This window comes from Balaenoptera ricei, chromosome 3, assembly GCF_028023285.1.
Source record: "Balaenoptera ricei isolate mBalRic1 chromosome 3, mBalRic1.hap2, whole genome shotgun sequence".
Lineage (NCBI taxonomy): Eukaryota > Metazoa > Chordata > Mammalia > Artiodactyla > Balaenopteridae > Balaenoptera > Balaenoptera ricei.
The window spans coordinates 51,731,661-52,224,268 of NC_082641.1; the positions used below are offsets into that span (position 1 = coordinate 51,731,661).

General features: G+C 38.0%; 4 protein-coding genes across 7 annotated transcripts; 3 read left to right on the plus strand and 1 right to left on the minus strand.

Annotated features, from left to right (window-relative positions):
* Positions 1 to 21,430: 21,430 nt before the first annotated feature.
* Positions 21,431 to 22,296, plus strand: LOC132363636 (probable ATP-dependent RNA helicase DDX10). Its single transcript, XM_059919320.1, has 2 exons — positions 21,431 to 21,903; positions 22,005 to 22,296. The coding sequence occupies exons 1-2, from the start codon at positions 21,494 to 21,496 to the stop codon at positions 22,180 to 22,182; spliced, it is 588 nt and encodes a 195-aa protein (XP_059775303.1). The 5' UTR covers positions 21,431 to 21,493; the 3' UTR covers positions 22,183 to 22,296.
* A 42,653-nt stretch (positions 22,297 to 64,949) lies between these two features.
* SHISAL2B (shisa like 2B) lies at positions 64,950 to 83,425 on the plus strand. Of its 2 annotated transcripts, none has more exons than XM_059916466.1 (3): positions 64,950 to 65,243; positions 69,389 to 69,546; positions 83,266 to 83,425. In XM_059916466.1, the coding sequence occupies exons 1-3, from the start codon at positions 65,053 to 65,055 to the stop codon at positions 83,388 to 83,390; spliced, it is 474 nt and encodes a 157-aa protein (XP_059772449.1). In that variant the 5' UTR covers positions 64,950 to 65,052; the 3' UTR covers positions 83,391 to 83,425. The 2 variants fall into 2 exon arrangements, with proteins under 2 accessions (XP_059772449.1, XP_059772450.1); XM_059916467.1 differs by lacking the exon at positions 83,266 to 83,425 and adding an exon at positions 82,014 to 82,135.
* Positions 83,426 to 86,460: 3,035 nt separating this feature from the next.
* Positions 86,461 to 150,642, minus strand: SREK1IP1 (SREK1 interacting protein 1). Of its 2 annotated transcripts, XM_059916469.1 has the most exons (6): positions 150,447 to 150,642; positions 139,110 to 139,157; positions 113,343 to 113,486; positions 92,094 to 92,166; positions 89,636 to 89,724; positions 86,461 to 89,012 (listed from the first exon to the last, which is right to left on the minus strand). In XM_059916469.1, exons 1-6 carry the CDS (start codon positions 150,457 to 150,459, stop codon positions 88,972 to 88,974), a joined length of 408 nt encoding a protein of 135 aa, XP_059772452.1. In that variant the 5' UTR covers positions 150,460 to 150,642; the 3' UTR covers positions 86,461 to 88,971. The 2 variants fall into 2 exon arrangements, with proteins under 2 accessions (XP_059772452.1, XP_059772451.1); XM_059916468.1 differs by having other exon boundaries at positions 86,461 to 89,724.
* Positions 150,643 to 150,881: 239 nt separating this feature from the next.
* Positions 150,882 to 390,673, plus strand: CWC27 (CWC27 spliceosome associated cyclophilin). Of its 2 annotated transcripts, XM_059916470.1 has the most exons (15): positions 150,882 to 150,965; positions 151,059 to 151,126; positions 168,166 to 168,262; positions 177,314 to 177,426; positions 179,651 to 179,794; positions 181,827 to 181,925; positions 182,536 to 182,639; positions 184,336 to 184,405; positions 195,229 to 195,308; positions 196,286 to 196,319; positions 199,294 to 199,451; positions 270,709 to 270,812; positions 324,648 to 324,757; positions 329,057 to 329,160; positions 386,174 to 390,673. In XM_059916470.1, exons 2-15 carry the CDS (start codon positions 151,085 to 151,087, stop codon positions 386,334 to 386,336), a joined length of 1,422 nt encoding a protein of 473 aa, XP_059772453.1. In that variant the 5' UTR covers positions 150,882 to 150,965; positions 151,059 to 151,084; the 3' UTR covers positions 386,337 to 390,673. The 2 variants fall into 2 exon arrangements, with proteins under 2 accessions (XP_059772453.1, XP_059772454.1); XM_059916471.1 differs by lacking the exon at positions 386,174 to 390,673 and adding an exon at positions 363,179 to 363,469 and having other exon boundaries at positions 150,888 to 151,126.
* Positions 390,674 to 492,608: the final 101,935 nt, after the last annotated feature.

The following is a 492,608-nucleotide window of genomic DNA, read 5'->3' on the forward strand; positions in this document are numbered from 1 at the left end:
AACACTGAGCTGATCTCTAGGGATAAAGAGAGCCCATTGAACTCGTTTTGTTGCATGTATGCATATTCTTGAAACAAAAAAGAATGTAAAGTTTTTTTCTGGCACACAATCACCCATTTTACCACCATATTTTTCATATCCTGTGTTGATCTTTTTTTTTTTTTTTTCAGATTACAGAGACAATACATGTTCTTTGTGGAAAATCTGAAAAACACCACCAAGTATAAAGAAAATAAAAATCACCTGAATCCCGCCACAATCACATTGTTTAAAACCACATTTCCAGGCTTTAAATCAGTCATTGGCTGGGCCCAAAGGCACTTTTGGATGAGGTATATGAAGAAATGCCCACAAGGCCAAGGTGCCGCTTTAAAAAAATCCATCCACTAATGTTTTGCACACGTCTAGGAACAGATTCAGCACACACTTCTGATTGTGCCATTGTTCAAGGGTACAAAGATGACTTTAAAAGTAGCAGAGCCCTGATGCCTCCTCTAATGAAAGCTCTTGGGGGAATTCTAAAATCCTGCCAGATCATTTTGTTCCTCGGTGCTCCTGCAAGTTTGGATACTTACTGTTTGGCAGTGCTGCCACCTACTGGAAGCTAAAATTATACAGAGCATAAAAGCATCTAACTGATTTTAGACAGCCAACAAATGGGCCAGATTAACAATGTTCCCATGTGGAATTTCAGACTCTGGAAGTCTCAAAATCGAAAGAATTAAAGATATCCATCCATAATAACTTCCCACCTACCCACACACATACCTTAGCAATGTCTACCATTTCTCTGTATTCTAGAACATCACCAAATACAAAATGCTCAACTTTCAGGTTACTATAGAAAGGATGAAAAACGGTCCAGGATAAACCACTAATATTAAATATAAAGTCCAGAAATAAACCCAAGAACATAGAAGAATTGAGAACATTAAAAAGATGACATTTCAAATCTGTGAGAAAAAGTTGGATTATTAAGTTATATTGGGATAAATGGTTAGTCATCTGTTGAGGGATATATTAGATCTATACCTCATAACTGTCATCAAAATAAATTCTAAGTGAAGTATTTAAATTAAATATTAAAGCACATAAATAAACTGGCAGTGTTGATGAATATATATGTAATTTTAGTGTGTGGGGGTGAAAAAGCCTTTCTAAGCATGATAGCAAAGGAAGAAACCCCAAAGGAAAAGACGGGTGGATTTGACCAATTAAAAATGCAAAACTCCTATAGAGTAAAACAAACAAACAAACAAACAAACCAGATTAAGAGAAAGCCAAATTTTAAATATATGCAACAAAGAGTACAGATGTCTAATAATATGTATCAAGAGCTTAAATTCCACCACCTTTGGGAAGTTTCCATGATCTACAGCTCCTTCCCCAGCCAAGTGTTCCCATTTTATTCTTTCATTTCCCTTATTACACTTTTTTCATTATTTCTTGTTGAATTGTCTATCTCCACTAAACTGGAAGTTCCAGAAGGCAGCAACCATGTCTATTTTGCTTATTCATATATCCTCAGCACAATGCTAAACACAAAAGCAAATACTGAAAACATTATTTATGAAATGAGTGGATAATGAATACATGAATAAATGACATTTTATGACTCAAAAAGAATCAAACTTTCCAGTAGAAAATTGAGCCAAGCACACAAACTGGTGATGTACCATAAATTAGAATAATGCACTAATAATATGAAAATATTTGAACATACTAGTGATCAAAAATGCAAATTATTATGATATACTCTTTTCCATGTATCAGAAAGGCAAGAATATAAAGAATGAATGTTTCCAGGGACAGCAAGGAAGTCTGGAAGTGAACATCCTCTTACAGAGCCAACAAGTATGTAAATTGATTCCACTTTCTGGAAAATAATTTGGCAATATAGTTTTCACCTCTACCAAGTAATTCCAATGTAGGGAAATTCTCCTTAAAAAGAGCAGAAAAAATGAGCTAAGATATATTCATTCATTATTCAAAAAAAATATGCAAGAAAGAATGCTTATTTGGAAGAATGAGGAAAAAATGTAAATAAGCCCACAGTATACGGTTGGTTAAATATGGTATATCCTTTCAGTGGAATACTGTGCACCAATTAAGAATAAGCAACATATATATATTTATTGAAATGAACTATATTGTTAAATGAAAAAAGCTACAGAAGAATATCTACAGTATCATCCCATATTTAAAATATACATATATACGTGTGCATTAAAGAGTCTGAAAAGATATTTGCTAAAATGTTAACAGCATTTATCTCTGGGAGGTGAGATTTGGAGCAATTATATATATATATTTTTTGCATATCTGTAATTTCTGGTTTTTCCACAATGAGCATGTAGTACCTGTATAATTTTTTTCAGGGAATAAATAACAATGTTCACAATATATATTAAATGAAAAACATGTTATAAAACAGTATGTATAGTATGACACAATATTTGTAAAAAAGAAAAATATATATAAATATATCTATGTATGTATATATATGCATAAGAAAGCTAGAAGGACATACACTAAAATGTTAATAGTAGTTATTTATGGGTAGTGGGATTATGGGTGATTATTTTTTCTTTTTGCTTTTCTGTGTTTTCTAATTTTTCTACAATGAATATGTATTACTTGTGTAATAAAAACTAATAATAAAAGTTTAAAAAAAAAGAATGAAAAAGTGAAAGAGACATTGTGATTCACCATTTGCCCAGATCCTACCCACCCCCTCACCCCACCCCCTTGACATATTTGTTGTCATCAAAATGACGGCAGTGGAGATATGGAGAGGAAACACCAGAGCACCGTAACTTTTGAAGAGAGAAGATGCAAAACAGACAGACAAAGGAGAGGCTGGGGAGAGGAAAGAAAGAAGAAGAAAGGAAAGAAAGAAGGGAGGGATAGAGGGAGGGAAGAAAGAATTAAGTGAAAGTGAAGTCAGTGGAGGAAGGATTAAAACAGGCTTTGGAAACTTTCACTAACAATAGCAATATGTCTCTAAATTGCGCTCAGTTTTCCTGATAGTTACGACATAAAAAAAAAATACATTGAGTTAAATAATTTTATTTTCTAATAAAAGGAGATGGTACACACATCTGGAGAGACATCTAGGAATTAAATTCTGACAGGAATATATCCCAAGAAGTTTTTCAAAACTCAAACTATTGAGTCCAGCTAGTTGTCAGGGATTGCGCAGTATAGTCTGGAGTTACACAGACTTTTGTCTGAATCTCAGATGGGCTGCAACAAAGTACACAGCTATGGCTAGCGGTTCCAAAATCTGTTCTCTCCTTTTTTCCTTTAGTAACAGAGATCCCAAATTTCAGGGAGACACTGGCCACCTAAAGTAAATACTCCATTTCCCAGGCTCCCTTGGTTGTAGGTGTGGCAATATAACTGAATTTTGGCCAATAGCTTATGAGTGAAATTGCGCAGTTTCCAGGTAACATCCCTAAAATAAGGGGCATGCGTTTCCATGTTCTTCCTCCCTTCCCACTAGGCTGCGAGGAGAACATGAGGGTGGGAGCTGAAACAACTGTCTTGGACCCAGAGTCAGACACCACACAAAGATGACAGAAGAGCCTTAGCAGAGATTACCTATCTCATACTGCTATCTGCTTAACTAATTAATTAATAACTTCTATCTCATTTAAGGCATTAATAATGTGAATCTTTGTATAGAAGAACTTTTTCACTAAATTAGTCAACTTCTGTAAGCCTCAGTTTCCTGAGAGTAAAATGGAAACAATATATCAATATCACAAAAGGTTCAACCAAATGACTGTCCAATTACTTGCTTAGAATCAAAGCTCTTTTATGAGAAAAATCAAATGAATCAAACACTGCATGATACTGTGTTGCAGACTAGCAGACAAAGGGAAATCTTTGAAATAAATAGTGATTTTAAATCAAATGGTCAATTGATTTCCATTTGCAAAAAAGAATTAAACTTCACCCTTGCCTCATTCCAAGTTGATTGTTGATCTAAAAGTAAAAGGTAATACAATAAAGCTTCCAGAAGATAATATAGGAGAATATCTTCATACCCACAGAGTTGTGAAATAGCTCCTAACAGAACACAAAGCATGTACAGAAAACCGTTTAACATTACCTGCTATCATACAACATACATGTACCCTGTGATCCAATAGTTTCACTCCTAGGTGGAGACTTAGAAATATATGTGTGTGTATTCAAAGACAGTTAAAAGAATATCCATAGTGGCATTACCTGTAATAGGCAAAACCCATAAACAATTCAGCAAAAGAATTCATCAACAAAAGAATGAAAAAGTAAATTGTATAATACTATACAGCAATAAAAATAAATGAACTCCATTACAGCTACATACAACCAGATGAAAGAATAAAACTATTGTAGTACTGAATGAACAAATCTAGGTGTAAAAGTGCCTGCTGCCATTAGCAGCCAACATTCACAGTAGCTGAGCAATGGATGCCGTGGTTGAGTAAAACAAACATGGGCAGCACCACAGCACCTACTACAGGTCACCCCCAGCACTGCTCAGATCCACTTGCTTCTCACATTGATCTACTCCATCCAGGCATAGCTTCTTCTGGACTCTGTTATCGCAACTCACATACACAAAAAGAGAGACAAAGCACAGCCCCTGCTATGCAGTTGGTCCCAAGACTATATATAGCCGATACTCATCCTCTCTCTTCTCTACTACCCATTCTAGATTCCCTTCATCCTAGTCTGGCACTGCTGAGTTGCCTGGTATTACGACCCAGACCCTCGCTCCTAGGTGTCTGATACCCTGCTTATCATGCCTTTCAGTAGAGTATGGTTGCTGCATTTGCCCATTTACAGTGAAACCTGAAAAACCCATAAGCATACCATGAGGTACCCAGTCACCTAAGTGCCAAACATATTCCTCTGCGCCCTCATTATGTGGCAGCAGTCCTCCTTCCTCACGATGATCAGGGCCAATAACCTCTGTCAGTGTAGTAACTCTTTTATTTGTCTTATAGTTTTCTGGCATGAGGAACCTAAAGTGACCAGGTAGCAGTGGTAGCTTAAAGTTTAGTGGGACTCTGCTCTGTGACCCTCTAGACACACAGATTGTAGACCCCCCAGATAGGAAGCACAAATTCCTCAGTAGATCACTGGGGCCACTCCTACTTTCACCCCTTGATTTTTGGACCCATATATTCTATGTATTGGTGACTCAGAACCAAATAGTGACCCTTGAGCTAAGGAATATAGTGCATCCTGAGTATGGTGCACTCACTGCTGCAAGGGGTCCTCTCCTTGACAGGATCCCATAGGGGTGGATCAGACACTCTGTGAGTCCATGGGTACTGGTGCTGGCTGCAGCCCTGCAGATGGTGATGGCAAACCCACATCCAGAAACCAGGTTAGTCCCGGTCAGGCTGATATAGACAACTTGTCACCAAGTGGCAGGTTGTTCTCCCCAAGAAATGCTATTGTATCAAGGGCACAACGTCAGTCTCTGTTGCCAACAGGACATTCAACAATGGCCGTAAGTAAACTAGTCTTGGTGAGAAAAGCCTGTATGAGTTTCTTACTGCTGTAACACATTACCACAAACTTAGTGGTAACAACACAAATTTATCACTTGCAATTCTGGAGGTCCAAAATCAGTTTCACTGGTCTAAAGTCAAGGGGTCAGCAGGCCTGCATTCCTTCCGGAGGCTCTAAGGGAGAATCTATTTTCTTTCCTTTTCCAGCTTCTAGAGGCCTCGGGCATTCCTTGCTCGTGTCCCCTTTTTCCATGTTCAAGCTGACAGCGTAACGTCTTCAGTTCTCTCTGTCTCTGTCTCTGTCTCTGACAGAGTCATCATCATCACATATCCTCCCTCGACTCTTATTCTTCTGGCTCCCTCTTATAAGGAACCTTGTTGTTACATTAGGCTCATCCAGATAACCCAGGATAATTTTCCCATCTCAAGATCCTTTTAACATAATCAGATCTGCAAATTCCCTTTTGCCAAGAAAAGTAACATATTTATAGGTTGCAGGGATTAGGAAGTGAACATTTTTGGGGAGCTGTTATTCTGTCTACCACAAAACCAGTGCCGTTGGACCCATTCACAGCCTCTGTTTCTTCCAGGAGCTGCTTTTTTGAATAGTGTATCTTTCTCTGCTGCAGATAGCATGGCATTGCTCTAGAACCCTAAGCGTCCATGCCATTACTCTCTTATTGGAGTTTGCCAGAGTCTTCCTACCACCCTTTTATACCCAGATATTTGTAGCACCATTGCCTCTGCCAGATGATATGGCCTAAGTGACAGGGCTGCTTGTGCTGAACCTACTTAAAACCCGCTGCAGAGCCCCTCCCTGCTCTGGAACCCACTTAAAACTAGAACTCTTAACATACCTCAATAAATGGGTCAGAGGTCTACCACCAAGGGTGAAATATGCCGCCTCCAAAGTTTGACAAGGCCAACCAAGCCTCACATTTCTTTCTCAGTGATAGGAGATGCAAGAGACAATAACTTGTTGTCACTTGGGTTGGGATATGCCAGCATCCCCCAGACCACTGGACCCCTAAAAAGTCACTGATGTGAGGGCCTCTTAACCTTTGAAGGCTTATCTCCCATCCTCTGGAGTTTGTGTGTTTTACTCACCAAGGCATTCAGAGTACTCAGCACTTTGTGCTCACTAAGTCCATGTAACATGATGGCATCAACTTAGTGGACAAATATGATATTCTCTAGAAAGAATGCTCAGATCAGTGTGGTGAGGCCTTCTAGGGATAGAGAAGTTTCAAAAAACCATCTGAGGACATGGATTTATGCTAAACACCAAGTACCCAACCACTCAAGGATTAAAGTAAATATTATAAAATGAGAACATATAGTGCTATAGATGAGGGAGGTCTACTAGAGGTAGAGAAGGCTGATTCTAAAAGGTCATCTGAGGACATGGAATTGGACTCTACCCCAGGTTCACAGCTGCTAAGTAATAATATTATATAGTGAATAATAGAGCTCTGTTGTCTATGTTCTCATTGTTAGATAAAAACCCATAACAAGGGCTTCCCTGGTGGCGCAGTGGTTGAGAATCTGCGTGCCAATGCAGGGGACACGGGTTTGAGCCCTGGTCTGGGAAGATCCCACATGCCGCGGAGCAACTAGGCCCGTGAGCCACAATTACTGAGCCTGCGTGTCTGGAGCCTGTGCTCCGCAACAAGAGAGGCCGCGATAGTGAGAGGCCCGCGCACCGCGATGAAGAGTGGCCCCCACTTGCCGCAACTAGAGAAAACCCTCGCACAGAAACGAAGACCCAACGCAGCCAAAAATAAATAAATAAATAAAATTTAAAAAAAAAAAAAAAGAGTATTCTTAAAAAAAAAAAAAAACCATAACAATATGGCTTAATTTATAATAGTGCATATGCACTTAATGGTTGATTAAATTCAGCCTGGGCTTTTAGTGATTTCCTCTCCACCTGCCCCAAGAAAAATCTCTGCTGGGGACCCTGAAGGACAGTTAATTTGCTGTAGGGAAGGTAAAAGTAGTAACTCTCAGTGGGGACCCACAGCATCTCTAGAATCTTGGTCCTCTTCAGACTTCTTGTACCTTTTCCACAGTCCTCCTAGTTGCTATTTCTCCCATGCCAGGGATATCACATGAGCCAGTGCAACCCCTCCTACCTATATCCTGTCCAAATTTACAAGAGGTGAAGGTCTTAGCAATTGTACTTCTACAACATCCCAGGGCACAGCTGTTCCACCTACCATCAGGGCTAGGAACATCACAGCCCTCTGTCTGGTAGTAATCCCATCCTTAGAGTCAGCTTCCTAGGACCACTTCTAGTACCCAATGTCTTAGGGTAGGTTTCGTAGAAATAGATCCTAAAATAAGGATTTGTGCACATGTGATTATCGGTGGGGGGATGGGATATCCCAGCATCCCCCTCGACCACTGGACTCCTAAAGCATTTGAAGAAATGCTCTTTGGGAAAAACCTGGGAGGGAGAGAAGGAAGCAGGATAGGAAAGAGGAAAGAGTTGAGTAAGAATGTTGTCTCAGGTAAAATCTAGGCTGTCAGGGGTGGGAGAGAGGGTCTGGAGCTTGAACTGCATTGCCTAATGGCAAGGAGTTCAGCTTCTTATCCTAGTCGTCATCAGTCACTGGTGTGGGCCACCTGGCAAGGGGACTGTGCAGAGTAACCCCTGGAGAAAGGTGGCTCATCAGCTGACGGCAGCTCTCTATGAACCATCAGCAGCCACTGGAGGAAAGTGCATGGCCCAGGAAAGGAGATCTGGGCAAGGTACCCACAGCATCTTCTACGGTTGCCTTTCACTGGACTCTTACATGATCATCCTATTTAAAATAGGAGGCCCGGAACTGCCCAGCTTCCTTCCTTGATTTATTATCCTCCAGAGAGCTTATCAACTTCTAACACTTACTTATGTTTACTCATATCTCCCTCGACAAAAATGTAAGCTCCATGAGGGCAGGGTTTATTGTCTGGTTTTGATCACTATGTGACAGGAGAGTGTCTGGCACATAGCCATCCCTGAATAACTATTTTGAATGAATAGCTTGTTAATATTACTGTTTGGTCATCTGATGTCAAACAAATGCATATCTTTTCAATTAACAAAACAATCATTTCTCCACCCTGCGCTTTCCTAAGAGAATTTTACTCTCTAATTGGCAATTACCATTTTCCCATCAATAGTGAGGTTGAAATTGACCAAGAGATTTAACTATGTGTTTTTCCAAGTTCTTTAAGCTGTCTTCATCAGTATATGTTAGAAGAAAATAATGCAAAGCAATAAATTAATATAGATGTCAAAAATAGCATTATTAAGTTACGAGGTTTCATTGCCTGGGCCTCGGCTGTTACCTTCTGACTTCTGCAAGAGAAACTTTTATATGAAAAAAAATTCCACAAAACCCTGCAGGGTGAAAGTCTCCATTATATTACTCAGTGTAGGAAACTTGACTTGGTGGAGAGCGCTCTGAGTTTGGCTTCACAGCATATGGTTTTTATTCTAGCTCTTGCATGACTGCAGAAGTTTACTTACTTCTCATTCTATGTGATCCCAAGACACTATGTTTCAGTCACCTCGTCTGTAAGGTGGAATGATGTGCCTGAGCAAAAGCCATCACAAGCCCATCTACTGCACTAAGTATCTGACAGGGAAGAGAGAAAAAAGAATTAACTACATCATGCGGGGAAGCTTTCTCATAAAGGATTTGTTCCAATCTAAATCCATGTTTAAAAATCCCCTCTACTCTCTTATTAAAACTCTGTCTCCAGACACAGTGCACTGTTTATCTCTGAGGGTTCTATTTTATCTCTTATCTGTATCAGAATTTATTCTACATATGGATAAAGAGAGGCATCTTCACCCCAAGTTAGGAGTAGAGTGGGGTCAGCATTCACGTTGCCCCAAATGTTCAGAACCCCAACTGTGGCACCTGATCTGGGCTTGTCCCTTCCACCTCCACCAGCAGCCCTCTGTACTTACAGAGGGCTTCCCCACTTCCCCTCCCCTAGTTCAGAAATTACTTCTGTATTCTATTTTCTCACAGATTTAGAAGGGATTTCTGCACACTCATGAGTTTCTAGAACACTGGTGCAATTGCCTACTTCTCCAAATTTTGATCCATATGAAACTTCACTTTTGCTACATATTGCTATGGTGAGTCTGTCACTGACCTGAGAAGATTGTATGACTTGTTATAGAGCAGGAGCCACCTTCAGATAAAAGGTAAGAGTCTTAGAAAATAAACTGGAAGATCGTGTGCTTACTGAACGTTGAGTAGTTTTGCTTCATGAACATATAACAGAGCATTGTTACGGCAGTGAACAGTTCTACTAAAAATTGGCACAATGATAAAGGGCCATGAGGTGAATAGTTCAAAAACTATTATGCCACAAAATTCTAATGTTAGAAACTGTGCTGTGTTCCTGATACGTTTACCCTGGAATGAAGCCATTAGTCAACAACTACCACTCACAGCCAGCTTTAACTACTCATTGTTAGCCATGAATAGACAAACAAGGCTCATCGGACATTGAGAATAGTTTACAACTAAAAAGAGAAAGACTATCATCAAACAAACAAACAAATTAGAAACACTGACACTGGAAAAAACAGAAATAGTTCTAATTATACTCAAAGAAATTTGAAAAGATGTTACATCCCCATCAAACAACTACAGGATATTCTGGAAAAGGAATAAATAGAGACTAAAAAGGAGCTAGTGAAAATTCAAATCAATTGCTAAAACAAAAATTCAGAAAAGCTATTTAAGAAAGCACTACCAAATCAAATACAATATATAAAAAAGATAATACAGCTGGACCAAGGGGAGATTCACCCAGGAATATGTGACTGGTTCAATTTTTAAGAATCAATCAACGTTATTCCCCATACTAAAAAACCAAAGAAGAAAAATCATGTGATAATCTCAATAGATCGGGGGGGAAGCATGTGATAAAATTCACCATCCATTCATGATTTTTAAAAAAAACAACTCTTAGCAAACTATGAATTAAGAGAAATTTCCACAAAAGGATAAGGGGTATCTACAGAAAAAAAAAAACAAACAAACTACAGTTAACATTATACTTAATGATAAAAGCCTGAATGCTTTCTCCCTGAGAAGAGGAAAGAGACGAGAATATTTACTCTTACCAAAATTGAACTGAAGCTATAAGACAGAAAATAACAAATGTTGGCTAGGATGTGAGAAGTTGGAACACTAGTACATTGCTGGTGGGAATGTAAAATGGTACAGCTGTTTTAGAAAACAGTATGGCTGTTGCTCAAAAGGTTACACATAGTGTTACCATATGACCCAGAAATTTCACTCCTAGGTATACACCCAACAGAAAATAAATGTCCACACAAAAATCTGTAAACAAACATTCATAGCAGCATTATTCATAATAGCCAAAATGTATTTAAAAAATGTCGATCAACTGATGAATGGATAAATAAAATGTAGTATAGCCACATCATGAAATATTATTTGGCAGTAAAACAAAATGAAATACTGATACATACTACAATATACATAAAATTTGAAAACATTATGCTAAGTGAAGGAACCTAGTCACAAAAGACCACATATTGTATGATTTCATTTATGTGAAATGTCCAGAATAGGTAAATCTATAAAGACAGAGAAGAGATTGCTGTTTGCCTAAAGCTAGCAGGTCGGAGGGGAAATGGCAAGTGGCTGCTGATGGGTAGGGGGTTTCTTTCAAGAGTGACAAAAAAGTTCTAAAATTGACTGTGGTGATGATAACTGAACAACTTTGTGAATACACTAAAAGCCATTGAATTCTATACTTTAAATGGATAAATTGTATGGTATGTGAATTATATCTCAATAAAGGTCTTATTTTTTTCAAATGTACTGGTGGTCCCAGTCAGTGAAGCAAAGTAAGAAAGGAAACTGAAGGCATACAGATTGAAAAGGAAGAAATAAAACATCTCTATTTGCAAATGACATGGTTGTCTATGTAGAAAATTGCAGAGAATCTACAAAAAGGTACTAGATCTAATAAGTGAGTTTAGCTAGGTCACAGGATACAAGGTCAATATTTTTTTTTAAATCAAGCATATTTTTATACATTAGCAATGAACAATTGGAAATTGAAATTTTGAAAAGTATCATTTGAAATAACATCAAAACCATGAAACACTTAGGTGTAAATCTTACAAAATATGTATAGTATCTGTATATTGAAAAATACAAAAACTGATTAAAGAAATCAAAGATGATCTAAATAAATGGAGCACTATGCTATGTTTCTAGATTGGGAGATTTAATATTATTAAAAGGTCAATTCTCCCCAAACTGATTTATAGATTAAATGTAATTCAAATCAAAATCCCAGCAGAATTTTTTGTATAAATTAACTTGATTCTAATTTATTTGGAAAAGCATAGAAACTAGAATTGCCAAAATAATTTTGAAAAAGAAAAATAAAATTGGAGAACCACACTAACTGATTAAAGACTTAATATACAGGTAAAGTAATAAAGACAGGGTAGTATTGGCAAAAGGACAGACACATAGATCAATGGAAGAGTAGAGAATCCAGGATACACACACACACACACACACACACACACACAAGTCACCTGATTTTCAGCAAAGAAGCCAAGCCAAGTCAATGGAGAAGAAATAGTCCTTTCAACAATTGGTGCTGGAACAATTGGCCATCCATATGCAAAAAAATGACCCATATCTTGCATTATACTCAAAAATTAATTCAAACTTTAAAACCCAAATGTAAAATCTAAAACCATAAAAACTTCTAGAAAAAAATAATAGGAGAAAATATTTGTGACTTGGGTTAGGCAAAGATTTCTTAGATATGACACAAACCATAGAAGAAACATTGATATATTGGAATTCATCAAAATTTAAAACTTCTGTTCTTTGGAAGACTCTGTTAAACAAATAAAAAATCAAACCACAGACTGGGAGAAAGTGTTTGTAAGATACACATCTGATGAAAGGTTGATATCCAGAATGTATTAAAAAAACTCTTGAAATTCAATAAAAAAAAAAAAGAAAACCAAACAACCCATTTTAAAAAAATAAGCAAAAGACTGATGAAACATTTCATCCAAGTAGATATACAGATGGCTAATAAACATACAAAAAGTAATGCTCAGTCATTGAGAAAATGCAAAATAAAACCACAATGTGATCACACTATATACCTATAAGATGGGGGGCAGGGTAGTAGAGAAAAACAATCATGTCAATACAAAGTGCTTCCAAGGATGTGGAGCATCTGGAACTCTATGCATTGCTGATGGGAATGCAAAATGATACCTCCACTTTGGAGAATAGTATGACACTTTCTTATCAAGTTAAGTCATACACTTACCATCCCATTAACCCTATTCTGAAGTATTTACCCAAGTGAAAACATGTTCACTCAAAAACTTATGTATGTGAATGCTTATAATGGCTCTGATCTATAAAGCCAAAAACTGGAAACAACTAAATGTCCATTGTACACCTAATACTAATACAATGTTACATGTCCATTACATCTCAAAAAAAATGAAAAGTAAAAATGAATGGTACGTACCACAATATGGATAAATCTCAAATGCATTATGCTAAGTGAAAGAAGTCAGATTCAAATGGATACTCAATGCTTCTATTCCTATGACATTCTGGAGAAGGCAAAAGTATAGGGACAAAAAAGGGATCAGTAGTCTCTGGGTGCTGGCGGATAAAGGAGGCAATTGATTTATGCAAGAGCATTAGGAGACCTTGGGGGTAAGTGAAATGTTCTACATCTTGGTTGCGGTGGTTACCTGACTATGTATGTTTTGTCGAAATTCAGAAATACTCACCAAAAAAACCAGTGTATTTTACTGTATTATATTATACCTACTATACATAACTTTAGAAAATCTGCTAAAGTGTCACTCATTTCTTTGCTGAATTTACCTCAATCTGGGGTTCTAGCTCTCCATCTTGCAAATTTGAAAACTGATTGTCAGCAAAGTTTTAAGAGAATCATATTAACACATTAAGAATCACAGTAAGCTCACAAGAATTGATACATAAAGCAGAAAGCCAGTTGATTTATTTGTAATGAGAAATGCAATTGCTAACGCTAATAGATAATGTAGGTTTTCTGGTCAAGATGTTCTCTCCCTGTAATCATACTTCATGGGAAACCAAATTATAATCAGATAGTTGTGCTGTGAGCACAGAGTCAGAATAAGGAATGTTAGTTGTAACTTGAATACCTGATCTACCCATCTCCAGAAAAAGAACTGTTTTCTGCCACCAGGACTAGGTTCAGAATGAGACATCCTTCTCCCAGGACAGGCATGGCTGGGCTCTGCCAACACTTGGTTTTTCACTTCTGTGACTCTCATTTTCTTAATCATAGAAGGATGATCAACCTCAACTCTGACTTATAACTTCTCCTTCATAAGTGGTAATACCTTCAATTGAGTCATAATTGAGACTGGTAGACCTGGGAATAATTCTGCCTCTTTAAGGTGACGTTGCATCTTTGTGCTGTAATTTATAATGAGCTAATGTCAGTTTAATTCTTAGAGGGCAACTTCATTCCCAAGTTCTTGGGGGAATTTTCCTTGTCATTTCCTTGTACTATCTAAAAAGTGATAATGGTTTAATAGGCAACCATGCCCTAAATTACTTTACAGAATAGAATCTTGAAGACAACTTGTCAAAACACACAAAAATGACCCCCTAAGAGAAGCAGCATGTTATGGTAGAGAGCACTGAGCTACAGGTCAAAAATTTTAAAAAAAGAAATTAGAACATTCTCTAACACCATATGTAAAAATAAACTCAAAATGGATTAAAGACCTAAATGTAAGACCAGATACTATTAAACTCTTAGAGGAAAACATAGGCAGAACACTCTTTGACATAAATCACAGCAATATTTTTTTGGATCCACCTCCTAGAGTAATGGAAATAAAAGCAAAAATAAACAAATGGGACCTAATTAAACTCAAAAGCTTTTGCACAGCAAAGGAAGCCATACACACACACACACACAAAAAACAACCTACGGAATGGGAGAAAATATTTGCAAATGAGGCAACCAACAAGGGATTCATTTCCAAAATATACAAAACAGCTCATATAGCTCAATATCAAATAAACAATCAATCAAAAAATGGGCAGAAGACCTAAATAGACATTTCTCCAAAGAAGACATACAGCTGGCCAACAGGCACATGAAAAGTTGCTCAATATCGCTAATTATTACAGAAATGCAAATCAAAACTAGAGTGAGGTATCACCTCACACCAATCATAATGGCCATCATCAAAAGGTCTACAAATAATAAATGCTGGAGAGGGTGTGGAGGAAAGGGAACCCTCCTACACTGTTGGTGGGAATGTAAATTAGTGCAGCCACCATGGAGAACAATATGGAGGTTCCTTAAAAAACTAGAGTTACCATAAGATCCAGCAATCCCACTCTTGGGGATATATCTGGAGAAAACCATAATTAGAAAAGACACATGCACGCCAATGCTCATAGCAGCACTATTTACAATAGCCAACATATGGAACCAACCTAAGTGACCATTGACAGATAAATGGATAAACATGTGGTATATTTATGCAATAGAATGTTACTCAGCCATAAAAAAGAATGAAATAATGCCATTTGCAGCAACATGGATGGACCTGGTGATTATCATACTAAATAAGTCAGACAGAGAAAGACAAATATCATATGATATCGTTTATATGCAGAATCTTAAAAAAATGATACAAATGAACTTATTTACAAAACAGAAACAGACTCACAGATTTAGAGAACAAACTTATGGTTATGGGGTGGGAGGGGAGGGATAGATTGGGAGTTTGGGATTGACATGTACACACGGCTATATTTAAAAGAGATAGCCAACAAGGACCTACTGTATAGCACAGGGAACTCTGCTCAATATTCTGTAATAACCTAAATGGGAAAAGAATTTGAAAAAGAATAGATACATGTAAAAGTATAACTGAATCACTTTGTTGTACACCTGAAACTAATACAATATTGTTAATCAACTATATCCAATATAAAATTAAAATTAAAAAAAAAAGTTCTGGGTTTCAACCCCAGCTCCACCTGCTGTGTAGCACCAAGTCACCGAGCTCTGTCCATTATTTCTTTATCTGTCATGTCAAGACAATAATATCTGTCCTGCTGGTCTCCAAAACTATCTGTAAATTGTAAAATTCTATTCAAATGTACCAGGCCACTGATAGAACTTTGCCAAGCAGTTGGGAAAAGCACTGCCATTCTAAAGGGTATCTTGATAACTTCCCCACACCCTTTGTGCAGACCATCCCTGACTGAGCAGTGCAGGCTTTCAAGCAGCTCACCATTCAAAGGGCAGCCATGAGAAGAATAGTGTGTTGTTAACAATAAGCAAGCATTTAAATGATTAGAGTCAACATCCTTAATGAGGGAAAAGAGCTACTTTGTAACTCCATCGATCTCAATTCTTGTCCAGCCCGCCCTGTGCCCCCAGAGGATGACCCATGTGAATTCCATCAATGGGCTCCCTTGGTCTTTGGCTTCAAAATGTGTTCTGTCAAAGGGGAGCCCTGGCAGGAGTGAGGAAGGAGGGAAAAGAGAATGAAGTCAGGGTATATATCACCCTGACCCTGTCCGTGCAGAGGCACAGTGGGCTGGCTACAACCCTTGACTGAACGTCTCAACTCCTAACAGATGACGTTGACCACACAGCTCCATAGGGGTGGTAACGCTATCTCACTGCCAGTAGCCCTGGGGTACCACACCATCTCTTGTGTTTTCCCTATACCTTGTCCACACTTTATAAGTCCTTTTATTAAACTCTCTTCAAATCAACCATCTGTTCCCTACAGATATAGTTACCTTGTATCTTATATCCTATAGTTGATACAGACACACTGAGGCTTTCATGCTAAAGGCAGCACCAAACATACATTTCTTCAACAAATATTCTCGGAGAGCCTCCTTTGTGCCAGGCCTTAGAGAATACAGCAGTGAACAACATAAATAAATCCTCTCCCTCTATCCTCAGGTGGGTGACTAAGGAAGGCTTTATCCAGGAGACGACATTGAGGCAGATTTCAGGACAATGTGAAAAGAGCCAGACATACAAGGATCTTGAGGAAGAACTTGCCAGGCAAAGGGACAAACAAGAGTAATGACTCTGAGGCAGAAATAAGGTTGGCCTTTTGAGGGACAGATACAAATCCATGTGGCTGCAGCAGAGTGAATGAAAAGGAAAATGGTGGGAATGGTAGGGAATGGGAAGCTTTGTAGGTTGTGTTAAGGAGTGTGGATTTGATTCCAAGGGTTATGGGCAGCTCTTGGGGGTGGTGACAGGGGAATGGCTCAGTTTGGGAGCAACATGATCTGATTTACATTTTAAAGATCCATTGGCTGCTGTGTGAGAATAGACTGTAAAGTAAGAGTGGCAGCAGAGACAAGTTATGAGAGTATTAAAATAGCTGAGGGGGACTTCCCTGGTGGCACAGTGGTTAAGAATCCGCCTGCCAATGCAGGGGAGATGGGTTCGAGCCCTGGTCCTGGAAGATCCCACATGCCTCAGAGCAAGTAAGCCTGTGAGCCACAACTACTGAGCCTGCGTTCTAGAGCCCACGTACCACAACTACTGAAGCCCACACGCCCTAGAGCCCATGCTCTGCAACAAGAGAAGCCACCGCAATGAGAAGCCCACGCACCGCAATGAAGAGTAGGCCCTGCTCTCCACAACTAGAGACAGCTTGCTTGCAGCAACGAAGACCCAGTGCAGCCAAAAATAAAATAAACAAAATAAAATAGCTGAGGGAAGAAATCATGGTGGCATGGATCAGGTTGGTGATCAAGGGAGATGGAGAGAAGTGACAATACTCAGAAAGTATCTGAATTTACTAATTGGAAATGGAGTGAGGGGAAAAGGAAGAGGCTGCTGCTAAAAATTCTGATGTCAATAACTCAGATGCCATTTACTAGAAGACCAGGTTTTTACACATTGGGATTGCTGTGGAGAAATAAGAATTTGTGTGTTTATTTGATACCCAAATTGAGATGTTGAGGAGGCAACTGAGTATGAGCCTGGCTCTTAGAAAAGAGATGAGAGTTCAAGACACAAATGTGTGACCATGCACATATGGAACTGGATGAGGTTACCCTGGGAAACAGTGTGTCTGGAGAAGATTAACAACACGCACTGAGCCAGGAGGATCAGCTGGAGTTTAAAGCTTATGGAAAAGAGGAGGAACTAGCAAAGAAGTCTGAGAAAAAGCACCAGCAAGGAAGAAGGAAGAGGACTGTAATGGGTGTGCAGGACCCATCTGAGACTGACAACTCCACCCCTAGTGAAAGCGTGTTTGAGAAAAATCTATTGTGCTAAATGTGGCCGAAAAGTGAAATAAGACAAAGCTGAAAATTAAATCACTGAACTTGCCAACATGTAGGATGTTGATGCTTTCAACACTGAATGATAGAAACAAAAGTAGGTTAATGAGAAAATTGAAGGTTATAGAATGGAGAGCACTAATGCAAACGACTATGTGAAGGAGTTTTGCTGTAAAGGGAGCAGCTAGAGGGAAATGTGGAGTCGAGGAGGAGTTGTGTTTAAGACAGAAGATGTTAGGGTCTGTTAATATGCTGATAGGATTTTTCTAGCAGAGAGAAAAATAGATCATGTAGGAAAAAGGGGAGATCAGTGAAAGAACAAGATTTTGAGGAGAGGAGAGAGAGGGGGAGCCACTGTGTAAGCAGAGGAGTTGCCAACTTATAGGAGCTCAGACATTCTAAATTCTTGGTTCTAAATTCCACCTATATATTAGAATCCCTTGAGAATTAAAAAAAAAAAAAATAGATGTCCCATACCGGATTAATTAGTTCAGAATGTCCAGGAGTGAGATCTGGGCATCCGCATTTTTTAAATTCTACCTATAGCCCCCATTGATAACCACTGATGCCTTGAAACAGGAGCAAAGACAGATGGAATACAAATCCAGGTAGTTTGATCGACTTGGTGATGGGAAGACGAGGCATTTCTTCCCTGATTGTTTCTATTTTCTCAATGAAATATGAAACCAGGTCTGAGCTGAGAGACTGTGGTTTGTTTGAAGAGAAAGAGAGGGTTAAGGTATGAATAATTTTAGGAAGTAGGAAAACAAATTTACTCACGAAATATAATAGGATCGCAAGGATTCTCAGAGGGCTCACTTGAGATTTGTGGCGATAAATGTAATATGAGACTAAATTAGCACAGCTGTGTTTCTTCTCCAGCCTGTACCATCCGGGGCAGGCAAGGAGTAGGTGGAGATGTTCCTTTTGTGATATTTGAAGCAGTTGAGACCCCTTGACTCCTGAGTAAAGTTACAAAGTGGAGAAGAGCCGTCTTCAGAAATTTCCTACCCCCTCCTGATTCCTAAAATTAAGATACTCCAGGCTGACTGAACCCCTACCACCACCCCACCAGAATGTTATCAAAGAGGTGCTAACAAACCGGAATGGAATTCTAATTGGTGGAAAGGTTGAGGGAGGGGAAAGGAGATTATTAACAGTATCTTATTGAGCCACGATTTACATGAAATAAAAAATGTACAAACCTTATGTGTACTGCTTGATAACTCTGCATGTTTATATACACCAAAATGTGATCACCACTAGATGAAGATATAAAACCATTCTCATCACGCCCCAGAAAGTTCCCCTCAGGCCAGCACTCATATTCCCAAGATAAGAGTCTCTAAGGCTGATTTTCTGATTTTCACCCTCAATCTAGACAGAGCCAGGGTCAGAAAGGAATCAGCCCTGACACAAAAGTTTCATTCCTTCATTCATTCATTCACATATAGATACACAAATGGTACATGTAGAGCCTGGATGTCAATGTCCTCTTTTCTTTGTGCCAGAGATTGCCTATCCCCTCCTACGGGGCATCTCCCAGAGCTGAAATCTTCCTGTTGTTAAATTCCCAAGTTGAGTTTGGGGGCAGCAAACAGGCAGGCATCTGCAAAAGCTGACTTCTAATGTCCCTTCCAGCTTTACCAGCTAATCATTTCAGGAGACCAGCCTCATCCATAGTCATAGCTCTGTGACAGGTGTTAATCATTGTTGACTCAATTCCTTATAGTTGATCTAGTAGCTAAAAAGCCTTCAGGTTCTACACCAGTGACCATACTCACTGTTGCTGATATTTTAAAACATAACTACATTGCTTCTGAAAAACAATTTACTTGAATTACACAAAACTGTGGTTCAAAATATGTCCCAAAGATGGCAGTACAATAATACTTTGTGTGCCGTTGTATTTTCAAATATTTTTAACTCTGTTAAATTATAAACAGGTTAGGGGAAAACTTTATCATGAAAGACTAGGAAAAAACAGCATTTTTGTTTTCTGTTATTCTATTTTGCTACAGGAATCTGTCTCCAAATAAATAATATCCCACATCTGCATAGTACTTTAAAATATGCAAAACACTATCACATGCATTATTTCTCTTAATCCTCACCACAACCTGTATGATGGTTATTTTCATTTTATACCATGAGATTCAGAGATTAATTATGACTAATTTAAGATCACTCAGCTAGTAAAGCAGCAGAACCAGTTTTCCAAAGACCAGAATTCTTTCCTACACACCTCTGCTTAACAAAAAGCAAACATCTACAGGTTCATAATCTACTTTAAACATCACAGGTTATTATGATCCAGCAGAAGTTTGGTATTAAAATCATAGAAGTTAATCATTGGAGCTAAAGTTGTCTTGATAAATAGGGTGACCAACTCATCCTGGTTTGCCTGGGGCTTCATCAGTTTTAGCACTGAAAGTCCCACGTCCTGGGAATCCCCTCAGTCCCAAGAAACCAGGACCGTTGGGGACCAATGCCCTGAATCACCTTGTCCATTGGATACCTGGTGGTTGCCCAACAATTCTGTAAGTTCTGCTAAGTGATGCCCAGAACATTGCCTTGCACTTAGTACCATTCAATAAAAATTTGTGAAACTGTAATTCAGTGTTGTGCTTTGTTTGGGAAAAAAATTTTTTTTTGCTGTTTCCTAGATAAGACATAATCTTTGGAGTCACTCTTGTTGATTCTCGACTCGATGGCTTAGCCCATTTTGGCATCATTTTCCACTCTGGTCACTCCTAGTCTCAGCTTGGTTCAGACTTCCTTGAAGTTTTAATATTCTATTCAGTGGCTGCTTTTTGAGAGGGGGCAGCAAAGCACAGGAACTGAAAAATACTGTGAGTGGAAGAAAAGGACCTTCCTCTACTTGGCTCTACTCTCACACATTGTAAAAGGCATAACCAAGTTCTTTCCCCTTTCAGATACTTCAACAATCCAGCAGTGTTGAATGTGTGATACACAAATGGTCAGTCTTTCCTTACCCTTTATCTTGGATATGTGAAGATTAACACACCCCTGGGAAAATAAAAGCAAAGTCAAGTCTATCAGGAGTTGAAATAGAAAGGTTGTGTGTGTATGTGCGCGCATGCGTGCGTGTGTGTACACGCGTGTGCGTGTGTGCGCGAGCTCGTGTGTGTGCGTGTGTGTGAGGACGCGTGTGTGTGCGCACGCATGCGTGTGTGTGTGTGAACATGCTCATATAGGAGGCAGAGGGCACATATAAATGTGGGAAAACATCCCCAGACACAATTCCCTGTACACCACTACACGCTGCCTCATTCTGTCCTACTCCAGAAAGAAACTCAATTAAGTAGATTTGGAAAACCAGGAGACTGGTGGAAAATACTTTGAACCAAAGAAACCAACCCTGGGGCTCTTTGGTGGGGCTAACGGCGAGCCCTCTGGGAGGGCTCACACCAAGGAGTACTTCCCAGAACTTCTGCTGCCAGTGTCCTTGTCCCCACGGTGAGCCACAGCCACCCCCCGCCTCTGCAGGAGACCCTCCAATACCAGCAGAAGAAAGAACCTTCTAAATCCAGTGTGGAGAAAAAAGTGACCAAGGTTGCAGAAGCAAAAAAAGTAATGAAGAGAAATTTTAAAGTAAATAAGAAAATAACACTTACTGATGAAGGAGAGTTGGTTCAGCAGTGGCCACAAGTGCAGAAGTCTGTCTCCAAGGATACTGAGGAAGAGGAAGATGCTGGTGGTATCAACTTAGATAAAACAAAGGAAAGGCTTCAAGAAGAGGACAAATTTGACAAAGAAGAATATAGGAAGAAAATTAAGGCAAAGCATCGGGAGAAAAGACTGAAAGAAAGGGAAGCCAGAAGAGGAGCCAGTAAGAAACAAGCAAAGGCTAAAGATGAAGAAGAAGCCTTTCTGAATTGGAGTAATGATGATAATGATGGATTTGATCCAAGCATACTTCCAGATCCAGATAAGTACAGAAGCCCCGAAGAATCAGATAATGAAGATATGGAAAATAAAATTAGGTTTCTTGGCTGCGAGGCACGTGGGATCTTAGCTCCACGACCAGGGATCGAATCCACAACCCCTGCATTGGAAGGTGACGTCTTAACCACTGGACCACCAGTGATACCAAGAAGAAGCAGGCAATGAGGAAAAGGAACAACAGTGAAGTGGAAGATGTGGGACCCACAAGTCATGACAGAAAGAAGACGAAGTGGGAAACCTCAGAGCCTTTGGATACAGGCCTGTCTTTAGCCGAGGATGAAGAGCTGGTGTTACATCTGCTCAAAAGTCAAAGCTAAATAGTACTTGCTCTTGTCTTCTCCTTGAAACCTCTAGTCATGATTATGTGGGCAAGAAGTTGAAAAAACAGTTGGCTTTGGGGCGCTTAGGTAACATGAGTCCCATGCCCAAAGGACTCATTCTTCAGACAGGAGCTATCATACCTCTAAGCCCCTTTCACAGGCCATGCTTGCGCCATCCCAGAGCAAACTCACAGTGATGGTGGATTATAAAATTTCCTGATCCCATTTTCCAGCCTGTGCTCTGTTGGATTTTATCCATGGGTTCCTACATCTTATCACCGGAAATGCTTCCTTTGTTTTACTGGCAAGTTCTAGAGACCTTGTTTCATTGTTGGAAATTCCTGTCTTGCTTACCATACAGAAGTTTCTCTGTAATATTAAACAAAATTGCTCAGAAGAAAAAAAAAAAAGAAACCAACCCTATCATTTAAAAAAAAAACCCTTCATATTTGTGACCTGTGCAATACCTGATAGTAAAAATATCCAAGAAAATGTTATTCCAAAAAGGACACAACATTAGGTAGCTTCTGTGAAAAGTGAATTGCTATAAACTTTTCAAGTAGCTCCACACATTTACTCAAACTAAAATTCCAATATGAAAGGTAAATGTAGCTTTTTTTATTTTTCTAATTTTCACCCACCCTGAGATATCTTAATCTCTTCAACCTCAACAATTTCTTTTCGGTATCAATAGCCCTTTTAGGGAAATTCTGTTTCTCAGATGCCCCTCCCCAGGCTCGTCACCAAGATGGTATTTGGACTTAAGTCCTTGTGGGGACCTGGGACTTTCTCAGCAATGTGCTCCTTCCCATTGCGCTGGTGGCGTGGACCCATGAAGTCCATGGCCGATGAATTTGTGTGGGTTCCTCCTCAGCCTGGCTCGGGCCACATGTTCCTCTCTCCTGACCCCATGTTGGCCACCCACCCCCCATGCAACCTCCTGAAGTCTAACTGTAATTCCTGTTTGCTCCCCGCAGCAGGCAGGCAGCCCCAGCTCCAACTGTGGTGAAGAGGAAGAAGATTAGGGAAGAAATGTAATGAAAATGAAATTTTCAAAATATCAGCTGACAATCTATTTTTTTCCTCTCTTCTCTCCAGTAAATTAAGCTGTCAGGCAGGGAGCCATTCTGTCATTATAGCTGCTACAAAAGGAGGAGGAGAGGGAGAAAGCCCTCTCAGGAGGAAGGGTATGAGGGAAGGGAAGTACATGCCAGGAAGAAGTAGTAATCTGGCCTCTTTCAGCCTCCAGGAGATAATGGAGAAGGGAAGAGAACAGAAGTAGAAAAAGCAAGACTTGAGATGTTTGCTGACTGACTTCTAGGCTGATATCACAGAAGATAGGCCGGGAAGAAAGCTGCAGACTTCACAGAAGTATCTAAGGACCCCTGCACGGCAGAATGCAGGGGGCCTAACTCTGTGCACGGCCCTCTTAGCAACTCAAAGCAGCTGCTTTAGAGTAAAACTGGAAGGGTTATGGGATGACATGGTGTTGAGGGGCTGCCTAAACTTTCTCAGCTCCTGGTGGCATGAAAATGTGCTAGCTGCTCCCCTGTGGCTTGTGGTAGAGCACAAAGGAGTTGATGTTGCTGGCTGGTCAACTTCCCCGGGTCATCCGACTGAGAACCATGTCTCCAGCACCATGACCCAGGTCAAGAACCAAATGGGAGTTCACAGCCAGGTCTCAGGGAAACCATGCAGTGTCAATAACAGCAGACCAGCTAAACTACTCCAGGAGAAACCAGACCACAAGTCCTCCAGAAACTTCAGCAATGGGAGCCAGCAGAGAGAGCAGGGGCAAGATGGGCAACGAACATTCTTTCCACAGAAAGACAAGGATCCACTCACAGATCAGAGCCCTCTCCCCTCCCCCTGCTATTGCCACAAGAGCACAGAGAGGCCATGACCCCAGAAGCCATCTTTGTCAGGGAGAAGGAGGAGGGTGAAGAATTGTGAAAGAATAAACATTTACTGAAAAGGCATAAACTAAAAGGGAACGAAATCAGAATATAATGATAAATCCTTAATTTGTGATCCCCTGGCCTATACTGCTCAGTAGGGTAAAAAGGGGGGGGAGAGGGTGTTCACAAGGAAGATTGGATTTTTGTTGAAAAGTAAAGTAGCCACATTTTTTTTTGCACTTTTGTGGATGGAATGAGTAAATACGCCATTCTGCTGTCATAGTTAATAGAATTGAAGTTTTTAGTGTATTGCTCATTCAGCAAATAGGTCTTTTGATGAATTACTCAATCAGCTAATTACTAGTCCAGTAATCACAGTTTGGCAAACTGGTGCTCAGCAAATTGGTTTTTTACAAAACTGATCTTTTGATAAATTGCTGTTCAGTGAATTGATCTGTTTCAGCCTACTGATTTAAAAAAACAGAAAATCCCCATTCTCATGATGCTTATTTTGACTCTACATTGTCTTACCTCAAATTTTGCACTAGTTGGAAACACTTTAAGATACATTTATATTGCTTTCATATCAGCACCTGCAGCTTGACCATTTTGGCATAAACATGAGATCTAATGAAGCATGCATAACTAGTCACAAATCTGGTGCGAGTGGCTCTCCAAATACAGTGATAGCATTTCTAGAACTCTTCCAGGCATGATCAGAATGCAAAGGAGAAAAGGAAGAAAGTGGGGTGGGGAAGATGAAGGGGAGGTTGAATGATAAAAATAACCCTGCAACAACCTGCACTGACGCTGTGAAAATCCACAGATTTTCAGCTCTCAGCTGGGGCTTGCAAGCCTTGGGCTCACTTTGAGATAATCACTCCTACTTCAAACCAATGTGTAGTTCCACTCCACACAGGATTCTTTCTCATCACTAAACTTTGTTGGTGCATGGTATGCAACATTTTTTCCAAGGTCTACTTTGCATAAGTTGAGACTTTTTTTGTCCCTGGAGCATCTGTAGTAAGACATCCTTACAATTAAAATCATCCAATGTCATATTCCTCAACGTGGAAGGCAAGCTCTCCCTGCCTGGCCGTTTTGATTCTAGCTCTCCCTACTCCAACACGATGCAGGCAAGTAGGTGCTATCTATGTCTCCCAGATATCACATGTCACTTCTGCCACGAACTGTCCCTCCCTGCCTACCTCCTGCTCAACCCCGCTTTTTTCCAAGGCTCTCTGATCTCAACAACCACATGAAACTTTGTATCAACTATCTCAACCCACATTGATCTCTTCATTTTTTGGATGCTTGACTGCATCACTCATTTTGGCTCTCAAACTCCATTCATTTCATATTTTACTTATTTCATGTATGTGTCACTCCGAACACCATACATTTCTTGAACTGAGGTGTTGAGCTGAGGTGCTGTGTCTGATATTTCAGCACCTTGTTCTGTGATGAGGACATCAACATATACTCTAATATAGGCTTATGGTACTGAATGGAATTTTCTACTGTAACTTAAACACTGTGATCGGATTTAGAAATAATTGTGCTTGCTCATATGCTCAAAATAGACACCATACCAAATCACTTAGTAGAAAGAATGCTTTCAGAAAAATTTTTGTAATGATGGGGAAGGATGGTATTCAGAAATGGAACTGAATTGGTTCTTTGGAAAATCAACGTTGGAACATAAAATTCTTCTTACAAATTTGTTGAACAAAGAATACAGACCTAGTGTATATGGCTGTTTCTGGGGGGAAAATAAATTTAGGATCCAAATGAGATAATAGAAGCAGAGACAGAGTAATTCACTTAAGAGGGAAAAACCTTAACAAAATGCAAGACAAGAAAATAAATTATCTTCATGTCACAATAAGCCATAAATTAAATACGAAGGTATTTTTAGAGTGAATATGATATTGGGGTAGAATGAATAAGGCATATGTACTATTGAACAGAGATCTGAAAACAAAGTAATTTTTGACAAAGGGCTCATACACAGTCTGCCCCCTTGAATCTGCAGATGCAGACCCCACAGATATTGAGGGCCAACTGTGCTGTGCCATTTTATGTAAGGGATTTGAGCATCCACAGATTTTGGTATCCGTGGGGCACCTGGAAACTATCTCCCTCAGATACCGAGGGAAGACTGTAGTAAGTGTCTTAAAGTTTCCTTAAATGAACTTAAAATCAACTTGGTAATGTAGTTTATGCATGTCTCAAGAATACGTCTATTAAACACTTGTGGGCAGTAAGATACATTCTTTATGTCCTCTTACAACTGGTTAATCTTTAAGGTATTAAATTTTCATTTGGGAACCTCATCCAGAGGTCTGAAAATAATGGAGTTAAAAAACAAATGAAATAGAAACTATCACAACATTGTTAATCGGCTATACCCCAATATAAAATAAAAAGTTTAAAAAAAATAATTTAAAAGAATAATTTTTTTAAAAAGCAAATGAAATAAAGACTAAAAAAATTAAGCAAAGATTAAAGATTTTGTAAGCATGATTTTACCTACATAACTACTATGAATATTTTTGATGTATATATAAGTCAAAATGTTACCATTATATATTTAGAAATATAGAGATAAATACCAGAAGAAACAGCTAAAAGATTTGAAAATAATACCTCTGTGGAGAGAAAAATGGAGCTGTAATAGGTCAGGGAACAAGGACTTTTTTTTTCATTAGAAGCTTTGTAATACTTTAATTGATTTTTAAAGTTTGAAATTTATTACTTTGAAAACATTAAAATTAAATTTTAATGAAGGTGCTGAGGAGCTGATTGGAGGTTCTGCACACCTAGGTGGAACTTCTTAGCTGGTGACCTTCACTCTGGGTGACTGGGTAGCGATCCAGCCATAGAGATCAAGTTTGAGACCGTTATTAAATGGAACTCTTTTCTCCAGGACTATTTCCCTAAAGTAAATTAACAGTGTCTACAGTTGATTAATTTAAATTTCAGTATAAGCATATTTTTAGAGATGTGTAGATTATCATGGAATTAAACCAACTTTTTCTCTGAGAAGGAGTGATGTGAGGAAGATAAGTGAATTGTCACTTTCTATCACAAGCCCATTTTAACCATGTGCATATACTGTTGGGGGGAACACCTAAAACAGTAAAAGCTTTTTTGCTACAATCTATTATAAATCATTTTCAAAATGTAAATAATCACTTTCCATAGGAATTGTGCTATTTTCATATTTGTTTCTCTCACATTACTGAGTCCAGTGCTTTTCACATACCGAGTAATCAGTAGGTATTGAATGAATGAGTGAACCTAGATATATATCTACTGCATACTCTCCGTGTGCCTTTCTGGATTACAATCCAACTTTATCCACTCTGTCTGTTGGCTTCCGGTTGGATCAGCCAATGGGAGGCCCTTCCAGGAGATCTGATGCTGGAGAGAGAAAGAGGTCTAGGTATTTTCTCCATCAGCTCTTTCTCTTTTCCTTTCTCTCTCTGCTAGCTCAGTTTAGCAGTGGCTATGTTCCCCCACCCAAGATCACAGCTCTTGCGAGGCGGCCTTTTTTCTACAGCTTCAGCCCTTGCCAGATTCCAGCAGCTGCTCCCTTTCCTTGTTCCTTCAGACCCAGGGGAGGTGACAGCTTCCTGCTCTTCCCAGCCCCTGTATGCTTCACCACCTTCCTTTAACCCACACCTTTGTAAGTAGCCCTTCCTTTAAATTTTGATTTCTCTTTTGATTCTTCTTCTTTTTGATTCCTCATATTTCCTGCTCAAATTTTGATAGATACAACATGTACCTAACATACTTAGTCCAATTTCAATAAATCTTTAGGGTACAAGGCACTGGGCAAGGTAATGTGGGAGATACAGAGATCGAGACTTGCCCTTTAGTTGTTCAATCCAGTGAGGGAAAAGAGAAGACATACAATTATATATTCAACATACAACATACATTTTATTCATCACAGATGGATATAAAATACTAAAATAGAATAATTGGTAAACTCAGGGCAGACAGATTTAAAATTTGCTCTTTCCCCCATCTGTCGCTAAAGGAGCTCTTCAAGGGAGAGTGACCGAATGGGCATATATCTGCCTTGTCCTTCATCATAACTAGGTCAGAATAATTACTTTAATAAACATGTTTCTGGACCTGGGACTCATTCCAGCACCTATCTGATATACATTTAAGACCTTTGAAGGTTGATGCGGAGCAACAAGGTATATAGCAAAGGCCTAGATCCTTTAGTATTTATGAATGCATAATTTTTTTGTTAAAAATCAGAAAATATCAAGAGCTCCAGGATTTATAGAGTTCAAGATTTCCCAGGACAGAGGGAAAGAATATACATTTTCCTGATCTTGTTCCCTTTTGTGTACCCTCATCAGGTCTGTCATATGAGTGATTATGGTGTTGTGTGGGGAGAAGAATGGGATTTGTAAACCAGGATTTTAAAAATTAGACATCAGGCAGTATGGCTTACCAGTTAAGGACAGGCTGCTTGGGTTCAATCTTGGTTCTGCTACTTCCCTAGATAAGTTATTTAGCATCTCCATTCTTCAGATATCTGTAAAATGAGGATAAGAGCAGTACTTCTCATAGGATCACAACGAAAATTAAATGAATTAACATGAGCAAAGAACTTGCACATGGCACATGTTATACAAGTATTGGCTGATGTTCTTATATTTTTGGAGCTTATAAAGTCATTATGAAACAATTTCTCTGAAATAGGCTTGGCCTCGCACATGGATTGACTTACTTTATGTGAGGAATTCCACATGGCCAATAGAACTTCTGAAATGCTGCCAGTTAAATGTCTCTGTCTTAATTTATATTTCCCAAAATGAGTCCTGATTGGATATAACATAGTAAAATTTAATATTAACTTAGGAACTCTTCAAATTGTAAGTTCCAGAATGCTCAAAGGAGGAAGAAATCGTTGCTGATTGGGAATAGGTCAGGAAGATGGATATTTGAGATGGGACATGAAAAAGTCAGTAGGACTTCGAGGAAGGGGAAAGGAAAGGTACACGCCTTTCCTCTTAGGAAACCATTTTTAGTTACCAGATTGTGCTTGTCTTTGGTTTATTCCAGGGTACACTTTCTAAAAGCACTCAATCTTCCCAAGGACAGCACTAATAGGCTCTGATTTTGCCTATGCTGGGGAAAAGAAAAAAGAGAGAGAGAGAAAGAAAGAAAGCCAAATAAAGGTTATGTAACCATGTTACAAATTTAAATGCTTTGTGTTCTACTTTGCCAGAATTTCATTAAAGACACTGAGTTCACAATAATAGGTACCCATTGGGGGGTGTGTGTATGTAATCCAGATTCCAGACCTTTGCTCCCTGCTTCTAAGTCATTTTCTTCTAGTTTATTCGGGGGAAAGGAGGCTTTGTCTCCTACCTGCCCTGAGTCAATTTCATGCCACAGCTGCTTCTCTCTGCCTTGGCTGGTGTCCCGTGGGCCATCATTCACTTTACTGCTTGTTGCTGCCAGAACACCTGGCCTATTGCTCCTTGAAAGGATGTTGCTACCCACTGTAGATGTCAGCAAAGGGGTGACTCTGGGACTGGCATATTTACTGCCCTGACTTCTTTTTATTTCCCTCATTACCAGTCCACAATGTTGTTCTGGCAAATTAAATTTATACTGAATATTTAGAGTTATGGGGAGTTTACTTCATAACAACACAACTTATTATTGAATATTAGATGCCCTTGGCCTTAAATATCTTTTGGCTACTCTACTATTGGGAATTTTCTTCCTTCTCCGGTCTTACTGCCAAATTTCTCTTCTCTTCTACCCAAATCCTCTATCCTTCTAGATTCACCCCAGTATAAAATCTTTGTTCACTCTTTTTTTTTTTTGGCTGCGTCAGGTCTTAGTTGCGGCACGCAGGGTCTTCGTTGAGGCATACAGGATCTTTCATTGCAGCAGGCTCTTCATTGTGGCGCTCGGGCTTCTGTCTAGTTGTGGCTCAGGGGCTCCAGGGCGTGTGGGCTCTGTAGTTTGTGGCACGCAGGCCCTCTCATTGAGGCACACGAGCTCAGTAGTTGTGGCGCGTGGACTTAGTTGTCCCGCGGCATGTGGGATCTTAGTTCCCTGACCAGGGATCAAACCCGCATCCCCTGCATTGGAAGGCAGATTCTTTACCACTGGACCACCAGGGAAGTCCCTTTGTTCACTCTTATACAGATCAATTTGTCTGTCTTTTTGTTTCATCCTCCTCTTTAAATATATGCCCTCAGGGTCTCTCTTTCCACCCTCAAACAGCTCATTAAGGCATTTTCCTAAACAAAGACACGAAGATAATTCTGAAGACAAGTCTGGTGCTGAATGGTAAACATAGATGATGAGATGGAGAGGAAAATCCACACAGAGGAAAAATGTAATTGAATATGAAATGATCAGCCTAGCTAGTTACCCCTTCATTGATGTGCTAGCAAATCTATAGACAGTAGCAAAGTTGAAGAACATCTTTGCTTAGTCAGGTTAAATGTTAGATGATGTCTTAAATTTGATCTACTAGGAATAGAACTGAAATGGAGATTACTGTTCAAGTGTTTCATTGAGAGAATGCCCTCAGGGGAAACCTGTAGAGGAGTGAGGATAGCAGGCTGAGGGCCAGGGGAAAGGCCAGGCAAAGATGTGGATTCAGTCAAAATCTAGCTCTAGCCTGATCCCACAGGGAACTCTGGAGCAAGTTATCTTAATAGGAGGCAAGCGGTCCTAGGCTGTCGTACCTGCATACCAGTCAGACATTGACTGTGGGCCACACTTGAGGGGAGGGTATAACCTCCCAAGCATTTCTAGGTCAGGTGGCTCTTGTTGGCAGAAGGCAGTTCTCAGGAGAAGGGTGCACCTGTGAGCTGTTACTAACCAACAGGTAAAGCAGCTGTGGAATGGGTGCACCAGCATGGTGAAGAGGCTGGGGGCGAGGGCAACAGTAGCATCTGCTGCGATGTCCAGCATCTCACAGTGGAACTTACCATCCCAGCATCCAGGTCTGGAGCTGACAGAGGCAGCTCAGGAGCTGGCCAGACCCAGGAGAAGATCAAACACACACCAAACTGCATTCTGCTAGCCACTTTCTTTTCCATTTTTTTCCTTCCCTAACTTAATTCAAAATGTCTACCCTCTCCATATTTTTATCTTATTTCATATTTTTATTTTAATATGACTCACTAGCCATAAACATTTACTGTTCTTGACTTATGAGTATTGCTTGGTTCCACAATAGGTGCTACCAAAGTTGAACCACCAAATCCTGATAAACAGCATAACTAGACACATGTATGAGGCTTACACAGGATCAAGACATCACTGGGTTCTGATTGGTTGGCTTGCTTGTAGATTGATCCAAATCTTAGCTATAGAGGCACAGATTCACAAAAAATCGATAGCTCTTACAAAAGAAGTAGATGTTATGTTCATTTAATATTTTATACCACAGTGTTTTCCTATGCAAATATTTGGCAATGTCCTATTCATTTGATAACTGCAAATAAAATAACCCAAAACACAATGGTTCCCTATAACAAAAAAAGATGTACACCATTATATTGTATAGCAGCGGTCCCCAACCTTATTGGCACCAGGGACGAGTTTTGTGGAAGACAAGTTTTCCACCCGGGGGGGCTGAGAGATGGTTCAGGTGGTAATGAGAGCGATGGGGAGTGACGGGGGGCGGCAGACGAAGCTTCGCTCGCTTGCCAGCTGCTCACCTCCTGCTGTGTATCCGGTTCTTAACAGGCCTCGGACCGGTAGCGGTCCATGGCCCGGGGGTTGGGGTCCCCTGCTGTATAGTATCAGAGCCAAGATTGTCAATTGCAAAGAACAATCAAACTAATTCTACTAAAGAGAGAAGTTAATTTCAAGGATGCAGAAACTTCACAGACTCCAAGGACAAGGAATGACACAGAGAACTGGAATGTCACAAGCGCTCTATTTCTTAGCAGTGGTGTGGCCTCTTTCACCCCGGATTCTTTCTCCAGATTAGTCCATTTGTCATGGGCTCTCAGTCGTCTTTCTTTACTTCCTCACCTTATATGTGGCTATTGGCCCAACTCCACATTAGACCACTGATGACTGAAACCTCCCTCTAGGTCTCTTGGTTCAGATCCTTAAGAGAAGGAATCTGACTGGGTGAAGTGAATAGCTCTAGACCAGTCAACTGTGGAAAGGATCAGAGGAGTCCGGTCACCTACTGTTCACACAGCATGGCTGGAGCAAGAAAGCTTAAGGTGGAAAATTAAATTGGGTATGATAGATACATTGATATTTTTGGTACATAGAGTTTACACAAACCACACACGTTCACAGTCAATAGCTGGGTATTTCACATTCTCCTGTTAAGACCAGGGAAGAGTTTATTCTGGTATAGTCTGAGGCCTGGAGACTAATAAGGCCCTTAAACAAATAAGCCTGTTCTGTAATATGCCTTAGAATAGAGCCAGTCCTGTAGGTGGACTAAGTTAAGAAATAAAGAAGACATCTGGAAGAAGTTTTAGCTTTGGACTGTGTCTATTCAATGACCCAGATGAGGTAGAAAAGTTGGGGGTAATAAATCCCATAATTTTTTCCTAAAGTCATTTTTGTTTTAGAGTGCTGAGGTTGAAACTAAGATGGTAGATTCTGCTCTAATCACCCCTTCTCAGTTCCACCTATCTCCCTGAAGCTCCAGGAAGGTGTCTGGCTCACAGACCCCCTCTTGCCTTTGAGGAACAATGTTATATGCAGTGCTATACACCGTGTGATTGGAACTTCAGAAGGGCATGACTACTCCAAAAATCCCTTTGCAAAAAACTGATAGCAATGCCTGAAATTTCATGCCCAGATGAGTTTCTAAATACCATTCCCCACTAAAAGGAATAGCACATCTTGGAAAATTGCTGATTCCAGGTCAAGGGTAGGGAAAGTTCAAGGTGAACCTGGGACATCTTGTCTCACGAACTAAAGAAGTGCTCAAAAATTAATTGGATCATGTCAAAGGGACATAGGTGCTGACTTAAGAGACTTTCACTGGTTAAATTTGGAACAATTGGAGCATTAAAAAGAATAATGATGACAATGATTATAGCATCCAAAAGTCCATAGTTACACTTAAAAGAAAGAAGGAAAGCTCTTCTTTATAAAAGAATGCAGCTAATAAATGTAGATGAAATGATAGATGGAAGAAATCAACATTTTGCAACTCTCATTATAATTGGTTGAGATAAGGATCCTCAGTGGATTCTTCATTGATTATTATTGTTGGTGGTATTGGTTCCTGGAATCTATACCTCCCTCTAACTTCTACAGTTACTCCAGAGCTGCTTTGAGGGTAGGAGCCTGCAAACCAAACTAGTCTGCCATCTTGGCAGAAAGCAGAAACTTCGACATGTTATAGTTCTTGAGCTATAGTGGATCCAACATTTGGACCCAATATAGGCTCCAAAAATATTGAAGCAATTTGTACAACCACTAGAAGGTACCATAGTGCCCGCTTTTTTGTATCCAGCGATATGCATAATAATTATACAATAATCATAATTATACAATATGTATAATAATAATTATATATTTTCTAATTCAGTAGGGAAAAAGTACATTTTTTGATTGATTTGCATTTCTTTGTTCACTAATGAAGTTGACATTTTTTCCAGTATGTTTATTGAGTCCATGGATTTCTTTTCATGAGAATTTGGCTATTCATGGAATTTTTTCATTTACCTTTTTAAGGCTTCATGTTCTTTTCTCATTTATTTAGTCTTCTATGATTTATTTTGGTTTATGATTTATTATGATTTATCCTTTTACTTTGACTGACATTGAGGATTTTTAAAAGTATATTATAAAAGGTCTTTATAGTACAATAAGAGCAACAATAGAAAATCTGATGGTCCCACAGAGATGGGGTTTTCCTCCATGAGCTCTCTGTGAAATAGAGACTGTTTAACTCTTTTTCTGTTTTTTTATGTGAAAATGTTACTATTTGTACACATGTAAATCTGTCAATATTTTCTGTATTATTTTATCTATTGTTTCTAAGCTTATAATTTTAAAAATATCTCTTCACAATGTTCATAGCTATCATACTATATTTTATTCTGATTTCTAAACTTTAGTATTTTATCAGTCAATCTTTTCATTCATTTGAAATGGATTTTGGGTATGAGGAAAAATAGTTTAAAATGCAAAAATTACAAATTGACTTTCAAAATGGACTTTATGCCTTTTATCCAGCTAAATTATTACCACAGTGGATGGCATAAGACCATGAATCCAGGCATTGCAAAGAAGATAAATACTCTGTTGTCAAAAAAAGATTGCTCAGCCAAAAGAGAATAATGACAGAGGGGAAACTAATAAAATGTTCTTACTGAGATACTGTTTGGTTTTATTTTGCTTTTCTGATAGCTTGATTGTTGGGGGAAGGGCTGCAAAGGGAAATGCAAAAGGCTAGCTCATTTTAACTCCATATTTTATTGCAAAACTGCCTGAATAATACAAGAGCAAGCTTGAATTGCAACAGCTGGTGCAGCCCCCTGCCTGGATGACATGGAGTTTCAGGGATGAGCTGAACAGTGACTACTAAACTTTGCTGAGCTGATAATCCTTTTATTTACTGAATAAATTCAGTACCTATTATTTACTTCTTCATTTTCCCTGTTTTCCTTTGATTCAAATATTAATGAATTTATAATATGTACATTTATGTTCTTTGATGATTATATTGTTTTCAGATTACACTCTGCTCCTTTCACCTTACTGAGACATGTCGTTCACCCCAGGTGCTGATCTTGGCTGCCAGGCAGTCCTTGTAAACCAAGGAAAAATCATGTGGTGATTTTTTGCTAATTGTCTGGACAAATAAGATAGCCAGATGACAGAAATATTCTCAGGACGCTTCCTGTGTGCTTTTTCCCTGTGGAAATAATTTGCTTTATTGAATTTATACAGTTCTTACCTTCAACTTGGTAGAAGGTGTTTATCAAACTGCTTTCAGACTCCACGCTTGGATAATTCTGTTGCTTGAGCTCTTTTGCACGTTGGTTGTAAAATAACTTGAACTAAGTTTCCTTCTTTGTACTTCAATGTTTTCATTTGCAATAGCATATAGCGCCTATCTATTGAGGATTCAATTATCCAAAATATATTTGTATAAGTGTTTGAGGACATAGTTGAATGGTATTTCATAATTGCAAAGGAGAGCTTAGAAAAGGAACAAGAGGAAACTTCTGGTTAGTTTTAGCCTATCTACCTTAATGGGCAACAGCAGCTGCTAATTCTTAAATGGATGTTATCTGGCCTTTGCTTTAAATGTATTTTTTATTGTTATTGTTTCATTGTTGTTTTTGTTGCTAATACCACAGTGTCTAACATGTATGTTTCCCTTAAATAAATGAATGAATGAAATCCAGCAAAATAAATGAATGAATGAAATCCAGCAATCCAAATTCTATACTCCAAAATTAACTAAAGACTATATGACAGCCTAAAATCAACACATTCCAGGGAAAAATTTGAAGAAAGTGCATTAAACCATTAGACAGGTAGGTCCATGACTCATTTGAAAAAATGTAATACTATTTTACAACTAATAAAATAAAAGCTGATGCCATGAGAAGGCAATTAAGAACAAGTCTGTTGTGCTTTGATTTACTTTGGCTTGTTTTCTTATTCTTAGAAACAGCTGATTAATATTCCTGTTGGATGTGTGTAATTCAGATTAAATGAAGAAAAAACCCCCACACTTTCATATTTCAAGCTTTTCTTGTATTGAGATCTGGCTCCTACTCACCTTTACTACCCATCATTAGAATACCTTTCTTTGGTGGATTTTACCCATTAGAAGCCCCATGAAATGGTAGATTCCCAAGTTGGAGTAGTCTTATTAGGTTAGCCATCCCATTCCTACCCCCATGACCTTCCTGAGGGAATAGGTTTAATGTGGGTAAATTGTCAACCAAGTAAGGGGTGAAGGGAGGTTGGGAAAAGCTGGAGCAGTTAGAAGGTAACAGGGAAAGACACTGGGCATCTGCCCGGGTGTGTGGGGAGGGAAGGAAGAATTATAAAGGAAATGGAGGAACACCAAACGGTTAAGGAAAAACTTAATTTCACCCTTAATGTTCATTCAGTCAGTCAGTCAAGCAACATTTATCGGGTGTTGCTCTATGCTGGCACTGTGTCAGGTTCCACAGCAGCTATATAGTTGTCAGAGACACAGCTTCCTCCTGTCTTCAAGGAGTTTATTATCTACAAGAAACAAGATGAAGACATAATAATGATAACAAAAGGTAGAACATGATGGAAATTCCCTGGCGGTCCAGTGGTTAGGACTCAGCACTCTCACTGCCAGGGGCCTGGGTTTGATCCCTGGTTGGGGAACTAACATCCCACAAGACACACGGCATGGCCAAAAAAAAAAAAGGTAGAATGTGATAAAGGACATACATTCATTCAACCTCAAATTCCTCTCCTCCCATTTTTTCTTAAATCCACTCTAAAAAGGCTCTTTCCCATACCACTTTTCCAAAACTGCTTTCATAAATGTCACCAATGACCAATTACTAAATCTAATAGCAGTTCTAAGTCCTTATCTGACTTATCAGCATTTGTCACAATTCATCATTCTCCCTGAAATAGTCTTCCCTTGGTTTCTAGGACAACACACTCTCTTGGATTTTATCTTCTCTCTCTCTTTTCTCTTTGTATACTTTGTTGATTCAGCATGTTCTCTTAGATTTCTTTATGATTGGAGTGTCCCAGAACTTGGTTGTTTGTCCTCTTCTCTTCTCTATCTACCCTTACCCCCGTGATGATCTCATCTAGGCATATGACTAAATATCACCTTCTTGCTGATGACTCCCAAATTTGTGTCTCCAACCTAGAGCTCTTTTCTGGACTTGAGATTCATATATCCAACTGGATTCGTGACACCCTCACTTAAATGTCTAATAAACATCTAATATTCAGCATGTTTATATACTGAAACTGAAGTCCTGATCTACCCTCACCCTCAAAAAACAAAAAAAACAAAACAAAACCCTACTTAACCCACAACTTTTCCCTTCTTACCTTCTGGCTGCTCTATCCTTCCATTTGCCCAGGCTAAAAGCCTTGGAATCATCTGCAATTCTTCTCTCTCTCTCTCACATTCCATATGCAATCTGTCAGGAAATCCTGTTGGCTCTACCTTTTAAAAAAAAAATCTAAAATTTCATCATTTGTTCACCATCTCCACTGCTACCATGCTGTCCAAGCAAGCAACTTGGTCCTCTCAGGTTCTTTTACTTTTTTTTTTTTTTTTTTTTTGGCCTTGCCTCTAGACTTGTGGGATCTTAGTTTCCTGACCAGGGATTGAACCTGGGCCCTCAGCAGTGAAAGCACTGAGTTCTAACCACTGGACCACCAGGGAATTCCCAGGTTCTCTTACCTTTAAACTGGTCTCTCTACTTTTACTTTTGCCCTCCTCCTCTGTAATCTGTTATTAACCTAGCTGCCAGAGTAATTATTTTAAAACATAAGTCAGATCATGTCAGAACATGTTCAAAACCCTTCAATGGCTTCTCTTTTCACTCAGCATAAAAGCCAAAGTCCTTACAAATGGCCTAAAGGGCCCCATGATGTTAACTCCTCTCCTACTATTCTCACCCTTGCTCACTCTGCTCTAGACACACTGCCTCCTATGATTCCCCAACACACCAGGAATTCTCAGGACCTTTGCACTGGCCATCCCTTTCCCTGGAACACTCTTCTCCCTAGATGTCTGCATGACTAACTCCCTCAGTTCCTTCAAATCTGTGCTCAAATGTTACTATTGCAATGGGACCTACGCTGACCACCTTATTTAGTAGTGCAAATTGTGCACCCCCATTTTTTTTCATATTTTACTTTTTCATTTTTATTTTACTTTTCCAATTTCATTTTACTTTAATTTTTCATTTTTTTCATAGCACTTAGCACTTTTTAACCTACTACATAATTTACTTATTTACATGTCTATTGTCTATCTTTCCCTGATAGAATCTGAGCTCCATGAGGGACGGGATCTTTGTCTTCTTTATTCACTGACATACCTCCAGCACCTAGAACATTGTCTGGCATGTGGTAGGCACTTAATAAAATGTGTTAAATTAAAATTGAATTCATTCAACATCCATTTGGCACATACATATTTAACATCTACTATGTGCCTTGCACTGGGCTAGAGGCTTGATGTTCCGCAGTGAATAAGGTAGACTTGTCCTTATGTTCATGGAACTCGCTACTAGCAGGGATCATAGACTCTGAGCAAGTAATGGCAATGTGATGGTTGTTGCAACGGAGGAGTAGAAAGAATTATGGGAACATATACTGGGCATCTCACTGAGGCTTGGGAGTCAGAAAAAGCCTCCCTAAAGGAAAAGATTTAAGTTCAAACTTGAATAAGGTATGAGCAGGAACTAGCTAGCTAGTGGAAAGCGACAAAAGAGAGTTCTAGACTGAGAAAACAAGTTGAGATGGTATCAATAAAGGTATATCTGAATGGAATATTTCGTTTATGGCTAGGGTGGGGGGAGAAGGCAGCATGATTGAAAGCACATGGAAAGTAAGTTAACCATTAAAAATAAGTTAACCAGGTAAGATGGTAAGGAATGATAAGAGGGTGGAAGTGAGAATGTGCCAGATGAAGGGGCCAGTTTAAGCTTCAAATTAAGAGACAGGGAAGTATGGAGCTTATATGATTCAGTTTGCCTGGAGCATATGGTTGGAAAGCCCTGGGAGAAGAAAGGTAGATTGGAACCAGAAGACAGTAGGGAAGTCCCAGAAGATTTTTAAGCAGAATTATAACACGACCAAAACTGCACTTTAGAAAGATTTAATTTGGCTGCAGGATGTAGACACAAGGAGCAGGTAAAAGTAGTATAGCAGGGTCTGTAGGGAAAGCCTGCTAAATCTTACCTTCCACTTTGAAAGTCCCAGGCAAGGACTTTATTTGCACTAAGAGGTGAAAGACAAAACCATGATAAATTCACAGGAGACCAGAATGAACAAAGGAATTCCAATTCATGTATTTACTATGAGAAATATAACTGGAAATTCTCTTGTTAATAAACTTAAGTTATTCTTTCCATGAATGGAATGGAAAATCATGACAAGATCCTCTTTTAGAATGTGCAAGACCACCATCGAGGACTCGAAGTTTAGTTTGCTTGATGAGTGCCAAGTCTTCCTCTAGCCGAATTCTGGGCAATCAGAGGATTGCTCGGTAAACATGGAACCAGATGGATTGTTCGCTGGTTGGGGCTAACGGTAGGCAGGAATCTGTCTTATAGTTGGAATTTAGAGTTTACCAGAGGTTCTCAAGCCTAGATTAGAATTTCCTGGAGAGCATTTAAAAGATACCAAGGCTACCCCCCAACACACACACAACGGTAACTATGTAGAGATGGTGGATATGTTAATTAGCTTGATTGTGGTGATCTTTTCACAGTGGATGCATATATCAAAACATCAAGTTGTACACCTTAAGTGTACATACATATTGACAATATCTCAATAAAGCTATTTTAAAAATACCAAGGCTGGGCTTCCCTGGTGGTGCAGTGGTTAAGAATCCACCTGCCAATGCAGGGGACACGGGTTTGGGCCCTGGTCCGGGAAGATCCCACATGCCGCGCAGCGACTAAGCCCATGAGCCACAACTACTGAGCCTGCGCCCTAGAGCCCACGAGCCACTACTACCAAAGCCCGCATGCCACAACTACTGAAGGTTGCACACCTAGAGCCTGTGCTCCACAAAAAGAGAAGCCACTGCAATGAGAAGTCCGCGCACTGCAACAAAGAGTAGCCCCTGCTCGCCGCAACTAGGGAAAGCCCACGCACTGCAACGAAGACCCAACTCAGCCAAAAATAAAATAAAAATAAATTTTAAAATAAATAATTAAATAAATAAATACCAAGGCTGGGCACCACCCCAGTTGAACTGAATCAGAATTTCTGCAGCGGAACCCAGGCATCAGTGTGACAGGGATAGTTTCTAAGACCTCCCCAGAACTATCATTTTGGATTGGTCCAACCATAGGCCTTGGGAGGGCACTTCTTCGGTGGCCTCTTGGAACCTCCCTTTTGAAGCCTCCAGAGATAACCAGCCTTGGTCAGTTTGCACAATTTGGTATCAGCCACTCTGGATATGTTAATCCATTCTGAGTGGTTCAGAGGGGAGGTTTCCTGCAGGCCTTGGAGCAATCCTGTTTTTAACTCATGTTGTCAGTCTTTGCTCTTACACAGCATTCACATGACTTTTCTTAATGGGCAAAGCTTCCCTCATTTTTCACGTTCTAGGGGTGAGGGGGGCACCTTACTAGGTGATTGGATGAACTGAAGGGAAACAAGCCTGGAATAAGAAGGTTGGCTAGGAATCTGTGCTGTAGTCCAGACACTAGGTTGTAACTAGCGTGATAACAGTGGGACAGAAAGGAATGGAAAGGGGAGGGGCAGGAAAAGGAATGGTAGATTAAATTAATTGTATTTGATCCAAATTATTCTCTTTGTACTAAAATTTTTAAAAGTTTACAGAGGAGGGCTTCCCTGGTGGCGCAGTGGTTGAGAGTCTGCCTGCTAATGCAGGGGACACAGGTTCGAGCCCTGGTCTGGGAGGATCCCACATGCCGCAGAGCAACTAGGCCCGTGAGCCACAGCTACTGAGCCTGCGCGTCTGGAGCCTGTGCTCCGCAACGAGAGAGGCCGCGATAGTGAGAGGCCCGCGCACTGTGATGAAGAGTGGCCCCCGCTTGCCGCAACTAGAGGAAGCCCTCGCACAGAAACGAGGACCCAACACAGCCAAATAAATAAATAAATAAATAATAATTAAAGGTGTTAATAATTAAAAAAAAAAAAGTTTACAGAGGAAAAATTGGAGTCCTTGGGGGAGGGGTGATTCACAAAGCATCTCAACATAGAAAATTGTGTGAAAACTGATCTCTATTCCATTGACTCTCTGACAAGCTAACCACAGGGTTTAATTTATCATTTAAATAATGTTTTTTCCTATGTAACTTTGAATATCATATTTTTCTGTCCCTAAACTCCACATTCTATAGCAATTAGACTATTAGGTCACAGAACAGAAGGCTGAGCTATCAATAAATGAATTTTAGAAGCGCTAACAATCACTTGGGATATGCAGGTTTCGAACACACACACACACACACACACACACACACACGATATACCCAAATAACCCAAATGTTATATTCAAGATGATTTCTGATCCTGGTAGTCTTAAATAATTTTGCAAGACTTGAAAGAAAAGCTTCTTTGAATATGCAGGCAAGGTGTTAAAAAACAAATAAATGAAACAAAGAAAAAAGTTTTTTAATTAACCTCTATAATGAGTGTCTCCCATACTGTTCAAAATGTCTTTTTCAGATAAGGAGTATAATTGCTTTATATATATCAGTGTTCCCAGAGATATTTAGAGGCAACATGTTGTCTACCAAATCCCTTTCATGTTTTTTCCTCAATGTTCAGTGATATAGCATAATCATATTACTGTCTAAACAGCTATCCTACTGAGTTAATAATAGTCAGCATACTTATTATTTCATTTTAGAAGTTTCCTCTTTCACTATTTGGATTCAATAGCAATTATGTCAATTAGAAAGTAAACCAAATTAAAAAGTTTTTGACAGAGATGAAATATAATATCTGAAATTTTAGAAGACTGAACGTTTGCCAAGTTTTAAACACAACAGCTTGAAATCACTGAATATATATATATATATATATATATATATATATATATATATATACACTTTTGTACTCAAAACTTTACTGAGAGTCCTAAGAGTTTTTCCAAAGTCATACAGCCAGTCTTGGGGACTGAATGCTCTTGAAACATAGCATTCTCCAATGCGATTACCTATGGAGACTGGGCTTCAGTCAGTCTCAGTGGGATTTGGAAACAGAATACATACTGACAAAAGTAGACACTGTTTGGGATGTTTGCTCTTTCCCTCCCTGCCGTCCCCACTTGTATCAGTCAACTTTTGCTGCAGCAATAATGTATCCCTGAACTCTCGAGGTTTACCACGACAAATATGTATTTTTCATTTTCAGGTCTGCAGGTTAACTGGCTCAGCTGGCTTATGCCTAGCTCTAGATGAGGTCTGTGTCCAGTGTCTCCCATCCTGTGGTTTTCCTTCTGGCAGGCGGGAGTATAAGAGGGTGAGTGGGGACACACAATGACTCTTAAAGCTTCTGCTCTGAACTGGCACAGTGTTTCTTCCCCCCCATGTCCCATTGGCCAGAGCAAGTCTCATGACCAAGCCTAAAGTTAGGGAGGTGGCAACTTATATTTCTCCTACACTGAAGTGTGACAAGGGTATGGAAGGGAGGACAAATTGTGAAAAATAGTATGATTCACCATTCCATTTCTCTAAAAGGTAACATCCCATCTCCCCAGGGCAAAGACTCTGGCAGAAATGATTATCATGGAACATAAAACCCAAATTAAAAAATAATTATCACAATCATGATATGGTAGAGTCTTAACCTACCATTTGAAAACATGAATAGTAAAGCTGACCAACTTTATCATATGTGATAGGCAGCCTCTAAAAGGTCCCCCAGTGATCTCTACCTCTAGGTATTTATACCCTGTGTAACTCCCTCTCCTCGAGTGTGGACTGGACCTGATAACTCTGTCTAGGAAAAATACTCATGTGTTTTCCTCTGCTCACACACTCACAATACTTCTGACACCAGATGTGTGGGTTCTCCACACATCAAACAATTCTCTGCTGGGTGTCCTACAATTCAATTAAATTCTGACACTATCTATCTGGAGTTAGCACAGATCCACAAGTTAAGAGCTCAGATGCCCCCACTTCAGATGCCAATCACAAGTCCCAGGTTGTCACCTGCACTCTGAACAATCATCTATAAATTGGGGTTCCCCCAACCTCTCCTTGGGTTCAAAAATTTTCTAGAATGGCTCACAGAACCCCAGGAAACACTTAGATTTACTGGTTTATTATGAAGTATATAACAAAGGATATAGATGAACCACCAAATGAAAGGTGCACAGCAAGTGTGAGATCTAGAAGGGTCCCAAGTACAGGAGCTTCCGTCCCCATGGAGTTTACAGTCCACCACCTTCCCAGCACATGGATGCTTTCACCAAGCCAGAAACTCTCCAAACCCTGTAGTTTAGGGATTTTCACGGAGGCTTCATTACATAGGCATGACTGATTATTAACTCAATCTCCAGCCCCTCCTCCTTCCCCAGAAGATGGAGGTGGGGCTGAAAGTTCCAAGCTTCTAATCACAGTTCGACCTTTCTGGTGCCAGTCTCCATCCTGAAGCTATCCAGTTAACCCACCAAGAGTCACCCCATTAGAACAAAAGACATTCCTATCACCCAGGGAATTCCAAGGACAGAGACCCAATATTTTTTTTTCTCTTACTTTCTCTCTCAGTTCTCATTCTGGGGGAAGCAAGTTGCCACATTGCGAGAGGCTGATGTGGAAAAAACTGTGTTCATGCACCAGCCAGTGAAACCTGCCAACAGTCATGTGCCCAGGAGAACCTAGAGATGACTGTAGCCCTGACCATGACTTTGATTGAAGCCTTTCCAGAGACTCCGAAGCAGAGTCACCCAGCTAAGGTGCCCTCAGATGATGACCCACTGTCTGATAATAAATGTTTGTTGTCTTAAGCTGCTGAGCTTGGGGATAATTTGTTATGCAGTAACAAACACCGAATACATCATATGAAAATATGAATAATTAAATTGGCTAGGCTTGTTGGTAATTTTTGGACTTACTAAGATAAATGCTATTATTTAAAAGCGATACTTGAATCTAAGGAAAAAAGAAAACCAAACATCTAAGTCAATGTACCTAAGTTAAATTACTAAGAATGACATTATTTTACCCCATAGTTGGACATACCTGGAGTAAATCTTGTTTTGTATTAATGTAATGAGGTAAAAGTAGCTACTTCATAAGGGATAAGAGAACGATGATAACTACAGGTGATTATGATGCCACTTTAGCATTAAGAAAATTGCATACATCTCTAACAGTTTAGCTAGCAGGTATCACATATGAACTTTCATTTAAATTTTATTTCTATTTATGGAAAGCTCAGTAAATTCTCCTGAAATTCAGTACACAAGGGCTCCAAATCTTGAGGAGTAATTTTTCAGTTTGCCAACTTGTAGATATTACTATTTAGCTGAATTTGTTTTAGAATTGCAGATATCACTGGTCCAACAATCAAACTCTTCATCAGAAGTTGTTAGGGGCACTTCGCTTTTAGAAATCACAGGGCATTTCTGTCTTGGAAAACATTGTTTCAAGGCCAGATCTACACAATGCCAATTGCCCTGGGTACTAACCATGTTACTAGAACAATATTCCATGAAGTTTGTCTTTTTTGCCCCAGCAAAACATTGCAGTACAGTTGACTTGTTTTTTAAAAAAAGGGGGGCATACATAGTTTCAGATAAAAGTGTTTTCAAGGGTAGATGCTTCCAAATATATGGGAACAAGCTGCGCAAGAGATCCTGTGGATGTTGTTCCAATCAATACGAACTCATACTAGAAACTACAGCTTTAAACACCAGTTCAAGCATTGGCCCTAAAAACAGATCAGGCTCAAAGTAAAGGAGAACCATGCAAAAAAGGATGTGCCAATTGGGCCAAAGACCAGATTTTCTATGGATCTCTGTGTTTTTTCAGGCTCAGTCATTTGCATAACAAGGAGACTAATCCCTCTTCATGTTCCTTTTTCATTCCTTTATTTCTCCCCTTTCTATCTTGGGTTGCAGGCTGTGACTGTCACTTTGGTAGTGTTTGATAAAGGCTTGTTGAATGAATAAATGAAAGAATGAATGAAGGAGCTGAAGTTCAGAGGCCAGCAGTATAAATTGATGTGACATACCAGGTAGCAGTCATTTTTTCTTCTTAGAAACATACTCTTCAGATTCCCTGAATCATGTAGACGATACAAGTTGAGCTATTAATATGAGACTTTTTTTCTAAATAACACAACGTTTTACTATGTACCTGAGGTCTTAGTGTGTTCACTGCTGTTCTAAAGATCATGCGTACACTAAGAAGTTTATTTAATTCAACTCCTCTGATAACTCTCTCCCTGGTTCCTGCTACTCTCATTTCTTTACCAATTGACAATTTCTTGTTGGAATTGCCTTGGGTGAAAGTCATTCTTGTAAGAAAGCTAACTTTCTTTAAAAAAACAAAAAAAGTTAATGTCCTCAGCAATCAAAAGACCAGTAAAAGCAATGGAGGATGTGATTCCTAAATAAAGTCTATCAGTTAAATATGCAACAATAGACCCTTAAATTGTATATAGCATTGCTATCATCAACTAGCTTCCATGAAAGCAGAGAAAGAAAGAAAGAAAGAAAGAAAGAAAGAAAGAAAGAAAGAAAGAAAGAAAGAGAGAGAAAGAAAGAGAGGAAGAGAGAGAGAGGGGGAGGGAGGGAAGGAAGGAGGGAGGAAGGAAGGAAGAAAGCAAGAAAAAGAAAGAAAGTCTGCCATCTTAGGTGGTTTGTGTGGTACTTTATTACCTGGTCTCTTTTACAAAGTTATTCTCCACTTCCTGCACATACCAATATCTGCCAGGGAAAATAGAGTTCCCTTTGCCTGGAATTCTTTCCCCATTTACCTTTCAGACTCCTCCTACTTTTTCTAGGTCCAACTTATGGGCTATCTTCTCTTGGACACTCACTCATCCACGTGCCACCACCCAGGAAGAGCTAGAAAATGTGACCCCCACTCCTGACTGTGTACACTTCTCTCTTAGAGCTTTGCTTGTGTTTGCTGACATGGCTTTCTCCTCACAAGACTGAGGGCTTCTTAAGCACAAAAGCTTTATCTTATTTGATTTTGTATCTTCAGTCCCAGGTGCAGTGCTCAGCATAAGAATGTTAAACGAATGATCTAGTAACTTTCTCAGTATTGTTAGGAGTTCAAAATCTTCCACCAAGGGCTTCCCTGGTGACACAGTGGTTAAGAATCCACCTGCCAATGCAGGGGACACAGGTTCGAGCCCCGGTCCAGGAAGATCCCACATGCCGCAGAGCAACTAAGCCCGTGCACCACAACTACTGAGCCCGCATGCCTAGAGCCCGTGTGTCGCAACGAAGAGTAGCCCCCGCTCGCCACAACTAGAGAAAGCCCGTGCACAGCAATGAAGATCCAACGCAGCCAAAAATAAATTAATTAAATAAAGTAAAAAAAAGAATCTTCCACCAAATATTCTCATTGAGAGAGAATCCTTATTATATCAATAGCTAAATAGGGGGCAAAGTGGCTGAGTAAGTCCTTCTTAACTCACCATATCATTCTGAGAAAACCTGAAGCAAGGTACATGGCCTAAAAGAGGCTTCTCGCTCCCTCTCCCACAATTCTGTCATCTTTGCTGTTTTACCCTTCCTCTCCTCACAAAACCAAAGTCAAGATATTGCCACAACAGTGAGAAGAAAAGTCACTTCAAGGCACTCCCCGCCATGCCCCCCCCGGCTACCTCACCTGTGGCTGGGGCATGAGGCTACAGCTGGATGCAGGGGGGAGAAGAGAGTGCAGAAAGACCAGCCAGGCTTCATCCCAACGTCTCACTGGGGAAAAGGCCTTGGCCCTCTTCACTGCCAGTGGCATGGATCCAGAAAATAGAACACAAAGAAGATGTGTCACCCCTAACACCAACCATGGACATAAAGTGACTTTAACCACCAATACAAAATGGCCCCAGTAAATGTCAGAGCTGATCAATCAGGTTATCAACTTTCTCCCACAGGCAGGAGCCCTTAAGGGGAGCAAGGAGTTAAAAAAGAGGCCTGCAAATGTTTATTCCAAAATTCCCCGCTTGTGTAGGTTCTTGAGAAAGCACACTGAGGCAGAGGTAGAGTTAGTTAGTGGTACAGGTAAACTGTTGGAGGAGGTACAGTGTAACACCTTGGAAAGACACAGGAGAAGGAAGAAGGAATGACAGGAAAAGGTTTTGGACCACGACTCTGACCTGACACTGTGACAAGAGAGGGGGAAGGAATCAGAATTATTAGGGAGACTGCAAAGCAGATCTGACAGACTCAGCCAAATAGTGAGCTCGGAGGCAAAGATGACTGAGATGGTTTAAGTGTCATCTTAGCTAGACCATAGGACCAGGATGTTTGGCCAAACATTATTCTAGATGTTCTATGAAAGTATTTTTTAGATGAAATTAACATTCAAATCAGCAGACTTTGAGTACAACAGATTACCCTCTGTAATGTGGGTGGGCCTCATTCAATCAGTTGAAGGCCTTAATGGAAAAAGACTGACCACCCCAGAAGAAGAGGGGAGACTTCCTGCAGACCACTTTTGGACTTGAAACTTATTTTGGTATACATGAAATAACAGAAAATGTATATTTTGGTCTCTGCCCCCAGTTTCTGGCACAGAGCTCCTAAAATTCTAATAAATTCTTAAGTGAAAAGAACACCAGGAACATCTCTCGTTCTTGTATTTGGTCTGCTGACACCTTGAATTAGGACTTCTAGCATACCATGGGAGAATAAATTTTTATGTGTTAAGATGTCCAATTTGTGGCAATTTGTAACAGCAGCCACAAGAAACTGAAACTCTCCATCATTTCCCCAAAACTAAAAGAGCAGTGAGTACTTTGGTTGGAGAACCTGATCTGCCTGCATAGGCTTAAGGTATTGTGGAAGGAAGCAGAGACATTATCTCTTAAAGAGTGAAGATGAGAAAGTCAGAGGTTTCCATCTGCCTATTCTTAAAATCATAAGATTAGCCATTTCTATTATTTTATTATTTCTATTATTTCTATTATTCTATTATTATTCCATTCTAGTATTACCTACAATTAGTCTTCAATAGTAAATAAGTCCTTACTGTATAATATATTCATGGAGGTTATCGTTTCACATGTGAAATCCTGTGGTTTTGTCCTTTAAGATATATATTCCTCTCATTTTAGCATCCTTTTGCTATTTATCTTTTTTAATCCTTCTGTTCTCCTAATTTATGTTTTTGAGGATGAAAAAAAAAACCTTGTTATTGATTTTCTGGTTTTATTTGTAGGATGAGATAGAAGACTTTTCTAAACTTTAATCATGTATGTATGAGAGATGGACTTTTTTCAAACCATGTTTCTTAGCTTGCAATTTTCATTATGCTACATCCAAGATTGCATTTCATATTACATTTTTGTAAGCATGGTTTCTTATTACAATGTATTTTCTATAGTTATTTGAAGTCACAGTTTATTAAATCAGGAATTTAAATGTGGCAGTGTCTTTTATTTCCAGTGTGTTTATGTATGCCACCAACACCATTCATTATAGACATTTTCTCTATTTTGGGAGGTGATTTTGCTGTTGTTGTTTTGGCCCTTAATTTCTTTTGGAATTATTCCTATGAGAGTAATTTCCATAGAGAACAGAACTTTTACAGAAAATAATTTTCATTGCTATATATGTCCATATTATTTCTCAGATTTTCCTACATTTTATGTGTCAATTATAAAGTAAGTTCAAATTTGACAGTTTCTATGATTTACATTATTTATTGTTACCAAGTTGATTGTTCTCTGTAGCCTTTTTTTTTTTTTTTTTAAACTTAAGCCCTAATACAAACAGGGCACTCACAAGTTTGCCTTTTTTTTTTTTTTTTTTTTTTTTAATTTATTTATTTATGGCTGTGTTGGGTCTTCGTTTCTGTGCAAGGGCTTTCTCTAGTTGCAGCAAGCGGGGGCCACTCTTCATCGCGGTGCGCGGGCCTCTCACTATCGCAGCCTCTCTTGTTGCGGAGCACAGGCTCCAGACGCGCAGGCTCAGCAATTGTGGCTCACGGGACTAGTTGCTCCGCAGCATGTGGGATCCTCCCAGACCAGGGCTCGAACCCGTGTCCCCTGCATTGGCAGGCAGATTCTCAACCACTGCGCCACCAGGGAAGTCCCCTCTGTAGCCTTTTTACTGTTTTATTTTTCATCTCCCATATGAAAATTAAAATTATTTTATACACACATGTAGACCTTCCCAATTTATTTCATTAGAAAAGTAATGCTCACTTGTTTTCCACCATTTTTTGATGTAAGGATTATTAATTTTTTACAGTTTTATTGTGCTATAGAATGGTTCATATACTATACAATTCACCCATTTAAAGTGTATACTGTAATGGCTTTGGATTGTGTTTTTCATTCATGATGAATTATTTACGTAGGATTCCCCATGAAACATGGTCATTTCAATGGAAATTGCGTGGAGGACTGGAGAAGAAGCTGAGGAAGCTATGATCCAGGGTCTGCAGAGGGGCTGCCAACCACAAGTGTAGGAAACACTCTCCTCTAAGACCACACAGCACGCACTGAAGGAGGAGGTATGGGACAGGCTGACACAGGACTCAGGTACCCGCCCCCCCAGTGGAGGAGGGGCACGGGTCTTAAAAACAGGGCAAGTGACCATCTCCACACTAAATGGTGGAATATGTAGCCTCCTTCACCCAGTTCACAGCTCTGAATACCAGCAGCAAGGATAGTGCGTGGGCGCGCGCACAAACACACGCTCACACACACACACACATCCCACCTCACACACAAGAAATTCGTGGATTCTTTTCCGGAAAAACTGAATGCCCTACGAAAAGAAAAAGACTTCCACAAATGATGTTTAGTGCTTTCCCAGTACAAATCTGGCAAACCCACACAACCCCCAGAACTTCAATTCAGATTTTTAGTAACTTCACATTTCAGTATGAACAGAGTCAAAGATCACCAAACATTTTTTTTTAACATCTTTATAGGAGTATAATTGCTTTACAATGGTGTGTTAGTTTCTGCTGTATAACAAAGTGAATCAGCTGTACACATACATATATCCCCATATCTCCTCCCTCTTGCATCTCCCTCCCATCCTCCCTATCCCACCTAGACGGGTGGGATTGGGATCACCAAACATTTAATGAGTAATTCTAATATGAAAGACACACACACATACACACACAAACACCTGACTCTTGGAGAAAAACGGAAGAGACACGTACAATGAGGGACAAAAGAGCTTCAAGGAAAACAAAACATTGTACAAGAAGCATAATCATATTAGATGATTTGCCTTAGTAGTGAATAATTATAGTAATTATTATTAATTATAATTATACATAATATTATTATTACAATGTAAAGGCAGACTAAACAAGGTGATATAACTATATTGGAAGGGGAAGGAGGAGGGGAGGAATGTATTTTAAAAATGCTAAATCGGGTCTTCCCTGGTGGCGCAGTGGTTGAGAGTCTGCCTGCCAATGCAGGGGACACGGGTTCGAGCCCTGGTCTGGGAGGATCCCACATGCCGCAGAGCAACTAGGCCCGTGAGCCACGACTACTGAGCCTGCACGTCTGGAGCCTGTGCTCCGCAACAAGAGAGGCCGCGACAGTGAGAGGCCTGCGCACCGCGATGAAGAGTGGCCCCCACTTGCCGCAACTAGAGAAAGCCCTCGCACAGAAACGAAGACCCAACACAGCCAAAACTAAATAAATAAATAAATAACCAATGAGAAGCTTGAGGCTATTTAAAAAAAAAAAATTCCAAATCATCTACACCATAAAGTAAATCAATAGATAATGTCTAAAATGGATAAATTGATAAATAGCTAATATATTATTTTAAAATATGGAGAAAAGTATCAAACAGTATCAAAATTACCAGCTAAGCCAATTGTAAGTGACTGCCTCCAGGAAGTGGGATTGAGTGAGCATAGAAGGTAAGGGCTGGTAGAAGGAAAACCAGATAAAGAACTACTGTTGTCCATTATAAGCCTTTTAGTACTACTTGAGGTTTGAACTACCCATAGATATTACTTTGATAAAGAATAAAAAATAATTTAAAAGAGAAAACCCAGACACAGTATTTTAGTTGGCATTGCTTGGTTTGTTTTCTGAATTACAGTTTTTGAAGAAAGAGAGCAAGGACTTTTGAGCTGATAGCTACATAAATTGGTCAACTCTTCTAACATTTTAAAGTAAACTGGTTACTTCCTTACGTGATCCCTCAGGGAGGAAAAATCTTAGTAAGTCCTTGAGAAAATAAACTTTGAAGTTTAAAAAAGAAGCCAGGCAATAATTTCTACTGCAAGAAGGAAATAAAAACTTCAAGGGGTGGTAATAACAATAATTTTCTCAGACATATATCTGCGACCCTGCTTGCCTGGGGGACGTGAGAGTCAGGTTCCTGCTGAGTCTCTCACTCCTAGGTCCTCACCCGCTTCCACCCTTTTTGCGTTCCTTAACCCCCTTCTCCTCTCCTGTCCCCTCTTCGCTGCTCCAACTCTTATCAGCACTAACCATACCAGAAAGATTTCTCTTTTTAGATATACCTCATTGAATACATAAGTGACGAGTGAAATGGTAAAACTTCCTCTGTGCAAACAAAATAATGATATTTCAAACACTCACAAAGACCAAAAGAACTAGGTACGTTTTTTACTGGTATGAGAATGTTGATTCGGGTGGGAATGTTAGCCATACCTAATAATAAAAGAAGATTCAGCATCCCTGATTTAAAAGAAGAAAAATATACAAGTGTATTTTCCAACAGCCTTTGGTGGATGAATATGTACTGCACAGACACATGGACTCTTTCAACACTCTACCCTTCTCCTAAGCACGGTGCCTCCAGACCCCCACTTGAACACTGAAGGAAGAGGCTATCCATCTGATACACTTTCAGGTGGGAATAGAACCTGCAGATGTCTACCCTTGACTTTCTGAAACTGTCTGAGGCATTATGTCATATGATGGATGACTTGATGCATCTTCCTTCTACCTTACAGAGAACAGAATTTCCCAGCAGTTTTAAATGTTGGCCTTTAATGACCGCAGTGATTGAGAAACATCTATGACCATTTTTATCTGGGGAGTTTTAGGCTTTTTGAATGGCAAGCCACGTGCTTTTCTTTGTGTTTGACAGAATTAAATAATTTCTATACTAGAAAGACAATGATTGATACAGAAATTTTGTTTTAATATACATTTAAAACATATCCTCTAGGACTGCCCTAAGAAGTTAAGAATCCGCCTGCCAATGCAGGGGACATGGGCTCGATCCCTGGTCCAGGAAGATCCCACATGCCTCGAAGCAACTAAGCCCGTGCGCCACAACTACTGAGCCCATGTGCCACAACTACTGAAGCCCGCACGCCCTAGAGCCCGCGCTCCGCAAAAAGAGAAGTCCCCGCTCGCCGCAACTAGAGAGAGCCCATGTGCAGCAGCAAAGGCCCAATGCAGACAAGAGTAAATAAAATAAAATAAAAAATACATTTAAAAAACAAAAATAAATAAAACATATCCTCTAATATTTAAAATAACTTTATGTGACACTTTATTTTTTACTCTCTTTGTCTGTCTCTCTGTCTCTGGTAATTCTGGGATTTACAGAATCCCTAGAATGTCCTTCTTCCCATCTCCCTCTCTCTCCTGGTCCATTTTTGGGTTCAGCATGAAATCAGTCTTGTTGATCCCCCTACTCTGAGCTTGTACTGAGAGTGAGCTTTCTTATACTTGCAAGTGAACTTGTACTTGGTTGAACAACCAGGACTTTGCCTTCTTCCTTGTAGGCCCCATGTACCTACATACAGAGTAGATAGATACAGAAAAACTATGACAACTCTGGTAATCAAGGAGGTGGTGTTGCTAGGCAATGGAAAGGAAAGCAGGAAGCCTTGTACTTGGGTCTTAGCAGTGTATTAGGAATAAAGAAGACCTGCCAGTCATTCCTTTTCCTCAGGGGACCGGTTTAACGTGCAGGGGCAGGTGGGCCCAAAATATGGAGATGCAGCACTAGCATCTGGGCTTCTCTCTGGGGCCCACGTTTGCAGCTCATCACCATTCCCTGCCCTGATGCCACGTTCTGATAAGGGGGCTCTTGTGCCTCAGTAAGCATCTCTTCTCCCCAGTACATTCTCCTTTCCCCTCCTGATTTATTTTAGTTCTGAGGACCACGCTTCTCATTGTCCCCAGTTGGAGATCTTGTTTCATTCTCGAGATCCTGCTTAGAGTCCCCAATCTCAACCCCAACCTGGGACAGATGCCTTGATAATAACAACTGTGCCTTCCAGCTACCATCCCTGCCCTGGCTTCACCATCCTGAGTGCCCTTCCTAGATTCTCCCTGGTCTGTGACTGACAGTGACCATTTCTCAGCCCCGTCCTGAGTCCCACCCCAGTTTTTGCCATGCCTGACTAGAGGGGTCTAATACCCCAGCCTTCACTTCTCCTTCCAACTGCAATCCTTTCCATGTGCACTCCAAATTCCAGTGTCCATGCCTCTTTGATAAATCCTGAAGTATGATGTTACTATCCTTTTATGCCTTGCTTTGATGTCCTTTTTTTGAACCCGTGTTCTGAACATGGAGGCCCATGCACACTGGTGCTCTGGCATAGGCTGGAGCACATGGTCCAGACTATATATGAAGTATCAGAGGGTTTCTAATTTACGAATGGGTTTCGTTCCCCAGAAAAGTCTACTTCTAAGACAATAATCGAGTCTACAGGAACAATCATCTCAGAGTCGACGTTATAAATTGTCGTTGGGCTCTCATGTCAGCCTGTAAAAAGCCTATTCGATACAAAATGCACCAGAGGTATGGTACTTCAACTCTGACAAAAACTATCTCTGTGAAGAAATGGAATTTGGGTTTTAACTAGCAGTTCCAGGATCACGCCTCTGAGCTCCAGCTGTGGAAAAGGAAACTTCACTAGTTTCTTACAAGAGAAGGTGGAATCAGAAGGGCACTGGTGGAATACAAAGAGTTAATGGAGCTGCAGTAGGAGTGGAAGGGTTAGAAGAAAACTGACCTCAGTTATTGCTACAGAAGCTGTGGTGGGCGAGCCTAGCTGGTGGAGAAGAGGAGGTGGAAAAGTCACTGTTGGGAACCCTCCTGCCTGAGCAGCCAGTGTCATTGGTAGAGTAGAGAGATGGCCAACTAACAGGACCCAGGATGGTCACAGGGGGACTTGCTATATCAAATCTAAGACAGGGGAAACCTGGGACTGGACCAAGGTTATGAACAAGAGAGATGTAAGGAGTGGTAAAAACTGTCGTGATTTCTGCCCAGAACCTCCTTTGGAGAAACTGTTCCCTAGTCCTTACCCCTATCCACAACCATGTCATGGCAGCCTGGGGCCACCAGGGTAATTCAATGACTCTATCTGAACAACAGAGATTAGACAAAGGATAGAACTTTTACCTTCCCAGGAAGTTGATTTTAAGATCGGCAGAAGTGAGGTTCTCTCAGTATACCTGAACACAAAATACAAAAATTCAGGGACTCTGTGTAGGCATGTTCTGCCATGTGGCCATGGAACACAGAAAACTGGCTGGCAGCAGAGAAGAATTAATTCATTGTTCATCCATTCATTCAACGAGGGGGGAAAAGGAAAGGCAGAGGAAGGGAACTAACGTTTCATGAGAGCTTATTATGTGTTGAACAGGAGATCACACAGAGGCTGCAGAGAAAACCAGACAGTGGATCATGAATGGGTGCTATAGACAGTAGGGAGAGGAATTTGGTTGTGCTGATTAATTTGCTACAAGCTGGATTCAGAGACTAAGGATGTGCCTGGCCTGTTTGGGGCATCCACCCAGGGCTCCTAGTCCTACCGTTAAAGAAAGTTTTTCTTCTCTTGCTGAGTGCAGCAGACCTAAGAGAATCTCCATGGATACCTTCTGAGGATTAGTAACTTGTTTTTTACACGCACATGAGAAAAAGTAACCGTCTAGTTTGAATAGCCACTGTGTTCCGAAGGCAAACAGAGAGCAGTGTTGAGGAGAAGACAGCATCCTGAAACAGAACCTCCAACATTCTGTACGGTGAGTTAAGCACCTTGCATAACATTATGCACAATTGGATGTTCAGTTAATACTGCATGGATTAATCAATGAATTCTATCTTACAAAAATGTGCTTATTTTGTCTTCTTCAAAGAAATACCATCACCCAGATTATAACACGATAACATGCTATACTGACAAGACCACAGGACAATGATATAATCAGTGATGAACACTGCCATAGCCCACAGAACGAAGCCAAATTGTAATTACCAAACTCGACGACTCACGTGGAATGCAGTATTTCTAAGCTTGTGTGATATAAGAACTACAAATGCAATCTTTTTTCATTCTCTAAATTGATAGTACTCACAAGAATTGCTGCTTGAATAAAATTCCACAGTAATCTTGACCAATGTGGCAAGATAACCCAAGAGAAAAATTAACTGTGTTTCATGTTTCTACACTCTCAAGACAAAACAATGAGATATGTTACTCCAAATTCCCTATTTCCATCCTGACTCATCTTCTTCTAATGATACACAAAAAACAAAAGGAAAGTTGAGCTTTCTCTGCCCCAGGACTGTGCTATGAGCATTTTTTTTCCTCAAAAAACTTAAGCAAAAAGCAGAATTATCCAGGAAGGGTGTGGTACTAAGGTTTAAGAGGAAGGGGAATGGCCTGACCCGACAATGAAATAAGGAGGGGATGGCAGTTACCAATGATTCCCACGTTGCCCACAGCAAGGCAGAAAGTGGCTATTGTATTGATAAGCAGAGCATGAATGCCAAGGAGCCACAGAAAGTACCAGTGACTGTGTGGGGCAGACCCGTCACCTCTAAACAGACCCTACTGCCAAGGGCAGTGGCACCTATAATGGATGAAACACCAGAGCAGTAGCATAGCTATCGCACACTTGACACTAGGAGCTGATCATTCTTTTAACATCTTGACCTCCATAAGGCAAATTTTTTAAAGAATTAATCACATAATAATTATTCTCTTGACTCAATTCCTTAGTTTTAAAACAGTTAACAGTTTAAAATATAAAATTTCAATTTAAGAGTTATTATACAAAGGCAGTAGGATATTTCATGTAGGAACTAAAAGGCACTAACCAAGCAAAAGTACTACGCATCACAGTTTGTGCTTTGTTGGGCTGTCCCCCGAAAGCCTACAAGGCCTGTACTTGCCAAGCTTCACGACCAAAGAAAGAGTCCGGAGTCAGCAACAGAGACATCAATGGTTTAAGGATGAGGGAGCTTCCACGTCTGAAGCAAGGTCCTGGAGCGACACCCCACCGTGCGCGGACGGATGGCGGCAGATGACGAGCAAGACATGGCGGCTGTCTTCACTCCCAGCGGGGGAAGGAGAGATTGCCAGTAATACGGGGAATTGATGTCAGGTGGGCTCATCAGTTACCAGGGAAACCAGCAGAGGGGTACGCCCCTCACTGCCCCTTTGATAACGATAATCACCACCCGGGACGTTGCGCAAGTGTGTAGGAAGGTCAGTCTTGTGAGCAGGGTGTAGGTGAAGCAGGCACTGGTGGAGCAGGCAGTGTACAGAGAGCAAGAGAACAGCCACCTTGAGTGGCCTGACCATACACACTCTGATTCAGTTTTAAAATTTAAACACAAAAATTCCAAGTTGCCATCTAGTATTGGAGTGTCTGAAGTTTTGTATCTTCATCTGTATAATCAGTGTGCTATCTTTGCTTTTTTTGAATTGAATCCACTGTTTAAATGCAGGAATACGTAGCACCACAGGAATTCACTCAAGTGATTCCTAACATTTAGGAATTTATCACTAAGCAAACATGTATGACCGCTGGGTCCATGGCAGAAATGGGGGTAGGGGCCAGGGAAAAACTGAATTACTAAAACTTCTTCTAATTGAAGTCCATGTAGAATGAAATATTTTTTAAAGAATAAATAATAAAGGTGCTAATGTGTAGCTTAATGTATATTATTAGAACTCAACAGTGTTCACAGCAACTGTTTAGAATTCATGCACTCAAAGATTTTTTTCTCATGACGGAGTATCTGTCCCTGAGTGTTTGAAATTGCTGCTGCATGGTGATAATAAAAAGCAGAGCAACCTTTTAATCAGCATTATTATTCTTAATTGCCCATAAAAATGCACCCCCTTATGGCCCGCACCTGGACCAGACTGTTCCCACCAGCCCACTTTTGTGCCCACAAATTGTTTGGAATTGCATAATCTCTCCAGGACATCTGTATCACCAAGAGAAGAGGGAAAGGCCTCCCAAAATATAACTGAGATTAAATTTTCTACCTGTTAGACTGGTGTTTGCATCCGATTTCATTTGATTTAAAAAAATGATTCTTTACCTGAATGTTGTAAATTCTTATCAGTTATAATAATATAACATAATATTTCCATAACATAACTAACATGAGTGACATATTACATGCTTAAACATTTGGTTTTTTTCTACATTAAAAAACTAAGCATTCTGAGATTATTTTTTTCTGGTAAAATATGGGAGGAAGTGGTCAAATTTTCAAAATTTGATAAAGTAAATCAATCATAGAACTTATGATTCTGGATAAATTTTCTAGATAATTCTCCTACCAGAAAATCTTATATAACTATGGTAAAAATGTAATCTTTTCCCTCTCCAACTTGGTAGTCACTAAAAGTGTTCCAGGCTTGAAAATTACTCAGCCTGTAATTTCCCCAGATTGAACCATTCTGGGAGTAAAATGATGTCATATAAATAGTAATTAACAGTATTTTTTTGCTTCAGCTCCACCCACTGTTTCAGTACTTCAGGTCACTTTCCATCTTCCAAATTACCTGCATTTATTTATAGGTGAATTCAGAGGGGCAGCTAATTTTTGCAAACCAATAAACCCTCTTTAACCTTTATCAACTCAGAGATCTTTACTGCCCCTGAAAGCCATGGAGCCGTCTAAGGCCACCTATGCTGCAACAATCGCCCTCTGCTTCCAATAAGGACACCTATGGCACCTCCACAAAGCTGTTGCTGTCACTACTGTTGCCATAGCCAGTACTGGTGCAGTGCCACGGCTTAGGCTTGACCTGTGAGATTCCCACAGGCATTTGAATACGGGTAGCAGCACTCGAAATTACAACCAAAGTTAAGAACGTGAACGCTTAATTCTAGGAGGAAAACAAGGAAAGAATGTTCCCCAGGAGGCATGAAGGATCTGAGACGGCCGAGAGGCAGTCTCAGGCCCCAGTGTGTAGAAAAATGATCATCTCTCCTAGTAGGAGCATCTCTCCCCGAGGTACCAAATTTTCAGACCAGTAGAGCCTATCCCCAGTCCTTGATGCTCAAATTTACATAATCTGCCAGAGAGAGAGAGGCAGAATCTTTGAGTGAATACTGGTTGAGACTAGTTTCTCCAGCCATACAAATCAAACAGAGCCTTGGTAGATTGACTGTCAATTTTATCCTTGGGAACTACATACAGGTTCCATGAACCAAAACTAACGATGTAGATGCATGAGGCTACCCCACTTCTGCCACTCTCTGGAACCTACCTGCCCCTGAACCACTCATTCTCACCAGCCTTAACAGCCTTGACAGTGCCTCTCTCATCTTACCTTAGACCCCAAAAATACACATCACAAGTTCCACTTTAATGCTGGAGAAGGGGGAAGGAGGAATAACTCTTTACAATGGTTCCTCAGTCATAGTAAATGCTAAATGGATGAGAACCTCTTTCTTTTTCTTGGAGCGGGGGAGGGCAGTTTAAACAGTGACTATTAAGTAGGTTAATAATGATTAAGTTTAGGTTACTGCAGTAAGAGAAAATCCTTAAAAGTTAGAAAATAACATATTGACAAATGTAATTCTAATCAAACCACCTCCTCAAATGAGGCAGAGACTCTTTTCCTTCTCTCCACATCCTGAGGATTCCAGGGAAAGAGGAGGGTCATAAACAAGTCACTGGGCTCTGTTATGGTACAGTAAGCTTGTCTCATTTCAGCCCCATCCCAGGGACTAAAAGGAAGATGGAGGCCCCTAAACGCTGGGAAAGAATCTTCTCTCAGCTCAGGTCCTGCATGTTATGTGGTGTGACATGCTCTTGATGGAACATTTGTATCATTTGATGGTGACAGCAAACCTGACCTCCTGATGAAGTGCTATTTGTCTTCACAGTGATTAGCTGGGTCTCCCAACTCTGCACTAGTTCAGTCATATTCTTCATGTCAGGGGCACAAACTCTTGGAACATCTTGACGTGGTGATGCTCATCCCAAAGGAGAAGGATGTAAGTCAGCCATGTCCACTGGACCATCAGCCACGAGCCCTTTTAGCTTATTCATGGGTCAGAATGTTCACCAGGTATGTTCAGGTTTTGGATGAAATCTGACACCTTCTTCTACGTCAGATTGTGAATTCTAAGTTTGACTACTGCTTCTACCCTCCACAGCTTCTTCAGGAGGGGAGCCAGATACATACGGAGGGAAGACAATGTGAAGACACAGTCACAGGTGCCTCCCTCACAGCCCTCAGAAGAAAACAACCCTGCAGACACCTTGATCTCAGAGTTCTAGCCTCTACAACTGTGAGAAAATTATTCCTCTGTTGTTTAAACCTCCCAGTCTGTGGTACTTAATTATGGCAACCCTAGCAAACTAGCTTACTCATTATATGTAATGCCTTTATTATAATGTAAAGAAGAAATAAATGGAATGCCATTTACAATAAAATATATATTTGCACTTGTAAATGCTCAAGCACAGCTATACCAAAAGACGTAATGTTTATACCAATACTGGGCATGCAGTGGCTCTAAGTGTGACAGTACAAATGTGGGCTGACACAGACAGCACACGTTATTGGCAACTCAAATACAAAATTTCGAGCACCGTTACTGTTCGTACATGATTTTCTGAAAGAGTGAAAAACACTTGGTAAAGTTCCAAAGGAAACAAACAACAATCTTCCTTCAATTTACATGGTAGTTACATTCCTGGAAAATTCAAGAAATACGCGGTATTTATTTGACACGCGGGAACAGGTGCTAGGCACAGATAATTATAAATAGGTTTTTCATCTCCATGAATGTCTTGTGGAACGTTTGAAATTCACAGCCAGTTCTTCATTTCTCTGTACATTTGCAGGTTGTCAGGATGTCTAGCATCTCTGGCCCACATCCCTCATTGCCAGTAGGGTTCACAGTCATCATGACAACTAAAAATGTCTCCTTATTTCCAGAATATGTCCTAAAGACTCTCTAAAGGGGAGTACCACCTTGGTTGAGAAGCAGTGAGATATAAGAAAATAAAAGATGTAATGTATGGCTATCTTTTGGTGCTGGGCCAGCCCCACTCCCACTCCCTGACAGAGCTCCCCCTGCCTGGAGGCAGAGAGCTGGGGACCGGTTCACATGGGACCACACAGCAGGCAAGTCAAGCAAGGGATATGCATTTCTGAACTGGTCTTGTTGAAAGTCACAGTCTTAACACTGCCCTTGAGCCTCAGGCATTAAAATGCTCCTTTGTTTGCTTGAATTTCAGAGGCCTCAAGTGCTCTAAGCTTGGTAGAGACTAGCAGCTGTGGGCATGCCTTCCTCTGTGTGTTTCTGTATGTTTCAGGGGCTTGGAAAAGGCTAAGGCCCTGCTGTGATTGCAGAGGCATTAATGGGTTAGAGAACCATCCTGACAAATCCTGCTGCCCACTTCTCTGCTCCTGTTCCTGGGCTATTGAACATTCATTGTTGGAGAAAATCACATGAACCAACAGGTTAGTTCTACCAGCGAGCTATGATTTCTAACCATTAACTGGGCCCTCGACGATGCACCCAATCCTTTTGTCCCACTCTGCCTGTCCTCCAGGATGTTTCCCAGTGTTTATTCTCAATCTTTTTTGCCCCCTTCTCTCAAGCACTCAAATTCCACCTTGTTGTTTCACGCTCCAAGAAGATTTCTGTACGTTTTACTGAGACAAGATCATTGTTCAGAAAAACAATGAAATCCTCAAAATTCTTCCTCTCAAAATTTATTTTCCTCTTGCACAACAAGAAGAAAAGTCCACTTGTGCTGCCTATTGCTCCCCTTTCCAAGGGAACCTGTTCCATTATTTAAAGAGCTTCAGTTTTTCCTTTTCAACTGCCCTTCTCTTCCCTCAACTTTGCCTGAAGACATGCTGTTTGAGTTAGAACCCTTTGGTTGCAGGTAGTAGAATCCAACTTGAGTGAATTTTAGCCAGAAAATAAGACTTTAAATAATAAAAAAAAAACCCCAGTGGTAGGAATGCCATGGGTCTCAGGAAAGGACTTGAACAAGTATTGCAAAGCCATCAGCACTCCTTCCACCCTTCTTTGCTGCTCCTCTTTGCTTCATCTTTCTCTTTCCTGTGCACTAGCTTCTTGTGGCTTCCTGTTGTCGACTGAAGAAAATGTACAAGCTAAAAGTTGAGAGTTATGTTTTATTCAGCGGATTTTCTGAGGACGTCAAGCCTAGGAGACAGGACTCTCAAATGGCTCTGAGGCACTACTCTGAAGAGGGAAGGGAGGAGCCAGGATATAAAGGAGTTTTGTAACAAAAACCAGGTAATCGGAACATCAAAAGATTACTGTTAATTAAAGAAAACCAGACATCTCAAGTTAATGAATTTAGTGCTTTTGTATGTATGGGAAGATGCAAAGTTCTGGGCTCACTGAAATCATTCCTTTGATATGCACCTCAGCTAACTAGGGCCGGTATCCTGTTTTTTTCCATCTTGAGTCTCCTCAGGGTGCACCCTTGGGTGTGACTGCAGCGGCTGATGGCTTGATGGTGGGGCATCCTTTGTTTACTGATGTGGCAGGCAGCATTCTTAGTCCACAGTGTCCACATGGCAGAATCCCAGTTCCAGGAGTGAGAACCCAACTGGCTAGCTTGGATCAGGCCTAATCCCCTGGCCAAGTTCAGCTAAAATGGCTTAACAGGGATCAGATTTACCCTCCTGCCTGAAAAAGATAAACACACAAAATATAGAAGCAATGGGTTTTGAACATGGATATCAGGTGGCGCTGGACAATGAACCTTGAGAGAGGGCAAACGGATGAGGTGAGCCTTATGGTTGCCCCAGCTTGCTGCCTGGAGAGAGTTTCCAGAACGCAGCATGGGGAGGGGGAACCCAGGTGGAGCCCAGTGGTCTCTCTGAGTTGAGAACACAGAGCTGGAGTCCAGCGAAGCCATGGTGGATAGAGATAGCACGACAGAGTGCTAGAGAGAAGAGAGCTGGAGAGAGAGAGAGGGAGAGAAAGAGAGATGGGAGGGAGAGAGAAAGTGTGGAGGAGAGAGAGGGTTAGTTCAAGATCTGGCTCATAGGAGGATCTCCTTGAGCCTTCAGCTAAGTTGTGATCAGTACATGCCTGTAAAGAAACTACTGGAAGCCAGGGAAAGAGCAACCTAAAAGGATCAGAGGGAACACTTCTTGGAGCCTTCACAAGGCCTTGAATAGTTTATTTCCACCAGTCAGAATGGTAAGCCTTGTAATTCACAAGGTACCCAGTACAGTATTCAGAATGAGATAGGAGGGAAGGGGGCAGGGCACAACCTTTAAAAGAATGACATAGCCATTGAGGTTACAATAAAAACTGGTTAGACCCTACTAGGCCCAAGATGGCAGAAGATTTGGCCTCCAGTAGACCTTGAGCCTCATTATACACTCATTGTAATACATTAGCATCTAAATGACATACCCACAGGGACCATGATGGTTCCAAGGCTGACCATAAAAGGCCAAAAAGTGGGCCGTAGCCCAGTACCTGGAAATCCCTGCCCCTTTCCCAAAATAGTTGGAATAATCCTCCCACTCATTAGCCTATGAAATTACCCAGCCCATAAAAACTAACCACCCCATATTTCAGGGCCACTCTCACCTTTCGAGAGGGACCGCATTCTGTCTAAATAAACAGACATCTCTCCAAATAAACTGCTTTCACTTTGCTATGGCTCGCTCTTGAATTGTTTCCCGCGTGAAGCCAAGGACCTTCACCTGGCGGTCTGTCCCATGGACTCACCCAAGACCTGTGACGTGACCATCCTCTTGTGCCCCATCTTCCTACAACAAGAAAATAACCATCAGTTTAGCCCTCGAGTCTGCTCTGGTCCTGCCTAACAAAGTTTAAAATCAAACCTGAAGGGACTTCCCTGGTGGCACAGTGGTTAAGAACCCACCTGCCAATGCAGGGTACATGGGTTCAAGCCCTGGTCTGGGAAGATCCCACATGCTGTGGAACAACTAAGCCTGTGCACCACAACTACTGAGCCTGCGCTCTAGAGCCCGCGAGTCACAACTACTGAAGCCCACGTGCCTAGAGCCCGTGCTATGCAACAAGAGAAGCCACCGCAATGAGAAGCCTGCGCACCGCAACGAAGAGTAGCTCCCGCTCACCGCAACTAGAGAAAGCCCACGCACAGCAACAAAGACCCAATGCAGCCAAATAAATTAATTAATTAAATAAATTTAAAAAAATCAAACCTGAAAGAATCCAACAGTTTCTGTTAGGGAACCGTTGACTGAAACAGCCTGCCTTGGCCAGGCATGATAATAACCACTTGCATGAGTTGTCCCCAACAGGAGGTCCCGATAAGGAAAAGGGTGCTGCCACCAAAAACTAACCGGGAGAATTTGGGAGGGGCCGAGAGGAGGGAGGAGACACCAGACCATAATATGTCCTGCCAACCTCCCAGAAACCCTCACGCTGGGATCCATCTTGGCTAAGAGATGTGTGCACCATCAGGAAAGGCCTTGAATTGGACCAAATATGGGGACAAGAAAGATGATTGACCAGAGACACCCAGAAAGCTGACCCCACCACCATAAACCCTCAGACTGTGAGCCACGTGGCAGAGCAGTTCTCCTGAGTTCCCTTATCCCGCTGCTCTCTGCCCGGGTGCCCCTTCCCAATAAAGTCTTTTGCTTTGCCAGTACGTTTGTCTCCTCGGACAACTCATTTCCAAGCGTTAGACAAGAGCCCTCTCTCAGGCCCTGGAAGGGTTCCCCCTTCCAGTAACATCTCTAAGTAACTTAACTGCATCCCAGAACAAAGCTCAAGAATATTTATGCAAATACAAAAATATACAGCACCCAGTAGGGTAAAATTCATGATTCTGGCATCCAGTCAACCCTCAGCTGAAGGAAAGAAGCAGAAAAGGAAGAGGAAGGAATAAAGTTCTATCTCAGAAATTTTACGAATGTTATAGTCACCTCCTCTCCTGTCTTATGGCTATTAATATTTTCTTCCTTACACATCATAGTATTGTTTGACTTATTACAAAAGCATCCATTACTATTGTTATTTTTAAAAACTTGGTCAACAAAATGAATCACTAAAGTGAGAATACCAAACAAAAAGAGAACAAGAGAAATTTCTGCAGTGCTTTAAAAGGATGAAGTTCTCTCTCTCCCTACATCCTTTGCCTCCTCTTTCTGCCTACCTTTGCAGAAAGTCCTCAGTTTCTTTACCTCAATCTCTAACCTGTCCTTCCTTTCTCAGGTTAACTGAATACAGAATGCATGGCTAGTTTTTGGAGAAAATTTTGTTCTTGTCTTTGATATTTAAATTGGCAGATTTTAACGTCTTTCACATACTTCTCAAAGAAGAAGGGGTACTTCTCAACAGCCCCTCACTGGTAGTTCAGTGCCTTTTGTTCTGCCCTCTACCCTGCTTCCCCGGCCCTGCTCGTTTGCCTGAAACCCATCTGCCCTGTCCCTGGGCAAAGGGAATTTCAACTTTGGCTGCATCTGTTCTGATGGCAAACACGTCCCACACCACACCTCCCGTTCTCCTTCAGGTGGAATCTCTTTCTGGCATGGAGTGGGGACGCCTCCGTGAATTGAGGAAAAGTGGAGAGAAGTCAGGAGAACGTGGAGAAAGCAGACGAAGGGAGAGGGAGAAAAAGGTACAGGGCCGGAGATCGGCAGATAATAGGACCACTCAGTAGCGGGAGGGAGAAGCGCGTGCAAAGCGACCAGACACCATGGGGACGAGGGGAGGAGAGCGAGTAGAAGAGGCGCGCCCAGGCGGACCGCCCAGGCAGTCAGCCCGGGATCGCAAGAGGCGAGCCCGGCCGGAGGGGCCCGCGGGCGGGGCGGCACGTGTGTAGCCAGGGCAGATCGGGGGCTTAGCGTGCCCCTGCCCGCAGCCGCCAGAGATGAGCGAGGCCAGCCGGGTGTGCTCCGGCTACTACAGCCTCAACCACAGCTTCGTGGAGCCCTTCCAGTGTCCCCGGCGCGGCGAGGGGGCCACCCTCATCTACTGCTGCGGCTTCGCCGACCTCAAGTACTGCTGCAGTGAGCCGGGCAGCTACTTCCCCTACAAGCACAGCTACATGTGGAGCCTCAGGTGGGTAGGCAGGGGGCTGGCGGCCAGGGGGCTGGGGAGGCGACGAGTCGTGCCACGACGAGAGGAGGGAGGTCGCCCGCGTCCTCGCGACCTGCTCGGATCCCTCCGGGGGGACAAGAGCCTCCGAGGGCTGAAGAGGGCCCTGCAGAGAACCCACTCGGTGCCACGCCCATCCGGCGAGGGTCGGGCAGTGGCGCCTGAAGTGTGAATCCGCCGGGGACCCCGGGCGAGGCGCGCGCGGGAGGCGAGCGGGCTCTGCGCCCGGGGCGCAAGCAGGGCCGCCCGGCGGGAGCGGACTACTCTTCACTCTCTCTCGCCGGCGCCAGTCCGAGGCCCGCGGCTCTGCGGGAAGAGAAAGACAAGCACATAACTTAAGGAGGAGATTTTAATTCTCTTTTTGATTAGTTTGGGCATTTGGTGCATTTGAATGGAAAAGGAGCTCCTTTGAGACTCAACGCGTTAACCAAAGATCAGAGTATTTTAAGTCTCTTTGTGAGTGAGAAGGAATTGGCTGTATCCTTTAAAGTATCAAGAAAGGGTGTGTGTGTGTGTGTATGCTTCGACGCGCACAGGCAACAGGGCTTTGTAATTTGCCCTTTCAGTTGATCTCACACTGACCCCCAAACAGAACTGGAGACCCACAGAGAGGAAGAGTTTCAGTTGCTGTGAGTACACACTCCGTTGAACCTTTGCAGGACACCCCCTTTCTCAACACCTGAGCTCTTTGGCCATTGCTGGAAAGTGAAGAGACTTTCAAAGGTGGTGTCTTCCTTGCCTCTTTTTCCTATGATGGTAATTTAACGTATTCCAATTAGTATTTACACAGATATTTTCATTACGAAATGCTTTCCCCCCCCCCCCCCCACTCCAAAGGATTGCAGACTTAGAACCTGATTCTTTCATTTTGCCTGGAGAATGAATGGGGTGCCAGGGTTACAGGAAAGAACTGCCACCCCACCTCAAACTGTTACTTACAAATTAGCTTATGACTGGGAGAGAGAGAGAGGCCAACTCTGCTAAATAAGAAGAGTGTTATTTCTCCCAATCTCCTACCATGGTCCAGACTTTAGCACACATGCCAAGTCTACAGCAAATGACTTTAAATGTTATTTCTTAGAGCAGTAAAGTCATTTTTTTTTGCACACTGCAAGCTTCAAAAAAATCTCAAAAGGAGTGCCTACTTACCAACAAGTTCAACTAACAAAGTTGTGTCATGCCAGAACAGGAAATGATGACAATTTATCCTTATTACTTGGGGAAGCAATTTGTATTGCGCTGGCATATTATCTGGCCTTTTGGAAAATAACATAGTAACCTAGCTCTGAGTCTTTGGAGGTGTTAATAATGGTGGCAGCACCTCCATGAGAGACTGGCAACTCTTAAGTCAAACTCAATTGGAAAAGTGCCTGGGATTCTCAGGTCCCTGAATAGTTCCAAAGTGACAAGCAGCAGAGGATAGAAAACCTTCCTAAGGTTTATGAGGGCACAAAGGAATGAACAGCTTCCTGGGGTCTTCATTTAGCACTGACAATGCAGCTCAGTTCCTGGGAAATATAAAAATCATTTCAACTGATGGCATCAGTGGGCAATGTTAAACCTGGGGTTCTATATGTATATGTATAGCTGATTCACTTTGTTATAAAGCAGAAACTAGCACACCATTGTAAAGCAATCATACTCCAATAAAGATGTTAAAAAAAAAACCCCAAAAAAACCCACCTGGGGTTATTCCTTAGTTATTGAGCTCTGAGAACACAACGGGAAGGTAAAAATTTAGAACTTCATTTCCGTCATATTCTTTGCTCTCTCCCCTAATTTAAAATAGACCAACTGTGAAAAATATCCCAGAAGTCACTAGCATTTGTTCTGAGATTCTGCAGCCACTGCAGAAAGGCACAGGTATGGCACCTCCAGGTGAATGAAGTTGCTAAGTAGGAGAATTCATTAATGTGACAGCAGCTACAGACCCTTTCTCAGGGACTGCAAAGCAAACTGCCCTATGGTGCTGTGAGGAAAGCATAATTCTCCCTTTTCTGTGTCTGGCCCACTCCCATCTCTTCTCCTCTTATAAATCCCTAACCTCTAAGGGTTTCCTTCGGAAACCTTCTTCAGGACCTAGGAAAATAATGTGTGTTGCACAGGGCTACGCTTGAGTTCAATAAGTTATTTGTTGAAATGAATATTTTAGGAGATTCCCAGAGCTCCATCTTTATCTAGAGTTTTGCATGCATAAAGCAACATTTCTATAAAGTGGAACTATGACATTGAAACAGTTTGTCAGGATTATGAAGAACATCCTTTTGTAATAGAAAGAAGTGACATGCTTCGTTTTTGCTTTTCCTTCCAATCATGTGGCCTGGTTTTTAAACTGTGTACATGTAAAGTCTGGAATACATACATTGAATTTAATTAAGTTGACAATTTTACTTTTAATTGACTAAATTATTTTTTCACTTTGAAGATGTTTTTAGTAACCGGGTTCTCATTTCAGGAATCTTTCCAGATGTCTGGCCTCCTAGCTGCTTTGTGAAGCAGATAATATTAATTAAGTGGATTATGTTCCCATGTGTCTGTGCAGAGTCCTAACCCTCCCTGACACATATGATCTACAAAAGTCAGCTTTGGTGCAAACAAGCATGAAAGAGGAGTTGCCAGAGCCTGGGAGTCTACCCCTTGGAAAAGAGGGCATCAAGTGAGGGCAAACTCCAATTTAAATATGCAACTATATACTGACTCTAGCCAGAAAATTACCCAGTCTTCACTTCTGTGCAGGGCTAGGGGAACTGGGCTGATAGTAATTAACAAGCACAAGAATCTTTTGAAGTCTGCCCCCATGTCTGGCTCAGGAGGCAATCTCTAAATTGCAAGGGGGCTTTATCTCCTTAAATTAAGGATAAGTAGGATGAGCTTAGCCCCTCACTTTTAATTTTGTTCTTCCTCCCAAAGCAGTGACACACCTAGCACCCCTGGTCAAATTCTCCCTTCCGTCACTTTCAGCATGTCACATTTGTTCGCGCCCTAATCTCTGGGAAATAGCAGAAGCTGAAAGGCAAGCCAGGAAAATAATGAAGAAAAAGATCACTACTTTTCAGTGATCATTTCAATGATTGTTACTTTTCAAGGATGATTACTTTTCAATGACTACTAATGGATCAATCACCAGTCAATTATCATTTACTTCCATTTATGAAACATTAATTACAAGCTAAATACTCTATTAAACACTTTTAATGTGTGCATATGACTATGGGAAAGTCAATAGAAGTATCTGCTCTTGAGCAGCTTAAAATCTAATTATATGTATTTACATACCCATACATACATATTGCTCATGAAAGTAAAGTACTTATGTTTGCATATTAGTCTTGCAAGATAATTTTCTTTTTTCCAAACTTCTTTTCCCATTTAAAAATAAGTTCACAGGTTTGTGAAAATTGTATTATTTCTCAAGTGATTAGACTTATAGATAACTGTACCAGAAGGAATTGTTACAAATTTAGGGCAAATAATATCATATTTACACTGCATTTTTAGAGAAAAGTACAAGGGTTTCTTCCTAAATGCTAGAAGCCATTGGTGTTATGCTCTTTTAGAAAGGAAAAATTCAGATTGAACATGAACTTTATATAAATTTCATAAACATTGCTTTCCTTTAATTAAACTTTCTTCTCCTCTCTTGTAATAGTTGTGGTTTTGTATATTAATACATGAAAACTCCCATACATGTCTCCAAAATAAAAGTTCTACACTTCTGGTAAACATTTGTTTCACTGTTTTTGCAGAGGTGGATATCTTTCTATTCATCTTTTATTGGTGAATCTAATCTTTCCTCCTAAAATATATTAATAATAGAGGTTTATCTGATAGAAATGTTTTTGAACCATCCCTAGAGAATCATGTGACCTTTTACTGTAATATGAATTCACATGGTATTCTATACTAATATTAACATATAAATGTATAGAGAAATATCATAAGAATTTGATGGTAGAAAAAGGTGAGCCGTAGATTTCAATCATATACTGTTTATAATAAAACATAATTTGGTATGAATGACTGAAGCAAGTATTAACAATATTTAAAATTTTATTTTATGTGCAAACCAGTTTGTGTGACAGTCACAGTGTTTTTTCTGTTTTCCTCAGCATTGGAGCTCTGATTGGGCTGGGAATTGCTGCCCTTGTTTTACTTGCCTTTGTCATCAGCGTCTGTGTTCTTTGCTACTTATTTCTGTATACAAAGCCTCAAAGATTAGACACTGGCCTTAAACTTCAACACCTAGAGGCTACTTCCACTCAAGAAGGTAATCTGTATCCATTATTTGTAACCAATTACCTGTACTCTGTTCAAAATAATAACCTGTGCCTGGGTGACCGATCATTCTGTTAGCAATGAATGCTTTTTAAAAATTCAGTTTATTATATGTCTTTATAAAAATTCATGTTAAATTAGGTCTTAATGATGAAATACCTTAGGGGGATTGTGCCCAAGGAAAAATAGTGGCAGGATGTAAATATTCTCATGAAAAAATAATACATTGATCCAGTAAATCCACTTTAATTTATTTATGTATCTCTCAGTTATAAAGGTTGTATCCTCTTGGAATTTTTAAATTTTGTTTTTGATGGAGCCAAAGAAGTCAAATAGATAGAGGAACAAAATATCCAATAATTAATTGTCAGTGTTGCATTGCTCTAGATTGGTTAGTCAGTAGTCAGTTAGGCATTACCTGTGTGCCTATGGTGTGCAGAATTCAGAGGAGGTGTATTAAGTAATTCAGAGGCATATAAAAGAAGCTAAAAAATAAATAGAAGTCAGTCTTTGTTCTTGAATAGATCACAAACTAGTTATGCTATACAGGTATGTGTATGTGTGTGTTTGTGTGTGTAGTGCAACTATAAAGTAAAAATGTTTATGTAAGGTTTTCAGAACTGAGTCTCTTTGTTATCTTAATTATAATGTGCTACATATGCTAATCATTATCATTATGAAACAGAAAGAATTGTTAAAATTTTTTGTGAATATAAATTTCTATTAGTGTATTTTAAAAGTAGTGATCATGAATTTTATTTAGATATATGTATTTTGAACATATTGTTAATAAAAATTTAGAATATATATATTACAGATATATATGTTTAGAATAAGACACAGGTGCTCACTAACTTCTATTTTAAAAGGAAGTGAAAAACTTTCTTCCAAAAAATTTAGAAAATTTCCTTCCCATATGTTCCATTTTGGCTGAATCCAGAAACATGTTTATGGAGTACATGCTCTGCGATCTTCTCAAATACACCAGCACCGCATGATTACTTTAGCTCTATTTTTCTTCTCTGTAGAGATCTCAGAGGGTGCCCTGTATCACAAAGCAAGAAGTCAAGATCCCTTTGGAGTTCTTTTTCTGAAGGACTGTTTGGAGATTACATGGCCGAATTGACCAGTTGTTAGCTGAATTTAGTCCTGTGGCTTAGACTCTGTTTCTCCACAGGCAAAATGAAGCAGTGGACTAGTGATTATCAACTAATCAAAAAGTAAAATCAATTTTTGTCTCAATTGCTTAGATAATTTAAAGTATCATTTCTTAAATTTTATTGTGTGTAAGAATCACTTAGGGAGTTTGTTAAAACCACGAACTCCAGACTCTGCATTTTAAAACAAGTAGCTCCTCTTCCTACCCTGCCCTTGCTCCCCGGCTGTCCACTCTCCACAGAGAAGCCAGAGTGAGCCTGGTAAAACCTAAGTCAGGTCAGGGTCACTACTCTGGTCAAAACCCTAATCACTTCCCATCTTTCAATAGATATGGAGTCCTAAATGTGAACTATGGGGGCTTTTGTGGTCTGCCCTTTACACCTTTATTTCTAGCATCTTATGCCCAGCCACCTTGGCCTCTTTGCTGTTCCTTGAAATTCCTGCCTCAGGGCCTTTGCACATGCTGTGCCCATTGTCTGGAATGCTTTTCCCTCACTTTCACTTTCTTTAAATCTTTACTAAAAGTCACCTTCCCAGGGAGTTCTTCCCTGGTCACTCAATCTGCATCTTTAACTTCAACATTTCATGCCCTCTTCCTGCTGAATTTTTCTCCTAAGCACTTACCACTAATCTACTATATATTTTACTTACCTGTTGTCCAATTTTTCTCTACTCCAACTAGAAAGTAAGTTCCAGGAAAGTAGGAATTTTTGTCTTGTATGCTCACTACTGTTTCTCTAGTGCTTAGAACACAACAAATGTTTGTTGAATGAATTGAATGAAGTAGCACTGCACCTCTGTCGTAGGTGATCAAAGGAGCATGTTTATTGTCACCATTACAGTCATCAAACATTCACTGAGTGCCTCTTCTATACAATGCAGTGTGCTAAATAAAAATTGATTATTTTTCCTGATATTTTTCCTGATCTATCTCAGGGACTGCTCCAGAATTTTATTTCAAGCTGGATCTGAGAGCCCAGCAACAGAATTAGTTGGCTTGTTGACTCAAGTCTTTGTAGTCTTATGGTTCTTTAGCTAAGGAGATCCATTAGTGCACTTCCTATGTAGTTAGTTGAGGCTACTTTCTTACAGTGAAATATCCCCACTCTGGCCCTCTGAAAAACACTATGTTTATCAAGTCAGCAAATTAATTCAATACACCTTTCCTGAGTGCTTACTCTTGGTAAGGCATAATTTTATATGATCATTGCCTTCTGCTGCTTTCAAATTAGATAATTTTGGGCCCTTTGGTTGACATTCACCAAATAAGACATAGTGGACAGCAGAAAACAAAATAGGTAATCCAAATGTCACCAGGAATAGGAAGAGAAAATGGTTCATATTTGAAAGCGACCCTTCAAAGTGATAATTAAAAACCATTGCTGTGCCTATTGTTAAATATGCATGCTTCATTCCAGTGATTCTCCCACCTAGGGATAAATGTCAGTGTTCTAGCTAGTGAGAAAACAAGGCTTTATTCCACTTAAGGAATGCCTTAAAGGTTAGGAACATAATGTTTGTGTAATAATTAAGCAAGTAAAATTACATTGGAGGAAAATTGGTTTCACCAGTTACCACTCCTTTCTTTGAAAACTATCTGTTCTTAAGAGTCAGCCTCCCATTATTTTAGATTAATTTTTAGAATTGAGACTTTTTTCATTATAGGCAATTTGAATGGCCTAAAGGGAAATGTGTTTTTGTGCACATACTAAAACTGACTTAAGGCACTGGACTTTTTTGTTTCTATAAATGACAGTAGCATTAAAGAAGAAACAACAGGCCCAAAACGGAGCCCTTTGTGCTAAGCCCCACATCAGCAAACCAAAACCTTACCTAACTGCAGTTTCAGCCTCTCCCAGGAGTGAAATTTTAAACCTATCCGTCTGGAATTTCCTGATCAACACTAGTAAGCTAATCTTCAGGATAGACACCTGCCCCTCCCCTAAAGGAAAGTGACCTGCCTGAAAAAAATCCTTTCTTTTGTTTATGACTTCCTTGTCCTATCCCCTTCTGCCTATAAGACCCTTCATTTCCTACATCTTCTCAGAGCCCCTTTCTACTTGTTAGGTGGGATGCTGTCCAATTCACAAGTCGTTGGATAAAGCCAACTAGGTCTTCAAATTCACTCAGCTGAATTTTGTTTTTTTAACAATAGTCTAAATCTAAAATAGTCTAATCTTAGACTATTTTGCCAAGATTTTTCTTTCATGTATCTTTATTCTATTGGGGTTCATTATTTTTAATGTATACAATTTAAGTCTTTATACATTTTGAATTGATCCTGAAAATAGCAGGTCTCTGGTAGTGCCTGTAGAGTTTAATTGGGCTACCTCCAGGGCTCACTTTGTACAGAGGTTCTATTGCTAAGCAATTGATTGGTCTTTACATTGTGTTCCATAATCATTTTCTTTCTTTTTAACTTTTGTGTTTTGAGTTATGCCTGTATCAAATGCCAATGTTTAAAAGAATACCGTGGTTTGTAAATTGTACTGTATTGGACAAACAGTTCTGAGCAGAAGATGGCTGTGTGAAGGGCATCTTTCTGAGTAGACACTCCTGGGGTGAGGGCTTATTTCATAAGATGTGGAAGAACTAATGGTTAATGGGGGAGCAATTAAAGGGATGAATGTCTTAGATCCCTGCTTCCCAAACTTTTCCACTGGAGAATCCTTAAAGGTAGATAAGAAAGGAATGTGTACCTCCAGAATTCCCAGGGTTAGAATGGAAAGCCCTGGCTTGTGAGCTTTAAATTATTTGAAGTTGCCCATTATATTTTTTAAATTATGGGAATTTTTAATTTGATTACTAGTATAATGACTTGTTTTACTCTAATAATAACATTATATCCTTCCCATTTCTGAGTAAAATTGATGCTCCAAGAAGATAAAATATACTCATCCCGTGGTTATGAGTATCCATTGACACCCTAGGGTTGTGGAGAGGGGTGGAGAATCCAGAGGGTTCTTAGAAGCAGAGTTTTTGATGAAAATGAGAAGGGCAGAGAGTACAGCTGCTTGACACAAATAAAATAATATTGTTGTTTAGGAATAATAGACAACTCCAATTATCTATTATTTGGTAGTCTCATTTGCAAAGGCAGGCAATATAAATGGAAAAGGGGAAGCAAATCAGCAGTAAGGCACAGGTTGTCTAGGAGAAAAGCATAAATTATATATAGAATACTGAGAAAGCAAGCAAATTTGATGATTGTGTATACAATTGTTTGTTCTGCCTGTGAGCAAAATGGGACTTGGACCGTTCAGAATAGTCTACTATATTTCTTCTTAGAAGACACCCTTATACCCCCAGAAAGAAAACCTTTCTCTTAATTCACTCTCATTTTAGGAAAAGTAGAAAATACAGAAAAACAAATAAATAACTTCATCCATGATCCCACCACACAGAGATAACAGATATTAACACCATGGTGAATATCCTTCATGGATTTTTTTTCTATGTATCTATAGATACATGTATATATAACAAAATGGGGAAAAAAATGAATCCTATAACAGCTTTTCTTTTATCACTGAACAACATTGACATCATCGTTTGCCAATAAATAAACACCACTTTTAATGATTACATTTTATTACCTTGATGGAGTGCTATGAATTTTTATTCTTTTATTTTGACATAGTTCACACTTCCAGAAAAGTTGCAAGAAAAGTATTGAAAAGGTTGTATACCTTTTCCCAGATTTACTAATTGTTAATATTTTACCTCATTTTTTTCAAAATTGACTTTCTTTTGATGAATATTTTCTGAACCATTTGAAAATAATTTGCAGATATCATGCTTTTTAACCATAAATATTTCAGTATGTGTTTCTTAAGAACAAGGATTTTTTTCCCTACATAATTACAGTACATTTATCAGTCAGGAAATGTAACAGTGATATAGTAATATTATCTAATCTGCAGTTCATATTAAAATTTTCCAATATCCTTAAATAGCTATTTTTTTCTTATCTACGATCTAGTCCAGAGTTACATCTTGTAATTAGTTATCATATTTCTTTAGTCTTTTGTTTTTGTTTTTTGAAACTTATTTTTATTTTAAATCATCCTTTTACCTTTCTTTTTTTCAATTGAAGTATAGTTGATTTACAATGTTGTGTTAGTTTCTGGGTGTACAGCAAAGTGAGTCAGATATATATATAACTGAATATATAGTCACTATTTTTCCTTTTGCCATTACTAAGTAACTTGTTGGGAGGTATGAAAAAATCCTGTTCCTCCTCCAACTTTCACGCACCCATTGATGGTTCTTGACTGAATGTTTTCATTCAAAATTTCAAGATAATTTTAGAATTATTATTATGATAGCTATGAAATGGTGATTTTCTAACCTCATCATTCCTTCTGTGTTTATTAGTTGCTATTCTACTACAAGGAAGAGCTTTCCCTTTCCCCCTATTTACCTATTAATTAATTTATTAGTATCAGTATGGACTTGGATTCTTTATTCTAAAATAGTCTATTACTATCATCATTTATTCTGATTCTTAAATTATCTCAGATTTGGCCTGTGGGAGCCCCTTTAAATTGGGTCCTATATCCTTTTGAAATATGTCCATCATTTTTTGAGCATTTTTTTTGCTCTCTGTCACAAAATGTTCTCGAGCAGCCTGTGCTTTTCCTGTTCCAGCCCTGAAATCTGCCATTTGTCCAAGAAGTCGCCAAGAAGTTGCCCTTTTAGTTGGAATGGTGTTTAGAAACCAGTCTGGGTATATCATATTTTATTAAATTATTGACTTTGAACTAGCTTCCATTTTTTCTGTTACACACAAGCATTGAACACTGAAGTATTTTCCTAGCATAAATCCCTAGGAATGGAATTGCTGACCAAAGATTTGGTACATATAAAAGGCTTTGGATACAAATTGGTAACTGTCCTCCAGAAAAGTACTATTTCATGAGTATTTTTATTTCAAAAGATATATATCTTACTAATTTCACTGAGGGAAACAATATAGTGTTTTATTTTTAATTTATCTAATTAGGAGCAAGGGTGGACATTTTCATATTTATTTGTCATTGTCTTTGTGGTATATTGTTGCTCATATCTTATACACATTTTTCTATGGGGGTGTTCATTTTTCATTGCTTTATAGGAACTTTCCATACAGTAACTAAATTCTTTTTCACATATATTGCAAGTATTTTTCATAGTTGTTTCCTTTTTAATTTTATATGTGACAATTTTTCAACTGTAGAAGTTTCTCTTTTTGTGATTTCTTCCTTTAATTTCATACTTAGGAAGTTCTTACCTCACTCTAAGATATAAAGATATTCACCTATATTTTCTTCTAATACAATACATACATGCACTTGTTTTTTACATTTAAATCTTTAATAATCCTGGAATTAAAATTTTTGTGTAAAGTGTGAGGTAGGGGTCTGCCTTTATTTTTATTTTACAAATAATGAGCCAATTGTCTAAATATTTATTGGGAAATCTATCCTTTTTTTCTTGACAATTTAAAATGTCACCTTTGTCATAAACTAAATTCTTATACATACTGGGCTCTGTTTTTAGACTTTCTATTTTGTTAAATTTATCAGTCTGTTTATTCTTAAGTCAATAATATACTTTAAAAATTATTGTAGCTATATAATTTATTTTAGTATCTAATTAGGGAAGACTTTCTCTTCCTTCCCATTATGCTTCTTTTTCAAAGTTTCTTAGCTACTCTTGTTTCAGTATTCCAAATAAACTTCTGAATCACATTGTCAAATTTTAAAAAATCAAGTGGCATTTTGATGGGTTTTGTACTAAATCTATAGATAACTTTGGGAGCTATTTTTCTTAGTAGCCTTAACATTGCTTCAACCAAATTCTACTCAAAACATTTATTAATTACGCTGCCACATTATTTTTAAATGCCATTCTTTGTTTCAGAGAGGCTTTAAAAACTCACTGAGATCTTAGTAGAAGATGGGGTAATTTGAACTCAGTGGCAGAAAAGGTCACTTGTGTCTCCTAAAGGGGCTTTTCTACTGAAAATAATGAGTCTGGAATTTCCTACAACTCTTTTTGTTTCTAGAATGTAGAAAACCAAATTGCTCGGCAGAGCTCCTGCTACTTTTAGCATTTGTGAGTCTTCCTCAGGGAGCAGGGTTAGGCAATGCTGGCTGATGCTGGAACCAAAAAGCAAAATAGAAGCCAGTCTCTCATTGTGAAAATTCATTTAAAGGATTTAAAAATATCAGCTAAATTCCTCTGTGAGCTATGTTAGTCATCTATAGTTGAATTTAACAATGCAGAAAAGAAAAAAAAAATGTCCAATTGTGGAAAAAATAGTGTAGGAAAAACATTTCTGGAGAGAACTGCCTTCATTCCTTGATGGATGGGCAAAGCAAAAGGGCAAGTCTAAGATTCTAACTTTCAAAATGAATTTTTAACTGTATTTACATGAGATACCTGTGTATCCTCAAGGGGAAGGCAGGGCATTGAAGAAGGGAGAAGTCAATAGGTCAGGAGGTCAGTAGGCAAGTTTTGCTCACTTCACCATTTACCGCAGATCCAGTTCTTTGCATCGCATTAAATTTAAAGGGAAAATGTCCCCTAGTAAACAAAGAACACTTTTAGGGTGCAAATTTAAGATTGCTTGTTTCCAGTAGAAAGAAATGCAGGATGAGTGGGATGTGTAGATTTCTACTAAATACTAAAGTGAGCCAGCTGATTAGTCATTGAAGCTGCTGTAGGGCAGCAGGTTGGTAATGCAGAAGCTAGAAGGACACAGGCAGATAATGGCAGAAAAGCTTAATTACCGCTCTGCCACACAGCCAGGAGATGAGACCTGCAGAGGGCCCAATATTCTTTTGATATTTTGAAATGGCAGGTAAGAGCAGAGTTCATAGAAGATTTATAGGATAAATGGATCCCTGAGGAATGCTTCTGAAAATGAATGTAAAATTTAACTATTATAGAAAAAATATATTGGCCTAGTTTGTGATGAGGATAGGTGGATTTTGTTTGATGAATTTGATTTAAATGGCGAATTTGATTTGCTTGATGAATTGCATTTAAATTTTGGCAAAGGCCAAAGCTTTCATTTAAATGCCAGGCTGAGAGGTATAGGATTAAAGGAAGGTTGAGATTTACATATGATGACCAGACTGAAGAAAAGAATAAAAATGGGACACTAGCAGCAGAAAGAGCAACTAATGTCAACCCAGGAAAGCACAGTGATGTTGGATCTTTCCAGTCTGCACTCAGGTAAAGAAAAGGAGAAATTAAATTAAAAAAACCCTTTATATGTAACAAATCCCTTAAGAGCTCAATGGTATAACAGATTTCTTGTTTAAAATTTAATCCATGTTGTAACCTCGTGACAGAAGAGGCAGCTGGTTTTTATCTCTACTCTGTTGGTTAAGAAATTAGTTTCTATTTCTTAAAGGAAAACTAGGAAAAGGTGAGGTTGCTGAGACTTTTCCTCTTCTCTCTTTTAAAATCATTCCAAAGGGATGCAGTTAGCTGGACTCTGATATCACTACAGCACAGCCCACTTGCAGCAGTTGTTTTTTCCATAATATGCCCAATTATTCTAACTTACCAGAGGGATATACATTGAAAGCACGTTTGGACTTTTATAAGCTGCAGGAAGAGAGGGAACACCAGGGTGTTGACTTGCTAATCAAAGCTCCTGCTTCAAATGGTGTCAGTATGGTGTTCATATCAAATCTTTTCTTGTTCCTGTAGCAAATCTGTTTGGTTAGGGGAACTGCATTGCCTTAAGAAGCCAATCTAAGAAATGATCTTTGTACCTGCACTGGTTAGAAGGATCCAGTAGTCAAGGAAATAATGAATCAGGGCTGGGGAATGGGGGGTTTTACAAGTCCTAGATGAAGGAAAATCTATTGATAGAATACTGGAATGTATTTTGCAAGCCTTTAAATCTCAGAGGGCAGTAGACAGGTTAAACTCTTTCAGTTGTTTCCAGGAAAATGCATAATGGAAACCAGAGCTGTCAGAATGGAGATGGCTTAAGAGAGAACCCCAGACTAAGGGGTTCTTGGAGAGAACCCCAAACTAAGTGAGGAAATAAATTCCTGAGTTTAACTCCCATAAAAAGAAAAAAAACCCTGTATGTGACAAGGTAGAAAAACCACCTTGAAAGTCTCACTAGAATATTATGAATTTAAGTATGTAAAAAGCTTAGGAAACATGAAGACTTGAATTAATCAAACGTTACAGTCTTCAGACTTCCAGGACTTCGAATAAAAGGTTAAAATTTTAGATGTTTAAAAAAATGCTAGAGAGGCAAGATAGGGGAAGAGGATTAAGAGGCACAAACTATTATGTATAAAATAAATAAGCTACAAGGATATATTGTACAGCATAGGGAATATAGCTAATATTTATAATTTTAAATGGAGTATAATCTATAAAAATATTGAATCACTATGTTGTATGCCTAAAACTAATATGATATAAATCAACCATACTTCAATAAAAAAAAGAAAAAAATGCTTATATAAGATACAAATTCTGCCCAGATAATATGAAACTAATTTACATCTTAAATCCTTGGTCTTTTACCTTTACCTGCTGTGATACCGGAGAGTACAAACGATACTGAACCAATAAAAATAAGCCTACAAACATTTTGTTTTTCAAATATTACAAATGTTATATAAGGAAAATAGTTTCAAGGGTCTCTCTCTCTCTCTCTCTCTCTCTCTCTATATATATATATATATATACCCCATTACTTAAGTATTTAGTAGTTAAATTTGAATCCATATATCTTTTAAAGTCTACTTTGCAAATAACAGTGAAGAATTTATCAGGTCATCAAATTTTCATGCTAGCTTTCCCTACTACATTTATCTTAAACAATTTTGCTTGCTGACTGGGCAAAGAGCTACTTGCCAGGCTAGAAAATGTTGTGCCTACAACAAATTAACTTTTTGTTGTTTTTGTTTAAAAATCAAATTATAGTCAAAACATTATGATTGGATGTTTAGAAGTAGAACATTAGCACCAAAAGAGTTCAGAAGTAATGAAATAAAGCCATATATTGTACTGCTCTAGGCCCTACATTTTAAAATTATGATACTTTTAATATTAGCCCAGAGAATAATGCCATGCATGTTTCAGGCCTATGGGCAAGATCTGGGAGCTGTAGTGAGACATCATCCTTCAAAACTTATCAATAATATTGCTCCTTTGAGTGTTGATCTATGAAAACAACCCATAATGAGGGATGTCCTCATTGACTCTAGAAAGCAGTCTATACAATTACTTATAAATGGGCAAAGCCAGGCAGTATGAACACACTTCAAGGTGAGGCTTAGACTTATCTAAAGAAAAAAAGTGAAAAAGTCATATAAGAAGAGAGACTAGATGGCAAAAAAGTAGAGGAAAGCTACTTCTAATAGTGAACCTCTTGGCTAGTGAGTCCCCCTTCCCCTTAGGTAGGTTTGGAGCAGATTTTCCAAAACCTAAAGGACAAATAAGAGTTTTTCAAGCAACGATTAGAGAGTTAGGGATATCAGGCAGCTGGAAGTATGCAAAGGCTTGGGGCAGAGAGAGAGCAAGAGAGCAGGGCAAGTCTGGGGAGCCTGTCAGTCAGTATTTCTGTATGTCTGAAATGCCAAGTACCAGGAAGGGAATGGGGCGAGCTGAGCTGGGAGAGGGAGGTAGGGCTGATCCTCAGCCTAACCAAGAAATTAAGATTTGATCCTAAAGAATTTTAAGCAGAGAGAAGCTGATAGTAAATGCTCTGAGGAAACATTATCAAAGTATTAACTATTATTGTATTGCTGATAGTTTTGCATCTTTTCTCACTTAACATTGTATTCTAAGCATATTCAATGTGACTAAAAATTTCCTGGAAATCACTTTTTCGGATTAAATGGCTGCATCATACTTATGCATGATAATTTAGCAATTTCCCTATTATAAATTTAGGGTACTTACATTTTTTTGGTATTGAAAAGAATCAGTGAATATCTTTATATATAAGTTTTAGAGCTCATCTCTTATGGTTTCCTTGGGAACTTCATGCTAAAATCACAAGGTAGGAACACTCCAGACTTAAAAATAAATGTACCAATTTACACTCCCATCATGCCATCCCATTGGCCCTGCTTTCTAGGGCCAAGCAGGACATCCCCCACTATGGGTTGATTTCATAGACCAACACATTACCCAAAGGGGTAATATTATTGATAAGTTTTGAAGGATGATGTCTCACTACAGCTCCTAGATCTTGCCCATAGGCCTGAAACATGCATGGCATTATTCTCTGGGCTAATATTAAAAGTATCTTGTTTAAAATGTGGAGCCTTGAGTGGTACGATATATGGCTTTATTTCTTTTTTTCTGAATTTTTGTGATGGTAAAATAAATTACTTAAATTACTCTTGGCCAAGAAAGATTTTATCTGTTCCTAATTGAGACATGAAAAATGGTATATTACCTTTTGAATTTACATTTCTTTCTGACTAGTAAGATTGGAGAGTCAGTAGATCTTTTGCCCATCTCTTTACTGATTAAGAGGTGTTAATGTCTTACATATTGATATGTAAGTTCCGGTTATATGTTAGACATGAATCATGTGTTCTAAACATTTCTTCCCAGTTGGCTTTCAATCTTGTCTTTTGCAATCTACAACTTTAAAGTTTTTACTATGTCACACTTTCAATCTTATCATTTCACTCAACAAATTTACTGAACATTAGCTATGTACAATGCAATTTTTCTGCATCATCAATGAAAAATATAGTAAAAGATTTCTGGCATGTGGTGCTTACATTTTAGTGAGAGGAGATAGATAATAAACATAATAAAAAGGTAAATTATATTAGTAAATAAATGCTATGGGAAAAACTGGAGAGCAAAGGGATTGGGGATGGGGTGGGGGGAATTTAGTTTGCAATTTTAAATACAGTGTTTAGGTCCCATTGAAACGGTGACTTCTGAGCAAGGATTGGAAATTAGGGAGTTACCCTGCAGATAATCTGAGGAAAGAGCATGCCAGACAGAGTGAACAGCCAGTGCAAAGGCCCTATGGCTGGAACATGCCTGAAATGTTTGATCAAAGAGGTTGGAGTGAATGAGAGGATGAAGTAGAAAAAGATGAAGTCAGGGAGATTAATGGTGTGCGTGTGTGTGTGTGTGTGTGTGTGGACATGTAGGCCATTATAAAGACTTGGGTGAAATGGAGGGTTCTTTGCAGAGGACATGCTTTGACTTATGTTTCAAAGGATCACTATGAGTGTTGTGCTGAAAATAGAACAGTGGTAGCAGTGAAGGTGGTCTGATTTTGGATGTGTTTTAAAAATGTAGTCAACAGGATATCAGATAAATTGGTGGTGGGGTTGAGCGAAGAGGAACCAAGGCTGACGGAGGTTTTCGTCCTGAGCAACTGAACACATGGAAGTTGCCGGCAATTGAGAAGAGGAAGACTGTAAGTGGATTGGGCTCTTTTTTTTTTTTTTTTTTTCCTGGGAATGATCCAAATATCAGTTTTGGACTAACTTGGAGATGTCTACTAGATATCCAAGTGGAGATGGCAACTAGGAAGTTGAGTCTGGAGTTCAGGAGAGGTGTGGGTTAGAGATACATATCTGGGAGTCATCAGCAGAGATGGTATTAAAAACTGTGGGACTAATGAGAGTAATTAGGCAGTGACACAGTGATAGGAACCAATGGCTGAGCCCTCAGGCCCTCCTCAGCCTAAGATGCTTGGGAGGGGAAAAGGGACCAACAAGAAAGATGGAAAACGAGCAATGGTGACACAGGAGCGAGTCAAGGAAGCATGGCATCTGGGAAGCCAAGAAAGAAAATGCTGCTGATAGGTCAAATAAGATGTGGCTTGTGAGCTGGACTGTGGGTTTAGCAACAGGGGGTTATTAGTAACATCTGTGATTTCTTGCACTGCTTTTACATAATTATAAAATTATTTAAATATATTTAAATTTGTATATATTGGTGAAATATATGACATTTTCACACTTAATTTTTCTAACATCATTCATTGATTAATAATCCATTTCTTTGCTATGAGCTTGTTAGTCTAACTTCTGATGAACAAATATCCACATTCCTCTACCCTTGTGCATTTTGGACTCATTTATATAGAACGAGTGAATGGGATTATGGAATAAACATGCTCTTTTTAAATGTTACATCTCAATTGATTATAATGGCAAAGTCTTAAGATTGTTGTAAATTATTATGATCGATTTTAGTTTTGTTCCCTTTATGCATAAGGACAGTCACACTTTTATTAAGCAACCCAGAAATTGTTACCTTCTGATCAAATGTGTAGTTTCCTCCGTGGAAGTGTGGAGAAAGAAAGGTAAGCATGGAAACGAAATCCTTACTTCTGTTACTGAGTATTTCCCTTATTTGACTTTCAGGAGAAAATGCTCAAAAACAACTTTGAAATGATTCAATTCTCACTCATCCATAATGTCTTTAGGACATCATATTTCCAACATTCCTAAAAAGTTTATTTTTTTAAGGACAAATTTTAAAGTAAGATTTGATGTCATAATTTCAAATAATTATTTCATTTTGTTTTGTGTATTTGCAGGCAACTCAAATAGAAAAACCAAAGCCCCCAGTTCAAATTCAACAAATGAAACATTCTATGAAGCTGATGATATAATTCAAGAAAAAACAATGGATATGACAGAAATCAACACTGCTTACTGTTAAATATCCTGTGTTGTAAAGGCTCACTGGAGAGATGGAGCAACAAAAATAAAGAGTTCACTTCAAATGCAGTTCGTAATAATACTTTTCAAAAACTCACCACGCACAAAGCAAGACACAGCTGCAGTTTTGATCATTCAATTAATTTATTAAACACCCACTAAGGTTTCTGACAGATTTCCATGTGCATAAGTTTACTTTTATTTGCTAATTAAGATGTTTCTACATTACATGAAATTATGTTAATACTTCGGGAGAAATTATAGAATTTATCAATAACAAGATAAGCACACCTATGTCAGTGAAGAACAATGAGAAGTTTATGTCACATTACCAGCATTTCACAAGTTTCTCACACTTCGAGGCAGTTATTTTTATAAGAGATGGTACTAGATAGGTAAATCTCGGGGGGTGGCCTTATGAACGAGAAGTGGCGTGTTCTTAAGTCTCTTAGAAATCAACCCATGCCTTTTTTAGGGGATTTGCTGAGCACACAATGTATTATTGCCTTTATAAAAACTAACATTCAATAACAAAATGTATCACTATGTATAATCTGCATGATAAATATTTTCTGCAAGGGATAACCATAACAAAAATCCTTCACTGATAAAGTTCCTAAGGAATTTCTAGAATGAAAGTTATAAAACAAACAAATTAGCTCTCTGGTCCCACCTAAGGCTACTGCAGTGGTATCACTTAGACATCTAGAAATAAAACTACAGTTTCTGCAAATTAAAATCGTTTTAAAAGATTTTTATTCATAAATGTGATTTCTATTATAAGAACACAGACCTGGTCCTATAATGGAATTCAATACGAAAAAAGAATTAATTTTAAGCTGGCTCTGCTGAACACATCTACCGTGTTGTACAAAGTTTCTGGAGTTGGAAGACTAGCCTTTCAAAATGTGCCAAATACAGCTTCTCTGGTCTGCTGGGGGAAAAGAAAGGAATGCCTTATGGCTCTCAGGCATGCAAAGCTCAGGGTTAGAAACTTTTGATCATTAGCCTGTCAAAATTTCTACTAAGAACTGGGGATTCCAGCGCTGTCCAGTAGAGGTTTCTGTGATGATGGAAATGTTCTTTCTATATCTGCACTGACTGGCATGGTAGCCACTAGCCACATGTGGCTACTCAGCACTTGAAATGTGGCTAGTGCAACTGAAGAGACACATTTTCATTGACTTAATCTAAATTTCAATAGCCACATGTGGCTACACTGACAGCACAGTTCCAGATCATTACTGCAACATCCTACTGCCAGTGTTGGATTTCACATTCAAAAAGAGCACAGTTTTGCCAATGTTTAAATATTAAAATTGCTCAGAGTGTGTGTGAAGTCTGAAAGTTGAAACATTTCCATTACAAAAATGACATTTTATGTGGTCATAAAAGCAAAGAATTTTCATCTATTTTTGTGAAAGCACATAAAGTGTGGGTACTTCTTGATCTTTTATCCAGCTTTGATAAAAAAAAAATCCCAGAAAATTGGCTATCTTGATACACAGATATTAATAATTATATTACTAATTAGATGTTGCCTCAGGTGAAAATCTAGGTTGAGAAAGTTAGTTAAGGCACTGGTAAGTCTACTTTTGTTGCTCAAGGGGAAGAGCAGAGGCCAGACAAGAAGCAGGAAACTTAGAGACTCAGGGCCAGCAAAATGCTCCTGGTTCCCCAGACTCTTCCCAATCTGTGGGACAGGCAAACTGGGGCTGGGCATGGCCGCATGCATCACGGGCTGTGCTCTACAAGAGGCAACCCAATTCTCTGGCGCTTTGCAAAATTTTAGAGGAGCTGGGAGGAGACAAGTGAGGTCTGAAGATCCTGGGCTTCGCAAGTGAAATTATCGTTGAGCTGGCGTAACAAACCCTACTGTTCTTGGATGCCAACTGCCCAGGAAAACTGAGTCTCAGCACTTAGTATCAGTTGGAATCTGCGGAGCACTCCCTGCCAAGCCAGGAAACCTGGGGGAGAGCGACAGGGCTATCTAGTAGACCAGCTGGTGTGTGTCACTGTGACTTTGAAGCAGTTGCACTTCATAATATTCATAATATGGATTTAAATAGTCAAATCAATATTAAAAATATTAAAAGAAACCTTACCAAATTACGACAGTCTGCATTGAAAAATATATTTTAAATGATTTATATCAACTGAAAATACTAACAACACAATATATTCTGCCAGTCAAAAATAACCTAAAATAAAATTAAAAGCAAAACACATTTCAAATTATGTACATATGCATTTAATTCTGGGGATGGGTCTGATAAAGAATATAGCAGCTTTTTAGAAGACTGCAATTTTTAGAAATCAGAACTTAGAAAGAAAAGTGGGCCTAGAATAAGAGATCAGATAATAGAATATCAAAGATTCAAATTATTTTCTATGCAGGCTTTTAATTAGACTAATTTCATCCTTTAAAAACTGTGGGATTGGATTATGAAATGGATGAAACTAAACCTCAATAAAAGTCCTTTCTTTCCTTAAAACTCTCTAATGGCGTCTCTTGTTTACAGATAAAGTCCAAGCTCCCAAACATGGAACATAAAACCTCCTTCTCTTGTACCTAAGAACTTAGAATGGTGGTCTCAATTCTTACCACTCCTGCCCCACACAGGGCTTATAATTCTTGACACACACACCCCAGCTTTTTCTATTGTGAGCTTTGTTCACAGTACTCATTCTGTCAACTCCCACTCTCATCCTCAATCAAAATGCACTGCAGGCATTACTTTTTCTAAGTAGCCTCTTCTAACTTCTCCAGACTTTGTTAGGTACTCCTGTGTGTTTCTATAAACCCAATTACTGCACTTAATACCTAATGATGAGTTCTGCTGTTTCTCCTACCAACTAAACTGTGAATTCCTTTCAGGGAAGCAAATGTGTCTTATTTATCTCCGTATCCCTGGTATTTAACATAGTGTTTGCCATGCTAGGCACTCAGTAAATGTTTATTGAAGAAAGGACTCAATGGCATTTAACAAGACTATTATTGATAACTCTTCAATCTAGTTTAATTGAAGGTAACCTAGGCCTATGTAATTTTAGACAGAATGAGTCGTAAATACAGACACACACAGTTGTTTTATTCATTGATGTTTTAGCCTCAAAGAACCAAAGATGTAAACAGATATGTATTAAGTATGAAGAACTGGGGATCCCTCTGAGAGGTTTTAGCCAACAGAAGATATGGAGAAAAGAAATACGGAACTGCATGGGGCGTAGGTCCATCAGCCCAAAAGCAATAGTCTCAAAGTATTCAGATAATCAGGTTACAGATACAAATCTAAACATAAATTCTGTCTGCATCTAGTGAAAATAACATACACTGGGTGGTAAGGATATGAACCAAATACCAATTATCTGCTTAAAGAAGTAACATGTGTTTAACAGTTATATTAATAAATTCAACTTTTACCATTTACAGAATGCTACCTGCTTATCTGTACCAATTTATAAATGAATATAATAATTTATATTCTAAATGAAAATAATTTCTAAAATAATATTATTTGAAGTATTGATAATCATATATATTAAGGACTAGAAGGGATCTCAGAGATAATTTGGTACAATATTTTATAGATGAAAGACACCAAGGCCCAGAGAAGGTAAACGACTTTGTTGAAGGTCACACAGGTACCCAGAACGACTAGGACTTGTTTTTTTGGCCACCGTGCGGCATGCGGGATCTTAGTTCCCCGACCAGGGATTGAACCCCTGCCCCCTGCAATGGAAGCGCCGACAACTAGGACTTTTGGATTTTTACTACTAAGTTCAGTTTACCTTATGCTACATATTGCCTGAGAGGAAATGTCACTAATTTTCTCCTACAATATATTAGTGAGATTTGCATCTAATCCCAATAATAATAACAAGATCACTTCAGAAGAAAATTACTTTAGTAAAAATAAATGAATTTTATTCAGATGAGATCTTTCATAAACTATTCTCAGACTATGGGAAATTTACTCAAGAATAATTCCAAGAGTTTTTTCTGGGGAAAAAAATTACTGAACATTAAAATCTTTTAAGTTGCGAACTCTATTAGCTAATGAGGCCTGAATTTTATATAACTCTCCTGAGCCACTGATTGTCTTACCATTCAGATAACAAATCTGATGAGCCAACTTATTATCTCTTCAATTAACAGAAGTAAAACTTACAAATAACTGGATCAACTCTTGTGTCACTACAATTATCATTTTTAACCATGTTACACACTCAATAGGACGAGACCATATGTTTGCATGTAGCATTTTCTAATCACTTTTTAAAGTTTTTTTTTTTTACTTATTTTTTTTCATACTGATAACCAAAGGATTGTATTTTCATAAAATATAGTTTTCAAAAATACATAAACTACAGCAAAGGCAAAACAAACCCTTAAAAACCTAGTAGCTCTGTGTTTCTCTCCAAATAACTAAGCTATTTAAACAAGAGGATTTCTTTTTAAGGAGGCCATAGGACTAAGTTAGGTTATGGAAAAGCTACAAGTGTGAGCACTTCCATGGCTGTAATGTTAGAAAAGGGATGTGGATGTAGCTTCCCTAGGATCTGCACAAGGTAAGCATATGCTAAGAGGAGTTATGAGGCTCTCCCAGTCTTACTGAGGTCATGCCGGATAGGAGTGCTGGGTGAAGGAAGAATCAGTACACCTTTCCAGCCTGTGAGGTTATGTGTACTTACCTGATTTCATCATAATGAATTCACCTGCAGCCATGTCTGTAGGCTACCAATTTGAAAATTTATAACTGCACCACAGTGAGGTACTTACAATCTTTGGTGCTGTACCATGATTAACTAGTTGACTTTCGATGCTGCTACAATAATAAGTATTTAACTTATTGGACGTAAGGGATATCCAAGTATTCAGCAAAGTAAGTAACATTGATCATTGTGAAATTAAAAAAATGTAGAAACATTTATATCTACAACTATGTGTTTGAAAATGCTGACTCATATAAAATTTCCATTGTTATATAAAGGCTTTCATGATGTAACTCCCTGACTCTTAAATTGTAAAAAGTACAGAATAAAATTCTTAATCCTAAATTTTTGTCACTGCTCCTGAGGTTTATGATTGAAGTCAAAGAGAGAAACACCCCAAACTAGTCATTTATGAAACCATAAATTCAGTGGAAACCTGCTTCAAAACTACAAATTATTTCAGACAAATATATATATATGTTCACATTTATAAAAAATTTCCACATTACTCATAGAAACAAGCGTCATAAAATTTACATACCGAATACAATAAAAATCAGTTCTAATGAAGATTTAGCTGTTATCCTCCTAAATAAAAAGTTCTGTGTTTGAGGTATCTCTTTAAGACATGCCAATATGGCATATTTGTAAAACAACCCAGGAGTCTATCTTAAAAATCCTGCCCAACACAGCATCATCTCTACGAGACCTACAAGTAGGCTGAACTAGACTTGTCTTTTTAAGCAAGGAAGAAATATTTTGTTACAAAAACCAAGGAGGCAGGTACTAGGAACTCTGCATCTCAGAAAACAGTGAAATTTTGTTATAAATATTTTCATTATCATCTTCCTGCTGATGCCATTCATTTAAAAAGTTCTGGTCAAGACCAATAAAGCAGCTTCATCTCCTGTGACATCCAAAAAAAGCCAAGATTTAAAAACAACCGTGAAGAATTCACTCTCTTTATACATTATCATAGGATATAAAGCTATGAAATTTTTCAGTGTCAAGCGCAAAGCATTATCCCCTACCTCACTTTAACACTGGAAGGTGGACACTTAATTCAGCAGTACTCATTAACTGCTACGTAGATTGCCTGTGTTGACTGTAGTAAAGCCATTTACAATCAACTTATGAAGTAATAACACTAGCCAGACACACACACAGAGGAATACCAAAAACGATGAGTTTTGTTGCACAAATATCCATACTTGGGGCATGGCTATCAAGTAATAAGACTGATTCAATACTCTATAATCATAGTACATTAAAATATTGCCAGACAGTAATGGCCCCATATATGAAAAAATGTCTATATGGAAAAGGCTGTGATTTATTGCAAAGCATAATTATATAGCAAATTTCAAGGAAAGTCTAATAATTTTCAAAACCAAATTTTTTAATTTAATGGTTCAGGCCAAAGTCTCAGTTACTTTTTGGAGATTTCAGAACTATTAGGGGCAGAAGAATGCTTTTCCTTTTTTCTCTTCTTTTTGTCCTTTTTGTGATGCTTCCCCTTTTTTGACTTACTCTTTTTCTCTTTTTTCTTTTCTTTCTTCTGATATTTTTGTTTCTTTTGTTTTGAAGTGTCCTCTTCAGTGGAACTGGATGAATAAGACCTATGAGTAATAATGCATGCTGACTGATAATTGTATTTATGGTTGATGGGTACATTTAAATGGAATTTGAACTGACTTAAATCCTTCTTGGAACAAGGTGGGAGTATAAATATAAAGGAATTCAAACAAAATGTGCTTTATATATTTGTATTCTCTTAAAATACTGTATTCAGAGTTTTTGCCACTTAGCCAGAAAAACTAACAAAACAAATGTCTCTATTCTGCTCAGTTCTAGTTATGAGTTTTAAATTCAGTAAGGATGAAATAATTTTTCTGTGATTTTCAGTTTTTCATCCTGTGTACCCTTCAAAATCTTTCTTATAAGGCAAAGAAAATGGCATTTACCAACCCTCATTATATACACAATTCACTTGTGTATATAATAACTTGTTCACATATTCTCTTAAAAGAGCCACAAAGGATACAATTATATAAAAAGGGCTACAGTTGTACCTCCGTATAAATGAATGAAAGCTGAAAATTAGCAAAATAAAAGCACTTTTGTTTTATTTTATTTTTCAAGTTAAAGTACTTGATTCTTTTACAAGCAGAGTGATACAGATGAACACTTGCATTCTGAAATAATTTTCACTAGTTACAGAAAGAATGCTTTTAAATGCATACTCTATATAAATGAATGAGAATAACTTATCATTATACTTTATTTTTCTTATATTACTCGAATACTAAATTGGGAAAATAAACTGTAGAATTCTTTCCTCTAATGAAAAATAACAAAAAATGAACAAAAAAATCCATCTCTCTTGAGAGATGTATAAAAAGATGTGCAACAATATCCAAACCCCAAATATGTGTGACAAAACAGAAACTGAGTTAATTTAAAATCTAAAAGGCATCCCAGAGATAGCTGAGTGATCTAAACATTAGAAGTTAAAACCCAAACTAAGAAAACCTAAGAGACATACAGTAGAAGGCAAAGTAAACACATGAGACTACAAGGTTGTGTCTGTAGAGTGACTCACTGTGTGAATTCCTTGACTGCCTTCGTTGATCAGGGACTCTCAGCCTCCCCCGTTTCTGTAACATTGTGTTCCTTCCTCTTCCTTGCCCACCTTCTCAGACTCTGGCCATCTCCTGAGCTTATTTTCTCATGTATTCTCTTGCACTCTCTTCAACTCTTTTTCTCAACTCTTGCCTGCTTTCCTGTTTGAAGACCTGCTTGACCCCTACATTCTAACCAGCGCTGCTTCTCTGCCTGCACTTTTTTATTTGGCTTTCTGGACCTGGGTTCTCTTTAAGGCAGAATGTTACACTTTGGCAGAGCAACCACATCAGGGGGCGTTACCTTTGCTAAGTGTACTTAGAAAAGTTCTTTTAATTTCAGGCCCTGTCTGAGGTGGGTGAGGCCCAAGGTAGAGAGGCTTGAGTAAATAATACGTTACTCCAAAACGAGTACATGAAAATTTGGAAGAAAACAGAAAATCTCACTTCTCCTGTAAGCGATCCACATGCCGTGCTAATGCAAATGATTAAACAATACACTCATCAGACTATAAGATACACTGAGCTCTACCTTCTTGTGTTAGTTCTTAAACATTATTAACTCCCAACACCTGAAAGTGAGTTAACTTTTCCAATTTATAAAGTAGCTGAGGGTGTTAGAATGTATATATTACATGCTCTATAAAAACTACAAAGTGACAACACCTGATGTGCAGAACCTACTGTCAGAGAACTAAGGTCCAAGCTAGATATGACTACCTGCTAAATGCCCTAAAAAGTGTCTATATGTACATGTTTATTCTAGTGTAAATGAAAGTGCACTCATGAACCAAGGAAGAAGTTGCCTCTTAAGTCTTTTGATCAATTTCTTTAACCAGTTGTTGTTAAAAGAGTTGATAGTAAAAATTCATAGGTGGCTGATGAGAATTCTGAAAGATCTGAAGGTATTTTTAGCATGACAAATGAGTACATAAATCCTATTAATAAATTAATTTATTAGCCATGGCAATAATATTTTGAGAATACAAATATTTAAGCTCCAACTTCATATATATGAGGACAAAATATATATGTGAAGAATTTAGACATATGTCCAATTAAAAACTTAACTGATGTTCTAAAACTTAAAAATTCTAGAATACAAATAGAATACATAAAAGAAGTGGATGGGGCTGTTATTTATTTATACCTTGATTTGCTCCAAAAAAGAAAATTTAAGGTGGCTGAGTGCTGACTTTATTTTTGATTCCTGACATGAAGGATTTTGTTATTTTACTGAAACAACTGAACATCTAACTCTCATTAAGATAATATTAAATTAACTGGACTATAACATGAAAAATAAAATTTTATAATCCATCTAGATCCACAGTCTTGCCTTTTAAAAAAAAATGTTAAAAAAATACCTTTTCCTTTTTTTTTTCAACTTGATTTTCTCTTTGCTTTTTGCTTTTTTCTTCTCCTCTTCTTCATTTATTCCTGTGTGTTGAGGGGAAAGAATCAGGTCACCATCAGTTTATATACTAATATGGTATGTATACATTTTTCGAGTTTGGTTGTTGGTTGGTGAATTTCACTGGTTAGGATACTGCACTTTTTTTGTAACAATGTCCCCTTGATTATTTTTACTCATTAAAAACATTATAAAAGTACTATATGCTTTTAATACAGATTTCAAATCTACTAAGTACATTAAGTAAAAAATTCAAATATTTCATTTCTAATTCCTAAAGCAAATCAATGTCAACAGTTTGGTGGGTACTATTCCAGGCCTTAAGAAATGAAACAATACAATCATGTATAATTTAAAAAATCTTCTTTTTCAAGCAAAATTAGGATCATGAAATCCTAGGGTCATGGGACAATAACCACATCTAATATTTATGTCGTTGGTATCTTGGAAGGAGAGAATACATACTATTCTCTATCTTGTTTTTTAAATACACAATTTGGTATGTATTCTTCTAGGCTTTCTCTATACATAACCAAATACACACAAACATTCACTTATACAAACATAATTACATGTAAGTCCCAAGTTTTTATTTCATTTGAAAAATGGATTGTGGCATATAATATATAATATTTTCCAACTTATTTCTTTCACTTAACACTTTTTTTGATATTCTTTTATTCTAACACCATTTGCTGAAAAGACTATTCTTTCTATACAGAACTGCCTTTTCACCTCTGTCAAAAATCAATTGAACTTCTGCTTCTAGGAAGATGAAGTAGATGTACTTTTCCTATTCCTCCCATTAAATATAACTACAAACCCCAGACATTACAAAAACAAGCATAAGAAGACTGTAAAAGGTGGAAAGACAGACACTAGCTAGGGATCTTGAAATCCAGAAAACGACACACTGCTGAGTTCCCTGAAATTTCTTTTTGCTTTATATAGCCCAGACTTACAGCTGAAGAAGCCGGCAACCTGGCAATATCAACAGGTGCAGACAAAAATACCCCAACAATAGCCTGCTCTCTCTAGCCAAAGGACCAAGAAAGGGACAGCCTAGTAACAGGAAGCTTTTAGATAATAACTGTCATTTCCAGCCAAACACCACAGAAAAAAATGGGGCACCACCCCCACCCATGGTACCAAAGGCTGAGTGAAGAACATAGACTTCCCCCTGTGAGTCTGTGATGAGATATCTCAATCCCCCTTCCTGAGAAATCTAAGTGGTGAGCCAAACTTTCATCCCCACTGACCAGTAATAAGACCTCCATTAACAGTGTCAGTGGAGACCACGCAAAGAGCCTGGACTTCAACCCCACCCAGCAGTTATGAGGCACTCCTCCCCTCCACACTTAAGTATTGTCAGAAGAGACCTAATGAAAGTCAGTGCTTTCACTGTCACCCAGTGGTAACAAGACTACCCTCACCACGGTGTCAGGGGGCACCACACAGGGAGTTGAAATTCCGACCTTCACCCAGCAGTAACAAGAAGTTGTGTCCACCTTAGGTTTTGGTGGAGGCTGAGTGGTGAAACTGAACTTTCATTTTCATCTGGCAGTAACAAGTTGGCATCCTCAATTTTCCTTCTGGAGTGGTACCAGAGAAAATCAGATAAAACAAAAGGTTTAAAGAAAAGCCAGAGTTTTATATATGTCCAAATTTCAACTGAAAAGAAATCATCAAATCAAGAACCAGAAAGACCTCTAATTGAATACAAAATTAAACAATAGATGACAACACCACAATGACAGAAATATTAGAATTACCTGAAAAAGATTTCAATGCAGCCATCATAAAAATGCTTCAATGGGCAACTATGAACATGCTTGAAACAAATGAAAAAATAGAAATCCCCAAAGAAATAAAAAATCCAAAGAAGAGGGCTTCCCTGGTGGCTCAGTGGTTAAGAATCTGCCTGCCAATGCAGGGGACACGGGTTTGATCCCTGGTCCAGGAAGATCCCACATGCCACGGAGCAACTAAGCCCGTGTGCCACAACTACTAAGCCTGTGCTCTAGAGCCCGCGTGTCACAACTACTGAAGCCCACACACCTAGAGCCCATGCTCCACAACAAGAGAAGCCATGACAATGAGAAGCCCGTGCACTGCAACAAAGAGTAGCCCCTGCTCGTCACAACTAGAGAAAGCCCACACACAGCAACAAAGACCCAACACAGCCAAAAATAAAAACAAATAATTTAATTAATTTAAAAAAAATCCAAGAAGAAACAAATAGAAATTTTAGAACTAAAAATACAATAAACTGAAATAAGAAACTCAGTGGAAGGGCTCAAGAGCAGAATGGAAACACAGAGGAAATAATCACTGAACTGGAAGACAAAACAATATAAATCACCCTATCTGAATGACAGAGAGAAAAAAGACTTAAAAAGAACAGAGCTTCAGAAACCTGTGGTATAACAGCAAAAGAGCTAATATTTATGTCATTAGAGTCCTGCAAAGCAAAGATAAAGAAGGCTAAAAAAAAAGGTGCTTGAAGAAATAATTGCTGAAAACTTCCTAAATTTGGTAAGAGACACAGACATACAAATTCAAAATAAACTCAAAGAAATTCATATCAAGACACATCATAATTAAGCTTCTGAAAACTAATGACAAAGAAAAAATATTGAAAGCAGTCAGAGAAAAATGATATGTTACTTATACAAGCAAAACAATTAGAATGAAAGCAGATTTCTTATCAGAAAAGATGGAAGCCAGAAAGAAGTGGAATCCTGGAATCCTCTACCCAGTGAAAATATTCTTCAAAAATGAAAAGACAGATGGCTTCACAGGCGAATTCTATCAAACATTTAGAGAACAGCTAACACCTATCCTTCTCAAACTCTTCCAAAATATAGCTGAGGGAGGAATACTCCCAAACTCATGCTAGGAGGCCACCATCACCCTGATAACAAAACCAGACAAAGATGTCACAAAGAAAGAAGACTACAGGCCAATAACACTGATGAACAGAGATGCAAAAATCCTCAACAAAATACTAGCAAACAGAATCCAACAGCACATTAAAAGGATCATACACCATGATCAAGTGGGGTTTACCCCAGGAATGCAAGGATTCTTCAATATACGCAAATCAATCAATGTGATACACCATATTAACAAACTGAAGGAGAAAAACCATATGATCATCTCAATAGATGCAGAAAAAGCTTTTGACAAAATTCAACACCCATTTATGATAAAAACCCTCCAGAATGTAGGCATAGAGGGAACTTACCTCAACATAATAAAGGCCATATATGACAAACCCACAGCCAACATCGTACTCAATGGTGAAAAACTGAAACCATTTCCACTAAGATCAGGAACAAGACAAGGTTGCCCACTCTCACCACTATCATTCAACATAGTTTTGGAAGTTTTAGCCACAGCAATCAGGGAAGAAAAAGAAATAAAAGGAATCCAAATTGGAAAAGAAGAAGTAAAGCTGTCACTGTTTGCAGATGACATGATACTATACATAGAGAATCCTAAAGATGCTACCAGAAAACTACTAGAGCTAATCAATGAATTTGGTAAAGTAGCAGGATACAAAATTAATGCACAGAAATCTCTTGTACTCCTATATGCTAATGATGATCTATACACTAATGATGATCATCACTAAGTGATGATCTGAAAGTGAAATTAAGAAAACATTCCCCTTTACCATTGCAACAAAAAGAATAAAATATCTAGGAATAAACCTACCTAAGGAGACAAAAGACCTGTATGCAGAAAATTATAAGACACTGATGAAAGAAATTAAAGATGATACAAATAGATGGAGAGATATACCATGTTCTTGGATTGGAAGAATCAACATGGTAAAAATGACTATACTACCCAAAGCAATCTACAGATTCAATGCAATCCCTATCAAACTACCACAGGCATTTTTCACAGAACTAGAGCAAAAAATCTCACAACTTGTATGCAAACACAAAAGACCCTGAATAGCCAAAGCAATCTTGAGAAAGAAAAATGGAGCTGGAGGAATCGGGCTCCCTGACTTCAGACTATACTACAAAGCTACAGTAATCAAGACAGTATGGTACTGGCACAAAAACAGAAATATAGATCAATGGAACAGGATAGAAAGCCCAGAGATAAACCCATGCACATATGGTCACCTTATCTTTGATAAAGGAGGCAAGCATATACAGTGGAGAAAAGACAGCCTCTTCAATAAGTGGTGCTGGGAAAACTGGAGAGCTACATGTAAAAAGAATGAAATTAGAACACTCCCTAACACCATACACAAAAATAAACTCAAAATGGATTAAGGACTTAAATGTAAGGCCAGACACTATTAAACTCTTAGAGGAAAACATAAGCAGAACACTCCATGACATAAATCACAGCAAGATCCTTTTTGACACACCTCCTAGAGAAATGGAAATAAAAAGAAAAATAAACAAATGGGACCTAATGAAACTTAAAAGCTTTTGCACAGCAAAGGAAACCATAAACAAGACCAAAAGACAACCCTCAGAATGGGAGAAAATATTTGCAAATGAAGCAACTGACAAAGGATTAATCTCCAAAATTTACAAGTAGCTCATGCAGCTCAGTATCAAAAAAACAAACAACCCAATCCAAAAATGGGCAGAAGACCTAAATAGACATTTCTCCAAAGAAGACATACAGATTGCCAACAAACGTATGAAAGAATGCTCAACATCATTAATCATTAGAGAAATGCAAATCAAAACTACAAAGAGATATCATCTCACACGAGTCAGAATGGCCATCATCAAAAAATCTACAAACAATAAATGCTGGAGAGGGTGTGGAGAAAAGGGAACCCTCTTGCCCTGTTGGTGGGAATGTAAATTGATACAGCCACTATGGAGAACAGTATGGAGGTGCCTTAAAAAACTAAAAATAGAACCATCATAGTACCCAGCAGTATCCCACTACTGGGCATATACCCTGAGAAAACCATATTTCAAAAAGAGTCATGTACCACAATGTTCATTGCAGCTCTATTTACAATAGCCAGGACATGGAAGCAACCTAAGTGTCCATCAACAGATGAATGGCTAAACAAGATGTGGCACATATATTCAATGGAATATTACTCAGCCATATAAAGAAACGAAATGGAGTTATTTGTAGTGAGGTGGATGGACCTGGAGTCTGTCATACAGAGTGAAGTAAGTCAGAAAGAGAAAAACAAATACCATATGCTAACACATATATATGGAATCTAAAAAAAAAGAAAATGGTCATGAAGAACCTAGGGGCAAGACGGGAATAAAGACGCAGACCTACTAGAGAATGGACTTGAGGATATGGGGAGGGGGAAATGTAAGCTGGGACAAAGTGAGAGAGTGTCATGGACATATATACACTACCAAATGTAAAATAGATAGCTAGTGGGAAGCAGCCGCATAGCACAGGGAGATCAGCTTGGTGTTTTGTGACCACCTAGAGGGGTGGGATAGGGAGGGTGGGAGGGAGGGAGACGCAAGAGGGAAGAGATATGGGGATATACGTATATGTATAACTGATTCACTTTGTTATAAAGCAGAAACTAACACACCATTATAAAGCAATTATACTCCAATAAAGATGTTACAAAAAAATGAAAATAAATCAAGATCTTCTCAGATAAAGGAAAACTAAAAGAATCTGTCACCAGCAGACATTCCCCAAAAGAATGGCTACAGGAAGTTATCTAATGGAAAGGAAATGCTGTAACATCAAGAAGAAAAAACACAGTAAGCAAAAATATGGGTGCAACAGGCTTTCCTTCTTTTGAATTTCTAAATTATGTTTGAGGGTGGAAGCAAGAAGTGTAACAGTGTCTGATGTGGTTCTATGTGTATGTAGAGAACATACTGAGGATGACTATAAATGGGAGAGGGTAAAGGTACATAAAGAGAGGTTAGATTTCTACATTTCACTTGAACTAGTAAAATGACAACACCAGTAGATTATGATAAATTATGTATACATAATGTAATACCTAGAGTAACCATTGAAAATGTTATACAGAACACTACAGAAAAAATTTTAAACATTATGGATATATTCAAAGACACTATAGATAAATCAAAATGGAACTGCACAAGTGTTCAAGTGACACTATAGTGAAATCAAAGCACTATAGACAATCCTAAAAAAATACTTCATGGGAACCCACAGAAAGGTAGGGGGAAAAAAAGAACAGAGAAATAAAAAACAGAATAATCAGAAAACAAAAAATAAAATGGCAGACTTAAGCCCTAACATATAATTATATTAAACTTCAAAAGAATACCAATGAAATTGGCAGAGTGGATTGAGAAATATGACTCATCTACATCCTGTCTATAAGGCTCTCACCTCAAATATAATGATATAGGCACACTGAAAGCAAAAGGACAGAAATGAAGATGTAACACAAACATCAAAGGAAAGGTAGAATGGCTATATTAATATCAGATAAAACATACTTTAGAACAAAGAAAATAACCAGTGAGAGAGACAGACATTATATAACAATAAAGGTTTCAACCCACTAACAAGACATAGCAATCCTAAGTGTGTATGCACCAAACAACAGAGCTGAAAAATACATGAAGCAAAAACGATAGACCTGAAGGAAGAAACAGACAAATCCATGACAGTTGGAGACTTCAACATCCTTCTCTCAGCAACTGACAGAAACTACACATAAAGTTAGCAAGGATATAGAAGAACTCAACAACACCATAAATTAACAGAATCTAAATAACATTTAAAAAACACTCCACCTAACAAGAGTAGAATACACTTTTTTTTTTCAAGTGCCTAAAGAACATCATCCAAAATAGAATATATCATGGACCGTAAAGCAAACTTCAATAAACTTAAAGGAACTGAAATCATACAGAGTATGTTTCTGTCCACAATGGAATCAACTGAGAAATCAGTAACAGAAAGATAAAATGCCAAACAAAACAACACACTTTTAAATAATCCACTGGGCAAAGAGGAAGTCTTAAGGAAAATTTAAAAACATACAATAAGCTGAATAAAAATAAAATACAATATGTCAAATTTTGTGCAACACAGCTAAAGCAGTGCTGAAAGGGAAATTTATGGCACTAAATACTTACAATAAAAAAGAGGTAAAGTCTTAAATTAATAATATAAACTTCTATCTCAAGAACCTGGGCGGGGGGAGCTAAATAAACCCAAAAAGTAGAAGGAAAAAAATAAGAACAAGAATTAATGAAATTGAAAACAGAAGAAAAAATTAAACAAAGAACTGGATCAATAAAATACCAGAGATCTCTAGTAAGACTGTGAAAGAAAAAAGAGAAGACACAAGTTACTAATATCAGCAATAAAATGGGGATATCACTACAGACCCTGCAGAAATCAAAAGGGTAAGTGAATACTATGAGCAACTCTACAAACATAAATTTAACAACTTAGACAATATGGACCCCTTTCTCAAAAAACACAAATTGCCACACCTCATCTAATATGATGCAAATAATTTCAATAACCTTATAACTATTAAGACAATTGAATCTGTAATTTAAAAGCTCCTGAAAAGCAAATTTCCAGGCCCAGATGATTACAATGAAAATTTCTACTAAACATTTAAAGAAGAATTAAGACAAATTTTACATAATCTTATCCAACAAATAGAAGAGAAGGAAACTCTTCTCAATATTCTATGATGCTAATGTTACTCTGATACCAAAATCAGACTAAAATAGTACAAAATTAGAAAACCACAGACTAACATCTCTCATGAACATAGATGCAAATAATCATTAACAGAATATTAGCAAATAGAATTCAGCATTTAATATTTTTAAAAAGTTATACATTGTGACCAAGTGTGATTTATTCAAGGGATGCAAGGCTGGTTGAATATTCAAAAATCAATTAATGTAATCCACTGTATTAAGAAGCTAAAGAAGAAAAATTGTAGGATCATATCAACTGATGGAGAAAATGCATTTGGCAAAATCTGACACCCATTCATGATAAAAACTCTTTAAAAATAGGAACAGAGGGAAACTTCTTCAACTTGATAAAGAGCAGCTACCAAAAAACCTTACAGCTAACCATTAAGGTCTGTATGGTTTTGTCCCCTATGACTGGAATCCAGGTAAGAATTCATCTCTCACTGCTCTTTTTCAACATAGTGCTATAAGTTCTAGCCATAGCAATAAATCAAGAAAGGAAAACAAAAGGCTTACAGATCAAAATGGAAGGAATAAAACTGTTCCTATTTGCAGATGACATGATGGTTTACATAGAAAATTCCAAAGAATCTACCAAAAGCTCCTAGAACTAATCAGTGAGTTTAGCAAAGATAAAAGATAAACATAAAGTCATTTGTATTTCTATATACTTGTAATGAACATGCAGACAACGAAATAAAAAAAAAACATTTACAATTTTTCCAAAAAAAAAATTATAGGTATAATCCTAAAACTACACAATGCTGAGAAAAGAAATCAAAGATTTAAATAAACAGAGAGACATATTGCATTCATGGGTTGGAATACTCAACACAGTAAAGGTGTCAATTCTCCCCAAATTGATAAACATGTTTAAGGCAATGTCTATCAAAATCCCAGCAAGATTCTTTGTAGATATAAACATTATTCTAAAATTTATATGGAAGGGAAAAGAAACTAGAATAGTAGAAACAATTTTGAAAAAGAAGAATAAAGTAGAAAAAATCAGTCCCTCCAACTTTGAGACTTATTATATAGCTATATTAATCAAGACTGGGTGGCGGGATAGATACATAGATCAATAGAACATTATAGACAGCCCAGAAACAAACCCACACAAATAGGACCAACTTATTTTTGGCAAGAGCACAAAAGCAATTCAATGGAAGAAAGATAGCCTTTCAACAAACAGTGCTGGAACAATTGGTCGTTCTTAAGCAAAATACTAAGTGCTCTAAGTTTCACATTTTATACAATAATCAAATCAAATGGATGATGGACCTAATGTAAAGTATAAAACTATAAAAACTTTAGAAAAAAGTAAAGGAGACCAAGAGACAGGCAAAGAGTTACACTTGAAACCAAAGCACAATCTATAAGAGGAAAAATTAATAAATTGGGCTTTATCAAAATTAAAAATTATTGTTCTGTGAAACACCTATTAAGAGGATGAAAAGAAAAGCTACATATTGGGATAAATATTTGCAAACCAGGCATCTAAAAAAGGACTAGTATCTAGAATATGTAAAGAACTCAACATTCAACACTATGAAATAATGTTTAACATTATTAGCTGTTGGGGAAATATAAATTAAAACTACATTGAGATGTAATTGTACATCATCAAAAAGCTAAGATTTTTAAAAAGCGACAAAATCAAATGCTGGTGAGGATGCAGAGAAATGGGGTCACTCATACATTTTTTGGTAGGGATGTAAAATAGTATAGCCACTCTGGAAAACAGTTTGGCAGTTTGTTAAGAAACTAAACATGAAACTACCATAAAACCCAGCAATTGTACTCTTGGATAATTATCTCATAGAAATAAAGATTTATGTTTACCCAAATCCTGTTGATAGCAGCTTTATTTGTAATAGCCCCAAACTGGAAACAACTCAGATGTCCTTAAATGGGTGAATGCTTAAACTGTGGTATCCATGTCATAGACTACTATTCAACAATAAAAAGGAACAAACTATTTATAAATATACCAACCTGAGTGAATCTCCAGAGAATTATAGCTAGTGAAAAAAATCCAATCTGGAAAAGTATGGTTTCATTTATAAAACATTTTTGAAATTACAGTATTAGAGAAATAGCAATATTTTGGTTGCCAGAGATTAAGTAAGGACAAGAGGAAAGGTATGGCTATAGAAGGGCAATATGAGTGATCCTTGTAGTGTTAGAAATATTGTGTACATTGATTGTATCAAAGTCAATGTCCTGGCTGTGATACTGTAATACAATTTTGGAAGATTAGGGGAACTGGGTAAAGGGTACAAGGAATTCTCTGTATTATTTCTTACAGCTGCATATGAATCTACAATTATCTCAAAATAAAAAGTTAAAAAAAAATGAATTGGCAATATATGTATGGTGTTATTCACTTACACTAATCAACTTTTACATCAATACCACATTGTTAGGATTACTTGTAGCTTTACAGAAAGTTCTGAAAGTAGGCTGTGTTAATCTTACCAACTTTAGTTCTTTTTCAAAGTATTTTGGCTATTCTAGGTTCTTTACATTTCCACGAGAACTTTAGAATTGACTTGTCAGTGTCTAAAACAGCCTGCCTGAATTTGATTGTGATTAGTTTGAATCTATAAATCAAGTTGGAGAGAACTGACATTTTAATTAATTAATTTTTTAAATTTAATTTTTATTTTATATTGATTTACAATGTTGTGTTAGTTTCAGGTGTACAGTAAAGTGATTCAGTTATACATATACATATAGCCATTCTTTTTCAGATGCTTTTCCCATATAGGTTATTACAGAATACTGAGTAGAGTTCCCTGTGCTATACAGTAGGTCCTTGTTGATTATTTATTTTAATATATAGTAGTGTGCATTTGTTAGTCCCAAACTCCTTATTTATCTCCCACCCACCTTTTCCCTTTGGTAACCATAAGTATGTTTTCCAAGTCTGTGAGTCTGTTTCTGTTTTGTAAATAAGTTCACCTGTATCATCTTTTTAGATTCCACATATAACTGATATATTTGTCTTTGTCTAACTTATTTCACTTAGTATGATAATCTCTAGGTCCATCCATGTTGCTGCAAATGGCATTATTTCATTCTTTTTTATGGCAGAGTAACATTCCATTGTATATATGTACCACATCTTCTTTATCCATTCCGCTGTCAATGGACATTTAGGCTGTTTCCATGTCTCGGCTATTGTAAATAGTGCTGCAGTGAACACTGGGGTGCATGTATCTTTTCAAATTATATTTTTTTCTGGATATATGCCCAGGAGTGGGACTGCTGGATCATGTGGTAGCTCTAGTTTTAGTTTTTTAAGGAACCTCCATACTATTCTCCATAGTGGCTGTACCAATTTACATTCCCACCAACAGTGTAGGAGTGTTCCCTTTTCTCCACACCCTCTCCAGCATTTATTGTTTGTAGACTTTTTGATGATGGCCATTCTGACTAGTGTGAGGTGATACCTCATTGTAGTTTTGATTTGCATTTCTCTAAAAATTAGTGATGTTGAGCATCTTTTCATGTGCCTGTTGGCCACCTGTATGACTTCTTTGGAGAAATGTCTATTTAGATCTTCTGACCATTTTTTGACTGGGTTGTTTTTTTTTGATATTGAGCTGCATGAGCTGTTAGTATATTTTGGAGAGTAATCCTTTGTTAGTTGCTTTGTTTGCAAATATTTTCTCCCATTCTGTGGGTTGATTGTCATTTTGTTTATGGTTTCCTTTGCTGTGCAAAAGCATTTAAGTTTAGTTAGGTCCCACTTGTTTATGTTTGTTTTTATTTTCATTACTCTAGGAGGCAGATTCAGAAGGATACTGCTAAAATTTATGTCAAAGAGTGAGAACTAACTTTTAAAAAGATTGAATCTTCTAGTCCATGAATATGGTATATCTCTAGATTTATTCATTTCTTTAATATCCCTCATCAATGTTTTATATGTTTCAGTCTTGCACATCTTTTGTCAGATTTATCCCTAAGTATTTCATACTTTTAATGTTATTATAATAGGTATTTTTAAAATTTCAATTTCTGATTGTTCACTGCCAGCATACAGAAATACATTGATTTTTTGCCCATTGATTGATCTTGCATCCTACAACTTGGCTAAACGTAGTTATTAGTTCTAGAACTTTTCTTCTAGGCTTTCTATGTAGACGATCAAGTCATCCGCAAATAAAGACAGCTTTTACTCTTCCTTTTCTAATCTGGATGACTTTAATTTCTTTTTCTTGCCTTATTACATGACTAGAATCCCCACTACAATGTTGAAAATAAGTGGTAGGAATGGACATCTTTGATTTGTTCCTTATGTTATGGAAACATTCAGTCTTTTACCATTAAGTATAGTGTAATCTTTCTGTTTTTTATGAACATCCCTTATCAGGCTGATGAAGTTTCCTTCTTTTCCTAGTGTGCTGAAAATTTTTATAAGAAATGGAAGATGGACTTCCTCAAATAATTTTTCTTAGAATATTGGTTTTCTTAAAATACTACAGATTTTCTTCTTTGGTCTGTTAAAAATAGCAAATTACAATGACTTTTGAATGTAAAACAAATACTGTATTCCTGCAATAAACTCCACTTGGTCATAATATATTATCCTTTTTATATATTGTTGGATTTGACTTACTAACATTTTTTTAATTGCTTAGAATTGCTTAAAATTCTCTTTTGAGAGTCTCTGCTTTCCTTGTAATGTCTTTATCTGGTTTTTTTTTTTTAATTTAAAAATTAAAAAAAAATTTGACTGAGTTGGGTCTTCGTTGCTGTGCGTGGGCTTTCTCTGGTTGCGGCGAGTGGGGGCTACTCTTCGCTGCGGTGCACGGGCTTCTCATTGCAGTGGCTTCTCTTGTTGCAGAGCACAGGCTCTAGGCACGTGGGCTTCAGTAGTTGTGGCATGTGGGCTCAGTAGTTGTGGTGCACGGGCTTAGCTGCTCCGCAGCATGTGGGATCTTCCCCGGGCAGGGCTTGAACCCATGTCCCTGCATTGGCAGGCGGATTCTTAACCACTGTGTCACCAGGGAAGCCCCTCTTTATCTGGTTTTGTTATTAGGGTAATGCTGGTCTTATAAGTTGAGTTGGAAAGTATCCCCTCTTTAATTTTTTAAAGATTTTATGTAGAAGTGGTATTACTTCTCCTTTAAATGTTTGGCAGAATTCATGAGAAGCCATTCAGCCATGGCATTTTCTTTGCTGAAAGTTTTAAAACATTTAACTTCTGTAATAGATGCGGACCACTCAGTTTACCTATTTCTTCTTGAAAGAGTTTTGGTAGTTTGTATCCTTCAAGTAATTTGTCCAGTTTATCTAAGTTGTCCAATTTATTGGCATAAGATTATTCATAATATTCTATTTTAGCATCTGTGTAATCTGTAGTGTTGTTACTTCGTTCATTTTTGATACTGGTAATTTATGACTTTTTTTTTTAAACCCAATCAGTTTGGATAGTGAATTTTCAATTTTATAGATCTTCTCAAAGAACCAGCTCTTGATTTCACTGATTTTTCTCTATTGTTTCTCTATTTTCCATTTCACCTCTGATCTTTATTATGTCCTTTCTTCTGCTTACTTCAGGTTTCATTTGCTCTTCTTTTTCGAGTTTAAGGTAGAAGTTGAAGTCATAAATTTGAGATATTTCTTCTCTTCTAATACAGGCATGGAGTGCCGTAAATTTGCCTCTAAGTGCTGCTTTCGGGACATCTCATAAATGTTATGTTGTATTTTTATTTCATACAGTTGAAAAATACTTTCTAATTTCCTTTGGCTCTTTTTTTTTCCTTTGACCCAATGGGACATTTAGAAGTGTGTTAGGCTACAATTACTTGGAAATTTTCCAAGAAGCTACCTGTTATCGATTTCTAATTTAATTTCCTTGTGGCTAGAGAAGATACTTTGCATGACTTGAACACTCAAATTTATTGAGATTTGTTTTATAGCATAGAATAAGGTCTATCTTGGTAGATGTTCTGTGTGCACTGAGAAAAAAAAACCTGTGTATTCTGCTGTTGTTGAGTGAGGTGTTCTATAAAAGTTAAATAGGACAAGTTGGTTGACAGTGTCATTCAGGTATACTTTATCCTTTCTGATTTACTGCCTACTTGTTCCAACAATTACTGAATTGTAATGAAATCTCCGACTGTAAATGTAGATTTCTTTTATCCACAAGGATTTTCCCTGGTAGTTCTATCAGAGTTTGCTTCATATATTTCAAATTTTGTTACTAGGTATAGAATACTAGTGTTGGTATTCTATGTTCTCTTGACAGACCCTTTCATCATTATGAAAGAAAAAAAAAACCTTCTTTATCCCTTGTAATATTCTTAGTTTTGAAATCTACTTGATTTGATCTTAAAATACTCACTTTCGCTTTCTCTTGAAGAGCTGTCTTTTTTTGCTGTTGTTGTTTTATAGCTACCATACGTTTAGAAGAACTAATGTTAGTATGTTAAAAAAAAAAGTTATGAGAAATTAAACAAATAAAACGAGCTCTGGGAATAATTTCCTCTTCCATTTAGGAATGAGGGATAAAGAATCCACTGACTAGATTATATAGAGAAATTAGCTCTAGAGTTCAGGAATTTTTTTCCTGGTCATTTACCCTAGGAACTAGCAGTAGTGATAATAAGAGGATATGAGAATTCAAGCACTGAAGACAAAAGTTTACTTTTGATAGTTTACTGTTTCTATACTATCACTATTAAAACAATTTCACTTCTATTTACTGAGGTTCCTCTGAGACAGAATGTTGAAATATACACAAGCATAGTAGGGAAAAGAGTTTGAGTTTTTGCAAAATAATAACTTCTTGGAAAATGATACAACCAACCTTTGGAGTACAAAATAGAAGGCAAGAAGGTCCTTGTGTACTTTAGCCCTTAAATTTTGTAATGATAAGCAAGAGTGGTGGTCTCTTGTGTAACACACAGGAGTCAAGAGGTTATGATCCAGTCTTTAGAGACAGCTTTAGGATACTATGGCAGACTCATCCTAGCAGCATCAGCAGGTTCAGCTGCTAGATCTTTGTCTGCATATTTGTCACCAGGTTGTAGCTACTCTCACTGCTTTTAAATGCCTGACTAGGCAGTTCCAAACCTACACCCATTAATCTAAATTTCCCATTCCCTCTTGTGTTTTCCAATCAACCACTTAGCAAATATCTTCTGTAGTTATCTTATAATAAAAAGTACATTTGAGCCAAATATAGGCTTTACTCCAATTATTCTGTGGATTCATTTAAGTCCTATCTTTATGAAGCTTGAAACCACCCTTGTAAGTCATTCATTTGAATCTGATTCCAGCAGTTACTAAAGGGATGGAGAGAGATTTATGACAAGATGCAAATGCCTGATTTTGGCATTTTCCCCTAGGCAGTTTGCAGTGTAAACCATCTTTAAATAAAATCATGTATGTATTTAACATAAACTCTCCTAAACAAACAAAACAAAAAACCAAACTAAGCCACAAAAGCCCCCAAATTTGTCAAAATACATTTCTGTACTGAACTAAAGGAATACTGTTAAATATTAAGGGATGAGATATCAGGAAAGGACTACCTTCTAATTACAGACAAATTGCTGATTAATGTTAAATAACATTAGGTAAATTGAATGAGGGGAAAAAAACATCTATACTCTTGAATTTCTTTGGTCCTTTGTAAATACAGTAAGTCCCCTACATATGAATGAGTTCCATTCCGAGAGCACGTTTGTAAGTTCAATTTGTTTGTTAAGTCCAACAAAGTTAGCCTAGGTACCCGACTAACACAATCGGCTATATAGTACTGCACTGTAGTAGGTTTATAATACTTTTCACACAAATAATACATAAAAAACAAACAGAAAATAAAGAAAACATTTTTAATCTTACAGTACAGTACCTTGAAAAGTACAGTACAACAGCTGGCATACAGGGGCTGGCATCAAGTGAAGAGCCAGAAGAGTTACTGACTGGAAGAGGGAGAGGAGGTGGGAGATGGTAGAGCTGAAGGATCATCAGCAATAGGAGAAGGAGGGCAAGCTGCAATTTCACTCACACCTGACGTTGATGGCACAGGTTCTGGTTCCTTGCCAGATTCAATTCTATCTACTCTCTTGAAAAAATGATCCAGTGATGTCTGGGTAGTAGTTCTTTTTTTCCTCATCATAAATGACACAGTAGCACTGGATTGCATTCTGAACGGCTGCTGCAACCTTCATGTACCGTTCTACGTTTGGGTCCTGAGCCTCAAAAACTAACAGTGCCTCCTCAAATAAAGAAACTCCCTTTGCCATTTCCTGAGTCATGAATCTCTTCCGTTCTTCAGCAGTACCAGCTGCATCACCACTGCTTTTACACTTGCTCCCGGACATCCTAGGCTTGAAATAAAGATACTGCACTACTGTACTCTATACAGCACTGTAAAGTATGCAAAAGCACAACCACTTGTAGAGGATGCATGCATGTGACAATGTATGCCAGACAAGTGAACTAATTTATGTGATTGGACAGGCAAATGCACGTTCGCCTCTTTGAAAGTTCACAACTTGAAGGTTCGTCTCTAGGGGACTCACTGTACTGTAATATAAACTATTCCTGAGATATTTGCTACTACCACTTACAATTCCAAAAGCAAATTTCTTCAGGAAGTTCAAAGCACAGTCTAAAACCTTAATAATTTTGAAATTGTAGTACCACTAGACAGTAAGCATGTTCATACATACACACACATAACAGTGAGTCAGTAAGAGCTAATTATCCTTGCTTTCATCATTTGATCTTTTTCTTGGTGATATAATTTTCTAAGGCTGCACAGGTCTCAGTATAGTAAGACAATAATGTTTGTTCCCATCCATGTCAAGGTCCGGCCTCACATTTCCTAATTTGCATCAATAATTGATTATGATGTAATAATTTAATCAAAATCGATATATTTGTTATTTAGTCTTTTGTTTTCAATGAATGATATTCAATCAACATTTAAAAATATGAAATATAATAGAAGCAAATATATACAGAAACAAAATAGAAAGCAAAACTTCTACAAAAATAAGTTTTGAGACCCATTTTTTTGTGACATTTCTCTCTTTTCCCTTTTCATGTCTCTATTTCATAACAGCAGGACAACTAATTAGGTAAGTAACTAAAAATTAGTTGTTTTCTCATGGCTCACTATTTTTACTCTATCATTAAAAAAAAACAAAAACAAAAAACTTACCATATTCAAGAGTGTTGGTACAAGAGCTCTCTAGCTCTAAGGACCAAGGAAGGATTCAAGGAGCCCCCAGGACTACCTAAAGGATGTAGGTCAAGAACTCACACTCAGTCAGTCAGTAGTTCATCCTCACCCTTTCAGAGATTCTGAGCAATATCAGCAAGTTATCAGTGGAACTAACAACCACAACCTCTGGGCCCCTTCCTCTGTGTGCTTAGGAACCAATCTATGGTTTATTTGGGTAGGGGTCACTGGGATTCCAGCAGGTGGCCATGAAATAAATATGGACCCCTTCTATAATACTTTATTATTGGAATCTCTATGACATACTGGAATGAACACTGTCCTGGGTGGAAGTCATGAGACGGAACACAAATTCTGAGCCCTTAAGTGACTATGGTCAAGCATACCTTTTAAGGAAAAAAAAGGGAAAAAAGCTAGATTGAGGAAGCCATTCTCAATGTGAGGTTAGGGGAAAGCTGATGCTAATAAGGAAGCTTCACCAACTATTCCCTGTCCTGGAGGTTATTATATGTTAACTCCCTCCCCTTTCTCCCAGAGCGGATCTGTCCCAGGTCTTCTGATTGAAAATCACCTCTAGAATAAACCACTATTCATGGTGGGAGTGTACTTTATCCTTCAAGATTGATGTGATAAGGAAAAAAAGGTCAAGAACCAATAGACTGGATGATCTCTAAGGTAGGAGAGCAGCACGTTGTAATGAAAATGGTACAGGACTAGTAGGAAAGAAACCTGGATCATGGTGCTGGCTCTACTGTGACCAGCTAGTGACTTTGGAAAGTCACTTGTTCTCATTTTCTTTTTCTACAAAACTGGTTTTTAAACTATTTGTTCTAAAGATTCTTACTAATTCTAAAGTTTTATGCATCTATTTAAAAAAAAACAGAGCAGTATAGATGAATGGGGTAGAAAGTGTCCTTGTGGAATTAAGGGTCTTAGGCTTTCTGCCCTAGTATCTTTTGTTGTGTTCCTATGTGGCTGGGCTGCTCTCTATTCTGGCGCAGCTGTCTTTCTGGGTTCTCTCTTTACTAGCATGCTACAAATTTCCCTACTTATCTTTTCTATTTCCTACATTCCTTGTTTTCCTTTTTTCAGTCTATTCCCGTACTTTGGTAGAACACTTATTCCAGGGCTTTTCTAAGAAAGGGTAAGTGAGAGGCAAATTGTTTTCTGAGACTTTGAATGTCTGACCATGTCTTTATTCTACTTTCACACTTGGTTGATAATTTGGTTGGGTATATCATTCTAATTTGGATATAATTTTTCTTCAAAAATTTGAAAGCATTATCCATATTCTACTAGCTTCCAGTATTGCCTTAGAGAAGTACGAAACTATTCTGACTCCTGATCCTTCACCTGTGTCCTGTTTTATCCTCAACTCTGGAAGTCTGGATTATAACTTTTTGTTTCCTATGATATGACGTTTCATAATGGTGTGCCTTTGTGTGGGTCTGCTTTTACCACTGTGCCTGGTACGTGTTGAACCTTTTCATCTGGAAACTAATTCTTCAGTTCTTGAAAAAATTTTGTTTTCTTTTTCTGGGACTCATTTGAATGAAGTATTTCCTAGAATGACCCTTCAATTGTTCTCTCTTTTTTCTCTCTTTTTGCTCTTCTTATTTTTCTTCAACTTTATCTTCCAACTCTATCAAGTTTTCCATGTCTGCTTCTTTTTTAATTTTCAAAAGCTCTTCTGTTGTTTTTGTTCTTCTTTACAGTATCTTATTCATGTTTCATGTGTGGTGTATCTTAACTTTCTATGAAACTAAATATTAATGATTTCTGTTTTCTCCCTGTACAGACTCTGTATTTTTCAAGTTGATTTTTTCTGGTTTTTGTTTTGGTATCTATATTTCATGTGAGACTCTTTCCTCAGAAATTTAGTGCTCCTCATTGTCTAAAAAGCTGACTGGAAGCTTTTAGCAAGCAAAGCTTGGAAATCTGGACTTCACTGATAATCTGGTGAGGCCTTGTCTTTGAAGAATCCCTAATGTCAGTATCCTTATTTCATTCTTCTTAGACTGGTCAGATTTCCCAGAGATGTATCTTCAAATCTTCTGCCTGGGTGATATATGTCTGGGAACCAAATAGGTGAAGATGGCTAGAAGGCTCTCACCATTCTGTATCTAACCTTTAACTTAACTATTTTCATTTGTGTTTGGTGTGTCCCAGTTTAAAGACCGTTTGTCTTACCTGTCTAGAAAATAGACCTGTGGCAGTCTGCTGAGGCAACAGGGCTTCAGAGTAGGGAAAGGGAACAGAACATATAACTACTTCATGTACCCAAGGATACTCATTATCAAGACTTTAGGGGGTTTTACAGTGTATAATCAGGTTACTTCTCAGTTTTCCACACTGTTAAAGGGCTGAGCTCTCTTAAAGTGTTCAGTCCATTATCACTAACCCATCTGCTTTTCAGCAAAATTTTTTGACTCTTATTTTCTTTGTCCTTGTGAGTTTATGTCTTTAAAAATTTCTTCTACTACTATTTTAGTGTTGTTTCAGTAGGGAGCAAAAGTAAATATATATCTTTATTTATGTATAAAGATCCTGCGGCATGCGGGATCTTAGTTCCCCGACCAGGGATTGAACCCGTGCCCCTTGTAGTGGAAGCATAGATTCTTAACCACTGGACTGCCAGGGAAGTCCCAAAAGTAAATATTTATATTCAAGCAGCTATCTTTACCCTTAAGTTGTATATACTCATATTTACTGTTACTCTTGTTTGCTTTCTTTGGAACACTATCCCTCTTCTGCCTTCTCAGCTTGTCCTAGTACCCTGGTATTTGACTTTTTCACTTACCTTCACTGGATATAATATGGAAAGGTTAAAATTTTTTTAAGCATTTACTGTTCTCTGATGATCTAAAATAAGTTTAACCTTTCTTGTATCTCTCTCATGCCATGCCTAAACCCATATACAAATAAGTTCCATTTTGCTTCCGTGTGACAACTACCATATAACATTTTGTAGTTTACAAAATATTTTCACATACAGCATCACATTTTATCCCTAAAAACCCCATTGCAAGGATAGGTTATTTTATACACAAGATGGGAAACAAATGGTTAAACAGTGGTCTGAAATCTGTTTTCTTTTTGAGGGGAAAGGAGAACGCCCCAGGAAAGAAAGAAGGTAACTTGGTCAAATCTCTTCATCAACATGCTAATGACAGACCTCCTGGAAATAAATTATTTGCTAGCCAGAGAATCCTTTTTTGTGGGGGGAGGAGGGGTGTGGCTTAAATAACAGAAATTTATTTCCTCACTGTTCTGAAAGCTAGAAGTCCATGATCAAGCTGTTGGCAAGAGAATCCTTATTTATAAACTGCTTATAGCAGGATGTCTAAGATTGTTTATGGCAAATAATCCTGGAATCTAGGGATTTATGGGGCACAAATCCATAATTCCTGGAAAATGTAACTATGGGCATAAAATTGAGATGCTTCATGACCAAAATGACTTTCTTTCGTGTAAGTAATGTAGAAACCATTTATGTTAACCTTGGCCAGAGTGGGTACCTGGGAGATTGTACTATAGTCCTGGAACTCTTGCTGCTTTGCCTATGCCCCATGATCACTTGTATACTTGAAATTACAGTTAACCCTTGAACAACGCAGGGGTTAGGGATGTTGCCTCTCTGTGCTGTCCAAAGTCCAAGTGTAACTCATAGTTGCCCTCCATATATGCGGTTTTTCCATATCCATGGCTCCACATCTGCGGATTCCACCAACCGCAGCTTATAAAGTATAGCAGTATGTATTACCAAAAAAAATCTGCGTAAAAGTGGACCCATGCAGTTCAAACCCATGTTGTTCAAGGGTCAACGGTATTAGTAAAGCTTGATACTGCTAAGATCTCTGATATGAATGAGTGTGATTTGACAATCCAATCCTTTGTGTTATCCCACAAGTAAACTGAAGTTCAGAGCAGTTAAGTGATTTGCTAAAAGTCACATACTAAAAAGTAGCCAAATAGGAATAGAAACCAAATCTTAAATCAGACTCTTTGTACCATGTGATACATCCCAGTAAGATGGAAAAACAAAAAACAAAACAAAACACAATAAAACCTGTGTTGGGGAATCAGAAATAGACTTGCCTGTTGGTTCTATCACTGACCAACTGTTTGACTTTGGGCAAATTACTTACAATGTTCAGAGCCTATTTCCTTACCTATGCAGTACTTCTTACATAAGAGGCAAAAGATATCTTAATGACAAAAATAATAGAACAATAGATAAACATGACATAATATAGCAGAACATTTAGAAACATTTTTAAAGGATGGAGGGGGAAAAAAAAGTATTGCTTACTTTTTTCTTGTAATGCTTGCAGTTTATTCAGTTCTTCATTTTCTTCATCACTCTCTTCACTACTTGTGCTGCTGACATCCAAAACTATGTCCCTTTTGGGGTCTACTCGGAGAAAATTGCGGCATTCAAAAGTCAGGTGACCAGCTAAGTAAAACAAAAAAACATGAATGACAAAACTATAGATACATTATATTTTTTGCTGTGTTTGTTCACTAAGCAACAAGTTACAATTTTAGTAATATAATGTTTAGTTTTAACTTTTATTCAGTGGGTGGTAGTTTGCTTTACCTGAATGAAATATTCAGAGGACTTTTTCTTTTCTTCAACAGGGCTTCTAATTCAATAAGCATGCTTTTTGGTTACTTCTTATGGATTTCAGGATATTGAATTAATGTACTTACTATGTACTAAAGAAAATATTCTCAACGTTGGATTTTATGTTTTATTCCTTTTCCATATACTTTTTTGCTTCTCAGCTTGACTACTATACTCATGCAATTACACAGCTGTCACCTAATTAAAGATGCCATAATAACATAATTGAACATGTTCTTCAAAAGAACACCTAAGATTCTAATTCTGACATCATTCAGTCCTTAAAGAGTCTCCCTATAAGAAAACTACAACAGGGCTTCCCTGGTGGCGCAGTGGTTAACAATCTGCCTGCCAATGCAGGGTACACGGGTTCGAGCCCTGGTCCAGGAAGATCCCACATGCCACGGAGCAACTAAGCCCGTGCGCCACAACTACTGAGCCCACACTCTAGAGCCCACGAGCCACAACTACTGAAGCCCGTGCGCTTAGAGCCTGTGCTCTGCAACAATTGAAGCCACTGCAATGACATACCCGCGCACAGCAACGAACAGTAGCCCCCGCTCACTGCAACTAGAGAAAGCCCGCGCGCAGCAACGAAGACCCAATGCAGCCAAAAATAAATAAAAAAAAAAAAACTACAAGTTATCTACTTATTGCATGATGCAATTAAAAAATCAAATATTATTGAATACAAACACCAGAAAAGTACAGGAGATAAAATCACTAATAATATCTAAGTGCTTATCACCCACATGTTAACATTTTGTTTTATTCACTTAATTTTTTTTTAAAGTGAAAAACTGCATGTGTGTGTGCACACACACATACACAAAGTTGGAGAGTTTGCACCATCCCCTGGAACCCTGCCCCAATCCCATTCCATTCTCTCTTCAGAAGTTGGTATACTGAAGTTGGTGTCTTATCTTTTCAAAACAGAATATTGTATTTTTATTATTTTTTAACATAAACTCAATTATACTTACCTATCATTCTGTAACTTGTTTCTGTCATTCAGTATTATGTTTTGTGATTTATCTATGTTAACATAAGTAGATATAATTATCTCATTTTATCTGATGAATAATGTCCCATTATATAAAAATATATTTACTCTTTCTACTACTGATAGGATCTTAGGTTGCTTCTAGTATTTTGCTATTATAAATAATGCTGAAACGCATAGCTATACACGTCTCTCTATGCACACATGGCACAGCTTCTCTAAGGCAGTAGCTTTTGAATTCTTTTGACTAGGGCTGACCGATGGTAAAAAATAACAATGCAACCAAGTATATTCATATATACATTCATATACATATACACACTAACACACAAAAATTAAAACAAAAATTACATGAAGCATTATGACATGTGATATTCAAAAATAATCAATGCTGATAGAATCCACATAATTGATTTCACAACCCACTAATGATTCACTACAACCCTGGACTAGGATTTATTTCTAGTTCTCTTAATTAAGGGTGAAGCCTTTTGGAAGACCTAGATTTATACAAGAGCATCTCCTAGTAGGGTACCAATCTTGGGCGGGGCCCTGAGTCTTGCCTTTATTCCCTGCACCCTGCCAATACATGACAATAGAAGTTCAAGAACCTTGGGTTCAGCAAATACCCTCAAGACTTACCTCCTAGAGGTTCTGCTTTCCTTTGGTTGCTGGCCTCTAAGTATTCTTTAATTCTTTATTTTCTTCTAGCACACTAATATATCTAATATGTATTGCATATTTCATACAAGTTTCTTAGTTGTTTACAGAAGGGTCCAGTCTGCCATACTGCTGGAACCAAGTTTTCTCTATTGTGATTTCTTTCAAATGAATCATTCAGAAGTGTTCTTTTTAGTTTCCAAACATATGGAGCTTTCAGACTATGCTTTTGTTGATTTCTAAATTTATTACACTGTTATCAGAGAGTGAAGTCTGTATGACATCAGTTTTTTAGTATTTGCTGAGATTTCTTTTATGGCCTATCACGTAGTAAATTTAGGGAAAAACTTGATATGTATTTTAAAAGAATATACATCACTATTTGTTGATGTCTATTTTGTTGTTCAAATCTCCATCTTACTTTTTTGTGTAATAACTTCTGATAGTATAATTTTAAGTACCTTTATCACTATAGATTTGTCAATTTCTCCATGATTATTAGTTGAATCATATGAAGTTGCAACTTTTGTGAGTAAAACAGCTGATTATCAACAATATTCAACCTAATATCTATTTGCTCTTTTTTCCCCATCTCTTTATTTTAAAATTTTCTATGCAGTTTTTAGTTTTCTAAGTAGTTTCACTAATAATGACATGTAGCTGGACTTATTTTTTTAATTTAATTTGATACCAGACCAATTTTTCCTGTTAATTTCTTAGCTTTGACAAATAGTTCCTGCCTCACTGGGGGCAGTATAAATTCACTCCTCATACCTACTCAAGGTATAAGCTTGGGTTGCCAATTCTCGATTATTCCTTTTCTTCTAATTATTATTTTATAGGAACTTAAACACAGTAAACTTTCTCATCACTTTCCCTAGACAGTAAATGGAATTTTTCTAATTCCTGCTTTACTGCTTTTTTGAGCAATTTGGCTTTAAACAAGAGCCTCCACTCTGGCCATGCTGCCATCCAACAGGGGTCTAAAGCTTCATTCTGTATCCCATAAAAGTCTACTCAGTAGGCCCATGGACCTCATTGTTTTCAGCTATCATTCCCTGCTCTAGCTTTGAGCTCCTTTTCCTTTCCAACACTTGGGGATTTCCCTTTTATTCTTTTGAGCTGGGTTATTTTTATTTTTGTTGTTACTCTATTTTTCTCCAGTATCTCTCTGTTTTTGGAGCAGAAAGGAGGACTTTCTATGTTGCTTCAGCTTGCCATTCTGATCAGAACTCCTGATGATACAATTTTTCCTTTACTTAATCTAGCTTTGCATCCAAACACCTTATATTGTAATAAATATTTCATATAAATAAAATACTTAATAACCACACTGGCAGCAGTCTCTGTCTCACACCCATTTTAGCCTTACTTCAATGAAACTGACCCTAAACTGATAATAAGACAAGTTGCTTGTGAAGCTACAGATAAATTTTCCTTTTTTTTTTAAATTGGGGAATAAGTGAACAAACTTAGAAAATTATTCCAAAATATAGTTCTCGTTACCTCTTTTCTACATAGACTCTCAGGAGACAATGAGCAGAAAATTCTTTAAAAAAGAAAAAAAAAAAAAACAGGCTGTGGACCTGCCTGGACATGGTGACTTCCACCAGGTCCCGCCTCAGCCACGTTCTCCAGCCAGCAGCTCCCAACCCCACCCACACCCACACCCGCTGGGGCCAACATCCTCTCCGTGTTTGTTTGTTTGTTTATTTATTATTTATTTGTTATTTTTGGCTGCGTTGGTTCTTTGTTGCTGTGCACGGGCTTTCTCTAGTTGCGGCGAGCGGGGGCTACTCTTTGTGGTGATGCGCGGGCTTCTCATTGCAGTGGCTTCTCTTGTTGCAGAGCACGGGCTCTAGGTGCGTGGGCTTCAGTAGTTGTGGCACGCGGGCTCAGCAGTTGTGGCACACGAGCTTAGTTGCTCCACAGCATGTGGGATCTTCCTGGACCAGGGATCGAACCCGTGTCCCCTGCATTGGCAGGTGGATTCTTAACCATTGCACCACCAGGGAAGTCCTGAGGAGAACATTCTTAGATGACCAGAAACTTAAATTTTGACCACAGATATGTAGAGACATTTCAAGTTATAACATTTTAGTAGCTGACTTTAAAAAGTAACATGGCTTTTTCAGAAATGGAAAAGCCAAACCTTAAATTCATACAAAAATGTAAGGGACCCTGAACAGCCAAAACAATCTTGAAAAAGAATAAAGGTGGAGACTCACATTTCCTGATTTCAAAACTTACCACAAAGCTATAGTAATCAAAACAGGGTGATAGTGTCATAAGGATAGTCATATAGACCAATGGAATAGAATTTAGAGTCCAGAAATACACCCATACATACATAGCCAATTGCTTTTTGATGAGAGTGTCAAGTCTATTCAGTGGGGAAAGAACAGTCTCTTCAACAGATGGTGCTGGGACAACAGGATTTCCACATGCAAACACATGAAGTTGAACTCCTCACCTCACATCATATGCAAAAACTGACTCAAAATGGATTAAAGACCACAACAATATAAGAGCTAAAACCATAAAACTCTTAGAAGAAAGCATGGGGTAAATCTTCTTTAACTTGGATTTGGCAATGGATTCTTACATATAAAACACCAACAGCACAAGTAACAAAAGATAAAACCGATAAGTTGGATTTCATCAAAATTTAAAACATTTGTGCAAAGAAATTATTATGAAAGTGAAAAGACAACCTACAGAATGGAAGAAAAAATTTGTAAATTATATATCTGATAGGGTTAACTATTTAGTATATATACAATTCCCGCAACTCAAGAACAAAAAGACAACTCAATTAAAACATGGGCAAAGAAATTGAATAGACATTTCTCCAAAGAAGATATACAAATGGCCAGTAAGACCGTGAAAAGATACCCAACATCATTAGTCTTTAGAGAAATGCAAATGAAAACCATGAGATATCACTTCACATCTATTAAGATGGCTACAATTTTAAAAAAAGAAAAGAGAAAGGAAAATAAGTGTTGGCAAGAATGTGGAGAAACTGGCACTCTTGTACATTTCTGGTGGGAATATAAAATGATGGAGCTGCTGTGGAAAACAGTTTGGCAACTCCTCAAGAAGCTGCACACAGATGACCCAGCATTCCACTCCTAGGTATATACCCAAAAGAATCGAAAACGAGGACTCAAACAGACACTTACACAACAAAATTCATTGCCCATTAATCACAATAGCCAAAAGGTAAAAATAACCCAAGTGTCTATCAATAGATGAATGGATAAAGAAAAGGTGGTGTATCCATACAATGAAATATCATTCAGCCATAAAGAGGAATAAAGTTATGATACACACTACAACATGAATGAACTTTAAAAACATTATGCTAAGGGAAATAAGCAAGACACAAAAGGACAAATACTATAAGATTCGACTTACATGAAATATCTAAAATGGCTAAATTCATAGAGATAGAAAGTAGATTAGAAGTTACCAGGGTCTGGGGGAAGGGAGGAGCGGGGAGGTACTGCTTAAGGTTTATAGAGTTTCTGTTTGGGGTGATGGAAAAGTTTTGTAATAGATAGTGGCGATGGTTGTACAACATTGTGAATGTAATTAATGCCACTGAATTGTATACTTAAAAATGGTTAAAATGGCAAATTATGTTATATGTATATTACCACAATTTTTTTTCAATTTTATTTATTTTCTTATACAGCAGGTTCTTATTTGTTATCCATTTTATACATATCAGTGTATATATGCCAATCTCAACCACCCAATTCATCCCACCCCCCACCCCACACCTCCCCCGCCTCTATCCCCCCTTGGTGTCCATACGTTTGTTCTCTACATCTGTGTCTCAATTTCTGCCCTGCAAACTGGTTCATCTGTACAGTTTTTCTAGGTTCCACATATATGTGTTAATATATGATATTTGTTTTTCTCTATCTGACTTACTTCACTCTGTATGACAGTCTCTAGATCCATCCACGTCACTACAAATGACCCAGTTTAGTTCCTTTTTATGGCTGAGTAATATTCCATTGCATATATGTACCACATCTTCTTTATCCATTCATCTGTTGATGGGCATTTAGGTTGCTTCTGTGACCTGGCTATTGTAAATAGTGCTGCAATGAACATTGGGGTGCATGTGTCTTTTTGAATTACGGTTTTCTCTAGGTATATGCCCAGTAGTGGGATTGCTGGGTCATGTGGTAATTCTATTTTTAGTTTTTTAAAGCACCTCCATACTGTTCTCCACAGTGGCTGTATCAATTTACATTCCCACCAACAGTGCAAGAGGGTTCCCTTTTCTCCACACCCTCTTCAGCATTTGTTGTTTGTACATTTTCTGATGATGTCCATTCTAACTGGTGTGAGGTGATACCTCATTGTAGTTTTGATTTGCATTTCTCTAATAATTAGTGACGTTGAGCAGCTTTTCATGTGCTTCTCGGCCATCTGTATGTCTTCTTTGGAGAAATGTCTATTTAGGTCTTCTGCCCATTTTTTGATTGCATTGTTTTTTTAATACTGAGCTGCATGAGCTGCTTATATATTTTGGAGATTAATCCTTTGTCCGTTGATTCCTTTGCAAATATTATCTCCATTCTGAGGGTTGTCTTTTCATCTTGTTTCTAGTTTCCTTTGCTTTGCAAAAGCTTTTAAGTTTCATTAGGTCCCATTTGTTTATTTTTGTTTTAATTTCCATTTCTCTAGGAGGTGGATCAAAAAGACCTTGCTGTGATTTATGTCAAAGAGTGTTCTTCCTATGTTTTCCTCAAAGAGTTTTATAGTGTCCAGTTTTACATTTGGGTCTCTAATCCATTTTGAGTTTATTTTTGTGGATGGTGTTAGGGAATGTTCTAATTTCATTCTTTTACATGTAGCTGTCCAATTTTCCCAGCACCACTTATTGAAGACACTGTCTTTTCTCCATTGTATATCCTTGCCTCCTTTGTCATAGACTAGTTGACCATAGGTGTGTGGGTTTATCTCTGGGCTTTCTATCCTGTTCCATTGATCTCTGTTTCTGTTTTTGTGCCAGTACCATATTGTCTTGATTACTGTAGCTTTGTAGTATAGTCTGAAGTCAGGGAGTCTGATTCCTCCAGCTCCGTTTTTTTTTTTTTTTTTTTCCTTCAAGATTGCTTTGGCTATTCAGGGTCTTTTGTGTCTCCATACAAATTTTAAGATTTTTTTTGTTCTAGTTCTGTAAAAAATGGCATTGGTAATTTGATAGGGATTGTATTGAATCTGTAGATTGCTTTGGGTAGTACAGTCATTTTCACAATATTGATTCTTCCAATCCAAGAACATGGCATATCTCTCCATCTGTTGGTATCATCTTTAATTTCTTTCATCAGTGACTTATAGTTTTCTGCCTACAGGTCTTGTCTCCCTAGGTAGGTTTATTCCTAGGTATTTTATTCTTTTTGTTGCAGTGGTAAATCGGAGTGTTTCCTTAATTTCTCTTTCAGATTTTTCATTAGTGTATAGGAATGCAAGAGATTTCTGTGCATTAGTTTTGTATCCTGCAATTTTGATTAGCTCTAGTAGTTTCCTGGTGGCATCTTTAGGATTCTCTATGTATAGTATCATTTCATCTGCAAACAGTGACAAGTTTTACTTCTTCTTTTCCAATTTGGATTCCTTTTATTTCTTTTTCTTCTCTGATTGCCGTGGCTAAGACTTCCAAAACCATATTGAATAATAGTGGTCAGAGTGGACAACCTTGTCTTGTTCCTGATCTTAGAGGATATGCTTTCAGTTTTCCACCATTAAGAAGGATGTTTGCTGTGGGTTTGTCGTATATGGTCCTTATTATGTTGAGGTAGGTTCCCTCTATGCCCACTTTCTGGAGAGTTTTTATCATAAATGGGTGTTGAATTTTGTCAAAATCTTTTCCTGCATCTATTGAGATGATCATATGGTTTTTATTCTTCAATTTGTTAATATGGTGTATCACATTGATTGATTTGCATATATTGAAGAAGCCTTGCATCCCTGGGATAAATCCCACTTGATCATGGTGGATGATCCTTTTAATGTGTTGTTGGATTATGTTTGCTAGTATTTTGTTGAGGATTCTTGCATCTCTATTCATCAGTGATATTGGTCTGTAAATTTCTTTGTTTGTAGTATCTTTATCTGGTTTTGGTATCAGGGTGATGGTGGCCTCATAGAATGAGTTTGGGACTGTTCCTTCCTCTGCAATTTTTTGGAAGAGTTTGAGAAGGATGGGTGATAGCTATTCTCTAAATGTTTGATAGAATTCACCTGTGAAGCCATCTGGTCCTGGACTTTTGCTTGTTGGAAGATTTTTAATCACAGTTTCAATTTCATTACTTGTGATTGGTCTGATCATATTTTCTATTTCTTCCTGGTTCAGCCTTGGAAGGTTATACCTTTCTAAGAATTTGTCCATTTCTTCCAGGTCGTCCATGTTATTGGCATAGAGTTGCTTGTAGTAGTCTCTTAGGATGCTTTGTATTTCTGTGGTGTCTGTTGTAACTTCTCCTTTTTCATTTCTAATTTTACTGATTTGAGTCCTCTCCCTCTTTTTCTTGGTGAGTTTGGCTAATGGTTTATCAATTTTGTTTGTCTTCTCAAAGAACCAGCTTTTAGTTTTATTGATCTGTCCTATTGTTTTCTTTGTTTGTATTTCATTTATTTCTGCTCTGATCTTTATGATTTCTTTCTTTCTACTAACTCTGGGTTTTGTTTATTCTTCTTTCTCTAGTCCCTTTAGGTGTAAGGTTCGATTGTTTATTTGAGATTTTTCTTGTTTCTTGAGGTAGGCTTGTATTGCTATAAACTTCCCTCTTAGAACTGCTTTTTCTGCATCCCATAGGTTTTGGATCGTCATGTTTTCATTGTCATTTGTTTCTAGGTATTTTTTGATTTCCTCTTTGATTTGTTCAGTGATCTCCTAGTTATTTATAACATATTGTTTAGCCTCATGTGTTTGTGTTTTTTATGTTTTTTTCCCTGTAATTGATTTCTAATATCATAGCATTGTGGTCAGAAAAGATGCTTGATATGATTTCAATTTTCTTAAATTTACTGAGGCTTGATTTGTGACCCAAAATCTGATCTATCCTGGAGAATGTTCCATGTGCACTTGAGAGGAAAGTGTAATCTGCTGTTTTTGGATGGAATGTCCCATAAATATCAATTAAATCTCTCTGGTCTATTATGTCATTTAAAGCTTGTGCTTATTCATTTTCACTTTGGATGATCTGTCCATTGGTGTAAGTGAGGTGTTAAAGTCCCCCACTATTATTGTGTTACTGTCAATTTCCTCTTTTAGAGCTGTTAGCATTTGCCTTATGTATTGAGGTGCTCCTATGTTGGGTGCATATATATTTATAATTGTTATATCTTCTTCTTGGATTGATCCCTGGATCATTATGTAGTGTCCTTCCTTGTCATTTGTAACATTCTTTATTTTAAAGTCTATCTTATCTTACATGAGAATTGCTACTCCAGCTTTCTTTTGATTTCCATGTGCATGGAATATCTTTTTCCATCCCCTCACTTTCAGTCTGTATGTGTCCCTCGGTCTGAAGTGGGTCTCTTGTAGACAGCATATATATGGGTCTTGTTTCTGTATCCATTCAGCAAGCCTGTGTCTTTTGGTTGGAGCATTTAATCCACTCACATTTAAGGTAATTGTCGACATGTATGTTCCTATGACCATTTTAATTGTTATGGGTTTGTTTCTGTAGGTCATTTTCTTCTCTTGTGTTTCCCACTTAGAGAAGTTCCTTTAGCATTTGTTGTAGAGCTGGCTTGGTGGTGCTGAATTCTCTTAGCTTTTGCTTGTCTGTAAAGCTTTTGATTTCTCTGTCGAATCTGAATGAGATCCTTTCAGGGTAGAGTAATCTTGGTTGTAGTTTCCTCCCTTTCATCACTTTAAATATATTATGCCACTCCCTTCTGGCTTGTAGAGTTTCTGCTGAGAAATCAGCTGTTAACCTTATGGGAGTTCCCTTGTATGTTATTTGTCATTTTTCCCTTGTTGCTTTCAATAGTTTTTCTTTGTCTTTAATTTTTGCCAATTTGATTACTATGTGTTTCGGTGTGTTTCTCCTTGGGTTTATCCTGCCTGTAACTCTCTGCACTTCCTTGACTTGGGTGGCTATTTCTTTTCCCATGCTAGGGAAGTTTTAGACTATAATCACTTCAAATATTTTCTCGGGTCCTTTGTCTCTCTCTTCTCCTTCTGGGACCCCTATAATGCAAATGTTGCTGCGTTTAATGTTGTCCCAGAGGTCTCTTAGGCTGTCTTCATTTCTTTTCATTCTTTTTTCTTTATTCTGTTCCATGGCAGTGAATTCCACCATTCTGTCTTTCAGGTCACTTATCTGTTCTTCTGCCTCAGTTACTCTGCTATTGATTCCTTCTAGTGTATTTTCTAGTGTATTTTTCATTTCTGTTATTGTATTGTTCATCTGTTTGTTTGTTAATTCTTCTAGGTGTTTGTTCTTTTTTTTTTTTTTTAAACAGTTCTTTTTTTTTTTTTAATTATTTATTTATTTATTTTTGGCTGTGTTGGGTCTTCGTTTCTGTGCGAGGGCTTTCTGTAGTTGTGGCAAGCGGGGGCCACTCTTCATCGCGGTGCGCGGGCCTCTCTTGTTGCAGAGCACAGGCTCCAGACGTGCAGGCTCAGTAATTGTGGCTCACGGGCCCAGTTGCTCCGCGGCATGTGGGATCTTCCCAGACCAGGGCTCGAACCCGTGTCCCCTGCATTGGCAGGCAGACTCTCAACCACTGCGCCACCAGGGAAGCCCTAGGTGTTTGTTCTTTAATTCTTCTAGGTCTTTGTTAAACATTTATTGCATCTTCTCGATCTTTGCCTCCACTCTTTTTCTGAGGTCCTGGATCATCTTCACTATCATTATTCTGAATCCTTTTTCTGGAAGGTTACCTATCTCCACTTCATTTAGTTGATTTTCTGTGGTTTTATCTTGTTCCTTCATCTGGTACATAGCCCTCTACCTTTTCAACTTGTCTATGTTTCTGTGACTGTGGTCTTTGTTCCACAGGCTGCAGGATTGTAGTTCTTCTTGCTTCTGCTGTCTTCCCTCTAGTGGATGAGGCTATCTAAGAGGCTTGTACAAGTTTCCTGATGGGAGGGACTGGTGGTGGGTAGAGCTCGCTGTTGCTCTGGTGGGCAGAGCTCAGTAAAACTGTAATCCTCTTGTCTGCTGAATGGGTGGGGCTGGGTTCCCTCCCTGTTGGTTGTTTGGCCTGAGGCGACCCAACACTGGAGCCTACCGGGCTCTTTGGTGGGGCTAATGGCAGGTTCTGGGTGGGCTAATGCCAAGGAGTACTTCCCAGAACTTCTGCTGCCAGTGTCCTTGTCCTCACAATAAGACACAGCCACTCCCCGCCTCTGCAGGAGACCTTCCACCACTAGCAGGTAAGTCTGGTTCAGTCTTCTATGGGGTCACTGCTCCTTCCCCTGGGTCCCTATGCATACACTACTTTGCATGTGCCCTCCAAGAGTGGAGCCTCTGTTTCCCCCAGTCCTGTCAAAGTCCTGCAATCAAATCCCGCTAGCCTTCAAAGTCTGATTCTCTAGGAATTCCTCCTCCCATTGTCCGTCCCCCGGTTGGGAAGCCTGACGTGGGGCTCAGAATCTTCACTCCAGTGCGTGGACTTCTGTGGAATAAGTGTTCTCCAGTTTGTGAGTTACCCACCCAGCAGTTATGGGATTTGATTTTACTGTGATTGCGCCCCTCCTACCATCTCACTGTGGCTTCTCCTTTGTCTTTGGATGTGGGGTATCTTGTTTGATGAGTTCCAGTGTGTTCCTGTCGATGATTGTTCAGCGGTTAGCTGTGATTCTGGTGCTCTTGCAAGAGGGAGAGAGCGCACGTCCTTCTGCTCCGACATCTAGAACCAATCTCCTACCACAATTTTTTTAAATGTACCACGGCACAGTATAAAGTCTTACTAATAACCAGATTTCAATTTTCAGTTTTCCTATTTAATAGCAGAGTAATCCTCTTGAGCCTGTTTTTTGATTTGTCACAATAATTATTTATAACAATAATAATCAATAATAATGATTTTTGGCAAAGCATTGATGTAAAACTTGCATTAACTAATTTAATCTTTACAACAAGTCTATGGAACTAAGTATTATAATTATCTCATTTTATAGACACAAAACTGAAGCACAGAGTGGTTAAGTAACTTGCCTAAAGTCACACAGCTAGTAACTGACAGCTAAGGTTTGCACCTACATGCCAGACCAATGGTTTTGAATGTTCATAAAAATAGAGACTGGGGGGGAGGAGCAAGATGGCAGAAGAGTAAGACGCAGAGATCACCTTCCTTCCCACAGATACAGTAGAAATACATCTACACGTGGAACTGCTCCTACAGAACACCTACTGAATGTTGGCAGAAGACGTCAAACCTCCCAAAAGGCAAGAAAATCCCCACGTACTTGGGTAGGGCAAAAGAAAAAAGAAATAACAGAGACAAAAGAACAGGGACGGGACCTGCGCCAGTGAGAGGGAGCCGTGAAGGAGGAAAGGTTTCCACACACTAGGAAGCCCCTTCGTGGGCAGAGACTGCGGGTGGCAGAGGGGGGAAGCTTCGGAGCCACGGAGGAGAGCACAGCCACAGGGGTGCGGAGGGCAAAGCAGAGAGATTCCCGCACGGAGGATCGGTGCTGAGTAGCACTCACCAGCCCAAGAGGCTTGTCTGCTCAGCCGCCGGGGTGGGCGGGGCTGGGAGCTGAGGCTCTGGCTTTGGTGCTAGCTGGGAGGGAGTCTGGGAAAAAGTCTGCAGCTGCTGAAGAGGCAAGAGACTTTTTCTTGCCTCTTTGTTTTGCGGTGCGCAAGGAGAGGGGATTCAGAGCGCTGCCTTAACGAACTCCAGAGACGGGCGCGAGCCGCGGCTATCAGTGCGGATCCCACAGCAACAGGGGCGCAGAGGGAAAAACGGAGAGATTCCCGCACAGAGGCTCAGCGCCGAGCAGCACTCACCAGCCCGAGAGGCTTGTCTTTTCACCCGCCGGGGCGGGCGGGGGCTGGGAGCCGAGGCTCGGGCTTCGGTCGGATCGCAGGGAGAGGACTGGGGCTGGCGGCGTGACACAGCCTGAGGGGGGCTAGTGCGCCACAGCTAGCCGAGAGGGAGCCCAAGAAAAAGTCTGCAGCCGCCGAAGAGGCAAGAGACTTTTTCTTGCCTCTTTGTTTCGCGGCGCGCAAGGAGAGGGGATTCAGAGCGCCGCCTAAATGAACTCCAGAGACTGGCACAAGCCGCGGCTATCAGCGCGGACCCCAGAGGCGGGCGCGAGCTGCGGCTAACAGCGCGGAACCCAGAGACAGGCGCAAGCCGCGGTTATCAGCGCGGACCCCAGAGATGGGCAGGAGACGCTAGGGCTGCTGCTGCCGCCACCAAGAAGCCTGTGTGGGAGTGCAGGTCACTCTCCACACTGCCCCTCCTGGGAGCCGGTGCAGCTTGCCGCTGCCGGGCTCCCGTGGTCCGGGGACAACTTCCCCGGGAAAACGCACGGCGCGCCTCAGGCTGCTGCAACGTCACGCCGGCCTCTGCTGCCGCAGGCTCGCCCCGCCTCCTCCGTACCGCTCCCTCCCCGCAGCCTGAGTGAGCCAGAGCCCCCGAAGCAGCTGCTCCTTTAACCCCGTTCTGTCTGGGCGGGGAATGGACGTCCTCAGGCGACCTACATGCAGAGGCGGGTCCAAATCCAAAGCTGAACCCCGGGAGCTGTACGAACAAAGAAGAGAAGGGGAAATCTCTCCCAGCAGCCTCAGAAGCAGTGGATTAAAGCTCCACAAACAACTTGATGTGCCTGCATCTGTTGAATACCTGAATAGACAACGAATCATCCCAAATTCAAGAGGTGGACTTTGGGAGCAGGATATATTAATTTTTCCCCTTTTCCTCTTTTTGTGACTGGATATGTGTATGCTTCTCGGTGAGATTTTGTCTGTATAGCTTTGCTTTCACCATTAATTAGTCCTAGGGTTAGCTCCGTCCGTTTTTTTTTTGTTTGTTGTTGTTTTTACTTAAAAATTTTTTTTATTTTCCTAATAAATGTTTTCTTAATAATTTTTTCCTTATTTTCTATTTTTAGAAATTAAAAAAATTTTTTTAAATAAGTTTTTTCATATTTTTTATTTTAAAAAATTAAAAAATTTTTTTTCTTAATAAATTTTTTTCTTAATAATTTTTTTTCTTATTTTTTATTACAAAAAATTAATAAATCTATCTTTAAAAATTAAAAAAAATTTTTTTCTGAATACATTTACTCTTAATAATTTTTTTTCTTATTTTTTATTATAATAGCTTTATTTTATTTTATTTTATCCTCTTTCTTTCTTTCTTTCTATTTTTTTCTCCCTTATACTCTGAGCTGTGTGGATGAAAGGCTCTTGGTGCTCCAGCCAGGCATCAGGGCTGTGCCTCTGAGTTGGGAGAGCCAACTTCAGGACACTGGCCCACAAGAGACCTCCCAGCTCCACGTAATACCAAACGGTGAAAATCTCTCAGAGATATCCATCTCAACATCAAGACCCAGCTTCACTCAATGACCAGCAAGCTACAGTGCTGGACACCCTATGCCAAACAACTAGCAAGACAGGAACACAGCCCCATCCATTAGCAGAGAGGCTGCCTAAAATCATAATAAGGCCACAGACACCCCAAAACACACCACCAGACGTGGACATGCCCACCAGAAAGACAAGATCTAACCTCATCCACCAGAACACAGGCACTAGTCCCCTCCACCAGGAAGCCTACACAACCCACTGAACCAACCTTAGCCACTGGGGACAGATACCAAAAACAACGGGAACTACGAACCTGCAGCCTGTGAAAAGGAGACCCCAAACACAGTAAGGTAAGCAAAATGAGAAGACAAAAAAACACACAGCAGGTGAAGGAGCAGGGTCAAAACACACCAGACCTAACAAATGAAGAGGAAATAGGCAATCTACCTGAAAAAGAATTCAGAATAATGATAGTAAAGATGATCCAAAATCTTGGACATAGAATAGACAAAATGCAAGAAACATTTAACAAGGATATAGAAGAACTAAAGAGGAACCAAGCAATGATGAAAAACACAATAAATGAAATTAAAAATACTCTAGATGGGATCAATAGCAGAATAACTGAGGCAGAAGAACGGATAAGTGACCTGGAAGATAAAATAGTGGAAATAACTACTGCAGAGCAGAATAAAGAAAAAAGAATGAAAAGAACTGAGGACAGTCTCAGAGACCTCTGGGACAACATTAAACGCACCAACATTCGAATTATAGGGGTCCCAGAAGAAGAAGAGAAAAAGAAAGGGACTGAGAAAATATTTGAAGAGATTATAGTTGAAAACTTCCCTAATATGGGAAAGGAAATAGTTAATCAAGTCCTGGAAGCACAGAGAGTCCCATACAGGATAAATCCAAGGAGAAACACGCCAAGACACATATTAATCAAACTGTCAAAAATTAAATATAAAGAAAACATATTAAAAACAGCAAGGGAAAAACAACAAATAACACACAAGGGAATCCCCATAAGGTTAACATCTGATCTTTCAGCAGAAACTCTGCAAGCCAGAAGGGAGTGGCAGGATATACTTAAAGTGATGAAGGAGAAAAACCTACAACCAAGGTTACTCTACCCAGCAAGGATCTCATTCAGATTTGATGAAGAAATTAAAACCTTTACAGACAAGCAAAAGCTGAGAGAGTTCAGCACCACCAAACCAGCTTTGCAACAAATGCTAAAGGAACTTCCCTAGGCAAGAAACACAAGAGAAGGAAAACACCTACAACAACAAACCCAAAACATTTAAGAAAATGGGAATAGGAACATACATATCAATAATTACCTTAAATGTAAATGAATTAAATGCTCCCACAAAAAGACACAGACTGGCTGAATGGATACAAAAACAAGACCCATATATATGCTGTCTACAAGAGACCCACTTCAGACCTAGAGACACATACAGACTGAAAGTGAGGGGATGGAAAAAGATATTCCATGCAAATGGAAATCAAAAGAAAGCTGGAGTAGCAATTCTCATATCAGACAAAATAGACTTTAAAATAAAGACTATTACAAGAGACAAAGAAGGACACTATATAATGATCAAGGGATCGATCCAAGAGGAAGGTACAACAATTGTAAATATGTATGCACCCAACATAGGAGCACCTCAATACATAAGGCAAATACTAACAGCCATAAAAGGGGAAATCGACAGTAACACAATCATAGTAGGGGACTTTAACACCCCACTTTCACTGATGGACAGATCATCCAAAATGAAAATAAATATGGAAACACAAGCTTTAAATGATACATTAAACAAGATGGACTTAATTGATATTTATAGGACATTCCACCCAAAAACAACAGAATACACATTTCTCTCAAGTGCTCATGGAACATTCTCCAGGATAGATCATATCTTGGGTCACAAATCAAGCCTTGGTAAATTTAAGAAAATCGAAATCGTATCAAGTATCTTTTCCGCCCACAACGCTATGAGACTAGATATCAATTACAGGAAAAGATCTGTAAAAAATACAAACACATGGAGGCTACACAATACACTACTTAATAACGAAGTGATCATTGAAGAAATCAAAGGGGAAATCAAAAAATACCTAGAAACAAATGACAATGGAGACACGACGACCCAAAACCTATGGGATGCAGCAAAAGCAGTTCTAAGAGGGAAGTTTATAGCAATACAAGCCTACCTCAAGAAACAGGAAATATCTCGAATAAACAACCTAACCTTGCACCTAAAGCAATTAGAGAAAGAAGAGCAAAAAAACCCCAAAGCTAGCAGAAGGAAAGAAATCATAAAGATCAGATCAGAAATAAATGAAAAAGAAATGAAGGAAACAATAGCAAAAATCAATGAAACTAAAAGCTGTTTCTTTGAGAAGATAAACAAAATTGACAAACCATTAGCCAGACTCATCAAGAGAAAAAGGGAGAAGACTCAAATCAGTAGAATTAGAAATGAAAAAGGAGAAGTAACCACTGACACTGCAGAAATACAAACGATCATGAGAGATTACTACAAGCAACTCTATGCCAATAAAATGGCCAACTTGGAAGAAATGGACAGATTCTTAGAAATGCACAACCTACCGAGACTGAACCAGGAAGAAATAGAAAATATGAACAGACCAATCACAAGCACTGAAATTGAAACTATGATTAAAAATCCTCCAACAAACAAAAGCCCAGGACCAGATGGCTTCACTGGCGAATTCTATCAAACATTTAGAGAAGAGCTAACACCTATCCTTCTCAAACTCTTCCAAAATATTGCAGAGGGAGGAACACTTCCCAACTCATTCTACGAGGCCACCATCACCCTGATACCAAAACCAGACAAAGATGTCACAAAGAAAGAAAACTACAGGCCAATATCACTGATGAACATAGATGCAAAAATCCTCAACAAAATACTAGCAAACAGAATCCAACAGCACATTAAAAGGATTATACACCATGATCAAGTGGGGTTTATCCCAGAAACGCAAGGATTCTTCAATATTCACAAATCAATCAACGTGATACATCAGATTAACAAACTGAAGGAGAAAAACCACATGATCATCTCAATAGATGCAGAGAAAGCTTTCGACAAAATTCAACACCCATTTATGATAAAAGCCCTGCAGAAAGTAGGCATAGAGGGAACTTTCCTCAACATAATAAAGGCCATATATGACAAACCCACAGCCAACATTGTACTCAATGGTGAAAAACTGAAACCATTTCCACTAAGATCAGGAACAAGACAAGGTTGCCCACTCTCACCACTATTATTCAACATAGTTTTGGAAGTGTTAGCCACAGCAATCAGAGAAGAAAAAGAAATAAAAGGAATCCAAATCGGAAAAGAAGAAGTAAAGCTGTCACTGTTTGCAGATGACATGATACTATACATAGAGAATCCTAAAACTGCCACTAGAAAACTCCTAGAGCTAATCAATGAATTTGGTAAAGTAGCAGGATACAAAATTAATGCACAGAAATCTCTTGCATTCCTATACACTAATGATGAAAAATCTGAAAGTGAAATTAAGAAAACACTCCCTTTTACCACTGCAACAAAAAGAATAAAATATCTAGGAATAAACCTACCTAAGGAGACAAAAGACCTGTATGCAGAAAATTATAGGACACTGATGAAAGAAATTAAAGATGATACAAATAGATGGAGAGATATACCATGTTCCTGGATTGGAAGAATCAACATTGTGAAAATGACTCTACTACCCAAAGCAATCTACAGATTCAATGCAATCCCTATCAAACTACCACAGGCATTTTTCACAGAACTAGAACAAAAAATTTCACAATTTGTATGGAGACACAAAAGACCCCGAATAGCCAAAGCAATCTTGAGAACGAAAAATGGAGCTGGAGGAATCAGGCTCCCGGACTTCAGACTATATTACAAAGCTACAGTAATCAAGACAGTTTGGTACTGGCACAAAAACAGAAATATAGATCAATGGAACAGAATAGAAAGCCCAGAGATAAACCCATGCACATATGGTCACCTTATCTTTGATAAAGGAGGCAAGCATATACAGTGGAGAAAAGACAGTCTCTTCAATAAGTGGTGCTGGGAAAATTGGACAGGTACATGTAAAAGTATGAAACTAGAACACTCCCTGACACCATGCACAAAAATAAACTCAAAATGGATTAAAGACCTAAGTGTAAGACCAGACACTATCAAACTCTTAGAGGAAAACATAGGCAGAACACTCTATGACATAAATCGCAGCAAGATCCTTTTTGACCCAGCTCCTAGAGAAATGGAAATAAGAACACAAATAAACAAATGGGACCTAATGAAACTTAAAAGCTTTTGCACAGCAAAGGAAACCATAAACAAGACGAAAAGACAACCCTCAGAATGGGAGAAAATATTTGCAAATGAAGCAACTGACAAAGGATTAATCTCCAAGATTTACAAGCAGCTCATACAGCTCAATAACAAAAAAACAAACAACCCAATCCAAAAATGGGCAGAAGACCTAAACAGACATTTCTCCAAAGAAGATATACAGATGGCCAACAGACACATGAAAGAATGCTCAACATCCTTAATCATTAGAGAAATGCAAATCAAAACTACAATGAGGTATCATCTCACACCAGTCAGAATGGCCATCATCAAAAAATCTAGAAACAATAAATGCTGGAGAGGGTGTGGAGAAAAGGGAACACTCTTGCACTGTTGGTGGGAATGTAAATTGATACAGCCACTATGGAGAACAGTATGGAGGTTCCTTAAAAAACTACAAATAGAACTACCATACGACCCAGCAATCCCAATACTGTGCATATACCCGGAGAAAACCATAGGTCAAAAAGAGTCATGTACCAAAATGTTCATTGCAGCTCTATTTACAATAGCCAGGACGTGGAAGCAACCTAAATGTCCATCGACAGATGAATGGATAAAGTAGATGTGGCACATATATACAATGGAATATTACTGAGCCATAAAAAGAAATGAAATGGAGGTATTTGTAATGAGGTGGATGGAGTTAGAGTCTGTCATACAGAGTGAAGTAAGTCAGAAAGAGAAAAACAAATACAGTATGCTAACACATATATATGGAATCTAAGGGAAAAAAAAAAAGGACATGAAGAACCTAGTGGCAAGATGGGAATAAAGACGCAGACCTACTAAAGAATGGACTTGAGGATATGGGGAGGGGGAGGGGTGAGATGTGACAGGGTGAGAGAGTGTCATGGACATATATACACTACCAAATGTAAAATAGATAGCTAGTGGGAAGCAGCCGCATAGCACAGGGAGATCAGCTCGGTGCTTTGTGACCACCTAGAGGGGTGGGATAGGGAGGGTGGGAGGGAGGGAGATGCAAGAGGGAAGAGATATGGGAACATATGTATATGTATAACTGATTCACTTTGTTTTAAAGCAGAAACTAACACACCATTGTAAAGCAATTATACTTCAATAAAGATGTTAAAAAAAAATAGAGACTATGAAACCTACTTCACAGCGTTGTTTTAGGAATGAAATGCAATGAATCATATCTTTAAACTGCTTATTACAGACCCTAGCACCAAGTAGATATTCAGTACACAGTACCAGGTTCTTACCAGTTATCGTACCAATAAAAGCTAAGGCATATTCTCCCTTGTTCTCACTCAAGGAGTGGCTATGTGGGCAACTCTAAGTGTCCAGTAACAATAAAACCTACAGTTTCATTTAGACTGTTCAGATAAAAATGTTTCAATGCATTAAAAAAACTCTTGTTTTATAATTAGGGTGCCCATGCACTTCTTTCTTGGCCTACAGCGTGTACAGACTAGGCTAACAAGTACTAATTTTTACTAGGCTTTGTCTCTACCTAAGGTCCTGAGTTTTGAGATGATGAAAGCTACATCATAAACTTCTGAATTCTTAAACCCAGTTAATTCCCCAAATTTCACATCCCTATCATTTTGGTTCCCACCCAAAAGTGAAGGTCTCTGTATTCATATTACTTCCCTGAAGTCTCATCCACACATTGCTCTTTCTACTCCTCTGACTTAACTAATCATCACCCTCTTCTCTCCCCATCTTTTTATGACAGCTTTTGAAACCTGCAATCCCTGGTGAACAAACTGTGCTACCTGTTCACAGAATGCTCCCTCTACTGCTTTTCTTAAGGGATACTTGGCTCTTTCCTGCAGACGCTTCTTTACAGCTTACCTCTGTATTATTAGCATCCTCCAGGCTCCTCAACACTGCTTCCACATAGCAGTCCCCTATGCTCCCCTTCAGCCCTCTGCTGCTGTGTAACAGCCCCATCCACCAAAATTGTTGGAGCCTGGCTCACACTCTAGCTCTTTACCTTAAGCCCTTCCATAGCTTGGACGGACAGCCTATGGCTTTGGATGGCTTTTCTCAGCTCCTTGACAGGCCACACAAGGTTCCTTGTCATCACCTGGAACTGTATCATGTCTGAAATTTTAAACTCCACTATTATAGTACTTTGACTATAACCTTTTATCCTTCTAGCTTCCTTATTCCCTTACACCCATGCACAGATCTGTTTCTGAATCTCGTTAAGACCTTCAGCCACTTAATCGCTTCATTTTTCTCTTAGTCTATCATTCCTGACCATCTGAACACTCTTTTATAAGCCTCATTGACTCTTTCATATTCCTGTTTTACTGTACCTCACTGTAAAACAACTAGTCTGGGTCAAAGCTATCCTTTCTTTGAGTCGTGCCTACCCCTGAGCAGCCAAACAATGCTTGAACACAATCACACATTCATGGACATGAGAACAAACACAAACTTTTTCATTTTTTGTTTGTCTTTGGTCAACTTCCTCTCCTATTTCCCTTAATGACTTTTCCAAACTAATGCCTGACTTAAATTATTCTTCGACCATTCCCTGGCCCACTCAGTGCCTCCTCCCAAAACAGATGATCCTGCCTCCTAATTTACAAAGAAAATTAAGATTAACAGATTGTCTCTGCAGCTGAAAACAACCATATTTTTCTCACCTAGTTTCCTCCAGACTTAAGAGGTATCCTCATACCTCATAAGAGAAACTTCCATAATCTTCTCCTGTCTCCAATATCTACAAGATCTCTTCTAATATCCCCTTGGTCTATATACACATCTTATACTTCAAATATAAAACCCTCCATTTATCCCATATTCCCTTCTAGGAATTATTCAATATATGAATGTTTGTGTCCCCCAAAACTCATATGTTGAAATTCTAACCCCCATAGGTGATGGTATTAGTAGGTGGGGCCTTTGGAAGGTGATTAGGTTCTGAGGGTGGTACCCTCATGAATGGGATTAGTGCCTTCTAAAAGAGACTCCAGAGAGATCCCTAGCCCCTTCCGCCAACCGGGGATACAACAAAAATCTGTGACTTGGAAAAGGGCTTTCACCTGACCATGCTGGCATCCAGAACTCGGACTTCCAGCTTCTAGAACTGTGAGCAATACATTTCTGTTGTTTATAAGCTACCCAGCCTGTGTTATTTTGTTATAGCAGCCCATATGGACCTTAAGACAGTACCCTACTTTTCTCATGTAAATTGCTTTCTTTTTTTTTTTTTTTAAATTTTATTTATTTATTTATTTTTGGCTGTGTTGGGTCCTTGTTGCTGCGTGTGGGCTTTCTCTAGTTACGTGAGCGGGGGCTACTCTTTGTTGCAGTGAGCGGGCTTCTCGTTGCGGTGGCTTCTCTTGTTGTGGAGCACAGGCTTCAGTAGTTGTGGCACGCGGGCTCTAGAGCACAAGCTCAGTAGCTGTGGCGCACTGGCTTAGTTGCTCTGCAGCATGTGGGATCTTCCCGGACCAGGGCTCGAACCTGTGTCCCCTGCATTGGCAGGCAGATTCTTAACCACTGCGCTACCAGGGAAGTCCCTCATGTAAATTTCTTGAAAAATGGAAATAACATAGGCCCTATCCCTCACCATTCAGGCCTGAATCTACATAGTTTGTTTCATGACCTACAACTCTACTTAAACTGATCTTGCTAAGGTCAGCAAAGCATTCTACCTGGCAAATCCAGTGAACATTTTTCAATCTGTTTCTCACAAATCTTATCTATTACACCTGATATTTCTCCTCAACCTTGAAAACCTTTACTCCTTCGGCTTATATGATGCTGCCTAGTCCTGCTTCTCCTGGCATTGTACCTTCTTGATCGCTTTTTCCTCACCTCATGCCTATCTATTTTACTCCATCTGTTGATATTTTACTCCACCAAGAGTCTGTTATTCATTGTTCCAAAATTTGTTTATATAATACCATGTAAGTCAAAAAATATGAATGTGGAAAAAAAAAAAAGAGTAGTTGTTTCCATGAAACAAAGCAGTACTTCTGGAAAGGCTTGATTTAGACAAACTGCTTTAAAAAAGCAGTTTTCAAATTAGGTCTTGGTAAGAAGACTGCAAAGATAGGAGAAAAAAACCTAAAACAGTGAGAAAAGGTATCTTTTTTTCTCAAAGGGGGTGTCATTGGCATTTTGGGCCAGACAATTCTTCATTGTCCAAGACACTGCAGGATGTTTATAGTTCCTGGACCCTACATACTAAATGTCATACTGCTCTTCCCTGGTATGACAGTTGTTATGGGCAACTAAACAAAAAAACCTTCACATATTTCCAGGGAAGCTGTATCACCTCTAGTTGAGAACTAATGATAGAAGGATTTTGCACTCAGATTTCTTTACAAGTATCTTAACTGCTTGCTCATCTTTGAAGAAACAAACTACAAAAAGTAGAAAATACATGTCAAATATGATTTGCACTCAAAAGATTGTGCGTAACACCAATTAGCAGACCTATAGCAAAGAAAAGGTCATGACTGTATATTATATCAATAGATTAGCATTTTTAAGTTAAATAAAATGTTTTTATTTCCTATTGCTGTAATCAAATGCTCTGAGAAACTACTGAGTGTACTGTATAAACCTCATTTTAGCATATTTTCTGAGAACTGTCATAATTATCTGAGACATTTATTGCATGGACAAAGGCTTAGCATCCTTGTAGCTTTTAAATATTCAGAAGTTGCCAACTTCAAAAAAATTCAAATAAAAATTCATTATAGAAATTACCATTTTTCTAATTTTGCTGAGGAAATTCTGCCACGAAAAAGTGAGATCTATGTTAACCTAGCAACACATTCATGTTTAATTTGAAACTTTTAAAAAACAATATAACCATTATTGAAACATACTGACAATAAAATATTTTTCAATCAAGTACTGAAGTTTTAAAAAGTGTACAATCTAAACCACTCTTTTCACAATAATAGAGAGAAAATACTCTTTCGTACCTCACTGACAAATATTCAAATTCTTAGGCATTAAAAACATTTTGAAGGGTTTTGTTGACCTTTGTCTTACCTCTACAAGCAACACAAAGATTCTGGCCTCCAAATAACAGATAATTTTTAAAATGTAGTTTCTATTAGAAAGAGGTGTATACTGAGAAGACTTTCATCTCTAGCAGCTGTAAGATGTAAATTTAACCCAGAAGGGAAATATTACTAAATTTTTCCATAGGAGACAAATCAGAAATTGTTTATAATTTAATCACCAAAATCAAAAGAAAGATTTGAATAATATAGCAGAAGGCACTAAACTTGGACAGACAGTCAAAACTATTTGCTTACTTGGCTTCTCTAAATAAATTATAATTACTACAGATGCTTCCATTATTGTCTAATATAACATAGCAATGAGGAAACTAGATCAACAAGAATTCTATTTCCAAAAAAATGATTTTAATTGCTTTCCTACAAGTCTTAAGTTAAAAGGAGTCCAAGTAGATAAACTGGTATTAGTAGACAGACTGGGAAATCCATTCTAGATTTTGAAGTGAATACAGCATCGATATATATAGTACTTTAAGTCTTTTTTTTAACGTAAAAATTCAAACAATCTTTATTATTAAGTGCATCACACATAGAGAAGAGTATATACAATGAATATTTACAGTTGAAAGAGAATTAATAAAGTAAATAGCTGCATACCCATCTCTCAGGTTAGGTAACAGATTGTTACCGGAACCCTAATTGATCTTCTGTGTGCCCTCCCCCCACAAACCACTTGCTGTCCCCCACTTCCCCCAGATAACCACTAGCCTCACTTATGTATGTCTTCTTTGCTTTTCTTTGTGGTTTTACTCCTTATGTATGTACTCCTAATCTTAAGTCTTGAATAAAGAAATGAAGTTAGCAAGGATTGAAAGAACATAAACAAAGCATAAATAAATATGAGCAAATTTAAAAAACAGAAAAGACATCATTGCACTCATTTCTTGCATGCAAGCACATTCTTCAGGAGTTTTTATTTATATGAAGGGTATGTATACTTATATGTCCACTTTTGCTAGTTGAGCAAGCTTCAACTGAGCCAGGTTTCAGCCTTTGCTTGAAGGCATGTGACTTGGTTCTCCTAGCATGTTTTTATTCTTAGCCCTTCTACTGGAGATTCATGCCCCAAGTGCTCTCTTATTACATGATTTGAAAAAAAAAATTTTTTTTTTCCATACAAGAACATCTTTATTTCATTACAAAATAACTCTGCTGTGAATGGGAGTATTAACAACAATCCAGGCTCATTTGCATGTTCTCCAAACAACTTAGAAAACAGTGTAATGCTACTGTTAGAGCTGTTATTAAGGCTTTAGGAATTGTTACATTTACCTAGGGAAATGATACTTGTTTATACTACATAAGTACAAATTTAGACTACATAATTGCTCATGCTGAAGTTTACTTTTCCACTCCATTTCACTAATCATAATGGAGGTTGACTGTTTAAATCAAGGTTTCACCAGTGAGCAGAAATTCTGGGACCAATTTCACCCTTATAAAGAGTTAATTCAATAAACAGGAAAACCTTTCATAAATAGTTTCCATTGCTTTCACCTCTTTGCCTAGTATCTACAAGGATAAGGAATAAAAGAATAAGTATCTATGTACTTTTTTGGGGAATATACTTTCGTCAGACTCCTAAATCTACTACTCCACTTGTACTTCACGACATTTTTGCTAGTCACCAGATATTTAGCCACCTGTCACTGGGTCCAGAGCAGGGAAGAAAAGTGAGTATTCGGTGCTGACAGAGGAATTTCTGAATTATCTGCAAACCTGAGCTAAATAACAGGGCTAAAGGACTATGCTCAGGGCCCTGAAATCAGGATGCTAAATCATATTGCCCAAAGAGGCAATGATTCACTGCACAAAATGCAATTTTTTAATGTACTTACGATAGCCACATTTTTTACAGCCTGCTCGGACACTGTCCTTGTTGCAACCTGAAATACAGTTGGATAACATTTTAGGAGACATATAGATAAGTAATAAGAACAAACATTTCATCACATGGAAAAGCTGAGAAAACCACTTGTTATAGAATTTATTTCTCAAAAAAAAATCATCTCTGACCTAGCTTAGAATACTACTCAATTACTATAATTATTAGAAATCAGTGGAAAAGATAATTTATTCAAATTATTTCCATGACAAATACTTAAAGAAGATATTTTTCTCTAATTCAACAGAAATGCTGTACTATAGTCAAGAGCTTCAACATTCCAGGAATTCTATAACACTGCAGAAGAAATTCCGGGGTACTTTGGCCTGTCTCTCAAACGTAAAATAATTAACTGACTAGATATATACGTAAATATGCAGGTTAACAAATATTTTTCTGCTTACTCTTAGAAGAAAAAGAATTCTAACTTTATTAAAGGAATTGGTGAAATTCCAGAAACATACTTTAATTGCTAGGTATTGTAAGAAACATCTCAATTCAGCACTCAAATTTTGAAAAGAGAAAAAAACTAGTCACATATTCGGTGTGATCAATGTTTAGAAGTATTTACAGTATCTCTGTATAAATAGTGGTACATGCAGGTAATGTTGAAGATACAAATAACAGAGGAAATAAAACTGATTTTTTATTGTGATAACATACATATAACATAAAAATTTACCATCTTAACCATTTCAAAGTGCACAATTCAATGGTATTAAGTACATTCACAATGTTATACAACCATCACCACTATCTGTTATTTCCAAAACTTCATCACTATCATCCCAAACAGTCACTGTGACCATTAAACAATAACTGTCCATTCCCCTTTCCCTCGAGCTCCTGGTAATCTCTATTCTGTTTTCTGTTTCTATGCATTTGCCTGTTCTAGGGATCTCATATAAGTGGAATCATACAATAATTATCCTTTTGTGCCTGGCTTATTTTACCTAGCATAAAGTTTTCAAGGTTCATCCATACTGTAGCACACACCAGAATGGCATTCCTTTTTATGACTGAATAATATTCCATTGTATGTATATGTAGTTGAAACCAATTTTAACCTCCAATAAGGGCTTCCATTAACCAATCAGAGGGCCAGTACAGTATTACTCTATTTCTTAATGAAGGGCATCTAACTCCTAAGTCCTTCAAATGGAGATATCTCAGTTTAATAATAAAGTACATATAGTGCAAATGTAATACATTTAGTTTTAAAAGAAAGATCATTTTCAAACCATTTCTTTAATGGTATAAAGTCAAATATTAGTCATTTCCCCCTAAAATATACATTGTTGTTGTTCTAGTAAAAATACAGTCCGTTCTGCTATGATGCTTTCTTAAAAAACATAAATTTGTTCCAATGCCTCTGATGTAAGAGGGAACAATTTGAGGGCAAAGTGTCCATGAGATACACTAGGTGAATACAGAAACCTGCATCCAGTTGCTCTGAGCCTCAAAACACACACGGACACATCTCAAACGTTTCTAGCAACTTCAGTTCACCACGCGTGCTGTGAGCAGCACCCACCCACATCTGGTGCTATAACTTCCCATCTGATTTTGTATTACTACCTTCCTACCACTACTTCAGAACAACTCATAAGCTACAATTCTTCTGAACTCCTCTTCCACAGCAAACTTCGGGTCTTTTAAAAGGTATAGTGTCCTGTTTATTGCAGTATTTATGTATCTTTTAACCAATTAACATATGCAGATAAGTTCCTATGATTTTTTTATGTATCGCTGATGAAGTTTTTGAGTGTTGTGCCCCAACCTCTTTTTTTTTGTTATTTTATTTATTTTATTTTTTAAATTTACTTATTTATTTTTGGCTGTGTTGGGTCTTCGTTTCTGTGCGAGGGCTTTCTCTAGTTGTGGCAAGCGGGGGCCACTCTTCATCGTGGTGCGCGGGCCTCTCACTAACGCGGCCTCTCTTGTTGCGGAGCACAGGCTCCAGACGCGCAGGCTCAGTAGTTGTGGCTCACGGGCCTAGTTGCTCCGCGGCATGTGGGATCTTCCCAGACCAGGGCTCGAACCCTTGTCGCCTGCATTAGCAGGCAGATTCTCAACCACTGTGCCACCAGGGAAGCCCCCAACCTCATTTGTTTTTCCATAAACCTTGTGGGTTTTGTTGCAGAGTATAGAAACACATAAGCTGCACTGTAGCAGAACTGTGGTATAAAACTGGATTAATAATAAAATCAGGCTCTTTCGTTATGAAATAACTGCACGTTGAAAAAGATGCTCAGAGAATCCGGGTCAATGTTAAGTCTGTTCCCACAGAAACCACAGACACTGAATAATACTGAACAAGACTGTGCTAAATGCACCATTACCTCTCCTACAACAAACTCAAAATGTTGCAGTGGACAGATTCAAAATGATCTCATCTCAGCATGTATTAGAAATTAACTCATCTTTGACTAAAGACATCGATAAAAATTATCATTCAAGTATCTCCTATTTTTAGAATGAACAAAATATGAAACTTTTTCAGAGCAGTTCATCTTCTTTAACAAGGTTGTAATTTTTACATGAAAGAGAAGTATAACAAGAACTCTAAATAATTTCATATCAGTTATATCCTCACCAGCCTTTGGCTAAATTAAGATTTCAAGATTCATTTGTCTATCATTTTCACAACTGTCTGGCCAACTAAATGCTTTTACCTGGAACTTTGAATCCGATGCAACAGACATAGTAAATCTGAGACAAGTGACACAATGAAATGGGGACAGTTAGTTCATTCTGCTGTCAGGATCCAGTTTCTAGTGGTAGTAATGCCACTGGCAGCAGCAGCCCTAACCAGGTCTAGGCCTGTGCAGGATCTTGGCTACGGGTTTCCTTGCTCTTGTTTGTTTTCTGAGCCTCTATTATCCAGCCTTTTCTTAGAGTCTGTGAGCTTCCTGGTATCTTTCCTTTTCTGCTTAAGTTAACTAGTCAGTTTCTGTTGTCTGGAACAAGAACTCTGCTGATACAATGGTACTTGAGATCCATGTCAAACTGAATAGCAAGACTATAAGGGAGGCCCTGACTCTGACAAGTTATCCATTTCCCCATCTTAGGTTCCCATGCTGTTCTTTGTTCCACTCCTCTTCAAAGTTTGCTAGAATAATAGACCCTGCCTCCCTCGAAATGTTCCTACAATCCAAAAGCCATTAAATAATCATGACCTATAATTCAAAAGCCATCAAATAAAAACTTATAAATTTGGCTACATGTCTGTAATATATTTCCCCCCAGCCCCCACCTATGCCTCTGAGGGTGGCAGGGCAGCAACATACCAAAGAGATGTGCTGCAAAATTCCAGAGGCATCTCGGTGAGTGAGACATGGAACAGGTGACCTTCTGGAATGGAGGATTCTGGGCCAGTCATGGAGAACCGGAAGCTACAGCAGAGATGATGGAACTCAAGGGAACATCCTTGCTTTGGTGAATGGAGACTTCTTCAGTGGACACTTGGTACCAGCTCTGAGAGCCCTTACCCCTGCCTATTTCCTGCCATGAGGTGGGTCAGATGCATGTACTCTCTATCACAGCAGAAGGACAGTGCTAATGTGTCATTCTTGTGAGCATCCTAATAAAGAACACATATGCTCATTAAAAAAAAAAATTTGGCTACATAACAAAATCTGAATGGCAAAGACAACCAAAAGCAAACTCAAAAGACACATGAAAACTTGGGAAAAAACATTTGCAACTGATAGCACCAACAAAGGGCAATTATCCCTACTCTATAAAACCCACCAAAGAATTAAGAAAAAGATCAATAACCAATAGGAAAAAAATGGGCAAAGGAACTGAACAGAAAGTTCACAGAAAAGGAAACAGAAACAACTCTGAAACGTACAGAAAGATGCTCAGCCTTATTCATAATAAATGAAATGTACATTAAAATCTAAACTGGGGGGGGGGGGTTTCCCTGGTGGCGCAGCGGTTGAGAATCTGCCTGCCAATGCAGGGGACACGGGTTCGAGCCCTGGTCTGGGAAGATCCCACATGCCGCGGAGCAACTGGGCCTGTGAGCCTCAGCTACTGAGCCTGCGCGTCTGGAGCCTGCGCTCCACAAGAGAGGCCGCGATAGTGAGAGGCCCGCGCACCGCGATGAAGAGTGGCCCCCGCTCGCCGCGACTAGAGAAAACCCTCGCACAGAAATGAAGACCCAACACAGCCAAAAATAAATAAATAAATAATAATTTAAAAAAAAATCTAAACTGGGATTCCATTTTCACTTATCAGAACAGCAAAAACTGAAAAGGTTGAAGAGGGTGTGGGGGGACATAAACACATGTATCGCTCGTAGGAGTAAAAATGGGTACCATCTCCATGGAAAGTAAGCTGACAAAATCTATCAGAACTACCAGTGTACACACTCCTTTGATACAGCACTTCCACATCTGGGAATTAATCCTCTCAATTTACTTGCACAAATGCATACAGGCTTATGTGCAAAGTTATTCACTGCAGCATTGTTTGTAATAGTAAAAAAGTAGAAATAATTTAGTCACCAATTTTGGTATAAAAGAATAAGGATGTTCTTTACTTAATAATATGCAATGATCTCTAAGATATAAAGAGAAAAAAAGCAAACTGTAGAACAGTGTTTACAGAACGTTGCCATTTGTATAAAAGGAAATTATATATATATATATCCCTACACATTATATATAATATAGATTATATATATAATATATATATTCCTACACACTTACATATAATATAGATTATATTAATAGATAGAGATATGTAAAGAAAAGAATATCTGCAAGGATATATACATTGGTTACCTGAAGAAAGGAGTCCTGGGTCCAGGGGGAGAAAGGGTGAGAGACATGTCACTACAGACCTTTTGTATATCTCTAAAATTTGAAACGTGAATGAATTGCCTTCTCAAAAACCAAACCCAGAAACCTCCCTTAGCCCCAACACTAAGAAGAGGTGCTGTCATGCAAGCATTCTTTGACAAAAGGCAATGATTGCACTTGTAAATTCTTCAGAGAAGCTACATTGCAGATTTTCAACAAAATTTTATTAACTGACAGTTTTAGGAACAAATTGTAGAGGTCTTTATTTATTGTATTTGTTATATGTTAACAAAGCCTTACTCTGATCTAGAATTCTGTTGAACTTGAGTGGCAGGGGTCCTTCCTCTCCCAGTAACTTAAAGGGCTAGAGAATGTCAGTTTCTCTAGATTTCGGACCATGCTACATTTTGTATACAACTTGGTGCCTGGCATGGTGTAGAGTTGCTAGGAGGTCCTCAACAAATCTTTGTTGCTTTGAGGTTATAAATTTAAGAAAATACTTCAGCAGTTGGGAATCAGTAACTTCCATTGCTCCCAATTGCCAGCTATGAAACTAGTGTCTGCAGTGTCACTGGTCCACCTGAGGCATGACAGGCACTAAAAGAAAAGGAATAAAAGGACAAAAGAAATGAAAATAATGACTGCTGGGAAGGGGGAAATGACGGAAGCACAGGGAACTTTCTGGGATGATGGAAATATTCAAAATCTTTATTATATATATGATTCTTCAAGCTGTACATTTGTGATTGTGTATTTTATTTTCACATATATGAATTATACTTTAGTAGTTAGCATAAAATGAAAAAAATGTAATAGTAGGGCAAAGAAGGAAGCGAAAAGAGAAACGTTAGAAAAGATGAAAAAGCAGGGACAAAATAAAAGGAATGAGAAAACGTGAGACAAAGGGATGGAGTGTTCCTGACAGTAGCCTCAGGCTGTTCAGTGGCCCCCAAAGGTATGGCAAGCCATCATACTGGCCTCAATTTATTCTCTTGAAATTTCACATCACCTGTTTCCAAAGTCAACAATTTTGTCACTGGGAACTTTAACAGTGATGCTTGGAACTTAATATTATATTTCTCTCGTGCTGTATATTTTAGATTTTAGGGAAGCCTGTAAAAGCTTTCTTTATAATTAAAATACTTTCTATAATCATTTAAATTTAAAAGTAAACAGCTTAAGTAACTAAGTTTTCTTTGTAGTAAGTGATTAGCAATTGTAATCACCTCTGTCCATTCTTTTCATTTTTAATTTGATTAGATTCAAATTAGATTCCTTTTCTGTTTTGTAAAACTTTAAATTTTACATTTGGTTACTCAATAATAATTTTAGTTATAATTTGGTGACCCTTAAAGATAACTTAAATTTCTTCTGCTTTTAAAATTCAAATCGTGGCCAGATTTTATACCATAGAGGTGCTATATAATATGTATATAGCATATGTACTCTGCTGAAGTTGAATGCAGAGTAAAATGCCATGTATTTAAACTTTTCCACTGCTTTATATTAAGAATTTATAGATATAATCCTTTCTTTGGGATCCCCAAAGATTGTACTGAAGGAAAAACAGAAAGAACAGCAGAAATAAAAAATTCTCTGCATGTTAAAAAAATAGGTTAAATGAGTTCCCTCATGTAAATATTTTAAAAGAGCAGATGTCCCCACCTTCAGTTAAAAATGCCTTCATAATCATTTGACCCTCAAAAGAAGAGATAAAAGTAAATCAAAGAATTGCTTATTTTAAACTACTGGCATGAAAGAGCTAACATTTAAGTAAATGTATTAAATGCTTCCACTTGCTTGCCTCACAAAATACAAATAACCTGTGAAGAAAAAAGGCTATAGATATTACCAGTTTAAGATAAGAAGAGACATGGAGAAGTTTAATTCACTATCTAATGAAACAGAATCAAGACTGCTGTCTAGTTTAGTCTGTTTACTTTAGTAACAGATTCTGCTCCGCAGCAATTCTAGTGATCATCCCTCTAAATGTTATTTACCTATAATGGGCATAACTCTGAAATAGATGTGAGAGAACTTGAATAAAGTTCCTATACTAGAGGAAACTTACAATATACTAGGTTATCTAGGCTAATGCATCCACAGCTGTAAGGCATGCTAGACTGTGCCAGTTTAAAGACATATAGCTCCATTAGTAAGCAGGAAGAACTGGCCGGCATAACTTTCCGTTGAGAGATCAGGAAAGCTTCCCGCAGGTAGACATGGACAATAGAGCTGGGACAGTGATTAACAAAAGCATGTAGGTAGAAAAGCACAGAGGTTCTGAGAATAGTTGGCCAGGTCAGAAGACTGCAGAATGCATGAGAGCAGTGGTGGGAGGAAAGGGCAGCAAGAGTGATTCGGCTGTGCTTAGGCAGTGTGTACTTCATTCTTGCAGAGATGGGGAGCTTTGGCATTATAACAGTTTAGAAGTGAAAGAAAGCTTAGTCATCAGCTCCTTCACCATACAGACAAGGAAACTGAGCCTCTGAAAGGTTAAGGTGCTTGAAAAGAAATAGAAAATTCACAGATATGGGTCAAGAATTAAGTTCCTGTCTCCCAGGAATGACAGGATCAGGTATATGATTTAGGAAAAGTATTTCAGGAGAAACGTGCTGCATAGACTAGAGAAAAAAGAAATTGTGTATAGTATAGTTTAGGAGTGAAAAGAATTTGGATGTAGCATAATTTAGAATCCTTCTATTACTAAGTTGCAATAGTAACCTGTTAAGAATCTGACACACTTTGATAGCCGAATGTAATGTTAATTTGGCTATAGGAAATTCACTATCTTGGCTATATAGATTTCACTGAAGGAGGGAGGGGGGGAGAGAGAGAGAGAGAGAGAGAGAGAGAAAGTTTTCCTGCCAACCACATCAATAACATACATTGCCACTTGTGTCAGGTAACTCTTCACTGGGAATGGTTAATTATTAACATGAATGTCAGAACTAATTTCAACAACTGTGAATGGTAAAAACAGTTTTAAAAGAAAGTAAACTTCACTGAGTTTCAGTGTGTTTAAATGTCATTTCTTTAATAACAACTACAAGTCTATGATTTCTCTAAGTAACAGAGTATACATTTCACTGTGTTACCTACACAATGGTTACACACACTGCTATGGAAAAACAGCTAAAGTAGGTGACCATAAAATAGATGAGGCTGATTATCATTTGTTGAAAGGAACCTCAGTACTTTATAGTCATACCTTGTAATAATCACTAGCAGGACCACCCAAAAAATGCCATGCTGGATCCATATGAGCATTATACCTAAAAATAAAAGAGCATTCTTGTCCTTCTTGATGATTATCTCCAAAGATTTCTGATGGAGCCCTATTTTCCTGTAATACACTGTCTGGATCAATCATCCAAGAAATTACCTTAACATTTTCTGTATTTTCTAATGGCACTTGCATTGTACTTTTACAGTGCTGTCATGCCTATTATTTCAATTTTTTCTGGGTTTAAATAGTTCATCTATGTCTTACCATCTAGCTTAATGGCACAATTTAAGATTATTACACTTTGAAGCATTATTTTGAATTGAAAGAAGGTTAACATATCTATAACACTAGTCTAAGTTTAAGGGAATTTCAATAAGGACTTAAAAAATCACTTTTGTCTTCTTTCTTAAGCAGCACATGACATTTTCATTACTAGACTTAAGTTTTATGAGGACACAGATCGTGACATACCTATACCACGTAGATGCTCAAAATGCTTGCTCAAATAATGAAACCAACAGTGACAGCAAGTCAACTCTGGATGCAGCTGTGTGTGGCCAAAGTCATCAGGGCTGACTTGGCCTATCAGGATGCCTAGGCAATCTACTGTGCAGACAGGACTTTCTCTGCTGGCCCCTTACATGTTGATATTCTCCGGGCTCCAGCCACAGACCTTCCCTTCACACTCTATGCACTCCACCTGAGCAAAGGCTTCCATTCCCATGGCCTATTACATGTGTGGATGACACCAAATTGTTCTTTGATTCTGGCTTCCCTCCTAAGCTACAAATTTTCTCTCTTAGTGTCTATTAGATATTTCCATTCCTATCTCTTACTATTAGATATTTCCATTCCTTGAGTACACCTCAACACAAGCCCCAACTGAAATCATCATCATCCCCCCTAAATACTGTTCCTTCTCAGGTGTTGCCTATATTAGTAAATAGCCCCACCCAGCTGCCTAACAGTGAAACCCAGGTATTCCTCATTTCCAATCTTACTCACCTACAGTGAATATATCACTGATTCCCAGTGATTCTACCACCAGAAATATATCTCCAATCTATCTGCTTCTCTCCTTTTCTAATGAGACCATCCCTGAGGCATCATCACAGTTTACCAGAGTTACTCCTAACTGGTGACTGTCTCCAAACTAGCTCTCCTTCAATCTACTGTGCAGCCAGAATGCTCTCTCCATAATGTGAATATGTTTAAAAATCCTTAAATATCTTACTATGGTCCTTAGGAAAACATCCAAACTCCTTGTCATGGCTTAAAACATCCTGTAAGCACTGGAAATTGCCTTGTAAATTATACCAAAACACAGCAAAATGGATAAGCACATGGGGTCTAGAGGAGCCAGAGTGACCCGTCACTTCCTAGCTATCTCAGTCAAGTTACTTGATTTCTCTGTCCCTCAGTATCCTCATCTGTAGAATGGAAATAGCAACACCGAACTCACAGTGTGGGTGCGAATGTTAAATGAGATAAAATACAACGCTTGACACAGTGTCTGACACGTCTGACACATAGTAAGTGCTTAGTAAATATTAGCTACTGTTATCTCTCTAGTTAATTTCTCACTTCTCTTCCATTTGTATTCTGAGTTCCATCCATAGTGCACATCTTTCACTTCGTCTTCTCACACATTTCTTCTTCCTTTACATATCCAGTCCCTCTGGCTACAACTCCCCCTCCCACAATTCTTCAGGTCTCATCCTAAATGCCACATCCTCTGGAAAGTCCTGCTGGCCCCTCCAGTCTCCTGTTAGGTGCCCTTACTATGTGCTCCTCAAGGGTTTGTATTTTCCCTGCCTTACACTTGTCAGACTTTCTGGTACTTTCTTTTCACTGCTAAATTGTAAGTTAGGTGTGAAGAGCAACTGTATTCCCAGTGCCTAGCATGCAGTACGCCTTTAATAAAAAGTTATGTGGGGACTTCCCTGGTGGTCTAGTGGTGAAGACTCCACGCTAGCAATGCAGGGGACCTGGGTTCGATCCCTGGTCAGGGAACTAGATCCCGCATGCTGCAACGAAGAGTTCACATGCTGCAACTAAGGCCCGGCGCAGCCAAATAAATAAATAAATATTTAAAAACATAAAATAAAGAGCAGATTCTTTAAAAAAAAAAAAAGTTATGTGTATGGAGCCACAACTACTGAGCCTGCGCATCTGGAGCCTGTGCTCCACAAGAGAGGCCGCGATAGTGAGAGGCCCGCGCACCGCGATGAAGAGGGGCCCCCACTTGCCGCAACTAGAGAAAGCCCTCGCACAGAAACGAAGACCCAACACAGCCAAAAATAAATAAATAAATAAATAAATAAATAAATAAATAAATAAATAACTTTAAAAAAAAATCTCCTCTTTAAAAAAAAAAAAAGTTATGTGTATGAATGAGTGTATCTTTCCTCTCCTACAATGCCCCGCCCCCCCCCCCCCCCCGTGCTCCTCCTAAAACTGCAGTTGGTAGAACAGCACTACCTTCCCATAACAGCTATCTGTAACATACAGTTCAGTAAAGGCTGCCACAGAACAAACGTGGTCAAATAATACTGGGAAACAAAGTTGCTTCTGAACCATAGCAATTCTCAGCATCTTTTTTATACTATAGGCATTGTGAATCTCCAAGTTGTGTGAGTGTGGGGTCGGGGGGAGTGGTGTATATTTCTCCAAATATCTCCTGCAACCAGTGCTGGAAGGAACCATATGCAGAAGTCAACAAATCTCCTTCTTTTACAGATTCAGAAACTGCGGCCCAGAAGGGCAAAGCGACCGGTCCAAGGCCACACAGCAACTACATACAACAAGGAAGAGAGAGAAGTAGAACCCCAGATGCCCATTTCGGCCCTTCCAGTACAAACAATGCCTCTGGTTACTTGGGTTCGCAGGTGTTGCCACCTCAAATTTTATTTTCAATTTTATTTTCAAAACTAAAGGTCAGTTGTCCTCGGCCAACAGCCTCCTAGGCCTACAGTTACTAGTCTGTCTGCAACACCCCTCCCCCTCCCCCACCCTATATATACTTTCCCTGTGGTCCATCCGGTGCTCTGGGAGCTTGACTGGAGTGGGGGAGATAGTTTCTTTCCTTCTCTCTTTCCTTCAGAGTTTATTTTTGAACTGTAAACTTTTTCCTGTAAACCAAGCGAACCTGTTAATTTTAACGCCTTAGCCTTTGAGCTCTACTCCTTACCCCAGCGCACTCCACCCTACCCTACCCGCTCCCTCCCTCGCCCAGACCCTGGGTCTTTACCTGGAACTGCCATGGCGCTGGTAAGAGGGGTCGCGGGACCCCTGGGCTTTCGAGAGGGCGCTCGCTTCCCGCTGGCCGCGAGGACAACACACAGCTAGGACTGCCTCTTCCTCCCACCCGCGCCGCGGCACCCAGGTGACAGTCGGGGAAGGCCCTAAAAGTCTCCGGCGAAAGCGGAACCAAGTAGCTGCTGCTGTAGCTTCTGGGGGAATTGTATTGTAGACATCACTCGGTCCGAACCATTACTACCAGATTCCAGGGGGTTAATGGATTTGCACACGCGTGGAGTGAAGTAAGCAACACCAAGACTTAAGAATTGTTGTTTTAAAAATTTTAATACAAGTTAAATTAATCTATAGGGGCTTAATAATCTTTTTCTCGATTCCCTGGAGGCCACTGGAATCCCCCCTTCTCAGGATTAGCGGTGCTCGGGTCCGGGAGCAACATGGCAGCATCCGTGAGGCGCTAGCTTTAGGAAAAGAGAGGGTTTGGTGTCGCTGTCTTGCGGGATTTTGACAGGTTGGAGCTTTCCACGACCTCCCGATTTAAGGAAGCGTGTACCAATAGGTGGACAGCTTTAGTTATCGACCGTTCGCTCTCATCCCCACTTAGGAGCAGAGTCCTGAGCGCTGACCAGCATGAGCAACATTTACATCCAGGAGCCTCCCACGAACGGGAAGGTGAGCGTCATCTAGGGTACCTGGGCTCCCCAAAGCGATATCTCACTGATTAAAGGAATTCTGGGGTCGTAGGGTTGGAAGAGATTAGAAGTCTTGTCCTTACCCCTGCCTCTGAACAGGATTGCATCGAAAGCCATATACTGGCACTTCTCAGCGCATAATTGGAAAAGTCCTCAAGTGGAGATTCCTCCATCTACCAACCTCCTGGCCCTACTTGGCTTCAACCTAACTCTACAGGCGTTTTCTAGGGTCGTAGGTAAAAAGCCAAGTATATTTTTTAAATTGACTTTTTTTTTTTTTTTTTTTTGCTTAATTTGGAGATCGCTCTTTCTCCATTTGTTCTACAATCCTTTACTGAATGCCTACTAGGCACCAGGTGCTGGGGATATAAAGATGGATGGAAAAAACCTAGTTGTTGCCTTAGAAGAGCTAATGGTTTAGTTTGAGAGGCAGGCAGGTAAAGAAAAACCCTATATGTTTGGTAGGCGTTCTAATGGAGAGAGGAGCATATTGCTTTGGTAGTACTGAGAAGTTAGCAACTGGGAAAGTAGGGAAAGGCTTCATGGACGAAGTGTCGTTTGAGCTGGTCTTTGTCAGCAAAAGTGGGGAATGGAAAATGTTCCCACATTAGAATTAGAGAATAATTTCCTGATTGATTTTGATGGTCAAGGTATGTCAATTCCTATTTAAAGCGTTTATATGCAGTATGAGGCAGAGTGAATAATGGAATAAGTATCCCTTGAATTCTTGAACTGGGACCTAGTCTGTATCACACACAAAATATGATGAACCAGCATAATGGAGAAAATAAAATGAGAATGAAAGCATAGAGGTGAATTAGGATAAACTGAATTTGTATCAGATACAATTATGTTGCAATCTTGTTTATTTACATTTTGTAACACAGTGAGAGCAATTTGAAAACAAAAGCAAAAATGCTGTAAATGATACCCCTGGCAAACATTTTAGTGGGTATTTTGGGCAGAGCAGTTCTTTCAGTTCTGCTGTTTGCACTTTTCCCCCTCCTCATTCCTACCCTACATCATTGTGAAAACCCAGAATATCTATCTCTTCTTACTTCCAAATGTTTCTTGAGAGTGATATCACCCCCAGTTGACAAACACTGGTAGAGATGGAATACATTGCCCATCCTGCTAGGTAGGGAGTTCACACTTGTTGTTCCTTTCTGTAGTATACTCTAGCCTGCTCAAATGGCATTTTAGCAGAGAGGGCTTTCCTATCAACTCTCTATAATATAGCAAACCTCATTCATATCCTGCATTCCAGCATTCCCTGGCCTCCTTAACCTCTTTAGTTTTTTTCTCCAGTACTTTTTTACTTTTTCAGTACTTATTTTTTATTGTTGTATCCTCCTCCACTACTCTCGCCCATGGAATGAGCATTATGAGGGCAGAGACAGACATCTAGAATGGTGCTTGACACATGGTAGCAGCAGTTCAAATATGTACTGAATGGATGGGTGGATGAATTAATACTGTATTTCTCTTAACTTCTGAGAAGTATTAAGCATCAGTGAGTTTGAGGTTATACTTCTACTGTCAAGGGCAGACTTAGTTGTTTTACTCTGGAGGAAGATTCAACATGGTCATAAAGATGAGAAGCTTTAACAAAGATATATGCCTGAACAGAAATCTTTCATTCAACAAATATTTACTGAGCACCTAGCATAGGCCAGGCTCTATGCTAGGTTTTAGGGACACAATGGAAAGAAAAACCAGCATTGTCCCTATTATCAGAGAGTAAGTTGAGTGGAATATACCGTGGTGAAATAATCATGCAAATAAGTGTATGCAAACTGCAGTGAATATTGTCCTTCTGAACAGAATTGGGCTGAGGGAGAATATGAGACATAGCCCAAGTTTTCCTTAAAAACCAGTTTGGGACTTTTTCCAGCATAATAAGACTGATTGAAGACATTGAGGCTTCAAAATTTTGTACCATAGAGAGCATGGCAAGAATTTTGGCCTGGAAGGAATTTAAAGCAGATGTAATAAAAAGTTTCCTTAATGAAATGTTTGTTTAGTGGCTGTACTGTCTAATGCTACATTAGGTACTGAAAGGATTCAGAGATATTCCAAATATGTGGGACAAAATTTCTCTCTTCAAAGAGTATAGTATCAACTTGGGAAGTAATTGACACATTATACCAGTGGTTAACCCCTGGCAGTAGTCTGTAAATATGCTGTGTTGTGTTATGTTATAACTCTGGCCTTTGAGGATGAGGCACAGAAATGTAACCCTTGACAGAAATTTTCTTATCTACTGAAAATGAAATTTCCACATATTATGATGATTTAATCTAAATTTTATATTAACCCATATATTTATTCTTAAGAGACATTTTATTATCAAAGTATTGTCTTACTTGTAAGCTTTAAGAAAAAGAGCCACTGATGCTTGACATAGTAGTTATGGCTAATGGAAATGCATGGCCAAAGGAGGAGCCATGTGCCTTCTTTTTTAATTCAGTAGTTAATCTTCTTAAAAGATTAAGAAAACCTGATAAACAAGGTGGCCCAACCATATATGCGTTCTTTTTACTGGGAATAAGTTTCCTGTGGTCAAAAAATTTTATAAGAATAATATTTACAACAATAATAGCTATCATATTTTGAACATTTACTATTTGTCAGGTACTGTTCTAAGCAGTCTGTGTATAACTCATTTTGTCCTCACAACAAACCTATGAGGATATTATTATCCCTGTTTTTTTTTATTGAAGTATATGTGACATACACTATTATATTAGTTTCGTGTTACAGTATAATGATTTGACATTTGGATACATTGCAAAATGGTCACCACAATAAGTCTAGTTACCACTTGTCAGCATATAAAGTTAATACTACGTTATTGACTGTATTCTCCATGCTGTACATTTCATGCCCGTGACTTATTTATTTATTTATTTTTTTAATTTATTTTTTTAGATTAGTAATTCTTCTACTTAGTGCAACCCTCTCGGCTTTTTTTTTTTAATTTATTTAATTAATTTATTTATTTATTTTTGGCTGTGTTGGGTCTTCGTTTCTGTGCGAGGGCTTTCTCCAGTTACGGCAAGCGGGGGCCACTCTTCTTTTTTTTTTTTTTTTTTTTAAACATCTTTATTGAAGTATAATTGCCTTACAATGGTGTGTTAGCTTCTGCTTTATAACAAAGTTAATCAGTTATACATATACAATATGTTCCCATATCTCTTCCCTCTTGCATCTCCCTCCCTCCCACCCTCCCTATCCCACCCCTCTAGGTGGTCACAAAGCACCGAGCTGATCTCCCTGTGCTATGTGGCTGCTTCCCACTAGCTATCTGTTTTACATTTGGTAGTGTATATATGTCCATGACACTCTCTCACCCTGTCACATCTCACCCCACCCCCTCCCCATATCCTCAAGTCCATTCTCTAGTAGATCTGTGTCTTTATTCCCATCTTGCCACTAGGTTCTTCATGGCCTTTTTTTTTTTTTTTTTCCTTAGTTTCCGTATATATGTGTTAGCATACTGTATTTGTTTTTCTCTTTCTGACTTACTTCACTCTGTATGACAGACTCTAACTCCATCCACCTCATTACAAATACCTCCATTTCATTTCTTTTTATGGCTGAGTAATATTCCATTGTATATATGTGCCACATCTTCTTTATCCATTCATCTGTCGATGGACATTTAGGTTGCTTCCATGTCCTGGCTATTGTAAATAGAGCTGCAATGAACATTTTGGTACATGACTCTTTTTGAACTATGGTTTTCTCAGGGTATATGCCCAGTAGTGGGATTGCTAGATTGTATGGTAGTTCTATTTGTAGTTTTTTAAGGAACCTCCATACTGTTCTCCATAGTGGCTGTATCAATTTACATTCCCACCAACAGTGCAAGAGAGTTCCCTTTCCTCCACACCCTCTCCAGCATTTATTGTTTCTAGATTTTTTGATGATGGCCATTCTGACCGGTGTGAGATGATATCTCATTGTAGTTTTGATTTGCATTTCTCTAATGATTAATGATGTTGAGCATTCTTTCATGTGTCTGTAGGCCATCTGTATATCTTCTTTGGAGAAATGTCTATTTAGGTCTTCTGCCCATTTTTGGATTGGGTTGTTCGTTTTTTTGTTATTGAGCTGCATGAGCTGCTTGTAAATCTTGGAGATTAATCCTTTGTCAGTTGCTTCATTTGCAAATATTTTCTCCCATTCTGATGGTTGTCTTTTGGTCTTGTTTATGGTTTCCTTTGCTGTGCAAAAGCTTTTAAGTTTCATTAGGTCCCATTTGTTTATTTGTGTTCTTATTTCCATTTCTCTGGGAGCTGGGTCAAAAAGAATCTTGCTGTGATGTATGTCATAGAGTGTTCTGCCTATGTTTTCCTCTAAGAGTTTGATAGTGTCTGGTCTTACACTTAGGTCTTTAATCCATTTTGAGTTTATTTTTGTGCATGGTGTCAGGGAGTGTTCTAATTTCATACTTTTACATGTATCTGTCCAATTTTCCCAGCACCACTTATTGAAGAGGCTGTCTTTTCTCCACTGTATATGCTTGCCTCCTTTATCAAAGATAAGGTGACCATATGTGCGTGGGTTTATCTCTGGGCTTTCTATCCTGTTCCATTGATCTATATTTCTGTTTTTGTGCCAGTACCAAACTGTCTTGATTACTGTAGCTTTGTAATATAGTCTGAAGTCAGGGAGCCTGATTCCCCCAGCTCCATTTTTCGTTCTCAAGATTGCTTTGGCTATTCGGGGTCTTTTGTGTTTCCATACAAATTGTGAAATTTTTTGTTCTAGTTCTGTGAAAAATGCCAGTGGTAGTTTGATAGGGATTGCATTGAATCTGTAGATTGCTTTGGGTAGTAGAGTCATTTTCACAATGTTGATTCTTCCAATCCAGGAACATGGTATATCTCTCCATCTATTTGTATCATCTTTAATTTCTTTCATCAGTGTCTTATAATTTTCTGCATACAGGTCTTTTGTCTCCTTAGGTAGGTTTATTCCTAGATATCTTATTCTTTTTGTTGCAATGGTAAACGGGAGTGTTTTCTTAATTTCACTTTCAGATTTTTCGTCATTAGTGTATAGAAATGCAAGCGATTTCTGTGCATTAATTTTGTATCCTGCTACTTTACCAAATTCATTGATTAGCTCTAGGAGTTTTCTGGTAGCATCTTTAGGATTCTCTATGTATAGTATCAGGTCATCTGCAAATAGTGACAGCTTTACTTCTTCTTTTCCGATTTGGATTCCTTTTATTTCTTTGTCTTCTCTGATTGCTGTGGCTAACACTTCCAAAACTATGTTGAATAATAGTGGTGAGAGTGGGCAACCTTGTCTTGTTCCTGATCTTAGTGGAAATGGTTTCAATTTTTCACCATTGAGGACAATGTTGGCTGTGGGTTTGTCATATATGGCCTTTATTATGTTGAGGAAAGTTCCCTCTATGCCTACTTTCTGCAGGGCTTTTATCATAAATGGGTGTTGAATTTTGTCCAAAGCTTTCTCTGCATCTATTGAGATGCTCATATGGTTTTTCTCCTTCAATTTGTTAATATGGTGTATCACATTGATTGATTTGTGTATATTGAGGAATCCTTGCATTCCTGGGATAAACCCCACTTGATCATGGTGTATGATCCTTTTAATGTGCTGTTGGATTCTGTTTGCTAGTATTTTGTTGAGGATTTTTGCATCTATGTTCATCAGTGATATTGGCCTGTAGTTTTCTTTCTTTGTGACATCTTTGTCTGGTTTTGGTATCAGGGTGATGGTGGCCTCGTAGAATGAGTTTGGGAGTGTTCCTCCCTCTGCAATATTTTGGAAGAGTTTGAGAAGGATAGGTGTTAGCTCTTCTCTAAATGTTTGATAGAATTCACCTGTGAAGCCATCTGGTCCTGGGCTTTTGTTTGTTGGAAGGTTTTTAATCACAGTTTCAATTTCAGTGCTTGTGATTGGTCTGTTCATATTTTCTATTTCTTCCTGGTTCATTCTCGGCAGTTTGTGCATTTCTAAGAATCTGTCCATTTCTTCCAGGTTGTCCATTTTATTGGCGTAGAGTTGCTTGTAGTAATCTCTCATGATCGTTTGTATTTCTGCAATGTCAGTGGTTACTTCTCCTTTTTCATTTCTAATTCTATTGATTTGAGTCTTCTCCCTTTTTCTCTTGATGAGTCTGGCTAATGGTTAATCAATTTTGTTTATCTTCTCAAAGAACCAGCTTTTAGTTTCATTGATTTTTGCTATTGTTTCCTTCATTTCTTTTTCATTTATTTCTGACCTGATCTTTATGATTTCTTTCCTTCTGCTAGCTTTGGGGTTTTTTTGTTCTTCTTTCTCTAATTGCTTTAGGTGCAAGGTTAGGTTGTTTATTCGAGATGTTTCCTGTTTCTTGAGGTAGGCTTGTATTGCTATAAACTTCCCTCTTAACACTGCTTTTGCTGCGTCCCATAGGTTTTGGGTCGTCGTATCTCCATTGTCATTTGTTTCTAGGTATTTTTTGATTTCCCCTTTGATTTCTTCAGTGATCACTTCGTTATTAAGTAGTGTATTGTGTAGCCTCCATGTGTTTGTATTTTTTACACATCTTTTCCTGTAATTGATATCTAGTCTCATAGCGTTGTGGTTGGAAAAGATACTTGATACGATTTCGATTTTCTTAAATTTACCAAGGCTTGATTTGTGACCCAGGATATGATCTATCCTGGAGAATGTTCCATGCGCACTTGAGAAAAATGTGTATTCTGTTGTTTTTGGGTGGAATGTCCTATAAATATCAATTAAGTCCATCTTGTTTAATGTATCATTTAAAGCTTGTGTTTCCTTATTTATTTTCATTTTGGATGATCTGTCCATTGGTGAAAGTGGGGTGTTAAAGTCCCCTACTATGATTGTGTTGCTGTCGATTTCCCCTTTTATGGCTGTTAGTATTTGCCTTATGTATTGAGGTGCTCCTATATTGGGTGCATAAATATTTACAATTGTTATACCTTCCTCTTGGATCGATCCCTTGATCGTTATATAGTGTCCTTCTTTGTCTCTTATAATATTCTTTATTTTAAAGTCTATTTTGTCTGGTATGAGAATTGCTACTCCAGCTTTCTTTTGATTTCCATTTGCATGGAATATCTTTTTCCATCCCCTCACTTTCAGTCTGTATGTGTCTCTAGGTCTGAAGTGGGTCTCTTGTAGACAGCATATATATGGGTCTTGTTTTTGTATCCATTCAGCCAGTCTGTGTCTTTTGGTGGGAGCATTTAATCCATTTACATTCAAGGTAATTATCGATATGTATGTTCCTATTCCCATTTTCTTAAATGTTTTGGGTTTGTTGTTGTAGGTGTTTTCCTTCTCTTGTGTTTCTTGCCTAGAGAAGTTCCTTTAGCATTTGTTGTAAAGCTGGTTTGGTGGTGCTGAACTCTCTCAGCTTTTGCTTGTCTGTAAAGGTTTTAATTTCTCCATCACATCTGAATGAGATCCTTGCTGGGTAGAGTAATCTTGGTTGTAGGTTTTTCTCCTTCATCACTTTAAGTATATCCTGCCACTCCCTTCTGGCTTGCAGAGTTTCTGCTGAAAGATCAGATGTTAACCTTATGGGGATTCCCTTGTGTGTTATTTGTTGTTTTTCCCTTGCTGCTTTTAATATGTTTTCTTTATATTTAATTTTTGATAGTTTGATTAATATGTGTCTTGGCGTGTTTCCTCTTGGGTTTATCCTGTATGGGACTCTCTGTGCTTCCTGGACTTGATTAACTATTTCCTTTCCCATATTAGGGAAGTTTTCAACTATAATCTCTTCAAATATTTTCTCAGTCCCTTTCTTTTTCTCTTCTTCTTCTGGGACCCCTATAATTCGAATGTTGGTGCATTTAATGTTGTCCCAGAGGTCTCTGAGACTGTCCTCAGTTCTTTTCATTGTTTTTTCTTTATCCTGCTCTGCAGTATTTATTTCCACCATTTTATCTTCCAGGTCACTTATCCTTTCTTCTGCCTCAGTTATTCTGCTATTGATCCCGTCTAGAGTATTTTTAATTTCATTTATTGTGTTTTTCATCGTTGCTTGATTCCTCTTTAGTTCTTCTACGTCCTTGTTAAATGTTTCTTGCATTTTGTCTATTCTGTTTCCAAGATTTTGGATCATCCTTACTATCATTATTCTGAATTCTTTTTCAGGTAGACTACCTATTTCCTCTTCATTTGTTAAGTCTGGTGTGTTTTGACCCTGCTCCTTCATCTGCTGTGTGTTTTTCTGTCGTCTCATTTTGCTTATCTTACTGTGTTTGGGGTCTCCTTTTCACAGGCTGCAGGTTCGTAGTTCCCGTTGTTTTTGGTATCTGTCCCCAGTGGGTAAGATTGGTTCAGTGGGTTGTGTAGGCTTCCTGGTGGAGGGGACTATTGCCTGTGTTCTGGTGGATGAGGTTGAATCTTGTCTTTCTGGTGGGCACGTCCACGTCTGGTGGTGTGTTTTGGGGTGTCTGTGGCCTTATGATTTTAGGCAGCCTCCCTGCTAATGGATGGGGCTGTGTTCCTGTCTTGCTAGTTGTTTGGCATAGGGTGTCCAGCACTGTAGCTTGCTGGTCGTTGAGTGAAGCTGGGTCTTGATGTTGAGATGGAGATCTCTGAGAAATTTTTGCCGTTTGGTATTACGTGGAGCTGGTAGGTCTCTTGTGGACCAGTGTCCTGAAGTTGGCTCTCTCACCTCAGAGGCACAGCCCTGATGCCTGGCTGGAGCACCAAGAGCCTTTCATCCACACAGCTCAGAATATAAGGGAGAAAAAAATAGAAAGAAAAAAAGAGGATAAAATAAAATAAAATAAAGCTATTATAATAAAAAATAAGAAAAAAATTATTAAGAGTAAATGTATTCAGAAAAAATTTTTTTTTAATTTTTAAAAATAGATTTATTAATTTTTTATAGTAAAAAATAAGAAAAAAAATTTTAAGAAAAAAATTTATTAAGAAAAAAATTTTAATTTTTTAAAATAAAAAATATGAAAAAACTTATTAAAAATTTTTTTAATTTCTAAAAATAGAAAATACGGAAAAAATTATTAAGAAAACATATATTAGGAAAAAAAAATTTTTTTAAGTAAAAAAAAAAAAATGGACGGACCTAACCCTAGGACTGATGGTGAAAGCAAAGCTATACAGACAAAATCTCACCCAGAAGCATACACATATACACTCACAAAAAAAGGAAAAGGAGAAATTAATATATCCTGCTCCTAAAGTCCACCTTTTGAATTTGGGATGATTCGTTGTCTATTCAGGTATTCAACAGATGCAGGCACATCAATTTGTTTGTGGAACTTTAATCCGCTGCTTCTGAGGCTGCTGGGAGAGATTTCCCTTTCTCTTCTTTGTTTGTACAGCTCCCCGCGTTCAGCTTTGGATTTGGACCCGCCTCTGCATGTACGTTGCCTGAGGGCGTCCGTTCCCCGCCCAGACAGAACGGGGTTAAAGGAGCAGCTGCTTCGGGGGCTCTGGCTCACTCAGGCCGGGGGAGGGAGCGGTACGGAGGAGGCGGGGCGAGCCTGCGGCTTCAGAGGCGTCGTGACGTTGCAGCAGCCCGAGGCGCGCTGTGTGTTCTCCTGGGGAAGTTGTCCCTGGATCACGGGAGCCTGGCAGTGGTGAGCTGCACCGGCTCCCGGGAGGGGCGGTGTGGAGAGTGACCTGGGCTCCCACACAGGCTTCTTGGTGGCGGCAGCAGCAGCCTTAGCGTTTCCTACCAGTCTCTGGGGTCCGCGCTGTTAGCCGCGGCTCGTGCCCGCCACTGGAGCTCGTCTAGGCGGCACTCTGAATCCCCTCTCCTTGCGCGCCGCGAAACAAAGAGGCAAGAAAAAGTCTCTTGCCTCTTCGGTGGCTGCAGACCTCCTCTCCGGCTCCCTCCCGGCTCGCCGCGGCACGCCAACCCCTTCAGGCTGTGTTCACGCCGCCAACCCCAGTCCTCTCCCTGCGATCCGATCCGACCGAAGCCCGCGCCTCAGCTCCCAGCCCCGCCCGCCCCAGCGGGTGAGCAGACAAGCCTCTCGGGCTGGTGAGCGCTGCTCGGCACTGAGCCTCTGTGTGGGAATCTCTCCATTTTTCCCTCTGCGCCCCTGTTGCTGTGGGATCCGCGCTAATAGCCGCGGCTCGCACCCGTCTCTGGATTTCGTTTAGGCAGCGCTCTGAATCCCCTCTCCTTGCGCGCCACGAAACAAAGAGGCAAGAAAAGGTCTCTTGCCTCTTCGGCAGCTGCAGACTTTTTCCCGGACTCCCTCCCGGCTAGCACCAAAGCCCGAGCCTCAGCTCCCAGGCCCCGCCTGCCCCGGCGGGTGAGCAGATAAGCCTCTCGGGCTGGTGAGTGCTGGTTGGCGCCGAGCCTCTGTGCGGGAGTCTCTCCGCTTTGCCCTCTGCACCCCTGTGGCTGCGCTCTCCTCTGCGGCTCCGAAGCTTCCCCCCTCTGCCACCCGCAGTCTCTGCCCGCAAAGGGGCTTCCTAGTGCCTGGAAACCTTTCCTCCTTCACGGCTCCCTCCCACTGGCGCAGGTCCCGTCCCTATTCTTTTGTCTCTGTTATTTCTTTTTTCTTTTGCCCTACCCAAGTACGTGGGGATTTTCTTGCCTTTTGGGAGGTCTGACGTCTTCTGCCAGCGTTCAGTGGGTGTTCTGTAGGAGCAGTTCCACGTGTAGATGTATTTCTACTGTATCTGTGGGAAGGAAGGTGATCTCCACGTCTTACTCTTCCGCCATCTTGCCCCTAGTCCTCGGGGGCCACTCTTCATCGCGGTGCACGGGCCTCTCACTGTCGCGGCCTCTCTTGTTGCGGAGCACAGGCTCCAGACGCGCAGGCTCAGCAGTTGTGGCTCACGGGCCCAGTTGCTCCGTGGCATGTGGGATCTTCCCAGACCAGGGCTCGAACCCGTGTCCCCTGCATTGGCAGGCAGACTCAACCACTGCACCACCAGGGAAGCCCGACTTATTTATTTTTTAACTCGAAGTTTGTACCTCTTGATCCCCTTCACCCATTCTACCCACTCACCTCCCACCTACCTCCACTCCTTCTCGCCTCTGGCAACCACCAGTCTATTCTCTGTATCTAAGAGTCTAGGTTTTGTTTTGTTTTGTTTGTTTTGTGTTTTAGAGTCCATGTGTAAGTGAAGTCATGCAGTATTTGTCTTTCTCTGTCTGACTTATTTAGCACAATACTCTCAAGCTCCATCCATGTTGTGGCACATGGCAATATTCCTTTCTTTTTTATGGCTGAGTGGTATTCTAATGTGTATCTTCTTTATATTCATCCATCAGTGGACACTTAAGTTGTTTCCATATGTTGGCTATTGTGAATAATGCTGCAGTGAACAGAGGGGCACATATATCTTTTCTAGTTAGTGTTTTTATTTTCTTCGGATAAATACCCAGAAGTGGAATTGCTGGTTAGTACAGTAGTTCATTTTTAATTTTCTGAGGAACCTCCACACTGTTTTCCATAGTAGCTGCACCAATTTATATTCCCACCAACAGTACACAGGGGTTCCCTTTTTTCCACATCTTTGCCAACACTTGTTATTTCTTATCTTTTTAATAATAGCCATTCTATTGGGTGTGAGGTGATACCTCATTGTGGTTTTGATTTGCATTTATCTGATGATTAGTGGTGTTGAGCATCTTTTCATGTGCCTATTGCCCGTCTGTATGTCTTTGGGAAAATGTCTATTCAGATCCTTATACCCATTTTTTAATCAGATTGTTTTTATGTTACTTAGTTCTATAAGTTCTTTTTATAGTTTGGATATTAACCCTTTATCAGATATATAATTTACAAATATCTTCTCCCATTCAGTAGGTTGTATTTTCATTTCGTTGATAGTTTCCTTTGCTGTGCAGAAGCTTTTTAGTTTGATGTAGTCCCATTTGTTTACTTTTCCTTTTGTTGCCCTTGCCTTTGGATCAGATACAAAAAAAAAAAAAAATTGCTAAGACCAATGTCAAGGAGCTTACTGCCTATCTTTTCTTCTAGAATATTTATGGTTTCAGGTTTTATATTCAAGTCTTGAATCCATTTTGAGTTTATTTTTATATGTGGTGTAAGATAGTGGTCCAGTTTCACTCTTTTACTTGCATCTGTCCAGCTTTCCCAGCATAGTTTATTGAAGAGACTGTCCTATCCCCATTGTGTATTCTTGCCTCCTTAGTTGTAAATTAATTAACTGTGTATGTGTGGGTTTGTTTCTGAGCTTTCTATTCTGTTCCATTGATCTATGTGTCTGTTTTTATACCAATACCATACTGTTTTGATTACTATAGCTTTGTAATATAGTTTGGAATCAGGGAGCATGGTACCTCTGGCTTTGTTATTCTTTCTCAAGATTGCTTTGACCATTTGGGGTCTTTTGTGGTTCCATACAAAGTTTAGGATTATTTGTTCTGGTTCTGTGAAAAATGCCATTGGAATTTTGATAGGGATTGCACTGAATCTATCGATTGTTTTGGGTAGTATGGACATTTTAACAATATTCTTTCAATCCATGAGCACAAAATATCTTTCCACTTATTTTGTGTCTTTTTCAGTTTTTTCATCTATGTCTTATATTTTCATCTATGTCTTGTATTTTAAAGATCGTTTGCCTCCTTGGTTAAATTTATTCCTAGGTTTTTTGTTTTTGGGTTTTTTTTTTTTTGGTGCAGTTGTAAATGGGATTCTTTTCTTGATTTCTTGTTCTGATAGTTTATTATTACTGTATAGAAATGCAGTAGATTTTTGTATATTAATTTTGTGTCCTGCAATTTTAGTGAATTCATTTATTAGTTCTAACAGTTTTTTGCTGGAGTCTTTAGGGTTTTCTATATAGTATCATGTCAACTGCAAATAGTGACAGTTTACTTCTTCCTTTCCAATTTTGATGCCTTTTATTTCTTTGTCCTGCCTAATGGCTGTGGCTAGGACTACTGGTATACTGTGTTGAATAAAAGTGGGTAGAGTGGGCACCCTTGTCTCGTCCCTGATCTTAGAGGAAAAGCTTTTAGCTTTTCACCATTGAGTATGATACTAGCTGTGGGTTTGTCATATATCACATTAATCACATTGAAGTACATTCCTTCTATACCCACTTTGTTGAGACTTTTTATCATAAATGGATGTTGAATTTTTTCCAAAGCTTTTTCTGCATCTATTGAGATGATCATATGATTTTTATCTTTCATTTTGTTAATGTGGTGTAATACATTGTTTGATTTGTGGATATTGAGCCACTGTTGCATTCTTGGGATAAATCCCACTTGATCATCCCGTGTGATCCTTTTAATGTATTGTTGCGTTTGATTTGCTAATATTTTGTTGAGAATTTTTGCATATATGTTTGTCAGGGATATTGGCCTGTAATTTTCTTTTTTTGTGGTGTCTTTGGTTTTGTTATCAGGGTAATGCTGGCTTTGTAAAATGAGTTTGAGATGGATAGGTATTAAATCTTTCTTGAATGTTTGGTAGAATTCATCAGTGAAGCCATCTAGTCCTGTACTTTTGTTTGTTGGGAGTTTTTGATTACTGATTCAATCTCCTTACTAGTAATTGGTCGCTTCAGATTTTCTATTTTGTCATGGTTCAGTCTTGGGAGATTGTATGTTTCTAGGAATTTATCTGTTTTTTCTAGGTGGTCCAATTTGTTGGCATATAATTGTTCAGAGTATCTCTTTGCTCCTTTGTGTTTGAGTGGTATCAGTTGTAACTTCTCGTGCATTTCTGATTTTATTTATTGGAGTCCTCTCTTTTTTTTTTCTTCGTGAGTGTGGCTAAAGGTTTGTCAGTTTTGTTTATCTTTTCAAAGAACTAGCTCTTAGTTTTATTGATCTTTTCTATTGTTTTTTAGTCTCTATTTCATTTATTACACTTTGATGTTTATTATTTCCTTCCTTCTACTAACTTTGGGCTTCATTTGTTCTTCTTTTTCTAGTTCATTTAGGTGTAAAGTTAGATTGTTTTCGATTTTCTTGTTTCTTGAGATTGGCCTGTATTGCTATGACCTTCTCTCTTAGAAACACTTTTGTTGCATCCCATAAGGTTTGGTGTGTGGTATTTCTTTTTTTTCTTAATTAATTTTTATTGGAGTATAGTTGCTTTACAATGTTGTGTTAGTTTCTGCTGTGCAGCAAACTGAATCAGTTATACATATACATATATCCACTCTTTTTTAGATTTCCGTCCCATTTAGGTCACCACAGAGCATTGAGTAGAGTTCCCTGTGCTATACAGTAGGTTCTCATTAGTTATCTATTTTATACATAGTAGCATATATATGTCAATCCCAGTCTCCCAATTCATCCCACCCACTCCTCCCCTCCTTGGTGACCATAAGTTTGTTCTTTACATCTGTGACTGTATTTCTGCTTTGCAAATACATTCACCTCTACCATTTTTCTAGATTCCACATGTAAGCAATATTATACAATACTTGTTTTTCTCTTTCTGACTTTCTTCACTCTGTATGACAATCTCTAGGTCCACCCACGTCTCTGCAAATAGCACTATTTCGTTCCTTTTTATGGCTGAGTAATATTCCATTGTATATATGTACCAAATCTTCTTTATCCATTCCTCTGTCGATGGATATTTAGGTTGCTTCCACTTTTGTTGCATCCCATAAGGTTTGGTGTGTGCTATTTCTGTCCCTAAGTATTTTTTTATTTCTCCTTTGATTTCTTCAATGATCCATTGGTTGTTCAGTTGTTTTTCTTAATTGAAGTATTGTTGATTTACAACGTTGTGTTAGTTTCAGGTATACAGCAAAGTGATTCACTTATACATACAAGAGCAAGTCTCTTGGCATCATTTTTCCAATAGCATTTGTTCACTTTGTGTCTCTGTGTCACATTTTGGTAATTCTTGCAATATTTTAAAACCTCCACCAGGGAAAAGATTATGACTTGCTAAAGGCTCACATGAGGATTGGCAGTTTTTAGTAATAAAGTATTTTAAAATTAAGGTTTGCACATTGTTTTTTTAGACATAATGCCATTGCATACTTAATAGACTACAATATAGAGTAAATATAACTTCTGTATGCACTGAGAAACCAAAAACTTTATGTGACTCACTTTATTGCAATATTCATTTCACTGTAATGGTCTGGAACCAAACCTGCAATATCTCAGCGGTATGCCTGAATATGAAATGTTCAATAGGCAAATCCATAGAGACAGAGAGTAGATTAGTGGTTGCCAGGGGATAGGAAATATGGAAACATGTCTAGGTTCTCTTTAACAGTAGAACTTTATTTCAAGTATACAAGGGGATAATGAGGTAGGAAGGACATTTGTTATGTATACTGTACTTCTAAGATTGGGATGTATATCTGGCCTCGTGGAAAATCAAAACGTGTTACACAGTGTTGTTTTAGATAATACAATCTGAGGTAGAGGGAGTTACTCAGCCTCTCATTTTGCATCCCACATGTATATTTTCCAGGAGAATGAGAATCCACTTGGATTGGTGTGTCAACATTCAATATGGAGAATCTCTTTTGGGCATTGTTTCATGCCAAGCCAAGTTAGAAGGCCTTGCTCATGTCCAACCAATATATGAATGCTTTTGACTTAGGCACTTTTCTCTACTCAAATCAGTTGTGACCAGGTAACTTGGGGGTTTATTTTGCGACATGTGGCAGGGCCCTAGAGCTTGATGGACTATTTTTCCAGTATAGTATGGAATTTATGGTGAACTTTTTGGAGGCAGTACAGTGAGATGGAAAAGGCATGGGCTTTGCAGCAGACAGCCTTTGGCTTAAATTGTTCACTGTGAGACCCTGGATAAATTTACTTTATCTGAGTCTCTGTTTCTTCATAAGTATAATAAGAGTAATGATCCCTATCTTGTAGGTGAGGATTAAATGAGATAGGATATGTAAAGTGGCGCAGAAGCTAACACCTGGAAGGCACTCAACAAATGTTTCCTTCTTTTTGTAGAGAAAGTGTAATGGATTGAGAAAATCATGCACATTTGCATTTTTAGTTCTTTTATATTTCTTTAAGGGTTAAGAACCATTTTAAAAGCTACCACAGTATAGATATTTTCACCTCTTCCACCCCCATGGAACATAATTGTAAGAGAACTATGTAGCCAGTAAAAACCCAAAAAGATACAATAAATTCATCAGTGTTACATAAATTATGGCAATTAATTTGAGCTTCTGAAACAGAAACTGAAAGGCAATTATAGCAAAAGTGACGGTGATGGTCATATATCATTGCCCATTCATCACAGATTGACACTGATCTACTTTGGCACACTGTGGGGTGGGTGTGTGGGGGGAGTGATACTAGAGAAGTTGGATTCCAGCTGTGCCACAGTGTTCAAATTTAGAGCTTTCCGTTGTTTTTGGTTATTTGTGGTTATTAATAAGACTGTTATAAGCTGTCTCCTCCTGTGGGCTCAGTAGGGATTTTGGTTGTTGCAAGATGGCTGGTTGCACCAAGGAGTAACTGCCTTCATGAGCTATGGAAAGAAGGCTATCAAAGGATTCCATTTACCGTAGACAGTAATTTTAAGACACACCATTTTAGTAATATACAACCCAGAATTAGATTAAGAATGTTCCCTTGTAAATTAGGAATGGCGTGATTTTGAATGAAAAAGTAGAGTGTTTGTATGTTAAAAGGTAATTGTAAAATTGTCCTACAGTGCTGTAATTTCATGGGATTGTTCTTTAATTTCGTAATTTGCTACACCAATTTTATTGGAAGAAATGCTGTAGAACACTTTTTAAATTAAAACAAGTTTATATTACTGATTTTTAAATGAATGAGGTTTTTTTTCTGTGATTCAAAAACATATGCTATTTTTTCTTAAAGCCGAAATTATTTCTGAAAATGGTATTTGAAAGGTATAAATGTACAGTAACTTGTACTGAACATTTGAAATTTTTTGAGTATAACCAAAACCAAGCAAAGTTTCTAATTTTTATTTTAAAATTGAAAATTCAGTAGTGAATACTTTAAGTTGAGCAGCCAATCAACTCATCATTAAGCAAAATTATAATTAACATAGTGATTTTGTATGCTTTCTACAGGTTTTATTGAAAACTACAGCTGGAGATATTGACATAGAGTTGTGGTCAAAAGAAGCTCCTAAAGCTTGCAGAAATTTCATTCAGCTTTGTTTGGAAGGTAATCATAATTCTTGAATTTTATTCTGTAGGAGAAATTTTGTTAATTTAAAAATAAACTGCAGGGACTTCCCTGGTGGTCCAGTGGTTAAGACTCTGTGCCTCCACTGAAGGGGTCATGGGTTCAGTCTCTGGTCAGGGAACTAAGATCTCACATGCCGCACGGTGTGGCCAAAAATAAATAAATAAAAATAAATAAAAATAAAATAAAATAAACTGCAGTGTATTTTTCCATAACATTGAAGACTGGTATTAAATAGTGGTAATGGATGCTGGGAGTTGATATAAATGATACCATCTTGAGCTGTGTGTCAGGAAATGGAGAGAGGAGATAAAAATCCTTCCCCCCCCAATAAATCTCTGTATCTTTTTTTTTTTTTTAATCTTTATGTCTTTAACAGAGATATTTATCTCAGCAAATAATACTTTGGTCTTTTTTGGTCTCCTTGGCTGTTTTCACTTCTTTCTTTCATCCTCTAAATATGGGTATTCCCTAAGATTGCCTTTAGTTCTCTATTGTCTTTACTCTTCAATTGTTACTTCCAACCAAGTGACTGTCAAATATAGAATTCCAGCCATTTCTTCTCTTTTGAGCTCTATTTACATAATTTACATATCTAATTGCCTAGTGGACTTTTCTACTCAAATCTTCTACTGTCAGCTGCAACTAAACTGATAAAAACCAAATTTACCAGTTTCTTCCCCAGACTGCCTTGACTGTCACCGACGTGATTGTAATTGCCTTTTACCTGGTCTTGCATTTTCTCATCTTTGATCTCTTTACCCTCACATTTATTCATCTGGTATTTGAATCCTCAGGCAGCTTAGCTTCCTAGCTTTCCAACTTTATTTTTCATTGCATATAACCACATGGTTTCAGTTGACTATTATCTTTATTTCCTGAGCAGTTCTTTCCCATTTCCACTCATACCTCCTTCATATCCTAAATCTTCTCATATCCTCCCTCGCCTTTTTGGAATACTTTCTCTTCCCTTCTTTTTCTATTCAAATCACTTTTTTTTTTTTTTGGCTACGCGGTCTGGCTTGTAGGATCTTAGTTCCCCCAGCAGGGACTGAACCCAGGGCCCCAGCAGTGAAAGCACTGAGTCCTAACCACTGGACCGCCAGGGAATTCCACCACTTTTTAATGTCTATTCAAAATTCTACTTTCTCCACAAAGCCTTCCAGCCAGCTTTCAGTGATGGTATTATCAATGTCACTAGTAACTCTTAGATTTGAGTAATGAAGTTCAAGGTATCAGAAAACAGCACTTTGAGTCAAAAGCAAGATGTGAAAGAGAATACAAAATAACCAGTAGTAGGGTACAGTGAGAGTTCTCCAAATAGATAACTAAACAAACAGAAAATTACCAGGGGAAGATTTAAGGAATAAAACCACCCAGACCAAAACAAAAACAACCGCCTCTCCAAAACAAAAAAAAATCGAGCTGACAAAAAAGAAAAAGAGAAAAGAAGACATCTGTAAAGACCATTATTAATAATTGCTATGGCAGGCAGGAAGGAAATTGAATCAGACAGGTAGTTCAGTCAGAGAAGCCTCAAATAACTGTCAACAGAGCCGAGAAACACAGTAGACACTGAAAAGTCAGACTTGTTTCTGGAAAGAAGTTTTGAAGAATCAAAAGCTCAAATTTTACAGAAGAGTGAAAGTACAAAAACATTAGAAAGAATAAATGGTAAATTATAATCCATGACCAGGTGAATGGAAGAAACAGAAAACATCTGGATATAATATAACAATGAAAGAAGAAATAAGGTTCTTAAGTTAGGTGATGATGAAACTTAATTACAACATTAAAAAATTATTTCCCTATTTATGAGAATACAATAAGAAAGAACAAAGAATAGGAAAATAATAAGAAAAAATAACTAGAGCAATTCTTTTAATTGAATAGGTGAGAAATAGAATTATTATTGCAAAGGCTAACAAGAAGCCTGAGAAAACTAATTTAAATAAAGCTCTTAAATGAATAAAGTCAAGGTTTTAAAAATTTAATTCAGAGAACCTCATCTTAATTCTCTGATTATATGATTTAAACGAGTTATAATATTTCTAGATCTTGTAATGGTCATATCAATATTTTTAAAAAAAGACACAATTTCCAAAATTAAAAAGCAAATGAATAAAAATGAGCAAGTGGGAGCACAGCCTCAGATATGGCTCTCAACTAAAATGGTGTTCACAGTTAAAGGGAAATTCTTAGTATTTTTTTTCCCAGCTTTACTGAGGTATGATTGACAAAAATTGTATATATTTAGATTATACAACATGATTTTTTTAAAGGTGTACAATGTGATGACTTAATATATGTATACATTGTGAAATGATTACCACAATCAAGTTAAGTAACATATCTGCCACATCACATAGTTACCTTTTTGTGTGAGTGTATGTGGTGAGAACATGAGATGTACAAATTTCTAGTATACAATACAGTATTATTAACTAAAATCACCATGCTGTGCATTGGATCCCCAGAACTTATTCATCTTATAATTGAAAATTTGTATCTTTTTGACCAACATCTTCCCATTTCCCCCATCACCTCCAGCCTGTGGCAACCACCATTCTACTCTCTGTTTCTATGAGTTGAACTTTTTTAGATTCCACATATAAGTGGGAACATACAGTATTTGTCTTTCTGTGTCTGGGGGGAGTTTTTAGTTTTTATGAAAACAAAACATTTACAGTTACACAGACTTAATCTTGGATTTCAGGTCTTTGTAGGATAGTTAGGTAAACATTTAAAAATGCATGAAAATTTTAAAAAATTATAAGTTTAAAAAGTAGGTTAAAAAAGAAGAGAAGGAAAGGGAAGCTTGTTATCTTTGAAAATTTTGTTAGTTCCTCTGAAGAATGAGGAAGGAGTAGAATTTTAGGTCTGAAAAACAAAGTGGGGAGCAGAAAGAGAAGTAGATAAGAAAATCAAAATTTTTATACTTTATGTGACTATTAACTCTTGTGAAATTTTACCTCAGCCCTGTCTCCTGAATGTCCATGCTTCATCAGTTATCTTTTATCCCCTTCCTCCTTTAACAAGAGTTTTAATAATTTTTTAGAAGTTACAAACGTAAGTATATAGTAAGAGGTTTAAAGAAATATCTTACAAAACTAAAATGTTTGTTTAAAAAAACCCAAGAGGCTAAAATAGAGAGCTCACAAAGGAGATTTAAATAAAAAGTTATTAATGATAGTATTTACAAAATTAAACACGAAGCAAAATTCTAGAAGAAGAACCAGATATACATGATATTAAAATGCAAATATAAATTCCTGTGTGTATTAATACTTGGGCAGAAATATAATTAGTCAAAATATGTCATGATACCCATACATTGTACAGCCAGAAATAAAAAACCTAATGACAAATAGCAGACTCACGGCATCCGAATAGAAACTTCATTTCCTATTTGAGATACATGTAAATTTCTTTTTTTCAATAGTGGAGAAAATTCAGTAGGGTATTATGAACACACATAATGAGATAATAAAACCTCTTCAAAATACTTATGGGAATGATACATAATCATTTAAGAAGGACGTCAAACATTATTGCAAGCAGGAAGATCTTTTAAGCACGTGGTAAGCTGTAACTATAAATGCATAGTTCAACAGTGATTATTAATAAATTACAAGGAAGTGGAAATAATGGATATGGAAATTATCTGGAAATTTGCAATTCTAGGCACAATAGAATACAAAATTTAAGGTGTAGAGAAATTATAGGAAATTTCTATTCAATATATGTAGTATTATAATAATTTCATTTATCCAACAAGAATATAATTAGGAAAATAAAGGAAAGCTTAAAGTTAAAATCCAACATCACTGAAAGACTTAATAGGAAATAGGAAAAAGAAATAAGATGGGTAATTTTAAAATTTGAAAGCACAAGTAATAAAGACCTCTTTCATGTCCCCCTTCCCTCATATCTAATAGATCTCTGAGCCTTATAGATCCTGCTTCCTAGAGAATTCTTGAATCTGTGCCTCACAAAATAAGCCATAGTCATGTCTTGACTCTTAGGACAACAGTTGCTCTCTCTCTCTCCACCTTGTTACTTCCAATCAGTTCTTCATTATGGAGTTTAAGTGACCCTTTGAAAAAGTAAATCTGATCATGTGCTCAAAAACTGTTGATTGCATGCACTATTTACAATAGCCAGGTCATGGAAGCAACCTAAATGCCCATCAACAGACGAATGGGTAAAGAAGATGTGGTACATATATACAATGGAATATTACTCAGCCATAAAAAGGAACGAAATTGGGTCATTTGTAGAGATGTGGATGAATCTGTCACAGAGACTCATAGCGAAGTAAGTCAGAAAGAGAAAAACAAATATCGCATATTAACGCATATATGTGGAACCTAGAAAAATGGTACAGATGAACCCGTTTGCAGGGCAGAAATTGAGACACAGATGTAGAGAACAAATGTATGGACACCAAGGCGGGGAAAGCAGTGGCGGGTGGTGGTGATGGTGTGATGAATTGGGAGATTGGGAATGACATGTATACACTGATGTGTATAAAATGGATGACTAATAAGAACCTACTGTATAAAAAAATAAATAAAATTCAAAAAAAATAATAAAACTGTTGATTGCATATTATGGGCATAAAAGATTATTTTTATTTTTTGATACAGACTCGGGTAAGTATTATATTCAAATTTGAGTATGGATTCATAGAATTTAAGTGAAAATATTAAAGTCTGACCTCACATTTGTTTTGACCTTGAAAATTTATAGGTTGCCTCCACATTATCTTATTTAATCTTCGGAACAGCACTGTGAGTTAATTTATATTATTAGTTTTATAATGAGAAAATTACATATGCAGTATGATGACTGTAGTTAATAATACTGTATTGCATATTTGGAAGTTGCTAAGACAGTAGATCTTAAAAGTTCTCATCACAAGAAACATAATTTTGTAACTATGTATGGTGATGGATGTTAACTAGTTTTATTGTCCGTGAATATATCACAATATATACAAATATTGAATCACTATGTTGTACATCTGAAACTAGTGAAATGTTATGTGTCAATTATATCTCAATTAAAAAAAAGAGAGAGGAAAAAAAAGAGAAAAAGAAAGAAAGAAAATTGAGTTTAAGGTTGCACAGCTAACAAGAGGCAAGGCTCAGAATTCCTGACTGCTATATACATTTTTAATCAGAGTAAATGGTTACTTAGGGATACAGGAGAAATACTTGTAGACTTCTTGATTTTTACAGTTTCTGGTTTGTAACCAAGGAGAACTTGTCTGTACTGGGGAGTTCTTGTTAATATAGCCTAACAGCTCTTCACTGGGAGAAGCGATTGAAAAAAATCCATTAATCTTCCTTTCTACTTCTTCCAATCCATCCTATGAACTGGATACAGTTGTTAGATTACAGATTACATTTTTTAAAATGTGGATTTTATTTCCAGTTATAGCTTGCAAATGTAAATAATTATGAGGGTGCCTGCAAGCCACAATATTATAGTACTTCATGAATTATGATAAACCATAGTCATGTTTTGACTAATAAAGTATCACAAAGTACTCATGTAATTGGTGTTTTATGAATTATGTCAGTAATTGTATCATTACAGTGTCTGGCCCACAGTAGGCACTTGATAAGTATCTGTCATTGAATGAGTTGGGTTGGTTCAGTTTCAAGTAATAGAAGACTCAACTCAAAATTATTTAATTAATGAAGACATTTATCATCCTCTGTGATAAGAAATCTGGTGTCCAGAAGTTCTCCAGCTCAGTAAAGACTTTAGTGAACTATGCTCTTTCCATCTCTTTGCTTTGCATTCCTCAGCATATGATTAAATTATGACTATGCTCAATAACTGAATCCAACTCAACCAATTAGGAGATCATATATGATTTCTCTTGTATGTTTATAACTTCCAATTAATATATTTATATATAAATATAAGTAATTTTCTTCAGTCATTTAGCAAACTTACTGAGAGTCTAATTGGACTCATGTATTGTGTTGATTGTTTTATTTATTGAAAATTTCTTGAGGAGGGTGCATTGATGGTGCTAAACCTATAATCAGTGAGTAATTTTGATATATTTTGGGTTTGTATGTTGTTTGTATAAGTTAATTTTCTATGGGGAGAAGAGGAAGAATTAGGAAATAAGGTATTTATCTCTATGAGCGTTTCTCAATCCAGCACTGTTGACATTTTGAGCCAGTAATTCTTTGTTGTAGGGGCTTCCTGTGCTTTGTAGGATGTTTACCAGTATCCCTGGCCTCTACCTACTAGATGCCAGTAACATCTCCCATGTGTGAAAACCAAACATTTCTAGACATTGACAAGTGTCCCCTACGGAGAAAATTGCTGCTTCTCCAACCCCCAGTTGAGAACCACAGATCTATACCAAAACTCTCCAATTTTTATTTTGAAAACTGTAATCCGGAGTTTAAGAGAATCCTGAAAGTAGATACGGAACAACCACTACCATGGTTTCTATAGAAATTGTTCTGTTTTGAGTAGATATTTTATAATAAGTAAGGAAGAAAAGCTTTTGGTTTAGGAGCCTATTTAACGTTCTGGGGGAAAAAATCTTGTGACTAGTTGTATTTACTCTGATAACTATAGATACACTTAGTTTTAGACATTGATAAATTTTTCTTTTATTAAACTATGGTTGATTTACAATGTTGTATTAGTTTCAGGTGTACAACAAAGTGATTCAGATATATATATAGATATAGGTAGATAGATATTCTTTCTCAGATTTTTTTCCATTATAGGTTATTGCAAGATATAGTTTTCTGTGCTATACATTGGTCCTTGTTGTTTATCTATTTTATATATATAGTAGTGTGTATCTGTTAATCCCAAACTCCTGTTTTATCCCTCCCCACCCCTTTCCCCTTTGGTAACCATAAGTTTTTTTTCTATGTTTTCTATGTCTGTGAGTCTCTTTCTGTTTTGTAATTAAGTTCATTTGTATCATTTTTTAGATTCCACATATAAGTGATATCATATGATATTTGTCTTTCTCTGACTTACTTCACTTTATATGATAATCTCTAGTACATTCATGTTGCTGCCAATGGCATTATTTCATTCCTTTTTATGGCTGAGTAATATATATATATACCACATCCTCTTTATCCGTTCAGCTGTTGATGGACACTTAGGTTGCGTCCATGTCTTGGCTATTGTAAATAATGCCGTATGAACAATGGGGTGCATGTATCTTTTCAAATTTGAGTTTTTGTCTTTTCCGGATATATGCCCAGGAGTGGGATTGCTGGATCATATGGTAACTCTATTTTAAGTTATTTTAAGGAACCTCCATACTGTTCTCCATAGTGGCTGCACCAATTTACATTCCCACCAACAGTGTAGGAGGGTTCCCTTTTTTCCACACCTCTCCAGCATTTATTATTTGTAGACTTTTTCATGATGGCCATTCTGACTGATGTGAGTTGATACCTCATTATAGTTTTGATTTGCATTTCTCTAATTATTAGTGATGTTGAGCAACTTTTTATGTGCCTGTTAGCCATCTGTATGTCTTCTTTGGAGAAATGTCTATTTATATCTTCTGCCCATTTTTGATTGGGTTGTTTGTTTGTTTGTTTATATTGAGCTGTTTGTGTATTTTTGAAATTAATCCCTGTCAGTTTCATGTTTTGCAAATATTTTCTCCCATTCTGTAGATTGTCTTTTCACTTTGTATATGGTTTTCTTTGCTGTGCAAAAGCTTATAAGTTTGATTAGGTCCCATTTGTTTACTTTTGCTTTTATTTCTTTTGTTTTGGGAGACTGACCTAAGAAAGCACTGCTATGATTTATGTCAGAGAATGTTTTGCTTATGTTCTCTTCTAGGAGTCTTATGGTGTCATGTCTTCCATTTAAGTCTTTAAGCCATTTTGAGTTTGTAGTTGTGTATGGTGTGAGGGAGTGTTCTAAGTTCATTGATTTACATGCAGTTGTCCAACTTTCCCAACACCACTTGTTGAAGAGACTGTCTTTTCTCCATTGTGTATTTTTGCCTCCTTTGTTGAAGATTAATTGACCATAGGTGTGTGCCCTCTATTCCTTTCTATTGATCCATATATCTGTTTTTGGTCCAATACCACACTGTTTTGATTGCTGTGGTTTTGTAGTATTGTCTGAGGTCTTGAAGAGTTATGCCTCCAGCTTTGTTCTTTTTCCTCAGGATTGCTTGGCAATTCTGGGTCTTTTGTAGTTCCATATAAATTTTAGGATTATTAGATCTAGTTCCATGAAAAATGTCATAGGTAATTTATAGGGATCACATTAAATCTGTAGATTGCTTTGGGTAGTATGGCCATTTTAACAATATTAATTGTTCCAGTCTAAGAGCATGGATATCTTTCCATTTCTTTGAATCATTTTCAGTTTCCTTTATCAATGTTTCATAGTTCTCAGCATATAGGTCTTTCACCTCCTTGGTCAGGTTTATTCCTACATTTTTTATTTTATTTTTTATGTGATTTTAAAAGGGATTGTTTTATCAACAAAAGAAAAAACAAAAACCACATGATCATCTCAATAAATGCAGAAAAAGCATTTGATAAAATTCAGCATCCATTCATGATAAAAACTCTCACTAAAGTGGGTATGAAGTGAACATATCTCACCATAATAAAAGCTATTTATGACAAACCTACAGCCAACATAATATGCAGTGGTGAAAAACTGAAAGTTTTCTTGCTAAAATCTGGAAGAAGACAAGGATGCCCACTCTCACCACTGCTATTCAACATAGTATTGGAAGTCCTAGCCATGGCAGTCAGACAAGAAAAAGCAATAAAAGGTACCCAAATTGGAAGGGAAGAGGTAAAATTGTCATTATATGAAGATGACATGATACTCTATGTAGAAAACTTAGACACCACACAAAAACTATTAGAACTGATAAACAATTTCAGCAAGGTAGCAGGATCCAAGATTAACATACAGAAATCTGTTGCAGTTCTTTGCACTAACAATGAAAAATCAGAAAGAGAATGATAAATTATTTTTATTTTCTTCCAGCATATTATGACAACACCATATTTCATAGAGTTGTACCTGGTTTTATAGTCCAAGGGGGAGATCCTACTGGTACAGGGACTGGTGGAGAGTCTATCTATGGAGCCCCATTCAAGGTGAGACTGAATTTTTTTAATCTATTTTCAAGTCAGTTTGGATTGCTTAATCAAAAATGATTGTGCCCCACAGAGGAAAATGCATTTTACGTTAGTGCATGAAATCGGGTCTATCGTATACTTAGGATTATACAGAATAAGAGCAGCACTTACCCCATCAAGCATTCTTTCTAAGTTGTCTTGTCACAAAGTTTAACGCTAGATTGAATTCAGATGGAGCTAAAGGTGGTAGTGAGGAAAATGTGAGTCAGAAAAAAAGACTATATAACATATTTCCCGATATCTGACTGTATCTGATCTCAGCAACTTTGTATGTGTAAAACATTTCTAGAACATTGCATATGCCATCCTATTTTAAAACATTTTATTTAACACAGTATAGAATTTATATTAATCTGCTTGAACTGCTATAACAAAATACCTCTGACTGGGTGGTTTAAACAATAGGAATTTATTTCTCACAGTTCTGGAGGCTAGGAAGTCCAAGATCAAGGTGTTAGCATACAGTTCTGTGAAGCTTCTCTTCCTGGCTTACAAATGGCTGCCTTCTTGCTGTGTCTTCACATGGTGGAGAGAGAACGTTCTGGTGTTTCTTCCTCTTCTAATAAGGGCACCAGCCCTACTGGATTAGGACTTCACTCTTGTGAAGTCATTAAACCTTTTTCATCTTCTTATGGGCCCTATCTCCAGTACAGTCACACTGTAGGTTAGCACTTCAACATATGAACTATGAGAGGACACAATTCAGTCCATAGCAGAATTCATTTTAAATTGTACACAATAGACCTTTGTAGCACAAAATGCATGCCGTAACAAGAAATCACAAGGGGAAACAGAAGGAAGAAGCAACATAAAAGTTAGAAGAGGTGTGGGTTTTAATCAAGAATAGGTCAGTGCTTTGTTAACTGCCAACATAGATCTAAAAAGAAAAAAAGAGTTAATGTCATAATTAAGATATAAAGGATAGCAGTGTGTTCAAGTAAAAGCTAAAAGCTGGGTTATTTATTAATCTGATGGTATCAATATTATGTTCTTTTAATGAGTAAGCATCAATAGCTCTTAAAATATGTGAATTTTTAAAAACTTCGAATTTATACTAATTAGATAGAGTGTCTGGAATGTCCTTTAATTTTATACTGGGTTACTGTATGGTTCTTGAGAAAAATACTTGAACTGTTTGCTTTAATTTTCATATGATAGTGGCCTTAGAGCATGTGAAATGGTTATAAAAGAGTCTCAAATGTTACTGTTAGACTATTTTATATTTTACAAAATTGAGATATCTCATTATTTTAGAGCCTCCATCTGGTAGGAAGCATTCCTTTTTTCTATTATTTGGTTTAACAGAATAGCTCTTTGTGACAATTCCTTTCTAAATTGAGATTTTTGCTTATTATATTCAAGTAATACAGATATCTTGGTAAGTTTTTCAATTAGGTCATTTTTAATACAGTATCCAGAGTTATGACCCTTTGAGTTCAAATCCCTTGAGACGAATTTATTAAGGAATCAGAACTTCCTTTCTGAAAAACATTGATTACATAACATGGCTATATTATAAATGAGTCTAGTACCAGGTCTTCTGTTAACTGAGAGACTAATGTATATGTTATGTAACCCTACCCTAGCAAGAAAACCACCTTAGAATGGCTTGCTCCTGCTCTTTTGAAAACTGTCAAATGGGACCAGTGTCAGTTCAGAGAGGATTCAACTTAGGACTTTAAAAAACACAGTGAAGCACGTAACATAATCATACTAGATTCCTTGAATTAAAAAATAAGAAGAAAACAATTGTTTCATGACATTTAGAATGGGCTCAGGAAGGGAATAGTTGAAGACTCTGTAATGATTCAAAAGTAGGTATCCTGGAGAAAAAAAATAGAAGGTTCTAAAAGCTTAGATGGCTTTGAGGGATGAGAAGAATAGGGAAATGACTCAGAAATCCATTCCCCTTGAGTTCCCTTCCTCTGTGTAAGTAGTAAGCTTTCCACAAAATAGGCTAAATTTGTGGCTGAGTATATTTAGAAGATACTTACAGGCTAGTGAAGTTTAATAGAATTGAAGGAACCATAGATACTGGATTTGATTATATGTGAAAATCAGTTAAATAAAACTTCAGCATTTTTGGTTAGAAGTTGTGTGGGACCTTGCTTGTTAGCTGAAATATGAAGGGCCTTATAACTGAGGACATTCACTAAATCTTTTTTTTTTTTTAATGCTTCAGGATGAATTCCACTCACGGTTGCGTTTTAATCGGAGAGGACTGGTTGCCCTGGCAAATGCTGGTCCTCATGATAATGGCAGTCAGTTTTTCTTTACGCTGGGTCGAGCAGATGAACTTAACAATAAGCACACCATCTTTGGAAAGGTTCGTGTCCAGTTATCTTAGGCTTCTATGATATATATGATCAACTTACCTAAGAGCTGCCTTCATAAAAATATTCCCTAGGATATTTATTTATTATTTCTAAAAATGATGGAATACTGTATATTCCTGTTATAATAAACTATGAGGAACCACCTGAATTTTTGTGTGTGTTTTTCAAACAAGTCATTGGTTTTAACTTTAAATTTTTCTGTTTTCTAAAATTGTATTGATGGTATTATTAACTATTATGTCACTCAGCTGATACTGTTTTAACATTTTTAGAAAGACACCTAGGTAATAACATTTAGTAGTTTAAAGTTTATTTTGTTAATGATGAATTCCCTTCAGTTTAAAGTGGAACTTGTGTTAACATTAAAACTTTTTTTTTTTTAATAAATTTATTTATTTATTTATTTTTGGCTGCGTTGGGTCTTCACTGCTGCGCCTGGGCTTTCTCTAGTTGTGGCGAGCGGGGGCTACTCTTCGTTGCAGTGTGCGGGCTGCTCATTGCGGTGGCTTCTCTTGTTGTGGAGCACAGGCTGTAGGCACGCGGGCTTCAGTAGTTGTCGCTCGCGGGTTCTGGAGCACAGGCTCAGTAGTTGGGGCACATAGGCTTAGTTGCTCTGCGGCATGTGGGATCTTCCTGGACCTGGGATCGAACCCGTGTCCCCTGCATTGGCAGGTAGATTCTTAACCACTGTTCCACCAGGGAAGTCCCAACATTATAACTTTTTGCCTGAAATATTACTTTGAACAATACCTATTTAATCCTGCTTACATTTAACATCATATCAGAGATTATCATTTCCATAGAATTTTCAATAGTTTTCTTTAAAAGGGATTCTGAAGATTTTTTTTTCTCGTGCTTCTCCCTTTTCATAAATATTCCAATATTTTCCCAGATAGTTTGTCTTAGGCGTGTTAGACATCACTAGTGCATCAGCTCCCTCTGCTGGTTCAGTAAGAATGGTTTCCCCCTATTCTAGACAAAAGATGAAAAGGGAAAGAACACACTTAGCACAACTGGAAAACTGGTATTATTTTAGAACTTTTGAGAAATGTTGAATAAGAGGAGTCATGCCAAAAACATGCAATACAGTATTGTTGCTTAATACTTAACAACGTGGATTAAGAAATATGCATTGGCACATTTGAGCCACTCCAACACAGGTTGTCTGATGTTCACAGATTTTCCTTCCTATTATTTACAAAAAATAAGTATATAATAAAATGAGATTTATGTTACCATTGTTTACAATTGATGTTATATAACTTACACATTAGAGACAAAGTATAGCATAGTGGTTACAAGTCAGAATGGCCTTCACTGTCGGCTGTATAACTTCTTTGAACGGCAATTTTCTTATCTGGAAAAGCAAGATAATGATAGTACCTACTTTTAGGATGTTTTATCTCATTTAACGAGATAATGTCTTTTTTAAAAATTCCTTTTCTCTTTTGTTTGATATAACTGCCAGGGCTTAGAAGTTATCTGGGTTATATTACTCTTTCGTATCCTTACTAAAAGTAAAACAAACCTAAAGTGGAATCATTGGATGTTCTGTATACGATTCCCTGAAATATGTATTTGGCCCACTCTAGCAGACCTGGGCCGACCTCTAAAAACAATCAACTTTATCTCTTTGGAGAATGCCTTTAATAATGTCTGCAGAGCACTTACCACATTGTTATTGTTATTTGCTTGATCTACCCTATTCTAAAGTGTAAATTTGTTTATAATGTTTGAACAAAAAGTAGTCATTCAGAAGGTTATTTGGCATTATATTTTTAATAAAAACTGACATTAAGTATATACTGGAAATTTCTCAAAAATCTTACTAAGGGATTAAACTTCATCAATGCCTTTTCCCCTTAGGATGATGTTGCTTTTTTACACTATTTAATGCATATACTCGTATATAACAATATGAAATTCCCTTTCAATTATTTAAAAAATATTTTCAAAAGTCCTCCCTTATTTCAAAGAATGAATTTAATATTTTTCAATTAAATTTTCTTTTTTATTTGATAGGTTACAGGGGATACAGTATATAACATGCTGCGACTGACAGAAGTAGACATTGATGATGAAGAAAGACCACGTAATCCACACAAAATAAAATGTTGTGAGGTAGGAGCATGATTATTATGAGATACATTACTTAAATTATCACTTAAGAGAAATTGATTATTTGTATTGTTAAATTATTAGATGAAATTAACATCACTACTTAGATTTTATCTCTGTAATTTAGTCACAGTTTCTGATTAAGAATTTTTTTAATTGAAGATTTCGAATTCAAAGATGAAACTTTAGCTGGTAATCCAATGAGTGCAATACTCGACTCATAATGGAAAGCTGGATGAATTAGGTTTATTTAGCCCAGTGAAGTGATATCTTAGGTAATTTAAGAGTGATTCTTCATTGAGGAAGCAAGGACCTTAGAGCATTTGATTTGGAGTCAAAATACCTGAGTTTGTCTCTCTTACTATGTATTATGTTTTCTTGAATATTTTTCCCTTTTGTAAAATAGGGATAAAATACCTTTTACTTAATAGCATATTGGATTACTGGGAGAATCCAGTGAGGCCATGTAAGTGGAAGTATATATCATTATGCTTGTAGTGGTTATGTGAGGAAAAATTATAGACACTAATGGCAACATAATTAAATATTGGTTTTAAGTTTTTGTGAAATTTTAAAAAATTGAATCATGTTTTCAAAATATTTCTTTCCATAGGTTTTGTTTAATCCTTTTGATGACATCATTCCAAGAGAAATAAAAAAGCCAAAAAAAGAGAAACCAGAGGAGGAAATAAAGAAATTGAAACCCAGAGGCACAAAGTAATAATCAGAGTAGAAAGATTTTCTCCTCAGCTTGAAAAGCAACACTGATTCATTTAGTTCACTTTATTTCCTTTAGTAACAATTGTTTAGTAGTGAGGGGGAGGTCAGTTTGGACCAAGAGGTACCATCTAAGTTATATTGTGTGTGTGTTTTTCTAAATGTACATTTCTTATATTCAAAGACAGTATATAACTTTAAAAACTTAAGGTAAATAAGTATTGTCTGAGATTTCCATATGAAATCTGTGTTAATAAGTAGGTAAATATTTATGATCACTACAAGACATATATGTAAATGAGTTATTGAGAAATTTTTTTTGTTTTTTACTTGTTTTTCCATTAATACATGCTCAGGATAAAGAACTTGGAAAGTAAAGTATGAAGGATATAATGACCACATGGTTACATTATTTAACTTCTCACTCTTGTTTTTTGGTGCTATTAAAATAATCTTATTATAAATATATTTAAACATAAAGCTGTTTCTGTATTCTGGATTATTTCCTAAGGATAGTTTTCTAAAAATAGAAATTTCTTCTTTTAATAAATTTCAGTAATTTGTGAACAATATTCTTTACATTATTGATTTTGTCTATTTTATTAAAATAGATATCAGAGAGTTGGATTTCAACTTACTCTTTACTGAACTGTAACGTCATATTAGGAATTTTATTGTACTTATAAGTGTTAGAGTCAGACAGTTTTAAGTATAATACTGCCTACCACAGTTATAAGAAGCAAAGTTTATTAATCTTTCTGAGCTTCAGTTTCCCCATCTTATAAAATGGAGATTTATAATACAACACCTGGTTATAATGAAAATTAAATGAGAAGGGGAATTTGAAAACACCCAATAGTGTAGGTATTCAATACATATTCATTTCTTTTCTTGATATCCTACAATGTAAGTAAGTTAAGTTGCTGTTATTAAACTGTCAAATATGAGCCAGACACTTTAATAAGCAGTTGATATCTTGTGGCAGAATAACTTCTTATACAGCTATATATTTGATTTCCTTTTATTTTTAATTATTTATTTTAACTAATTTATTTCTGGGTGAAAGGTCACTGTCACTATATTCAGATATAATATTCCATAACTGTGATTTATCTTGACAACAAGCCCAAAAGTTGGATATTTTTGTTTTTGTTTTTAATTCATAGCAAATATAATAGGGATGATGAGGTAGTTATTGATTATATCTAAGTTTTGAAATGAAATTCCTCTTTTGTGGCCAAATCTTTTATTTTTCCAATATTTGAAAGGAGAGTTTTAATAACTTATTATTTATCTTCCTTGTGATATATTAATTTGAAGGCTCAAAAAAGACAAACTTGATTTTTCTTCCCATGTACCATTTGGTTAGCTAAATTTTTTGCTTTTTTTGACAATTTTGTTTAACTTATTAATTTTAAAATATTAAGATTGTTTTGGCAGACACTAGATAAATTGCTTCCCATTTGTAGTACTCTCAGAGCTATATGTTTATTGGTTTTTTAGAAATCCCCATTTTGCTAACCAGTTTTGGTAAATATAAAAAGCTTTAATTATTTCTGTCATGCTTGACTTAGTGTATTTAATGGTTCTATTGCTTTGAAAGTAGGATATTTATAAGTTTTGTTTAACTTTTTCTTCCTAAATTTTCTTTCTTTAATTCTTTTTTCCTTCTTTTTTTTTCTTTATTTCTGATCAGAAATTTTAGTTTACTTTCATTTGGAGAGGAAGCTGAGGAAGAAGAGGAGGAAGTAAATCGAGTTAGTCAGGTAAAACTCTTAATTTGCCCTTTGTTCTGAATTATAAAAGAGATTAGGGTCTATATCTCACTCATTTTTTAACCTCCTGCTATACATAGCACAACATGTTTTACATGGTACACATTCAGTAAGTGTTCACTGAACCAATTCATAAAATGATTTGTGGTCAGTAGTATTTGCAACTTCTGAGATGATTTGAGATAGTTTTTTTTTTTTTTTTTTAATCTGGCATTTTAAAAAATCAGTTACAACTAGAGTTAAAGAATGATTTAATTTTGTGATTCAGATTTTAATTATGCTTGGTTTAATTGGATTGCTAGTTGATTTAGTAATTATCATTACTGTAATAAACAGTGACAGACCAAAGCTCTTATATTCATTTTAGTATCATTTATATGTATCTAATCGTTTCATTAATTCTCATCACAGCTCTTTAAGATAGGAATTATCATTCCCATTTTACCTATGAATAAGTTAAGGTGTTAATAGGTTGTAATTTGCTCAAAGTCACATAACTAGTAAGTAGCTAGAGCTGGGAGTTGAACCTACATCTGTCTCACTATAAAATCTAAGTCTCAAGATTATACATTGCCTCCTGGCCTTTATCCCACCAGTGCTTGCCATAGGCCTTTAAGTATGGTTTTCCTCAATATCACTTTCATCACAGTACTCATTGCTGAAACACCTACAGTGCCCCACCATTGTTTAAAGCAGTGATTCTGACAAATATGCCCCAAGAAAATCATCTTCAAGGGTTTTTACTCCCCCAAATTTTCGTATGTCTTTCTTTCTTAAAAATTAGTGAACACTGAGACCTAAAGGATAAGATTCAAAGTCTTTACTGTAGTATGTAATTAAAACTCTGTAACCTAGTACTACCTTACTTGCTTGATGTGGTCACCTATTTCTTACTGACACTTATAATAGCATCGACTTAAAAGCACATTATTTTTACCCTTGTCTTTACTTCTTTATCCACGTGCTTCCCTCATCATTGAGCCTGGTTTTGGTAGGCTAATATTGGGCATATAGTAAGCACTCTATTTATACCCATTACATTAAAACTGAATTAGAATGGACATGTGTAAGAAATATTTAGTCTTTTTTTTTTGCTGTCTTCAGTATCCTTGACTGATCTATTTGATACCATGGATTCAGTTACCACATGTATACTAACATTCTGAACTCTAGGAGACAAGGCCAAATATTTCTTCTGGGCTCTTATCCCTCTTTCTGAGTTGCCTTTAGGAAACATCTGTATTTTAGATATCAAAATTAAATTCATCTTTACATGAAAACCTCCTTTTCCTATTCCTTATCAACATCACCAATCACTCTGTCCCCCTGGTATCTCAGAAGTCATCGTCAGTATACTAGTCTTATATTATTCATGATTCAAATTTGTCCGTAATCAAACTGAAAGATTCACTATATGTCACAATCCTGCAGGTATATTTGTAAATGGAAAAAATCATGAATGTTAGATCTGGGAATTGCCAGGATTCCCTTTCACTGATGTTTTGTGAAGATGTCAAGTTTTCTTGCATATCCATGCCATCCCCAGTGTCCCCCCCACCCCTCTTTTTCCTTTGCTTGGAGTGTGTGCTCTCCTTTATTTGGCTAATTTTTATTTTTCCTTTTAAAATTTACCTCCATTATTAACTCCTCACTACCTCTACCTCCCTCCCCAAGACAACTTTCACCCAGGCTGAGCCATCAAACACTTGTTATACTGCATTGTAATGATTTTTTTTCTTATCCGTGCTAAGTATTTATTTTATGTAATCTCTATAACAACCATGTGATATAGATGTTATTATTCCTGTTTTGTAAATGACGAAATCAATACTGAGATGTTAAGTTGCTTGCCTAAGACTGTGTAATTAGGAGGTCGTGGAATCAGAATTTTGACCTTAGGTTTTTATAGCTATTAAAGTGTCTAATGTGATTTTGAATGCTGCAAAAGCTGCCTCCTTCTAAAAGGCTGGCAAGAAATTTCACTGGTAGCACAGCATTCTGGGGTGGGGGGCAGCTCAATGCAGTCGGCGCACTGCCCTTCCCTAACTTCCCTGGGGTCCTGGATAGTACTAAGTTTAGCAGCCTTGTAGAGCAAGTGTAGGCAAAAGGAATTTTTCTGTCAATCTTTTGTTGAATTAAATTTCTGGTCTAAAATAACTTTTGTGCACAATTACTTTGAGATTGACTCTACTAGGAGATTAGTTTGAATTTTTTCTATTGGTAGCAACAGCATGTCTTAAATGTTTAAAGCATACCTTCCTCCTGCTGCTTACTTTGCACAAAGTAAAAACAGAAAAAAAAATAATGTTTAACTTCTACTGAATTATAGTGAACTGGATACTCCAAAAGCAATTTGTGTTTGCTACAAGGTTGAAATGTGAAAGATACCACCGATAGTTCTAGCTTGCTTTTTATGTTTGCTCTTAAACCTGTAAAACACTTTAAACAGTAGAAAGACCAAGTAAATTCTTTCCTCTTTGCCAAGAAAATTGCAACCCACAGTCCATTATCAAATAAGTAGGATAACTCTAGTATAGTGTCATCACATTTCTCTTGTCTGACTTTTTAATTGAGGGCGCTCTGTGATAAAATTATCAAATGTTTGTTTCAGACTCTCAAATCTATATCTCTAGGCTGACTTACTTTTCTTTTCTCCAGCTGTCTACTAGACATCTCTATATTTAAATATCTCACTTGTTACCCAAGCCCTAGCCAAGGCTTAATTCATTATCTTTTCTTCCCAAACTTCTCCCTGTTCTGTGACTTCTCTTTCTAATTCCCTGGTATCAGTGCCCCCTAAAGAAGAATTTTAGATTTAGTTGACATTTTTCTTATTTTTTTCCTTGCACAACCAGTTAGTTGAACTGTTCTACCAATTTTTCATCCATGGCGTATCTCAAATCTGTTTTTTCTTTTTAATTTATTTTACTATTACCCTTGTTCCAGGCTTTATTATCTCTAGCCTGGGCGGCAGCCCTAGTCTACAGACTGGTCTCCCATCTCCCTTCTCTTTTTTCCCTTCCACTCATTACTATCAGAATAGTCTTCCTGAAGCCTGATTAAGATGTTATAGTTGCTTTCTGTTGACTGTAGAAATAAGGCCAAATTCCTTGGCCTATTATTTCAAGCTTTTTCTTTCATGACTCCCCTTTGCCAACTCTGTCCTTTAGTCTAATGCTTCTTAAACTTCCTTAGTAATAAAAAAATCACTTGTAGTACTTTAAAAAAAATTTAAATTCCTAGACCCCATCTCAGACCTACTGAATCAAAATCTCCGAGCGAGAAACCTGAGAATCTGTAATTTTAATGAATTCACTGGAAAACTTACCTGGGAAATGTAGGAAACACTGTGTTAACAGATCTGAAATATTTGCTGCTCTACATATATGCCTTGTATTTTCCTTTTTGTGTGTCTTCGTTCATGTTCTTTCCCCTGCCTGAAGTGTTCTATCCCACTTCTGAATGTCAAAGTCATATTTATTTTCAACACCTAGAATACTATCTTTTCTAAATGTCTTTTCCAGGTTTTCTTAATCTTTTCTTTTTCTGATCGAACGTCTACCTTTCTTGTGATACTTATATTTTGCTTTTAAAAACATTCTTTTTGCTTTATTACACAAGAAATGTATGACTGTGTTCTTGTTGTGTAGTATTCAAACATTATACCCTTTTCTTTCTGCCTTATTAATTTTGTAGGGTCCTAGGCTGTGAGCTCCTTCATAGTAAACTTTGTGTCATCTTTGAGTGGCAGTGTGTTGCAGTAGAAATAGCATGGATTTGGGATCATAAAAACTCATATTGGCACTTCACTTTCTATAGATAGTCTGTGACCTTGAATAACTTAGTCTCTCTGAGTCTCCATTTTCCTCTTTGTAACATGGCATTAATATGTACCATTTACAGTTGTGAAATAAGGATACAGATAGTCCTTATTCTGATACGTCATGCAATCGAAAAATGGTTTCAAAAGTCAAATGTCTTAAACTGTATACTCTATGTTATAAATTGTATTTTATTCTCAGAGAGCTAAAGAATATCAGTCACTAATATAATCATGATTATCACGCAGAAGCTGCTGCCCTCATACTCAAGCAGTCTAGAGGGCTAGTGAGAAACTTCACCAGTTCAGCTTCCTGAAGGAGGAAGCCATAAGCACAGCACTGTGGGTGCAGTGCCCTTCCTGAGCGCTCCCACGGGGTCCTGAATAGTAGCTTGAGCAGCCTTGGAGAGCATGGGCGTATATCTGTACATCGTGACCCACCAACAATCCACTCTCCACATGTGAGTGGGTCTTGAAACACCATGCAGAATCTTTGGCCTACCGAATTTAGCTGTTTTGTGTGTTCATATAATGGAGTCATGGGTAAGTTTAGCTTGAGAAAAGAGAGCAACAATAAGCAAAAATTGTTGAAATTTACTGGCTTAAAGGAAAGGACATTTCTCTAGAGGGCATGAGATAAATTCTAGCGAGAACAGAAATGGGAGTGCATTTTGTTTATTTTGCTTTTGTACTGTTCTTCAGACTGTGGGCATCCTTCAAATACATTTTACCTTTTGGGTAAAATGAAACTTTGGCCAGAAAAGGGAAGGCTAGCCTGAATATTGGAAAAGTGTGACCAAATAATATATTTTTTAAAATTTAGCCTTACTGTTTTTAAGTGTAAATAACTAGAGCCAAAGTCAAGTCAGTGTCTTTTACAACGACTGAGAACAATTTGCAGTTTCAGTGGTTGCATGAAATTAAATATTTCTAGAGGGCTTGAAAATAATTGTTTCATTATTCATTTGCTTATCAAGTTTCTTTTTTCAGTGACTCCACAGTGTTAATCTTTATTCCAGAACCGAACATCACAAGTTAGTAATTGGTAAAGTCTGAATTGAGGCTTTACTTTATGTGGAAGGAGAAATAAGATAGAGTCCCCTCTGGTTTATGGATTATCAGCGTGGGATTACAGACACTGCTTCACCCCACTCATTATTCATGACAAGGTGCCTCTGTCCCATGGGTTAGCTTTCTTTCATTATTTATTTCAGTATCTTTCTACTACCTGATAAAATCTCTTTTAGAATAATAGAATTTTATAGCTCAAAGGGATCTAGTCCAAGTTCCTTTCTTTATAGATGAGGAAACTGAGACCCTGGTTAAGTGACTTGCCAGACTGACTTCATTTCCTTTTTGATAGGATTGCATGATAGGAGGATGCCATAATAACATATCTTGAGTTCAGGAAAGCACATTGTCAAAGTCTCTCATGATATTCTTGTGGACAACATGAGGAAATGTGATCTGGGAGATAGTACAGTCAGATGGATTTATAGCTAATTGAATACTTCTGCCCAAAGAGTGCTTTGTTGTCAACCTGTGCCTGATTATTTGAACTAATAAGTTAAAATGTAATAAGAGTACGTGTATATTCTGTACTTTAGTTTAATGAAATCAGCTGAATAGGTGTAAGACTTAATAGCCTGTAAGCCCTAGTTGAATTACTAAGAATAAAGTCTCTGGAATAAGGAATTTAACATTCTTTGCATTTTGGGGGATCACATTTGCAGCATTTTGTTCAGTTCTGAACACATTTAAGAAGGATACTGACAAAGTGGATGTATCCAGAGGAACAGAGGGTCATGAGGAGGATGAGGATGATGCCAAAAAGCATCTTACTCGGGGAAGGCTTAAGGACTGGATATACTTCGGTGAAGTAAAAACTGAGTGAAAATGTGATCCTAGGCTTCAAATATTTGAAAGGTTTTTATCTGGAAGATCCTCCCCTTCATATTGCTTTCTTAAATAACAGTTTCATTCAAATGTCTGTATTGGTTTAAAGTTCACCCCTGAATCTTTGTGTATAACTTAAATACAAATGTCAGAAAATATCTTTCAAGTAAAAGCTACAATCAGACAAGTAGTTTTCTTGAGGCAAGTTAAATGGTAGGTCCAGTATAAAAATATCTCAATAGCTAAATTTGAAAATAGTGATTAATGTGTGCCACATTCACATTGATACACAATATTTATCTTACTACAGTATATGTTAGCATTTTAACTTCAAATCCAAAGTTATAAAAAAGCTATTTTCTTACCCAGACAAAGGTATATCAATAGACAAATGCATCACTTTTGAGAATAAAGAAGGTTTTTGTCTTATTCTCATTTATCCTGTGAAATTTAAGTTTCCCCCAAATTTGGGAAGTGGGTTGGGCATGACTTGGAGAGTGCTGCTAGGCCATTTGTACAGAGGTTGTCAGAAGTGTTAAATAGTCTCTTTTTTTTCAAAAAAATTTTTATTTTTTGGCTGCACTGCATGGCTTCTGGGATCTTAGTTCCCTGACCAGGGATTGAACCCGCACCCTCAACAGTGAAAGCTCAGAGTCCTAACCACTGGACCGCCAGGGAATTCCCCAGTCTATTTTATAAAATGTTTTTGCCCCATTAAATTGTATTAAACTTTGATTTACTTATCTTTCTAGTTGCTTATATTTAATTTTTTAAAATGTTAATATATTTGTAATCGTTTCATATTTCTACTGTAGCAAATTACCATAAATTTAGTGACTTGAAGCAAAACAAATTTAGTATGTTATAGTTCTGGAGGCCAGAAGTCCAAAACAGGTTTCACTGGGCTAGATATCGAGGTGTTGGCAGGGCTGCCTTCCTTCTGGCGGCTCTGAGGAGAATCCATTCTCTTATTTTTCCAATTTCTAGAGACTGCCTATATTCCTTGGCTTACGACTCCTTCATCTTCAAAGCCAGCAATAGCAGGTCAAGTCTTTCTTATCTTTCATCATTCTGCACCTGACTCCCCTGCCTCTCTCTTTCTTATAAAGACTCTTGTGATTACCTTGGACCCACCCTGATAGTCCAGGATAATCTCCTCATCTCATAATTCTTAATTTATCTACAAAATCCCTTTCGCCAAGTCAAGTAACATACTCACAGATTTTGAGGATCAGGAAGTGGACATCTTTAGGGGCTGTTACCCTGCCTACCAATTTATTTGTATCTAAACTAAACTGTATGGAATATTCCTAATAACAGCAATTGTTTGTAGTTCATTTTTAGTTCTAGAAGGTACAACTAGGATTAGTTGGATGGTTGAAAATTACACATATTCTTTTTTTCTCCAATTAGAGAGAGAGTTGTCCAATAATAGAAGCCATTTAAAAAGGGGTGATTTTCGTGTGTGTGTGTGATTATTAAGCTCCTTTCAGGTGTGGAGACACTGGTTGATAGTCAGCAGTAATGTTAAGGAGATTCCTGCATTGTGTGGAGACTGGATTAAGTGGCCTGTAAGATCTTTTTTTTTCCCCCAAACTACTAAGTTTTCTGGTTCTGTGCTAAAGGTCACAGAATGTAATAGGGTTCATGAGAGAAACAGTATATATGTATATATATATATATAATATATATATATATACGTGTGTGTGTGTGTGTGTGTATGTGTATATACACACACACATACACACACACACATATAGGAGAGGGGGAGAAGTAGAGATTAAGATTGATAGATTGCTTGAGTTTTAGGAATTGGCTCATATGTTTGTGGGGGCTGGCAAGTCTAAAATCTGTAGAGTAGGCCAGCAAGCTGGAGACTCAGGGTGGAGTGAATGTTACAGTCTTGAGTCCAAAATTTTCAGGCTGCAAAGTCAGGCATAATTTTTGTGTTACAGTGTTGAGGCCAAATTGCTTCTTGCTTGGGAAAGTCTTTGCTCTTAAGGCCTTCGACTGATTAGACGAGGCCTGCCTACATTTTGGTGGATAATCTGCTTTACTCAAAGTCTACTGATTTAAGTGCTAATCACATCTAAAAAAAATTGTTTCATAGCAACATCTAGGCTGGCGTTTGATCAAACGACTTGGGTACCATAGCATAAAATTAACCATCACACAGAGGTAGTTAGAGGTTGAGACTCAGACCTTCCCACTTCTTGACCAGTGTCGTTCCTCTGTACCACTATGCCTCTTGCTTTCTTTCTTTCCACTTGTACTCTGTTTAGTTCCCACTGTTTCATTGCCTCTATGTTCTTGGGTGTGAAGTGGCAGATAATATAATTTTCCCACATCCCCTTTGATGTTCATTTTCAGATTTGCTTACAGACAGTTTTGAATTTACTGTGGCGCTTCTTGCATTGTGTTCACTAAATATATTTAGTATTTTGTTCAGCCCTAAACCCTTTAATGAGCCAGCTGCTTTTATGTAATTTTTTCAAAAATTGTTTTAAAATATATTAGGTGTTTGTTCTTCCTTTAAAATTATTGTTACCTGATGGTATAAATAACAACCTTAAAATAGGTCATTCAGAAAGAGTAGGCATGAAAGAGAAATATCTGAATTCATTTTTATCCTCTTTGAGACTATCTCCAAATTTCTACAGCTCTTCCACAATTTGTTTTCTCTGCCTGCAGGATTCAAAGTCTGCTGTAGTAGGAAGCGACATCTAAAAAATTGCTTTTGATCATATATTTCTATGTTAATTTAAAACATTAATTAAAATTTTAAATGGTAATGATTATTCAGATTAATTAGTTTCCTTCTATTGTAAAGTCTTATTTAAAGTTAATGTAAGACAAGTTTCTTTTTTTCCCTTTAAGCTGGTTTAAGTTTTGGGAGATAAACAAGAACGCATTTTTTTAATGTTAATTAAGCTAACAATTGTAAACTAACATTTACAAGTAAATGAAATAGTAGAGCTTATTAATGGACCAAGAGCCTGGAGACCTGAATTCTAATCTTACTCCTGTTATTTATTAGTGCAACTCTCATTTTCTGATATGTTACTAAGAGGCTGGACAAGAGGGTCTGAGGCCAACTCTGGCTGTAATGTCTTTGACTGTGACTCCCATGAGGGAGGCACATGGGGAGAATTAATAAGGGACTATTTCTTAGAATAGATGAAAATAAACATTGATGGCTGAAGACACAGGAGGAAGAAATTTTAGGAAGGAAAGCGTGAAAAAAAGATATTCAAGTTTTATTCTAGTTGAGGTCATTTTATATTCACTTGTACACTTTTGTACATATCTCGTTTAGTTCTCTTGTATGAAGCAAGCAAGGCTGCTATTATTATTTCCATTTTGTAAACAGAGTTTCTGAGGTTGGATGAGGTCATTCTCTTTCCTCAAATGGTACACGTTTTGGACTAAAGCCCATAGAATTACTGAATACTAGATTTTGAAACTCATTTGGTCCAACTCTTATCTTCTTTTCCTGTGTTCTTTCTACTATACCATCTTCTGGTTTTTGAACAGTTTTCATTGTTAGACAAACATCAAGTAATTCTTTGATGTTTTGTCTTTTTATTACTCCTTGGTTTGTGTAAGGTTATGGAATTAGAAATATATTTTAATTGCATAATTCAGATTCTACGACTTTTTAAAATTACAGATAATAGTATCTTTAGATTAACTGTTTGAGAGAAGTTTTTGTTTTGCCTTTTGAAACTAGACTATAAGCATGTTTAAACTGATTAAGTCTTGAAAATGTGGAGTACTCCATGTTAATACAGAAATTTAAAAATCCATTATTTTCATCATGGAAATAAATTTCAGAAAGTATACATCTGCCTCAAAGTAAAGCCTGTCAAATTTAGAAGTCTGTTCCCAGAGCTGTTAAACAGTCAAGAATGGGGCTAAAGAGAAAGAGGTATTTTTACCTCTCTGTATCTGACATTTAAAAATTTTAGTTAACACATTTTGTGATGAATTTTTCAAAATAAAATGTTCCTTCAAAATAGAGAGAAATTATCCTTTCTTCCTGTCAACTCTAACCTCATACTGTTCACTCTTACATGATTAGTTGAGGGGTGGGGATGGTGAGCAGCTTTCCACCTCGAGATACAAGGTATAAATTTGAAGTTTTCATACCTTGTGGTGGAGAAGTCTGTAGGATAGTCTGCAGCTCTGAAACCAGGCCAGTTGTTCTGGGTCCATAGGGGCCTCTAGGAAAAGAAAAATGGATTTATTATATCATTGTGAGACAGACTGGGATTTAAATCCTAGATCCTATACCATTAGCTTTGTGACCTTTAGTAAATCACTATTCTCTCTAAGTCTTTATTTTCCATCTGTAAAATGGGGCTAATAACACCCACCTTATTTACTTTCATTTGGGGACAGGAGGAATTGAAAGGTGGGAATATTGTACTGTAGCACAGTGCCTGACACAAAGTATATATTTAATAAATTAGAATAATAGTAGTAGTAGTTTTTTTAATAGTTCTACTTCTTATATCTTACTATGTCTTGTTTCCCTACTAAAATATAAATTTATTGAGAACATGAACCTTGAAATTAAAGTATTTAATAAATATTAGGTCATTGATGAATATTGTCATACATAAAAGGCTTTTTTACATATGTTAAATAGCACCTTGTAGGTGCTCTCATCTGGTTGCTTGGGTACATTTTTAAAGTGATTCTGTGCAGTATAGACAGTATATTTGAAGAATAATAGTGTGTGTTTATTTCAAATTACTTTTGTGATCTATCTTCTAAGTTTTAATATATTGGTCAAAAATTAATTAGTTTAGTGGTAAATCACAATGAGGTTTTAGTGTTTGGAAATAGTAATCAATAAACTTATTTTTAAGGATATATCACTTTTTGAAAGAAAGATGTTTCTAAAATATTTTTAGTCAATGGGAGAATAAGATTGCTATTTATAAAGCTTTTGTTTATACTCAAATTTTCAGGAACATATATCTTTTGCTAACCACATTATATCAGTACTAGATTTTTACGTAAATGTGTTAACTTGTCCTTTTGGAAGACTATTTTTTCTCCACTCATGATTATATCATACATTCCTTTCTAGAGCATGAAGGGAAAAAGCAAAAGTAGTCATGACTTGCTTAAGGATGATCCACATCTCAGCTCTGTTCCAGCTGTTGAAAGGTTAGCATGGTGCTAGTGTGATCCTAAGTTCTTATTTTCTGGCTCAGATCATTTTCTTGCTTCCTTTGTAAGTAAACCGTCAGTTCTCATAAGTCAAATTTTGTCAACCCAACCAAAAAACTAAAGCATTTTGGTAATGGGGGTAGTAGAGCTACTAGCATAATGGAGAGAATCACTCTAGTCACATTCAGTCTCCTTGCTATCTATCAACCTCTGCTGAACTAATTAAATTTAAAATTAGCTGTTAAACTTTTAAATCTTGGGATAGTTTGAATACTAGGAAGCTGTCTGCTTTAACAATTTAATGTTTAATTGAAAATTTCTTTGCTAACTTTTTCCTTGCATAATTTTTGTCTCAGAATCATGAGTAAGCAAATCAGATTTGAAGGGTTTTTTGAAGAAGTCACCACATTTTGGGCCAGTTCACTGAGTATTATTCCTTACATATTTCAGGAGTTATCAGAAAATTTTTGTTGCTTCTCTTTGATAAGAGAAGATGTCTTAGTGTTAAATATAATTGCACATGATTCACTGGGCCAGTGTCTCAAAAGGGGACTAAAATACTATTGTACTCACTATTGTAGCTCATTTTTAAAAATTCTATATTAAAACAATCTTTTCTTAATATACTTTTATTTGAAGGATTTGGCTTCTTCAGCCTGAATACATCAAGCCAATAGAAGAAATTGTTGTCTGCAGCCTTTTGTTCATGAAAATAACACTATTGGTTGTTTGCTTTTTAAAAAAAATTCTAGTGAATTTGTATTTGTGCTAATGGAGCATACCTTTTATTCTATGTATAAAAACAACTTCCCTTTAGAATGTTTCTAGTTGCTCTACAATGCCATTCTGAAATTCCTGTGTTGAAGTGTTTTTGAACTATTAATCCCAGCAAAATATTCTAAATTTTTGGATAATTGAATAATTTTGTTAGTTTCATTTTGAAGCTAAAATTTGTTTTCCTTATTTTTTTGTAGTGAAAAAGGGGATGCAGCAGGAGATTCAGATGATGTGAGTATTAATTTTAGTATAAATATAGTTGAACAATTTATAGAAAATTCAAAATCTTTACAAATGATTAAATTATTTTTCCTAAAAGGTAATATGTATTACCTTTTATAATTACATATGTAAAATTTTGAAAAAGAGTTTAAAAATAAATTATTTATTTTGATATTGGAATTTTCCTTCATAATATGTGTATGTTTCCTTACAAAATCAGAATCTTATATATGAATTTCTAGCCTGTTTTTTCTCCCTGTCACGTAACATAACATGAATACTCAAAATTTAGATGTCATTGATTTTATTTTGTTATGATAAAAGTTTAAATGTTGATGCATGACATCCTACATGATGGATGGGAAATACTTGGATACCAGTCATTTATGGTAGTTTCCTTCTTCATACACACATTTTGGAAGATTCTCTCTCAAGACTGTAGTGACCTTGCTTCATTACTTGTACTGGCTATTAAAGCTGATAAAACAGAAGGCAGAGTTTCCTTTATGTATAAGAGATCAAGTTTTTCAAGTCATTCGTTTGCCACTTTATATAAAAACCCATTGATCTGTGCGTTGTATAAAGGAAGTACATAACTGTCCATGCAAGAACACAGCTTCATCTATTACCATAGTCAGAAGAGAGGATTTTCTCTGACTATATATGATAGAGAAAGGATGGCTATCTAACCTGGTCAAGAAAACCTTCCAGGAAGAGATGATGCTGTGTTGTGTCTTATAGGAGAATTAGGAGTTAACTAGATCAAAAAAGAAACTGGTGAAGGGTGGGATTCCTCAGAGAACCACATATGCTACCACGTGGTAACAAGGAGAGAGTATACCTTATTTAGGAAGTACAAGCTAAGATTAAAGTTTGAGAAGGAACCTGCCTTGTGAGGAGCAGGGAAGAAGAGTGTTAAAGGTAGAGGGAACTACATGTACAAAAGGCTCTGAAGTAGGAGAGTTTGATGTGTTCCAGGAGCTGAAAGCAAACCAGTGTGACCAGAGCATCATGACAGGAGGGAGAGTGGGTGAGGTTGGAGTGGGAGGAAGAAGCCAAATATTACAGAGCTTCCTGGGCTATGGGGAGAAGTTTGAATTTCATCCTCAAAGTAATTGGAAACAGCTGAAGGGTGTTAGTTAAAAGGAAGAGTACTATGGTCAACTTTGCATTTTAGGAAGATCACTGTTGGCAATATTAGAGAGGACAAATTAGAAGAAATAGGCTGGAGTCAAGGAGACCTATTGGGAAGCTATGGCAGAAGGAGAGCTTGATAGAAGACCACAGGTGTGACATGGGAGAGAGACAGATTTGAAAGAGGTCTAAGAGGTGACTGATTCCATACTGTGAGGTGAGGGAGAAGGAGGAGTCTAGGACAACCACAAGGTTTCTGATTTGGGCAACTTGTTAGATGGGTACAAGAGATAGGTGGGGGGAACAATGAAAAATAACGTGCTTAATAATGTGCATTTTGAGATTCAGATAACTTGGAGACATCTATGTAACATTAATATGGATCTGGAAGATAGGCTCAAGGCCTAATGTAAAATTATGTTCTTATAGTCTTGAGGGAGTGAGGTCATCTAAGGACACTGTATGGTCTTTAATCTGTTTTGTGTCCCAAGATCCTTTGCAATCACTAAGACTGCAGACCTTCTTCCCAGGAAATATATTATATCCACAAACAAAATTTTATGAATTTGCAGGGCATTTTTTTTTTTATATCTCCTGAGGACCAAGCATGGAAGACCTAGGTCAGTGGTTATCAAGTTTTAAGGCTAAAGAATTTCTTAAACATCTCATTGAAAACACTCACAATTTCCATCCCTAGAGATTTGGTTCAGTAATACTGAGATGAGGGCTAGGATTTTACATTTTTAGAGACAATCCATGTTTTATAGCCTGAGGACTAGACTTTGAGAACCACTGCTCCAAGGTCCACAAGCCTCAAGTTAAGAATCCTGCCTCACCATGACTCACCTGGTTAGAGAATCACAAGAGAAAAAGATCCACTTGGGTAGTTTCTTCCTTCTCCTTCTCTACCCTCTTCCCTCCCTCTCTCCTCCTTTCTCCCTCCATTGCTTGCTCTCTTGATGCTGGGAGCTATTCTGGAAGTTGAAGACCTAGCAATAAGCAAAACAATCCAGAATTTTAGTTCTAATGGACTCCTTTCTCTGATTATGGGAGAGAGGCAATAATCATATAAATAATTAAAATGTATAGTATGTCAGATGAGTGATAAATGTTTTGAGGAAAATAAAATAGGGAAGGGGAATAGAGAGTACTGGAGGTGGGTGGGCAGCTCTGACATTTTATTTGGGGGATCAAGAAAAGTGTCACCAAAAGGGTAGCATTTGAGCAGAGACCTGAAGTAGATGCAAGAGTCAGCAATGCAGATACATGGAATAGGAGAGTTTCAGGCTGGAAAGAAGAGCAACTCCAAAGTTGGCTAGTGTTGCTGGCCTGGAGTTGTAGGAGATTATGTCAGGGAGGTCCAGATTGTGTAGGGTTTGAGTGAGTTGGGAATCCACTGGAGGGTTTTGAGCCGAGTAGTGATTGCTATGACTTAGATTGTAGGAAGAAATATCAGTTTCTCTACCTCCACCTCTTTTACTTGCATTAATCCCTGGGTGAGGTCAGTATGCTGGCCAACTGCCTCCAAAAACCACATTTCCTACTGGGAAGGAATAGGAATGTAGATAGACAATATCCTGGGTGATCCAGAGGGAGCATAGTCTGCTGTGCAGAGGAGCTGGGTGTGGATCGAGCAACAACACTTACTGGGCTATACAGTACTTACATAGCCGGCCTAGAGCAGATCCCAGCGGGTATTCCCGCCTGTAGCAGATTCTTCAAGCCCTCACTAGTTCGAAACAAAAAATAAACCTGGCCTAGAATGCAACAAGGAGAGTTTGAGATGGACCTCTGGAAGTGAAAGAAGAAAATGGAATGCCCAGCAAATACTCCATTTCAATTTTTACAGGATGGAGAATATGGAAGTGCAGAGCATGAAGAATATGTTGATGGTGATGAAAAGGACCTGATGAGAGAAAGAATTGCAAAAAAGTTAAAAAAGGGCACAAGTGCAAATGTTAAGACAGCTGGAGAGAGTGAAGTGGAGAAGAAATCAGTTAGCCGCAGGTGAGTCAAGCGTTGTGCTTCTAAGTATCAGAGTTTTGTTTTTGCTTTTGTTTTTGTTTTTTAATTAATTTTTGTTAGAGTATAGTTGCTTTACAGTGTTGTGTTAGTTTCTGCTGTACACCAAAGTGAATCAGCTATACGTATACATATATCTCCTCTTTTGGATTTCCTTCCCATTTAGGTAAGTATCAGAGTTTTTGTCATTTTATACTTAATTTTAAATTAAGATTGAGCCCTTTATTCAACTTACTTTCTAAAATACTATTTTCATAATGTTTGATATATATACCAGTCATGCTAAATTAGCCCATTCAGAGGCCTAAAAGAAAATAGACCAATTTTATTTACAGCAATGGTCATGCGAGTCAAATTCCAGTTCATTTCTCTCTGATCTCTTCTTTAAAAACCTCTAAATTGTTTTTATATTTGGGACAAACAATATATTAGCTAGATGTGGAAGGTTGTATTTGTTTAAAACCAACAAAAGCAGTAAAGCAATTGTATGGAACAAAAAGAGACAACCTCAGATTTGAGTAAAATTTGTCTAAACTGGTTAAGAAATGTATGGGCCTGAAAACGCTCTTAAATGTCTTTTCAAGTCTGATTTATACTGTCTATCCCTCCTAATCTCAGTGATATCATAAGAGAAATTTCAGCAAATGTCTGAAATCATTAGTGTTTTCGGTCAGTTATACCAGCTTCACTATAGTTTGTCTCATGTTAATTTTATGTTAAAAAAAAAAACAGAAAAACTTCTAAGAGTCTTAAAAAATTGTAATGTGGTAAAAAAGGATAATTATATTTAAAGGAAAATCACTGCTCAGTCTAAGTTGAATTATAATGGGTATACCTGCCAGCCAGATAGGATGTCAGTGTGAAATCATTATCTATTAAGAAATCAGTGCTCTTTGTATATACAAACTGTTCATCTGTATGTGCTTGAAGTACTCCATTATCCTTCAGTCATTTTCTGATTCAAGCAGTAGGATCAGGGACTAGACTAGCCTCCCAGCCTTTTAGGCAAGGAGCCATTCAAAGTATGATTTTACTGAAAATTTGTGGTATTGCTTCTATTTGTAAAGAAACATCTGGAATCTGTTAAAGCTGCTTATCACTTTGGATAGTAAACCTACAAGCAGGTTTCTTGAGTACTTAATATTTAAATTGGGGAATGATATTTAACAATATAATTTTCAACAGATTTACATAGAGTAGATTATTTCCCTAATTGTTCTATTGAAAAGTACTTAGGGGTTCAAGAGGAAAAAGTCCAAAGCTCTTCTTACCTTCTCTCCTTTCTTTTCTCTCATTGTACTTATTCTGATTTCTTGAGGATTTCTGTCCCTTGCCTCCTTCCTTTTCTAAATGCATCAGTCTCACTCTTTCTTGTCCAGTCCACTTTCTGTAAGCCTGTACCTTGACTACTGAATGCTGCTGAGCAGAATCACACAGCCGTGGACAAGTCCAGCCTCAGCTGTGCCCCCAGTGCTTCCCTTCAACCTCAGGTTCACTCTCTCTCATTAGGTCACCTGGCTTCCTGTTCTGTGAAACAAGAGTAACTTCTTCAACTCTTACTCTTTTCACTTTTCGCTGTACCTATTCAGACCAATTCTTATCTCCTTCTCTTCTGCTTTAAAGGGAGGAATCCCTCTACCCATTCAAAATGATTCCATCCTCTTTACTTTGTCTTTAGTTTTCTCTCTTCACTCATTCCTTTCCTTCAGCTTGTGGATAGACTTAAGCCTCTTCCAGCATTCAAGAGTGAAAACAAAAACACCACTTCATTATTTCCTGTCCCCACCACCTTAGTTCCCATTTATTTTTAAATACACATCATTTAGCTTTTCCCTCATCACTCCCCTGAAACTACTCTCCCTAAGGCCATGTACTTGACAAATCTAACGGCTACTTTCCAGTTTTTGTTTTTCCTGGTATCTCTGCTGTGGAATTTGGCATTTTTTGCCTTTTCCCTCTTGTAAACCATCTTCCTCAAGAACCTGCTACTTAAATTGTGACCTGTGGACCAATAGCATTAGCATCTCTTGGAATCTTTTTAGAAATGCCAAGTCTCAGGCCCCACCTCACACTTTCTGAATCAGAATCTGTGTTTTAATAGGATCCTCAGGTGATTTGTACATTAAAGTTTGAGAAGCACTTCTCTAGAATACTAATTTTTACCACCAGTGCCACTGGACTAGTTCAAGTTTGTATCATCTTAGCTCCAAGGTCAGCAACTTCTGACTCCCCAGGGTATTCCCATAGCACCTTTCTCATACTTCAGTGATATTATGACATCCAGTTATACATTTTTTTTCTTCCTTGTGTACCCTTATACTGTAATTTTCTTAAAGGCAGAGATTGTGTCCATTTACCTGTGGTCAAACGTCATAGGTACTCAGATGTTTATATAAATGAATGAACAAAAAAAAAAGAGTGACTCCTTCTTTGACAAATCACTTTCTCCTCCAGATCTTATAAGTAACTTGCTTGTATGTATCACATGAGATTTATTGCTTTGCCTACTATCCGTTGCCTATAATGAGCTCCTTCAGAGACTGTCTTACATCCTCCAAGTCTTGTATAATAAGCACGTGGTAATTGGTCATTAAAGTTTGTGTAATGAGTGGGCGAATAAATGAGTGAATACATTTGTGATTCATTAGAAGAATGGTTTTCACTCCTGACTCCACATTAGATTCACTGGAGAAATGTTGAAAAGAAAAAATACTGATGCCCATGTCCCAATCCCAAAGATTCTGAATCATTTGGTCTGCAGTGAAGCCTGGGCACATGCATTTTTACTTTTTAACTTTCAATTGAAATATAGTATATGTACAGACTATATCTGTATGAACTATATTTCATAGTGCACATATAATAAATACACAGGTTGCTGAATTTTTACAAGCCAAATACACCCCTATACCCATCACCCAGATCAAGAAACAGAAAATTGCCATTACCCACAAGTCTCCCTCTTGCCCTATTCTGGTTATTTCTCCCCTCCTCCCCTGATAGTAACCACTTTTCTAACTTCCAAGAACATAACATTAATTTAGGGCAATAATACTTTGTAAAATCTCTCCAGATATTCTAATGTGCAGCTAAGGGTTAAGAACCCCAGTCGCTACCAAACACTCACTCTCTTGATTACTTCTGAGGCACAGAATAATGTAAAGGTAGATTTAAAAAATTGTAGTGTCACCTCAGGTCTTTTTTGTAGTCTAACAGAGATAAGACATTTATATCAGTTGAACTCAGTTTAATCTCTGAAAAAGGTGAAAGGGTCAGTATAGTGAGAAGTCATTTTAGAAGAAACAAAATGATATTTGAGTTTTCCTAATGTTTTTCAAGATGTGTGCTGGTAAAGATTCAAATCAGTGTCTCTCAGTGTTTTCCATATATTTGAGTCACCTTACAAGCCCCACCCCTGGTCAAGTCGATCAGAATTTTTCGACCATGAGAAGTTTTAAAAAGCACGGGTTATTCTCATGTGCACTCAAGGTTAACTGAAAGGCGGTAGTTACAGCCTGTCTTTGGAAAGTCCTGTTTTAAAACTTATTCTAAAGAATCTTTTCTTTGCCTGCAGGTGGAGCTCACCTGCTGCAAGTTAATCATATAAACCAAATTGAGTCGTCTGCCCTACTTGTTTTTAGCATCTGTTTACAGATTTATAATAAATGGCTAAACAGTAAAATCAGATATAGTAAGCAGACTGGAGAGTCAAAAATCAGTGGTTTGTTGTGCTGATTATAGTCATTATGGAAATTCTGTCTTTTATAGTGTAATTTCTGTCATCTCTAATTTTATTGTGATTACTCTTCTAAAGTATTTTCATCAAAATGAAATATAAATCAAAGAAATCTTGACATATACCCTGAAATCGCCATTATGAGTTTTGGTAGTAGTCCTTCAAGGTTAACTAGACTATGTTAGTTTTGGTGTTTGAACAGGTTCTGGTTTGATTAGCTGTGTTGTTTACCTGTCATATTTAGTTGACTGTGGCATTATTCCTATTTCATAAAACAACTCTCTTATTTGGTAAAGTCAAGTAGAATTTGTGTTTTACTCATGAGCTGTGTTACGTTGACTGAATATGAAATATCTTATATGATAGTATCAGAAATTTAAATATAAATATTGAAGTTGAGTTTGAACTCTAATGAGTTGGATTGAACTTTAAATTATGAAGCAAGGGATAATACAATCAGAAATACCTCCTTTGGCCTGGGTGAACACCCAAATGAGCTGCTGCTAATTTTAATCTTTCAAGTCTCCTTTTGTTGAATTTGTAATATGTGACCACGTTTTCTTATGGAACTTTAAATACTTTTTTTCCCCCAATATTTCTAGCCTTCTCAAAAATATTAATTAAGCTTTCTCTCAGCATTAGGGAATTTTTTGAGTCTTAATATACTTTGTATTCTGGTTTCTCTTACTTTATGATCAGACTTTAGGAAGTACATAGATGTCTTTAGTACATAAACTTGGTTTGCTTTAGCAAATTCAAAAACATAGTGTCATATTTAAGTTTGAGAAGTTTAAAAGATAGTACACATATAAAAATGATAGTACAAAATTTAAAAGATAGTACAATAACAAAGGCTGAAGTCCACAGGCATTCTAAAACCCTATTTAAATCATTAGAATCATCATCTCTAAGAAGTCCCCCTCTTTCCTCAGAACTTTTACAAGCAAGGAATGAAATTAACCAGTCAGAGCATTTTTGCTTCCTTTCACCTTCTGTTGCCCCAAGGTATTGAACTGAAGCAGACAGTAAAAAAAAGAGGAAGAGAAAGAAATGCGAGATCTATACATTGCGTAAGTGGTCTCTGAAAATTTGCAGGTATTATTTCTTTCGTATAGAGTAGTAGTGGTCTAAATACTGTATTTTCAGGAAATATTTGGGTTTAACAGCAGATATTAAGCTTTGGAGCAGTCTGGTAGCAGTTAGTTTGCATACTAACTTTTACTAGAACTTGACAGTTCTTTTTTATATGTTCTTTCTTAACCTATCATTCTATTCTCAAATACGTGTTACTCTTACTGTCAGTTACTGGGCAAGAACTGCTATATGCCAGACAGTGCCGGGCTCCAGGAACATGAAAAAAAGGAGAAATGGTTTCTGCCCACAAATGTTCACAATATAGCATAAGAATTATAAACAATTAATTACAATTCAGTATGGCATGTGCTCTAATAGAAGTGCATGCAAAATATTATAGATGATAAGTAGGCAATGTATCTTTCAGGACAAGATTAAAATACCAGGTTTAAAAAGGGATGAATATAAAATTGCCATTTTTGTAGATCAAGAATAGTCAAATACAGCAATCTCATAAGTTTCATCCTAATGCTAGTACGATAAGCCATTTTTTGGAACCACTATTTAAAAGAGATAACATTTTAGCATTCTCAAGTCCTTTAAATTAATGTTGCATAATCTCCCAATGTAGACTAGATGGTTTATCCTGTTGTCTTTACCTGTTATGTTTAAAATTTTGGAATAGTAACAATTATAATATAAACCACACCATCATCTGGCATTTCTGGCAAGCTTCCATTTTTCTTCTTTTTAGGTATTTATAGCAAGAATTTTTGGATGTTCTGGGTAAAACTGTTTCTTGGGCTGTTTGAAATAAAATACCACTTTAAAAATGTCCAGTTAGTTCATTGAGAACCTTAATCCATATCCAAGGAATCACTTTCAAAATAAAACAAACAAAAAAATCCTTGAACTTCAGTTATATACTTAGGAAATACAACAACCCTACTGTTTTCACAATTAGATTTTGTTTGGCAGGCAGGAAGCAGTGAAATACATACGTGGGGGAGGTTCTCCTGTCAAAAGGGAGAAGAGCTGTTTGCATCTCTTTAGAGTGTATTGATTTGTGTTACCCTTGAGAGTTACATTCTACTGACCTTGCAGTATCAGTTGTTTATAGGCAACGGAATTATACATTTGAAATGTAATATTGAGATTATGTGCAGAAAAACATTCTTTAAGTTATTCAGCATTTGAGGAAATGTTCTCTGCCCTGGAACAAATATAGTCACACTGAAGAGTTTTGAAACATTCATTGCTTTCCTGCCTTCCTTATCTGTATATTGTGAATTCACCTGTAAATTAAATTGGCACGTATACTTTGGGTAAAATACAGAAGAGAATAGCCACCCAAGATACCAAGTTCTTGTTTAGCACAAAGTTAAAAGCATATGAAGTTACACAAGGGCCTGAGGAAGATTTATAGTTATTAGTGATTGTACTCTGTCTGACTCTAGCCTTTCTTTCTGTTCCCTTCTCTAACTGTTCAGGGATTTTATTTCAGGGATCACTTAGCTTTTGCACATTAATTGAATTCCTCCTTTGTACCAGGCACTGTGCTAGGTCCCAGGATGCTCAGATGAGAAAGGCTCAGCCTCTTCTCAAGTTGCTTAGTTTCTAGTAAAGGGGGACAGTTGTATAAGCAAATAAGGGCTGTGAAGTGTTCATAGGTGATCTAGCCAGAGAGTTGTTCTCTTATTCCACAAGTATTTATTGTTCTTCTGCATTGTGACCAGGCAATAAATTTTGCCAAGGCAGTTTATTTCTCTAATTTAACCCCTAGAACAAAGCTACAAGTTACAGTTTATATTATGATTCTCATTTTACAAATGAAAAAAAACAAACAAACTGGATTTGAAGAGGATAAGTGGCTTATGGTCCAAAAGTGGCAAAGCCTGTACCTGAACCTGCAATGGTCTGACACCTCTACGGAGCCTAGAGAGGGGTTGGCCAGGGCCAACCCATACGTGTCCAGCTAAAGTGTAAGTCTCATGTGGAATGTTTCTGGCCAAGGTATAACATCATTTTAGGAATATGTATTACTCTATATAAATGTAGGGGGTGGATTAGAGGAAGGAGACTGAAGCAGAAAGACAAATTAGTGGATTATTAGATTAGTCCAAGGGAGAGGTAATAAGGATCTAACTAACTAAGGTAGTATCTGTGGGGATGGATTCGAGAGATATTAAGGGGGTAATAGATTGGATGTAGGAGACCTGAAGGAAAAAATTATATTCCAGATGACTCTGTTTTGTGGCTTAGATAACTGGCCAAGTGGTGGTTATAACCATTGAGATAGGAACCCTGGAAGGTCCTAGTGCTTACGTCATACATTTTTGTCCTGTTAGTCCTTTCTGTTTTACATCGACGTCCTGACACATAAACGTACATCCTGAATTGTTTCTTATTTAATGCTCCCTTTATAAGTCAACTTAGGTTAGGTTATGCTATGGTAACAAACAATCCCCATATCTCAGTGGTTTAAAACTAGTGTTTGTTTTCTTGCTCTGGCTACATCCTGGTGGGATCTGTGCATCTGCTCCGTATCATCTTCATTCAAGGGCTGAGGATGAAGGGACAGCCTCTTTCTGAGAGGCATGGCAGAGGGAAACGAGTGATGATGAATCATAGGCTAGTTCTTAAAGCTTCTGCTTAGAAGTGGCATAATCACTTCACCATTTCACTGGCCAGAGCAAATGATATGGCCAAGCCTGATGTCCATATGATGAAGTATAAACCTTTCACTGAGAGCTTAGAAATAGTAATGCAATCTACTACAGTCTCTGTGCTTTAGCCAGGAATTGCTATAAGTACCTGTGACTGTGTAATAAATTTATTCATCATCTTCCTGGCAGACAAGACAAAAGAGACGTAATAAGGATTACATAATTGCCATTATCTGAATTTTAACAAGAAAGGTATCAATTCCTAATTATTTCAGTCTTCTAAAAAGTATAAAATTCTAAAGGAAATTCTATCTTATCAGTCTTTACACAAGGGGCGGAGAAGAACATAATGATTGTCTTCTACAAGTTTCATAGAAGATGCAGAAACGTAACATTATGCGCATAACATTAAATCATAAATTACGTCAAATTATCTCAAGTAAAGGGATTTCTATGTAAGGGAATAGAGGAGTTGTGCAGAATCCAGATAAAAGAATTGCACACAGTCCTCACAGGAGAGGAAGTTGTCAGAAACTTATATTTTCTCTCTCCTTCTGCAGCCTCAAATCTCTGCTTGCCTTTGTTCATTTGTTCCCTTATCTTCTCTAATCTTGTGTTTTCTCTGTAAGGCTCTAGTCTGTTCCCTCTTGCACTTCAGCTCTTCAGAAGTAAATTGACTTGCTTTCTGTGTCCCAAATTCTTGGTAGAGAGAATCTTATTGGCTTGGCTTGGGATAGGTGTCCATTCAGTCTTGTTATTGGAGAGGATAATGGTAGCAGAGGGGGAGTTAAAAGCCATGAGATATGTGGGTGTGACAGAAATAAATAGGCCCTCTATCATCTATCCTTCCCTTCTTATTTAGTAAGGAGAACCCAAATTTTTAGCTGGATTCGTGGCTGCCTAGCTAAAAGACATTCACCAGTCTCCTTTGTAGCTAAGGATGGCCTTGTGACCACGTTTTGGCTAGTGAGATAAAACAGAAGTGTGTCAGACTTTCAGGCAGTCTTTTTTTTTTTTTTTTTTTTAATAAATTTATTTAGTTATTTATTTTTGGGTGTGTTGGGTCTTCGTTTCTATGCGAGGGCTTTCTCCAGTTCCGGAGAGCGGCGGCCACTCTTCATCACGGTGCGCGGGCCTCTCACTGTCGCTGCTTCTCCCATTGCGGAGCACAGGCTCCAGACGCGCGGGCTCAGTAGTCATGGCTCACGGGCCTAGTTGCTCCGTGGCATGTGGGATCCTCCCGGACCGGGGCACGAACCCGTGTCCCCTGCATTGGCAGGCAGATTCTTAACCACTGCGCCACCAGGGAAGCCCCCAGGCAGTCTTTTTATAAAGGAAAGAAGGAAGAGGCTAGGACCCTCCTTCATCCCTTCCTCCTGCTATCAGCCTGGCACACAGGTTGGAGCTATGGATGGCAGAATGGAGCGGTTGAAGGAGCCTGGGTCTTTGAAGACTTCATGGAATTACAATTCCCACTTGGATTGCCTATCTAGGATTTTTTCTATGTGAAATAAAATAATCTTAAGATTGTTGAAGCCACATTATTTGGGGTTTCTGTTAAGTGTGGCAGATCCTAAACCTAACTGATAGTATAAGGTTGTTTCTTCCAGGGCTGTGAGTAGGGTAGGTTCTCTAAGGTGGGAATGTGGGCAGGGAGGAAATGAATAGCTTCTTCATTATTTCAAATAGCTTTCTTAGCTGGTTTTCTCATTGTTCCTGGAAGAGAATCATCTGAATTAATAGCACCCAACATATCCACCCCTCTTCTCACTTTTGGCTGATCATTTTGCTCCTTATTAATTCATTACAGAAACAGAAGTAGCAGGAGAACTTCCTCATTTTCCCACCACCAAATCTACTCATCTGCATCTGAATCCATATTCTTTTAGCAAAGGCAACCCCTCCTCTCTCTGCTCTGGTCCTCACTTTCTTACACATTTTGGCCAAGCTGTTATCCACCTTACTCCTGTGGCTCACTTCACACCAGGCATATTGTTCTTCTTGCTGTTCCACAGACATATGAAGATCATTCATCTTTCAGGCCTCTGCACTTGGGGTTACCTCAGCTTGAAACGTTCTTCTCTGAGATATTCTTAGTAACCATTCCTTCTCTTCATTCAATTCCTTATTCAGGTATCATTTTATCAGAGAGGCTACCACACTACTTAAAATAACTGCCTTCATCCCTACCAAGGGTACATATCCAAATGACCTGGGGACAAATTTTAAAAATTTGTTTGGCTTTTACAAAATGCATATGCTAGGACTACTCCCCTCTGGGCGGGGTGGGGGGAAATCTCATTCAGTAGGTCTAACGTGATTTGCTCATTTTTTGAAGCCAGTTAATTAGTGATGAAAATACACGTTACTTAACCTTTTCCTACTGTTGGGAACATAGGTGAATAAAGGTAAATAAGTTTAAAAAGCAAGTTTGGAACTAGATTATGTGTCCTTTTCAGGCTCAGATGTTTGTAGAAGACAACGGTCACTGTACTCTAGGGAGGCAAAGTTAGAGGGTCTCTTTTCCTAGCCAAAAATCACTTTTTCTACAAGTTCTACAACTTTTTAAGAATGACTGATATATTGTTTCATCAACATTAATCTTCTAAACAAGTGGACTTTGTTCTATTTTTTTAGCCTTGTTGCATCTTTGCCTTTATTTAAGCTTGTCTTTTTAAAAGTAGACACAATATAAACTATTCGGTAATGACCTACTTTGAAGAAGAATCTCATAGAATTCACTACATTTCTTTCCTACCTTTTTGCCAATTTTGATATGTTAGTAATATTTGATGTCTCCTTCCTCCTTAGTTTTTATTATTATTTAGATATTGCTATACCATGTGTATCAGTTCATTCAATATAAGGGTACATTTATATTGATTTCAATGTGCATACTATTTAAGTGCACCTATGTGAGTGTTAAACCTTAAATAAGTTTTCCATTATTACTTTGAAGTATAGCTTCAGTGGCTTACTAGATTTTTAATGTAATTTTATATTTGATTTATTTTTCAGTAAGCCAATAAAAACAATAAGCCTATTTCTTCCAGGGCTGTGAGTAGGGTAAGTTCTTTCAGGTGGGAATGTGGGCAGAGAGGAAATGAATATAAGCCTTCCTTATATTTATTATCTTCTACTCAATTTTTTTTGTTAAAGGTCCTTAATACATTTTTCTAGTATTGCTAGTTGCAAATTTTGTGATGTCAACGTAGTTTGCTTTCCATTTTAAAATTTATATTGTTGATTTAGCTGCTTCTTTAAGAATTAACTTGTTTTTAAACAGCCTCAAATTTATTATATGATAATGGATAGGATTCTGTTCCTACTGAAAAGTACTTTTCTTATAGTCAAAGGCAGTTATTAATTGGCATGTGAGCTTAAGTACTGAATTATTTCTTTTCGTGTTTTAAATTTGTTCTAGAAATTCATTAGATCAAAGGTATATATGTACTCAGCAGATAGGAAGTTAGATTTGTTCTTTGCTGTATATTTGATTTCCTTGATTCTAAGAAAATGTCTTCTTAACTTCAAAAGTTATATAATGACTTCTTGCCAATTTCTTTTTCCTTTTAGATAAGCATTTACTTTTTAAATTTTATTAATCATTACAAATTAATAGAAAATTTCTGGATATGCTTATTTGTTTGCAATATTGACAGTAACTTGAAATGTCTTAAAGACGGGCTTTATGTAAGGGAGTTAAAAAGAAAAACCCTTGGCTTGACTTCAGAGAGTTTAGAAAGATATCATGTAAGCCTCAGACAAAGACTTGAGTGTTACAGTCATCGTATTTTATGTCCTTGCTGCTCTTTGGTAAGATTCAGTTTTAGGTGCAGTTTGTATGCACTTGCCTAGTCAGGTAGAAAAAAAGATATATAGCTGACCTGTGATAAAAGGTGAGAATGTCTAATCCTGATGCTGCTGGAGAGTAGCCCAGAAATTGAAGGCCAGGATAACATTGCAAAGTTATCACCAGTCTTAATTATTTGACTTTATGCTCATCATTACACTCTTAGGTAGGATTTATCAGTATCCTAGTGAAGTTTTAAAAATTATGATTTGTACCTTTTATTGTTTTAGCCTATGCTGTGTGGTATGCAATGAATCTTGGAGCAAAATGTGTTTACATTTTGGTAGATATTTAACAGTCTTTGCTAATAGTTTTGTAGTAAATTAATTAGTGATAAAAATACGTTACTTAATGTTTTCCTATATGTTGAAAGTATAGATGAATAAAGGTAAAAAGGTTAAAAAGCAAGTTTGAATCTAGATGATCTGTCTTTTTCAATGTTAGGCTTAGATGTTTGCAGAAGACAATGATTACTCTACTCTAGGGAGACAAAGTGAGAAGGTCCCTTCTCCTAGCCAAGCTAGCCTTGTTTCTAAGCTGTGCCACTGAATAGCAACAGTTTTCACTAGGAAGAAAGGAACGTAACACCTGTTATAGTACTTACACACAGCCTTCAACAAAAATTAAACACCTAGGGCCCTGGCCTCCAGAGGGGGACTACAACCTAAGGATGGTTCAATTGCAGCATCACTGCTTAGGGTCTTTGGTGCTAGGGCCATAAAATGGAGAAATGTTTGAATTACCTTAATTCATGGAGTTTAAGGTAATAGCCTTTTACATGTATAAAAGCTCCTACTAACTCAAGGTACTTTTCATAAAATACTGATAAATCACTGTTTATTCCACCAAAAAAGCATATAAGGCATATTTGCATATGAGAAAATTAATTTCAGTTTGTCCTTTTAAAAAGTTTTTGAAGTAACATTTTAAGAATGTTTGTAAGTTCATACTGTATGTATTTTTGAATTGTTCTTTTTTAAAACACTATAACTGTTGAAGTTTAGTATAGATGAACACCTGGCACCTAAACCAGGTTAAAACAAAATGCAAACAATTAAAAAGCAATAAAGCTATAAATCTGATATGGAAATAGATTATGCCAAAGGGATTTACCTCATCTGGGCTCTTTAAGGTTGAAAAACTCCCAGTTTCTAGGCAGAGCAATTGCCTAGCCTTAGTATATTATTGCATGCTACAGCATTCTTTTTCTGCTTCACGTTAGTCAAGTTCTGCTTAAGGTAACTTTTTTTCATTGTTGTTAGAGTTCCATTTTCAATTCTTTTGACAGAAAGAAATTCATGTATAGAGCTATGATACCTTGAACTAGAAGGGGTACTTAAGTATATGCTGTTTGCCAAATCTAAAGCATTACATACCTATTAAATCTTAAAGAGGAAAAAATAATAGATGGCTAGAGAGATAGATTGATAGAACAGAATACAGAGCCCAGAAATAGACTCACACAAATACAGTCAACTGATTTTTGACAAAAGTGCAAAGACAATTTGATTGAGAAATGCTAGTCTTTTCAACAAATGGTACTAGAATAGAGTTCTATGTGCCCCAGAAATGAACCTTGACACATACCTCACATTTAAATAAAAATTAACTCAAAATGAATCAAAAATCTAAATGTAAAACTTCTAAGCTTCTAAAAGAAACCATAGGAGAAAAATCCATATGAACTTGGGTTTGATAATGAGTTTTTAGACACAAAAAGCATGAAGTACACTGACAGATTTTAAAACTTTGGCTCTGCAGAAAATACTGTTAAGGGGATGAAAAGACAAGTCACAGACTGGGAAGCAATATTTGCAAATCACATATCTGATAAAAGACTTGTATCCAAAATATATAAAGAACTCTTAAAACTCAACAATAAGAAAGCAAACAAAGCAATTTAAGAAATGGACAAAAGATCTGAACAGATTTCACCAAAGACGTATGAGGCAACAATATATGAAAATATGCTATATGTATATCCTTGGTGAGATAGACAACTATTATAAGCAAAAAAGTATTTAAAATTTTCTCTGTATTGTTACTTCACATTTTAGTATATAGTGAATAAGGAGCTAGAAGAAAACAAAGATTACAGCTTATTTGTTTTTAAATCTGGAACTTTAATTAATTACTTCTACTGACAGGGAACCTAGAGCTTAGATTCTAATGCTGGCTCTTATTTTTGTATTTTACACAAAATGTTGAAGTTGTCCACCTAACCACTAGAGCAGAGTGGTATTGCGAAGAGAGCAGGGGAAGAATGGTGAAGCTAGAGAGCTTTCCAATCTTCCCTCAATTGTATTTGCAAAATTTAACTTACTCAGAACTACTCTCCAAGTAACGGACAATCTAGGATTTAAACACAGGTATGTTTGACTCAACTGCCATATTATACCTCCCCTGAGATGAGGCGCAAAGAATGAGCTATTAGAATGGTGGACCAAGGATGCAGGTGTTCATGCAAGGGGATAGGTGAGAGTTTGATATCCTGATAACTGTGGGAACTTGAGTAAACATGGATGCACATCTGCATGAATTAATGGTACAGAGTATTAGAGAAGTAGACTAGGGCCAGATCAAGATGGGCTAGGTATGGCACATTGAGAAACTGGACTCTCCTTTAGATGGTGGAGAACAATATAAAGTAAAATTGGAAAGGGTTTATTTGGATCAGGTTTTTGTCTCAGAAGGATCACTGTGTTAGTAATATGGAAAATAAACTGGAGAGAGCCAAATTAGAGGTTGAGGAAACTGACCAGGAGACTGCTTTACTAGTCCAAGTCCAGATAAGATATGAAAGCTTGAACTAAGACAGTGTTCTGTTTGCGAGGTAATTTGCATTCAGTAAACATTTTTTCAAACATCTACAGTATGCATGTGGCAGATATAAAGAACGATACTCCCTTGCCACAAAAAAGCTTTCTGCTGAGGCAGATACATAGCCATGAACTACAGAACAGGATGAACTCAATATGAAACAGAGGTTCAGAGAAAGTACAGTAGCTTCATGGAGGAGGGAGAGATTAATTTTGACTTTAGGGATCAGGAAGTCTGCATGTATGCAAAGTAGATAGCATTAATACCAGTCCCTGAAGAAGGGCTAGAGTTTGAATAAGAGGAAATGGGTGGGAAAGGGTATTTCCAGTAGAGGAAACTGAGAAAAGTACAGAGTATATTTGAGGAACAATCTGTTGTGACTAGAGGAGAGGATATAGTTGGAAATAAAGCTGGAAAGATAGTTTGGGACCAGATCCTGAGGTACCTTCCAGGATAGTAAAGTAGAAATATAACTCATTTTGCTTGATTTTTGTGTTAATTCAAGTGTACAAATAAGCATAGATCAACCTCTTTTCTTCAACTAGAGTAAATCAGTTTAAAAGATTCAAGGGTGGGTGAATATTGGATTTCTACATTTTTGGAAAGGAGCAGTATGGGTAGGAGGGTTTGGTGAGATTACTATAGCAGGTAGTTATGTTTATTTTACTTTTTATCATTTGAAAATGAATGCCTGTAGTTAATGAGGTGGTAGTTTAAGGAGAGAAATGAATCTACCTAATGGCAAGATAAAAACAAATTTATCTCTAGTACTATGCTAAAAATTTTATTTGTATAATTCAAGTTACTTAAATTTAATGACAACTGTGATCTATAAAGACTGAGTGTGATCCCAGCATTGTTTACTCTAAATAAGATATGAACAAGTCAACATTTCTGAATCTGTTTCCTCATCTGTAAAATGTGACTAATACCTGTCCTCCCTATCTCAGTAGGATTGTGGTCAGATCAAATGAAATAATGCATGTGAGACAACCTTTAAAACATGATGCCATTGATGGCCCATGATTATAGAGTTTAAAGTGCCTTTGCTACTTCACAATCCAACCCTCTCTTTAACAACCATAGGGCAGCTCACATTCTGGTACTCCTTCCAACCATGGCACATTTTAAAATAAAATGAAAAATTAATTTGTCAGGTAATTGACAATAATTATTAAGCATATATGGCAACCACAGTAGTATTTAAGGGGATGTATGTTTCTAAGGGGTATGACACCAACAAAGTAGAAGAGATGAACCCAAAACATGGGAACAAGGTAGAGAGACAAGCCAAGCCTACCTAGAAAGAAAATGAATCACTGCTGTTCTTCGTAAACATCTGGTTATCTGACCTCCCACATCCCTCTGTTAGCTACAGAGAATGTACCCTGTCTGCATCAGATGCGATTAATGCCTAAATCATGCTCTGTAAACCATGAGCACATGAAATTACTTAAGAAAGTAATACATTAAAAAGTACCAAATGGCGTAGACAGACTGAGTACTCTAAATACATAGGAAATCTCAAGTAAAATATTGTTAAGTCAGATGAGGTTAATTAGTTTTCCTGAAGGTGTGTTTTAAGGCAGGTTTATATTGCCAGCAGCCAGAACCTAAACTGGAGTAAGTAGATTGTAGGAGTAACTTTGCTAGTAAAAGAAATCTTTTTCTAAGATAATGCATTTTACTGAAATTGTTAATTACTATTTTTTCTTTCTTTTGTTTCATTTTGAATGTTTATAAAAAATGGAAGTATTATTTTTGAGAACATCCTGTTTATAATAAAAACTTAATGACAACTTCATAAAACAAAAATAGCATGTGTCTACAAATGTGATTATGGGCATGTTCACTTAAGGAAACAAATTTACAAGATAAAATTCTAACTTTAGCTAGTGTATGCAACTGTTTTATTTTAGGATGATAAATGTCCGTGCTGAAAATTCAACGATGACATTTATTGCTTAGGAAAACATGTTGCTTTATTTTTTCCTTCTATGTGATTTTTTAATACAGCACTTACAGAAACACTTCAAATCTTACTAAACAACACAAACATAAAATGTCACTTTTTTTTTAAAGCAGTAATTTAATTTTTATTTAAATTCTTATGATCCTTTATTTTTTACACCATATTTTCTTTGTTTAACCTAGTTATAGATCCTCAATTGAGCTTGGGAATTGGTGGGCTCAGTAAAATCCTTGCATATGTCTTTTTTTTTTTTTATCATTTTATTTATTTATTTATTTATTTTTTAACATCTTTATTGGAGTTTAATTGCTTTACAATGGTGTGTTAGTTTCTGCTTTATAACAAAGTGAATCAGTTATACATATGTTCCCATATCTCTTCCCTCTTGCATCTCCCTCCCTCCCACCCTCCCTATCCCACCCCTCTAGGTGATCACAGAGCACCGAGCTGATCTCCCTGTGCTATGCGGCTGCTTCCCAGTAGCTATCTATTTTACGTTTGGTAGTGTATATATGTCCATGCCACTCTCTCACTTTGTCACAGCTTAAGAGCTGTGACATGTCACTTTTTAAAATGAAGTATTGGTAATAAACTTTTTCTGTCTACTCTTAACATTGAGGTTCTCCTTGAATATTTATAATATTAGTACTTTAGTATGCCAAGAGTTTTAAGATACAGCTTAAGAGTTTTAAGATGTGGCTTTTAAAGTTTGTTTTTATATACATTAGACTCATTTATGAAGGGAGTATTTTTATGGAGTGACATTACTTGGGTTTGTGCATTTGACAACATAGCAAATGATTGATAAGCAGGGCTGCTGAAGACAGTTGTGCCCATTGTAACCTGAAAAGGGGGGCTCAGCCATGGAGTGTGAGCATCGGCTGAAATCTAGCTAGAGCTCCACTCAAAGCCTTGTGTACTGGTGAGGGGGCCACATCAGCCCCAAGAAATTGGGTGCCTTTTTCTAATCTTTCAGCTGAGAAAAGGTGTTTATTTCCTAGTGGGTTTCCCAGAGGGAATTCACATAGAGGTGCTTTATGTGCTGGCCTGTGGATAAATTTAAGAAGTGAAAGAAAATAAGCAGATAGGTATGGTGATATGTTTTCCGAATGGTTACTGCAGGGTAGTGGCCTAGATGTGGCAGATTTTTAATGACATGTAAGGCAACTGGGAGACAGTATATTGCAGTGGGAAGAGCTCTGGGAAGGGGTCTTGGAAACCAGCATGCTAGTCCTTGCACAACTTTTTCCCAGCTGTTTCACCTTGGGTATTCTTTTCTTGAAAACGAAGGAATTGAACTGCCTTCTACCTTCAAGGGTACATCCAGCTTTCAACTTCTGTGAACGTTGTATCTGGAGCATGGTAAGCAAGGAGAAGTTGGAGCTGAGAATTTTCCAAATTGGCACAACATATGTCATTAAAAGTCTTTGAGATATCTATTTACATGATCTATAATAAATAATAGTCTTGAAATCAAGTAGTCCTCCAGCTTCCTTCTCTCTACTTACTTTCTATTTAATCTCCTCATTCTTCTCTTCTCCTTTTTCTTCTTCTTTTCTGTTCTTTGTTGTTGTTGTTGTTGTTTTTTTAGCTTCTTATTCTGGAAGCTTAGATAGTTGATTTTGGAATTTCTTTTCTAATGTAAGCACTTAAAGCTCTAAATTTCCCTCTAACCACTGCTTTATCTTCATCTTACCAATTTTAACATGTTATGACAGTCAGTTTCATCAGCTATCAACTTGGCTAGGCTATAGACCCTAGCTGTTTATTCAAACAGTAATATTGGTGTTGCTGTGAAGGTATTCTTTTGAATTTTATTTTATTTTTTTATACAGCAGGTTCTTATTAGTTATCTATTTTATACATATTAGTGTATATATGTCAATCCCAATCTCCCAACTCATCACACCACCACCACCACCCCCCACTTTCCCACCTTGGTGTCCATACGTTTGTTCTCTACATCTGTGTCTCTATTTCTGCCTTGCAAACTGGTTCATCTGTACCATTTTTCTGGATTCCACATAGATGCGATAATATACGGTATTTGTTTTTCTCTTTCTGACTTACTTCACTCGGTATGACAGTCTCTAGGTCCATCCACATCTCTACAAATGACCCAATTTCATTCCTTTTTATGACTGAGTAATAGTCCGTGGTATATATGTACCATATCTTCTTTATCCATTCATCTGTCAATGGACATTTAGGTTGCTTCCATGACCTGTAAATAGTGCTGCAATGAACATTGGGGTGCATGTGTCTTTTTGAATTATGGTTTTCTCTGGGTATATGCCCAGTAGTGGGATTGCTGGGTCATATGGTAATCTATTTTTAGTTTTTAAAGGAACCTCCATCTGTTCTCCATAGTGGCTGTATCAATTTACATTCCCACCAACAGTGCAAGAGGGTTCCCTTTTCTCCACACCCTCTCCAGCATTTATTGTTTGTAGATTTTGTGATGATGCCCATTCTAACCAGTGTGAGGTGATACCTCATTGTAGTTTTGGTTTGCATTTCTCTAATAATTAGTGATGTTGAGCAGCTTTTCATGTGCCTCTTGGCCCTCTGTATGTCTTCTTTGGAGAAATGTCTGTTTAGGTCTCCTGCCCATTTTTTGATTGCATTGTTTGTTTTTTTGATATTGAGCTACATGATCTGTTTTTATATTTTGGAGATTAATCCTTTGTCATTTGCTTCATCTGCAAATATTTTCTCCCATTCTAAGGGTTGTCTTTTCGTCTTGTTTATAGCTTCCTTTGCTGTGCAAAAGCTTTTAACTTTCATTAGGTCCCATATGTTTATTTTTGTTTTTATTTCCATATCACTAAGAGGTGGGTCAAAAAAGATCTTGCTGTGATTTATGTCAAAGAGTGTTCTTCCTACGTTTTCCTCTGAGTTTTATAGTGTCCGGTCTTACATTTAGGTCTCTAATCCATTTTGAGTTTGTTTTTGTGTATGGTGTTAGGGAGTGTTCTAATTTCATTCTTTTACATGTAGCTGTTCAGTTTTCCCAGAACCACTTATTGAAGAGACTGTCTTTTCTCCATTGTATATCCTTGCCTCCTTTGTCATAGATTAGTTGACCATAGGTGCGTAGGTTTATCTCTGGGCTTTCTATCCTGTTCCATTGATCTCTATTTCTGTTTTTGTGCCAGTACCACATTGTCTTGATTACTGTAGCTCTGTAGTATAGTCTGAAGTCAGGGAGTCTGATTCCTCCAGCTCCTTTTTTTTTTTTTCTCTCTCTCTCAAGATTGCTTTGGCTATTCGGGGTCTTTTGTGTCTCCATACAAATTTTAAGATTTTTTTGTTCTAGTTCTGTAAAAATTGCCATTGGTAATTTGATAAGGATTGCATTGAATCTGTAGATTGTTTTGGGTAGTATAGTCATTTTCACAATATTGATTCTTCCAATCCAAGAACATGGTATATCTCTCCATCTGTTTGTGTCATCTTTGATTTCTTTCATCAGTGTCTTATAGTTTTCTGAGTACAGGTCTTTTACCTCCTTAGGTAGGTTTATTCCTAGGTATTGTATTCTTTTTGTTGCAGTGGTGAATGGGATTGTTTCCTTAATTTCTCTTTCTGATCTTTCGTTGTTAGTTTATAGGAATGCAAGAGATTTCTGTGCATTAATTTTGTATCCTGCAACCTTACTAAATTCATTGATTAGCTCTAGTAGGTTGCTGGTGGCATCTTTAGGATTATCTATGTATGGTATCATGTCATCTGCAAACAGTAACAGTTTTACTTCTTCTTTTCCAATTTGTATTTCTTTTTCTTCTCTGATTGCCGTGGCAGGACTTCCAAAACTATGTTGAGTAATAGTGGTGAGAGTGGACATCCTTGTCTTGTTCCTGATCTTAGAGGAAATGCTTTCAGTTTTCCACCATTAAGAAGGATGTTTGCTGTGGGTTTGTCGTGTATGGCCTTTATTATGTTGAGGTAGGGTCCCTCTATGCCCACTTTCTGGAGAGTTTTTATCATAAATGGGTGTTGAATTTTGTCAAAAGCTTTTGCTGCATCTATTGAAATGATCATATGGTTTTTCTCCTTCAATTTGTTAATATGGTGTATCACATTGATTGATTTGCATATATTGAAGAATCCTTGCATCCCTGGGGTAAATCCCACTTGATCGTGGTGTATGATCCTTTTAATGTGTTGTCGGATGCTGTTTGCTGTTTTGTTGAGGATTTTTGCCTCTATATTCATCAGTGGTATTGGTCTGTAATTTTCTCTCTTTATAGTATCTTTGTCTTGTTTTGGTGTCAGGGTGATGGTGGCCTCGTAGAATGAGTTGGGGAGTGTTCCTTCCTCTGCAATTTTTTGGAAGAGTTTGAGAAGGATGGGTGTTAGCTCTTCTCTAAACATTTGATAGAATTCACCTGTGAAGCCGTCTGGTCCTGGACTTCTGTTTGTTGGAAGATTTTTAATCACAGTTTCAATTTCATTACTTGTGATTGGTCTGTTCATATTTTCTATTTCTTCCTGGTTCAGCCTTGGAAGGTTATACCTTTCTAAGAATTTGTCCATTTCTTCCAGGTTGTCCATTTTATTGGCATACAGTTGCTTGTAGTAGTCTCTTAGGATGCTTTGTATTTGTGCCATGTCCATTGTAACTTCTTCTTTTTCATTTCTAATTTTATTGATTTGAGTCCTTTCCCTCATTTTCTTGATGAGTCTGGCTAATGGTTTATCAATTTTGTTTATCTTCTCATTGAACCAGCCTTTAGTTTTATTGATCTTTGCTACTGTTTTCTTTGTTTCTGTTTCATTTATTTCCATCTGATCTTTATGATTTCTTTCCTTCTACTAACTTTGGGTTTTGTTTGTTCTTCTTTCTCTAGTTCCTTTAGGTGTAAGGTTAGATTGTTTATTTGAGATTTTTCTTGTTTCTTGAGATAGGATTGTATTGCTATAAACTTCCCTCTTAGAACTGCTTTTGCTGCATCCCATAGGTTTTGGATCATCCTGTTTTCATTGTCATTTGTCTCTAGGTATTTTTTGATTTCCTCTTTGATTTCTTCAGTGATCTCCTAGTTATTTAGTAACATATTGTTTAGCCTCCATGTGTTTGTGTTTTTTATGTTTTTTTTCCCTGTTATTTATTTCTAATCTCATAGTGTTGTGGTCGGAAAAGATGCTTGGTATGATTTCAATTTTCTTAAATTTACTGAGGCTTGATTTGTGACCCAAGATGTGATCTATCCTGGAGAATGTTCTGTGTGCACTTGAGAAGAAAGTGTAATCTGCTATTTTTGGATGGAATGTACTATAAGTATCAATTAAATCTATCTGGTCTATGGTGTCATTTAAAGCTTGTGTTTCCTTATTAATTTTCTGTCTGGATGATCTGTCCATTGGTGTAAGTGAGGTGTTAAAGTCCCACACTATTATTGTGTTACTGTCGATTTCCTCTTTTATAGCTGTTAGCAGTTGCCTTATGTATTGACGTGCTCCTATGTTGGGTGCATATATATTTATAATTGTTATATCTTCTTCTTGGATTGATCCCTTGAACATTATGTAGTGTCCTTCCTTGTCTCTTGTAACATTCTTTATTTTTATATCATTTTATCTGATATGAGGACTGCTACTCCAGCTTTCTTTTGATTTCCATTTTCATAGAATATCTTTTTCTATCCCCTTACTTTCAGTCTGTATGTGTCCCTAGGTCTGAAGTGGCTCTCTTGTAGACAGCATATATATGGGTCTTGTTTTTGTATCCATTCAGTGAGCCTGTGTCTTTTGGTTGGAGCATTTAATCCATTCACATTTAAGGTAATTATCGATATATATGTTCCTATTACCATTTTCTTAATTGTTTTGGGTTGGTTTTGTAGGTTGTTTTCTTCTCTTGTGTTTCCCACTTAGAGAAGTTCCTTTAGCATTTGTTGTAGAGCTGGTTTTGTGGTGCTGAATTCTCATAGCTTTTGTTTGTCTGTAAAGCTTTTGGTTTCTCCATCAAATCTGAATGAGATCCTTGCCGGGTAGAGTAATCTCGGTTGTAGGTTCTTTCCTTTCATCACTTTAAATATATCGTGCCACTCCCTTCTGGCTTGTAGAATTTCTGCTGAGAAATCAGCTGTTAACCTTATGGGAGTTCCCTTATATGTTATTTGTCATTTTTCCCTTGTTGCTTTTAATAATTTTTCTTTGTCTTTAATTTTTGTCAGTTTGATTACTGTGTGTCTCGGTATGTTTCTCCTTGGGTTTATCCTGCCTGGAACTCTATGCACTTCCTGGACTTGGGTGGGTATTTCCTTTCCATTGTTTGGGACCTTTTTTACTATAATCTCTTCAGATATTTTCTCAGGTCCTTTCTCTCTTCTCCTTCTGTGACCCCTATATTGGGAATGTTGGTGTGTTTAATGTTGTCCCAGAGGTCTCTTAGTTTGTGTTCATTTTTTTTCGTTCTTTTTTCTTTATTCTGTTCTGTGCCAGTGAATTCCACCATTTTGTCTTCCAGGTCACTTATCTGTTCTTCTGCCTTAGTTATTCTGCTATTGATTCCTTCTAGAGTATTTTTCATTTCAGTTATTGTATTGTTCATCTATCTCTGTTTGTTCTTTAATTCTTCTAGGTGTTTGTTCTTTAATTCTTCTAGGTCTTTGTGAAACATTTCTTGCATCTTCTACCATCTTTGCCTCTATTCTTTTTCCGAGGTCCTGGATCATCTTCACTATCATTATTCTGAATTCTTTTTCTGGAAAGTTGCCTATCTTTACTTCATTTAGTTGTTTTTCTGGATTTTATCTTGTTCATTCATCTGGTACATAGTCCTCTGCCTTTTTACTTTGTCTATCTTTCTGTGAATGTGGTTTTCATTCCACAGGATGCAGGATTGTAATTCCTCTTGCTTCTGCTGTCTTGAAGGTATTCTATAGATATGATTAAAGTCCATAATCAGTGACTTAAAGTAAAGGAGGTTATCCAAGATAATCTAGGGGTCTAATTCAATCAGTTGAAAGGCTGAGGAGCAGAGCTGAGGCCTCCCTGAAGAAGAAATTCTTTGAGTTCTGTTTCTCTGGTTAAACCTGGACTGATACAATTGTGTTTTCAATTTCATTCAGTTCTAATGCTTCCTAATTTCCCTTGTGGCTTCTTTTTTGACCTGTGGGTCATTTAGAAGTGTGCTGTTTATTGTCCAAATATGTGGGAATTTTCCAGATATTTTTCTGTTACTAATGTCTAAATTGATTTCCTTGTGGTCAGAGGACATATTCTTTAAGATTACAGTTATTTACATGTATTAAGACTTGTTTTTTAGCCCAGGATATGGCTTATCTTGCTGCATGTTCCATGTGAACTTGAAACGAATATGTATCCTGCTGTGGTTTTTTGGAATGTTCTATAAATGACCCCAGTATTTTTGATGGCACCTTAGACTTGCATTTTAATGTTTAAATTATACCTGTTAGCTTATAAATTTCTTTGACTGATCAGATTTTTGGAAATGATGCTATTTCTCAAAAACTAAAAGACTGAGTAGTAAGTTCTGACTTTCTACTTCATTAGTTATTTCAATTAATAAGTTAATAGTTATTTTAACTTTGTTTCTTACTACTTGAGTATTTGCAGTAGGTCAAAATGTAAGACAACTGTTAGCTTCATGTCTTTCCCTTCAGTTTTATCTTGTATAATACTTTGAAATCTTTCTGTTTCCTCTTGATTATCCAAGAATAAATTTTCAGTTGGTAAATTTTCTTGGACTTGTCCTACTTAATTTTCTTCAGAACATTGTGTGTGTGTGTGTGTGTGTGTGTGTGTGTGTGTGTGTGTGTGGCAATTTTGTTCTCTCACCCTAAGAACAGAAAAAGTACGTGGAAACGAAAAATCAAATCAGTATATTCTTCTTTGGAGCAGGTTTTTCCCATCTTTAAGAAAGCATTATTAGCCAGGGTTAAAATGGCCTTTTGAGTTTTCAGTATTTTTCTTTTAAACAAACTCAATGAAAGAAAATAGAAAGTCAAAAGAAAGCAAGTCTTTGGATCCTTTTCTTAACAGATTCCCAGTATTATTCCTTTCAATTGTGATTAATCTCCAATTCATGTATATAAATTATAAATTTATGTAATGAGTGGGAAAATGGATTAGTTAACCTGTTTAAGCTTCAGTGAATTGAGAATACTGCTTAAATTTGAGACTTGGAAAGGGCCTAAGAAGCCATCTGATCTAGAATCTCACCTTGCCCCAGAACTCATTTTACTGGAATTAACTCCATGTCATAAACTTTTATACCATGCTTGTGTGGGATTTGTTTTTCCATGTTGTTCCTTTTCCCATTACCACTAGCAATTAAAACTTGACTATAAAAAAGAGACTCATTTGTAGGAATCAAAATGCTGTTATAGTAGAAAGAGTATTGCTTTGTAGTCAGAAAAAGAGTATTGCTTTGTAGTCCAGACCCAGGTTGGAATACCAGTAGTGCCATTATTTAGCTTAGTGTCTTTGGATGAATTATTTAATCTGTCTCAGCCTCAGTTTCTTTATTTTAAAATAGGAATAAAAATACCTATTTTACCAGATTGTTATATGATGAGATGAGTTGGTAAGGCATTCAGTAAATCAGCTGGTAGGCATTTAGTAAATCAGTTATTAAAATTACATCAGTCATAATATTTTCTTTTTGTTTTTAAGAAACTTTGTACTTAAAATGATATTCTCTAATATATTTTCAGAATCTTTCAAGTGATTCTTTCTGAATACTATTCATTTTACTATTTAGTTTCTTAATTTAAGAAAACATGAATAATGTTTAGTATGTTTTTTTTAAATAGCTAGGATGAGTCATTTATACTACTTTTGTTTTCCTACTAAGTAGCATATAATCTCCTGTCTCACTTAATCTTTCTATGCCAAATGTTCACAGCACCTAAATAGAATTATGTAAGTTTAAAGCTGGAAGATCCGTACCAACTGTCATTCTGTTTCCTCATTTAACAGATAAAACTAGGTGATCTCACTGAGTTTGAATGTGAATCTGACGTACTTTTTCATGTACTTCCCTCCGAAAGCTTCTAAACAACTCACCAGTCTACAGCAACATGTTAAATTCTGGAAGCAGCTATTAAGTTCACATTATTTTTCCTCCACTCACTAAATAGTTATTAAAAAGGGTACAAGCAAGCAAAAGGCCAGGAAGCCACCTAAAGAACTAGTCACAGCTTCTACCAATGGCCATCTGGTATATGATAAATATTCAGCCATTGTTAAAGAATGAGTGAATATTGAATCTATGATTATGCACATGATAATCCCAGTGATTGTGCAAAATAAAAGTGTGATTTTCAGTATTTTTATGTTTATTTAAGATAAATTTGATTAGAAAAGAATAATTAAGCTGTTAATGTGACTTATAAAATGATTTTTCTTGATTTGGGTTTTCTAAAAAGTTGCCTCACCTTTTACCTTTTATGACTCATATGTTTCATTCTTTTTTTGTTAGGTTATTTGTTGGGTCCAGGAAATTCACTCAGTTTCCAATTTTAGAATTATTGGCTCAACATCAGGGTGCTTACTGACTCATAAATGGATCATATTTGCAATTTTATTTGTGTTTTATTTAGAATTGAAGAAAATTTTCCTATAGAAACAGGTTGTAACTTATAATTGGTTTTCCTCAATTTGTGAAATTTGGGATGTATTGGAATGCCACTAGGATCAAGAGATAAATATGTAACTTTATTTGTATACATATACAAAAGAGTGTGTATGTGTAAAAATCTATGAAATGCCATTAGAACTACACATAAGGCCCACATACATGATTGCTGAAGATATCCTGACAATAATTTCAATGGCAGGTCTGAGGAAGGAGAATCATTTTAATCAGTTTATTCATCTATTTTTTGTTTACATCTATTGAGCATCTGCTGTGTGTTTAGGGCATATTTTAAGAAGCTTATATCTCAGCTGGATCTTCAAAGATGGATAGGATTTGAACATGTGGTATATTACATTGTTTTGCTTGTATAAGTGTTTGCCTTACATTGTGAATAAGGCCTGTTTGTGAATCACACATTTAATTTTGTGTTCTTCAGATATTCAGGAGTGCTCACATAGGTTTGCTGATCATTTGACCCTCATAGCTTTCTAAGCTACTATTACTACGTTCTGCTTAGTCAGAATACTACTTTTTTTTAATGCTTAACAATAGTTTCTTGAGTTATAGAATTATAATTGCCAAGATTATCTTCATGTTTATGGTCAGTACATTTTCTTTCCAGTAGGCAAGTAGAGAATCCTACTTCACAAGCAAAACAAAGCTCCAGAAGTTTAGTAGTGAATATAGAAACAGCCAAGGGCTATTGTTTTCCCTCCATCCCCTGACGTGTGCATGGATACACACACACTCACATGTATAGAAGAGTGATAGTATAGCTTTGTGCAGCAGTTCTCAACTTTTTGGTCTCAGAATCCTTTACATGCTTAGGGCTTCCCTGGTGGCGCAGTGGTTGAGAGTCTGCCTGCCAATGCAGGGGACACGGGTTCGAGCCCTGGTCTGGGAAGATCCCACATGCTGCGGAGCGACTAAGCCCGTGAACCATAATTACTGAGCCTGCACGTCTGGAGCCTGTGCTCCGCAACAAGAGAGGCCGTGATAGTGAGAGGCCCGCGCACCGCGATGAAGAGTGGCCCCCGCTTGCCGCAACTAGAGAAAGCCCTCGCACAGAAACGAAGACCCAACACAGCCATAAATAAATAGATAAATAAACAAATAAATAAATAAATAAATAGATCAGCACGTTTAAAAAAAAAAAAAAAAAAGAATCCTTTACATACTTAAAAAATTATTGAGGACCCCAAAGAGCTTTCATTTTGGGTGGGTGTATCTATCAGTATTTACCTTACTAGAAATTAATACAGAGAAATTTTTTAAAATATTTATTAATATAAATTTAAAATAGCAATAATAAACTTCATTATATTTTAACATAAATAACACATATGTTAGAAAAAAATAACCTTTTTCCCTAAATAAAAACCATTTAGTTAGAAAAGTGGAATTGTTTTACATTTTTGCAAATCTGTTTAATGACTGGCTCAATAGAAGGCAGTAGGATTCCCATATCTGCTTCTTCATTCAGTCTGTTGCATGTACTGTGTTGTTTTGTTTAAATTATAGGAGGAAAATATGTTCTTACACAGATATGTACTTTGAGGAGAGATGAGTATTTAATAGCCTTTTCAGTTAATTATGGTTATTCTTCTTTGATAATACACCAAGACTCAACAAGTACTAATTTCTTACAGGTTAAATGCAATATGAAACCAATAAGCCCTTCATAATCTGTTATACATTAAAATCCATTGGTTTTTCTTGTACTTTATATGGATCTTTTACCCATGCATGATTTTGTAATATTATGCATTGGCTATTTGGAAAGTATTGATCCACTAAGTTACGCAGATCTACGAAATGTTGATACAGTTTGGCATACAATTAAAACAGGAATCACATTCATCAATATCATCACTGATCACCAGAGTCTCCCAGAGTAGTCGTAGTGTGGTTCTGAGTTTTCTAAAATTCAGTTTCTTTTCCTTGAAAGCTCATATTTTATCATTGTCAACAGATTTGTCATTTTCAATCATTATCCTTGAAGTGAGAAGATTACTTTTTTCCCAGATCGGAATAACCAGTTTGTCAGTTGTTCGTTCAAATAAAAGTGGTGTATTATAAAAACCAAACAAACAAAAAAACACCTGACTGTTTTAGCTCACCATTCAAATGATTGCACATCATTTGTTGTTTTTCCTCAAAACAACTCTACTTCTTTATGTAGTGAAAGTGCTTTATACATACTTCAGTTTCATCACATAAAATTTTGTGCTCAAGGGTTGGAGTTTCATAAAATTAATAATTTTTACTGTTTCATCAAGGATATTCATAAGTGGAACTGGTTTAAAAATTTTTTTCTTTTCTGTGAGTGCCCGGCAGTGAAAAGTACAATGACTTCTAGCACAGTGTGCTGCCACTGCCTTGATTCATGTTACGGTTCCAGCAGTTTTACCTATAGTTGCTTTTGTACCATCAGTGCAAATGTCAAAACATTGAAAAGAGAAAAATCACATCTTAGTATTATTACTAAAATAGTTTTGAGGTTGTGGACTCTTTTGAAATGGGTTTTCCAGGGTTTACGAACCATACTTTGACAACTGCTTATGTAGTTCTACCTAGCTATGAGATCTAGAGATCTAGAGCAAGTAATTACCTCAGCTTTATTTGTAAAGTGAGCTTATAATAGTACTGTATCATAGGATTTGTGGGAGGGTGTAAGTTAATATATATAAAGCTCTTAGAACACTACCTGGCATAGAGTAAGCCTATGTGTTTTCAAATTATTATTTTGTATTATACAGATTTATGTATGTATTCCTTTAATTCTGGATATTTGGAAACTCCAGGTTCATCTCACTGCTTTCAAATCAGCTCATACTTAAACCAAACCAAATAGATGACACACTTTCGTTCTGAAGATGCTCAGAGACAGTTCTTTGTATATTTTGTTTACACTACTTCAGTTTGAAGAGTATACTCTGAATTCCTTCAATAGCAGTAATGGAGGAGTAAATGCTTCCATCTATGTGCTATAAGTGGATTTTCTTATTTATCAGTTGATCAATGTGTGCTTTTGAGATGATTCCTTCTGCAATTTAAGTGGCCTTAAGAGGTATTTTCAGTAGTGTTAAAGGGGTTGGTGAGTTGTTTTGGCCTTCAGTGTTAAATGATAGCACAACTTGGCTAGTCCTGAAGTTAAACAACCATTTGTATTGCTTTGTGTAGGCTTTTGCTTTCAGTTCATACGTTCTTCGCAACTTGGATATATTTGAGAGTTGTTAGCTCTGTGACAACCTCAAAGTTTTGATTCTTTCTTTCCTATGGCCTTCACCCAGAGCTTTGTACTAAGAAGCTAATTATCATCTTTGCCACACAGTGTGGGAGGAAAATGTTGAGTCTCTGAATATAGTCAAAATTAGTCTTTGCTTAATTTAAATTCATCATTTATCCAGAATATACAAGGTATTGTTTGCTTATCTTTTTTGAATATATTTGCCATAACTTCTGATTGAATATAAAATTAGCTTAACCGTATTTTTGAGGCCAACAGGAGCCTTTATGCTATTGAGCAATCACATCAAATGAAATTATTCTATTAGAATAGTAAATAACAATTATGTGAATTTGTTTATTATCACTAAACATGAGATGGGGGAAAATCAACTGAATTTTTTTTTTTGGAAGCAACCTCAAAATTTGCTCTTGCCTTTTTTAAAGGAAGTCATGTTGTATCATTAATATTCAAATTCTAAAGAAAGTAAAACCAAATTATTTCTTTGAAAAATTCCAACATTTATTGAATTACATCTGTTTGCATAAAAGGGTAATAAGTACAGTTTTCTTCTGTCATCTTTGTAACCAGAAACAAACCTCTGTTCTTATTCGAACTTTAAATGAACTCTTCTATAAAGCTCTATTATGTTTCCTCATACTATCTCACTATTCTTCTACACATCAAAACACAAAAGGAACTTTTTTTTTTTAACCAAGGGGACTTTGATGTAATTTGCTAGGACCCTACAAAAGGTCTGGAATAATTTTATATTTTGTTTTAACCTCATGTTTATAATTTGGTTTTTGGAGTTCTATGAAACGCCTTTCACTCTAAGTTAGACTAGATGATAATCACTCTTCTCAGTCTGGCCAAAAGGTAATGCTCAGTACAGTGACACATTCAAAAGGAAAGTGGAGAGATTTCCAGGCATTTATATCTTAACTTTATTTTTACTGATGTATGTCCTTTCTTGTATTTTCTGCTGTTTGCTTTGATTGAAATTAAAGTTTCTTTTTAAACTCCAAGGACACATATGTATACCTAGGGTCTAAAAGTTTCCCATTCATATGCTTATACTGTGCTGTTTCTTCAAGACTTGTGTACACCTAAGCTCTTAATCCTTTCCCCTGAGCCATCTCCAAAAGCAGGCTTCATATTTGGTGAAGCAAGAATTGTTTCTAAAGATTGTCCTTGGATTCAGTTGTAGAACAGGAAAAGAATTTGCAATTCTGGGAGTTCCCCTGGCTCCCCCTGCCAAAACAACTGAAGGTTTCTGGAGCCTGCATATGTCCCCCTCTAAACAGTACGGAGACACTCTTTTAAAATCTGAACTAACAAAACAGAAATGGAGAACATTATAATAAATGTGCATGGTTTTTAGATTTACAAGTAATTTTATTTATTTTGATAAATAAAAAGCTACTCTTTCAGGCACATAAATAGTAGAATGAAGAAACTTTTCTAACAATAGGGTATTTCCACTCAACTTCAGTATGTATTAACATTGTGTCTTTAAATAGTAATCATCTTCCAATATTATAGTTGGAAAATTTACTTTTCAAAAAGTTACTAAATAGATGAATGATAATTTTCTTTGTAAAGTAAAAGTCTAAATCACATTTTTAGAGGATTATAGGCTAAATCTGTGTTCTTCCTTCCCATTACATGCCTGTCTATAAAGCAGTTGTAATCCTGGCTATGGCTATCTTATGCATTCAGACTCTCTAGATTGCTGAATGTTTGGCAAAGATAATTATATTCTTTGGCTTGGGATTTGGAAACAGCAAACTTTTCCACTTTCCATTATGTAAATTAGCAGTGGAAATAGCTGTATATTTCTCTATGATGTTATCTTGCTAAATATAGGTAATGTGGATTCATTTCTATTAGAAGGAATAGTTTGCCACGAATTGATGGTTAAATTTTTGGTATAACTTAGATTTTATATTAATATTTTTCATTGTATGGAAGACCCAGTGTCTTTCAGTAATTTATTTTTTCTTCTAAACGTCTATGGAATTATAGCCTCTAGCAAAATTAATCAGACTTCTCTGCTGATTTGTTTTATAGGATATCTTCATATTATTTATTTATTTATTGAAGTATAGTTGATATATAATATTATATTAGTTTCAAGTATACAGCATAGTGATTCAGTATTTTTGTAGGTTATATTCCATTATAGGTTATTACAAGATAATGACTATAATTCCCTGTGCTATACAGTATATCCTGTTGCTTTTTTTTTAGAGACCACTGTATTCTTGCCTAAGGAGAAAAGACTTGTTTTGTCCTGATATATGTTGCTTCTATATCTCTTGTTTCTTTGTGAGCCTGTCTTAATTCTTGGTACTGTTGAAATGTGGGCAATCAAACCCCAGCAAAAATTTAAAACTTGCCAGCTTAATTTTGATGATAGATAAAATAGACAGACAGAAATTACTTCATTATTTTCTTCTTGAATTAAGCAAACTAGTTTATAAATTATATCCTGCATCCCGTTTAACAGATATTTGAGTACTATATTCAAATTAATTATTTAATTATCACATTTAAAGTATTCGACTGAGAGTATATTCTTCTTATTAATTTACAATAATTGAATCTGGTGAACCTTCAGCTAATGGCTTACAATGAAGTTGGAATATTGCTGAGGTACCACTTTGTTTCAAAATGTTTTTAAGTCCTACACTTTTGAAGTAATCTAATGTTCCTTGGTGGTTCTAGCAGACAATGGACAGGAAAGAGAAAAGAGGTGAATCTGAAACAGTGAGGCACAAATAGCACAGATTGTTTGCTGTGGCTTTGCAGTGCATTGTGTGATATGTTCTATGTTTTTACTTTCATTCAATTGCTAATCAAGAGTTTCCTCTGTGAAGATGTTTTTGCTATTCTTGGAACCACACTGAGTTTTCCCTTTAATAATAATACTGTTTGCTGTGGTCCCAGACATGTGACCTTTAAAAAAAAAAAAAAAAGGCAAATCATTTTCTTACTTTTAGTGTGTGGTTAGGAGTGAGTTGGCCCATTCACATCAAGCCTAATTTGATGTGAGTTAGTACTAACCTTTGACAAAATCCATGGTTTAAAATTTAGACTAGAAAGAGACAATAAATCTTACTGTTTAAATCACCCAAAAGGGTAGCAGTACTGTTTGTAATGTTTCTCCAGTCTTCGTTCCTAAATCTGTTACTCTGTGATGTAAAGCTTTGGTTGCTTTTCAGTACTTTTAAATTTGTTTGCAGAAGGTGGAGCCCAGAAAATGTGCCCATCATTGAATGCTCTAAGTTTAGCTGAGGAAAAGCAAGGCTGCTGTAATATTCGTATTCTAAAAAAGTTGTATTTATCTGAGTTACAGGACTGGTTTACATAAATGAGAAACTAAGTTTTTCCATACACCAGGAAAAGTTTCAAAAGGATGGCTTTTGTACTTGCCACTTCATACCCACCAAATATTACAAACTAATACTCATGTCTGCAGTGGGCCATTTGTGGGTGTACGTAATTGTGGTTCTCAAGTCATTCAAGCTCAAGGCTTTTCCAGGTACAAATGAGAAACCCTTGGAAAATTTGTCTCCCTCTGGACTTCTGGAATGAGGTTTCGCTTTTAAGATTTACAATTTTTGTAATTTAATTTTTAAAAATTTTTTTTGCATAAAAATAGACATATCAGAGGCTCACTTTATTTCTGGAAGGAATTCTAATGCCTTTGAGGTGAAATGGCACTATTATAATCTTTATCATATGTAACTACATTTTTGGTTGTTGAACTGGGATTTAAAGATGTTAAAATCTTCAATAGCTTACTTTATTTTAGTTAACTTTTAAAAAGAACTGTACACTGATAAGTTTTTAATGTGACTCCATTGCTTACTTTGGCTACTAAACTGCCAAATGTGGTTTCAAAACTCAGGAGAAGATTTTAATCAGTCTTTTTTTTCATAAGGAAACCAGAAAAGATTTCAGTGAAGTCGTGTTTAATACCTAGTGTGAGTCTTATCTTTTACTCTATAGCAAAACGGCTTGTCCTTAGGCCAACAAGAAAGAAATCCAGGCTTAACAAAATCCATTTTACCACTCTTTTTTCCATGTTGGACATTAAAAAAAAACACACACAAACAAAAAAAAACCAAACACCACTCACAGGGATCTTTCTTATTTAGTTTTACAACTTTACGACTTATTTAGTGTGTAATTTTGCTGAACTTGTTCCAAAATATAAAATCTGAAGTAGTTGTTGCTGGTTCTAGAAACTCTTTTCCTTTCAAAGTATTTTTGAAGTTGAAAACTTTTAACAGTATTTCCTTTGGAAGATATTTTTAACATTTTCTGTCTTTTGAGGCATCATTTCTAAAAAGTTGAATTATCTCTTAAAAAGCACCTTACTAACACTACGTTTTTCCTAGAGATTCGCAAATTATCTACATTTTGTTTCCTGGGCAGGAGTACTCCCTACTTAAGAGTAACTCTCTTCAGTTAATCAAATGAGCATTCTCCACAATTAGTATAGATCACGTCATTGATATATTCCTGAGTAATATAAGTAACATTACTTATTTAATTGAAGCAATTAGACTGCCTTTGCTGTTTTAGCTTTTCTCTAAGTTAAGTACAGTGTTTTGGGTGGGTTGTAGATTGACAGGAGGATAACATATATACATACATGTGCGCTTTTTTTTTTTTTTTTTTTTTTGAGCAGTGATGGGGGGCCTCTGTGTTTTGTTTTGTTTTGTTTTTTTAATTTATTTATTTTTATTTATTTATGGCTGTGTTGGGTTTTTCGTTTCTGTGCGAGGGCTTTCTCTAGTTGTGGCAAGCGGGGGCCACTCTTCATCGCGGTGCGCGGGCCTCTCACCATCGCGGCCTCTCCCGTTGCGGAGCGCAGGCTCAGTAGTTGTGGCTCACGGGCCCAGTTGCTCCGCGGCATGTGGGATCTTCCCAGACCAGGGCTCGAACCCGTGTCCCCTGCACTGGCAGGCAGATTCTCAACCACTGCGCCACCAGGGAAGCCCTACATGTGCGCTTTTTAGCTCAAGTTCCCAATTAAATTAACCAAAGATCCAGTATTTTATCGGAAGTAAAGTCAGGGCAGAAGCGGATGCAGCATATCTCAGCATAGCTTCTCTTAGCCCATGGTAGGGATCAGCAGTTGCTAATAACAGTATACATGCGAGACAGGGTCCCTGAATCAAGAAAAGTTCATTTATTGCTATGTCACTACCCTTTTAGATTCACTCTTCTAAAAGAACTAACAATCTGGGAACTATTCCATTTTCATCACTATTCCAGAAGAACTTGAACTAACAATCTATGGACTTCCTTTTAAGGGAATGTTTATAATTACCAGACTCCTGGTTCTTGAACCAAACTCAGCGTCAGCAAGGACATTTTCTCATCCAGAGGGAGAGAGCAGAGTTAATACACAGGTGTCCTCTGCCTCTTAACTTACAAGTGTTCTGGAAAGCCCATTTCCCCCTAAGTATTAAAGCTGAAATTTATAACTTTGAATCTTAGAATAACTTAGTAAGCTCTTGATTTTTTGCATCAGAGAGAAGGAACAGAAGTATGCTAATCTAAATTAGCCAAATTTATGCAATAATTTGTTTGGATTTAGAATGATTTTCATACTCAGATTTGATGTGGTCACATGTGCCTAGGGTACTTATGAAAAATAATGATTCATATTATGAAAACTTGACTCAAGAGGAACTGAGAAGCTGCCTGGTCTCTCTCTTCTTTGATAGGAAAAGAATCTTTCAAAACAATGCGAGGTGGCACCTTAAAAGAAAAAACTATTTCTCACAACACGTCTGACACCAAATGTGTGGGTTTTCCACAGTAAGCAATTCTTCACCAACACTAACTGGGTGTCCTACAATTTAATTCCATTCTGATACTTACTACACAGAGTTAACACACACCCTACAGGTTTCATACATGCTTACTCCTCAGCTTCCATTCCCTGCCCAATCACATATTTTCTTATACTATAGCCTTTTTATGCTGAAGTTCCACAAGACTGTCCCCCCACTTCATACTATAATTGCAAGTTGTGGGTTCCCAGCTTACCCACACTTCTGTCCATCCAACTTGGCTACAAATCTGGGGCTCCCACATCCCCTTTCTCATGTTCAGTAGTTTGCCATAACAGCTCACGGAACTCCGGGAAACACTTTTGTTTACCAGTTTATTATAAAGGATTCTTTAAAGGATACAGGTGAACTACCAGATGAGGAGGTACATAGCATGAGATCTGGAAGGGTCCCGAGCACAGGAGCCTCTGTGCCCATGGAGTTTAGAGTCCACCACCTTCCCAGCACATGGATGCTTTCACCTACCTGGAAGCTCTCCAAAACCCATAGTTTAGGGATTTTCATGGAGGCTTCATTACATAGGCATGATTGATTATTAACTCAATCTCCAGCTCCTCCTCCCTCCCCAGAGGATGGAGGGTGAGGCTGAAAGTACCAAGCTTCTAATCACAGTTTGACCTTTCTGGTGCCAGTCTCCATCCTGAAGCTATGCAGTTAGCCCACCAACAGTTGCTTCATTAGAAGCAAAGATACTCCTATCACCCAGGAAATTCCAGGGAATTTAGGAGCTCTGTATAAGACACTTCTCTCACACCCATCATTCAGGAAATTACAAAGGTTTTAGGAGATCTGTGTCAGGGGCAGATCTTCTTATGTCAAAGACCATTTTCATAATTTCAATTCAGTCCTCTTTGTGAACTCCTAACCTCTGTGCCTGACATATACTAGGTGCTCAGGAAACATTTATTGAATGAGTGAATAAGTGAAGTACTTATATCTATTAAGTAATTTCATTAGATCCTTAATTAGATGTACAGAGGTTAGAGATGTGAAGACAAAGTCTTGGTCCTTGAAACATTTGTTGAGAAGAAACATTCATTCAGTATTCATCTACTGTACATTGAATTATGTTGGCCTCTGTGAAGATTCCACGAATGAAGAAAATGAGAGTAAAATAGCTTTAGTAAAAGGCAGTATACTGGGGTAGGGGACAGAAGTTGGGGAGTTAAGTATTATCGTATAGGCAGTGTTGAAAGAATTCAAGTTGACTTTTGTGAACAAGGAGAGCTTAAGAGAGTAGGTAGCATTTAGCTGGGCCTTAAAACCTGAGTAGGATAAAGACAGGTAGAAGGAGGTCATTCTGTTTTGGAGGGGATTTGAGAAAGTACCTGGCAGCAGGACAACACGAGGTCTGGTGAGGGAACTGGGAGAGGCCCAACTATCTCCACAGGCAAATACTGGGGAAAGAAGTGTTGGGCTGGAGTGGAGTCTGAGGCAGACTGTTTCAGCTTTCTTTGGAGGGTTATTTAATGTTTCTGAGTGCTACATTCATAACATGGATTACAGCAGTGGAAGACTGGAGGTGAAAAGATCAGTTAGGAATCTGGGGCAGTTATACAGGGAAAGATTAAAGCACTTGAAAAGAACATAGAAAGGAAAAGATAGGGGTTGGTGGGGGGGGAGTTGATTGTGAAAGAAGAAATGGCAACTAGACATGGCAACTGATTGAGTGCCCAAAGGAGATAGAACAAAGAAGAATCCTGACACTTCTTGTAAGGGGCCTGGTAACTGCCTGAGCAGGGCCATGTGTGGCCAGAAGACTGCAAATTATAGATTTTCTCAGACCTAATCTCTAAGGACTCTTTTGGGGAGAAAACTACTGCAGATGAGCTCCCTGCCAGGGACATAGCCCTTCAGGCCTGCCCTCTCCTGAGCCAAATCTCCGAGTCTGGGTCTGGGAGTCAGTGTAGTAGGAACAAGTAGCTGCATGTGCCAGGCGGAGAACTGAACTCTGCAGGGTGTTCAGGAGGACCGGCAGTGGCCAGACAGGGGAGGAATGACTCCGCTGCCCCAGAGCACTGTCCTCACAGGACAACAGGTGCGAAGATGGAGCATTCGCAAGCACTGAGCAGAGGGAGTTGGCAGAAAAGGGCATCTGTTGTTGCTCTTGTATGTGTTTTAACTTTCTCTCCCTTTTCATTAAAAATAATAATAATAATATGTACTAATTTAAGACATTTTAGAAAACAAAAACAGGTTAAAAAAGAAAAAGTTTTCATCATCTATATAGAGTTGTTCATGTTTTTGGCGTAATTTCTTTTTTTTTTTTTTTTTTCCATAAGCGAAAGTCTTTTAATAGAATTACAGCAAATATCTTCATAAGGGCCATACATATAATACATTTAAAGTATTAAAAGGTGCAGTTGAACTCAACAGCAAAATGTAAGAGCTATATCCTGTTAACACGCTTAATCTGAATTAACTTGAATCTTTCTATGATTTACCATTCAAGAAATTAGGATGGAATAAATTCCTTGTCCAAAGCAGTTTGTTCATTTATAAAACTGTAAGTTAATTAGGATAACTACCTGCCCAATCAGATTGCAGAGGGCCCTTCTTCTATAATGTTTATGCTGCCCCAGATATTTATAACGTCACGTTAAAAAAAGAAAACACCTTGTAAGGGCAAAGCTGAAAATTACCATTTTCTCTACTAAATAAATGCAATGTATGCAGAGCTTCTGGAAATAATTCGGCGTAATTTCTCTAAGTCTTTCTGTGGAGCAGGTTTTTTCAGCTGCAGGTAACGGTGTGTGCTATATAAAGCAACAGAGAGCTACTTTAACTGCTTGTTACTATTTGTCAACAAGTAGACAGGAGTCAGATCCTAAAAAGGCTTATGCATTGCTGGGGAGCTGTTGAGGAGTTTTAAGCAGGGGAGTGCCATGATCAGATTTATGTTGGCGAATGGTTCCTTTGGCCATAGTGTAGACAGTGTATTAGAGGGCCCAAGGCTTGACGCCTGGGAGCCAATTCTGAGACCACTGCAGTAGCCCCGGTCATAAAGGGCTAACCAAGGCACTGGGAGTGGGGAGTAGCAAAGGAACTTGAGAGTTCTATCAGGAGCAACTGACAGGACGTGGTGACTGATGAGGTGTGGAGGTGGAAAAGCATGCTATACTTTACCCTTTCTGCTTTATCATATCCCCTCCCTTTAAAATTGTCTCAATTAGATGTCCCACAGGAACTTCAAATTCAACAGGTCCAAGACAGAAATTGTCACTATTCTTACCAAACTTACTCCCCATCCTAGTTTCCCTCTCTCCGTAACCATGTCCTCAGCCACCTAGATGCCCAAGCTACAAATTTGGAAGTCATCCTAGACTATTTCTCTAATATCTACCTCTACATCTAGTCAGTCACCAAAACCTACCAGATCTTCCACTTAAATCTTTAAGATCAATTTCTTTACATCTTCATTGTCACTGTACTTGCCAAGTTCTAGTTTTTATTTTTTACTTAGAACAGGGATTGGCAAACTACAGCCTACAGACTAAATCCATCCTGCCATTTGTTTATGAATCACCTGTTTCTGAAAGTGTTGACTGAAATAAAAACACAACGTGAGAGCTATGAGTTTCAATTTTATTTGAGGACTTACTGAGGACTGTAGCCCGGGAGACAGCCTCTCAGATAGCTCTGAGGAACTGCTCCAAAGAGGTGAGGGTAGAGGTCGGCACATATGTGGTTTTGGCAAAGGAGTACGTGCAATCAAACACACATCCCAGTAGAAGGTTGCTGCTAGTTACGAAGCACAGATATCTTAGTTAATGATTTTAGTGCTTTTCTAAGTATGGAAAGATGCAAGAAATTCGGTTCATAAAATTTTCTCCTGAAAATATCTAACTATTTGAAGGCCTGTTTTGCCAGTTTTCCCAGAGCACAGAGTACCTCATTCCTGATCTCCACCCTGAATTCCTTTCAGGCTGTGTTGAAGGTCAGCGACTGCAGTGGCTAATGACTCAATCCTTGTAGAGTGGGTGGCTAGCGACATTCTTTGGGTTGGCAAAAGTTTTAATAGAACACAGCCACACTCATTTGTTTACATTTTGTCTGTTGCTGCTTTTACACCACAAGGGCAGAGTTGAGTAGTTGTGATCAAGACCATGTGGCCTATAAAGCCTAAAATATTTACTATCTGGTCCTCTACAGAAATATTGCTGGCCCCTGGCTTATAATGTGGTAATATAGCTGGCTTCCCTGCTTTCAGTCTTCCATCTGGCCTTTACCATGTTGATGGAGTGACTTCCCTAAAACAGTTCTATTCATGTCAACCCCCCTTGCTCATATTTCTTTAATGGCTCCCAACAGCCAACAGAATTCAATCTACAACTCCTTAGCATAGCAGGTGATGAGTTCTAGTATAGTTTTTCAAATCTCAATTCTTCCTCAGAATGCCTTTGCCAATAAACCCTATCTCAGCGTCAAGTCCTTTGTAATGGTTCACTTTAAAGGGATCATTTACATGAGAACAATCTCCATTAATGTTAATGTTATGAGGTTTAATCTTTCAAAGTCTCGTATAGAGAGTCTTCGATGAATCTGTTTTTGTGAGATGATATTTCTTAGAAAACCCCCATCCATTGGTTGTCAGTTGTATATGTCAGTGAAAAGGAAGAGAGTAAATATTATTGTCAGACATTAGCTTTACTTGTTCAACAGAAAACTCTGAAGCTTGCTAAGATTTTTAACACCTCTGCTATTTTCACTTATTTTGTGATTCTGAAAAGACCACTACTACATATTATCAGGAAACTCAGAGAGCCTTTTATGGACTTCCAAATTCACCACAATGGGAAAGTTAAAGATAGCTTTCTACGCAAGAGAAAATAGAATCAAAGTTTTGCTACATACATGAGAGAACATTCTTTTTAGCATCTCAATTCTAAATAAATCATATTGAGGCTTTTTTTTTTAAGTGCTAAGGCATTTTGTTTGCAAGTTTAGTCTCAGACTCCATTAATGACATATTATAGAAGAGATTGGCAGTACACAAAAGTCATTCTTCTTTTTACCCTCTATCCCAATAAAACTAAATACTATGTAAATGTTTTGGTATATCTGCATGTAGTTGAAAGAATTCTAACAGAAGAGAAGAACCTTGTTTTCTAGGTTGAAAATGAAAGGAACTGATGGATTTTGATTTGGGAAAGGTCACAGATGCTTCAAAAAGGAAATTAGTTTCTTGTCTCTTTCTGAACATTAACAGAACTTTTTATAGTACTGGAAAATCAAAATGGAAATGTAGTTGTAGCCATTCAAGTACCTAATGTAGGTTTTTCTTTTAAATAAAATTCACTGGAAAATTTTTGAGAAATATCAAACTTAATTATATGACTTAATTTAAATGCTAAACAAGGTACAGTAAAAATCTTTGCTCATTTCGATTTAAGATTTATTGAACACTTAGTAAGTGCAAGGTAGGTAGATACTCATTTACTCAATACTTTGTTGAAAATTTAATTGCATTTAATTTATCATACTTATTTTCATTTCCCTTTTCAGGTAAATTTCAACCCTTTTAGAAGCTAATAAAAATTTCAATTAAGTACGTGAAGCTAGACTTTTCAAAAAAGTTTATAAGCAATTATTTCAGTGCATGGCATAGCCTGTCAATATAGTTTAGAGAGCATAGTCTATCCGAATAATTTAGAAGACATGATAATGTTACCTAAATTACTTTCCTTAATTCCTGAAATAAACTTTCACAAGTACTGAAATACAGGAGATTTCCTCAGAGATGAAAACATAAGTAATTGGTTAGAGTGCTTCAGTAATTTAGATGGGCTGCTAACAAATACATAGTATCAGTTTATGTTGACACAAATGAGCCCAATCATCACAGTGACAAAAAAGTCTTAATAACTTTAGACTGTATGTAAGCACTGAACAGCTAAAATCTCCAACACAAATGAAAAATAAATGGCTACTAATAAGATACTATACTTTTGTCACAACCTTCGGGCTAAAGCACTTTGCTAACAGCATTTATAGAAGTCTGGGAGCTACTTGGAGGAAGGACAGAAGAGCCAAATGGAGTTTCAGGTTCTGGCTGCTGGTGATTCAAGAAGAAAAGCCCTGTTGGTGATTAAAGGCTTGCATTTTCAAATAGAAGGAAAACCTAAAATTATAAATGATTTCAAATGAATTCACATTCCTTTGAACTTCTAATCAGAACTTTTTGAACTCTATTTTAAGAGAAAATGACTTGGAACTATATGGGTCTTATTACCTGTCCTTCAGGGCAACAGACTAATGAACTTGCTAGCAAAGAAACTAGAGACTATGGTATTATGGCATCCTCTCCAACCCCTTTATACTGAAAGATGTTCATATGAAAGAACTAGGTTATTTCTGTCCTCTCTAGAATTCCTAAAGGCAGAGCCAGAATTAATGAATGAAGGTTACTAGGAGGCAGCTTTGGGTTCAACAATAAATAAAAACTTTGTAACAGGTAGACCAAGCCCAAAATGGGTCTGGGTTGCCATATCACAGAGCGGTACAGTTTTCCAAATGGCAGTTAATGGCCCTTTGCCATTTGTGCTGGGGTGGGGTGTGGGTGGGGAGGGAGTGGACTTTTTATTTTTGAGTATAAGAAATGAACTTTAAGGCTCCTTTTGACGCAAACAATGAACCCCTGCTTTCCTCTGAGGGAGCAGTGCAAAACTTCTGGACCTTATTTCAGCATATCATCAAGAAGTTAATTGACTTATTAAATATTTACTGACTACTGTCATATGCAAAGTATTGACATAATTTTGGCCCCCTTCCCTTAGAATTCACTTTTTAATTTTTTTTTAATTTTTTAAATGGGGTAAAGCACAGAGAACATAAAATTTACCATCCTAACCCTTTTAAGTGTACAAATCAGTAAAGTATATTCATGTTGTATAACCAATCTCCAGAACATTTTCATCTTGCAAAACTGAATGTCTATACCCATTAAACAGCTCCCCACTTTCCCTTCCTCCCAGGTTCCTGGCAGCCACGATTCTACTTTCTGTTTCTATGATTTTGACTACTGTAGATACCTCATATAGGTAGTATCATACAGTAGTTGTCTTTTTGTGACTGGCTATTTCACTTAGCGTAATGTCCTCAAGGTTTATCCATGTTATGTGTCAAGAGCTTCCTTCTTTTTTAAGACTGATTAATATTCCATTGTATTTATATACCACATTTTGTTTATCCATTCATCCATCAGCAGACACTTGGGTTGCTATTGTGAATAATGCTGTTAGGAACATGAGTGTGTAAATATCTCTTTGAGATCCTGCTTTCAGTTCTTTGGGTGTATACCCACAAGTAGGATTTCTGGGTCATAAGGTAATTCTACTCTTAATTTTTTGAAGAACTGCCATACTATTTTCCATAGTGCTAAACCATTTTACATTCCCACCAACAGTACACAAGGGTTCTGATTTCTTTACATCCTTGCCAACACTTGTTATTTTCTGTTTGTCTGGTATTTTTGATAGTAGCCATTCTAATGGGTGTGAGGAGTACTGATCATTTTGACTTCAGTGCCTTGTGCAATTTCCTACACATAGCACCTACTTTGTAAAAATTCGTGCTTGAGATATACTAAAACTTTACATTATATTTTCATAAAGTGTTCATTTTATAAATTTGATCTCGGATAAAGATTATTAATAGAGTCAATATTCTGTGCTTTAGGATAAAATAAGGAACACACATCTTAGTTCTTCTTACAGCAGTAACTCTATTAATATTCCAGTTTTCAGCACTGATGTTAACTTATATGTGTTATTCTCATAAATACCCATCAATATCCTAGCTTAGGGTCATAAACCATCCCTGGTTTTAGCAGTCTGCTTCAATCTTTTATTCTAGAAATTTTTAAATAACACTTGTGAAAGACAAACATACTGATTTCTCCACAAGAAAACTATTCACTGTATCTAGGAATTAAGGTTTTGGGAGTTTTTTTATAAAAGAGTCTTGTCAAGAAAAGAATCTGGTTTACTACATTTGGAGTTGTGGTGTTTAGTTTTTCTCTTCTCCTTTCTTCCCCTGCAGTGCCTACAGGCTGATATGAGATCACCGGTACTTTGAGCCAAGTTTATAGTTAGTGTGGTCATGTTTAAACTTTTGCTATCTTGAATAAATGCTTGGTAACCTTAGTATTAATGGTCTAACAATTAGCAGTTGTTGGCCTTTTGAAAAAGAGGTTTATTGTTGTTGTCATATTTGAAAAAAAATGATTTGGGAATAAATAAGTAAGAGAGCTGAAAGTTTTCACTCCTAAATAATTATGGCAGAAGAATGTTTTCAATAGGATTTTGTTAGCAATGGGTGAAATCAGCATTCTCAGAGACTTTTGTGTTTGCAAGTAGAAAATATATATCTTTCTCTGAACATGTTGGCATAATAAACAGGTACTTTGTAGCTATTTAACCTTGTATAGATAGTGTTGACATAGAGCAGGGCTCTGTTCTATGTTTAAAATGAGGAGCTTTCAATTAATTTATTGCTTCTTTGAGAGCAGTATAAGAAATGTGTAAGGTATAGTTATACTCTATTTATGAATCAAAACCAAGTACTATGAAGCTCAAACAAGTGGAACGTCTTTTAACCTCCCAGGGATAAATGTTTATTGAATAATAACCGAAGCAAGCCTACACAGTGAGCAGTTGGGAATAATGTGGTAATAATGTACCTACTTAAATAGTGTTCCATCATGACCATTTCACAAATAATATTTGGTTGAACACAAAAAGATTCTTCAGAAAGCTTCTTCAGGTTCTTTTTATTTTAACAGGACAAGACAAATGAGGGTATGCAAGTACGACTAACTATCAGATTGAACACATGGGAGTAACCTTTTTTATTCAGACATTTTCCCTCACACTTGCTTGTATAGAAGAAACTTCTTTCTTGATTTAATGCAGTCTTGTTTTAGGTCTCCGAGGAATAAGCAAAGAAAGAAAAAGGCTATTTGTAAGAAATCCATAATATGAGCAGGTCAAACATAAATTTGGCTATCAAGAAGAAGCTTGGCTTACAGGGAATTATTATTAACATCACCATCCCCTTTAGGCCAAAAGCTTACAGATTGTTCTTTTTGGATGCAGATTCTGTAGTTTTTTAGATGACTGCAATCTCCAACATTAACAATTTTTTTTAAACAGATATCTCACATTCTCTTAAAAAAGCAAAAAGTATCCTTTAATGAGCCAATTACATTACTTGCACACACCACCTAATATCAGTACTTATAGACACAATTGATTTGTTCTAATTGTCTTAGCTTTTTTAATGCTAATATATTTATGCTTTAATTAAAGCTTTTGTAGAGTATATTTTCAAAAGGAAATAAAAAGTTTTCCTAATTAGAAGAAATATTATAAAGCATTTACTGTAAAACTTAGAGTTAGCTTTTTAACCTTTTCTCAAAACTATTTCCTGTATTTATATTTTGAGAGCTGTTATGCCACTTTTGTACTTATCTTAAAGAAATTTAGTGTATATATATGTTTCCTAGATTTTAGTCTGAATTTTTAATAGTTTGGCTTTTCAACAAGTTTTTGTTTTTGTTGAAACAGAGCAGAATATTTGGGATAAGAAATTTGTGAGGTTCTCTTATTGCTGTAGTTGTAAAAAGTAATTCCAGGAAGAGTTAGGGACTTGGATCATTCAGGGATATCATGTTCATTAGAAGAAAAGGAGATCATATTAAGTCAGTGGTAGTTTTAAGAGGTAGACATTGTTAAAGATAAGCATTTGAAGGAATATTTGGAGGCGGTAGAAACTGACTTATTCTTAGTTGTCTTTTCATAGCCTTTCTGTATAATCAACCCCATTTTTTATAATTTCCAAAATCAAATATACATTAAGTTTTATTATTCCTGTAAATGATCTCCATATAGTAACACTTTGTGATGGGCCAGATGCTGCTAGCTAATGTAACTAGTCCAGGTTGAAAATATAAGTATGTTGATAAAGACCTATAAATGTGTAAAAGCCTATGAAGAGTAGTAATATTTTAGTGGCAAAGAGAAAAGTGTCAGTTGACAATGCATTTTCCAGTCCTTTCTTTCTGAGAAGGTATCAGATTAGAGACTTTGTAAGCTCTTACTTGATTTAAGTTTTGAGTAAGTTAATAGCTGGGTGATATACTGTTTTAAACAATAAAGTCTAGGCAGCACCATTTATTACCAGTTTAAATTTCAGTATTCAGTTCATTCAACACTGCCTAATATATTAAGACTGTCCTTCATTTTTCACTACATTTACTCACTGACTGGTGTTCTACCACTGTCCCAAAAAAGACAAAAACAAATGCCTATGTGTGGGCAGAATGCGCTCAGTCAGGATTTCACCTGATGGCTACCAGGTTTAAGAAATCGAGCAATACAAAGCCTACAAAATGGAACCCTTGACAGGGACCTACTGTTAGGTAACTTAAGGATCACACCCACAGAGGATCTGTTAGTAGCTTTTGGCAACCTGGAGGGTATATTGAGTGCCTGATCCATGTGAATACCCAATTTGTTGACTTTGAAAAAAGGAGTCAAGGTAATAGTCAATATATTTGTACAAATAAGGTAACATTGCTAAAATACTAGAAGTCAGATTCAAAATAACCTTTGTGACCACCTAGAGGGGTGGGATAGGGAGGGTGGGAGGGAGACGCAAGAGGGAGGAGATATGGGGATATACGTACATGTATAGCTGATTCACTTTGTTATAAAGCAGAAACTAACACACCATTGTAAAGCAATTATACTCCAATAAAGATGTTAAAAAAAATAAGCTTGATAAGTCAGAAAAAAAAAAAAAAAGACTTAAAAAAGGAAAGCCCACTTAGGTCAGATGTATTAAAGTAGTGGAGGAAATCATGGACCAGAAGTCAGTGACAGATCTACATCTCCTACTGGAAATTCATCTTGGGCCTCATTATGTTTTCTTCTGGATTTAATAAATGGTTATTAGAATTATGATTGCACTTTACATAATTTCAGTATCAATTGCACTTTAAAGGGATAGCAAGGACTTCTACAAAATTAAAAATTTCTACATGTCAAAAGACATCATTAAAAAAATGAATAAGTGACCACAGATTTGGAGAAATATTTACAACATGTATATTTGATAAAGACTTGTCTCTAGAATCTTACCATTCAAAAATAAGAAGACAGTTTTTCAAATGAGGAAAGGACTTGAACAGACATTTTACAGGAAGACAAATGAGTGGCCAATAAGCACATAAAAAAATGTTCAACATCATTTTCAAGGAAACAAAATTAAACCACTATGAGATAACACCCACTTGATTGACTAAAAAAAAAAAAAAAAGACAGAGAAAACGTAATTTTGCAAGGATGCAGCAAACCAGAACTGTTAAACACCAATCACTGGTGGGAGTATAAAATATGATAAGCAATTTGAGAGTTTTTAATAAAGTTCAGCATACATGTACCTTGTGTCCCATCATGCCCAGGTGTTTATCAAAGAGATATGAAAGCATTTATCCACAAAAAGACTTGTACATGTGCATTCATAACAGCTATATTCATAACAACCAAAACTAGAAGCAACCCAAATTTACATTAACAGGATAGAGGTAAACAAATTGTGTGTATTCATGATGTAATACTACTCAGCAATAAAAAGAAACAAACTACTGATACGTACTATAGTAGTTTCTATGAATCTCAGAAAACACTTTGTTCTCTGTGAAAGAAGCCTGACACCAAAGAGGACATACTGGGTGATTCCATTTGTATGAATTGTTAGAACATGCACATCTAATCTATGGTGATAGAAAACAGAACAGTGGTTGTGGGCAGGGCATGAGGAGGTATCAGGGATGGCAGAGATTACGTGCAAAGGAGTACAAGGGAACTTTCTAAGATGATGAAAACATTCTAGGAACTTGGGTTACACAGGTGTAAACAGCTGTCAAAACTTATTGAATTGTGTACACTTAAGATACAGTTCATTACACTGTGTCTAAATTATACCTCAAAGAAAAGAAGAAATTTAATAAAATAGCAAGACCTGATTAGAATTCAGAGTAGCATAGCAACGTCACTAAAGTGATGGGAAGTAGGCCTACCAGGAATGATAAAGTTACTAGAGTGACTTCGTCTAAGGAAAGTTTGTCTAAGGAAGATACTACTGTGTGTCCAAGCAATAAGAAGGCAACATAGTCTAGAAGCAGAATCAGATGATTTCCTAAGATCCTTTCCTATTAGGATCCTGTTTTTGTTGTAGGTATTTATTCTGTCTCAGGAACTATACTGAGTCCTTTATGTTGATTTTCTTATTCTTCATGAGACCTTTTCCAGAGGGTGTGAAAGTTTAAAAATGTTATTGTTCATTTAATTTTGACTTTTGAAACTGTAGTGTCAACATTTTATTGTTGGTAAAGTTAAAATGTAACAATAACAAGTATTTATTGGGCACATCTTTTATTTTTTTTAACATCTTTACTGGAGTATAATTGCTTTTCAGTGGTGTATTAGTTTCTGCTTTATAACAAAGTGAATCAGCTATACATGTACGTATATCCCCATATCTCCTCCCTCTTGCGTCTCCCACCCTCCCTCCCTATCCCATCCCTCTAGGCGGACACAAAGCACCGAGCTGATCTCCCTGTGCTACCTGCATGTGATTTTAAAGCACACCACCATGGTGTGATGGATGTCATCAGATAAAGCTGAAGTGCTAGTCTAGACTCCAGGTTTTTAGGCTAGATTTTCAATTTTTATCTTTGGTTGTTTTGACTGTGTTTTATTTTAAATATGTTCAATGCAAGGCTCTCAATGGGGAGTCTTTTGTTTTGGTTTTTAATGTTGTTAATAGTAACAGCATCAATCTTTCTAGCTTAAAATTTCACATCAAATTTTTGAGTGACTATTTTACATATATAACAGTATGTTTTAAACTGTTGTAATATAAACATTTGTATTTCCTCTGAACTTCAAATACTTTGATCCAACTCTTTGTGGGCACCATTTGGAATGATTAATAATGGTGAATTTCTTCAAAAGATATCATTGCTAACTTATGAGTACTGTTGGTATGTTATCAATATCTATTGCTGTGCGGAACTACCCCAAAACTTAGTGACTAAAACAAGAAATTGTAATTCTTCCAGTCAGGAATTTGGATAGGGTACAAAGGGGATGATTCATTCTGTCCTACTCTATCTGGGGCCTTAGCTGGCATTGCTTAATTGGCTAACGACTGCCTGGGACAGCCCATGGCATGGCTCAACTGGAGTCGTATGTCTGGGGCCTTGATTCTGCCTGTCAGACCAGTTCCTCAGTTCTTTTCTCCATGTATGAACTCTCCACACATGCTAGCTTGGTTTTTCTTACAACATGAGGGTCTCAGGTTCCAAGAGGGCATATTCCAGAATACAAACCCTAATGTTCAAGTAATTATCAAGCCTCTTTTATCACATTTTCTGGTGTCTTATTGGCCTAAGTAAGTTTCACAGTCAAGGCCAGAGTCAGTGTGGGAAGGGACTACACAAGGATATGAATACTGGGAGTTGTGGCTTACTGGGAGTCACCAATGTAACAGTTTACCAGAAGAGCTTAGCACACTTCTGAGTTCATATCAGGTATTTGGTACTTATTGATTGTAAAATCAAGGACATTTTTTGCATATGCTTTTTCTGTTATTGTTTATGCGAATTGTTTTATTTTGCTACATTAACCATTAATATATGAATAAGGTTAGAAAAACACAGGGACTTGAATAAGTGACTATTTTAAATGAATATCCGTGAATAGAGGTCCTTCTATTTGCATAATTTAGCAGCAGAGATAATACCAGATCCCAATTGCCATTATGCTGCCTTATATTACACCTCCATACAATATTTGCATCTCTGTAAGAATTTAGGTAACTAAAGTATCATTCTCGTTATTTTCCAGGAGGATGTTCAATGTCATGCTATTTGAAGGCTAAATATCATAATGATTTAATATTGTGTCTTCCAATATTATTATATAATACCTTGTAATAGCCTATGCATCTTGGTATGAAGGTTTAAAAATCTATCTTAGGGAAATGTTTTATGTGCAGAGCACAGAGTGCAAGACATCAAATAGGTTTGGTGTATAATTTCAAATTCTTGGAGGCATATAACAGAAACCCTTTCGGTTAATTTAAGCCACAAATGAACATATCAGAAAGGCGTCAGCACGCTGATGAAATTGATGTGAAGGCTGCAGAGCCAGGCTGAGGCAGGATGCAAGGCACAGCCTAGGTTCCCCCAGCAGACTGTTCCTTCTGGCTGCATTACTACTATGTATTTGCCACCACAGGTACAGCGCAGTCCCACAGGATATTCACCACTATGTTACTGGGCTCTATGCCACTATGGCCAGCTCAAATCATCTTTTTGAAACTTTTTATTATAAAAAGTATAGGCACACCAGGAAGTAAGACATAACAGTACAGAAAAAAAATAACCCATGTATCTGTCACCTGGATTTAACAATTATTAGTAGTTTGCCTTATCTGCTTTAAAAATCTTTAGCAAAGAAATAAATTACAGAAGTCATGATGTTTTACCTTAAAAAAAAGAACTTAGGTAACCATAATACCACTCTTGTATCTAATAAAATTAATAATAATTTTCTAATAATCATCTAATCCCCGGTCCACATTCAGATTTTCCCAGTCGTCCCCCAGATATCTTTCACAGCTCTTCTACACACATCAGGAATCAGTCAAGGTTCATATCTTGAATTTTACTGTTAGTGTCTTTAGTGTCTCCCACACTCTTTTTTTTCTCATACTATTCACTGTTGAAGAGACCTGGGGCAGGTCTTATAGATTCACCTTCTAGATGTGCCAGATTTTTTTTATTATATGGTATCATGTAACTTGTTCCTCTATCCTTTGTATTTTCTGCTAACTGAAAGTTAGATCTAAAAGTATGGTTCAGATTAAATACTCTTGGGATGGGTGATATCATGAATTGCCTACACTGTCACATCAGGGAGGCATATGATATCTGGTTATCTCTTGCTTACTCAAGATTGACGAAATAATTTCAGGTATTTATAGCCAGTCTACTCTGTTGTAAAGTTATGTTTTTCCTAGTATATATTCTATGAGGTGATACTTTGGTATCACATGAGTATCTAGTATTCCATAAAACATTTATGTAAAGATTTTCACATCCATTGGTGATTCTTGTCCTGAATCAGTTACTTCAGTAGAAGTTGCAAAATAATGATTTTCTTTTTCTATCATCCCTTCTATATTTATTAGCTTGCATTCTTTTATAAAGAAGAGCTTTCACTCATTAGCTGAGGCTTTTGGTTACTTTGATATATTGTTACTATTGAAAAGGCAGGCTAAATCCTTATTTCTTTCTTTTCATTACCAAATTTTCTAGCAACAAGTATAATAGTCACTTCTAAAGATGGCAAATGAGTTTTTTGTTTGTTTGTCTTGGCTTTCTTTTTATGAGTGTTATTTATGACTCATGGATTTTTATAAATTGATGAATCTGTCCAGTTTTATCTTCTTAGAATATTAATCTTAAAGTAATAATATATCTAGAATCATTTTCTAAAAAGCTCCACTTACTTCGAAGTCTTCCAGATACAGTACATCTGTCATGTATTGTGACTATAAGAAAATTAATCTGGATTTAAAATATTTGGAACTAAAAACAAGTCATTAAGACCAAAGCATGTTAGAAAGGCTTAGTTAAAATAATCACAAACATACATAACAAAGACTTCAAAAGTTCCTGGAACTTGAGACCACTGTCTGTCAGGAAGCTTTCTTAGTTAGAGCCTCAGTTTTTTCATCCATGGAACAGATGATAAGCCCATGCCCTGCCCACTCTCTGAGACTTCAGTAAGATTATGTGTGTACACAGACTTTGCTGGTGTAATTTGAATATGTGATTCAGAGACCAAGGCCAGTGATTTTTATCTCCAAGTTATCACGTTAACTTTTAGAACCCCCCAGAAGTATAATTTCCAATTAGCAAATGACAAGAGGAAATTATTCACTGGTTGATTCTTATTATATGGTCCAAAATAGGAAAAAAATATCAAAGAAAAATTACTAGGCTATGAGTATCATATTGATAGCCTATGTTTACTTAAGGCTTACAATGTGCTGAAGCAGTAAAAAGCACTTTACAATTATCTCATTATTCTTCACAACATCCTTATAAAGTAAGTACTATTATTATTCTCATTTCCAGATGAGGAAATTGAGGCTTAGAAAATTTAAGTTACCTACCCCAGGTCATACAGCTAGAGTGTGACTGACCTAGAATTTAAATCCCAGCAGCCTGACTCTAGAGCCTACACTTTTGATAGGAATGGAGTTCAATCTATAGATCAATATGAAGAGTATTGCTATCTTAATATTAAGTCTTCGGATACATGAATATGGGAAGTTTTCCCAATTATTTATGTCTTCTTTAATTTCTTTGAACAATGTTCTCTAGTTTTCAGTATTACAAGCCTTGTACTTCTTTTGTTAAATTTATTCCTTAGTAATCTATTTTTGATGCTACTATAAATGGAATTTTTACCTTATTTTCATTTTGCAATAGTTCATTGCTAATATATAGAAATATAATAGATTTATGTATATTGATTGTATCCTGCAATCCTGCAGAGCTTGTTTATTAGTTCTAATATTATTTTTATGGATTCCTTATGATTTTCTACATGAAATCATGTCACCTCCAGTTTGGCTGTCTTTTATTTCTTTTTCTTTCTTAATTGTAATGGCTAAATCTCCAATACAATATTGAATAGAAGTGGCAAGAGCAAATAATATAGTGTTGTTCCTGATCTTAGGGGAAGGCATTCAGCCTTTAACCTTTAGGTATGATGTTAGCTGTGAGTTTTATGTAGACACTATCAGGTTGAAGATGTTCCCTTATATTTCTAGTTAAGTGTTTTTATCCTGAAAGGGTTTTGGACTTTTCAAATGCCTTTTCTGCATTTATTAAGATTAAAATATGGGTTTTGTCTTTTATTCCATTGATATGGCATATTAAATTAATCGGTTTTTAGATGTTAAACCAACCTTGCGTTCCTGGGATAAATCTCACTTAATCATGGTTATAATTATTTTTATCTGTTACTGGGTTCAGTTTGCTAGTATTTTGTTGAGGATTTTAGATACAGATTTTAGAATCTGTATCCACAAAAGGTTTTGATCTGAAATTTTCTTGTGATAGCTTTGTCTAGTGTTGGTATCAAGGTAATACTGGTCTCACAGAATGAGTTAGGAAGTGTTCCTACCTTTTCTATTTTCAGGAAATGTTTATAAAGAGTTGGTATTAATTCTTCTTTAAATATTTATAAGAATTCACCAATGAAACCATCCTGGGTTTTACTTTGTGGGAAATTTTTCAATTACTAATTCAGTCACTTTACTTGTTATAGGTCTATTCAGATTTTCTATTCTTGTTTTGGTTTCAGTATTTTTTTGTCTTTTTAGGAATTTGTCCATCTCATCTAGGTTATCTAATTTGTTGACGTACAATTGTTCCTAGCATTCCCTTATAATCCTTTTTAATTCTGTAAAGTCAGTAGTGATATCCCCTTTTTCATTTCTGATTTCAATAATTTGAGGTTTTTCTCTTTGTTCCCTTGGTCAATTTAGCTAATGGTTTGTCAATTTTGTTGATCTTTTCAGGAACCAACTTTTGGGTTAGACGATTTTCTCTATTTTTTTATCCTCTATTTCATTAATTTCTGCTGTGGTCTTTATCATTTCCTTCCTTCTGCTTGATTTAGTTTTGGTTTGCTTTTCTTTTTCCAGTTCTATATTATTGATTTGACATCTTTTTTAATATGGTCATTTACAACTGTAAATTTCTCTCCAAATGTTGTTTTAGCTGCATCCCACAAGTTTAGGTATGTTGTATTTTCATTTCCATTAATCTCAAAGTACTTTAATTTCCCTGGGACTTATTTGATTCATTGGTTGCTTAGGAGTGTGTTGTTTAATTTCCATATATTTGTGAATTTCCAAAATTTCTCTCTGTTATTGATTCCTAATTTCATTCCATGTGTTTGGAGAACATACTTTGTATGATTTCACTTCTTTAACTTAACTACATTGAGGCTTGTTTCATGGCCTAGCATATGTTCTATCCTGAGAATGTTTTATATACACTTGAGAAAAATGTGTATTCTGCTCTTGTTGGGTGAAGTGTTCTATAGATTAGAGCCCATACCTTTGATCACTCACTACAAGACATGAGAAGGTTTGTAGGAAAAATCTATGACACTTTTGCTTTGACATTTCTACTGAAGTACTTTATAAACATTTCAGAAACCTAAGGATTATGGATAAGTAGAATGTAGTAGCTTCTAGCAAAGAAGGGAAACACTTTGGGTTAGTCTGAAGAATGGAAGAAAAAGAGAATCAACATTTGTTGAAAATTACCAGCAATACTATGAGCATTACTCCTTTTTACATATGAGGAAGCAGCCTTGGGAATTTTGTATAAACTTTCCTAATGTCACACAGCTCATGAGTTTTTGAGTCAGGATTTGAACCCACGTATTTCTGACTGCAAAGCTTCTGAACTTATCATATAGAACTTACAGATGGGAATACATGTGAAACTTGCTTTTGGTATTATTGCTGTTTTTGTTGTAAATAGATATAGTTTCAAGAGATAGTCAGTGTGAATTTGCACTTTAACAAGAATAAGTTTCTATTTTATTAGCACACTTTTCATGTGGATGTTGACAGGAGATGAAATCTCCTAATAAAGCAGTCAGTGATTTATCATTAACTTATTCCTAACAGCTGGGAGAGCAGAGCTAATCAGAATCTGAACCATGTGGTAAGATCACAGAGTCCAAGTTTATAGACTAAATCAAGGGTCCTGATTTTTTTTATCAAGAAAATGTTGTTAGGCATTAGGACAGACCTCCAGTGTGAATTATAAGGAATTACCCTGCAAATCAGTGGGACATGAGAAAGTAATCTCCGCCATAATATTCCAGCACTTTTTAAGTAGACTTGATGTGTGAAGTGTGAACCATACTCCACTGAATGACAGCGATCCCACATGAAGATTCCTATAGCATAGTGAGAGTAGGAGGTTATTTTTAATGCAGAACATTAGGACTTACCTCTAACCCTAACCTCCTCTCACCCAGAGCTAGGGAAGCTCCTCAAAGGGAGAGGAGGAGGAAAGTACTTTAGGAGATGTCTCCAGAACCTATTTGTTATGGTTCTTTGTTCTGTTTTTGACATTAGTTTTAGACCTTCACTGCTATGTCACATGCCAGATTTGTGTCCTTTTGAACCAGTAGTAGTATTATAGTGCCAGTTCTGGATGCACATCATAAAACCAGAGGGCAGTAACATCCATAAAGCTAATGATAATGTTGAAAATTCATCAAGAAATTACTAAGACTCTAGAAGACTACTCTCCCCACCCCAAATTTATTACCCGCTTTTAAACCACATACTAGAAAAGTCATTCTGAAAACTCTCCATGTTAACTGCAACAGTGAAGGAGCATTAAGCATGTAGAGGGACACCTGTGTTCCTCTGGCCCCTAGAAAATTGTTTATTGAGGACCTTACTTGAGAGCAAAATTATGTGTACATACTTATCCACCATTTCCCAGTTGCCTCTGAAATTTTTAGTGATCCCAACTATAGATACTGAAGTTTGATCAAATGTAAAGTAACTCATTCTGTTTGGCAGCTGGCCTAGGTTTATTTTCAAAGCTAAGCTAATATTAACAAAATTTGATTTGCATATGTGACATTTCTTTGAGCCATTTGTTCTCAAAGTGTGATCTTCAGACCAGCAGCATCAGCTTCCCCAGGGACTTGTTGTAAACGGAAATCTCAGACCCCACCTCAAACTTATGGAAGCAGGAAGCCAGGGAGTAGAGACCAGCATCTCTTTTAACAAAGCCCTCAGGTGATTCTGATGTACGCTAACGTTTTAGAACCACTATATTCCATTGAAAATAGTTTCCACCTGCCCCCAGTGTTATCTTAAGTGGTGTTTAAGCTCTATGTCCAGTCAGACTCTTTTGGTGTTGAGGGTGCAAAATGGTTGAAATATGTCATTTTTATTCTCCCAGGTTTATAGTTGTAGTTTTAGTTATAGTACACTATCTTCCAGGTAAGCTGAAATGTTACCTCATTTGCTTTGCTGTTTCTTGCCTCATTATCTTTGCATATATCATTCCCTCTATCCAATTCCCCACAGCATTCCTTCTGTCCAGTCTTCACTTGTAAAAATAAAACCCCTTTAGAGTTTGATGTGAGGTCTAAATGAGATAGCATATATGGATGTACTTATTAGCATAGCACTTGGAACATATTTGGAATAGACAAAAAGATAAAAGTAACTGTGTGCATTCTGATCATATTATTTTACTGATTATAATTTTTTAATCAATTTACTCCATAAGAGAAAATTTTAGTTTATTGACAAAATTAAGGACAAATACTGAATCTTGCCACACATCTCATATTAGTTTAATGAAAAGCAGTAGGGGTACATGAAGGCCAAATGTGCACCTTATTGTATAAAATGGTGGCTTTTATTCATGAATCATGAATCAAGCCTAAATTAAGAACTCATGTAAATATAAATAAAGCATCTTTTCCATTTAGACTGAGCTAGTTTGGATTTCACATTAGCTAAATTAAAAATATGTTTCTATTAGGTGCAAGTAGTTTCCAAAGTGCTTTTCCTGGCTCACATCTTGTCCTTATTTTCTTGAAGGGTTGCTCTAGCACAGTTCAAGCAAAATTTTTGGTCCTGTTTGTCTGCCAGGTGGTAACAGAGTAGGAAACCCACAGAGAGGTTAAGTCTATACAGACTTGCAGAAAAGAAAAACTGGCCTTTTCTGCAGCAGTAGCCTGGGAATGAGTCGGCCCTTGCATCCAGCCACTAATGCTCTGAGGATGCCACTTGTTTTCAGCTAAATACCAGCTAGGGTTTTGGATGTAGAGAATCTGCAGATTAATTTAGAGCACACAACGTAAGTGAGAGTTTTTACAAAAGTCAGGAAGCCCAAATTGATAGCCCCTGCTGTGGCTCAGTGCCTATTGTATCCATAATACTTTCATGCTGTACTGTGTATGTTATGTACCTAGAGAGGAAAGAAAACTAGTGAGGGTTTTTTCTCTAAATTTAGAGCTTTACTGTTTACTGTTAAAAACATTATAAAATCTTTCCTCTTCTCCCCTTATTGTCTTGTCTCCTTGCTTTCCCCCCCATTCCCTGCCCCCATGGCTCTTAGGATAGGAAAGAAGCTTTAAAAAAATGTAAAGGTCTATGTTCATCCTCCAAAACACCCTCTTAGTGGCATAGTGGCTGTGGAACAAAAGCATATCTCAGTGTAGGTCCCAAAGTTTTCAGTTTTGAGAGGTGAGATCAAATTTGAGCAAAAAGTTTTTGACTAATTTGGGTTTGTGATTTTATCAAATTCGTACATTAAGTTTATTTATACATAGTGACGGAAAATAAAATTACAATGGAAATTTTAAGAAACCTTTTCTTAAAGTCTCAGAACTGCCATTGTGATAGTAAACTTAGTACAAATCATAATATACCCTGATAGAATTTGTCTTGCAAATAGGAAAATCTAAACATTGTGTAAGCATTCAAATATGCCACACTCTCTCTTCTCTTCTTGACTAACATACTCTATTAATAAGCTCTAAGACATTTGAGATTATGCAGTGAGACTGTTGTGAAATCAAAAAGTTCTAACAAATGGATTCTTAAATTGGTAAAAATGATGCATGAAGTGTGCTGGACATCAGAGAAGTTTCAGTTGATTAAATTTAACTTCTTAGTTATAATTTTAAATTTTTTTTTATTTTAAAGAAGGTCAGGGAAGGAACATTAAATCATAATACTTACCAAAGATATTCAGGGAAAATTATTAAAAATATTCCCCCTGAAAAAGAAACTTTTCTTTTTCTAAACAGAAATAGGTTTATCTTTAGAATCAGCATTGAGAGTTTATAAAATCATTAAGTCACATGGTATTACACTCTACAGAGCTAATCATTGTTTTCATTCGGTAAACTTACTTTCAAATCTTTCTCTGTTTTTGTTTTTGTGTGTTGGCATGCACACACAAACACATGGTTTTATATAAATTGAATGATACTTTGTCTCTATTATGTAATCTATATTTTATAGTGTAATTATTTTAAATAGATATTTCCCATTTTTAGCGGTGTTATAATAAACAGCCAGCACATTCTTTTTTTTGCACTTGTCCAGGTGCTTGAACACTTTGCAGTCCTTAGGATGAATGCCTGGAATTGCTGAGCTCAGGGTACATACATTTAGTATTGATACATGTTGTCAGTGATTAAGAGAAAGGAATTATTTTTTAGTGTTAAATGTACTTTTTTCACCTACCAGAATGAAGAAAAATTGCCACGCTAGGCAATTTAGAAGAAAAATTAGCGCCACCAGCAATTTAGTTCAATTTGACATATTTACTGAATGCTGAATACTGCTTATGTGTCAGATTCTGTGCTAGTTATTAGGGTTGTAAAAGTGAAGTGATTTGGACTTCCCTGGTGGTGCAGTGATTAAGAATCCTCCTGCCAATGCAGGGGACACGGGTTCGAGGCCTGGTCTGGGAAGATCTCACATGCCCCAGAGCAACTAAGCCTGTGCACCACAACTACTGAGCCTGCGCTGTAGAGCCTGGGAGCCACAACTAGTGAGCCCGTGTGCCACAACTACTGAAGCCCACATGCCTAGAGCCCGTGCTTCGCAACAAGAGAAACCACCGCAATGAGAAGCCCGCACACCGCAACAAAGCGTTAGCCCCTGCTCACCGCAACTAAAGCCCCCATGCAGCAACGAAGACCCAATGCAGCCAAAAATAAATAAATAAGTAAATTTATTTTTAAAAAAAAAGTGAAGTGACTCAGTTTTATTGGACTAATGGAGATTACAAAGAAGTAACAGGCAGTTAAAATATGATATGGTAAGTGTGACAGTAAGGATAAATATAGGGAGCTTGTGTACCAGTATCAGGAGTTCAGAAGTCTTTGTGGGGAAAGTGACATGAAAGCTGAGATCTGAGGATAAATGTATGTGGAGGAAGGATGTAAGAGGGACGAATATTTTAGGCCATGAGGAGTAGGTGTCAAAGATTATGACACGTTCTACGAACTAGTAGGATTTTAGAATATGTGGAATGCACAAAGGGAGTGAGGCACCAGAGCTAGAGCTGAATAATAAAACAGATCTGAAATCATGAAAAACCTTGTAGTGGAGTTAATGAATATGGACTTTGAGAATTAAGGGGTGCTGTGTAGCAAGGAAGCAATGAGATCAAATTTGAACTTTAAAAAATTATCCTGGCTCTAGTTCGGAGAGTGATTTGAAGTCAAGCAAACCACATCCCCAAGGTCAAAAGGATATGGTGAGCTTGATTTAGGAAGGCATCTGTACCAGAAGAGTACAAGCTTGCCAATTATACAAGGCAGTAAGGAAGGGCAATTTTCAAAGTCAGGTAAGCAAAAGCATCATTTATCTAATGGTTCTTCTCTCCTGAAAAAACACACAAAGTACTTCCCGGAGGACTTGGGAACTCCCACCCATGCAGTGAGGAGAGTCTGAATTTAGGGTTAGAAAAACAGGGTACATTAGTAATATCATCATCATCGTGGTCATCATCATCACCACCACCATCATCTTATAGTTATTATCAGAAAGGCTACACTTAGGTGTACTTGATTATAGACCTAAAACAGAGTGACTCATTCTTGAGTGTAATAGAAGCTCATAATATACTTTTTGTCTTCATCATAAATGGTTCAGGAGGCATGTGAAGTGGGCTTGTAGATGAAGGAGGGACCTCAACATCTCTGCATGCATTGGATAAGAAAGGCAGGGACAGTAGTCCCTAAACTTAAAATGTGAAAAGTTTCAGTGATTTAAGAGGAACATCTACATGCAACTCCATTTGTAAAACACTGTATAAAACTTAATGGTTCTCTAGAAGCCAATTTATATAATTCTAATCCATACTGATAAAAGTCTAGATGAATGCCAGAAAAACTTTTGCCTCAATTTCTTTTCCTTATATAATCCATACCATGTACTGTACTTAAAATCATTTGTTTATGTTTTCTTTCTTTTACATAATGTTGAAATCATTTTGATGTCATGAAAGCAAACTTAACAAGGCAAGAATACTGTGAGAAGTAGTAAATCTTTAATAAATAATTTACATAATGCTTTTCTGTCACTGAGTAACTACGACCTTCACAAAAACGACCTCATCCTTTTTAGGTAGACATTATTTTATCTGATGTCGTTTTCTTAGTGATTTTTATCCTATGTGCTACATTTGAGATGTCTTTCTTCTCACAAAATTTCTCCTTTCCTAGCTCCCACACCTCCCTCTGGTGGTTTCCAGGATTAGTATTCTGATACCATTTCTCCTTTAATTTATGCCTATTTTTATTTAGCATATACTACAGAGCATACTCACAGTGTCAGATACTGTGATAAATGTAGCTCACTAAATTTTCTTTAGTGACTTTAGTTTTTTGTAAAAACGATGCCATAAAAAATTAAGGCAGTATATCCGAGAGAGAAGAAAATAGGAAACCCAAAATGAAAACTCAACTGAAAACATCCAGAAATAACTATCATTAACAGTAAGTGAACATTATTCCAACCATCTCTTGAACTCAGGACCAGAGAGAAGTACTGGGGTAAAAGAGATGGTGGTGAACAATGAATTCATTTAAATAGAAAACTAAGACTGTACAACTGTGAAAATTTTGTGCATAGATGCTGTGGACATTGACAATTTAAAAACACTAATATAACCCAAATTGGAAAATGAAGGAAGGAAAAGGTGGAAAAAATGTCAAGTGTACTAATTTCCTCAACCTTTAGGGCAGTTTAATCAGTATAAACGAAAAATAAATCATGTAGTTTCAAAAAGTGACTCCATTCTCTTAATATTTTCATAACATTTTTTCATAAAATGGAGAAATTTCTTAGGAAACCTCTTGAGACAAAGAAACATAAAAATTAGAAATTTCTTGGTCTACTTCCATTTAGTATTTTTGTGTTACATTCAAGTAAAATAAAATATAATATTCTCTTTTAATAAAATTATCTGTTTAACCTTGCTTTTCTCTCTTCTTGGATCACTAAGAGATGTGAGGACACAGGGCAAACTGCTGCCCCCCAAGATGGAGGGACAGACAGGTGAATACAGGGAGTTTAGTTTATCTGAGGACAAGCAGAAATTGCATGGGAACCAGTGCTGGGATAGGAAACCTGAACTATAATTGACAAGTTGCTGGACGCTCAGTGTGGCTAAGTTTGAGAGTTAAAAACTCCAGGGACACCCGGTCATAGGGGGGAGCCCCACAGTATTGTGAGATTTACCTCTGAGAGCTTAACTAGGTTCTCACAGTAAATCTCACAGAAATAAATCCCCTACTACTTCCTTCAGGGGGAGAGGAAAAGGAACCATTTTGACTTATGCCAGAGCACTCTGTTCTTTTTGTTTTCCTTCAGGGGAAACCAGTTACCCAGAGCTCAACCTGCTGTGGGTTATCAGAGCTTAATGGACCTGAGAGAAGGGAAATAACCAACTTCAGCTGGCTCTAACCCTCCATGTTGGAGAATTGAAACACCCAAATGCAGCCCATTCTAACCATCCTGCCCCCACCTAAGGGAGGAGAAAAAACCTGAGAAACATTTGTGAAGTTCACAGCCCAGAGGCATAGTATCACTAAAAGACTTGAGGCCTAATCATAGGACCATAGGACACATCCCCTTTCCCCATACCTCACTACCACATTACTAAAGTCCTATTTACAGCAGTACCTTTTACCAGTACATAATATCTGGCTATCAAGAAAAAATTATAAGGCATACCAAAAGGCAAAACACAATTTGAAGAGATAAAGCAAACATCAGAACCAGACATGGCAGGGGTGTTGAAATTATTAGACTGGGAATTTGAAACAACTATGATTAATATGCTAAGGGCTCTAATGGATAAAGTAGACAGCATGAAAGAACAGATAGGCAGTGTTAGCAGAGACATGAAAATCTTAAGAAAGAAGCAAAAGAAATGCTACAGATCAAAAACACTGTAAGAGAAATGAAGAATGCCTTTGATGGGCTTATTAGCAGACTGGACTCAGAGGAAAGAATCTCTGAGCTAGAGGATATTTCAATAGAATCCTTAAAAACTGAAAAGTGAAGAGAACAAAGACTGAACAAACAGAACAGAACTTCCAAGGACTGCGGAACAATTACAAAAGGTGTAACATACACATGTTGGGAATACTGTACTTCTCTTAATGAGACCTAATGACCATACACATTTTTTGACAGTCACATCACAGTGTTGACTCAGATTGTGCTGTCAACTAAATGCCTCACTGTCTTTTTCTTTCTTGCTGCTGCTGTTACTCCTCCTACCTCCTGGACCCATTCATATACCCTCTACCTGTAATTGGTTTGTCTTCTACTTTATATTCAATGCAGCATCATATGCCAAAATATGGTAAGGACCTAGTGTACAGTATCTTAGTAGAAATATATCTCAAAACTAACTTTGACCTGTTATTTAGCATTCTCGGAATAGTTGCACTAGTAAGGACTAATTCATAATCATTTTTGCTTAAGCAGCCAGGCATTATTTGTTCTCTGCTTTAATGGCTGTAATGAAAGACATCATTTATGTCTTATGTTGCATAAGTCCATGACTACTTTATTCTCACAATATGGCAGTCTACTTTCTCTGTCAAAGAAAAAGGTGAACTTAATTTGAAGTGATTTATCCTTATTAATTTCTGCTGGTTGTTTTATGATGCTCTGCATTTTGACTATGATATGTCTACATTTGGATTTTCCTTTTGTTTATCCTGCTTGAATTTATTGAGCTTCCTGAATCTGAAGACTAATGTTTTTTATCAGTTTTGGAAAATTCTCAGACATTATTGTCTCCATTTCATTCTCTCTATTTTCTCTTTCTGCAATTCCACTTATACATGTGGTGGACCTTCTCACTCTGTCTTCCATGTCTTTTAATCTCTCATAGTTGTTGATGTTTTTCTCTCTGTGTTTTGCATCCTGTGTTATGCGTGTTTTCATATATGCATGTTTTTAGTGAGCTAAGCTATGCATTTTTTCAGATATGCGTGTTTTTAGTGAGCTAAGCTATGCATTTAAAGGTTGTTTTTTTTTTTTTAATGTACTTTATTCAGCACTCCTAGGTATTTGTAAGAGAGTTTTTGGGTTTTACCTGGTATGCTGCCTTACTGGAATTGGAAATCTCATTTGTTTTTCATATTGAGTTAATATCATTTTGTAAAGTTGGATTATGGAATAGACATATGGCTAAAGACCGAATTTCTGCCACAACAGATTTACTCCACTTCTGTCAAATATCAGCTAAGCCAAGTTCTTGCTGTGAAATAACATGTTTGATTCAGAACTTATTACTTGGTGTTTAGAGAAAATAACAATATCACCTATGGTTATCATGGATATTTTATGGTTTGGTGCAGGATTTACTCTTTAGTCTGTTTTGGAAAAGACAATAAGATTTTCTAAGATTTGAAGGAGGTCTTGCAAAGATTAATGACAATCTATATCAAACGTCTCAACTTTTTATTTAAAAATAAATGTGATCTTCCATATGAAAGGAGTAAGATTGTAACTCTAAAGGCCAGATGCAGGTGCATTTAAATTCTTCCTTCTTTTCAAATTTCAGTGTACTTATGGATAGGGATTGTGTACTTATGGATAGGGATTATAGTCTTTCTTTTCCTACATATTGATGTAACAATATAAAGGACATGTGGAACATTATCTCTCATATTAAATTTTATCTCCTGATAGATGCTTCCAAGATCACTTAGATAAAATAATATAGGTTCTCTGTTAATCTTCCTCTTAGAAATTATAAATGTGTATATATATATATATATATATGTATATATATATACATATATATATATATACATGTCCTTGTTGACTTATTTACTCCTTACCTTCTCAACTAGACTATAATGAATGAAAATAAGCAATTCCATTCCAAGTGTTTAGTGACCAGAATTAAGGTATAAGAATTTTGTAATTTGTAGGGTTTTTTTTCTACTGTTATATTTCTTATTTTCATAGTATATGATATTTAATCCAAGCAGTACATCAAACAGAAAAACTTATCGGTAAGATTTGAAATCGATGCATCCATGAGAAAAATGGAAGGGTTTGCCTTTTTGATCTCTTTAGTTAGCCTGAGGTCTCATTTTGTCAGTAATTGATTCTGTAAATAGTAAGAATAGAAGTAGTGTTGGTGCTGGAGAGAACGATAATGATAATAATAGAAGAAGCAAACTCATGTTGAGCACATATTTGGGCCAAGCACCATGTTAAGTACACTAAGTAATTTCCATGGAATCATGTTTCTTCCTTACAACCTTACTTTTATTCTCATTTCAAGATGAGAAAACAGACTTAGATTGGTTAACTTAGTTGTCTAAGACCATATTGCTAATAATAGGTAGAACAGAGTTTGAACACACAAATCAGGGGTTCCATGATTTAATTTGTTTTTTTATTTCCTGTATATATTTTCAAAATTAATGTATAAACTATAGCATATTGAAATACTTTCCTGATACATGTTTAACCTGCATCTCTGCTCCTGCTGATGATACCATACTAAAAATCGTGCCATACATTTTTAGTTTTAATATTTATGATGGGCTTTTATTACGGCTATTTTATGATTTCATCAACAGCCAAGCTGTTGTTTCATTACAAACAGATTTGGTATCTTTGTGATTAAAGCGACAGACTAAAAACCATGAAGGCTGTACTGTTTGGCTTGCAATCATTTCCATGTGTTATGAATTCTTATCAGATGTTGGGAAATAGCAGGCTTAAGCTAACTGCAAGTACTACATCCATGGTCCAAGAAGCAGTGATCTGTAATGGACATGTGTTTAGCTGTCAGCTTGCTTAACAAAGTCTCTAAGCAAATTCATTTACCATCGTATGTATTAAGGAGATATGTATACATAGTCCATTTCATTTTTGTAGATTAAAGTTCTCTTCAAAAGCATGTCAAATACTCAGGTCTTGATAACTTTACCTTTTTTTCTTTTTGAAGGTGAATGTTAGAGGAAGTCAGTGTTTGAGTTCACCACCCTTATATTAAGATAATATTTCTCATGCCATAAGAAAAAAGAACAGATATAACTCAAAATTTTCCTAAGGCACATTCCTGGAAACTGGAGAAAATGAGAAAAGCATCTGGGAAAAAATAAAAACTGACTGAAAATCATGCAGGATACTTGCCACTGACATTTTAAATCCTCAATCTCAAGTTGAAAAGCTGTACGATTAAAAAAAAATTGCAAGATTTTTAACTTTTATAAAGTACTATAAGCAGTCCGATAAAAATATAAATATACTGTAGGTATAAAAACTTTCCTGCGTAGTTACTTATTCATAGTGTCTTCTGTTGTTCAGCTTAAAAATAAGGTACTCAAGTCTAAATGTACTTTTCATTCAGTGGGTAGTAAGCACATTAAGTGAAAAACTGCATAAAGAATTAGGATGTCTGTATCATATTTACAGTATTGTTAGTGACTTAGGCAATATTGAAAAAAAAACTGTTGCCATCTCTATACTTCAACTTCTTTGTGTCTAAGGTGAAGACTATATTCAGCATCTCGCCATTTCCTTAGATTATGGACTTTAAGATCCTAAATCCAGAGGACTTGAAATAGAATGATCTGCAGAGTATAGTCACTTTTTACATTTATAATTGTGATTATGCATTTTAGAAATATTAATTTACACCTTCCTCAGACTGTTCTTAGGTGATGATAAAACTGAGGCAAAGGAGGATTAGTTGCTTTCCTGTGACCATATAATGATGTTGGGTCTAGGTGTTCTGATAAACATGTCTCCTTTTTTTATACAAAAGTTGTATTTACTCTTTTGGAATGGACATTGGCCATAAGAAGATAAAACAACCCATCAATGAGATTAGAGTATGTACCTTTAATAGTATAGTAACTAGTATCATTTTACTTAAAATGATTGATTTTTATTTAAAGTTTTAATTCTTTAAATTGCTTATGTAATTTAATAGTCATGAGTTGGTTGTAGTATATTTTATTTAAAAAAAAAAAAACTGCCTTCTAAGCACCTAATAGTGCTCTTAACTCATTTTAATCCTTAATCTTTGCATCAGCTTTGTTATAATAATAGGCTGAATATAGTCAGAATTTACAGATGAGAAAACTGAGGTACAGTGAGCTTGAAAACTTTGCCCCAAAGCTGTGCTCTAGTGCCACTTTCTCCATGAAGCCTTGAAAAATGAGGAAGACTTTAATTGGCAGTAATAGGGAGAAAAGACAATTTTAGGTAATGGACATGGCATGAACAAAGGCATGTATGTGCTGAAGCTCAAAGTTTGCCAAGGTAATTATGACTAGTGTGTTTTGGCTGAAATTTAGAGTAACCGTAGACGATACTGTGATAGATAAAGTTGAAAAAGCAGTTTGAAGGTAGCTCGTAAGAGGGACTTGAATGCTTGGGAAAGAAATTAGTGCACAATTCAATAGGACTTAGGGAGTTAAAAAGATTAGGGAGTAGAATTGTAGGATTTGGCCTAAGTGTGCAAAATGAATGGAAGAAAGGTCAGACCAGAAGCACGTAGACCAAGTAGGAGACTGTGGTCATAGTGAAGTCACGAAAGCCTAAACGGCTGTCACTAACCACAGAAAGGAAGAGGCTTTGTAAAGGAGGAAGAATGTGGCTACTGAATAGCTGTAGAGAGTAAGAGAGCAGTACTAGAAGATGGGCCTGACGACCAGCGTTCTGGTGGCTTATCAAAGAAAGGAGAGAGAAAATGAGGTGGTGTTTTTTGAGTAGCCAAAATGATCAATCTGACCTGGTAAATTTGATGCATTTGTGGGATACTAATTGAAGTATCCATCTGGCAGTTGGAAATGTGAATTTAAGCTTGAAAGTGGAAATGTGTAAAGAGCATAGGCTAACCATCTGGCTTTTACACTTTGACTGCATTAAGAAAATAGAATTGAAATCCTGAACATGGATGAAATTTCTAAAGAAGAGAAGAAAAAAAGAGAGGGTTGAGACTAGGCTACTAAGAAGCACCTAAATTTGAGAAGCAGGAGGTGGAAGAGTAAAAGCCAGTGGAAACAGAGAAAGAATATCCAAAAGGTAGAACGAGATCAAGCATGGCACTAGGTCTGAGGTTGCAAAAGGTTAGAGGTCAGGGGTCAACAAAGTTGGATTCTTCTGAAGGTCTAAGTTATGATCTAAAGGGAAGCCACTGAAGTTTGTGAAGAAGGTACTTCTTCTAGGACAGCAGTTTAAGGAATGTGTGGGTTACTGGTAAGGTATTAAAATAGGTGGATAGTGGATACAATGAAGACAAGAGCCACTGAGAAATTGGTTGTAAAAAAAAAAAAAAAGAAATGGACGCTCAAAGATGTGGAAAAAATGGAAGGACAACATTCTCACCTGGGCTCCTCACAAATACCTAGCATTTAGACTTTGCCCCAGGCTCTCTTCCTAGCTCTATCTTTTGTTTCTAGTCCCCGTCCCCCTTTAAGTCATCTATGGTATAGCATAATGTTTTAACATGCACCCAATGTTTTACCATCTCCTGTCTTTAAGACACACTGCTTGGATGCCTTTCATTGTATCTCCTCTTGGCCAACTTCTACTCATCTTTCGGGGTCCACTTCAAATGCCTCCTCTATGAAGCCATCCCTTATTTGGTGTATAGTATTCTTTCCTCAGAATTTCAAAATGCTTCAGTCATTTCTTTGTCATGGCAGTTATTGCTTTCTATTATGTACTGTTATTATTATTTATGTACATGATTTATCTCTCTCCTTGGAATTTAGGCTCCTTGGAGACTTTCTCAAGGTTTCAGTTATACCATAATGAAAAGAGCATAGACTTAGAATTCAGACAATCTCATTTTCAGTTTCTAGCTCTTTCACTTTCTGATAGATTGTGTGACTTCAGGCTTAGTATTTAAGCTCCTTAAGCCTCAGCCTTCTTCCCTATAAAATGCCTATATCACAGGTTATTGAGAAGATTAAGTGGTAAGGGAGGTAACTGATTTGAAGAACCTAACAAAGTTAGATTCCTTTCCCTCCTTATTCATCTTGATTTCTGTGTCATCACTCAGAATGGTACAGTACAGATATTAGATGCTCCAGAAATTGCTGAATGAATTAGTAATTTCTTTGCTATTACTAAGTATATAAAGGCTACTATAGTTTCTAGGCTCCTGATATTTTATTGGGATGATGTTTTTAAGGAATTCTTTTTTTCATTGGAAGAGAGTATACTACAGATTTACCAGATTAAAAATATATACAATGCAGAATTATTTGATGGATAATGGTGACATCATACAAACCATGTTAAAATTCAAATGAATCCAAATTAGAGACCTACCTATTAGGAAAAAATTAATTAGCTTAGAGTTAATAGTAGCTTATAGAAGCTATTTCTTTTACCGTACAAGTAGAAACTAGGTTTTGAGGGAGCCAAAAAGATGCTTCCTAGACTCAAGCAAGCCCATAGTTTGTATGATTGCTTTGTAAGCAGTATAAGGTGACATATACTCCAGGCTTACAATTTTCATTCTCATTTTAACAGATTCAAATATATTCTATTACCAATGGATAAAATTATATTCCAGAGAATGTAAGATTGGGAACCCTAAAACTGGACTGTGATCTAAAGACTAGGTTAAAAACTTGCACTTCATTCCAAGAGTTATGGATTCCACAAGTACTAACAAATGGTGTTGTTTGAATAATCTGAAAGATTTTGACAATGTTGTAAATTTTTAATTACTTGAAAAATTCAGTATAATGAAAACGTACTTTAATAATCTGTAAAGACCTAAACCTTCTCTGTCTCACTTTGTCTTTTTTGAGTTCTTATTTATCATTGTTCAGTTTGTATATTATTATGGCTACTTCAATAGTGTATCTAAATCTTTTACTATTTAAGGATAAATTTTTAGAAGCTGGCATTACACATTCATTGCCCTTTTTAAAAATTACAAACAGGGTTGATCTCCATATGGAGTAGAGGTAACATTCGTTTATAATAAATAATATAATAAGGAAATATTCCTACTTGACAAACAGCCCTTAACTGTAGTACTGTTTCGAACATAAGATCTGAATAATAATAGCCATCATCATTTGTTGAACATGTATTGAATGCCCAATATTTCAGATACCTTACTCTGATTTTATAGTTGAGGAAGCTGAGACTCAGAGAAGTTAAATAATCGTTGTTAGGTCTCCCAGACAATAAGTAATGGAGTTGGCTTTTAAGTCAGGACTTTCTGATCCCTAAGTTAATCTTTTTAATGACTGTGCTCTACTGACTCTACAATAGTTATACTCTCATTGCCTCTCATTCTTTGCATACTTCAGATCACTCTAATAACTAGTTTTGTTCAGCCATCATGTAGCATTTCTTCTTCAACTTTCAAAATAATCTTCCCCTCAAGGCCTTAGTCTTCAGAAAATATCATCTGAGTTTCCTGAATTACTTACCAAAGTAAACATTTTTTAAACTAGTATAATAAAAAGATAAGGGTATTTAGTGGATGGAGCAAAGATGTGGTTGCTACTCTCTGTTTTCACATAACGTCAAGAGATAGGAAGTAATTACATTTATCAGAGAAATAGATCCTGAGAGCCTAAACTAGGCATTGATGATGCGAGTCAAGAGGAGCAGTTACATGTGAGAGAGATTGGAAGATGACATACCTCTACGGTGATTCAGTGAAAGGGAGGGTGAACAGTCCCAGGGGAAGTTCAGAGTTTGGTCATTAGGAGGAAAATGGTTTCACGGTCAAATAGGGACTTCAGGAGAAAGGACAGATTTGGCCAGGAAGGAGATGGCTTGGAGTTTTGACATAGAGAGTTTGTAATTCTTGTGACATCTAGCCTCAAGCATCCATCTGGATCTAAGCCCTTGACATGTGGCTAGTTTGAATTGAGATGTCCTGTTAAGTGTTAAATATACACTGCATTTGGAAGAGTTAGTACCCAAAAAAAGAATGTAAAATATTAATATTCTCATATTGGTTGCATGTTGAAATAATAATATCTTGGATATTTTGAGTTATTGAGTTAAATAAAATATGTTTTTAAAATTAATTTAACCCATTTCTTTTCACCATTTTTTTTTTAATGTGGCTGCTAGGAAACTTAAAATTGTATATGTGTCTTACCTTATATTTCTGTTGGACAGCACTAATGTACACAGAGATTTGTAATAGATAGTTAGAAATGTAGGGCAAAATGTCTAGATTTGGAAATAACCCATTATAAAAGTGATAGCTTATGTTATAAGATTAGATAAAAATGCTGGCGTACAGGGTATAGAAATGAGAAAGATGCCAACAATTATAGGATGAGAAGAGAAAGAGTAATTCAGAGGAGAATTAGAGAATCAAGACTCTAAAGTGGTACACAGTCTGATAGAATTTCAGAAAGAAGTAGTTCTTATCATTGAATGATAGAAAGGCCAAAGAGGAAGAGGAGGACTGAGAAAAGGACATTGAATTTGATTGATATAGAAGCAGTTTCAATAGAGTATAAGAAGGATAGATTGCAAGAGATTAAGAAGTTAGAGGTTGATGAATTAGACTCTGTATATAAACTATTCTTTCAAGCGAGGAGTTCACTTGTAAAGATAGCAATCTCTTGATTGGAGCAGAGTACAGGGAAATTTGAGCATGCTGTTGGCTGAATGAAAGGATTAGTGAAGTAGGAGTGCTTGAAGTTATAAGAAAGAGAAGATAATTTCTATAGTAAGGTCCTAATGCATTGGGTCCCAAACCTGAGTTCATGTTGGAGTCACCTGGGTAACTTGTCACAGGAGCAAATTCCTAGGCAACATCTCACATCTAAAGAAATAATATTTTCTGGAGTTGTGTCTCCCCAAACATGTTTTAACAAGTTCTTCTAGGTGATTATGATGTATCCATCAGGCCAAACAAATCAAGAAAATTAAGGGTTCCAGTGAGGACATCAGTGAAATGACTGACCATAGCATCCAGAATGGATAGAGAGACGACTGGGTTAGAATAAGACTGGTGGACTGTGAACTACGATTAAGGAGTTGGCTTTCATTATTAAAAGAGTGAGCATAAGTTTAGTAGGAATGAAAGGCTGAGAAAGCTAAAAACATAGTGGATTTTGATCAGAGAGGGAAGTTTCAGAATTGAGGACCTTGGAGGCCAAGCTGTGTGTGTTTGATATGGAAAAAAGGTGAAAAGAACTGAGTCATGCACATTGCAAGACCTATCAGTTTGGTGACTCTAAGACAGGACAGAAGTAAAAAAGTATGAGATTTGGGGTTTAGGAGGAAGCACTAAAGGCTGAATCAGTAGGGAACTATTTAGACTTAGGATTTTGCTAAACCTTGATTACCTTTAGAGAACATTCCAGAATGGGGTGCCTCCTTGGGCTACCGTGTTCTTAGTCTCCGTGACCCACTCTAGCTTGTGGAAAATAGAGTGGGTGCCTGACATTCACAAATGTAAAATGCATAGTTTTAACTATTCACAAGTGACCCTCAGGGTTGATGACATGGACAGTTAATAATTTTTTCCAAGGCTTGAATTTGAATCTCCTGCCCTAAAAGTGGCCTGTAGAAACCAGTCACTTAACAAGTGACTTACAGTGAAGCCAACAACTTACATCTCCATTTGCCTTTAATATATGATTGTATTAATTATCAAAATACCTCAGCCTGATAGGTTTCACAGGAGAGGAAATTATTTGGCAAATTGTGATATAAATGGGTTCAAAATTAATTGAGTTAAAAAAAAATTAGCACTGCTCCTAGCATATAATAATTGCTTAATAAATGGTAGTTATTGGTGCCAGTTCAGGAATTCAACAAGTTTCGAAGCCAAATGTTTTTGTGTATGCCCAGGTTTAATGAATAGTATTTATATTAAAAAGTTTGTTTTGATTTGGACTCTCCATGAATTATTAAACTGAAACTAGAATGTTAAATTTGCAAGTAAATTAGAGGGAGAACAATAGTTCATTTATCACTTACCAACTGTTTGATATATTTGAAGGGGGCTATATTTCATAGTAACTCATATTATATTGCTATTATAAAAATCACAACTTTTAATATATCTTTTAAGTATGTTTCCATACCACGAATACACATACACAGAAACAAAATGAATTACATTATTCACTTTGTTTTTCTTAGAGATTTAGTGTACCTGACAACTAGATTTAGTTGTTTCTGCTAAACAACTTTCTCTTTTGGTCTATTATATACTTATATAATTGTTTTTGCTTTATAGGGAAGAGCTCAGAAAAGAAGCAAGACAATTAAAGCGGGAACTCTTAGCAGCAAAACAAAAGAAAGTGGAAAATGCAGCAAAACAAGCAGAACAAAGAAGTGAAGGTAAGGGCAGTTATCAAGCTTATATTTCCACTTGGTACTTATTCCCTCTTCCTGAGTTGAGTTTTGTTGTTGTTGTTTAATGCTTTCTTTGGCCAGTTAGCCAATAAAATTAAGTTTCACTTAGGACTTTTGTCTGAGAAGGAAATTCAATCAAACATGATCGTAACTAGTGTTCCTTAATAAACAGAGTACTTCACATCAAGCAAAACTTAAATGTTGCCATAGCACATATCTAGAAGTACACAGGACAGAATGTCCATTTTTACATTGCATACCCTTTAAAACATTTAAGAAAAGTGTTTAGGCCCTATATATGAGACTTGTATAGACATTATTCATACGTTGGTTTGAATAGTATTAAATACAAATTCTTGTTTTTTGTTTGTTTTTGGTTTTGCTCTTATGTTTAGGTACAGAAAATCTAAAGTATTGATATAACTGATCAAAAGCTGATCAAAATAATATCCTGCTTTTTACACAGGTTAAATATTTCTTTATTGTACTGTGATTTTTTTAATAAAGCTCTAGAATAGCTTCAAAAAAGCTTTTTTACTGAAGATCTTTAGTTTAAAACTGTTTCAGCTATAAAACATGTAATATTCAATTTCCAAAATAACAATTGGAACTCTCGAATCTGTCTTCTTTTTACAATAATAAAATACGTTGTAGATTCAGTGAACATGATCAGAAATTTGATTGTTACCTTTAATAATGTACACTAAATTTGGCTTAACAAATTTGCTTTGTGCATATATCTTGTGTAGTCTCATGCTTTTGGAAAGCATGAATATTTTTATCTACTATGTTCTATAACAGTCACTGGAGATATATCAAAGCATAAGATGTAATATCTAGCCTTAAAGAATACGTATTCCAATACAGAACAGTGGTACAGCATTTGGCCATAGGCATTATTATTTATTTTAAGTAGCACAAGTAATACCACGTAACTATCTAAAGCTCATAGTTCTTAAGATTATTTGTACCATGTCCCCAGTGACTATTATAGTAAAGGCAGGTACTTGATGTAGAACTTAGAATCACCAAAATATGTTTGAGTGAAACAAATTATTAAAAAGTTAACTCACCAGAATGACACAAATTATAAACGGAATTTGAAGGAAAGGATAGACTTATATGTGACTAGATCATATGAGTAAAATGTAACCCAGATTAGAAAGAAGCTATATTGGCAATATTGAGATTTGAAAGAGTACAAGATTTCAAATATTGTATTTGAAAGAATACAGTGAGGATTATTTAATTTTAAGTTTATATATAATTTTCCCAGGGGACTGTTTCTTATAATTAAAAAGCATTTTAAATATATGAAAGTAATTCCTTTTAACTGGAAAGATGTTTTATTTTAATTTTTTATTCATTTTTGAGCTAGTAATTATTATTCTCCCACCCCATCTGAAGAGCCATGATGGACTAGGGCTATGAAGTTGGCAGTGGATGGTTCTTGCCTTCGTACATAGTTCATGATCTAGTAGGAGTGGGAGAATTGCAGTAGGAAATTACTGAAATAGAGCTGTATGGTTAAGGCCTGTATTAGACATAAACAGTGCTGTGTTGATTTATTTGTCTGCTTTTGAAATACTTAATACAATTAGGTAAAGAAAGATTTGAATCTTAAAAGAATGATTTCTTAACACACACACAAAAAGAAGATTCTTCTGGAGCTTATTTCAGTCTATTTATATGAAAGTTAGCCAGGTTAAAAATCTTTTTATTCCATAATTAGAATGAGAATTATATATTACTTTTAGAGTAATATATATATTACTTTTCTGAATTTAATTTTTCTTATATCATCTAGAAATACCTGGATTTTCCCTAAATCTGAGAGACAGTTAAAATTAACTTCCCAAAGAAAGCAATCATTTGGTTGCTAGCGTTTTTCTTCTAGTCTCAGAATGGGCCATGTTATTTATTTTTTTATTGTCTTATTTTGAAATAATTTTAGACTTACAGAGAAGTTACAAAAATTGAGAGTTTCCAGATGCCTTTAATGTTAAGGTCTTGTGTAACCATAGTACAATGATCCAAACCAAGCAATTAATATTAACACAACACTATTACTAACTGCAGACCTTCTTAGAATTTCACCAGTTTTCCCACCTGTGCCCTTTGTCTGTTCTGTGATTCCTTCCAGAATTCCATATTGCATTTAGTCATCATGTCTCCTTAGTCTCTTCTGATTTGTGACGGTTCCTCAATCCTTTCTTCTCTTTCATGAACTTGACACTGGTTAGATATTTTGTAGAATGTCTCAGTTGAGTTTGTCTCATGTTTTCTCATGATTAGATTGAAGCTACACATTTTTTGGAAAGATTGCCACATAAGTGGCATGTCCTTCCCAGTGCATCGTACCGGAGGTAACAAGATGTCTGTTGTCTTTTTATTGGTGATATTACCATGATCACTTGGTTAAGGTGGTTTCTGCTTAGTTGCTACACTGTTAAGTTACTCTTTTTCCCTTTGAGATTATAAGTAAGGGAGGGGAAGATACTTTGCAACTATACAAATATCCTGTTTCTTTTCAAGCTTCCTCACACTAATTTTAGCATCCATTGATGGATATTGCCTATAGGCAACAGTTATTTACTGTGGTGTTCTAATGGTGACTATTTCCCTGATTAGTAGTACTTTTATTACTTGGAATTCTTCACTAAGAAGAATTTACTATTTTTAATACAAATTTTGACAGTAATACTAGGTGCTCATTATATGAAACACTAATGGTTGTACGAATGCTTTGGAATATTATATTTCAAAGTAAACAGGAAAGTATTAAGACTCAATTTCAGTTACTAGCAGTGAGGTTATTTAAGCCTTAGTGACTCCATTTTCTTATCATAAATCCAGGGATAAAATGCCTTGTGCATCCTTCAAGTTGCTTGAAAGAAGTAAATTAGGTAATGAGAAGACGTTTAATAAATTTATAGTGCTATATAAAAATAATAATTTTACATTTGTAAGAGAAAAATATAGTTATTCATGGTTTCATTTTGTTTCCTATCCAAATCTACAAATTGAAAATATGAATTTTTTAAGCCTATTTTTTAAATTAATTAATTAATTTATTTTTGGCTGCGTTGGGTCTTCGTTGCTGCACATGGGCTTTCTCTAGTTGTGGCGAGCGGGGGCTACTCTTCGTTGCGGTGCGCGGGCTTCTCATTGTGGTGGCTTCTCTTGTTGCGAAGCACAGGCTCTAGGCCCGCGGGCTTCGGTAGTTGTGGCACGTGGGCTCAGTAGTTGTGGCTCGCGGGCTCTAGAGCGCAGGCTCAGTAGTTGTGGCGCACGGGCTTAGTTGCTCCGCGGCATGTGGTATCTTCCCAGACCAGGGATTGAACCCGTGTCCCCTGCATTGGTAAGCGGATTCTTAACTACTGCGCTACCAGGGAAGTCCTGAAAATATGAATTTTAATACTGTTTTAGAGCTAAAGCCTATAATCAATATGGTTACATATAAATATGACATAAATTAAAATCTCAAAATAAGCTTTCCTTAACTGTGTTTTCACAGTTGCATTTTTATAATCATATTCTTTCTTAAAAGGTATGTGTGTGTGAACTTAGGTACATTCTTAAGTAAAGCTTCCAGTAATATTATTTCCTGATTCTATGAATTAATCTGGCAAGTCTAACACTTGCTGACTACTGCCACTTTATTTTAGAATTTAATGTATTATTCTCACATTAAAAGTACTTGGAAAGAAACCCATAAGTACAAGAAAGCTTTGTGTTCTAATGTCCGTGCATTAATTTACCTAGTTTTCTCCTTGCATGAATGGAGGTCTCCCATTTAGCCAGGTGCTCTAATAGATGTGTTACTTTTTCAGGGCTTCTGTCATCTTAGGAAATCACCTTTGATCAGGGAGTAATATTCCTTTGATTTTATAATCCTTATCCAATTTCCTGGGCTAGATCCTTAGCCAGATTTGTATAGATAATTAGGAATTTATATTCTAACCATAGTTCTGCTTCTAAATCTATTCTATTACCTGAGACAAGTTACTTTGAAATCAGGATCCATCTGTTTCTCCATATAGAAATTCTAAGATAAATAAGGTGTGCTATTTTAATTTTTTTAATGTTTTGCTGTATTTACTCTTTATTAATTCCTTCAGTTCCATTATGACAGAAAATAAAATAATTAAAAGTCATTTGAAAGAAAGATTGTTACTTTTACATCAATAAATACTTTGGGCCCCATACAATTAAACAGTCCAAAATACATTGCCATTTGATATTACCTGATTGTAGTGATAGTGCCATGAGCATACGTACATGTCCAAACCCATCAAACTGTACACGTTCAAACATGTACAGCTCATTTGTATGCCAATTATGCCTCAACAAAGCTGCCCCCTAAGAAAGAATATTGATCTACAACCCAGAAACCTCTTAACATCTCTGCCCTAGTGTGAAAGCATATACTTATAATTGAGTCAATGTATTAATCTTTTTAACACCAATGTAGTAAAAAGCTTCTCTATGTAGTAAAAATGTATATGGGACCATCCATTTTTCTCTTCAGTCTTCCCAGTAAAGCTCAAGATCTGCTATTTCTTATATCACAAAGATATTGTCAGATAAGAAGCAAGAAAAACTACAATCCTGCAGCCTGTGGCCCAAAAACCACAGTTACAGAAAGATAGAGAAGATGAAAAGGCAGAGGGCTATGTACCAGATGAAGGAACAAGAAAAAACCCCAGAAAAACAACTAAATGAAGTGGAGATAGGCAACCTTCCAGAAAAAGAATTCAGAATAATGATAGTGAAGATGATCCAGGACCTTGGAATAAGAATGGAGGCAAAGATTGAGAAGATGCAAGAAATGATTAACAAAGACCTAGAAGAATTAAAGAACAAACAAACAGAGATGACCAATACAATAACTGAAATGAAAACTACACTAGAAGGAATCAATAGCAGAATAACTGAGGCAGAAGAACGGATAAGTGACCTGGAAGACAGAATGGTGGAATTCACTGCCATGGAACAGACTAAAGAAAAAAGAATGAAAAGAAATGAAGACAGCCTAAGAGACCTCTGGGACAACATTAAACGCAACAACATTCGCATTATAGGGGTCCCAGAAGGTGAAGAGAGAGAGAAAGGACCAGAGAAAATATTTGAAGAGATTATAGTCGAAAACTTCCCTAACATGGGAAAGGAAATAGCCACCCAAGTCCAGGAAGCGCAGAGAGTCCCATACGGAATAAACCCAAGGAGAAACACACCGAGACACATAGTAATCAAAGTGGCAAAAATTAAAGACAAAGAAAAATTATTGAAAGCAGCAAGGGAAAAACGACAAATAACATACAAGGGAACTCCCATAAGGTTAACAGCTGATTTCTCAGCAGAAACTCTGCAAGCCAGAAGGGAGTGGCATGATATACTTAAAGTGATGAAAGGGAAGAACCTACAACCAAGATTACTCTACCCGGCAAGGATCTCATTTAGATTTGATGGAGAAATCAAAAGCTTTACAGACAAGCAAAAGCTAAGAGAATTCAGCACCACCAAACCAGCTCTACAACAAATGCTAAAGGAACTTCTCTAAGTGGGAAACACAAGAGAAGAAAAGGACCTACAAAAACAAACCCAAAACAATTAAGAAAATGGTCATAGGAACATACATATCGATAATTACCTTAAACGTGAATGGATTAAATGCCCCAACCAAAAGACATAGACTGGCTGAATGGATACAAAAACAAGACCCATATATACGCTGTCTACAAGAGACCCACTTTAGACCTAGGGACACATACAGACTGAAAGTGAGGGGATGGAAAAAGATATTCCATGCAAATGGAAATCAAAAGAAAGCTGGAGTAGCTATACTCATATCAGATAAAATAGACTTTAAAATAAAGAATGTTACAAGAGACAAGGAAGGACACTACATAATGATCCAGGGATCAATCCAAGAAGAAGATATAACAATTATAAATATATATGCACCCAACATAGGAGCACATCAATACATAAGGCAACTGCTAACAGCTATGAAAGAGGAAATCGACAGTAACACAATAATAGTGGGGGACTTTAACACTCCACTTACACCAATGGACAGATCATCCAAAGTGAAAATAAATAAGGAAACAGAAGCTTTAAATGACACAATAGACCAGATAGATTTAATTGATATATATAGGACATTCCATCCAAAAACAGCAGATTACACGTTCTTCTCAAGTGCGCATGGAACATTCTCCAGGATAGATCACATCTTGGGTCACAAATCAAGCCTCAGTAAATTTAAGAAAATTGAAATCATATCAAGCATCTTTTCTGACCACAATGCTATGAGATTAGAAATGAATTACAGGGAAAAAAACGTAAAAAAGACAAACACATGGAGGCTAAACAATACGTTACTAAATAACCAAGAGATCACTGAAGAAATCAAAGAGGAAATAAAAAAATACCTAGAGACAAATGACAATGAAAACACGACGACCCAAAACCTATGGGATGCAGCAAAAGCGGTTCTAAGAGGGAAGTTTATAGCTATACAAGCCTACCTAAAGAAACAAGAAAAATCTCAAGTAAACAATCTAACCTTACACCTAAAGAAACTAGAGAAAGAAGAACAAACAAAACCCAAAGTTAGCAGAAGGAAAGAAATCATAAAGATCAGAGCAGAAATAAATGAAATAGAAACAAAGAAAACAATAGCAAAGATCAATAAAACTAAAAGTTGGTTCTTTGAGAAGATAAACAAAATTGATAAGCCATTAGCCAGACTCATCAAGAAAAAGAGGGAGAGGACTCAAATCAATAAAATCAGAAATGAAAAAGGAGAAGTTACAACAGACACCGCAGAAATACAAAGCATCCTAAGAGACTACTACAAGCAACTTTATGCCAATAAAATGGACAACCTGGAAGAAATGGACAAATTCTTAGAAAGGTATAACCTTCCAAGACTGAACCAGGAAGAAACAGAAAATATGAACAGACCAATCACAAGTAATGAAATTGAAACTGTGATTAAAAATCTTCCAACAAACAAAAGTCCAGGACCAGATGGCTTCACAGGTGAATTCTATCAAACATTTAGAGAAGAGCTAACACCCATCCTTCTCAAACTCTTCCAAAAAATTGCAGAGGAAGGAACACTCCCAAACTCATTCTATGAGGCCACCATCACCCTGATACCAAAACCAGACAAAGACACTACAAAAAAAGAAAATTACAGACCAATATCACTGATGAATATAGATGCAAAAATCCTCAACAAAATACTAGCAAACAGAATCCAACAACACATTAAAAGGATCATACACCACGATCAAGTGGGATTTATCCCAGGGATGCAAGGATTCTTCAATATACGCAAATCAATCAATGTGATACACCATATTAACAAATTGAAGAATAAAAACCATATGATCATCTCAATAGATGCAGAAAAAGCTTTTGACAAAATTCAACACCCATTTCTGATAAAAACTCTGAAGAACGTGGCCATAGAGGGAACCTACCTCAACATAATAAAGGCCATATATGACAAACCCACAGCAAACATCATAAAAAAAAAAAAAAAGATATTGTCAGATAATAAATATAATTATGCCTCTGTGTATGGAGAAAAGCACTACAAAAATATAACCTCATAATTTTTGCCATTGCTTTGCCACCTATTTACTTTTTAAAGGCCTCAGATAATGTATAAAGAAGGCTTCAGTAAACGAAAGAAATAGAATGTGAAGGAATACAGCCATTATTATAGTCATATAATGAGAATTTTTATAGCAGCATGAAATTTGACTCTAAAATTCAAAAAAATTACATTTCTTAGTTGAATACAAAATCTGCAGTAGGCTCTAACATCCCAATTTAAATAAACAAGGAATGTGGTGTTTTACTTTAGATACCAGCAATGTCAAAAGAGATGTACTGCAGGACAATCCTGTTTACAGCCTGGGAATCTCTTTAGTCCCACTGTAAATCATCCAGGCCTGTGCATAGGATTTTTGTAGGGGGTAATAAATTTTGAATAAGATTGATAGTTAATTGGAGATAGTTGGTTTCCTGTGTTGGCTCTGTCAAGTTCTTTAATAAACTATATAATCCTTTTTGTTAAATTATGTCTCTAAGTCCTTTCCAGATTTCTTTAAGTTTCATCATATCAAAAGCAGCACCAAACTGAACATAGTCACATAGAGATATGCGTTTGGACTTATTCTCTAATCAGCTCTAGGGAGATAAGGTGTCAGATCCTCTTTTCAAAGTTCCAAGCACACAATACCTGCTCTATGACTAGCGCCAGAAATTAGAGGAGGAAGAGCAATCTGAGCTTGTAAATCAAGAAACAATTTTAAAGCCTCTTCATGAAACACATCCCTGAGGTGCTTAGTACCTCTCAAATTGCACTGGGCCATTTCAGGTCTCTTCAAACTATCTTTTTAATGCTGGATTAAGTCAGACTAGGGCCTCTCAGGCTTGATAGGTTGTGAAAGTATATAGTTTTTGACTACTTTTCATCTATCCTAACATATAATGTTAAACTAGCTTAATCTTGGTTTTTATAAGAAACAGAAACCCTTCTGGAATGTTAGCTCTATGTTGTGCCTGATACCATGTAGAATTAATTCCTCTCTGAGCAAACTGGTCCTGTTTTCCAAAGCAGCTAGCTCTCTTCAGGGAGCCTTAAGTCATCATTTTGTTCCTGGAGGCTGGAAGTATCAGACCTATTTTTCCCGTACTGTACTCTTAATATATTGGTAACTTTTAATGTTATTTACATGGAAAAGTGAAAGTATATTTGCCCTTGACTCATAGAAAGCCTCTCAGTCCAGCCATCAATAATACTCTATTTATTCTTACTTTGGGCATGGTGCTAATAAACTGATTACCTGGTTCTAAGTTAAAAACAGATTAAAGAATAATAAAAGTGTGGGGCAGTACTCTTTAAAAGGGTAAAATTGATGGTATATAAAGTGTACCTCAAGGATTAGAAAATAAATAAATAAACAAGCAAAAGAAGTCCCAGGGCAGGGACTTCCCTGTGGATCTTTCTAGCCTACTATTTTATAGGACTAAAAATAATATAAAATTTTTTAAAGTGAGAGAGAAAGGCATGGCTAGGGACATCCATTCAGGTAGCAGTAAGAGGTGATACATGACCACTTGACATTAGGTAAGGAAACACAAGAACATAGTAGTGGAATATTATGGATATATTTGCTGTAGATGATACTTCATTATATTCTGAAAGCAGGTCAGTATTCAAATAATTGACACTCATTATACTGATCCTGATTCATTAAGAAAAGTCTAGATGTTATTTATTACTATTTAATAAGGCAGAGAATAGGCAATCATTCTAACCTAATTGGTAAAAAAAAAAGTTTTTAATTATTTTAATCAGTTAAAGATAAGATTCTCTTATCTGAAATATGTAATTGGGTGGAACACCTCATTTACTAGAAGTCCTAGAAAAATGAAGCTTCCCTTTGTAGCCAGGACAGTCTCTCAAGTGAAATTTTATTGAATGCATTTTACTACCTTTATGTGCCAGAAAGCATGCTTTATTTTTAACCGTATATTTTTCAAAAATATAATTTTTAAAATAATAAAGACTTTTAAAGGGGTATAGCAAGTTTAAAGATGTACATACCCTCACAATTAGACCAAGAATTTAATCTTTTGATACAGTGAGTAAGAGATGATCATCTTTAATGTGAGAGTCCATAAAGTACTTTGTTCTTTTTTGGACAGTCCATCTCAAACTTTTCACTAGCTATCGTGAACAAATCTTGCTGAGCTTTACTTTGATAACCATATGCTATGGGCATATTTAATTTTATTTTCTTGCATTCTGTGCCATCTTGCAGACCTCCTAGTAGTTACTTAGGACTCATCTCTTGCTACTTTTAAAAACCAGTGTGTTAGGGGTACCTCTTTGCTGCCCTTCACTGTCTTAATATAATTTTTTTAATAAGCATTCTTTCTGCCTGGTGACTGATATAATTCCAATGTGCGAAATTTGACAAAAGCCTTAAGCTATATTTTTAGTAACTGCAATTTGTCTTCTTTTTATTAATATCGATGCCATTCCTAACCCATTAAAAATAGGTTTGCTAATTGATACAGGTATGTATTAACCTTTGGGTATAACTGTCTCTTTAAAAAAAAAAAAAAAGCTGTATTATTTCTTCCAATTGTAAAAGTAACATATGTCCTTTGCAAAAATATCAGAAATGTAGAAAAGCATAAAGGAGAAAAAGAAAGATCACCTCATAATACTTCTTCCAAAGACAGCCATGGTTAACTCTGTGATATTTATTTTTCTGGACTTTTTAATCTTCATGCCAGAAACACACATGTATATTATTTTCCATAATGTTATTTTATCATAAGCTTTTCATAATATGCTTTTTTTTCAAACTTTCCAAGTGAAATTGACTGTTAACTCTTAAATGGACAAGTTGCTTTTAGAGGTATTTCTTCCTCTTAACTCTCTCATATCTGGCAGAGTAAGATTTAGAAGATGATGGATACAAAAACTGTATAAATGTAAATGAGAGATGAAAAATTCCCACCGTTTTCAGCTCTAGGGTTTAGAAGATGTGAGGGCACTGACACTCAGGGTCTACATCTCCATCGCTGATGGGAATTATTTATACCTCTCATAAATTAAAACAAAATGAGAAAATACTGACTGACATTGCCTGGTAGCCTGCCGTCTTGTCATTTCTCAAGTGGCCACTGATAAATCTGCAAGGAAACTTTGTAATCAGATTAGATATTTGGAACCTGAATTGAAATAATTATAAATTTGTCCACTTTAGAAAATAAAAGAGGTGAGGGCTGCGTATGTGTGCGTGCACATGTTTTTTGTTTTGTTTGGGTATTTAAATTGTCTCAAGGGGGAACTAATACCATCATTAAGAGTTTGATTATAACCAGCAATCCCATTTGGGAATGGAGTTGTTAACTATTCCAGACTGCTGTCAAGACCTTATTTTAAGTAAGATGTTTTTCTTTTATGTGACATTTTCTGAGGCTTTGCCAAAAATGACATCAAACATATAATTCATTTGAGTGCTGAGTTTCTTCAACATCTTGCAGCACTTAATCAAATTTGAAAAAGATATTCTTTTCACAACTTTATAGTGTAAACCTGTGAATATGTTGCATTAAAACTTACTTTGGACAATTTAATCTGTGTGGTATTAGGCTGATTTTTTTTTTAATGATTAATGCAATATGCTGACAGTTTTAAATGGTTATATTTTCAAAATTCTTCACATAAACTCCTGGCAGATGATTCAGATGCAGCTTTTGAGTATTAGTAATTTTTCATGCAAAAACCAGATAATCCATAAGTTGTAACAGCTACATGAAAAATTTTGAAATGCCAGAAAGGGCGAAGAGAATAATGAAGTTATCAGAACTAAGAACATGTCAAAATATTAAGAATCATTAAGAATCTATTTGAAGTACAAAAGTAGTTTATACTGATTTTTTTTAATGGCCACACTAGTGTGTAAGCTTATTTAAAACATGCTGCAGTATGTTTAAAATGTGAAAGTAGGCTTGCCTTAAGCAATGTCTTGAGCATCAGAAACTTCTATTTTGAGTATACTCTACATCACCTAGTTCTGTGCAGTCACAGAGTTTCGGTCCTAAAAGGAGAATCCAGCCCTACCTCTCTATTATATATAGGAAACCAAAGGCCAGCCAATTAAGGGGCTTACCCAAAATCACACAGTAAAGTAGTACGACTAGAACTGAGGTCCCCAGGTTTCCAGTCTAGTGTTCTTTCCACAACTCCATTCTTCAATTTGATCCAATCTTGAGTAGGTACAGTGTAAATTTTTAATTGTCATTTATTAAAATCCACTTTGGTTTTAGTGCGAGTAATTGTTTCTTTTAAAACCTTCTCAACAAACCTAGAGTCCTTTAAAGAGCACATAATTATTATACTTGTTGTGCCTATTCAAAGACTAAACATGTAATTTTGGAATGAATGACAAAAATTGTAATGTTGTAGAAAATGTCCATTTCTAACAACGTAGCGGACTAAGAATCCAAACTGATCCTCCCACTAAAAACAACTAAAAATGTTAGATATACTATAAAAACATCTTCTCATATGCTCCTATGAACTTAAAAAAAAAAAAAAAAAACCACAAGAAATACTCAAACCAGGGAATAAGTAAAAGTGTGAACTAAAAAAAGTAAGTGGGGAACCAGGTCTAGCTTTAACTCTAGTGACATTTGCTCAAGTGGGTGAACTGGAGCATTGTTTTTTGAGGTCTCACCAAGAGAGAATGTAAAACCTAAGGTCTTCCTGAGGTAGGGGCTCTCTAATAGAAGACTGTCCCATGTAGTTGGGGGCCCAAAGGATCTCATCATTAGTGGCAGGGAGAATTAAACACAGTCACTTTACCCATCAGAGGACTACAAGGAAAACTTCCTGTCTTAAATCATGGCACAGAGTATTTTGGGACAAGAGCATTTCCTAGGAAGTCTAGCCACAGGCAGTCTTCCCATCAGTTTGGAGTGCCAATTCACCCTGCTTGGGTGGCCTCAAAATCCTCCAGCCATGAAGTTAGTTGGGAGTACTCCTGGATTCTTAGTGCCCACATAAGTCTGATAGAAGCAAACATAAATCCTTTCAGGAGGAACCTGCTTTCATCCCCTGTTCTTAAAATTCAAAAAAAATGAGTAGCTCTGAATGAAAACACACACAAACACACACCAATCCAGGCACCCTGACAAAAAGCTAATAGAAACAACAGAGAACAGAATCAGACTCACAAATCCTTCAGACTTTATTCAGACACTAAATGTTAAGTAAGTATATATAATATATTTCAAGAAATGATAAGTTTAAAATGTAAAGAACAAATGAATTTTAAAACAAAGTAAATTTCCTGGAAATAAAAAATATAATAGTTGACAGTAAAAATTCAAGAGGTTTTTTTAGCAAATTAGACACAGCTAAAAAGAACGTGAGTGAACTGAAAGACAGAATTGAAAACATTATTTTGGGCTTCCCTGGTGGCGCAGTGGTTAAGAATCCATCTGCCAATGCAGGGGACACGGGTTCAAGCCCTGGTCCGGGAAGATCCCACATGCCGCGGAGCAACTGAGCCCGTGCGCCACAGCTACTGAGCCTGTGCTCTAGAGCCCCGTGCTCCGCAACAAGAGAAGCCACCGCAATGAGAAGCCCGTGCACCGCAGACCCCGCTCGCCGCAACTAGAGAAAGCCCGCGTGCAGCAATTAAGACCCAACGCAGCCAAAAATAAATAAATAAATAAATTTATTTAAAAAAAAAAACTCCCCCCCCCCCAAAAAACAACGTTATGTAGAATTCAGCCCAAGAGATAGGAGACCTGGAAGAAGAGAAAGAAAATCTAATAAATGTCTAATAAAATTCTAGGAGGAGATCAAAGGGCAAATAGCGGCAATAGTTGAAGAGATGATAGCTGAAAATTCTCTTTAATGAAAGAGATCAATTCACAGAGTAAAGAAGTTTTTTTTTTTTTTTTAAGTGAATAGAGGATTAAAAAAATAAAAATAAATACAAATCTAGGGACTTCCCAGGTGGTCCAGTGGTTAAGAATCCGCCTTCCAATGTAGGGGACGCAGGTTCGATCCCTGGTTGGGGAACTAAGATCCCACGTGCCATGGGGCAACTAAACCTGCACACTGCAACTACTGAGCTCACGTACCTTAACTAGAGAGCCTGCTTGCCGTAACTAAGACTTGACGCTGCCAAAAAATATAAATAAATAAATATTTTTTTAAAAATACAGATCTAGACACATCATGACAATACTTTATAGCATTCAGCACAGAGACCTTAAAAGCAGCAGGAAAGAAAAGACATCTTTAAAAAAGCAAGAACCTGGGGCTTCCCTGGTGGCGCAGTGGTTAAGAATCCGCCTGCCAATGCAGGGGACAGGGGTTCGAGCCCTGGTCCCGGAAGATCCCACATGCCGCGGAGCAGCTGGGCCCGTGAGCCACAGTTACTGAGCCTGCGCGTCTGGAGCCTGTGCTCCGCAACAAGAGAGGCCGCGATAGTGAGAGGCCCGTGCACTGCGATGAAGAGTGGCCCCCACTTGCCACAACTGGAGAAAGCCCTCGCACAGAAACGAAGACCCAACACAGCCATAAATAAATAAATAAATAAATAAATAAATAAATAAATAAATAAAAAGCAAGAACTGATTTCTCAACAGCAGCAAGTGAGGACGTAAGACAGGATATTATCTTCAGTGTACTGAGGGAAAATATTCTTCAGAGAAACAAAAACGGAGAGACTTTGCTACCTGCATACCTTCACTAAAAGAAATTCTAAGACATACTTTAAGCAAAAGGTAGGTGAGTCCACATGTACTGCAAAGAGAAAGGAATGTGGAAAGTGGTAGGTATATGAGTAAATCTAAATAAATGTTGAATGAATAAAATAACAATAATGTGTTAAAAATGAAGATAAAGTTAAAATACATAATAACAATATAAGTTTGAGGAGCAGATAAAAGAAGTTTGGAAAAGCATTCTGTGGTCCTTGTATTGGTTCTTATTTGGTAAGAAGGTAAAGATACAAATTAACTTTAGACTTTAACACAGTAAATATGCATGTTAATATTTTAAAGAAAACTACTAAAAGAATTGGAAAAGGTCATAACGTCCAAAATGGTAGAGAAAAAGATGTATTAAAGAAAAATTGAACCCAAAAGGAGAGAAGAAAAAAGAGAAAACGAAATGTAGTCTGGACAGGATATTAAAAATAATGGGACAAAATAAGATAGGAGAAATAAAATAAAGATATACTAGTAATTATATTGAAATAATGCAAAAGGTCAAATACTTTAAAAGACCAAGATTTTCAAACTGGATTGAAAAAAGAAATTTAATCATGTATTACTTACCTGAGAAACATCTTAAATATATTGTACAATCAAATCTTTAAGGCAAAATGTATTATTAGGCATAAAGAGGGTCTCTACCTAATAACAAAAATTTCAATTTACCAGGAAGATTTAACAGTCCTAAACCTGAATGGACCCAATAACACAGACTCAAAATGTATGAAGCAAAAATTGATAGACCTATAATGAGAAGTAAATAAGTTCATCATAGTGGGAGATTTTACTACTTTTTTCTCAGTAACTGATTTAAAAAGCATATAGAAAAATTAATGAAACTGTAGATGATTTGGACTACACAGTTAACTTACTTGATATAATGCACCTAAAGAGAATATTGCACTCAACAGCTTCAGAATGCACGCTCTTTTCCAGCACTCTTGAAGAAAGAAAGATTTCAGATGACTGTTTTCAAACAGACTACCTCCTCTGACAAAATGCAGTTGTTAAGAATTAGTAACGACTGATTTTAAACAGTTACTGATTTCCAAATATGTTGATGTGTCCACCGCTGTACTTAGAAGGAAAATCATAGCTTCAGATACTTATATTTTAGGAAATTACTAAAAATACTTCCCATTGAAAGAAGCTTTAGAAAAGAAAAAAAGCAGGCAAAATTAACCCAATGAAGTAGAAAGAAGGAAATAATAAAGAGCAGGAATCAGTAAAATAGGAAACAGTTTTTTTTTTTAAGTGTTAAACTTTTTGTGGCTTGTTGCGGAGCACTGGCTCTAGGCACACGGGCTTCAGTCGTCCTGGCGCTCGGGCTTAGTTGCTCCACGGTATGTGGGATCTTCGCGGACCAGGGCTCGAACCCGTGTCCCCTGCATTGGCAGGCAGATTCTCAACCACTGCGCCACCAGGGAAGTACCAGAAAACAGTTTTTACAAAACAGGGTTGCAATAATAAATTACTACTAGTATAACTTCTTAGTCCCTTACACATAGTAGATAACCAGGAAATTGATTGGATTTTGTTGTATTAGACATTTGTCACTTGCTCTTTATTGGATGTCCTTCCAGTCCAGAGAAAATAAGATCTACTTACTTTGTACATGGAGTTCCATAGGGGAAGTTTCTATTAACAGTGCTGCTTTTATTAGCTACAAAAGAATTTGCTGTTAAAAAGAGTGGGAGAGAGAAGCAGACAGACAGAAACTCTAAAATACAGTGTTTAGGTAAGATTGGGGATTATTTCTCTCATGCGGACCATCCAGGAGTAAACACTTCAGGGCCAGCAGGTGATTCAAGGACCAAAGTTTCTTTCATTTTGTTGTTCTGCCATTTCCGAGGGTATTTTCATTGTCCACATTGCCCACCTTCATGTCTGTGTTCTAGCAAGTGGGAATAGGAAAGATTAAGTACCAGACAAATGCTTCATCTTAAAGATGATCCAAAAGTTGCACATAGCACTCTCACTCATATCGTATTATCCTGAAATCACATGGCCATGCCTAGCTCTACAAAAGGCTAGACTACAGTTGGGTGGCCAAACGCCTGGCTAGAATTTAGTGTCAGGAGTGGGGAGATGAGGGTTGGTTCTATCACTAAAAGGTAAAAGGAGAGGATGAATTCATGGAAAAAATTAGCAGATTCTGTTACATAGTATAAGCCAAGGCCTAGGAAGAACAAAGAGGCAGGTAGTCTATTTGGTCAGGAAAAGCCTGATGGAGTATCCGAGCCAGGTTTTGAGAGATAAGTAAGATTTCACCATAAAATGAAGGGCAATAAGTAGAGCAATAGTTGGAAGGGTGCCCCGCCAGGCCGGAGTCATAGCTGATTCATCTCCTCCCTATGCTTGATACTTGACACAGTGACTGGCAAAATAATAGGCATTCAACAAATATTTGCTGAAGGAATGAATGAAATTGACTTTTCTGTCTAAATGGATAATTATATAATTTATAATGTAAGGGGAAAGGAAAATAAGAATGAAAGAAACTCAAGATAATTTTTTGAGCATGAATCCATGTTAAAATGAAGAGTACAGATGAACAAATAATAAACAAATTAACTTCAGATAGTAAGGGCTAAGAAAATAATATGAAACAGGACAATGTAATATAGTGACTGGAGGGCTACTTTAAATTGGGTGGGTATCAGAAAGGACCCAGTCACAGACAGAATCCACAAACATTTATTTGAACACAGAAAAAAAAATTTTTTTTCTTTAACAGCTTTATTGAGGAATAATTTAAAGTAAACACTTTGACATGTTTTGACATTTGTATACACCTGTGAAACCTTCACCACAATCAAGATAATGAACATATTCTTCAAGGTCCAACATGTTTTCATGCCCCTTGGTAATCCCCTCACCAATCCCCAGACAACCACTTAAGTCCTTCTTATCACTATAAAACATTTTATATTTTCTAGAATTTTATTTAAATAGAATTATGTACTGTATGTACCCTTTTTTGGTATGGCTTCTTTCACTCAGCATAAGTATTTTGAGATTTATCCGTGTTATTGTGTATATCAGTAATTTATTCCTTTTATACTAAATAGTAGCCCATGATATAGATAAGCCACAAATTTTTATATAGCCATATGCTTTTATTTCTCTTGGATAAATATCTTGAAGTGGAATGTCTAGATCATGTGATAGGTGTATGTTTTGTATGTTTAACCTTTTAAAGACTGCCAAACTGTTTTCCAAACTAGTTGTGCCATTTTACATTCCTGCAAATAGTGTGTGAGATATTCTGTTACTCCACATCCTCATTAGCAGTGTTATGGTCACTTTTAACTTTAGTCATTCTAATAGTTTGTAATGTTACCTTGTGGTTTAATTTGCATTCCTCTAATTAATAATGATGTTAAACATCTTTTCATATGTTTATTTGCCATCAGTATATATTCTTTAGTGAAAAGTCTATTTAAATGTCTTGCCCATTTTTACCGTGTTGTTTATCTTTTACTGGATTTTGAGCTCTTTATGTACACTGGATACAAGTCCTTTATCAGATACATGATTTGAAAATATTTTCTCCCAGTGACTTAATTTTTCATTCTCTTAACAATTTCTTTCAAAAACAAAATTTTTAAATTTTGATGAAGCCTAACTTATTTTTTTTCAACTTTGGATTGAGTTTTTGGTGTTGGGTATAAGAAATCTTTGCCTTAGTTTTTTATGACTGGCTTCTTTCACTTAGCATATTTTCAAGGTATCCATGTTGTATCATGTATCGGTACTTTATTCCTTTTTACTGACAAATAATATTACATTGACTAGATATACCACATTTTGTTTATCTGCTAATCAGTTGAAAGACCTTTGAGTTTTTCCCACTTCTTGGCTATTGTGAATAGTGTTTCTGTGAACATTCTTGTACATTCACTTTGCTTTAAGCCTTCACCAGTGGTCTCCTCAAAGCCTATTGTGCTTCTACAAACAGTTTCTTCAGGATTTTTGAAACTTTTATTGACAGATTCCTCAAAGTCCTTCCAGCTTCTGTCCACTATAAGGTTCTAAACCCACTCACATGAATTTAACTTTAGGATTTTGTTAGGGCAGCACCCCACTTGCAGAATCTTTTCAGTGTATGTGTTACGATAAATACAAGATTACACACACAGACAGGCGCTCATGTGCTCGCGTGCACGCGCACACACACACACACACACGCAAGAGATCCTAACAACAAAGTAAAAATTCCTATCCATTAGATACTTTTATTCTTTTGGTTTCCAACTATGTGTTTTTCAGCATCCTTCTCCTGTCAGCCCCCTAACCATCTTCACCTGACTCAGTTTAATGACAGCTACAACAGTAACAGCAGCTACCATTTCATGGATGCCTACCATGTGCCAGGCTCTATAGGCTCTATATTAGAAGCTTTATATATTATTTACTTGAATTTAGTTCTCACACAGAAACCCTATTTAGATGGATATTACTATCCCTATTTTGTAGGTAAGGAAACTGAAGCTTAGGGAGATTAATTTAGCCCATTCCACACAGTTGTAGAACTAGCAGAATCTGAATGTTTGGGTCTTTCCATTGTACTAACCTGCAAGAGAAAGTCTGTGCTCTTTTCAACTCTTCACCTGCTTCTCTGGAAGGTTTTTGAAGGTTTTGCTCTCATTTCTTCTCACTGATTGAAAAAGAGCACAGTTCAAGTACCATTTTCTTATACCTTTGGCTGTCTCTTTTATATAGTATTCAAATAATGAAATTCAAATATGCCCACTAAAAATTTTCCCTTTCAACAATGAAATTATATTTTATAGAGTAATTTTATAAGATTTTCCATGTTAACTTGACTGTTTTCAAAAAATTTACTAAAGAAACCAAGATATATGAACAAGAAAACACCCAACTACAGTTTAAACCACAGGATAGGATACTGAGATAGCACACAAAATGGAACAAGGCACTGAATAGCCAAACTTCAGGAAGGGCAGGAAGACCAAAGGCCTTGGGTGCAGGATGTCTTAGACTCTTACCTGGATCTATCATCAGACAACTCACCCTAGCTTCTTTCTAGCTTTCTTGAGCACCCACCTCCCAGAAGTCAGACACTAATTTATTAGTCATGTGTCACTCTGTCATCAGGGGCAGGATCTGTTATCAGATGAAGGGGTCAGAAATACACTAGGCAAACAAAAAGCATACCTACAACACTTGGCCTCTCTTAGCCTCAGTTTCCTCTTCTGTGAAATGGGTATATTTGTTTATTGTAAGGTTTAAGTATGTAAAGTATACAGTATCTTTGGTGGTAGCTCTGGTGGCAGTAGTGATAGTGGCAGGAATGGTATAGAGGATTTGCTCTGTGTTGGAAGGTGATCTTCATGTTCAGGACCTCAAGTGGTATTTTGGGGGTGTTAATAGGGATGTTCTCTTTTTACCATGAGTTAGCTAAAGAGATAGTCAAAGCCCTTATAAGGCTTATGTTCTCGTTCCTCCAGAAAATTGGCTCTGTTCCCTCATATATATGACTTGGCACTGGGAGATTAGTTTTGCATTGTTTTGTGATATTCAGCTCTTCCCCTGAATTCCCTCTGCTTCCACACATGTGCCCAACCAAGGCATCGCCCATCTTCTGTAGTCCACTTCATGTAACTGTGACTAGAGGAGACCACACTGAGGTGCTACAGCCTTTCAGCATTAGTTGGCATATTTCCTTGTTCCAAAGTGGGTATCTGGCAGTTTCTTCTTTATATGCATTATTACATTGACCTCAAGTGCTTTAGAAAACGGAATTCTGTTAGTTTTGTCTTGGAAAGGACAAAGGCCCTTAATCTGATGTGATCTTTAATTTTATGTATAAACTTGATAGGGCCACAGGGTGCCCAGTATTCAGTCAAATGTTATTCTGGGTGTGTCTGTAAGGGTGTTTTTGGATGACATTAGCAGTTGAATCGATAGACAAGTAAAGCAGATTGCTCTCCCTAGTGTATGTAGATGGCACTCGTCCATCAGTTCAAGGCTTGAATATAACAAAAAGGCTGATTTTTCTGAGAGTAAGAGGGAACTCGAACTCCTTCTGTCTGACTGCCTTGAGCCGGGACACTAGTCTTTTCCTGCCTTCAGAATCAAACTGAAACATAAGCTCTTCTTGAGTTTCAAACCTGTGACTTTTAGATGGGAACTTAAACCATCAGCTCTCCTGGCTCTTAGAACTTCAGACTAAGGCTGGATTTCTAGCTTGCCAACTGCAGGTTCGGGACTTCTTATGAGTCCATAATCTTGTGAGTCAGTTCCTCATAATAAATCTGTTACTATGTATGATCCTATTGGTTCTGTTTTTCTAGAGAACCCAGTCTAATACAACTGGTAAATTCAAAACAAAACAAAAAATCCTTTTATATTTTTCCAACTGAGTGTTTGTTTTTCAGCATCCTAGTCTCAGTTCAAAAAAGGAAGGAAGGAGGAGAGAAGTCTTTAAATAAAATAGCTGATTTTTTTTACCTTGAAGTTATCTATATATTATTCTAATAAGACTAAAAAATGAAAATAAGACCAGTTGGTATTAATATTTTTCTCAAATTTAACAGGTGTACTGCAATCTTACCTTGGATCTTTTCTGCTTGTTTCTTCTTGGTTTCAACTTAATAATAATGTCTTTCACTTCCTTTCTTAAACAGTTGTATAATATTACTGCTCTGTTCCACAGAATTTCTACCACAGTTCTGTCCACTTTTCTTCCCATCCACCCCACCTCCATCCCTCAGTGGTTGCGTACTGAACATGAGCAAAGTCATTCTTCCAGGGTTTGTAAAGCCCTTTGGGATTATTGAGAATGAATGGTGTTATATAAATGTCATATTGTTTCATAACAGTTCTTAAAACAATGAGATAATGTCTGTTAAAGGATTTTAAGTTCCATGGAGAAGTGCAGGGCATATAAACAAGTCATTTTTATTATATTATATCCATATATTTTTGCTGTACAATTTAAAACATTATTCTATCCTCTAAAGATATAAATGGTTTGTTTGAGCATATGTGTGCACATGCTGCTGACTATATAGAAATAAATAACTAGGTTTTGATTTTGTTGCTTCATTTTGTCATTTGGGTACAGTAAATTTGTCACTGTAAAAGCTGGCTGGGGCAAAAGTAGAAACCTAAAGCAGTCTCTTTTTAAGATTAAATATGGTGTTTATCTCTTAATTTAAAGCTTTGTACTTATGCAATACTGAATTTTTTTCTATATATATAATGATTTACTGAGTTTTACAAAGACTTCAGTGAAGTCAGTTATTTAAAATAATTCCCAAATCCCTTTTTCTATCTGAGCTTCAGACCCACATTTCCAACTCCCTTTTTAAACACATTCACTTAAAACTAATAGTGACCAAAATTAAGTGTATTTTCTTCTCCACAAAAACAATCCCCTGACCTAATTTCCCTGCTACTATTATTAATGGCACCACTGTTCTTCTAGTCAGGCAAGTTAAGAAATCTTAGTATCATCTTTGGCTTCTTCCACTTCTTTACTCATCCCTCATCTCTACTCACCCTTAATCCTTACCCCCATAGGCAACCCTGTACATTTTTTACCTGTCCTTTCAGTTATGTTACCTCATCCATTGCTCTAGGTGTGTCTCTCACTACCTCTTCCTAAAATACTGTCATTAATTCCTAGTTGGTTTCCTTATTCCAGTTAGTCCTACACCTGTGGAGTTAAGACACATGGACCTGAGGTTTAATCCTAGCCTCGTCTCATATTAGTTGTTTTCCTTAGGAAATTTACTTAGGCTCTCTGAACCTCAGTTTCTTTATCTTGAAAATAACTTTCTTCACGGGTTAATTCACTGTAATAATTCACTTGGATGATATATTGTTCTAGTCTATACTTTATTGGTTTCATGGTTCAAGAACCAGTCAAGCTACCTTAAGTAAAAGGGAGATTTTTGTAAGCATACAGTGGAATCTCATGAATACCCAAAGACAGAAACCGAAGAGAATGTGACCAGAAACTGAAGTTGTTCTCCTTCCAGAGATATGTAATCTCCTTTCCTCTTTGTATCTCTGTTTTTCTTTCTTTCTACATCTGCCCTGTACTCGTCTTTCTATGCACAGTCTTCTCTTTTTATTATCCTTTAGAATTCTGTGTTGCACACAGTCTCATAATGACCACCCCAACTCTGAATATGCACATCCTTTTGCCTAACACCAACTGGTTCAGTCTCACCATGTTTTCAAGAAAGGAATCTGATTGGCCTATCACATATTTTGACTATCTACACAAGTCATAGCCCCTTGTGAGCATGCATGGCTCACGTGCCACCCCAGACTGTAGCTTCTGGACAAGAAAGATTCTATTAAAAGTGGATGTGGACAAGCTGGTAATGATTGGCATCTATACACATTTTAGGCAAAGTGCTTAGCATAGTATGCTCAACGAGTAGTACTTATTATTTTTATATACCAAAATAAACTAAAGTTAGGCCCTGATTTTCTGTCTCCCTCCCTCTCTTTCTTAGACACATATATACACATACATATGAAAACACACAAAACTAAAACTTTGTGGTTAGCAACATGGGCCTGGAGCCATCAAATATGAGTTAGAGCTATAAATCTGTTATTTAAGACCTATGTGATCTTGGACAAATTGCTTTCTCTATCCTTCAGTTTCTTCACCTGTAAAATGGGAATGACATTCTATCAGTTGGGAATCTTATGGGTTCAAATAGTTAACCACGCTTATTCTAAAAAGCTTATATTGGAGCTATAGGTAGAACTGATTTCAGGTACAGCTTTATCAGAGCCTAAAATGATATCAAGTAGACCTTGGTTTTCTCTATGTCTCCATCTTTTGATTCTGCTTTCATATCCCCACCCCTAACCCCATGTACACACGCTTATTTGTGCTATTCAGGCTTTCCCCCTCATGGGTTTGAATAGTCATATCAACTCCTCACATCTTCCCTGATTCTAATCCAGTGGATAAAGGATGCGTGCCTTTTTCCCAGAGGTCTCAACATGTGCCCATCCTGAAATGATTACTGCAGCTGTAGAATTAAAGGCTCTGATTCACCAGTCCTGAGTCACATGCCGTTTCTCAAGGCAGAGATACAGTCAGCATCCCTAGAGTCACATGGACTCAGGCGTGCAGGGAGGGGTGTGTCCACCACAGTGGTAATACAACTTTCCATGATTGTCCAGATGATTAAATCAGAAGGTAAGCAAAATCCCTTGATCTGTGCCCATCCTGTTCTCTAGAAAACTATATGCAGAGTCCTCAGGATCTGCTATAAAACAGATTTGAAGTCCTTTCGTCCATTATTTCCCCAGATTCCATTTTCTCCCCCAGCTGCCCTCATGGATCCTTGACCACACCCCACCCTTTCTTGTCTATGTCATATTGCTTATGCAATTCTATTGCACCATTCTTCCACCGTTTTAGTCTATGGAATTTTTGTCCTTCGTGCCCCATCTCAAACACTCCACCTCCTACGAACCTTTCCCAAACTCCCTTAGACTCTAATCAAAATCCCATAAAAGATGTGGTTACTGGTTCACCAGTCTTCATTTCTAGCTCCACACCTCAGACACATTTCAAAATACATTTCCCTGGATATCTCAGTGGATTTCTTTGATACTTACTATATTCTGCCTTGTATTAATCTTATGTATCAATCTATATCATATATACTGAAGGCTCACAATAAATATTTCTTTCATTGAATTAAACATAATTTCAACTAAATATACATAACTTTTGAAACTTTAAACCATTTATTTTACTCAAGACAATATTTTAATCTTATTTTAATAAGGAATTTTATAAACTCTTGACTCTATATCTTAGATATTTAGCAATGATCTAATAAACCAAATACATAGTCAGTTCCTAGTAGTCCACAGGGCTGACATTATTTATATCATATAAACCTTTTTTTCCTAGGCTTGCTCTTTCCTTTATATGCATTAGTATTCTATATTTGATTTTCTGTTTATTAATCCATATTTATTGAGTACCTACTATATTCTAAACATTCGAGGCTCTGAGGAGAAAACAAAGAACAAAATGATGAAGTATCTGTTCTCATGGAACTTACTTTCCAGTTGGGCATGGAGTGAGTTGGGATAGGCAGTAAAAGAAGTAAATATACAATATAATGTTAGGTAATGACAATTATACTAGTTTTACGTTGCCAGAAAGTTTGTTTGTTTGATCGTTTGTTTGTTTTTAAAATCTTTGTGTTGTAAGAGTAGTGTTGGAAAAGAAATTATTAGATGGCAGACTTCAAATAAAAGAAGGAAAAGAGCATATTATACTACTTCCTTCACAGAGCTATCTCACAGAATGTCTTTTCAGTTTCTTTAACTTTCTCACTTTTTAATCTCTCTCTGAGCTGGGATTCACCACCATTTTATATTATGAGCAGTCAGCTTCCTTTGATTTTTTTGCTCTAAAAAGCAAGAGGCATTCCTAAAAACTGTTCTCAAAGATGGTGTTTTACTCTGTAATAGCAGTGTTTATTGAACATTAACCTTTAAGTCACTTCATTCTTTTAAGTACTTAGAATGGTGAATAGAATTCTTTAGATAGTTAATACTACTACCAGCTTAAAATAACATGTAGAAATAATGTGTGCATATAATCACAAATATGCATAGTTCTAATTCAGACTTAGCAAGTGCTGTATTTTTAAAAATTCAACTCTTCATTGAGTTGATATGTTGTTTGTGATTTTTTGGGATAGATTAAAATTTTTAGTTCAATAATAAAAAGATAGCAGCAGTTTTAGAACAGTCATATCATTTAGTACCTGGCAAGTGTTCCACTAAAATAGGGGAAAATTGAAAGAATTTACTTTTTATTGACATCACTGGTTTTAATGTAGGTAAGTGTACTTAACATTATTAAACTCAAAGCTGAATAAATTCCAGTACAGAGACTGTCATATTTATATTGTTCATTCTGTTCTGGGTTCTCCACGTGGCCTCTCCCTGCCAAGCATTTTGCACAGTTCTCACATCGCAGTGTCAACCCTGCCTCCCTGCCCCAACTTTTCGCAGATTACCTCATCTTTACTCTTTTCAAAAGACCATCTGATATGACTTTCCTTAAGTTTGCTCCTCTCCACCACGGGATTTGTTTCCCCACATATTTCTCCAGACTTTCTTTTGCCTCAGGACAAGGTGACCCTAATTCTTTTCACAGCTAACCACCCCTCTACCCATTCCCACAGTCTTCAGGAACTTTCTCTTCTCCTTCCTTGCTCTTGTGCAAAAAGTCTCTCCATATCCACAAACTTTTTTCCCCTTTGTCTCACATCTGCTCATTTCCCCTCTGATCTTTAAGATAATGTTTTAACTTTGTTTCTTCTGTGTGCTCTCTTCCAAATTTTGCCTTCCACTATTGACCTACTTCTGAAAAGAGTAGTCTTAAATCCTGCCTCCTCTTTTTACAACTACTAATTATTTCTTGGGATCTAGGTTCTTAACTACAAAACTGTCCCAAAATCGTCCTTTTCTTTTTTAATTGAAGTATATTTGATTTACAATATTGTGTTAGTTTCAGGTGTACAGCAATGTGGTTCAGTTTATATATATATATATGTACACACATATATATATTTACAGATTATTTTCCATTATAGCTTATTACAAGATATTGAATATAGTTCCCTGTGCTATACTGTAAATCCTTGTTGCTTATCTATTTTATGTGTAATAGTTTGAATTTGTTAATCCCACACTCCTAATTTATTCCTCCCTGCCTCCCTTTCCCTTAGTTAACCATGTTTGTTTTCTGTTTTTGTTAATCTATTTCATTTGTGAGTCTGTTTCTGTTTTTATATTCATTAGTATTATTTTTTAGATTCCACATATAAGTAATATCATATAATATTTGTCTTTTTGTATCTGACATACTTCATTTAGTATAATATTCTCTAGGTCCATCCATATTGCTGCAAGTGGCAGTATTTCATCCTTTTTTATGGCTGAGTAACATTCTGTTATGTATGTATACCACATTTTCTTAAGCCAGTTGTCTGTTGAAGGGCACTTAGGTTGCTTCCATGTCTTGGCTGTTGTAAATAGTGCTGCTATGAACATTGTGGTGCTCTGCATTGGTCTTTTGGTGTGGTTTTGACTTTGGCAAACGTACTCATGTTCTATGTATTTTAAAAATTAAATCAACAAGCAAGGGAAGGAAAAAAAGAACTAAAACTGAGTGTAAGCAGAAACAAATAAACCCAACTATATGTCAAATGAATAACATTACACTGATGAGGGAATAAAAGAAAGAGAAAATTAATTCAAACTTTGAACTTAGTACTTTGACTATATTATCTTTGGCCTGGGGGGGAAATGAGAATAGCAAACAAATCTTGAACTCTTCGTAGTAGATTTTATTTTTGTTGTGCTATAGACATACTAATTATAAAAGTATGTTTATGAATGAGAGATTTAGTAAATGAATGCATATGTCGATGTTGTAGGGAGCCAGAGTTCTCATTACAGAAGAAAGGAGATAAAAATACAGAATGAAGGAAGATGAGGAAAAACTTTGGGGGAGGGATTGGATTTGCATAAACTCATAATTTTATATATATATGAAATTTCATATATACGTGTATATACATATACACGTATATATGTAATTCCTACTTCCGATTGCTAAAAAAGGCCTAAAAGCAGAGAATCAATAGCAATGAGCACACCTGGCACCCACATATTGGTTTCTAATACTATTTCCCACTGAAAGGAACCAGGGCTCTTTGGAGAAATGCAGTATTCCCACGCCTGGAACACCTGTTATGCAGGCAAGTGTCAAGAAGTCATAGGAGGCATCTTGAAAGGTCCCTCCCCACTCCCAGGTCAAATGTGGAATAACTTGAGCTGCAACTAGTTGAGGATATACAACTCAAGAATACAAAGATAAACAACCCAATTTTAAAATAGGCGAGAGCTTCCCTGGTGGCACAGTGGTTAAGAATCCGCCTGCCAATGCAGGAGACACGGATTCGAGCCCTGGTCTGGGAAGATCCCACATGCTGCGGAGCAACTAAGCCCATGCGCCACAACTGCTGAGCCTGCACTCTAGAGCCCGCGAGCCGCAACTACTGAGCCCATGTGCCACAACTACTGAAGCCCGCATGCCTAGAGCCCGTGCTCCGCAAAAAGAGAAGCCACCGCAATGAGAAGCCTGTGCACCGCAACGAAGAGCAGCCCCCTCTCACAACTAGGCAAAAGCTCATGTGCAGCAATGAAGACCCAATGCAACCAAAAATTTAAAAATAAAATTAAATAAAATAAATAAATAAATAAATAAAAATAGGCAAAACCTTTATCCTAAGAAGATAACACAAGCAGCCAGTAAGATGAAAAATGCTCAACATCACTAGCTGTCAGGGAAATGCAAATCAAAACCACAATGAGATACTACTTCACACCCACTGGGATGGCTATAATTTTTAAGTGAAATGAAAGAAGGGAAGGAGGGAAAGAGGGAGGGAGAAAGGAAGAAAAAGAAGTGTTTTGCAAGGATATGGAAAAAATGGACCCCTCATACATTGCTGGTGGGATTGTAAAATGGTGCAGCCACTGTGGAAAAAATTTAACAGTTCCTCAAAAAGTTAAGCATTGAATTACTGGATGACCCAGCAATGTCATTCCTAGGTATATACCTTGAAAACAAGGGTTCAAACAAAAACTTGTACACAATTGTTCACAGCAGTATTATTCATAATAGCCAAAAAGTGGAAACAACCAAAACAAAACCTAACAAAATGTGGTATATCCATACAATGAAATGTAATTCAACCATAAAGAGGAGTGAAGTACTGATTCATGCTACAACATGGATAAACCTTGAAAACATTATGCTAAATGAAAGAAGCCAGACACAAAAGGTCACATAGTATATGATTCCATTTACATGGAATGTCAAGAATAGGCAAATCCATAGAGACGAAAAGATTAGTGCTTGCCCGGGGTTGCAGGGAGATGAAAATTGTGGCTTATTGCTGAGAGTGTTTCTGCTAACAGGTACCGTTTCTTTCTGGGGTGGTGGAAATGTTCTGGGATTATGTAGTGGTGATGGTTGTACATTGTTATGATTGTACTAAAAACCACTGACTTATACATTTACAAGTGGTGAATTTTACCTTAATAAGAAAATGTAAAAAATAGTAATTTAGAACAGGAATGAAATTTAAACTATTAGGAAAAAATTAAAATCTGTGGGTCCATAATGCTATAAATGAATAAATAAATGCTTAGAAGAGAAGGGAAGTCTCCTCCTTGTAGTAAGATGCCAACCAGTAGATGTGAAAGGAGTAGTAGAATTGGAAAATTAGTATTTTCATAGTCAAGATTGGCTTGGCCAAAAGTTTTCAAAGGATACTAAATATATGGGGAATATTTGATGAAGAGCAGTATATTTTCATGATCTTAAAGTATCTCCCCACTGATTGCTTATTAGTTGCAATATGAAATATATACATTATTTTTCTCTAGAGTAGAGAAATAAGATATCACCTTGACTGGCTCATCAGAATTAACCTCAGCAATGAGGGGCACCACATACCTCCTAACAATACCCTGAGACGGACACGAAGTCCCTTGTATGGCTCTAGCCAGGGATGCATAACCTGAATTCTATTAAGGGAGCATCAGACAAACCCAAACTTGTTTTTTGGGTTTGTTTTTTTTTGTTTTTGGCTGCATTAGGTCTTCATTACTGCGCACGGGCTTTCTCTATTTGCAGCGAGCAGGGGCTACTCTTTGTTGCAGTGCGTGGGCTTCTCATTGCAATGGCTTCTCTTGTTGCGGATCTCGGGTTCTAGGCGCGCAGGCTTCAGTAGTTGTGGTGCACGGGCTTAGTTGTTCCGCGGCATGTGGGATCTTCCTGGACCAGGGATCAAACCCGTGTCCCCTGCACTGGCAGGCAGATTCTTAACCACTGCGCCACCAGGGAAGTCCATCCAAACTTGTTTATTAAAAAAACAACTGCCCTGTATTCTTCCAAAAATGTCCATATTATAAAATACAAAGAAAGGCTGAGGAGACTAAAGAGACATTGAATTAAATGCAGTACATGATCTTGGACTGGCTCTTGGAACAAAGGAAAAAAATAACACTAAAAAAGGACATTATTGGGGCACTTGACAAAATTGGAATGTGGATGGTATATTAAAGTATTGCATCAACATTATATTTTCTGAATTTGATAACCATGCGTTAGTTACATAAGAGATTACCCTTGTTCTTGTGAAGTACAAACTGAAATATTAAGGACTAAAGGGCCGTGATGTATTGCAGGTAGGAGGTGTCAGAGCCCTGATTCAACTGATGTATGTTCTTAGCAAATACACAGTACGCAAACCACGTTCAGCAGAATATGAGGACCTTCAGCTCCTCTGGATATTGACATTTTTCTCCAAAGTGGTTTTACCAACTTATACTCTCAACAGCTAATAGAAGTGTTTCTTAAAGTTCTTAATTTACAAAATTAAAAAGCAACTCATCCATTAAGTTTTTTTGGAAACTTTACAGACCTCTAAAACCTGCACGTCTGAAAACCACTTCCTTACATGACACTGTTTAGAGGAACATGCTTTATAGAATCTTAAGGCTGGAATCACCACCTCCTTACTTGACACTGTTTAGAAGAACATGCTTTTATAGGATTATAAGGCTGGGATCCTTGGCCTTTAAAAGGCCTAGCTATAGGAAGTTTTCGTGAATTCATCTGGATCCAAACTCTTCTATCAACTGTCCAGGCATGAAATCTCAGTAACCTTTGATCACTCTTGTCTCTCCCTTACCTTTTCCCCTCCTCTCACCCTGATTCCTCACTCTGTGCCTGTGCTACGTTCAGCCAATCAGTAGGGCTTATGTACTCACCCGTTGTGGGATCTCTCATCCGTCCTGTTCTAGTCCTATAGGCTAGTTCAGGTTCTTAACACATCTTTCTTGGCACTGTTATAAGAAACCTAAAGTGGTCTTTTCCTCTAGAATCTCCCAGAAGTAATCCATTCTATATACTCCTACTAGAATGATCTTCTTAATATAATTATTGTATTATTCCTCTTCTCACAAACCTTCCATGGTGTCTTACCGTATACCAAATTAAGTATAAAATCGTCTACCTCTGTTATCCATAATCTTGCTTTCAAATGGTTTACCATCTTATTCCCTATTACCGCCCTATGTTCTATCAGTAGAACGTAGATAGTCTGGGGTGGAGCTGAAGAATTTGCATTTCTATCAGGTTTTCAGGGGAAGCTGATACTGCAAGTCTAGTCTGGGTACCACACTGAGAACCACCACTCGAGCTGATCTGTAGGTCCTGGCATGGGGTATTACAAATGAGCTGCTCATTGGATATATGTTGAATAGAATTAAATCTCTTTTTTAAAACCTAGAAAAAAGTGATTTTCCAAAGGTCCCAGTGACTAAGCATTCAAATCATAAGAAATGGTTACTTCTTTTGAAAATTTTCAACTTACAGAAAAGTAACAAGAACAGAACAGTGAACCCTTATACATCTTTCACCTTGATTTGCCTGTAGTTTACATTTTCTTACATTTGCATGTGCTATATGTATGTATATATGTGTGAATGAATAAATGCATGTATGTTGTATGTATACCTAATGTCTTTTTCTTGAACTATTTGATTGTCCCTGCTGTACTATCAGAAGTATGATATTACAGAATTCTCAGATAGATGTGGGCTTCATTACTCTGATTTGGGGGATGGGCAACCTTTGGGAGCTGGGCAAGTCATTTCTGAACCTCAGTTTCCTTATCTATAAGATCTGAGTATAATAAATAAACTTGATGTAACATATTAAGTAATATATATAAATTACCAATCACAGACTTCTTAGCATAGCAAGCATTCAGCAAATATAACCATTTTGCAGATTATCAAAGCAGTTTTTTACATGTGTAGGTAAATACTTTATTAACAAGTTTGTTAGTATGTTGAGTATATTGTACTAGATTAAAGCACTTTTAAGGGAGGAAAGTGTTGTATCTTCTACTAATAAAGAAAAAATTGGCAATAGACCTTTTTAAAATAAATGGACAATATAAATATATACATGTATACATATATGCTATATAATAACATAATATATTTAAGGCAAAGTTAGTTATACCTTCATTACATATAAATCCATAAATTAGGAATCATAGTTTTACATGCACCAAAAAATTGATGAATGCATGTGTTATTTGCTGTCAGAATGTGCTTGGTCAGCCTGTTTTTAGCTTTTATGCTTGTAACAAGTAATGAAAACATTGGCTTTCCACAGTCAACCAAATATTTGTTTTGCCGCTACTTACTCATTACTGTAGACTAAATAATTTTTCTTGCCTTCAGCAGCATAAATATGGTTTTATTCCAAGCTTTGGATACTTCAGCTTTAATTTTATTCCTGTGCATATAATGCCACATGTGTGCTCCTATAATAAAATTGTAAAGGCTTTATCTTCTGTTGTATAGTAAAGGAACTCATTGTACTCAGGTACACAAAAATGATTCCAGAAGAAAAAGATAATGGTTTATCTGCTAAAATGAAAGGAGGAAGAAATGTGCTGGCATGGAACAGAGAAATATAACTCTTCTAAAGAAAAAAGCAGACATTGAAACTCTTAAATGTTTAAAACAGGGCATCCTGTATGCTTTTCAGTAAAAACCGGTGATAGCTGTGGTAAAATGTTTCATCAGTATGATTTCACTCCTAGGTCAAAAAAAAGATGGAAACAAGGGGGAAAAATGAAGTTAATGAATAAAACAAATGTTACCCCAGATCATGGCCCTAGATGTGTCTTACTAAGGAAAAATATAAGGATTATATAAAATATATTTATTTTCAATTTATTTTTATAAAGAAATTGAAGAAATTATCAAAATATTCATATGGGACAAAACATTTTTTAATTAACATTCAAATAGTGGCAAGCTTATTTTCACAGTCTGCAAAGAAGTTCATTGCATTTCACGGTCTGCATGGAAGTTCATTGCTAAATCTGCCTCAGCTTCTCAACATCCTGTGCTTACCCCTATGTTACCACTTAGAGCAAGGGAGTGTAATTATCTCTTTATTTACTAGTGTATATCACTATACAGTGAGTTTCTGAAAATCATGGCCCATCTTGATCATAGTTCATTTATTCAACAAATACTTATTGAGTGTGTACTATGTGCCACACACTCTTTGGACACTTTGGATACACCAGGTAACAAAATGAAGACCTCTGGAATCCTTTTAAAATGTATAAATATATCAAATCATCATAATGTACACCTTAAATATCTTACAATTTTATTTGTTAATTATACCTCAATAAAGCTGGGGTGGGGGAGGCAAAAAAAGACCTCTGCCTTAATGGATCTTTCCTTCTACCCATATTTGCAAAGTTACTGGCATATACATTGTAGATTTCCCATCACAGTCGTAAGATGTCCACACCAACTCTAAGCAATGTATCTTCATAAAATAGCATCCAAGGCAAGAAGGAAAGGTAGATGCAAAAGGCGTTTCTCATCTTGGACCTTTCTCTTTATGGGAAAGAACATCTTTCCCAGAATCCCCTACCAGACCTCCCTTTGCATATCATTGGCCAAAACTGGATCTACTGGACTACTCTGTCAAAGAGGAGTGGGATTTCTTCACTGTAAGCAACTAGAAGAAAACATCTCTCACCACAGCTATGAACTCACCTGCATCTGTGCCATTTGCTTGCCTGTCCCCCTGTAGCTGTTCATACTCCTAGGCCAATTCCTCCACTTGTGCACTAGATCCTGCTGCCTCTTACCTACTTGCAGATATCACTCCAACAGTTCTCTTCTTTCTTTCCTACACCCTCTTTACTGGATCATTTACCATCAGCATGAAAATATGCAGTGTTTTCTCTATTTAAAAACAAAAACAAAAACAAAACACCTCTCTTGTCCCCATAGTTCCCTCCAGCTACTGCTCTTTAGCTCTGTTCCTCTTTCCAGAAAAACTCTATGAAAGAATGTACATGCCTGCCATCTCTAATTCCTCTTCTGCCACTCCCTCTTAAATTTACTCATTAGACCTTCATCCTCACAAGTCAACTGCTTAGCCCTTTTCTTAGGTGATCTATCACCAGCATTTTGCACTATTGATCACTTCCCCCTCTTTCAGTCACCTTCTTAGCCTTCAATTTCTTCTCTCTTTTATACTTACTTCTTTGGGGTGTCTTTTAGTCTCATGGATTTAAATATCATCTATATGCTAATAATTTGCAAAGTGTTTAGTAGGCATCTTAAATTTACCATGTCCCAAATTGAACCCCTGATCTTATCTCCCAAACCTGCTCCTCTTGAAATCTTCCCCATGTCAGTTAATTTTAGAGTCATCCTTGACTTCTCTCATTCTTTTATCCCTCCCATCCTGTTGATCAGTTAATCTAGGATATATAATCTGACCACTTCCACTGTTAACCACCCTGGTGAGAGCCACAATCATCTCCCACCTAGATTAGTGCATCTGTCTCTTAACTGATCTCTGTTTCTACCAGTGGCCTCTGAAAGTCTGTTCTCAACATAGTAGCCAGAATGGTCCTTTAAAAGTATAAGTCAGATCTTGTCACTCCTTTTTTTTTTTTAAACCTACCGGTGGATTTCTTAAAAGCCAAGCCTCAGTGTTTGTCTACAAAGGTCTACCTAATCTGTTCCCCCACCTCCTTTATACCTCTCTCATTTCACCTACTTGTAGTTCCCTTTCCTTCCCTCTGTTCTAGGCACAGTAGCCTCTTTGCTGATCTGAGTACATGTTTGGCAGGCTTCCTGCCTCAGGGCCATTGTACATGCTCATACCCTATCTGCACTGCAGTTCCTCCAGACTTCCATATGACTCATCCCCTTACCCATCAGGTCTTACCCTCACTGAGGCCTTCTTTGACCACCTCTGCTTGGCACTCCCTTATTGCCCTTCCCTACTTTGTTCTTCTCTGTATTATCTTATCACCTTCTGATAGACTGTATGTTTTACTTATTTATTGATTTCTGTCTTCCCCACCAAAATTTTTGTCTTTTTTCTTTATTATTATCTCCCTAGCACTTAGAACAATGTTTGGCATGTGGTGGGCATTCAAAAAAAGATATTTGGAAAATGAGTGAGTGAAATGAAAGGTGTAAGATGAACTAACTGGCTTAAAACAGTCATGATTTGTCCTCTGATACTAGGCATTCTGTTGCCTAAACCAAATCTGGATTTTATTAGCAAAAAAGAAGGTAGAAGAATTATTACTTGGGCAATCAACTGTGTCTAACACAAGCCCATACTTGTGAATCACTTAGTACCTTTTTCCTTTTCTCCTCCCCCTCATTTCTCTCTTATAAGAACCCATAAGGAAGGTAGGACAGGTGGTATTTTGCACAAGGAAATTATGGCTCAGATAAGTTAATTGATTTTTCCCCAAGAGCACCAACACAGTGGTAGGACCTAAATTGCCTGACAGCAACTGCAGTCCTCTTTCCATAGTGGTAATAGTCAATATCTCGTACAGTATTTTGTGGAGTACTGTGTAATCCTTCGTGTGAGCCAAGAGAGCCTTTACCTCCAGAAAAGTGATTATGAATCCACCTTTTTCTTTGCCTATTGTCTTAAAATGGAAAAAACAAGAACACTGAATATTTAATATGAGCCTATTCTTTTCTATATTTTGGATTAAAGTACTTTTGTAATAATTTATACATTAGTTACTGATATCTTATTTACTGTCAGTATGTACTTTTTACATAATGGTGTGCAGACTGTGCTTTGCCATCAGATTCCTCCATATTTTGCCCACATGATTCCCTTTGCCTCCCCACCAGAAATCATCTCTTCCAGCAACTGTTCAAGCCAGAACCACAGTAAAAATATTCCAAGTGCTAAATAAAATTGTTATTTTTAATCAGTCAAGTAAGGTGAGCAGGCATAATTGTCACCTTTTTTGGTTAAGTAGTAGAGAAAAAGATACTTGTAAACTCTTTCACCTAGAAGGAATTATTTAAAGTTTTGAAATATGCTGAGATACCAGTACATTAGCTGTGTATATATACATAGATATATACCATAAATTTGTACATATTATATAATGCATAACCTAAAATAAATGCATATAATAAAATATCTAACACTAAAACTATCTTGAATGTGATTTAAATGTGTGTCAAATGTCCCTCTCTGGCATTTCAAAATGCATTTCTGAATTTTGTAGCTCCTTTTGGTGGACATCGGGGCCTTTATTTATCATTGCATTGTGGTTAAACATGTTCAGGTTCATAAAACTTGTGAAGAATAGTGTGATGGACATTCAGGTTTTCCATTCAGTGAAGAAGACACAGTGACTGCCCTTATGTTCTAACATGAGATTACAGGATGGAACAGATGAAAGCAGTTGGGGTTTCTTGGTCTGGGACTTGAGAATGAATACATCTATGCTGAGTTTAAGAAAGATGCTCGAGTGGTTAGAACTCTGAGCTTTCACTGCCAAGGGCCCGGGTTCAATCCCTGGTCAGGTAAGTAAGATCCTGAAAGCCATGTGGTGCAGCCAAAAAAAAAAAAGATGTTAATTATTGAAACTATTGTTTCCATTTGCCCTTACTAGCTTTTACAATTATAAAAGTTACCTGTTTCGGGTTTTACTTCTTTCCTGCAATTAGACAAGAAATTTCTTTTCCCTCTGATTTTTATATTGGCCTCATAGGTCTGTGGTTTTTGATTGGCATGATGAGTAGTCTGGCCTCTCAACTGACTAGGACTTAGCATTCTTGTCTTTACTATTCTTCTGATGCTTTCCCTGCTGATATAAAAGGACCAAACATAATCTTGCGTGAACTAGAACTCAATTCAGTTGCTAGTGTGCTTATCTATGTGGCCAGATATTATTTCCTTTACATTTTTATTTTTCATCTCAGTGTTTTTGAGTGCCTTCTTGTACACATTGGCCATTTATTTGACTTTCTTTCTTTGATCCTTTGTTTTCTAAAAACTAGAATCATTTTTTATATCAGGAACCTGTGATAGTCCATTTCAGCCATGTTTTCATATATCATCTTACTGCTACTTCCAAAAAAGGAGACATTCCCTCCAGCCAGCAACTGTTTCACCTTTTCCCTCATCAGTAGGGCTGGCACCAGTTCAAGTTCTGTCAACATTGTTCCATCAGATAAAGCTGTTGGTAACGTAAAGGATGAGAGAAGGTGGTATGTATGCACCTGATTTAGGCACCAAAGAGCGGGTTAACAGCATTCTCCTTGCTCCCATGTTAGCCTGAGTGCCTGTGCTCTTGCTTGAAGTCTAGTCTAATTTAGCTGTACCTTAGTGCTGAGAGTGACACTTGCCCATGCATGTATCAGCATCTGTCTGCTAATAGCTGAGTCACTTGGATAAGAACTCATGCTTTCTGGTTTTCATTGACAAAATGGTTAATAATTAAGCATTTGTACAGATCTTTATATAAACATCATTTTTAATAAGCTAAAAGCCTAATCAGAATATAAGCAGTATGTCTGCAATCTGTTATCATCTGTACTGTTTCACTAGCTATTAACAGAACTGGATAAGCTTCACTTTTAGAAAATGTTATGCAGCATGGAAAATTTCATTTCATCCAACAAAATGATGATCTTCTAGAAAGCAAGAAAAGAAGTGTCAGACAGAGCTATTCCCTATGGGTTTCCTCTCTTTGTGGAAAGAAATCTGGCATTACATGTAGAGGTTTTTTTAGATTCAGGAAAGGACTTTGGAGAGAGCCTTATAAAACATATCACCGTGTCCCAAGGGATAACCCTCATTCTGAACATTACCAGTCAACCATGCTGAATCACATTCTAGTTATATGATCAGTTTAGTCGTGTCAAGTCAGAAAGGATTTAGTTGAAAATCTCCAAACTCTGAATTCTCCCCATTTAGTATGGTCCTTGCCATTCTGCTAAGTGCTCAGGGATGCACAGAGTTTCCAGGCAGTTGCACCACCTTTATGACTTGTTTCATCTTTACCCTGCTGCCCTGGGCCACTTGTGAGTCTCTCAAAATCTTTTTATCCTGTTAGCTTATAAACAGAACAATAGAATGCCATTAATTTCATATGGTTTAACCTGACATATACAGTGTTATATATTAGCTGTGTATACCAAACCTATTTGTGTGCAGAGTTCAGATGAAAAACTTACTTCCTGTGCTAAGTCATGGTCCAAAAAGTTCAAAATCACTGGGTTAGAATAAATGTCTAATAGCACTGTGCTAAGCCAGGAAAAAAACCCCACAGAATGCTTTTCCCTGGTTCTAAAATAGCTAGCCTCTGCTAGGTAGAATATGACTACTCATGAGAAACAGATACTTTATAATTAATAATCATACAGTATTAATAATTAATAGTCATAATTAAATAGTATTCATAATTAATAGACATTTCAAGTGCTCAATTTCTTGTACAGGTGAACTATAAGATTTAGAGACATTCAGAACAGTGAGAAATACTGTAATCAAAAAAGGTTCCTGATTGAGGGAGGTGAAATAAAGAAATGGGTCTGACTGGACGAGAGGGCATATTCTTATAACCTGTTTACCTCTGTAACATGAGTTAAGTAGTTCGATAATTTATAGAACCTTGAAGAAACATCGAAGAAATAACCTGTATAAGGGAGAAATCATGAATGGTACATAATTCTGATGAAATAAGATCAGAAAATAGTGTCACTTTGAAAACCCCTAACTTTAATTTGGTCATGGACCTACTGTTGGGAAGACTTTTGAAATCTCACTTTAGAGCTTATGGTACCTTACAAAACAGCTTTAATTTTACTTAGTATTTTTTGTTTCTTTTTGAGATTTGATTTTTCTTTTAAGAAATTTGGGAAATGTAGAAATTATAACCTCATGGAAATTTATTACTTTACTTAGCAAATAAAAAGTTTAAGATTTCTTAAAATGAATGTGAAATCCATGACCTCGGGGATAATTATTTCGGAAACTGTTTTATTGTCTAGATACCTAGAGGAATTTTTAGAGGAAAACATCATTTATCATGTATCAATGAGGGATTAGTGTTTGCATATTTTTCTGAATGAAAAGAATTAGATTTAGATCTCAAAATATTGCCATATCCTCAAAATAAGTCTGTTCTGTGTACATTTCTCTTGCAAATTCCACCTCTTTTACTAAGGTTTCTAGTCCACACCTTTTGTCCTACTGTGACCGTTTTAGCCACAATTTTTTCTGTTAAGCTATTTTAACAACCTGTTAACACGCTGCCAACAGATCTCTGTTGCTAATCTCAGATCCTGCCAATACATTCTGTGTGTGGCTTTTCTTAAACACAAACTTGATCGTGTGTCAATCCCCTTCATAAAATTATTTAACGGCGTCGCATTTCCTACAGGATAAAATCCTTTGCATGCCATACAAGGCCCTACATGGACTAAACTTTGCCTGCCACCCTAGTCTCATCTCTCACTATGGATCCTGTGCTCCATGCAGGCTAAATTTTTCTGCATACCAACCTATTTCCCACCCCAGCCTTTGTATCACAGCTCCCTCTTCCTGGAATGCTTTTTGTATGTAATGGATTTTGCCTCCATACTCAAGTTGTTATTTAAGATCATTTCTCTAAGATGCCTTTCCTGGTCTCTCCTTCATCACTAGACCGATGGTTCTCAAACTTTTCTGCACATTAGAATCACCTGGAAATTCCAAAGCTCAGGAAGTGAGACTCAGGGTCAGTATTTTTTGAAACTCCCCAGGTATCTGGTCAAGATGGTTTAAATATTCATCCATATCTTCCTATAATTATTCTATTATTTTGTTTTTACTCTTAATTCCTTAAGCCACCTGAAAATTATTTTAATCTGTGATGTGGAGTGAGGATATAAGGTTTGTAGTTTAGCAGGTGAAAGATACAAATTACCAGTTACCAGTGCAGCATGGTATATATTCTCATGGTCTGAGGGAGCAAAGGAAAGGCAATTAAATCTAGAAGGCAACATAGCTTTCTAGATACACTAAGCCAAGAGCAAGATCATCAGTTATTGAGACCGTTAGTCTCCAAAAAATGTTTTATTACACCTGTAGAATAAAGTTTTTTGTTTGTTTATTTTATTTTTAACAGTTTTATTGAGATATAGTTCATATACCATACAATTCACCCATTTAAAGTGTGCAGTTCAGTGGTTTTTAGTATATTCATAAATCTCTCCAAACATCACAATTTTAGAACATTTTCATCATCTCAAAATGAAGATGTACCCTTTATTATCTCCTGCTACAGCCTCAGCCTCCCCTCCCTCAGCCCTAGGCAACCACTAATCTACTTTCTGTCTCTATAGGCTTCTCTGTTGAAGATATTTCATATGAATGGAATCATATAATATGTGCCTTTTTGTGACTGGCTTCTTTCACTTATCACCATGTTTTCAAGGTTCATCTGTGTTGTAGGATGTATCAAGCATCTCATTCCTCTTTATGGTTAAATAATATTCCATTTTATGGTAATACCCATTTTGTTTATCTCCTTGTCAACTGATGGACATTTGGGTTGTAAAATAGTGAACACTTCCAATATATATTTTAAAAATGTGTTTATGACTCATATGTAGGTACTACTCAATGAATATATTATGTACTATATATAACATATACAAAAAATAATAGCTTAAAAGATAACAACAAAATATAAATAGGATTCTTACATTTTTTTTTTTTTCACCTCTCAGTGGGTCATTTGTATTCTAGAAACCTCTCACTTTTACAGATTTTTGAGGCTACTGGTCCAGGTGAGTGAGTCAGCTGAATAAAGGTGTTCTAGACAGAAGATACAGTGCATGCAAATGCGTGGAAATGAGAGAAAGGATGGCACCTTTTCATGTCTTGCAAGTTGTGTATCTGGGACATAGAATAGAAAGGAATTTTCACGCAGTCATTTTTTACCCTCTCCCTCACTGTAATAATTTAAGGTTTAGTGAAAGAATATCTCTATTCTCTTACATATGTATAAATATGTATATATGTGTATATGTATATTTTTATATATATATATATGAACACCTAAGAAAGAATATTAAATAAAAATTTTATCCTAATATGTAAGTCTATAGTTTTATTATTACAGTTGACCCTTGAACAAGAGTTTGAACTGCACAGGTCCACTTATACATGGATTTTTTTCAATAACTGCATCCTACAGTTCTACACGATCTATGATTGGTTGAATCTGTGCAGGTGGAACCACGGATACAGAGGACTGGCTATAAAGTTATACTTGGATTTTGAACAGTTGGGGTGTTGGGACCGCTAACTGCCCACATTGCTCAAGGGTCAAGTGTACTATTTGGCAGTGTATATTCGACACTATATTATGATACTTTCTAGAAACAACCTTATAGTTTGGGCTTTTTTCAAATAATCTCAACCAAGAATTAGCAGCATTAATTTCCTATTTACCACTCTTTTCTGGTTTATTTCTGAACATCTTAGTTGCAGTATTTTCTGTGACTTAAGGAGGTGGGCTGAGTCTGCTATAGGAAAACAACATCAAAAGTAAGTCCTTTGTACTTTCCCTTCTATAAAACCCATGGAGAAGTCCCTTACACTTTATTTCATATTGTGCTGAGTTGCATATGAAGCAAATATAGAAGAATAATTACGTTTGTTCTTACCAGTTTGGCTGTGGTTGAAGAGAAAATGGCCGTAATATTTATTCTGCTACAGCCAAAGACTTTGCTAGTCTGTGGTGTCTTGTGAAGATTCTGGGCAGACTATTGGGATAGAATCCAATCAACTTAGTTTCTCAGAAAGATTTCTCAAGATTGGCTTGCTTATTTTTCTATTATTCACACTCATTATTCTGGGTATTTTAACAGCATATCACAGTGATTAATTTACTACATTATATACTCTTTTTTAAAAAATACTTTTTATTTATTTATTTCATTTTTGGCCGTGTTGGGTCTTCGTTGCTGCACACGGGCTTTCTCTATTTGTGGTGAGCAGGGGCTACTCTTCGTTGCGGCACGTGGGCTTCTCATTGCGGTGGCTTCTCTTGTTGCGGAGCACGGGCTCTAGGCATGTGGGCTTCAGTAGTTGTGGTGCACAGGCTCTAGAGCGCAGGCTCAGTAGTTGTGATGCACGGGCTTAGTTGCTCTGCAGCATGTGGGATCCTCCCGGACCAAGGCTCGAACCCGCGTCCACTGCACTGGCAGGCGGATTCTTAACCACTGCGCCACCAGGGAAGTCCGACATTATATACTCTTAAGGCAGCAGTAATTAATACTGAGTTTACCATCTAAGAAAATAGAGACAAAGTATTTGTGAGGTCGACTCAAGCCTTTACTCCAGTGAGTGACAAAGCTGGAAACAGAATGTAGAATTGCTAACTCAAAATATTGAACGCAGTCCATTCAATGTGCTGGCTTTCTTTTATGACTAAGCCAAAGATTTTAAAAAATTAATCAGTGAGAATGTGTCTGTAATTCTGTTCTAATCCAAAATAAGAGGGTGAGAAATTTTCCACTTCACCAAGAAAAAAGTGTAAGATTGCTTTGGTAACGATTTCAGTTTATGAAATTAATCAGACAAACAAACTGAAATAGTCCTTCTTCATTAAAGGATTAATTAATGCCATTTGAAAACTTAGGCACTTTTTAAATCATTATTTTTTTTTTATCCAGCAAATGTGTTTTTGTACTATAGGGTTTAGATACTTCAACTTTAGTTGATAAACCACCTTGATGAGTATTATATTTTGATTGTTTCCTGATCATTTTTTGGCTGTGGGTACCATATAAGAAATGTTCAGAGACATTAAGCCTAAGAAAGCACCTTATGATTACAGCTCTTCATGGTTTGAGACAAAGAAGACCAGTTTTTCAGCCTACTCTGCTTTGACACACTACCATTTCCCACTCTCAATTTCTTTCTTTAAGAATCCACTTTCCTCTGAAATATCACTTTCCTTTTTTAAAAAATTTATTCATTATAATAATATTTTATGAAATGCCAGAAAACATATAGGCACTGTTTTAGGCTCTAGACACAAAATGGCAAATAAAGCAGAAAAGTCCCTGCCCTCAAGAAACTCACAGCTTGGATCCAACTTTGGCACCCTTTTCAGTGACAGCTCACTGACACTCACTCATCACATACTTTTTTTCGTTTTCAGTTTTTTCCAAAAGGATAGGTTTCCAAGTGTAATGCCCTGGTCTTTCTAGTGGCAGCTACTTCCTTACTGTATTTAAATGAGGTATTATTGATAAAGCATTTAGAATGACTGGCACATGGAAAGCACTATTTGTATGTGTTAGCTACAGGTAGAAGATAGGAGTAGCAAAGCATTTTCCATCCTACCAGCATGCCAGTAGATACTGCTTATTCTTAAGCAAATTCAGAATTATAGGTAAGCCTCATAATAAGAATGCTACCTCTACCTTGAACATTCAAATTTGGAAAAATACAAATTGTTCTGATAATGCACATCACAAAAGGATTTTCCACATTTCTTCCAATTATAAGTTTTATTGGTCCTTTGAAAAGATTTAATATACAGAACTATTTTTTATTCAAACAAGTATGTTAATAAAATGAAAAATATTGTGTCTACTCCTTGCTTCTTCAAATGAGATTTAATCATTTGAAGGGAACCATAGCTATAAGTAGCTTATAGACATAAAATATGGTGCCCTGTATTCTCTGCCAAATAATAATACCTCCTACTTATGTAACATGAATAGTTTACAAAGTCCTGTCACATGCCTCATTACATTTAGTTCTGTAACAGTCCTGAGAAGTAGATTAAACAAGTATTATTGTGTCCATTTTGCAAAGAAAGAAACCAAAGTATTAAAGATATTTTGTACTCACCCTAACTTAAACAGCAGATTTGAGGAGTCAGGTCTTCTGTCCAGTACTCTTTCCGCTACTGTATAAAACTGCAAAGCATTGTTTCCTTTAAAAATAAAATAAAAGAAGCCACAAGCAAAATGGCCTGTTAGCATGAAGCCAGAATCAGCAGGTTGAGGACTGGCCTACAATTCACAGCATCACCACGAAGATTGAGCAAGGTGACCCCCATCCAACTCACCCTCCAACCCCAGTTTCCAGAAAGTATATTTGGACACAGTCAACTTCAGACGAAGCATAGTTTGATTACCTTTTTTTCTACCCTCACTTCATCTCAAGATGTAGCTTGTTAGAGATATCATTAAAGATGGGGGTTGGGGAAGAAGGGGTAAAATCTGAACCAGATTATAGAACAGTCTAGGCAGGTAAAAAAAGAAAAATCTGAGGTACTGAACAGAGCCAGAAACACTGAGTATGGTCCTTTCAAATAATGGCTCATATTTTCATATTTAAATTAGAATATTCTGATAGATGTGGGAAATTTATTTTACCAGGATATTTTTCAAAGTTTCTTCCTAAAATAATTAGGGAGAAATTCCAACAAGATTTGGGGAGTCGGTTTCTTTCTTTGTCTCTCTCTCTCTCTTACTCACTTGCCTTTGCTCTCTTGGTCACTGAACTTGGGAAAAGCATTGTTTTCATTGATTAAGAGAAGTATGGATGTCAGGAAACCTGGCACTGTAATTTTATTAACTAACTTAAGCTAGTACCATAATAAGAAAACACCCTTTAAACAAATTCTTAGAAATGAGTGCAAGCAACATAACAATCTAGGGTGGTTCAGCACACTTCGTTTCATTTTCTAAAAGGCTCATAAACACTTATGACCCGCAAGGTATATATAGATTGTGGCTCCTCCTGGAACCGAAAGTAGGGTCCGGTTGTTCACTGCTCAAAAGCCAATAAAAAAGCAAGGTTGGTGGAAAGGAAAGTTTGCTTTATTTCGGATGCCGGCAACGAGGGGTTGGGGGTACAGGGAACCCCCGTCAGAGGCCCACTCCCCGCCTGACAACCAGTGGGCAAGAGCTCTTATAGGCTGAGGGAGGCGGCTACAGTCAGCTCTGACAGGCATCTTGAAATTGATCATGGGTGGTCTGATCAGCGTCATCTTGATTGTTTGAGGTACAGTTAGTCTTCAGTTCCAGGGTCGGTTTGTTTCCAGTTCTTTGAGGCAAATTCTCGGAATTGTGACAGCTTATGTCATGGCTACAGCCTGGTCCTCATGTAGTTAACTTCTTCCACCTGATGGGGCTTTCAGTATCTGTAAGACAGCTCACAAGTTCACAGGATATGGCTCAGAATATTATCTGTAGCCCTTGAGAAGGAACTAAAGGCCCTTGACTTTGCTTACTGACTAAACCATTATTGTTTTGTCCTGTTTGACTGCTTTTCTTTGCCTCTGCATTTTCTCACTTCTCTGATTAAACTTATTCTTTGGCTAAAGTTCTTCCACAGACAAAAGGCAGGCTGCGGACATGGCCATGCAGACTATAGGGCCCTGCTCCATTTCACTCCTTGCTTCCCCTAATGAAGTTCAGATTCCTTACATGATCAGATTTTTATCTTGTTTTCCTTATTCCCCATTTTATTTACCCATTCTTCATTTTCACAAAACATTTTTCCTCTTCCTCGTGTGTATCCTGCACTATGTTGCTTTCATGCTTTGGTTATGTTGTCTCTTCTACCTGCTGTGGCTAAATCTTATTTCTCCTTTAAGGCCCAGTTATACTGCCACTTCCTCCACCCAACTTTCCCTCTTCCTCCTCTGCATAAATTTTATAAGTACTTTATCAGGACCTCTCATATGTCATTTGTACCACCACACAGTTAAAGAGTATGTCTTATCCATTTTCCAGCCTATAAGCTCCTCAACATCAGAACTGCCTTTGTTTCCCTCACTCTCATACATAACAGTACCCCCCTCCATAACTGTCTGCAGTATAATAGGGTAGAAAAAGCATGAGCTTTGAAGTCTGACAGCCCTGATTTCAAATCCTTGCTCTATCATTTATTAGCCATATAACCTTGGGCAAGATACTTAACCTCTCTGAACCTCTGTTTCCTCATGCATAAAATGGAGACAATAATACCCCTTCTGTTGTTACAGCATTAAGTTAAGTGAGAAAGCAGGCAGAGAGTTCCTAGTATTGTATCTCAGACATGCTAGGTCTTAAAAACTGGTGATGGTGCTGGTAGTAGTGGGCGTACTTGTATTTTAGAAGCCACTTTATTGCTTCAGTTTCCTCAGTCACATAGAGAGCAGGAAGAATTTTCTGACATACCACACATGCAAGTATTTAAGGACTACTTTGAACCAGTTTGGAAACTGTCATAATTACTTGAAGAAAAGTACCTCATGAGTTTACTACAAAATAATGGAACCCTCCTTTAAGTACTGTTAGCAAGCATGATATTCTGCAGTGTTGAATTTGCTAGGTTAACCATAGCCTTAGGTGATTTTTAGATAGCAATTCTTTCTTTAGTGTTCTCCTTGATTGGCTTCATGAAATCTTTTTATCTTGAAGAATTTGGGGCTTTCTTCTTATTGCTACAACATAGAGTATATAATGTGTAGGTTCCACACCCAGAATGACAGGGCAACCTAGGGATGTTGTCAAAATGGCCATCAAACTACAAGAATTGTGGGTCACACCATAGGGAGAAATACAAAGCGTGCTCTGTTGAGGGGCCTGGGGGCAACATCAGTCAACCTTGTGCTAGTCCTGAAGTCCATGTGAGGGGGAATGAGGTAAAAGTGAACAGGAGCACAGACTACAGCCAACAGGTGGGAAGCTGGAGCCCCCAGAAGAGAAGCCATTCATGTCCCTCAGTAACTATTTATATATTGTAATTGTTTCTTGTGCTCATTATTAATAAGAATGGAGAAACATCTGATAAAAAGCTTATCAGAGAGTCTATACAATTAAAAACTTCATTAGTAAAAGATAAGACAATTAAGCCTAATTTAAATCAATTTAATGTTTAGTGTTCAGAACCTGTTTTTACCAATCTAAGTTCTCTTATCTCTTAATTCATTAGATAAGTTCACTTAACTTTATTTGAGTTGATTTTTAATATAATATATACTTTGTGGTAATTAATTTATGTGATGTTATGACTATAAGTTATTACCAACATGGCTGCTGTTTGAATTATAAACTCAACAAAGCAATATATAATACTCTAAAAAAAAAAGGCAAAATTTTGTATTTGGAAAGGAGTGGGGCTTTCAAAACAAGTTTGTTTTTTTTTTTTTAATTACTAATATCTTAAGGGAAAGTAACAAAAGTAAAAATTAAGAAAACTTCTAATTGGAGAACTACACCTATATTGGATATTCATGCAATTTTATAAATGGTCACACTGTACTGTAAATGTACAGTCAGCCCTCCATATCCATGGGTTCCCCATCCACAGATTCAGCCAACCTTGGGTAGACCATATTTTGGGAAGAAAAAAATTCCAGAAAGTTCCAGAAAGCAAAACTTGAATTTGCTGCACACCAGCAACTATTTACGTAGCATTTACATTGTATTAGGTATTATGAGTAATCTAGAGATGATTTAAAGGATATGGGAGGATGTACAGGGAGGATATACATAGGTTATATGCAAATATAAGGAACTTGAGCATCCTTGGATTTCAGTATGGGCATTGGGGGTCCTGGAACCAATTCCCCACAGATACTGAGGGACAACTGTATAGAATTTCAAAGTGATTGTTAGATTGTAATGACATATATCTGCAGTGATTATGTACTACAAAGAGAAAGTACACATAGCAGTGTATATAGAGAGGAAACAACATTGGGTTATCAAAAAATCTGGTTTCTGATATTCCTAGCTTGGCACAATCATTTAACCTCGCTGAGCCTCAGTTTTATCATCTGTAAAATGAGCAAGTTATTACCCTCTAAGAACTTCTTAGTATTAATATTTTTGTCTTGTGATTCTGGACATATTCCTTTTGTACTAAATTTAAAACTTAAGATTAAATAGCCAATAGAATATGAATATATAGACCCCCCTAGATATGAACTATCATATATTCACTAGCCATCCCTCCTGGAAGTGCCTAATGGAAAATACAACTGAAAATCAGTATTTTTATAGTTTATATTCCAAAATGGAATACAGTCTGAAATTGTGGATAAATTTAACTGTTTTATAACTTGTTACCTTCACATTTCTCAAATCAGCTAATAGAAAAACACAGAGGAAAATATTCTATATTTCTTTTTTTTTTTTGGGTAATTATTTATTTATTTATTTTTGGCTGTGCTGGGTCTTCGTTTCTGTGCGAGGGCTTTCTCTAGTTGCGGCAAGTGGGGGCTGCTCCTCATCGCAGTGCGCGGGCCTCTCACTATCGCGGCCTCTCTTGTTGCGGAGCACGGACTCCAGACGCGCAGGCTCAGCAATTGTGGCTTACGGGCCTAGTTGCTCCGCGGCATGTGGGATCCTCCCAGACCAGGGCTCGAACCCGTGTCCCCTGCATTGGCAGGCAGATTCCCAACCACTACACCATCAGGGAAGCCCCTGTTACTTTTTTTTGAGAATTATTTTAAGCTCCAAAATAACATGAAGAAATGAGTCTAGGATGAACAACAGAGAAAGAAAAATTAAAAATTTGTGTAAATGTAGACACTTCCACTTAACGTTCGGTGCTGAAGCATACCTCAGTGTTCAATGTTCAAGCATATTATTTCATGTAGTCCCTAAATTATTTAACCACTTTTGACTAATTTTCATGAAGCTACAAAGGCTTATTTTGACCACCAGATGGAGCCAGCATTGTTTGATTTGTAGAATTAAAAATATGCTGAAAATAAAAATAGGTTAAATGAAATTAATAAATTGCAGAAAACTTTTAGCCCAGTCTTTGCCTAAACTTCTGCCTACTCTTCATAAATGTGCATATAGATACCTCCATTATATAATTTCTTTATTGTGAATTAGTTTTTATTTGAGCAGTTTCATTGATAGAAAAACCAGTTTTCTTCTTATTCACCTTTTAAAGATATCATCTAAGCACTTTCAATTATCTTCAAAACAAAATTAGTACAGTTTCACTCAATAAATATTATGGATTATAACTATGAATATATTATATGTAGGCTCTCATTTTTATGTCACAGAATATTCCCACTGTTACCATTTCTATAATGGATTTTCTTACTAAAACAAACCGAAAAACAGGCATTTTGCGGTGGAGGATATGTAGTTTATCCCCAGTAGCTCCTCAAGGAGATGAAGCCTCAATGAATGGCTACATTCAGTCAATGGCTACAATGAATGGCTGCAGCTCTTACAGGGATTCTACTCAGAAAGCTCAGTGCTCAAGGGCTTAATCAGGGATAATTGCCTTCAAGTTGACTTTTACTCCTCTCACCTCTATTTAATAAGTGTCAGAAATCATCTAATTCCTTACAACTCAACTTAATTAGGCAGCTATCTACAGAAAAAGTATTTGTACACTAGGGGCCTAACCCCCTACAAGGCCCTCAAGGAGCCATTCTATCCAGCAAGAGCTATAAGGCAACCATGCACACTGTTGTAATTTAAGATCTAAAAATGATCACTCTGTTCATTTGTCCATTCAGCTACTATTTATTGAGTACATACTATATGCAAGGAATATACTAGTCCACAAACAGGGCACTGTCCCTGCCATTTGAGTTTATAGCCGAGGGTGGCAGTACAAAGAGGTAGTTCTGATATAATGAAGTTAGCAGCTACAAAGTGTTTAAAAATTCAAATGAGGACAATATATGATTAATTATGGAGAATCAAGAAAAGCCATAAAGAACTCTTTCTAGGAAATTATTTTCATTAACCCACTGTTTGGCAGACTGCACTTCCCATTTATTATGGTCTGGGAGGAATTCAGGACCTTTTTTTGGTAGGACTTTATTTCATCAGGACACATCCAGTATGGTGACCTGATGCCTTTTTATGTCAGATTGGAATATTTTCTTCTAAGTTTTCTTGTATTTCAGACATGAAAAAGAAATAAGCAAGCTGGTTAATAGGTTGTACTTTAGAGCTAGACTGCATGGTTTCTTATGCTTGTGTTTATAATCCCTGAGATAAGTTACCTAACCTCTTACTGCCCTAGTTACCTTATCAGCAAAATGGGGTTAATAATATGACTTCCTCATAGGGTTGTTGGTTATGAGGATTAAACAAGTAATTCAAGGTACTAGTATCTGGCACATAGTGAGTACTTGAAATGTTAGCTATCATGTTAGCTATTTTCAAGTCTGGTACTTTTCCTACAATTAATTTAAGATCTGGTATGTATAAAATTTGATTAAAACATACTTTGTAGCTTCCAGAAAGTATGATGAGATACAGAGTATGATGAGATGTCAGTAGCTTTGGTATTTTTCTATATCCACTAAAGTCTGTCCCTTTTGTTTTCAAATGTTGTTTACTATTATCACTAGTAAACAACATTTACCTTTATTTATATAAAAGTTTTTATTTATTTTGGGAATTTTTCAAAAATTTCCTTGAAATAGTGGATCTAGATCTATTTAAAATCATTTATAAGTAGCTTTATTAACAGTTTCTGACACATAATAATCGCTTACTAAAGTTTTTTTAAAAATGAATGAATGTGCAGCTACTTGAAGCTTTTAGCTCCTTGAGCTCTGGTACTGAGACAGTAGAGGGTATAAGCCCTTTTATCTATAAAATGAGATTTGTAATAGATGGATACCATTGGTTCATTAGCTAAGTAATCAGTAATTGAGTAGTCATCACTTCTTTATGCTCAGAACAAAAAGGTTTTGTAATGAAGAGATTCAAGTGGAGCAAAGATTATGTTTCTGACTAGTTCTTAGGGAAGAGTTAGAGACATTCTTTATATCATGCAGGGGGAAAAGTGCAGTATTGAACCTTTAGTCTCACTACAGATCGTCACCAAAACTAGGAGTCAGAACATAAGTTTTAGCCCAAGTTCTGCTGCTAATCCACGTGGGACACTAGCTAAGTTCTAGTGCTCTAGCAAACTGACGCTCTAGTAGTAAATTGATGGTTATAGTGTTGTTGGACATTCTTGTCACCAAACCCTTTTATATATATTTCCTAATATTATCTCAGAGGTCACTAAGATATTAAAATTTTTTTATTCTAACACTATAACATAGGTAAGCTTTAACTCCTCTCTAGGTGGCTAATATTCTACCCAAGAATCAGCAACGTAATACTTACAATCAATGGCTTGATTTCTTAACTATTTTTACATATATTATGTTTATTTTACTCTTTAGATTACTTTCTAGAATGAAAAGCCTGCATCATGTATGCTTTAGATATCATTCATAGCATTTCCTAGAGTGTCAGGCATGTGGGCAACACTTACTAAATTTTATTTTCTGAACTGAAGTTTTAATTGAAGACAGTAGGGCACAGTGTGGGATTTTAGTATCATAGAGACCTGGGTTCAAGTTCCAGCTTTAGTATATTCTAATTGTGGTCTTATCCTGTTTCCTAATTTGTAAAATAGGTTTATAGATACTTTCTTCATGGATAGTCAAAGAACCTTAGCGTGGTACCTAACATATAGTAGGTTTTTAGTAAATGTTCTTTTTTCCCCCATTCTTCATTCCTATTTATTTAGCATATATTTTATAGAAATTTCAGTTAATAACAAATAGTTGTCATACTGTGTCATTATTTATAAATTATCATCCAGCATATATTGAGATTTTTAAGAAAAGCAGAAGTAGAGTACTCTGTACTTAAACTGATTTTTTTCAAACTCCTTTAATATTTTATTAGCTAGTTTTATGTGACTAAAATCATCCAATCACTTATTCAATTTTTGTTTATTCAGGGGCATTCAAATACATGAGAAATGAATGTGCTACTTCCTGTTCTGGCAACATGGACTGAGTTAAGACAGAACTTTCTCCTTCTACAAATATATAGAAATTCTGGATAAAATATGATCCAGCCCAATTTAAATACTTAGCTAAGCTTGAAAGATACAGAGAAGGGGCTGGCAGGGTGAGGGAAAGTGAAGGTGGGGGGGGGGGGCGGGGAGAAAGAGAAGATAAGAAAGAAAAGAAAATTCCTACGTACCAGAAACAAAGGTGAGGCATAACCAGAGTATCAGGTGGGCAAGTTGACACTATAGTTGCCCAGGGGGATATTGGAACCAGATGTAGGCTCTGATAGCTAGAAGCTGAGGTTTTAATCTCACACTTGGACAGAGATATAGTCTTGGATCAAGAGACGAAGGAACTAAAAAAACTGTCCACCTGGTCAGGAAGGCCACAAAGAAGCATGTCATTTTTCAGAGCTATATGTGGGAGGAAAAAAAAAAGTCTATCATAAAAAAAATCAAAACTCTAAAACTCTACAAGGCACAGCTATAAAGTCTGAATGTACACTGCCTATATGGTACAGGAATCCTAAGCCAGGAAATTAACTTGGGGAAAAAATGGCTGTGCACTAATGGAACCCCTTAATTTCCTGGTAGAAACAAATGCAAAAGCTCTCTGTAGGACTCCTTACATAATCCTGGGTGCCAAGGATTCCTATGGAGCATGATGAAGATGTAGCTCTAGCTGTAGGTACACACACAGTCAAAAATTAGAAAACACATGGGGAAATAACCATTCTGGGGAGAGAGTCACAAGACATAATAGAAGGATCCCCAAGAATAATCTGAAAGATAAAACATAACAAGTGTCTAGAATTTTAAGCTATGATTATTAAAATCAGTGACTCAGTTTATATCTTAAAAACTGATTAGATACAACTAAACAGAGAATTAGTGAACTGAAATATAGAGCTAAGGAAATTACTCATAGTGTTGAGAAATAAAAACATGAAAAATGAATGTGCTGTGAACATTTGATCACAGTATAAACAGAAGTAGTTTATACTGATATGATACACCCAGTTAGGAAATAGAAGAGTTGACCATATTTTTCACACAGTTGATTTTGTGCAGCAAATATCATTGCATTTGACTCTGTGTACCATGTAGAAGTGTTTGGGTTATAGTTTCCATGCAGTCCAGATGGAACCTTAGCAGGCTTAATCCTGGTATCACAGATGTATATAATGAAAGGTCAGCTGATTTCACAGCTATTCTCAAGCTGTTTGCCTATTCATTTTGTCTAGAAATAAAAACAGGAGGAGAGGAAAGACATCCTAAAGCCAGACAATTAAAAATCTCAGAAGACTAAGATAGAGAACCCATTGTGAAATGATTACCACAGTCTAGCTAATTAACATATCCATCACCTTACAGAGTTACAGTTTGTGTGTGTGTGTGTGTGTGTGTGTGTGTGTGTGGTGATCAACTTTCTTAGCAAATTTTAATTATACAATGCAGTATTATTAACTGTAGTTACTATGCTGTACATTAGATCTCCAGAACTTTTCTATCCCACATAATTGAATCTTTGTACCCTTTGACCAACATCAAAATCATATTAGGTAAACATAAAAAGACTACTTGTTTCTTAGTTCACACATTTTTTTTAACTAGACAATCTCTTGAACAAAATGACTGATTATTAATACATTACACATTACTTATTTTCCTCAAACTAGGTAACAAAGAGGCAAGCAACAAACCAAGGCTTGAATAGAAAGATTATTGGTATTCTTGATTTCAGCTGGCTCATCTTGGTTTGCCAGCCAAAGATGAGAAGAGATAGGTTTTTGGGTTTTTTTTTCCTTAAATCACAAATTTTCATTAATATATATAAATGTAACATACTGTAAAATATTAGTACTTTTTTTTTTTTGAGGCAAACCTGTATTCTGTGAACCCAGATGTTAGCTAATCTTTGTTTGTATGGAATTATTGCAGGATCAAATCCATAGATTTTTTTTTCTAATTTCTAATTTAGTAAAAATTATTTCTATCTGCTCTAGGTAACTGTCCTGATTTTTTGTTAGATATATTTATATTTTATGATGCCATTAAATTGAAATTGTTTGTTGTTGTTATTATTTTAACTGGGGAGCAAAAGTGGCAGGTAATTGGAAAATCAACCAATATTGAAAGATTATATCTTATAAGGCAAGAGAATAATGTAAAATAGTATTGCTGAATTTTAGGAATACCGTACTTATTTTAAAAGTGAGATGGGGGGAGGGTTAGGGGGAGGGATAGTTAGCGAGTTTGGGATTGACATGTACACACTGCTATATTTAAAATGGATAACCAACAAGGACCTACTGTATAACACAGGGAACTCTGGTCAATATTATGTAACAACCTAAATGGGAAACGAATTTGAAAAAGAATATATACATGTATATGTATAACTGAGTCACTTTGCTGTACACCTGAAACTAACACAACATTGTTAATCAACTATACTCCAATATAAAATAAAAATAAAAAAATAACTGAAGAAAAAAGTGAGATAGGTGATTTTATAGTCAAATAAATACAGTTGAGAACAACTACAATAGTACAGTATATAATAAAGATGTTTATAAAATTGGTTGATAAATTAACATCAATCACTTTCTAATCTAGGTAATCATTGTGGAGCTTCAATAGAGCCTTTTTACTATTTAGCCTAAGACTATTCTATTATTCCTCAGAGGAAGAGGCTGCTCCAGATGGTGCTGTTGCAGAATACAGACGAGAAAAGCAAAAGTATGAAGCTTTGAGGAAGCAGCAGGCAAAGAAGGGAACTTCCCGTGAAGACCAGGTAACTTCACAAACCAAAATCCATACGCAGTTCATTGCCTTTTAATTGTCTTCAAGTGTTGTTAATGGAGCCTAATTTGATTATACACAAGGGGAAACATCACCTCTTAAAAATGGAAAAAGATATATTAATATAGGGGTGAAGTGACAAGGACCTTGGCCACTTAAGCAAAGATCCAGATGATAGAGTTCTTTCCTGACATAAAGGCATAAAGCCTAAAACTTTTAGATTTCAACCTTGTACTCCCTTATTAAACACAGGAAGGAACGTAGTAAAACCACATTTTACCAGATACTCAGGTAGAACCTTTGACTAAGTGAATATTATGAGATGGGGTGATTATAAATGATGAAGGTATCTCTTCTGAATCAGCATCTCACCTGCTGCCTAGGCAGCTCCACTTGAAATTGTACAGTGCCTGTAAATAAGGCACTTTGTCCGCTAGTTGACTTCTACCATAAATAATACCACGAAAGTCTGCTTACTGAAAGTCATTCCTGAATCTTTAAGTAGTAATGTAAGAGGATTGTCAGAAATCAAGAATAAAAAAAGACAGGAAGCGAGCTCATCAGTTTGAGAGTCAACACCATGCAGCACTTGGCACTTGATAAAATGAATCTCTTCAGCAGCTCTTTATGTTGAAAAGCTAGGGGGCAGACCAAAATTACTTATATTCGGTGCTGCCATATATACATGAGAACATGCCATTTTAAGCATATAAATAAAATAGGCAAAATAAAAGTAAATTAAAAAGCCCAAGCCTGTTTGAATAAATTAATCTAATCGGGAACTATATTATAAATGACACCTAATTACTTGTAGGGAAGATCATGCATCAGTGCCCAGAGTGAAAATAATCGTAGGGAAAATTCAACAAGAATTCAGGTACAGGAAATTGTAATTACAGAGAACTAACATGTGCAGTTTTCAAAAGAAATGGCACATCAAATGAAATTAAGAAAAAGTACTTTATTAACTTGTTTTCATGGAGTCACAAAGTCCTCTGAATGTACTACCAAAAGATGTGAAGGATCACTCTTATTCTTGCATTCCTCTTTCTTCCCTCCTAGTAAATAATTATTAAGAATCTACCATGTCCTAATCACTGTATTTGGTGGTAAACGAGGTAGAAACATCCCTGTCTTCTCTGAGCTATCAGGAAAAAGAGGCAGTTAAGTAATACTAATAAAAGGGGGTGAACATTATGACAGGTTAGATACAGGAAACTATGTCAATGTATAACAGTAGGACCTAACATGGCATAAGAATCTGGGAAGGCCTCCCTGAGAAAATGATTTGTCAGCTGAGCTTTGAGGGTTGGATAGGACATAACATGGCTAGACTAAAGGGACAGTATATGAGGAGTCTTTGACCTCTTTTGCAAAGAACTAAAAGATGTTAAGTATGACTGGAACTTAGACTAAGAGAAAGAAAGAGATGAGGCTGGAGAGGTAAGCAGGAGCCAGTTCACACAAGATATTTTTGAGCCATATTATGGAGTTGAGATTTACCCTAAGAGCAATGGGGAGCCATCGAAGGAAGGAGGTGATATGATCTCATTTGCACTATGGGAAGATCCCTCCAACCTGGCTGCAGTATGGAGAGTAGACTGGACCCGGGGCAGGACTGGCAGCACAGAAGCCATTTGAGAGACTCTTCTGTGTAGATACGCATGCACAAAGTGTGCCAGGGCAGGCCCCTTCAGCACAGCTTCTTCATGCCGGACGGCTTGCTCTGTGCTGAAGAGCATGCTGTTAATGGTTGGCCCTTCATTCCTTCAGCAAAAGCCAGAAGACTAATTCCCCTGGAGATGCCAAACAGAAATGCCTCCATGCAGATCCTATCTTCTTCAACCTATATTGTGCCCTATTTTTTTTGTGGTGTTAGCTTTTCTGCCTAGTGTCCTTTCTTGCCTTTCGAATGCAACTAGAGAAAGTCCAATCTTGAATATAGGAGAAACTAAGGAAGGCCGAGAGGATGTTGTTTGCCATAGTCCCAGTCCTCCTTCTTTGAGCAAATGCCAATAGCACGTTAACTGGCTCTAAAAACAGACTGCCTTGCCACTTTCAACTCAAAAGAATAAAATCCAGGTCTAGCGCAGTTTTCTAGGAAGTTTTAAAATTTCATTCCACTAAGAGGTCTCCTTTGTTTTCATTTTTCTTTATGCCCTCAGAAAAGACGTTTCCAAGTGTGTGAAAATCCATCATCAAAAATTGATGGGGTTTGCTTTTAAGTGATAGATAGATAGATAGGTATAGAGATATAGAGATACACATGTAGAGATATATATTTATATAATATATAGATATATACACACACAGAAACACTTAAGAAGCCTTGAAGGATATATACCAAATGTCCACAATGGTTACTTATTCTTAGTGGTGGGATAATAGATATTTTTGTTTTGCTTCTCTTTGTTTTCTAATATTTCTACAATAATCACTTTTCTTATTATAAAGCAAATACAATAAAAGTTTGTAGGTGAAAGGTTTTTTTAATGAATAAGGTTTTAAAACAAAGGATGTTTTCTTTATCTGTTAACATTGTTTGAAGAGCTTAGTCCTATAATTGCTACTCTAGAAAAAGATAAAATATCTAAACCCTAACATGCTAGCAGCCCTCAGAATGCCTATGAGGATATTCTATAGAATTTATAATGTTTCCTTAAAACTCATCTCGTTCAGCAACTATGGTAATGTATATATTTTCCACTGTTGTCCATGTGGGCATTAAATTTTGCAGAAACATATAAGGCACTTTTCACTATCATTTTTTAGCAATAACTGCCTTTGTTTCTTGCAGATATTTTGACATCACCTGTCTTTATTGAGCTTAGGTTCTAGACCACCAAAACCTACTTAATTTTTTCATGAACCATGGTCTTAATGATATTTTAGATAAATTCTGGAGCCTCCAAGTTACCGTGATTCTTTATTATATTTGTTATTCACATATTGAACCATCACACACATTTTTCCTTATGAAATGTAAGTACAGTTGGCCCTTGAACAACACAGCTTTGAACTTTGTGGGTCCACTTATATGTGAATTTCTTTCAGTAAATACGTACTACAGTTCTAGACCAACTGCAGTTGGTTGCATAACCACCAATGTAGAGGGAGAGCTGGCTGTAAAGTTATGACTGGATTTTCAACTGCTCAGAGGGTTGGTGCCCCTAACACTCATGTTGTGTAAGGGTCAACTGTATTTTAGTACTGAATTCAATGTACCAGCGTCTTAATTAGAAACTTGATTTTTTTAGACAAGGTAGTACTTTATCCCATCTCACAGTTATGTACTTTTTAAAACTATAGAATAAAAAAACATTTCTCTAATTTCTGATTCTCTGCTCAAATTCTGAAGCAAACTGTTAAGGTATAGCCAGGGGACAATGTGATTAAAATTTCAGGCACCTGCTGTTTCCTCTTACCTACAAAGGGCATTGGAGCCAAAAATAAAAATATCAGAGAAATAGTCCCTTTTTTACAAAAACACACTCAACGTGATATTTATATCCTACTTCTTTCACTTAACAACAGAATATAATATTTCATGTGTATAATTTTAGTAATAGTGTAATCACATATTCACTGCTTTTTACCAAATTTATCTAGCTCCTTATTAATAGACATTTAACATGTTTCCATTTTTCAGTTGTATGAATATTGCTGCAGCACACATCTTTTGCATAAGCCATTTTCAGTGTTTCAGATTATTTTTCTACATGTATTCCCAGGATTGGAATTATTGAATCAAAGGGAATGATCATTTTAAAGTTTCTGATATGTATAAAAAACTTTCCAAAGATGTCACTCCAATTTACGCACCTTCCAACAATTAACATGTTCATTCATTTCACCTTCCCCAACATTGACATTTTTATATTTTTGGAAATTTGTTCAATACTATTTGTTTTTTGGTGTTTTGTTTTTGATTTCACATGTCTTAGTGAACTACCTCCCTATCTTGTGGACACTAAAAACTTAGCTATTAGTAAGCATGCATTTTAAAGTTTAAACATCTTCTACATAAACAAATTTATTTTCCCCAAATCGAAAATAGTCACATATCCCTGAGGGAAAATGTCAGTGCAAGTGCAAATGGGGCAATGTCAAGGTTTGTGAATATCAATCACTGTTGCAGCTGGAAGGCAGTTTTGTTATTTTCCTTCAAAATTAAAAAAATTAAGTGTTTTACATCCTGGAAGGATATTTTCTTTTCTGCCAAATTTAAATGTCTCTTCTGAAATTATATTTATCCTTATCAGGAAACTTAGCAGTCTAATTGTTATTTCAGACCCTTGCGCTGCTGAACCAGTTTAAATCTAAACTCACTCAAGCAATTGCTGAAACTCCTGAAAATGACATTTCTGAAACAGAAGTAGAAGATGATGAAGGATGGTAAGGCCTTTGATTTCTTTATATTACCATGAACAAACAAGCTCAAAGCAGAGACACTATTAGGATATTTCTACTATATCATCCCTTTTTTTTTTCAGACTTTACCTTCAATTATACCCTCATCATTATAGGGCCTCAGCACCCTTTTACTTCATTTCAGTTCAGTAAGCATTTATTTAGTGCTTGGTGTATTCCCAGTATTGTGCTAGCCAGTAGAAAATACACAGGAAATATATGACCCTATCCTTGCCCTAAATAACTTTCTAATATTGTGGAAAAGATAAAAGACTCAGGTTAAACAGCTAGAAAACAGCCTTAAAAGATTCTGAGTCATTAACTTTTTACACTTTCCCACAAACATTTTAGAACTCATTAGTCCATTTCATAATCCTACTAAGTTCCTCTTCAAATTATAACCTACAGGATCCTAGCAATACATGCATAGTTAACTTATTTTTATCTTTGGATATTTTTCAGCTTTTTAAGACACTGATAAGAAATAAAGGGATTAATGACTTGTATGTGTCCTGTGCTTAGCACTTTATCCTATGCTGGCAAAAAGGAAAAAAAAAGAGTAAGCACTGTGCTTTTCTCTCCTCACACTCCTCTGCCCTCCAGCTGACTCCACATGTAGTATATTAGGCCTCCCCGCACCTAACTGCCTCCACGCCCGCACTACACCCTGGCTCAGGCACATGGCTGCGAGCAAGCCAGTGGGTCACCCCCCACACATGACTCACCCTCTGGAGCCTCTGAACTGTCACATGTGCCATTACCCCAACCCAGAATCATAGCCTCACTCCTCTCTGCCAAACAGCATCTCTCCCCTATTTCAAAACTCTGTTCAACACTCCCATCCTCCAGGAAACCAGTCAGCAAGATTTGTTGAGCACTCACAAATCTAGAGGGTGGAGGAAAGAGGGCTGGAACACATATTAAAAAAGACATAAAAACACTTATTAAGAAAACATTTAAGCAAGTAAGGCTCTGCAACTATATATAACTTTAATCAAAAGGGCCGGGTGATGATGATTTGAATGGGATGAATCCTACCTACCATACGATCCTGGAAATACTTGTATATTTCTCGATACGTGATTTCTGTATGATCTGGGTTATGATGCCAATTTTTGTAAAACCCTAGGTCTCTTTTAATAGGTTTCTATTACTTATGTGTATTTGTCTATACTTAAATTCAAAGTCGCTTAAGGCAGAAGCTGGCTCCTCCCATAGTTCTTTGCCAAAGGTGAAGGCTCAGTGAGTGTTGAATGACCCATAGAGATAAATGCACATTGCACAGAAACACTTTTCTTTTGATATGACTGGACAGGTTTAGTTTTATTTTGGATTCTTTGAATGTCTCAAAATATCTTTCAAATGTTTTGGGTTCAGCCACTACACACAAAAAAATGTTTTGCCAAGTCCTCTTCCCCTTATTTTTGAATCCATATGCATTTTTTAAGGAAATATGATCCATGTGTTTCTGATTCATTTACACTTAACTCATCAAGATGGTGTTTTGTGAGAGCAGTTTGATGCCCAATAAGTTTTTTTAACCTTTTTGTAAGCCATTTAAGTCCTTTTTTATTGAACAGGAAAGTCACCAACAAATTTAAACCCAGAAGTTTCATTTGAAACTCAACCCACAGGATTCAAATTTACTTTCAACTCGGCAAGACCATTTACCTTCCCAAGGTCCTTCCTAGTCCCCTGGTTCAGTGTCCTCTCATTCTGAATTCCTCATTAGCGTCAGATATCAATTAGTGTTTTCAAAAGTGTCATTCTTGTTTTTGATGTGATTTCACAATACAATCAATGTTCTAACATCCTCATTAGAGAGTTAACCAAATGGGGAAACTTCACCAGATTGGGGGGAAAAAAAAAAATCACTGGTCAATGACATTGGCTAGTTCTCCATCTGGGGAACAAAAATAAGTGGTAAAGGAAGGGGAAATAGGGTAAAGGAACCCTTACCAGGGGTTCCTTTCTGCTTGCAATTGCAGTCACCTAACCAGAAAGTCAGAACCCTACATTATGTACCTACATACTTTTTGTATATTTTTTTAATCTAACATCTAATTAAAGTACCTTTAGTATTCTTACAGAATGCATGGGGGCACTTATACACAGCCTTTTTGTTGCACTGGAGAATACTGAAATCTTGTAACCTGATAAGCAACAGCATCACTTCTGTTCATAAATAAACCGGTTCAGCTTTATCAAGTCTCTGGTGATTTAGGTCATCTCTCATGAAGTATACTCCACTCAGAAAAGAAGTCTTGTATTCAAAATGATTTATAGCAAATATTATGACTTCATGGCATGTGCATGTGTGTTATGCATAAATTACATGGTTCCCAGACTATTTTGTAGGTCACGCTTGCCGCTTTTCTAAGAAGTGAAAGTCAGCCAGTGCTGTACTACACCGTCAGGGTCTGTTATCTGAGGTAAAATGATTGCTTCTAAGACATTTTTATGTGTCCACATGAGTGACCACACATTGAGGGATCATTTTCATTTTCTGTCAAGATAGAAACCATTACCAATTTGTTATGTTTTCTTTTACTTGGCAAACTGTTCTATTCACATTTTTGGCTGAGCTGCTGTATTGGCATAGTATACAACAGACATTTGGGTACCATTCAGCAGCATTCTACTTTTTATGCAAAAAAAAAAAAAAAAGTCGGAGGGGGAGAGAAAGAAAAGAAATATGATTCTATTGTAAACACTGTATATGGTGTTTGCTAATTATTCCCAGATTTCACTGTCTAACAAGGCATTTAAGGAAGTGTTATTAGTAGATCTAAGCTCAAATGCATGATAGAAATTTTTCACTCAAAATTATTATCATTCTTCCTTGGTTGGGATATATACTGCCAATATTTGATAGTGGTAGTGACGGGCACCAGACTGTAGTATAGCAGCTAAAGGGGGCTCTTTGCCACTACATTCCTTCATCCCACAGCATCACACACTCTTATAGCTATAGAAAACTTCAAACATGGATTTTATAAAACCAATTAGATACATAGCAGGAGTTATCAGCCAAAGGATTCATATGACCATGTGGATGAAGTCCATATGCCATTTTGGGTTTGGTTAGATAAAGCTTGGTTAGCTCCCAAAAAAAGTTTTGAGAGCTGTCTGACAAGGCAGTAGAGAGACTTGTAAAAAAGAAAGCCACCTGCTCCTTACACAACAAAATTGGCATTCTAAGAGGAGGGAAAAAATTAAATCTATGAGACTAGACTGCAGTCTTGTGAACATTAACTATTCACTACTATGTTCCATTGAAAATTCTTTCCAGATTGTTAACATAAAACTTCACAACAAACATACAAGATAAAATAATAAACAATATAAATGTCTATCTGCCTTCCTCCCTTTTCCTCTTCTCCTCTCTCTCCCCTTCACCACTTTCCCTTAGTACATACAGTATTCAGTAATATAAGGATAGGAAAACACTAACAATTGCATGGTTGCCTCAAGTAAATATTTTCATTTTTTTATTATATAAAGAAAAGATATTCACTGTAGAAAAACCAGAGTATAGATCCCACAAAAGAAGTAAATTAAATCACCTGTGATCCCAAACTCAACAATAAATACTATTAATTTATACATATATATATATATGTACCCTTCCACATACTTTTATGCATATTTTAAGCAGAAATGATATCATATAATACTACAGTTTTATAAGTTGCTTTTCTTCCCTCAGCAATATATAGTGAGTACTTTTCCTTGCCATACGTAATTTTATGATATACTGTTTGAATTCTGTACTGTGACCATATAGTATTCCATTATATGCTGAACCATGGTTTACTTGATCAGCCCCATGTTGTTGGATATTTAGGCTCTTTCCGGTTTTTATTATTATACACAGCACTGTAATGAACATCCTTATATCTATGTCATTGCTGCTTTTCTCAGGATAAATTTCTAAAACTGGAATTGCTTAGTCAGTGGGTATGCATGTTAGGCTCTGCTAAATATTTTCAAATGGCCCTACCAAAATGTCATTCCAATTTATACTCCCAAGTAAATATCATTTTTATGACTTGCTTTTAGGGATGTTAGGATCATAAGAATTAATTAAGGTACTTTGCAGAGTTTAGTGAAAGAGAATAACATTTTAGAAGAAATGCTTTGCCCTTGTAAACTTTTAAAAAATACACAGTCTGGTTTGCTTCTGTTTTTAATATAGCTGGTACAAATTACCACGTAACTCCTCAAGATCATCAGCTCTAAGTATTCTTGTTCTTGGTGCTGAAAAAGTCTCCAAGATAATCCTATGGGTTAGAACTTTATGATCTAGATTTTTTTTTCAGTTTTATTACTGCACCTTGGCTTGCATTAAAAATCAGTCTTGTCTATCAGCCAGACAGTTTGTTTCTGCTAAAGACTGGAGTTCTGAGAACCAAGTTAGCATAGCATGGAAGCAACAAGTACCAGTTGTCTTGAGTATCCAAAACAGTGAAAATTTAATAATGCAGATGTTAAGAAAAAAAAAAAAAGATTATAAACTGTTAGACCCATTTAGACCTTGTTATAAGATACCATTAAAGGACATAGCCTCATTTCATTGTTTATACTGGCAAAGCTTTAAACACCTTTTATATGTAATACTATAGTTACAGATGTAATACATATTGTATATGATTTGGTCATGTATTGAGTGAAAGGGGCTGTGACAACAAATGAATATTTTAATTATAGTCCCCACTTCATTCAAGCAGGACATTGCCAGGCATAGGTAACAAGCTGGTGTAGACAAACACAAATACAGCTCTAAGGAGACTGTGAGACTGATGAAAGCCCAGGTTAGCCAAGTGAGAGACCTTTACCCTTTAGTGTAGGTGGGACAGCAGGTCTCAAACTGTTGGTCTCTGGACCACTTTTATACTCTTAAAAATTACTGAGGACCCCAAAAAGCTTTTGTTATGTGAAATATATTTATTGATATTTACCTTATTAGAAATTAATACTAAGAAATTTTAAATCACTTCAAAATAACAATAATGAACCTATTACATGTTAACATAAATAACATTTTTATGAAGAATAATTACATTTTCAAAGCAGAAAATATAGTGAGAAGAGTGGTATTATTTTTCATATCTCTAATGTCTAGCGTAACAGGAGCAGCTGGATTCTCATATCTGCTTCTGCATTTCACTCTGTTTTGATCTCATATTTACATCATGTGTTCTCTGAAAATTTTCACTGTACATTCATGAGAGGATGAGAATAATGAGGGCAAATAATGTCTTAGTATTCATACAAAAATAATTTTGACGTTGCAGGCACAGTGATCCCCAGTACTTTGAGAACTGCTGGGTTATAGCATCTCTAGTCATTGTGTGTGTCATGATGGTCCTTATTTATCAGAGGTTATGACCCAATCTGTAGGTCCTGGGAAGCTTCATTCCAGATCCTGGTTTGTGATCCTTGTTCTCAAGCGATACGAAAGTAGTGCTTTCTGAATTAAATGTGCCCAGCACCATTGGCCTAGACCTGTTACAACACAATTCTTACCACTTCCACAGCAACCCCTTACTGGCCCTCAGCTGCTTTGGAATGGTCTGTGGCATGCCAGTTTGATTTTATTGTTCTTGTTTGTTTTTCCCCAGCTCAATTACATTGAGATATTAATATATAACATTGTTTAAGTTTAAGGAGTACAATATAATGATTTGATACACAAATATATTGTGAAATGTGTACCACAGTAAGGTTAGTTAACACATCCTTCACCTCACATAATTACCATTTTGTTGCTGTACCCCCCAGAACTTATCCATCTTATAACTGAAAATTTAAACCCTTTGACCAACATCTCATTTCCTCCACCCCCTAACCCCTGACAACCACCATTCTACTGTTTGTTGCCATGAGTTCAGTGTTTTTGGATTCCACATATAAGTGGGATCATAAACTATTTGTCTTTCTCTATCTGGTTTATTCCATTACTTAGCATAATGCCCTCAAGGTTTTTCTTCTATAGGGTTGGCCATAAGATCTTATGGAAAAACCTGAACGAACTTTTTGGCCAACCCAATATTTTATGCCTGAATAATATTTCATTGCATATATATGTATGTATGTATGTATATATATATATATATATATATCTCACATTTTCTTTCTCCATTTATTTGTCGATGGACACTTAGGTTGTTTTTATGTCTTGGCTATAGTGAATAATGCTACAATGAACATGGTAGTGCAGCTATCTCTTTAAGATAGTGATTTTGTTTCCTTCAGATATATACATAGAAGTGGGATTGATGGATCATGTGGTAATTGTTTTTAATTTCTTGAGGAACCTCCATACTATTTCCACAGTGCTATACCAAATTACATTCCCACCAACAGTACATAATGGTTCCCTTTTCTCCACATCCTCACCAGCATTTGTTACTGCTTCTCTTTTTGACAGTAGCCATTCTAATCGGTATAGGGTGTTATATCATTGTGGTTTTGATTTGTATTCCCTTATGATTAGTGATGCTGAGCATTTTTTCATGTACTTGTTGACCATTTGTATGTCTTCTTTGGAGAAATGTCTATTCAGATCCTCTGCCCATTTTTCAGTAAGATTGATTTTAATTGCTTTTGAGTTACGTAAGTTCCTTATATATTTTGGATATTAACCCCTTATCAGTATATAGTTTGCTAATATATTCTCCCTTTCATTTTGTTGATTTTTTTTTTTTCCTGCGCAGAAGCTTTTTAGTTTTAAATGTAGTCCTGCTTCTTAACATTTGCTTTTGTTGCTGTGCTTTTGATGTCATATCCGAAAAGTCTTTGCCATGACCAATGTCAAGGAGCTTTTTCCTTTTGTTTTCTTCTAGGAGTTTTACTGTTTCAGGTCTTATGTTTAAATCCTTAATCATTTCAAGTTCATTTTTGTGAATGGTATTATATGAATTAGGGGTCCAATTTCATTGTTTTGCATGTGAATATCCAGTTTTCCCAGAACCATTTGTTGAAGAAACTATCCTTACCCCATTGGGTATTATTGGTTCCCTTGTCAAATATTGGGTTGGCGATAAAAGTTCATTTGGGTTTTTCTGTAAGCTGTTACAGAAAAACCTGAATGAACTGTTATCGCCAACCCAATATTAGTTAACCATATATGCATGGGTTTATTTCTGGGTTCTTGATTCTGTTTCACTGGTCTGTGTGTCTGTTTTTATGCCAGTACCATACTGTTTTGATTACTATAGCTTTGTATTAGAGTTTGAAATCAGGAAGTGTGATGCCTTCAGCTTTATTTTTGTTTCTCAGAATTGCTTTGACTGTTCTGAGTCTTTTGTGGTTCCATACAAATTTTAGGATTTTTTTTTTATTTCTGCCAAAAAAATACATGCCATTGGAATTTTGATAGAAATTGTATTGAATCTATAGAAGACCTTAGATGGTATAGACATTTTAAAAATATTAACTCTTCTGATCCATTAGATATCTTTCCATTTATTTATGTCTTCTTCAATTTCCTTCATCAGTGTCTTACAGTTTTTGGTGTATAGATCTTTTACTTCCTTGGTCAGATTTATCCCTAAGCATTCTTTTTTTATGCCACTGAAAATGGGATTTTTAAAATTTCTTTTTCAGATAGTTCATTGTTAGTTTACAGAAATGTTTTGATTTTGTACATTGATTTCATATCATGAAATTTTACGAAATTCATTAGTTCCTATGGCTTTTGGATGGAGTCTTTAGAATTTTCTATGTATAAGATCATGTCATCAGCAGACAGAGAAAATTTTACTTCTTCCTTTCCAATTTGGATACCTTATTTTTTTTTCCTTGCTTAATTGTTTGGGCTAGGACTTCCAGTATGGTGTTGAATAGTTGTGGTGATAGTGGGCACTCTTGTCTTATTACCAATCTTAGAAGGAAAGCTTTCAACCTTTCAGCACTGAGTATGATGTTTGCTGTAGGGTTTGTCATATATGGCCTTTATCATGTTAAGTAATGTTCCTTCTATAACCAATGTATTAAGAGTGTTTATCATGAAAGGATGTTGAATTTTATCAAATGCTTTTCCTGTGTCTATTGCGATCATGCTTTAATTTTTTGTCTTTCATTCTATTAACGTGGTATATAACATATATTGGTTTGCGTATGTTGAACCATCCATACATCTTGGGGACAAATCACACTTGATCATGGTGTATGATGCTTTTAATGTGCTGTTGAATTCAGTTAGCTAGTAGTTTGTTGAGAATTTTGCATCCATACTCATCAGGAATATTGGCCTATAGTTTTAATTTCTTGTAGTGTCCTTATCTGACTTTGGCATCAAAGTAATTCTGGCCTCATAAAATGAGGTTGGAAGTGTTCCCTTCCCTTCAGTTTTTTGGAAGAGTTTGAGAATAATCGATTCTTCTTTAAATGTTTGGTAGAATTTGCCCATGAAGCCATCTGGTCCTGAGCTTTTCTTTGTTGGGAGGTTTTTGATTACTGATTCAGTCTTTTTACTTGTTATTGATCTGTTCAGATTTTCTATTTCTTCATGATTCATTCACACAGTAGTCTCATGCTCCATTGTATTTCTGTAGCATCACTTGTAGTGTTTCCGCTTTCATTTCTAATTTTATTTGAGTCCTCTCTCTCTTCTTCTTGGTAAGTCTGGCTAAAAGGTTATCAATTTTATTTTTCAAAAAAACCACCTCTTAGATATGTTGATCTTTTCTATTATTCTTTTCTCTATTTCATTTATTTCTGCTCTGATCTTTGTTATCTCCTTTTATCTGCTAACTTTGGCTTAGTTTGTTCTTCTTTTTCTAGTCCCTTGAGGTGTAAAGTTAGGTTGTTTATTTGAGATCTTTTTTTGTTTGTTTAACGTATGCATTTATCACTATAAATGTCCCTCTTAGTACTACTTTTGCTACATACCATAAGTTTTGCAATGTTGTGTTTCCATTTTTATTTGTTTCAAGATATATTTTGATTTTCCTTTTGATTTCAACTTTGACCGATTTGTTGTTCAGGAGTATGTAGTTTAATTTCCACTTATTTGTGAATGTTCCAGTTTTCTTCCTCGTCATTGATTTATAGCTTCATATCATTGTGGTTGGGAAAGACACTTGGTATGATGTCACTGTTTCTAAATTTGCTAAGACTTGTTTTGTGACCTAATGTATGATCTAACCTAGAGGATGTTCTGCGTCCACTGGAGAAGATTGTGTATTTTCCTGCTGTTGGATGGAATATTCTCTATACGTCTGTTAAGTCTTTAAAGTATAGTTTAAGCGCAAGGTTTCCGTATTGATTTTCTACCTGGATGATCTATCCATTGTTGAAAGTAGGGTATTGAAATCCCTTACTGTGGTTGTATTGTCATCTATTTCTCCCTTAAGATCTGTTAGCATCTGCTTAATATTTTAGGTGCTCTGATGTTGGGTACATATATATTTACAATTGTTATATCCTCTCAATGAATTGGTCCCTTTATCATTATATAGTAACCTTCTTTGTCTCCTGTTATCATTTTATCCTTAAAGTTTATTTTGTCCGATATAAGTATAGCTACCCTTGCTTTCTTTTCATTTCCATTTGTGTAGAATATCTTTTTCCATCCCTTCACTTTAAGCCTCTGTGTGTCCTTGAAGCTGAAGTGAGTCTCTTGGAGGCAGCATATAATTGGGTCTATTTTTGTTTTTCCATCCAGCCATTCTGTACCTTTTGATTAAAGAATTCAATCCATTTACATATAAAGTAATTATTGATAGCTAAGAATTTACTATGCTTAATCTTGTTAGTGGTTTTCTGCCTGTTTTGTATGTCTTTTGTTCCTTTGTTTCTTGCTGTCTTCCTTTGTGAATTGATGATTTTCCATAGTGGTGTACTTTGATTCCCTTCTCTTTATCTTGTGAGTATCTACTATAGGTTTTTGTTTTGTGGTTACCCTGAGGCTTACTTGAAACATTTTGTAGATATAAAAGTCTATTATAAGCATCTGATAACAGTTTAACTTTGACCACATACAAAAACTCTGCTCTTTTACTCCCCACAAACATTTTATTTTTGATGTCACAATTTACATAATCTTATATTGTGTATCCAGTAACAAATTATTGTAACTATAGTTGTTTTTAGTACTTTTGTCCTTTAACCTTTAGAGAGTTAAGTAGCTAACACACCACCATATTACAGTACTAGAGTATTTTCAATCTAACTATATACTCATCTTTACCAGTGTGTTATATGTTTTCATGTTACTAACTAGCATCTTTTTGTTTCAGCTGAAGAATTCCTTTCAGCATTTCTTGTAAGGCAGGTTTTGTGATGATAAACTCTATCCATTTTTGTTTGTTTGGGAAACTTTTTATCTCACCTTCACTTCTGAAGGACAACTTTGTTGGGTAAAGTATTCTTGGTTGGCAGTTCTTTCTTTCAGCCCTTTAAATGTATCAAGTCACTGTCCCCTGGCCTGCAATGTTTCTGCTGACAAATCTGCTGATAGCCTTATGGGGGTTCCCTTGTATGAAAGAATTTTTTTCTCTAGCTGCTTTTAAAATTCATTTTCTTTTATTGTAGACAGTTTTAATATAATGCATCTTAGAGAAGATTGTTTTAAATTGGAATTATGGGGTGACCTATTAGCTTCATAAACTTGGATGTCCAAATCTCTCCCCAGATTTAGGAAGTTCAAAGCCATTATTTCTTTTTTTTTTTTTTTAACATCTTTATTGGAGTATAATTGCTCTACAATGGTGTGTTAGTTTCTGCTTTATAACAGAGTGAATCAGTTATACATATACATATGTTCCCATATCTCTTCTCTCTTGCGTCTCCCTCCCTCCCACCCTCCCTGTCCCACCCCTCCAGGTGGTCACAAAGCACAGAGCTGATCTCCCTGTGCTATGCAGCTGCTTCCCACTAGCTGTCTACCCTACGTTTGGTAGTGTACACATGTCCATGCCACTCTCTCACTTTGTCACAGCTTACCCTTCCCCCTCCCCATATCCTCAAGTCCATTCTCTAGTAGGTCTGCGTCTTTATTCCCGTCTTGCCCCTAGGTTCTTCATGACCATTTTTCTAAGATTCCATGTATACATGTTAGCATACGGTATTTGTTTTTCTCTTTCTTACTTCACTCTGTTTGACAGACTCTAGGTCCATCCACCTCACTACAAATAACTCAATTTCGTTTCCTTTTATGGCTGAGGAATATTCCATTGTATATATGTGCCACATCTTGTTTATCCATTCATCTGTTAATGGACACTTAGGTTGCTTCCATGTCCTGGCTATTGTAAATAGAGTTACAATGAACATTGTGGTACATGACTCTTTTTGAATTATAGTTTTCTCAGGGTATATGCCCAGGAGTGGGATTGCTGGGTCGTATGGTAGTTCTATTTTTAGTTTTTTAAGGAACCTCCATACTGTTCTCCATAGTGGCTGTATCAATTTACATTCCCACCAACAGTGCAAGAGGGTTCCCTTTTCTCCACACCCTCTCCAGCATTTATTGTTTGTAGATTTTTTGATGATGGCCATTCTGACCAGTGTGAGGTGATATCTCATTGTAGTTTTGGTTTGCATTTCTCTAATGATTAATGACTTTGAGCATTCTTTCATGTGTTTGTGGCAATCTGTATATCTTCTTAGGAGAAATGTCTGTTTAGGTCTTCTGCCAATTTTTGGACTGGGATGTTTGTTTTTTTGATACTGAGCTGCATGAGCTACTTGTAAATTTTGGAGATTAATCCTTTGTCAGCTGCTTCATTTGCAAATATTTTCTCCCATTCTGAGGGTTGTCTTTTGGTCTTGTTTATGGTTTCCTTTGCTGTGCAAAAGCTTTTAAGTTTCATTAGGTCCCACTTGTTTATTTTTGTTTTTATTTCCATTTCTCTAGGAGGTGGGTCAAAAAGGCTCTTGCTGTGATTTATGTCACAGTGTTCTGCCTATGTTTTCCTCTAAGAGTTTGATAGTGTCTAGCCTTACATTTAGTTCTTTAATCCATTTTGAGTTTATTTTTGTGTTTGGTGTTAGGGAGTGTTCCAATTTCATTCTTTTACATGTAGCTGTCCAGTTTTCCCAGCACCACTTATTGAAGAGACTGTCTTTTCTCCACTGTATATTCTTGCCTCCTTTATCAAAGATAAGGTGACCATATATGTGTGGGTTTATCTCTGGGCTTTCTATCCTGTTCCATTGATCTATATTTCTGTTTTTGTGCCAGTACCATACCTTCTTGATTACTGTAGCTTTGTAGTATAGTCTTAAGTCAGGGAGCCCGATTCCTCCAGCTCCGTTTTTCGTTCTCAAGATTGCTTTGGCTATTCGGGGTCTTTTGCGTTTCCATACAAATTGTGAAATTTTTTGTTCTAGTTCTGTGAAAAATGCCAGTGGTAGTTTGATAGGGATTGCATTGAATCTGTAGATTGCTTTGGGTAGTAGAGTCATTTTCACCATGTTGATTCTTCCAATCCAAGAACGTGGTATATCTCTCCATCTATTTGTATCATCTTTAATTTCTTTCATCAGTGTCTTATAATTTTCTGCATACAGGTCTTTTGTCTCCTTGGGTAGGTTTATTCCTAGATATTTTATTCTTTTTGTTGCAATGGTAAATGGGAGTGTTTTCTTAATTTCACTTTCAGATTTTTCATCATTAGTGTATAGGAATGCAAGAGATTTCTGTGCATTAATTTTGTATCCTGCTACTTTACCAAATTCATTGATTAGCTCTAGTAGTTTTCTGGTAGCATCTTTAGGATTATCTATATATAGTATCATGTCATCTGCAAACAGTGACAGCTTTACTTCTTCTTTTCCAATTTGGATTCATTTTATTTCTTTTTCTTCCCTGATTGCTGTGGCTAAAACTTCCAAAACTATGTTGAATAATAGTGGTGAGAGTGGGCAACCTTGCCTTGTTCCTGATCTTAGTGGAAATGGTTTCAGTTTTTCACCATTGAGTATGATGTTGGCTGTGGGTTTGTCATATATGGCCTTTATTATGTTGAGGAAAGTTCCCTCTATGCCTAACTTCTGGAGGGTTTTTATCATAAGTCTGTGTTGAATTTTGTCAAAAGCTTTCTCTGCATCTATTGAGATGATCATATGGTTTTTCTCCTTCAGTTTGTTAATATGGTGTATCACATTGATTGATTTGCGTATATTGAAGAATCCTTGCATTCCTGGGGTAAACTCCACTTGATCAGGGTGTATGATCCTTTTAATGTGCTGTTGGATTCTGTTTGCTAGTATTTTGTTGAGGATTTTTGCATCTATGTTCGTTAGTGATATTGGCCTGTAGTCTTCTTTCTTTGTGACATCTTTGTCTGGCTTTGGTATCAGGGTGATGGTGGCCTCGTAGAATGAGTTTGGGAGTGTTCCTGCCTCTGCTATATTTTGGAAGAGTTTGAGAAGGATAAGTGTTAGCTCTTCTCTAAATGTTTGATAGTATTCGCCTGTGAAGCCATCTGGTCCTGGGCTTTTGTTTGTTGGAAGATTTTTAATCACAGTGTCAATTTCAGTGCTTGTGATTGGTCTGTTTATATTTTCTGTTTCTTCCTGGTTCAGTCTTGGAAGGTTGTGCATTTCTAAGAATTTGTCCGTTTCTTCCAGGTTGTCCATTTTATTGGCCTAGAGTTGCTTGTAGTAATCTCTCATGATCCTTTGTATTTCTGCAGTGGCAGTTGTTACTTCTCCTTTTTCATTTCTAATTCTATTGATTTGAGTCTTCTCCCTTTTTTTCTTCATGAGTCTGGCTAATGGTTTATCAATTTTGTTTATCTTATGAAAGAACAAGCTTTTAGTTGTATTGACCTTTGCTATCGTTTCCTTCATTTCTTTTTCATTTATTTCTGATCTGATCTTTATGATTTCTTTCCTTTTGCTAACTTTGGGGGTTTTTTTGTTCTTCTTTCTCTAAATGCTTTAGGTGTAAGGTTAGGTTGTTTATTTGAGATGTTGCTTGTTTCTTAAGGTAGGATTGTATTGCTATAATCTTCCCTCTTAGAACTGCTTTTGCTGCATCCCATAGGTTTTGGGTCATCGTTTTTTCATTGTCATTTGTTTCTAGGTATTTTTTGATTTCCTCTTTGATTTCTTCAGTGATCTCTTGGTTATTAAGTAGTGTATTGTTTAGCCTCCATGTTCTTGTATTTTTTACAGATTTTTTCCTGTAATTGATACCTAGTCTCATAGCTTTGTGGTTGGAAAAGATACTTGATACGATTTCAATTTTCTTAAATTTACCAGGGCTTGATTTGTGACCCAAGATATGACCTATCCAGGAGAATGTTCAATGAGCACTTGAGAAGAATGTGTATTCTGTTGTTTTTGGATGGAATGTCCTATAAATATCAATTAAGTCCATCTTGTTTAATGTATCACTTAAAGGTTGTGTTTCCTTATTTATTTTCATGTTGGATGATCTGTCCGTTGGTGAAAGTGGGGTGTTAAAGTCCCCTACTATGATTGTGTTACTGTCGATTTCCCCTTTTATGGCTGTTAGTATTTGCCTTATGTGTTTGACTTCTCTTGTGTTTCCTGCCTAGAGAAGTTCCTTTAGCATTTGTTGTAAAGCTGGTTTGGTGGTGCTGAATTCTCTTAGCTCTTGCTTGTCTGTAAAGGTTTTAATTTCTCCGTCAAATCTGAATGAGATCCTTGCTGGGCAGAGTAATGTTGGTTTTCGGTTTTTCCCTTTCATCACTTTAAATATGTCCTGCCACTCCCTTCTGGCTTGCAGAGTTTCTGCTGAAAGATCAGCTGTTAACCTTATGGGGATTCCCTTGTGTGTTATTTGTTGTTTTTCCCTTGCTGCTTTTAATATTTTTTCTTTGTATTTAATTTTTGATGGTTTGATTAATATGTGTCTTGGTGTGTTTCTCCTTGGATTTATCCTGTATGGGACTCTCTGTGCTTCCTGTACTTGATTAACTATTTCCTTTCCCATATTAGGGAAGTTTTCAACTATATTCTCTTCATATATTTTCTCAGTCCCTTTCTTTTTCTCTTCTTCTTCAGGGACCCCTATAATTCGACTGTTGGTGCGTTTAATGTTGTCCCAGAGGTCTCTGAGACTGTCCTCAGTTCCTTTCATTCTTTTTTCTTTATTCTGCTCTGCAGTAGTTATTTCCACTATTTTATCTTCCAGGTCACTTATGCATTCTTCTGCCTCAGTTATTCTGCCATTGATCCCTCCTAGAGAATTTTTAATTTCATTTATTGTGTTGTTCATCATTGTTTGGTCTTTATTTCTTCTAGGTCCTTGTTAAACGTTTCTTGTATTTTCTCTATTCTATTTCCAAGATTTTGGATCATCTTTACTATCATTATTCTGAATTCTTTTTCAGGTAGACTGCCTATTTCCTCTTCATTTGTTAGGTCTGGTGGGTTTTTACCTTGCTCCTTCATCTTCTGTGTGTTTTTCTGTCTTCTCATTTTGCTTAACTTACTGTGTTTGGGGTCTCCTTTTCACAGGCTGCAGGTTCGTAGTTCCTGTTGTTTTTGGTGTCTGTCCCCAGTGGCTAAGGTTGGTTCAGTGGGTTGTGTAGGCTTCCTGGTGGAGGGGACTAGTGCCTGTGTTCTGTTGGATGAGGCTGGATCTTGTCTTTCTGGTGGGCAGGTCCATGCTGGTGGTGTGTTTTCGGGTGTATGTGGCCTTATTATGATTTTAGGCAGCCTCTCTGCTAATGGATGGGGCTGTGTTCCTGTCTTGCTAGTTGTTTGGCTTAGGGTGTCCAGCACTGTAGCTTGCTGGTCATTGAGTGAAGCTGGGTCTTGGTGTTGAGATGGAGATCTCTGGGAGATTTTCACCGTTTAGTATTACGTGGAGCTGGGAGGTCTCTTGTGGACCAGTGTCCTGAAGTTGGCTCTCCCACCTCAGAGGCACAGCCCTGATGCCTGGCTGGAGCACCAAGAGCTTTTCATCCACACGGCTCAGAATAAAAGGGAGAAGAAATAGAAAGAAAGAAAGAAGATAAAATAAAATAAAATAAAAGTTATTAAAATAAAAAATAAAAAATAATTATTAAGAAAAAAATTTTAAAAATTAAAAAAAAAAACAAAAAATGGACAGACAGAACCCGAAAATGGTAAAAGCAAAGCTATACAGACAAAATCACACACAGAAGCATACACATACACACTCACAAAAAGAGAAAAAGGGAAAAAATATATATATATCTTTGCTCCTAAAGTCCACCTCCTCAATTTGGGCTGATTTGTTGTCTATTCAGGTATTCCACAGGTGCAGGTACATCAAGTTGATTGTGGAGATTTAATCCGATGCTCCTGAGGCTGCTGGGAGCAATTTCCCTTTCTCTTCTCTGTTCGCACAGCTCCTGGGGTTCAGCTTCGGATTTGGACCCGCCTCTGCGTGTAGGTCGCCTGAGGGCGTCTGTTCTTCACTCAGACAGGACGAGGTTAAAGGAGTAGCTGATTAGGGGGCTCTGGCTCACTCAGGACAGGGGGAGGGAGGGGTACGGATGCAGGGCGAGCCTGCGGCGGCAGAGGCCAGCGTGACATTGCACCAGCCTGAGGGGCACCATGCATTCTCCTGGGGATGTTGTCCCTGGATCATGGGACCCTGGCAGTGGCGGGCTGCACAGGCTCCCGGGAGGGGAGGTGTGGAGAGTGACCTGTGCTTGCACACAGGCTTCTTGGTGGCGGCAGTAGCAGCCTTAGCGTCTCATGCCCATCTCTGGGGTCCACGCTGATAGCCACGGCTCGCGCCCATCTCTGGAGCTCCTTTAAGCTGCATTTTCTTTTTTTTTTTAAAAGAGCTTTTTAATTATTATTTATTTTTATTTATCTTTGGTGCTGTTGGGTCTTTGTTTCTGTGCAAGGGCTTTCTCCAGTTGTGGCAAGTGGGGGCCACTCTTCATTGCGGTGCGTGGACCTCTCACTATCGCAGCCTCTCTTGTTGCGGAGCACAGGCTCCTGATGCGCAGGCTCAGTAGTTGTGGCTCACGGGCCTAGTTGCTCCACGGCATGTGGGATCTTCCCAGACCAGGGCTCGAACCCATTTCCCCTGCATTGGCAGGCAGATTCTCAACCACTGCGCCACCAGGGAAGCCCTAAGCTGCGCTCTTAATCCCCTCTCCTCGCGCACCAGGAAACAAAGAGGGAAGAAAAAGTCTCTTGCCTCTTAGGCAGTTCCAGACCTTTTCCCAGACTCCCTCCCGGCTAGCTGTGGCGCACTAGCCCCTTCAGGCTGTGTTCACGCAGGCAACCCCAGTCCTCTCCCTGGGATCTGACCTCCGAAGCCCGAGCCTCAGGTCCCAGCCCCCTCCCGTCCCGGCGGGTGAGCAGACAAGCCTCTCAGGCTGGTGAGTGTTGGTCGGCTCTGATCCTCTGTGCGGGAATCTCTCCGCTTTGCCCTCCGCACCCCTGTGGCTGCGCTCTCCTCTGTGGCTCTGAAGCTCCCCTCCTCTGCCACCCACAGTCTCCGCCCGCGAAGGGGCTTCCTAGTGTGTGGAAACATTTCCTCCTTCACAGCTCCCTCCCCGAGGTGCAGGTCCCATTCCTATTCTTTGTCTCTGTTTTTCCTTTTTTCTTTTGTCCTACCCAGGTACGTGGGGAGTTTCTTGCCCTTTTGAGGTCTGAGGTCTTCTGCCAGCGTTCAGTAGGTGTTCTATAGGAGCTGTTCCACATGTAGATGTATTTCTGATGTATTTGTGGAGAGGAAGGTGATCTCTGTGTCTTACTCTTCCGCCATCTTGAAGCTCCTCCCCATTATTTCTTTAAATAAGCTTTCTGCCCCTTTAACCTTCTCTTCCCTTCTGGGCCTCCAATGAGACATAGATTGTATTTTTTAATGGTACACTGCAACTCCCATAGGCTTTCTTCATTTCTTTTCAGTCTTTTATCTTTTGTTACTCTGACTGGATAATTTCAAATGCTCTGTCTTCGAGCTTACTAATTTCTTCCTCTTGGTGTCCAGTCTGTTGTTGAAGCTTTCTACTGAATAATTCAATTTAGTCACCCTATTCTTTAGCTCCAAAACTTCTTTTTTTATGTTTTGTATCTATTTGTTCAGTTTCTCATTTTATTCTTGTATTATTTTCCTGATTTTGTTAAATTGTTTATCTGATTTCTCTTGCCTCTGTTTAAGCATCTTTAGAACAATTATTTTGAATTCTTTATCAGGTAATTCCTGTATCTCCGTTTCTTTGGAGTCAGTTACTAGACATTTACTGTGTTCCTTTGGTAGTGTCATGTTTCCCTGATTCTTCATAGTCCCCATTGGCTTGTGTAGGTTCTGCACATTTGAAGACACTGTCACCTCTTCCACACTTTGTGGACTGACTTCAGTAAGAAAAGACCTTTACTTTTGTGTGGTGGGAACACTTACATATACTGTGACACCAGCTCTAGTGGTGCACCACACCTAGTGCAGGAGCATGTGATGGCTCCAGGTTCGGAGGGGAGGGGGCATGACATCTTGTCACCTCAGGCCACTGGGGTCCACAGAACTGACAACTGTTTGGTCCTTGATGAGCACTGTGGGACACCCACAGTGGCTGCAAGGGCTGTTCAGATTCTCAGCAGTGCCTCCAGGTCCAGCAGCCAGGGACCTGGGCAGGCAGCAGTGGTGGCCAGGGCCAGTAGTATGCACACAGTCAGCTGTGGGGGTGAGCTACAGGTGCCTACTTAGTGCTAGGGGCCAGCAGCAGACACACACAGAGTGGTAGGCACCAGGGCCTGGGCACATTGCAGGCACACTGCAACTGCAGGGGTCCCGGCTGTCATTGTGCACTACCATGGCTATAGGGTCTTACCACAGGCCACGGCAGCGGAGGCTGGAGTTAAGAGTTGGGCTGGGGGTGTGCAGGCACACAGTTGGAGGGGTAGCTGCAGGTGAGCCCTGTGGTGTGGGCCAATAACAGAAGATAAGTCTAAATCTGGGCCCCTAAGCTGCTGCAAGGGTCCTGGGTTTCAACACACTCCTCTGGCTGTAGGGTCTTACCGTGAGCACACAGCAGTAGATACAAGTGATGGGTATTGGGTTGGGGTTTGCAAGTGCACAGCTGGAGCGGCTAGTGGCAGGTGCAGACCAATGATGAGATAGGGTCATTTCCCAGCCCACAGGTAGCTAGGAGGGTCTTGGCTGTTGGCATGCACTTCTGTGGCAGAAATTTTATTTATTTGGATTTATCAACCTTTTTCTTTATGGGTTTCTTTTTTAATATCTCATTTAAGATTTAAGAAGGCCTTTACCATCGCCAGGGTAATAAGGATATCATCTATATTCAAAGTTATAAGGATATCAACTCTATTTTCTTCTAATAATTTTAAAGAAAATTGTATAATTTTCTTAATTAAAGCCTTACACATTTTCATTAGGTTTATTCTCAGGCACTATATTTTTGGTGCTGTTCTGAACTACTCTTTGTAATATATTTTGTAGTTGGTGATTTCTGGGATCTAAGAAAGCTACTGATTTTTTAAAAATCTTGTCTATGGCCATTTTTTAAATTCCCTTATTAATTCTAATGTTTTTTTCAGGTAATCATCTGCATTTATCCTTTTCTCCTTACCTTCTGTTCCAGTGAATGTTTATATCTCCCCTATACTGTTGATCCCTTACCTTTTCTCTCCTCAGGGATCTTGCTTCATCAGTTATCCCCTCTTTCTCCTGTATCTTTCTCCTTTCCGTTGACTTCTCCCCATTATCATTTAAACATGCTGAAATCTCTCTCCAATCAAAAAACAAGAACCAAACCTCTTCCTCTTATCTTTCTCGTTGGTCTTCTGTATGGTGTTGTCTTCCCTCACCTTCTCCACTGACTTAGGCACATCCCTTTCACTGCACTGCTTCCGTTCTGACAATATTCTCACCAGTGTTTGAGCACTATTTTCATTTAAATCCAGAGGATGCTTCTCAGGCCAGAGACACAGTTCAGTTTAGAGATCATATTAACTCATCACTCCTCCTCAGAATATTCTCTTCCTTGCCTTCTATAACGCCAACCTGACCTGATTTCCACCCCCCCCCCCCCCCCATCGATCTAACCACATCTTCCCAGGACCCATCATTGAAGATTCTTCTTCTCCCACTCCTTTAATGTTAAAGTTCATCTCCTCTTCTCAAACCTCACACTTCTTCCTTTGGTGACCTCATCACTCCACCCTCACTGAGTGATCTTATCCATTTTTAGTTACCTATACAGTTATCTATACATGGAAGCAGTTCTCTTTCAAATCTGGATCCCCAACATAGATTTTGTTGCTAAACCATACAGCCAAGTACAGGAATAGCTTGGAAATACTGTGGGTTTAGTTCCAAACCACTGCAATAAAGCAAATGTCGTGGTAAAGTGAGTCACACGAATTTTTTGGTTTCCCAGTGCATATAAAAGTTTCCTTTATACTATACTGTAGTCTATTAAATGTGCAATAGCATTATGTTTTAAAAAAACAATGTACATACCTTAATTTTAAAATAATGCTGTTGGAAAAATGGTACCAATAGGTTTGCTTGACACAGGGTTGCTACAAACCTTCAATTTATAAAAAATGCAATATCTGCAAAGCACAATAAAGCAAAGCACAATAAAACGAGATTTGCCTGTATTCAGCTTCTTACTAAGCATCTCTATTTGGATGTCTTCTAGGCACTTTTATGTCTCCTAAACACAGTATGTATATATCTGACCTTAACTCTAAACTTGTTCTTCCTGCATTCTCTATTTTTTAAAATGAACCACAGTTCACCCAGTTATTCAGTCCGAACACCTGGATATCATCTTTAAGTCCTGTCTCACCTGCCCTCACCTACTACTATCATGAAGCCTTCTGTTTTTGCCCAAATACATCCATTCTTTTCCATCTACACCACTAACACCTTAGTTCAAGCCCCATTATCTCTTGCCTGGATTACTGCAACAGCTTCCCAACGATCTCCTTGCTTCCAGTCATGCTCCTTTCTAGCCCATTTACCACTCATCAGCCAAATTGACTTTTCCTTTTTTATCAAAGTATAGTTGATTTACAATATTATATTAACTTCAGGTGTACAACATAGTGATTCAATATTTTTATAGATTATACTATTTCAACTTACTATAAAATATTGGCTATATTTCCTGTGCTGTACAATATATCCTTGTGTCTTATTTTATACATAGTACCTCTTAATCCCCTACCCCTATCTTGCCACTCCCTCCTTCCCTCTCCCTACTGGTAACCACTAGTTTGTTCTCTATATCTCTGAGTCTGTTTCTGTTTTAATTTTTAGATTCCACATATAAGTGATAACATACAGTATTTGTCTTTCTCTGTTTCACTTATTATACCTAGCATAATACCCTCCAAGTCCATCCATGTTGTTGCAAATGGCAAAATTTCATTCTTTTTTATGGCTGAGTAGTATTCCATTGTGTATATATACCACATCTTTATCCATTCTTCTGTTGATGGACTCTTAGGTTGCTTCCATATCTTCGCTGTTGTAAATAATGCTGCTATGAACATTGGAGTATGTGTATCTTTTCGAATTAGTGTTTTTGCTTTCTTCAGATAAATACTCAGGAATGGAATTGCTGGATAATATGATAGTTCTATTATTCGTTTTTTGAGGAATCTCCATACTGTTTTCCATAGTGGCTGCACCAGTATACATTACCACCAACAGTGTGCTAGAGTTCCCTTTTCTCCACATTCTATCCAACATTTGTTATTTGTGGTCTTTTTGATGATAGGCATTCTGACAGGTGTAAGGTGATATCTCACTGTGGTTTTGACTTGCATTTCTCTGATGATTAGCGATGTTAAGCATCTTTTCATGTGCCTGTTGGCCATCTGTATATCTTTGGGAAAATGTCTATTTAGGTCTTCTGCCCAATGTTTAATCAGGTTGTATGTTTTTTTGATACTGAGTTGTATGAGCTGTTTTTATATTTTGGATATTAACCCCTTATATCATTTGGAAATATTTCCTCCCATTCAATAGGTTGTCTTTTTGTTTTGTCAGTGGTTTCCTTTACTGTGCAAAAGCATTTAAGTTTTAATTAGGTCCCATTTATTTTTTCTTTTGTTTCCTTTGCCTTAGGAGACAGATTCACAATAATATTGCTATGATTTATGTCAAAGAGTGTTCTACCTATGTTTTCTTAGGAGTTTTATCTTTTCTTAAAGAAAGTCTTAGATTTAGATTTTCTAATCCATTTTGAGTCTATTTCTGTATATAGTTTGAGAATATGTTCTAATTTCATTCTTTTACATGTAGCTATCCAGTTTTCCCAGCACCATTATTAAAGAGACTTGTCTTTTCCCCACTGTATACTCTTGCCTTCTTTGTTGTAGATTAATTGACCATACATGTGTGGGTTTATTTCTGCGCTGTCTTCTCTTTCACTGATCTATATATCCGTTTTTGTGCCAGTACCATACTCTTTTGATTACTGTAGCTTTGTAGTATAAAGTTAGGGCACGTGATACCTCCAGCTTTGTTCTTTCTTCTCAAGATTGCTTTGGCCCAGTTGACTTTTCTATCTTACAAATTAGGTCTTACTAGTCTGTTTAAAACCTCTTCTTGATTCCCCTTGCCTCAGGATAAAATCTAATGCCTGTAGTCTGGTTTACAAAGCCCTACAAAATCGACCCTCTGCTTTCTTTACCTTCATCTATCATATTGAAGTCATATTGAAGTAACTGTATTTCCACAAATTCGTTATATTCTCTTCTGGGTCTTTGCAAATGCTGTTCCCTTTACCTGGAATGCCTGACTGTCCTTTTTCCAAGATGCCTTTCCTGTCTATGCATTGTCCATTAGTCAACCTTTGTACCTTCCCACCCATAAGTATTTGCTCATACTGTTTTGCCTAAAGTCCCCCTTTCTTCAGTCCCTACTTGTCACTTAGCAAAATCCTAGCATTTATTGTAGCTCATTTCTGTAATCCCTTCACAGAGAGCTTTCTCCCTGTTTTTAGAAGTTAGATGCTTGTTTAGATATTGTATCATATTTATAGTTTTTTAATTCTTCTATGACATATATTTGTGCCTAGTCTCTCCAAAGAGATTATCATAATAATAATGTCCTATTGGTTCTAAGTACTTTATATGCCTTAAACTCATTGATCAGCACGATAACTCAATGGGGTAGGTATTAATATACTCATTTTACAGATGAGGGAACTGAGGCACAGGTAAGTTTAAAAATCTGTCTACTTTTTCATTGCTATGGTACCTCATCTAGTGCCTGGCATACAGTAGGGACCCAAGAAATATTTGTTGATTTTATGTGCAGCAAGATCTCTCCTGGGGAAGAGTGTCTGCATACCTGCCATAGTGTTATCATTGGGTAGTTGGAGATGGGGGTTGGGAATAGTAGGCACAGAAGACCATGGGGAGAAGATATAATTAATTTCTTTAAATGTCTTTCAGTGGTCTTACTCGTTACAGTGACCAATCAGAAGTGATTTTTAATCTACCCTGTGTTTATTTGCCTTCCATATTTCCTTTTTGGGGAAATGTCTAAGTCTTTTGCTAATTTTTAATTGGGTTATTTTTTTTCTTACTGTTGAGTTTTGAGAGTTTTCTGTATAATCTAGATCTAAGTCTTTTATAGGATATGTGATTTACAAATATTTTCTTCCTTGCTATAGTGCTTTTTAAAGTTTTATTATTTTTTACTTTTTATTTTATTTACATATTTATTATTTTTTATTTTATTAACACCATTTTTCACCTAGTAAAAAATTTTAATATTAATGAAGTCCAGTTTGTTGATTCATTTTGCCTTTCCATATAAATTTTAGAATTATTTTGTCTCTATCAACAAAAAATTACTGATTGGATTTTTATTTGAATTTCGTAAGTTTATTGATCAGTTTGTGAAGTCTTGACATCTTTATTTTACTATGTTGAGTTTTCCAATTCATGAACACATATGTCTCCCCATTTATTTAGGTCTCCTTTGATTTGTTTCATCAGCATTTTGTATTTTTCAGCATACATTTTCTGTACATGTTTTGTTGGATTTATGTCTAAATATTTCTCCCTTTTTTGGAGCTATTGTAAATGTTGCGGGGTTTGGGGGTTTTGGGGGGGTGTTTTTTTTGGTTCTTCATTGTTCATCAAAGAAATATGATATATTTTTATGTTAAAATGTTTGCCTCATATCCTGCAACCTTGCTAAACGCAGGTATCAATTCTAGGAGGTTTCGGGGTTGGGTTTTTTTTTTTTTCTGGAGGGGAGGCTGTTTTGTTTGTAGATTCCTTGGATTTTCTACATATGAATCAAGTTGTTACTATAGGCCATTGTATTGCTTCCTTTCCAATCTGTAGGCCTTCCTTTTTTCTTTCTTTTTCTTTTTTTTTTCCCCTATTACACTAGGTAGGACTTCCAGTATGAAGATAACTAGGAGTTGTCAGAGTAGACATTCTTCCCTTGTTCCCAGTCTTTGGGGAAAAGTATTCAGTTAAGTATAATGTTAATATGGGCTTTTTGTAGATGCCTCTTATCATGTTGAGGAAGTTCCCTTCAACGTCTAGTTTGCTAAGAGTTTTTAACGTGAATGATATTGAATTTTGTCAAATACTTTTCTGCATTAATTGATATGATCATGTGGTTTTTCTTCTTTGACTGTTAATAGGGTAGATTACACGCATTGATTTTCAAATCTTGAACTAGACTTGCAGTCACATATTAAACCCCATTTGGTCATGGTATATTTTTCTTTTTCTTTTTTGCTGGATTAAACTTGCTAGTATTTCGTTGAGGATATCTGCGTTTATGTTCATGAGAGATACTGGTCTATAGTTTTCTTGTGCTATTTTTGTCTGGTAAGGGTATCAGAATAATGCTCACCTCATAAAATGAATTGGGAAATGTTTCCACATCTTCTATAATATTTTCTGAAAAAAAGATTATCTAGAATTGGTGTTATTTGTTCCTTTTAAATATGTAGTAGAACTTGCTAGTGATACCATCTGAACCTCAAGACTTCTTTTTCAGAAATTTTTTTAATAGACATTATTTTTTTAGAGAGGTTTTAGGTTTACAGCTAAGTTGAGCAGAAAGTACAGAGAATTTCCATATTCCCTCTGTTCACATACACATTCAGCTGTCTGAACTATCAAATCCCACACCAGAGTGGGACATTTGGTACAGCTGATGAACCTACATTCACACATCATTATGACTCAAAGTTACATTACACTCAAAGTTACATTAGAGTTCACTCTTGGTGTTATATATTCTATGGGTTTGGACAAATGTATAATGACATGGATTCACCATTTCAGTACTATACAGAATAGTATCACCACCCTAAAAATTATCCATGCTCTGCCTATTCATCCCTCCCTCTGCCCCTATCCCTGGCAATCGCTGGTCTTTTTATTGTGTCCATAGTTTTACCTTTTCCAGAATGTCATATAGTCAGAATCATACAGTATATAGCTTTTTCAGATTGTCCTCTTTCACTTAGCAGTATGCATTTAAAGTTCCTCCAAGTCTTTTCATGGCTTTATAGCGCATTTCTTAGTGCTGAATCATATTCCATTGTCTAAATGTAGCACAGTTGATTTATCCATTCACCTACTTGAAGGACATCTTGGTTGCTTCCAAGTTTTGGCAATTGTGATTAAAGCTACTATAAACATCTGTGTGTAGATTTTTGTACAGACATAAGTTTCTGGATAAATACCAAGGAGCATGATTGCTGTATTGTATGGTAAGAGTATGTTTATTTTTGTAAGAAACTGCCAAACTATCTTCCAGAGTGGCTGTACCATTTTTGTATATCCACCAGCAATGAATGGGATTCCCTGATGCTCTACCAGCATTTGGTGCTGTGTTTTGGATTTCGGCCATTCTGATAAGTGTGGAGTGGTATCTCATTGTTGCTTTAATTTGCAATCCCCTAATGACCTATGATGTTGATCATCTTTTCACATGTTGTTTGCCATTTGTATATCTACCTTGTTGAGGTGTCTGCTAAGGTTTTTTCCTCACTTTTTAATTAGCCTGTTCATTTTCTTATTGTTGAGTTTTAAGAGTTCTTTGTATATTTTGAATAGCAGTGCTCTATCAGTATATCTTCTGCAAATATTTTCTCCTAGTCTGTAGCTTGTCTTCTCATTCTCCTGACATCGTTTTTCACAGAGAAGTGTTTTAATTTTAATGAAGTCCAGCTTATTCATTATTTTTTTCATATATCACACCTTTGATGTTGTATCTAAAAAGTCATCACCATATCCAAGGTCATGTAGGTTTTCTCCTGTCATCTCCTAGGTGTTTTATACTTTTGCATTTCACATTAGGTCTATGATCAATTTTGAGTTAATTTTTGTGAAGGGTGTAAGGTCTGTGTCTAGATTCATATTTTTTGCTTGTGGGGTGTTTATATTTTCATAGACTTTCTGTTTTGGCATGTCTTCAGAGTTCCTTTAATATGAAATCTCATCATTTCTTTTAAAACCACTTGTTAAGTATATTTTTAGCCAATTATCAGTTATTCAGATTAATTAGTAAGATTATACAAAATAACTGACAAAGTCACTTATATTTGACTTTAAAGTAAGTATACATCCTTTTTATGCTTTTTTGCTTTTGCTGTTCTATTGGTAGTAGGAGACTAAGGTGGCTCTAGATCCCACCAATTCATTCTTTTTTTTTTTTTTTAACATCTTTATTAGAGTATAATTGCTTTACAATGGTGTGTTAGTTTCTGCTTTATAACAAAGTGAATCAGTTATACATATACATATGTTCCCATATCTCTTCCCCCTTGCATCTCCCTCCCTCCCACCCTCCCCATCCCACCCCTCTAGGTGGTCACAAAGCACCGAGCTGATCTCCCTGTGCTATGCGGCTGCTTCCCACTAGCTATCTATTTTACATTTGGTAGTGTATATATGTCCATGACACTCTCTCACCCTGTCACATCTCACCCCTCCCCCTCCCCATATCCTCAAGTCCATTCTCTAGTAGGTCTGTGTCTTTATTCCCGTCTTGCCACTAGGTTCTTCATGACTTTTTTTTTTCCCCTTAGATTCCATATATATGTGTTAGCATACTGTATTTGTTTTTCTCTTTGTGACTTACTTCACTCTGTATGACAGACTCTAACTCCATCCACCTCATTACAAATACCTCCATTTCATTTCTTTTTATGGCTGAGTAATATTCCATTGTATATATGTGCCACATCTTCTTTATCCATTCATCTGATGATGGACACTTAGGTTGCTTCCATGTCCTGGCTATTGTAAATAGAGCTGCAATGAACATTTTGGTACATGACTCTTTTTGAATTATGGTTTTCTCAGGGTATATGCCCAGTAGTGGGATTGCTGGGTTATATGGTAGTTCTATCTTTAGTTTTTTAAGGAACCTCCATACTGTTCTCCATAGTGGCTGTATCAATTTACATTCCCACCAACAGTGCAAGAGTGTTCCCTTTTCTCCACACCCTCTCCAGCATTTATTGTTTCTAGATTTTTTGATGATGGCCATTCTGACTGGTGTGAGATGATACCTCATTGTAGTTTTGATTTGCATTTCTCTAATGATTAATGATGCTGAGCATTCTTTCATCTGTCTGTTGGCCACCACCAATTCATTCTTGAAGCAAATATTTACATGTGCTATATTTCAGGCACCCTGCTATCTTTTTTTTTTTTTTTAATTTATTTATTTTTATTTATGGCTGTGTTGGGTCTTCGTTTACTGTGTGAGGGCTTCCTCGAGTTGTGGCAAGCGGGGGCCACTCTTCATCACGGTGCGCGGGCCTCTCACTGTCGCGGCCTCTCTTGTTGCGGAGCACAGGCTCCAGACGCGCAGGCTCAGTAATTGTGGCTCACAGGCCCAGTTGCTCCGCGGCATGTGGGATCTTCCCAGACCAGGGCTCGAACCCGTGTCCCCTGCATTGGCAGGCAGATTCTCAACCACTGCGCCACCAGGGAAGCCCTATCTTTTATGTTATCTTCCCTTATTCAACCCTCCTAAGAACCTCATAGGACTCATAGGCTAGGCACCAGCTGTGGTGGATTTATTTCTAACAACTCCATCAGATAATTAGTATTATTTTCATTCTATAAATGAGGAAACTGAGGCTCAAAGAAATTAGATTTGTCCAAGATCACACAGTAATAAATGGTGAAGCTGCTGGTCACACTTAAGAGCCCATCCTGCCTCCAGAACACCAGCTCCTACCACCAGTGATTTCAACATGAAGTAATAATCAATAGGATGAAAAGAAAATTTCAACTTGACTTTCAGAGACTTTTGATTCTAAATAATAATATCTGTCTTCTGGAGCTGGTTACAGCATATATCACCCATTCTCATCTTTGGAATACTTTCCACATTCCTTTAAAGAAATATACCATCATGGAGGCTCCCTGTAATCCCACATATTGAATTATCTCCTAATTATACAGTGGGCTATTAAATCATACCACCTGGTTCAAATCCCTCCTCTGACAATGACTGCTGAATGACCTGAGCAAGCAGCCTCTCTTGCAAGCCTCAATTTCTTCACCTGTAAAATGGAGATAACAATACCTACCTCAGAGTTATTATTAGAGTTAAATGAGATAACTCATGTAAAGTAGTCAACACAGTGCCTGACTCTTAGGACATGCTCGGGAAATATTAGGCGTAAGAGAGGGAGGAGGGTGCATGGTACTGGGGTAGTATTGGTCAGACAGCACAAACTAAATAAACTAAATTGGCAAAATGTTAGCTATACAGTCCTCTCATTGTGTATAACCTCAAAGAAAATATATAAAAAAGGCAAATGTTAATATACTTATGTTATCTGGGACCTAGAAGGAATGTAGATATATTCATTAAATTTGCTAGTAATGCTGCATGATTCTATTTTAAAATCTGTTGAGAAAAGTAGATAAGTATAGTAAAGCAGGTTCTTTAGCTGAATCCAAATTATAAAATGCTGAGGCAGGCAGAGTTTAGCTAATGCAAATTTAGCATTCATAGAGAAAGAGGAGGAGAGTGGAGAAGATTTCCTTTTCTATGCTGGTCATGGAATATACAGTCACAGATTGTGGAGTCTCTCCAGAATGTTTTTTTTTCCCCAACTGACAGCATTTTGGAACAGAGAAAACTGTGTAGGCAAAAGTAGTTTATTTCTATTGAAAACTAGGTTTAAAGGGACTTCCCTGGTGGTGCAGTGGTTAAGAATCCGCCTGCCAATGCAGGGGACACAGTTTGAGCCCTGGTCCGGGAAGATCCCACATGCCGTGGAGCAACTAAGCCTGTGCGCCACAACTACTGAGCCTGCGCTCTAGAGCCTACGAGCCACAACTACTACGCCCGTGTGCCACAACTACTGAAGCCCGCGCGCCTAGAGCCCGTGCTGCGCAACAAGAAAAGCCACGGCAATGAGAAGCCCACGCACCTCAGCGAAGAGCAGCCCCCTCTCGCGGCAACTAGAGGAAGCCCGCGCGCAGCAAAGACCCAACGCAGCCAAAAATAAGATAATTTTTTTTTTTAAAGTAAGTTTTAGGAGCAAGCAAATGTCCTTGGGATTAGCACAATGTAGTTAAAAAGTCATTTCACAATGGTAGTTACAGACAGCAACCAAGCCAGTACAAAATGAAAGATTGAAAGTTGCCATCATACACAGGCAATCAAGAAATTCTCAACAGGCAGTTTGATACTTTAACCATATCTGAAGTTAAATGATGCTTAAAGCAAGATAGAAAAACCCAATTAGTAGGATTCCAGGCAAAATTTAAGGAAAGATGCATAAATTGTACATAGTTTTGTTTGTATTTCTCTAAAGGCAGTTTTAAACAATGTGTCATTTTCTTTCATAGTTATTAGATGAAATTAATACTAATTGTCATATTTATTTTTCAAATAATCTAATTTGCATTTATAATACATATTCAGTATTACAAAACATTGAAAAAGGAAAGAAAAAAATCATTTTAATCTCATATCCCACAGATAATCATCATTGATGCTTTTGTCTAGAGTGAAAAAATTCATCCAGCTTTTTATTATAAGCCTTTCATCAGTGAATTATCCAGTATTAAATATTTTGTAAATCCACTGTTATTTCCTTAGGCTAAAGGAATTTAAACTGCTGAGCCAGGTATGCATTATTTGGTGGTTTTTTTTTTTTTAATTGAGGTATAATTTACAGATAAAAAAAATGCATAGTTCTTATCTGTTCACTTTTATGAGTTTTGATAATTATACACACCCATGTAAACACCACTACCAGAAAGTTCCCTCATGCCCCTTTTCAGACAGTCCCCTCCCCCAAGCACTCTCTGATTTCTGTCAGCTCAGGTATGCCTTTGATGACACTTTTGCTAGATTGAATTCCAGAAAGTTGAATTATTTATACCTGTACCAGCAATGTATGAAGTTGCTGATTCTCCGTATTCTAGGTATTATGTGAGTGTGTATGTGTTGTAATGTATCCCAGAAAACAGATATAGTAATCTTTGCCAGTTTGTACTTTGCATTATTTTGTATTTCTTTGTTTACTGGTAAAGTGAACTTTTTAAATATGTTAACTAGCCATTTGTATTTCATTATTGTTTTGGTGATGGTTAATTGTATAGTCTAATATGACTATATATTTCTTGTTGATTTACAAAAGCTCTTAAATATTAAGGATATTATTTTTTGTTTTAAATATTTTTACCAGTTTGTCATTGCCTTACAATTTGTTTATGGAGGTTTTTTTTTGCTTTGATTTTAACAGACTTTTAAATTTGCATTGCCAAATCTGCTAATCTTTTTCTCCATGTTTTCTGCCCAGTGTCATCTTTTGGCCTTCATAATCCCAAGATTATATAAATACCTAGTTATATCTTTCTCTAGTATTTTTATGGCTTTATTTTTAATTTTACATCTTTAACCCATCTGGAATTGATTTAGTGTTATTATATTAGGTTAATGTTATAACTTTTTTTCTAAATTACTAATCACCACAATTGAATAGTCCTATGTTTCCCCCATTGACATTAAACATGTCCTTTATGATGGAATAAGATCTTATGTATATTTTGGGGTCAAATTCATTATATTACTTGGATTTTTCTGTCTATTCCTGTGTCAGTACCTCACTACTAAATTTCTATAGCAATATCATACTATTTAATATTTGGGAAGCAAGTTGGACCTTTATTGTTCAACATTTGTATTTTTACTTTAAAAGCTTAAGCAACTGGTTAATGTGCTACATTCTTATTTTCTTTTAGTTAACCACAACTGGAAAAAGCTTAGACAATTGACCATGGAATCAATAAAAAGCCCTCATTATTTTACAGGTGGCTGCTCCCTGAATTGTGGCCCTAGTGCCAAGAAGGAAGTAATCAATCCTAGGCAAACCCCCTTCCTTCAAAGTAATGGAAAAGATTGCATGTGGAAAATAAGTAGCATGAGGAATAAAAAAGAACAAAATCTAGGATATTTGATTGCCATTTTCTGTTATAGATATATAAAAGTTTTTATGAGAAGTTTGATCAGAATTTTTCCATCTCCTTGGTTCTGAACAAAAGTGCAAAGGATCAACAAAGTCATAGAGTAGACAACATCTCACTTTTATTTTACATCATGTGAATTCCCAGGACATCTAGGATGACCACGTATAAATGCAAGTCATAAAACCCTCTTCCAAAGACATTCATTAATAATCTTTCTACCACCTGTTATTTTGGATTATTAATATCCTTTCTCTTCTCTGGCACTAGTGGAGGTAATCAAGTTACATATAATAATCTGTTCTTTGTGTGCAGATAGTTCACTTGACCATGATAAATAAAACGTTGGGCTTGCGCTGTCTTTCTAAGTAGAAATAAGCCATAGTAAGAACGTAACTTTTACTGAACATTTACAAAGCACCTTTTTTAAAACCTATCAGCTTGATACTGTTCTTAGGCCCAAATAATATGGGAAGAATCTGAGGCGCAGAAAGGTTACATAACTTTGGTCAAGATCTCATAGCTAGGAAGTGGTAGATTTCAGAAATAGCCAGTCATGCTTGGCTCAATAGTTTGATTCTATTTGCTTTCAAAAACATTATGTCTTGTTTGTGATTTTGTATTTCAACAGTGCATTTTCTCATATTTTCTAGTGAAGCAATGTTGTTTCAAACTGTAGTAACAAGGCCAAACAAGTGACTTCAGGACTTTATTAATTCTTGATAAAAAATTGTCTGGCTGCCTTTAAATCATGGAAGATGTTAAGTTCTTGGCCTTAATATTATAATCCCTGTATTATTTGAAGAATTCGAATTCAGAAAGTTATTTAAAAGCTTGTTTAACTTGAACAAGAAGTGACTGCCAGATTTACCTGTAACTTTTCGTAGGAATATAAATAGAGTGGTTGAGTATGGAATTTGGAGTCAGGCCTGAATTTTAATGCCAGCTTGGAAGTTTACTAGCTGTGTGATCTTGGGCAAATTATATTAATATATCCTTTCTTACCCTGTTCCTTAAAGTGTAAATTGGGTATTATAATAGTACTTTTCTAATAGGTTTATTTGTGGATTAAATGAAATACTGGTTTTAAAGGATTTAGCATGGTATCTGGAACAATCAATGCTCCAGAAAATGTTTTGTTCTCATTCAGTGTTATCACTGATATCTTTAAGAATTAATTTCTCTATATTTGACTACTGTCAGTAGATCAAGATGACGATTGGAATTTATACCATTTCTCTAATGTTTGACAGTTTTTATGACCTTTTCCTAATTAACCCATAAGTTACAGTGGTTAACTAGTTTCTATCATAAGTCTTAACATTTTGAGATAAAATTGAGATCTGATATTTTTATGGTGAACAGTAATGCCTCATTAATGAACTGTTGGTATTCTCCTTGAGGCCAGTACTAAAAAGAAATTGGGGGAGGGGGTATCAATAATAAATACAACTTAAATATGAAGCAGGAGAATATCATTGCTTTGGAGATCATACAATTATAATAAGCTCAGTGTAATGTGAATGTTTTCCTTCCATTTCTCCCTTTTAGCCAAGTTCTAAGGTGGTAATAAAATGAAAGAAGAAGGAATATGATTATAGACCAGGTTTCCTACTTAGTGTTCATTTTATACAGGACTATAAATAATGCTGCAGAAGACCAGCATGGTTCTTCATAAATAGGTCTTTGTCAGAGTTGCTGAGCCTGAAAAGGTGATTATTTAAATTCTAAGCCCTCTGTCCAATACCTGAAGTCACCTCGTTTTCTGCCTTTTTCTTCTGGATGAAGAAGACTCTTCTGTATTGACTCTGCTTTCATACTGTTTGTTTGCCTTGAAATAAGTTTCTATCACATTAGAGAAGTTTGCTTTGTTCATGGATTTGTCTTGAGACAGGCAGAGAGCCATGCACCCCAGCTGCTTACCAGGCCTTTTGGATTGGGAACTCCATCATCTTCCCTATGTTGTTTTATTAGTTCACTGGCCATAGATTAAAAGTTATTGGCTGAGCAGTTGGTTAAATCTCAGGGCAGGTGTAAGAATGCATGTTACAGATTTATTCTGGAAAGCCTCTTAAATCTTTCCACCTGTGTCCTGCTGAGTGTGAAGTATATTAGGCCAGAAAGCTGAGAAACTCCATTCACATGTTGCTGAATATATTTTAAAAATTACATCTTTCACATTTGTTTCAACAATATGCAATATTTATTAATGACACTCTATAATACTGTGGAATTTCTCTTTTTAACTAAAGGGAACAAAATACATTTTTAACATTGGCTTTTCAAAATCCCAAACTGAAGGAGCAATATTAATAGTCATTCAAAATTCAGAACAAAGGAGGTTTTCCCATATGAACAATGAACAGTAAAAGAAAATCCACTGGTTTTCATCTTTGTTTTCTTTTTCCAAAGGCCAGTGTCTGTTTTCCTCTTTGCTTAGTTTACCTAATGCTCTATTTTCCTATATTTTGCTTGGTCCTATTTTTCTTCCTATGTAAATTTGTAAAACTCTGAGTTTTGGACATTTCTGTCTGCATTTTTCTATGCTTCTTTTAGTTACTGTTTCTCTGTCCCATTTTGAGTCTTCTTACATTTCTTTCCTCCTTGATTTCTTGATCTTTAGTCTCTTCTGTTTCTCAGTCATCTGTCCTGTGCCACCCTGCTCTCCTGGACATAAAGAATGCCAGCGACCTCATTTTCCTGGACTTCTTTTTTTTTTTGGCCACACCACTTGGCATGTGGGATCTTAGTTCCCCGACAAGGGATCAAACCTGTGCCCACTGCATTGGAAGCGTGGAATCTTAACCACTGGACCACCAGGGAAGTCTCTCCTGGAATTTTTTTAAACATACATTCTTAGATCTCTGGACTCATTCATGTTTGTCAGTCTGTCTCTTCCTATGAATTACTGCGATCTCTATATACTTCATGTTGAAAAAAGATTCATACTTCTTTTTTCATATGTCCTGGTACTTTTTAACCCTTTAACATCCTAATTCCTATAGAAGCTTTGAACATTTGTAAAAAGAGAACCCTAAGTTACTTGTAATTAGTGATGGTGATAAGTCCTAAAAATTAAAAATTCATAAGGTTTTAACTTAAATATTACATTTTGAAGTTAAAATACAGAAATAAAGTCATCCAATTAATGTTTTTAAATGTATTCTAGAAGTCATAAGAAAGTGTCAATTTTTAAACAAAATGCCTGTTATATTTTAAGTGTCAAAAGTGAACTGAGAATCAAAGAAAAAAGACTTGTGATATTTGTGGTTGATAATTTCATTATTCTCTATAAAGCTAGTTTTGATTAATTCCTTTGCTGTGAATCTAAAAGCTTGTGATTTTTAGACTAGTTGTACTTTCTTAAAATTGTAGTAAGTACCAAATGTTTGTTAACATAGTTATCTAAATTCTCTAGAAATTATTTTGGTCTTTATTTTTCATTACAAGCAAAAGTACCTGTAAAAATATTAGACATATTGAGACTTGATTTCTAGGCATGAACTGGGAATCAGGCTTCAGAATGGTAAATAAACTCAGTAGCTTTCTTCAGTTTCTTATCTGTAAAATGGGATGAAGGAAACAAAGTTACTTGCATATCTAGAAAATCCAAAGCTATCTACCAGAAGTTCTAAGCAATCAATCAGTATTGTGGCCAGATATAAAATAAATACACAAAAATCAATAGTTGCTCTGAAATAACTGCTTAGAAAACAAAATTTTTAATAAAAAGAGTAGGGAAGCATAACTCCTCATTCCTTGGTGTGGACTGCATATAGTGAACTTCCCTCTGAAGAATTCAACATGGAAAGCAGGGAAAAAAAGTAAAAAAAAGTAACTTCACAGTGGAGAAATCTGACAAGTACTACCTCAGCAATGTGATCATGGTCAACATCAACATTATAAATCATGCTGATAGTATGTATCCTTGATATGATGTAATGATAATTGCACTTTACATCTTGGTCTTTATAACAGTAACCCAAAGCCCAGTCTTATCATGAGAAGAATATCAGACAAATTTTAATAATGGGGCATCCTACAAAATACCCAACCAGTATTCCTGGAAACTGTCAAAATTTAAGAAAATTGAAATTGTAAAGCATCTTTTCTGACCACAATGCTATGAGATTAGAAATCAACTATAAGGAAAAAAAACTGCAAAAAACGCAAACATGTGGAGGCTAAACAATATGCTATTAAACAACCAGTGAATCACTGAAGAAATCAAAGAGGAAATCAAAAAATACCTGGAGGCAAAAGAAAATGAAAACACGATGATCCAAAACCTATGGGATGCAGCAAAAGCAGTTCTAAGAGGGAAGTTTATAGCGATACAAGCTTAGCTCAGGACCCAAGAAAAATCTCAAATAAATAACCTGACCTTACACCTAAGGCAACTAGAGAAAGAAGAACAAACAAAACCCAAAGCTAGTGTAAGGAAAAAAAATCATAAATATCGGAGCAGAAATAAATGAAATAGACTAAAAAAGAAAAAAAACAGAAAAAGATCAAAGAAACTAAAAGCTGGTTCTTTGAAAAGATAAACAAAATTGATAAACCATTAGCCAGACTCATCAAGAAAAAAGAAAAAAGGGAGAGGGCTCAAATGAATAAAATTAGAAATGAAAAAGAAGTTATAACCACCACCACAGAAATACAAAGGACCATAGTGACTACTACAAGCAACTGTATGCTAATAAAATGGACAACCTAGTAGAAATGGACAAATTCTTAGAAAGGTACAATCTCCCAAGACTGAACCAGGAAGAAATAGAAAATATGAACAGACCAATCAATCACAAGTAATGAAATTGGATCTATGATTTAAAAACTCCCAACAAACAAAAGTCCAGGAACAGATGGCTTTAAAGGCAAATTCTATCAAACATTTAGAGAAGAGCTAACACCTATCTTGCTGAAACTCTTCCAAAAAATTGCAGAGGAAGAAACACTTCCAAACTCATTCTATGAGGCCAGCATCACCCTGATACTAAAGCCAGACAAAGATATCACAAAAAAAAGAAAATTACTGGCCAACATCACTGATGAACATAGATGCAAAAAATCCTCAACAAAATACTAGCAAACCGAATCCAACAACACATTAAAAGGATCATACACCATGATGAAGTGGGATTTATCCCAGGGATGCAAGGATTCTTCACTTCCACAAATCAAACAGTGTGATACACCACATCAACAAATTGAAGAATAAAAAGCATATGATCATCTCACTAGATGCAGAAAAAGCTTTCAATAAAATTCAACATCCATTTATGATAAAAACTCTCCAGAAAGTGGGCATAGAGGGAACCTACCTCAACATAATAAAGACCATATATAACAAACCCACAACTAACATCATACTCAATGGTGAAAAGCTGAAAGCATTTCCTCTAAGATCAAGAACAAGACGAGGACATCCACTCTCACCAATTTTACTCAACATAGTTTTGGAAGTCCTAGCCAAGGCAATCAAAGAAGAAATAAAAGGAATCCAAATTGGAAAAGAAGAAGTAAAACTGTCGCTGTTTGCAGATAACATGATACAATACGTAGAAAATCCTAAAGATGCTACCAGAAAACTACCAAATTCATTGATGAGCTCTAGTAAAGTGGCAGGATACAAAATTAATACACAGAAGTCTGTTGCATTTCTATACACTAACAACGAAAGATCAGAAAGAAAAATTAACGAAATGGTCCCATTTACTACCACTTCAAAAAAAGAATAAAATACCTAGGAATAAACCTACCTAAGGAGGCAAAAGACCTGTACTCTGAAAACTATAAGATGCTGATGAAAAAAATCAAAGTTGGCACAAACAGATGGAAAGATGTACACTGCTCTTGGATTGGAAGAATCAATATTGTTAAAATGAGTATACTACCCAAGGCAAGCAATCTACAGATTCAATGCAATCCCTATCAAAATACCAATGACATTTTTTTCTTTAACAGAAGCAGAACAAAAAATTTTTTAATTTGTATGGAGAAACAAAAGACCCCGAATAGCCAAAGCAATCTTGAGAAAAAGAAATGGAACTGGGGGCTTCCCTGGTGGCACAGTGGTTGAGAATCCGGCTGCCAATGCAGGGGACACGGGTTCGAGCCCTGGTCCGGGAAGATCCCACATGCCGTGGAGCAACTAAGCCCATGCGCCACAACTACTGAGCCCACGTGCCACAACTATTGAAGCCCGCGCGCCTAGAGCCCGTGCTCCGCAACAAGAGAAGCCATGACAATGAGAAGCCCGTGCACCGCAACGATGAGTAGCCCCGGCTCACCACAACTAGAGAAAAGCCTGCACACAGCAATGAAGACCCAACACAGCCAAAAATTTTTTAAAAAATAATAAATAAATAAATTAAAAAAAAAAAAAGAAATGGAACTGGAGGAATCAGGCTCCCTGACTTCAGACTATTCTAAAAAGTTATAGTAATCAAAACAATAGGGTACTGGCATAAAAACAGAAATATAGATCAATGAAACAGGATAGAAAGCCCAGAACCACACACCTATTGTCAAATAGTCTATGACAAAGGAGGCAAGAATATCCAATGGAGAAAAGACAGTCTCTTCAATAAGTGGTGCTCGGAAAACTGGACAGCTACATGTCAAAGAATGAAATTAGAACGTTCTCTAACACCATATACAAAAATAAACTCAAAATGGATTAAAGGCCTAAATGTAGGACCAGATACTATAAAACTCCTAGAGGAAAACATAGGCAGAACACTCTGACATAAATTGCAGTGGTATCTTTTTGGATCCATCTCATAATGGAAATAAAAACAAAAATAAACAAATGGGACCTAATGAAACTTAAACGGTTTTGCACAGCAAAGGAAACCATAAACAAAACGAGAGCCTGAACCAAGATGGCAGAGTAGAAGGACGTGCTCTCGCTCCCTCTTGTGAGAACACCAGAATCACAACTAACTGCTGAACAATCATCAACAGGAAGACACTGGAACTCACCAGAAAAGATACCCCACATCCAAAGACAAAGGAGAAGCCACAATGAGATGGTAGGAGGGGTGCAATCAAAATAAAATCAAATCCCATAACTGCTGGGTGGGTGACTCACACACTGGAGAACACTTATACCACAGAAGTCCACCCACTGGAGTGAAGGTTCTGAGCCCCACATCAGGCTTCTGAACCTGGGGATCTGGCAACAGGAGGAGGAATTCCTAATCAGACTTTGAAGGCTAGAGGGATTTGATTGCAGGAGTCTGACAGGACTGGGGGAACAAGAGACTCCACTCTTGGAGGGCACACACAAAGTAGTGTGCGCATCGGGACCCAGGGGAAGGAGCAGGGACCCCAGGGGAGACTGAACCAGACCTACCTGCTAGTGTTGGAGTGTCTCCTGCAGAGGTGGTGGGTGGCTGTGGCTCACTGTGAGGACAAGGACACTGGCAGCAAAAGTTCTGGGAAGTATTCCTTGGCGTGAGCCCTCCCAGAGTCCACCCTTAGCCCCACCAAAGAGCCTGCAGGCTCCAGTGTTGGGTCGCCTCAGGCCAAACAACCAACAGGGAGGGAACCCAGCCCCACCCATCAGCAGTCAAGTGGGTTAAAGTTTTACTGAGCTCTGCCCACCAGAGCAACAGCCAGCTCTGCCCACCACCAGTCCCACCCATCAGGAAACTTGCACAACCCTCTTAGATAGCCTCATCCACCAGAGGGCACACAGCAGAAGCAAGAAGAACTACAATCCTGCAGCCTGTGGAACAAAAACCACAGTCACAGAAAGACAGACAAGATGAAAAGGCAGAGGGCTATGTACCAGATGGAGGAACAAGATAAAACCCCAGAAAAACAACTAAATGAACTGGAGATAGGCAACCTTCCAGAAAAAGAATTCAGAATAATGATAGTGAAGATGATCCAGGACCTTGGAAAAAGAATGGAGGCAAAGATCGAGAAGATGCAAGAAATGTTTAACAAAGACCTAGAAGAATTAAAGAACAAACAAACAGAGATGAACAATACAATAACTGAAATGAAAACTACACTAGAAGGAATCAATAGCAGAATAACTGAGGCAGAAGAATGGATAAGTGGCCTGGAAGACAGAACGGTGGAATTCACTGCTGCTGAACAGAATAAAGAAAAAGAATGAAAAGAAATGAAGACAGCCTAAGAGACCTCTGGGACAACACTAAACACAACAACATTCCCATTACAGGGGTCCCAGAAAGAGAAGAGAGAGAGAAAGGACCCGAGAAAATATTTGAAGAGGTTATAGTCAAAAACTTCCCTAACATGGGAAAGGAAATAGCCACCCAAGTCCAGGAAGCGCAGAGAGCCCCATACAGGATAAACCCAAGGAGAAACATGCCGAGACACATAATAATCAAATTGGCAAAAATTAAAGACAAAGAAAAATTATTGAAAGCAGCAAGGGAAATACGACAAATAACATACAAGGGAACTCCCATAAGGTTAACAGCTGATTTCTCAGCAGAAATTCTACAAGCCAGAAGGGAGTGGCATGATATATTTAAAGTGATGAAAGGCAAGAACCTACAACCAAGATTACTCGACCCAGCAAGGATCTCATTCAGATTCAACAGAGAAATCAAAAGCTTTACAGACGAGCAAAAGCTAAGAGAATTCAGCACCACCAAACCAGCTCTACAACAAACGCTAAAGGAACTTCTCTAAGTGGGAAACACAAGAGAAGTAAAGGATCTACAAAAACAAACCCAAAACAATTAAGAAAATGGTCACAGGAACATACATATCGATAATTACCTTAAATGTAAATGGATTAAATGCTCCAACCGAAAGACACAGGCTTGCTGAATGGATACAAAAACAAGACCCATATTTATTCTGTCTACAAGAGACCCACTTCAGACCTAGGGACACATACAGACTGAAAGTGAGGGGATGGAAAAAGATATTCCATGCAAATGGAAATCAAAGAAAGGTGGAGTAGCAATACTCATATCAGATAAAATAGACTTTAAAATAAAGAATGTTACAAGAGACAAGGAAGGACACTACATAACGATAAAGGGATCAATCCAAGAAGAAGATATAACAATTATAAATATATATGCACCCAACATAGGAGCACCTCAATACATAAGGCAACTGCTAACAGCTATAAAAGAGGAAATTGACAGTAACACAATAATTAGTGAGGGACTTTAACACCTCACTTACACCAATGGACAGATCATCCAAAATGAAAATAAATAAGGAAACAGAAGCTTTAAATGACACAATAGACCAGATAGATTTAATTGATATTTATAGAACATTCCATCCAAAAACAGCAGATTACACTTTCTTCTCAAGTGTGCACGGAACATTCTCCAGGATAGATCACATCTTGGGTCACAAATCAAGCCTCAGTAAATTTAAGAAAATTGAAATCATATCAAGCATCTTTTCTGACCACAACGCTATGAGATTAGAAATGAATTATGGAGAGAAAAACGTAAACAACATAAACACAAGGAGGCTAAACAATACGTTACTAAATAACCAAGAGATCACTGAAGAAATCAAAGAAATAAAAAAATACATAGAAACAAATGGCAATGAAAACAACACGATCCAAAACCTATGGGATGCAGCAAAACCAGTTCTAAGAGGGAAGTTTATAGCTATACAAGCCTACCTCAAGTAACAAGAAAAATCTCAAATAAACAATCTAACCTTACACCTAAAGGAACTAGAGAAAGAAGAGCAAACAAAACCCCAAGTTAGCAGAAGGAAAGAAATCATAAAGATCAGAGCAGAAATAAATGAAATAGAAACAAAGAAAACAATAGCAAAGATCAATAAGACTAAAAGCTGGTTCTTTGAGAAGATAAACAAAATTGATAAACCATTAGCCAGACTCATCAAGAGGGAGAGTACTCAAATCAATAAAATTAGAAATGAAAAAGGAGAAGTTACAACAGACACCACAGAAATACAAAGCATCCTAAGAGACTACTACAAGCAACTCTATGCCAATAAAATGGACAACCTGGAAGAAATGGACAAGTTCTTAGAAAAGTATAACCTTCCAAGACTGAACCAGGAGGAAACAGAAAATATGAACAGACCAATCACAAGCACTGAAATTGAAACTGTGATTAAAAATCTTCCAACAAACAAAAGTCCAGTACCAGATGGCTTCACAGGTGAACACCCATCCTTCTCAAACTCTTCCAAAAATTGCAGAGGAAGGAACATTCCCAAACTCATTATGAGGCCACAATCACCCTGATACTAAAACCAGACAAAGATACTACAAAAAGAGAAAATTACAGACCAATATCACTGATGAATATAGATGCAAAAATCCTCAACAAATTACTAGCAAACAGAATCCAACAACACATTAAAAGGATCATACACCATGATCAAGTGGGATTTATCCCAGGGATGCAAGGCTTCTTCAATATATGCAAATCAATCAATGTGATACACCATATTAACAAATTGAAGAAGAAAAACCATATGATCATCTCAATAGATGCAGACAAAGCTTTTGACAAAATTCAACACCCATTTATGATAAAAAAAAAAACTCTCCAGAAAGTGGGCATAGAGGGAACCTACCTCAACATAATAAGGGCCATATACGACAAACCCACAGCAAACATCATTCTCAATGGTGAAAAACTGAAAGCATTTCCTCTAAGATCAGGAACAAGACAAGGATGTCCACTCTCGCCACTATGATTCAACATAGTTTTGGAAGTCCTAGCCACAGCAATCAGAGAAGAAAAAGAAATAAAAGGAATCCAAATTGGAAAAGAAGAAGTAAAACTGTCACTGTTTGCAGATGACATGATACTATACATAGAGAATCCTAAAGATTCCACCAGAAAACTACTAGAGCTAATCAATGAATTTGGTAAAGTTGCAGGATACAAAATTAATGCACAGAAATCTCTTGTATTCCTATACACTAATGATGAAAAATCTGAAAGAGAAATTAAGGAAACACTCCCATTTACCACTGCAACAAACAGAATAAAATACCTAGGAATAAACCTACCTAGGGAGACAAAAGCCCTGTATGCAGAAAACTATAAGACACTGATGAAAGAAATTAAAGATGATACCAACAGATGGAGAGATATACCATGTTCTAGGATTGGAAGAATCAATATTGTGAAAATGACTATACTACCCAAAGCAATCTACAGATTCAATGCAATCCCTATGAAATTACCAATGGCATTTTTTTACAGAACTAGAACAAAAAAATCTTAAAATTTGTATGGAGACACAAAAGACCCCGAATAGTCAAAGCAGTCTTGAGGGAAAAAAGCGGAGCTGGAGGAATCAGACTCCCTGACTTCAGACTATAGTACAAAGCTACAGTAATCAAGACAGTATGGTACTGGCACAAAAACAGAAATATAGATCAGTGGAACAAGATAGAAAGCCCAGAGATAAACCCACGCACCTATGGTCAGCTAATCTATGACAAAGGAGGCAAGGATATACAATGGAGAAAAGACAGTCTCTTCAATAAGTGGTGCTGCGAAAACTGGACAGCTACATGTAAAAGAATGAAATTAGAACACTCCCTAACACCATACACAAAAATAAACTCAAAATGGATTAGAGACCTAAATGTAAGACTGGACACTATAAAACTCTTAGAGGAAAACACAGGAAGAACACTCTTTGACATAAATCACAGCAAGATCTTTTTTGAGCCACCTCCTAGAGTAATGGAAATAAAAACAAAAATAAACAAAAGGGACCTAATGAAACCTAAAAGCTTTTCAACAGCAAAGGAAACCATAAATAAGATGAAAAGACAACCCTCAGAATGGGAGAAAATATTTGCAAACGAATCAAAGGACAAAGGATTAATCTCCAAAATATATAAACAGCTTATGCAGCTCAATATTAAAAAAGCAAACAACCCAATCAAAAAGTGGGCAGAAGACCTAAATAGACATTTCTCCAAAGAAGACATACAGATGGCCGAGAAGCACATGAAAAGCTGCTCAACATCACTAATTATTAGAGAAATGCAAAACAAAACTACAATGAGGTATCACCTCACACCAGTTAGAATGGGCATCATCAGAAAATCTACAAAAAACAAATGCTGGAGAGGGTGTGGAGAAAAGGGAACCCTCTTGCACTGTTGGTGGGAATGTAAATTGATACAGCCACTATGGAGAACAGTACGGTGGTTCCTTAAAAAACTAAAAATAGAATTACCATATGACCCAGCAATCCCACTGCTGGGCATATACCCAGAGAAAACCATAATTCAAAAAGACACATGCACCCCTATGTTCACTGCAGCACTATTTACAATAGCCAGGTCATGGAAGCAACCTAGATGCCCATTGACAGATGAATGGATAAAGAAAATGTGGTACATATATGCAATGGAATATTAGTCAGCCATAAAAAGGAACGAAATTGGGTCATTTGTTGAGACGTGGATGGAGTTAGAGTCTGTCATACAGAGTGAAGTAAGTCAGAAGGAGAAAAACAAATACCGTATATTAACGCATATATGTGGAACCTAGAAAAATGGTACAGATGAACCAGTTTGCAGGGCAGAAATTGAGACACAGATGTAGAGAACAAACGTATGGACACCAAGGGGGGAAAGTGGCGGGGGGGGTGGGGGGGTTGATGAATTGGGAGATTGGGTTTGACATGTATACACTGATGTGTATAAAATTGATGACTAATAAGAGCCTGCTGTATAGAAAAATAAATGAAATTCAAAAATACAAAAAAAAAAAAATGAAAACACAGCCTATGGAATGGGAGAAAGTATTTGCAAACGATGTGACCCACAAGGGCTTAATTTCCAAAATATATAAACAGCTCATATATCTAATGTCAAACAACCCAATCAAAAAATAGAGAAAAGATCTAAATAGACATTTCGCCAAACAAGACATACAGATGGCCAAAAGGCAAATGAAAAGATGCTCAACATCACTAATTATTACAGAAATGCAAATCAGAACTACAGTGAGGTACCACCTCACACCAGTTAGAATGGCCATCATTAAAATAACAAATGCTGGAGAGGATATGGAGAAAAAGGAACCCTCCTACACTGTTGATGGGAATGTAAATCGGTACAGCCAGTATGGAGAACAGTATGGAGGTTCCTTAAAAAACTAAAAATAGAGCTACATATGATCCTGCAATCCCACTCCTAGGCACAGATCCAGAGAAAACTATAATTCGAAAAGATGCATGCACCCCAATGTTCACTGCAGCACTATTTACAATAGCCAAAACATGGAAGCAACCTAAATGTCCATTGACAGAAGAATGGATAAAGAAGATGTGGTATATATACACAATGTAATATTACTCAGCCATAAAAAAGAATGAAATAAAGCCATTTGCAGCAACATGGAGGGACCTGGCGCTTATCATACTAAGTGAAGTAAGCCAGACAGCAAAAGAGACATACCATATCATATCACTTATATGTGGAATTCTTTTTCCAATGAATGATACAAATGAACTTATTTACAAAACAGAAATAGACCCACAGACATAGAAAACAAACTTATGGTTACCAAAGGGGAAAAGGTGGGGGGGGGGGCATAAATTAGGAGTTTGGGATTGACATATATATACTATATATAAAATATGTAACCAACAAGGACCTACGGTATAGCACAGGGAACTATATTCAATATTTTGCAATAACCTATATGGGAAAAAAATCTGAAAAAGAATAGATGTATATATGTATAACTGAATCACTTTGCTATACACATGAAAGTAATACAACATTGTAAATCAACTATAATTCAATTTAAAAAAATACTGTCAAAGTGATCAAAAACAAGGAAATTCTGAGAAATTGCCACGGCCAAGAATAGCTTAAGGAGACATGACAACTAAATCTAATGTGGTATCCTGAATGGGATCCTAGAACAGAAAAAAGGATGTCAGGTAAAAGTTAAGCATATTAGTATCCTAGGGCTGCCATAACAAAATACCACAGACTGGGTGGCTTAAACAACAAAAATATTTTCTCACAGTTCTGGAAGTCCAAGATCTAAATGACAGCAGGGTGATTTCTGTTGAAATCAACAAAACAGCTGCCTTCTTACCGTTTCCTCACATGGCCTTTTCTCTGTATGTGCTCCTAGTGTCTCTTCCTCTTCTTTTAAGGACATCAGTTCTCTTGGATTAAGGCCCTACCCTTATGACCTTATTTAATTTTAATTACCTCCTTTAAAGGCCCTATCTCCATATACAGTCACACTGGGAGTTAGGGCTTCAACATATGAATTTGGGGGGAATGTAATTTAGTCCATAATACTAGGGAAATCTAAATAAACTTTACTTAATAAGATATCAGTGTTCATTAAGTATAAGAAATGTACCATATTAATGTAAGACAGTAATAGGGAAAATTGGTTTAGGTGTATAAGGGAACTGTACTATCTGGTCAGTGTTTCTGTAAATGTAAACCTCTTCTAAAAATAAAAGTAAAATAAATTTTGAGAAATGTTTTTTCCAAGAGTAAGAAGGTAATGATCTTTCTCAGTAAGATGCCAAAACTATGTTAATTGAAGCAGTGGGAAACAGTACAGGGTAGATTATTGAAGAAATGAAATTGGGACAACTAAGTAACTATTTGGGGAAAAGAAATTACAATTTTATCTTACCCAAATACTAAAAGAAAATTCTAAATTGATAAAAGATTAACAAGTGAAAAAAGAACTGTAAAAGTGCTAGAAGAAAATATAGGTGGATATTTACATGGTCATAATGTGAGGAAGGACTTCTTAAGTATGACTCTAAAGACAGACTTAAAGGAAGACACTACTCACTAGCACTGTATAAAAAACTGTTAAGTTCCTGTATGGAAGCAAAGAAGGAAGGGAAAAGGAGGGATAGATAGAAGGAAGAAAGGAGGTGAAACTCAAAAAACAAATGACGAACTACAAAGTCTATTTGTAGTTTATGTGATAAATAAGGATTTATATTCTTAATATATTAATTCTCCCAAATCCATTAGGAGAAGATGAGTATGCCTTTTTTTTTTTTTTTTAATGGGCAAAGGACACAAATATACATGTCGCAAAAGAAATACAAATAGCCAAAAACATTACGGGGGGGGTGGGGAATGAAAACAAAAATCAGTTTATTAATCAAAACAAAATAAGGCACTCTGCTGATGAATGAATTGGTATATCCTTTTTGAAGGGAAGGTAGATCATATATATCAAGTGCCTTAAAAGTGTACAAATCTTTGACCTAAGAATTCTACTTATAGGAATTTATCCTAAGCGTTAGTAAAGATTATTACAAATGACAGAAATGTCTTCAACTAAAAATGGGGGTTTATCAGCATGGGAAGCTTCAGAACTGAAGCTAGGGCACAGCTGGGTCAGAGTTCAGCCAATGTCAGGAATCTCTGTCTTCTGGCTCCATTTTCCTCTCATTCCATAGGCAGGCTTCCCACCCAGGAGGTGGCCTCCAGAAGCTCTGGGCTTATGTTTCCATTATGGCCAACCCCATAGTTCCAGAAAAAGTCCTGAGCCAGTTCTGTTTGACCTCGCCGGATTCAAATGCCCATTCCCTGATCTAATCACTGGTTAGTCTGCACAGGCCTATACCATGTGTTCCCTTCCTCAGACAAGGACGAGGGGGTCCCAACCACAAGGGCTGACAGTGGGGAAGGGTCATTTCTTAAAGGAAAAGACCAATCTACTAAAAGAAAGAATGTTGAACCAGCCCCCCCCCCCAGAAACATTTACTACAAATAAGAAAATCCAAATATTTTTCACATAGATATTATTTGCAGTAATGTTTGCAAAGGTAGAAATTTGAACAAGAGTAAGAATTCTAATATAGGGTGGATTTTAAATTATCTGTAGGACCAAATATTAGGCAATGAATACAATGATATAAAAGTATAGTTATTAAAAAGATGTTTGTGGTGTAGTTCGGTATGAAAAGCAAATTGTAAAATATATGCATTATGACCCATTCAAATATATAGTAAGTTCCCCGACATACCAACAAGTTCTGAGAGCACATTCGTAAATCCAATTTGTTTGTAAGTCCAACAAAGTTAGCCTAGGTACCCAACTAACACAATCGGCTATATAGTACTGTATTGTAATAGGTTTATCATACTTTTTGCACAAATAATACATAAAAAACAAACACAAAAAATAAAACATTTTTAATCTCACAGTACAGTACCTTGAAAAGTACAGTAGTACAGTACAACAGCTGGCATACAGGGGCTGGCATCAAGTGAAGAGCCAAGAAGAGTTACTGACTGGAGGAGGGAGAGGAGGTAGGAGATGGTAGAGCTTGAAGGATCGTCAGCAATAGGAGAAGGAGGGCAAGCTGCAATTTCACTCACACCTGACATTAATGGCACAGGTTGTGGTTCCTTGCTGGATTCAATTCTATCTACCCTCTTGAAAAAATGATCCAGTGATGTCTGGGTAGTAATTGTGTTTTTCCTCATCATAGATGACATGGTAGCACTGCATTGCATTTTGAACAGCTGCTGCCACCTTCGTGTACTGTTCTATGTTCGGGTCCTGTGCCTCAAAAAACTAACAGTGCCTCCTCAAATAAAGAAAATCCCCTTGCCATTTCCTGTGTCATGAATCTCTTCGGTTCTTCAGTTACTTCTTCTTCCTCTTATCTCTCTTAGTCCTCTCTCTGGGCCTCCAATTCCATCAGGTCTTCATTAGTAAGCTCCTCATTATAAGAACGAGCGACGTCTACCATCTTTTCGCCTCGCTCCACTTTCTCAATTATTTTCACTTTTGTTTCCATCGTTATTGCTTGGCGCTTCTTAACAGTATCAGCTACATCACAGCTGCTTTTATGCTTGCTTCCGGACATCCTGGGCTTGAAATAAAGATACCGTACTACTGTACTCTATACAGTACTGTACAGTAAAGTACACAAAAGCACAACCACTTGTAGAGGATGCACACACGTGATAATGTACGCCAGACACGTGAACTAACTTACATGACTGGACAGGCGAATGCACGTTCGCATCTTGGAAAGTTTGCAACTTGAAGGTTCATATGTAGGGGACTTACTATAAGTATATATACATATTTAGACATGCATAGAACAAAGTGTAGGAAGCGATGTGCCTGTATGTTTACAGTAGTTATTGATAAGCTATGGAGTTACAGGTAATTTTTTTGTTTGTTTTTTCTTTTTGCCTCTAAGGATTGCTTTACTTTGCACAAAGAAAAAACATACAAAGACAGTGAATGTATGTTAATCATGCTATGAAAGTTATAAAAATAAGATTTCTATAATTCTTTCAATCTATAAGTAGCTTCTGCCCTTCCAATGGCTTACGGCGTCGTGTAGACAGGACATATTATAAATATACATATAAACCTACAGTTAAGTGAGATCAAATAAGTTTTTTATGATAATGTACATGAAAACACTTTGAAAAAGGGTATGAAGTTTAATAGAATAGTATAAAAATGATAAATATATACAAGCTCACTTTATATTAACACCCATACACACAAAATACAAAATAAGTTAAAATGGTAAGTGTTTGGACCACAATTGTAGGCATGATGTTTGAACCTCGTTCTAACTATGTAAATATGGTGCTTATTACCATACCCTCTTCACAGATGAGGAAACAGAGACCTGAAGAGCAATGTGACTTTCCTACAGAAACACTGAATGACTGAATTTTAACTCAAACCCAGGTCTTCTGACTTCAATCCACAAAAGCTTCCATAAAAGGCGTTAGAGAAATTCAAAGGCAAAAGTAGGTCCTGAGGCCCAAGGCAGTCAGATTTTTAGGAGGAAATGGCAGTTAAATTGGGCTTTGGAAGCTCAGGGGACATAAACCAGTGGGAAGGAGGTCGTAGGGCATTCCAGAGAAGTGACATGGACAGAAGTATGCGGTGGCCCATCTCTGATACAGAGCAGGGTGTGGTTTTTTCAAAGGATCAAATGTAGGTTAAACTTAAAAATTATTTTGTCTCACTGAAATTTCTTTTAAAAAAAGCCTGTTTTTGCTTTTCAAATACAAGTCTCCTTTCAAGCCCTCTCCCACCAAAAGAAAACAAAAAAGAAAACTTATAAACTAGATCATTTAAGTTTCTATCCATAGTCCCTTAAGAACGATAACTTAAGTAATAATCAGGGGTTATTTAGTTGGGTTTCTTAAGAATTCTAACTGAACAGAGAAATGAGAAGCTGTCAACACTAAAGACAAATTATGTAGGTGACAAAGTTTCACAAAGAAAGGCAGGGCCTTTCAACCCAAGTAGAGGAAGGCTGTCTGAGGACAATATATGCATTTTTTTCCCTACCTTACACCTCTAAGGCTGAGTACAGAAGACAAATACCAATCATTAGGCAGTTTAACTGGCTCATTTGAGAAAGATCTGTTGGAGTTTTATAGCATAAACTTAATGGTGGTGGAAATATGTTGTTTTAGGTCTTAGACTATTAGCCTTTTCTCTAGTATTGTAGAGTTTGAAAGAAGAGTTACTTATCTGGAAAACTGAAAGGCTTATAAGCATCCAGTTGACACTTGAACAACGTGAGGGTTTAAGGCACCCACCCTCTGTGCAGTTGAAAATCCGCTTATAATTTATAGTTGGCCCTCTGTGTACCTGGCTCCTCCATAGAAGCAGTTCCACATCTGCAAAATCAACCAACCACAGATCATATAGTGTTAGAGTGTTTACTGCTGAAAAACTCCGCATGTAAGTGGACCTGCGCATTGCAAACCCATGTTGTTCAAGGGTCAACTGAAATTACTAAATAATTTGGAATTATCTATTGATACTCAAGGAGAAAGGTGAACAAAACCAGGTTTTTAGAAGTTACTGGCTACCCAGAAACATGTGTTCATTCAGCATTTATTGAGGGCATTCTTCTTGTCAAGGCTTGGTGACTGGTGCTGTTACAAAGGCCAATGAAACAGAGCCATCTGCAGTCTAGTGAGGGAGGCTAAACTAAGACATGTACAGAAGAGGACCTTAACCCTCCTGGAAAAAGAGCAGGACAGGCCAGGAGAGGATTCAGGGACTGGTTCCCGGAGGGGATGACACCTCAACTGAAGCAGGGAGAGAAGTATATCACCATACAGAGGCAGCAAGGAGGCAGGAAAGAGCACGTTCTATACAGGAAACTGCAAGTAATTCAGGATGTCTAGAGCATAAGATGTGAAGATGACATAGGAGCTTAGAGAGAGGAACAAAAGCCAAGTCATAGAGGCTACGTAAGAAATTTGGGTTTCATTGTTTAGACAACAGGGAACCACTGAAGGATTCAAAACAGGACAGTTTTCATGGCTAAATCTGAATTTTTGAAAAATATATATGTAACAGAAAATACCTGGATATCATCATCAGTCATAAAGGCAGTCCTTAGTAATTTGACGCCTGCGAAGAGACTGCCAGACACCCACCCTTAGAGTGCCGGGCCCTTTGGCTCTGCTCCTCTTGGACCTCCAGCTGAATGGTGTGTCCCTACTTAGCACCCTCATTTTAGGAGGTATAGGGAGAAATTGGGACTAATTCCAGGGAGCAATGATTAAAGGCAATAAAGGGATAAAAATTTACAGTGAAAATTAATTGCCTTTTTTTTAAAGCAAGTGTTCACCTAGTAGAGAGGTGTCTTTTCCCAAAGAGGCTCCCGCGTGGCTCAAGACATTTTTGGAACTTCTTTTCTAATTGCATTATAGGCCAGCCTGGGAGCCACACAGATTATCATTCTTGTCTCTTTATAGTTGCCTTTTCAAAATGCTGTATTCCAAAATAAGCACTGCCCGATCTGATTTTTTTTTTATCCTGTTCACTAGACTTAGCACTGAATTAACTTTTGATTTATTCCTGAAGTTAAATACATCTTCACAAGATGAAAGTTTGTTACCTCTGAAGACATTCAGTCAAGTACCTGGTCAACTACTTACCAGCTACAAGTTTCTTGACCATGAATCTCTCAGGTTGCCTGTGAAATGGAGGTGAATAACATATTTCCCACCTACCCCATGTAGTTATTGTGAAGACAATACCAGACATGTGACAGCTCTTCATAGACTGCTATGTCGGAGGATGCTCTTCTTATTGTGCCCTCCCATTTTGCAGGCATTTCCAAAATGTACATTTGTTCTGCTGCCTGTGTGTTAATCTCCCCTAACAGATTTTTCACTTTAGGAGAGCAGGGCCTGGGTCCTATTTGGTTTTATTTCCCTGTTGTCTGACACTGGGTCTCACACATAAAAAGGCTCCAATATTTGTTGAATGAATAATTCAGTTAGCTCCTTGCCTTTTCCTCAGACTATATTTAAGAAATGGATAATACACTTGAGATTATTCAGTTAAAACAGGCTCAGAAGCCACTTAAGCTTCTTTAAGTATGTGAGTAGTTTGTCATTAGGAACCAGCTGTTCTTCATCTCTGAAGGGGCCAAAACAAATGGCTGATGAACTCAATCTGAAAGCCTAAAGACTCTTAAACTTTAATGCTGTGGTCCTAACTTTGGCTGTATTTTTAGATCACCAGGAAAAAACTTTAGATTACTGATGCTAGAGCCCCATCCTGGGACAATTAAGTCAGTACCTCTAGAGGTGGAGGCCTGGTGTTGATAGTTTTAAAAGCTACCCAAGTGATTGTAATGTGCATCCTGCGTTTGTTGCTGGGCTCTGGGATTAGACTTTGAGAAATATTGCTTTAAAAGAAATCCTATCTAGTTCTACATTAGGTACCATAGGAAATGGGAAAGAACATAAGGCATGCTCCCACCAGAGTCTACAGGGAATAAAAACTAGCCATCACTGATATGAGAGCAGTGGAAAAGCAGCAATCAGTGTGTGCTGAGCTATGAGAGGTCATGAAAAGGTGGACCTGTGAAGAGCTCAAGACGTTCTGCAGAACCTGTTAGACATTTTAAAAGTTTATCATAGAAATAAAAGACAGTCCCTGCCCACAAAAGAAGGTTAACTGTTAGGTTAGCAAACCAGCTAGTTCCAGCCAGAGGTCCTGGCCAATACAGAGGATTTAAAGGCTTTGATTCCCAGCACCAATCATCATTCTGAGCACTGAGAGCTCAACTGTGAACAAGACTCAAACTGTCTCAAATAACTGATGTTCACAATTAAGTGAACAGGCAATTACAAAATGGTGAGAGTTGATGAAAAAACAAAATTAAGTTGGTGAGATGGGAAGATCCAGTCGTTTGAGGGTTTTAAGGGTCAGGCTCAGCTATTTCAGTGGAATACAATAGCCAATAGTTTCTGGTCAAAGGGATGCTAAAAGGAGATGTATTAAGAAAGATTATTTTAGAACCTTTGGAGGTTGGAAGAAGGAGAAATAGTACAGACATAAAACAGTTAAGACACCTACAACAATCTAAGGGTAGGGTGGTAAGTTCCTATATTAGGGAGACTTGAAAATGGGAAAGAGTGGTTTATAGAATTTCTGATGAAAAAGATAGCTGTTTATATTACATAAGCATAAATAATTTAAATGCATTTCAGTCTGAAATGAGTTATTAATATTGGAATTCTATATTGCACTACTTACTGTATGTCTGAGAATTAGTACCTCTCTTGCTTTCCCAGTTAATATTAACTGCTGTCATATCTTAATCTATTTTACAATTGAATGAGAGTTTTTAAAAATGGATGTCAAATTAGTCAAGGTCCAGGTCCTTTTCGAAGACTCTTGTTTACTTTTGTTTATAATTCCACACAGCCTCATACAAAAAAGAAAAAGAATAAACTTACTTGTTTGGGGGCTGTACCCCTCAGGTCTGCAAGCCTTGTAGTTGCCCAACCGTGAGACCAAAGAAAGAGCCTGGAAACAGTGAAAGAGACATCCAAGGTGTATTGGATAGGGAATCTTACAAGTCAGAAGCAAAATGTCCTGGAGCGACACCCCACCTATAGCAGACGGCAGGCAGGATGCAGCAGCAATCTTCGCTACTGCAGGGGAGAAGGAGGTTACCATTTATAGGGGGAATTGATGTCAGGTTGGCTCATCAGTTACCAGGGAAACCAGCAGAGGAGCATGTCCCTCTCAGCCCCTCAGGTTAACAATTGTCAGTGGGGCAGATGTTTCCCTTTGATAACCTAGCTTGGTGGAGTGGTTCTGGTCTAAGCATTAGAGCGATAACCACCTGGGACAGGGGGCAAACACGTAGGCAGTTACCGTTAAGGCTCTGTGATTAAGAGGGAAGATAAGTCATGTGAGTAGGTGAAGTAGGGACTGGTTGAGCAGGGGATGTACAGAGAGCAAGAGAACCGCCATCTTGAGCGGCCTGGTCATACACAGCCTCTATGAAAATGGTAAGCCTCCATATTTCTATAACCACTAAAGTCAATGTTCTTACTTGAGAATCTGATCTTATGAAAAATTGTTATTAATCAGAACTAAACTTCTGTCTTTGCCTTCAAATGAACAAGTTCTAAAATTTTCATATGTAAATGATCAGTGTGTAATTCCAAAAGCTTCACTGCTCTTGTTGGGCCAATTCTATGACCAGTCACAGAGTGGATAGTATTGAGTTATTGGTACATACAAGGTTGTAAACTACCAGACCTTATGTACTTGAATTAAGTCTGTATAATAAGTCTGCATGTGTATTCTCACAGGAGACTGTAAAATGTGGGCATGCTTTCAATTCATGCAGTCTGTGATTTATGGAGGCACACAGGTCAGGAGTTTATTATGCTGAAAATCATAATAACTGTTTTGTTTTGCTTTTTAAAATGAAGTGACCGAAGCATGTTGAAAGATAAATGGGTGAAGCATTTTGATTATGTTTTTATTTCAATTAAAGATTAAATATTATGCTGAGTAACCAGCCATGCTAAGCATTATGATATTAAAGCTGAAGTAATTTGTAAGCTGATAGCCCCTTCTTTCCTCTGGGTTTAGGTTTGTTATTAATCAAAATGTTGGACTTGTTTAGTGCAGTGGTGTATGAAACAAACAGTTGAAAAAGACAGCTACTTTACAGCTTTCTGTTTTTTCAGATTTGTAGGAAAATCTGTTTCTTTTTGTGGACTTTGTGCTGTTGTTCACATGTCTAGATTTCATTTCTTATACCAAAGCCAACTAAATCTAGTAGTTGTAAGATCCTCTCATGGCATAGAAAGGAGGAAGTTGCCTTTTTATGGTTTTATTTGACAAATTCTGGTAAAGTCATTTTTGAAACATGGACAGTCCCTACTAGAAATGATTATAACAAAAGACCCGTCTGTCTTTTGGGGCAGAGAAAGGGATAATTTTTAAAATAGAAGAATGTGTATATGGAAAACTATTAATAAGTTAACTAATACAGTGGTATTTGTATTTGTATATCAGTATAGGAGTATTGAATAAAATTGTTTTAAAGGGAATATGATTCCAGCTATTTTCTGGTTTGGGGTTAGGCATCAGCACAAATCATTTGGAAAGCTGCTGCGCACTTACCGAAATACAGTGTAGGAGTCTGGGCTCCCCATGACGTGTGATAAGGACCTTTAACAGGACAGTCCGGCCACACTTCTAAACTTAGTCCTCATCAGTGGTAATATACTTACAAATTCTGAAGAGCTCACTCTAGGGAATGCTGCATAGATTGTAAGCAGTATCAAAGAAAAAGACCACCTCTCAGTACCTGAAAAAAAAAAAAAAAAGCTCAATTTATTACTTAAATAAGAAAGAGCTTGCTTTTAGACACAGTCTCTCTGAGCAAAGCAGGTTGCAAACCTTATGTAGAGTTTTGGGGTTGGGGATTGTTTAGGGGTTAATATCAGCCTCAGAAGCACCACTATTCAGGAGAGACTGCTGGTGATTGGCTGGCTTTCAGAAGCATGTCAATGGCGTGGGTCTGCCACTGATTGGCCAACTTTCAAAAGCATGAGGCTGTCACTGATTATGTGGCTTTCAGAGGTGTATTTACTGAAGTGAGTTATTACTGATCATTTTAGCCTAGGCAAGTCACCATTAATTGATTAAATCCTGTTTGATTGATTCAGTCTGGTTATAGTGGTCACTTGCTACCATGGCTGGAGAATAATTATCCTTTTGCTAGGAGTTGAGGATTGTTTTATTCTCAGACGCTAATACTCAAACAGTGTAGAAAATTGAAAGCACAAGAAAATCAGACTCTGAGTACTCCATCTAAATAAGCAATAATCCTATGTTGCACTTTCTAAATGAGGTTGTTTCCAAGGTTAAATCCATGGAAGTATAAAAAGTCAGCAGTTCTCATGTGTGATATTGCATGTTATGAAATCTGATGCAAATAATATATTATTAATAATAAAGTATAGAAAGGCAAATGTGCTTTACCTCAGTAAATAAAAGTAGACTCTAGTTCATCCACATAATAATATCACTCATACTCATTGCATTCTAATGAGGTTTCTGGGAAGGAAGAGGTGGTAAGATAAAACTTGTCAACCTGGTGAACCGTCAACCCTACTGAACTCTGTGCAATTGTAGTATCATTAATATTGTAACATTTCATTTCCCTCACAAAATCTTTTTAGGATTCTTCAAAATCTAAGTATATCCATGGGAATTTTTAACAAAAGTAAACTTCCCTCCGCATTTGTGGTACTGCAGGAAGAAAGGGTAGGGGAATCTCTGCTAGTACCTACTGCCCAATCTCTGCTCCTACAGGGAAACAGAAATCACTGTAATATGTGGGTTTCATCTGCAAGTTACAACTGACATGTGGGGAGTGTTAACCTTTCAGGTGGTTTACCCCCATCTGCTGTGATAAAGTGTTGGGTGCGCCTGTTTTTAAAACTGCTTAAATATTTAGTGGGGAAAGCCTTAGTAGTTTTATTTATATATAAAAACTGAACGTTTCCTCTTTCCAAATTCATTCACCTGCCCTAGAATCTGGTTTTGGGACCTCCCTATTTATTCCCGGCACCTCCTAATGGGGGGCAGAGCTAATCACTTACATATTTCTCTGCTGCTAAGCATAGCCAGCTTACAACCACTTAGGATTCAAGCACATGTTGAGACCTTAAGACCAGTAAGCATTTGATAAAGTAGGAAAGCAGGGTGGTTAGATTTGCTGTAATCAACAGTAGGAGGAGGAAATTAGTCCATGGAGCCGTGCCAAAAGCTCAGTTTCTTTTTGTACAAAAAATTTTTTAAACTCAGCAATTCCCCAGAAAAGGGATTCATAACAGCATTTGAACAGGAATTTTCTGAACACATTCCCTACTTGACCCGTTTAACTACTGAAAACAAAACAAAACAAAACCAGATAGGGCTGGTTTAATGTCGGGAGTTTTGCTCTGCAACCTGGCTGAGTGTGCTCTTTAAAGGAAGCTGGAAGAATGTTCTCTGAGTTTAGTTGAAGGAAGACTTCTGGGTAGGACACTTTTAACCTCCCATCAGGAAAGAAACCTCGAGTGAAGTCTGAAGCAAAGAGACTCACTACTAGAAATACAAACCAACAAAACAAACTCCAGACATGTTTTTCAAATTTAAGTGTTTTCTGAGAAGTTGGCTTCCATGTGGTATAAGCACCAGTAAACAATAAACCCATCTTGGTGTTTTGTACCCTTTTGGTTCATCATGCCAAAACAAGTGTAGTGTAGAATTTCTACTTTCAGTTCTCATGCAAAAATCAGTGAACCATCTCTCTCCCATTTTAGGATGTCGCATGTACTTCAGTTTGAGGATAAAAGCAGAAAAGTGAAAGATGCAAGCATGCAAGATTCAGACACGTTTGAAATCTATGATCCTCGGAATCCAGTGAATAAAAGAAGAAGGGAAGAAAGCAAAAAGCTGATGAGAGAGAAAAAAGAAAGAAGATAAAATGAGAGTAATGATAAACCAGAACTAGCTGGAAATGTGCCTGCGATAAATGGCCTTGAAACAGCCATTGTTCCCAACAGCATCACTTAAGGGTGTGAAAAGAAGCATTTTTGAACTTGTTGTCTGGTTTTGAAAAACAATTATCATCTTGTTATGTAAATTGTGGAATGATGTAAGCAAATGCTTTTGGTTACTGGTACATGTTTTTTTTCCCCTAGTTGAGCTTTTATATTGCTAAACCTGAAATAAAGTCACTTTCCTTCTAGTTTACATGTTAACCATTTGCAGAATGTACAAATCTGTTTGTATCTTTTTACCCTAAAATATGTGAAGGCTTCCTTTTCAAGATTTTTTATAAGACATCTTTACAGAAAGAATATTTAAGGGAAACCTCTTTGGCATTCTGTTACCGCAGCACTAACTTTGAAATATGATTTTTAAATTATGTAATATAAAGATTGATGGGTTTGTTTTGCATATAAATATCTAAAAATAGCCCAATCAGTAAGACTCAATAGCCTTAAATCTTAAGGAACCCCTAAGTGAATGTTCACGCCTGCGTCTAGGCCAATGCCTGGGTTTAACTGATGCAGTCAAGACAATAACGCTAAGTAATGTCAGCCAATTATTGCACACCCTGGCCTGACCCCAGGCTACCTGCTCCCTCCTCTGCCCTTCTCAGCACAGCAACGGCAGGAGCACATGCAGAGGTCCCATCCTGGCAATAGAACTCATTAAGAATTTAGCCTTTTATGACAATCAGTCATGCTGGTTATTTACTATATATTATCTATCTGTACTATTTAGTCAGTGTTTTCTAGAATCTGAATGCCAAGATTATACCACAGGTTAACTTCCAGTTACCTAGTAAAACCTCACCAGACTAATGAATCTGAAACTTTGATCATAGAGGGCTTGTTGAACAGACTGCTGGCTTCACTGCTGGTGATCCAATCTTTGGAGACTGGCAATATCTAGTGAAGTTAAAAATGTTCATATCCAGTGATCCAAAATTTCTAATCCTAGGTCTGTTGCCTAAAGAAATTCTCACACATTGCTCAAGGGGATCTGTACTAAATATACGTTGAAGCATCAACCAAAGAGTGGATAAATAAGTTATTATACATCCATGCTATGGAATACTTTGTAAGCGGTGAAGATTAATAAACCAGAGTTGTATGTATTAGTTTATCTTAAAAATAATGTGAGGAATAGGCAACCTCCTATATAAAAATTTAAAACACACAACTCACCATTGTATATTGTTTATGGATGTATACATGTAGCAAAAGTATAAAAACATAAAAACTAGTGGTTACCTCTGAGGAGGCAGAAGGAATACACAGGGGACTTCACTTGTGTTTGTAATTGTTTTATTTCTTAAGATAGATGTTGGGTAGTCAAGCCTCATTATATTATTCTCTTTACATTTTGGTATGCCTGAAATATTTCATAATTTGTTCTTTATGATCATATCTAGAACCTGAGGTGAGAAGATAGAAGGACACCCCCTTTCTTTTTTGCTTCAGAAGTAGGAGAAAGTTCCAAAGAGGAAGAGAGGGATATGATAAAGGTGTTCTGGGGAACAGATGCTAAGCCACCAAAAAATAAGCCAGTGTTTGGAAATGTGCCCTATCTTTCCCTCACCGCTGCCATATCAATTGTATTACAGATGTTCACAAAGCAAAATGTTGTTTTCTAAACTCACAAAGTCTCTGTTGGTGTTACGAAAAGTATTACCACTAGATCTATTTGTATTGAAGTACCCCATAGGTTTCTCTACCATTCCTCCAAGACTGTGTCCACCTAAAACAGTGTGGTTTTATCCCTAAAACAGAGGGAACCACAGGCCTCTAGGGCACAACCAGAAGACTAGTATTTACAGGTTTAAAAAGATAACTGAATGACAAAATGAAAACAGGTTGGCTGAATGCTCCTCATCCTGCTTTAAACTGCAAGGAGCAGAAAGATGTGAAATTCTACAGAGATTAGCATCTTACCAGAATTCCACCATGATAATAAAAGTCATTTTGAATTTAACTGAATAATAGCAATAACAATTTTTTAAAAGCTTAACGTGGTTAAATTATCTGTCATACATAGTATTAAATGTGCTTATAGTAAAATCTTTGGAAATGTCACAGGAACGTTTTTGGGCCATGTGAATTGCAAAAAAGAAATAAAATGAGTTCAAAGACCAAAAAAAGAGAAAACATGTAAGAAAATTAGCCTGTATAGTTCATTCTAATTTTATATTTATTTGGATTTATTTTTCTCTATGTACTTGCCCTAGGGATGTTATCCTGAAACAGTGAAGTCCGGTAGCCTTCTCCTTTGTTATCTGTGGTGATGCTGGGCATTGTGGAGAACAGAGAGAAAAGCAACTCCTGGCAATTTTTTTTTCTCATTTTCTGACAAGCCATTTTTTCACTTTGGTTGAAGCTGTCAGCGAGGTGAAAGTTAAAATTAACTCTAGACCTCTCCTTTCTCAATAGGTAATTGAAGAAATGCAGAGCGCTCTAGAATTTTTAATGGTATAATATCAAAACACACATTATCACATGCCCTCAGCTCTCTGTATGCTCTGTGGCCACGCAGTCAGTAATGCATCTGCTGCATCTAAAAATGGGGACACCATAGAAAAAGGTCATTAAAAAGTGTGAGGAGATGAGTGGTTTGCTGCTGTTGTTTTTAGAACAAGTTCAATAAGCTATGGTGTCCTTATCAAACTGTCACTACCAAGTCTCTTGATAGGATCTGACGTGTGAGGTACATAAACCTGTGCTGTTGTATCACTGTGGCCTGAATGGAAAAGGTTAGATAAATGCAGAATATTGCCCCAACATGCTGTTTAATCTTGGCGATAACAAGAAAGAAAATGGATGTGTGAAGTGAGTTACCATTGAGGGTTGTATCAGTATAAGCAATTTGTATGTACGGGGTGTAGAGAAGTTAAGAGGGGTTACATTCTTTAACACCGTCATTCACAAAAAAAAAAAAAAAAAAAGCAGGTCTGGTTTCTCTATGGCTTTGACTCCTTTCCAGTGACTCTATACAGTTTATCATGGGGTACCACTTCTGCTTACTGGAAACCAGGAGGTTTTCCTTTCGCACATATATTTTATCTCCTTCCTTTTAGCTTTTAATGAAGAGAGGTGAAACAGGAGCCATATTTTAGAGAAATCCTTTCTAATAAGGATTCGATGAAATCTGAATTCCTAGAGAAATAAAACACCAAATCTTACTAAGATGGGTATTAGAAGTCCCCTGCTTGTAGAAAGAATACTCATCTATTCCCCCAAATCTTCCTTGACAAAGCTATATATACTCGAACATCTTTGTCACAGATGCTAAGGGTCGTGCTAATCCCTGTGCAGAGTTTTCAGTGGTGCACAGCTAAATTGGCTCCCTAAAAAAACAGAAAGCAAGAAAAGCCCTGATTTGCATCATTTGCTGACTTCTGTGGTGTAAATACTCTCACCATGGCTGATTTCAAGCCACCAAAGGTAGCTCCAGGATACAACTGGTTATTTTTCCCATTCTGTTTCATTGCTAGCTAAAAGCTTATGTAGTAACTCTTGCACTGGCACTAAAGAACTCACAAAGGTTTTTAACCTTTTTCCAAGATGATAACCTTCAAGAGTATTTCTCTTTTATGTGATTACTTCAGACAATTTGGTGAAGTTCTAAATTGTAGCAACATCTGCACCCTATGCTTTTTATGACTAGTCTGTACCTTTAGATTCTCTGTTGAGGGAGTTTTCCAAAGTCACTTGGCTCACATTTATTTTTCCCTCTGCTCATCTTTTTGCCTCAGTTTAGTCCAAATCTCACAGAAAAAAAAAAGAGGGGGGAGAAAGGAAGGAAATGTAATTATCGTTATTTGAATTATTCTCTGTAAGTGATAATGTACAAATCCATCATTTATATTTTTTTGGAAGATATTTTGGGTTAGGGATGGAGAATCCTACCTGGAGGGAAGACTGGCTTCTAAGTGAAATGCAGACAGGAATCTGGTCTCTCTCTTCCACATCTGCTGGGGATTATTCCTTTAAGTTTAGATCATGATATTAATTCATGTTACTTGATCAGCAACAACATCTTCGGGAGGCTTTCTGCACAGCACCAGTCAAAAGGAAGGTGTTCTTTCTCTTTTAGAAAATTGTTATTTTCTCATTCCATGATGCCAGAAATGATAATCATTGCTGCAGTTCAGAACTTTTTAATAATCAGGATAATTTTGAGAGCAGAAAACTCTTAAGTGACTTTCCCATTTATTTTCTGACTAATCTAGTTGGAGCTTTATTATTCAATTGTTTTAATAACAATATATTTGAAATGAAGGGCATCATGTATAGAAAATAAATGACTAGAGTAGTATATATTCTATGGCTAGTTCTCAATGGTTATGAATAAATTTTAAATTTGTGAATTACCTCTTTTTTGTATGATGTGAGTAAATTGTTCTTTAATTTGCAATTTTTGAGGAAATATTTTATTTAGGGTGAGAGGAATGTGACCACTTTATCTCTGTTCTAAACTTTTACTTTATTATTGGTGTAAATGAATAGACTAAGAATGGGTACTATCTCCCAAGCAACTAAAGAATTCAACAAGTGATTTTTGAATTAATTTAGAAAAGTTATACATGTTATTTTGTGAGGCTTAGGTCCATTTCAGAGTGAAGTTTCCTAATGTCCATCGTGTGGATTTCATGTCCCATCAAACCTGACATGTCCAAAACTGAACTCACCTACACGTCCTAGCCCTTCCTCCACCAGACCTGCTTCACCTGCACTTTTCCCCATCTTCCCTATTGGCAATGCCACTTTTCTAGTTACTCAGGCCAAATAGTTTGGATTCCAGTCTTCATCTCACACCCTATATCCAGTCTGTTATGATAATCTGTTGGCTCTACCTTTGAAATATATCCAGAATTTCACCATTATTTACCACTTCCCACTGCTACCACCCTGGTCAAAAGGACCATCAACTTTCATGTGGACTACTATTTATAAAAGCACCATAACCAGTCTCCTTGCTTTCACGCTTATTTCCCTAAATTTATTAACAACATAGCAGCCAAGTGAAACCTCTTAAAACATAAATCACATTGTTATACTTCTCTGCTCAAAACCCTTCAATGGCTCCCCATTTCGTTCACAGTAATAGCCCACATCTTCACAACGGCCTATGAGGCTCTAGATAATCACCACACCCGCCCCTCAATCTCTGACCTCCTCCCTTACTACACTCCCCATCACTCACTGTACTAGCCACACCAACTGTCCAGTGCTTCATCAGATGAGCTAGGTGTGGTCCATCTCAGGTGCTCTGCTCTGGCCAGTTCCTCTACCTGGAATACTCGTCCACCAGATGTCCAAATGGCCAACTCCCGCACCTCCTTCAAGTCTGCTCAAATGGCCCTTTCTCCATAAGGCCTACAGTAACCACTCTACTTTAAAATTGCAGCCCATCCCCACCCCACATTCTCAGTCCCTCTCAATCTCCCTCTCTAGTTATATTCAATGGCACTATGAACTCCTAAGCACTCTGCCTTATTAACTTATTTAACTCTTGCAAACAACCCTATGAAGTAGGTACAGACCCTTGTTACCACTTTACAGATGAGGAAACCGAGCCTTACAGATGTTAATTACTTATTGTTTATCATTCACCTCCCACCATAGAATGCCCTCCACGAGGACAAGGATTTTTGTCAGTTTTGTTTACTGTTGATCCAGTGCCTAGAACCATGCCTAGCAAAGAGTAGACACTTAATAAATATTTGTTGAATGAATAAATAAACCAGTATATCCCCCCTGTGGAAAAACAGGATCCAATATAGTGTTATTCCATATTTTATCACTTAATATTACCATCATTTCATAAAGTTAGGACATTTTTACACTAAAAATGAAGGAAGGATATAACTTCAGTTCAGAAACAGCTCTAACATTTGAATAAATTTAGCCTTAGGAAAACCTTACTACATTGTCTTTTTCTCATTTTAACATAAGACACTTTGTCACAGATGGGCACAGATCCAAAGACCATTTTGGGAAAACCTCTGGTCGGTAGGAAAACACATTTACACCTATATGGCTTCCTTGAGTACGTGCTCTTTATAGAAAGCAATATTCTATTCCTGAGACTAGAAAGAACTGAGGGCCAACATGCAATGTGTAGAATGCAAGGCTATAAGGCTTCAGACATGCAACTGCTTTAACAGAAAAACTATATAACCTCTTAATATATCAGTTTTCTCCTCTCTCACATGGGAACAATATCTGCTGCCTTACCTACCTAGCTGTCACAGACTAAAGAAGGAATAAACAAGAAAACCAAGCTTTTACAAAGCTTATAATGATAGGAGCTAACATTTAACAGATACTTACTTTATGCCAGACACTCTTCTAAGCACTTTATCTGTATTAATCCTTTTAATCCTCATAAACAACTCTAAGAGGTAGGCTCTATTATTATCTCCATTTTACAAATGAGGAGGAGACTTGAGGCTTAGCAAAGTTAAGTAATTTGTCCAGGTCACACAGGAAGCAAAGCAGCTAGAATTTAAAACAAGACTGAATCCAGAGTTTCAGCTGATCACTAGACTACCATGCCTCTTGCTACACAAACCAGATTGTTTTACAATACACCTCTAATATACCTATAGAGTTTATAATCCAGTAGGTAGAGAAGGAGGCTAACACCCCAAAATAAAAACACAGCACGGTGATTTCAGTTGCAAAGAATTATATATGTAAAAACTGAGTGAGTGCTAGAAGGAACCAACATTGTGGTTTAGTGGGATTAATCTAGAACTGCTTTGTGGCGAAGGGAATTCTGACCATAATTTGGAAGGAAGGGAGAACATGGCATCGAGGAGACAGGTCCTGTTCCAGGTGAAGAGAACGTTATACCGACAAGCCATTAAGACAAATGTAGGAGACAGTGATGTGTCTGCATAATGCCAAAACATCTGGTCAACTGAGTTTAAAAAAAAAAAACCTCCATCAACATAGTAGATTTCTTCAGTCAATCCAGATGTTTGGCGTCTTGTAGACAAAACATCCAGATGATTAACTGAAGATCTGACAGAGTTGACTGAATTAACTATATGTTGTAGCATTGTATAGACAGTGTCAGGACGTTTGCTTGGCTGGAATGGAGTCCAGCTATAAAGGAGATAATGGTCCAGGCAATGAGGGGGGACCTGGAGCTTGGATTTGATGCAGTTGGAAGCTGCTGGAGGAGGCGTGTGATGGAAATGATGCTTAAGGAAGAGGATTCTAACAACTATGTGGGAAAAAAAATATGGTGAGAGGAAAAGTTGTAGACAGGAAAGAGGATGTGAGTAGAGCGCAGGTGTGTGTGAGGTAATTAGAGCCGGGACCAGAATCGGGCTTGGGAAAGCAACAGGAAGGAACGGATCTGAAAAACATTACAGAAAAAGAACAGGAAGTCATGATGGGCTAGACAAGGGAGTGCAACTGCACATCACCCCAAGGTTGGAAGCCTCCAGGCCTGGGAAAGCAGCTGCCGTCAGCCTCACCACAGTAGTAAACCAAGAAGGAATCCCCAGGAGACCCCTCCCCTCAACCTCCATCCAGAGTCCAGAGCCAGGCCCACAGGCAGGGGGAACTTGGGAGACCACAAACACAACTCTCATGAAAGGTTTCCTATTCATTTGAGCCACCTAAGTTGATTTCCCTTCAAGTCCAATTTCATGAAGGGGTTGAGAATGCTAGATTCAGATTGTCAGGTAGACACAGCTTCAGTGAAAAGTCTAAAAAGACAATATTGTAATGACATTTGCTTTTATACAGCATATAATGTAAACTAAGATGTATAGGGGTATGAATAAATAAGATGAGATGAGATTAAGAGAAATTATATAGTACCTATATTACCTAGTTAGCATAATAAAAGCCTGTTAACAGGCACAATTAATGGTCGAATTCAAGAATTTACATATTTTTTTAAATCCTTAATTTATGAAACCTTGGAATGTTCAACTCTTGGCTTGGATATTTTGCAGATTTTTTTAAAATTCCAAATATCTTATTAGACAAGAATCGAGTTTATATTTATTTATAAATAGTCACAAATTCTAATTTACTAGGATTTGAACTATAATAGTGTGCTCCCACTTATTAAAAAAAATTCTAAATATCCATGCAAGTCATCGTTTTGCAAATTTGCATTTTCAAATATTTTCAGCCCCAGGCTTATCAGCCCACACAACCAGTTGTGTGCCCTTTACAGACACAATCCACAATCGGGGTTTCTTCAACTGCTTCCTTGTTCATTTCAGGAGGGAAGGAACCTTCAACAGAGGTTACTCTCTTTGTTCATGGTTTGGAACAAAACTGAGGATCAATCAATCTCTCTCTCTCTCTCTCTCTCTCTCTCTCCCCTTCTCTCTCTCTCTTTCCCTCTCTCTCTCCCCCCCTTCCCTTTCGCCCCACCAGAGAAACAACACAGAATGTGAGACCATGAATATATAACATGTTCCATATCACCCTGGGGGAGGTGGAGGGGTCAGGAAACTTGTTAAAATCAGTTTCCCAGGCCTCAGAAATGACAAGTCTGTTGATCTGGGGTGGGAGCCCAAGAATCTGTTGGTTTTTCTGTTTGATTTTTAACAAGCTCCCCCAACTAATTCTGATGACTGTTTTCTGAAAATCAGACTTAGATCCTGCCCTAAAGCGGAAAGCTATAGAATGAAAAGCATCCGTTGGAAATGCAAATCTAAAATGGTAAAACAGATTTAAATTTTTTTTTCTTACACATCCCTTAATCTTTCCTTTATGTAATAAGCTCCTACGTAAATTCACTGTGTTCTTTGATATGCAGAATTTTTCATAGAAACTGCATAAAGTCAAGCACACCTATGCAGTCAACCTAGAAGCCCAGAAGACAAATAGGACAGCTTGTCTGTTCTCAATTCACAGCACTGCCCACTACAGCCCTTCCCGGACACAAATGTTTACATGATGGGAAAATGTAATTAATGATCTTGGTAAGTCTTTCTAGTGCTCCAAGGCTAAGTGAGTCACTTATTTATCAGATAGAAAAAACAGTTGGGTTCACTGAAACAATGGGTGATTTATCCAGGTGTGTTTGAATATAACCTTCCCACAGCCATCTTTTTGTAAGAAATACTTCAAAGTTAGTAGATAGCAAACTAGTTATTCAAAAAGTTAATCAGTGAAATGTCCCCCATCATAACATCAAGATTAGAGTGTTTGTTCTCTACATATAATCGCTTAGGTACCCCTTTTTTGGCAGTACTAACTCTACTACAAGAAAGATTAGTGGATTTTTTTTTTTTCCTGGTGCTATGGCTCCATTTGCCTTAAACTCAACTCACTCACCTAAATCTTTTCCCAAGGATACAGGAAAAAGAATAAATTGGGAGAATTTTATTAGAGGCCCTTCATTACCTAAGGTGTAACAATTAAAAGTCAAACTTACTTTTATTGTGGTTTGAATGCTGCTTTTGAAACAATCAAGGGTTTCACATGTAACCCAAGTGGTTTTGACTTGAGTAGTGATTCTTTCCCACTTTCCATTCTCCTGCCACTTTCAAATCTCATCTAGCAACCATGGGAAATGGTCTCATGCCCTAGTGGGAGGGAGTTAGGACAAGCTAGGATTGCAAAAGAAAACCCTTAGGAGTTTTCAGAACATAAAAAGTCCTTGCATTCTGATACAGGTTAAAACAAAGAGAAAGATTCATTTCCAATGATCCTCTTTTATCCTCCACATAAAAATACTAACCTTCAATGCCTCCTATCTTAACCACAGTATTGATAAGGGTAAGAAATAAACAAATTCTCTTTAGAGTATTTCATTGAGTCTACTGCTTTAATATCATTTATGGTATACAATGGCTTCCAGTACCGTGCTTTTTTCCTCAGGGCCATTGCTAGCCCATTTGGTGCCTCTGTGTGAATTAGAAAAAGGCACCCATTCCTCAAGACACTTTACTTCCATATGTCAGAAAACTGTGATAACATACTGAGTTTCTTTGAACAAGACACTTTATCACATCTGCAGGAAAAATCACCATAACAAATGTCAAACCTATATTGCTTATGATGTGAATTACGTCCCCCGAGACGTGGTGCCCTTGTGCAGAGCTCAACAGCACGGCTATGCGTGACAGCCCTTTCTCTCACCCCCTTCACTGTCAGCCCTCTCCATTCGCAAGCCCAGCCCAAAGGCTCTAGAGTCCTGCAGAAACTCTATAAAACTGCTTTCTCGAAGATCATCCATGATATTCTTCCAGCCGAACTCAAATCTAAAGCCCACTGGGGTCCCTGGAAAATATAAGATGGAATCCAGGTGATAAGGTCTAACCTCTTATTTTGTGCTTAGTCTAGTTTCCTTGCCTGCAGGGGGTTGTATGCAGAGGCCTTGCACCTAACACATCGGATTGGAGTTCCCAGCGCAGAACCAGCGCAACTGTGCTAACACCCCAGCTTGGTGAGCTGCGTGGAGAAGCACTGCACACAACACCTCAATCCAAGATGGCGGCAGCGGGCCATGACCCGAGAGGCTGCACCAGGCACTGCGATCTGGAGCCGGAGCCACAGCTGCTCCCGGGGGTGAGAACCCCGCCCCCTCCCCTCCCCGCTGACGAGATCCCCATAAAGCAGCCCCGCCCACAGCCTGCGCTCTAGAGCCCAAGCGTCCACCTCTCCATCCTCTGATGAAAGAAGAAAGCTCTCCTTTGCTTCTGAACCGAACTTGGTCTCCTTCTACGGGCTCAGACAACACTGGGCGGGAGGACCCTTGCTGGGGCCTGACTAGACGGTGGGGGCGGGGGGGGCCGGTAACACTGCCTTCTTGGAACTCTCTCCTCCCACCTCATAATCCTGACTCTCCCTTTCCTACCAGCAATTCTTGTCCTGCTTCTCTTTTCTGTGGACTCTGTTCTTAGGCTGTAGCTCTGAGGAATCTGGTCAATACTTCCTGAGATAAAATGGTCTTTGGAGCCAAGGCATTTAACAGGTGGAAGCTAAAAGTGCTGCCTGTTCCACATGACATAGCCTGTACCACCTCACTGTTTCCCACAGCAAATACTTGTTTTCCTGTAAAACTTGGGGCACAGGCTAGTAGATTTAGTGACAAGACAGTAATCTATGACTTGGGCCATCTGATGTTCCACGTCACCTGCAGCGGCCCACGGCTTGTTCAGGAAATAGGTCTGTCTGGAAGTTCAGACTCTCCAATAACTAAGCAGACTTCTGAGCACCACTGCCCAGGACCACAGCCCTCTGCCTCCGGCCCCCAACCGTCTGCAGCGCTTTGAAGAAAATGGTTCTTCACCAGGCTTCCAATTCAATGGCCACCCAGTAAGATGTAGAACAAAGACACTCTTCCTAGGCCTGTGAGCTGTGTGAGTAGCCAAAGTGTCTCTTCACAGGCTGCTGATAGTCCCAGGTTTAAGAATGAGGTCCTCATGACCTGCTGAGCTGAGAGAAGATCGTGTTCCTGGATGACATTCTGATGTGGTCCATAACCTGCCTTTGGCTCCTGGGTGAACCCTCTCTGTAGGTATAATGTGAAAATGTGTTTAGTGCCTGTCTTCAAAGAAAACCTCCTCTCTGCTGACAAGGGTTAGTAATATGCTAGGATGGTACACTTACCTCTCTCTGTCTCTCTTTCATTCCTTTAAATATCCAAGACACTCAGTGCCTCCTGAGGTTTATTAGTTAATAATGGGGCTTTTTTTTTTTTTTTTTTAATGACAATCCCATCAAGTACCACCTGAAGAGAGGAGCCATTTCAAAATCTGTGGTGGCCAAAGAATTCTTCTAGCACCTGCGTGCACCTGAATGCAGTTCCCCTTGCTTTCTTTCCCACATTATCCTTACTGTTTCTAAGTAAAATGTCTCCCACCAATAGGGGTAAAAAATTTGTTTTATTTTGTTTTTCTGCAAGTGCACTTTTTTCCAATAATCTTATGTGCTGGAAGTTAAGTAAACATTGACCTAAAAATGTTACGGCACCTTCAAGAACCAAGAAGTTTTTTCCCCCCTTCTCATCCAATATGATGGGGCCAAGTTTGACATTTCCATAACGTTTAAAATATAAGGCTAAAAAAATAACCTTGGTGGTCACTGGTCTGACATGAGTCTGGTTAAACTTTAAGGAAACTGCTTCCAAGATAGGATTTAGATGCTTCAGAATTTGTTGGAATGTGGTCAACAGAAAAATAAAATTTCAAATCCTGGCTTACTTGCCTGAAGGACCTCCATGAGGTAGACCCTATACAGGAAACAATTCCATCGTCCAAAGTGAATATTCACTCATTTTTCTTTTCCAGCCAGGAGTATGGAAGAAGCGAGCAGGCAATGTAGTCATTTGGTAACATCCTTCCCACTGCCAAGATGGATTAATGCTGGGAGATCTTACAACTGGTGAGTAATCGGTAGTGCTTGCAGACCCTCCAAGATCCCCAAGGTGTGATTATTTTCATACATGGATTTCTGTCATCATCCTCCAAAGGGTGCTTTGTCAGTTTCTTTAATTTTCCCTCACTGGACTCTCAAGTCCATGTTACAAGTATGGCATGGTCTCCAAGTCACTGCCAATCTTCTTCTCAAACCAAGTTGGTGAGCACTTTAGAGACACTGCTAAAATGTGAGGGCTATATTAACAAAATTATACCAGCTTCCTCTTAAATGATTCTGGAAACGTATGAATAGTTATTTATTAAAATAAAATTTAGAACCTAATCATCCTCTGGTTCCACTGATTTGGTTTATTATACCCCTACCTAATACTCAGGTTGATTTTAAGGTGTCATGGACATACTAAAATCTCAGACTATGAAAAACCTAATTGAAACAACAACCCCAAATATGTGAGTTTTTAAAATAAATGCTCTTTGCATCTTTTAGCATTGACTATCGTTCATTCCCTAAACTTCTCTCACCACCACTACCCCAACTCTTCAACTTGTATTTAACTCCTTTCTGGGACTACTAGGGCCTCTGAAATGGAAAATATGACATCAAAAGAACTCACACCTGGGAAATCAAACAGCCAGAAGTTCAAGCTCTGTCTCTGCCACCAACTAGCTGGGAATCCTGATGATTCACCTAAACTCTCTGAGCTTTGGTTTCCTCATCTGTAATATGGACATATAGTTTACCTCAAAAGATTGGTGTTTCTTTGACCTGAGTCGAATGCCCTTCCCCTGGGCTTAGACACCTGCAAACCTTTGCCTCCTAGTCACTCAGGAAGTAGGTACTTCTGTCCTCTTCCCAGATCCCTTTAGCTCTGTGTCCCAAGTCTTAAGGTCATCCCCAACAGTAAGGCTAATTTTGGAAAACTGGGCCAAATGTATCTCCAGAACCTCATTATTTCTGACCACCAACCCCACCCCCAGAAACGCTGTGTTGCCTAAGCTGAGCGCTGCCCCTGATTCACAGGAGCCCAAGCCATAAACCAGTGGGCCCTACCTTATCTGGTGTCAGAATTACGCAAGAGCTCTGAAAACCGCAGATGTCTGCCCCACTCCCAGCCCCTGGAAGCCTCTATTTTTAAGTTTCCTGGGTAATTCTGATGATAACCCCAGTTTGAGAAGCTCTGATTTTAGCAGCCACCAAACATCCCTATCTGTTCCTCCCATGCCTTGGAACTGGATTATCTTTCCTGAGCTACATAAACCCACTGCTGTATCTCCCAAACCCAGTTAGTTGTTGACTCTGGTAACTAGGAGCTCCGAACAGGTCACAGGGACACAAGCTGCTGATTATGGCTTAGGAACCCTCCTCCACATCCCCGGCCCCTTGGGCCCAAAAGGCAGAAAAGGCATCACAGAAATATAATCAAGAGAGCACCAGGGTTGTAGAATCAGTAGCGGCTAGTGTGGAACAACGGATCTAAGTCAAAAGATTTAAAGGCCTGAGATGCCAACAGTGATCAAAAGCAGATAAACACCCTTCACCCTGCCAAGGCAATCTAACATGATGCAGCACTGAGTAAACTGGTGAAGTTCATAAAGCAACCCTAGTGAGACCTTTGTTTTGTGTGTGTGTGTGTGTGTGTGTGTGTATGTGTGTGTGTGTGTGTGTGTGAGAGAGAGAGAGAGAGAGGGAGGGAGGGAGGGAGGGAGGGAAGGGAGAAAAAGAAAGAACGAGAAAAAGAACGGAGAGAGAGAAAAAAAGCAAAAGAGAAAGAAAGAGAGAAAGAAATAAAATAGATGGTGACAAGTTGTAATATGATTAAAACAAATCAGCAGGGCAATTTGTGTTTGTGGGTATTTTCAAGGGGTACCAGTGCTTCTCACCTGGACCCCAACTCCAGCTCTCTCTCCACTCATCCCCAGGTTCCAGGTACTTGCCTACACCCTGCTCACTGGTGTGGTTCATAGTGTGATTCACTGTTTAACATTTGCCTGATAAACTAGGCAACAAGCATAGGATGGGGGAGCTGGGGCACTGAGCTGCAGGGGCTCCAGTGGGAGCTCCTTCAAGACTGACCACAAGGCAAGTTAGTACAAGAATCTGCTGTAAGAGGAAATGCTGGGGAGGCAAGATGGAGGCGTCCCTCGCTCCATGCGCTCCTGGGCACTCTCCCTGGCGTTCCCTTCTGAGCAGAGCCCAGTAGCTTCCCACTTAAAATGCTTCGAGTCCTTTGCTTGACCGGCCTGAAAAGTGTGTCACCTCACCAGAATTCTTTTCAGAAGGTTTTACAAAGCCATTCATAAGAACAACATATTTCACTGCCAGGTGTCTTTCCTGACATCTCAGACCCCCTACAGTCCTTTGATCACTTTTTCTCCTGGAGGACACAGACAGCTTTTAGCAAGACCAGTGTGAGGAGCTTCTCCAAGGAAAACGGATGGGATCCAAGGTTCATTATCCCTCAAAGGGCTTCTCCAGGGATCAGCAACCCTGTTCCACAATGCTGCTAGGTGCCCATTCTGTTTTTGCTGCTGTGGCTCCTTGCAAGGGCCGGTGGGGAACATAGGCCTGCACGCTGGCTCGGGATCCCAGAGCCCTGCCATCCTCCAGCAATCGGCTAACAAAGCGTGCCAACAACGGTTTGAAACCGTTAAAACAATTTTAATAAAAATAAAATCATGAATAATGTAACTATAATACAGATCTCATTAAAACAGGCGGCTATAAAACCCTGTACTTTAAAAATAAGAACGGCCTCTCTCTCCAAGTGCATTCCAATTACGGTCCAAGATCTAATTTACCCTTTGGGGCCCTGATACTACAGCAGATCTCGGTGAAACCACTGTCTCACCACCGTGGTGACAGTCAAGAACGGTCGCAGTACTGAGCAAACCTGCCTGGCAGGAGCGAATAGGGGGCCGGCCAGCGGCGAGAGCGGGCGGCCTGCGGGCTGCTGCGCATGCGCTCCTGAGCAGGCCGCCGCCGGCAGCTTTGCGGAGGCCCAGCCGCGTGGCGGCCCAGACTGCGGCTCCGCGGCGGCGTCTGACATCGCCGTCCGTGTGGGGCACCCTTTTGTCTCACCCTGACCCGAGTTCTTTTCAGGGATTAGTCCTGACTTCGTGATTAATCGGCACTTTCGGGTTTTCCTAGGGTGACGTCATCGCTGCCCAGAGATAAAACAGGCTCCTCTCTGAAGGCTCCTGCGCAGAGCAGGGTCCTGTACCCCGGACACTGCCCCGGGGACCTCGCCCTGCCCAGAGGGCCACGGCCACCTCCGCTCCGTGGCCCGGCAGGAGCGCTTGGTGCCCGTCACAGAGCCTCTGCTCTTTATTGCTTCGGCCCACTGGTTAAATGCAAAAGTTCAAAGTTTTCTGTCTTTTTTCATAATTATAAAAGTAGGACATGCTCATTTCAATAGGTGGAAAATTACAAAGAGAAAAGTAATCAACTAAAGCCTCACCCTGCGGGCTCAATCTCTGTTCATTTTGATGCATTTCTTTCCAGCCTTTTTTCTCTTTCTTTGCAACAGATTTTCTGGTGTTAAACACTGATCAGGGACTTCCTGGTAGCCCAGTGGTTAAGACTCCGCCCTCCCAATGCAGGGAGCCCGGGTTTGATCTCTGGTTAGGGAAGTAGATCCCACGTGCATGCCACAACTAAGAATGCACATGCCCCAACTAAGGAGCCCGCCTACCTTAACTAAGACCCAGCACGACCAAAATAAATAAATATTGAAAAGAAAAAAAAAACATTGCTCAGCTGCAGTTGCGTTACAAATAAATAATTTTATATCCTACTTTTTTAACTTAATGTTTTAGCAGAAACACTGTATGTGCTTGGATTAGCAAGCATTTCTGTAAAGCTCCTAAAGAGTCTCCTAAGTGGACGTAGCATTAGATACGTAAATATTATTTCTATTTATGGGCATCTAGGATGTTTCCAATTTTTACTGGTTATAAAGGTAGCAGTTAGACCAACACTGAACCCTTTCCCATGTTTGCCTGGGATTGTTTTTCGGTTGAGCATAAAAACCCAAACTAAGAATTTCACCCTGGGCTTCCCTGGTGGCACAGTGGTTAAGAATTCGCCTGCCAATTCAGGGGACATGGGTTCGAGCCCTGGTCCGGAAAGAACCCACATGCTGCGAGTAACTAAGCCCATGCGCCACAACTACTGAGCCTGTGCTCTATAGCCCACGAGCCACAACTACTGAGCCCGTGTGCCTAGAGCCCATGCTCCGCAACAAGAGAAGCCACCACAACGAGAAGCCTGTGCACCACAACGAAGAGTAGCCCCTGCTCACCACAACTAGAGAAAGCCCAACCGCAGCAGCGAAGACCCAACGCAGCCAAAAATAAATAAATAAGTTTATTTATTTTTAAAAAAAAAGAGAGAATTTCACCCAGTATATGTTAAAGAGAGACAAAGACTTGAAAACTGCCCTTTTCCATATTGCTGATGATGGAGAACCAGGGTGGAGGCTGATTGCAAGATGAGCTTTTGTGTTTGTGAAGTGGGAGACCACAGGCTTTGCAATGGAGATGGAGGCTGGTGGCAGAGAAGATGTGCCTTCCACTCAGGTGAGAAAGAGAGGCCAAGAAGAAGGCAGTAATCTGGGGAAAACTCCCTGGGAAGATAAGTGGTTGATTATTTTTAGAATTATAATTAAACATTCTATTTTAATTCTGTTGGTCACAAGCTCCAATGTATTACTTGGGAAAACTCTTCTTGTCTGTTTCTCTTACCAAAAAAAAAAAAAAAAAAATCAGAGAAATACAGGAAAAAGAACTAGGCCTAAGTGAAGGGAGAGTAACACCACTTGCATTTTCTGCCTTGCTGTGGTCTGCCACTCTAGGAAGTCCCTGCCCCACTTTATGAGAAACTGGTGTAATGTTTTTGTAAAATTCCAGATAGCTAGGATAAGCAGAGCCCATGAGCCATCCAAAACTTCTCTGTGAGCTCCTGCATAAGCCCACTTCTATTTTATCTTCTGTAAGTCACCTTGTCCGAAAGTTGTGATAGAAGAAGGGGATGGTGGGAGAAAGGCTGGCAGTTGGAGAATAAATTCAGCCTCCCAGGGCCTTTTTTTCCGGATCTTATGCACTCTGTCATTTGTTAGTCTAGCTAGTAAAGGGCACACCACTCTACTAGTTGTGTGAATACCAGAACAGTACAGGTCGCTGCCATGCTTGGAGTTGTGACTGTCTGTAACCCAAGGGAAAGGCAGGAGCAGCCAGCTCTTGGCATCTCCCTCTTTGCTTGGTCTGGGGATGCTTTCCCTTTATAAGAGAGCTCTCTCTCCAGTGGAGCCAGTTTCCTTAATGCTATCTCTGTGAGGAAAGCTAGACTGACCAACTGGTAACATTCTGTCTTGATTTAAATATGCACCACAAAGCAGGCAATTTGCCTAACTGGCATACACTTTGCAAAGCAGCTGTTGATTCTTGACCCATCTGAGAACTAGCCATGAAGCAATGATATAACTTCACAAGGGCAGAGACAGGCCATAGTGGCTTTCTTTTCCCTCTGAACACAGAAGAGGTGCCTGCCCTTCTCCCTGTCCACTTTCCGGAGCAGCTCCCTCTACTGATGGTGGAGCCATCTCCCTCCTTCTAACCCACTCACCTGGCCTCTGCGGTCTCCACCTAGAAGACATGTCACCGTGGTATTTGCTCTGAGGGCAACACTCCAGACCTGCCTGCCAGCAACAAACCCACCAGCTCCCAGATCTCCAAATCTGCTCCATTTTTAGTGCCCAGGGATTCTCAAAGCTCCCATTTCTGGAAATGGTTTCCTTTTTGCTATCTGGCTCTCGTAGGATTGGGGAAAAGCCAACTCCTTCACGGCTAGTTCCCATCATGTCCAGTGAGGCCAGTCCCTCTCAGCCTGGGCTCTCAGCATCTCTTTCTCCAAGTCACAACATCCTCTAAGCACTTGCTGACCCTGCTGTGTTCTGCCTGTTAAAAGGTCACCTGCTTTTTGAATTCTTTCCACTCTCCTCCCAGTTATTTGTGATAGCCTCTTAGAAGCTTAAAAATAACATTCATTTCCCCAGTGGTTTTGTATATTTCCATTTGGCAAACTCTATTTTGTTCCATCTGTTTCTAAGGGAACAGAAACCAAAATGGTTTATGTCCTACTTCCTACACTGGCCTGACTGATGTTGTCAAACTGGAATTGTCCTTCAGCCCAGAGTGGGTACACCCAATCATAAGCTGGACCTTGATGCAGAAACTATATAAACTATAAAGACAATGGACATTGTTTGGCTGTTGGAAAATCTACTTCACTGTACTTCCTGTAATCAAGCAGTGAATTTTTTAATAGATAGATTCAAGCCACTTTGCATGGGTATGATAATATAAAAGTGGGTTATACCAAGATACTGTGATACTGTGAATTCATTATTAAAATAAAACTGAGGGCAATATAAGTCATCAAAATGGAAAGAAGTAGTTACCAGAAGGGGTACACTGGGGGGCTTCTGGGGAAAGGAAATGTGCAGGAAATGTTCTGTTTGAAGATCTGGGTGATAGTTATATGAGTGTGTTCACTTGTGAAAATTCATTGAGCTCTGTAATTTATGATCACATTTTTCTGCATGTATGTTCCACATCAACAAAAAGTTGACTTACAATAAACAAACAGAGGGATTTTGTTGAGGTAGGCAGTGAAGGGAATGAAGACAATTATTCTTTCATTTGACATGTATTGTTTTGGTGCCCACTCAGTGCTCAGTGGTAAACATAGATTTTGTACCTATTACAGAAATGAAAAAGTTAGTGGCCACAGGGCCAGGCTTCAAGGAGTTTACAGTTAAGAGTCAGCTACAATGTAAGTTAAAGTGCTCAATATATATATACCAGTGATAATTCTTAGTTGTGGCAAATGTACCATAGTAATGTAGGATGTAAACGTTAAGGGAAACTAGCTAAGGGGAATATGGGAATCCTCTATACAATCTTCGCAACTTTTCTGTAAATCTAATCCTATTCTATATTTAAATTTTTATTTTAAAAATTTGCAATGTCATGAGAATGACTATAAGGAAGAGATTATCTTTGTACTAAGAGAATCAGAGATGACTTTGTAGAAGAAAAGATGTTTGAACTTTAGAGGAATGGGATCAGAATAAAGGGAACCTGGGAAGAAGTTAACTAGACAGGTGAAAAATGATACAAGAAACTGTGGAGTCAATAGCCAAGATATGGAAACAACCTAAGTGCCCATCAACAGATGAATGGATAAGAAGATATATATAGATATATAAAAATATATAAAGATATATATATTATATAAATAATATCAATATAATATATAATATATGTAATGTCTTATATTTTTTATATATATTATTCAGCCACAAGAAGGAAAGACAGCCTGCCTTTTTGGCAACAGGGATGGATCTTGAATGTATTATGCTAAATGAAATTGTCAGAATAAGCCAGATAAAGATAAATACTGTATGATTATTACTTATATGTGAAATCTAAAACAGTCAAACTCATAGGAACAGAATAGAATGGTAGTTACCAGGGGGTTGGTGTGGTAGGAAATAGGGAGATGTTGGTCAAAGAGTTCAAACTTCCAGTTATAAAATGATTAAGTTCCAAGGATCTAATGTACAGTATGGTGATTATAGTTAATAATACTGTATTACATCCTTGAAAGTCCCTAAGAGAGTAAATCCTAAATATTCTCACCACAAAAAAGAAATGGTAATTATGTGATGTGATGTAGGTGTCACATCCTACCCAATGCTACGGTGGTAATCATTCTGCGATATAGAAGTGTATCAAATCAACACATTATACACCTTAAACTTACACAACGTTGTATGTCAGTTTATCTCAGTAAAGCTGGAAAAGAAGCTGTGGAATGCGTAACAGGACTAGTACATGGTTCTGTCCGATGGGTGAGTTGGGAGCAGGAAAGAAGTGGTGTAGAATAGGACCGGAAAAGCAGAGGGCCTTAAAAGCAGATCAGGAAGACCCTTAAATTTTAAAACTTAAATAATGCACAAAATATTAGCTCTGAATTGCTATTAAAACTCGTATTTTTACAATGAAAGATAAATATGTTAATTCGAAAACTGATGGAAATTAATACAGGTGTCCCCCACTTTTCAAAACTTGGCTTTACACCACTTCACTTTCACAAAAAGGCCTAAGTTAGTACCTGTTTTTGCTAACCAAGAGAAATCAGAAGAGGATTATTTTGCTTTTATGAAAAAGGTGAAAAGGAAAAATACTGTTTAGTGTTTGATTTGCAGAGATCAGATATACAGAGGCAGCACCCACCCTGAGTGGTGGGAGTGGCACCACCAAGCTCCTTCCCCAGGAGCTACACTCAGCCATTTCAGCATCATGATACCATAGCTTTTGTATTAGCTTTTAGATTCCATATATAAGTGATATCATATAATATTTATCTATATACAAAACAGAAACAGACTCATAGACATAGAAAACAAACTTATGGTTACCAAGGGGGAAAATGGGGGGAGGGATAAATTAGGAGTTTGGGATTAACAGATACAAATTACTATACATTAAACAGATAAGCAACAAAGATTTACTGTATAAGTCAGGGAACTATTCAATATCATGTAATAACCTATACTGTAACGGAAAGTAATCTGAAAAAATATATATTATATATATAATATATATATATTATAACTGAATCATTTGCTGTATACCTGAAACTAACACAATATTGTAAATCACCTAAACTTCAATTTAAAAAAAGAAAAAAAGATGCCATAGCTTTGAACTGTGTTTATGAGCATCTGTGCTTTATCTTGGTTTATTTCATGCATCCTTAGCAAGATGTGTCCTGCGGTAATTGCTTTTTTGCTTTTTGCCATTTCTGCTTATGAAATGTTTCCTAGAAGCACTCTACTTTCAGATAGTGGGAGAAACCCGTATATTTAAATCACTTCCCTAGTCTTTATACATCTACCATAAGCTAAAGGAATTAAGTTACAACGTTTATTAAACATTCACTATGTACCTCATACTGTGATAATCACTTTTATGTCTACTATCTTAATCATCTTAAGATCCTTATGAAGCAGCTGTTACTATTTTATTTTACAGATGAAAAATCGAGAACTTGTTCATTTCCAGCAGATACAAAAGAGTCATAAATATAAAAAACAGATACAGGCACCTGAGGTCTTGTTTGTTTCCAACAAGCACAAAAGTCATAAATGTCAAAAATAGATATAGTGCTGAGTGCCAGAATGTACTTCAGTGGTTGAAATAGAACTCTGAGTTGAAAATATGTTTACATTCACATTTTATTTAAATTTTTTTCAACTGAAAAGAGAGTCATCTGGGACTAATTTAGTTTTCAAGACCTAATGGTCTTGATAAACCCATTCATCAAGTTGTTTTATGGAATAATTCAGACAAGTGTGTTTGGCAAGGAGTAATTATCACATGGAGTACCAAAAACTGATAAAGCCTGGCCTACACAGACTAGACTAGACATAGCACAGGAGAGCTGTTTTCCAGTTCGGTTGTAAACTCTTATTCTGTGGAGTCAGAGACAACACAGCTATGCTACACAGACCATAGGATGGACATCCCAGCTTTGAGCTCTGAATGTTTCCAAACAGTTCCAAAGAAAATGAAACAGATTTAACCTTCCTATCTTGGGGTTCTAGAGGCATTGTGACTTGCCTGCACAGCCAAGTTACTATGTGTTTGAGAGTCATATGGCTCAATAGTTTACTAATGCCATTTTCCCCCTGAATTATAAGATACAGTGAAGAAACAAAATTGGTATTAGTTTGGCTCTTAATAAATCTCAAATCATGTAGAAATGATAAATTCATCAAAGATCCATAGTTTCTATTGAGGATTTCCTTCGGTTTTTTTTTTTTAAATAAGATTTCCTCTCTCCAAACAACCACAAAACAAATTTTCCCTTCCTTATATTTGTTGAAAGAGAATTAAATTCTCAAATGGATATTTTGTTTTCCTCTAATTCCTGACAAACTGTATCCTGTACCTGACAGCCACAAGGTAGGAAGGCAGCTGAGTCATTCAAAGCAGCATTTTGTTCTTGATCTTGCCATTCAATATCACAGGGTGTGATGAAAACTGGAACAAATATGGATATCACAGAGGTGCCAGAACATTACATTTAAAAAATGGAATTATTTGAGTCAATCTGGAATGTCTGGTTCTTTTAGTTTAGGCCTCATGGGTAGCATTGTGCTTCAAAAACAACTTGAATTGGCTACCAGGATTCCAGAAGGGTAACATAATCTTGTACCTTTGTGGAGAGATGCTTATCTTTGTCTCCTGTTAGCAGAAGAAGGCTGGATTCTTCTACCTTTTCAAGTTTCAAAATGAAAAGCATTCAAATAAGTTCCAAACCTGAATGGAATTTGGAAACGAGTTGGGAGGAGGTAATTTCTCAGATCTTTTCCATTTGTGCTAGTCTTTATTTGAAATAAACACCCAACATGAATCAAATCTTCTACAGCTACAGAAATATGGGGCTTAGGGGAGGTTCATCCTTACCACTTCCCTTATGTGATTTGGCAAGTAGAGAAAAGGTCTCAAAGTTAATAATCCTGAATATAAGACTCAGACCTGCCGAGGAGACAGAGACACAACTGAGACCTGGGAGCTGGCAGCAGCTCAACTCCCCTTCTGAAAAATGCAGCCTGGAACCCTGGGACCTCCCCACCCTGGAGGCATGCTACTCCCTCTGCAAAGTCCTCCACTGAGGGCCGTGAACACAGGGCAAGCAGGTCTCTTCTCCCCTGTCACCAATCCACAAATTGTAGGGGGTGTTATCAGACCTCAGAAAAGGGTTGGGGAAGACCAAAGGGAATTACAACATATGAAGGAAGGAATTTTAAGCTGTGTCATCCAAAACAGGGGAAAAAAATCTCCACCGAGTTAAGGGGACACACCCGAACTCCTAAACTTCTTGACTTGTCACATAGTGGGAACGAATCCGCAGGCACCTTTGGGACGCTGGAGTTTCTTCCCATGGGGGTTGGTCTACCTCCATCTTTCTTCGTCTCCTCCATGTAGTACCCATCTCCATGTCTGGCCTATCCTGCCTAGCAAAAGACCCTAAGTGGCTCCAGCAGCACAATCCCCGGTGCCTTGCAAGAGTCTAGGATCCTGTTCCCTTGAAGCCTTCACTTTTGGTCGGGGTTGCAAACATGACTCTGAATTCCATTTGGAAGGCCCATGTGCTCTCTCTCTCTCACACACACACACACACACACACACACACACACACACACAGAGGCATTCCCCTGCTATAGCAATATCATAAGCAAGAAGAGTAATATTATTCAGTCATAAAAAAGAATGACATAATGCCATTTGCAGCAACATGGATGGACCTAGAGAATTATCATGTCAAGTGAGGTAAGTCAGACAGAGAAAGACAAATATCATATGATATCACTTATTTGTGGAATCTAAAAAAATTATACAAATGAACTTATTTACAAAACAAATAGACTCACAGACACAGCAAACAAACATAGTTACCAAAGGGGATGGTGGAGGACGATAAATTAGGAGTTTGTAACTAACATACACACTACTAGTATACATAAAATAGGTAAACAACAAGGACCTACTGTGTAGCACAGGGAACTATACTCAATATCTTGTAATAACCCATAATGGAAAAGAATCTGAAAAAGTATACACGTGTATAACTGAATCACTTTGCTGTACACTTGAAACTAACACACACTGTAAATTAATTATGTGCCAAAAAAAATTTTTAAATAGAAAAAAATAATTTAAAAAAAGAAATGTTACATTGATAAAATAATATTGTCTAATACAGTGCTTCTCAATCTTTAATGTGCATCCAAACCACCTGGGGTGGGGGTGGAGCTGCATTCCTAACAAGCTTCCAGTTGCTGCTGCTGTTGCTGGTCAGCTGCCCACACTCTAAATAGCAGGGATCTAATTAATATACAATCCGTATGCAACTTTCTTCAATTGTTGCAAAATATCTTTGACAGTTCTGTTTTTTTTTTTTCTGATTCAGGATCCAGTCAGGAATCATTCATTACATTTGGCTGTCATGTCCCTTTAGACAGAGGATGTGAGCTGTTTCTTGGCTGCTCACTTAGTTACACAAAGACCCAGTGAAAGTGTTGACATTTCCCCTGGTGAGACCTCCCCTCCATTAAATACTCAGACAAGGACCACCCCTCTCACAGTCTCAGTGAGGGAGAAGCAGAGGAGGGAGTGATGTCTTGTCCAGTTGCATCAGGAAGGAATCACCTGGAGAAGACACTGTAATGGTTAGGTTCTATTTTGTGCTTTTTTATGCAAACCACTGACCTGGATTTCCCGAGACAAGTGCAGGGATACGGTGCCTACCTCAGAATAGCAGCACAGTGTGCAAACATAGCAGCAAAGGAGTTTTATTGTCCTTGTTTCTAGCCTGAAAGATCTTATCCATTCTCTCCAGAGAAATTAGAGTCCAATGCTACATACAAGCATGGTGACACCCAGTGAGTGTGTAAACTTCATTTCCTATTTTTCAGAGCTTAGAGTTTAGATAAATTCAATCCTTTCTAGAATAACTCTTCTAAGGGCTCCAGCAGCGTGGGCCATGGGGACCTGTCCAAGTCCCACTACACTGTTCAGTGTGGGCCCTGCAATCCCCTCCCTTGTTCGGTGTGCCCATCGCCACTCACCTCTGCAACCTCGTCATAGTGGCCTTTGCTAAAATGCAAATACTGCCTAGAAGAAAGGATAAAAGATTCATCTTTATGGTCACCTGGCTAGCAAAGGCTCACCTGAAGAATCAGGAATCAGGATGGGTTATTTTTCAAGTTGATAGGGAAAGGCATTATGTGGCAAAGGGACTTCACCAGACAGGAAGAATGGAGAAGCAGGAAACCCAAATAAGTAGGAAGCACAACCAATCATCTGGCACCTGGGATGAGGGTGAGCATCTCAAGAAAGGAAGTGGCATTGAAAGGGGTCTGAGAAGTTCCCTGTTCACCAGCCTCATTCTTTGTCCTCGGGTACACACTGTGCTCTCAGGCAGCACATGAATTATCTCATAGAATGAAAAATAATCTAAGATGAGAAAATGTTAGATCCAGACACCCTTGTCCCCCCACCTCCCGATACTGTATTCCCCTACAACATTTTAATAGGAGTATTTTAGCCTCTGCTTAAGCATTTCCTATGTGGGGTTCACAGTATGCCTACGTTCCTACAGAATACATAATACTAACAGCTAGCAGTTATTGAGTGCATTCAACATGGGCACCATTCCAAGGGCTTTACACAGTCATTTAACCTCCACAACAGTCCCAAACTTGTAGTTCTGTTACAATCCCCATGTTACAGATGAGGATACTGAAAGATCCTAATTAGACCAAGACTATGCATTTCTAAGTTGGAACAAGAAGTGGGATTCCAAGGCCAATGATCTTAACCACTTCTCTAAACTGCTTCCCAAGAAGACATAAAAGAGAACAATTGCTACCTCACAGAAGTTTAAATCCTAAAACATGTAGCACACATATGTTACATACTCAGGCAACTTAAAATTTTGAAATTCATAATACAATGTAATGCAATGTACTTTTCTTTAAAATGTCTTGCCTTGGTTTTCAGCTTTTCCTATTTTCTATATTTTACTTGTGGTAGGCTCAGCACAGACCTCCTGGGGAAAGAATTGTGTCAGAGAGGAAAGATGAAGATTCCTTCCATAACTTACCCGTGACAGGAGGCTTCCCCAAGGCTGCAGGGGGGATTTGAGAAGGGATTTATGGGGAAGGAGAGGGAAGGGAGATGGCTAAATACTGTCTCTGAGATGATGACTTCCAAATTGATAATTCTTGCCCCTAATTTTCCATTTTGATATCTAATAGACATCTCCAACTTAAGTCCAAAACAAAATACTTGATTTGCACCACTGCTCCCCAAACCCGCTCTCATCCACCTCATTAAATCACACCACTGGTCACCTAATTCCTTAGGCCAAAAGCATGAGAGTCACTTTAGATTTCTCTCCCCCTAACATCCACAGAAATTCCATTGGCAAGTCCTCTTGGTTGTACCTTCTAAAGATATCCAGCATCTAACCATTTCTCACCACCCTGCCATCCCCATCACCTCTTTAGTCTAAGTTACCATCATCTCCTGTCTGGATTCCTGCACTAGCCTTGCATCTGGCCTACCTTCTTTTACTCTTGCTTCCCAAAGACTCTACTCCACACGGCATCATTTCTCTCGCTGCTCAGAACCCTCTAACGGCTTCTCATCAAACTTAGAATAAAAAACAAATTCCTCATCATGGTCAACAATGTAAACTCAATGTGATTAAGTCCCTGATCACCTCTCCAAGAGCATCTTCTACCACTCTCCTCTTGCTCATTTCCCTCTGGCCACATTGGCCTTCCTGCTGTCCCTTAAACACCCTAAGCTTATCTTCCCTTTACATTTGCTGTTTCCTTCACTCAGACTGCTTCTCCTAGTCCCCAAACCTTTGTAGGACCCACTCCCTAATTCCTTTCAATGTCACCTCCTCAGAGATGACTTCTTGGATACCCTTTCTGAAATAGCTGTTCCAACCCCACCTCCAACCATCATTCTCTTTTTTTTGGCAGCATGCGGGATCTTAGTTCCCTGACCAGGGATTGAACCCGTGCCCCCTGCAGTGGAAGCGTGGAGTCTTAACCACTAGACAGCCAGGGAACTGCCCAACCATCATTCTTTATCTCTTTATTCTGCTCTATTTTTCTTTGTAAGCACTTATCACTCCCAAAATCATACTTTATGTGTTTACTTATTTTTGATTTATCCTATTAGCTTATAAATTTTATGAGAGCAGGGATCTTGTCTTATTCACAGTTGTTTCCCCAATGCCTAGCACATTGTAAGTGTTCAACTGATATTAATTTAATGAATGAATATATTCTAACAAGACCAAGATCTGTTTTTAGACTTCCTTGCTAATACTCAGATCCATATATCTCCCTGCCTATGACCCACAAGTCCCAAAGGAAACTCAAACTCAGCATTGTTGGAAACTGAGCTCACTATTCCTTCCCATTCCCTTCCCCGAGCTGCTCATCCCCCATCATTCCCAAGTGTAATTACCAGCACTCAGCACTACTATTCACCTAGACTCGCAAGACAGAACTCTGGGCATCGTTCTAGATTTCACCCTCTCACCCCCAATCTATCACTAAATCCTATTATTTCTACTTGTATCAGATTGTGTTCTTGGTTACAAACTACAGAAGCCATTCTAGCTACTTTAAGAAAAATTTTAAAACATTTATTAGATTATTAGGTAGCACACAGAATCTTCAGGAGGGGCCAAGGCCCAACTTGGAGGATTTGCAGACAAGAATAATGCCCAAGTCACCCTGCCAGGCTGCCCAGTGGAAATCCTGCTGCTGCCACAGCTGGCACTGGCCCCAAGGATCACAACAAACTCCAGGGCAGAAAATGATGGCTGGGACCACTGTCTCTCAAAACACAATGTCCCCCCACTCTCCTCTTCAGAATGGGCTCCATGTGCTATCTCTTTCTTCACATCCGCCTTTTCTAAAACCAAGTCCTAATAGGCAGAGCCTAGATCACATGCCTATTCCCCATCTGACAGGAAGGCTGGGAAAGTGAGTTTCTGGCTTCTTGGGAAATTCCCCAAGCATAGGAAGAGTGTTTAAGAAATGCAGGGCAGCTACAAGGCATTACAGATGTCAGTTAACACTATCTCCTATTTCCTGAACTCATCCACCACCACTGACGCAGTGCTAGTCTTCAGTTTGTGGTCTTGACTAATGTGATCACCTCCTAACTGGTTTCCCCTGCCTCCTTTCTCACCTCTATACTAATGCTAGAGCAATATGTCTAAAAGCAAATCTTACCCCTACTTGCCATCTATTACTAAAAAACAAAAATCCCTCAAAATCTCTCATTGCCTGTAGATAAAGTCCAAACTCCTCAGATTGGCATATAGAGCTTTTTGCAACGTGGCCCTTGCCCATCGTTCCAAGATCACCTCCTCACTCAGGATCCTGTGCTTCAGCTGCACCAAACTATTTGCCCTTCTCCAAACGTTGCCTATTCTTCCATGCTTCTATTTCTTTGTACATATTCCTTCCTGCTCCTTGGAATGGCCTTCTCCTCAACAAGCCCTTACTCATCCTTCTAACTCACCTCAAGCGTCACCTCTTCTCTGCCTCTACCCTGATCCCTCATTCAGGATGAGTCACCCCCAATTTGGCTCTCCCTTGACACATACCTCTATCAGTACTTATTCTATTATTTTGTAATTGTTTGCTTCCATATCTGTCTCCATGACAGGAAGGAGCTTGACTGTGAGCTCCTTGAAGGCAGGAACAATTGCCTTATTTTTGTATCCCTAACATGTTGTCTGACTCATAGCAGACACAATAAATTCTGTTGGATGAATAGTAATGCTGCTTCCTCTACTGCGGGTAATCAACTCCATTTATGAAACACTTCTAATGTGTCAGGAACTGTACTAAGATACTTATATATATATATATATATATATATATATATATATATATATACACACATATATATATATATATATATATATATATATATATAAAATACATATGACATATACATATAGTATATATAGATCCCCATATATTATGTTATTTAATACAGATAATGACTCTACAAGGTAGGTATGATGATCCTCATTTCACAGACAGGGAAAATGAGCGTTAATGAAGATATATAAATTTCCCAGTATCACATGACTAAAAACCAACTGAGCTGAAATTTGAACTTGGGTTTATTTGATTCCAAATTAATCAATATACTTGATGGCCCCTGTGAATAAATGAATATGTGGAAGAAATAAATAAATGAAAGTGTAAAGCTTTGTACTGCATTCTACAGTTTGTATTACTCTCTAGCCTGCACAGCCAGAACAGTTTCCTTGCTTTTTTAATTATTTTACTTATTTCTTTCTGCTTGAAATACAACAGTTTCTTCCCACGCCCTTGGAGACAGTGAGCTCCATGAGAGCAGGAAGTCCTATCTTTTTCATTTCTATGTCTGCTCATTTGTATTAGTTTCCTAGGGTTGCCAAAATATTGTTAACACAATTGGGTGGCTTAAACAACAGAAATGTCTCACAGTTCTGGAGGCTAGAAGTCTGGGATCAAGGTGTGGGCAGGGCCATGCTTCCCTGAAGGCACAAAGGGAGGATCTGCTCCAGGCCTCTCTCCCAGCTTCTGGTAGTTTCTTGGCTTGCGACAGCAGAACACTAATCTTCACATGGCGTTCTCCCTGTGTGCCTGGTCTCTGTGTCCAAATTTCCCTTTTATAAGGAGCCAGTCACTTTGGATTAGGGCCCTCCCAAATGACCTCATCTTAACTTGATCACATGCAAAGACCCTATTTTCAAATAAGGTCGCATTCACAGGGACTGGGATTAGGACTGAAACATAGTGGAGGGGACACAATTCAACCCATAACACCATACATCCAGCAAAGTGTCTTGCAGTTATCAACGCTCAGTGAAGGTTTATTAAAAGACCTTGAGGGCCCCCCCGTGAGACCTGGCCTCCAGCCAGCGTGTTAGAGACCCTCCACCCATGGGCAGGGGTGAGGTGGATAAGCATTGTCTGGTGGTCACATCATTCCCTGTGAAATCTCTACAGGGCTGGTGGGTGGAGAGGAGTTGTAGAAAATGCAGGTCATCTTCTCTTAGAAAACAGTATTTTCTCCCAGGAAGGGTATAATGTCCTGGGGCTCATCTGTAGATAAGAAGATAGGGATTTGGGCTGGCTGCTTTTATGGCAGTGGTGTCGGGCCAAGAGGTTGTAAACATGCCATCCTCTGGAATGTGTCTGCCTGCTTCGCTTGGCAGATTCCTCAAGGACTGGATGAGCTCCAGCCAATGTCCGAGTCTCTGCATCCTTACTTGGGGCCCATGAGACTGTCCTGCTGTCCACAGCCTACTCCTCTGTGCCTTCTTGCCCCGCCCTTGTCAGGCCTCAGGAAAGAATTATTTTATTCTATTTTTTAAAATTTACACACATATTAGATTGAGCACTTCTTATATGCTTGGCACTTTATGTGTCTTGTGTCATTCAATCTTTGCCATAATACCATGACGCAAAGTTTTTATTTAATTGCAGGATGTATCATATAGAAAAATGAATAAATTTTATCTGTAGAAATTTTTAAATAATAATGAAATGTATGACCACTGCCCAGAATAAGGAACAGAACATTACCAGTATCTCAGAGGTTTCTGTGGACCTCTCTCCAGCTAAACTGCCTTCTCTCCTTGCAAGAGAAACAGCGTCTAAATTTTGTATTAATCACAGTCCTGCTTTTCTTTATAATTTACCAACTACGTATGCATCTCTTAGGGTATAATACTTGGTTTTGCCAACTTTTGTTCTTTATATAAATGGAATCATGCCATCTGTAGTCTTAATAGCTTATTTTATGTTTTTCTTTATGTTTTTCATTACTTTTGTTATCATCATTATGTTTTTTGAGATTCATCCATATTGATACACGTTATAGTAGTTCAATCATTTTCTCCACTATGTAATTTTCCATTGTATAAATAAACCACAATCTATCTATTCTACTCTTTACGGACATTTGGAGTATTACCAATTGGAGCTATCATGAGCAATGCTACTAGGACATTCTTCTATGTGTCTTTTTTTTTTTTTTTTTTTTTTGGCTGCCTTGGGTCTTTATTGCTGTGCGTGGGCTTTCTCTACTTGTGGCAAGCAAGGGTTACTCTTCGTTGCGGTGCATGGGCTTCTCATTGTTGTGGCTTCTCTTGTTGCAGAGCACAGGCTCTAGGCGCTCGGGCTTCAGTAGTTGCAGCACGCAGGCTCAGTAGTTGCAGCTCGCAGGCCCTAGGGCACACAGGCTTCAGTAGTTGTGGCATGCAGGCTCAGTAGTTGTGGCTCACGGGCTCTAGAGCACAGGCTCAGCAGTTGTGGAGCATGGGCTTAGTTGCTCCGCGGCATGTGGGATCTTCCCGGACAAGGGATCGAACCCTGCATTGGCAGGCGGATTCTTAACCACTGCGCCACCAGGGAAGTCCCCTTCTATGTGTCTTTTAATGCACATAGGTGGAGTTTCTCTAGGCTACATACTCAGAAGTATAATGGATGGTTTCAGGATATGCACATTTTAACTTTACCAGGTAATGCCAAAGTATTTTTTAAATGTTTACACCAAGTTATTACATTCTGCTAACAGTGGATTAGAGGTCTCATTAATCCATGGACTTGCCATCTGGATTTATCAGAATTAAAATTTTCACCCATCCAGTGAGTAGGAAATTGTAATTTTAATGTATATATTTCCTTGATTACTAAAAAAGGATGAGCACTAGTGAAGTTGAGGCACGTCTCATGAAATGCCTATTTTTGTCTGTTTTTTCTATTGGACTGTCTTTTTCTTACTGATAGTAGGAATTTTTCATGTATTCTGGATACTAGTCCTTTTTTTAACTAACTAATTTATTTATTTATTTATTTATTTATTTATTTATTTTGGCTGCATTGGGTCTTCTTTGCTGCGCATGGGCTTTCTTTAGTTGTGGCTCACAGGCTCTAGAGCGCAGGCTCAGGGGCTGTGGCCCACGGGATTAGTTGCTCCGCAGCATGTGGGATCTTCCCGGACCAGAGCTTGAACCCATCTCCCCTACAATGGCAGGTGGATTCTTAACCACTGTGCCACCAGGGAAGCCCTGGATACTAGTCCTTTTTGATATTTGATTTTATGTGTTGAAATACCTTCTTCATCTTTATTACTTCTTTTTACTCTCTACATGGTGTCTTTTGACAGACATTTAATAGAACTGAATTTTTCAGTTTTTCTTTATGGTTTATGTTTTCATATTTTGGCTTAGAAAAATCCTCCTTTACCCTTAGAATATCATAAAAATATTCTCCTAATTTGCCTTCTAAAAGTTTTATACCTTTGCCTTTCATATTTAAGTCTTTATTCCATTTGAACTTGATGTTTGTGTGCAGGGTAAGTTGGGATCTGATTTCAGGTTCTTCCATATGGATAACCAATTGTCCCAGCACCATTTGTCACCTCCATGCTATCCACAATGGCTACCTTGTCTTATTTCAAGTTTCCATATATACATGTTTGTTTGGGGCCCTCTATTCTGTTCCACTGGCCTGTTGATCTGTTCCTGTACAAATACCACATTGATTTAATTCCCGTAGCTTTATCAGGTCTTGCTATTTATCTGGTAGGGCAAGTTCCCTAGCATTTCTTCTTCCAGAGACTACTGGCTATTCTAGCCCTTCTGTTCTTCCAGAAAAATTCTAGTATCATTTTGTCAAGTTCCAGGAAAACCTCTGAGAGAATATTGACTGGATTTCTATTGAATCTCTGTATTTATTGATTTGTAAGCTATTGAAGCTTCTGAAAAATCTGCTGTATGGCTCCATTTATTTAGGTCTTCTTTAATCTCCTTCAATAAAGTTCTATAACTTTCTCCACAAAGCACTTTCACATTTTCTTCTTAGATTTGTTCCTACATATATTTTGGTGTTTCCATAAATTATTATTATTTTTAAATACATTTTGATTTTACTGAGCATGAATGATATATTGAATGTGATTGACCGTTCTAGTAAAATATTGAATATCTAATCGGCTTCCCTTTTTGGATCTTAAATAGAATGTTTTCAGTGTTTTAATGTTTTCCTTAAAAATTATAATATTTTCTGTAAAGATTTTTATGGACACCATTTTCCAGGTTAGATAAATCTCCTTTTCATTGTTTTTTTTTTTTAATCATGAATTGGTGTTAAATTTTATCAAATGCCTTTTTCTGAGTCATATGAGCCTGGCAGCTCTTTTTTTGTTTTGTTTTGTTTTTGTGTGTGGAAAGATTTTAAATTATTAATTCATTTTTAAAAACTATTATAGAACTATTCAGATCTTCTACTGTTTGAGTCAGTTTTTCTGTTATGTTTTTCTAGGATTCAATCCATTTCATCTAAGTTTTCAAATTTATTGGTAGAAAGTTCTTCATCATGCCGTCTTTTTATCTAGGAAATCTTTTCATAACTGAAGTTTTATTTCTGCTGTCTCTTTTTTTTCCCCTCATTCATAGTGTCCTGTTTTCCTAGTGTGTTTTTTAGGGTTTTATTTTATTGTGAGCTGCTCATTTTCCTTGTAACTTGATCTGAAAAAATTAAGTCTTGGGTTGAAGGTGAGTTCCTCTTCAGAAGATTCAAATTGCTTCTGCCAGTCTCCTGGGGGGTACTAGTCTGGTACTATCTGAAGTTGAATTCTTCACTTAAAGTTGTTTTTGACCCCGAAGGTGCATGAATTCAGCCTGACAGATCCTTACGAGAGCTCAGCTGTGATTATATAATCTGCGGCAGAGAAGCTGTTTAGTCCCTTCACCCAGTAACCAGGTCAGTGCAGGCAGGTCCCCTTGCGCTCTCTCTCTGTGCGGCAGCTCGTGCTAGAGTGTCTTATTCAATCTCCACGTTAGGCAAGTAGGCTTTATCTCCTACTTCTTGAGTCCTGTACATCCATCAAAGTAGAAGTTCCCTGGCCCAGGCAGAAAACCTTAGGGTGAAAATCTCCTTGTTTCTCAGTGACTTCTGGATTCCTGCTCTTACTTCCCTTTTGGGATTCACAGATTCTTTACTCTCAAGACACTTTAACAGTATGCTTTAAAAAAAAAAAAAAAAAAAAAAAGACACTTTTTTTTTCTTCTTCCATTTTAGTTGCTTTAGTTGGAAGTGTCATTCAGTGTATGTAATCTGTTATACTGCCAGAAACTGAAACCCAGGTAATCTTTTCCAGATGAGTAAAATGAGGTTTAATAAAGCTATATCCAAGTCCAAAAGCCAGTACATGAGTAGTGCTGACACCTGGAAGGAGCTGCAGGTAGTCTGACCTCTCACACAGCACTCTAGCTGGTGGACAGGTGCAGGGGATTTGATTTAAAGCCAGAGACTCTTAAGCAAAAGGTCCCGGGAAGGCTTCTGTATCCCCTGGGAAGTAGAAGTTGATATTGTGTTATAGGGAGAGTGGCTGCTTCCCTTTGTGGTTCCCTCTTCCATGTCATCTGCCCTTTAATACCATCTTCACTCGTGAATCTGGCAATTTTGTACATTGTTTAAGGTGGGAAGAGGCAGGGATACGGACCTCCACAGAATCAGCCAAGGTCAGAACTGTGACTTAGAAGTCATCCCTTAATTCCTTCATTTAACAAATGTTTATTGAATACTGTGCTATTCCTGGGGGATTCACCGAAAACAAGACCCAATATTTGTATTTATGTAGCTTACAGCTGGTGGAGGAGACAGAGGAATGGAGCAGGCTCTCTAAAGGTACCATAGTTGCTGCAAAGGGGTAAACACGGGATGCTGTGGCAGCACTAACAATCAGGGGGTCAAGGAGTGCTTCCTGGAAGAAGTTACCTCTAAGCTGAGACCTGAGGGCAAGAGGGGATTAGCCAGGCAGAGAGAGGAGGAGGCCACAGTGTTCCATACACAAAAATCCTGGGCACAGGAGCTGAGGTGGGGAGTGGCAGGAGACAAGTCTGGAAGGTGCGCAGGGGCAGATGGGGGAAGGGTCTTGTCTGTTGCCTTAAGAAGTTTAGACTTTGGAGGGAAATAGGGAGTTATGGAGGGTTTTAAAGACAGTTCATTTAGAACAACTGCTCTGGCTGCATTATAGGGAATGGAGTGCAGGGGGAAATGACATCATGGTGGCCTTTGAGGACTGAGACAAATTTAGGATTTAGGGCTTGGAAGACAGACTACCTGGGTTCCAATCCTAGTTCCAGCACTTTTTAGCTGTGTGCCTTCAGGCAAATTACTTAATCACTTTTGCCTCAATTTCCTCATCTGTAAAGCAACAGTATGACAGCATCCACCTTATAAATTTGTTGTGAGACTTGATGGAAATACATGTATAGTACTTTTGACAATACCTAACATATATTAAGGGCTTAATCTTACTGTTTGAATGGATAGGACTTAGTGGGTGACTGAATAAAGGAAATGGGGGAAAGAAGAGTCAAAGATGGCTGATGGGGGTTGAAGCGACAAGGAACCCAGGGGAGCAGCCAGCGGCGCATTCGTATCTAGTCTACGTCTACAGCTGGATGTCCTTACTTCCTTGTTCTTGCGTATCCCTGAAGGCTAGCACATGAAGAGCCGGGAACGATGATTCAGTCCCTGCTTTGGAGGAGCTAACGAAACAAAAGGGTGAGTGTTTGGCTAGAAGAATTCACAGGATGCACAGGGATGGCTCCTACCTAAGCTCAGGTGGGCGGGGAAGACATCCCAGGAAGATACTGAGCGGTGTTGTGAAGGAAAAGTAGGAGCTACTCAGGTGATGGGGAGTAGGGAGAGGGATAAGGCAGGGGCTGTGCCGGGGAGAAGGAGAAAATGTGCAAAAGCAGAGCAGCAAGAGAACAAAAGGGAATGAAAGCTGAGGAGGACAACAGTGGAGATAAAACAAGGCAAAGGCAGGGTTCTGACCTAACGAATAGTGCGATGGAGATTTCTCAACTCCTTCTTCTCAACACCTACCATGAGAACTGACTTTTCTTTTTTCCTCCTTTATTTTTTCCGGGAAATGCTGACATCTTAAAATGTCTCCAACATGCAAAATGCTCTTGCCCCATTGCTTGCACTTATGAAAATAGCCCATAGCGAATCTGTTTAATCAATGTGGTAGGTCGTGACACAGTGTCTTTCGTGGGCCTGGGCTCCTCTATAATTCTGCATCAAAAGGGTTGCTCCAGGGAGTGGGGTTGAGGCCTGGCTACCTTTCCTCTGTGGGATGCCCAGAGCACATGACAGACTTTAATGGTAATGAGAAAGCTTCTCTGCTCCTCTTCACGTGTCAAGTCTGTGGCAAAGAGCCAGCTAGCACCCTGGACCTCGCTCACTGTCAGACTCTCAATATGATGTGTTCTTTCCACTTTCAAGGCCCACCCCAAATTTAAGCCAGAAATGTAGCTGCAGGCCAACACTGACAGAACATCCTCATGATTTTCCAACATCAGGAGCCCAGGTGTGCCGGTCATGACTCTTCATGCCCTTCCCCCTCACTCTTCACAGACCTCAGTAACTATAAACTGACTGCAGCAGCCCCAACAGGCAGCCTCCCCTGAATTCAGCCTGATGAGTCATGGGCTGCTGATTCCACCTCCCCAGTGAAATTTCCTGAAATCTGGCACATTGGTATGTGTCTATAAAGTTGGGCTCCCGGGGGTGATGGTCAGTGCCAGTCATGTCACTTCCTGGAGGATTCCTCACTCCCAGCACCATGGGCTCGTTCAATACTGGCGAGCAAGACCTGGGTTCAAATCCTGGTTCACCCACTTACTCAGACAAGCCGCGCCTCTGTGTCCTCACCAAGAATATCCCCCGTAAAATGCGGATCATAATAACTACTTGGAGGGGTTGTTGAAAGCATTAGGAACAATTATATAAAGAGCCTAGCATGGAGTATAAGTATTCAGAAACCGACACCTACTGTTAGTAATAACATTTTGTAGGATTTGAGCTTCAGAATGTTAGACTGCATGCTTTTGGAGTTTCTGAGAGCAGAGCTAGGCTTCGGGGCTGAAATGCAGTTTCGCGCCAGGCCAGAAAATGAGGGCAAGCTGGAGGTGGGAGGTGATCAAAGCCTAGACTCCAGGGAGTCTCCTGATTCTCAGCCCATCCCCAGAGGACCGCAGGGACTCAAATGGCACCTTTTTCCATGGTTCACCCCTTCTTTGGGCAGAGGCACAGACTCTCCAGCTTCGGGGAACCCTTCTATCTTCTACATGAACCACTTTCACAATTTCCCCTTGGCTAGTGTTTAACATATAATTTTACAATTAGCACTTCCCAGTCACCATCTCCAACGGCTCTACACCCCTCTTGGGAACTGTGATGTGATGAAATCTTTACTACGCCCCCCCACCACCCCCCCACTTTGCCACCACCCCTCCCCCAGCAGTGCTGGCAGAGAAGGGCGCAGAAGGAGGCTGTCCCCTCATTTCTAGCGGGCCATTTCCTCACTCACTGCAGGTTGGTATCTCAATCCAGCTGCACTCTTTGTTCTGGAATCATTCCAGACAGGCAGGGTCAGATGTAACGCACACACAGTTCACCTCTCAGGCCTACGAGCTTAAAATCCCCTCCACAGTTATGCCTGAACTGTAGGAGTGCCAGGAGAAAACAGGACGCTGCAAGGCTCCTCAAGGATAATCCTTTGGGATTTGAGCAATCTTCCCAGCCAGACGTTACAATGTGCTAACACCCTTGTGAGTCATGAACTAACTCATGGTCAATTCTGTTTGCAGAACAGGATGAATAATTGAGAGTAACTGGGTGTTTGCCTGAATCTGGGCCTAACCCAGTATTTATTCTGTTTTCCTCTCTCTTTTTGCCTAAAACAAACATGTCTAGTTTCCCATCTTCCTCCAAATTCCCTGCCTAATCCTTCACTGGCTCTTAGAGGAAAGTCCAAAGCCTTTAACGCAATCTAAAGACGCTACAGGATGGCCCTGCCTACTTCTCCGGCATCTCTATGCTGGCTGTGAGGGCAGCCGCATCCTTGGGGGGCATGCACCTGAAAGCCATGCACTTAATTTTCTTTAACTTTTTCTTGTGTAATAATTTTAGACTTTCAGACAAGTTGCAAAAATAAAACAGAAAATTCCTCCATTTCTTTAAACCAGCTTCCTTAATGGTTTATATAACCACATAAACCGTCTTATATAACCATATCCGATGATCAAAACCAGGAAAATAATATTGGTACAATACTACTAACTAAACCACAGTCTACATTTGAATTTCAACAGTTTTCCTACTGACATCCTTCTTCTGCTCCAGGATCCAATTTGGGATCCCACATTGTATTTAGTTGTCATGACTTGTTAGTTTCCTTTAATCTGTGACAGTTTCTCAGTCATTCATTGTCTTTCACTTTTGAAGAGTACTGGTCAGTTATTTTGCAGAATGTCTCTCAGTTTGGATTTGTCTGATGTTTTCTCATGGTTAGACTGAGATTATGTATTTTTTGGCAAAAATGCCACAGAAGTGATGTCATACTCTTCTCAGTGCATCATATCAAGGGGTATGTGATGTCGCTATGTCTTGTTACTGCTGATATCAACCTTGAGTACTAACTAGAATTATCTTCTTTATGCTTAGCTTCTAAACATAGTGTTCCTCTTCTCTATCTTAATCCCTTTGTCGAACTCATCCTTTCTCATTCGTTTGAGTATCCTCTATCTACACCCCAAACATAAACAAATTTATATGTTTCTTTTGGATCTCTCCTTTAAACTTTAACCCATATGTCCAACAGCCTACTCACGCTTTCAAGTTGGTTATCTAATAAGGATCTCAAACCTAATATTCAAAATCAAACTCCTTAATCTCCGGTAGTCTTCTACATCTTAGTGAGTGGCAATCCATCTTTTTAATAGCTCAAGCCAAAAGTCTTGGAGTTATCCTTCACTCCTCTCTTCTTGCTCACTACACCCAATCCATCAGATAATGCTGCTGGTTCTGTATTAAAAATCTGTCCAGGTTCTAAGCACTTCTCATCACCTTCTCAGCTACTGACCTGAAGTAAGTCACCTCCACCACCTTCCACTTGGATTACTGTACTGTCACCCATCTGATCTCCTTGACGTTGGTCTTGTCCTCCTAGAGTCTCTTCTCTATATAGAAGTAGTCTTTCAAAAATGTAAGTCAGACCATGTAATTCCTCTGCTCAGAACCCTCCAATAGCATCCCATATCACTCAGTTGAAAGGTAAAATCCTTTTCTGGTGACCTACATTGGCTACCTTCTCCAATCACATCTCTGACTTCATCTCCTACTGCTATCCCCCATGCTATTCCTTGAAAATCATCAAGTTTTTCCCAGTTCAAGGTCACATTTGTTCATGATTTCAGTCCTCTTTTTCCGTGATCCCTCACTCAGCAAGTGGCAGCTCAACCGATCCAGCTGCACAAATTAGAGCTTCACAGTCATCCTTGATGATCCCTTTCCCTTGAGTCCAATCTATCATCAAACCCTGTGGGTTTTTCCCCCACATAGACAATGCTCAAACCTGTCTATTTCTCATCTCCACTGCTAAATGATCTCTCCTTCCTGAGCTCTTTGCCCACTGCCAATTAATTCTCCCCACTGCAGCCCAAGTGGTCTTTTCAAAATGCAAATCCAATCAAATCACAGCCTGCTCAAAGGCTCCTCAATGGCTTCCCACTGCTGGTAGACAGAGACCACTATTCTTAACACCGCTTACATATCCCTCTTCCTGTGGCCCTCACTCTCCTGTTCCAGCCACAATGACCTTTTCTCCATTCCTCCAATGGCACCACGCTTCCCCCTGCCATGGCCTGCTACTCTGTTTGGAAAACACGCCCCAGCCCAACCTGCCCCCACTCCCCAGCCCCCTCCTTTGCCTAGTTGAGACCTACACCTACACATGCTCACACAGCAACCTAATCATCATTTCCTCAAAGGAGCCTTCCTGACCCCTCAGTTGAGATGAGGTTCGTTAGTTTTATATGTACTATCAAAGAATCTTCCTTCTTTCCTACAGAATGCTCACACTAATTTATAATTGTATATCGAGTACTGGAATTCTTTGTCAAATGTCTCTCTCCCTCATTAGACTATAAATCTTATTATAGCAGGGAGCAAAGTGCTTGACACACAGTTGGCACTCTATAAATATTTGTTGAATGAATGGATAAATTGATGGACTGATGAAAATAAAACCATGCTTTTGAAAGACAGATCTGGCAAATCAATTAACTGAAGGAAGAGAAAGGGAAGGGAAGTTCTGTATAATTAGGAGGCCATTAGAGTAACACAGGCCAAAAAAGAGGAACAAAACCCTAAAGTAGGATTTTTGCACGCAGAATGGAAAGTAGCTGTCTTGGAGGGCTGTGTTGTGCTGACACACGAGGTCACCCACAAACAGCCAGCAACACGGTGCTCAGTGCCCACAGCTCGCCCCAAACTTGCATGGAGGATCAGCTAACGTCTGGCACGCTCTGGCGTCTCAGCACTGAGAGAAGTTCCATGGCAAGGGCAAAAGGCACTTTCTAGGACAACTTGTCTCTTAAAAAGACAAAGCCATTTGAATGACAAAGAAATTCCAGTACCCTTTTGCCATCCTCTGGACCCTGGGGCTTCATAAATAGCCTGGCTTCTGTGTTTTTTAATAGCCTCTGATGTATTTGATTACATTTCCAATTCAAATGGTTCCATTACTACAAGAAGCAACTTCATTACCAGGAGGGCCCAGAACCCAGACTATACTAGCTCCCTGTCATATAATTTAGCCTCAGTCATACCTCAGACAATATTTATACAAGGTCACTTCTTCAAACCATGTCTAGCCTCCCCAAATGACAATATTATTTATGCCAAATGCTTCTCCTAAGGGATGGAAAACTGCCAACTCTGGTTTAATAGGCTATACGGACAGGCTAGAAAAACATCATTTGTAGCACACACAGTTTATGCATTTAGTATATAACTAGGAGTACAGACTGATCATTGGAATCACGGCTGAAAGCTGGCCCCAGGGGGGAAAAAAAAGCCACAAAAGCACTAAGTTTGGATCTTTCCTCCCTGATATTAGTTTTGGAAGCCCAAGGTTTAGCCAGAACTATGAATGCACAAGAGAGAGCTGCCTCAGACTTCAGTGGCTACCTGAACATCCAAACTAGGGGGAAAACCTGCAAAAGAAAATTTAACTTGGGTGTGCGTGCCCAGCAGCCATCCTCCTGCGGTTGCAAATTAATGTGACCATCCAGTGGAACAGGCAGCCCAGGGGCATTTGGTAACAAAGAACAGTCTAACCTATTGATGTTAATTTACCAAATTATTCACATCCCACAATCTGGAATAGAAATCAGCGGCCAAAAAAATGCCTCCGGTACACCTCAGTCAAAACACCTATAAAAATCTAGATACCAGGAGGCAAAGTCTGGAACATAAACTACTTCATCCTGTTGCCAATGAGTTATTAAAGTACAGAATGATGGAGCTGCCAGCAGTGTCTGGGCTGCCCTTGCTTCCAAGCTCCATTCTTGGTGGTGTCTTTAATAAGACACTTGGTCAAAATATATTGATGACAACTCCTTTCTCGTAAAATCTAGTTAAGTATACAAGTCATACATTCCACTTAATCCATTATGGACCTCTGGAATTTTAAAATCTCTCTAGTAGAGAATTAACAAACTTTAGGATGCTGAGCTTTCACATAAAGTGAAAATATCTGTCCAGATTTGCATGATTTATTGATGATAAATATCACTAATAAACAATTTAAACATTATTGTCCTTTGAAGAAATGTTTACTACTCCTACATAAAAATACTGTACCTAATTTAAATTTTAGGAAACAAAAATGTCAGATTATAAAGGGGTTTCAGAAATTCAAAATTATTCCTTTGTATTGATCACATTGGAATGGTTCTTTGTTTCTTAAAATGCATTTTTTCTTTTTTTTTAGAGACTGTAAGTGTTGTATTTTTGTTTTCAAGAGCTCTCTCCAGAGGAATTACCTCCTATTAGCCCAATATTTAGTAGTACTTGATATCATTATCATGACTTATTAATAATAATAGAATTAACCCTTTATGATGAGCACAGCCTCAGCCAAGCAATTCCATGCCCAGAAATTATTTCAGGACAATAATTAGAGATGTGTGCAAAGATGTGTGTGCAAAGACAATCACCACAGAATTATTTATTATCGGTAGTAAATATACAACAATAGAGGACTGGTTAAAATAAATTAGCCATATGATGGAATACTATATAATCATTAAAAATGTAATACAAAGCAGAAGGCATAACCCTCCCAGACTTCAGACAATACTACAAAGCTACAGTAATCAAAACACTGTGGTACTGGCACAAAAACAGACATACGGATCAATGGAACAGAATAGAGAAGCCCAGAAATAAACCCACACACGTACAGTCAATTAATCTTCAACAAAGGAGGCAAGAATATAAAATGGGAAAAAGTCTCTTCAGCAAGTGGTGCTGGGAAAGTTGGACAGCTGCATGTAAATCAATGAAGTCAGAACACACCCTCACACCATGCACAAAAATAAACTCAAAATGGCTTAAGGACTTAAATATAAGACAAGACACCATAAAACTCCTAGAAGAGATCATAGAAAAAACATTCTCTGACATAAATCATACCAATGTTTTGTTAGATCAGTGTCCCAAGGCAATAGGAATAAAAGGAAAAATAAACAAATGGGACCTAATCAAACTTACAAGCTTTTATACAGCAAAGGAAACCATAAACAAAATGAAAAGACAACCTATGGAATGGGAGAAAATATTTACAAACAATGCAATCAACAAAGGCTTAACTTCCAAAATATACAAACAGCTCATACAACTCAACAACAACAACAAAAAACCAAATAACCCAATCAAAAAATGGGCATAAGACCTAAATAGATATTTCTCCAAAGAAGACATACAAATGGCCCACAGGCACATGAAAAGATGCTCAATATTGCTAATTATCAGAGAAATGCAAATCAAAACTACAATGAGGTATCACCTCACACCAGTCAGAATGACCATCGTCAAAAAGTCTACAAAAAACAAATGCTGGAAAAGATGTGGAGAAAAGGGAACCCTCCTACACTGTTGGTGGGAATGTAAGTTGGTGCAGCCACTATGGAAAACAGTACGGAGGTTCCTCCAAAAACTAAAAATAGAATTACCATATAATCCAACAATCCTACTCCTGGGCATATATCTGGACAAAACTATAATTCAAAAAGATACGTGCATCCCTATGTTCATAGCAGCACTATTCACAATAGCCAAGACATGGAAATAACCTAAAGGTCCATCAACAGAAGAATGGATAAAGAAGATGTGGTACATATATACAATGGACTACTACTCAGCCATAAAAAAGAATGAAATAATACCATTTGCAGCAACATGGATGAACTTAGAGATTATCATACTAGTGAAGTAAGTCAGACATAGAAAGACAAATATCATGTGATATCACTTATATGTGGAAACTAAAATATGGAAGTAATGAACCTACCTACAAAACAGAAACAGACTCACAGACATAAAGAACATTGTGGTTGCCAAGCGGGGAGAGGGGTGGGGGAAGGACAGAGTGGGAGTTTGGGGTTAGTAGATGCAAGCTATTACATATAGAATGGACAAACAACAAGGTCCTACTGTACAGTACAGAGAACTATAATCAATATCCTGGGATAAACCATAATGGAAAAGAACATATGTATGTGTGTATAACTAAGTCATTTTGCTGTACAGCAGAAATTAAAACATTGTAAATCAACTATACTTCAATTAAAAACAATTTTTTTTGAAGTCATTTTATAGAAAAATATCTACCCATAAGAGAAAGTTCATAGTACACTAAGTGAAAAAGGAGATAACAAAGCAATATATACCAAATGTATGTCCCGATGGAATAATATCAAAATATTAACCCATGCAGGACAGTCCTGGAGACTCCCCAAAACAGTGTGGGTAGGGTTTTAGAAGGAGGCTAAGGAAGTGACACTGATGTGACTTCATTTATACCTGCAGGCAGATGAGACTTGGGAACATTTGGACAATAAGAATTTTTACTTACACTTTTATTATGGAAGTAATTTGCTTCCTACCTGTCACCATCCAAGTGAAGAAAGGATAGCATGGGCATTTTTCACTGTTCCTAGCCCAGTGGTGGTTTGGACAGGGCCTGTGTAAGACTCCATCTGGTCCTCTGTCTGAATCTCTTTCCTTAAGTCAAGAGCAAGAAACCTGATTTCAGTCTCACACAGTGAGATCCCTGTGTCCTCAACAGTAAAGTGTTGCCATATGGTTCGTAACATTACAACACTCATGGGTAACCCCTGAAACCGTCTTCATGTCCACATGATCCCAGAGCACAAAGATTTATTAGGATATTGTAAATAAAACTTGGATAAACAGAAGCATGAAATGGGAGACCCCACAGGCTAGGGAAAAGAAGAAGTTAGAAAAATAGACCTGCTTCATCAGCCTTTCTGGCAAAAAGATATGGCCCATGATTTATTAAAACAGGAGCTTTTTCAAGGCATGATTATAGGCAAGAGAAAAAGCTTTTGCTTAAGAGTGTCTCTTCATGCATCTGCTGGACTTTTCTATTTGAACATCCTGTGGGCTTGATACATTTGAAGCAGAGATCATTCATTTTTTTTCTTAGCGTCACTGTTTGGATGGCACCTGAGCAGAGGTAACAGGCAAAGCAATAGAGGTGACTAAGATCTCTGCGGTCAGGAGCATCATAAGATTGGGAAAGAGGACCAAGGACAGACCCTTGGGATAGGCCCACATTTGAGGGAGAGGAAGAAAGAAGTAAATACAAAGGTATCATCCAAGAAGACAGAGTATGAGTCTCCTCTGTATCATACTATATAAACATCCTTTGCCTTAAGGTGGAAATTTTTAGTCAAAAATATGGTTTGAAGGCAGCAGTTTTGTTTTGTTTGATGCAAATGGATCTTTGCCTGGGGCTAAATTAATCCAGATGTATCAGATAAAACAAAGCAAAATTATACTTAAATATTTCCAAGAGCGCAACTATTTTACTTTTCTGGAAAAAAATTAAAAATAAATAAAGGTTTTCAGGGAGTAAGTGAATAATTACAAGCATATAATCCTGATCCAAAATGTTGAATGTATCAAGAAAAGTTTGCATATAGGTAGACCTTGAAAGGGTCCTACTGGTTTTACAGACCACAGATTCTCCTCCTTAAAGGTTAAACTGACATTTTTGCTTGAACATATTACTAGACGGTGTGGGCTAATGAGGGCTCGCTTTTGTTTCCCAGCCTAAGTATTGCGTGGCTCCCTCTGCTCGGAAATAACCAACCACAGGGCTCTCTCACTCAATAGCAATGCTGAGAGCATCCTCCAAGACTGGAAGGTGGAAAACTTGCCTCTGTGGTTCCCGAGGCTGGCATCAGACTAGAGCAATTGTGCAGTGAATTTGGCCCACCTTGGGGACTTTGGCTCTTAAATGGCAAGGCTGTGCAGACTAAACTAGAGGTTATTTTACAAGGACCATCAAAATCCTCATTTGCATGTGTGACATTCCTGTGGAGAGGCTGATTTTGAATCAAGCTGCCTGGGCCAGATTACAAATTGCGTCTGCTAGTGAGAATATGAATAGCATCAGCTGGATCTCAGTCCCTCCCAGTCAGCCTTTCCCTTCTCTGGCCCAAATCATTAGCCAATTGAGTTTAAATACAAGTGACCCCAACACCTGCCATTCATCTTCCAGCTAACAGGAAGACATCAAGTTTTCTTAGAACAAATGGCCATCAGCAGCCAGCACCACAATAATGACGTCCATTCAGTATTTACATTGTGCTAAGTGCTTTACTTGCATCATCTCCTTAGATCCTCATAGCAGTCCTATGGAGTTTGATATTACTGTCATGTTACCATTTTTCAGGGGAGAAAACAGAAGCTTAGAGAGACTAAGGTTAACTCATCCCAGGTCACACAGGTAGAAAGAAATAGATTTGAATGCAGATAGTTTAACTTCCACATCTATGCTTTTTACCCTTTTTGACTGATGCCATATTGCTTCCTTATGATAGGGTGGCTTCAATTGACAATAGCAGCAATGAACACTGAGATCAAAACAAAAAGGCTGTGTGATATAAAACAAACCATAAAGTTTGATTAGAACTTGTGTCATTTTTCGTCACACAGAGCTGTGTGAATCACAGGGAGCCCTCCCACTTGCAGATGGTGATTCTAGCTCTTTAAAAATCTGGACATCATATGGAGGATCTTCTCCATGCCTCTATCTCCCAGTAGCAATAACTCTGTAATTCTGCAGTTTTTCTCTCTAAGGCAGCTCTGAGACTCAGAGCTTTCTCCATAGAGGCTTGGAAGAAAAGAAAGCAACCCATAAACAAAGTCCCAAACTGAAGCTGTCGGGGGCAGGTGCCCATAGCGTTGCAGTTGTGCAGACTACTCCCCAACCCCTCTTTCAGGGTACAGTGCTGGGGATCACGAGGAAAATGGGGCCATTTATTCTTCAGATCAGAGATTTTTCTGAATCATCAGGACATCCTTGGTCTTGAGGACACAAGTTCCTGACGTCCCTTCCAGGGAAGAACACAGCCCAGTAGTTACAAACTTCTCAGCTCTCAGTCACTCCAGAACATCTTCCACATATGGAAGGGGTGTCCTATACTCATCACCTGGACAGCAGTCTGGCAAACACTGGCCAAAGTGGTATACAACATCTGGATAACTGTTTCCAGATGTGATCTTCCCCTGAAAGACTTGATTAAAATTTTCACACTCAGCATCTTGAAATAACTGACATATGCACAGAGAGTTTCTATCATTTGGACCCAGAGCTGAAGCAGCAAGCCACTCCAAAGATGAGAGCAAGGATCCTTCGTAGGATCTAAGTAGCCTAAGAAAAATGTGAGGCTGTTTCTATTGGGTCCACATTAAAGTCAAGCAAATGCAGCTGAGTCGGGAGGCAATAAAGTGGACTGAATAGAGCAAGGGCCTTGGAGTCAGACAGATCTGCATCCCAACCTTGACTCCACCAATTGCCAGCAGGGATTTCAGAAAGGACTTAACCTCTCAGAGCCTCAGATTTCCCCTCTGTAAAATGGGAATGCAACAATCCTCAGAAGAGGACTGTGACACGCCTGGCACAGAGCAGGCACTCAATACATGGTTGTTTTTCTCTTTTTTATTATTAGTTAAGTCTATAAACACAATTCACTGTTATACTTATTACAAAACTGTTAGAAAAACACGTAGGACTAGAAGTTCCCTTTTCACTCTTTACATAGAACATTAACATTTTAAAAGCATAAACAATAGTAGCAGATGTTTATAATTTGTTCTTTTGAAGAGGAGCTCAAACAACGTCCCATCAAATTAAAAAAAAAAAAATCCCTGAATTTGTCTTATAAACAGATTCAGACCAATCCTGACCCCTGGATTAAAATGCTGTGGTCCTTCACATCTTCTGGAGCTACATCTTGATGTTGCAGAGAAAAGGAAGTCCAACGAGACCTAAGATTAAGATTCCCCAAACCTGTGAATGGGTCAAACAAAATGATCCTCATTTAATAGGTCCAGAGAGATTAAGTGATATTTTAAGTGTTAGGCTGAAGATTTAGTCCAAATGAGTAAGCTAATTTTCTTCACTTTACAGCACTTCCCCCCTTTTATTTTGAAAATCATTATCAACATAATAATGGCTATAATTTATGGAGCATTTGTAATATTCCAGGGCAGTGACAGGCACTTTTCTTACACTATTTCCATGTAATCTTCTTTACAACACGCCTGTAAAGCAGGCATAATTATCATCCCCATTTTTGGGGTGAGGAAATTGTAGCTCAAAGAAGTTAAATAGCTTACCACAAACCATAAAGCCAAGCAGCAGCAGACCTGGAATTTGAACCCATCAGTCTAACTCCAAAGGCATCTGCCAACAGCTTTGAAACAACTTCACCTTGCAATGAGGTGAGCAAAAAACTAGTGAGAATAATTTTTCCTGCTCATCACCTGAAATTCTTAGGATAGTTAACCTGTGCCATCCTTGGTTACTGTGTCTTCAACCTGGGCTCTGTCCACTATTACTCATGGCTGCTACAACTCCTTTTTTTTGTGGTCCCTATTGCCAGACAGGTGTTCAGCACAATGGCTCCCTTTTCTTTCCATCTGCTTCTCCTTGCACAGTGAAGCCCCGATCCGTCACGGGCAGCTGCTCCCCACATGTGCTTACAGCCCCACTGATGAGAAATGGCAGAAGCAGGTATTAAAGGTGGAGGTTCTGGCTTACTGCTCTGAATGTATTAAAAACCATTCCCAGACTCCACATAAAGAGTTTTACACGCACACATTGCATATGATACAAGGGAGACAGAGAAGCAGACGTGGGGATAACCACAGTGAGACAAGTAACCACAACAGAAGTCTGGAGGGATGGGCCCAAGGAAAGCTACTTTCACAGACCGGGTGATGGATCGTCTCCTCAGCAGGCAGACAGACAGCTAGAGGTACTTATTTTTATAAAAAGTTGACAGAAAGAACTCCAGACATCCAGGCCTGCTCCCTTCTCATTCCTGTGTCCAGAGCTGACTCAGCTCTCTGTTTCCCTTTGCAGAATGGTGAGTTATTCCATGCACTCGTGCTAATTATCCACATCCAGCTCCTTTCTTTTCTCACACGTCGTTTAAATGTCTACTTGTCTGAGTTAGAACCTGGGTGGATGCTGAATTCCCTTCTGTAGTCCTCCCCAGTGATGAAGTTCTCAAAACTAGGGTATGGTTTGGGGGGGAAACTCTTTCAATTTAAAGGCCCTTGAGATGATTATCCAAAGAATTTGTCTCACTAGGCTCTTGAAGATGATACTCACCATTTACTGAGTACACAGTAACTGCCAGATCATTTCCACGATCTGTATCCTTTAACTCTCATAATGATCATATAAGGTCGGTATTAGCCCCACTATACAGATCAATAGCACGTGGGACATACATAATAAATGGAAGGGAAGATAAAGCTACGTGGCATACTAATTTCCTCAGTGTTTCTTTAGCATCCAAGAGGCAGAGTGATGTGGTGAAAGGAGCTGATCCTGGGCCAGGAGACCTGAATTCTTGTCTTGACATGGAAACCAACCAGCTCTCTGATCCGGGCAAAACATTTTACCTTTGTGCACCTCTGTTTATTTAATCTAAAAAAAATGGATGAATGGACTAGGCGATTTCTATATATGTGGCCCCTTCTTCATCTAACTTTCTATGACTATTGCCTATTTTCACACTGTAGTTAATATTAATAATGTCAGACTCTCCACGAATAAAATCCTAGAACATAGCTAGTCCATCAGCACTGAATTGACGTCCTTTATCACCCAGCTCTGGAGAAAAGCACATCTAAGCCACACCTGGATAACAAATTAAAGTAGCCATAACACTTTACCCTTTCCAGGCTAAGTCACCATGCCATAACTTTTAAAGACAAGCTGAAGCAGAACTTCAAACCCTGTGGCCTAATTACAGAGGCAGTTGTTTTACTACCTTGGATCTGAGAGGTTTCCTTACAAAAGATAGATGCTTGGTATTGTAGTTAGTTATCTATTGCTGCCCAACAAACCACCCCCCAAACTCAGTAGTTGACAACAACTCTTTATTATTCTCTCTCATGGGTCTGAGGCTTTAAGGGCTAGCTGTGTGGTTCTCTTCTGGGGTCCCTCATATAATTTCAGCTGGATGGAGGCAGAGGCTGGAGTCTTCTAAAGGCTTCTAAAGTCCTCATTCACATGTCTGGCATGTGGGCCGAAATAACTGTGGGCTTCTTGGCCACATCTCTGTCCGAGTAGCTTTTCCATGTGGCTACCTTGGGCTTCCTCACAGCATGGCAGCCTTGGGGCAGTCAGGTTTCTCGTACTATGGCTGGATGTCCCCCAGAGTGAGCACTGCAGGACAGCCAGGCAGAAGCTTACGCCTTCTTATGAACTAGCCTCACATATTCTGTATTCTACTGGTCACAGCATTCACAGATCAGACCTGATTCAAAGAAGTGGAGGCATGAATTCTACAGCTCAATGGGAGAATGGTTTGTGCATACAGGAAGGAAAGGATGGCAGTCATCTTGGGGACAAGTTAATCCACTTGGCCTATCTCAGGGCAAAATGAACTACAGTAAAGTTCAGTTAGGTTCTCAACATTTGTCTCTCTCTTAACACACACACACACACACACACACACACACTCTTACCCAAATAGTTCCAAATGACGCTAGTTATAGTACCATGCTTGAACACCAAAGATGACTATATAAACATAAAGTGGGACTTACAGGTTGAATCCCATAAAGAAGAGTAGGTCACAGAAACCTCTCTTCCATGTCTCTCTGAGATAACATTAAGCTCTGTCATTGATGGGAAAGGGAAAGCAACTTAACTGGGGAAAATGTCTTCAGAAGAAATAGTAAGGGCATGTTAGTGATCCAGTCAAGTCCGTCAGGATGGACATTGATATCCCAATTATCTTAAGACAAATCCAGATGTTCCCTTGAGATCATCCTTAAAGGAAGGTGAACCAGCAGGATGAAGCTGCCAGACTCTACCCCAGACATCCACACAGATAAGCAGGCCTGATGTGTGGCAGTTTTGACGGGCAGGCTTAAGAACACTAAGAAACAAACTGAGGATCTGGACAATATCACTATCAGGAAAGCATATCATAAACCTCAGAATGTGGGGCTTCCCTGGTGGCGCAGTGGTTGAGAATCTGCCTGCCAATGTCAGGGGACACGGGTTCGAGCCCTGGTCTGGGAAGATCCCACATGCCACGGAGCGACTAGGCCCGTGAGCCACAACTACTGAGCCTGCGCGTCTGGAGCCCGTGCTCCGCAACAAGAGAGGCCGCGATAGTGAGAGGCCCGCGCACCGCGATGAAGAATGGCACCCGCTTGCCGCAACTGGAGAAAGCCCTCGCACAGAAACGAAGACCCAACACAGCTAAAAATAAATAAATAAATAAATAAATTTAAAAAAAAAAAAACCTCAGAATGTGACATTGTCCCAAGAAAAACAGCAACCCAGAGGCCAGCTGAAAAACTGGAGATGCTGAAGTACAAAAGCAGGTCAGATAGGAAAGCAGTGGTGAGCAAAGCCTGGCTAGTATGTTGGAACCCAATGAGGAGGGCATAAGCACTGGAATTACAGGCCCCTAAAGGGCTAAGATGATCTGTAAAAGAAAATACCGGCAGCTTCCGGGGAGGAAGAGAGACTTAGGGAGCCATCAAGGAAGCAGCACAGTGATCCTTTGGGTTATGGATGCCAGAGCAAAGCTAGAATTACTGTGGTTTGGAAGGTGACTCTGAAGGCCCCTGAAAGAAGCATTTCTTTCTCTTCATGACTCAGAGAAAGTCAGGAATGAATTCCCTAGACATGAAATTTAAGGAGGTTTCTGGCCTGTATCTGGAATATTTAGGAGTTGTCAGCCTTGCAATCTGATGGGCACTGCAAGAAGCTCTGTGAGTCTATGGGGCAGGGAGATAGAACAGAAAGTTATTTTCCTCTCTGGCTCTGCCTCCAGATGGGAATATGAGGCTTGTTCTTTAAATTGTAGAACTTTTAACACCAGAGGGCCCCAACGAGTCAATTATAACCCACCAGCCGACAGAGTGCACTAACTGGACCAATCTTCAGGTTACAGCACTCAGTTAAACCCGCCTTGCTGGCTCTTAAAGCACTCTCCTTCAATTCTGGCAAGCATAAAAATCTGCAAGTCCTTTTAATTTATAATCTCACTTCTGGGAATTGTATACAACTAAACTATCCACAAGCACGGGAAATATATGTACATGAAGATGTTCATGGCAGCATTATTTATAAGTAGAGGAACTCAGTACTTCTCGAACTGTGATGTGCATCCCTTGGAGGTTTTCTGAAAGGGCAGATTTGGTAGGTCTGGTAGGTCTGTGTGGGGTTTTCAACTCTGCATTTCTAACAAGCTCTCAGGTGATACCCTCCTACTCAGGCCACACTTTGAGTAGCAAGGGGCTTACTTTATGTGTAACTTAAAAAAAAAAATCAAACACTTACATGACTAAATAAATGGTAGGTACATATTCTCCCTGGAATACTGAAATGGATGTTAAAATGATACTGAAAACTAGCAACATGAAAAAGTGTTTATGACATAACACTAAGAGAAAAACACAGGATACAAAATCATAGACATATTAGGATTGCAATTGTAAAAAAAATACAGAAGGGACTTTCCTGGTGGCGCAGTGGTTAAGAATCCGCCTGCCAATGCCGGGGACAGGGGTTCGAGCCCTGCTTCGGGAAGCTCCCACATGCCACGGAGCATCTAAGCCCACAACTCCTGAGCCTGCTCTCTAGAGCCCACGAGCCACAACTACTGAAGCCCATGTGCCTAGAGCCTGTGCTCTGCAACAAGAGAAGCCACCACAATGAGAAGCCCGCGCACCGCAACGAAGAGTAGACCCCGCTCGCCGCAACTAGAGAAAGCCCATGTGCAGTAATGAAGACCCAATGCAGCCAAAAATAAATTTTAAAAAATGAATAAATTTATATTGAAAATATGGAAAACACTGGAAGCAAATCCAAAATGATTACCTGAGTGGTTGTTTTAGAATGGTGAGATTATGTTTTTCCCCTGGTTTTCAAATTTTCCATTATGTTGCTGTATTACTTTCATAGTCTAAAAATGCTGGTAAACTGGGGAATATCAGGTAGAATAATCACACATCCTGTTTTGCTGGAATAGTCTCAGGTGCCTGTTGTTCCTACATAATTATTAATAGGGGTCCCTTCACTCCCAAAAGTGCTTTATGGAGTTGATAAATTCTATGGTAATATTAGATCTAGGATGTGTCTGCAGGCTACTTATGTGCTTTCTCTGTTACTCCAAAGCATTTGAAAAGCTGAACTAAAATGCCTGGAGAGAGGGGGCAGGGGAGGTGGGCAGGTCTCTGCTCTGTACATTTTTTTTAATTGATTTATTTTTTAGAGCCGTTTAGGTTCACAGCAAAATTGAGAGGAAGGTACAGAGATTTCCCGTGTACTCCCATCCCCACACACGCACAGAGCCTCCCTTATTGTCAACATGTTCCACCAAAGTGGTACATTTGTTACAACTGAACCTACACTGACGCATCAGAATCACTGAAAGACCATAGCTCACATTAGGGTTCACTCTTGGTGTACCTCCTACGGGTTTGGAGAAACGTATAATGACTGACATGTATCCAGCATTATAGTTTCATAGAGAGCAATTTAGTTTCACCATCCTAAAAATCCTTTTGCACATTTGTTATAGGTATATTTAGATTGTGATATATGGCCTCGATAGTACATATATAGAAAACACCTGACACAATCATGAAAGCTAGCACAATTCTGAACAGAGGAAGTCAGGTAAACCTTTGCTGTGCTTTTTTAAACTCTTGCTTTTTAGTTAGCCCTTCCTGACCTTTTCTCCTTAGTGCATACCATGAGTCATCTCATAAGATGATGGCCTACACATCTTAGGGCAGTGATTTTTCTCCTAAGATGGTAGAGTTAATGTTTGAAAATGCTGATGATTTGATTCCTTTTTGTTGCTTTTGCTGACATGTGAAATTTTTAGAGCCAGACTTTTTCATTGCTGCCTTAAACCATACAATTTATTAGGTATTTTACTTTATACCTTATGATAAACCTGAATCAAACTAATGCTACCACTTATTAGTTAAAATTTTTAAAAAGTATTACTTAAGAGAAAAACTTCAAAACAATAATTGAATTAACTAAATACAAACCAAATTTGCCTACAGCAAATTCTAAGGCACGTTCCAGTTTCACTGACTTGGAATTTCATTATACAGAATATGGTCTTTAAAAAGTGTGAGCCATCCATTGCAGCTTAGAAAACATCTTATAAATATAGCTTCTGTCATAATTATTTTATACAAATTGAATTTAACTTGCAATGTTATTTCTTTTGTCTTCTATGAGATTTATCAATTTTTTTGTTGTTCTTACAGAAATTTATATTTCACACACACACCGTGGTGTGAAACACTGTAAGTCCTAGGCCTAAAGTGTTTGTTTTCCTGAGTCCTTGTCTGCTAGTGATTAGGTAAGTGGGAGCCCAGAGAATGATGGTCTTTGTTCTTTTGTTCCCTCTGGTGTATACTCCATTTCACCTGTGTAGAGCTAAACTTACACCCCAAGGACAAATGACACTAGGTGGATGACAATAGGGGATTCTAATTTGAGAACAGCTATTCAGTATGGGTGTAAGTTCTGATTGGTGGTGCTTTTAGAAGCAAAAAAATAGGAGCCCACCGGGTGGATATTGGACTTCACCTTTTAGATCATTTTAAATAATAGTGAAAGAAAGACAGGAGAGAGAGGGAGGCAATAGTTTGCCATTCCAGGGGAATAAAGAAAAAAAGAGAAAAGAAAAAGACAACAGATAAAGCTGAAAAGCAATGGCTTCTTAAAGTATCCATGAAAAAGGAAACAAAATAAGAGTGAAATAGAGTGTGAACAAACTCAAGAAAAAAAAAAAAGCTTCAGAAATGCTTAGGAGACAAAGTGTTACTAAAGAAAGGAAATTCTAGCTTGTGAGACTTAACTTGAAACAAGAAGATAAAAATCCTTTATACAATCAGCAAACAAAAGCAAGGAAATATAAAGTCTCAAATCCCATGGAGAGCCTGGAAGGGAAGTCAGCAAGACAATGCAGAGCATGGAGTTGAGAGGATAAATCATTTCTTTACCTCACTCTACGCAAAAAGAAGATAACAGGCCAGGGTGAGACATATTTTCCAGCAGGAGCGTAGGGAATTGTTGAAATGCTTTTCCCTTACCACAAGAAGCTAACAGAACACACAATTCCAATGAACAAGATTCTCACAGAAAGACAAAATCCATTTCTGTAGCAAACAGAGGTGATGTCCTTGAGGATGGAAGGAAAACAGGCTGTCCCCTCTGGCACCACATGAAATATTTGTCAACTCACTGATGCAGGAAGATCAATAAGGACATTAGAATTTGTTGGAGCAGCCTCTCTTGGGGGAAGACATCAGTGTTTTCTGGAGGTGCAGTCTGAGTAATAGGAAAATTAGATCATTGTAACACTGAGACCATGAGTTTCTCACCCATAACCACAATTTTGAGAGGGAAATTAAGATTGTTTAAAATAAAGAATCCAATTTACTTAAAAACATTTACTTAAATGTCTCAGCATTTACTTAAAAACAGTACACACACACACACACACACACACACACACACACAAAGACCCTGGATTCCAAGAAGTAGAAGTCCACCACGGTCTTACAAACTTAAGAAAAAAAGTCTGGCATGATATTGAAGCCAAACATATATTCTCTTGGCCAAAAAGCATTTAAAGTTCATTTTTCATAACAAACACAAGTTTGGCACATATATAGAATGTTTATTTTTTTAAATGGTTGGAAAAGTAGGTAACCAAAACATACAATGTCAATGAACCATGTCCATTAATTTATCCTGGTTATGAATAATCAGATATGGAGTACATGGAAAGCAATCACGTGAGTGACAGGAGTAACTGCACAGGAGCGTTCTTGTAGTTGGGTCTTAGAACCACTAGTAATTTTTGTCTCTAACAAACTGTCCTTATTGTCCACCTGCAAAATGGACTCTGTGATGATACTGCTTTTCTCTATACTGGCTTTTTTAAAATTAAAACTTCTGTTTAAGCCTATTTTTAAATGCTCTGAAAAAGGTCTAAACTTTTCTGAGAAGCAGTTTTGAAGACAACAAGAGGCTTAGTAATTCAATGCAAATTAATTTATATACAAACTTGAGTTTCAATGATACAGAGAGAAGAGGAAGTGTTTTTGTTTTTGTTTTTGTTTTTAAAGAGATTTTTTTTTTTTTTTTTTTTTAGAAATTCATGTTCTTTTATTTATTTATTTATGACTGTGTTGAGTCTTCGTTTCTGTGCGAGGGCTCTCTCTAGTTGCGGCAAGTGGGGACCACTCTTCATCGCGGTGCGCGGGCCTCTCACCATCGCGGCCCCTCCCGCTGCGGAGCACAGGCTCCAGACGCGCAGGCTCAGTAATTGTGGCTCACGGGCCCAGTTGCTCCGCGGCATGTGGGATCTTCCCAGACCAGGGCTCGAACCCGTGTCCCCTGCATTGGCAGGCAGATTCCCAACCACTGCACCACCAGGGAAGCCCCTGTTTTTGTTTTTTAATGAGTGCCTTTTCCTGAGACATGTTTCCTAGTTAGAAAAAGCCATCATGGAGCTTTCACAAGCTGTGGGGAGTCTTGCTGACATCTTGATCTTCCTCTTTTTTTCCCCCCTTGGTTTCTGATTGATTTAGAAAATTTCAACTTGTAAAGGAAAGATGCAAGAGTTGCAGATATAGGCAAATACAATTTGCACTTTCCCTATTAAAATGCAGATTTCCCTCCCACAGTTAGGGAGCCATCTAGATCATGAAAAGAAGGCCATCTCTCTGACTGGGGGGACAAATAAATAGTTAAATCCTTTTGATGTGGATAAGCAGAAAGCTTAGAGAAGATTATTGATAGACACTTTCCTGCTCTTTGAAGCACTGTGTGAAAATAGCTTTTTCCTTAAATCAAAATAATAAAAAATAAGGTTGGTAAAACAGTGGTTAAAAACAACTGAAGCTTAGGAGAATATTTAATTTGCACCTAGGTGGTTGTATCTCTTTAAGAATCTGTTTAGATTGTGTGAACATACATCTTATAAAAATGTCCTTTCCATATTCTTTTTTCTTTCTTTTTTTGGATACTACTATTATTGCCAAAGAAACGGCCCTTAATTTTTCTATATGACCAATGAAAACCAAAGTTAACTATTTATATTCATAATTATTTTATGAAGGCATTTTGCCCAGCAGATGTGTTTCTGGCTAGCGAGCTGTAAATTTCTTTAAACTGCATGTTTGCCTGGTGTTTAGTTCTAAACTCCAACATATTAGCCTATTTCATTAATCATAAAAACTTTCCGAAACAAGAAAAAAACTGCTGTTATTTCAAAAGAATAAAAGGTAAGAAAAGACATATAAAGCATGGTTTCCTTGTTTTTGCTAGACTACAATTAACTTGTTATGGAAAGCTTCTGTTAAATCAGGAAATCCTGTTAGAACTCAAACTTGTTGCATTCTCTGAGATGAATGTACTTCTAGTCGGCAGTGAGCCTCTTTATTCAAAAGCTATTTGGAATGAAAAACCCAGTCTAGAAAATAAACCTTATGGTTTGTTTGTACTTTTAAAAGAACTAATTTGCTAGCAGGGATTTCTTCTTAGATAAACCGCACTGACTTCTGAAATGCTGTTTTTTTGGAAGAACCTAGGGGTCATCTGTCTGTAACAATGAGGACTAGGCTGCCTCCAGGGGCTGTGCCTCCCATTCACTCTCGCCCAAACATTCCAGTCAATCGGAGCAGGGCCCATCCTCTGGCCCACAGCCTGCCTTACATATATCACACTTAATTTTGGCCGATTTCCCCTCTTCTCTTCATCTTTGCTTGTCCTTCTATCATTTTTCTAAATGAAAAGCTGTAGCATATAATATGATAAATAGGTATAAATAAAATTATCTTTCAGCTTCAAAAACTGCTTCCCAAAGGTACAGGAAAACCTTAAATTGTGAAATGTCAAAACATCACTGAGATGACCCTTTAGCAGTTAATACACACACATACACACACACTCACACACACATATAATAAAGTTAGACCCTATTCATTAGAAAGCCATTAGGAATTTACAATAATTCCACCTGGTTGAGACTAGAGTTTATCTTTTTACTCTTTAGAAATCACTTTACATGGGTATAATACCACAAAAGATGATAGCATTAAGTTTAAATTACAATAAAGTGTTTGGACATACTGTTTAAAGCCAAATGAATATTGTTTTCCATTCAACAGAAAGCATCCAACAAGAAATCTTGGTAACCTTTTCTTAGCAGCTAATATGAGTTTACTTTTTGATTTTGAAAGCAAGAGACCTACATACCTTTTGAAAAATATCTTAAATCAGATTTTTAAAAATTTAATTCAGGATGTCTTCCCCTTTAGTAAAGCTGTTCCAGATTAGTGAGGTTTTACTATAATTAGCTATTCTATAAGCAACAGGGAATCTAAAGCCACTATATTGTATAGCACCACTGCATATTTATAGATATCATTTTTCAGATGACCTTAACTTGGAAACATAATGTTCAGAACCAAGAAATGAACAGAAACCTCTAGAGGATCAAAAACAACTGTTTAAAGGTGCTAAATCTCACAGGCTAACTCAAAAGGAAACCTCTTAACATGCTCACTTCATATCCTACTCACTTTTACTGTGCATACATTTCTAACAGGCTTGCGTATCAGTTTTTCTCATCCTTGAGAAATAAATTAAAAAATTAGAAACAAGACAATGTTTCCTGCAGCAAAAAGGACTAACTGATGGTCTTTAGATTGAGGGAGGAATAGGAAAAAGCTATAAAAGCAGAAATATTGTCTCAAAAATATTAAGTTGAAGACCATTTAATGTAGGGACAAACAGTTCACTGTATTACAGTAACACTTGACAGTATGAATGAATTTCAGCGTAGTGCTGGGATTGACAGTCCTTAACAGTGGCCCTGAAGTTTTAAGGAAAGATGTGTCTTATTTAAGACAACAAAACAAGTGTACTATGTATCAGAATTATTCTATCCAAAATTGTTAAAATAATTTTTCTAATTTAAAGGAAGGAATCACTTAAAGGAAGAAACAGCATGTTTCTTGAAGATGCCAAAAAACGAGGCAACTCTGTAACTATGGGAATTGGAATACTCTAGAAAGCAGCTGAGTATTTGCCTCTGAGCTATAGAGTAATACCTACTGCTTTCAATTTTCCATTGGGAGGAGAAAAGGTGGCATAGATATCCCAGCAGTGTGGCCAGTTAGGCTGTTAGATCTCTTTTTCACAGGGAGATGGAAAAAAACACAGAATTTAAAGTTAAATCTGTTTGACCCCTGGTTCTGTCACCCACTAGTCTGATAGCTTTGGGCAAACTACTTCTTCAAGCCTCAACTTCTATCTATAAATAGGAATACTAATACCTACCCCGGTGAGATGTTTTAAGTATACAGTGCCAGAGTCCTACCATGAGCTTAGTCACATACATTTCTTGCGTGTCTTCCAGCTCTCAGTGACCAGCTTCTGGGGAGTTATCTGAACGGGAGATATGGCGGAAGGGGTGGCTTTTGCCAACTGGTGTTAAAGAGTCGACTCAAATATAGTTGAAAGAATAGTGATACACCTCCCTACCATCACTGTGGCATTCCAGAATGTTTTTCCTCAAGTGTGATTAGAGCTTCTTTTCCTCTCCAAGATGACTTTTAAATGAATAAAAATGTTGAAGGGTAGGAAAGCTAGGAGACAGTTGGGAGTGCAATTAGTATACACCCAACATACCTTGGGAATGACCATGAACCCTTCAATATCAAATGATCCTAATAACAGATTCATTCATTCATTCATCAATCATTCAACCAACATTTATTATGTACCTGTCATGTCCCCAGCACTGCACCAAACACTGGGTATTCAAAGACATAGTCTCTGTCCTCAGGCACATTACAGCATCATGGACAGACATATAAACAAGTGCCGTAAAGTCTTGGCACTCAAAGTGTGGCCTGTGGACCAGCAACATCGGTATCACCTGGGAGCTGGTTAGCAATTCAGCATCTCAGGCCCCAATTCAGGCCTAATGAATCAGAATCTGCATTTTAACAAGGTTACCAGGTGATCTGTATGCACATTATAACTTAAAAATTACTGCTTTAAATGGGACCTAATTAAACTTAAAAGCTTTTGCACAGCAAAGGAAACCATAAACAAAACGAAAAGACAACCTATGGAATGGGAGAAAATATTTGCAAACAATGCGACCAACAAGGGCTTAATTTCCAAAATATATAAACAGCTCATACATCTAATGTCAAAGCAAACAACCCAATCAAATAATGGGCAGAAGACCTAAATAAACATTTCTCCAAAGAAGACATACAGAGGTCAATAGGCACATGAAAAGATGCGCAACATCGCTAATTATTACAGAAATGCAAATCAAAACTACAATGAGGTATCACCTCACACCAGTCAGAATGGCCATCACCAAAAAGCCTACAAATAATAAATGCTGGAGAGGATGTGCAGAAAAGCGAACCCTCGTACACTGTTGGTGGGAATGTAAATTGGTGCAGCCACTAGGGCAAACGGTATGGAGGTTCCTTAAAAAAACTAAAAATAGAGTTACCATATGATCCTGCAATCCCACTCCTGGGTGTATATTTGGAAAAACTCTAATTCAAAAAGATACATGCACCCCCAATATTCACAGCAGCACTATTTACAACAGCCAAGACATGGAAGCAACCTAAGTGTCCATCAACAGATGAATGGATAAAGAAGATGTGGTATATATACACAATGGAATATTACTCAGCCATAAACAGAGAATGAAATAATGCCATTTGCAGCAACATGAATGGACCTAGAGATTATCATATTAAGTCAGAGAAAGACAAATATCATATGATATCACTTATATGTGGAATCTAAAATAATAATACAAATGAACTTATTTACAAAACAGAAATAGAAAACAAACTTATGGTTATGAAAGGGAACAGTGAGGGAGGAGGGGTAAATTAGGAGTTTGGGATTAACAGATACACACTACTATGTATGAAATAGATAACCAACAAGGACCTACTGTATAGCACAGGCAACTATATTCAATGTCTTGTAATAACCTGTAATGGGAAAGAATCTGAAAAAATATATATATATATGTATAACTGAATCACTTTGCTTACACCTGAAGCTAACACAACATTGTAAATTAACTATAGTTCAATTAAAAAATGGTTTTAAAATAAAAGTACTGCTTTATTGTGTTATGGCTGCTGGGATTGCGGGCTTTACCTGGAACAAGCTAGGGCACATGAGAGGCTGGTCATTTTGACTTTAAGTGGATCAAAAAAGGCTCTACACTAAAAATGAACTGTATTAATTTGCTAATACTGTCATAACAAAGTATTACAAACTGGGTGGTGTACACAACAGAAATTTATTTTCTCACAGTTCTAGAGGGTAGAAATCCTAGATCAAGGTGTCAGCAGCCTTGGTTCCTTCTGAGGGCTGTGAAAGAGAATCAGTTACATGCCTCCCTCCTGGCTTCTGGTAGCCTTAATCATTCCTTGGCTTGTAGATGGTGTTCTCCCTATGTCTTCACATTGTCTTTCCTCTCTGCACATCTATCTGTGTCCAAATTTACCCTTCTTATAAAGACACCAGTCATTTTGGATTAGGGCTCACTCTGTGTGACCCCATGTTCACTTGTTCATCTGCAAAAACTCTGTTTCCAAATAAGGGACTGGGGGTTAAAGACTTCAACATCTTTTCAGGGGACACAATTCAATCCTTAACATGATCCTTGACCCCTCAACTGGAAAATGATTAGGTATTAGTGAAGCAAACTGGGCATTTCAGGCGATGGAACCAGAGTTAGTAAAGGCATAGGTAGGTGACGCAATCTGCTTAAGTAACCACATGCCTCTCGGTAACAATGGCTGAAGGATAAGAGCAAATAGAAGGTGAGGGAAGGAAGTAGGAAGATTTATTAGAAACTAAGTAGATCTCAAAATGCTGCAACAGAGTTGAACTTGTATTCTGTAGGCAATGGGGAACCAAAAGGAAGGTTCCAACCTTTGGTGACGTGGCCAGGTTTTCAGCTCTCTAGAAACAGGGTATAGAGTAGACTGAGTTGGCCTTTGGAGTCAAGTCACCAGTGAAGAGGCCACTACCTTGGTCTCAGTGAGAGATGAGGAGGGCCTGAGCTAGGGCAACCTCAAAGAGGATGAAGAGTGGGGGACATGAGGGTCACAAGGAAATGGTGACAGATGCCAACCCTAGGTCTGTTGCTTAGTCTGCTTATGTGAATACCTACCTCAGGGGGAGCACATTAGCCTTGGGAGTTTGCGTTCCTTCAAGAAGAGAAAGTTTGGCCCAAAGAGAAAGCGAGACCAAGGATGCTCCTCCCCTCTACCTCCAACCCCTGGTAATCAACCTACGGACACATCAGCAGAGCTTACTGGCAATATTCAGACAAAGCTGCAGCAGCAGAAACACTCATGACTCTCCTGGGATTCAGATCAAAGAACAAAGAGGAAGAACCTGGAATGAAAGGCGGTCTCTATCTAACCAGAAACTTTAGGAATTAATTTAGAATCTTATCTTCCCAAAACTTTGGAGGTAAGCCAGCTCTTAAAGAAGGGTATTGGAAGAAAAACACCCAAGTATCAAATGGCTCAGAAGATCTGATAAACACATGTGCTCACTGAGAGTCTGCGCTGCTCTGGACGCCTTGTCGTGGCTGGGAAGTCAGAGGGAATTGTTCTAATCCGTATTCAGTCTCACTTTTTGAAAGCCCTTGGTTCTGCATCCACTTACCTGCTGAACACAAGGTATGGCGGCCTTGGACTGTGGTAAGGCCTGCCTCAAAGTGATGCAGGAAACCCCAAAACTACACATGGTTCTCATAGGTTCCCTTGAGCCAAAGCCAAAGTCCTCTCTTGAGCTGACGGACAACACAGGTGGACTTAAGGGACAAAGAGAAGTGATATGGCAGCTAGAAATGAGAAATTTCTCATTATTGCACCCTCCTAGCTTAGAAAATTTTTCTGTAAAAGGCCAGACAGTAAATATTTTAGGTTTTGTGGGCCACCGAAACCCTCTATCCCATATTCCTTGCTTTTAGTGTTTTTTCTAACAATGCTTTAAAAATGTGAAAAATCATTTTTAGTTTGTGGGCTGCACAAAATCAGGCTGCAGGCCATAGTTTGCTGACCCCTGGCTTAAAGCAGATGCCACAGACAGCAACAGATACACAATCTGTTTTGCTTAATCACTTGAGACCTTTGAGTTTTTATTCTCACCTCTTTCCACCATAGAGTCTGATTAATTGGACTCTTAAAGTTAGCTGACTTGTTTGAGTGCTCTCCAAGAATTCAGGAGCGAAGCTTGTGTGGCCTGCCCTCTGATGAACAAACATACCCTGAGGTCTCAGGTCCATAGTGATTGATGTTCAGGAAGCAAATGGCCTCTTGTCTTCCACTCACTGCCATAAAGCCGTGAGCACTGTTCAGGAAAGAGAAGCCCCACTGAGAAACAGAAGGGAAGGCCTGCCTCTGACATAGCATGACTTTACCTTTTGCAAACAGCTGTGGGTTATACTTCCAATTAGCTCCAACCCTCCCTGCACCCTGCACAGCGACTCTTGAGGGAGCAACTCTTGGCCAGTTCACACATGTTAGGTGTTACATTAGTAACACACATCATGGTATCAATACAAGAGTCCTGGTGTTTGCTTTCTGACTCATAGACATGGTTTCCATGGAACTACAAGCACGTATCCCCAACAATGCCCAGTCTGTTCAAGGTACAGACTATTTTAGGAGTGTCTGGTTTAAAGCAGAGTAGAATAAAAGGAAATAATCAGAGAAGGAAGAATTACAAAAACAATTTATGGATAGATCTCAGTTCCAAACCCAAATCTCTATTCCAACATCAAATAATGCAGATATTACTGTGTACTAATATTGATACAATGGAATGAACTGGAGTCAGTAGACTCTAGCATATACGCATAGATATACATCTATGGGCCTGGATGCTTGTAGTATTTTATTCCGGAAGCATTGATTTAAAAAGTTGATTTGAGCATACATAAAGATAGTTAGATATTTGCCTAGTAATTTATAGAGGAAACAGACACACATTGTGTACTTTTCATGCTGAGGAAAAACAGCAAAAACTGCTTGGGGCACTTTGTTATCTTCTTTCCTTCTCACCCCCCAACCCTGCTTAGCACCCAGTCTGCTGTGGGTTTGTAGTGAGCATCCTGCCAACAACCAAAAGGAAAAAGATGTGTCAATCATCAGAGCATCTGTGAATTTTTTTGTCATGTGAGCCCAGGCAAAGCCACGCTCATCATAGGTCAGTCTGCTCCTGGGCTGTATGTGTGGGTGTCGCCCTGTGTGCCTGGGAAACCCCTCAAAGTGACCTCACAGTTGTGTTGTCCAGAAAAGTATCGTGTCAAAAATAAAGACCCACTTTTCAGTTATTGTATTGCTGGCTTGCTTTATGTCTGGAAATATTCTATTTAAATAGGGCATTTGTAGAACTTAATATAACTTGGAAAATGTTCACTACAATTGCTAAAATATCAATGTAAACCTCTTGGCTTGAGATTTAAATATATCCATGAGCTACTACTGAACTGCACAAGTTGAAAATTGTCTACAAAGAAATAAAACTGACCAATATGGTAGGAATATACAATAGTAAAAATGATGAAAAGTAAATTGCCCTTTAAATTATGCTCATTTAATAACTGAAAACATTGTACCGCACGTAAGGGATTTTACAAGGCATAGCATTTTAACTGCTGTTTCTCAACACATCTATTTGTTCTATCTCCCTCTAAAATGCCATGACCCAATGTCCTGCAACTGTTAAGAAAGGACAAATTTTGAGTTATAATGCTGGGCTCTGCCACGCACAGCTGCCTTCTTAGAATAGTACAACCCACTGCCAAAATAAATGAACAGCATCTTTTTGTGGGACTTACTGTCAGAAACGCTCTAGTCTCACGTCTGCAAGTTTGATTGCTAACAGAAGCAACCCAAGAAAAAATATGTGATGCCTGCACTCTGCTTAATGGTACCGTCTGTGCATTTGTTATTCAGACCCAGCTTTACATAGCAACCATTGAATATGCAAAGTGAATTTAGGGATGCCAGAGTTAATTAACACCAGCTCCATTTGATGGGCAAGCTTTGTAAATAACCAGGATTCTAAATTCTCTAGACTTGAATTTGGGAGCCTGACAATTTTTATCCCTTGGAGTTAGGAATTTTGCATAAAGTATAAGTAGATGGTTTCAGGTCGTATTTACTTGCCAAAAGATGGAACACAGATTGGTAAGGATGCCTGCATACCCATAGGCTACTGAATGTAGGAGAATTTTCATTTTTAATGGCTAGCAGTAATACCTCATTTAAATTCAGAGAGATGCCCAGGCTTTCCCTCTGTGGAGAGGCAATAATCTATCTTAGATCTTGGGCAGGCTCTTCAGAAGTCCTAGGTTGTAACTTCCTTTTGTTAATTTTTCTGCCACACATTTCTTTGAGAATAACTACCATTTTGTTGTTGTCAAAGTGACCATGCAGTTGGATGCAACAGAAGAGAGTTCAGTTTCTTCCATGTTGTACGCAGTGCCCTGAAGATACTTCAGCGGCTTAGCATCTTGCCAAAGACAGATTTCCCCCATATTCTCCCCAATCTACTTACTTCACAGCTCCATGCAAATCATTCCCCCCACACATCCATCCACGTTGCCACATAAACGCCCGTCTCCTACTTGATACCTGGCACTTGAGGCTCAGCACTGAGAAGCTCACAAACCAGGCAGCTTTTGCTCTCTGAAACGACGGGAGACTCCCATGCATTTTCATTTTTCCAGAGACTGAATGTCCAGGTTGCTGCTCTTCCTCTGGCCACCTGCCTTTGGCATTTTGCTGCCCATTCATACTTCCACCAGAGCCTGGGCAAGAGATGTAAATGAAGTTAGAATTCAGGTCTGCCAATTCAGTTCCTCCTTAGATACTGCCTGGTAAAATACTTGGCCAAGAAGAAGGTTGACATGTCTAAATCCTTTTAAAATATAAATTATCTATGAGTTGCAGGCGTTTAAGTTAGGGACTAAAACAATTTTTACACCATTTGTAAATGAACAACTTACTCCAGCAAACTAGGAGGAATGTAGACAAATCAGGAGCCAAAGAAAATGAATCGAGAACCCGAACATGAGAAAGTTGAAAACTGTGTTGCTGGATCTGGAAAAGGAAAGGCTCGGTGCTGTTTCCTGATTTCCAATATGAAGGAGTCACATTGAATGACAGCTGCAGTCCCTTCCAGCTCTGACTTTCTACAGTTTTATGGCTAAGTGTAAGATTGATTATTATTTGTTCCTGTATAGAGTGGTAATTACAAGGAAAGACCTGGGCACTTAGGGCAGGGTTATTTTGTTTATCTTCTGCCAGGAAACTGCTCTTTCTGAGGTTGTGAGAGATATTCTTTTTTTTTTTTTTTTTTAATGAATTTATTTATTTATTTTTGGCTGCATTGGGTCTTCATTGCTGCGCACGGGCTTTTCTCTAGTTGCATCGAGCGGGGGCTACTCTTCATTGTGGTGCGCGGGCTTCTCATTGTGGTGGCTTCTCTTGTTGCACAGCACAGGTTCTAGGCACACGGGCTTCAGTAGTTGTGGCACACAGGCTCAGCAGTTGTGGCTCGTGGGCTCTAGAGCGCAGGCTCAGTAGTTGTGGTGCACGGGCTTAGTTGCTCTGCGGTATGTGGAATCTTCCCGGACCAGGGCTCGAACCCATGTCCCCTGCATTGGCAGGCATATTCTTAACCACTGTGCCACCAGGGAAGTCCTGTGAAAGATATTCTAATAGTCACTATGAATCCACCTCCACCATGTGAGCACCTACTATATAACAGGCACTCTTATAGGAGCCAGGATACAAAGATGAATAGGACCCAGACTCTCCCGCCTAGGAGCCCAGAATCTGGTGAGGGAAACAAATGTTAAAAACCACTCTAGTGTAAAACGGTCACTGTTTGCAGATGAAATGATACTATACATACAGAATCCTAAAGATGCTACCAGAAAACTACTAGAGCTAATCAATGAATTTGGTAAAGTAGCAGGATACAAAATTAATGCACAGCAATCTCTTGCATTCCTGTACACTAATGATGAAAAATCTGAAAGAGAAATTAGGGAAACACTCCCATTTACCACTGCAACAAAAAGAATAAAATACCTAGGAATAAACCTACCTAAGGAGACAAAAGACCTATATGCAGAAAACTATGACACTGATGAAAGAAATTAAAGATGATACAAATGGATGGAGAGATATACCATGTTCTTGGGTTGGAAGAATCAACATTGTGAAAATGACGATACTACTACCCAAAGCAATCTACAGATTCAATGAAATCCCTATCAAACTACCAATGGCATTTTTCACAGAACTAGAACAAAAAATTTCACAATTTGTATGGAAACACAAAAGACCCCCAATAGCCAAAGCAATCTTGAGAAAGAAAAACGGAGCTGGAGGAATCAGGCTCCCTGACTTCAGACTATAGTACAAAGCTACAGTAATCAAGACAGTATGGTACTGGCACAAAAACAGAAATATAGATCAATGGAACAGGATAGAAAGCCCAGAGATAAACCCATGCACATACGGTCACCTTATCTTCGATAAAGGAGGCAAGACTATACAGTGGAGAACAGAGAGCCTCTTCAATAAGTGGTGTTGGGAAAACTGGACAGCTACATGTAAAAGAATGAAATTAGAACATTCCCTAACACCAAACACAAAAATAAACTCAAAATGGATTAAAGACCTAAATGTAAGGCCAGATACTATAAAACTCTTAGAGGAAAACAGAGGCAGAACACTCTATGACATAAATCACAGCAAGATCCTTTTTGACCCACCTCCTAGAGAAATGGAAATAAAAACAAAAATAAACAAATGGGACCTAATGAAACTTAAAAGCTTTTGCACAGCAAAGGAAACCATAAACAAGACCAAAAGACAACCCTCAGAATGGGAGAAAATATTTGCAAATGAAGCAACTGACAAAGGATTAATCTCCAAAATTTACAAGCAGCTCATGCAGCTCAGTATCAAAAAAACAAACAACCCAATCCAAAAATGGGAAGAAGACCTAAATAGACATTTCTCCAAAGAAGATACACAGATTGCCAACAAACACATGAAAGGGTGCTCAACATCACTAATCATTAGAGAAATGCAAATCAAAACTACAATGAGGTATCACCTCACACCAGTCAGAACGGCCATCATCAAAAAATCTGCAAACAGTAAATGCTAGAGAGGGTGTGGAGAAAAGGGAACACTCTTGCAGTGTTGGTGGGAATGTACATTGATACAGCCACTATGGAGAACAGTATGGAGGTTCCTTAAAAAACTAAAAATAGAACTACCATACAACCCAGAAATCCCACTACTGGGCATATACCCTGAGAAAACCATAATTCAAAAAGAGTCATGTACCACAACGTTCATTGCAGCACTATTTACAATAGCCAGGACATGGAAGCAACCTAAGTGTCCATCGACAGATAAATGGATAAAGAAGATGTGGCACATATATACAATGGAATATTCCTCAGCCATAAAAAGAAACGAAATTGAGTTATTTGTAGTGAGGTGGATTGACCTCATACAGAGTGAAGTACAGAGTGAAGTAACATACAGAGTGAAGTAACTCAGAAAGAGAAAAACAAATACTGCATGCTAACACATATATATGGAATCAAAAAAAAAAAAAAAAAAAAGGTTCTGAAGAACCTAGGGGCAGAACAGGAATAAAGACACAGACATAGAGAATGGACTTGAGGACATGGGGAGGGGGAAGGGTAAGCTGGGACGAAGTGAGAGAGTGGCATGGACATATATACACTACCAAATGGAAACCAGATAGCTAGTGGGAAGCAGCTGCATAGCACAGGGAGATCAGCTCCGTGCTTTGTGATCACCTAGAGGGGTGGGATAGGGAGGATGGGAGGGAGACGCAAGAGGGAGGAGATATGGGGATATGTGTATACATATAGCTGATTCACTTTGTTATACAGCAGAAACTAATAGAACATTGTAAAGCAATTATACTCCAATGAAGATGTTAAAAAAATAAATAAATAAACGGTTGTTTTAAGGCAAAAAAAAACAAACAAAAAACACCTTAGTAAACATAATAAGTGCTTCACTAGGGACGATGCATGAAATGTTATGAGTAGCACAAAAGAGCAAGAAATCTTGTGGGATAAGGTGAAGCAAAGAAAAGGAAGGAAGGGCATTCCTGGGAATATTGATGAGAGAGGAGTGGAAGGAACAGGAGCAGCTTGTGTGGCTAAAGTGAGGCAAGAAGGCAAGGACCGCAAAACGACTGGAGATGAAACTGGAAACAGTTTCAAGAGTTTAAAGTAGCTTATACAGCTCACTAATTAATGTGGATGTCATCTTTAAGGCAGTGGTTCTTGACTGGTGGTAAGTAGTTATCGCAAGGAACCAAGAATCTATCGATAACCATTCACTGTCTACAGATTGAATACATCTTATGTTTCTGGATATATATTATTATTGATCCAATGTATGTTAATGCTTTATTTATTAATAACAAAATAAACTGTAAATTGTTGCTGAATTCAAAGTAGCTTTTAGGGACTTCCCTGCCGGTCCAGTGGTTAAGACCCTTCACTCCCAATGCAGGGGGCACGGGTATGATCCCTGGTCGGGGAGCTAAGATTCCACATGCTGCATGGCATGGCCAAAAAAAAAAGTAGTTTTTAGTTTATGTAATCTCTCAATTAACAGGTAATAAGAGTATAGCTATCATGGGGGCCTCCACAATGTTTTCTGACATGAAAAAGACTCCATGCAAAAAGGATTGGAACTACTATTTTTGGTAACAAAAAACAGTTACACACTTTAAATCAGGACCGTGGCATGATTGAAATCATTCACTGTAGGAATGAATGTATTTTGCAATGATCACTGTAATAGATACTCAACGTGGGACTTCCCTCGTGGTGCAGTGGTTAAGAATCCGCCTGCCAATGCAGGGGAGGGTGTTCAAGCCCTGGTCCGGGAAGATCCCACATGCCTTGGAGCAACTAAGCCTGTGCGCCACAACTACTGAAGCCCACATGCCTAGAGCCCGGGCTCTGCCACAAGAAAAGCCTGCCCACCACAATGAAGAGTAGCCCCCGCTCACCACAACTAGAGAAAGCCTGCGTGCAGCAACAAAGACCCAATGCAGCCATAAATAAATAAATAAATAATTTATAAAAAATAAAAGATACTCAAGGATGAATTTGAGTGGGGTGAAAGGAAAAGCAAGGACATTCGTTAGAAAGCTGCTCGAGTTGAACAATGAATAAGAGCTTTGACAGTGACAGGTAGAGACAGAGGAGAGAATAAACTCATGAGGTATGCAGAAAGTAGAAATAAAAGGATTTGTAGACAGATTGGATATGGAGGAGAGAGAAAAAGAAGTAAGGACCACTCCCACGTTTCAAGTTTGGACTATGAAATGGGAATGGAAATAGGACACATAGGAAATAGGACTGTTGGAGAAGACAGTAAGTTTGATTTGAGATATATTCACTCAGAGGTGCCTGAGGGACAGAGAAGTGGATTCCTTGGTGGGAGATGGGAAATGTGAGTTGGAATGCCAGGAAAGAGGTAGAGGCCACAGATAAAGGTTTGGAAATAACTAGAATAATTAGGAGAGGTAACTGAAACCTCAAGAGTGGATGACATTACTCAGAGAGAGTTGCTGACTCTAAGAAAGGAGCTTAGAAAAGAATGTTATGAAATATCAAACTTTAAGGTTGGGCAGCAGAAGAGAACTGACAAAGGTGAGAGAAGACTCAATAGGATCTGAGAGGACAGTGAGACAGAAAACTCAGGAAATGGTGGCAAAAGGCTAAATATCACAGAGGTAAATTAACAGAGAATGAAAAAGAGGGCAACAGAGGAGGCCGTTGGTGACACTTCAGGACAGGAATGGACAGAGAACCCAGAGCACAGGGCATTAAGTAATGAGTTGAGAAGGGAGCAAAAGGAGGCTAAGAGTGAAAGGAAAGGAAGGAGAGATACAGAACAGTAGACTGAGAAACAGCCAAAAAAGGAAAATTATTTCAGACCTGAGGAAACTTGAGTTTATAGGTTTTGGCCAAGGAGAAGCAGTCAAGGGAGAGGAATTATGAAGATACGGGAAAGGAAGGAGTCAACTGATGGAGCCAGTCCCAGAGGCAGTAGAAGGGTCGATCATAGTTATCCCTCCTCCCCAGGGACCTCAACACAGCTAGAAATGACTTGACCTGCTTTCTCTCTTAACACTTACACTCACCCTTCTGATCCAGAGCAAATCTACGCTCCTCTGAGAATCCTTCCCAGATTTCCTCTGCAATTCCCCTGCCCTACCCAAGCAGAGATGCACCTTGTGCATACCTTTATCATAGGCTTTATTTGTACTGTCATTATTGTTTGCTTGTCTGCTCCCCCCAATAGAATGTGAGCCCCTGAGGGCAGGGACCTTGTCATAACAATCTTCGTATCTTAATTGCTTAGCCCATTGCCTGATTTATAGGGGCAGGGAACTGCTATTGCATGTTCACTTTGGAGGGTGCTTCAGTCCTGGCAAAAACTCTGCTGCATATGTAAGATGATCTTCATCTTACAGAGGAGGAAGTTGAAATTCAGAAACTCTAAGCAACTTGCTGAAGGTCATATTATTAAAAGTAATAATAAAGTCATAGCAAATACAGATCATGTTACTCTGCCAGGCACTGCTTTGGCTGCCAAAGAAAAAAGATATAAAATTGAATTGACATGGCCCTTACAGTTTCATGCCTTTTAGCCTCAACAAGCCCCACAACTGCATCTAATTAATCCTTTTATGCTTTTCAAAGTCTCTCCTTAACACAATCCCCGCACTTTTTACCAACACGTTTTTCTTCTCGTTGAGTAGCCAGCCTCCTACCACTGCATTACTCTCAGCAAATAATTACTGAGCCAAGCTCAAATGTTACCTCTTCCCCAAGCCTGTTTGTGCTTAATTCTGCAATTACATCTCACAAGGTGCAATTAATGGTGGGATCTAGGTCACATGCTTATAGCCTATCTGTTGAGGAGCTTGAGAGAAATAGGTGTGTTTTCTACACCCTGTGATAGAAGACAGCTGGAAGGGAGAGGGAATGAGTGTTGAATAAGCTAATCTTCAGTTTCTTCCACATATGGACTGCTTTCTCCTCCAATTTAGCATATCCCAAATTAAAATAACATTTTCCCGTAAGTCAGATTTCCAATCCTCCCATTTTTTGTGACGCAATACCACACAGAATTTCTGTCCACCAAACAAAAGAAAATTTAAGTCAACTCTTTTCTCTTCATCAGCTATGTCCAATCTTTTACAAAGACTCAGTGTTTCCTTTGAGAGGAACTGTTTGTGGACACACACTTTCTGCTCCATTCCTCCTGTCCCCATCCTATCAAGGGTCTCACTACCTCAGTCTAAGATTGTTGCAATTGCCTCCCAGCCTGTGTACATGCCTCCAAGCTCAAACTCTTCCAAAACATCTTTTGTAAAGTCAGGCATCCTTCTAAAGCATGGCTTTCATGATCTCAACTTCTGGTCAGAAATGAATTATTAACACGGAGGAAAAAATGTGGTGTTTGATTAACAATTCCTAATGTGTGTGTATCTATGAACAGAGAGAAACTAAAACCAAGATTGTCAGTCAATCCATTTCTAAAACATGGGAGGACAATCTACTAATTACAAAACCTGTGGCACTGAATTGAGAAATTCTATAGAAGGTGACATATTTTTGCCACTTAAAATTGAACAAACCGTGAAAGAAGGCAAAGACATTGTTTCTTTCCCACTTCCTGCTCCCTGCCTGACATTCTGGTATGTACTTTAGAAAATCAGGCAGCTGTCACTGTACTGTGTGTGTACTGCTTTTTGAAGTAGCACAGTACAGACCCCTCGTGTCCTCAAAAGTATCCTCATGAGTGTGTCCCCTTCTACATCCTTTTAGGACCGTCGCTTCCAGTCTACAACAGGGTGGGAATATAGGGAAATGGGTGTGGAGACCATGGTCCCATGATGTGGTGTGCTACAGACCAGACGGAGGCAGAGAGAACTCTGCTGTTTGTTAGTGTGGCAGAAACTTCTTGTTGTCCCCCCACACTTATTCTTCCTTCTTCTCTGGTAATAGTGTATAGCTAGATGATGGCTTCCAAGAAAAAAGCCATCATCTGCCCTTCACCTAGGTATCCCCATGAACGAAGTTCTAACCAGTGGCATTTAAGTCAAAGATGCATGAGCCTCTTTAAGAGACAGCTGGTGCATTCTCTTTGCCCCCTTTTCTTCATCCTTTTTTCCATTCTACTGCCAGCATTCTAATGGTTGCTTTGGACCCTGAGAATGAGTACCACATCCTAGGTGCGGAGAAGCAGAAAGCTGGAAAGAACCTGGGTTGTCAAGGACTTGGTGGAACGCTACTCTCACACCAGCCGTGGACTGCGTGTCTTTGGACTCCTATGTGAGCGGGAAATACATTTCTATCTCCTGTAAGCAGCTGTAATTTTTCCTCTATTTCATACACTGAACCAAATCCTAGTTAAGACATAGTATGTGCTGGAACTTATGATTTTTACGCACCATAGGTTCGGAGTATCAAGGAATCAGAGAGTTGGGAGAGAAGAGTATAACAATTCCGCCTTCTAGGAAACTGAAAGGATACTTTGCTGATTTCACTGGTGCTTTGAAGGATACTTTGTAACTCTGTGAAGAAGAATCTATCTACTCAAGAATATAATGAAAGGAAAAAAAAAAAGAATATAGTGAAAGGGACAAGGGAATCACCATTTTGGCCAACACAAGATCTGGATCTATCTCTGCTTGTTTCAGGATAACTAAAAAAGTGAAATAAAAGAGTCACTGGGATCTGTTCATATAAAGTTTAAAATGAGGTGAAACTAACATATGATGACACAAGTCAAGATAGTGGTTAACTTTGGGCATGGTAACTGGAAAGGGACAAGTGCTTCTCTGATACTGGCCCTGTTATCTTTCTTGATTTGGGTGGTGGTTACATTGGGGTGTTCATTCTGAGAAAATTCATGGAGCAGGCTGTTTATAATTTATGTACTTTTATGGTATGTATGCTATTAATAAAACATTTTCAAAAATGAAAATAAAACAAAGAAAATTACTGAAGAATGAGAGAAAGAGAGCATCTTGCTGAAATAGACATCTGAAAACTATTTATCAGGATAATGATAGGAATATTTGATAAAGCAACTTGGCACCATTAATAAGACAAAAGGATACATGTACTTTTATGAAACAAGAGCAGAAAACTATGAGTAGCACACAGGCTGGGATGAAAAGGAAGCTGCTTGCAATAAACAAATAAATAAATATTTTAAATGTAATAGCAGAAGTAAAATATGCACCATAGCCTGAAAAGCACACAATTGACATTGCTGAAAAAGGAGTGAGAGACATAAAAACAGGTTTGTACTCTTTTTTCTAGTTTTGAGAAGACAAACTAGTTAGAAAAAGACCAACTTAATCCCTTACCTTGTGTCATTTGCCAAAACTCCTTTAAAGCACTAATAAAATGGACAGGTAAAAATTAATGATAGATACAAGGGCTAGAGCTTGGGATATAATCTCAAAATTAGTCATGTTCCTGAAAATGGACCCAGAACAACTATACAAAACAGACAAATATATATCAGAACAAAACTTTCCTGAATTAAAAACAACTGGGAGATTGAGATTGACATATGTACACTAATATGTATAAAATGGATAACTAATAAGAACCTGCTGTATAAAAAAATAAATAAAATAAAATTCAAAAATTCTAAATAAATAAATAAATATGGCTATCTAGCTGTCTCCAAAATAAAAATAAAATTAAATAAAAAAAAAAAAAACCAAAAACTTAAATTTGCAGATATAAGTGTCTCATTACGTTTCAGGCAAAACCAATGAAAAAAAAAAAAACCAGAGCATAGACATACTGGAGCAAAATGTTTAAATGTAAAATATAAAAATATATAATCTTATATATAGGATTCAAAAATTAAAAGTTTGTTAAAAAGGAGGGACAGAGAGAGGCATGAGACCATACTCCAGGTGTGAAAAGTAGATTTATCACAGCATAAATATTCATGCTGGCCTCCATTTCTCTTCTGCTATTCTACTAAATGATAATTCAGCAAAGTTTATAGAATTTTGAGGGGGAATTTTATATTTAAATAGATGCCATCCATGAACGACAGTACAAAAAGACTTTCTGTGACATGAATAGGCCTAACGCCCTTCATTCATTCAGAAAATATTATTAAGCACTCACTATAAAATGGGCACTTGAAAATAATTACTTGAAGGCATACTTCAGATGTTTGAGTGATAAAAATAACAACTCAAAAATGAGAGAAATCACTATATAAAAGGACCAGTAATAAGAACCAAGATCCTTTTAACAGTTAAGATTAAATGACAGTTGCAAAAATGATCACAAAACTATGTACAAAATAAAATTGAAAGGTTAAAAATTGAAGATTGGGCAATGATTTCTTAAGCATATGCAGACACCAAAACCAGGAATGACAATATGAATTTCAAAGTAAAGTTAAAGCAAAGGACATTAGAAAGAATAAGGAGGGTCATATTCCTTTACAAGTATCAACAATCAGGATCTGCTGTGCACTAATTAACAAAGCATCAAAATACATAGATAGAAACAATTAAAAATTACAAGGAGAAATTAATAGACATACAATTAGAGTAATCTTTTTGGTAAGTCAAGTAGACTTTAAAAATAAATGCAACAAATTCTGGAATTAAATAATTACATTAAAAATGAAACCATTAAAAAAAAAAATCTAGGGGAAAAATACAGGTGAAAAATTAACTGATCCAGGAATGGGTAAGTCTAAAAACAACGGAAGAAACAACAGAGGAAAGAAATGATAGCTTTGTCTATGTAATTTTTAAATGTGTAATTCAAAAGAATAAACAAAATTAAAAGGCAAACAACATACTAGAAAAAGTTACAAGTATGACAGACAAAAGGTAACACCCAAATATATAAAGGTCTCTTATACATTAATATCAAAGATACTAACATTCTGTGCTAGTTCTATCCAATTGAGCTTTCTGTGATGATGAAAATGTTCTAAATCTGCACTGTCCAATATAGTAGCCACTAGCCACAAGAACAATTGAAACATGGCTAGTGCTAATATTGAAATGATAATATTTGGGGTATATTTGGCTAAATAAATTTTATTATTAAAATAACTTTTCATTAAAATTTATTTTACCTGTTTCTTTTTACTTGTTTAATGTGGCTACTAAAAAATTTTAAAGTACATACATGTTTCACATTAGGTCTTTATTGGAAAGTGTTGTTTTAAAACAATGATTAGGAAAGCAAAGAGACAATTCACAAAAGAAGAATTACAAATGGCCAATAAACTGCGAAAAATTGTTTGTACCTCACTTATAACCCAAAAAATACAAATTGAAACAAGATACTATTTTTTCTTTGAAATTGACAAAGTTAAAAAAAAAAAAAAAAAAACCCTCATTGTTGGCAAAGGTTCCATAAAATGGAAACTCTCATACACTGTTGATGGGAGTATAAGTGAATTCAACCTTTCTTGAAAGCTATTTGGCAATATGAATCAAGAGCCTTAAAAACACTTATACTCTTTGACCTAATGTCTCTATTTCTAGGAATTCAGCCTAAAGAAATAATTTTTAATGTAATTAAAGCTTTTATGTATAAGGATATCCATCACAGTCCTATTTCTAATAGTGAAAAATTGGAAACAATCGAAATAGACAATAATAAATTGTTAAGTATATTATGGTTTACTTTATTAATATTCTATAGCCTTAAAAACTTAAAAACATATTATCTAGTGATGAGGAAAATGTTCACAACAAACAGTGAAAAAAGCACGGCTTATTATACAGTATCTGCTGTATTTATATACATATTATGCATATAAACACTTTATTTCATAATGTTAATACCATAATTTCCTGTATCACCTTTCGTGAAGTTAGGATCAAAGTTAAGTAATACAAAAAAGATTCCAAGTGGGTATCTCTGGGTGGTGGAATTATTTTATTTTCATCTTTATACTTTCCTGGGTTTCTCCCCCCAAATATTCATGAGTATGTACTACTTTTAAAATACGAAAAGAACAATCACTTTTCTGAAAGTAGCTGATGCCACATCAGTCCCCACCCTCTCTTTCAGGTTGTAAAGTCCTCTATGAACCAGACCCCTTTTCCTTTCCAAATTTATTTCCCACTGCTGCCATTAGTCATGTCACAGTTCCCTCTGTGCCACATCTGTCTTCGCCTCCTTTTCCCTAATGTGGTCTGAATTCCCACTGAGCACAGGCAGCTCAGAACGTTCACAAACACTCTCATTTATCCCGCCTAACAATCCTGAAAGGTGGGAATTATTATCTGCAGTGTAAAGAGAGAAGGGGGAGAGGAAACAGTGTTTTTTCCACTAAACTACAATTTTCACCCACCCTTCTTACCTTCTGTACAACCGTTTTCGCCTCCATTTGCTGAGTGACATGGCGCAAGTTACTTAACTTCCATAAGGCTCAGTTTTCTTACATGGAAAATGGGGACAACAACGCTAAACTACCACGGAGCTGCTGTGAGGGTTACGGAAACTGGCTACTCAGTCCCTTTAGCACAGTGCCTGGCCCATTATTATCACCCTATTGTTACTGACCCTTTCAAGCCGGACTCCAACAAAGGTCCTCCTGCCCCGTGTCCTTCGAGCCAGTGAGACTGAGCCCAGTTCAGAAGCAGGGGAAAGCGTTCTTTGATGAGAGAACGGAGACGCCAGAGCTCGGCTCCAGAGCAAACAACCTCCCCACAGGCTGTGGGCGGGTCTCCCTTGTAGGGATCTTGTCAGAGGAGGCGGAGTTCTCGCGGGGCTGGCGCAGGTGCGCTTCTCAGGCTCCAGATCGCAGAGTCGGGTGCAGCGTCTCTGCACGAAGCCCGCTGCCGCTGCTGCCATCTTGAATTGAGCGTCATGCTTGGCGCTACTGCACATGGCTGGGCCCGAGCTGAGGTGTTGGGAACAGGTGTTTCACACCACGAACTCTGGTCTTAAGACTCCGGTCTGGGAGGCCTCTGCACGTGGCCCCCTATGAACATGTGAAACCAGACTAAGCACAAAAGATTTTTAAAAGTTTAGACTTTATTACCGAGATTCTGTTTTTATTTCCCAGGAGTTGTTAATGGGCTTTGCTGGTGACACTATCAGCTCAAGTCCGTCCTCACCTTCCAACTCTCTCTAGGTCCCGAGACCCATGCCTTTCTCTGCCTTTTCTACTCTTCCTTAAAATGGGACCTGGTGGTGGGGACTTCCCTGGTGGTACAGTGGTTAAGAATCCGCCTGCCAATGCAGGGGACACGATTTTGAGCCCTGGTCCGGGAAGATCCCACATGCCGCGGAGCAACCAAGCCCATGCGCCACAACTACTGAGCCTGTGCTCTAGAGCCCGTGCTCCGCAACAAGAGAAGCCACCGCAATGAGAAGTCATCGCACGGCAGCAAAGAGTAGCCCCCGCTCAGCACAACTAGAGAAAGCCCGCGTGCAGCAATGAAGACCCAATGCAGCCAAAAGTAAATAAATAAATTTGCTAAAAAAAAACAAACAAAGGGACCTGGTGGTTTTTTGTGTGTTAGCTGTGATTCCTCAGCTACACTACAAGCTCCCACCAGGTAGAGACAGAGCCTTTTCCTCCCTCTTCCTCTCCCACCACATCGAGCACTGTGGAATGTCCTCACATTCTAGACTTAAGTATCTGATAGCTTGAAAAATATTATTTAATTGCTTGAAAAGTCAGTAGCATTGTCTCTCATGTCAACTCTTGGGCAAACTTTTTCTTAAAATTTCATGCAGGGTGAGCAGCCAGCCACGTGGATTTGATAGGTGTCTCCCAGAATGTTCTTATGAGCCAGCCAAAGACTGACGAGAGGCCCATCCGCTTTACTCAAGCAAACCTAAAGCACCTGCATATTGCCATGGGCTGGATGCATACACTGCATTAAGTAGCAGAGCTCCCAAAGAGTACCAATTTTCTAGCTAACTACTTTACTCTCCTTCCCATCCTGAATCCAAACATCACATGCGGATTTCAGTGAGATACAGCATCTCCACAAAGAAACTCACATCAGGGATTCCTTCAGGAAAGCCAGACCTGTCCCTGGGTCAGTGCACACTCACCCCATCTCCTACAATGCCTCTGGTTGAGGACCCACTCCCTACCAGGCAGACTCAATCCACGATCAGAACGAGTCTGATATGTTGCCAGGTTTTTAAACATCCAAGAAAAAAAAAATCTGCTTTGTTTAGTACACACCATTACTAAGGTAGGATTGATAAGAGATAGTTACTGAGATGAAAAGAGGAGTTAGTTTAAGGATAACAAGAAACTTAATTACCCAGAATATTTCATCCTCAAATAGATTCAGCAAATATTTTCTGAGCGTCTGCTTGGTGCCAGGCACAGTGCCGGACACTAGGCACACAGCAGTGTTACTGTTGCTAAAGTCCCGCATGCCCACCCTGTCTCCTTGCCACCCCCAACCCCTCACCACTCCCCACGATGACTCAGAACCCTACATTTATCCACAAGCCTGCCTCCCTTGACAGCTTGGTGAAGAGTGATGTGGACACAGAAGGAAATCATCAAATATTTGTTGAAGGAATGAATTGGAAAGGAATCCAAGTCTTTGGTTTCCCCAAGCCTTAAGCACAGGACACACAGAGTGAGAAACATTCACTGGGCCCCTGGGAGGCAGGATCCTGCCAAGCTGCTCACAGCATCACCTGGAAGTGGGGAGGACGGGATTCCTTATTGAACAAGCCGCACACACATGCACCAGGGGGCAGAGTGAGCAGCACTTCGGAGTTGACCGAGAGCCGGTGCCTTTTCAGGAGAGTTTTCCTGGAGCCATCTGAGACCTCCCAGTAGAACAACAACATATTTTCTGTGTTCCTCGGCACATTCGTGTTCTAGTCAAAGTGAGGTATCTCTGAAATACAAAGTGTGATGTCCGGGTCAGGACGGGAAGGAGAGGAAGGCAGTTAGCTGGAAAGTTGCTTTTCCTTGGGAAATGTTGATAATTCATTCTACCCTGTTGGTTAGAGAGGCTGAAGGAACAGGGGCTGCTAGGAGACTGTGTAACACAATACCACCGTCTGCAGGGCCTTCCACTCTGTGTCTGAATGCCTAGCCCCGTGAAGTGGACAGTAATCCAATAAGTGGGAGGCATTCTTAGCTTTATGTCCCGAGAAGAATGTGTAACATTTAGAGGACAGTAAACCCCAGACCCACATTGTTCCACTGCCTAGTAAGGAAGATGCTTCCTTACTAGGCAGTAGGCACCACTCAGGCACTATAAGCCTAGCATTATCAGAAAATAATGGAGAAATACAAACTGAAGGAATTCTGCTACGAATGGTATTGATTACTTCAAAAGAAAGCACTGTTTTCCCTTTTATGGTATCTAAGATATCCATTTTTTGAAAATGTTTTCCTAGCACATTACAAATTACTTCAGAGTTGGGAAATGCTCCTTGCTAGGAAGAAGGTATGTGCTCTGAGAACTGGTCCTGACTCCCGATTGAAAATATCATTTATTTGGGCAACTACATTCTTCAGTCAGTAAGGCCTGGGGAGTTTACTATTAATCCCAAATGTAAACCCCAGTTAGAGTTGCTGCTTACAGAAGGCGATTACTATTTAACTCTTATGTTCACAGCACATCTTGTAAATGCCTCCAGTAAATGAGAATACAGCACTTACTAGTAATGTTATCTCACATTGGATATTCCAGCTGCTGACTTAGGTGACCTAAATTACTGCCCCTTAGATCTCCACTCCCACCTCAACGGTCTCTGCTGACTGCCCCAGAAAACACCTGAGGGTTTAGCCTAAAGATAGACTTGCACCAATTTTAGAAGGGACAAAGGGAAAGACAGGAAATTGTGCCTGGTGGCCGGCATGGTGAGAGCATGCCCCCTTCCTGCTTTAAAGAGTTGCTGTCTGGACAGGAACTGAACTAGAGGAATCATAAATACATGCTGAGGGGGCTTCCCTGGTGGCGCAGTGGTTGAGAGTCTGCCTGCCAATGCAGGGGACACGGGTTCGAGCCCTGGTCTGGGAAGATCCCACATGCCGCGGAGCGACTGGGCCCGTGAACCACAACTACTGAGCCTGCGCGTCTGGAGCCTGTGCTCCGCAACAAGAGAGGCTGCGATGGTGAGAGGCCCGCGCACCGCGCTGAAGAGTGGCCCCCACTCGCCGCAACTAGAGAAAGCCCTCGCACAGAAACAAAGACCCAACACAGCCAAAAATAAATAATAAATAAATAAATAAATAAATACATGCTGAGTTAGGGTTGCCGGATTTAGCAAAACAAACAAGCAAACAAACAATATCGTGTGGGACATACTTATACTAAAACGTAGTCCCTGTTTATCTGATGTTCAAATTGAACTGGGCGTCCTCACAACCCTCTACTGAATGGATAACCCAGACTTGGAAGAAACAGGGGCTGTAGAAGAATGAGGCCTACAAAATCCCAAAGAGAAAGGTTCTCAAGGTTTCTAGGGCATCCTCAAGTAGCCGAAGTAGAAGCGGAGAGTCTGATACGCCTGGAGGGCAAGGGCTAGTCCATCCCATAAACCTGGTCTACCTGGCCCGCAGGGTGGAAGCAGACAGATGTCCGCCCCTTCCTCTCCCTACGGTATCCCTTAAAGCCAAAAAAACAAACAACAACAACAAAAAAAAACCCCTCTTTTTCACTGTGGTTTTTATGTGCCCTGAGTGTGGACGTGGCTGAAGCAATTAACCCTGAGGTGCGAGCGAAGCTTCATTAGGATTTGCAGCCCCCAGTCGGGAGGCTGGGCGGGTGCGGGCGGGACGGCGGGGCCCCGGGAGGAAGGTGACCCCCGGCCGCCATCCCCGCGGCCTCCCGGAGGCCGCTGCTGTTTATCGAGCCGCTTGAAGGAAGGGTTTGGAATTTTTAAAAAAAAAAACAACTTTCCAGTGGCAGCCCTGCAAAGTCCCGGGACTGTCAGCTCCCCCCGGGGCTCCTGCACACGCGCCACGCGTGCCCTCTCTGGCTTTTAGTTTCTACTCCCGGTCACACCGGCTGCCCCACCTGCCATCCCACCGAGCTGCTCTTCCTCTTGCAGCAGGAACGTCCATCTCGGGTTTTATTTCCTCCCGAGACGCCTGAGGAAGCCTCAGGTGGGTTTCCATGTCAACCTTCACTGAAATCCAAACATTTAACTTTCTCAAAGGCAGTTTAACCTCTGCCACCACATCCTCAGAGGGGCAGAGGATTTTTTTTTTTTTTTCCCCGAGGCTTAAAAACAAGAAGACTGGAGCTTTCAAAAGATTCAGCTTCTGGGGGTTTCTATTCACAGAGTGATAACACATCTTGAAACAGGATATTTATAATTTGTTTGGTTTCACATTTATCCTCCCAAAGCTAAACAGTAATGGCTGAGAGCTATGAAAACACTTAGGTAAGGACAGGGGCCAGAGCAGAGATAAAAAGGAGAGTTGGAAACAGAGAAGCAGCCTCCAAGTTGCACCTTCTTGAAGGCTCACAGCTCAGCAGGCCGAGAGCTCGTGGCAGGCCTCAGCATCCTTCCATTCTGGGCACTCTTCAGCCTCCCATCTTCCAAGGTTTACTTATGCAAGCTTAGCTGCAATTTTCCACAGATCCTCAGCCTGGTCTCAGGCTACCTTCCCCAGGAAGAAGCCTCCAGGGATGGGAGCTTGGGGGAGAACAAATACAGGCTCCAAGCTCTGGTACAGGCCACCTGGAAATGAAAGATAACCTGTTGAGATAAGGGATTTACCCAGGCCAGGGTGCACTGCGGTGAGAGGGCAGAGCAGGAGCGGTGCAGCTCCACATGTCCAGCCATCAGATGATGAAACTGGGAGGTAATAAATGGGTCTAGTGAGACCACATGTGGAATACTATGTTCCTCATGGCCTCACAGGGAAGATGCACACACTGAGTTGGCCGCCATTCACAGAAGAGCAATTAGGATGATTAAGAGGCCAGAGGGAGTGACTTAGGGGAAGAGATTAAAAGAATTAAACATGTATACCTTGGCTAAGCTCAAAGCAGAGGGAATGTGGAAACTCTATAAGCATCCCCAGAACATAAACACGAGGAGAACATGGAATTGTTTCACATAGTCCCTGAGGGACGTAACTGGAACTAATAGGATGGAAGAAAAGAAAACTTAACTACCTGTTGGAGAAAGCTTCTGAATAGTCCCAGATCAACTCTGACACTCAAGAAGTGTCAGAATCACACCTAATATTCTTGAAAATAAAGTCAACAAAGGGAGGTACAACATGATAGGAGAGAAATAAGTGTATATAACAGGCCTGGTCTGACAGAGATGTTGTGAAAGGAAAAAAATAATAATAACACAAGACAATTTCTTTTAGGGCATATTCAAAATCTTTGAAGGCTCCCTACTAACTAGAATTGATTATCGGATGTTGTAGCTTGACATTCAAGGCCCTCTCCTTCGGCCCAAGCTTATCCTCCTAAAATGATCTCTCATCAATCCTCAACATAAGCATGTCTCCTTAATGTTTCTGCTGTGGTTCCTCTTTTGCTTATGAAATCCTCCAACCTGGAATTCCTCCCCCCACTCCCATTGTCCAGCTATTGAACTCTTACTCAATATTTAGGATCTACTTAAGTCCTGCTTTCTCTGACTACCCTGACCAATCACAGCGCTCCTTCTCCCTCCCTCCTAGAACTCATTTTGGCACCTATGACACACTACTTGCTGTGTCAGCTGATGTGTTCTTATCTTGTTAGAGACATCGTGAGCTTCTAAGAGACTGGGGAGTGTGTCTTCTCTCTTACCCTTTGCCACTAGCTTTTTGATCCTTCTTTGCCAGCTCTTCCCACCATTGTAAACCAGAATTCACGTAACGCTAGAATTCTCTCCTGGTTTCCTCCTCCCTACTGCTACTTGTTTTTTTCTGTCTCTCCTTCAGATGACGGAGCTCCCCAGAACTCCTCCTGAGCCACCTCTTTTCTTACTCTGCATTCTCCCTGGAAGATCACTTCCGATCCTGGGGCTGCAAGGACCCTCTCAACGCTGATGATTCCCAAATCTCTGTCCAGCTCAGCTGTTTCTTCTGAGCGCCAGGCTTCTTATTGGGCGTCTCAAGTTGGAGGTTCCATGTGCTCTTCAACACTCCCCAGGTACAGATCTGAACCCACTGTCTTCTCCTTCAGACCTGCTTCTACTCTTTTCCTAAGAGAATGGCCCCAACCTCCTCCCTATCACCCCAGCTAGAAATCTAAGTGTTCTCCTTGGCTCAGTCCTGCCCCTCCTCCACAATCAATCAATCAATCTCAATCAATCACCAAGTTCAGTTAATTCTGCAGTGCCTTTGTGTCTGCCCAGGACTGCCTGTATCTCCCCTCTGCTTATGTGGTGACAGTCCTTACCTCCTTGACCACTGACGAGAGCATGTCCCTTAGACACAGTACCTCTCCCCTTGCATCCAGAGATGAGCCCAGGTGTAAGCACATAATCCAAGCCTGGCCAATAACAGCTTTTCCTGGGCACCTACGTTCTGAATCTGTTCTGAATCAGAGAGTCCAGGATTCCTTCTTTCATCAGAAGCTGTAAAAACATGATTTCAGAGCCACCAACAGGTCACGTACCCAGGCCTGAAAGAGTGAACAGCTAACTTTCAGAGATAAGAACAAAAATAGAAGGAGATGGCAGGATTCCATCCCCCCCTCCAGCTGTTCCAGAGCCAGCAGCTGCCTTGCCTTTCCATGATTTGCTTATAGGAGCCAAAAAGTTCCCCATCTTCAGCAGAGCTTCTTAGAGGTTGTTTCTGTCTCTTTGAGAGTTCTGATTAATGTAACAAATCAAATCTGCAGTGTTCTCCGCTCATTCTGTGCGTACTACCATCAGTCTCATCCAGGCCACTGAAAGCCTTCTAACTGATTTTTGCAAATAGTCTCACTCCCTTCTATGTCGTTCTCCCAGGGTAGCCACCATGACTTTTCTAGAACTCCAGCCTTATCAAAACACTCCAGATTTAAAAGGCCAAATTCCTTTCCAAGGCTTACCAGGCCCTGCTCGCCTGCGCTCCTGCCCACTTCTCTGGTCCCATCTCTTCCATTCCTGCTCGCACATGCGGTGGAGCCCAATGTGCAGTGCTCTCTCTTGATCACTTCTGGGCCTTTGTACATAGTATTCATTCTGCCTGAATTGCTTTTCTTCAACTAATTTTGACTCATCCTTAAAGTCAAAGTGTAAAATATCACTTTGTCAGAGAGACTCTGAACCCGAAACTGGGTTAGGTATTCTGTATTTGCTTGATCACAGCACTACTCATCACACTTCTTATTATTTATTAAATGTCTTACCTTTCCACACTAGTCTATAAGGCCCTGAGAGCAAGTCCATGTCATAGCACCTCCAGAACTTAGTACAGTGGTGAACATGGTGAACTAATTATACCAGCTACCACCTCGTCATTGATGGCTTTCAAATGTGTATTTCTAGAATCTCTCCCTTGGTTCCAGATGTGTATTTCCAATGACATCCCAAACTGGCCCACTTCCTGTGGTCCATATCCCCCTAGGTGCACAATCTAGAAGGCTGGGAGTCACTTTCTGACTCCTCTTTCCCTGTTCTCCAATGTCCATTCAATCAACAAAGCTTATCTGTTATCCTTTTTACTCTCTGTCTCTGCCAGGCCTGCCCAGTGGAGGTGGTAGCCTCCCAGCTGGTCTCATTGATTAACTGCCTCATTCACTTGACCCTAACCTCGCCACTAGAGCCAGAGTTATCTTCATAAAAACGCAAAGCCAATTGTGTTGCTCCTCTTCTGAAAGTTCTTATCTGATGTACCCAAGATAGAGTCCCTCTCTTTTATGATCTGGCCAAAGCTGACGTTTCTCTCTTCACTTTCAGCCCCTTCTGGACATGCATCACCCTGACTATCTCAATATTGTTCCTGATACCTGTCATTTTCTTTCGTGTCTCTGTACCTTGGCATATACAGTTCCCTCTGCTTAGAATGTGCTTTCTCCTATGTCAACTTGGCCAGCTTACGACAACCGAGATCTAGGAAGCTTGCCGTAACTTTCTTAAGCAGGTTTAGAGTAGTCTTCCTGTGTCTCCCCATGGTGGCCAATCTATGTTAATGATAATGATAATGGTAATAATGTATCACATACATACTGTATACTAGTTTCTCTGCTACTAACCATTAGTCTGTATGGATCATTATGTCCAATAAAGAAACTGGGAACTGAGGTAAAGAGAGGTTAAGTGACTTGCCCAAGTCTTCATGCTTATAGGTTTCCAGTGTCAGGATTCAAACCCAGGTCTCATGGCTCCAAGATCTGTGCTCAGGTTCATTATGCCATGTTGCTTTCTATACCTCTGTTATTGCACACACGTTTTATTTTATCCCTAAATACATTATTTGGTTATATTTCTGTCTGTCCTATGAGGGGGTAGATTAAAAGCAGGGCCCATGGCTTTTTACGTTTGATTCCTGGTGTGTGGCAGTCAGAAATGTTTGTTGAATGAATGAGTAGGTCAGTGAATGTATGGTGAGAAGTGAGAATACTCTGTGGCTTATTCATCTCCAAATATGGACAAAACTGTGATGTAGGCAAATGCCCCCTCAGTTCCTGTGTCAGTGCACTCAGGTTTGCTTTCCACCCTCGAGAATGATGTGAAACTAGAGAGAACAGGTGAAGGCAAGTGAACCAAAGATTCCAGGGCAACAGTGCAGGGAAGTAAAGCATAGCTCACATGGGGCTGGTTTTCTAGGCATAATATGAAATTCATATGAAGTCAAAATTCCCCTTGACATTTCCTCAAGAAGGTGCTATGTCAGGACCCAAAGTCATCATCTGTTAGTAAGTTTAACAAAGCCAGTTTTCCCTCCACAGTTCAAATACATTACTGTTTCTTTATTGAACTTTCATAACACAGTTGATTTGCATTTTGGGGTGATATTCAGGTGTTTATGGCAAGGGTACTCCTAATAAATATCCTGCATGATAAGTTCTGTCTGAACCTGCTTCCTGGAGAAGCGGGTACCAGGAGTAGTCTGGGAGCAGAGATGGTAAGATTGGGTTTTAGAGCTGGATTACTTATAGCCCTTTTGGTGGTAGGTAGAGCACAATAGCCCCCAGTATAAGGTGGAAGTCCAACTGTTAAAAGCTCCACTATTGGTGAATTGGAATGTTATACTAGCAGAAGGAAATATATGAACTGGGACAAAGTGTCAGGCTTTTGAGGTATATGAGACAAACAGTAACTGAAAGCCAATGAAATTGAATGGATATTGCTAAGCCCCATGGACATTAGGAAAAGATAATAAAAAGCTGAAAGGAAAAACCAGGCAAGAGAAAGTGAAGTGTGAAAGCAAAGGGCCTCCCACGTGTCATATAAAAAGGCTCCCAGCTCTTGCAGGATGGCAGAGAAAACTGAGGACCAGGACTGAATCAGAAGAATAGGCAAACTCCAAAGAAGGTTGGGCTCCCAGCTGTGGCAGGTATGCTACACCAAAGTACAGGTCCTGGTTGGGAAAGAATGCGACCCTGAATTAGTTATTCTAGACAAACTCATTTCCTTTTACATGGGTTACCACATTAATAGATTAGGGAAGACAATGCAGACATATACATATATAAAGTGTCTATTCTTATGCATCGAGTGGAGAAATACAGTGGATGTCATTCATTCAGTAAACAGTTAAGTTACACCGTGCCAGGCAGTGGGCTAATTAAAGGAGATACAAAGACAAATTGATCATGGTAGAAAGTGAATAAGAACAGAATCCAAAAATGCCATTCAGTGAATTGGTTTCTTTCTAGAGGGAGGTCCTCAGTGGCATGCCACAAATCTCAGGCATTGTTCATATCTTATGCAATATTATTACCCATGATTTTGATAAACATTAATAGACCTATTTGTCACATTTGAGATCGACACAAAACTAGGTAAGTTTGCAAGTACAAAAGGTGTCAGAATCAAGATACAACCAAGACGGGAAGCATCAAGGAGAAATGTTTAATACAGATAAATATAAATTTTACATTAAGAATAAATACAGGATGGGGGTGACATGGCTTGATACCAGTTCATGAGGAAGAAAGCTGGCTTTGAGCTCAACGAGAGAGTGGGCTCTGAGAAGAGAATTGGACTGTTTGGAGCACAGAGCACCTGGAATACTGTGTTCAGTTCTCGGCACCACATTTTAAAAACACTGATCCACTGGAGCAGGTTTAGCGGATGGCAGTTAGGACATGAGGGGTCTGGAAATCATACCATATGAAGAGAGACCGAAGGAACAGAAACCCAGAGAAGAGAATACTGAATGGAAACACAGTGGTAATCCTCAAATATTTGAAGGCCTTTAGGTAGAAAAAAGAATGTCTTGTATTTTGCTCCAAACAACAGAATTAGGACCAATATCACTTGGGAATAGAATTCCAAAGAACCACTCTCCCACAGACCTGTCTCAGAGACTGGCTGGCATTGTCCAGACCACTTAGAAAGTAGAATGTAGGACTGGGGGGTTGGGTTTGGTCTCCTCTAAAGACTCTTTAGACTCTAACATTCTGTGGTTCCCGTCTGTCAAAATCTGCTCTCAAATATTTCATTCAGACTCAGGCATACATGACGGATGATAAATTTGTAGCTTCCTCACTCCCTGGCTATCTAGACTTTAACAGAGTTAAAGACATGTTAAAGGGTTAATTTGCTAGCTCGTGGTGTGGGCATTTTAGCTGATAGCTGGAGTGAACACCAGAGGGTCTGGAGCCCTTTCCACTGCCTTGAATTCGCACGGACAGGGCAGCATTCCCCCATGAAGCTCACATCACTTTGCTTTCCTGGCACAAGGAAAAATTCTGCAAGAATAATGTATTTGTTGTTAAATCCGCTCTTCCAGCAGAGCTGTCATTGCTTCCCAGGGAACATCTTTACATCACAAAAGCATCAGGCTCCTTTTAAAATGAATGAATGAATGAACAAAAATGTCGATGCTTTCATTTCCTTTAATCAAAAGCCATGCTTACAGTAATAAAAGACAAACCGGGGTAACTGAGTATACATGAAAGCGGGAGGAGGTACCTAGTAAAGCTCACATTATAAAAGCTCCTTTGGCTGAAAGATTTGCCTGTCTGGATATAAAATTGGCATTTCAGAGCCATATAATTTATGTAAACGGTAGCCACTGAGATATTTTATCTTGGTCACGTGCATAACCTGAAAAGAAAACACCAGAGATCTTCCTGGAGGACAACTTCCCGCTGGAGCTTTCTAGATGATTTATCAAGAGCCTGCACATAAGGTCACTTCTTTAGGTGGCAGACACTTTAGAGATAATTATTATGACCATGAATGAGACCCTCCCGAGTCTGGGCTCAGGACCTCTCCCTGGCCTCTCTGGGCCAGCTACCGCCTCTGTAACCACCGCCGACAGCTGTCTGCACACAATCCCGCAGCACCTAGCTCGACTGGCAGTGATTAGCCTGTCCTGACGAAGCTCCTCCCCAAATGAGCCTCACTGGCAGTGCTTTCCTTCGGAGACAGCCCGCGTGAGTGCTCCTGGCGCGCTGGTTTGCTGTTCTCCTAGGCGGCTGGGGAGCCCAGCCTGGGCTTAGAGCAGCCTTCTGAACAAACGTGTGGTTTGGGGGGATGTGAGGGTTGAAGGGTGTTTGTCTATACTTAGTAAAGTTCCATGCAGGAGTGAAGAAACAGTAGATGAAATGAAGGGGTTGGTAAAGAATTAGAATAAATAAAAATGAACCCCAAACAGTGAGAGCAGTGAGAGGGCCCACTTCTTTGGTCTTGAGTCACTTCAGGGAGGTTTAGGCCCTCACAGAGCTTCAGAGGACCCGCTTACGGCCAGTTTCATTTTAGTTTGCTAAGTACCTTGTGAACAAGCTGGAAAACAAAGACCATCAGCAAGCAAAGGCCCAGGGCAGCAGGCAGAGCGATGTCATCCACCTAGCGCTAGATCTGAGGGAAAGCTCTGGCAAAGGCTTGAAACATACTGGGTCTAGATCTACAGGCACTGTACATGGCTGTGGACAGACAGGAGAGGGGAGCTGCTGTGTAAGCCTGAAAGGTACTAGCAAAATGATCCTGGGTATTTCTTTTTTTTTTTTTTTTTATTTTATTTTTGGCTGCGTTAGGTCTTCGTTGCTGCGCGTGGGCTTTTCTCTAGTTGCGGAGAGCAGGGGCTACTATTCCTTGCGGTGCGCAGGCTTCTCATTGCGGTGGCTTCTCTTGCTGTGGAGCACGGGCTCTAGGCATGCAGGCTTCAGTAGTTGTGGCACGCAGGCTCAGTAGTTGTGGTGCAGGGGCTTAGCTGCTCTGCGGCATGTAGGATCTTCCCCGACCAGGGCTCGAACCCGTGTCCCCTGTATTGGCAGGCGGATTCTTAACCACTGCGCCACCAGGGAAGCCCGATCCTGGGTATTTCTATATGACAAATTATTGGTTTTTCCTAAGGGAAGTCTGGAAGTTTGGAGGCTGTTCTTGGCAATTCTGTATTTCCAGCAACAGAGTTACCCAAACAACTGTTCTGCTAGGAAATCAAGAGATCGTGTTTATCAATTCCTTACCTAGGTCTGACAACTCTGTTTCACACCAAGGGAGGGCTTTCACAGTGCAGTTTCCAGATTAGTATCTGAAAGGAGAAAAACAACAGGAGAGGAGAAATTAATTGGGAGTAACCTGAGCCTGTCAGAAACTGATAAGATCCAAGAAACTTAAATCCCTAATGACACTGGGGGCAATTTGTAAATTCATTTACTGACTCCAGAATGGTCTCTTCTTATCGAATAAGTGTTTTTTGTTATTGTTGTTGTTGTTTTACATAAACTTCTTGACTGTTAGCAACTTGTTTTTAAATGACATTAGAGTGACCACTTTTAATTGGTAAAAAACAATCTCTTGCATCCTGAAGGATGAGTCATTACAGGACCCAGACGTCCCCTCAGTATCCAGTTTCTTCCACAAACACTTAGGTAAGAAAGTGGGTCAGAAGAGCCCATCATCCCAGTCATATTCTTTCTTGTATGTTTAATTCAACATTGTTTTGTACTTATAAGGAATTGTTACACTAATCATCTTTTTGCCAAATTGGCCATAATATAATCCACCTACCACTGACCAAGTACAGAAGAAAAATTAAACAAACGTTTTGCTGTTGTTATCCTTTTTTTCCTAGGGGCTGAGCTTCTGAAGCCAGGAGGTCACTTGGATTATGTATACAATTTTGGTAATTGCATTCCTAGATTCTACAAAATGCCACGGCACTCGCTGGAGTCCAAAATAGCTGTTGCAAACAATGACAATTACTGCCCAGACATTTTCAAACACAGCAGGTTACTGGCTGAGGCCATGATGGAAACCCTAAAAAATATATAAATATTTTGAAATGCTCTGTAAATCAAATTGATGCCCCAGACACAGAGTGGATTGTCTCGGAGCAGCTGAAGTCATTTGGAGGCTAAGAGGCTTTGTGGAAGGGTGTTGGAAAACTTTTGAGCTTGTTAATATTAAGCCCCAAAGTCATAATTAAATGATTTTTAAGTTTTCTCTCTCTCTCCAGGAACAGAGATCACAGTTCTGTCTGGTTACCCTCACCCTATAAAGGACCGTACTCTACAAAAAACAGATGACTACTCCTCAGATTTCCCCAGTGCTTCCATATGTTCAGGATTCCAGGGTCCAATGGATGCTATTGGATGGTGATTGACAACTGTTTATGGAAGGGAGATCTGGGGCCTTTGACCTGTAGTGATCTGAGAGGCCTTGAGGATAGGCAGTTGGGGTCAGAGGGGAACAGTAATGGCCAAAGCCACAAGAAATCTTCCTTAAACATTCTAACAGTTTCTGCTGCCCTGGGTCAGTCTATGGAGGTTCAGCCTGTAGAGTTCTGGTGAGTTCTGTCTGGAGTTTGGTGGGGCTAATTTTATCATGACTGATTTCCAGAGGGAAGCTTCCAAGTCTTGTCAAGTCTGGGGCTAAGGTAAGAAATCTGACACTAATATAATCCTCTCACAGCAGCAAGACAACCCACCACGAGGGCCAGTCCCATCCTGGGATATGAAAGAGCCTGCTTCAAACACTCCCATATGGTGGGCTGCCCCCGGGGAAGTGGGAAATCAGAACCTAACCCAGTGCACAGCCTTAATGAGCATTCTCTTCTTCCTCCAAGAGGAAGTCTGGACCTTGAGTGAGACTGGGGAGAGTTTCTTTTCTTAATAAATGTGTGTTATGGACAGAATGTTTGTTTTCGTCCCAAATGTATATGTTGAAACCCTAACCCTAGTATAATGGTGTTTGGTAGTGGGGACTTTGAGAGGTATTAGGTTTAGATGAGGTCATGATGATGGGCCCCCCATGATGGGATTAATGTCATTGTAAGAAGAGAAAGAGAGGGACTTCCCTGGTGGGCCAGTGGTAAAGAATCCACCTTCCAATGCAGGGGACGCGGGTTCGATCCCTGGTCGGGGAACTAAGATCCCACATCCCACATGCCACAGGGCAACTAAGCCCGCGTGCCACAAACGACAGAGCCCACGCGCCCTGGAGCCCGCGTGCCACAACTAGAGAGAGAAAACCCACACGACACAGCTAGAGAGAAGCCCTCATGCCACAATGAAAGATCCCGCATGCCGCAACTAACACACGGTGCAGCCAAAAATAAAATAACTAACTAAATAAATAATGTTTTAAAAGAAAGCCTAAAAAAAAAAAGAAGAAGAGAAAGAGACACCAGAGCTCACTCTCTGCCAATGAGCACACAGTGAGAAGAAGAGGGCCCTCAGCAGGGACTGAATCTGTCAGCAGCTTGATCTTGGACTTCTCAGCCTCCTGAACTGTGAGAAATGAATATCTGTTATTTAAGCCACTCAGTCTATGGTATTTTGTTATAGTAGCTCAAGCTGACTAAGATAGTACACTTGCCAGTTTAAGTAAATCCCTGAATTCAAGTAAGTCATTTCCTTTAAAAGCTCAAAACTATTAAAAACAAAGATCCACCTATACACAATTCTGTAAAAAATGTTTGTCCCAGGTCCTGGGTTACAGAAAAAAACCAAAAACCAAAACTCCCAAAACCCCAGAAAGATATGGACACTGTCCTCAAGAACTAACAGGCTAGGAAGAGAGGTAGATATTAATAAAGATGAGCTGAGTAATAAATGTAAATTGTCATTCAGTATAATATTAATTCACTTACAGCATTTTGCTGCCTTTTTATTTTTTATGTGGCATGGGCTATGCATTATTTTCTGCTTGCCAGTGAATAATTTGTGAAAGAAGAATTTTACCGTTATTCAGTGATCAGGAAGCTAGAGGGATCACAGTTAGTGCAGAGGACATCTTGATTTTTCACTTCCCCCAGTGTGCCCTTTCAGCAGCTTCCAGCCCTTCTGGGGACGTGCCCCGTCGTGGTAACTGACTGCTGAGGGGCAACCTGCTTCTTATCAGGCAGCTCTTATAGATCCTGCGCAGGACTCTCTTGGTTGCTTGTAACATGAACCCAGTTGCTACAGTCTGAATGTTTGTGTCCCCCCAAATTCATATGTTGAAATCCTAACCCCAAAGATGACAGTATTAGGGGGTGAGGTCTTTGGGAGGTGCTCAGGTCATGAGGGTGAAGCCTCACAAATGGGATTAGTGCTCTTATAAAAGGGATCCCACAGAGCTCCCTTGCCCCTTGCACCATGTGACACAGCAAGAGGCACTGGCTGTGAAGCAAGAAGAGGGTCCTCACCAGAATGTGAAGATGCTGACATATTGATCTTGGACTTTCCAGTCTCCAGAACTGTGAGAAATACATCTCTGCTGTTTATAAGCCACCCAGCCTGCGGTATTTTATTATAGCAGCCTGAACAGGCAAAGACACCAATGGAAAGGGAAATTCCTGATTCACGTACCAAACAATGGGTAAGGCCAAGTCACAGGATTCCATGACTGGCCCACTGTGAGGCCAAGCATAGCAGCTGCTACCAGAAGGAGTAGTGAACCCATACCAACTACTTAATATTGAGATGATATTGCCTTTTTTCTGGATGAAAAATATGCCCCTGTAGTTTCCTCCTCTGGAACAGCCTTATGACAAGTCTAATTTCTCTCCAACTTGAAAATCTTTAAAATATTTAAAGACAGGTGTAAAGACTAAGAATTCATCTCCGTGCCAAATATTCTCTGGTCTAAGACCTCATTCTTTAATGTAAAGTCCCCTCATATGGCGAGTCATATGTTCATCTTCTAGTTTGTCCGTGTCTATCGCTCTTCGGTCCCCAGCATAATCTCCAATGTGGCACAATGGAGGAGGGTGAGAAGCCCTACATCACTGGAAAGGAAATGACTAGGTTTCCCCCAGCATTTGTCTAATATTTATATATATATTTGGGAAACATCTTGGAAGTATTTTGAAGTGTAGATCCATCTGTCTGTAATTACCATACATAAAAGAAGACTCCATAAATATTGCCTTTCTTGTACCATGTGAATACCACGAGGTGCCAGAATATATGGACATATTCTGAAAATATACTACTTAGAGGAGATGGAGGCCCCCAGGTATAATTTCCTAAGTAACAGATCATTCAATTGTCATGATGATCAATAAGACCTATAAGCAGTTTTTTCTCACTGTCTTCCTCTCCTTTACTGAAATGCAATACAGTGGACTACACATGACTCAAGTCCTATCCTGACTTTGTAATTCAAGAACCATTCATTGAGTGGCTGTTACGTGAAGATGTTGTGCCAGATTCATTTCAACATTTTCTCTAAGTGGTGGTTTGAGGAGCTACTGATTTACTGGCTGTGCACTGTCCCCATTGCTTATAGAATAACGTCTAAACTTCTTCATTTGATCGGCAAGATTCTTGAGTTCCTTATGATTATATTATATAATTATATTACAGAACTGCAAATAATAGAAATGAACTCAATCTAGTATAAGTGAGAAAAGGAGGATGTGGTATAAGGATTGAGAAGTGTCTCATGGAATAGTGGGAAGGAGCTGCTTTCACAAGGGAGTGGGTGGCTGTCAGGAACTAAGGCGGCCACTCTCTCCTTGGGGCTATATGGGCTCTCACCTCTGGCTGTCTCTGTGTGTCTGCTTTTTCTCCAGAAGATGTCTGTTCCACAGAGAACAAGTTTATATGTCCTGCAGGTCCAGCCACGCCCAGAGACTGGCTGCATCTTTAAATCCCAACACCACATTTCCAGGGAAATTCCATCAGCCCTTCCACACCAAGGCCCCTATCAGCTGTAGCCAAGGAAGCAAAGACACATATTAGAAATATGGCTGTGAGACTCTCACCTGATGGATGAGAGGGGGCCCTTCTCAGAGAAGAGGGGCTGAGCAGGCACCACAAAATACACAATCCTTCACAGTCTGATTTCAACTCATGATTTCCACGTGCTCATTTGTTTTCATGCATTCACTCTGATTGTCTCAAGCTTTTCATCTCATTAAGCACTGCATCTCCATTTTTAGTCCTGGCTTCTCAGTTCCCTCCTCTAATGTAGAGATAATCATGCTGATTCTCAGGATTTGTCAAACAATCTTCTGTAGGATTGATTCTTGGGGGCAGGTTTAGGAGACACTCTAAGCCTTTGCCAGAATCTTCAGTATCTTTGCTTGGAGTAGAGTGAACATTAGATTCTAGCAAACATGTCCAGAACAGGGAAGACGCTGGGGTATCACTGTAGCCCCTAGGTGGCAATCATCCAACAGGACCCACAGTCCACAGGAACATCCAAAGATACACTCACACTCCAAGAATTGAGGGAGGGAGTGGCAGGCCAAGCCCCACCTGTGACTGAGATGGCGGCACAGAACCACCTTGAGATCTACCAGAAGCCGTGGTGGTGGTGGAATAGCCCTGGGACACCAACAACCTCAAGACCTGGCATTTTACACACAAGATGTCATTGGAGCCTCACATCAGCACATGGGGTAGGAAAGTACGAGCTGCACATCACCCAGAGGAAACTGAAGCAGCAACATCAGACAGGTGACAGAGGCAGAGGTGGAAGACAGCTCTTCTGACCCCTCACCTAATGCTTTTTCTGCCCCCGTGTCCCCTTGTGCCCTCTAGTTGACCTGTGCCTGGAGGATCTTCTCAAGACAGGGCTGTCTGTGCTTCCAAGGGGGCAGCAGCTAGTTTGTGAGGCACCGGGCTTGGAGTACAATGCTGTTTTAGTATTCCAAGGAACAGACGTAAACAACTGTGTTCAGGCCATGGCAACACCATCCAAAGCCCATCTCCCTGGAGGCCTGTACCCGTCAACAACAATCCTGTCATCTTGGACAGCTGGTCCACCACGTTCAACATGCCAAGTCTCTACTGACTGGCAACTCTTGGCTTTGTATTTTATTCTTTTTGGTGGTGTCTGGTGAATTTTTTTTTTTTTTTAAAGAGCTAAGGTTCTTGCCTCTTTGGTTGAACTAGTTGGCTTCCATTTCATTTTTTCAGGATAACTCAGCGTATTGATTTTTCTTTTTGCTGATGATCAACTTGGCAACCATGCCTGTGGGGAAACCATTTAGTTTTCTTGCTGTTTTAAGTTGGTTCTAGACATTTCAGACTGTCCCAGTTTAGCTGAATGGAGGCACTTACAGGGGTTTTGCGGCCACCTGCCCATTCTGAGAGGTCTGAGCCGGACCAGCCAGGTGTGGGGTCTGTTCTTTGCCAACTGTTATCCAGTGTCTCAGATGACGAGCCGAGCACTGGCAGGGGGGGTCTGTCCTGTTTGTCACCTGTGGGGGGCCCCACATTAGGGAAGCAGAGGTGTCTGGTGTCTGTCTGCTTCCCTCCAGCAGAGGACGCCGCCCTGGGCCACACTCACTCCTGCCCTTTTGGGGGAAGGTCTCCATTTCACGTTGCCAACTGTTGCCAACTTGAATTTGAAGCCAAACTGTGTTGGGCTGTAGAACTTTTTGGATGTTTGACAGGTGACATTGTATCACAAGAACTCCCGAGAAGGAGGCGAGAGGTCTGAAAAACGCCTCCCTTGGCTGGTAGGCAGGAAACTAACTCTGGGGCTATTTGTACGATACAACCGTGGAAAAGTTGACTCATGTCTCCATGACTCAAGTTCTCCTTCTCAAAAATGGGGATGATTCTGTCCCTCGAAGCTTCCTGAGGCCACTGGGCAGGGGCAGGAGCTATGTTCAGAAGTACCTGAGTCCTGTGGCATAAAAGCTCCCTGCTCATAAACAGGCATGACTATTTATCATTTTGTTACTACTTCTCATCCAGGCCGGACTTTGACTTCTGGCGGAATCCCATTTCTCTCCTCTTGGACTGAGTGCTTGAACTCTTCAGGGAGCAGGTTTGTCCCCCACAAAAGACCTCTGGCTCATCAAATGATAGTTATTGACCAGCCTCGTGCACAGGGCACAACACTGGCAGCTTAGACTGCAAACCCTCCGAGCACAGACTGTTTCTCACTCTGTGTTCAGTACAGCAACTAGAAATTAGCAGCAATCAAGAATAAGTTGAGATCATCATCTTGGGCTATTTTCTGTCTGGCAAGTGTGTGCATCCAGGCTTCTGCCACAGGCCTTCTTAGCAAAACCCCTCTCTCATTCCCTCTGTCTGCTCCACAGCCCAGGGCACAGCAGCCTGCACTTTGTGGGCAGCAGCCGCTCTCATAACTGTACCTATTTCGGGCAGACACTGAGGGAACAGGCAAGAATTCCTGCAGTATTAGATTGGGAAAGAAAGGATCTGCCCTGGATTTAGCAACTTACACATCTCAAGTAGGAGTAGAAAAATTCTGAATATTGGAATAAAGAAGAAAACCAAGAACAACAGAGGGTATATTTATATGAGCTGAGGAAGAACATTGAGGGATGGGGCTGCAGTGAAAAACGTTCCCTCCACTCCAGGTTTGGACACCCCTGTCTGTCTGAAGCAATGACCTTTCCCTTCTGATGCTCTGGCAAGAGCGCCAGGATTTTCCCATGAGCTCATAAGGATGGGCTGTTTTCATTTCTCTAGATAAATTTGGAGGAAGACAGATTTCACAATGGAATCTCAGAATAGTCACCCTCAGCTAGAACCTGGCTCACAAGATTGGGCAGCTAGGCATGTGGCAGAAAAGAACATTCCATCTAGGGCAATGTTTTCAGGAAGCATCCCCCCTACTGGGGGAAACAAGGGGGAAGGTTACAGAGAGAAGAGCAGGTAGGGAAAGAGGATCCCTTGAGCTAACACGTCAACATTTTCTTCTTGTTCTTAGTGTGGATGTGTGCTTCCAATGTACTCAAGTGAACATCCAAAGTGGAAACCATCCAAGCAGTGCCTATTTTGGACAAGCCAATCTCACGGCAGGAAGAACAAAGAAAGAGTCAACCGCCAATGGCCAAGATACAGAGTATATCACATTTGCTCACATTCCACTGGCTAAACACAGAAAGTCATATGGCCAGGCCCAAAGTCAACGGGCAGGGAGTAGACTCTGTTCTGTAGCAGGGGCCACCTTAAGTCACAGGGCAAAGGGCAAGGATGGGGAAGCAAAGGAGCAGCTGGGAAGGACAATACATTCCACCACAGCCCTGTATCATGACACAATTATGTAGCTAGTATATCCCTATCCTGTGGGCTTGGGATCTTTTCCCAAAATCTGCACAGTACTTTAGGAGATAGCAAGTCCTTGTAGATTTTCTTTCTTTTTTAAATGGTGGTACAATATACAAAACATAAAATTTACAACAACCATTTTAATGCACACAGTTGAGTAGCATAAGCACATTCACATCGTTGTGCTACCATCACCATCATCCATCTCCAGAACTTTTTCAGTTTCTTCAACTAAAACTCCAACGAAATACTCACTCCTCACTCCCCTCCCCACAGCCCCCGGCAACCACCATTCTACTTTCTGTCTCTATGAAGTTGACTCCTCTAGGTACCTCATACAGTATATTTGTCTTTTTGTGACTGGCTTGTTTCACTTACCATAACATCCTCAAGTCTCATCCATGTTGTAGGAGGTGTCACAATTTCCTTCCTTTTTAAGGCTGATAGTATTCCATTGTATGTATGTATCACATTTTGTTTATCTGTCGATGGACACTTAGGTCGTTTCCACCTTTTGACTGTTGTGAATAATGCCACCCATAAACATGGGTGTACAAATATCTTGAGTCTCTGCTTTCAATTCTTTCGGGTACATACCCAGACGTGAAACTGCTGGAAAATATGGTAATTCTATGTTTAATTTTTTGAGGAATGCCCATATTGTTTTTCATAGATTGTGGCCTTTCTTATCTCTGAAGTTGTGGTAAGCAGAGACTTCTGCTGCTGATGACTTTTCTCTGTTTTTGCCCGAGCCACCTATTCAGTCCCTCAGTCTGCTTCTTCCCATGTTTGAGAGTATTAGTAAGAATTTTTAGGATTTTACTAATCCTAAAAGGATTAGTAAAGGTGACTGGTACTCACCTTCTTTTCTGAGTACCAGTGACGATGGGTGGGTGCAAAGTTAGACGCCGCGTCAACTGTGGACTACGCAAGACTTCCCTTCAGCTACCATTTTTCAGTACTAACAGCAGAAAATTATTCTGCCTCTCTTGTTTGCTTGTTGTTGGTTTTTTCTTTTTTTAAGTCCTTTTAAAAATCCTCTTGTTTATTTTATTGGTTTGGGGGAAGAGAGATTCTATATTATTGTTTTATTCTGTCATTTTATCCTGGAAATCCATTTCTTTAGTTTTTGCTTAAAATTGTAATTTATCTTTTATACAATTTCAGTGATGGTACATGTCTCAAAAGAGACTGCAGCTCCAGGCTAAAACATTGTTTTAAAATTATCTGTGGGTTATCACATTTTCCACAGCTTGTCAAGAGAGTAAAAAGTTCATTTTAATTACGCTAACGATTCTCACTAGGAGCTGTTACAATTTCCTTTATGTAGCAGAGGAAGGCCAGTTCTGTGGGTCTGAATACCTTGGCTTTCATGAATAATTCAATAAGGCAGTTAATAAAGATGAGTAATTGTTCACATGCAATTGGGGGTGAAATGATGGGAGATTATTCAAGCTTTTCTCAGCAGAGCTATGATATCATTTGGCCAGGTTTCTTCAGGCTCCCTTGCAATGCGGGAAGATTTTGAGACTTATTACATAAATCTCTGCTCTCAACTTGGATGAAACTAAATAAAGCATTTCTTAGACTGTGGCTATATGCTCAGCAGGCACTGCAGGCCTCAGCATGGGAAGCTCTAAGTGAAGAGCTCCCAAATATCAGGCTTCAGCCCCAGATGAGGCTTTCGGAGACCTGATATTGTCCCTTGGTCCCTACAAACAGCCAATCCCTGACCCTCGTAGCAGAGGCAGCTTCAGTAGAGATGCAAAAAATATTGCAGATCGTCTCAGCCTCCCTGGTGCTGGAGCATGGAGTGTGGCTCAGTCCTGGCCGCTGTGTCCTGAGGGTCCATGTGCCGCAGCTTCTGGGAGACTCTTTCTCCATGATGGTGACACGCCAGCAGAAATAGCCTCTGCCCTCTGCTAGCAGCTGTCTCTTCTGCATGCACCCCTGGAACTGCCACGGCCGTCTTGTGGATAAGGGAAGCCATGGGCACATGGAGACAGGCCGAGGGGAGAGGTGGGGGGAGGCCTGGGTCCTTTAGGACCCCGTGGAACAGTGGACTTCCATCTGGAACTGGAACTGCCCTGTCTTTAGTGTTTAAGTCACTTGTTGTTTAGTTTTGTATACTTGCAGCTAAAAGCCTTCTTATTTGAAAAAAGATGTTAAATGGAAAAATAAGAACAAGGTAGTAACTTCCGCTAAAGAGAAATATATTCATGTCTTTGGGGTTAAAATGTACTTTCTCTTAGAAAGGTACTTTTATGGCAATAGTAAATGATAGATTTTTAAAAATGTCTTTGCCTGGCAAAGCAAAATGTTAGCCACTCTACATCCGTCTTCAAAGTAGTTTGAAATTTTACTGGTCCATGAAATCTGAAAGTCTGGGAACCACTGCTCCAACTTGAGAAAAACTCATTTTTGGACCAGGACTAGGAATTGGGTTTTAGCCCAGTTGCTTTCCTTTCTGGCTACTCCTTATATGAAAGACTTGTGACTCCAAGTCCTGCCCTTCACTTGGTTTCCTGCTTAGAAAGATGAAAAAGGATAGGAAAGACTAGTTCACTAAGCTTTCTTTTTTGACCAAGATATCAATAAACCATTGCTCATTCCCTCTCACTCTCTCTCTCCACACACACACACACACACACACACATGCATGTGAACACACACATACACGTACACACATGCACACACGTGCATGTGAACACACACGTACACGTACACACATGCACATGCATGCACACATGCATGTGAACACACACATACACGTACACACATGCACATACACACACATGCACACACATTCTACACAGATGAATTTTCTTCTTCCTATTTACCCATCACCTATATTTACCAATTATTAACATTTGCCATATTTGTTTTATTGTTCTCTCTCTGTCCCTCCCCCCATTAAAAAAATCAATTCTTTGAAAGCTATGTATTTGCAGACATCATGACATTTACTTACAGATAACTTTTAATTACACATTTTATTCCACAGTTGAGTTACAATTAATTATTAATTACGTATGGTTACAGTTAGAAATTTTGCAATGGAGTTGGAGTTGGAGAGAAGTTTCGTTAACTAGTGTAGATTTTGACTCGCTGATTGTAAAGAAAAATATGGCTGAAATCATTTGCAGCAACAAGGCAGTTACAGGAAGGCAACACTGTCTTGTGCCACTAAGGCTGGAAGCAGCCATGGTCCAGAAGGGCCAGAGAAGGAGGATAGTTTTCTCCAGGAGTTACTTGTTTTTGGACCACTCTTCTGGGACCAACAAGCAGAGAGGGATGCTGGATGTTCCTCTTCCTAAATGTGATTTGCAACAGAGAAACAGGATAGGCACTGGTGGTGGCAGAGTTGTTTTCTCATAAATCCTGGTTTTCCACAGTCCTGCTGGGCTCGACTTGCCAGCAGATGAGTCTCTTAACCTCTCTCAGCCTCGGTTTCCTCTTCAACAAAAATCAACAATAATGATGATAAGATAATGGACAGAACGCACCTACTATACTGCCTGGAATAGAGTATACAATAGGTGCTCATTAAGTGGTATATACAATTTTTATTACTTTTTTCAAGTTTGGGGACAGTAGTTTTAAAAAGAGCAAATGCAATTTTGCAATGAAAATATAAATTTTTAAAATAGTAGTGTAAAAAAAAAATAGTAGTGTAGTCTTTTTTAAGAGTCTTTATCTTTTAGGGACACGTTCCAAAATATTTAATGATGAAATAATTTTGCTTAAATAATCCACAGTAGAGGAGTATAGATGGAAAGAAGGCTGGTCACATGTTGATAACTGCTGTAACCTGGGTGAAGAAGGCTGGAGTAGTTAAACAAGTCTCTCTGCTCTTTGCATATGCTTGAAAATTTCCAAGATAAATAAAAACAAAATAAGCAAAGTTGATACTTTCTTGACTAAAGCAAAAAAGAAATTGAATTAAATATCTTCAGCAGTGCAGGAAACACTATTAATTTCTCAGCACCCCTTACTCTTATAAAGGATATTGCATTAAATAAGTACACAGTCACTCATTATTTTCTTCATTAGGACTTCCTGAAGGGACCCCATCTGTCTTATCAGAGCTTTTCTCCTAGGCAATTATCAGCAATTGAATTATTATGAAGTTGATGCAAAAGATACATCTGGTTAGACTACTGGAGGGGGGAGTTGTAAACATGTTTAAAGTGAAGTTTTCTTCTTGATTTGGAGTGACAATGGACTCCAACAGTGTCCCTGACCATAGCTGTCATTGTTAATTTTGAGGAACAAGGATTCCTGGCCACCTAAGAAGCCTTTTTGAAGCTGTTTAGAAAGAAAGGGTGTGAATTTAAAATGATTTGGTTCTTTCAGGGGGGAAAAAAAGTATAAAAATTGTGGATTTTAAGGCATGTTCCAGCAAAAATGTTGGGAACAAAAGTTTGGTTTGTGTCTTGATATTTACATGGGTATCTGTTGTATAAAAACCCATGGTGAAAATTCACCCTTCAAAGTTGAATGAATAAGGGAGTAACTCTCCTCTTCAGAAGGCCATTCTCGGAGCTCCTCACAGCAGTAGTCGGCCCCATAGATTTGAGTTATCTATTTACACATCATTAACAACTTCCTTGAAAACTCTAGGAAAAAGGCAGAGTAAGGGAGAAGACACTCAGGGCTGGCTTTTCAGCCCCACACCCGGCCAATTCAGGATCGGGGGGCAGGCTCATCTTGGAATTATCATTTAAGCCAATGGGAAAGGACTCAAGCTACAGGAATGGAACACACTTACAGTTGTGTAAATCGCGGCACATCCCAGCGGCGAGGAAGCAGAGCACCAGGTCTTGCACACTTGGCAGCAGCTTCGCTCGTGTTGCTGGCGGACCTTGGTTAATTAGCCCTCTGGAAGGACAGCTGTTTGCTAACCTCCAGGGTCTGAGACAGTGGTTTTGCCTCCTGTATTTAAGGGTTGACTCAATTCTGAGAGGTCACAGACATTTCTTCTCCCTAACAGATCACACGCCAGTTTAGGTGGTCCAGGTTCCAGCTAATTTTAGAATTGGAAATAGTATAACATTTAGTGAAAGCTTGTATTCTATCAGTCTTAAATTGGATTATACATCAGTGCCAATAATTTTTAGACAAAACACCAGCACTTCTGTACACGAATGAGTGAAATCCTTTAAAAAAGTCACTTACTCAAAGAATATTTGGAATTGCTTTTGTGGTATCACCTGGGGTCAATTTATAAGACACAGAAGATTTTGTAGCCAAAATGATTATATGCAAATTACTCACCAGATTTGGTTTTGGACTTTTATGAAAATCAAATCTATCTTACCCTGGAAGATAATCTAAACAAGCAATTTTAAGACAGTTTTGAGTGATGATTTTGCTCTTAGAATGAGTACAGAGTGATCTCCGGTGATTACATGGAAGGGAACAGCACTCATTTGGAGAGTTAAGTTCTAATGTATCGATTTTAAAAGCCAGACTTAGGAGATAGCTGGTACATGCAGTTTCTGCAATTGAGATTAAATGTGGGAAGAAATAAAACAGTGAGTCCCCTCCTCCTTCCCTCCAGCAGGAGCTTCCCACATTGGTGGGAACTTGGCTCCTGAGCACAGCAGATAATAATGTCTTCCGGGCCCAGCCTACAATCAGAAAATCTTCAAAGATAAATGTGGCTCCAGGTTATTACCCTGTTTCATAATTTCAACATATACTTCCTTTTTTAAATCTCAAAATAAAATATATTTAATTTCTCAATTTTACTTTTTTCTGTTCTAAAGTTTAAAACTCTGAATCAAATTATTTTTTATTGCAATTAGTTCAGCTGTGATAACCTTTTTTTTCCTACCCATTTTAAATCAAACTCACATTTTAGCCACTTCTGTGGGTGTTTTTTCAAAATATCAAGCAATGCTTATTATTATCTAGATAATAAGTACATACTGTCTTTTTGAACTTGGGATGTCATCCTCCTTTGCCTTTGTATAGATACATAGAAAATAAAAAATCAGGAGTTTTTTTATTCTAATAATACACTCAACAAACAGGAACTAAATATTGATTCATTTATATCAGATTAACTTGAATGATTAAAAATAAAATACCAAAATTGATGATATTGAAGGAAGGGGAAGAGAACAGTGTGCTTTTTGCTTGCCTTTGGACCACAAAAGCAATTCCTTAGTGTATGTGAGCTTTGGTTTTCCTTCTTCCCAGCCCCTTGAGTGACCTGGCTTGGGGAGGACTTAGGACGGAGGGCAGAGGCACACGAGGTCCACCTTGCCAGGCTGTCAGGCCAATGCAGCTGCTGGCCTGGGCACAAGCGTGGGCGGCCATCTGCGGCTCTCAGCACAGCTGTTTGGTAGAGGGCCAACCAAAGCCCTGTCGCTGGGGTGGAGGCAGGTGGCCAGTTGGGCGGCCGATACATTCTGGCATGGGCTGAAAGAACACCTGGTTCCACTCTGTGGACCCACCACAGAAGGTCAAAGAATGTGCTTGCTGGCAGCTACGCCATGGCCTGAGCTTTCAAGCCCTGATGGTCCTGCTCTGACTGAAACAGAGAGAAATCCACCTTTCTTCTTCAAAACTTACCCCAAAGCCAACACGGGAATCATTCTGCTCCAGTTGCGTGGAGGCAGGTCAGCAAGGCCATCTGGCATGTCTGGAAGTGGTGTGGGGGGCTGTCAGGCAGGGACAGGCTCTGTGATTCAAAACAGGACATTTCAGGGGAGGTGAGAGCCTTCATGTTGTTTGGCTGCTGCCATTGCAGACACCGTTCATCCTCCAACGTCTTTGACCTTCCTTCTCCAACTCTTCCCACAAACTCTAACCACATGCTCAGAAACCACTCTTGGGGGCTTCCCTGGTGGCGCAGAGGTTGGGAGTCTGCCTGCGCATGCGGGGGACGCAGGTTCGGGCCCCGATCCGGGAGGATCCCACAGGCTGTGGAGCGGCTGGGCCCGTGCGCCACAGCTACTGAGCCCGCCTGCCACAGCTGCTGGGGCCCGCACGCCTGGAGCCCGTGCTCTGCAAGGAAGACAGTAGCCCCAGCTCGCCACAGCTGGAGAGGGCCCGTGCGCAGCAGCGAGGACCCAACGCAGCCAAAAATAAATAAATTTTAAAAATATATATTGTTTAAAAAAAAAAAAAAAGAAAGAAACCACTTTTGGTCCCCACCTGTAATTTTGTCACCAGACATAGGAATTTTCATAGTGAACGGCAAACACCACCTACCAGACAGGAGCCCAAAGTTCACCCTTCCCTGTCCCCTGAGGCCCCTCCTGAGGCCTCAGGCCCACTGCTTCCCAGGAAGCAGGACCCCGCTTCCTCTGGCCTGGTGAGTCACTTTCTCTCTGGTAGAGGAGCATCCTCCCCAGCTTCCTTGTCCTAGAGGCAGACCAGGCAGCTCCCTTCTATGTGTCAGAGAGGTGACTCTTCCTCGTTGGTCTGTGACTATTAGCAACTTAACCTCTCTGAGCCTCAGTATTGGCATCTGTAAATGGGGATTGACAGTATTGTCCTCAATAGCTTTGTTGAGAGAATATTCCATGAGAGAGCATATGCTACGTGCCTAGCACAGAACCTGGGCACAGTAGGGCCTTAGCAAATACTGCTATGAATGAATGACCGCGGCTGATGCCGCTCTCCAGACACAGAGGCCACACCTGGCCTGGACTGGCCCTAGACTGGCACTTCCTCAGGTCACCTTTGCTTGGGATTTCAGGGGCCTCATCTCATAATTACTGTTCTGTGGGCCCATACGGTAGCCT

What these genes read in the sequence shown, in the direction of transcription:
- SREK1IP1 (XM_059916468.1), bottom strand. An exon ending in CTGTAAAAAATGTGGCTATC is followed by an intron (nt 113,487 to 139,109) that starts GTAAGTACATTA and finishes TGTTTTACTTAG; the next exon opens with CTGGTCACCTGACTTTTGAA. An exon ending in TTGAAAAAAAAAAGGAAAAG is followed by an intron (nt 89,725 to 92,093) that starts GTATTTTTTTAA and finishes TATTACTCATAG; the next exon opens with GTCTTATTCATCCAGTTCCA.
- LOC132363636 (XM_059919320.1), top strand. Translation starts at nt 21,494, where the DNA reads ATGAAGAGAAATTTTAAAGTAAATAAGAAAATAACACTTACTGATGAA. An exon ending in GATATGGAAAATAAAATTAG is followed by an intron (nt 21,904 to 22,004) that starts GTTTCTTGGCTG and finishes CTGGACCACCAG; the next exon opens with TGATACCAAGAAGAAGCAGG.
- CWC27 (XM_059916470.1), top strand. Translation starts at nt 151,085, where the DNA reads ATGAGCAACATTTACATCCAGGAGCCTCCCACGAACGGGAAG. An exon ending in AGCCTCCCACGAACGGGAAG is followed by an intron (nt 151,127 to 168,165) that starts GTGAGCGTCATC and finishes TGCTTTCTACAG; the next exon opens with GTTTTATTGAAAACTACAGC. An exon ending in GAACTTCCCGTGAAGACCAG is followed by an intron (nt 324,758 to 329,056) that starts GTAACTTCACAA and finishes TTGTTATTTCAG; the next exon opens with ACCCTTGCGCTGCTGAACCA.
- SHISAL2B (XM_059916466.1), top strand. Translation starts at nt 65,053, where the DNA reads ATGAGCGAGGCCAGCCGGGTGTGCTCCGGCTACTACAGCCTCAACCAC. An exon ending in AGCTACATGTGGAGCCTCAG is followed by an intron (nt 65,244 to 69,388) that starts GTGGGTAGGCAG and finishes TGTTTTCCTCAG; the next exon opens with CATTGGAGCTCTGATTGGGC. An exon ending in GGCTACTTCCACTCAAGAAG is followed by an intron (nt 69,547 to 83,265) that starts GTAATCTGTATC and finishes GTGTATTTGCAG; the next exon opens with GCAACTCAAATAGAAAAACC.